This window comes from Nomascus leucogenys, chromosome 22a (genome assembly GCF_006542625.1).
Source record: "Nomascus leucogenys isolate Asia chromosome 22a, Asia_NLE_v1, whole genome shotgun sequence".
NCBI lineage: Eukaryota > Metazoa > Chordata > Mammalia > Primates > Hylobatidae > Nomascus > Nomascus leucogenys.
Genome location: NC_044402.1, coordinates 109,776,667 through 110,273,273, shown reverse-complemented (window position 1 = coordinate 110,273,273; position 496,607 = coordinate 109,776,667). Strand labels below are relative to the sequence as shown.

Genomic DNA, 496,607 nt, shown 5'->3' with positions numbered 1-496,607 from the left:
GGTCTTTCTTGTGACCAGCCCCTATCCTGAAGTTACCTAGGGACTGCCAGCCATCTGTCAACTCATGAGCACACAAAAATATACATCACTTTGGAAATTCCAAGGATTTTAGGATTTTTATATCAGGAAACAGGGACAAAGATCAAAGATATATTTTATAATACTACAGCTGCTTTTGACTCACAGAATCCATAGTAGTTTGATAAACTGTGAAGCTGTTTAAAGTTGAAAAGTCATGTTCTAAACCATGACTATTTATGGCAGCAGGGGCTATGAAGAGAGGGGCAGACTCACTTTGAATTTCTGTGAGATCCAGGCAATGAGTGGCAGCTCCAGGATAGGGGGCCAACAGAAAAGGTAACTACCTAGTTTTTTCATATGTGAGAGGATCCTTCTGGATGTAGGAAAAAGCCTGAACATGACGTTAGAAGATCTGTGTTCAACATATAGTTCTTTTATTAACTAGCTTTATTCTGCATAATCTTGGGAAATGACTTCCTATCAGTTTCCTCTCTATAAAATGTGGCAAGAATATACATCCCAGAGGATTATTTTAAGACTTAAATAAAAGGTTGAAAATGTTTAATAAAACTAAAAGCATCAGACAAAAGCAAAGGAATAATTACTTCAAAGTACCAGAATGTCAGGTTAATTGTTGCTGCAAGGGAAGCAATGCAAAATAACTGCTTATGTATAAATATCAGCTTCACTGTCCATTTTCACACATGTATCCAATATGTTATTGCATCAGCTCATGCGTGAGTTTTCCAGAACACTGAAGAATAAAGTTAACTACTTCCATATGAATTAGGGGGACCATATGGATGATTCTAGCTTCATTATTGTTAAGGAAAAGCTGAGGTTTGGAAAGGCTAATTTACACTGGTAGTAAATTATAGACCAGGATTTGAAGTCATTGGATCATGAAAACTATAACTTTTTATTTAGAGTAAAGGGTACCAGTCTCTTTAATGGTTGTCTTTCCATCTATACTACTACTTCTTCCCTAGTCTTCCTGAGGTAAAAATCAGGAAGTATGAACCATGTGAAATCTCACTACATCTAACCAACTCAGGAGTCATTACAATACAGCCTAGGCCAAATGAGGGTCATTGTTTGTGTTGGCTAATGATGGTTTTTACATATGAGTATGGTTTTATTTATTTTTTCTTTTTCTTTCTTTTTTTTTTTTTTTTGTGACGGGATCTCATGCTGTTACCCAGGCTGGAGTGCTGGGCACGATCTTGGCTCATTGCAACCTTGACCTTGCAGGCTCAAGCGATCCTCTGGCCTCAGTCTTCTGAGTAGCTGGGACCACAAGTGTGAGCCACTATGCCTGGCTAATTTTTGTATTTTTTATAGAGACAGGTTTCGACATGTTGTCCAGGCTGGTCTTGAACGCCTAGGCTCAAGTGATCCCCCTGCCTTGGCCTCCCTAAGTTCTGGGATTACAGGTATGAGCCACCATGACTGGCCAATAATGTTTTTTTATATTTTTAAATGAACAAAAATTAAAGTAGAATACATTTTGAGACATGTGAAAATTATATGAAATTCAGATTTCAGTGTCCATGAATGAATTTTTATTGGAACACAGCAACACTCATTTCTCTATGTTTTGCCTATTGCTGCTTCCATGTTACAACAGCAGAGTTGAGCAGACAGAGAAGGTATGGTGAGTGAAATCTGAAATATTTGCTACCTGGCTTTTTACAGACCAAGTTTGCAAATCCCTAATCTAAATCATAGGTTGTTTTTAATTTTTTTTAAACTTAATAAGAGAATGGTGTTTCATCAACTGTTATCAAAAGGATCTAAATTGAAAACGAATTGAAGTGGGGAAGTATCCCTCTATTGTGAACATAAAACTTAGCACACAGTTTCTGGAGATAATTTGGCTACATATATAAAAATCCCTTATAAATCTGGATACCATTTGACTCAACAATTTCATTTCTAGAAAATTTTGCAAAGGAAGTAACTAAAAAGCTGTGTGGGGATATGGGAAAGCAGAACCACTTATAATAGTGAAAATTTGAAAACAGACCCACCAGGTGTGGTGGCTCAAGCCTGTAATCCCAGCACTTTGGGAGGCTGAGGCAGGTGGATCATGAGGTCAGGAGATCGAGACCATCCTGGCTAACACGGTGAAACACCGTCTCTGCTAAAAATACTAAAAATTAGCCAGGCATGGTGGCTGGTGCCTATAGTCCCAGCTACTTGGGAGGCTGAGGCAGGAGAATGGCGTGAACCTGGGAGGCGGAGCTTGCAGTGAGCCGAGATCGCGCCACTGCCCTCCAGCCTGGGCGACAGAGCAAGAGTAAGACTCTGTCTCAAAAAAAAAAAAAAAAAAAAAAACCAGACCAAAGGCTCAAACATAAATAATTAATTCAGCTATAATATATTCACAAAATGAAATGCAATAAAGTCATAAAAAATAATGCAAACCTATTGAATTGAAAAGATGTTCATAATTCAAGTTTAATGAACACCATGGTACAAAAAATATGATAGTATATTCTTCTGATAAAATTATATGCTGTGATATTTTATTAAACATTATAAAAATATAAAAAGTAGAATAGCAGAAAAATGTAGCCCTTACAATTAAGTACTTTATTAGACAACTCTATACATTATTTTATTTTAAATTCACAACAAGCCAGTTGCAGTGGCTCATGCCTGTAATTCCAGGGCTTTGGGAGGCCAAGGTGGGAGAATTGCTTCAGGCCAGGAGTTTGAGACCAGACTGGGCAACAAAATGAGACCTTATCTCTACAAAAAATAAAATTTAAAAAAATTAGCTAGGTGTGGTGGTGCATGCCTGTAATCTGAGCTACTTGAGAGACTGAAGCAGGAGGATGACTTGAGTCTAGGAATTCGAGGCTGCAGTAAGTCATTATCATGTCACTGCGCTCCAGTCTGGGTGACAGAGCAAGACCCTGTCTCTAGAAATAAAATAAAATAATAAAATAAAATTTCACAACAATCCTGTGAGCTATTCACTCACTTTTTAAAAAACAAAAACTAATTTCATTTCATTTTATTTTCTGGGATACATGTGCAGGACATGCAGGTTTGTTGCATAGGTAAACATGTGCCATGGTGGTTTGCCGCACCTATCAACCCATCACGTACCTATTAAGTCCAGCATGCATTAGCTATTTATTCTGATACTCTCCTTCCCCCTGCCCACTCTGACAGGCCCCAGTGTGTGTTGTTCCCCTCCCTGTGTCCATGTGTTCTCATTGTTCAGCTCCCACTTATAAGTGAGAACATGTGGTGTTTGATTTTCTGTTCCTGCATTAGTTTGCTGAGGATAATGGCTTCCAACTCCACCCATGCCCCTGAAAAGGACATGATCACGTTCCTTTTTATGGCTGCATAGTATTCCATGTTGTATATGTACCACATTTTCTTTATCCAGACTATCACTGATGGGCATTTGGGTTGATTCCATGTCTTTGCTCTTGTGAATTTCACCCACTTTTTAATTGTATTTTGTGTGTGTTTGTGTGTGTGTGTGTGTACCTAGCAGTGTCTCCATTTTTCAAGTATAGAAACTGAGGCACAGTAAAAAGTAAGTAAGTTGCCTAAAGTTACATAACCAAGAAACAGTAAGGTCAGGATTAGAAAGTTCATGTTCTTTGTATGCTGCTACACAGTTTCTCCTTTCAGGATTAGGTTGAGAGTTTTATTTTAATAAAAATATAACTGCAAATTTCAATAAATTCTCAAGTATAAGAAGCTGATGCCCTTTTTATAATTAGCATTTTTTGATTTATTTAAAGTTCTACATATTCTGTTTTTAAATTTTTTAAAATTCTTTTTTCTTTATATATATATTTTATTATACTTTAAGTTCTAGGGTACATGTGCACAAAGTACAGGTTTGTTACATATGTATACATGTGCCATGTTGGTGTGCTGCACCCATCAACTCGTCATTTACATTAGGTAATGCTATCCCTCCCCCCTCCTCCCACCCCACACAGACATGGATGAAGATGGGTTTTCAATCACAAGGATTCATGTAATTCACTTCTCAGTCATTTATTATCTGTGTGATAGTGGACAAGTTATTTAGCCTTATGGGTTCTCATTTCTTTAACATGAAATGCATATAATAATATTTATCTCATAGAGTTATTGTAAAGATTAAAAGAGGCAATGTATCAAAACATTTAAGGCATATTTGAAAAGCAATACATTTTGATTCCATTAAATACATTATAAGCGGTAAGAACCATAATTTACCATTATATGTCTGTATATTAATTGCTGAAAATACCAAACAAGTGACTGTTATTTAATTCTCCTTCTAAAACTGATTATTCTGTTTATAACCTGTAATTTACATAAAAGATCATTCCTGGGTTTAATCTTTTTCGAAGGAATGAGCCTAAAGATCATTTTTCCCAAAGGAAAAGACTGATTTATCACACTCATACCAATCAATCCATAAGATCTTGCTGTAAAATTCATATAGTTATTGAATTACAGACAAGCACACTTACCCAACCTGTGTAAGAATCACATTTGTCTGCTGAAGAAAATACGTTAGCTGGCAAGAACAACATACATTTCTTCAAAAGGAGAATTTGGGAAGTTTCCTTTCTAGTAGTGTTAGGACCGTAGCTTAGTGAGTTAGGAAAATTGCCCCATGCAAGGAATAGGTGTTATGGGTTCCTCTTAGGTGTCATGTCAGGGGAATTGGAAATAGCTGAGCATGAGCTTTGCTATTGGTTCAAACACAAGAAAGAAGATTCGGCCAAGTGTTTTGTATGGAGAATAATGGCCTTTGTGATTGAAACACCTTTGCAACAATAAAGATATCTCATCTTGTTTCCAACTGCTGTATTATAGTTGGTAATTTGAATTTATTTTTCCAGTGTTTAGATTTTTTTTGCTAATTTTTCTTCAATGTTTACTTTTTTCACTTATATTACAGATAGGCTCTTCCTCTCAAATTAATGTAATTAATTGTATTAAACTTTGATGGTTCTCTAGAGAAAACTGGTGAGAAATTTTGCTATAAAAGGGAAGGAATGACATTGAATGTGGATTTGATGATGGAAAGAAATGTTCTACTTGTGTTCCTATATTTAAACTATATTCTAAAAAGACTGGAAGTCACCAATTTATACATTACTATTTAATGTGATTTTTGTTGTTGTATTACTGCAAAATTTCCGTCCAAGACAAAGGTAAATGCCCCATCTCCTCTTGAATTTTTCCTGCTTTGCACAGATTGTGTTGCTGTGAATGTGCTTCTCTAATCAAGCACGATTGATCCTCTGGCACCAGGAATGAAAGCACAGGTGATGTAACTGGGAGGAATTACAAGTTCTCTCTAAGAGCTAGCCTGCAAACTCATTCTCCTCCTCTCCTTTTCATGCTGGAGTTGTCAGAAACACTTCCCACTAAGAAATTAAAAACTAACTTAATTTTAGAATGGGCACATCATAAAATGTAGATTATTTAGAGTATGCTCACATGCATGTATATGAGAGCATAGGAATTGGATCAAAATAGAAAATAATTCAAAGGCAGTTTTATGATTGCAGGATTGTATAATACATTCAAGTGTATCTGGAGAAGAAATCACATAAATTATGTAACCAGATTTAATCTACTTCGGTTTTCCAGACTGGCCCTAAAGGCAGATTTTAAATTCCTCAACTCATTATCCACTATTCTTATAATGTATAAATGAGAAAACTCAATAATTGTCATTTGAAAATCACAGATCATGCTGGAAATCTAACTGGCTGAAATACAAGGACAAAAGCAAGGTTACCATCATCATTTTTTGGGGGTTGGAAGGGTTGGTTAAAGGATTTAATCTAAGATAAATGGATGAATAAGTAATGAAACAGACTTTAATCACTTTATTTTAACCCAACATTCCATTGAGTTGAAGCTGCTTTATATACTTACCAAAGCCTGTTTACCCTTTTGAAAAATTGTATTTGTACTTTTCTCATTATACAAGCAAATAAATCAATTTATATTCATTTGGAAGCCAGTGTCAGTTAGCATCCATGAGCCAGCAAGAGAGCAAATCCAGGTGGTTGTGAACCAATAAAAGTAGAAGCTAGCTTTCAAAAACAGCTGTTGGAGTGACAGGGTGAGATGCCAAAGCACAGAGAGATGCTTTTTTATCATGGATGATGTTGACAAACATCGTGTGCCCTGGATGAAAGGCATTTCTAGAGGAAAATATTAATATTCAAAGTTCCCCAAGCTATGAGTGGGGAAATTCTTTTCAGATGGTCCTTCAGGAGCTGGAGAAGATATTGCAATTTGCCACTGTTATATAAAAGTGAAATGAAGAAGTACAGCCCAAGAAACCTTGTTCTATCTTCAGCATCCACCATCGTTCTGCAAAGTCACTGAGCGATCCATTCTAAAATGCTTCTCCTTCTCATATTTGGCAGATGCAGATTTTAACCCTGTGCAACATCTACTCCTGTGGCTTCTGTAACATTTTCTTCTAGGAACATCCCTCCAATGACTAGTCCTTAGTTTTTCTGATCACCCTATTTCTCTACTTGTCACTTCAATATGAAAACTACACTAAGTCTCATTTTGGACTTTTTAATTCTCTCCATTGTGAGCTCAGCCTGAATGAGTTCATCTGTTCCCCAGAACTGGCATCATTTATATGTTATAGGAATTTTGGAAATTCCTGTAAGATGTTATGAACTTTGGCAAATGAGAACATTAGAATAAATGTCAAATATTTTGGGACCACAGAAAATTAATAAATAACTTTGTTCTGGCCATTGCTGACTTAAGAATGTTATTCCTCGATAATTCCAGACGTTTTGTCCCCAAACAAAATAAATAGAGCTAAGGTAAATATATATCTAATGAGTGAATATCAAGAACAAATAAAGCAATTAGAAGAAAGAGACGCTGTCTCAATTTCAGATGTAACTGTCTTGGGACAATAGACCAATTAATAGAGCCAACACTGATGATGACAGAGGAGGAATTGAAGATAAAATAACCCCACCGATGTGATGTAGCCTGCATCCTACTGGTTCAGATAGTTTTGAAACTCAATTCCTCTAACTTTCTCTAAAGGAAGCAACATCTACAGGGACTCAGAACAGATAAGTCATAGACCTGGGGTGGTCATCAACATTGCATTCATGGTCAACTAGACCCATCCTAAGTGATAACACCTGAATTTGGAGAGAATAATGCCCTGGGATGAAGCATAAGAGATGCAAGTTGTAACCATTATTTCCTATTTTATGCATGGCATCTGATAAATAGGACTCTTTCTATTTCAAAAGCCAAGCTTTTGCAATGCTCATTACTGATCAATATGGTTGGGTTAGAGATGATTAGGGCAAGCCACTCCTCTTCCTCTTATTTAATCCCTCCTGGCTTGGGACCATCCAGAATCTGGAGTGATAAGAATATAACTATCATTGGTCATGATCCCACTTCTAAGATCCAGATGGGAATTAATAATTTCCTGAGATTTCTTCTTTCTTTCTTTCTTCTTTCTCTTTCTTTCTTTTCTTTCTTTCTTTCTTCTTTCTTCTTTCTTTCTTTCTCTTTCTCTTTCTTTCTTTCTCTTTCTTTCTTTCTTTCTCTTTCTTTCTTTCTTTCTCTTTTTCTTTCTCTCTCTTTCTTTTTCTTTCTTTCTTTCTCTTTTTCTTTCTCTTTCTCTTTCTTTCTTTCTCTTTCTCTTTCTTTCTTTCTCTTTCTCTTTCTTTCTTTCTTTCTTTCTTTCTTTCTTTCTTTCTTTCTTTCTTTCTTTCTTCTTTCTTTCTTTCCTTTCTTTCTGGATAACTCACTGACACCTCATCTTCTTCACCTGCATACTGCATCTTAGTTAATTGCATTGTCATCTACTTGATTATGCAAGTGAAAAGCCTCAGGTTTATTTCTCTTTCTTGACTAACCAGCTCATATTCCATGGCCACTAAGTTCTGTCACTTTTACTTCAAAAGTGTGTTAAACTTGTTCCTTCCTCCATGCCACCACTGCCACTCTCTGGCCCAGACTCTAGTGATCTCTCCCTGGTTTCCCCAACTAACAACTCTTCTTTTAAGTACAATCTCAACATTCTTGCCAAAATTACTCTTTTAAAATTCAGATCTGATCATGTCATTTCTCCTCAAAACCTTTAATGACTCTGCGAGCTTACACAATAGAAATCAAGTGTTTGAATATGATAGAAGATCCAAAATCTGTCTCCAACCTTCTTTATTTTTTTTCCTGGCCTCCTTTCTTTGGACCTACCGCTACTCCAGATATACCAGGTGATTTTTATGTTCAGAATGTGTCCTTCACTCATGCCTTTATGCCTTTGCTTTCGAAGTCCCTTCTCATCCCCTTGTCCTTTCTGACTCCCCTTTTGTCCCCTGGATCTTTGCGTGACTTAAGCTTCCACCACTTATCGCTGTTTATCTTGGGCTATGGTTGGTTGTGTATGATCTGCTTCCCTCACTTGGCTCTGAATGCCTTGAGGGCACTAGAGCAGATGAAGATGTAGCATTCAATGAGTGTTTATGGTTTTTATTTGTTTTCTGTTTAAAAGGGTCCAGACATTATGAGACCACTCTAGCCAAAAGTGTGGAAAAGACAACTGCAACAAGATGTTAAAACAAGATTCTTTTCATGTGAGAATCTACTGAGGGGCTGGCCTGATTAACATCAGGTCACAAAAATAAGAGTGAAAAATTGCCCCTTTCCATGTGCAGATGGACACAGGAAATGATATCAAAGATTTGTTTCTATCAGATAAAAGACACAAAAATGGGACAGAGTGGGATTTGGTGAGAGGAGACTGATAAGGGATTCCCCACATTGTCTGTGGGTCACACTTCTCTTTTGGGGGAGGCATAGGGGAGTGCTACCTTCCTATCCTAAGTTTAATAAAGTGATTTAAAAGGACTACTTGGAAAGCACTGAAATGTGTTCCATGGTGTTGGGGAACATGGATGTTGGTAGACATGAGATTTTTCAGGCTGGAGAAATCTAGTGGCTAGAGGAAACTGATAGCTCTGATTGGCAGGTCTGAGGAGTGCTGCTGAGTTGGGATCTGCCTCCAATAGAGTTATTAGGGTAGGTAACACATGCAGGTCAGTTGAGAGATAGGTGGGAGAGAGAACTGGAGAGAGACATCTTGGGTCTTGTCCAGTAGGACTGCCTAGATGGGCTAGATGCCTCAGTAGAAAGAGGCTGAAGGTGTATCACTGGATGCCCACTGAAAAAGAGAAAAGATCTGCTTAAGCCACCACAGTCATGGAGTGCACCACCCCCAATCAAGTAAGACCTCTCCTAACTCTTTCTTACTCCCCAAGTTTTATCTCTGAAGGGAGCAAACCCAGCACCTGTCAGGAGGGGAAAAAAGTGAATCCACAGAGAAGGAAAAAGATAGTTATATTGGGGCATAGTTATGCCCCAATCTCAATGCAGGCTTGCAGCCTGAAGGCAAATCCATGGTATAGATCTTACGCCATCCGTTCAGCGTTTTCATTATTTCATGCATTGGACATTTTAATGTCTGAAATGAGACTCTTTATAATTGAGACTTCTTTTTATAACCAAAATAATTTTATGATCCAAGAGTGACTAAAAAGCCATAGGTTTGACCAAGTCTTCAGCTTGAGGCAGGGGAAGATTTCTTTCACCATTCAGTAGGATGTTTAAAGGAACTGTGAGAGACAAAAATAAATTTGTGTTTTGATCGAAATTCATATGAGTCATGCTTGTTCAACATTCTCGTTACACAGGAAAAGATGAAATATTGGTACTCTGGTATTCACATAATGAGAGCTTTCTGCTTTTTGTGCTTTTGAAGCAGAAAAATGGCTGAGAAGTCCCCTTGGCTTGTGTCTTAGTTTTCTGATGCTAATGAATATCAGCATATTTTTCTTTGCTAATATTACCAAAATTCAACAAGACTGTCTGACGTGTGTGTTCCACATCTAAGGCTTAATCGGGTATTCTCATATTTTATGCCGTGAACTGCAGATCCTTGTTTTCATAAGGAAAATCTAAGTGACATGTCATGCTTATAATGAAGCTGGAAGCAAGGGTGATGTTAAAATATTCAGTGGCTGGTACACTATTATAAGTTAACACATATACTAGAAAGCTTGCTTTTTATTCTCTAAACAATATGAATTATAAGACTGAGTGATGTAGTAATAGCTTATACAATTTTCCTAGAAATTTCCAAATAAATTGTTGAATTTTAGAAATTTTTGGTTGATCTTTGCTTGATTTAGAAGTCACTTGCTAGATATTTTTTTGTACAAGCCATGATGATGCAGAGAACCACATAAAATACTTCCAATGACTTCAAATTAATTGTCATTGGATGACTTTATTTATTTGAAAAAAAGCATTTGTCTTTACGTAAATGATATTTATTATTCATAAACCTGTTTACCCTTTGCTGAATAGCAAATACATAAACATTTTTCTAGCCCTTGTAATACTGAGATATAATAAGGTATTATACACCTTGTATTTGATATCATTATTAACTGTCATAAAATGGTTTATTAGAATATTTAATTAGGTTAAACCTAATCCACTACATGAAACATCCATTGTTGGGCTGCTTGGGTTAAAATTCTAGCTCTGCCATTAAGTTTTAAATGACCTAAGCCCCAGTTTCCTCATCTGTAAAATGGTGATGCTGACAAATACAGTACTATTAGGAGTTAATATATGTTTTTAAGGATGCCTGGCACAATCACTAAATAAGAATAAAATTAAAAGTGTTAATACCCACATCAGTTGGGCTTTGGGTGGGTTTAAAATGGAGGTGACTATTAACATGGACCATAAAAACTCCTTACCTTAGGCATCTGTTAGCCCAAATCATCCCATAGGCTAGCCTATCTATGACAACATCCTTCTGTTTGTGGCCTCAGGAACCTGTATTACCCCCTTAGTTCCTGTTGTCCATCTTTTATACTATGCTGAGAATTCAAGCCCTGTGGTGACTAGTTTTCATAAGCAACTACATGAGAGATGTTCCTAGGGGATTAGAGACTGACAACAGGTGACCATAGTCAAGGTATAATTATATGTGCACCAGGTATTTACCTACCATCATGTCACTAAAGGCACTATCTCCTCTGGGGGGTTCCAATCTCCTTCTGACTTGGTTGGGGGTGTGTAATGCAGGGATGGGGTAGGCAAATAAGAGCTGTGGCAGGCTGTCTGGCAGGAAAGCAGGCTTCTAGGTGCCAGTGTAGACCTCCTGTGCTGCACATCTGGGCTTCTTGCAACAGTTTGTAAGGCACAAGCTAGTTCTCAGGAGCCTTTGGGGGACAGTAGCCACTGGTGATGCCTGGAAGCCAGGACTTTTGAGAGGACTGGAGCAGGATTTTGAAGGCCTTCTGCTGTCCCTTTGTATATGCTGGAATCAGAGGACATCAGTGGAGCACAGAAGAATAGGTTTGGGTGGCCAATGTGGGCATTGGTAAGGGGGAGGAGGCTTGGGCAGCAAGTCTTTCAATATTGTAACAACTTATTCAATTAAATAACATGTATATTGCCTGAAGATCAGCCTTGGGTTCAAGAACATTGGCTTGTCTAGGCTAGAGCATTTCCTAGCTATGCCTTTCTTTGTTCCTAAAAGGAATAGGCAAATATCCTATATGTTCAGTCCTACAGAGTAAGACAATAGTTTTTGTCATTTCTCACATGACAATGAGATCTTTATCATAGGTGGCAAGACAAGGAAACAAACTCCACTGCAGTTTTTTTTTCCCTTGATTTAGCAATAAATATAAGGGGTGTGCAGAAACTTAAATATGTTTATCATGGACTCATGGACCTTAACAGTTGCTACTATGAAATAAATGTGCTTCTTAAAGGTCTTTTTCCCCCTGCTTTTTTTTTTTGAGACAGGACAAAAGCTATAAATATTGGTGTTCCCAGTTCTCCGTCACCCTGAGGATTCTAGTCTAACCTCCCTAACTCCCTGGCTCTAGGATTAGGGGCTCTAGGATTTTGGGCTTTTGTTTCATAGGATGAGGAAAATACTGGCGAGAAAGACAAGTGTGCCTAGGTCAAGGGTTACAAACTCTAAATCTGTAGTTTAATGCTTATCGTAATGAGTGAAAGAAGAGGGGTGGGAGAAAATAATAAGCCTAGCTGGGCATGGTGGCCAAGTCAAGGGAAGAAACCCCATCTCAGAGGTACCCATGGACAGCTCTGATCAATGGTCACCGAGAGCGAAGATCCAAATCTGGGATGTGTGTGTGTGTGCATGTGAAGTTTCTGAAATTTGAAAACACTTTGCAGGCCAAATAAAGCCTATCTGGAGGCCACAGGTTTATTACCTCAACTGAGACCTGGAACACAGATTGTCTTGGAATTTAAGGGAGTAGAAGTGGGAACAGCTGAGGCATATTTGTGAGGGAAAGGCATGGGAGGTGGAAAAAGGGGCTTTAAAGAGTGTGTCTATGATGCTGCTTCATCATGCTCAAGAAAGTCTACCGAAGGGCTTAATATTTTGAAACAGTTTTAGGTTGCTAGACTGTATACTTTTGACAATTTTCTAGCCCTAAATTCTTGAAGTCTCAGGTCTACAAGCAAGTGCCACATCATAAACAAGAAAAGGAACATTTATCTTTCTGTAAGTTACACTGAATGTTATCCTGTCATCCTCCACTATTTATGGTTATTTGTCTTTTGTCAAGGCAAATAAACCTTTCCTTGCCTTGTTAATAAATAAAAAAGAAAACCAACAATTTTATGGTGATTCATGCTACTGGACAAATTTAATGCTTGTGGTTTGAAGACTCTGAAGGACAACACGTGTGCTGATTTTAAGGAATTATTAGAGATACACTAATAATTCTTGCTAGGTTCTACAAAATCTGCATTATTAGCAAAGGGAGACTGAATAAGAAGTGACGCCATTAATAAGAGAAGTAGGTTTTAGCCAAGTTAAAATAGTCTGAGGGCTGGAAAATCTCTAATACAGACACAAGTATTTCTTTTACCAGTCACAGCTTTCTATGTCTTGGTTCCTAGTTTGACACCAGAGGTAGGGATGCTGTCTCAAATAGTCTTTGGGATAATTTTTATCCATTAGAGACCTGCAATGGAGCTCTTTCTCCTTAAACACATTAGCAGGGACTGAATGAGCTGAGTGTTTCTCAAATTTTTGAGTGCAGATGAATCACCTGGAGGAATGTTAGTTAGTTAGTCTGGGGTGGAGTCCAGAAATTTGTATTTCTATCAAGCTCCCTGGTGAAGCCTGAGCATCATCTGAGCTGTAAGGAGCTAAAAGATGAGCAGGGGTGCAGCTATACCACATATTTGTTTTTGTGGCCTGTAGAGTATCAATTCCTCTCTTCTGGCAGGAGTAGCCTGAATTAACTTTGGAGGAAACGTTTCCTCTCCATGATTAGCTCAGGTAGTAGGGAGGAGAATAAAGCCACTTCTCCCCTTATTCTCCTTCTACTCCAACCACCTGTGATAGAGTTGGGTATGTGAGCCAATCCTGGTCAATTAGCATAAGTAGGCAGGAGATCCAAGTATTAATCGTTCAGTGATTTTCAGACCCTGGATTTGAGCTACTGGAAAGGGGCTTTCTTTGATAGGTTGTGAAATCTGGAGCTTCTGGTGCCCATCATGGAAGCGGTGCCTGCCTGAGAAGGAAGCCAACACAGAGGATGCAAAACTAAAAGTTGGAAAAGGGAAGATTCCTGATGACATCGTTTGAGGCCCTGGATCCAGCCATGCTTGAGGCAGATACACCTGAGTAGTCAGTTACTTGAGCCTACAAATTCACCTTTACGTTTAAGCCCGTTTAATTAGAATTTTTGTCTCTTGCAAAAGATAGCATCCTGCTAATACAGTAGTGATAAAAATAAATTTCCTTATTAATTGAGCTAATATAAAATCATTTAATATAGAGCCTGACACATAATAGAAACTCAGCCATAATAATAGCCTTGTTTTCACAATTTCTCTTTGGTTGTATTACACACACGCACACACACACGCACTATATCACTATATATATATAATTTTTTTTCCAGAGGAGAAGCAATTAAACAGTCTGAAACCAAAACTAGCAGTTAGGTGACAAGCAATTTTATTTTGCAAAACAATCACTATACAGCAACGAATACATTTGCAAATTTGATTGAAAAACATGAACTAACTACAACCAGCCATTGAAGAAATGCCTTTCTATGGTAACAGGCTCTAGAATTATCAGAAGAAAGAACCCCCCCCCCCACAGATTTGTAACAGTGTGTTGGAACCTCGGAATCCCAGCATACAGAGTATACTTTTTGTTGATTTTTTTTTTTCTTTTTGCTAAAGTTGAAGCAGATTTTTATGATTGGCATTTTATTTTCTGAGTTTGAAAATAAGCTTTTTCCTGCAGAGGGTCTTGGCCTTCACCTACACACCCAAGCTGAAAATCCTAGGTGTAAAAAAACTCAAAACATCAATGCTTATTTTAGCACGTCAATCTTTGAAGGAATGCTTAAAATTTCCTTACCAAGCCATGAATCTACTTTATCTCTGGTATTTAGACCATTAGTTTATTCTCCTTATTGTGGCTTGAAAAATAGAAGAAAACTGTAATTTCAGCTTTGTCAAAATCAACCACATTCAGATTATTTCTTTAATAAAATACTGATATAATGTTATATATTGGCTGATTATTCCACACTTGCTGTATTACTGTAGGGGTGTGTGTCTGTGTGTGTGTGGAGAAGGTCACTACAATCAGTACATTCTTCCATTTAATGGCATTCTCTCTTCAGCCTTCTTCAGCCGTACCTAGCTGGTGTTACACAGGTGTCATGCTTGTAGGTGGGATGTCAGCCCATCACGCTGCTGGAACTCAGCAGGTGAATCCAGAGAGAGTTGGTTCCTAAATGAACGTGGCCTTTGAAACTCATCATGAACTCGGGTCTTTCCTGCATCATTATGAGGTACCCAATTTCTGGTTGCAAGTGACCCAGAGGGTGAGTTCACTGGAGAAGGTGGCCTTTTAACTCTTCACAGCTCTGGATTACTTACGTATTCTTATACAGGTTCTCAAAGGCTAAAGCCAAAGAGAAACTGGCATAGTAGATCTAGAATTGAGACCACGAAGATTTCATTCTTAGATCAGCGTATGTGTGTCCCCACAAGAGTGGTGCTCAAAAAGCTTAATTTGAGTCGTTATCTTGAGAGTGAAGGCAAGATAGGTTCTACCCCTTAACCCCACAAGAAGACATTTAACCTGTGTGTTTCTCTCTTTTACTGGTACAAACGATCAGTTCCTTTCTGTTAACTTTAATAAAGAATTGTATTTCCATACAAAGCAATAACATTTGTTCATTATAATTTTGTTGTGATTAGAAATAAACATTTGTTTTAATGCCAAATCTAGTAGTTTGGTGCCTTGTATAATCTTTATTTTTGACATGTATTTGTAATAAACTGACTTTTAGTATGTAGAATGTTTACCTAGTGTTAACTTATATAAAAACTTTAAAGAATGTTGAGAAAAATACTTATTTCACAGGTTAAAACTTTTCTAATGAGCTGTTAACTTCTTTCTAGAGAAATTTAATCACTATTTAAGACTATCAAAACATGTAATAAAATACCCTAAGTCTCCACACACCTTTCTTCTATTTTCTGGTGCACTTCAAGGGAAGCTGATGAATAAACTGCCCAGATTGGTCAAATCAAACCTCACAGCAATTAATAGGCAGAAAATAGATATAATGATCCTAAGGTTTCTAAGGTTTTGACTGTCATATAAAATAACTGATTTATAAATGGTTTAAGACACGTTTGCCTGTGTAAATCTCTTAGCTGAGAATGAGTGGTGTGGGTTTGCTCCTAGGGTTTCTTGTATGGCAGTTACACTGGTTGCCATATCCACTGGGTCACCAAAAAGCACCTGTGTCTCTGCCTTTGCATCCCTTGGCTTTTGTCTTGGATGTTTCTATACTTCCCCGTTGCCTCAGTCCATCCTCATCATTTCCTCCTTTATATTCAGGAACTGATTTGGCTCAAAGAGATCATACGCCTAGTGGACCATTTGATTTTAATGGTTCAGATCCAACCTACCAGCCCTGAGCAAGAAAAAGAACAGACAAAATTCTAAAAAGTGTCCATCTAGCCTGGTAGCTCTTTGCCTCAATCAGGCCATTGACTATTTCATTCCTTATTTGTGAGTCTAAGATGAATGATTTGTGAGAGCAATTAATTGATTTGTGAGTTCTAGACTGTATATACAGTCAGAACAGTATTATCTACTGATAAATAATACTAGATCACACTGTGTTACTTTACAGAGTGCAATGTTGGAGTCTTGGAAAAAAACTGATTTAGATATCTGTGTCTCAAGTGTTGTATAGCTATAGCTTCCCAAAGTATTGTATTTTTTCTTTCCGATCAGGGGACCTTTACTTTGGGTAAGAAAGACAAACATCTTCTATTAGAGAATTTAATAAACAGATACTATTTGGAAAAATGAGAAAACATGTTTCAAACTATTACAGTTAGTTTCAACTTTCAACTTTAGCAAATGGAAAAAAAAAGAAAAATAAAGAAAAAATCTTAAGTCGGTTTCGTGAATAAACCCCAAACTATCTTGTGATTAAAAATGAGATAAATCCATAGTCTTAAACCAACAATCTGTAAACCCTTTCATGTATAACTGGACCCACCCCCACAAACTCCATGTTGGTGAAAGCAAAGAAAAATAATTTTTTTTCTAGCATCACGGGAGAGACTTGTATCTGGCACTAAAACAGGGTTACGGCTTTGAGTTGTTACGGAAAGCAACTTCATGCTAAGATTTTTTGTCTTTTTTAATGTATTTTTTTTAAATAGGGAGAGAACCCTGCTAACATCTACTTTCACATACCTAAAATTGCAACACCGAAGGGTGCAGGAGACACAGATACTGTGAATAAAGAAGTGTAATATTCAAGTATATGAGGAAGTATCACAAATGGCCACAGAGAAATATATATATATATATTTATATCTATAATACTGTATCAAACAGATGGAAAGGGGGTGTGAAACTGGTAGTGTGGACACAAATCTAGCTGACCAACTGATATTCTAATCAGACACGAGTCCATCCTAATGAAAGTGCATCATTCCTAAGGGATGCACTTTTACACCACTTCCTCAATCACAGCTCAAATGCTTTGCAACTATTTTTTAATTAGTTAAATAATTTATTGGATTGACATACTCTGATATAATTATCCAGGTCCCAAATGTTAATAACTTAATTGAATCTTTCTTCCCATTTATACAAAATAACACTTTAAAAAAACTTATTTCTTACATGCTCTTCCCTTCCTGCAATCAGACTCCTTGGTTTAATTTAACCTGAAATAAGTTACAATGGGCAGTTTTTTTCTTCTCACTCAGAAACAGAATAGTGAAATGAGCAGCTTGGATTTTAACAAGGCCTTCAGAATGTAGTGGATAGCCTTCAGGCACATGAAAGGTAAAAATGCAATTTTTGAAATAATAATACTCCATGCAAAACAGAGCAGAGCAAAAATAATTGTCCAATTGAACCCATGTAAAGCCAGTGTCTTCCTGTTGCAAATGGAAATCAGGTCAATTTCTGCATGTACTATTCATTTTTTAATATAAAATTGTAACAATTACTACAGTTTGGGGATGAGATTATTTATTTTATGGTTTATAAAGAATGAATATAACACCTGCTCAGAGCCCACTCCTGCCAAGAGCTCATGCCTAAATACTATTATTTCAATGCTGAATGAGAAATATTCACAAGCCCTGCTTAGCGAGTGCAGCAGTGACATCCTCAGCCAAAGTGGCAAGCTGAGGAGATTCGAGCAGGTTGATGCTTCCAGACGAGGAGACATTGCTGAGTCGTCGGGGTGATGCCACGCTGGATCTGCCTGGGGACTGTGTAATGATCTCAGCCCCATGGTCCACACGGGCTTTAGCATGCTCTCTGAAGTTCAACTTTTGGCTGTCAATCTGTTTAAGACAAGCATCAGTCCTCGTTAACTCACGCATCTCAACTGGCCCCTACCTCTTTCTCCATCTCCCAGGGCTGATATTAATGACTTCTATTCACCTCTGTTATCCCCACTTCTTATTTGTCCAGGTCTACAATCTGAGACCTATTTTGATGAAGAGTATTTCAGAAGAATTTTTTTTAAGAAAGACAAGATTGGCTCATAACCTTGTTTCTTACCTTGACATTACCACCTCCAGGTACATGATGAGCATTATCAAGAGAACCGACTTTAGCTTGGGCCTTTTCTTTGAAATCTAGTTTTACACTCTCAATTTTCACACGTCCGCCACCTATGAGGGAAGAAATACCTTGATATAACTATATCTTGCATTTATGGTAACTATTTCCCAAAAATGATTGCAGTAGATAGACTATTGCAAACCACAAATGTATTAACTTTACCATCCCTCCAACCATATATGTAAAAGGAGTCTTTTAGAATTTCTAGCCCATATCACTTCCTCATATGATCCAAGACCATAACACCCTTCTTATACCACTATATGGATTGCTTCACGTATTAATACCTTTCTCCTTTATCCATGTCTAACCTAAGAAATCAGAGGGGCTTTTCTTTTTGGTACAACAAGAACTCTAAAAATTAGCAAAATGAAAATATCTTATTTGAATCCTTTCTAAAAGTTGGAACATTTAGTCTCTTATTTCTAAGGGACCAAATTAAATTTAAATAAAGCTCTTCTTTATTCTTCATGGTAACAGGTTACTAATCCAAAGAAGATTCAGGCTGGAAGTGGTGCACATGTGGGCAATATATTCATTTATAATGTTCAACATTGAAAGCTTCACTGATGAAATGAGTCAGGAGCTAAGTTGTTTATGACTAGTAAGCTTTAAAAGCCTCCCATTTCATATATGCAGTGATAGATCATCATCTCTTTCTCGTACGGATGCCATAGGACCAATTTGACGCAGACTTTGATCTGATAATATTGAGACACAGTTTTGGCCATACCATTTTCCCTAATGCTAACCAGTCTAGAGCTCTGATCTGCTGATTATAACAGTGCCAGGCTGCACTCTTCAGTGTAGTCTTCCCCAACTCTACGTCTTTCTCAAGCTCTCAAATATGGGAAGTTCTTCTACACTAGGTAAGTTATTTGTTGTCCTTGAGCCTGTCCTTGACCATTTCTGAGTGTCTGCTGATGTGTTTGATCTAGATAAAAAGTGAAACTGGACTCCTTATTTACTCATCTCCACCTAAGAGATTTGCTTTCACTTTAACAGCAACTTGGTTTTGAGCACATGTGTTCTTCTGGAAAGCCAGTGGTAACGTATGTCTCACTTGTGATGTATTTTACAGATTACATATTTCAAAGCTGCTCCAATAAACATGTGGAGTATATAAAGTGCATCTTACTTGGGAGTTTGATTTTGAAAAAAATGCCTGATGGACCATACGGAAATATGAAAGAGATTTTGCAATTTTGGATTCTTGTTGCTCATGTATCTCTGTAGACGAAAGAGGAAGGTTTGTTAAGGCTTCACAGGTCTCTTAAGCCATGAGGTATTTTTCTCATGCAATATCTAGACATCTATGTCAATACCCAACTGCCTGGCCAGGGGCCTCTTGAAATTATATTACATAATTAGATTAAATTTTGGAGAAACATCCATTCATTCTTTTAAGGCTTAGAAACTGTATGATGTTATTTAACTCATGCTTAGAGATGTTGTTATCCTTCCCTGAAAATATGCCTCATTTTATAGAGTATTATTCTTCCCACATTTTACCTGGCCATATGGGTCTCACTTGTTGATTGTGATGAGATGAACATGATTCATAATGATTCATAAAGACAGACTTATCTTGGTTAGAGGTTAGAGGATATTGGACTTTCAGCTAGATAAGAACAATTTCTTTGTGATCTTATTTTTGTATTTTTGGTAGCCTCTGATGGAAATCATTTACTTCTCTGATTATACGTTGTATCAATATAATCTTGTTAAATTTTTGCTAAAATGTCCTTTTTTATTTTTGGAGACAAGGTCTGCTCTGTTGCCCAGGATGGAGTGAAGTGACATGATCATAGCTCACTGCAACCTGGACTTCCTGGGCCCAGGTGATCCTCCCACCTCAGCCCTCTGAGTAGCTAGGACTACAGGTGTGCACTACCCCACTCAGCTTATTTTTATTTTTAATTTTTTTGTAGAGATGGAATCTCACTATGAACTGTCTTCTGAGAGGGAAAAATAATAATGTATTATTGACCCAAAACATATTCAGAAAAGGAAGCTTAAGAAGTCTATTTCTGATGAAGTCCCTCTAGAAATTCTTATGCAACTGTTAGAGAATCCAGATATCTTAAACTCAGAGATCTATGCCTTTGATTTTCAAGGAATTCTGGCACTCATCAGGAGCAGTAATTGTGAAAGACTATTATCTTTGTCCAGCTCTGTAAATGAAGTTGAGAAGAACAGATATTTCAATGTGTGCCTCCAGATGTTTATTTTCTTTATTTTCTCTTTGGATATTCCACATTCCAAAGTAACTTTGTGAAAAAGTTGCTGCTGTCAAGGATTATTATGCTTACACTTCTTTATGAATTTAGTCATTTGATTCAGTTATAATAGAAGCAAGAGCTAGATTTAGAAATAGGTGGGAGTCCATGACAACAGCCTTTTATGACCAACAAATCATACACAGAATAGTTCCGTATCTATATAAAATTTTTCCGTACATCTAGATCACAGGTGAGTTTGACTAACTATATCCTTACTGTCTAGAATTAAAGAGTCTAGCATTTTCTTTTGTATTCTGAAAGAAAATAGGCAGTGTTGCCAAGTATTCCAGCCATGCTGTTGACACAGCAGTACAAAGTCAATTCAGTGTTTGTAGACTTCAGCTGTGGACAGAGGAATTTCGAAGATATGAAGTATGGGACAACCTTCCTGCTGCCTCATGAATAACAGAGAAGCTAATTCCATGGCAGCAGTTCTGAAACTGGTAGTGAAGACTTCATAAATGTAGTTTCTAACTCTTTGACTTGCTTTATAATGAACACCCATTGACAAAATGAATCCTGATTTCCAGATGTTTTCAATGCGTTTATCCATTTTGAAATGTATTCTACCTATCTTTGCTTTTCAACCAATAATTTATTAATAATTTTCTCCTGACTAGCAGAATAATTGTCAGCTAATAGCTCGATTGTTATTATACCTTGTTTCATGGAAAAAAAACCTATTACTTTGTTTTCATGTTAAGATGCCAAACACAGACAGTTAAAACCACTTGCTTTCCTTTTGTTCTCAAAGGGATAAATGAATTGTGTCAAAATATTCTCAAGAAAATTACAAATTTGACAGTCATCTTTTATTACACATCTAAGGAGGCAGAGTTTTTTTCTTTGCGACAGAGTCTTGCTCTGTTGCCCAGGCTGGAGTGCAGTGGTGTGATCATAGCTTGCTGCAGCCTCTTACTCCTGAAACTAAGTGATCCTCTTGCCTCAGCCTCCAAAGTAGCTAGGACTACAAGCATGTACCACCATATCTGTCTTATTTTTATTTTTTAGTTTTTTATTGAGACAGGGGTTTCCCTATGTTGCCGAGTCTGTCTCAAACTCCTGGCCTTAAGCAATCCTCCTGCCTTGGATTCCCAAAGTGCTGAGATTACAGGCATGAGCCAACATGCCCACTCTATGAAGGCAGAATTTAACAAAATCATGTAATACATGATATTCAGAAAAAGTGACTCATAATGTTAGATTCACACTTTAAAGGGAGAAAATCTCCCAGTAACTATGAATATAAATTCTACTTTAGAGCACTAGTCGTATGAGATATTCTGAAAAACCAAAAGGGGTTCATGGTCAAGTAAGTTGAGGAAACATTGCATTCTGCTGGGTATTCACGGTGTTTACTGACCTAATAAAGAATCTGAGAAATTCACCAGATAAATACACTTCTTCAGCTTTGCAAAGCACAATCCTTATTTTACATAATGTAGAAAGTCAATTTTAGGAAAAAAAACTTTGGAAATGCTACCCCCATTCAATGTTATTATATATGAATACATGATCTGATGTATTTTATAGACTACATATTTCAAAGGAGCTCCAATAAGTGTGTTGAGTACATAAAGATAAATGCATCTTATGTACCTTTTAATTTTTAAATAAAATGTGTCCTCCTCATTGTAATTGGGTTCACTTTTCCCCAATGAAGATGCCTTGAAATTTTCAATTTTAGTTTCTATTAATAAAAATGTGAAGTATCCATATTTTAAAACATCCTTCCAATTAGGTATTTTGCAACAACAACAAAAAATTTTCTCATCCATTTCTTGATTCCAGTTAAATATTTCTCAAACTACTAAAAATTATTTATTTACCTGGCCTGTGGCGGATGTTCTTCAGAGAGCCACATTTGGATGTCACATGGCTTAGGTCTATTTTCTTGGTAACAATTTGTACCTATGTGAACCACATAAAACATGCTTAAAATAGTTGAAACATGGACAAAAACCCAAGCTCATACATAAGATCTAGAAACATACCCAAAGTCACAACATGCAACAACATAGCTAGAAACCCAAATTGAAGTACACACACAAACAGAGGAAGACATAATTTTCCATATATTCTCCCACATGTTTGGATTGGAAAGAAGGACCCAAGTGAAAGAAAACCCTAGAATAGAAGATTTTATTAGTTGAAAGCAGATTATGACACAGGAGGATAGAAACATATTAATAAGGCAAGCTTCCACTCAGAGAACTAAGCAACACTGTGTTAAACCTTTCCATAAGCAAAGAGCCAAGAGAAGAGCTGCATTATTCTTTATAAAGTGATTTTTACATAAAAGTGACCAATGTTGCTCATAGTTACAAGAAGACCAACATTGTTTTAAGATACAACAAGAAGTTCTGAATGTGCTTTCCTAAATTGTTATTACATTGTCATATCTTAGCTAGATGAAATTTTTCTTTCATACCAAATTATAAAATGATAGCAACATGTTTTTTCTTCTGTGTGTTTTACTGAAAATATTTCCTCTCCCAATATTTGAAGCAGTGCTTCTCCAAGTTTGGTCCATTGTCATCTGCATGAGAGTACTTGGGAATTACTGAATCAGACATCATGAGGACAGGGCCAGGATGTCTGCATATTTAAACAAGGGATTCTTTCCTAGACGAAAATTTTAGACTATTGTTTTGGGAGATAAAGCTTCTCTACTTACTTTAAGATCTTTAATTATCCTAGTTTATCCTTTTCCACTTAGGTGTTTTGTCCAGCAGCACCTGTGTAAAGGATAGCTGGGTCCATCCTCTGATACCCTCAAGGTGATTACCAGGACTGGGGCTACTTTTATCAGAGTACCACATGGTGTATACTTACAGTCTGGGGAATAAGGAAGAGTGGCAACCACATAAATGTAAAGATTAACCCCGAGGCTTAGCCTAGCATACCTGAAGGGGGCCAGCAAACATTGCTATGAACTTTCAGTGACAATGACAGTTTTATGCTCAGAGAAGCGACTTTGATTATCAGGCAACAGCTGCTTGTAGAAGGCACTTGCTTCTCTCTCTCTCTCTCTCTTCACTGCTTGATTCTACTTCTGCCCAGTTGGGAAGCAAGTAGCCAAGAGTTACTAGACAGGTGAGATTCTAGGCTCAACACCCTGTAAATTACTTGAGTCATGGATGATCAGAAACTGAAGTTTAAAAAGATAGGATCTGTAGAATACAGTTAGCCTGATAACCTTTGAAAAACTATTCTTGTTTTATAAACAACCATGCTTCCTTTAGCTTGAGATTGTCTGACCATTTCAACTCTGCCTCAATCACACTTAAAAAACATGGAATCATCTTTCCCTTCCTCTCACAGGACATTATTTACACTAAATGAAAGAGACAGGAAAAAAAATCCCATCAAGCCCAAGTGTACACTGGACTTGAATCCTTTCACTCTGAATTATAGATGAACCATGCTCCACCAGTTTTGTATTATTCTAAATGATATCCTTACTTTCATGAATAATGAACCACTGAAGATTGACATTACATACTTTGGGCATTTACAAGTATATCAGTCTTTGCCTCATGGGTAATTTAAATGGAGCTAAAAAAATATGTGCCCAGCTGACTTTTGCAGCAGAGTAGAAACAACATGAGAAAATACATTGAAGACAAGAAGGCCAGCAACAAAGTTGGCAAGTGAAGTGGTTTTGCCATTATCCAGAAAACCATGGTGCATTCCATCAAGGTTTTCTTTCCCAAATCAAAGCAAGAAATTCCCTGATGATCTTACAGGGAAGGATGGGAAGTCCATCGCTGAAAATGCAAGGCTACAAGCTATCATACCAGGGAGACATGTGGAACAGCAGTGGGAAAGGAGCAATGTGTTGGAAAGAGGTGGGAAAGAAGGCAGGGTGCTGGCTGTGCAGGTGGCTCCAGGCAATCAGGACAGCTTTCTAAAAGGCGCTTCTACTTACATTTCCGCCCCCAGCCGAATGTTTGATGTTATCCTTGGAACCACATCTGGACTGAACTTTGCTAAAATCGATCTTCTTGTTTAAAATCCTAACCTAAAAGGAATTGGAGGTAACTTCACTGTGCATTTTTCTATCAAGATGCTGGATAAAGGGAACCAGAATGGGTAGCATCAAAGAGGCTTTAGATTCCCTTCCACCTACACATTCATTTAAGAGAAAATCTAACATTGGAACTGAAGAACAGTTCTATCATGTAAATCTGAGCCCCTATTCTTCTGCACCCCCAAGGGTCAAATGTGAGAGAGGCTTAGAAATCCCACTGTACTTAGGTATTATCTGGAAACAGTTGTATGGACTGAAAAATAAAACTTGAGTCATTTGTGATGGGGAGGCTACCAATGTTGTCAGCAACACTGGGACTCAGGCTCACTCTAGGTAAGGTTCAATAGTGGTTAATACTAAATCTTGTTCAGCCCAGGACCCTAAAGGATATGCCATTCCCTTGCCCCATCAGAGTCAGCCATCACAATTATTAATCACCTTGTACACTTGACTGTTCTGTTGGTCCACACAGCACAAATGGGGCTCACACATGGTGAATGCTCTACATCAGAGTTCTCATTCATCTAGGGTAAGAACCCCCGGTTTCCCAGGAGGGTCAACAAAGGAACTTTGGGTTTCACAATTCCCTTGCAGGTTTGGTTCAGTGACCTCCTGAAGGCCCCTTTCTGGCAAATTGGTCAAGAGCAGCCATTTTCCATGGATGATCATATGGAAGCATTATTTCCATTTTTAGAGGCAAGAAAACCCATGCCCGTTGGTTAGCTGACTTGTAACTAGGTCATACAGACATAGGTCAGGCCTTGAGTGAGGCCAGCAGATTTGAGGTTAGGTGTTTTATTTCCATTTTTGGAAAGTCAAACATTCATCTTGAAGACAACAGCAGATCCAGATCTGGAAGGACATTACTCTGGTTTAATGTAAAATGTTACAACTTTCATGACTTCTTTCATATGTCTTTTGAACCTTGCATCTTTTGCACATAAGCAATGTAAGCATGGAAAGAAAGCTTTATTTGTGTTATTGTTGTTACTGTTATTTGTTCATTTTGTTTTACTTTGGCTACTTCTACTCTCTTCTCTTCCCCACCTCTGCAATAGCTAAAGAAAAAAAACAATATTTTCAATGCTTTAGGGGACACTTTATCCTCTTATTAAAAAATTCTAAATAAATTTACCCTAGATACACAGCCATCTGCAAGAATATTACCACGTCTTTTGGTATTTCCAAAAAAGAATAAAAAATTTGAAAAGACATTGAATCTTGACTATTTTTAACTAGGCAAAGCTTAATTCACAGTGCCTGCCTAACATTGACAAGATATCTTGTCCCTTGCAGGGCAATATCATTGATATCTCTCATCAGCAACCCACGGGGAGAGCCTCTTGTCAAAATTTGAATTCAGAAGACAGAATGATTGGGCTACTTTTTAGGGCATAATAAAAGTTGCAATTTAAACAGAGTTGAAGATATTCACAGTCTGTATCTAACAATAAGTGTAGTTGCACTATAAATGTTTCACATAAGACGGAGATAGTTTTAAACCAACAAAGACCATTACATGTAAAATCTCATAGAGAAATTATTTTCTGAAGGCAAATCATTTTATTTATGGCCGTATCACCATAAATGTGCCCATTCCCATCTAATCTTGGAATTTAAGCAGGGTCGGGCTTGATTAGTACTCGGATGGGAGAAAGCAAATAATTTTGACTTATTGTTTCTAATAATAATACTTTAAAGGATTCTCAGTAAGTATCTAATTATTTTGGCAATGACATAGACATGATGTGAGCTATTTTACTAATCCTTGAGAATATACAGGATTTCATACTATGTTTAAAAAATTTAACTTAGAGATCATTAGAGTCCCAATCTAGTGACTCATTGCCAAGTGATCACAAGCCAAACATGCAATCTGATTCACTTGTTACAAAAATGGAAATTCTAAAATCAGTTGCATAAATCTGTTTGACGTTAACATTTAATCAACTGTTTGACCATTTTTATGATTTCCAAAACAAATGATTCAATCCTAAATGATCACATTGCCAGCATTATTAAGAGATTATTTAGAATCTTAAAGTCCTACAACTTAATAGCTGACTTCTGTTGATTTTACCCAGATTTTCTAGAAAATCACAGATATTCTATCAAAAAAACCTGCTTGCCTCTCTTGCAGGTAGACTTTCTCCACCTATGTCTGCTCAACTTGTAATATGAAGCAATCCTATCCTTTCACATGCACCACTGGCACTTTCTTTACATATTTCCACATTGCAATAGCTTATATTATAATTTTTTCATCTAAAATGAGGTGAATTATGACAGAATAAATGTAACTGGCCTCTCTAGACCTTTGTTTTCCATAGCGCTTAATGGTAGGGTAGAAAGAAGCATAAACCTCTTTGGATAGTGGACACTTAGTGCTTATGAAGAGTTACACTCTAGCTTGACAACTTGCACCTGAATGTTCACCTATTCTGCATGACTCACATTTATGCCGTAGCAAAATTACAAATTACTTCACACCAAAGATCTCTAGGGTCAATTACAAATAATTAGCATCTCACAGTTCATTCCACAAATAACAGCAGTCCTCAGAAACCATTTCATAAAATTGAAAAATTCATGGCTGCTGTGAAGGAGAAGGCCATATTCCAGATCAGTTAAAAAAAAAAATCAAAGAGTTAAGTTTTAACTCTGGGTTCTATGGATAAATCTAAATAAACACTTATTTCTTTGGGAAGGGATTTTCAGTTTTAGAAAAACATTTGTTTTCCCAAAAACCTATGTCAAGGGAAAATTATTTTAACATCTTAGAGATTGTCTAGAAAACAAATAACTACTATTTAACGAAAAAACTAATTTTCTGTGCTCATGATATGAAGGAAAAAATCTGAATAATAATTGCAAAATATTTTCTCTAAATCACATTTTAATCTCTGCCAATTTATTTCAAGATTTTTTTTTTTTTTTTTTTGAGACCGAGTCTCGCTCTGTCACCCAGGCTGGAGTGCAGTGGCGTGATCTCGGCTCACTGCAAGCTCTGCCTCCTGGGTTCACGCCATTCTCCAGCCTCAGCCTCTCAGAGTAGCTGGGACTACAGGCGCCCGCCACCATGTCCGGCTAATTTTTTGTATTTTTTAGTAGAGATGAAGTTTCACCGTGTTAGCCAGGATGGTCTCGATCTCCAGACCTCGTGATCTGCCCACCTTGGCCTCCCAAAGTGCTGGGATTACAGGCGTGAGTCACTGTGCCTGGCCTATTTCAAGTAAAATTTTTACTTGCACTATTAATACAAAGTAGTGTAATCTGAAAGAGTGTGACAATCTTTTTTTCTACAGACTTCATAGTAGAAGTGAAAAATACTATATTAATCAACCAGATCATCTTCCTATAGCTCTCCCCATTCAAAATTCCCCCAAGCGCCCTATTTCTTATTAAATACATCAAAACTTCTTAGTGAGGCAGCCAGAGGTCTCAGCAATTCTGAATCTTCAGACTTCTCCGTTACTTTACATTTTGGCCAGACTCTGCTACATTCTATACTTTCAGGTCTGTGTTTACATTTAAAGTTCATCCCTGTGTTTTATGTTATTATCTCTCCCTAGGGTGCTCTCATTCCAGGTTGAGTCTGTAACAGATTATTCTTCAAGGTTTGGTGCAATCAATACCCCCAGTGAGAGCTTGCAAAAAAGGACTGTAGTCTCATGAATTTTATGCAAACATTGGTGATTTATTTGCATAAATAGTTGGCTTTCCATTCACATAAGGGTCATATAGCATGAAGAGTTGTATAAGCATAGGTTAATGACATTAAAAATTCATTAGAATTGCTTTATTTTAATTTTGACTAACTCTATTCTTCCACTATGATAGAGAAGAATATTGTAATTTCTTTCTGGATATTCCTTGTGTGACTTTAGTTGGATTTTATCACCATGGTTTAATTGAAGTGATCTGCCACGGTGCTCTCTCTCTCTGCATATATTTAATTGTTTCTTTCAATAAATTAACACCTGTTCCCCTAAAACAGGGTTGCTCTAGGAAAGGATTGAAACAGAAAATGCAGGATATGCCTGCAGACAAGAAAAAAAAACTCTCTTACTAAGAAACATGTAAAATGAAAGAAAATACATTCCTAATGTACAATTTTTAGTAAAACAATTTGTAAGTTGGAGGTATTCATCCCAACATCAACTTGAATTTCTTGAGCAATGAGATTTTGATTTTTTTTTAAATTGACTCTCTCCGACACTGCTCTCTTTATCAAAAGACCCACACATCAGCTCAACGTGGTGAGATGTGGAGGATGACTAGGTGTCAAATAATTTGGATTTGTCTAGACCCCCTCAGGCATCCATTAGGTATGAACCTAGGTTGCAACACCATTTCTCTCTTCCTCCATCTGAGTTGTATCAGAAAGAATGCTTTTGAGAAGGGGGAGTGAACAGTGGCACTCAACTGACTTCCCTTTAACCTTGCAGGGGATTAAGTTTCTCCTTTGGGTTTCCCTCATTTCTCAAGATGGCATAAAATTAAGCCCTCCTTTGTTCTTGCATTATGAAAATACTTTCTCTCTCTTTCGAAAGTATTTTTTATTTCATAATATTCATTTTAAGGAAAACTATTTAGCCTCTATAAATCCTCAAGTATCCTATAGTTAAGCAAACTATGACTACAGATATTCTTGAAGATTGAAAGTTCTCTGGCACACACGATGTTCTTCAAAGATTCATCTGTTAAAAACTTTGCACTCTGGTTAAAATGTATGCAAACATTATAATCAGAATTTTAATCATCCCCGCCTACATTGAACAATAGTTTCTTTAAAATTCTTTATATCCAATATAAACAATATGTATATTTAAATACATTTTTAGGAAGAAATAACAGTTTATGTCAAAATGCAAAATTCCACCAAACTCTAAAAGAAAAGTTGGAGAGATGAATTTTCCTACGCAAGCTGAGTCACATGGCACAGAAAGTAGAACCACATTGAAAAGCCCTGGGGTGAATAGATAATGCTGAAGAATTTGGAAAGAACGTTTTAGTGGAATAGACATTAATGAGCTTAGTCACTAGACCCATTGTTAAGTATTTGTAAATGGTCTCTCAATGGGCGCTGGAAGAAACATGAGTACAACAGTCATTTTGATGCATGAAAATGAACAGTTAATGAACTTTTTCAAATTTGTATACTACAATTTTTTCACATTAAATTTTTTCCTGTTTAAATTTTTAAGAAATTCTAAGGAATAGTGGGCCAAGTCATCGAAGAAAATAACTTTTAAATAGTCTGCTCAGTTATCTGAAAACAACCTCATTAGTTCCTATGTCTTTGTTTGGCTTGTGAATGAATAGTAGACAAAAAGGCTCAACAGGCCTCAACTTTGCAAACCCAAAGTGGGAATTTTCTCATAATTTTTAAAAATTAATATTTACTCAACCTAGCTCAAAACCTTTTCATTACTCCACAAAAGACATTTGAATTATAGTTACAAAATTCTATTACATAAAGACAGAGTCCTGATCTTAAGGAGCTTTCACTCTGATATAATGATGACTTTGATATCAAAAAACAAAACAAAACAAACAAAAGCCTTGTAATAAATTTCTTCATGCTGTGTTGACCAACAGTATTTTTACAAGTTCATAGAGTATTTTATGACTCCTCTTATTTAGACCTTATTGTAGCTCTAAGAATATGTAAAGAAATGGCTTGGAAAAAACTTAAAATTAAATAAGGGGAAGACATTACAGGAGGACAAGAAACAAAACAAAAAAACAAAAAACCTCCCCTTTGCCTAGATTGCAGAGACCATGTCTTATTGTCTCCCATTCCCCGTTTGTCATTTAATGCCCAGCAATCTTAGTAAATGTTTGATGAAAGAATAAATATGTGAATGAGAAAAAGATTCATTGCAATCTTTCTCTCTTCATCTTATATGTTATAAACATGCTTACATGTTAATAGCACCCAGTAGACCTTCATAGGGGTAACCATTATAATTTCATATAATGAGGGAAAATTCTGTTTCACTATAATTTATTAGTTGCTTCTAGAATTAATCCATTTTCTTAAATATAAAATTGAAGGTAAACTATGTAATTAGCACTTAAAGGGCCTAAAAATAATCCGAGGGTAACAATATGATTTGGATTTGTGTCCCTGCCCAAATCTCAGGTTGAATTGGAGGAGGGACCTGGTGGGAGGTGACTGGATCATGGGGATGGATTTCCCCCTTGCTGTTCTCATGATGGTGAGTGAGTTCTCATGAGATCTGATGATTTAAAAGTGTGTGGAACTGCTTTCCCTTAAACCAGGCACCTTCTTCACATGGTGGCAGGTGAGAGAGAGAGTGAAAGTTCATATTCTGCCATGATTTTAAGTTTCCGCAGGCCTCTCAGTCATGTGCCCTGTTAAGCCTGTGGAACTGTGAGTCAAGTAAACCTCTTTTCTTCATAAATTACCCAGTCTTGGGTAGCTCTTTATAGCAATGTGAGAACAGACTAATACAGATAATGCCTAAAACTTTATAAGAATATATTTAAAAAGATTCCACCCTACATTTTACTAATTTTATTCCCTTATTCCTCCCTCTCTATGGCTCCTTCTTCCCTTATGACACCTGTCTTCTATTTCAGAAACCCTGCTCTTTTACTCAATTTCAGCTGGCCCTTGTGGCACAAACACATATGGAATCTATTAGAATACCTAAATGAATGTTTTTTGATGAACTGTAATGCATAACTACTATCATGCTCCAAGTAGTACCATGCATGTGAGAATTTAAAATGACTTAAGAGTCTATTTAAATGAAATGGTGCTATATACAAAATCAAGCATGATTTTGTTGCTTCCGGTCTACAAATAAGGACAAAAAAAAAAATCGGTAACTAAGGTAATGCAATACTTTAATAGAAGAGCTGGACCACTAACTCAGCTCTTAAATCCTAGTTCAATATTCTTTTAGATCAGGGGTGTCCAATTTTTTGGCTTCCCCGGGCCACATTGGAAGAAAAAGAATTGTCTTGGGCTACACATAAAATACACTAAAACTAATCATAGCTGATGAGCTAAAAATAAAATCACAAAAAATATCAAAATGTTTTTAAAAAGTTTATGAATTTGTGTTGGGCCACATTCAAAGTCATCCTGCGCCACATGTGGCCCCAAGGGCTACGGGTTGGACAAGCTTGTTTTAGACAATCATGGAAAGTTTCTTTGGATAATAACTGTCATGACATAAAACATTCATAATCATTCAGCAGTGTCACTAAAAGAATGCATCTCTCCATGAATATGGCATAATACATTCATTCAATTTTCAATGCATATTTATTGAGCACCTACTATGTATGGGACATTATGGACAAAATGCACATCATCTCTGACTTCATGGAGCTTATGGTCTAGTAAGTGAAACAAGATAGACATTAAATTACTAATTATACAATGGAATATTTAATGAAAAATGTGGTGAGAAAGTTTGGTTACAGTATAGAGAGTATATCAGATAGAGCAAACAACAGATGTAGGGAAACCAAAAATTAATAACAATTGTGGCAATATCAACAAGAGATCATGTATCCTGCGCTAAGGTAGTGCAGAGCAGAGTGAGTGAAATGGGCAGATTTAAGAGCTATTCAGGGCACAAAATCAGATGGTTAGGATATGAGATGAGAGAAAGTGAGAGGAAAAGTCGACTCTTAGATTTTTGGTTTCGCAATATGAAAGTCCTGTTATTTGAATAGATGTAATAATACTAAAAATAATAATGTAATAATAGCGTAAACTTTCTATACTCAAAGATGTATGTGGCATCAGTCACACTGATGTACTTGCTGTTCCTAGAACATGCTAGGCCTGCCTCTACCTCAGGGTCTTTGGATGTGTGGTTCCCTTTGCCTGAAAGGCTCATTACCTAGTTATCCAAATGGCTTACTTCTTTACTTCCTTGGAGCTTCTATTCAAATATCACCTTCTCATGCCTTTCCTAGCCATCTTATCAGAAATGCAATTTCCTCTTAACATATCCTGAGCCTCTTTCTTATCTTTATTTTTCTCCTTCATATTTAGCACTTTTTTACATATTTTTCTTATATCACTTTTTTTTTTTTTGCTCACCTTTCCTCCTAGAATGTAATGTAAATTCCATGATGGCAAGAATTTAAGAAATCTATGTCTGTTTTGTTCATTGTTATATTTCAGTATGTAGAACATAGCATGGTGTAGTAGGTGCTCAATAAATATTTGTTGAATCAATGGTCAAGTAAAGAAAGGTAAAACTTTGTATTTCTGGAATTATCAAAGAAATAAAAGACAACTCCCCATGTTATTTTTAAGATGCCAAGATTGATGCTATAATATTTCATAATTGATTCTTTATATTATCCATAGAAATTAAAAAGCTAACTAGCTTCTATTTTAAAACCTTAATTTTTAGAATTATTTAAAAAATAACTGTCAATTATAGGAGAAAACAAAAAATAGGATAAAATGCAACATACCTTTCCAAATTTAATGTAGTATATTAATATAACATGTGTTTTAATAGTGTATCAATATAACATGCTATTTGCATTAAATTATTTCATGAACATATAATAAAAGTTTAGAAGCTTCAAATTTCAATCCTGACGTATAAAAAAAAATTTTGGCATGGAAAGCACTGTTAAATAAAATTACCATTTATTTTCATGTTATGAAATGAAAGGTAAAGCAAACAAAAAAGACTAAGGTATACAAAATTACATACTTGCAGATAAGTGACTAATTGTTCATTAAAGACAAAGTATAGACTCTGACTTCATAGCTCAGCCATGGAAGGATGATATTTAATGTCCTATATGCAAGATGCGGGTAATGTGAGAACTTCTGTCTCTTACTCTGTGAAAATGTGAGGGTTGGATTAGAAGGAGATGGATATCTCTGATGTCTAATATCCTTAGTTTAATAGATCCATATAGAACTGAGATATAGAAACTAAGATTGCTTTATTTCTAGAATGTAATGATATGTTTTACAGGTTCTAGTTTAATAGATTTATCTAAATAAAAATTTTAAAAGATGACAGAGCAATGTTGATTGGGAAAGCTGACAAATGTTACAAAGTTCTTTATTTAAAAAGTGAGTACTGTTTTTTCTTTAAAAAGGAGTGACTTGCATGATGATGCCACCATCTGTAGCCTAGCTAACCTGAAAATGACTGACAGTAGTCATTAATGGAGCAAAAGCACATAATTCAGAGGCAATCAATCAGATCCACAGACATGGCCTTGCAGAGATCATGCTCTAACTCACTATCCTATCCAATGAGCAGTAAATGAAAACAACATCTGTGAAACCACTTCTTTAGTAACTTTCAATTATTACAAGGGCATATAACTTGTGCTTTTAAAATTTTATTTATTTATTTATTTATTGAGACAGAGTTTCATTCTTGTTGCCCAGGTTGGAGTGCAATGGCGTGGTCTTGGCTCACTGCAACCTCCGCCTCCTGGGTTCAAGCAATTCTCGTGCCTCAGCCTCCCAAGTAGCTGGGATTACAGGTGTCTACCACCACGCCTGGCTATTTTTTTTTTTTTTGTATTTTTAGTAGGGACAGGGTTTGCCCATGTTGCCCAGGCTGGTCTCGAACTCCTGACCTCAGGTGATCCACCCGCCTTGGCCTCACAAAGTGCTGGGATTACAGGCATGAGCCACCGCACCTGGCCAACTTGTGCTTTTTATACTCATCTTCATAAAGCCAATGGAGAAAAACAAGATATCTGTCAAAACATATAGGAGCATTCCACATAAATCCAAGTAACCATTTTAAAACCTGATTATTAGATAGAAAAGGTAAAAAGCACTATTCCTTGAGTTGTTTCCTAAATTTTTTTTATGCTACCTGTTTAGAGAAATTGCTTGTTTTCCTACCTTTGTTTAACTGAAGCAGCTGTGTTCTTCAAAAGCTAACATTATTTATTCTAAAACTTAGATTTAATGTAGATTGAGAGGCTAGCTACATAGAGCAGTTTCAAATTAATACACTTAATAAGATAGTCTTCCCTATGCCTTGAGTGAAATCGATCAAGCTAATTATCTGCACTGAATCCATGATTGCCCCATTCTTTCCAATAGAATGAATTTGTTTTAGCTGAAAAGATTAGCTTTATTGCCTTCTGTAAAGCTCCTCATATCTTCAGCTAGCTTATCTATTCCATGAGGCATTGATTTGACTCACTGAGCTGAGCCCCTCTGCCAACAGAAATTGGACCTTAACAGAAGAGATAGCTGCTGTAAGCACAAAACCTGTACATACAGAAGAGCAATTAATGTTCAAACTGGAGGCAAATAATTTGGAAAGCTGTTGAGTTCCTAAGATGCATATATCTTTATTATAGATTTCCTCTCCCAATTTTTAGAGATTGCACAAATTTTAAAACCCCAATAATGAAGTCTTCACAATTAAATCATTTGTATACAACCTAATTGCTTCAAATTTTACCACAACAGACCCTGTGCAGAGGAATTAAAGCTACATCTTTAATTTTACTCCCACCTTCTTTAATAAGAATTACATGAATATTTTTCTCAATTCCTAGAGACCATGTATCACTATTACAAAACCTGGCCCATGAAGAAAGTATAGCTCTTGTTCTGTCTTTTTAAATGTTTCTGGGTTGGCCACTATCCATTCAAATGCCTTAGGAAAATCAATTTACAATTGAGAACAATGTGCTAGTGGCTTCAATTTCTTCAACAGTATGCATGTATAGATGCTCAATCATCTAATAAAGGTCTTTAACATGTCATTTTGATAATTTCTAAGAAGCCCTAAAATACTTTTCCTTCAGTCGTTCTATAAGATCTTCAGTTTTACAAGTATGGAAAAAACCTCTCCTCACTCCCTGTATCTGAGATCATACACTGTAAGGAGGCTTTTAAGGGGATAGTGCTGAAGTGTTGAATGATAGGTTTTTCCTACAGACAGTTCAATTGCAATGCGCTATTATTTCCCAATTCATTTTACCCTTTAATTTAAGTGAATTTATACCATCTATCACAAAATAGAAGGCAAATATCTTTCATCTGTTTCTTATCTTGGTGAGGAAATACCTCCTACTTCCGCAAAAAAGTCACCTCATAACTCCACTGTTGTGGATTTCTTCCAAAGTCATCATTGCTGAACTAGGATAATTTTGTAGCAGGTTAACACTTGCCTGATGAAAAAAACAGATTTGCTTCAAATGACACTGTGATTTTGAAGCTATTTTTGTTCTTTCTGTAATTTTTGTGTCATATGTATTTACTAGTCCTTAACTACCATAATCTCTAAGGAAGTTTCAGTTCAGCTCAAAAGTATAAGATATTTTGTATCAATTTTATGAATTACCAAATATAGAAGTCAATTAAAATAAGACACAAAAATACTCAAAACCAGATATGATAAAGAATCGGAAAAAGAAAACAGACGTCTTCACATTTTTTGGGTTGATTGAATCTTAGAGGTTCCTGCAAAGCTGGGGCTAAAACTATTCTTTTTGCCTTTCTTAAGGAGTCCTTCAAAGAAAATCATATATTATAAAATTTCTATGTCAACTTAAAATAATACTTTTCTCTTTTAATTACTTTTTTTAGTTTTAATACAATATCTTGGAGATAATTTGTATTTTCTTGTGATTCTAAGAGGAAACAAATTATTTTAAGTATTAATGTTTTCCAGAATATAATTAAGTAAACTCCACATTTAGTTAAGGAGAATAACAGGACATGGGAATATTTATTTTAAAAGAACTGATTTTTAAATATACATAATAGTTACTCTATTTTAGAGGATAGCTTGTCCAAAGCTAAAATGCAGAACTTTCCAAATGGTACTAAATTGATTTTATTCACCTTACACTTTTAAATTATTTATGCATAAATATAAAGATGATGCAACATTTGAATATTTCCAAAAAGCTCAAAATATTTCCATCTCTTGCATGTGCAAAACTCTGATGAACGCAAGAATAGTTTGAGTTTTTTAGGAATTATAGGCTTATAATTCTGCGTTTTGCTTAAAAATGTTTCTTGTAGCTTCTAGTTTTCATAGCATCTATGAAAAAGTATCTTTCTATGACTCTATTATTATAGAATGTTATCATTGTTCTAAAAGGGCATATTGACCTCTCCCCTCCTGCCCCATTGGTTGATTTTTCTTAACTCTTTGGGCTTTGCCTAACAGAGCCATAATGAGACAGCAAAGAAGTTTGTTGCTAAATGAAAGAGCAACACTGAATTTTTGCTTCATTGGTGAGTAGGAGTGCCTGATAGCTTTACATTTTGGCAAGATCTTTCTTCTAAACTTGCCTGAAAATAGATTTTCTTTGGCATGAAGGAGGGATACCAGAAAGCAGTGGCACAAAATACAAGAGACAAGAAAAAGAGTGGCAGAAAAAAATATTGACGTTAAAAAGGAAAGACTTTCTTGGAATATTGAAAGGGCATTATAAGTTCATTTATGTACAAAGTTACTGTTTTTGTCCTTCTTTCTTTCAAAAAAGCATGTTGTTTTATATCTCTTCAATGACAAAAGTTAAACTATCCTGAATAGATCAATATTATGAGATAAACATTAAATAATATTTGTATTATTTCCTTCCAGGCTAATTGCTTTGTCCAAACATATAGTGTATAAGCAAGGTTCAGGTCAAGACAGAACTCAAAACCCCCTGGTTTGAAAAGGTATGAATGTTTGCTCTGGGGAGCTGAAGTTAAGAGTTAGTAAGTAAGCTTTACTAATAGCTCTATTTAATACAATTAATCTTGAATAGAAGTTCAAAGTCTACAATTTTATTCATCAGAACCATGTGTCTTTTATTATCAACACGAATACCTGCCCTTTGCAACATTTAGGCAATAGTAGCCAGAATTGAAACTCCGGTGAAACATCCTTATTTTGGAGTAAACATGAGGAAATGGTAGAAAATGTCATAGGAAATCCTTAGGGAAGAAAGAAGGAGATAAAATTGGAATCACTAAAAGATAGCCAAATGAGCTCATGGTCAGAAACTAAAATAGAAAACTCAATTTTATATCAGAAATATAACTTTAATCTCAAGTTAAAAAACACAAAGCAACAGAGATACATTCAGAAAAAAAAGTTAGTTAATCAACTAAAAGTTGGTAAAAATTTTTACCCAATAACAAACAGAAGGAATGGGCATGTCATGTGATTTTCATTATATTTCAGAGGCTATCTTCCTAATGCAAAGTCCAAACTCTTAGCAATAAATTGTAACCAGCAGCTCTTTAACACATCTGCTTCCCTTTTAAGAACTGTTAGTTTTCAATATGAAGAAGGCAATGTAATAATTATTTCTGGCAGCAAATATGTGTTCATACAATTCTTACCTGCCCCCCTTTAGGCTGGTATTTGATGTTGTCTGTTGATCCGATTTTGGATTTGACATTCTTCAGGTCTGGCAGTGGTTGATTAATAAGCCGAAGCTGCTTGGGAGTCGCAGGAGATTTTGGAGGAGTACGTATGATGGCGACCTTCTTCTCACTCGGCACCAAGATGGCAGACTTGGGGGTTCCTGGTGTGTGAGGGGTCCTGGGATAGCTAGGGGTTCCAGGAGTGCCTGGTGTGCGTGAAGAATAACTTGGTGGGGTGCCAGGAGTGATGGCAGTAGACCCAGGGGTAGTGGGTGTTGAGGTACCACTCTTTCCTGCTCTGCGAATTGGCTCTGACCCTGTATTAACAAGCAAGACCAAAATCAAACCAGAGTCAGACAGTTCTCCTCAAAACATCCCTCTTCCCATAGATTCTTAGAAGTCACAATATGTTAAATTTCTAAGGTATTTAGAAAACAGTTATTGTAATGATCACTATAGTGCTCAAGAAGCTGAGAGTCTCGTTTCTGAAATCAGGTGCATAACCAGATGGCACTCTTTTGAACACGCATTGCTATCAACACAAAGAAAAAAACCTGATATTTTTTTCTGATTTGTTCTCCTTAATTTTCATTATGGATGTGTCAAAAACTATTTTCTACTTGTGTGACTATTAAGGCAAATGGATCTGCCTTTAGTTGGAAAGCGTTTACACTGCAGACCCATATTTACTGAAGATTCCTTGAATAATATGTAGATCATTCATTCCTCTATGTAGTAAATTCATTCTGGGATCCAGGTGAACATACAATATAGAACCATGTATTTAGGACACATAGTTTTGGTCTGTATAAAAAGATCGGCATTTCAATATTATATCCTTATATTGAGGAACACTGTGAGGTGTAAATGTGTTTATGGAAGCTGTCAGACATTGCTATATCATGTATTCTTTTCATAAGGAAAATTATCTCAGTGCTTCAAACCAAAAAAAAAAAAGTCTATTTCTTGCCTTAGAAACTTGGGATGTCTCAACAATATTTTTCCAGTGAGCCTTGTACCTGACTGTGTTTTCTCCTCTGTTTTCATCACTAGTTTGGCAGTTTGGAGTTAAATCCCAAACCCTGTTAATTACACAGGATCTGAGATGCATTTCTTTGCCTCAAGTTGAGCTCAGCCTCATATTATTATTATTCCCACCCCCCATTTTCCTATCCTATGTTTCTTCCATCTTTTGAATGTGCTTTGAATGACATTTCAAATACTTTTCTGAAAGAATGATAGAAATAAGAATGCAACACCTTATACATTTTAAAGCACTTATGTGAATACCAACCAACTGATAACCAAACAAACATGCACAATACAGTTGTTAGGGGCAGCTCTTATTATTCCTAAGAAATGAGAATATTGAGGCTCATTCACCCAGATGCTACTAACGTCTAAGCCAGATACAATATTTAGCCCCTGAGGATTTATATTTTTAAGCACGCAAATTTCATTTATAACATATTTTATAGAAGGGATACTTTTCATTTTTTACTGCTGATTAAGTAAAAAATTCAATGAATCTTCTGAAATTTTGTAGAGAATAAATACATAACAATTTTAAAGCCACTGAAGTGAAAGGAATCTTAGAGGTCACCTAATGCAATTGATCATAAATATAGGAAGTTCTTTCTGAGAAGTGGACATGTAATCTTTGCTTAAATATTTACAAGATGTGAGCTCGGGAGAGCTTCTTGGACAATTGTGATCTATGGAAAATGTAAATCCGCCCATCGCCATAGGTTCTATCTCCTGGAGAAACACAGAACAATTTTACTTCTTTCAGTGAACAGTTTTCATGTATCAAATGAAAGTGCCCTGTGTCTTTTTGGTCTTCTAACACAGGGCACAAGACAGTTAGACTCTTCAATTGATAATATGAAATGGGATATGAGAAGTCTAAAGTGAGAAATTAGCATGTGTTCTGTGATTTTTATTGCTTTTCACAAGAATTTCAAGACTAGGATGACACAACCACATCCAACTTGGCATTTTGTAACTTCCATGTCCTGGTTTGTTATGCACTAAGTTTGTAATGTAGATGTCTGTCTCTATGTCTGTCTGAATACTCTCTCCAGAAACATTCTTTCTTTCTTGAATGTTTTCTCTATTACTTCACCAGTTTTGAATAGCTCAGATATTCTGGGGAGAGGGATCATCCCTGTATTTTTTGCCATTGTATCTAGCCCTGGTGACTTTAGGGTGAGCTGAATACAGTAGGTAGACAACATATTTTTTAAATAAAATGTATTGAATTCAGAATTCATCAAAGTGTGCTGAGGGGTTTTTTGACTTCATGGAGACTGAATTGAAGCAATATTCTGGATGTGAATAACAATTTTTACTATATGAAATAATTTTTTCTAAACTTCTAAGGAGTCATTTCCATACTTGTAGAAAACACTTTAAGCTTCATAAAAGAAGGTTTTGTGTTACATCTGGAGAAAGAGGATAAACTACAAATATTAAGGCCTTCACACTGCTGTTCAATATATATGATCAATTTTTATTGTAATAAATATGTTCTTCTCATCAAAACAATAAATTTGAATGTTTCCTATTTGTTCTGAAGTTGAAGAGGTTAAACCTAAGATCTAAAACAACTTTTAAGATATTTGTTTACAAGTTACTTGATTAAACTGTGCTTTTATCTTGTCAACTCCTCAATGACAACGGATTTCCTTCCTCTTGGGTGGATGAGCTTCCTGTACAAGATTGTTTCCTTCAAATCTTTTCAATAGCTGCACAAAATGTTAGAACATCCCTGTGTACCATTAAGGGGATGGTGCACAAGTAGAAGTGGGCAGAGTGCTTGCTCCTCCAATCATCTTTATGCCTTTCAGCTATTGATATGTAGAGGTAAAATAGACCCTATGTTTTAAAATTATCAACATGTTAGTTATGTTCACTATCAAATAATACAATGCAAAATGCTTGTAAACATCAGTAAATTTAAAAAGTCAAAATAGAATTGGTGCTGAACATTTAATGAATCAATTCATATACAGATACACTTTAAAAGGCAGAACACAGTGGTTTGAAGAAGTGGATATATGGAGAAAGTGCGATTTTGCTTTTATAGCAACAAATACAAGCATAATTCAAGATGTTCCTTTGGAGACTACTTGGTATCTTTGTCTTGCCTCATACATCCTTGGGGTTATTAATGATGTTCAATTTCAACTCTAGAGATTTAAAGTCTCTTCCCTGGAGAGTACTAAATCTTAAATGCCCTTCCTGCTAATTCATTCAAATAATTTATTTTTGCTATGATAAAATAGTTTTTGTGATTTCAGTGTTCTTAGCACATATTTCAAAGGATGCTAATACTCTAGGAAACTAAATAATGTTGGACACAATTACTCTTATTATAATGAACATTTTTCTTGTAGGCAAAAACTGTTTAAATGCCAATAGTCATATTTAAGTGGGCCAATTATTATTAAAATAAGTGTTGAAGTCAACTATAATGTGATAGTGGTAGCAATTTCCACCATTTTAAAATGGTTTTTAAATGACGCAGATACTCTTCTCCAAATAATTTTACAGAGCAGTTCTCTAGTACTATTTCCTCCCAATAAATGTAGAAAAGACATTAAGACTTCAGGTTGTGAAGTTATCAGTAGGCTGAAAACCAAATTCAACCACTTACGAGCTGTGAAGCACTGCACAAGTTACCCTCTCTAGAGGGTCAGTTTTCTCATCAGTAGATTGAATTGAGTTTATTAATTATTATAATAGTCATTAGTTTTGCTAATTAAATTAGTGAAAAAATGTATCTTAAGAGTTTAGTATCTATACGTGCTCAATAAATGGTAGCTATTTTGGTTGCAACAGAAAAATACTTATGGAAGTAATTTGAATCCATGCTTTACTAGATAGTTTGCCACAATGCAACATATAAGTGTGTAATGATTGGAGCATTATATAAACTGTTATAATTGCCAATCAGTTCATGAATGGGCCATCAATCAAGATAAACTGAAACTATTGCATAGACTATGCTATATTTATAGCTCATTTGGAATGCAAAGTCTTAATGAGTTGAACAGGATCCTAAGTTTTGATTGTCGACTTTCTAGTTAGATTTTACAACTTGGAAATCTAGTAAGTGTTAAGCTTTTATAGATGTATGTTTTTCAAATCCTTGACTTGGTTTCTACATTGATTACTTCTTTAGAATTTTCTTTTATGCTCTAAATTTGAAGCAAAAAGGAAAATATATTCTTAGAGAAATAACTTCATATCAGTCTTAGATAATAGGGTAATATGTTACCATTTCCTCCATCAGTTGTTTTTACTCAAACAGCTATTTTGCACCATCTACATTCTGGATTTTCTGATCCTTAGGGCAAATATAATCTAGTCTTAATGCATGTTTTATTTTTACAAATTAAAATATAAATATAAGTGCTATTCCACTTAAAGGATTTAAAAAGTGCTTAAAAAGGAAGTCAAATCAAAATAAACCTACTGGTGGTCCGCCGTGCTGAAGAAGAGACAGAACTGTTGAGAGAGAAGGAATTCTCATCTCTGTCTCCTGATACACCTCGGCGAGGAGGAAGAATGGAGGAAGGTCTTGGGAGAGAAGAGCGCTTTTCTGGGCTCTTGGTTACTCCATCCTAATTGGAGAAAACAAAAAGCACATTGGGTTCTTGTAACTCTTTAATTTATATGAAGTGATATTGATTTTGCTATTTTCCTCCTGTGCTGATAAATGAATTTCTTTTAATAGAAACTACTGGATTTCACATATTTATAAACATTTCTACTTTATAACTTAGAAAGACTGCATATTTGCCTAGATGTTTTATAAAAATATATTATTTTGGAGTTCTAATAACTGAGTGTGAAGTTCAAGTTCTAAATGATAATATTGGTAAAATAAATGTACTCAAGCAATCTTCAGCAAATTACTAATTTTATTGAAAAATCTTCATTAGCATGATAATTTATTAATCAGAAAGGACAGAGTAGCTCACTGCATGCATAATATTTCTAACAATGACCATTACCATATCTTGTGTGTGTATGTGAAAGGAACTCTTTATAGTTTACATCCTTTTATGATTTGATTCTCACCACAAAACATGATACACATTTTAAAGCTGAAGAAACAAGTTTAATGAGTTTATGTAATTGTTTCAAGACAATTGAGTTGGTAGGTGTCAGAGATGGTATTAAACCCTGATGTATATGATGTTAAGTTTAAATTGTCTATTATATTCTATACAATATAATTTGTTATTATTGTACTATACAATATTATTTCTTATATATTATATATAACAGAATATATTTTGTTTTGTTAGTTTGCATTTGATATTTTACCAGATAATCAAACCATAAATAATAGGTAGCATATCGAGAAAAAGACATATTTTCTACATTTAAAAAATAGGTATACTGTTTATCAAAATTTTAAATTTGTATTTGTTTTTAAAAGGACCTATTGTTTATGTGTCAAACACTTCAGAATGTAAAGTTTTGCTTTCATACATTTCCTGAATTAGGTTCTATAACATAACCTTCTCCCAAATTCTATTTCTTTCTGCACCTTTTATTGACCTGCCGCCTTACCTTGTTCCCTGATTTTGAGTATGGCAAACGGTCTGTGGAGCCTGCTGAGGTGGGCTGTATTAATAAACTGTCAGAAAATGTAGCCCTTTTAGTCGTGCTAGGGCAGGCTGAGCTGTATCTTGGGGACTTTGTGCTACCCTGTAAAGCAGGAATCTTTGACAAGGTAGAATTCTAGCCATGAAAGAAAACAAACAAAAGCACAAAATAAACCAAACTATAAAGTAAAAGGAAGATAAAAAAGAAATATAAACGTATAAGAAACTCAAAGTCTTTTTAATAAGAACACATGATAAATGGTTATAATCAATGATAGAGATGTGTACTTAGATGAGATTTTCATTGAACAGCTCTTTTTAGCCAAAACTAACTTAATAATAGTCATAGAAAAATGTCTAAGAAAACCAAATATCACATGTTCTCATTTATAAGTGGGAGCTAAACACTGGGTACACACGGACATAAAGATGGCAACAATAGACACTGGTGACTCCAACAGTAGGGGAAGGATTGAAAAACTTCCTATTGGGAACTATGTTCACTATTTGGGTGATGGAATCAATATAAGCCCAAACCTCAGCATCACGTAATATACCCTTGTAACAAGCCTGCACATGGACACCCTGATTAAAAATAAAATAAAAAATCTGTTATACAAATAAAACACAAAAATAATGCTAAACCACTTTATTTTCTATTAACCAGGTCTAGAACAGGTATCCATGTTTATTATTTATTATTTGCTCTTCTTTACTTCCAAATGTGATTGTTTATGTTTGGTATGCAGTAGAGACCCACTGGATAATTGCTGAATAAATGATGAGTGGGTGGATACATAGAAGGACAGAAGAAAGAGTAATATTGCTTAGATATGAAGGAATTAGCTTTGTGAAATCCTGAGACCAAAGCAAGTCTCTCTCTCTCTTTAAAAATAGAACAAGCCTTAACATAGAAAGAATGTTACAAGTGACTAGCAAAACTCTCTTTTTGCTGGTTTAAAAAATAATGCTGAGTGCTTAAATTTTGTTGTTTAAAAAATGATTCTATACATAGTTCTCTAATTTAAGGATAATGTATATAAAATATTCTTTTTGGATTCTATGTATATAGTCTCTAATTAATTCATAAGTTTTATAATGATAACACATTTGGAAATATCTTTCAATATCTTATCTGCTGGAATTATTCCTTTAATAAACACAGCCTTTAAGGTGTACATACAATCCATATCTTAATCATGTTTCAAGAACTTTAGAACTAGGTATATTTGAAGCCTAATAATGAAAAAAGTATTTTTAAAGATTGAGAATATTTATTTTCAGGTAATCTACATTGACTTCAACAGAAAATTTTCAGAGTTTATATACAATTAGTTCATTTTATAAGTAAAACACATACTGTGGATTAAGTTATACCATAGAACTAATAACATTTTTACGCAAAGACTAGAGTCTGCATGATGTGTTATGATTCTAAAAAGGAAAGTCAGGACTGAAAAGATGGCCAATGAAAATCACGACTTAATTTACAGGTGTTGATAACCCCTGGGGAGACTGTCTGCAAGTATAATTGGGAAAGATGTATGGCTTTTGGAGAAAGCTATGCCGACGTTCCATATGTCTCATGGGTGATTGTTAAAAATATAGATAAGTATGACAAAGCCAAGGAGATTATTATCTTCAAATAATTAATTTGATTTAACTGTTACAGAAATGACAGATAAAACTGAGATTTTTATCTCAAGTTTTAACCTCTGTAGCTACAACAGAGACATAAGTATTTACAGACTGTACAAATCACTTCTTGTTTTACAGACCCAGTATCTTGAGTGGGAAGTGTAATTGGGTCAGCACAAGTCATTCTTTTTTGATTGATCCTACCCACAAAAGAGTGAATTTCAAAAGTGTGATATAGAAGAGAAAAATAAATTGGATTGCTTGTAGTTAAGAAAGACAACTATTAATGCTAAACAAACAAACAACAGAAAAACTTATCTGAAATGCAGGATTATGGGTGGGTTTGGTTCCTAATAAAGAGCAATTTAAAAAATCATCACAGGCATCCCATAAATATATACACCTAATATGTACCCATAGAAAAAAAATTTTAAGTTAAAAAAAGTGAATCTAAAAGAGCATACAACTACCAAAAAAAATCAGAGAACTGTTCTGATGGATATACTGAATATTAGAGCTAAATCAAATAAAAGTTCCTCGGGGTTTTAGAAAACTTATAGGACAAGGATATGGGATTAGAAAGAAAAAAAGACTAATAAATGAGGAAAAAAGAAAGAATGAAGGGCTAATTTTGCTTCAGAAAGACAAGATGGGCATTTACAAGGAAAAAAGGTTGTTTTGTGTCAGACGATGCCTATGGTTCTGTTCCAAGTGCTGATTCTATCGAGTTACTCAAAGACCAAGGGGCTTAAAAATTTCCTAAAAATGTTCCAAATAATGTCAACCTAAAGGAGGAAAGGTCAGACTTATTTTCTATATCTGCTCCTGAAAACTTCCACCATTCAGTTAATTAAAATAATAATAACTAACAACTATTACCATTTATTAAATGAATTCTATGTTCTAAACATTATACTGCATACTGTTTTATAACATTATTACATTTAATTTTATAACTAACTCATGATATAGGAATTTTGTCTTCCCCTTTATTTTTAGAAAATTAAGAAATAGGAAGAAAAGGATCATATAACTAATAGATGTTCAAGATTTGAACATGATTTGTTTCATAGCCCTACGGCTAACCACCATACATCATTAATTCGGAAACAGAAGGTAAAGAGATACAAATCTTGAAATCACAATGTGTTTATAATAAAGCCTAATATTTACCAAAGCAATAAATGAATTCTGTTGCTTGCCATATGTTCAGGAATATATCTGAAACATTTGTATAAAAATCAAGTATCATCTTTTATCAACGTAAAACCCCTCAGGTTCAAGATCAAAGATTTGCCTGTCATAGGAAATGAATCACTACTTTTCATAATAAATGAAAGTGGAAGTCTAAAATCTTATTGGTTTTTTAGAAGGGTAAACTAAGAATTGTGATTTACATATTATATGTGTTTGCTCAGTCTCAGAATGTTGTTATAAGCTACTAATTAATATCATTCAAATTATTTGTTATAATTTTAGGATTTCATTAGTAGCCTTTTAATTTTTTTCTTTGAATCATAAAGGAGTGAAAATACTTCATGGTGGCTTTGGTCATTAAAATATAGTTAATAATATAAAAATAAAATTCACAGAAAAAATAGAAAAGATTTATAAACATATGAAGAAGTTAAACACCACTAATACAACCAAAATAAATTTTTAAAATAATAATATATGCCATCTCCATAATTTGGCAAATATACAACAATATAAAATATGTAGTAATAATAATAAATATGAACACTCTCCTTATACAGAATGTATAAGTGTGTAGAACCTTTCCAGAGGGCAATTTGACAATATGCAGCAAAAACTTTAAATATAAACATTTTTCTTGAAACAATAATTTCACTAGTAGAAAATTATCTGAAGGAAATAGCATACAAACTGAACTTAGCCAAAAAGTTCTCTACAGTAATATTGTTAAAATACCAACAAAGAATTCTAAAAATCAAATAATAGGAAATTGATTAAGTATATCATCGCAAAGAAATAAAATGCAGTATCATGTAGTCATTAAAGCTTACAAAATGTTCAACGACATGGAAGTACAGTTACTGTTTAATTTAAAAATTGATATACAGTGTTCTCATTTTTGTTGTTAAGCCTATAAATGTATAGAAAAAAATTAGGATTTTACATCAAAATGATAGCTGTGTTTATCTTTATGATAAGGGGATTATAATTGATTTCTACTTCTTTCTGCTTGTGTACAGTGCTTCATTTGGTCATATTTTTATTTTGTAACAAAAACAATGAAAGTGTATTATAAAATACAGTTACTGTTGATTATATGGTTTAATTTGATTCTATGAAAAGTAAACTGGACTTCCTTATTTTTGCCATATCATTGTGCTGCTTTCTATGTTCTTGTCTTACTAGTAAGGAAGCAATCCAGCTGTGTCCTCACCAATTACCATCATATGCCATCCCAGAAGACATTCATCCTTCCATGCCTGGATGCCACGGAGAATCTTCTGGGTGAGCGAACTATTTAAAATGACTTTTAAGAGTAAATATCTAAACATTATCAAAAGTTATTCCCATGTTACAGCTAATACCAAAGGAACTTCAAATGAAGAACAAGGAAAAACTTATTTTACTCACAGAGACTTTGTCCTTTGCCTGTTTAAATACACTGGGAGCCAGAGCTGATTCCCCACCTGCTGCTGTTGAAAATAAAAGACAAACAACCCCAAACTTAGTCGCTAAAAACTCATAAATGCAGTTCTAAATACCTGTAGGATATTCTGTTGTGTCAACAGACTAATGCAAAGCAAAAGTTTGCTTATTATGAGACTCAAATTCAATAACTCAAGTAACCGGAATAACAATAACATAGCATGTGGCTCCAACAGTGTGTGCTAATTAATATAACCCTTTGTCTACCAAAGTGCAGGTAAGCACACCACATAATTTTTCTATTGATTACCAATGTATCTTTGAGTCACTAGTACGTAAGGATAGATCCTTTAGAACAGAAGTTACAGAACAGCAATGTGAATGTTGCAAAATTTGAGGAAAAGAACATTGATTGGTTTCTGGGGTTCACATGATATACAGAAGAGGGTTCATAGAGAGTTCCAAACCCTCTTCTTGCTCTGGAAGCCACTGGCATACCCATAGATATTTCGGTATTTTACATTTCAAACTGTCATGATCAGCCAACCCCTTTCCCTTTGTATCCCTTCATTTCACAATATGAATGACATACTTGTTTGATATGAAAATGCCACATGAGAAGGGAACAAAAATAGTTTGTCAAGAACGGAAAACACGAGAGAAAATTTACGTTCAGTAAATACAGAACATGTTCTACACATGCACTTCCTGTATGAAATTATTACCACATCTGTTACTGTTGTTTCTCTTGCTGCTGTTTTATGCTTCTGGTTTCAATTTTAAACTCCATTATCTCTAGCACATTTTGGTTGATGACTTACCTGAGGTGGCTTAGCTCTCATGATTTAAAACAATCCTTTGTGGTTTGGAAAACCATCTATGTTTGAAATTTGGGCTTAGAAGATAAAATAATCAAGCTTGTGTGTTTATTCCTCCTTAATTTTCATTCATAAAATAGAAACCCTCAGAAAAAATATGTATCCTTATAAGCCCTGTGAATAAGTTCCAAAAAGGTATTTTTATGACAGGTACAGTTCTGACACAAACATAATAACTGTCTACAATATGCTTTATGCCATGTAGGACTAGCTAGTGAGATTTTTCAGATTCTAGGACTCACTGTTTTTAAGGAAGCAATAAAAGCGATGCCTTACTTCTATCTCTGTAATATAACTCAAATTCTTGTGACATGTACAGCTTGCTTCAAGCCAATGACACCTACATCTGATACATGCTTTCTCCTAAAGTATCTTAACATTAGACCAGAATAAAGGAAAATCTTAATTAGTTCAAAGATTTTAAATTTCTTTCAAAGAATGAATAAAAACACGATTTACTTTAAATGTGGTAAATTGAATACCAATGACATGCAAACACTTTACTAAACCATTTTACATTTTCCCTAAAATTCCACAATCCTGATGACATCTTTCATCCTTTTAGGTAGGTTATAGAGTTTTTATGCTAAATCAAGAGATTCTGCTTGCCCAAGCAATTTTGCTACAAAGTTTAATGAAGCTATTAATTTGCTATTAAGTTTAATGAAGTTCTAAGTTTGATGAAGCTAAAAACCTGAGAAAATGAACTGAGGTGTGTCATGTTAATTCCTAACTCCTAGCTTCAGAGATATTCTTCATCCTGAAGCTTTATCAAGGTGTGCGTATATACAAGCCTTCTATTTTCAAATCCTGCCTTAGATTCTTGTTTTTGAAGGAAAACACATGATACGATTTCTAGATGAAGAACACAAATACAAAATACTTGGAATTTTCAATGGCTAAAATAAAACCATCAATTACCTTGATTTTCTCTTTCTCGCAAAGGCTAATGTTCCTCTTAACCTTTAAAACCATCCAAAGATTTATATAGAGGCATTGATGATGTACAATGGAAAGAAAAACATTCTTTTCTGATTTAGCAATCTGTCATTTTGCAGACTACAAGCATGCCACTTAATAAATGCTAAAATAAAATATAGTGTAAGGTAAGATTATCCTAGTATAATTAAACATATAAAATAAATACTTTGCCCTGAAATTTAGAAAAAAGTTGGCATTACAGATATTTGTAGGGGCTTTTATGATGGTTTCCAACATGTTTCATTCCTTTGTTTTACCAGTTTTATAAACTTAGGAAAAAATATGTATTTGAGGAAGAGTAATAAGTAGATAGCAGGCCGGGTGCGGTGGCTCATGCCTGTAATCCCAGCACTTTGGGAGGCCGAGGCAGGTGGATCACGAGGTCAGAAGTTCAAAACCAGCCTGGCCAAGATGGTGAAACCCCGTCTGTACTAAAAAAAAAAAAAATTAGCTGGGTGCACACCTGTAATCCCAGCTACTCGGGAGGCTGAGGCAGAAGAACTGCTTGAACCCGGGAGGTGGAGGTTTCAGTGAGCCGAGGTCGTGCCACTGCACTCCAGCCTGGGCAACAGAGTGAGACTCCGTCTCAGGAAAAAAAAAAAAAAAAAAGTAGGTAGCAAAGTAAAAATAAACCGAAGTTTATTTCTAACAAGTTCCTCCTAAAAGGAAGAGTTTTAGCTTCAAATTTTTGAATACTAAATTATACAGAAAAGTCAAGCAGTTTGGATCCAACATATTTAAGAAATCCCCATGACAAAATGTCAGCTAAGAGATGTAGTTCAGTAGAGTGAAAATCTTGTTAATTTTGGATATGAGGAATAAAATCTGATACAATTACCAGAAAATTTTGTTTTCTATCTTCTTTTTTTCAGCAAAAGCAAAGTAATAGTAATTTTGCAAACCACAATTTCACTTTCTGGCTTGCTTTTCATTTTCAGTATCTAAATCACTACACATTCTTGGTGGTTTTCAATAAATTCATCAACATCAGTAACAGATTTGGCAGTATCAATGTAGAAAATAGGACAAATATTTATGGGTTTAAGCATGAGAGAGATAAATAAGCAAAATAATGAGAATGCATACCACAGTTAAATTCATCGCCATCGTCTAACCAAACACACAGAATGAAAATAGGAATCCCCAGAACGTGACACTAGAGCACAATGCCAAGATACAATCACGCACTGTTATGTCTGAGCATGACAAAGAAACAGATGGTCATGACCTTTTCTGTAAGGAGGGGGAAATAAAGAATAATGATACAAGACACTTAATAGTAAAATTGTTCATGACTGCTGAGATTCTTGGAAGAAAAACAAAATGAAGAAGCTGCTACAGTAATGAGATTTAAAAAAAAAATACATGTCTATGTTTGCCAGTCACATTGCAGAATTGAACAGTCACCTGTGGTTTTCCGCTTAACACAGGAGAGATGAGTTGGTCTAGTATATTTGATAGCAGGTTTTAAAATGAATTTCCTGGAGGGAGAGTGGGCCTGAACTTCTGTTTTTTTAGCAAGTTCAGCCTTCTTATAAACTGCTATGAATAAGAAAACACAAAAAGCATACCATCAGGAAAAAATAAACATTTGGAGCAAAACCGAACGAGATTTTATAAATAATTAGTTACCACTGTTAGGCAGTTCTTCTGCAAAAAAATAATAATGAATTACTTCAAAAACATTTTTAAAGAAGTGATTGTTAAATGAACCTTTTTTCCTTCTCACTTCATCTCTGGAGACTGTGCTAGGTTCCTTTTTAGCTACTTTTCTTTCAGGAGTGGAAATTCTGCCTCTCCCGGTTTTAAAAGGCTTTTCTTTTCTATGTTTCTCAAGAGATGATCTCCGAGCTTCCTTTTCAGCTTTCTCCTCTTTAGGAATAGTTTCTAACTGTTCTGTCATGATGCTCCTATCATCATCTGTGGATCAAAGCAAATCATGACAACAACAACAACAGTGAAAACATTAGTAACAAGTGTACAAAATCCTTTGTATATTTAACAAAATGCAAAATAAAGAGATAAAGTATTTTAAAATGTTTAAGTGAAAAAAAAATTCCCATAAGGTTATTGTGTTTGAGTTGTGAGAAGAAAATTAAAAAAAATAATAATAATAATGCACACCTTGAGTGTCCACCCAGAGGCTGTCAGCGTCCATGATGGAGTCGTCAATGGTGGTCTCATCTTTGTAATCGTCATAGGTTTCTGTCTTATATTCAGAAAGTGCAACCTCTTCTCTCTCAGGGGAAGCTGGAGCCTCTGGGGAACCATCTCTGGGTTCTGCCTGGGCTTCAGCTGCCTCTTCTACTTCAAACTCTTCTTCATCATGAGGAGATGGTCTCCTTTCCACCTCAGGCTGCTCTAGGGCTGCAAAACGCACGCTGTGGGACCCTGACTCCCCTTCATCAGTCGTGGTTTGCACTACAGTGATGAAATCATCCTCGATGGTCACAACAGACTCAATCACTCCTTTGTGTTCACCTGGGCAAGTCTCCACAAATTCCTCCCTGGCACCTGAGACACCCAGGTCAGTTATCTGAAGGGTGTCTGAGCGGAAGAGCAGTTTATCATATTCTCCCTGGGCTTCTATCTCTTCTTCCTCACTCTGAATCTCTGCTGGTTCAGATACGATTGCTTCATGCAAAGGCTCTGCAACATCAGAAGGCGTGATGGATATATCCGGGGTCTCTTTGATTTCTTCTTTTGGCCCCTGAATAAATTCCATCTGGACATCAGCTCTCTCATCTGTGGCTAAATCAGCCTCTGAAACAGCAGGTGGGCAAGGTATTTCCACTGACAATTTGACGGCAATCTCATCTTGAATTAGAGATGATTCTGGAGATGTTTCCTTCTTGCCCTCATCAGCTTTCAAGGACTCCATGGTGAGACTTTCATGCTCACCACTAGATTCATAGGACTCCTCCTTGTCTACAGCCTCCTGGTGCACCAAGTCAGGCTTGGCCACCTTCTCTTTGACTTCTGTCTCACTAACTTTGGTGCCTTCTTTCATGTGGCCAGACTCAACACCCATAAATGCATCTGCCTCCTGCGGTGCTTTGGATGAGGGGGTCATGTCCTGTGTAGCCTCAAGTTTTAGCTCCGTTGCCCTTCTATCGTCTATGTTTAGCCCTGAAGCCATCTGTCCAAAGTCACTAATTTTAACATCTAGTTGACCCTGGACAGCAAAATCCAGACCTTGTTCTACTCTTTTGGATGGTTCTACCTCAGTTATCTCTGGCACTGAACTAAGACCTTTCTCTGCTTTCTCGGAGGATGCATCTGTTGGTATTGACAAATCTTTGGTCAAAGCTTGCTCATAGGTTACTCCTAATCCGAATGTTTCTGCTTCATCACCAGCCTCTTCAGTTTTCTTGGCATGTTCTTTTGAATCAGCATGTTCTTCACTCTTTTCTAGTACAGTATCCAACCTATCATTAGCTTTCTTCTCTTGGTCAAACTCCTTACTCAGTCCTGATTTGTCACCAGAGATATGTGCGGATGCTTCTTTGTCAACACTGAACTCATCTTTGACTCTTCCGGCTGCTGCCAGTTTCACTTCAATCAATGAAAGGTCTGTGGCCAAATCTCTTCGAACTTTATCATCAGTGCCTTCGTAAAAGGAACCACTCTCCCCTGATAAATTCTCACTGTCTTGAACAGGTGATGGCAATGGGACTGTGTATTTATTGAACACACAGTAGCCCAGGTCTTCGAGCTGACTGTCTGTTTTTACAATGACATGGTTTTCATCAGTTACCGGGGGCAAGCCAGTACGACTATCCTCAACCACAGTCTCTGATGGGACTGATTTCCTCCTGGCAACCTCAGCATCTGCACTCACAGAAGCCAATCTTGACCTTGTGCCTGCCAGATCTAGCATTTCAGGCAGGTCAGGTGCCATGACATTACCATTTTTGTAAAAATCTTTGGCTAGGAAAGGAGACTCACATGATGTCTCCACTTGAGTACTTTCTTCTCCAGTAGCTTTTACTTTCTCTATCTGTTCTTCCTCTTTGCTTTCAACAGGGAAGCAAGGGGCTTTCTCCAGTGCAGGTGTGGTGGCTGGAAGGTAATCATCCCCTTCATCCATACTTCCACTAGTGTTGGTTAGAATATCAGAAGCCAGAGGAGAAAGATCATGTCCCCGACCAAAGTTAAATCCAAGGGCTATGGAATCTAGGCAAGACATCGGCAAATTGATTGACATGCTTCTTTGTTCTATTGCAGACCTACCACCAAGTCCTAAACTCCTGCTAAGGGTCAAATCGTCCTTATTCTTACTGTGGAGGTCCCTTTTCTCTCCATACACTTTTGGATCAATAGTGAACATTCTTTCTTGAGGAGAACTGGGTTCTTCAGGTAAATCTGATGGATAACTCTGTGCGAGAGTGCTGTATCCTGCTTCTTGTGCTGGAGGACTGGGCTGGGATTCTTTTCCTGTTTGAAACTCCTTGTCACCATTTTTATGCATGGGAGACATGGTATCAATAGACTCATGGACACTTTCTCTAGTGTCACTCAGTTCATAGTAATCACTGCCTGGCTCAATGCTTTTTGTTGCTTCTTCTTTCAAGGCAGATGTTTCAAAGTACTTGGACATTCCTGATTTATCTTCATAAAATGGCATATCAAAGTCAGCTGATGTTGCAGCTCCAACTCCTTCAATCTTATCTTTGTCATCAACTCTCATTTCAAAAAGTTCCTGAATTGAGCTCTTTTCAATTAATGCAGATGGTTCGGTCATGGCTTTCTCCAGTGTTTTAGAGGTCACGGCTGAATCTGTAACTGCTTGCTCCAAACTTACAGGGAATGAGTCCTGTTTCAACATATCTGTGGTAGGCTCTTGGTCTTTCTGTTCTGAGAAAGTGTGCTCTGTGGAGGTCTGAATTATGCCTGTTTCTTCATCTGTAGGTTTTCGGGGTTTACTCTCCTTTGGCACAGCTTCTTTTTCAGAAATGGTGGTTTTTTCTTCAAGCCTCAGCTCCGGTTCCTTTTCACTAAGTATAGGTTCCTGTCCACTGGGGGTGAAACTATCTTTTTGCTGCACAGTCTCTTGATTTATGGCCTCCTTTTCTTCCTCTAAAACTTTCCCCGTAACATGTTCTTCTACAACTGGAATGTGAGCATCTTTGGATAAGGTCATTGCCTCTGAGGGTGGTGCTTCTGCCATTTTGTCAGGTTTATCCTCATGGGGCTCTTCAATTTTAAAACTATCTTTGGCAGTAGCTGGGCCACTGGTTTGTTGCAGAGATTTTTTGTCATCTGGCTGTAAAAAGGCAGGGATGAAGGGCAATGTTTCTGTAACTATTTCATTCTTCATGACATCTAAAGGAAGAGTGAAGCTTCCACCTTGAAAGGGACTTGGCATGGGAGAATCAAATTGTTTCCCTTCCCATTTTGGGATATCATCAAATACGTCTTTTTCCCTCATGGGAGTCAGAGGGCCAGGAGATATTGGAGCAACTAAACCCCACTCATCCTTTTTTGCTTCCGTTGGCATTTCGATGAACCAGTCCTTTTGTTCTTTTGGAGTTGGAGGCTCTTTAGGGAGGTCAATGCCAGGTACTACAAGGCTTGGTTCTGTCTTCTGTTTCATGTCTTCCAGGCTGGCAACAAGAGTGTGCCCAAACAAAGCTGGGGGTGCTTTTTCTTCTTCTGTGCCTTGCATGTCCTTTTTATCAGGGTAAGTTTTAGTTGTCTCTGGCTGAGAAACTAAGGCAGCATGTTTAAGGTCTTCACCAGGCTTACTTTGCTTCTCTGACTCCTTTTCCTTCTTGTCTGAAGGCTCAGCTGCAGAGGGAGTCAATTCCTGTTGATCATGGAACTCCATCTTCGAGGCTGTAAGTAAATCTGAAGTAATCGGGTTGATTTTTAAACAAATAATAGGCAAGTGCATTCAGGAAATAAGCTTAAAATTATATTTTGAAGTGATAAATGAATGGTAGAATAAAAACAAAAATTATGGAACATGCAAGCATGCTACCCATGTAAAAGTCAATATGAAAAGGTCAGGACTGAGATATATGTGTACTATTACTAAAATGAACTTTGGTTGTAAATTAATGTGCAAAGGAATTGTAAGAGCAGTATATTTCTGGATATTCTTTTCTCTTTTTTCCTTTGTTTTTTTTGTTGGTCTCTCCTAAACATTATGTGATGTGTATTATAGAAGAAACAAATTTATGTGCCTTCTATACATAAAAGTTATAAGCTAATGAATATTGACTAAGCAGCTAATGTTAGGGTACACAAGAATATATAGTAAGAACTAAATATAGATAAGAATTGATTTCTACTGAACATTTTCATTGGTTTTATCATTTAAAAATGAATTGGTAGGCTATGGGCAGAGAGCCAAGTAATACACAATGATATAATGTTAATAGTTGCAGTTAACTTGATCAACAAATGTCAGGGCCAATTCTTTAGGCATCCACAGATTACTGGCATAAATTTTTAGAATTCATCTGAGGGTAAATTTCAGAAATATAAGTAAATACTTGCTATCAATTTTATATGATATGACTTAAGAATTTACAAGCCAGTTTCTATCACATATTTAAAAATTTAAATTCCTAATCATCACTTAGTCTGTACAGTAGATATAAGAAAATCTGAATTACACTGTTGATACTGGGAAGTCATGTGAGTAACAAACTTTTCAAAAGAGTCAACTATTGAAATAACTTTATTCCCATGGTCATGACCTCAATCCCTGGAGCATGACCAACTGGTGAAGCATTGGCCAGTATTGGCTTTAAAGGTGCTTCACAGAAATTAGATAACACATTTTTACTTTTATTTATTCAACAATCCAGAAGGCTTTATTGTCCCACTTGTGTTTTAAGGTCAAAAGTATTTTACTGTGGTCATTAGAGCTAAATGTAGTTATCTGGAAAAGATTTGGGGAAAAATAATAAAATTCAACCATCTCTAAAAGAGCAAGTGTATGGATCATCATTACCTTATATACTTATGTGTCCTGTTGTAACAATAGAAAAAAAATACTTTATGAACTTCTAATAAAGGTTAGATGAATGAAAACTCAAGAGATATGGGGATGATCAGAAGGGCTGGCTGCCATGGGGAGAAAATGATATGAGAAGCATCAGCAGGAGCTCAAGAAAATCAAACCAGTATTCATTGAAGCATAAAAAATATAGCACATTTTGGTTGCAAACAAAAACGATTCCACCATTTAAGCCTCTATGTGCCAAAATCCAACTGTACGATTTGAAATAAAAGCATATGAATTGCTGTCCCCAAAATAAAAACAAAAATACACATGTATTAGCAATGTGACTGGCAAACATTTGAGATGAGGGGGGCGGGTAAAAAAAATAAAAAAAGAAGCTCACATAGCATCATCAGCCTGGCTGCAAAGCGTATTGTATCATGGCAAAGGAAAACCAGGAATCAGCTGCAGCACTGGAAAACCAGCTGCCACACGGCACTTGCGCAAGCCACACTCTCTGCACATTAAGCCTACAACAGTGGACTTGTTATCGTAAGACCCAGCGATGAAATAGCGAAATAGGGTTGGAAAGGCATCAGGTCGGTAAGCCACTGGAGAGATCATTTGCAACAAAACACATGCAAATCCTGAGAAAGACACACCTTCCCCAGCGGAGGAAGGGGTTTTTACTTCTGGAGACACCTCCTTGACCTCTTTTACACTTTTCTCATGTGGGGCCCCTGCCGGGGCACTGTCTTCGGGAACTATTTGGGCCTCCGCACTAGACTCCATTTGGCCCTTACTGAGGCCCTTGGGTTGGTCTGAGGATTTAGCAGCCCCACACTCTTTCTCAGGAAGAGCGGCAGGTTTCTCTTCCTCAGCCATCCGACTCTCTAGCGTTTCTTCTTCTTAGGGATGAAAAAGATGTTGACATCATGACCACAGAACAATACATGAAACGACAGAAATATTACTAAAGGAACACTTTCAGCTCCATTAGAATGACCTCATGAAGACCTCAGCTGTTTTTTTGGGGTGAACAAATCAATATTCTAATGCAACATACATTATGTACTGGTTGGAAAACTATGATGTATAATCTGCTAATAGTGATGACTTTTAAAGTCTCATTAAAAGGCAATTTATTTTAAAGTTTGAGAGCTGAAAGGGTTGTATTGATTGATTACCCTTATTGGAAACGGCAGTAAGTTGCACGCATGTAGAAAGCTTGCTGGAAATAAGAGATGGTGCTGCCGGATAACAGATGGTTGTGAAAAGATGGATGTACTGATGTACTGAAAAAAAAAAGCCTTTAAATTTGTTAGACATGTGCTGTTTTCGCCAATGCAGGAAGCCCCTACATAAGAATTCCCAGCTGCTTTATTTAAAATGTGCAAATTTTGCTAAAGAAATCTTTGGGAATAAAAAAAGCCTTGCCTCAAAAGAATATCCAACCAACTACCTTAACAGCTTTATCAAAAAGTCCACCAAATTTACTTAAAATATAATTTATTTAGCATTTCCAAGGTAAGGGACTACCTAAGTCAAGTTATGTTAGCTTCATTGCATTGTATGATGTTGGAGAAAATGAACATTTTCAAAAATTAAGTAAAATAAAATATGTTAAAAACAAGGTCAAGGTTAAATTTAAATCTGTTTACAAAAGTCTACCTCTGGGACACGACTATTATCATATTGTTTAACTCCCTGAAATATCAGTAATGTAGTTCATGTATAATTCTCTTTGACACTAAAGAAAAAATATGCACATTAGTAATCAAGTCTTATTTCTGTAATTCAAAACAAAATCACCAAGGAAAGATAACTGAGTGGCAATCAAATGGCCAAAATAACCACCCCCCAAACCATGTATATCACATAAAAAAGTTAACATTTAAGATGTAAAGATAAACTTTTAAAGTTCATGAGTTATTGCACTAATTTGTTTCTCATTTACACTAAAATGTCAGTAAAAATAAGTAAATCCCATTTTGTTACTTAAGGAATTGGAGAGAAATATATGAACTGTTTTATAGTTTTGTAAATGGAAGATTCTTACAAAATTCTTATGAAATAGTTGTGCATTGTTTAAACGGCCCTGAGGGAAAGACTACAGATACAAGGAAAAGGAATTTCTTTTATTTTTTTTAGAAATATTAATATCCTCAGAGAGAAAGAGAGAGAGAAAAAAATCTACATTATCTATCTCTTCACATTTAGCACTCATTTTTAGTTTTGTAATTTAATTATGGCATTTTAAGTAGCATTTTAAAAATTTAAATTCTAACTTGTTATTTTAAGAAAATTTTTACAATGCCATAGATTTTGATTACAGTTAAAAGAATTTTAATATAACTGCATTATAATGTTACCTTTTTGGATAAAGTCTAATCAAGTTAATTTACATGTTTTCAAATCCATGTAGCTTTTTAGCTTTTCATTTTCTCATTTAGTATAAATCATATTTATTTCCACTACAATTGTTCCTAATTTAAAAACTCACATATTTTAGAAATTTAGTTTAGAAGAACTTCGTTTCACTTAATAGGGGTTATATTTCTTTATCAGAGAGCCTGAGTTATTGGTGTTCTGTTTTCAAAAGGGTCCTTGAAGACGCTTATTATGATGACTGTAGTTGGTGAGCTGTAAGCTTATTCCTTATTGCTTTAGAACTATCTGCTTTCATATTAAATATTGTCCCTTTTGGAAATAAACTCTTCGCCTAAGCAAAAATATATTTAGCTGTATCTTTTTTTTTTTTTACCAAAACTACCTAGTTAGAATGAGACATATTGCAGCTCATCACCTACTTATTTTATCCTCACGATAACCAATTATACACTTGAGTCTCCCAGCTTTATAAGGCTAGAATGACAAAGGCTTTGAATCATTTCTTTCATTTTAGTCCAGCTCTACTGATGTGGGCCAAGATTTAGTCACCTGGGGAAGCCTCTGTAGTTTCTGTAGATGATTACATGATATGGGGAAATAAATTGTTTCCATAACATTTATTCTGCTCTAAACAGATTCTTCATTCTTTCTCTTTTAAAGATCTATCATATTAATATAGCACTAAAAAGAAAGCTAATGCTATTTAAAGATGCTATTTAATAATAATATTATGTGTCTAAGGAGGAAAAAAATTATATTCAGAGTCACCTTGTTTGGTTTGGGTAAAGAATATGCTCTTCCCCAGCTGATTATTGGCAGGGAGCAGAAAGAAGTCATACTTTAATAGAATATTTTTTTGCTTCTCTCTCTCTCTCTCTCTTTTTTTTTCTTCCTTCTCAGAAGCAATGATACAGAAAAAGGAAGTGCTCACATGCCTCCAGTGAGGCTTCTTTTATATAAATTGTTAAGGCATTTGGATAGATTCAACTTATATAGGAACTTCACTTTCATGCAGAGAAAACAGGTTCCTGCCCCTCCCACCCTGTATTAAGGCACGCTTAACATGATGCAGGTGGTCAAAGCTGCAGGCCAGGGAGGAGGAGCAAAAGGGGACCATGCTTGGTTCACCTTTCTCCTGGCCTAAGTGGGCCTCTGCACTCTGCGCTGTGACACTGGGGAGCACACTAGAGGTGGTCCATTCTGAGCTGAACAAAGGATGCTCATAGTACTCCTCATCGGAATTGCAAGGGTCATCATCAGGCACAGACACTGAGATGGAGGGGGCTAGGAGTCTACGCCTCTCCCCGCTGATGGCAGGTTCATGGCTGGGGAACCTGTGTAGAGGACCCACTTGATCCTCAGCCCCTTCATCTACAAACAGACACATAGGAAGAAACTGCAGGGAGAACTGGACAACACAGACACAAGATCAGACAGACGAGACAAACACCTACACAAGGACAGGAAGGGCCACAGAAGCAGCACAGCAGGATGAAGGGAAATTAGCAAGATCAAGCTGATGGAGGATGGGAGACAGTGAATGTTTCATGCCTCAGTAACTGCTGAATTCTACCTATCCCTTAAGCAAGTTTGCCATTGATCTAAGTGAACCAAAAGCATTGACAGCCCTGTGGCAAAATAAAAATCATCTTATACATTCTTCTCAAACAAGTCAGAATAACCAAGGAAACATTGGAATAGAAACAAAGCATTACAAAACAAATGCATTCTTTGGAGGAAATTATTTCATGAAGGTTAACTCTACTTACTCATGCTTATATCAATATATTTATAAGTTAAAAAAGAAGAAAGTTATTAGGATTTAATGCCTGTAAGATTATGAAGAAAATAGTCCTGTTTAATACATAGCCTTAATTATCTAGGATGCACAAGTAGTTAGTGTTTTGGTTAATTTAATTCTAGTTAATAACTTTAACCAGAAAGTCATTTTTAATTTCAATCCTGTTAAGAAAAATCTACAATGCATTATTCCTCTTTCCTGCCTTAATAAGAAATAAGCAGTCAGCATAGCTCTTTCTTAGGATGCTAAGGCTAATGTAGTACCTAGGGGCATCATTTTAAACCAGGTTCTGACTTGCAGGACACTGAAAGTATACCGTTTTAAGAAAGGCTCTAATATTATAAACTTGTGTTCTTATGTTTTGTTTTCCTCCTGAAAGCTTACTAGAGATACAATTAGCTAAAAATTTCTGCAGAGTTGGCTGCAGATTCATCAAGACTTTATTCCATGTAGTTTCATTTGTACCACTGGCTCTTGGCTGTTTTTCATGTTTCAAATCTCTTATTGCATATTTCTTATTGAAATGCTAAAGTAACTACTCTCATTTCTGTTCTTTCCTGTATCTTGCCCAGGAAATTTGCATTATTTAAACATATCTCCTTAAATATACAACTGTAGATCAGTCTGCTTAGCATTTGGATTCTTGTATAACTCAATGAGCACTTGGCTTCTGATGTGGTACAGACATTACATCTCAGGCCTATGTGGTGGTTGCTAAATTTGCTAATCACTATTTATTTACTTATATTGAGAAATCAATTTAAAATTTCATGACTCTCAATAATAAGAACAAAATCTATAGTATCTATCTGTACAGTTTTTATTTATATCAGATTTTAAGAAGACAAAATTATAGCATTAATTTGCAAATATACTGTATTTTTAGGACAGTAACTTATTTTTGGCAACCAAGTGCTGACAACTAGAAATAAGACTGAAATCATGAGGATACTAAAATAACATTTTGTAGAGAAAATACATTTAATCTTTCAAGCACATTATTTACTGATTGTTCCATGGAAGATGTTTCTGGATGGATGCTCAGAACTTTCTCAGCCACAATGCTTTTTATATCATGGGATAGCAGAAGCCTAAAATAACGTTTGATATTCTTAGTTCAACTCGGCACGATTTTGCAGCTGAGCAGATAATTGTCCAAGATCTGGCCTACAACACTGACTGAATCATAGCCCTGGCTTGTCACATGTCCTAGCCATTCATATTTCTCTCAGTGGATCTCTGGGGCTGTAAACTCCCCATGTATGCAAGTTACTTCTAAAACTCCTAATATGTTCAGTAGGGTACTTTCATGACCAATAAATGAAAATGGGATATGTTCCTCTCTGCTTTTCAACATTTATTTTCTGGGAGGTACAGCAGAATATAGTATAAAACTAAAGAATTTCAAGCTGAGAGTAAAGGCAATACTCATTGGATGTTTTAACCTTTTGCAGATTCTGGCCCTCTCTTTCTTGTTGTCATTGTTCTTTGTGAAAGTGCCAAAATTTAAAAACAGTCCAGAGCCTTGCTACAGATCTATGGCATTAAAAAAAATGGCAAATGGTATTTTCTGTTCTGAAAACTTTCACTATAATCAGGAAACAACAAAAAGAACAACACAAATTTTGAAAGCTCTAGTGGAAAAAGTAGCTTCTTTGTAGTATTTGTCTGGCCTGGGACCAAGGCAACTTCAAAAAGAGTGTCTGGCAAAGTCCAATCTTCTCTTGGTACTGTAAGCTGTCTGTACTCCAAGTCTCTGTTTAAGATGTATCAGCCTAAAGTCCATCTACGTTACAAGCTCTAGAGATATGCCAGGGAAGCTACGCTTTATGGGGACCAGGGAGGGCTAAGCCAAACAGGGCACTTGATTCTAATGATAATGATAGAAGACATTAGAGTCTCATTCCTTATGGTGTTGTGTATGGCAGGTGCATCTGGATCACTCCCAATGGAGATGGAAGACATAATAATTTTAAATAAATAAATAATAAATGGAATATTTATTTGTAAGCTTTTTTTTCTTAAAGGAAATTAGTATAGTAGCTTGTAACAAATAACTCTCATTTGAAGATAATTTACTTCCAAGTCTCACAGTAAGAACCTTGATAAGAAACAGCTTTAGGGATGTAGTGCAACTGTGATTGCAGAATTTAGATTTGGATTTGCATTCTGGACAAGCCACTTCTCCAGACATAAACCACGACATTTTGGGCAAAAGAGTGGAAATGAATATTGTCTATCTCTGTGGGTTGCTGGGAGGATTAAATGAGAAGATATCTGTGAAAATGCCAAGCACAATGTCTGACTCCATACATCTTAGCATATGTGTCTTCAGTGTACTCAGACAAGTTGTCAGGTACCTCTGTTCTTTCCTCTCATTTAGCACATCAAAGTTGGAGTTGAGAGATACATGAAAAATTAAATTTATTTCACAACAGTTAGTTTGCCGTTTGAGGTCAGGATTGAATGCATGCATCCTTTTACTAGAAGTGTGCATGATTCTGGGGACTCTGCTTTTGCCACAGAATATTCTATTTCATTTAATCACGTGTTATGCTAAAAACAGGGTAAGTTTATACACCTTGGACTTTTGCATAGTTTTCTGCATAATTATAATCTTCAAAAATAAAGCTTACCTGGTTTCAATGGAGGAACAAATTTTCCCTAGTTTGCTTTCATTGAAACTTTTTTTTTTTAATAAAGCATTTGAAAATTTACACTGGGCTAATGTAAGGTTTGCCATGTAAAACCCAGCCTTGGTATGCCAGCCTCCTTTGGAGACTACATCTTGTGGAATGTTAGTGATTCGGTACTTTTTGCTTGTTGTGGCATCACAGCATATGGTTGATGGCTGCTGGCCGCACTTACATTGTTCTCCACCATTTCCAAGCCCTTTCCATTCTGCCAGCTTTTGACTGAGGACTTCTCAGTCTGCTGACTGTTACTGCTGCCCCAGAATGACATAAAGAGAAAACTACTTTCAGATAAGCGACAATTAGGTCACCACATCCATGACACAGGAAAACACCACCCTAGAATTCTGGAGCAAACCTAAAAGGGCAGAAAGAATCCTGGTTCTGTGTTCAGATTATTCCATACCTTCACAGCCTTCCAAATTCTAATAGCTCAGTCCAAATGACAACTATTATGATTAGGCCAAAAAGAAAAAGGAGGTTAATTTGAAAACATCATAATCGGTACAGTTTTGGTTTACTGTACCGTAGATCCTTTTCTAAGTGTGCAGCTTGTTTCATTTTTTTCATCAAAATCCCTTGTAAATGTTTTCTAGAATAAGCACATATCCTGGGTATTACTGATATTATATTAATTATAATAAATATTCATAAATGATAGTAATTAATGTCTTAAATTATTTTTAGTGGAAGCTTTCATGTTTCCCCTTTGGGAAAGAACAGCTTTAAAAAGTTTGATAATTAATAAAAAGAAAGTGTATCCTCAAAATCGCTGAATTAATCTAACAAAAGAGCTTTCTTCCATTTGTATAAAAGGATCAGATTGCAGCAGTCACTATACCCTCAGATTAAAGTTGCTTTGAGGGTATCACGGAGGGTAAATAATCCCCTAGATAAGGCAAAAAAATCCACCTGCTCCCTTTCCACCTGACCTGCTATAAGCAATATATTGGTGGAATTTGGGCTGAGTATTTACAAACTACTTGTTTTGAAAAACTGAACAGTTCAATCCTGTCTTGTGACTTGTCACTGATTTATTTTCTGACAAAACTAAACTTAAAAAATACGTGTATATTACTTAAGTGTGGCTTAACATAAAAGAGAAACAGTAGTTTGTCTAGATCACAAATCTTTTACATATTTAAGGTGAGAATATTATCTGGTCTTTATAGAGGTAGAGTTTATAAAATATATACATCTATTTTTCTTAAAACTCAAAAAATGGTTATACTTTTAAAAGCAAATAATCAGAACTTCAGATAGTTCAATACCTAAAAAGTTAAAAATACAAGTTTGGCTTGAAAGTAACTTTGAATTACTTTCAATAAGAGGTTAGTTGGTATTTTCCTTGAATATCTTGAAACAGCTTGAAGAAAGTAATTCTAAAATATTAGGGAACTCTGGAAAGTTGACACCTAAGTTACCAAAATGTGAAGGTGATTCTACATTTTATTTATTTATGTTTTCATTATATTCATCATATTACCCTACAGGAAGCAGGCTGGGTGAATTCCCAGATGGATGGGAGGACTCTGCTTCTTCCCCTTCTGTTCCAAATCCCATATAGAGTAGGAAGATTAAATGACTTGACCTCAAGCCGACTTTTGGAGTAAACCTACTCTGTCAACATCATATCCCTCTCTGGGTTAAGAGGATTCTCTGATGCTTGAAAAGCTTTAAGTAGGAGCTTAAAAACATTTTCCACGGCCTGAAGGAGGTACAAGGGTCATGTCAGGCTTCCCGCTGCATTCAGAGTGAAATCTAGGCCACTGACCCCAGCTGACCACTGCTTACTCTCACACTCCTCCACTGCTCTACTCTTTCTCACTACCCATCAGCCACGGACCCCCTTCAGTTCCTGGGTCACTTCATCTTCTTGGGCACCTGAGTGCCCTTGTGCTTTTTTCTATCTTTGTTTGGCCAACACTTCCTCCTCATGCTACTGGTCTCAGCTACTTAGCCATCCCCTCACCACCCAATAAAATAAGGTTTCTCTTGTAATATTTTAAAGCTCCCTATTCTTTTCCTTTTCAATGCTAATCCAATTTGAAATTATTGGTAAGCTTATTTATTGGATTTCTGTTCTCCACTAGATAGTGTACTATTTATTTATTTATTTTGAGACGGAGTCTTGCTATGTCACCAGGCTAGAGTGTAATGGCACCATCTTGGCTCACTGCAACCTCCACCTTCTGGGTTCAAGTGATTCTCCTGCCTCAGCCTCCCGAGTAGCTGGGATTATAGGCGTGCGCCACCATGCCTGGCTAATTTTTGTATTTTTAGTAGAGACGGGGTTTCACCATATTGGCCAGGCTGATCTTGAACTCCTGACCTCAAGTGATCCGCCCACCTCGGCCTCCCAAAGTGCTGGGATTACCGGCTATAGTGTACTCTTTAAAAGCAGGGATCATGTCTGTTTTGTTCACTAGTATATACTCAGAATTTGAAGAGTACCTGGAACATTGTAGGGCTCAATAAATATGTGCCCAGTGAATGGATAAACATAAGGTCAAAAGGAACTTTTCAAACCTATAAATTACAAGATTAAATCACATTAACTAATAATCAGTGGCTGCAATGCACTGATTATTATCCCCAAAGTTTCTTTTATTCCTCAGAAAAGTTTAGTTTGTTTATTATTTCGGGCAGTAAATTGGAAAAAAAAGGGCTCAATTTAAGAAAGAAAAACCTTGCTAAAATAAATTTAGGTTTATAAATCTGTGACAAAATAAAATTATATTAGAGGTGATAATATGGTTCACTAATTCAAATTTTTGTATTTAGGAAATCAAAGAATATTTTAAATGAACCTAATTACAAATGATAAAAAGACAAGTCTTTTAAAATAAATATTCTTCAGTCTTTAACACAGTAAAAAGGAAAAATAAATGAATAAACACTTTTAAAATTCTGGTTTTAATATATGAAAACTAAGTAATGTTGAAATAACAATGGAGCCTTAGTTCTTCTCTGCCTTTTCCTGTAACTCTCAAACAATAAACAAAGGTTAACTGGCCTAAGTCGGAGAACCAGTAATGGTTTCCTTTTAAGTAGTGCCTTCATCTCAGATTCTGAATGAAAATTCTTCAAAGGCATCTTTCTGTTTTATCAATGAGAACTGAAAAGCTAACATGACATTCCATGTTGAGTAAGTTCATAAAAAGATCTATGGACAATAACAGGTCTCAACAGGAAAGAGTCATGAGCTTCGCTTCCAGTTCAATGCTCTCAGTATCAGATTCATTCATTAACTTCTTCATTTATTCATTAATATTTATTAAATTTGCTATGAGTCAGGCCCTGGGGAAGGTCTTGGCAATATAACAGTGAGCAAAACAGAGGTAATTCCTGACACTTTCATAAGGAACTGTTGATTTCATTGATAAATCTGACCCCTACTATTATGGAGATTACATTTATATTTATTTTAATTTTTGTTCAGTCACTTACAAGGTAGAATTGTATCTTCCCTGTTAAAGCATTCTAAAGTGAATGGGTTCTCTACAGTTATTTTAGCAACCGAACACAAAATTCTTTTCCTTAATCAAGCAGATTTCTTTTTTATTTACCAAATTCCTCTACTTTTGCTTTTATAAAAATAAGTGATTATTTATTTAAAGTCTTTGTTTCTTCTTCATTATTTGAAACAGATAGATCCAAAGCTTGGTCACATACTAACCAATACCAAAGTCCAGAGCTTTTTGATTGAAGTTTATTGTTCACCCTTTATCAGAAGACAAACCCTGAAAAGTCCAATAGGCCTTACCTTCCTCCACTGTGACAGTCTGTTCTGAGGCAGGTGATGGGGGTGGAGAAGGAGGCAGATTAGCTGTTTCTTCAGCTGCTAAAGATCAAACAATGGAAAAATGAGATGCAATAATTAATCCTTTTAGGCTGGTAGATGTGTAGGAAGTTCTGCCATTTGTAAAAAGACCTCTCTATAAAATTCAGAAAAAGATTCAATAGTAAGCCGCATTTGGTTTATTTTTAGGCCCATTACCTGATTCATGCATTTTTGAAAAACTAAAAAATAAGACAAGCATTTGATATTTAAAAAAAATGATTTTATCATCTCTAGAAAAACAGATTAGAGATGCCTGCTAAAATTCCATCATTAATCTCATTAATGTGTCTACCTGTTCAATTAATAAAATATTTCATTTTGGCCCTAATTTACCATATGAAAACACACACAGGCAGGCAGGCGTTTTTAGTCTGGATTCAGCTACTGACTGAAAAAACTATTAGAACGCTCTATTGTTCAACTGCTCAATCTGGAAACGTGTTATCTTGATCACTCATAGTTATTTTAGGGAACATATTTTTTAAACAACCTTTTGTTCACTGAGTCTAATTTCAAAACCCATCTTCTGTATGTATTCTCAGAAACGGAAAAATAAGCTTTCATAGCCTGAGTGAACTTTCAGACAAAAACCATGCGCTGAGTAAACTTCTGGTCTTAGCAATCAATACACATGAAGAGGCACCAGAGAAAAAGGTTCTAAAAGATGTAATTCATTTACAGTTAATGTAAGTTTTATTTTTCAAGACACTTACATGATTTGTGATCCCCTCATATGACAGAAATTGCAAAAGGAAATATTTCTCATTTAAGGCCAGTGGTTAAATCTATTTTAAATATTAGGGGAATTTCAGCTTCATAAAGTAGTTATTAGAGGCAGCTTTGGGATGACAGGTGACTTTTTAGTTCCTTACCCTACGGGCTTCTGCATGGCGTATTTTAAGATTTCAAGTTTTAAAAAATTGAGTTTTCTTTTCTTTCAAGGAATAAAAGTGAACAATAAACTGAAGGTTAATGTTTTAGATTTAGATAATTCTTTCTTTATGTGTTTTAAGAGAAAAATAGTCCTTAATAATTAAAAAAATCCACAGTACTGAAAATACTGAGTGTATTATAAATTATTATTCTGGGAGGGCAGATTATTTTTATTACTTACTTTTTAATAGACAATTAAAGGAATACTGATAAAAAAATCAAATATCATGGATATATTAGACTGTAAGAGAGGGAAATGGATATGTACTATTTTTAGGCCTTTAAAACCATACCTTTCTATGACTCGCGTGTATATACCTGTGAAATAAATATATATATTGAATTTAAGAGAGTCTCCTTTCTTGTATCTCTTTGTGTATATACATCCATCTCTCTATCTATCTGTCTGTCTATCTATCTATCTATCTATCTATCTATCTATCTATCTATCTATCTATAAGTACGGGCAGCAAGACTTGGGCTGAGAGTGTTTCCTTTGGCAAGCGTGCGTTAAATGACTTGCCTGGCCTGGAGGGCATTTGTCTTGTTACTAAGGGAGAGAGCAGCACTCTCTCAGCGCCCTTAGGTGAACCAAGTGAAGTTCAGTACTTCATATAAGATACAAAGTCACTCACGATTATAACAAAGCTCTGGCTATAGGTTTTGTGTAGTCAGTTCAAGAAGACCCAAACAAGGCTACAGTATAATCATTCACCAAAACCTGTAAAGGAAATAATCATCTCTTATGAAAGTTTTAGTATATTATCCTTATGGCTGGAGGTCATGAAATAATGCATTGGCTTTATTTTAATAATAACTATTTCTAGTTGTCTGGAAAATGAAAAAATTAAGGGCCACTTAGGGAAAAGTCTAACTGTAAGCTCACCACCCTAACTAAAGACTATGCAAACACTACAACAAACCAGTGGAAAAAGATGAAAATAGGTGCTAGTGCATACCCAGTCAAGGTGTCTGATGAATGTTACACGTAAGGATGAAGTACAAGATATGGCCTATCTTTTGAACCTGAAGACTTTATCCTGTGATCAGGGTGCAACAGACACAGTCCCTGACCTGAGAATCTTCTCATTTACCTAAAGGCAGAGCTGCAGTCTGGTCTTTATGTTGAGCTTCTTTCTCTTGTTCACCTTTCAGGACTGCTACAGCCTCAGCAGTGACTACTTGAACTATCCTTGCAGACACCTCCTCTGTAATAAACAGTAACAAAATAAAATATAATGATGAGAAGTCTGAGAAAGCAAAGAGGAAAAGTAACCAAACAGTATAGTGGATTAGAATTTCATTTTCTTCCCCCTAAAAAGTACAACATAATTTTTTAATTGCAGAGAAAACATAAACACATATATACAAAAAAGAAGAAGAAAAGAAGTTGGTATTCTAGGAGCTAAGCTAAGCAAGCAAAATGAGCACAGAACTGAGAAAAAACACTTACATGGTATTTGAACATGTTTTTGGCTTCAACAACAGAAATTTATTTTCAACTCTGAAGTCTATGACATCTCTGTTATATAATGAATGTTTGTATCCCCTGCCCCCAAAGTCATATGTTGAAGTCCTAACCTCCAATGTGAAGGCAATTGGTACTTTATTTTGTAAAAGCTGTTTACAAAAATAGAAACAATTTAATTTCTTTATACTTAGTAAAACAAATTCAAGGAGAGAAGAGAGGATTCATTTTGAATTTAACTTAAATTTGTTTTATAGTTTTCTTATACTATTCTAAAAATGTAATTTATATAAGCTTGTGTGCTTGATTTGCAGAAATACCATTATTTAAAATCTGAAAATCTATTTGTGGTTAAATAGCATTACCCAGGATCAGTGAAAATAAGATAAATTATAAAGAATCTGGAAAGATGAAGTTTTAATGAAATACATGGCAATGATATGCCAGATGGTCTCTTTCTAAAGAACTAGTATTTTTCTAGATAGTTGATGTTTTAAAGATCTTTAAAGCCATATGACATAAAATCATCTTAGTTTCATTTTTTTAAAAGGAGGGCTCAAAATTAAAATGATCGGTCTGTGAGATGCCAAATAACTAGTTTTTAGCGTCCCTGACTATTATAATATTCTTTCTCCTAAGCAGAACAATGGAAGAAATAACAAACACATAATCACAAAACTTTCTAACAGTCGTGAGTGAATGACTAACGGAAATATATCAACTCTTTTAGTGGTATGAATGAAGGAAACATACTCACTCTCAGACCTGCTCAGCTATCTGTCTATCTAAAATACATCATTGTAATTCCATTCCTGATTATAGCTGGAAGCTATGCAACAAGTGATTAGCCACAATTGAGCAACATCCATCTATCTGTCTGTCTGTCTGTCTGTCTGTCTGTCTATCTATCTATCTAATCTATCATCTATCTACCTACCTATCTGCCTGCCTACCTACCTATATATCTCATAGACCATGTTAGATATTGTGATAGTTTACCTTTAGAAGGTGACTATTTTATTTCTAAGAGATAATACTATCTTATTAGCATATTTGTTTTAGTGTTGGAATAGAATTTTTCACAGTTACACCAGTTAAATAAATAACATTAACAGTCATCAAAGCATTATGAGGAAGATCATCTGCTATGCTACTCAGTGAAGAGGGCAATAGAGAAGGAAGGGCTGTTTGTTTTCATAAAGCCAGGCTGCTGGGTGGGGTTTCTCTGAACATTCGCTGAAAGGCTGGGCTCCTAAAGTGATGTTTTTTTAAATGGGAAAGAGTACACAAAAAGGGCTACAGAAAATTAAATTAGCTGTAAAGATAGTGCTTAGACTTCTAAATTGTTTAATAATGTTACAAAAAGAATTATTTTAGGTTTTGAGAATTGCCACTTACATATATTAATTTTAATGCAATTAAAATATTTAAAAATCAGTAGAGTGAGGTAGCTTCTTCTAGCACCCCAGTGATTTATGGAAAAATTGAGTGTAATAAAGAGGTGAAACAATCATGGCAGAAATTGGGAGATATATATATATGACCTTTGTGTCTTCTGGATCATTCTTGCATCTTTCTATTAGCACGTATGCAAACTGTAGTATCTTCCTATGGCATTTAGTACATCTCACATGGAATTGTGCTGGTTCACACGGCTTATCTCCCACACTATGTAAAGTTTCCCAAGTCGAGGACTGTCTTCTGTCATTGTCACAATTCTAACTTTTAAGTTCAGGGGTACATGTGCAGCTTTGTTACAGAGGTAAACTTGTGTCATGGGGGCTTGTTGTACGGATTATTTTATCACCCAGGTATTAAGCCTAGTGCCCATTAGTTATTTTTCCTGATCCTCTCCCTCTTCCAATCCTCTACCTTCCAATAGGCCCCAGTGTGTGTTGTTCCCCTTGATGTTGATGTGTCCATGTGTTCTCATCATTTAGCTCCCACTTATAAGTGAGAACATGCAGTATTTGGTTTTCTGTTCCTGTGTTAGTTTGCTGAGAATAATGGCTCCATCCATGCCCTGGCAAAATACATGATCTTGTTCTTTATTATGGCTGCATAGTATTCCACAGTGTATATGTACCACATTTTCTTTATCCAGTCTATCATTGATGGGCATTTAGGTTGATTCTATGTCTTTGCTATTGTGAATAGTGTTGCAATGCGCAATTCTTGAAGCTTCTCTTATTGAGCTTTATTCAGATTGGATGCTTAACAGAATTTTTTTTGACAGAATAGAAAATTAATATGAAAGGTTTTGTTCATAATATTTACAAAAATTCAGAAATAATTCATGCTTGTTACTACATTTAGTAACCTTAAAACCTCAAATTATCTTATTTATTATTAAGTATTTGATATATATATCAAAACAGTATTTCTTAAATGGGGGTCCTGCATTCTTGTTTAACTATTGATAAGTATTTTTAGGGTCTGAGAGTGTTTTATATGTATTCATTTTTTTTTAGATTGGGAAGATAATCCAAAATAAATAAGTATCCATTGGTTATATGAGCAAATTATAACTGAGCAACTCTACATTATTTCAGTATTTTTCTTTGGGATTGTGTTTTAGCATACAGTTTTGATACCATGGAGAATTATTTTAAGTGTTGAGAGCTAATAAGAAAGGATAGGTGGATTTAATACATAAAGGATGTATTCATACAAGTGTAGCCCAAATAACATTGTGGTACACTGTATAAATAGACTTTGAAAATAGTTGAAACAGAGACAAAAGGAGAATAGAAGTATTACTTGTCTCCAGTTCAGTATAGAAATGTCCAACTTAAACAAAGGCACTGTATCAGCCAGTACTAATCGTGAGTGATAATTTAGTTTCAGCAAAGCAGTATCATTTATTGTAGATGGGAAGCAGTAGAGAGTTTGAATTTTACTGGTTTTGTTGTTTCAGAGAAAATGAATTTATAAGTGTGTTTATGTCCCATAATGGAATTAGAACTCATGAATAAGTTAATTTTATTTTTGTATATGTTTAACCAAAAGTTGTAAAAAAAATTAATCCAAGGAAGAATTGGTAAATTTTTTCTTCTTTGAAGGAATTTAAGAGAATTTGAGAAATATTATTTTAGCATAGTCAAACAAGTTATTGACTTAATTGACATATTATCTTTAAGAGTTTTTAGAGAATAATATTGTTAAACTTTTTCAAATAGGGCATGACACATTTTATAATATAAAGTTCACAGTGAATTTAGGAAAACAGGAGCCTAAGATTGTTCTGGGAATTTCAATTGGTCCAATTAATTTAAAATCTTCCTCTAAGTAAGGGCTGTCATCAGCAGAGACAGAAGCATTCTTAAGGAAGGAAGAGATGGGCTTCTCTCACTGGAAGCCTCATCAGCAAATCTACTGCGTGAGCTTCATCCTTATAGCATGACTCCTGGGACAGGAGCAAATTCACTCAGAGTTTGTGTAAAGTTCAGGGAAGATTAATGGTAAACGTTCCAAACAAACTTAGAAGACAAGGAAAGACAGTCACAAAATCAGACCTATAAAAATATAAATGTAATGATTATGATGTGTGTGATTATACATGTAATTTCATCACTGATTCTACATTTGTCTATTAAATGCCTCATCCATCCATCCATCTATCCATCCATCCATCCATCCATCCATCCATCCATCCATCCATCCATCTAGTCTTTCTATATATTTAGGGGATTACTGATTGCTGTTTTTTTTACAGCACACATCAGAGGGAATCTCACAGACTTTAATTCAAGAAAATGTGGGTACAAATTCCAGCATTGCTACTTTCTAGTTATTTCATACTATGAAATGTACTCAGTCTCATTTGCTTCGATGCCTTATCCATAAAATGGAAATAATTTTAGTACCTGTCTCAGAGGGTGCTGTGGGGACTCAATTACATAATTATATAACAGGCCTGGCACATATTTATATAACAGGACTGGAATACAAATAAAATAAAAACTTCTAGATAGTCCTTCACCAGCGCATCTTTATTTTCCCCTAGTCATGTATTTTTCTGAGTCTTCTACTTTAATATTTCTACTTTAAAGAAATAGCAATAGTGATATGCACTAAAGGTCAGCCCAACTAGGCTATTGTTATTATAACCATCTGAAAATATAGTTAATCCAATATCACTCACTGATGTTGATGGCTATGTTAATGGACAAGGGAAGTGTTTTTTTTCCAAGGCAAAGATATGAGAGAAGTAAATATTGTCTTTGTTATTTATTTTCTGGCTTCACATCCAGTTTCCTGGATGCATAGGTCCTGGGCTACCATCTGCTCAAGATTCCGTCCAGCAAGTCCCAATTCAGGACTGTCTATTCTGGACAGTGCTCTAAAAGGTATGATAATCCTGTCTAATTCTGAAGACAATTGGTGACATGAAAAATTCTCTTTGAAGTAAGAGATTAGACTACATTTTAATTTTTCATTGCTTACTTTTCCTACCTTCTATTCCTTTTTATATTTCCTATTCTTTTTTTCTTGCTTTTTATTCCAAACATATGTGTGAAGTTATAACCAGGACTTAGTTGTTAGAAGATTAAAGATGAATCTAGATTACACATAAATTGGGGAATTATTATTCATTATATGTAATTGAAAGGTAACTCCGATCTTCATAGCTGAAAATATTAAACAAACATAAAACTGCTTATTGTAATCTGATATTTTGAAAGGCTCAATTATCTTTCTTTTGAACTTATAAAATGTTCTGGCACTGGACATTTTTTAGTTTATGTTAGAAATTATCTTAGTTAATAAGTGTATACAATATGTTTTTCTATTCTTTCTCTTGTGAATGTTCCATTCTGTCTTTTGTGAATGAATGTCAGGGTTTTGATGTAATTAACAGTAGTTTTTGCATTGCAGTAAGACCCTAACATTGGCATTTGAACGTTAATTTGTTATTATTTTATCGGTAGTGTCAATATGATAATGAGACAATTTCTATAAGTAATAAGAAATATTATAACATGCCTGTAAAGTCATGTCATGGCTATGCATGAGTGACAACTTGGATCTGCTCACAAATCAATTAGAGGGAAAACATTAAAAAGGAACCTTTCTAAGTAAAATTCATCTCATAATTTCTAAAAATGCTATTTGTCAAAGGCTGATAAGAATAAAGGATTTAAATATTTAATCCAAGCAACAGAGCAATAGATGATAGCAGATCATCACTATCCAGGTAAACATCTGAAGATAAAAAGTGAAATCTGTCTTGAAAACTTTTCCTGGGAAACAAAGATGGGGTCAGTATTTAGAAAAGAGAATCAAAGCAGTCCTCTGGAAACAAATAATATCTTTTCTTGGTATTAAGGAAACATATTAGTGGAAACACATACAGGAGATTAATAGGTATGAGAAACTAATTGAGAAATGCTGTCATCCACCAAAAACTACTTGAAGAAACCCAAACGGTATCATGCTAAGCTACTTACATCTCACCTAACTAATGAATAAACATCACACTGTCATACAACATTATTAAGCAACCTTGTATAACAAGTTGTTACAGTAGGCACTTTCATTTCTTGCTGATGTTATTTAATACACATATTTACACATTGTCCAGATGGGAAAACTGGCAAAATAATGGATAAAGATATGCTTGTCCCATTTAGACACTGTTATGATTTACATCAGTATTTTATATAAAAGTAGGTTCTAGTGTCAGAAAACCTGGGATCAAATTCCGTCTCCATCTCTTACTAGCCAAAAGACCTTGGTTAAGTAACAATCTCTCTAACCTTCAGATTGTACATCTGTAAAGTGGGAATAAGCGTAGTATTCATCTTTTGGTGTGTTGTGGCAATTAAATAAAATAATATAAATCAAGTGCTTATTTAAATTAGGTACCACTGTTTTAATCATTCTTGATGTTCTGTTATGAACATCATTTGATTGACAAAATGTAGGTAAGATCTGAAAGCTTTGTCAGACACTGAGATGATTCTGTCACTTTTCCCAATGAGTACCTCCTTGCTTAAATGTTGGGCCACTACTGGGACCCTAACAGACAATACATCAGGCTCCTGCCACTTATTATTTAAACTAAAAGGTACATAAGGTAAATTTTGCTTTACTGTCATATCATACTACTCAGCATTTATAGCCATCATGACCCTCTGGTTTTTTCCCTAATACTGATTCATGCTGCACCACTGCCATGCTCTTCTGATCACACTATTTGCCACAACAAAAATTTTAAGACAACCTCAGGCTTTGCTTTTAGCACATTTTAAAGTTATTGTGTTATATTTATCTATCAATATTGCTTGGTTGATTAATAATAAGAGCAATGGAGATGAAACTTTTTCAATGATCCCGGAAGTTTCAACTTGTTTCTGAGTGATATATAACATTGTTGGTAGACCCATAAGTTTGATTTTGAATTCGCACCCTGTAGTTTTTCAGCAGGACCAGCTATGATTACTTGAACGTGCAAAGGTTCACCAATTAGACTCTGAACAAAAAAATCCGAGCACCTTGGCATATGCTTGAGAACATATTTTTGTTGATTTCTTTCAGGTTGTTAAGAGAAAAGTAAGAGACAGTGCCTGTAAATTCAACCATATGGAATAAAAAAGCCTATAAATGTTTTAAGAATCTTTGGTATAATAATGTTGTGTTCAAAGAAAATGACAAATAAGCTTACCGTACGCTTGTGGAAGAAGGAAAACAAAACAATTTTAGACAGAATGCTCCTGTCAAGAAAAGGTTTTTCTCAGTAGGGTACAGAATGGTTTCCTAGGAAACCGATGCTAATTGCTGCTGCTGATGGAAACTAATCAACAAGGAAAGCACTGTGTAGTTTGAAGCACTCTGCTAAACAAAGACCCTAGACGAATTCACAAAAATAGGGGAAGAAGAAAAGTTCTTTGCTTCTACTCCTTGCTCAATTTGGAGAGTAAATGGCTCCTCTGAAACTATTTCCTGTAATCAACTGATGATGAAGGAAATTAAAGAAGCAAATTGTTGGGTTTTTATTTGTTTGTTTCCCTGGCACCTTTGCATTAATTAGAGGCCAGCATTGGCATGTCTCACCCTAGACAGACTTCTATTAATCTCAGGGGTCACACTGGCCAACATTGCAGCTACAGATCTTTGCCCATCAGCTTTTTTTTCCCCAGATATTTCTTCTAAAGATTTAGTGATTAAAACAAGGATCAATTTCGTTTATGGGGAAAAATGTATTTGAGGTGAAGTTAGTTAACGGAGACAAATGCATTTAAGATAAAAGAATTATGATGGCACAAAATTTGGCTCTGATGGGTACTTAAATTTAAGAGAATTTATTTTGCACCTGCTATAGACAATGGAGCTATTCTTAGTCACTAGGGGTTATACAAAGATGAGTAAGATATGGTATTCCTACATTTAAATTGTGTTTAAAGGAGGGCAATCTTGTTGAAGGACATGTTTTATTTTTCTTCTTCAAGATTTACTAGTAGTGGCCACAAATTTTGACTGATCCTGCCACAGTCACTCATATGGTCCTCTTCTGAAATGGATTTACAAATTGGTAGACTAAGATTGTGAGTACAGTGTATAATCATAGGAGAATTTTCCCTCTCTTGCTCTTTTTTTTCCTCTACCTCCACGTACATGCTCAAACCCCACAATCTTGTTTAGATTATACCTTAATGTACTCAAATGAAGTCTTTAGAGTTTAATAGAACTGGCCTAGCATTTAAATTTGGTCAAGGAGGAAAATGTAGTAAATTAATACTATTATCAGTGAAAGGACACCACAGGTTAAAAACACTACATTATGGAGTCAAAGGTAATTAGAAAAGCACAGATCAGAGATAGTACCTACTGGAAAATGTTGCTTCTAATTTTAAGTTCCCAGCTGAAAGTAGGGAAACAGAAAACACATTTAAGCAGAAGAAATATGGTAAGCCAATATCGTTACAATTTAGCTTTATATTTATCATGTTCTAGTTAAAGTTTTCTGCTGCTGGTGGTTTTGGGGCTGTCCAATGGAGTAATGTATTGCATGTTTATGTTGTTCGTAGCCCATATATTACACATTTACTAATTAACTAAGCTTGTAATATTTTATCAATCTTAACTTGAGAAAGAGAAATTTCCAGAGAGGTTTGCTCCCCTGAAATTTTCAAATAGTTTTAATACCAGTAAATTGAATCCAATCATTAAGGCACTGAGGGAATTGACAGTACTTTTGGAACTTTGAAATGTTCTGTTTGGCATCTCGTCAAAACTGTTACAATTGTACTACTCTTTGTAGATGTGGGGAAATTGGATTATTTTCTCTTCTTCATTAAGTCTTAAAATACATCACATTGCTAAAGGAATGTAGTATGATACATTTTAAATATTAGTGGGAAAATAAAATATCAATAAAACAGAGACCTTGAATAAATCCACCCCAAGAAAGAGTAACTGTGAGAGAAACAAAATATAAAATATAGTGTGTTTGTGGAAAAGCAATTGTGTGTGTGTGTGTGTGTGTGTTTATGCACATGTTAGTACTCATGCACATAGAGGTCTGTCCATGCTTTTAAAGTCTCATCTGTACATGGATACCTCACAGGTCTTGGGCACAAGGAGCAAGGCTAGGGTTTCTTATGGAGAAATCAATGCTTCTATAGCTGCAAAACATAGGAATGCCAATGCTGGCCTGAGACAGAGGATATGATGGGAAAAAAATTCTACATTCCAAAAAGATGTCATTGGAATAAACTTTTGAAATTAAGTTCTCTATATACCAAGAATAGTCTTTACTAGTTACCTCTGTAAACACAGATCTTTCTTCTAGGAGAAACTATATTTGTTACAATAAAATGGTAAAGATCAGCAGCTTAACTAACTTTTGTTTGATCCTTCTCTCTCATCCCCAACATAACTTAGAAATCTTTGGAGGCCTTGTGACCTAGATGCATATGGAATTTAGGAACCATGTGATGGGAAAAATCACTTTGTTCAAAATATATCATAAGGTACACTCAATGGTCACATGGAAAAACCAACATGACTTCTGCATAATTAGATTTCACTTAAACCTCCTTCCCGTCCTATCACATTTCTAACAATTTGCAAATAGCAGCAATCATCAACCTTATCTGCTTTCTTCTTAGCAAGTTTCTCATTAACTATTAATGTTGTAAATAAGTGATTGTTCATTTTCTATACCTGCATATTTTATATCATTATAGCTACAAAAGTATTGTCCGCAAAGATTCTCTTTACACAAGCACTTGAAACGACTCGGCAGACTTTAAAAGTCAATATTAAATAGACATGGTAGTTCTTTGTAATTTTCAAATCATAACTGAATATATAATCAGATAATCATGTTTCAGTAATCTTATGGGGGGAGGTACAGTGAAATCAATTACACTATGAACTTCTGAAAACTGAAATACCTACTTAAAAAAAAAGCAAAAGAAAGTAAAGTAAATTTGAACCATCCTACTATTCTTTCTTTAATAATGCTGTAAAATAAAAGCTCAGTCACAACCCAAGAGAAGGGGAGCAACTTCACTGGAAAAATTCTAACTATGTAAAATTGATGATAGTTAAAATACTTTTTGCTAGACCTGTAAGTAGCAAAATCAACAGACTTTGCAAATCTTCTTTTTACAGCAAGAAGTGTAAGGTCAATGTCATATTTGTATTTCAATGCCATTATGATAGTAAAAAGCAAAGACTTTAATAGAATTTTAAAATTTCTTCATGCCAAAAATATTCTAGAATAAAGATGATTTCTTTTAGATTCTGTATTGATAAACGCATCCCATAGAAAATATTATTAAATACATTTTTCAATTTTATTTCTTCATTATGTAAGACAAATAAAAAACAAATAATAATTTCAAATGCACCTTGAGAAATTTGCAAATAGCATACAAATCTTTAGAAAATATCTCTGGGATGTTTGTTGAAATAAAATTTTACATTGATGATTTTGCTTCAGTGTTGTTTATTCATGCCAATTTCTATAGCTGCATCTCTCCACTGTATTGCTTCTCATTGATACCAAGCACACCTCTAGGAATACCTTCAAAGCATGAATTCCATCTCTATTATACCTATATTTGCCAAAGAACTCACTCTTTACTTGAAGACAATGAAGTTCTATATCAGAATAGAAATGATATCTAGAAGCATAAAACTGTAACTTGTTATTGTAATAGCTCTGGTTGTCCTATTGTAGGAGCCCAGCAGAAAGAGAAAGGTAGATAAAATTTGATGGGGTGGTAGAGTTGAGAAAAACGTAAGAACAGGATGCTATCTAGGTAGGTAGCCTGATATAGGGCAAGGAAATTAAGCTTTGTAATGGGATTTATGGTGGGATTTTAGGCATATGAGCATATGACTGCTGACTTGAAGAAAATGAAGAGATGGGATTGGGGAAGCAGATAGAAAAGTGCTGAAGTCATGTTTCATTTACTTTCTAATTCTGCATAGGGCCAGTCCTAGGTAGGCAGATATTACTATACCCATATAACATACTTGGTCTACAAAGACAGAGCTTCATTTGGAATGAGAATCACAATCTTATGGAATAGATATGTGGGGCTTGCTGAGGATATGGAAAATCAGATTTCATTAAAAGGCCCTGAAATTTTCAGGAAAATATTACAATGAAAATTCAATTTACTATGATAATATATGAAAAATATATTATTTTCTTCCCAACATATAAGGAAAATTTCTAAATCAGGACTTGTACCTTTGTTTTTCAAAATGAAATTACAATTTCAGTATTTCATGTACAGCAGCCCTGATCATGAAGCAGTTGACCAATTCTTGGTTCTAAGAATATGCCTAAAAATAGCTTGGTTTCTCAGATTCCTTTCCTTTCCCTTTGCTAGTTTATCAGTCATTTTTCTCCCAACTTTTACAGAGACCACCCCCTCCAAAAATATTTTATGTGAGTTTGTAGTTTGGGTTTGTTTTCTTTAAAAAAAACTGTAAAAGTAAAAACTCTCATGAAACCAGAGAACTTTGTTGTTTTTGCTCTTTTTCTTAGACAGTTGTGAAATGCACACATGAAACAAAGGCAGGAATGACATGATCTGAAAACAACTAGAAGGTGATCAAAAGCTATAGGAAGAGAAGTATGGTTTTAATACAATCATTATGTTAATTAAAGTGTCTTACCTGAAATTTTATAGCATAAAATACAAGAAATACCTCAACATTTTAAATAGAGTTTAGAGTGTCCAAAATACTCTTTAAAGAGCAAATTTCATATTTTCATTTTCCCACATAACTGGTAAAGAAAACCACTTTCTATTTACATACTGTAGTTTTTCCACAATCAGTTGCATCAAAGAACACAGGCAAAAGTTGAAACTTGCCATTATTCAAGCCTCAGGAGACTCAAGCATTTCTAGTTAGAATTGAAGAAATGCAGGATATTATAAAATTTACTTTAAAAATGAGTATAATTTGGGGGAGTTTTTTTTCTTCACATCAAAAAAAATTAAATTCAAACTTATCTAGTAATTCCATCATAAGATGATAAATTGTCAGCTAGAGTAATTTAAGTTCACCCTTAAAGAGTGAAATACAACTAGAAAGGAAACCTGTGTCACCAAAATAGCCAACTCCTTGAGCAGTATTTTTGATGTTGTATTAGGATCATATAAGAAAGTTAAATGTGGTCTGTAGAGCATTTCATAACACATTTTTCTTCAGGATGCAGATGAGAGCAGGCAACTACTGTTATCTCAACCGAATGAACTTCTTCTCTCGTTATCCTCTTGTTATTCCTCTACTGTTATCCCAACTGAATGAACTTCCTCTCCTAAAATGTGATTTTTGTTAAGTGGCTACTATATTTGCTTCAAACTCAATCATTTGCTTCTTTTCTTATAGCAATCAGGATTTACAAAGAATTAGATGAGAACTGGCCTGGAGAAAATAAATATCTTACATGCGTTGTGATCTACACCAAATTAGTGCAATATTTGGAGAAAAAGCCACTTTTCCCAGGTCAGCATTTGTGTTCCAGTAAAGCTCGAAGGAAAGCAAGTTTATTCCAATTTTTTTAATGCTTTAGTCACAAATCTCTATTTTTCAAGCTGATGAGAAAAACAACCAAAGCCAATTTTTAAAGAAAGACATAAAAAAACATAAGCTGAAGATGCAAAATGCAACAAGGAGAAAAAGTATCCAGTGAATTGATTTATTTTTTTAAAGTGGTTATAAAAGTAAGTTAATAATTATTATTACTACTATTAGTCTCCTCCTTGGAGAAGAATTTCACTAAACACTGAAATACTTAATGATTAGATTTAGAAAATGTAAATGGGAGCATTTTCATTCAAATATGTCAAAGGAAAAGAAAATTATGGATCACAGGAAGCTTTTTATTAAGTGAAAAATGAAAACTAAAATGAAACTAAGGAATTATATTTAACTGAAATCACAATATTTCCTAAAGTTAATGTATAAATTTCCTAATTTGATATGAAAATGTTGTTTACTATCTAAGAACTCATTTGCAAATAATTTTATACACTCAAAGATGAAGCAGAGAAAATAAAGGGCATTGGTGACATTTGGTCTTCAAAAATAGGATACATAATATCTTTCCAAGACGATACTGGTATACTCCTTTAAAGGAGGCACATATTAAATCCATGACTTAGAATATCCAAATGCTTTAAGATTGCCCATTTGTCAGAAATGAGATTTACTTGAGCTCCTGACCTAGAACAGTGCAGCAATCCTTATTTATAGTCAGAGGATCAAAAACGACATGCATTATAGAGTTCCATTTACAGAATATTTCGGTGGCATTTTCAACCCAAACCAATTATTACACTGGCCTCAATTCTACTTTAGAAATGAACATGAAAAATTTTTCTGTATCTATGTATTTCTTAACCATTAGATTATCTTTTAGAAAGTTCATTTATCTGGACTTTTCATATTATTTTCAGCTCAGTAATTTTCATCATCAAGAAAATATGTCCAATTCGATATCTTACCGCTATCTTCAGCCAAAGATATATTTTCTTTACTCCCAACTCTCACTCCCAATTTCAGAACAAGTCAAGTCTACCACCATATACTTTCACTACAGCATTTTGGAGTTCCTACCTAATTTCTTTCTGTTCTAACTGACAGTTCTAAAATTCTTACTTTGAATCTAGACTGTTTTCAGTTTCTTGATTACCTCTTCATTCTCAGTTTTCCTTTCTTTTTTTCTTTCTTTTTTTTTTGAGATGGAGTCTTGCTCTGTCACCAGGCTGGAGGGCGGGGGCGCGATCTCAGCTCACTGCAACCTCCACCTCCTGGGTTCAAGCGATTCTCCTGCTTCAGCCTCCTGAGTAACTGGGACTACAGGCACGCACCACCAAGCCTAGCTAATTTTTGTATTTTTAGTAGAGATGGGGGTTTCACAGTGTTGGCCAGGATGGTCTCAATCTCCTGACCTCATGATCTGCCTGCCTGCCTCGGCCTCCCAAAGTGCTGGGATAGAGGCGTGAGCCACGGTTTTCCTTTCTAATATAGTCTTTCCTGCAAATTTATTGTTCACAATATAGTATAAATTTTGTAGACCATTTTGTTTATGTGATTTCCATTCTCACAACTATATATGGATACTCTCTCTTCTTTTTTTTTTTTGTTTGAGACAGGGTCTCACTCTGTTGCCCAGGCTGGAGTGCAGTGGCATGATCTGGCTCACTGTAACCTCCACCTCCTGGATTTAAGCAATTCTTGGGCTTCAGCCTCCCAGGTGGCTGGTATTACAGGCATGTGCCACCATGCCCAGCTAATTTTTGTATTTTTAGTAGAGACAGGGTTTCACTATGTTGGTCAGGCAGGTCTTGAACTCCTGACCTCAAGTGATCCGCCTGTCTTGGCCTCCCAAAGTGCTGGGATTACAGGCGTAAGCCACTACATCCAGCCCTCTCTTCTTTATATTAATTCAAAAAATATGTATTAGCACATACATATTATAGAAAATAAGCACAGTGCTATATACAAAAAGGAAAAGAAAGATGAATGAAGTACAGGTTCTACCCCAAAGTGTTTCCAACCTACTGACTGGAATAAAAACAAATAACACGTAACCTCAGTAAAATGATTGCTATGATCAATTGTATTAGCAAGATATAAACATGGTGCTTGGTGGTGTTCAGAAGAGGAAGATTCATCTGAGAGAATAAAATCAACAACAGCTCTTTATCTTTAATGGTAGACTTCCGAGAACCTTTGCTCTAGGGTGGTACCCTTCCAAAATGTTTTTCCTATGACTTGTTGCACAATAGTGCATGGGAATGAAAACACCACAATGTAAACTTGCCCATTTACATTCGGCAAATGTAATGTGTCACAAAAGAGAAAATTTTAGACCAATCAGAGGACTGATCATTCATGCTGGAGATGCTTTGCAAGAATCAGAGGTGCTATATGCCAGCATCACTTTGACCTGTGTTTACAAATTAAAAATATGGATTTTCAGGATGCTTAAACTGAATCATATGTATTTAGGATGATTTTTCTCTGAATCTTGATTCCTCCTTTCTTGTCTATTTTTGCCTAATGCCTTCTTGCGTATTCCTGAAATCGACTGTATTTTACTCTAATTTCTGTGTTCTAATAACCACCCAGCATTTGCAAAAATTGTTAAAAGCATTGTTAAAAGTTGCATGACAACCTATGACATATGTTTTCCCCTTCCTTTGCTCATCAGCTTGGCTGGTTTTTGAACTGTATTTTCTATGAGTGTTGCTGAATGGTGACTCATTCAGTGAGACGAGCTACACAGTGAGCCGGCAGGACACGGTTTAGTGTCCTTTTCCCCCAGGACTCACAATGCCAGGTCAGATAATGCTGAAGCTACCAGGTCTGCAATGCAGCACCAGTTGTTCTGTTCATCCTCTCCTGATATGATTTCCAGACTCCCCTGACAGTCAAAGCACGTGCTTTATGTAATGTACTGGGGAGCAGTGAAGTGTGAGGGAATGAGAGGAAGAGAAAAAGCCTTGACACACTGAAGCAGAAAGAGTCAGTTTATCTCAATAGCTTGGAGGGGAAAAAAGAGGAATGATAACTGCTGGGTACTCTCCACATAACCTCCCAACCGCAATAAAATGAAACCCAACTCTAAACTGCAAGGCAGCATTTGGCATACAGTGGCAAATATTTTTCTCAGACATACACAAGTAATATAATCAAAGAATATATATATGTGTGTATATATATATATATCTCACACATGAAAACACATTATTGCTTGATAAGAAATATAGTCTCAAGACATTTGAGAAATTTATTTGTTCAAAAGTATTAGATTTTTTATCTTATCTTTTTTTTCTTTTTCTCTTTTTTGAGGAGAAAATACTTCAAAACATAACAAAGGACAGATAAAGGCCGTGCATAATCCTAACCAAAACAAAGGCTTAGACAGTCCAAAAATGAATCTAGAAGACTCACTTCCATTACTTATTACTTTCATCTGTTCGCTAAAAATAAAAAAGAATTTAAGAATTGTTTTTAATTTTTATCTAAATGGAGGTTCTTTAAATCTCAAAAAAATTGAAAAACATTAAAAGAAAAATATGATGACAAAACGTGACAGCATATTAGAGGAGAGAAAACTTAACAAGATCTTGGAAAATACAGCATGAGAGAAAGGTCAAGTGAAAATTACAATGATAATTAAATTATATTTGCACTTAAAAACAAACTAGAAAGAATAATTTTCACAAACAGGTCTGAATTGTCATTGGCAAAAATCTGTTTCATTAAGATTCAAATTCAACAAAATAATTTTTAAAATGTCAGTGGACCAAAATGTCTGAGAAAATACTTTTTGCACTTGTGATGTAGTTCTGACATTTAGCACAAAGCGAGACAAGAAATAAGACTGATTTCCACAGTGCATGGGAGGAATTTTCTTGAGGAACACACATAGAAGTATATGTGAATGCAATTAACCTCAGTTTTTAAATATCCTATTATATTGTGTTAGATAGAGCCTTGCTCTTCACAACTTGAAGTGTTTGTAGGCAATTAAAATTCCAAAGAATAAAATCATACCTCAATTTGTTGAGTCATAGGGTTTAATGGAAACAAGTCTTGAGAAACCAAGTTTTCCTCATATATCGATTCAGAATTACCGTCTTAAGAAAATCTCATCCTACCTTAAGACTGGACTAAAGAGCAAATACAGATTCTTATGGGACAAACTACCTTATAACTGTACAATGAAACAAAACTTTATCTGATGTTGGTTTTTTCCTCTAATTTGTAAAATATCAAAAGCTCTGGCTGGCAATACCTGCTATATACAACCTCATATTGTACCAAGAATAAAAGACACAATTCTTTATTATAATATCCATATAAGTTAGCCCTAAATTAGGTTCAAATCCTATTCATCAACAAGCCAAGCCAAATATTATGATTGAAGCTAATCCCCACAACCAGCTTCACCTAGTAGAGCGACCACATAGGACAAAGCAAACGTGACAATACAAACCTCGTGGAACTGTCTTTTCTATCAATCCTTGTCTTTCTCACTCTTTCTAGCCCCAGATGCCTAACCTTTAGAAGGAAAACACTGAAAAGATCCCCATTTTCTGTCCTCATCCATCGGTGCCACCAGGCCCAGATGCTTCGCAGTGAGGCTGTGTGGTTTTCTGCAGATCCACCCTTGAATGCTAAATAACTCTGCTCTGCACACTCCTCTCTCTGCGGAGCTCAGGGAAATGGCAGCCAGAGCAATGAGTGGTTGGCATGGCAACTAGGAAAGGAAAATCTGCAACCTCTCGCTTGTTAGGCGAGCTTGTTTATTTGCTTGGGGGGTTGGTGTGGATGGCTTTAGTCATTTTGCAGGAGAAATGGCTCAGTGCTATTTTGCTCTGCATAAATTAATATCATATTACATAGAATAGGCCATATTTTAAATGTGATGCTGACTCCTATTAGTAAATCGCGAATCTAGAAATGGAGGCAGGGGAGAAAGGGCGAGGTGAAAAAAGGTAGATTTGAATCTTCTGAGATTGAAAAGCAGAACAGAGAGAAAAGCTTTATTAAAGGCATATTCAGCTTTTTGCACGTGAGAGATGCCAAACTTTTCCTTCATGTGTTTTCAAACTTAATAATTGCAGCAACAGGCCGGATGCGGTGGCTCACGCCTGTAATCCCAACACTTTGGGAGGCCGAGGTGGGCAGATCACGAGGTCAGGAAATCAAGACCATCTTGGATAATACGGTGAAACCCTGTCTCTACTAAAAAAATACAAAAAATTAGCCGGGCGTGGTGGCGGGCACCTGTAGTCCCAGTTACTCGGGAGGCTGAGGCAGGAGAATGGTGTGAATCTGGGAGGCGGAGCTTGCAGTGAGCCGAGATCGCGCCACTGCACTCCAGCCTGGGCGACAGAGCGAGACTCTGTCTCAAAAAAAAAATAATAATAAATACTACTAATAATAATTGCAGCAGGCCGGGCACGGTGGCTCACGCCTGTAATCCCAGCACTTTGGAAGGCTGAGGCAGGCAGATCACGAGGTCAGGAGATCGAGACCATCCTGGCTAACACGGTGAAACCCCGTCTCTACTAAAAAATACAAAAAAAATTAGCCGGGCGTGGTGGCGGGCGCCTGTAGTCCCAGCTACTTGGGAGGCTGAGGCAGGAGAATGGCGTGAACCCAGAAAGTGGAGATTGCAGTGAGCCGAGATCGTGCCACTGCACTCCAGCCAGGGCGACAGAGCAAGACTCCATCTCAAAAAAAAAAAAAAAAATTGCAGCAACAATAAATGTATATAACCGAGTGTTAGTCACTTGGCTGCTGGAGTTATGTGGATGTGATAGTGTAGGGCCAGATTTTAGAAGACATAGCTCCCATGGTGAGTTCCCTGAAAAAGTGACAACGCAAAGCCTGGAAAAGCTTTTCCATTCCTGCCCCTTTGGCAGTGGGTAGGTCTGGATAGCATGCCTGGAAATGATGGGGAGACAAAGGAATCCTGGTAAATTGTGGGGATTATAGTGAGGAATTGCCTTTTAATCTTTACATTTACCCAAGGAGATTGCTGATACTGGCCTTTGATCGTCACGTAGGCACTTTCTACTGTGACCAGCATTTTTTTTTTTTTTTTTGAGACTGAGTCTGGCTCTGTCGGCCAGGCTGGAGTGCAGTGGCGCCATCTCAGCTCACTGCAAGCTCCACCTCCTGGGTTCACACCATTCTTCTACCTCAGCCTCCTAAATAGCTGGGACTACACGCGCCCGCCACCATGCCTGGCTAATTTTTTGTATTTTCAGTAGAGACAGGGTTTCACAGTGTTAGCCAGGATGGTCCCAATCTCCTGACCTCGTGATCCGCCCACCTTGGCTCCCAAAGTGCTAGTATTACAGGTGTGAACCACCGTGCCCGGCCTGTGATCAGCACTTTTTTTTTACTAGTGTTCACAGCACCGTACTTCAAGATAGTCAAAAATCACCAAAGCCTGATTTTAAATACTTTAAAAATGTTTTAGTATGAATAAACATCTCAAAATTGCCTCCCCTTTTTGTCTACTCAGATTGAAAACTAGGAATAAAGTTATGATATCATATCACTTAAAATTACATGAATGTGGCAGTTCTGGAATAGAAGAATTGTCTGCTTTGCCTGTAATTGATAACTGCTGCAACTAACTGCTGTTCTGAATGTGGCAGATGGGGATGGTGGAAAGAGCACTGGTCTGTAGGGCAAGAGACTTGCATTCTGGTAGTAGTCACATGATCTACTGTGAAAAGTCATCTCACTGGTCCCTTCCAGCTTTCAATCACATCATCCCCAACTGTGATAGAAAAGTAGCTGATTTCACCACTATTTTCTAATAAAGAACAAATCCTGACATTTGCAAAATTAATCCTGAGAGCAAGAAAAAAATACATTCATCTAAAAAAGTCTTGAAAGCTTTCACAATGAGTAGCATATTTATAAAGCCAAGTAAATTATAAACTATAGAAAAAAAAATCCACACCACTTCTTGAGGGTAGGACAGTTGAGAAGAGAGTTGCATGAAATTCCTGAACACTGTGTTCACAATTCACCTCTCTCTCACTTTCTTACTGTGTAATAATGGGCAAGTTGCTCAGCCATTCTGTGCCTTAGTCTTCTTATTTGTAAAAAGAAGACACTAATAACAGATATCCTCCTGGAAATTGCAAAAAGATGAAATGAGATAAAAGATATGATGGAGCTTTATAAACTGAAGAGCACTATGGCAGCTTGCAATTCTATACACATTTCTAAGCTGTAGTTTTATATATATTTCCATAATAGTTCTGTAAGCAATCCTTGAGGGATGAGTAGAAATTAGAAAATTTTTTTCTCTTGGCCGGGCACAATGGCTCACACCTGTAATCCCAGCACTTTGGGAGGTCGAGGTGGGCGGATCACCTGAGGTCAGGAGCTCGAGACCAGCCTGGCCAACATGGTGAAACCCCGTCTCTACTAAAAATACAAAAATTAGCCAGGCCTGGTGGCAGGCGCCTGTAATCTCAGCTACTCGGGAGGCTGAGGCAAGAGAATCACTTGAACCCAGGAGGCAGACGTTGCAATGAGACAAGATCGTGCCATTGCACTCCAGCCTGGGAGACAAGAGTGAGACTTCGTCTCAAAAAAAAAAAGAAATTTTTTTCCTCTCTTTAGATGAAAAGTGAGCAACAGCAAAATTATTACTTTTTTAGAGCAAGGTCAGAAACATAGAACCACCACTTTGTTTGCACAACCCTGTTTTTGCTGCTAGAAAGTACCATATTCAAAATGATTCTATAAACAGGCACAGTAAAGATAGGATTTGATATAATACTGTTAAGGGAATACTAGATGAAGTCAAAACCAATTACACTGTTAAGTCACATGCACAATGATTACAGAAATCAATTGCTTTTCTGTGCCCTTAAAATTTGAAAGTTCACTTTCCATTTTCTAAAATAATTTTCCACTCAATATTTTACAAATTTTACAAATAATCCCTTTTGCCCTCTTATAAGATCTTGATACAAGTTCTAATACGAATTTGGGCCCCAACCCTGGAACTGAAACTTAAGGACGAGGCTCCTAATTATCTTCAGAGCTGAAACTCTGTGGGGACCAAAATGCATTCCTCTTGCTTTCTTCAATAAAGATAACACAGAAAAGAGAGGAAAGAATTATTACAAGCCATTACTCTTATTATTTACGCTTTGGAAAACAATTTTAAAATGATGCTTTAACTTAAATGTGAGACCTCAAGCTATAAAAATCCTAGAAAAAAAGCCCAGGAAAAACTTTTCTGAACATTGCCCTAGGCAAAGAATTATAATGACTAACACCCCAAAAGTAAATGCAACAAAAACAAAAATAGACTAATGGGACTTAATTAGATTAAAAAGCTTCTGCACAGAAAAAGAAATAACCAAAAGAGTAAACAGACGACCCACAGAATGGGAGAAAATATTTGCAAACTGTGTATCCAACAAAGGACTAACGAATTCAAACAACTCAACAAGAAAAGAAAAATCCTCATTAAAAAGTGAGCAACGGACATGAATAGACATTTCTCAAAAGATGCACAAATGGCCAAATAGGTACGTGAAAAAAAATGCTCAACATCACTAATCATCACGGAAATGCAAATTAAAACCACAATGAGATATCATCTTACACCAGTTAGAATGGCCATTATTAAAAAGTCAAAAGACAACAGATGTTAACAATGCTATAGAGAAAAGGGAACCCTTAAATAATGTTGATGGGAATGTTAAATTACTACAGCCTTTATGGAAAACGGTATGGAGATTTCTCAAAGAACTGAAAATAAAACTACCATTCGATCCAGCAATCTCACTACTGGGTATCTACCCAATGGAAAATAAATCATTATATCAAAAAGACACCAGCACTCATATATTTATTGCAGCACCATTCACAAAGGTATGCAATCAACCTAAGCATCCATCAGTGGATGACTGGATAAAGAAAATGTAGTGTAGATACATGGTGGTTTTATGCAGCCATAAAAAGGAATAAAATCATATCCTTTGCAGCAACATGGATAGAACTGGAGACAATTATCTTAAGTCAAATAACTCAGAAAGAGAAAATCAAATACCACACGTTCTCACTTACAAGTGTGAGTTAAACAATGAATACACATGGACATAAATATGGAAATAATAGACATTGGAGACTCAAAAAGGTGGGAGGGTGGGAAAGAGGTGAGGGTTGAAAAATTACCTATCAAGTACAATGTTCACTATTCAGGTGATGGGTACACTCAAAGCCCAGACTTCACCCCTATGAAATATATTCATGTAACAAAACTGCACTTGTGCCCCCTGAATCCATGAAAATAAAAATTAAAAAAAAAACAAAGACAAAGGTAAAAATCATGCTTTAGACTTATTATAACAACAGCTTTCCTAAGTGGCTAGATGCTTAAGTTTCTCATTTCTTTTTTTCATGCTTCTGTGGCATGGCTTCTAAAAAGGACACTTTAGTGGTAAGAAAAAATCTTAAAGAATGAAAAATCATGCTATAGTTGAGGAAATAATTCTTTTTATGGGTAGTTTTAAATCATAAAAAAGGGGACAAAATCTAGATTATTATTATCATTATTTTTTTGAGACAGTGTCTTGCTCTGTCATCCAGGCCGAAGTGCAGTGGCCTGATCACAGCTCACTGCAGTCTTGACCTCCCTTGGCTCAGGTGATCCTCCCAACTTTGCCTCCCGAGTAGCTGGGACCACAGGTGCGTGACATCACACCCGGTGAATTTTTTTTTTTTTTTTGAGATGAGGTTTTGCCATGTTGCGCAGACTGGTCTCGAATTCCTGGGCTCAAGCAATCTACTCACCTCACCCTCCCAAAGTGCTAGTATTATAGGTGTGAGCCACTGCACCCAGCCAATTTAAATTATTATTGCCTTCTAACATTCTCCACTCTCCCACCCTCTGGTGTCAGTGCATAAGATCAAGGATATACTGACTATGGGTTTGCATCTTTAAAAATTATTATTGCCTATAATGAAGATGAACATTGAAGGAGTGGATGAGGGGGAAAAAAGTAAGGATCTTGGTTGAAGTGAGCCCATTCTAATGAAGGAGAAAAGGGGGAAGAAGATGACGATTGCAATTTATTTATCATGTGATCTTATTTATATAGATGGTTAAAAAGAAACAACCTTGGAGAAAATATTATTTTAAAATGCAAAGAGAGGACTATAGCAAAAAAAGAAGGTAGAGAGAAGATTTTTGGATTTAATCAGTAATGTCCTGGATACTACAACATATAGCTATGGACCTGATGTGACTGAGAAATGCCTCATGCTAACAGTGTCCCTGAGAAATATCCTTTATAGGGAAAAATGTAATACACTGGTAGATTGTATAAAAGAGTGAGCTGATGTATAGATCCCTGGTCCTTTTTAAAATAATCACATCAAAATATTATGCCAGCTCATATCTATACTCTCTATTACCAAAGAATAGCATTTCTAAATACCATATTTGGGATTTAAGAGCATCTGTTTATGCTGGAGATGATTTTTATTACACAATTTGTGAAACAGCTGTCAATAACCCATGAATGATGAAAGTTGTTATTTGTTAAATTAGAGTTTGGAAATAAATTTAATTGCACATTAACTCATCACTGGAACATCCTCTGTAGATATGAAAAGATATTTTACATTTTCCTTTTTCTATAGATTTCTACACACGCATATCTCATAGATTCAATACTTGGCTGGTTATTTCTAGACGAAAGTTAATTTAAAAATCACACCACAGTTTAGTTTGGATTGACAATCACTCTGGTAGCCCACGGCTGACTGTTTACAATTTTTGTCACTCGGAACATACATACAAAACCTTTGTAATCAATCTCCAAAAGCTAATACCAAATGTGTTTGATACATGTTGAGCTGAATTTAAAATTAACTCCAGATGGTCCTAAACCCATCATTTAAAAGAAATGCCTTTTAGCCTCTTTTAAATGTATATTATTTTCTCAGAGAAGCTGGTGATAACACACTGACTTGACAAATAGATTTTTCTGATGCTCTCAAATACTTAAGATCACTGAACAGATGAAATACTGAATGGTGTTGGTTTTTACTGCATGACCAAGCACACTGCAGTGATTTCTTTTAGTGTATTACAAGCCTTCATAACAGGCACTGAGAGTCAACTGGTGAGAGCACAAAGTAAGACTTTTCAATTGTTTTCACCATTAATGTGAAGAGGACTTTCTTCTTTTTGAATTTATTCATTTATTCCTTCATTCACTCACTCACTCAAAACACATTTATGGAATATCAAAGGTCTAATGCCAGGTGCTGCAAGATACGATGACAAAAAAAAACCTTGACATATCATACTAACTCTTTTCTACCTCACAACCAATATGCTATAACATGCTCTCATCCCCTCATGCTGCAATCCCTTCAAAATCCTCTTAGTGCTCCTGACACCCAAGTTCCACCCTCTTAAAGTTGTGTATACTCAGCTATAGAAAAATATTACTTGATCAAGAGTGCTATGTCATCCATATTGATACCACCACTACCACCAATAATAAAAAAATTAATTGTTATTATTTCTTGAGCCATTCACTTTGTACACTTTACTATCTTATTTAATCCTCATTGTAACCATGAAACATGCAAATAATATTTTTATTTCATTCTCAACCACAATTTTATACTAATTGAATGTATGTGCCTGTGGGGCACTGCACAGCTTCTCAAATCCTGGAATCAGGTTGGACACTATCACTCTCTTCTTCCATTTCACATGGATTTCTGCAGGGTACTTGCTTTTATCAGAACAACTGCTGAAAACCTATCTTTGCAAAGATATGATATATTAAAGGAATATAGTGTAATGTAATGTTGAAACTGTGAACTATCTTGAGCTAATAGTTCAGGCAGTGTTTGACAGATATTATCACTGTTCCCCTTAAATATTTAAAATATCTTGTTGTATTCTTGTGAATTTGCTGCAGCACCCCAAGATGATAAGAAGATTTTGCGCATAATTTGGGGACTTTGGCCCAAAGTAGAAATAATCTGCTTTAAACTTTGCCTTTCTATACTGCTCATGTGGCACTTACATGTTATGCTCTGTATCCAAATAAACATATGCACAAGTCTCATGGCTGCTCCAAGATCATCTGATCCACGAAGTTCTGGGACCATTTCTTGCACATGCACTGGCCACAGAAGCTAACACAACGCCTTGCATGTAGAAAAGCTAAACTGTAGTTTGTTGAATGATGGGTTAAAAAAATTACAGTATGTATTTATGTATTTTGCATTTTTCTGCTCTAAAAAATATGCTTCTAATCAATCCATTGAATTTAGGTCCAAGGTCATTTAAGAGAATTAAAAAAAAACTATTTGTAAAATTTTCTTTCAATGAGTTAAAATGCTGACAGTTTCTAGCAAAACATACATATACTCAGCCTGCAAAAATTCACGTGATAAAAATTAAATAGGGGAATGGGATTGAGAATACAGCTAATGTGGGGAAATGTCAAGTTAGTTGCCATGATTTTTCTCTTCTTTTATTTCCTCTGACTGACTGGAAGTTCAGTCCTAGCACTAGTGAAAGAGGATCAGTGCTGTATATTAATTCACTTTCAGACTAAACTGACTTCAAAGCACAAAGCAAGCACTTGGTGACAGCAGAGCCCTTAGTTACCTGCTGTTTCTCTGTCAGCTGAGGTCAGCTCTCCGTTGATCCCATTCTCTTTGGTATTTGAATAGGTGCCCTGTGACCCATGCTCTCCAAAGGCACCCTCTTCATCCTCCCTGTATGGGAATCCATTGGCGCTTCGGACAAGTCCTTCCCCTGCTCCGCCTTGATCCTTAATCTCAGGTGGATGTGAGTGTGCAGATGCCTCTGTTAGCGGTGCTGAGGTCCAGTGAGGTGCCTTTGCTTCGTCTTTCCGTTCATCTGCCATTCTTCAACGCCTTGTTATTTCTCCTGCAATTGAAAGAGGAAAAATAGTAGCTATTACTTTGGGGACATCTTCTGATCTGATATTGGTTGTACCAAGATAGGAGAAATTTATAGCAAACCACGTGGCTTTCTATAGTCAAAGAAAACATGTACGATAACCTATGTTTAATATCAAGAATGGGTCAATTAGTCCATCTTGAGTTTTACAGACCGTTTCTGGAATATTAGTTCTTTTAAAATAAGATCAATGTCATTCTACACATATTCCTTTTTGTAAACAAAAACAAAACAAAAAACAAAACAACAATAAAAAAACTAGTGTTTGGCATTTAGGTACACATCTTAATGAACTTTCATTTAATTATGGTCTTGAATGTTGACCGTATGGTAGAGTCAAGGAATCCTTCAGCATAGGGAAAATCTGCAGTATGAGAAAACTGGCTAGAAAAAGTGGGAGGAAGAATGACAGGAGGAATTCTATACCATGAAAAATTATCCCATGTACTCTCTTAAATCACGACTTTCAGTGAGATCTAGAAAAGACAATAACTAACATATTAGCCGTTTTGGTTTCAAGGGTGTTCAATTAAAGCCAAAGGTAGATACGCTTTTCTGGATATTGTGAATTAAAAGAAAGATAGCTTTAACTTAATTTTTTGATAAACTTTCCTGGACCCTATCTATAGACTAACAGGAAATGATATTTTCTATTAATATAAATCTTACAGAAAGAAAGGAAATAAATATAACATTAGGCCTACATCCTATCTTATGGCATTCTTAGCTAAATCAAATAAGATGTGAAAAAGTTAAAACCATTGACATATAACAGGAAGTTGTAAATTATAGTAAAGGATGAATGAGTTGTGGGGGAGGTGTTCTACATGTTAATTGGATGGAAGATACTGCATGACCTTCTCTTACAAGCTGATATTGTGGCCGGAATTGGTGGGTTCTTGGTCTCACTGACTTCAAGAATGAAGCCATGGACCCTCATGGTGAGTGTTACAGTTCTTAAAGGAGGCGTGTCCGGAATTTGTTCCTTCTGATGTTCAGATGTGTTCGGAGTTTCTTCCTTCTGGTGGGTTTGTGGTCTCGCTGGCTCAGGAGTGAGGCTGCAGACCTTTGCGGTGAGTGTTACAGCTCTTAAGGCGGCGCATCTGGAGTTGTTCGTTCCTCCAGGTGGGCTCCTGGTCTCGCTGGCTTCAGGAGTGAAGCTGCAGACCTCCGCGGTGAGTGTTATAGCTCATAAAGGCAGTGCGGACCCAAAGAGTGAGCAGTGGCAAGATTTATTGCAAAGAGCAAAAGAACAAAGCTTCCACAGCGTGGAAGGGGACCCGAGCGAGTTGCCACTGCTGGATGGGGCAGCCTGCTTTTATTCTCTTATCTGGCCCCACCCACATCCTGCTGATTGGTAGAGCACGGTGGTCTGTTTTGACAGGGCACTGATTGGTGTATTTACAATCCCTGAGCTACAAATAAAGGTTCTCCATGGCCCCACCAGATTAGCTAGATACAGAGTGTGGATACAAAGGTCCTCCAAGTCCCCACCAGAATAGCTAGATACAGAGTGTCGATTGGTGCATTCACAAACCCTAAGCTAGACACAGGGTGCTGATTGGTGTGTTTACAAACCTTGAGCTAGATAGAGTGCCGATTGGTGTATTTACAATCCCTGAGGTAGACATAAAAGTTCTCCAAGTCCCCACCAGAGTAGCTAGATACAGAGTGTCGATTGGTGCATTCACAAACCCTGAGCTAGACACAGGCTGCTGATTGGTGCATTTACAATCCCTTAGCTAGACATAAAGGTTCTGTAAGTCCCCACCAGACTCAGGAGCCCTGCTGGCTTCACCCAGTGGATCCCGCACCAGGGCCGCAGGTGGAGCTGCCTGCCAGTCCCGCGCCGTGTGCCTGCACTCCTCAGCCCTTGGGTGATCGATGGGGCTGGGTGCCTTGGAGCAGGGGGTGGCGCTCGTTGGGGAGGCTCTGGCCACACAGGAGCCCACGGAGGGCGGGGAACGCTCAGGCATGGCAGGCTGCATGTCCCGAGCCCTGCGCCACGAGAAGGCAGCTAAGGCCCAGCGAGAAATTGAGCACAGCAGCTGCTGGCCCAGGTGCTAAGCCCCTCACTGCCCGGGGCGGGCAGGGCCGGCCAGCCGCTTGGAGTGTGGGGCCCACTGAGCCCATGCCCACCCGGAACACGAGCTGGACTGCAAACACCGGGCGCAGCCCTGGTTCCCGCCCACACCTCTCCCTCCACACCTCCCCGCAAACTGAGGGAGCCAGCTCTGGCCTTGGCCAGCCCAGAAAGGGGCTCCCACAGTGCAGCAGCAGCTGAAAGGCTCCCCAAGTGCCACCTAAGTGGGAGCCCAGGCAGAGGAGGCGCCAAGAACAAGCGAGGGCTGTGAGGACTGCCAGCACGCTGTCACCTCTCAATATTACCAAGTTTAGATATATAATTGAAAAGAAGTGATTCACCACTCAGTTTTGGAAAGCTGTTGCCCACCACGTAGCCTTATTGATGGCTTATCGTCTCCACAGTAAGGATGACAATACAGGCAATACTGTCTTTGATGGAAACTAAGAACATCTTCCTTTTTTCAAAAAAGTATCTCAAGCAAAGGCCTCCAAACAAGTAAGCAAAAATTATATTAAGACAAATCCACTTCTTACTACCAAGCTCTGTTTGGAGAAAGTATAAATAAAGTAAGTTTTCCCATCAGATTACTAACAAGCATTTGTCTGGGGGTTTTTAAACTGAATTTTGTTGCTATCCTCCACTCTCTCTATTTTCTCTTCATAGCAGGAAGAGCTGGATGAGTTAATTCATTTAAGCCAATTTGACTACAGCACCAAATCTCTCCCAAAACTGATTCCCAAAACATCTCTATTTATGTTCCCTAAGAACACATTTAATCAGGATGTAAAAATTTAGCTCTTAAAACATTGATTGAAGGGCTTATGAGTAAATCAGGGAGTATCGCCACCTCACTAACTATATGTAAAGAATTGTGTGCACAGGAGAGTTTTCTCATCTACTAAATGAGAACAATGCTTAGTTTATTGGATTGTTACCAAGTTTAAACAGAATAAAATAAAGGGCTCAACACAGTTCCTGGCATGCTCAATAAACGGTAGTTATTACATTTGTTATTGTTTGTTAATTATATCATTAATCATTACATATACAACATTGGCATAGGAATAGGAGCCTGAAAACTTGGTGAGTACAATAATGAGAGTTACTTGCAAATCTGTCCCCAGATATTGTGTAGGGATGAATGGATATCCCAAGACAGGCATGGCAAATGTACCAGACATGGTAGCCTAATGAGAATAGAGCATCCTCGGAATTAACCTCTCCCTGTGTACATTGAAAAATTAGCTACATCTTTTTATAAAAACCATTCTGCAGTGTTCTACACTCCATCCTGCCATTTTCTTCCAGTCACATATCAAAAGATCTAATTGGGTAGCCTAAGCATTGTGTTTCTGCTGAGTTGTGGCATCTTCATATATGTAAAAGATTGAGGAAATTATCTAAATTCCAATTGTGACCTTTTGGATCACAACATTTTACTGATAGATTGTTGCCTACTTCAGTATCCTAATCTTTACATGCTTTTATTTATTTTTTGTTTGTTTGTTTTACCAAAGAGCTTAATTAAGATTTCCATATTCTTATATGGCCCAATTTATTTTGTGTACACAGAGAACATTGTAAACAGAAAAAGTTTCACATAAATAACATGCCTTGTTGATGTAGCTTTTTCTGAGTTAATAGGCTTTATATTTTTGAAACAGTTTTAAATTTATAAAAATATTAAGCAGATACTACAGAGATTACCCATCTACCCCCTGCATACAGTTTTCCCTATCTTAAACATTTTGCATCAGTATGGTACATTTATATAATTAGTGAACCAATATTGATATATTACTTTTAACCACAGTCCATAGTTTATTTAGATTACTTTAGTTTTTACCTAATGTCTTTCGTTTTCGTTTCAGGATCTGATCCAGGGTACTATATTATATTTAGTCCTCATGTCTCCTTAGGTTCCTTTAAGACTTTGACCTTGAAAGTTTTGATGAGTACTAATCAGATAAACCATAGGATACCCCTCTATTGAGATCTGTCTGTTTTTTGTAATGATTAAAGTTATGTGTTTTGGGGAGGAAGACCACAGAGGTAAAGTGTTCAAATGAGATGCTAAGCTACGTGGGTAGGAACACTATGAGCCTTCTGAAAGCTTTTGATATGCTACTGGATATTTGAATCTCAGGCAAAGGCAGTGATGTGCAAAACATCCCAAACCAATTGGCCACAAAACTTTTTCTAACACCGTATTTATTAACATCCCCAAGAGGATCTGGGAAATAGTTAGGTTTGTACTTTAGTCCATGTTTAACTCTAGGAGTTCTAGCCACCAAATATTAAAAGCAAATACAACAATATAAGCACCCACAACTCTCAGTTACATTTGACTTCTCTCATCTCCCTGCCATAGAGCTTTCTGGAACAGATTTCTCAGTGACCAAGAATCCTTATTTTAAACCTAGCAAACCAACACTTAAATAGAGAGACTGCTACTTGGTAATCATCCATTTAAAATATTAAGATAATTTGTTTTCAAGAGGACAGACATTTAAAAAAATGAATTCCTTAGTATTTAATGCTTTAGAGTTTTGAATTTTTAAAATTAGTTAATAAAAACTAATTTTGGAAGAAGAAAAGGCTGGATAGCCATACTGATTTCGCTTAATACCAGAATCACAAAAAAATCAAAATTATTACCTAAAAAGTATCACCCAACTTCCTGGTAAGACTATTCAGATAATATTCCTTAAAATGTATGCAGATTAATCAGGTATTACTTTTTAATTTATTAAGCTTTTTGAAAGAAAATAGTCTAACCATTTGGTAAGTAATGATCATTTTAGGAGATTTCAAACTAAAATTAGCATGGCTCTGACAAAACTACTTTTACAGAAAATATAACTTGAAAAGATTGCCTCTGTTTTAGGGAAAAGTTTATTGAACAAAAGGAGACACTATTTGGCCACACTCATTTATAATCACAACATAATATTATTAAAATACCACCCATAAATGATAAATTTCACTTATACTTCTAATCAAAGTTTTGGGGTCATAGATTATCTCTGTTCTTCAAAATGGTATTTTCAACATAGTTAAAAGTACCATAGCCTTCTTTAATTTCTTCTTCCTGACGTAATATTATTTTTACCCAAATCTCTTTGGAAACCATGTGAATGTGCAATTAAAGAAGATAAAGACTGGGCATAGTTGCTCTTACCTGTAATCCCAGCACTTTGGGAGGTCAAGGTGGGAGGACTGCCTGAGTCCAGGAGTTCAAGACTAGCCTGATCAACATAGTGAGACCCCCATCTCTACAAAAAAAATTGTTTTAATTAGCTAGGTGCAGCTATTTAGGAGGCTGAGGTGGGAGGATCACTTCAACCGAGGAGATTGAGGCTACAGTGAGCCATGATTATGCCATGGCACTCAACCTGGGTGACAGAGAAAGACTCTGTCTCTAAGCAAATAAAGATACAAATAAAAAAGTGAAGACAACGACAAATTCTCTCCAAATCTACTAAAAAATTTGTTGTGAAATACTAGGAATTTTTAACATTCCATTCCTACTGTGCAATGGGAAACTCTCCAAATTGCAAAAGATCACAGATCTTAACTGCTCCTAACTGCCAAACCGCTGAGCATCTGCCACACAATCCCTGCTTTGATACAGCAAGCTGAGATGCTACCTAAACTTTCTTTTTTTTTTTTGAGACGGAGTCTTGCTCTGTCACCCATGCTAGAGTGCAGTGGTGCGATCTCGGCTCACTGCAACCTCTACCTCCCAGGGTCAAGTGATTCTCCTGCCTCAGCCTCCTGAGTAGCTGGGATTACAGGTGCCTGCCACCATGCCCGGCTTTTTTTTTTTTTTTTTTTTTTTGTATTTTTAGTAGAGAAGGGGTTTCACTGTCTTGGCCACCTTATTTCTCTTACCTGCAAAGCATAGCTTGATAATGTGAGCAAGGAAATCTAAGACTAAAACAATGATTTACAATTTATAATATATTGCAATGGGAATCTTACTTTTTAGGACAAAACACACATGTCAATATATAATGGGAATACTGTTATGTGTGATAAGCATTTTTTAAAAATCCAAGACATGGCAATTTGCTGGTGGCTCATGCCTGTAATTCCAGCACTTTGGTAGGCCAAGGCAGGTGGATCATGAGGTCAGGAGTTCGAGACCAGCCTGACCAACATGGTGAAACCCTGTGTCTACTAAAAATACAAAAATTAGCTGTGTGCACCTGTAGTCCCAGCTACTTGGGAGGCTGAGGCAGAAGAATCACTTGAACCTGGGAGGCGGAGGTTGCAGTGAGCCGAGATCACACCACTGCACTCCAGCCTGGGTAACAGAGCGAGACTCCATTTAAAAAAAAAAAAAATCCAAGACGTTTAAATATCTATTGATATCAGGGTGAGATATTACACTTGACTTTATTGTATTATGACTATTATGCTATATATTAAAGGGCCCAAGTATTCTTTCTAGGTAAGGTATATTATTAAAAAAAAGAAAAAATATTGTGCCACCAAAAATGTTGGTTATGAATCTGAGTGGTGAGCTTTGATGTTTGCTACCTTGGTTGTTAAACAATTTTGTCTTGATATTTGAGAGTTTCTATGGACACATTTATTTCTACTTCATCAAAAGCTAAAACTTCTGTTTTTTAAAATTCCAGCTTTTTCCCTTGATAAACCTTAGATCTGTTTTTCTCATTCTAATGTTCTTGACAACAACATGAATGTTTTCATACCAACCTCTGACCACTGATCACTGCTGCACTCTGAATAATTTCACTGATGGAAAATTATGAAAAATCTAAAATTCTTTAGTGTTTGTTGATCTGACATTAACCTTTGATTCCAATGATGTGAGCCAAACTAAGAGACTTGGTATTGATCAGATTTCCAGTATATTGATGATTTAAGCTGTATCATAGTATATCAGCATAATAAAACTGTTATATAACCAGAATAGAATGTTCTAGAGCTTAAATTTCAAGTTGAAATGGTATATGAATTAATTTCTGGTCTTTTTGACATATGTAATATTCTTCAATTTTGTTTTTAGGTAGACTTAATGCTTACATGTTTAATACTGTTGAGTAAAACAAGTACTTTACCTCATTTTGATTAAAAGGTTTTGGTATCATGAATTATGAATTTTATAAGTGATATGGTTTGGATCTGTGTTCCTACCCAAATTTCATGCTGACATGTAATTGCCAGTGTTGGAGGTGGGGCCTGGTAGGAGTTGACTGGATCATGGTGTGGTTTTCTCATGAATGGTTTAGCAGTACCCCCTTGGTACTGTCCTCATGATAGTGAGCTCTCATGATATCTGGTTGTTTAAAAGTGTGAGGCTCCTCACTCTGTCTTACTCCTGCTCTGGTCATGTGAGGTGCTTGCTTCCCCTTTGCCTTCTACCATGACTGTAAATTTTCTGAGGCCTCCCCGAAGCTGAGCAGATGCCAGCATCATGCTTCCTGTACAACCTGTGAACCATGAGGCAATTAAACCTCTTTTCTTTATAAATTACCTAGTCTCAGGTATTTCTTTACAGCAATGTGAGAATGGACTAATACAATAAGTAACCAAATGTTTTTATTAATTCTAGTAAAGAAATAAAAGCGATAGTAGAGAGAGAGAAGCAAGAAAAAAATAGGAAGAAACAACAACAACAAAAGAATGAAGAAAGAACAAAAGGAAACATCCAGCTCAATATAAAACATGGGTACTATAGCAAAACAATTTTGGGACAGACATATTCCAATTTTCAATCACTTAATAGAAACTTCTTTATCTAATATCATAATTAATGTAGACTCTTGGAAACTCATTTTGTAGCTGATGGGTAGCTCTTTTATTCATTACTGCTGTTATTTATCAGATTTCTAGAGTATTGACTGGAACATCAATAATTCAATTTCTACTGCATTAGGATTTTCTTATATTTAAATGTATCTGCTTTTAGCATTTTCCAGGCCTAAGATTGTAATGTTCTATGTTTAAAAATTCTAAAATCTTACTTGAGTGTGTGTCTAGATGCTTAAATGAATTCCTCTTTTTCTGTGTGTAAGAAAAAATTTGGACTTGCCCATAGGTGGCCAAAAAGTCTGCCTGCAAATCTGTAACACTACTATTGAAACATTGTCTTTTGTGATGTGATTGCCTCCTGCAAAAAAATATGCATAATAAATTAATTTACATCGTAATTTAGAAATAAGATAACCTATATGTTGCTGATTTCTTTTATTTTCTTTATTTTATTTTATTTTTTTGACACAGGGTCTTACTCTGTTGCCCAGGCTTCAGTGCAATGGTGCAATCACACTCACTGCAGCCTCAACCTCCCGGGCTCAAGTGATTCTCCCACCTCAGCCTCTCAAGCAGCCTCTTAAGTAGCTGGGACTACAGGTATGTGCCACATGCCCAGCTAATTTTTGTATTTTTTAGAGAATCAGGGTTTTGCCATATTGTCCAGGCTCATCTTGAACTCCTAAGCTCAAGCAATCCATCCACCTTGACCTCTCAAAGTGCTGGGATTACAGGCATAAGCCACCATGCCCAGCTTATTTTGCATATTTCTGATGATTAGACTATCAGGAAATACATCTGTTCCCTTATTTTCTTTTATTCCCAAGACTTTTAATGCTTAATGCAGTATTTACATTATTCTAAGTCCTGAGCACTATGTTCTGTTCCTTATTTTATTTATAATTGTGAAAGTTATCAAATCTTTTCTGAAATCCTGCAGAATATATATCATAAATACATAACTGTACATATTGCCTTTTAAAATTTTAGTTTGGAGCATAGTTCTTACAATAAAATTATATAATATTATGTAGCATACAATAGCTTATTTTCATGTAAAGCAAATGAAGTACAAAAGAGGCAACAATATTTTCCACACAAAATGTCTCGTAAAAATTTAATATTTTAGACCTTTCAGATAGGTTACAGGTTAACAAACTGTAGCAGAAAAATCTGATTTGTTGGAATAAATTACTTAGTTTTTTTTTTAAGTATTTCTCCTTTGTTCTTCTTCCTTGGAATATTCTTTTAATTATCATTGAAGTAAATGTTGCTAATAAGTGAATAATAACTTTAAAATGATAAATGACTTATTATATTGGAGATAGCCAAATAACATATTTTGGTTGGTTATCTAAGTGTTATAAAACTGTATGTACAAATTAAAACTTAATGCATTTAACAGCTGGCTTAAAAAGATAAGCATTTTCACCTGGACCTCCATCTATTATTGCATTGCCTGAATATTGCACATGGAAAAAAATAATTTGATACACTCTGATGTTTCCCGCATTTTGTTTTCTAGAGCAAGTGGCAAATAGATATACTTATTTAAGTGTAACAAAAAGTAGTTCCTGAGCACATATGCCCTGAGGGCTTGCAGACACAAGAAAATAAAGTACAGCTGTCACATTTCCCAGACTATTTAAAGGAAAGAAATAAGAAGTAAGCAGAAACGCCCAGAAAAAAATGCCCCTGACAACTCTGCCATCAGTCTGAGCTATTGATGAATTTTGAATTTATTTTCTCTGGGTAACTCCAGGACTAAGGATGCAAATCAGAAATACATTTTACTAAAAAAGAAACAATTTTCTCGTTTTCTACCCACTTAAAAATTTGAAGTTTTCCATACCTTTTCTTCAAAGTCTAAAAGGGGTTATTTGAAAGTATGGTGTGCATAACCAAACCATGATAGCAATATAAAAAACTATCAAAACAGCCTTTGGTCATACTTTGGCTTTCATTTTCATTTTCTTTTTCTTTTTTTTTTGAGACAGGGTCTCACATCGTTGCCCAGGCTGGAGTGCAGTGGCTCCATCTTGGCTCACTGCAACCTCCACTTCCCAGTTTTCAAATATGTATTCAATGTTGAATGAATATTAATTAATCAATTACCTACCTCAGGGTAAACACAGAAAGGTTCTGCCGGCTGTGGATGTTTGGCCAACACTATATAGCAAATTGGGTAAGAGGGGAATAGTTTTGAATCTAATTTTCAGGGCTGTCATGGTAGAAGTATGGAATTCAAGTTCTAACTCCATTTCATATTCTCCGGTGCATATGAAAAATAACACCAAGTAAAACAAACTACTGGACATGAATAGGGTCTAGTAAAAATATTTCTAAATCTGTATAAATGGGGTGATAGATAGAGGTCTAGTAATCATAATATAAACCACATGATATACAGGTTTAGAAATATTTTTAAGATAAACTACTTCAATCCATTGGAGAAAAGGTTTTAAAATCATAAAACTGAAGTGATCTTTGGTGATGATCCATTCCAGTGTGTCTTACAGTGTTTTCAGTCAATTAGCTCCAACACAGGTTTAACAAATTAGAATTTCTCAATGTGGGACTTGCAAATTGATATTTTAACAAGCTCAATAGGGTGACTCTGATACATTGACATTTGAAGACTAGTGTTTTCAGCCAAGCTTGCTGCATAGGACCTCAGAAAAGAATGAGGAGTGATAAAAATACACACATGGAACATCCCTATAGACTAACTGAAGTGGAGGGTTAAGGCAACGATGTTGATAGGTCACATGACTATTCTCACAAATAGAAGTTGGATCTTTCACTTCCTTTGTCCAGAACATTATGATGAGTTGATGGAGTTAAATCACAAGATAGACTGCTTGTATTCTAGCTTATGGGGAATAAGGCAGTGCTCTGTTGTGCCTAATCCTACTTGTAATATCTTCCAAGAATGTTTAAAATTACCAGTTGTCCATGGTTTAAAAAAAATCTACTTCACATTATGAAAACAATGGGCAGTCCCTGGCATTTTCAAATTGTCTTTCGAACATTTACTTTAAACACTCCTTAGCATTCATTAATGGTTTGTGATAGAAGTACACAAATCTCAAATTGAGTTACAATTTTCTTTACCGTTAGATCATTTTGGAGGTGGATGTGGGGTAATAAGCAGGGTGCAAATGGGTGGTAGATAACTCGGAATTTGTAAAGCTCTCAAAGAAGTAATTGAATTATTTAGTATCTAGATCATTGAGACATGTGTGTTGAAAATATCATTAAGTAGAATAGAACTTTCCCTCCTGGGATTCCCACATAATCACAAACCTCAATGGTTTTATTTGGATTACAGTATTAGAAAGATCACAAAGCACAGGAATACCTCACTGATGATAATTATTACCAGGCAGCACTAACTACTCTCAAAAATTGGCAAAAGGAGAAATAATAAAGTCTTGGAAAATCTAAAGGAAAAATACACTATGTGCCAGATAGGCATGTCTCCATTTTAATAATGTGTTTGGCACAGACAGTTCTAGAATGTTTTCTATGTGTTCTGCCCTATCATCATGTAATGTGCCAGTTCAATCAAAAACATTGGTTTTATAATTTTGTGCTACTACATATCAACAGATGAACAAAAGGCTAAAATGACCAGTTGTGTAATATAATTAAGCACATAAATATTGTTTCTCTTTTCCATGTAGGCTCAATTATGCTTTATACTATTACTATGCATATCAGTACCACAAAACAGAAACTTTTGTTTTGGTCCTTGATGGTATTAGAAGTTTATGCAGAATCCATATTTTTGCTTATAAATGCTGAGAAGTTCTAAGCTTAAACATTTGTTAATAAGCTGCCTGCAACTCTATATTCTCCTTCTTTGTCTTCTAAGAAAAACAGAGGAAAAGGTTCTTGATAACATGAAAAAGATATGCTGAAAATCCAGATATTTGTTTCATATCTTCCCTGCTTTATTTCAGGCTGATTGTAAAATACCTATAAGGATGACTCATCATTCTGCATCACAGACCATGACTAATAAACAATTAGAAAGAAGAGAGCTGGTGGGTGCATAACACGTAATTTCAAATGATGATAGACACAGATAACATTAGGTTATTGCTAGAAATAGATAATACAAATAAAGTATAAATTCAGACAAGTTGGAAGGGCTTAAGAAATGTTACCTATTACTTGTTATTATTTTGTGTTTTCTTCTTCTGTTTCTTTCTGTTTTTTCTTTTTTTTCAAAGACAGGGTCTCACACTGTCACTCAGGCTGGAATGCAGAGACACTATCATAGCTCACTGCAGTCTCAAACACCTGGGCTCAAGCAAGCCTCAGCCTCCTGAGTAGCTAAGACTGTAAGTGCACATCACCATACCCAGCTAATCCCCCCCACCCACCACCAAGCTATGGGTCTTGTTATGTTGCCTGGAATTCTGGCCTCAAGCAATTCCTCTGCCTCAGCCTTCCAAAACACTGGGATTACAGGCATGAGCCACTGTGCCCAGCCCATTTTATGGTTTTTATTTGAACATTTTCAGCAATAGGATTCAGTACATGGTTTGACCCACACTGAAAAACCAAGAACAGATACAGTAAATTATTTAACCAAATTAGACACTTCCAGAGAGATCTGGAAGGAGAAGTCAAATCCCAACATCTGTTCCATTGCTAGCTGTTTCACAAAGCAGTGAGACTGGCGGAATAGGGTTAGAGCTAAAAAGAGAATCCAGTCCAGATAACAACACTAACTTTGTAAACCTGCTCGATTGGTAACAACTTACCATATGAAACTGGGCAATTGTCTTTATGTGACCATGGTATACAACTTATGCTTCACAGCTGTATACCATTTCTGAGCCTATTTTTTATTATATTGGAAGACTAATAAATAGCTCTGGTATGTATTAGATATAAATAATATTTAAAATGCTTTAGAGCTTTAGTCTCTACCAGTAATTTTTTTTCCTTTTTTTTTAAGTCCCCCCACCCCTACCAGTGATATTTAATTAAGGAATTAAGGACCTGCATTTAGGTACTGGAGATATTGTGCAATAAGTAACAGATTTTCAATCAGAAAATTAGGGGTGAATCCTGGGTCTACCGCTTACTAGATATGTAAACTTGGACATGGTGCTAAACCAGAGTGTTAGTTTCATAAGTATGTAACTAACTATGGAGCCATTGAACAAATAAATTTTGACCCCTACATTAGAATTTTTCTTTATAAGCAGAAAAAATTCTAATCAGAATTTTAATAAAAATTTTTCTTACATAAGCATACATTTAAATATCAGGATAAAAAGCTTAAGAGGAAAATTATAATTTGGATTTGGATAAATAATGTATTTTGTTTTAAACTTTTTCCACTGTGGAATCTGATTCAAGACCTGTCAGACTTGGTCCAGGTTCACTTAACAAAATACCATAAATCTTCTTTGGACACAACTCTGAAGAATATTCGCTAGAATTGCAGACATTACAAAGCAGAATTTAGGCCATAAGTATTTGCACCACCACAGAGTGAAGATCCTTGGGTTTGAGATACCTGAGAGCCACATTATAAAGAAGCCACTGACTGGGATTGACAACAATCTAAAAATAACAATCAGTACTTGAGGACTAGATGCTTTAGAGATTTCCTTGTATTGTAACAGGGCCATGATCCAGGTAAATTTGGAGGCCATGTTATACATCATGGAAGAAGATGCTAGAATTAAAATTAAGAAACAAACAAAACTCTAAAAGTTGGAGAAGAAATGGCAGTCATGAAAAGACAAAAAAAAAAAAAGAATAGATAATTGAAACTGGAGAATGTATTAGAACATAAATTCAAAAATTAGATGCTTGATAGTTAATTCTATGAGTGGGATTGGCTTCTTGGCTATTTAAGACAGAGGAAGGATAAAGTCCTGGGGAATTATAAGCAGGATACCATTTGTTGTGTGCCCTTCTCTTTATGGGATCTGCTCAGTCCCTTTATCTTTTGATGAACAATTCTTTCTCCACAAATGCAAGCCATCTGACTAAAGCTCTGTCTCTAATGTGTTCAAATTAAAATCACATTCCAAATATAAGTGTAAACAGATTTACAGCATAGTCATAGTATTTTTTTTGCATTTCTTTGAACCTCATTGCATTCCTTATCAGTGAACGTGTTGAAGCAAAACCTGAATGATCATCCTGTTATGAACATTATAGAATCAATTCTGGTTTTGACTGATGGGAGGCTGGAATGTATGACTACTAAGATGTTGTCCAACTCTAAGATTACAAATTTTAATGCATTAAGCAATTAATTATTTTTTAACTGTATTTAAAAAATCAATGGACAGCCTTCTGTGTATCAAGTAGTAGGAACACACTGGGAATACTAGAAAAAAATATATAGCCCTCATGTTGAAGGAGGTCACAGACAAACCAATAGCAATAATACAGTGTGGTACATGCTGTGATGGTGATAAGGACGGGAAGTTGTGGAGGTACACCAACATCTCTTGCCACACTAGGAAGTCAATCAACACTGCCTGGAGGAGGGTTTGAAGGACAAGTAGGAGGTAGTCAAAGAAAGGACAAGAAGCTTCCTAGGAAGAAAGAGCCTAGATGACCAAATCCTACATTTTTGTTTTTGTTTTGTTTGTTTTTGAGACTTGGGCTAGGCAACACTTTCTAGAAAGATACCAAAATGAGCATCTTCTGTCATCTCCATAACTCCAGCCCTCACTCTGGGTCAGAGGTTCCTCTCTACTCTATGTCTCCCTCACAAGGCTGTGAGTTCCTGGGGGAAGGGCTGTGTTTAATTCATCTCTGACCTCCAGCACCAAGTACAGTGTGTGGCACAGAGTAGGCTCCACAACAAATGCTTGCTAAATAAATGAACAACAATAACAACAAAAAAAACTCATGTAAAGCACAAAATTGTTCACTATGGAACAGAAGTGAAGTGGGAAGTGTGGAAATGAGGTCGATGGCCAGGCAATGGCAGAATTGTAAAGGGATGTGGTGAGCCATGCCTGTACTCTGTCCTGAAGGCCATGGATGCCCATGAAAGATGGAGAGAAGAAAATGGTACACTCGAGCTTAGTTTTTAGGATGATTGATCCAGCAGTGGTATGGAAAGTAAATTGGAAGAAGACATGACTAAGGATAGAAACATTTCTCAGAGACAGTTGTTTGAAAGGAACTGGGCCTGAGCTATGGCAGTGTGAGTGGGACTGAAACAAGGGGCAAGATTCTATGTTCAAAAAAATTAATTAATTAAAACAAAACCTAATCCTCAAATTAATACAGTCTAATAAACTTAACAGACTGTTTCATCAATTAAAGTTACAGTATTTATCTATCATCTATTTACATGTATCTGTTTTGAAAAGAATGATAAAATATCATGTTTCATACAATTTTGATGGGTATTGACATTATTATGTTTTGAATTCAGTTTGTGGTCCAGTCACACATGATGTCCAGAAGAGTTCCTTTTCATTAAAATTTGTGCTGATGCCAGGCATGGTGGCTCATGCCTGTAATCTCAGCACTTTGGGAGGCTGAGGTGGGAGGATTGCTTAAGCAACAGAGAACCTAAATGACCGAAGCACTGGGCCTGATATAAAGGTGGTAGTCAATAAATGATTATTGAATTATATACTAGAAAGCAAAATAAATAAATTGATGGGTTGATAATGATCTATAATGAGCATGTATCAGGCCTTCATTTAATTTTAAGATCATTATCAATCCATCAATTAATTTATGTTGGTTTCTAGTATCTTATTCAATGATCATTTATTGAATACCAGGTTTATATCAGGAATGCTGTTAGGCATTAGGAAAATGATGATGATTAAAGATATAGACTCTGACCATAAACTTCTTACACTGTATTCAGAAAGGCAGATGTGTTTGAAAAAACATACATTATAACACAGTAAATGCAATAATAGAGGATAACATAGGTACTACATGAATAAAAACCTTCTGAGTCATACATATTTAAAAAGAAAAATGGATGGATGCAAAACATTTGTATTATATGCATTTTAAAGTATACTAACCTACTACATCTGTGGAGCATCAACAATCTAGTTAATTATGTTAAATACTAGTTTTTCTCCAGAGAAAGGTAAATATTAGTCATATATAAGTAACGTATGAGTCATATAAAGCATAGTCATTTCTTTTCTTTTCTTTCTTTTTTCTGGGGAGGGATTTGGGGCAGGCTGCTTGTGTTGTGCTGTGCCCACTGCAGCTGTAATTGTGATTCAGAGGAATTCTAAGTTGAAAGTAGCCTTATTCACCATATCGGTTGAGTTGGGCCAAAAGGAAGCATCCAGAGAATACTTGTCATCTGAAATTCCCTTGCAACCCAAGTTTGATCCAACTGGATCAGCCTTCATACACTGTTTGACTTCTCTCTTTGAGCAGATTTATCTTAGTGTGCCCCAGAGTGAATTCTATAAATCAGGTCAATTTCCATGGCATGCGACTTGTATTCTGTCAAACTTCTGGAGGGGTATGATGGGACATACATTTGCTAAATCATCCAGGCCTGAAATGCATACAATTCATTTACATTTATGAGATGTTAAAAGAATGAGCTAGAAAAAATATTCAAGTACTTAAATTGCCACAATAATTAATTTTTCTTCAAAGACAAATATTCCAATCTTATTTGGAAAAGTCTTAATAGATGTGGCAATATTATGTGGTGGGCCTGTAGGCAAAATACTTAGATATAAAAATAGACCCATCATATGCAAGTTAGGTAAATAGGACTTAGCCAAGAGTGAATTTAAAAAAATTATTTAGAACACAAAAAAGATTAAGTTAATATTAAAATAAAACAAATTTTAGAAAAATCACAAAAACTTTAAGGAGACGTATTAATTTTTTAATACAAGTGTATTAAAAAATTAACTTTCTATTAAACCTATGTTTAACATTTCATCATAACCATCACAATAATAAAGGATAGCAATTTTATATTTTAGTCACAGTAGTAAGTGTGGAGAAAAAGGGACCAGTGAGGTTGATGTTTAGGTTAGAAGTATTACTGGTAACAGCATCCCTAAAAGGGCCACTGTGGACTGATGGCTCCCATCTTTTCTTTTCCTATCTTACCTCATGTCATCTCATCTTATCTCATCTCATCTTATCTTATTTCATCTTATCTTATTTTATTTTACCCTATCTCATCTCACCTTATCTTGTCTTATCTCATCAAGATAGAGTCTCAGTCTGTTGCCCAGGCTGGAGTTCAGTGATGTGATCCTGGCTCACTGCAACCTCTGACTCCTGGGTTCAAACGCTTCTTGTTCCTCAGCCTCCCGAGTAGCTGGTATTACAGGTACCCGCCACCACACCCAGCTAATTTTTGTATTTTTATTAGAGACAGGGTTTCACCATATTGGCCAGGGTGGTCTTGAATTCCTGACATCAAGTGATCTGCCCACCTTGGCCTCCCAAAGTGCTGGGATTACAGGTAAGAGCCACCACACCCAGCCAGAACTGCTCCTTTTCTTTCTGGGATTCCAGATGAGCTGAGAAAAGCAGAATATAGCAGCAGCACACTTGCTTGTAGAGAACACTATTCAGGTAGGTTCTGAGCTTTCATTTGGCATTCTGTGATTTTTAGACTTTTAATGTATAATTCAAAAAATTCACCTGACGAAGCTCTACAGGATCCTATACAAGCTGGGAAGTCTTTGTAGGCTCTTAAGCATGGTAGATCCTGGATGCCAGAAACAATAATTGCAGGATAGGCTTGTCATTATTTAAACTATCGTGGAGAAAATAAAGTTAGAAGGTTTTTCTGTGTGATTTCCATGTACAAATATTTTGAACTATGTAATACAGTTACTCAGCTCTGCCATGAGAAGATTACATTAAAAATATACATTGTTATGTTACTTCCCTATAGTATTTCAATGAAGAATTTCCCTGTCCTCATGTTTCAGTCAAATCTTACAGTGTATATTTAAATAATCCATAGATGTATGTATATGGATATTGTATATCAGTGTGCATATGCAATGTATTATCTTATGCTGCTATATTTTCAATTCTGTTACTTATAAGTGTGTGTGTATATATATATAATATACATGTATATAACATTATATTATACTATAATTTTCAATTCCCCTTGCTTTTAAAATAAAGTTCTCTCCTGAATTCTCACACTCCAAAAACAGGACTCACTCCAATTGTAAACACATGCCAAAAAGGAACACACAAGCTCAAAACAAAAAGGCTTACACATTGCTTCCCAGTAGGAAGAACTTTCTAGTGCCACAGCAGTCTGTCTGTGTTAGAAAAAGGTCTTTTTTGATTGTGTTGGCCCTTTACTTTTTATTCAGGATTGATTACTACTGGATCTTTCCTAGAGCTCTGTTCACAACGGTTGTAAATGACTCAAGCTTTGGCACTCCCTCACTGAAGTATTTGCTTTAGTGAATTCTAAATTTCTCTGACAGAGACTACAACTGTCTCAGAATCAAACTGCCTTCTGTAGTAATTACTGAGCACATGGTACAACTAGAGTCCTTGACATTCATTAGAAAAGTGCAGAGGGTGGGTGATAAAAGAAAAGAGTAAAAATCTCAAGAAATTACTAGGTTTAAGTAAAATCATCACACTGCTTAGGAAGAACGATTTGACAGAGACACTCAGAAGGAATCAATCTCTGAGTTCAGCCACAATGGGGTGTTGTTGGCTACTTAATCTCACATAGAAGAAAACATCAAACTGTCTTTGCTTACATGCTTGTAGGAAAGGCCAGTTTTCTTCCCTTTGAAATACTCTCTGATGTCATGAGAATTCTATTAAATGGCCACCTACTCTCAAAGAGAAAATGAGTTTTAACTTTCAGGGAAAAACCAGTGATCACACACTTACTGCAATGCAGTATTTTCACAAACACCCAAGCATTCTGCAGTCACAGGAAACAGAAACTCAATTATAGAATTATTTAGCAGATAAACTGATTTTGTAGAATATTTATCCAACGGAACAGCTTTCATGCAACACTGCAACACACTATATTCCTTTCATGTAAACCAGGTGCACTGCTACCCTCCACGTAAATAGTAATATTTATAGATATCCAAATAAACAGTATGGATGGAGCAAATACAAAATATCATGTCAGGACTATATATGGTTATTTGTAAGTTTATCAAAACATCACAGTTTTTTAAACATTTTTGCAAAAGTATCAACTCAGGGTTTTTTTCTTCTATTATACTTTTACTCTTTATTTTTCCTTAAAAGGGCATATATCCTTCTTCAGTACAAAAATGAGTTTTTAATTGGCCATGCCAATTTGTCTTTTTATAATAAATTTTGGAAACTCATTAAAGTACAAATATTTATTTTTTCCATAATGAGGCTTTCTACATTAATTAATCAATTGATTCCTTTAATAAGAAGTTACTGAAGAAACCAAGAATGGCAATAGACACTATGCTTTTGAAGTCATTATCATTTTGGAAACAATGAGTATTTCTATAAGGAGAGTTATGTAAAATATCTGATTTATTATTTTCTTTCTCTTTTAGAGTCAGAGGTCTTGCTGTGTCACCCAGGCTGGAGTGTAGTGGCATGATCATAGCTCTCTCAAGCTTCTTCCAACTCCTGGGCTCAAGCAATCCTCCCATCTCAGCCTCCCAAGTAGCCGGGACTACAGGCAGGTGCTACCTTCCTAGCTAATTTTTATGTTTATCTTTTGTGAGATGAGATGAGGTCTCGCTATGTTGCCCAAGCAAAATGCTTGCTTTCTCTATTATTGTAAGAATTAAGTTCGATAAACTGGTGTATTTAATACATTTACTATTTTAACATGATATTGAAGTTACAATCCACACTCATCTCTGTGGTATAACTGACATCTATTTTTGCCACAGCTTGAGCTACTTGATCTGAGTATTCAAATATATTAATTTGTAGACAGATTTTCCCTTGGTATAACAGAGACTGCTAACCATTGACCAAAATCTTTTTTCCCTTTTCTTTGAGCATATAGCTAGAGTACATTTCTTAACTTCCCTTGAGATTAGGTGTGTCCAAATGACTGAGTTCAAACCAATGGCAGGTGAACAGAAAGAAGTGCTGTATACACTTCCAAGATCACCTAATGTACAGCTGCCTTTTGCTCCTCCTTGGTCTTTTCCTTTCCACTCACTGGATGAAGAAAATGACAAAGCAAAGCCACACATGGAAGAAGCCTGGACCCTGGCTGACTACGAAGAGGACAAACAACGTTTTAACTGGAACACCGAACCTGGACTGTTGGGTGAGCAAGAAACAAAGTTACAACACACTTCTAGATCTGTTTGTTACAGCAATAAGCTAATCCTTTTGGTTTGAAGAAAAGTATAATGAGATTTTCCAAAAAATAGATGAGACTAATAGAAGTAGCAGGATTAAATGCAACATTTAAGTCACTGTCCCCAATTTATTGCCTGCACAGCAAATCTTGACAGCAACTAGAACACCCTGTGGGAGGTGGAGTGGGAGAAGTGAGAGAGCAAACTTGAGGAAAGAATTTCCTGCAGCTCTTCCTGAATTTCTCTCTTCATGCCCTTCTCTGGTGTGGCTGGAGCAAAGATGGCCCAGCTTCTGGGTTGGTCTTTTTGTGACAGCTACTTTCTGGCCAACGTGCAGACAGAATGTGCAAACACATTCAGGGAATCTTAGGACAGCTTCATGTTTGCCAAAAGCAAAGTGAAAGCCCTCCTTTTCCTGATATGGTAAAAAACAGACGCCCTGCAAAGGGTCTACGTCTTGTCTTTCTAGGTACTCTTCATTTGCCCTCATTGTTGTCACCTTTCTTTAGAGGAATGGGTGGCCCTCATTTTGTTAATTTATTTATTCTTTAACATATCTTTTCCTGCCTCCTCCAAAATGTTGTCAAATATCCCCTCATGGTCTCACAATTCCAGCTCATTCTTACTCCTTTTCTTACTTTCTGACTACAAACCTAGTCTTTTTTCCTACCCAAAACAAACCCCCTTCCCTACCACACGAAAGGATGATAAACAGTAACCATAACCATAAAATCTATTTTGTAAATCTGCTATCTCAAGGCTACAGTTTATTTCTTTTCACCTCTTTAATCCATTTATTTATCACCTACTCATTCTTTTACTCATAACTTAGTAACAACTATTAACAACAATTTATTAAATATTGTTTTGTTTAAAATCGAATAACATGGTTTTGGAAGGGGTGAAACTTTTGCCTTTGAGACTTCACCAACTGGATGGGAATAATGACACGCCAAGATGATTTTTCTATAGTGCAGATATATTTAAAAGGCTACAGATGCCCCTTATTGCCTAAAGGCACAATTAATACCACTTTTTTAGGACTGGAGAAAAAGCTTCACAGAAGGAATGGCATTTGAATTGAACAGACATAGGCTTTTGGAAGGCAGACGAGGGGAACACGGGTATTTAGATGGGGTAACAGAAATAACAAAGGTGATTGTAACATGAGAGAAACATGGCATACAAAAATAAATAATTAAATTGAGGAAGCAACAAGTCACCTGCTGAGGTTAGAATGAAGAAAAGGCAATTGAGTAGAAAGGAAAGACTGGAGATTGTCCAGAAACAGCTGCTTTGACCTGTTCTAAATGGCATTTAATATGTTTGGAGCTTTAGACTGTAGGAAAATTTGAAGTAGGAAAAAGAAATGATCTGATATACACTGAAAATTACACAGTGACAGCATGGAGGAGAGTCAGTTTATAAAGAAGTCAGGAAGAGGGAAACTAATCAAAGGCCATTGAAAGGTTCTGGTAGATGCCCTTGGCTGAGAGAGTAAGAGTGAGGAAGAGGATGGCTCAGGTTTCTGAGATACTTCAGAATCTGTTGCCTGGCCAGATTTAGGAATTAAAGCAAGAGGATTAAACAATAGATTATTGGATTTCTACTTGGATATCTTGATGGATAGCAATGGAGATACATTAAAACTTTGGGTGCCAGGAAGAGCACAGAGGGACATGTGTGTTTGTGATGCCTGACAACAGCATATCTGGATGGGCATGGCCAGAGCATGGTAGAAAGTTTGTGTTTGGTGGTCTGAGGACTGGAGTTGAAGACAGAGACTTTGTAGTTAATGTTGTTTTCCTGTCTCTTAATAGTCACTGAGAACCTATTAAGCACGAAATATGATACTTTTTTGTTGTTCGTTCTTTCTTCTTGACTTAAATATCATTTTCTGTAATAACAACCTTGGTTCATGATAGGCATGATTCCTTCTTCTAAATATCCTTCTAATTTTTCTCTGTTTCTCCACTTCTCCCCACCAATGTGAATGTTCCCTAATGTTCTTTGCTCTTTTCTGGCATTATTATCTTCTCCATGGCTCTTCACTCCAAATAGTTCAGATACTGGATATTTAGATGAGTACCTAGTCCATAATTGCAGTCCTGACTGTTATCCTCATCTACAGATTTCTTTTCCACTCAATTTCTTGTCCACTGCCACATATTGAAGGTGTAAATAAATATTAGTGATGCAAATCTCCAATCTTCTTTTGCTTCAGAATCTACTGTCTAATTCATTCTACACATCTTTGCCAGTGTAATCAAACTTCCTAACTCAAGTTTGATCACATCATTGCTCTGCCAGAAATCGTGTTGCCTACGGAATCCCCACTATGTAATGAATAAAGTGCATGCCCCCAGGTTAGGTTTTATAGCATCTCCACAATCCTATTTCAATTTACCCCTTTTGACTCAACTCAGTCTCCTACCTTACATAATCCAATTAAAATGGACTTGCTGTTTCTTTTAACACATGTTGCAGTTTCATGCTTCTACACAATTCCTTGCTTGGATTTCTCATGCTTTATAGAACAGAGACTTGAACAAGGTAGGATTAAAATATTTTTTAATGAGTAAATAGAAAGATCTTTGCTTCATCACGTACTCTTTTCTGTCTTGTAAAATGACAATTGGCTCGAAAATAAGTTTATATATTTGGTTACATATTTCAGTGAGAATTAGGCAGGTATTATGCTGAGGTTAGATTATGACCATTAAGAAAAATGTTTCCTTGTTAACTACTTTTTTTTTTTTTTTTTTTTTTTTTTTTTTGCCAACAACAGAAGCCTGAGGGACAAAAGGGGAACAGGCCAAACATACCACTTCTGGGAAAATGGCCAGTACCTCCTCAGGAACAGCCAGGTCCACATGACAGTAGCTGAAGGGTCTGCCTGCAAAGTTCCTCATATCACACTCTATCCTCAAATTAAAATTGGTTTCAATGACCATGGGACTGAGGTTTTAAAGCGTCCCAAACTCATAATCACATTCATGCCAAATTTTGTAGAAGAGTGGTCTTTGGAACTATGTGTACTGAAATGTTGGTTTAAGTTGTGCATGTAAACACACAGACATCCACATACCGCACATCTCTTGCTAAGTTCACATTTTTCATATTGCATCAAAGGGACAGGACAGACAGATGAATGCATCTTATAAGCAGTTTTATTTTTACAGGAAAATGTGGCAAGCTAAAGGCTGAATGCTAACTTTGCACCTGAAATGCTTCCTTAAGCTGCTTGTTCTGTCTCTAGATTTGTCTGTGATAGTCATTTTGCTTTCCATCTATTCTCTCTCTTTTTTTTTTTTTTTTTGTAGCTCCCTTCAATCTTGAAAAATGCTACTTTCTAGCCCAAGGGGCAAAGAGAGCTTGAATAAGACTTTTAAGGGCTTATAAACATCCTCAGTTTCTGAGCACCAACCAATATGGAAGACCCTTGATCAGTATAGTAATCGGGTTTTCATGAGTTGACAACCATAAAATATACATAAGTATGTGAAGAAGAAGGAAAAAATAGTATGTAGTGAACACTCCCTAAAGTATCAATTACACAAAAGCCACAGTCAAGAAGTCCTTTATCCATTTGTCTTTCCCTTGGAGGCTGGCTATACTCCCTGCTCTTCTAATCTCTTAATATCCTACTCTTTGGCTCTTTATACAACAACGAAATTCAATAAAGGGGAATTTTGTGGAAGGTTAGACTTAGGGTATAAATAAACTGTACCACGAGATTTTTAATAGCTTTTGAGACTCCATTTCACTGATTATTCTTCCTTCTTCCCACCCATAGGTATAGGATCCTGGCAACTATATATGTACCACCTGGTCTATTCCATTGATCACAGCTTATTAACCAAGCAGCTTGGGTCATTAAAAATTAATATACTGCTTGAAGGTGGCATTCATGAGAAACCACACTTGAGAGTTGTGCTTGTGTAATGGGCAGTAGGGAAATCCAGTCTCTATGTAAAGAGTTATCTATAGTCATCTTGAATTAAAGAGAGCTACAGAGGAATCGGGCTGAGGAGCCCCAGAGAGACTGGGAGAATGGTGGCCTTAGTTCCTGGCTGATGTTTAGTTCCTGATTCTAGACCCTCATAAGATCTGTTTCTGAGCCCTTGGATTATGAGGTCCCTCAGCAACCATAAAATAATCTTCCCTATTCTGCTTAAGCAAAGTGACTTACACTCATAGCCAGTAAAAGAACTAATTGCATAGTAACCATGCCTGGACCACCATTTTTAAAAATTCGAAGCATTAGAAAAAGTGTTCATCAGCACCGTTTTTTTTTTCTTTTCTTATCTCCATTTGGTCAAACTGTTAAAAGACAAGACTTAGTAACAGCCCCCTCCTAATAAGAACTAGAGCCTTTTGAAGCAGGTGGTGCCCACCTCTGCCTACAGAATTCCAGCCCAAACAATCTGCCCAGAATTACTGAGAAATCAGTAGAATGTGCTGATGACTCAGCCTGTTAAGTAGGAGGGCTGTTATTGTTATTTTAACTCCTGCCAGAGTATGTGAGCAATTCTCCCTCTTTCTGTCTCTAGTTAACCATGAGAGATCCCTCTTCAAAACCTCACTCCTGGAATAAGTTCTTGTTCAATAAGAGCCAGAGTAGCTTGAGATCTGGATATGACTGCCAGCTGAGAGTACACAATAGGATAGGCTTTTATAATGGAAGCATCTGATATCCTAATTTACCAATAGAATTTATTTTTAGAATGCTTAATCTGCCTTTAGAATTATTCACACAGAGTGCCACGGAGTGGAGTTGAATGCTGATAAAGTAGTAATCAGTGCAAGTCAAAGTATTTATTTTCAGAGAGGATGGTGAAAATACCAGGTTTTCTTTCTCATTTCCTTAAATGTTGGGGTATTGTGGTTCTACTGTTTGTCTTTCTCTTGCCAAATGTTCTCAATGATATAAACACTCATCAAGTGCTTCTCCTAGGAATATTATAAAAATAAAACAACAACAACAACAACAACAAAAACCCAGCCTATTTTACAGAAAATTGTCTTAAAGGATAAACTTTGCTCATCTATGAATGATGAAAAGATATAAATCTATTCTGAAGAGAAAGTAAAATCTAAACTATGTTGAATGTGGTAAATCTTAGTATTATTATTTAGTTAAAAGACTGCAAGGAATAATAAATATTTTCTGCTCTTCAACTGGCTTTCTCATCCAGCTAATTAGTTCCTGATTTGTCTATGTGCATCTTTCTTTCTTTTGGTATTATACATTATGGCTTGAAATTATAAATCAGCTAAGTAAAGTTTCTCATAATGCTATAAAATCATGAGTCAAAAACATGAAAGTGCTTTAGCATTGCAGATGTGATGGCCTCTGTTGAAACAAACCAAAGGAATCCTTAAAAGGGCAACGACTATCACTGTTGTGCATTAAGGGTACTCTGTGTGCAGAGCATCTACCTACATTGTTCCATGGTAACCCTTGCATACCTAGTCATCCCTTTAGCAAGTGAGGGTCCATCCACCAGGATAGGTGGTAGTTCTAGGGACTGGTAATACAGCTCTGAACATCATAGTCTCTGCCCTCCATGAGAGGAGATCATGTTGAGATGATGTAGGTAAAAGATGCCAGTATATGTAGCATCTTGTTGGCCATTGTAGGAGTGTGGGATTTATTTTTGACTATTACAGGCAGTCATTGGTGGATTATGCATAGGAGAGTCATATCAATTGATTAAGATGTTTTTAAAAGATAATTCTGACTTCCATGTGAACAATAGACTGTAGAAGAACAAGACTGAGTACAGGGGATTATGATAGTAGTAAACATGAGAGACAGTGGATGTGAATGATATAGGTAGAGATGATAAGGCATGATAAGATCCTGGACAGGCATGAGCTTGGTACTGTAATTATCTACTCTGAGTCTTAAAGAGATTAAATCATGCCTTTAACAGGTGGTGGTTGTTAGAAACAAACAAACTTTCAGAGTTGCTAACCACTGCACTGTAATATTTAAGGTTTTTGTGTGAAAAATAGCTCACTGCAACCTCCGCCTCCCCGGTTCAAGTGATTCTCCTTCTTCAGCCTCCCGAGTAGCTGGGATTACAGGCGTGTGCCGCCATGGCTGGCTAATTTTTGTATTTTTAGTAGAGATGGGGGTTTCACCATGTTGGTCAGGATAGTTTCAAACTCCTGACCTTGTGATCTGTCTGCCTCGGCCTCCCAAAGTGCTGGGATTACAGGCATGAGTCACCGTGCCCAGCCGAAAAATATGTGAATTCTACATAAGTTAGCAAGACTCAAACTTCAAATTTAGAAGTACATGTGTTAGGATAGACGTATTCAACTCTAAATTTTCATGGAATATGAGAATTAGTAATATTAGCAAATGATTGCAAAGATTTTGTCATTTGCAAAACATTTTCACTCCTATTATCCTATCCAGTTTAATTGAATTTGCATGGCTAGGTAATTTCAAAGGTAATCACCTGGTAAGCAGTATAAGGATATCACAGCAAAATAAAAATGTCTAATTAAATAGTCACATTTAGTGGTATCACTAAATTAATTAATAGACTGTTTCTCATTTTAGTTACTGTGTCTTCCTTGCTTTCCTAACATTGGCCCTCAACTCACATAAAAGGATCCCAATAAATATTAGTGGCATGAATAAAATTTCTACATATGTGACAAACAGATTAGGTTTTTCCAATTTATTTTCTGGTAGGCAGAATAGCTTCAGAGCCTGAAAGGGATGAGTTTGCATGTAGGCTCTGCAATCATTATATGATCTTGAGTAAGTTACCTGAGGTATTTGGGCCTTATTTTCCTCCTGTGCAAAATGGTAATGCATTTTTGACCTAAGAGACATATAAAATCTCATATTTACTTACTCATATTTGCCCAGAAAGGTCAGTCTTCTCTTCCTCTTCCTCCCCCAACTTTGACAAAATAATTTATTTCCCTCAGAAAATAAAAGTTGGGAGAGAGTCTATGTCTAACTATTTCACTACCACATACTAACCTTAAACAAATTCTAAAATTAGCTATAGTGTTAGAAAAAATTTTGAAAAAAAAAATCTTTTCTTTTTTAGTTTCTTCCATTATTTTCTAGGAGAATATGATCAACTAACACGGGCCAGACAAAGATATTTCACTTTTAAGTATCTTAAATTCCAAAGGTAGTAATTTATACTGTATTTGGGAATAGTAAGTATTTCATGTATAGGGAGATAAAACAGATTCTAATTATTGTGTTATAGCAAAAGAATGAAAATCATGAGTCCCATTAAATTAGTAAGATCCTAACAAACCAAATAAAAAATGTTTTTCTAGTTGAAAAAAATAAAACATAAGCAGGATTGGCATGATACTATCTATTAAAAAGTTTGAATTCATTATACATAAATCCCAAATAAGCTTTGCAAGCCATGCTTAAAACATTTTAACATTAAACCTTTAAAATGCTGAAAGTTATTTAGAAATAATAATTAATAATACTAAGCACCAGAAGATTAAAACATTAAAATGAGTCAACTTTATAACAGAAGGTGTCAACCAGATCTTCATCCGTCGATATCAAAGAATCTCTACATACAGTATTGGGTAAAGATGGGCTGCAAAAGTATATCTACAGTGTGATGCCCTTTATGTAAACTTTTAAAATGTTAATAATTGTTCAACATTTGTTTCTTACACATGTCATAGCAGTGTTAGAACACACACAGGAAGGTTATATGATCTTTAGGGTTTTGACATCTCTGGAAGAATGGAAGAAACTAAAAAGGAAGCAAGAAGAGCTTTGATGACTTCTGTGATAGTTTATTTTTTTAGACAAGATTTTAATATAGCTGCATGTTAGCATTTGTTTAATCTGTGTGGTGGATACTTAGGTATTTGCTGTAATATATATACTTTTTTGAGACAGAGTCTTGCACTGTCACCTGGGCTGGAGTACAATGGTGTGATCTCAGCCACTGCAACCTCCACCTCCCAGGTTCAAGAGATACTCCTGCCTCAGCCTCCCCAGTAGCTGGGATTATAGGTGCCCATCACCACACCTGGCTGATTTTTTGTATTTTTAGTAGAGATGGGGTTTCACTATATTGGCCAGGCTGATCTCGAACTCCTGACCTCATGATCTGCCCACCTTGGCCTCCCAAAGTGCTGGGATTACAGGTGTGAGCCACTGCACCCGGCCTATAATATTTTTTTATATTTTGCTTTGAACATCTTATAAATTTTCTTGCTTAAAAACAAATAATAAAAACAAGAAAGTGAATACTGCTGTGGCCAATTTAAGATTATATATTCAGTACTTCTAATTTAAAAAAACTAAATTGAAATATATTTCCTAGAATAAGAAATCATTCATTTATAATCTTTCCATAATTTTATTATGCTTTTATCATAGGAATTTTGGGTTTAAAGAAAGATATAAAATAAAGGAAAATATTGTTTCTGCTTGTAACTGAGCTAAAGCATATATATTCCTTTATTTACTCATGCGAAAATTTTGTGAGGAACAAATGCAAACATAAAAGTTTACCTGTTATGCATTTACAGCTCGTTCAGTAAACGCACTGTTATTTTTATTCCATAAATTTTGATAAAAACTACTCAAAATGTAGGAAAGTCTGATTGCTAGACATTTCTACCACAACATGAAACTACTCTCCTAATAACAGCTGGGGCTGGTGTTCTGTCCAGTGCCTGCTTCCAGAGCCATGTATGCAATCTCAGGTGAATCCCTGCATCCACCTGCCTCTCTCTCTGCCTCATGCCCCTAATCTATAAAATGGGGATGATCCCCATATCTACCTCATAGAGCTGTTGTAAGAAGTAAATGAATTGATTTATGCAAATTAAGTCATGTAGGATCATGCTTGGCATGTAACAGGTACTGAAGAAATACTGTTGGCATTGTCAACCAAGGAAGGAGAGACAGGCTGAATTCAATCCTGATTTAAGAGAAGGGGCTTGTCATTTTCTTACTATCAAGTCAACTCAACACTATGAAGTGCTGTTTTAATAACACTGAATTTATTAGCTATAACTATTCAAATATTAGAAATAACTATTTATAAGTTATTTCTCCATTACTAAAATGAATTGTTACTTATTTAAAGATTTTAAAAAACAAAAGGTTAGCAAAGAGTTATTTTTCACAATTGTGGGTAACTCTTTCAGAGTAGAGAGAGTCTTACCTATTCAAGGAAGTGGTAAAATATAAAGTTCGTTGTGTCGTGTTCTCAAAGGGTTGATAATATTTTCTGGCTTCTTTCTGTTAAAAGATAGAAAATTAATAGTTTCATCCCTGATCCATATACATGAATCACATCAAGTAGCTCAGCAACAGAATTCATCTTGTGGCTTTCTCTTTTTGTGTTTGGCAACTATGAGACTATGAGATGGATATCATCATGGTTCTTTACAGTGGTCATACACTGAGCATTTATCACTGGCTGGGAACTATCGCAGATAGAATAGAGCAGTGAAAATGCTAACTGCTGCATGCTTTTTCTCACTTTGAGAACCACTCCAATGGCACTTTATAGGTATTACATCCAAGGGAGAATAAATTTTTAAATTGTCTTCAGCTAATAAATAGCAGACAATCATATTTTCTCCCAAGTGAATACATTCATTCTAGTAAATCATTAATTATATCCAGTAATCTTTAAAGGACTGGGCCTCCAGCCCAGTCTGCATTGATTCTCTCCAGCACAGGATGGAGAGGAATTTTTTAACAACTCATTAAATTTTCTCTGTCGAGTACTAAGCTTATTTTGACATTCAGAATCCTAAATGTCATTCTGGATTAGTAGTTCTGCTTCGGAACTCCACCTAGAACAATACAGAATACTTCTTACTGAAGTGGTACGTAGAAATAAACAGAATTACTAGAAAGCGCGAGGCTTGTTTTCTACTTCATAAGCCATTCAGGTGTAACCATCTACATCTATAAAGAGGACTACAAAGGATGCATAATACATAACGGATTGCAGAGCTGAGGGCCATTTTAAAGTCCAGCTCTCTTATACTAGGTGTCTAAATCTATGTATCTCCATGCGTTTATCAGGACCTGTGTGATTTTACTCCTGGTAGAGTGGACCCCATCATATCTTCTAGAAAGATGTTGCTCTGACTCAAACTTTGATACCTATTAACTCTTCTTTAAGACCCAGTAGGAAATGCAAGTTGGAAAGATAAGATGCATATGGCTCAATTCTTCTGTATGAACCTCTAAGGCCCAATGTGTATATGGATATGAGCAGACACAAGTTTGATTCAAAAGCAAAAAATAAGGTCTGGGCCAGAGCTGTGTATGAAGTGCTTTTACACGTGTTAGCTCATTTAATCTGTGAACATTTACACACAATGTGCAGCAGCAAACAAGTCCTATTAGTACATATTAAAGTTAGAAAGTCTTAACATTTAAATAAACATTAAAAAATGTCGGCAGGCAAGAAGAAACATGGTAGAATTCTCCATTCCTGTAATAATTTGATAACTATTTTAAAAAGAAAGGTTTGACCGTCCAAATCTTTACATATAGCTTTTTTTTTTCTTTAGTCCAGCTCAGTGGTTCTCACATTTGGAATATATATAACAGTATAATACAGAGTTCTGTGCACAATAACTTCAGACTATTTAGAGAATTTTTAAGGATAATTTTGATTATAAGCAAATTAAACCTTCTAAGTTGGTTTTAGAACTAAAGTAGAATGGTGGGCCAGCTCTGGAGCTTATTTGGATAGAAAGAGTCTTTGTGTACTTAACAAATGAATGCTGGAGAGAATACCTGTTTTATTTTCTCATGAAATTATGTATTTTTCTTAAATTTCTTAAAGTGCCTGTTTTTTGTGCTTCATCTTCATGATTTTTAAGTAAGCACACATGCATATGGGTAAGTGTGTGAGTACACATTCTATGCGTATGTCTTTTACCCTAGTAAAAATAAGAAAAAAAATGAATTTTATAAAATATGAGTCACTAAACTATGGTCCATGGGCCAGAACCATCCTGCTGCTGCCTGTTTTAAAAAATACAGTGCTTTTGGCACATAGCCACTCCCACGCACTTCCACGTTGTATATGGCTGCTTTCATGCCATAATGCCAGACTTGAATGGTTCTGACAGACTATATGGCCTGCAAAGCTCAAAACATTTACTATCTGGCCATTTACAGAAAACATTTAACTTACCTGTTATTGAAGAGCATGTTCATTATTTGAGTAATATTAAAAACAACACTAAAAAAAAATCCTGTCTTTTAGTCTTTCCAAAAATTAACTCGGTAGTTACATATGAATGAACGTGAAATTCCAACCCTAAATACTTAAAAGCTTATTTCATTCCAAAAGAATTGGGAAATTATTGGCCAAAGGATGAGACGATTATTAAAAAATTCAGGGTACTCAATACCTATCAGTCATAAAAAGAATGGCCCATTTTCACATAAGCTTGACTTTTATGAGGTTTTGTTTATTATAAAAAATAGAAATAACTATAATTTTCTAGACGTTATGAGAACGAGATACATGCTCTCTGGGATTTATTTTTAAAGAGCAACTTATGGCCTATTCCACAAGGTATACAAAATTTTAAATTAACATAGGATAGTTAGAAGTGATCATTTTTACCCCATATAAATAGCATTAAATAACATTAATTTTTTTACAACATTAACAACATAGTTTTAGCATTAGATTCATTATATAGAGTGGCTGCAACATGCCTACAATAGTATTAGCAAACATTTATACATAATTTATTGTTTGCCAGACAATGATCCAAGCACTTCATATATATTAAGTAATTTATTCCTCACTATCATCCTCTATTATTGTCCCCACTTTACAAATGAGAAAACAGGCCAAGAGAGTTTAAGTGTCCTTCCCAGCATCACAAGGCTAGAAAGTGCCCAAATCTTTTAGCTACATAGCAACTCCACAGACACTGAGAATTGGTTTTGGGTCTTCAACTCTGGCTAGAGACAATTTTGAGCCTAAGGGCTTGTGGCTTCTCTGAGGAATGATATTACACTGATGGCAACTTTTAATTTACTAGAATTACCTACAAAGTACTTTTTTTTACTCAGCATATTCAGCTTCTTGAACAAATTGTAGTATACTCAGCCACAGTTCTGCCTCCCATTATATCATTCCATTATTTCTACCAGGTTTGCTTATGCTACCTTCCAGAACCTTTTAGAGCCAGATATGAACGCTGTTGAGAATCATGACTTACAACACATGACGAAGTCAACTGGTTAACAATTATATTTAAGAGTTAGCCTACTCAAGGCAGAGAATAGGATGTACACTGCACACTGGCATCACAAAGTAAGCTGAGTAAATCATTTAATGAGGAACCCAAAATAATTGCTCAGCTATAAACAAAGTCAGCTTTTATCAGCTGGTTACTCCGTAAAATAAGATATGCATGCAATGTGCTTAGGCTGCATATATGTTTGGCTGTTCTCATATTTATGTCCAAGTTATTTGCTACCTACAGCATTGAGGCTATAATGATAAATTCATGCAGATTTTCAGAGTCTTCTGGAGAAAATGTTGCCATGTTGTGGTTTTCTCAACTGCTGTAAGAACTCAGGTTTTATTAAACAACAAAGTCATCAAGATAAAATCTTCCCTGGATTGTTGAGCCAGGATATACTCTTTAGTTTCCTTTGAAACACATTCTAAGTATCATTTAGTTTTTAAATCTCATGTTTGATAGACTTTGCCAGATAAGCAAAACATCAGCTGGGCGTGGTGGCTCATGCCTGTAATCCTAGCACTTTGGGAGGCTGAGGAGGGTGGATCACCTGAGGTCAGAAGTTCAAGACCAGTCTGGCCAACATAGCAAAACCCCCTCTCTATTAAAAATACAAAAATTAGCTGGGCATGGTGGTGCATGCCTGTAATCCCAGCTACTCAGGAAGCTGAGGAAAGAGAATCACTTGAACCCGAGAGGCAGAGGTTGCAGTGAGCCGAGATAGTGCCATTGTACTCCAGCCTGGGTGACAGAGCAAGACTCTCTCTCTCTCAAAAAAAAAAAAAAAAAAAAAAAAATCGAGATGCCTGAAGTTGTTGGAATCCTGTATTCTTTCTTTCTGTCTTTCTTTCTTTCTTTGGTTTCACCCTTGTTGCCCAGGCTGCCAGGCTAGAGTGCAATGGCATGATCTCGGCTCACTGCAACCTCCGCCTCGAGGGTTCAAGTGATTCTTATGCCTCAGCCCCCTGAGTAGCTAGGATTACAGGCACGCGCCACCATGCCCAGCTAAGTTTTGTACTTCTAGTAGAGACAAGGTTTCACCATGTTGGTCAGGCTGGTCTTGAACTCCTGACCTCAGGTGATCCATCCACTTCGGCCTCCTAAGGTGCTAGGATTACAGGTGTGAGCCACCAAGCCTGGCCTCCGAATAGTGTTTCTAAAGGCTAAGCTTAACCTCAATGACTAGCATTAGGCTGTTCAGTCAATTCTCAAATAAACAACAATAACATTGTACTCCACCTCCACTATCAATATGACCTACCAAGATTTTGAGCAATTCATGTAATTTAGTGCACTTGTCCAGGATAACAATATTTTAGCTATTGAAGACTGAATGTCCAGAACAGTTGGGAAAATATCCATTATTCAAGCAGTCTTTTAAATAGGAGAGCAGATGCCAACATAAAATCATTTAGTCTAACATGCTACTAAACCATTTCTACTCCCTAATGTGCTTATTATAGAATTAGTTATCTACTTATTTGTGAGTAGAAGGAAGTCATAGTGTCCCAAAGGCACTGATAATTGAAAATATCAGAGAATGATCTTTCTTTCTTGGAGCTTTTGTCAAAGTTCCTTTTAAGAGAAACTTATGTTTCTTGCAAAGGAAACTTATTTCAAAATATAACTTGAAAGGATTAAGAGCTGTTACCAAATTCCTATGCAAATAACATATGGTCTTCAGTGGAGCAGAGAACTTGGGTAAGGTAGACAGTAAGAATTATCTCCTTTCATCTCTAAACCCAGAAGCTCTAGGCTGTTGTAGAGGACTAATGGGCTGGGTTAAGCTGATTTAGTAGAAATGATCCAGTCTTGTCTGAAGCATCTCAACATAATTCAAGGCAGTAAAAATAGTATACAAGTAGGTGAAGGATAAACAATTAGATTAGTCAGAAAAGTAAGGCTTAAGTCTCAGAGGCTTTACACAATAAAGGTTATAACCTGTTTACACAAATCCTGAGGTGAGTAGGAAGACTCTCCAGGCCACTTCTCTCTCATGCAGTGATGGAGCTCTCTAGGTACATCCTTCTTGTGGCTCAACTACAGCCTTCAGGATTACAGCAGCAGCGAAAGAAGACATCTGGAGGGCTGAGCACATGCTCTTAAATGCCTTAATGAGGAAGTGACACACATCACTTCCTCTTACAGCCCACTGTACTGAACATGTTGCTTAAATGCAAGGGGTGGAGAAACATGGGGGATAAATGGATATCTGATATCTGGTGAGCAATAAATATCTCCATCTCAAGGATGAATGGGTATGATAGGATGGGTCCTGTAGCTATGCTAGGATTCTTCCTTGTTGACAAAGGTTGAAAATAAATAACAATGCTTGGTGATATCGGCTTAAAACTTACTTTGCTAAATTGTTAGCTTATGCTGACTGTGATTAAATATATATACATATAAATAAATATTTTATTTTATAAATAAAATATGAATTGGCACTGCAATATAGGGAACATTGAGCAGCAGTGGGGCACATTTGTCAGTAGTTTTGCTTATTTATATACTACACTGCTGTTTTCTGCTCAGCATCAGAATATAGCTGAAGAAATGTAACACTCTTTGACAGAAAGCCATCTGTTCATTTGTCTCTAAGTTGCATACAAAACACCAACCTTTTATTTATTATTTATTCAATTAGCAGATAAAATTATGTATATTTATCATGTATAATATGATGTTTTGAAATATGAATACATTGTAGAATGGCTAAATCAAGCTTGATATCATATGTATTACCTCACATAGTTGTCATTTTTTTGTGGTAAGAACATTTACAATCTATTCTGTTAGCATTTTTCAAGAATACAATATATTGTTATTAACTACAGTCACCATATTGTATAATAGATCTCTTGAATTCACTTCCCCTATCAAACAGAAACTTCGTTACCTTTGAGCAACATCTCCGCAGCATACCCCCAACATCACTGCCACAGCTCCTGATAACCACCATTCTACTGTTTACTTCAATGAGATCAACATTTAAAGAGTTCACATACAAGTCAGACCATGAGGAATTTGTCTTTCTGTGTCTGTCTTATTTCATGTTACATAATGTCCTCCAGGTTTATCCAAGTAGTTGCAAATTTTTTTCTTTGTTATGGCTGAATGATATTTCATTATGTATATATCCCATATTTTCTTGATCCATTCATCAGTTGATGGACACAGGTTGATTCCATATCTTGGCTATTGTGAATAATGTTGCAATCAACATAGGAGTGTAGATATCTCTTTGACATTTGATTTCAGTTTCTTTGGATATATATCCAGTAGTGGGATTGCTGGATCATATGGTAGTTCTATTTTTAATTTTTCGAAGAACCACCAAACTGTTCTCCATAATGGCTGTACTAATTTATATTTCCATCAATAGTGGGCAAGTGTCTCCTTTTCTCCACATTCTCTCCAACACATATATTGTCTTTTTGATAATAGCCATTCAAACAGAACACCAATCTTTAAAAAATGGTAGAATAAATTAATGCAGGTACCCAGGTTCATGTGGTAGGAGAAAAAAATTGGACAGAGGCTCAAAGGAAATTGAGCAGGTTCACATGTTGTCATAAGACTTATCTTGCCGGGATACCATTTAGTGATTTATTAGTAGCTGTCATGGTCAAAATTATTTTTTCAAAATGACAAAATCTAAATTTCTCAGCTTAGCCTCAAGGACTTTTGTATTGTGACTACAATGTATTCATCCTGAACTGTCTACTGTTACAAACCCTCACATTTTCTTAGACTAGTTCTTTTGCAGAACTATTAATTCCATCTTTATATTTTTCTCCTCTCCTGCAAGGTCCTCTTCTTTCTCTTTCTCTCTGCCTGTCTCCCCTGCTCCTTTTGCCTCTTCTTTCCTCTAGATTTTTCAACTCCTTATTTAACTGAAATGTTCTCCATGAACTCTTCGATTCCCCAACCATGACAGTAATGTTTCTTTCACTGATGTATGGTTCTTGTTTCTTATATTTATTTGATATTCATGTAAACTACGATATATAGTTAATTAAGGCTTCTTGAAATTGTAAGAAATTCATATCCCTGACCTTTTTTTCTGCTTTATTTCAATTCTAAAAGCCATTAGTATTTATTAAATATATAAACTACTTTTTGATAGTATTTTGAATTTAAAATAAAAACATATGCGGGATAAAAAATGTTAAACCATATATGTACACAATAGACTTCAAACAATGCTGTCAAAGTGTCTCTGAAGAGTTATTAATTTATACCCTTTGTGGACTGTATTATATCCTCCCCCACCCCCAACATTCATATATTTAAGTCCTTACTGCTAATGTGATTATATTTGGAGATAAGGCCTTTAGGAAGGTGATTAAGGTTAGATGAGGTCATAAAGGTAGGGCTCTAATCCAACAGGACTGAGTCCTTATAAGAAGAGGAGGAGACACCAGATCTCCTTTTCTCTCCATGAGCACAAAGAAGCAAAGACTCTCTCTTTGACCAAACTTTAGCCAGGCTTCTCTGAGCCCTCTTCTTAACTAGAAGACTTGACTTTGGCTCCTTTGGATTCTTGGAGCAAGAAACTAAAATCAGTTTAGAGAGAATCCCCCACCCTTGACATTTGATCACGCTGGGTATCTGATTGAGTTTCTTATCCCCCAGCTTTGATGTGTGTGTCTTTGGTCTGCCTTCAGCAAGAATCTGATTAGGTAGGTTTGGCAAGAATCAACCTACACTTGATGTCTCTTGGTAATTTTTCATCCATAACCCCTTCACTCTGCTCATTGGCTAACGTTGGGGCTCAGAAAACAATAACCCAAAATGAATGCCTAGGAAGCAGTTTCTTTCTGATCTTCTGCTGTCCTTTTGTCTGTCTCTAGGTCTCATTCTTCTCCAACACAAGTCATAGAAACTAGAATCCCTGTTCCTTAAGGTGGGTCATAGAAACCAGAGCCCTCTTTTCCCAAAGTCAGCCATAAAACCTAAAAATATCATTATGACTCCCCACACTGTATCCCCTATCCCGCCTTTCTGTGTAAGAATTTGCCATAAAGAAATGCTTTGATCTACCTTATTTAATGGAAGGAAGGAATGTTGCACAGAGGCCATGAAGAATCTGAACAGACAGGTCTTGCTAGGTCCCCCTGCCTAGTCTATAATTATGAGATAATATCCTTTTTGTCCAATCATATTTCTACATGGCTGCCCATGCTTCATTGAACCTAAGCCCCCCAGCCTGTGGTGTTCTTTATGGCAGGCTGGGCAGACTAATACATACCCATCCCACTGTCTATTTTCAGACACTATCACTAACAATGCATATTGTGTATTTGTTTAATGTCTGCCCCACTCCACCCCAACTAATGTGTATACTCTAGAAAGACAGTGACTGTTTTCTTATTACACTACACCCCCTGTTTGGTAGCAAATACCTGTTCAGTAACTATTCAACCAATGAATGAACAGCTGAGAGACATATTGCAAAAAATGGAAAGGTGTGCTCAGTACTGGTTAACTTTGTGTAGATGAGCTCCTCTGTTATAAGCAATGAAATCTTGTTATACTCTGCTTAATGCTTCCCTGATTTTAAGTGGGTTAGTAAAGGTCTAATGAATGAGTTAATGAATGACATAGTTTATTTTCCTAACCATTCTGACTAGGAATTAATCAAATTTGGTCTCTGAAGTAAAAAGAACTCAAACTTTAGATAATAGAAGCTGAACTTGAACACTTACTGGCTGTGTAATATTGGGTAAGCCTTCTAACTTTTTGGATCATCACTGTTAGCAATAAAATTGATGTAGGATTTTTCTTCTTGATCACTTTGCAAGCTGGGGACCCCCGGCCAGTGATGCCCCACCCGGGCCTCACTTGGCCATGCTTGTGTGTGCCAGGTCACCTGTGTTATAGCTGGTACCTCTGTTTGGTGGTTCCCAAGCTCTTGTACCACGCCCAAGAAGAAGGATGATACACAGCAGGACATTGAAGGGTGGAGAGGGAGAAGAATTTTATTGAGCAATGAAAATAGCTTTCAGTGGACAGGGGATGTGGGATAGGGGGGGAATGGTGCCCTCACCCGCGTGTGGGAAAGTTCTGCCTGTGTGGCTGAGTCTGGGCCTTTTATGAACTCAGAATGGGGAGTGTGTGCTGATTGATTTGCGAGTATACAGAAAAGCTTAAAGTGAAGATACCACTCAAGGGAGGGCATGATAGCATAGAAAAATCAATTAGGAAAGAGTAGGTATATGTAAAATAGGTGAAGGGTAGGCACAAACCAGAGGAAAGCGCACTAAACAGGAACACAAGTTCTCAATCCAGTCAGAGGATTTAACTCTAAAGCTTGGCTTTCAGGCTTTTTGCTGTCTTTGGCTTGGAGGTGGCGTTTCACCGGGGACCTGCCCGTATCTGCCTAGGCATTTGGCTGCCTCCTGCCACTCTCAAAATGAAGACTATTAATGAAACTTCCCCTATTGTCATTGTAAGGATTACATAAAGTTATATGTTTGGAAAAATGCTTTGACAATTGTGGAAAACTGCAAAGTGTCAATATCAGTCTTTAAATGATATTTTCTTTTACCACTTAGCACTACTTTATTATCTCATGAAGAAACTAGTTATTAACTTGAGCAGAAACCCTATGGTTATTTTAATCTGTGGTTTCTTGGCTTCAACTCTTCTCTTGAGTTTTGCTTAACATCTAAAAGCCTTTTGTAAGGTTCTTAAGACATGAGGTTGTCTTTGAGAAGGATTGTGGCACAGAATGCATTTCACTCACTAATAGCCTTGAGTTCACCTGCTGGGAGCCATCTGTCAACCTGCAGCCACATACAGAGATTTCACTGAAGAGGCATTTGGCTGAACACAGGGGACAGAGCACCAGGCTATTTTTGAGGTCAACGTGAGCATTCAGATTCCAGCTGTGGTCTATAGAAACTGAAATTCAGCTGACTGATGATGTTTTTTGCCTGAGCTCCACACCCTCTGACATTCCTGATTGTGGATAATTTGGAAAGGCATGCATTTAGGAAAGGGGACCACACCAGAGAGAGGGAAATACAGGCCATGCTACAGTCATCTGACCAGAAAAATGAAATTCTGACAAATCTACTTTTAGCATGAAAAGCTAAAAGCTCTAGAAGCAGAGGAAGTTCATCAACTCACTGGAGTATTGCGGAAGAGTTTACAATTAAGGGTGATTTCCAGCTGATCTGAGTTCTTCATCTTCTGCTGCATGTTGTTCAAGAGGCAATGCGTGATCACTTAATTAGCACAGTGGGGACTAAGCTGGCACCCTCCCCTCCCCCTTCTGTGATGCTAATGTGAAATATCTTTTCTTCCTCCCCAAATTATTTTCTTAACAGTGGAAGCCAACATTTTATTACTAAAGCGATTGCTTGTAATAACCCATTTTAAAAAGTGAATTTCTCTTAATTGAGTGAGAATATTACTTACTGGCTCAGAAAATATATCGACATAAAAGCAAGCCTTGAAATATATCTCAATCTATAATGTTATCACTCTCAAGTGTTCTGGAAATTCTATAACCATATTCCTGAGTGCATAATACAATTATTCTCACATAAATAATCTTGGAAGTATACATGATGATATACCATTAAGATTTTACCAAATAAAGGTGGGGGACTTGGCATAGAGATTGCTGGAAACAAAAACAAAGAAGAGGTTGCCCCCTTATAAATAGGAGGCAAAGGAAGAATAGATGAATCGTCTATTGGGGGTTTCTTTTAAGATGTTTTCCCCGTTCTTCCGTTATTCAGTCAGTGGCCATGCAATTCCCCATTCTTTGTGCTCTTTTCAGAAGGATGTTCTATTATTATGTTGTATTTAATTGGCTTAGATTTAAGTAAATAGGCACCACTGAGATGAGGGGTAGTCGGAATGGAGGAAGGAGGAGTGCAGAAATCAACACAGGAGGAGGAGCACAAAGAGACAGAAACTGCAGAGTGGGGAGGACACCAGAGAACCCGGGCATTGCACAGTATTGAAAAGCTTTCATCTAAAGCTCCTAGTAGCCACTTAATGTCTATAATTAAGCCACATGTGTCTGATTTATACAAAAACATAAAAATAAGATTAAAGCCTGGGCTTAAAAACACAGCAAGTGAGCCAATGAGGTTGCAAATATTCCAGCTGCTCTAATTATTGTTGTTCCAGAGGAAAGTGAGGGCTGTTGACTCCTTGCTTGGGTTACCCTGGGCTCGTCTGGGACTACATCAGCTACCTTTGGTATCTGCAGGCACAAAAGTTTGCTTCAGAGGTAGGTTTCAACCTCACACTGTTAGAATGTTTTTTAGAGCTATGTTAAGCCAATGAATAGTTGACAGACTTCAAAATGTTTTATCTTTTAAAATTGTGGCTCTGAATAACTATACTACAATAAAAAAGTCCCACTCTGAGTCTTTGAGTGGTCTAATTCCAAGACTCCAAGTGTAGAGCTGTTCTCCACCAGCCCCACTGAGCTCCTTGATCCATCTGGGGCCTTCCCAAAACTGCAAAGCCAGCAACCTGCACTGTGGGCTCCCCCCAGCAACTAGTGACTTGCACGATTTCAGCTTTAGCAGGGGCTTTGGCTCTAAGGAAGATTTTAGAGGCACTTTCTTAATGAAGGACTACAGATCCTGTAGTTTAGTGAGTTTTGTTTTCTTTTGTTTATGATTTTATTTTTGCCATTTCACATTCATTCAATTTCCTAATGTTAATTCCAAACAGAGAGCCATTCAGCTAAAAGAAAACTCATGCAGCTATAGAAAACAGATTAAAAAGTAAATAAATCAATAAATAAAAATAGAAATAAAAAACATGTTAAGAGACTGGAAGCCATTTGTGGCTTTCTCTTTGCCTCATGTTTTGGGTGGTTCTATCTAGTTAGCATAAACAGAATATGCTTTCCCTATGCACAGCAAGTCTACTTCAAGCTCTTAAAGTACTCTCACTGATTGTCTGGAGATCAACTGATGCGCACGGCGGGGGTAAGAGAACCTGATCTAATAGAAGGTAATCTTAGCAATACTCTCCAAGAATTTATTACAGTAGCAAGCAGCCATGAATGGGCCATGTTTCATTAGATCCTGATATAACTTTGAAATAACACTAAAACCAGAACACAGATTTCTACTGTGTTAATAAGTAAACATAACGCCACTGCTAAACCAAAAGATAAGGATCCTTAACTATCCAAAGGAAGTTATAGCATTTTCTGTCCTTAAATAAGATTTCCTGTAAAACTTGTTCTAATACTATGTTTCCATGTCATAGAGAAGTTGACGCATGACCAAAAAAGACATTTGCATTCATTTCCCAAAATATTCTCAAATATTGATCAGCTATAGCATCACCTAAAAGTCTTGAAATAATGTATTTAATAGTTCTCTCATTCATTTATTACTTGCTATAGCCGCCGGCTGAATAGCACTTTTCAACAGCATCATAAGAAATATTATTTCTGCTGTTATATGGCAGCTGACAAACTCAGTTACTACAGGCCCAGAAAAAAATTCTGGCTCCCAATTTCCTGAAGAGTTGGTTTTTAGCATTATATAAAGGAACGATCTTTTCTCTTACATAATTTGAATTAAAATCATTTTTTTCATAAAGAAATAAACTGTGAAGATATTTTAGAAGAAATCGGTGTTATTGTGATAAAGCCACCTTAAAGTCAAATTAAATTTTTTTAACCCCTGACTTCATTACTGAAATGCAAACATTTCAAAATTATAACTAGAAACTAGATATAAACAAATAACTAGAAAACTTGTATCTTTTCACTCTCAAAATATTTTATGAATAGACTACATTATAATGGCAAAGAGCTCTTTTCTAGTAAAGGCCTATAAAATAGAGTTGATTTCAGAATTTGTTTTTAAATTCAACAGTTTTATTATTAATGCCCAATAAAGGGGCTGCATGAAATGAAATGCAATTCATGTGATACAGCACACACATATCACAGAGCCATCTCTCTTGGGTAAAATGCTTATTAAAGCTCATGTCTTAAAGCAACCTAACAGACCTGTCTTTTTCCAGCTGCTTTAAGGAGTTACATGGAGTTTTATTTATTTACTTATTTATTTTTGGTAGCGATACATGCTAATAGGTTTTAGGGTTACTTTACTGTAGTATTTTGTCTTTCCTTTATATTCCCTGCTTGTTAAATTGTAACAACTTGGAGCAAATTTTTCTCATTTTCACACTTTTTCTGCCTGTAAAGTGTTACCTCTGAGATCTTCTTTTAGAAAGTGTCAGACAGTTGTGCTTGGCGAGAGAGGCTCATGTGTTATACTTTATTCTTTATAAATCTTTAACTTTGTTGATGATCATGGGTTTCAGTGGATGTTGACTGACACTGTTATGGACTCATATAACTCCACTCTCTAAAAGAAGCTTTCTTTTTCTGGGTACTTCTTACAGTAGGGAACTAGCAGTAGGTAACTTATAGCAGTTACAGCAAGAGGCTTTATGACAGAGTATAAACAAAGTCAGATCTCTATGTGGCCAGTTATTTAATTTCATTGGTCCATAATTTCTTCATCTTTAAATTGTAAATTATATTATATATATATTTTTTTCAGTGTGTATTACATGGTACTATTATGATATAACTAATGTATAAATTTGTTTTTTCAAAACACTGAACAGAGAAAGAATGTTGTTATTTACTATGTTACCTTTCCAAACATGTGTTGACACCAAAATCACCTGGGATCCTGGTTAAAAATCCAGAGTTCTGAGTTCTATTCCGGGGATTCTGATTCCAAATGTCTGTAGTGGGTCCAGGAATCTACATTCCTCACAAGTGCTCAATATAATCCCTGAGTATGATCTAAGGTCCATAATTTTAAAAAAAGAGAATATTGTTTTCAAGATATTAGCTTATATAATAGCTGTTAGTTTAAATATTTGGTGTCGTTTGTAACTGTATAGGTTTAAACTTCTCTAAGTAGTATAAAAAGTGACCAAATATTTTTTCCTAGTAACTTATAGATTATTTTCCACTCTCAAAAACCCTAGTTTTTAACTTTTTTTGTGTATAATAGACTCTTTGTAGAATTTAATGAAAGCTTTGGATTCATGCCCATGCAGGCATGACCTTTATTTTTTACAAAAGCTTTATATTATTTTTACAAAAGTTTCCTGGGTCCCATTCATATAGTGCCTGAGAGGAATGGCTCTCAAGTCAAAAGCACTTAGGCTAAAGAATTAGGCATTAGCTAATTGGAATTTAGAGAATGGTTTCTGTACCCTTAGAATTTATAGGTCTAAAACATGTTTATTGTATAATGGAAACATATGGCCTTTATATATTTATTATAATACTTCTCAAGTAGCCATGATTGCTTATTCTGTAGGAGAACTGGAAAGAATAGTTATTTACAAAATTGAATTGGAGAATTCTAATAAGGAGGTTGTTTACCCTGTGAAAATAATACAAGTTTTTACTTTTGATAACAAGTTATTTGGGAAACACATAAAAGAAAACTTGAAATGCCACAATTCTACCACAAGTTTTGGCAGAAAAGATATGTATCATCCAGCAAATTTCGCCTTTCTTAACACAGCTAAGCCCTGGGAGAAAAAAAAAAAGTAAAAAGAATGCACGTTTTTTTTTGCTTGCATTATCTCTAGGATTAAAATACTTCAGTGGTCCAATACTCCTCAGAAAATGAGTAAAACCCTTCCCTTGTGCTGGAAGATTTGGCATCATTTAACCTTACTTTCCAGCCTCATTCCACACATGCTTCCCCTACCCTCTCCTCTCCTGTTACATTGCCTCTGTCATTTCCCCTATAAGCCATGCTCCTAGAGCCAGGGCCTTTGCATGTGCTCTTGCTCTGCTTGGAATGCTCTTCTCTCCCCTTTTTACTTAGGTAATTATTGCTTATCCATAGATCACAGCTAAAATATCCTCCTTGACAAGGTCAGTTCCCCAATCTCTTCTTTATAGCTCTTGCCATGGTTCTAATCTTGTGTTTATTTATATGATTATTTAATAAAAGCTTATTCCCAATTAAACTGTGAACCTCATGAGGACATGAACCATAATTATTTTTGTTTATTCAGATCATAAACACTTAGTGCTCCATAAGTATTTATTATGCATATGAAAGAATGAGTAGAAAAGTACATGAATGTATGTGTTGTACCAACCCGGCATCTAAAATAATAAGAAATACAATAACTATGTAAGTCTAGGAATACCACTTTGGGACACAATCTCACATGTATTAAAGGAGGACACTGGACTAAATAACCACTGGGTTTCCTTTCAGTTTAAAAAAGAATCAATGACTCAGCAACTTAAATGTCCATCAACTGATTAATGAACTAATAAAATCTGGCATATCCATTCAATGGAATATTATTCTTCCATAAAAAGCAGTGAATGATGGATGAACACTGAAAATATGATGCTAAGTGAAAGAAGCCTTCTACAAAAGACCACCTATTGTATTACTTATATGAAATGTCCAGGAAAAGGGACAAATCCATAGAGAGTAGATTAGAGGTTGTCTAGGATAGAGGTGAGGCAGAAATTGAGTGACTGCTGATGGGTTTCCATAGGGGGTGATAAAAACCTTCTAAAATTAGATAATGGATATGCTTGCATAACTCTGTTAACACACTAAAAATCACTGAACTATTTAATTTACAAGGGTGAATTTTTATATGTGAATTATATCTCACTCAATATAGCTGTTATTTTCAAACAAAATTAATGACCTAGTGACGTATGTTAATTCATGATTTTGATAGAAAAATCAAAAATTAATTTAGTAAATATCAATTTTTGGAAATTTAAGATTTTTTTCAGAGTTTTAAGCCTGAGCAATGGGAAAAACGTTCCTTTATATAACAAAATATTCAAAATGAATATACATTTGTTACTATATATTAGGCTTTAAATTATACCTCATCTACTTAGATCTTGTTAAAAAATGCATGAAACACCCTTCCTGATTTCAAGAAGCTTATATATAATCAAATCTGGGATGGTAATTAACACAAGTATAGGGTGAGAGCACAGAAGAAAAAGTATGTGTCAGGGACTATGTGAATCAGAGAATATATTACATTCAATTTTAATTATTCTGGAGAGCATAGTATTTAAGATGAGCTTTGTAAAGTTACACATAATTTGGGCAAGCAGGGGATGAGGGGCAAAGATGAAACTGAGGAAAGAGCAGAAGCAAAGGGGCAATGAGAACTGCAGGTTGTTGGGACACAACAGAGAACAGTGGGAGATAGAAATGGAAATGTAGGTAGGGGTCATATAACAGAGGGGATGGAATCCTAATTGGAGGAATGAATATTTATTTCTGCATTCAGAAGAATTTCTTGGAGGTTTTAGGCTAAGATATAATTAGTTGTGTTTCACAAAGATTAATCTAGAATTGAAATGGATGGCCTCGTCAAATATGTGGAACAAGAATCTTGGGATAGGCCAATAGTTTTGGGATAGATCAATGATAGAGTGGCAGGATGAAGAAAAGCCAGTAAAAACGATACAATTCAATATTGCAGAATCAAATAAAAATAGATTTCCCAGCCTGGACAACATGGTGAGATCCCATCTCTACAAAAAAATTAGAAATTAGCCAGGTGTGGTGGCACACTCCAGCAGCCCAGCTACTCAGGAGGCTGAGGTGGGAGGATACTTGAGCTTAGGAATTCAAGGTTGCAGTGAGCTATGATTGTGCCACTGCACGCTAGCCTGGGTGACAGAGCAAGATACTGTCTCCATTAAAAAATAAAAGATTCCAAGGAGAAATGGGTAGCCACTAATAATATCCTCTTATATATGTGTACAGTATTTAATCTTTGTATCAGGTTTTGTACAGTATTTAATCTTTGTATGATGTTTCATAACTTGCCTAAGGTCTCACAGTCAGTGGTGCACAGTACAGTCAAGAGTGAAATCAAGTTTTCACATTCTTTCTACTGCATCATTACTGTGGCAAAGAGAGGTCATTCAACATAAAAAGTAAAAGGCAACTGTTCCATTTTAAAATAAGATGATCACAGGAGATCTCTCAGAAAACATTTCCAGCATATAATAGGGTGAAAAAGAAATCTAGCAAAATGCTAAGAAAAGAGTGTGACGGAAAAGATATAAGACAATAAATTGAATGGATACGTTAGAGGAGTTTGACTAGCAAAAGGAATAAGAAGGTGGTAGTTAGAAATATTAGCAGAATTAAGCAACAAACTTTTAGACTGGGGATTTCAGAATGAGGACTCTGGAGTAAAAGGAGTACCCCTCACTGGTGAGGATCCAGCAATAGTGCACACCAGTGGGGTAGGCAGCCACATGGTATTAATATTCAGGCTGGGCACAGTGGCTCATGCCTGTAATCCCAGCACTTTGGGCGGCCAAGGTGGGTGGATCACCTGAGGTCAGGAGTTCGAGATCAGCCTGGCCAACATGGTAAAACCCGTCTCTATTAAAAACACAAAAATTAGCCGGGTGTGGTGGCGGGTGCCTGTAATCCCAGCTACCTGGGAGTCTGAGGCAGTAGGTTCACTTGAACCCAGGAGGCAGAGGTTGCAATGAGCTGAGATTGTGCCACTGTACTCCAGCCGGCAACAAAGTGAGCCTCTGTTTCAAACAAACAAACAAACAAACAAAACATTAATTTGAAGACATCTGAGAGGGAGGGAATAGTTTACCATCTTTCAAAATCTGTTTGGGATGAACTGACCCTTGGCTCAAGTTTTACATTATCTCTTGACTAATTCATCTTGATCTGCAGTCAGTGGACCAGTTGTTTCTCCCAGTATTTCAGTCTATGTTTCTTTAAGTACTGAAATAAAGAAACTTTAAATATTCAAAACACCTTCAACTTTGGAAAATGTTTTAAATGTTAAATAGTATCCAATGGTTTTATGGTTCCCAATTGTATGTGAAGGTAGAGTGCCATCTACTTGGAAATGTACCTGGGACATTTACATCATAACATAGAAACAAGTTGGTGAGTAGATGAGTTTTGTGGTTATTACCTTATTATACTAACTGGTAGATGCTATTAGTTTTTCTCATCATTAACAATAAAATACTTACAAAATACGTTTAAGGTTAATAAATATTTCTGGTGAAGATTAACAGGAACACAACAGAAAATGATATATTTAATATCATTAATGCTATTCATTTACTGTGAAGTCACCTAAAATACAGATACCAAACATTTACCACCTGTTACTTGAGTTAGCTTTTGACTTTCTGCTGTTATTGTTCCTTTAAATGAAAATTTAATTATGCAGTTACTTAGCTCCAAGCAGGGCTCATATATGCAAAATCAAATGACTCATAAACATGATCTCAACTATCAAATGTGATAATTATTTATTACATTCAAAATAATGTCATCAAAAGACTGGATTGGTACAGATTTTTCTAAAGCTCTTTCATATGTCCAATTTAATAGAGAGACATTAATTACCTAGTTTTTTACTAGACTTTGCCCACAAAATGAATCTACTCTATTTTTTAACCCCAATTCCATGCCCCCTCCTTTTTTTGAGACAAAGTTTACTCTATTGCCCAGGCTGGAGTACAGTGGTGTGATCACAGCTCACTGCAGCTTTTATCTCCAGGCTCAAGCTATCCTCCCACCTCAGCCTCCCAAAGTGTTGGGATTAGAGGTGCAAGCCACAAGACCTACTTTCTCTATTCTTTCTTCACATGTTAATACCAAGAGGAAAAATCTTTCCTTTATAGTGCCTAAAAATTAAATAGTCTCACCTGGAAGTTTTTCTTTTATATTTTTAACCATTGACACATATTTAGAAACAGTCTTCAAGTAACTTTCTGAAAGAGCCAGAAATAAAAAAAGACTGAACAATTTATTAAAGTCTTCTCTGGTGGTATCAATCAAATGGATGCTCTCTTAAAGAAAAGGCTTGATATATGATTTTGAGTGAGGAAGATTATTTTACCCATTTGAGAAATCTTTTTCTATGCTCCCCCCTTATCATAACGTGAACATAGTCACTAAAAAAACTGACCATTTATAAAATGAGTATTTACATGAACATGCATCTATCTATCCAGTGGTTAACACTAACTTTTATCCCTTCTCAAAAGGTCAAGGTCTTTCCCCTTGAGTTGATTTCCAGATACTTGTCTGAAGATGCTAATATCTGACAACACAACACAAATGGGATACCATTCAACTGTTAATTTAAATTGCAAGTCTAAGGCAATGGAGGAGAGGTACTTAATTAATAGGCAAATCATGAGAACATGAAGATCTGGCATGGTTAGGCCGGTTACCAGTGAAAAAGGGAAAACCACAAGGATAAGGGCACAATATTCACTTTAACAAATAATTATTTCTGTATCACAATAGTTTTTTAAAATCTAGGAAAAATTGAGTAAGTGCTTAAATAATTTTACCCAAACAGCCTTTTTAAGGAGCATGCTGAAAAAGCCAAAGGTGGCATAAAGGATGTTGAACTACATTCTAATAAAACTTGTGGGGAAGTTACTCTCAATAAAACCAAACAAACTCAATTCATTCCTTTGTCTTAGAATGAGCATATAGTTGCAATTATAATACAAACATTTCTATTCATAGTTATAATAACTTTATTTGTATAAGATCTAACTTTATTTTTTTCAAACTAAACATTGCCTCAAACTTTCCTTCACTATGTTTTTAATAAAATTTGATCTGTGTTTGAGGAAGATTTACTTTAAATGTTTCCTTCTGTGACAACAATTATTAGTAGATAATGAGGTTCTCTTGTACATATTTTCTGCCAAAAATCTAATTTTGAATAAATCTATTTCCATAAGTGCTATTTAAAAGTCACACAAAACTAAGATAGTGAAATGAGTCTCACTGAAATATGTTTGTTGAGAGGACTACTAATGAACAGTAGCTAGGAGAAGCTGTATTTTTAAAATTGTTTTCTAAAACAGCCTAGTTACCTTTATATAAATATTTTTTTCAGAGCTTATTTATTCACATTTGCATACACACGCATATACTCTTTTAGTATATTTCTGCTGCACTAACTAAAACACAGTGAGAAATGACTATGTTTAAAATCTTCATCTCTTTGGTTACATATAATATACCATAACCATCAAGCTTTGTTCAACAGCCTCTAAAGTTTTTAGCATTTTTATGGGGAGGCCATTAGAAGTGGGAGTTTATTCCGGTCTGCAGAAGTATTCTGTTTTGGGATTTGCCAACACTAACACTTTGTCTTTCCTGTCCACTTATTCAACATGCTTGGCAAACTATAATTATCAGTATTTTCCTTTATGGCAGGATAATTATTTGTTATTCTTGCTTAAGCAATAAAAGAACTTAACAGCATTCTCTGCACAAACAAAAAGCATGTGCACAGGGGTTTGGGCCTGCCTATGTGTACAATTTGAAAAGACGTCCATAAAACAGACAGTTATTGTAGGGTTACTCCATTGAAATACCAAAAACTGTTTTATGGAAATCCTTTTTAAAGGCTTCGAAGATAAAGCAAGGTGGTTACATTTAAGAGGATCTCTCTTTTCTTAGTTCTAATTACATTTGAACTACTGATGGTCATACTAGAGAACAAATGTATCACCAAAATGAATATTGGTGAGTTTCTTTAGACCAGGAGCAAAAATCTTTTTGCTACAATTCATGATTATGCAGACAGGGCAGTGAACATCCTGTGTTAAGGTCACTTTAGGGAACTGAAGAGCCAAACTACCAAATTAGCTCATCTGGATTAGTGCAGATTAAGACAAGGATTTATGCAGCATTCTTGTTTCAAGGGTACTGGGTACAGACTTAATGAACACCTCAGTAACTACTTGGAAAACTGAATTGAAGCTGTGATTAAATAAATGCAAACATTCTAAAAATCTATTCATCTTTCTTGGGCCCTACCCTAATCTATAGCCTTCTTTTTGGCACCAATCCTTCTTACTGCTATAGAGATCCAGTGAATCTCATGGATAAATTAATGGAAACTGGTACAAACTAGTGAATACACACAGGATGCAAAACAAAATCCTCCAGGAGATGATGAGACCTGCTGCACGTCAGCAAGGCAGAACCCTCAGCTAACTAGAATTTGTAATGTCCCTCCACAAAATTGCACATTCCTCTGATCAGCAAAAGTAGGACACTGTGGCTTTACCTTGGCATTACACAAACTTTTCTCATTTTTTTCCCCTACCAGAGCACATACAGCCCTTAGACAGTTAGATCAACTTTGAAACCACTAAGAGCAATTGTGGTTTCTTTCTTCTGATGAAAAGATTGAAACTGTTACTAAAAAAGATGTCTTTTATAGCATTGTATTCCAAAAATTGAGAGATATTCTGTCCAAAATGTGAAAAGCCATGGCTCTTCTGTTATGTGGCCAAGAAAGGAGGATATAAAAAGATGAGAAATCTCACACCTCACAGGGATTAAAGATTGGGAGTAACCCCTTCTTAGCTATTAACATCTATTGAGTAAAAGGAGCTGCCCACCAGCATGCAGAAAGCTTTGAAAATGCTTGCTTAAATGGTTACTCTGTGCCTGCTTTCCTCTTCTACATATAAAAGGTAAATGGAACATCACCGGGGGCAGATTGTTCATGCACAATCTGCTAATCCTTTGTAATAACCGCCTCCCCGCCCCCCGAAGTTTCTACATCAAATGAAACAATGACTCTGAAGGCACACTGAAAATGGTAAAGCTTTATCTGTGATTATCAATGAGTGTCATGGTTTTCTAAAGTATCTTTCATGGGAAACATGGTAGGTAGAAAAAATAATAGCTGGGCCTACATATTTTTTTAGATTCCGCAATGTAATTTAGTTCTAAATAAACCAAGGGTTTCTTTTCCCCCTAAATTTGTTGGCATCAGGTCGGTTTGGACAGGCAATCCTATTTACCCAACTATTCTTCTCTCCAAGCTTAAGGGCAGTTTTGACTCTGGACTGCAGCTAAATGAAAACATGGCTGTGCACAGCCGGCAATCCTCTTTCTTATGAATGCTTTATCTGTTTTTGATATTTGTGGTTAACTGGTTTCTATTCTAAATGGCTTCACTTCAAGCCACTGATTTATGAGCTTGAGATGCCTGCCTGAGAGTCATTAGCCTTCCTCCTAGGACTACCGGAGAACTGCAGTCACCAAAGTATCTCTTTGAAGCCTAGCTCTTATTTCCAGATAACAGTACGAGCTCTGAAACCATTTTAAGATTTGGTAGAGAATTATAATGTGTAATATTGACTTAGAGAAGTGCCGCAAGGCCCACAGGCAGCTCTTCACATTTTGATAAACTCTGTTGGAGAGTTGGTCCAGTTTTGGCATGCTCAGAATCCGCTAGGGTTCTCAGAAGAACTTGAGTCTTCTTGGTCTCTTTCAGTTGTCAGGAGAGCTGGCTCCTCTTCTTCCGAGTTCATCAAAATAGATTCACAGTGTGAATGTGTACTTTTTATTGGTAGTGGATATTAATGATCAAGATTAGTAACAGAAACTTAGAATATATTTCTGTATTCATGTTCCTATTTACACCAGCTGTTCAAAGTGCTGGGATTCTGATCTATTGAGTTTACAAAGGGCTCAATCCTTCTGACAGCTAAAAGAGGCCAAGGTGACTGCCAGCCTGCCTGAGGAGAAGCATGTGAAATCAAATGCAATTCATGATCAGCAGCACTTATTTTATGACTAGATGGGTAGCCAAGTATACCTTTGCATCCTTTGTTAATTCTATCCAAATATATTTGAAGAGAAAAATCCTAATAGTTTTTACATTTGTCTTTTAAGCCAATTATATTTTTAACCCACACAGTAAATGAACTCTCTCAACTGTTTTCTTTTTGACTGAGAATTGATTTGTTCCATTTGAGAGGAACATAAAAAGAATATGCATAGTTGAGTCTTGTTCGAGCTAAAAAACTAAGGCATATTGGTCAATTTCCTTTCCAAACTAGATAAAATTCAAAAGGTGACAAGCAGTTTAGAAAAACAACAATAACAGTATTTGCTTGAGTCAGGTGTGCATAAATTAGTTTGGGAGACTTTTCACACATAATGTCTGTGCAAAGAGGGCTTTATTAAAACAGACCTTGAAGCTTGGAAGAGTTCATGCATATCACACAAGTAAACAGTCTCCTTTCTTAAATGTCATTAAGTAGAGTCTTTTTGGCAATTTAGTTTTATTTTGTAGATACAAAGGGTGAGACTTTAAAAATCAAGATTAATTTAAAAAAATATAAGTAGTACTCCTTCAAGGGAGATTAGAATGCTGAATATCCTTTATCCTATCTGTATGTCACATATCACAGAAAAATACACTGCCAACCAATGTGATTCAACCTCCCAAGAACTGATTTGTAGTAGACTCAAGAATCATTACTGATGAAGTCCAGAATAAATTAGCATTTCTTTCATTTATGCATTTGGTAAGTTACTGGCAGCACAAGAGGAAAACACTAAAGAAATAAAAAAGCCCAGGACCACCCCTTTATAGCCTATTGACTTGCAAGCTCACTGCATTTCAGACATAATTTATAGAAGTTCTCTTTATAAACAATGAACCAATAAAGCTATGTTTTCCATGTCAAAGACTATTCAATATCTTTAAAATACAGTATTTTTCTCTCTAGTTAAAAAATTCACATGCCTAAAGTGTGAAATATGGTTGGAGTTAAGCCTAACAAGAGAATTTATTTTTATGTAAGATGTAGAAAGGAATGAGATACTTCTTCATGAAAATGTTCTAAAAATACAATCCTACATTATTATAACTTGAAAAAAAGAAAAAAAGAATAAAAATTGGAAGGATTGACTACCCATAACTATAATGTTTAAGTTACTAAATAAAAATAAAAATTTTAAATGTAAGTATAACTGTAAATAATTAGAATACCAGCCACCATTTATTGTCCATGTTGAAGTGCCTAGCACTTGACTAAGTATTTTACAGTCAATATGGCAACCATTCTTCACAAGTATACGAGGTAAGTATTGAAATTTACTGGTGAGAAACCTGTGCCTACAGAGTAACTTGCCAAGAGCCATACAGCTGTCATTGTGAGAAGTCTAATCCTGAACTGACCCGAGCTATTAGCCTCTCAACAGTGTGTCTTGCTTAGCCATAAAAAACTGAGCTAGAATCTATGCATGTAAAGAAAGTGTAAGCTTAACCTACAGGAAAGGCTACATAGTCACAATCCTGGCTCAAATGATGGAATAGACATTACTCCTACAGAGTAGGAGAAGGGAAGCATTTGAAATCAGGTAGCCTAGCAGCGCTAACACCTGGGGAAGCCTGCAAATTCAAGGCAGCTGCCTCCCAGCTCACCCACCGTGTCCTGGCTCTGTTAGCCCTACAAAGAGGTTTGCCCTTAATAGGGACTGACTGAGGACTCTTACAAAAGATAACATCTATGTATGTGGCTAGAGGCAGAAAGCACAAAAAATAATCCTTTCTTTGAGACAGGTGATAATGGATGTTTGCCATTTGGGGGATTGGTAGGGATTTTGACATTAGTTAGGGGGAAAAACTGTCTACCCGAATATGTGCTGATGGTAGACAGCCCCGGAAACAGGCTATAGAGAAGACAAATCCTATTAAGCCAGCTGGGAGGAATGACAGCAGCTGGTGGGTCTGGAGGCTGCAACAGCTAGGAAAGGCTTGGAAAAATCTGCATTTCAGATAAACCTCAAGAGAAACAGCTGAACTCTTAACATTGCCCCTGCCAGCTTTTCTCCTGAGAGCAGAATGGCCTCAGGTGGTGTAATTTAGGTTGTATATAATTTCCAGGCCTTTCTGGTGACTTTGGATGATATATAATTCCATCTATCATCTTGCTGCTTTTCACCTGTCGATGTGTGTGGGCTTTTTTTGTTTTGTTTATTTTTATTTTGGGTAGGAGTGAAATGGGTAGAAAGGAGCAAAGGGGCAGAGTAAAGGAAACTGCAGTCCCTTCAATGCTCCTTTTATAGGTCGTAGCTTTTGTTTAATGTTAGGCTTTGTCTTTATCAAACTTTACCATTCAGTTTCAAAACAACATCAAGAAAGAACTGAGCACCTACCTTGTTTGTTAAGAAGGGAGTAGAGTAATGTAATTTGGAAGGTCATAGTAATTATTGCTAATTATATAACTTTTGCTCTGTAAATTATCTTCATTAACTCCCTCAATATCCTAATAAGTTTTTTATTATCATTCCTGTTTTATACACCTGAGGCTTGGTAAATTTCCAGTATTTCACAGTTGATGAGGATTTGAACCCAAGGATATCTAATTTCAAAGTATAGACTTATTCCACTACATTATAACTCAATATTTGTTAAATGCCTGTTGTGTGCCAGACATTCTGCTTGCAAAAAAGGAATAATTTACCAGCCATAGCCTCCAGAAATTTCTGTTCTGTTGACAAGAAGGCAATTGTAATAAATGGTTTTTTAAATACAGGCAGCTATTATAATAAAACTTTTCTAAAACACTTGATTTTTTCTAGAATGTGTTCCCAGTAGTAATTTAGAATTTTGTAAACAAAATAACTATAATTAAAGTCTGATATATGATCACAAGAAAAATGAATGTCTAATTAAAAGGAGAAGGTACAAAAATGGTTTTGATGGTCCAGAGGATGGATGGGATTTTGATGAGTGGAACCTTGGTTGGGATGTCAGTTAGGTATGCTTTTGGGGTGAAGAGAAGAGAATAAAGTATCAGTTAATTAGTCGACAACATTGTCTAAGCACCTATTCTGTACCAGTCTCTGCACTGGGTGCCGGGGTTCAAGTTAAGAATAGGACAGACACAAGGCCGGGTGCAGTGGCTCACGCCTGTAATACCAGTACTTTGGGAGGCCGAGGTGAGCAGATCACAAGATCAGGAGTTCGAGACCAGCCTGGCCAATATGGTGAAACTCCATCTCTACTAAAAATACAAAAATTAGCTGGGCATGGTGGTGGGTGCCTATAGTCCCAGCTACTCGGGAGGCTGAGGCAGGAGAATCACTTGAACCTGGGAGGTGGAGGTTGCAGTGAGCCGAGGTTGCACCACTGCACTCCAGCCTGGGTGACAGAGCAAGACTCAGTCTCAAAATAAATAAATAAAAAAAAAAAGAATAGGACAGACACTCATGGAGATTCTAGTCTTGTAGGAAGATGGGCATTAATTTGATAAATATAAGTGAGAGAAGTACAGGGGCTCTGAAATTATATAATGGTCAAGCCTAAATCAGACCAGATGATGACAGGCTTAATCTGAGAACCAGCCAATGAGCAGGACTTCAGTAAGCAAAGGGGAGGAGGGTGGGAGTGGGGAGAGATGGGAGGGAGCGTAGAGAGAGAGTACCAGGTCAAAAAAAAAAAAAAATGCAATAGCTGCAGGAAAATCAACTCAGGATGGACCTAGAGAGTCAGGCAGAGGCCAGATCATGGATGGCCTTACGGCACAGTTTATTCTGCACTTTAGGGTGAATGCTATGGGAAGCATTGAAAGGTTTAACCACAGAAATATCATGATTAGATTGTATTCTGAGAAACTAAGTCCAGTTACCATGTGTACAATGGTTCCTGTGAAGGAAGGGTTGATATAGGAAGCTGTTGCAGTCATTGGAGTTCAAGACGATGAGAGACTGAACTAACATAGTTCACGTGAGCATAAAGAAATGAATGGATTTGAAGACTGTTTAGAAAGCAGAACTGAATAGAACTTGGTAACTGATTGGTATATTTTTGGTAACAATTTTAATATAAAAGTGATTTATATACAGAGCAATGATGAAATGATGGTTTGGAATCTTTGAAAATAAATATAAAGTTACAAAATTGTCAAACAGATGATTAAGTTTGGCTGTAAGCAATGGAAAAACCCCAATTAACAGTGGCTTAAACAAAATAGAAATATATTATAAGATTATCTCCTATTCAAAATGGCTGCTGAAGCTCCAGTCACTAAGTCTGAATTCCCACCAGAAGAAAGGAGGAAGAAGTGGCAAAGAGCACACTTACTCCATTTAAGTAGCTGATATACATTTCACACAAAACTTCTTTTCCAGCTTACTGGCCAGAACTTAGTCATATGGTCACACCTAGTTACAAAGGAGGCTGAAATTCTGGATCTTTTTCTGAATGGCCAAGTACTCATGAATCTCCCAAAAGCAGGAATCCTATTTTTACTGAGGAATAAAGAGAGAATAGGTACTGGGGGTAAAAGTAATCTATACCACATTAATTATTGGCTTTACGTATGAGTTAGAAAAAAGACTTGTAAATTGTGCCAGCTTTTTGCAACAACAGAATATTAAAACACATCAAAATGAACTCGCTTTGAGTTAGCCCTTCATGTTTTGCCTAAGTCTCCAAGTACATTTTAAAATTTCAATTACCATCCAGATGGGCTGGGTAGGTTAAACAGAGCTTCACCATCAATAAATATGATTTTCTACTGCAAAAAAGCAGCCTCACCTATGCCAATATTTGAGCATAGTTGTTTATGGTTTCATTTCCTTTACTTTTAATAGTGGCCATAAAAAGCCAAACAAATGCATTTTATTCACATTCCTTTGCATAAGGCCTTGAATTTAAAGTATGTCATGTCACTAGATCCATTAACATTTAACTAGGGCTGGTGACTTATCCTCTGCAAATAGAATGTAATAACTGCATAAGTTAGAATGTAATAACTGCATGCAGAAGATAAGAATGAATAGCAGTCATATATCTAATTGTATATGCATCACACTGTATACATTCACATGGTGTGCTTTGTCTGTTTGATGTGTTTTCAGTTTATTCCTAAGAATAAAGGCTATCAATAAAGATGCTGTGTTTTAATAATTTAGGGAAAATACACGTTTTATCATATCCACAAATGGTTTCCAGTACGTTGAAGTAAAAGGCCACTGTGATCCTTAACTTTCTCTCTACATTTAATCTCTTCAATTTTTACAATTAAGCCACTTTACTGTTATTTTTATTTTCTTTTTTCTTTCTTTTTTTAAATTATACTTTAAGTTCTAGGGTACATGTATACAACGTGTAGGTTTGTTACATAGGTATACGTGTGCCGTGTTGGTTTGCTGCACCCATTAACTCGTCATTTACATTAGATATTTCTCCTAACGCTATCCCTCCCCCTGCTCCCTACACCACGACAGGACCTGGGGTGTGATCTTCCCCGCCCTGTGTCCAAGTGTTCTCATTGTTCAGTTCCCACCTATGAGTGAGAACATGCAGTGTTTGGTTTCCTCTGCTTGTGATAGTTTGCTCAGAATGATGGTTTCCAGATGCATCCATGTCCTTGCAAAGGACATGAACTCATCCTTTTCTATGGCTGCATAGTATTCCATGGTATATATAGGTCACATTTTCCTAATCCAGTCTATCACTGATGGACATTTGGGTGTCCAAGCTTTTGCTATCATGAATAGTGCCGCAATAAACATACATGTGCATGTGTCTTTATAGTAGCATGATTTATAATCCTTTGGGTATATACCCAGTAATGGGATCGCTGGATCCAACAGTATTTCTAGTTCTAGATCCTTGAGGAATCACCACACTGTCTTCCACAATGGTTGAACTAGTTTACACTCCCACCAACAATGTAAAAGCATTCCTATTTCTCCACATCCTCTCCAGCATCTGTTGTTTCCTGACTTTTTAATGATCGTCATTCTAACTGGTGTGAGATGGTATCTCCTTTTACTGGGTGCTTCATGTCTTAATCTCACTGAGAAAGCAGAAGCTTTCAATTAACTGAAGCCAGATAAAATCAATAATAGTTTTGTGGCAGCTAATTAGCACCACTAAATTATACTCATTTTAACATAAATATTCATATTCTTAATATTGCCAAGAAAATGATCACACACATTAAGTCATATATTCTATGCCAAACCTAAATTTCACATTTATTTTTACTTAGCTGAGAGTCTATCAACTACATTCTTGGTCTGCTTTCAACTTTGTCTTTCTGTGAGGTGAAAAATATATCAATGTGCAATTGCTTATTTTAATACTGCTACCACCATATAATTTCTAGTTCTTTTGAATTGTAGAAGGAGTTTTACTTCTTGCCTCTCCTTGGGATCACCTTGTAATTCCTATTCAGTAGGGAAGGGGTTTTCCTGTAACTAGTTAATCTCAAGGTTTTCATTTATTTGTTACTCTGGATCCATGAGAAAGTCTTATATATAAAGACAGTTGACATTTATATTCTACATCTTACAATATGTACTTGTATATTCCATCTCAACACTGAGAATTAGATCTTATCATTATTTTACAGAAAATAAAGGCCAAGGAAAGGAATTTTTCCAACCAGGTAGTAAATACTAGAGGTAGAACAATGAAATAATAAGTGCAAAAGATTGTAGTGCAAACATATACTGTTATTATGAATATTCAGAGTAAAAAATATGAAATATGATCAGTGATAGGAGAATTCTTACACACACTTCTTCTCTCTATTAAGTATCAGTAAATGATAAAATTATCAAAAATACAGTGTAACCCTAGGAGAAATTTTGAAGATATTCTAGACATCAAATGCAGATGGGCTGAGACAGAAAGAGAAAAAACACCAGGAAAACGTGTTTTTTTAATAGTAGGACCCCTGAGGAAACCCCAAGCTTAGCGTAATCAAATACAGAGTCCTAGAGGACTATGGGAGCAACATCATGGCAATTTATTAAGAAACTTATTCAGAACATTTGAGACCCTTCTTCTTCTCCCTTGCTACTACTACATTTGACCCTTGAAGCCTTCGTCTTCAAAATAAGAACTGGTCTTTAATGAAAGCATGTGATCAGTTTTGGAACCTGGTCTAGTACAGATAAATCCAGGCAGAACTAAAACACATGGTGGATGGGCAAAGATCTTACCCTGCTCATTGCCAGCTTGCCAGCTGTTTCTCCATACTCCCTCTGGGATGCCTGCTTTTTTTTTTTTTTTTTTTTTTTTCATCTGTTACTGAGGCTGGAGTGCAGCGACACAATTATAGCTCACTGCAGCCTTGAACTCCTGGGCTCCAGTGATCCTCTCGTATCAGCCTGTCAAGTAGCTGGGACTACAGGCGAGAGCCACCATATCCAGCTAATTTGTGTGTGTGTGTGTGTGTGTGTGTGTATATATAATTTTAAAATGTGTGTAGGTATATATATATATATATATATATATATATATTTTTTTTTTTTTTTTTTGTAGAGACAGGGTCTTGGTGTGTTGCCCAGGCTGGTCTTGAACTGCTGGCTTCAAATGATCCTACTGCCTCAACCTCCCAAAGTGCTGAGTTTACAGATGAGAGTTACCACACCCTGCTGATACCTGCATCTTGACAGATTCTGCACTCTTACCTAGAACCATTAGTCAGCCTTCACAATTAATGGGGATACACAGCTACACAACTGCAAAGGAGACTTACAACAGCGACCTATGATTCTCAACTAGTTCTTCATTCATTTTTTTAATTAAAAAATACAAATTAATAAAATAAAAATTTCAAAATCAAGATTTTTGAGAAAAATAAGCAGCACAAACAATAACAATACATTTTAAAAATCACTCTTGAGGAAGTAGAGGTGATTCAGGACAGAAGAGAGAACTTACAAGTATTTTTCTCAGAGAGATTTGAAAGGATGTCATTTACATACTTTAAAAATGAACATCCTTTTAAAAATGAATTATGGAAAAGTATCAATCAGAAAATAAGAAAGAATTCTTGGAAATTAATATATGACTACCTAAATAATTTGAATTTAAACTGATTACATAATTTGAATTGATTTTTAAAAATAGAATTAGCAGGACTAAAGGTAAAGTTGATGATTCAGTTGACAAAAAGGAAAAAAAACCTCGAATGGAGAAAAAGTGAAAAAATGACTTAAAATATTTGAAAAAGGAGACATTATAGGTTCTGGAGGTTCCATATTTATCATTAGGAATCCCCTAATCACAGAACAGAGGCAGGAATAGCAAGAAAAATCAAAGAAGAGCAAACCACAATTCCTTTGAATTAAAAAGATATTATTAAAAATAGTCTGATTGCCAAATAGGTTAAATGAAAAAAGACCTTCAACTGGACACATCATTTTCAAACAGCACAAAATTCCTAAAGCCTACTAAAAAGAAAACCATCAAAGTATTTCACAAAAGAATGAGAACCTGACTTATTTCAGACTTCATATCAGTAACACTGGATACTAAAATGTAATGGAGCAAAACTGCATACCTGATCAAATTATCAATCAAGTATAAGTACCATATGAATATATAGTTCAAAACATGTAAGGACTCAGATTTATTAGTGACCGGCCACATACGAATAAATGCCTTCACACGGAGCTCCAGTCAAACCAAAAGGAAACACAGAAAAGATAACATGAGATAGAAGTCACTGGGAGACACGAATATAGCCTAAAATGAGAGTAAGTCAGTCATGACTTGTGGGCCAAATACAGCCACCATCTGTTTTTGTAAATAATGTTTTATTGAAACACAGCCATGCCTATTCATTTACTTATTATCTATAGTTTCTTTTGTGGTACAATGACAGAGTACATTATAGCTGCGACAGAAACTGTGTAAGTTGCTGTGATGGTGATTAGATGACCCTCAAAGCCAAGAATATTTACTAACTGCCCCTTTAAAGAAAAAGTGCGTTGAACCCAGCTTAGAAGAAAGAAATTAGGTTGAAAAGGCATTAAAGCCTCTGGATCTCAACACTTAGAATATTTTCACTTGAAAAGCAGGAGTTGGGAAGACACAAGATTACCTTTACTTTTCAGTGGTTCTGATTACAGTGTTTGATTCAACAGGAAAATATATTTTTGAATATATTCAAAATATTTTTGAATCAACATAAACAAAATACAGATTGCTTAATTATAAATACAGAATAGAATACATTCATAATAAACCTTGACAATATAAAAATTATAATTACCTAACAAATAGAGGGGAGAGGGAGAAAGTGTTAGTGTGCTAAATTTCTCACTTTTTATTGTAGTAAATCAATAGATACTGTCCAAAGTTAAGAAATGGAAGTATAATATTTACAACCAAAATGGTAATCAGAAGAACTCTTGGGGAATAGCAGTTATCAAAATGGTTTTCACTGGGATGTGAGATTGGGAATGGGAACAGTTTTGGTCCTCTTGTTTGGCTTGTTTTTAAACTTTTATTTATTCGCCATAAGTAGGTATTACTTTAACTTAAAAACCATAAATTCACCTCCCATTCAAATATATACCATTCTATGATAAGTACTGTTTAAGGCAGTAGGAAAATTGTGGTGGGGAAACAAAAGTCCTCGTTTTTATTTTTTTTAGACTTTAAATTCTTGTAGAAGGAGATAGAAAACGAACAACTTGGGCATTATTGACATTTTGAGCCAGATAACTCTTTATGGCAGAAAGCTGTTCATTGTAGGAGATTTAGCAGCATCCCTGGCCACCTCTACTCATTAGATGTCAGTAGCTCTTGCTCCAGTTGTGACAATCAAAAATGTCTCCAGACATTTCCAAATGACTCCTGGCAGAGGGGCCCCCAGGTTAGGGGAAAAGCCTTGGCTTTGGGGCCAGACAGACCTGTTTTATTTCAGCCCCCACAAACAATTAGCTCTTTGTCTTTGGAAAATAGACTTACCCTTGCTAAACCTCATTTTCCTCTTCTGTGAAATTAAGCTTAAAAAAAAACAAAACAAAACAAAAACAAAAACAAACAAAAAACAAACCAAATGGTCTTATGAGGCTTTTTTGTTTTGTTTTTTCATAATCTCGTAAAAAAGGTATGTACTTGGCATATAATATGCGTTAAATAAACAGGAGTCATTACTATTTTAACTGTAATTGTAATAATGACCATGAAGAGGAGGGCAGTAGCAGCAGGTGGAGTGAAGACTGTGTGCTAAGGGTAGTGGGCGAGGAGGAGAGTAAGCCTAGGCCTAGGATGCCTGGGTGAAGGTTCTGGTTATGCTCCAGAGTAGAACTCTTCAATCAAACCCTCTGTGATAATAGAAATGTAAGATAATATATAATGTTCTATAAAAAGAATGTGGCTATCAAGCGCTTGAAATATGGTATGATTAAGGAAGTCAACTTTCAATTTTTAAAATTTTTATTAATTTGAGGCCAGGGATGGTGGCTCACACCTGTAATCTCAGCACTTTAGCAGGCCAAGATGGATGGATCACCTGAGATTGGGAGTTCGAGACCAGCCTCACCAATGTGGAGAAACACCGTCTCTACTAAATATACAAAATTAGCCGGGCGTGGTGGAGATTGCCTGTAATCCCAGCTACTCTGGCAGCTGAAGCAGGAGAAGCACTTGAATCCGGGAGGCAGAGTTTGCGGTGAGCCGAGATTGCACCATTGCACTCCAGCCTGGGCAACAAGAGTGAAATCCGTCTCAAAAAAAAAAAAATTCTTAATTTGAATTTAAATAGCTGCATGCGGCTAGTGGCTACTGTATTTATTAGCCAGCACTGTTTGAGATAGCAAATGAGAGCCACTAAAGGGGGAAAAATAACAGGAAGTGTGTTCTAGTTTGTCTGGAAGATTAAGGTAGTGATGGTGTTTGGGGAAGGGAGACCAGATAAACACACTTTAGTAGCCCTGGTGTGCTAATGAAAGCATGGATGGGGTGGTGGAAAGGAGAACTGGGGAAGAGGTGGGTCACTGCACTGCGCATGGCCTTGGTGGACCCATTCCCATGGGTGTCTGCCTCGGGACACCTAACCTCCACCTTGACCCTAACTCAGCAGCTCCTGAGGTAATCATTTTCTTTATTTATGTTCCCCTTCCATATCTACATCTGAGACCAGAACTGAGATCCAGTTTAAACTTTTTCTTTATAAGCTCTTTTAATTATCCTAACAACAGGCAAATCACAATGCCTATGTTTTAAAATGTTTCTCCATAGATGTACTCTTTTGAAACCTTAATAAATTTCTTTGTTATCCTGAATTCTTACTGCGTTATTTACCATTCACTTAAAATTCTGTGGAACTCAGAACTGAACAATGAATTATTAATTTATCCTTCTTTGAAATGTGTTTTAAATCAATAATATTTCATTATTTCATTTTCTGTGATATATTCAGCTTTATCTACTTTTAATGTTGAAAAATTGTAAACCATTTCAGTAAAGACTGTGCTATTTTTACTAGTATTTACATAAATCCATGCCACACTAATCCAAGACTTGGAAGGGCAGGAGTCTTTTAAGGCAGGGCAATCCACTTAGTAGAGGTCGCCACTGCCTTGGATTCCTTATTTTAGCAATCAAGTCAGTGCATTATTAAAATATTGTAGATTTAGGGCAATACATTCATTTATCTGCTTTAGCTTCATAGTAGTAGAAAGTAAAGTCTTTGGAGTCAGAACAAGGATATGTGTCCCAGGTTTACCATTTTCTAGTGCAGTGACTTGAGTAGGTCACTTGCATTCTTCAAACTACAGTATTTTCATCTTTACCAAATATAATAACAAGGTCTGCCTTTCCCATTCCAAAGACCGTTGTGAGCTTTGGAACACCATGTATTAGAAAATGTTTCATATTACTTAAAAGTGGTACAGAAGTGGTTATTTTTTTTTTTTGTCCTAAAAATCTAAATGCAGCTTCTTAACTGGTTGCATTATTCTAACAATTTTATAATTCACAGTCTATACCCTGGTTGTGTTTGCAAACATAACATAGGGAGCTAATTCCATTAAGCATACACACATTGCATGCTTAATGTAATACATTACATTTATTATTTCTCTTTTATCTCTTGGATTATCCACTTTCCTACAGAGGAAAAGTACAGCCAGAATTATATGAATTTCTCAGGCTCATGAGTTCTTGTATGATTTTTAAAATGTTTTGATTGTTAGATCTCTTATTTCCTCAAATGTCATCTTGGAAAGTCAATCATTTTAGGAATTTCTGCTCCCACTATTTAAAGTATAGGCAGTCTACTTAGGTTTTTTTTTAAGATTCTGAAATATCACAAATTTTCCTGAAGTTATGTTCAAAATTATGTTAATTAGTGCCTCTTGGGCACTATGTCAGAAGAATCCTTAACGCCTGCATGCTTCACCTTATTCTGTATATGTTAACATGAAATCTTACCATGAGAAAATCGTATAAAATGCAAGAAAATAGTTTTAAAGAAAACTAAGCACAACCATTGTTCACCTTGGAAATAAAATGTAAGATCTTCCCAAAAAGAGACATCATTTCTTAAGTTCCTACACATGGTGAAGAAATATATTTTGGTTATAATACATTAAATGGAGTATCTTTTCCTTAATAATTGCCATAGTTGGATCAATGTACATCTGGCTTTTTAAAATGGTCATAATGTAGTCATTAACACCAGGAGAGAATCTGAAAAAAGGTTAATGCAAACCATCTGAGGCAGACTGAAATGGAACCTGCAAAACAAAACAAAAACAAAAACAAAAAACAAAACTTACTCAGACTTCTATTTTGAGAAAGAGAGACAATCTTGGAAGACCAGAGATGATTCTGTGCTACTCTGAGACTCTTAACAATTGAATGCATGGGCACAGTATTCAAATTCTGCAAATAGTCAATTCCAGCTTGATTATGCAAAGAAGACCAGTGCTGTCCATTACAGAAAGAGTAGACTGACACATACACACACCCATGTACAACACTCATTTTTCTTAACTTCGACTTGGCATGTGCATCTAGAGTATTTTCTATGTAGACAACATACAGAGTGCAAAGGTGCCTGTTAACATGGCTTCTCTCCTCAAGGACCTTGCCTAAGTGTTCTTGAGGAAATGTGATTACCAATTTAACTTGACTTCACATAAAAACTAATTTGATACTTCACTGCAATTTTAAATTTCTAGTTTCTAAGGACATTGCTCATGCCTATTGTGGCTGTTTAAGTATACAACAAATTACAAAATGATAACAAGGTCTAGAGACCTGGTCATGGCATAGTCTAGAAAGAGAACTAGCCCCTTAAGCAAAGGATAAATGCTAGTAAGGATGAGGACATCACAGACATTTAACATGCACTTGAGCTATTCTGCCTTGAAGGATGGGTATGTTATATTTATTTGATTTTTTTCTTAGGTATTTTATAGCTACAATGAGTGATGTGAGGGTAATCAAACAGGTCAGTGCTCCCACGTTCCCATAGCTAAAAAACATGACTAGAGTTACATTCTAGCACTGGAGGCAGAAAGGTAACATTCCTCTTGACAGAGTCTGTCAAGGCTTCTTATGAATACTTGGCCCCTCTGAACGCTCTGATTGTCTACACACAGATGCATTCTCCTGTAGAGTTCTGACAAATCCCTCAGAGGGATGCAGGTTGCTGTCACCAACCAAAACAGTCCACCACAAAGAAATGATTTCAACGGAAAAAAAAATGCTTTCTTGAAGTCAGAGACCATCTTCTGTTCCCCTGTGGCTTTAAGCAGAGTCACCCAGGGCTTTTAGTAGGAGTGGGTGACAAGAGGATGGAATGTGGAGACTCAGAAGCTTCCTACAGAGGAGTGTGATGGATGTCAAGAGCTAAGGGGCCAGAGAATTTAGCAGCTCAGTACTGTGCTGGAAATCCAGGCAGAGAGGACATTAAAGTCCAAAGAAGTCATGAGGCAGGAAATAGAACTGGAATTAAGAAACAGACACAGGGTTATATAGAACCACATCCCCAAACCCAAGTCACCGAAATTCATTATATGGCATAATAAGCATTGAGAATGGGCAAAAAGAATGGAATGCCAGTAGCTCATTTGGGTTGATTTAATGGATTTTTCATAAAACAACTGGCTGGAATTTAAAAACTCAGGAGTAGAGAGGCAATTCGCTCTTTGCATCAAAGAGGTTTAAAAGTATGCTATGTTGCTGAATAAGAAGAGCTCACTTCAGACTTGCTCACCAACCACTCCCCCAATCATTTCTCATTTTTCTTGTCCGGACATTTGCCTTCTAGCCTTTTACTAATCAAAGCATGGTCTCCATGGAACAGCAGCATCATTACCTGGGAGCTTGTCAAAATACAGAATCTCAGGCCCCTCTTTAGACCTACTGACTCTGAGTCTGCATTTTAGTAAGATCCCCAGTTGACTCTTCTCTGCTTTAAAGTTTAAGAAGCAAATCTCTTAGCATCTACTCTTAACCCTTTTATAATTCATTCTCTGTACAGCTGCCTGAGTAATTTTAATTTTATTTGTTAGCCCACTGATTCATTCCACTTTCTAGAAGGAAAGTTCCAAAAGGGCAGGAAAAGGGAATGGAATTGGGTATTCAATTAATATTCATTGAATGAATATCCTTTAGTCCAGGATAAAGTCCAGATGAGATATGCAAGGTTTCCCATATTTTTTCTTTACCACTTCAAAAGTCTCGCCCTCTTTTCCCTTGCTCTTATTTATAAGGAAGCTACATTTTGCATGCCAAGCCCAAATTCTTGTCCACATTCTTTATACCCTTTCCTTTAGAACATTTTCTATAAATTTGTCCTTTTTCTGATTACACATGTAGCACCCCTCTCTACCTGCCCCTGCCTTTGGCTTGTGATTTTGCATGTTAATAAGCAGCAAAAGCCCACTGGAGTCACCACCTTCTTGCTTTCATATTTTATCTCTCTTTTCTTTGAGTTCTGGATTTCTTAAGTGTATTTTTTTATTGTTTTCATATCCTTATTTACTCATTCATTTCTCAAGATCTTGTTTCTGTCTCCACGATTCGACTAGTTAGAGTCAGACCCAGATTTAAAACTAGGCCTAAAAAACATGTGCAACTCTCTGAGTCTCTGTACCTTCATTAGTAAAGTGGGTATAATAGAATCGACATCAGAGATACTGTGATAATTAAAGTGCCTTTCACAAATGCTGGCACATGGCAGGTGCTAATGTAAGCTCAGATTCTCCTTGGAGGAAAGCCGAGGCTCATTTTGAAACGACCAAATTTTATCTGTCCAGGAATTTGACAAAATAGAATACAGTGATTTTGTTTTAAGTAACTATCCATTGGAAATTATTTAAAATATTGTGTAAGCATAATGTACAAACTATTCCACTGCAGCATTATGGTGATAGTGAAAAACTGGAAACAGCAGGGAATAAAAATGTCCAATCTTTAGGTGAGAGAATAATATGCAGGTGGCAAAATGTTGTAAGAAATGCTTAAGACACTGCTGAATGAAAAAAGGCAGAATTCAGAATTATATCCTTATGATTTTGATTATGAAATTTTAAAAGCAATAGGATAAAAAATACATCAAAATGTTTTAAAAGTGTTAACAATAATCTCTGGATTGTGTAATTATAAGTGACTATTATTTCCTTCCTTACACTCTTCCAAATTTTACAAATTTTACAAAATGTGGATTTATTGTTTTTATAACAAAATTGTTATTGAAATAAATAATAATCCCAGCAGCATTTTCTTTATTCTCATTCTTCATTTTTTCTGGAAAATTTGAGTTTTAACTTTGTTTTCTATAACCTTCCCTGTCCTCTTCTTTCTTTGCTTTTTTCTTTTTAATTCTTCATTCAACTCTAATTCTTGTCCCTTATTTTGCATCTTAAATGCAGGTACTGCCAAGAGATTCCCTCTGGTCCTCTTCTTATCCTTCTTGTTAATATCACCCACGCCCTCCCTCCCTAACTTCCCTTCTCAGCTTTGGATCTGCATGTTCTGCAATCTACGAGCCCAGTCCACCCACATATCCAGCCTCATGTCCTAAACATACCTCTTCATTTTTTATTCGCGTTCTCACTCATTCATTTAGCATTTATTGGCTGTCTGCTATGTACTAGGCATTTTGCTAGCGACTAGAGATACAATAAAAATAAAAGAAGGACTCTTTCCTCGTGTAGCTCTCAGCTACTTTCTCCCTTTGCTTTTTTCAGTTATCCAGTTCAAACTTCAGAGTCACCTTTGAGTCCTTCTGCTGTTCATTCCTCCTACCAATCAAGCAATTGTTCTACTCTGTATATGAACTTGAGCTCAGAAGCATCTTTCATTATCATGACCTCTTTTTCATGCCCACAGTCAATACCCTCTTTGGACTTTTGTTTTTCCCCTGGGATTATTCTATGACAGCTTCTGAAGTGATGCTTTCTTCAACATGCTCTCACACACAGTTCTGATTTATCTCACACAGAGCTATAAAACAAATAATCTGAAAACACAGTTTGGTCATAGTAGTCTCCTGCTCAAACTAGTCAATAGCTTCCCACTGAATAAGAAACAAACCTCCTCAACTGGCATTCAAAGCCATCTTCCAATGTATTAAGTTGAACTGAATAAAATTTTCTAATTTTATAATTCAAAAAAGATGAAAATTAGCCATTTCATATGATACAACTTTATCCTCTAAGAGTCCTGTTTTTCTGCTCTATACTCTAGAATATGAATGAGATCAGTCTGTGCTTTCCCAGCATGTTCACTTCCTTTGATTCCTTTGCTAATGTTTGTTCTTTCTGGAGCCCCTCCATAAGTTGTGTCCCCCTTGAATACTTCTATTCATCCCCAAGTTCTGCCTCAAAAAACTCATGCTCTATAAAGTATTTCCTGTTGAGTCCCATTCCAATGATTAGAATTCATGCCCTGTAATGAAGTCCCTTAATAAATTATCCATAATATGTTACATATACACCATGGAATACTACACACCCATAAAAAGAATGAAATCATGTCCTTTGCAGCAACATGGATACAGCTGGAACCATTATCTTAAGCAAATTAATGCAGGAACAGAAAACCAAATACCACATATTCTCACTTATAAGTGGGAGCTAAACACTGGGTACTTGTGGACATAAAGATGGCAACAATAGACACTGGGGACCACTAAAGCGCAGAGGGAAGGAAGGAGGAGTTGAAAATGAACTATTGAGTACTATGCTCAGTACCTGGGTGACAGGATCATTCATACCCCAAACCTCAGCATCATACAACATACCCAGGTAACAAACCTTCATGTACTCCCTGAATCTAAAATAAAATCTGAAAAAAAAAAATTATTTGTCTTTCTTATGGTACCAGTGAGCCTTGGTACTACTTCCTCATCTTATTTTGCTGTCTCCAACTGAGCTCCGGAAGTGTTCTCCTGTAAATACTCCTTTGCAAGTAGAGAATCTTAATACATATTTGTGTAATTGTTAGTATCTTCAGTGATTTTTCCAAGTTAGTTGTCCTTGAGGTTGAACTGGTATTTTTACTCTGCCCATGGCCCTGTTGCCTGCTTGTTTATTTATTTTGGCCACTTGAACATTCTTCTGCCATTATTTCACTTTAAAAAGAAAAAAAATCCCAAACCTTGCAAGTTATAACATCAGTTATGCTATTTAGCACTTGGATTCTCTAATTTTCTTATATAGATTATGCAATTCAAAATAACATTTCACTATAATGACATGGAAAATGCTTTATGAATACATTTATTTTAAAACTTCCTAATTTATCTTTGGCATTCATCCTTGAAGAATAAAGTCCTTCAAGTTAAATATAAAAATTAAAATACAATAGAGCTTGAATATTAGTTAAGTATTTGAGCACATATTCACTTCTACCATAGATAAATAGATAGGATAGATAGATAGATAGATAGATAGATAGATAGATAGATACATAGATCGATCGATCTTGATTTATACTTGCAGATAAATCAAGATAATTGCAAGTATACTGTTTTAACCTTATTGCATGGAACATCAAGACAATGACTACGAACCAAAAATCTGCTAGAAAAAAATGTGGTAAAATTTAGTGTTTAATATGAAGGACTTTTGAGGCCAGACTTGGGTTTGCCCAACTGTAGTCTCAATTCATTTATCTGTAAAATGGAGACCATACTTATCTCCCAGGATTATAGGGAGAGCTAAAGGAGATAATATATGTTAAGGACTTACGATATTGTCAGTCACATCGTTAATAACAAAAAATTATACTTTTAATAATGAAAATAAATGACAGCAAGAAAGAATAGCATTCTCTAAAGCCATGTGATTCTAGAAGTTTCTTGATAGATTCCTTAAATATATAGAAAATATTCTTTCTATCTATCTATCTATCATCTATCTATCTGTCTATCTATCATCTATCTCTCTATCCTTAAATGCTTTGTTGCTCATTATGGACTGGTAAGTATGACATCATTTCTCATATTACATTTATAGAGAGGGGGTGGGGGGAAAGGCCTCCTCCCCTTTGCTGCAGCAAAATCTTGGCCAAAGACATGAAAAGCAATAAACAATGTCAAGCCTGGGAGTAGTATTTAGGAAGCGTCCATAAGCAAAGCTCAGGCTGCAGTTTGGCATATTTCCCCCAGCTGATGAAAGTGAAAGGGGACATTTCAAGAATTCTTTCCGTTTTAATCTAAAACCAGAAAAATCCTTTTCCGTACAGCCTAAAGAAATTTCTATACATGGTTTGTCACTTTTATATCCAGTGTAATGATCTAATTATTATTTATTAGAAACATGTAATGAATATTTTGGGTAACTAAAAAAAAATGACCAGATGTCTGTTTCACAGTGTATAATTTTAAGAAAGTCAAGAACAAAGAACTAATGGGGGAAAATGCTGACAAATTCATTTATTCATGAAATAATTAAATAAATATTTATTGAATTTCTACTGTGACCCAGGCACTATATATTATATGTTAAAAATATAAGTGAAAAAAAAATGAGTGAAATCAGTAAAGGAATTAACTCATCACAATATTGACTAGAAAAACCATGATATAGGTCCCAGAATTTGACTCTAGTAGTCAAATTCTGTTCTGCTTTAACTACCCAACCTACTATTTTAATAACTCATTTTTTATTATATGCATTTTGTCAGCATACCGCTAGATGAATTTTTAACTGGTCCTCCAAATTTTAGATGCCAGAGGCCTGTTGGTGAGATCATATGCCCCTTCTCCAATATCCAGACAAATCATAACAGAACTTATTAGTTCCTATTGACAATGCATTGGAGTCATTTTTTAGCAGTTAAATAATTTCACCCTTTTCCAATTCATACACATATCCTAAAGTTCAAAATTAATATAATGAGTTGCTGAACGAGTCTGAAGATTAGGAAATAGATCTTCATGTGAAATATATGCTCTCTGGATTTAATTAGATGGGAAAATAGCAAACAGATTTTTTTTTCCACCAAACATAAATATTTTCACTTACTTTGAGTGAAATCTAAAAAGAGAGAATGGTCTCAAGAGTTTTACAATATCTAGGTGAAATAGTCCTGTTTGGGGGATTTCATACACGATTCCACTGAGTAATTTCTGAAGAAGAAGTGCAATATAATTTCATGTGTCTCAAGACTAGCATTAGCTTTTGTTCAATATCTGAAATAATGCAATTTCCTTTCTTAGAACACACTGATTTATTTTAACGAATTTATTCTCCTGTTCAAAAATCTTTATGTGATGCTGCCTACACTCTAGAAGGCTGAGGACAGTGTCATCTACCCCTTCCCTCTCTCTCTCACAATAATTACCCACAGCAGCAAGGCTCTTAAGAAGTGCTTGTGGAATGAATAAATTAAAGTTCTCATGATTATATATTGCAGATATTAACAAAGGACAATGTATTACTCTCCTTCACCTGCTACAAATATTCACACTCATAGGTGTACACTCACATACTTATAATATTTCAGGGTCAGTAGTTGGACACTATTTTCAGGCATATTTTTTAAAAACTAAACTTATTGTGTAAAATGCTTTGGACTGGCCGTCTTGAAAGGAAATATTTTACATAGATCCCAAGGAAAGGCTTAAAAGGTATTACTGATCTTCTTCTCAGCAGGGCAGAAAATGTCTTCCATTTTTTAAAGGCAAATTACAAATACAGGTTTTATTGATATTAATAGGTATTAAAGACGGTCTTAAAGAAAAGGTAATATCCATAATTGCCATCTCAAATCAATATATATCCTGAGGCTGAATTTCAAAATTGATGTTTTTCACGTAAGGCATGAGGCCCAGGATCAAATGGATTCAAGTGCATTCATGGCAAGATGAAGGATTACTTTCTTATGCTGTCAATTCCAAATAAAGCAAATGTAAAATAACTTCTTTTAAGAACTAACAACCTCGGCCTTTAAATATATCCATTGCTAAAGACTGAAATGTCAATAAAGAAGTTACAATATTTTATTTGTAAAGCCAACAATACTGAGTCATTCCTGGGCTTTCGTCTCTAGCACCCATTCTACCTGGGAAGGGCAAGGCATTTCATTTAACCATTTTAATAAATCACTTAGCAGGATTTGTTCAGATAAAATCATTACTTAGCATATTTCTCTTAAATTCAAATTAATGAATTTTCATTTAGATGGAGAATTTTGGACTTAAAAAAAACCATTACAATGATAAAATCTCCAAATAAGCCAAACATGTTGATATTTGTTAATAACTTGCAACATAGGCAAAAGACACAATTCTTCAGTCATCTTCTAATCAAAACAACCTTAGATAATAGAATTATCTGCATAGAAAATGGTATATGCAATAGACAATGATCAGCTTAAGGATAAAAGACCAATCATAGATAAAGTAATTTAAATAAAAACATTCCAATTCTCCCCTGAATTTCCCTCATTAAAACATCCAAACAAAACATGTGGTACCTTTTAATTTTCTGAATGAGTAGCTCCCAATCAATGCTTCCCCGGTTAGAGACAACAAGCTGAAGAATCTACCGAAACAAAACAAAAGAAAAAAAATATATATATATGGATTTGTTAACTAAATATCAAAAATTATAACTCACCAGTAAGCAAATGCATTCTTTATACTCAGATAATAAATCTATGCCTGGAGGTCTGTAGCACAAAAAAATGCAGTACTTGAATATTTAGGAAGCTCAATAATGAATTTTAAAAGATCTTTACTCTGAGATTACATAAAGCACATCCTATGAAAAATGAATTGAAAATGAAACGAAATAAAATTAAAAGCCCCGAACCATTACCAGCGCATATGCAGCAATACCACTCAAGTCTAGCCTTTGAGAACTGCTGCAGAATCCTTCTCCGGAAGCATTATCCCCACAGGCTGGCTCTCTGGCTCTCTAGCTCCAGACAGACGCAGTCTGCAAGCCACCAGCTCGTGTCTGTGTGTGCCGGGGAAAGGGAAGCTGCAAATTAGAAGTCCCCGCAGTGGCGAACAGGAAAATAAGGCGAGTGGGAGAGAGGGAGAGAGCTCACTAGCCTCAGAATTTTCGAGAATGATGACAAGCCACTCAGCTCCGCCATCATTCACTGACAATAGGATGCAGCCCTCACTTACGATTTAGCGGTTTGCCATAGGGGCTTCTGGTACCAAATGCCTGACAGGCATTTTAATTGCCTCCATCCAAGTGTGTCCCCAGGAGTCGAGTCTATCAGCCTATGAATGTCATCATCTGGTCTCCTTTGTGTTAATGCCAGACACACACACACACACACACAGGCACGCACACACACACACCGCTTAAATAGAGAAACCGTTTTCAGGCATATAGGATTACAAACAAGTTAAGCTACACAAACTGGACATGACTAAATACTAGTTTATGGGAATTTTTATTATCTGCATTAAGGACATCAGAGATTTGTTGATGTTTTGTCATTGGCAGATAATTACAATATTTTTAACTATTGCATATTGCTTATTTATATTCCAAAATAAATATGTTCATTAAAGAAATGCATATATTTATGTATATGTTCCTACAGAAAATTCAATACCCTTTTAACAGTTATAATTATGCACTTGGCCATGTTTTCCTTACAAGAGAAAAAGAAAAAAAAAAAAAACAAAGAGAATTAGAAAACCAGGGCCGTTACATGATTTCTGGGGGCAATCTATTTATTCCATTTACATACAAAAGCAAAAGGAGGTGGCAACCAACTTGGTCCTGGGGCTTTTCAGACCCTGAGGGCCCAGGCAGAGAATTCAATCTTTGACATAATCTGTATCCCCTCCATGTTAGCAACTGAAATTAGCAGTTGAATATCCCTGTTTTACAGTGCCCTTGCGTAGGGAGGTTAAGTGTGGAATAATTCCCTGCATTTATTTCCTGGGGAAAAGGGAAGGAGAAAAATGTCAATAAATAAATTAATTTTTACAGCATTGTTAGCAACCTGAACCAGTGAATGGAGCAAAATTCGATGAGAACCAAAAAGGCCAGCTGTGAAGAAGGTTGCTGGGAAGAAGCATCACCATGGTTACTGGAAACAGAAAGTCAAGAGAAAAAAAATATGATGGCAGAGAAGAGAGAACGAGACTACAGGGAAGGAAATTGAGAGACAGATGATAGGCTTCTTTTTCTTTTTCCTTCTTGAAAGAATCGCCTCCATCAGTTTAATACTGTATTTTGAATTAAGATAAATTTGCATTCTCCTTGAGCCACCTTTCTGCCCCATTTTTTAATCACTAACTAATTTCGCTTTCATAAATATTCAAACTACAGTTCTTTTGTATGAGATCAATTCTGCTACCCCTTGCCTCTGTCCAAATACTGGCTTCATGGAAACCATTTAGCCTAGTCCACATCCTTTGTTTCATAGGTGAGAAAGCTAAGGCCCAAAGAATATGACCAAGGTCACAAAACCCAGGCACCCGCAGCGTTTCCTGATTCAATCCTTTGCTTTTCTTCTCTCACCAAGTGACTTTCTTTCCCTGCTCTCTTTTGTTCTGTTTGCAAGCAATACAGATTCCAGAAACATCCTTTGTCTTTGATTTTTTAAACCTTCTTATATTTGCAACAGTAGTGATGTCCCTCTTTAAAATGCATTGCAATCATTCTAAAGACTTTTGCAAATATCTGTGCTGGATTGTATTTGAGGTCTGAGGAATCTGGGGTAATTATGTCACTGCTTTTCTTTCATTTCCAGTCTGGCAATAAGATAAATCAAGCATGATTGCCCTTTTGTGAACCTATCTTGTTGAGCCTGAACTTCATGATCATATACTAGGCACTCTTAGCATTACTGGCCTCATTCTTTCTGCAAGCATAAAACTGGGTAATCAAATTGAGTCGGTCTCCCAAGGCACCTTCTAGGTATAGACAAGGTAAACTTTCCTGGGTTACCAAAAACAAAGAAGCTGGAAAATGGAGAGCCCAGGTAAAATTAAAAATTATAGTAATAATGATAATAATTCATTCCGAAACAACCACTGGAGGGCGCAAAATTTCTTAAAATCTTTCTAAACTACTCAGTAAATGTGGCTAGAATTTTGACCTTCATATTTTACTGTTTTTATTTTCTTTCCAAACTGTTCTTTCAATATTCAATTCATATGATTCAATGCTTTTGGATTAACTCATCTATAGATAGGGTCATACTGCTTTTTTTGATGTCTAAAAGACAGTTGCTGCCACCATCATCATCCTCTTTCCCCAGTATGTAGCTATAAAATGAATAAATCACATTTTTAAAATGTATGACTACCACAGGTAATAATCACAAGAAATTTCAGGTTTCAGTGAATCCTACATACTGGTTAGAATTCTTCCCCTGACCCGCAAAAAAAAATGCCCCTTTAAATATAATCTCCCTGTTAAATGTCTATTTTTCTTCAGTGATTTTGGATAATAAGGTGATTTTTCCAAGTGAATGTTTTATTTTAATATATTGTCTTCTGTTCACTTAAGAACATAAAAAATGATGCCTAAGACTAATGTCTTGGAACATGAATCATATTCTATCATGAAAGCACATATCAGCATCCTGGTCAGTCTAAAAATATAGCACAGCTTCCAAAAACATTTAATACTCTCCGGAGGTCATTTAATATTTAGGGGTACCTAGTTCAGTACATGAGAATGAGTCGGTATACTCTTTTTCTTTTCTTTTTTTCCCATTTGTTTCGAACATGGAGTAAGTACCATATGTGAAACATAATTACTGCCCTTAGGTATGTCATATTCTAAGAATACAAGACAACCGACAATTGAGATACTTCTGTTAATTTTTAGAGTTTTCATATTTATGCTCAAAAGCCTAAACTGGTGCTTGCCTTACCCTTCTTCTGTCTGACAGTATTTTAGACCTTGGATTACCACCATTCATCCATTCATTTAATCAACTGTGATGGCACACATACGTATTTTTCAGACTCTTTACAGGTTCTGGGAATGGAAAAAAAGAGGGAAACAGGATTTCCTTTTCAAGACACTTCATTTAATAAATTAGTTAACAGAAGGCCAGGCATGGTGGTTCATGCCTGTAATCTCAGCACTTTGGGAGGCTGAGGTGGGTAGATCACCTGAGGTCAGGAGTTTGAGACCAGCCTGGCCAACACATAGTGAAACTCCATCTCTACTAAAAAAAAAAAATACAAAAATTAGCTGGGTTTGGTGGTGCATGCCTGTAGTCCCAGCTACTTGGGAAGCTGAGGCAGGAGAATCTCTTGAACCCAAGAGGCAGAGGTTGCAGTGAGCCAGGATCGCACCACTGCACTCCAGCCTGGGCGACAGAGCAAGACTCCATCTCTCAAAATAATAAATAAATAAACAGAAACCTAACTTCACCCTTCCTTTTCTCACTTTGATGAGATACTATGACTCCACCCCTCTGTCATATCTGCTTCATTGTAGATGCCTGATCTTTAAGAATCTGATTTAGCTATACTCCCAAATTTAGTTAATTCACCCCTGTGCCTCTTTTGAAATAACTTTGATTTCATTCCCTAAATATATTGGTCTGTGTATTTGTGTATCACTGCCTAAACTCTCCAGGAATGAATAATGGAGGCATCTTCCTTACATCCTTAAAGCCTTTGTTCATAGATCATCTTCCAACCAGGGCTTTCCTAACTACCATAATGAAAGTTGCAACCATGCCCTTTCCATGGCTTTGCATCCCCTGCTGCATTTTACTTTTTTCCATAACACTTATCATAACATAAACTTTTCTTATTTATTTCTAACTTCACCCTGCTAGTTCCACGAGGGCAGTCATTTTTACATGTTTGGGACACTGGTATCCAAAGCACCTAAAACAGTGCCTGGAATGTACTGGCACTCAAAAATATTTTTTAAATGACTGAATATGAAAAATCACACTAGTGGATGAATTGGAATGTCTAAACACGAGAAGTTTTTGTATTCCATATTGTCTTCCCTATTCTGTATATTCAGTCTTTCTTAAAAATATTGCCTTTTATTTGTAAGCGACTCCTTCCCACATATATATGCTTTTTGTTTTGTTTTGTTTTTTGTTTTTGAGTCGGAGTCTCACTGTTGCCCAGGTTGGAGTGCAGGGGCTCGATCTTGGCTCACTGCAAGCTCCACCTCCCGGGTTCACACCATTCTCCTGCCTCAGCCTCCTGAGTAGCTGGGACTACAGGCACCCGCCACCACGCCCGGCTAATTTTTTGTATTTTTAGTAGAGACGGGGTTTCACCGTGTTAGCCAGGATGGTCTCGATCTTATGACTTTGTGATCCGCCCGCCTCGGCCTCCCAAAGTGCTGGGATTACATGCATGAGCCACCCCGCCCAGCTTTCCTTGCCATATATTTTGTAATCAATATGTTTTGTAATTTCTATTATAGGATGTAAATTTATTTTAAATAGAGACTTGTCTCCTACTCTCTTTGAATTCTGCAAAGTACCTAGCCTGGGGCTATCAGCTTTTAAATGCTCAGAAAGAGTTTGTTTGATAAATCATGCCTTCTCTTGGTATTAAAATGTGCTAAATTATAATTTTTAGATTTTTAAAATAAAATTCGATGAATTAATGCTGCCTCATGGCTAAAATATTTTGGAATGACCTTTGTAGAGATAAGACTACACTTACTAAAATTTGTACTTTCAAAAATTTATAATAGAAATAACACTTATGCTTTCCCCTAGTATTCTTGAGTTTGTTGTTCTAAATCATATAGGCAGATGTGTAAGTATTTTACAAATTATCTTGATATCCAAAATCACTGAACACTGTTTTGCCTTATTTACTGTAGATGGCATTTTCTCTTCCAACAAAGTTGGTCCACACAAAAATATATTGTGGTCAAAACAGGCAAAAAAAAAAAAAAAAGACTAATCAGCACGTTAGTCATAAATCTACAAAATGATAAAATTATATTACTTTTTACCTACAAAATGCCAATTTCCTATGGTTCAACCTAATACCTAGAGAAGCTATACATGGATGCGGGATTGGGTAGTGTGAGTTGTACAAAATGACTCCCATGTTTATTGCAGCATTATTCACAATAGCCAAGATATGGAAACAACCTAAGTGTCTGTAGATGGATGAATGGATAAAGAAACCATAATCTCTGTGTCTCTGTGTGTGTGTGTGTGTGTGTGTGTATGTGTGTGTGTGTATCTATATTATGCAGCTCTAAAAAAGAACAGGATCTTGCCATTTGCCACAATGTAGATTAGCCCGGAGGACATTATGCTAAGTGTAGTATACGCCAGACACAGAAAGAAAAACATTGCACGATCTCACTTATTTGTGAGATATAAATAACAATAATAATAATAATTCAAGTATACAGAGAGTGAACAAAACTGTGGTTACCAGTGACAGGGCTGGGGGACAGTTTGGCGGTGGCGGAGAATGAGATGTAGGTTAGAGGATACCAAATAGCATGCTGTAGAATGAGCAAGTCTAGAGATCTAATGTACCATGAGAATCATAGGCAATAACATTGTACTGTACAAAAAAACAAATAAACATCACATGGTACCCCATAAATGTATACAATTATGATTTGTCAGTCAAAAATATTAATAATAAAACTTTTTAAAAATGTGATATATTCATAGAATATTGTTTGGCAATAAAAAAGTGACGTGCTGATATGTCACAACACAAATGAACATAAAAACCATTATACTCAGTGAAAGAAGGTGGTTACAAAAGGCCATATATTTTATAATTCCATTTATATGAAATACCTAGGATAGTCAAATCCATAAAAATGGAAAGTATATTAATGGCTGCCAGAGGCTGGGGGCAGGGGGTAATGGAGAGTGACTACTAATGGGTAGGGGCTTCTTTTTGGGGTAATGAAAATGTTCTGAAATTAATGGTTATGGGTGCATAACTCTGAATATATTAAAAACCACTGAATTGCTGAACTGTATACAAGAGTGAATTTCATGCCACGTGAATTATATCTCAATAACTCAGTAAAAAATAAAGTAATAAGGGGCTGGGCACAGTGGCTCATGCCTATAATCCTAGCACTTTGGGAGGCCGAGGTGGGTGGATCACCTGAGGTCAGGAGTTTGAGACCAGCCTGGCCAAGGTGAAACCCCGTCTCTACTAAAAATACAAAAATTAGCTGGGTGTGGTAGCTCACACTTGTAATCCCAGCTACTCAGGAGGCTGGGGCAGGAGAATTGCTTGAATCCAGGAAGTGGAGGTTACGGTGAGCTGAGATCGCACCACTGCACTCCAGCCTGGGCAATAAAGTGAGACTCTTTCTCAAAAAAAAAAAAAGAAAAGAAAAAAGAAAGAAAGAAAGAAAAAAGTAATAAAAAGGTCCCAGTCTCTAGGCAGCAAGTCTTTGAATTCCATGGCCACTAAGTAAAATATGACAAGTTTATAATTTAATCCATGGCACCTTCCAGATTATTACAAATTGTTAGAAGCATGGCTCCAAGAGCTATTGATTTTTTTGAGGCCATGAGACACTGATTCATGTGGGAATCTGAAAATCTTCTAGAAATGTTTCTTGAATTCTTTAACAAATTCAACTGCAGATCTGTAGATCTCCATTTTTAAAAATTTCTTTTACATGGACAAATTTCTTTTACATTCTTTAACGTGGTATCATAAATGAAAGACATGTGCTCTAGTGGATTCCTGATTTATGTGATAAAGAACAACTGGTCAGGAGTTAAAAGACAATCACTAAGCATCTAAAGGATAAATATATGTAAATCACTCTCATGGCTGTCTTTTGTTTTTCATAGAAAACTATGAAAATTATTAACTATACACCATCATAGTTAATAATTTTCATTATTATTGAAGCTGAATTACTAGTTATAAAAACATCCATATGTTGAGAAACTCATGCGGATAATTCTGACGGCAAACAATGGACAAATTTATTACTGAGGGACAAAATTTCTCCTGAAAAAGTAGAATCCTTGAATCACTTGACTCCTGCCACAAGTTTTGTTATGATTAAAAAGTGGACTACATTTGTTAGCTTGTTGTCTATTTGATATTTCATTTAAGTTTACTAGGTATTCTATGCCACTGAGCTCTGGGCTATTAACTTACTTAAAATTTGAAAATAATATTGATATTATCCAAGCCCAAAGTCCTATACTATCTGCCTTACTCCATATGTATTTTAACCATGTCTCATACATAAAACCCAGTAAGAAATAGTTAAACAAAATATTCAGTATCTCCACTGAATCTGGATGAAAAGCAAATTACAAAATAAAGTATATTTATAAAAAGCAAAGAGCGTATTGAGATATGCATTGCATGTGGTCATCTTTGACATATTCACTGTGATTTTAATTAGAGTTGTATTGCAATGGGAAGGATGAATTTATTCCAACCAAGTAGGGTGAAGAGTAAGACAAGATAACTGGAAATCACTTTCCAATTGCTCTTGAATCAGGCTTTAATACTTCTGAGTCATGATGATCAGGGTTTAACTTGACTATTTCATTTAGAATCTTAGTATGATGATTTTTTTAAAATCACTTATATTCTTATCCAAATGTATGTACATAATACATTTCAAATTATTTTTGGATTATGCACCATCTTGAACCTCAGAGATATTCATATTTCACTGACAAATTTTGCACAATTCTAAAAGTAATAAATTCTCATTTTTCTTTATTCCATCAGTGCTTTTATTTCACTTATCAAGGTAAAGCCAATGGGATGGTATAAATGGAGAGGGAGAAAGAAAGACAGGTTATTCTTATTGTCAGCATTCAAAGTCTGACTGCAATTTAATAAAATGGCTAGCTTAAATGCCATATTTAGATTTCATATGACATTACCACCTAAGCTTATGAAATAACTATTCTCAAAGTTCTAGTCTTCTCACATACTTTTACCAAAGTAAAATAAACCAAGCTTCTTTTTAAAAACAATGTCACATGAACTATAATTATGAAAAATAATTGCTACTTCAATTCATAAAGTCATAATCTCATTACACTTTAAGAACTATGTTGGGAATTAAAAGCTCTCAAGAGGTTGAAAAGAAAACTATAATAGTTGAACAACTAAGACTCTCATACATTGCTGGTGAGAGCTTAAATTAATACAACCACTTTGGAAAACTGTTTGGCAATATCTAGTGAAAGTAAATACTAAACTAAATATATGGAATAATATATGAACTTCCAGAGCAGATAAAACTAATATTCAGAGAAAGAAATCAGAGTAGTGTTTACCTCTGTAGAAAGTAGTATGAGAGACTGTATTAACTTGGAAGATGCACAATGTCTTCTTGACCTAAGTGGCAGTGACATGGGGTAGAGGGCACTCTATTAATGTAATGTACCTTCATAATAAAAATTGTAATAAATATTATGGTGCCATTGTTTTAGAAGTTCTTCATTCATAAGTTTTAGGATCTACAGTGAATATTATGCAAAAGGGTTCTTGTATAAGCATATATTTTGCGCACATACCACGTAACCATGGCTATGTAAATAGAGACTATATGATTACGTGTATATTAAATAAACAAATTGTAAGGGCACATTCTCCTTAGTAGGGAGAGTATGTTTTACATTGGCTTTTAGTAAATAAATGGCAACTGTAAAGTAAAAGCACATGAAATGAAAAATGGAAGTAAAATGTGTGTTTTAGGAATATGGCAACAAGTGAAAGTATTTGTGTGAAGCAGCCCTTACAGAACTACACTATTATGACAAAAGAATGGACAGCTAAGATGCTTCCTGTATCATCCTTTTCACAAAAATCCCTTACGCATTGAGGCCTACCATAATCGTAAGTTTATTTCAGGAATCATTGATTTCTTCTTTTCCAACCCAAATCTTATATTTCCTTTTTGGTTCATTTAAAATTCTGCCTTTTTCATAATGGCTTCCAAAATTCCCACAAGCACATAATGTCATAAAGCTCTTTCCTTTCTCAGAATCGCCAACATACAAAACAAAAAACAAAAACCATCATTATACCATAATGCCTGTTATTAGATACAGACTTGGTCCATTTTTCAGTAGTTTACGTTCAGTTATTTATTCTAATATTTGCGAATTTGAAAAGTACATGACATGATTCTGATAAAATGATTAAGAACCTAGAAAGTGCCAGTCTTTTTGAGTACATTATTTTATTCAACAATTCTGAGAGTCATGTGCCTCTATTTTACAGTTGAGGAAATAGGCCTAATTAGGTTTAGTCAAGTGCCCAGGGGAACACAGTTGTTAAGTGGTGGAGCAGAAATTCAATCCCTGGACTTCTCAGCTAATTAGTTTGTAATTCAGCCTAACACTTAGAAGGTATCAGAAGAGGAAGAGATAAACATAGAACTAAGAATTTTCCATTTACACTTACAAGATAGCAGAAAGAGAGGAGATAAATTAAACACAGAATTAAGAATTTTCTATTTTTCCAGGAGAGGGAGTTTAGACAGACTACTTGTTATGTAAGTAGGCTGTGCATAAAAGAGATAAGATTAAAAATATAGATTTTTACTGTCACAATTATTTCAGATTCCATCAGTTCATATTTAAATAATGCATATGTACAAACACAAACATTCCTGGAGGTGAGGAAAACATCATAATTTTAATTACTATCTATCTGGTTTAATCTTGGCAGAGGATATAGAATATATGAGTGCAATATATGCTCATGTGTTTTTAAAGAACTTTGCTCTTTGACAATTTGGGCTTGTTATGTTTGTTTTGAAACATCTTGTTGAAATTAACTCCTATCTTAGAAGTACAGATGATAATAGTGAAGTACATATCTTAACAAAATCACTACCCTTATTTTATTCTATCAAATTAGAAATCATCAAACATCATGGTGAATCTTAAACGTTACATGAGAAAACACCATATTATGTTATGTAATCCATGTCCATTAAAAAAGTTAACACACTTTTAATAGTTAAATTTTGGTGTGTGGACACTTTTTTATTTCAGACAATTCTATTCTTTCCATGAAGTTTTCCCTCAGATATTGCCTTCTCAAGCAGGCTTCACCTGACCGTCCTATTCAATATTGCAATCTGTAATTCCTACTCCCAATCACCCTTACTCCATTTTGCTATCATCTTCTAATGTGCCATATAATTAATTTACTTGTTATGTTTATCCTTTATTGTCTTTCCCCATTCACTTGTAAGCTTCATGAAGGCAAGACTCTGCCTGTTTTGTTCGTGAATATATCCCAAATACCTAGAACTAGGTCTAGTATATAACTGGTGCACAATAAATATTCAATAAATATTCATTCATGCTGCATGAACACTGAAATTAAAACATTAAAGCTCATATAAGAAGCATAAATTACCTTCCTTAAAGTCTTAGGGCTAAAAGTTTCAGAAATCATGAGATAAAACATGTAGTGTAAGTGTTTCATTTATTTTGGGTCTTGGTTAGCTATTTGAATATACAAATTTTAGAATTTTTCATCTTTGGCACATTTATAGGGAGTTTGAGTAACCCCTCTTCCTTTACTTCAAGTTTTAAAAAGTATTTACTTATTTTTTTATTTCTACAAAAATTATTCTAGCAGTTTTTCTTATCTACTTGTGAATCCTTAGTTATAACTAGTAAATTTATTTTTATCTTACTTATAACCTAAATGTTAAGACAAACCGTATTCACTGGAGATACAACTATCCTATAGGCAAACAATATTTGCAAGACAAACGGGCAAACCATGAAGGAAAATTAAGAGAATTAGTGCGGAAGATTTTTTACTAAATAAAATTTTTATTTAGTAGTCAACTAGTCAAGCAGAACCATCTTCTGGAGTCATTAATTTCTTAGCTGATCTTCTTGAAAGCAGGAAATTAACATTCATTTAATCAAATTCTCCACAAGTGGGGCCATTACAATTTCATGAAAGACTGAAATCAAATCAAATGCTACAAAATCAAATGCTACATTTCATGACAGTAGATCTAAATACCTGATTGGTTTTTGAAAACTACTAAAAGGAGCTATTTTGTTGACTGCTTTCTAAGCACTGAAGATTAATATATCTCAATATTTTAAACCTCTCTTGTTCCTTCAGTCTTTAACAACTTCACTGAATTGGAGAGCCAGCAGAATTTAAGAGGTCAGCTAGTGCCAATCCATTTACATTTGGTAATCTTTAACCTTAATATGACCAAATTATTCTGAAGAAGCTTAAATTCTGCATGATCTTATAGCTTTTATTTTCAGTGTCTAATATTTCCAGTTCAAATAATAAGATGTCTACTTTGATGGTTTAATAAATACAATATCGTAAGTGGAATGATTTCTGAAAATGCATATATTTATTTTGTGAATAACTGAAATCCACATCCCCAAAATTTATGAAATCCAAACTTATTCTCTTGACTGTTTAGGGGACAGTGTACCCTAGGGTGATGGCCACCAGGAATTACATATGTAATTTCTTAGTCTCTCCTCTTCCTCTAGTCCTTGTACCAAGGTTACAATAGAGATGAGAAGAGAGAATTAATTATCTATGCAGGTATTTATTTATAGATATTTTAATAAAACAGAACTACAACACACTTTGAATATTTAGAATGTATTCAATAGTACATCTACATGTGCATGAAAGTTCCAAATTCTCCTATTGATTGGAACCAAAGAATAAAGATGATGAATATCAAATCCCTAGTGTGAAAAGAAACAGGAACTTAGATGAAGAGTGGGTGTACTGTTTCTATTTCTACTAAAACTTCATGGCTCATTCTATCATCAGATTTCTCAGCTGCAAAGGATTTTAGGTAAAAGATATACTGGCTTTTAAATCAAAAGGAAATATTATACATAAGCAATGCCTATATATGTATATTCCTTCTCAACAGTATCATTAAGTTGGCGAGAAAGAGTTCATGTTATGTTATATTTATACTCGTTTCATTTTCCATAGTTTTGTGGCTTTTTTTCCTTTGCTACTAATAGCAAACATATAATTGAAGAAGTCAGTGTTTTATTTAATATTCTGTAAAACGGAACTCAATTTTTTTTTCTAGGCATGGTCTATCTACTTTTTTATTTCAAATGGAATGCAAAAATAGCTATTGTAAGAATCTGGGCCAACAGATCTGTCTGGAAGAGAAATTTCCACACCCCCAGGACCACTGACTTTTTTCTTGAGCTACCACACTCTTGTGTTTTGCATTTTTTTTTACTTTTCCATTATCTTTGTTTTGCCTTCCCCTTTCAACTCTTTCTCCTCCATTTTACTCCAAAGTAATGGGGAACATAGTCAAGGAAAATAGTTACGGAATCATTTGAATAAACTTTCATCTATATAGGTCCTTGGTTTTATGTTAGTTAGGGGCAAACTCGATGTGTTTTACACAACTTTCTCTAATATCTGGTAGGCTCCTTTTACATTGGTGTACAATAAATAATGTTAATTTGTGTTGCGGACATTGATCTAAAAAAATGGAAGAAGTCGCTGGTGGGGAGGAAGGTATGTTGTCACTGAGATCATTGTATGTAGTGCTGCAGCATGGTACTTATTTATTTTTAACCCAGTGAAGCTAAAAAAATAAAGAGAATCAAATGTCCAGTTTATACATACTTTCTACTGTAATGCTTATAAGCATATAGATGACATATTAGAAAAAAGCAGGTGATGCCTCAACAACAGATTTTTCTAGTGGCAAGGGGATGCTTCTAATTTTCTTATAATTTCTTATTTTATTTTGAAGCTGTTTAACAAAATGTATGATTGATTGATGGCTGATGAGAGAAGGGAATGTGAGGCCTGTGTTAAGAAATGCACAAAAGGAATCCTTGAGAAACTGACAGTCATGAATTAAAAGCCAAGTGTGATGAAAAAGAAACTTATTTTACAACAGAAAAAAGCTGAAGAAGAAGAACAACAACAACAAAAAAACGAAAAAACAAACGGGGGTTGTGAAGATGATAAAACAGCACAGAAATGCCAAGACTGACTCAGCACTATTTGTACATCACTTGAAAAAAGAATTAAATGAAAACTGATGATGTGTGTTAGGAGAGTTAAGACACTCAAATCAGAAGGAGAAGCAAGAGTACGCAACATGGATAGAGAAGAGTTAGAGGATCAAGAGCTTTGGAAACAAATAGAGTTTCATTTATAAACCATAGAGCCAGTCTGACAGGTGAAGCAGGCTGAGGCACTTGAAAGATCTTACTCAATGGCTGGCATTGCTAAATGCCCAGCTGGGTCTGAATGAGAGTAGTTTTAAACAGGGACATTGTTCCAAGGAAGATTTTAGTTTCACGTGCCTTCCAATACAGCCTTATAAATCCTGAACAGCGTCAATATTCACCAGCCACCTGCAATCAGCATTATTCCAGAATTTGCTAGATACAGCAAGTCCGTGACAGGGGATATATTAATTAGGATGGTTGGTCCTCCACTCAGGACTTACGTGTATTGATGATATGCAAATCAGTTCAGTTCAGTTTCATCAACAGGATAAATTAAGTGCATCCTATCATGAGGATTATCTTGGAAAGAGTGAATGTCACTCTCAATAGGCCTTTGGCCTGAAGGTGCATAGTCAGCAGTCGCTGAGTGAGGGAGAATGAAAAACAGACAAAAAAGTATTTCATCATTATTGACTGGCTGGTTGCATTCTTCCCTAGATTGAATGCTTGGCTACTTATATTAAAAAATCTTTGCTTAGAAAAATTTCTTCTTAAACATCTGTGCAGTCGGACAAGAAATTCAAAGGTAGCATTTTTGATTAAGAGACCCGATGAGCAAAAACAAGAGAAAACAATCCTACATTGTGACCTTTGTATTAAGAGTTAATATTTCATTGGGAAATGGTGCCCACACAGGACAGATGTTTTGTACTAGAGAGGATGAATTTGTGACTTCTTGTTGGACTTTCTTAGGAACTTAGGTTAGTTAACAAAGAGCTAACGGCCTTAGAGAGAAAGATCACAAAATTGTATGACAAATGTGAGAAAAAGAAAAAAACTTTGGATAAGGATATACCTATGACTGACATTTTAAAGAAGCTATAAATCGTGGATGGAAATAGTTAAGGAAATACAGATATAATTCAATCTATAATGTATAGATATTTTCGGTCTGGGCATAGTGGCTAATGCCTATTATCCCAGCACTTTGGGAGACCAAAGTGGGAGGATTGCTTGAGCCCAGGAGTTCAAAACCAGCCTGGACAACATAGAGAGACCCTGTTTCTACAAAAATTTTAAAAAATATTAGCTGGCATGGTAGTGTGTGCCTGTAGTCCCAGCTACTAGAGAGGCTGAGGTGAAAGGATTGCTTAAACCCAAAAGGTTGAGGCTACAGTAAGCCATAATCATGTCACTGCACTCCAGCCTGGGAGACAGAGCAAGTTCCTGTCTCAAAAAAATAAAAACAAAAAGAAATTTTCCATTGAGTTTGCAATTCCTCCTAATACATGTTATCCAGGCAGGTTAAAACACAATCAATGAAAAAGAGTTGTTAAAGTCTAGATTTAATAGCAAATTAAATGGTAAGAGTAATCTTGAAGCCTAATCAAAGTGAAGCAGCCAAGCGGTGAATCTGAGTTTAGTGCTTGAGCTCGGTGTTTATGGTGGTGGGAGTCAAGACAACTGAGGTGTTCACAGCAAGAGGCGGAGACACATCACAGGTGGCAGAAGGAATCTTGCCGTCCTGTGCAGCTGTTAGAAACTGTAAACTGTGTTGAGTGAAAAAAGGCAGAAACAGAACAGTATGGGCATCTCTACAACATATTGCAATGAGGGCATGTGGGGGCAGGAGAATGGAAGTGGAGCTCAGAAATGAAAGGAAAAAAAGTTAAAATAACGTAAAGCATGAAAAAAGATTTGCATGATCTGATGATCATGAGCCAAAGAAGTGAGGATTATGAGAAGGTCAATTCTTTGCATCTGTGGTTCAAAACAACCACCACCATAACAGGTTATGAAATAAGAACTTGCACTGCTCCCCAGCACCACCTATGGGGAAGGGGCTATGAAAGTAGACATGAAGGCTGTGGCTACCCCCGGCTTTTGTTTGTTTTTTTTTTTTTACTCCACAGAGCTGTGCTAAAACACAGATTCTGGGCCTCACCTTCGTGTAATTCTACTCAGAAGTCTAGAGGTAAGCCATCAGTCCAATATGCATTCATTAGCATCCCAGGTGATGCTGGTGCCACTGGTTCATTAAATCCAGTTTGAAAAAACACTAGCATAAATGGTTCAAAATAACTTGAGATAAATTATTTCCTCACCAGATGTAAAGGTATTTGCCTCTTGTACATATGAAACCAACAGGGGGTTCCAAAAATGAGGTACAGGGGTCAAACTATATGTGAATATGAATTTGCACTGAGAACAAAGCATACTGAATTATATCAATGACTTCTACACTCACAGATATTACAAATTAAAATGTATTGTTTGAAGCAACGGAATTTCCCTTCATTTTTCTATTCATTTTCCCTTTCATATTATCCCTTTTTCATTAGCTGCGATCAGTAATAACAGGTAAAAATCCAGAAAAAAAATGCTCTAATCAAGGATATTTTAAGACTAACTGACCTTCATTTCACATTGACTGTTGAGAGACAAATGAAAGTACAAAGAGGATTCCAAGATGGCATTTATAACATATGCTTTAAATAAGATCTACAAATATTGCTTAAAGTTAGAAAGTTACCTTCAGCATTCTTGCCATATTTTTATCACCTAGTACTTGCAAGTTTTGCACTTGATGTTTGTGAACTGGTAACCATAGAAAAAAAAGCTTATTTTTTCAACTGCAAAGCAAACTATAAAGTGAATAAGGCACCTGTCTGTTTCAGATGAAAGTACATTACTTCAGCTTCCACAGTGTTTTATCTTGGTTGAGACCAAAACCTCTATGAGGAATTTGGGAACAGCACAGCCAGCGCCCACAAGGGGCTATGTTAATATCATCTTGGTCTCCAGAGCTTGGGACTGGATTCCAGAGCTTGGAAATTCCAGCCACACTGTTGTTTTAGTCTGAGAGAGGCCAAGGGATTTCACTATGAGCTAGAGAAGTATAGCGGGGTGGGTTGGGGAGCTGGTGGCGATGCAGGTGTCCTTAATCTTGAACTAGATTCATATGGCCTCTGAAGGAGGGTTGTTCTGTGGATCTCTGTAGATAACAATGAAAATCTTTTATAAGGTGCTTACTAAGGACAGGGCATATTTTGAGCATTGACTTGTATAGGTTGGTGCAAAAGTAATTGCATTTTTTTGCCGTTACTTTTAATGACAAAAACCACAATTACTTTTGCACCAGCCATTAACTTGTTTAATCCTCATAGCAACTCTGTGAGGTGGTTACTTTCATTATACCCATGTTATAGATGATCAGACTAGGACACAGGAAGACTAAACCACTGGGTATGAATTCAGGTCATATGCTTTTATACTACAGGTATACTTTTAACTACTCTGTACTCTCCTATATTCTGTATATAATCAAAACTGATTCTATAGCAGAGAGAAGGCTAAAGACCTGGCAGGAGTTAAGGTCTGGCATCTCAGTCCTCTAGCTGAAAATTTCAACAGCAGATTCACATAAGTAATGTGCATAATGTGAATAATCAGGTATCCAGGAAGCAATGGAATAGCCAAAAACAGTTTTGGTAATGTATTTCTTAGTCTTTTAATTTCCTGAGATGTGTGAATAACTAACATTAATGATTCAATTTTTCAAAAATGAAATATGACCCCCAATTTTTAAAAACTGCTTTATATTCTAAGGCTAGTTGAGGAGTCAAGAAACAGAAAACTTTCTGTTCTGGTATTTGAGCTGGTGTGCAATCACCGCTGGGCTTTTGAGGCATTGGTTTTGGTTTTTCTGGTGCTTCACTGGGATGCTATTTGCATCTGCTTTTTTTTTGGACAGAGTCTCACTCTGTCACCCAGGCTGGAGTGTGATGGCACAATCTTGGCTCACTGCAACCTCTGCCTCCTGGGTTCCAGTGACTCTCCTGCCTCAGCCTCCCGAGTAGCTGGGACTACAGGTGCGCATCACCACACCTGGCTAATTTTTGTATTTTTAGTAGAGAGGGGGTTTCACCATGTTGGACAGGCTGGCTTCGAACTCCTGACTTCAAGTGATCCACCCTCCTGGGCCTCCCAAAGTACTGGGATTACAGATGTGAGCCAGCATGCCTGACCTGCATTAGCTTTTTTTTTCAAGCTGGAGACACCCTCAGTGTGTAGCTACCTTTGTGACGCATATGCTCCAGTGAAAGGGGAAAATGATATCTTACCCTCTTAAATTACAAGATGCCCAGAGGAAATAAATAAATTAGTAATATTGTAGTGCCTTGGGCATTATGATAAATCCCAAAGTATAATATCCAGAATCACATATGTGTTCATGTTTGCTTTAGAGTTAAATCACACTTTCTTAAAAATATTCTAGTCATTGAGCAAAATTATTTTATATTTATTTTTATTTCAAAGAATGAGTTTCAGCACTGTTAATTTGGGGAACATCGATATATCTTTCATGACTCTTAAGTATAAGGAATTCCTTAATTTTCCCAAATTTATACCTTCACTATATCTTGTAATAGTAATTATCAAACAAAATGACATTTCCTTGTTTATATAATTGTCTGTACTACCAGTCTTAGCTACTTGCGGAGAACTATATCATTATATTTTTGGATCCTTCACAACTACAAGAGTCCCTGGCCATGCTGAGTGCTTCATCAATGTGCCTTACATTGAGTTGGTGGTCCTGGGTAATACAGAGAGCTGTAAAAGCTTTAAAAATATTGCATCTCAACAGAAGAAAGTTAAAGAAACCAATAACAAAATAAAATTAGACAATATAGTTTGAAGACTGAGTAATTCATTTGTTGATTGGACTGTTTTAAAATTTTCAGACATTGATAAGAAGTAATCATATTTTCTTAACATGTCCATTTATGTGTCTGTAAGTAATAAAAATAAGAGCTAATATTTGATGTGTGCTTATAATTTGCCTACACTATATTAAGCACTTTACACATAATAATCAGACCTTATGAGGAAGGTCCTCTTATTACATTTTACAGGTGAGCAGGTCGAGACTCAGAGAGGTTAAATAACTTCTCCAAGGACAAACTGCTAGAAACTAAAGAACCTTCATGAATCAGACAATCTGGCCCCAGCTTCTCCATGAGCCTAAATTTTTCTACATATGTATTGGATTCTTTATCAGAATGGCCTGTTCTGTTCAGTATTGAAATGTGAGGAATTCTTGAAAAAGCTGGAAAAAAGCCCTACCAAACCCCATCACCTTCTTTGCCAAGTTCAGATGCCAACACACACACAGGCATTTGACATTCTTTCACCTGAATTTGACACAAAACCAAAAATATAAGAATAAAAGACATTCCAACATAGATCATACAATCACGTCTTTGTTCTTCCCTATTTTTAGCCTAGCTTCTAATGAAAAGAAGAGGTGTAAAATCATTGAGTCTCTGTGTGTGTTCTCCTTCCTCCATCCTCATGCCTGCTTTTGCCACCATAGTCAGAAGAAATAGCCCAGGTGAAGATACAAAGAAAAGAATTATTGTTTTCTGGTCATCTGGGCTGTTTTGCTTTCCTTCCTTGCTATTAATGAGATGCTAAGCATCATCTAGTTACTCATCTCTGTCCTCTGTCCAATTTAACATAATCTGTGGTCACATAGTGCTAAGTTATTTTTAAGAGTTTTAATTTGAGAGTATGAAGTGATATGGCACAAGCAAGAAAGCCTTGAAATTAAACCAAATCATATTTATAGTATGTATTAAAAATGAAATTATAGTCAAATAGGTGTGCTTCTTACTTGTAAAAGAATCACAGAAAGCAAAACCCACAACAATCCATTTGCCCACAGGAAATCTAAAGATAGCCTGAACAACACAGCAAGACCCCGTCTCTTCAAAAAATATAAACATTGGCAAGGTGCAGTGCCTCATGTTTGTAATCCCTGCACTTTGGGAGCCTGAGGGGTGGGGGATTGCTTGAGCTCAGGAGGTCAAGCCTGCAGAGGGCCACGAGCACACCACTGCACTCCACCCTGGGTGACAGAATGACACACTATCTCAAAAAAAAAAAAAAAATCTCAGTTGTCACCACACTAGTTCCTTAAATGTGACATAGGTACTGCATCCACTGGGAAAATGAGAGAAGTTATATGTTTGCAATTTTAAAAAATCTTATATTCCCTAAATTACACTGTTCTTTTAGAACCTACTAAATAAATGTAAGAAAAGTAAAAACACAAGAAATCACAAATTTACGTTTTATCATTCTTCATATAAATGTTTCATTTTTTGAAAAGATTTCAATGCATCACAAAATAAAATATGCTTTCCTATCTGAAGTATTAAATAACAAAGCAGCACAGGGAATAGGTGAGAATGCAATCCACAGCCTTTCATCCATTCTGTTTAGTCTCAGAGTCATAAGACAAGGACTCATGTTGTATCTAACCAAGCTAGCTTATTTATTTCCTTCACCCTCACATATATCCTACCTCCTACTTATTCCCTGCACACAGACTCATACTGGTGCTCCTATTTGGTGTTGTTCCAAGTAAGCTGAATGCTTGTTTCACAGCACTAATCATAGTCATGATAATATAGCATTTTATATTTCACCAAGTACTCTCAAAGCAATTATTTCATTTTGTCCTAGAAGCAATGACACCCCAGTCTTGGTTTATAAATACCATTTACCACTAAAAGGAACAAGAAGTCCTTGAAAAAAAATGTGGCTGACTCCAGTACTGGGACAGGGAAAATACAAAGAGTCTCTGGACATCTTGTTGCACCAGAAAGCAGAGAAGTGTTGAAGGACTGACTGATGAGACTTGATGAAAGGACACCACTACTGTCTTGGTGGGGTTCCCAGTGGCCAAATTCGGTTTTTCTGTTTGTTTGTTTTTTGAGACAGAGTCTCTATCTCTATCATCCAGGCTGGAGTGCAGTGGCATGATCTCGGCTCACTACAACCTCCGCCTTCAGAGTTCAAGCGATTCTCCTGCCTCAGCCTCCTGAGTAGCTGGGATTACAGGTATGCTCCACCACACCCGGCTAATTTTTTTTTTTTTTTTTTTTGGCAGAGATGGAGTTTCACCATGTTGGCCAGGCTGGTCTTGAACTCCTGACCTAAAGTGATCCGCCTGCCTCGGCCTCTCAAAGTGCTGGGATTACAGGTATGAGCCACCACGCCCAGTGGAGTGGCCAAATTTGAAATAATTTGGGCATCAAATATAATAATGATGGTATTAGATTATAAGACATTTACTGAAGGAAAACCCATGAGGCTATAGAGATACTCTTAACAGAGGGAGGAAGGAGGGGAGGGAGGGAAGGAAGGAGGTGTCGTGGGGGAGAGAGAGGGAGAAGCTTTAGAAAAGGAGACGAGTTGGGGGAAAAGTCTTCTTTAAAGAAGAATGCGTTAGTAAGGGCAGAAATAATGATAAACTTTAAAAACAAAAAATCACCATTTCATCCTCCAATATAGTAACAGACTCAGGTAAGAATCACTGATGTATGCTGAAACTGCTGGGTGCAAGAGTGTGGGGAACAGGATATTCCCATGGCCTTGAAGTATCCCCTACAGATTCCTTCTTCATTACAGAGGCAGAGAGGTACTTTTAACAAGTAAATTGATAAAAAGTGTCCAATATCATCTATTTGGTTATTTCCCCCAAAAATATAAACTCTGAACCTAATCATCGGTAAGCAAATAAGAACTTCCACAATGTGAGACAGTCTACAAGACAATTGGCCTGGTATTTCCAGAAACATTAATGTCACAAAATTTTTAAAAAGCAGGTACTGTTTACTAGATTAAAGGAGACTAAAGAAACATGGTCACCTTGCTCATTCTTGGGTTATTATTATTAGAAAAGAACATTTTGGGGACAAATGAAGGAATTTGAATACAGGCTACATACTAGATAACATTATTGAATAAGTGTTAAATTTCTTGGCTCTGATAACAGTATTGTGGTAATGAGAATGTCTGGGTCTTTAAAGATACAAGATGAAGTGTTTAGAGGTGAAGTGTCTTGCAAACAGTTCAGAAGAAAAATGAATGTGTGGCCGGGCGTGGTGGCTCACACCTGTAATCCCAGCACTTTGGGAGGCCGAGGCAGGCAGATCACCTGAGGTCGAGTTCCAGACCAGCCTGGCCAACACGGCGAAACCCTGTCTCTACTAAAACTACAAAAATTAGCCGGGTGTGGTGGTGTGTGCCTATAATCCCAACTACTTGGGAGGCTGAGGCAGGAGAATTGCTTGAACCCAGGAGGCGGATGTTGCAGTGAGCCAAGATCATGCCTCTGCACTCCAGCCTGGGTGACAGAGCAAGACCTACCTCAAAAAAATGCAGAAATAAATAAAATAAGAATATGTGTGTGTGTTTATGTAGATATATGAATGTGTGTATACATATGGTATATACATATATCTTCCTGAAGAGATGAGAGAGATAACATTGTCATCATGTTAACAATTAGTGAATCTAGTGAAGTACACATAGATATTCATTGTACTATTCTTTCAATTGTTCTGTAGCTTTAAAATTATTCAAAATTAAAAGTTTGGAGAAGAAAATATTGTGTGTGTTCCAAATAGCTTATGATACAGTGGTGGAGAAAGGCATATAAAACTGTTTAGAGTTCAATGTGCTCAGCTCTGCGATGAGTTTTTCATAAGGCACTATGAGAGTACAGAGGAGGATGAGCCGAATTCTAACTCCTTCAGTGCACATCCTGTGCTTTTTCCACTCCCACACTGCTCATGGACTTGAGCCATTAAAGGCTCTCTTGTCTTTCCTCCCTACATCACTTCAACCTGTTACCTTTAGCTACCTAGTAAAACAAGACCTAATCTAAGCTGAAGACAACGTGGCTCATTCTCACTCTTCAGAGCCCCTGGGATCCAGGGCCATTTCAGGATGCCAAGGACTCATTTTACAGACTATTCTGGTACTTGTAAACCCACTTGGAAGAATGCCTTGATGAGTCTTCCAGTGATGCCCGATGCTGGAGTTGGAGAGCGGCTCTACTGGACAAGAGCCTCCACACGATTCATTCTGGTGTGAATGTGCATGCTTACACTCCATAACCAAGTTGGAATGTAGCAGCTTAAACAGAGAAAAAAAACCACATTTTTTTCCTGCTATTTACCTCCATACCATTCTTGAAGAACTGGACAGGAGTCTTCTCTTCTTACCAGACAGGTAACAGAGACAACAATTTGTCATGAGACTCACATACTGGACTAAAGTTTAGTCTTCTCAGTGCAACCAAAATGCTCACATTATGTGAGAGAACAACATGGTGCCACAAGTCTGTTGTCTGGTCTCAGAATTAGAAACCATAAGCCAAAGATTCAGATGAACCTGAATAGTATTTTATTCAGTGTATTTTGAATTAACAGTGAATGTGAGATCACAGATTTTCCAGAGCCTACTGAGTATTACTTAACTATGTTAAATTATTTTAAATAGTTCAAAAGAAAGGACAGTATCTTCTGTTAACATAGAGATTCAAAATGTATTTCCTTATCTGGTAGATGTCAACTTAATTGACCCAAATAATGTATAATTATAATAATAATAATACATATTTAATATATGGCACCTAACTCTGTATTTCCATTAGGAGAATGATAAGCGTTATACTTGAATATTCTTATTTTGTTTTGTTTTGCATTGCTTAATAATTAAAAAAGAATCTCAGCAGTAAAGACATAATTTTATATATGTAGTTTAAATTTTTTTACAAAGTAGGTTAGAACATTTTTGGGTTTAATATGCCATTGTCAGCTACAATGGTTTTATGTCAGATTATCTCTAGTTAAGATATTTCTTTCCATTTTGATTGTTTCTTTCACTGTGTAATCCTTTTTATGTTGCCAGTATGTGTGTGTGTATGCAAGGGTGGAGGTGTTTCAGGTTGAAATCTGGCACCCATGTTTGGGCCTCACGTTTCTCTCTAAGCAGTAGAGGGCAGAGTTGTAGCACTTACTATGTGCCAGACACTGCTAAGAACTTTACAAGGTTCACGTAATACTTACAGATTTAGGATGCATATCCTAGTATTGTCTCCATTTCAGAGATAATGAAACTGAGGTACAGAAAATGAAATAACTTGTCTAAGGCAACGGAGCTAATAAATGGTAGAACCACAAATCTTCAAAAGAAACAAGGCCTGGGGCCAGATGCAGTGGCTCGTGCCTACAATCCCTGCACTTTGGGAGGCCAAGGCAAGAGGATCGCTTGAGTTCAGGAGTTCAATACCAGCTTGGACAATGTGGCAAGACCCTGTCTCTACAAGAAACATTTAAAAAATTAGCTGGGCATGGTGGTATGTGCCTATAGTCCCAGCTACTTGGGAGGCTGAGGTAGGAGGATCACTTGAGCCCAGGAGTTGGAGGCTGCAGTAAACTATGATGGTGCACTGCACTCCAGCCTGGGCAACAGAGCAAGAGCCTGCCTCTAAAAAAAAAAAAAAAAAAAAAAAAGAAAGAATGCCTGAAAATGATTTTCTCTTTTCAATTTCTTTTCAAGCAGAAAATCCAGCTTTTCCAGAACTAATACCATTAAAAGGATAGTTAGAACACAACCACTAGGCTTTCTTTCTGGATGCCAGGCCAGTTACAAACTGCAGATGCTGAGAATGTGACTAGATTTTGTAATTCATCCTTGAAGGATGGGAGTAGAATATTGGCATTCTCCAGTTTATAAAGACAAATATTAAATATTGCTTGGTTTTCCTGGCTAGACTTGTGATGTGTTTGAATGATACTACAAATCTGAGCTGAAAGTGCTTTTTGGTACCTCTATGCCTGGCACAATCCAACAATTTAACAAATGCTGAATGGGTAAAATAAAAGAAATAAACTTGAGTTGTGAAGTAAAGAAATAAAGCTGAATTTCTATTTTGACTCCTTCATATTGAAAATGTATAGATAAGCCCCTTTATTACTAAAAAACTAGAACTTTGCCTGCGGTTCTGTATGTTCTCAATGCTAATTTACCTTACCTCCAGTCCAGTCATAAGCCTCAATAAACAGTCCCATCTGGGTCTTTCCTTCTTCCCAGAATTCTCCATAACACAAAATTGCACAACTCTTTTTTTTTTTTGAGACGGAGTCTTGCTCTGTCCCCCAGGCTGGAGTGCAGTGGCGCGATCTTGGCTGACTGCAAACTCCGCCTCCCGGGGTTCACGCCATTCTCCTGCCTCAGCCTCCCGAGTAGGGACTACAGGCGCCCGCCAACACGCCCGGCTAATTTTTTGTATTTTTAGTAGAGACGGGGTTTCACCCTGTTAGCCAGGATGGTCTCGATCTCCTGACCTCGTGATCCGCCCGCCTCGGCCTCCCAAAGTGCTGGGATTACAGGCTTGAGCCACCGCGCCCGGCCTAAAATTGCGCAACTCTTGGCCTCCATTAAAACAGCTTCCCTACAGCAGATTCCACTGGGAATGTGGAAAATTTTAAAAAATAACTGAACTGAGTGAATATTTGCTGGCATCTTAGCTTTCTCGGAATACGTGCATTTTTTAAGTGTAATAAATCCTTGTTTAGCAGATAAATTCTACCAAATAAACCCCCATAGTTGAATTCTAGGCAGTAAATAGAAGCAAACATACAAAACAAACAAATAAACCAAGAAACAGACCTAGGATTATAAAATGAAGGATAGGATTATGACGGGCACTGGGCACCCTTTTGCTATCTTCTGTATGAATCATCTGTTATTTTCTAGACATGAAGTTAGAAGCCCCAAGAACCAGGATTTATGATTATATTTGCCCATTCGATGCCTCCCCTAAAATTCTGACACTTTAAATCCCTTCTGAAACAAGGCAGAAAGTAAATTTTATATATATATAATATATATTTATATATGATAGATACATAAAATGTGTATATATTATATATAATGCATATATAAATTGTATATATATTTATCAGATAGTTATTATGTATTTAAATTCTGTAGTAACAGTTTACCTGCTACCGAAATGAATCTAAAATTTTAGTCCCAAAACAAGCTTTTATTTTTTAATTTTAACTCCTAGGCTGGAGTGCAGTGGAACAACTGAGGCACAGCTCACTGCAGCCTCAACATCCCAGCCTCTATCAATCCTCCCACCTTAGCCACCTGAGTAGCTTTGTATTTTTTGTAGAGACAACAGTTCACCACGTTGTCCAGGCTAGTCTTAAACTCCTATGCTCAAACAATTCGTCGGCCTCTGCCTCCCAAAATACTAGGATTACAGGCATAAGCCACTGCACCTGACCCCAAACCAAGCTATTAGACTTTCATTCTCCAGTCTGCATTCTTCGCAGCAGCCTACTGTGGCAGCATCCATCTTAACTCACAATGGTACCATGCTTACATCTGTCTGAATCCTACACCCTCAGGTAGAAGAGAGTGGAGAAGACCAGTCCTAGAATATAGGACACTGTGGCCAGAGTAGTGGGCTATATTTGAAGCAGACAGAATAAACAGGGGATTTCTTCTGGAGACCACCTAGCTGCCAAGGGTTACAGGCTGAGCCAAGCCAGGAACTGGTGGGGAGAGTTTAGGTTCAAATACCCAAAAGATTGAATTTCAATGCTTTATTAAAAAACAGAAACAAGTATTAAGATGAGAGTCAAAGAGCTAAAAGGTCATCTCCTGAGATAGAACTGTATATTTCTGTCATGCCTTCATTCTCAGTAGTTTACACTGTGAAACAGGTATCTTGAACACACCCATTGGATCCCTGGTCCATGGTGTATATGCTGGACCCAGCTCCCACCCACTCTCGAGTCAGTTGTGAGCTTCTTTTCTCAACTCTGTGGTCAGTGACATCATGAGGACAGCCTGAAACTGGCCACAGGAGTAGTATTTACACACAGAAATCTGCTAACTATACAAATTAGGGCATTTTACATTTTTCCCCACTCCCCTTGATGGCCACTTTACCAGTATACTACTAACAATCAAGAAATTAGAGATGCTTCTTCTTTTCAATGTAATACATTTATTTAGGCAATGATAACATTCTCAAATACATCACTTAGGGATGAGGACAAATTAAATAAGTGTAGAAGGGATAGCCCAAAAATAAGATAAATAGAGGCATAAAAATAGTTTAAATTACTTGAAATCACTTTTTGGACTTCAACTGAGAAGTTATGCCAATAACTACTATCATTTATTAAGTCTAGCACTACTATTAATTGGTGCTATTAATAACAGCAACAATAATCAGAGCAGTCATTTACATCAGGAAATCAATGTATTGTTTACCAAGCACCTTCCTGTACATTATCTTATATGTTCTTGTAATGGTGTTGAGCCCAGGAATTTTTATATTTCCATACATACATTCATAAACACAAGCATCTGGTTTATGAACCAGGCAACACCAGGATTTCTGTTTTAATGTACTCTTTTCACGGTACCATACTGCCTCTTACATTATTTTTAATGTTTTAACTCTGTTTTGTGACAGTGCAGTGCTGTCAAATAGTGTTTGTTATAGTCTTAATATTTTTCCCAGCTACATTAATTTCAATTTTAATTGATTTTCAAAATAAATATTTTTCCTTTCCTTCCTTCCTTTCTTTTTTCTTTTCTTCTTTCTCTTTCTTTCTCTTTCTTTCTTTCTTTCTTTCTTTCTTTCTTTCTTTCTTTCTTTCTTTCTTTCTTTCTTTCTTTCCCTCCCTCCCTCCCTCCTTCCTTCCTTCCTTCCTTCTTTTTTTTTTTTTTTTTCTGACAGAGTCACGCTCTGTTGCCCAGGCTGGAGTGCAGTGGCGTGATCTTGGCTCAGCACAACCTCTGCCTCCCGGGATCAAGCAATTCTCCTGCCTCAGCCTCTCAAGTAGCTGGGACTACAGGTGCGTGCCACAACGCCTGGCTAATTTTTGTATTTTTAGTAGAGATGGGGTTTCACTATGTTGGCCAGGCTGGTCTCGAACTCCTGACCTCGTGATCCGCCCACCTCGGCCTCCCAAAGTGCTGGGATTACAGGTATGAGCCACTCCACCCGGCCAGTAAGTATTTTTCAAAATAAGTCTTAGGCACACACATAATAGGACTTTGAAAAGAAGAGACTATATGGGAGATGATGGTGGTAACACACAAATGCAAAAAGGGTGACAGATTGAATTGCTTATTTCATTCTAAGCCCTGATGTTATTAAAAGCATAAATTCAATATTATATTCCTGGCACTGTGCTAAATGTCTCTAAACCCCAATGTTTAAAAATAGAAGCAGATGGATGAATGCAGGAAGTCGTTACATGTAAAAGTTTCAAATGCCCTGTGAGACATTTTTGTTCATAACAGGTTAGGGATTGACAACTTTACAGTAAATAACAACAACAAAAAAAGTTTAAAAGGCTAAGTATTTCTATAATTAATTCTTATTTTATTATAGATATTTTTGTTTATAGATGTTCTTATCCACATTTTACAGTAGAGAAAGAAATTAGAATATTTGCTGTCAATAAACACTTCTGCAACCTTTTTGCTTTGGTAGAAACTTCATGCCCCATGATTCCAAAACAGAAATAATTTATTACATCAAAAAGTGTATTTATGCACTTTGGGCCATTTAATCTTACTAGCAGTATGGTATATTGAGTGGGGCATGGCTTTGGGATGAGTCTTCAGTTTAAAATGGAGTTCTGTTATTTGCTAGCTGTAGAGTTGAAGGGAAGGTAAATAACCTAGACTTTAGTAAGTCCCTACTTCACAATATCATTATATGGAATAAACAATTTGATGTGTACAAAGTAACAGCATATCACACGCAGTCTTAATAGTTAGTCCCTTTTCTTTCTTAATTGGCCATACTATACTCTGGTTTCCCCAGAAAGGAAACCGTTTATGACTTCCACAGAGAGAACATTTCAGTGCATGCAAACTTGCTCAAATCATAGAAAGTTTTTCTACCAGATTGCTAATCTTTAAAATGAAAATTCTTACTTAAACTGAAAAACCAAATCCTGAAAATAAATAGCATTATGCAGCTTGCCTACGTTAATTCTGCATATAAAGGAAGTTATCAAAATGTCCTCTAAAACAGAACAGAGCTCTTTGGGCTCTATGCAAGGACAAGTACGTACAAAATGAAATCACTTTTTAAAAATTATGAAATGTATCTTATCAAGTGAATGCAATGAGCTTTCTAGGTGAATAATGCACTACAAAATAATGTTTTATGTATGCTACCTTTAAAAGGAATTAAATGGAAATTGATAGATGAAGGTAGTAAAAAGTAACTGATGAAAATAAAAAGTGAGGAAGAAGTGCGCCATTAAGACCACACTTTTTCTTACTGGGATGATGCTTTCTAACAGATACCATATGCAATCTATTTCTGTCTAACAATAGCTAAACCCTTCAGTTTTGTAGGCTTAAATATAGCTTTAATAAAAAAGGATAAGTTGTATGTTTTCTACCTAGCCCTATAACTTTGTACCCAATCCATTATTTTCTTCCTATGCCAACACAATTAATGGCATGGTAATATAGAATCCTTTACAGATGGTGTTTGAGATCTGATAGCATTGGAATCATTTTTCTTCCTCTTATTAGATTGTGTTTTGAACAAAAATGAAATTGGGATGATATGAGAAGGCGTCAGGGTGACCTCCTCAGTGTGACTAGGAGAACCTACCTATATTAAAATCCCCAGTGCAAGTTATACACAAGATTTAATATTTCTATTTTGGAGAAACTGAGATCTGACCAAACTTTGAGAAGTTTTAATTACTTAATTATATTAAATCAAGTGAAAGTACATTATGAGAACTGTGACAAGTAGGAAGTGTTTCTAGAAATATTTAATCCATGACAAAACCATTATATTATTGAGACTTCTGAATATTGCAACTGTTTCAGCCTTTTGTTAACTACAAGAACTAATCTTGATTATTTATTAATCATCTAAAGATGATCTCTTGCAACATTTTTTAAACATTCAGCTATATCTGGCTTACCCTGGCTTAGAAATTAAGAAATACTATCCAGGAGGTTGTTTCATATTCATTATCAATATTTCAGAAAAATTATTTCAGGTTTAGAGTAAATATCAAGTGTAGGAATTAGAGTTCAATTTTGTGAAAGAATATGCAATAAAGTCCTATTTCTTTGAGTCTTTTAATTAGCTTTCAAACTAGACCTAATAATATATTTTAAATACAGAGCTCATGACTCTTTACCACTAAAATTTAGAGTAAACATTATACTACTTTATAAAGCTACATATACTTTATTTCTATAATCATAAGTATATAGATTCACTGCATATTCATTTTTCTATAAGATATATGTTATGAACAGCTTCAATGTTTTGAGTATGGTTTGATGGTCCCAGAGAAGAGACCAGGATGTTGTTTTTAAATACGGCATTTTATTAAGTGTCTTATACCAAGAGCAATCACATTATAAATGTTTCTAATGTAAAATGCAAAGTTGACTAATTCACCACTATAGCTTCCCCAGGGATTGACAATAAGGAACTAACAAAATGTTTGCTTCCTTTCTCTAAACTATTAAAAATGCCTTTAAAAATTCTGAAATAATCTACAAACTATATTGTCACTTTGCCTTAAAATAAATCAGTACCTTTTCCATCATTTGAAGCAGCATAAAATCAAAAATTGTTCACCACCAACTGTAAAGATGAGTAAACTTATAGTTCTCAGAGGGTCAGAAAGAGAAGCTAAGTATACTAGAGCTGGTTTTAAAGTGTTTAACAAGGCAGAAACCAGAACGGATGTGCCACAAACCAATATCCATTACTGCAAAGTGATTGCTAAATTTTCTTGTAAAATAGCTCTCAGCTGGCCTATTCAGTATAGTCCTGTTATAGCTAAAAAGAGTGTCCAACTTGTGATTGTTGCCATGAAAATAGCAGGCAACAGACTATACAGTAGCTGCAGAGAAGAAAACAATATGCTTCAAGAAATTTTCTGACATTTAAATCTATATCAGGTTCTGTAAAGGTTGAAGAAATAAACAAATACCTTTTACAAAGTATTTTTCCAGATATCTGGTATGCTGATTTATTAATTAATATACTTTAGATTTCTAATTATTCCTTATAGGTAATTAAGATTGACTTTTGGGAATAATAACACAGTTCTAGAGAGGATTTCAATAAACACTTAATCGATTAATGGAGGGAGTACAGCTTGGTAGAGTGGGAGCCACCAGAGCCAGAAATGACCATCTTTTTCTCTTCAGTTTACTCTGAAGCCTTGCACAAGTCTGTTCTGGTGAAGAAACCTTGGTTTTCTCATTTGTGAAAGAGAGGCATGGTAGACACTGTCCACTGTCTACTTCACAGCCATTTCCCTTGCCCAGTGATAGGTTTAGTGATAGCCAGCTCTGGCTAAGGAAATATTAGGGAAAAATCTCCTGGAGAGAGCCTTTCTTCCTAAATCAAAACAAAAATCCTCAGGAGAAAGCCTTTCCCAATTATTTTTTCTTGCCTGGAATACAGATGTGATGGCTGAACGTGTAGCAGCTATCTTGTGACTATAGGGCAAAGAGCCTTATGATTGAAAATAGTCAACATTCTAGAAACACAGAAAGACAAAAATATGTTAGGGCACTGTACTAGTTCATTCTTACACTGCTATAAAGAACTACCTGAGACTGGGTAATTTAGAAAGGAAAGAGGTTTAATTGACTCACAGTTCTGCATGGCTGGGGAAGCCTCAGGAAACTTGCAATCATGGTGGAAGGCAAAGGGAAAGCAAAGCACCTCTTCAACAAGGCAGCAGGAGGGAGAATGAACACAGGAGGAACTACCAAACACTTATAAAACCATCAGATCTCATGAAAACTCATTCAGTATCACAAGAAGAGCATGGGAGAAACCACCCCATGATTCAATTACCTCCACCTGGTCTCTCTCATAACACATGGGGGTTGTGGGGATTATGGCTATTACAATTCAAGATGAGATTTTGGGTAGGGACACAGCCAAACCGTACCAGGCACTTAGTCTCTTATGGTACCACTGAACAATTGATTGCATTTCTGGCTAATATTTTTCTGACTTTCTGTGTTTATGTCATTTCTATGACATCTGAAAATGATTCACAAGGTTATGTGTAGATCCAGCTAAGAGCATAAGCTCTGCTATTTGTTTAGCAAAGAAAATAATATTTAGAAAGAAGATAGAATATCTGGTGGGTATCAGGAACAGGACAAATAAACAAATGCAAAGCCCTTCTAGGCAGGCTGTCATCTTAATTGTCCCTCTGAATGTAAGCTAATTGTGCCTAGATAAAAATATGAGGTTTGTGGAACTCCCCATTTTCCTTACTAAATCAGAGTGATTTGTTTCCCTGTAGGACTGCCTTAGAAGTTTTTATTACAATCATGTACATTTGGTTAAGCTACTCAGGAAATATCTTCCTACTGATGCTTGGATCCTGAAGTCCAATTTAGTGTGGAATGCTGAATAATTTACATGCCTAGATGAACTGAAGCAATCAGGACACTTTGTGTCCAGCTAATAAACAGCATTCAATTTATTTCTGGTGCTTTATCAAGAAAAGCACCATATAAAGCTTCACTGTTTGAGTTACAAAATAGGAAAAGGAGATGCCTTGTGTTTATTTTCTTTCTCCCATTTAAAGACTGTTGCACAATCAATATCATTTTTGTAAAAAGACTGACTGTATTCTAGCATCAAAAATGTGAAAGAATTCCAGCCTTCAAGCATATTCATGAGTTCTATGCAATGGAACCACATTTAATAAACATCATAATAATAGTGGAATTAAGGAAAAAATTAACCCCTATTTTAACTTAGCTGTGCTAAGTGTTTTACATGGATTTCTCATTTAATCCTTACTACATTACAACCACTATGAGGTCAGTGGTTTTATTTTCCCCATTTGAGACAGGGAACTAAGGCACAGAGAGGTTAAGTAACATGTTCAAAGATACACCACAAATAAGTAGTAGAGCAGGAATCTGAACCTGTGATGTGACTCCAGAAACCTTCAATATTAATATTCATCAATACAGCATTTTTATTAGCAATGTCACTTTTTTCTTTGTTAGATCTTTCATGCTTTAAAATCTGCTGGTATTTTACGTTTTGCTGTAACTTAAATGTCTGATTATCTGGCGCTCATTTACCCTGAAGATTATGATGACTACAAAATTGCAACTTGTGAGGAACTTAAAAACTAAGTGGAAGGAGGTGGCCTGGGGACTTTTATTTGGCAAAGCAAACACATTAAAAAAAAATAGAATTCAGGTGTATGTTTTGTAGGTCTTCTTTTCATGGGGGGTAGTGGCTCTATGGAAGGATGTCTGAGAAGTAGCATGTCAAAGCCTCAGGCTATAGCACAGAGGCCACCCTCTCCTCAAGGGGCATGCTTCCAGGAGCATATCTCTTCACACGTCCCCTGCAAGAGCCAACAAGAGTATTTTAGGGGATGCATCAATGCCAGTTTATGGTATCTATAATAAAAATAAAATTTAGGATATATATATAATTGGAGCAATTTTTCCCAGTTGGACAGGTAAAGTGAGAATTCTATTTTCTTTCCAAATATGTATCAAATTAATTTTTTTTTAATCAACCTCTTCTTTTTACAGACAAGGAAGCTACAACCACATAGAAAAGTTATCCGAGTTATGCCTAAGATCTCACAGTACATAGTGGCTAAGCCAGGACTAGAGTGATGGCCTATTTATGCAAGTTACTGCTGTTTCTACCATGTTTAGCTGTGTGACATAATTTTTAATTACGTCATTTATAAATTTTTTCACTCAATCTTGTAGACTAGAAGCTCCTTTTTCTTTTTTTTTTCTTTTTTTTAATTATTATACTTTAGGTTTTAGGGTACATGTGCACAATGTGCAGGTTTGTTACATGTGTATCCATGTGCCATGTTGGTTTGCTGCACCCATTAACTCGTCATTTAGCATTAGGTATATCTCCTAATGCTGTCCCTCCCCCCTCCCCCCACCCCACAACAGTCCCCGGAGTGTGATGTTCCCCTTCCTGTGTCCATGAGTTCTCATAGTTCAATTCCCACCTGAGTGAGAAGATGCGGTGTTTGGTTTTTTGTCCTTGCGATAGTTTACTGAGAATGATGTTTTCCAGTTTCATCCATGTCCCTACAAAGGACATGAACTCATCCTTTTTTATGGCTGCATAGTATTCCATGGTGTATATGTGCCACATTTTCTTAATCTAGTCTATCACTGTTGGACATTTGGGTTGGTTCCAAGTCTTTGCTATTGTGAATAGTGCCACAACAAACATACATGTGCATGTGTCTTTATAGCAGCATGATTTATAGTCCTTTGGGTATATACCCAGTAATGGGATGGCTGGGTCAAATGGTATTTCTAGTTCTAGATCCCTGAGGAATCGCCACACTGACTTCCACAATGGTTGAACTAGTTTACAGTCCCACCAACGGTGTAAAAGTGTTCCTATTTCTCCACATCCTCTCCAGCACCTGTTGTTTCCTGACTTTTTAATGATGGAGAAAATAGAGAATTCTATTTTCTTTCCAAATATGTATCAAATTAATTTTTAAAAATTTCTTCTATTTATTGGCTCATTGGAAAGTATGTTAAAGTGTGCTCCATGCTTAAACCATTTTCCTAGCCACTGGCTATTAAAATCTGTAATTTCATATTTTTGTTGATCTTCTTGTTTTACTCAAAGGCAATACCAGTGGAAAATAAAAGAGAAATAGTTACAGTTATTTAATTCTTCTAAAATCTGGATTATTTGGAGAATAACCACATGGTTTTGGAAGCTATGCATATAGATTCTTTTTCTGACTTGTAACATAGTGTGGCCTTTTGAGAATCAAACAAATTTTGTACTGCTTTACTCCTAAGGGAAAGTGACCAACTTTGAGCCTTTATAACTCCCAGGATCTGTGCCTGAAACATCTCCTGTTGTCTCATCTACTTTCCATAGATATCGTTTTTGATATGCACTAGCTTATAGGTGAGGCAACTGGGACTCAAAGAGATGAAAAATCCTATAAGCAGTAAAGGGCAGTCCCAATTAACATTTAGTTTAACTGATTCCACAGACACTGTCCAGACACTGACTCCACAGACATTATCTCTATGACAATATTGATAATACATAACTACATAATCATTACATATTACATAACTACATAATCATTTGATTTGTTATATGTAGCATTAAGATGCACAAACATATAATTTGTGTCATTGCATATAAATATATATATATGTGCATATATGTCTGTACACAGTGGGGATCTACATGTATACAGAGATATACATACTTATGTATGTGTATATATAAAAACATCCATACACATTTAAAATATATGTGACCATAAATTACAAAAAGTTGCATGCATTTCTTTTTTTCTTTTTTCTTTTTTTTTTCTTTTTGAGACGGAGTCTCGCGCTGTTGCCCAGGCTGGAGTGCAGTGGCGCAATCTCGGCTTACCACAACCTTCGCCTCCCGGGTTCACGCCATTCTCCTGCCTCAGCCTCCCAAGTAGCTGGGACTACAGGTGCCTGCCACCACGCCCGGCTAATTGTTTTGTATTTTTTTAGTAGAGACGGGGTTTCATTGTGTTAACCAGGAAGGTCTCAATCTCCTGACCTCGTGATCCGCCCGCCTCGGCCTCCCAAAGTGCTGGGATTACAGGTGTCAGCCACCACGCCCGGCGAAAAAGTTGCATTTCTTAAATTTGTTAAATACCATCTGGCGTTGTATGTGAATTTAATTCAGTACTATTAACTTTCTCACATTCAATCCATAATTTATAAAGCATAACTGTGCAGATTTGATGTCACAAAAAGATCCTGAACTTCTTTTTTTAAAATAAGTAGTTAAAACTGTTAACAAAAAAATACTGCAGCAATTTTGTGCTAAAAACAAACAATAAGGTAGGTTTTATTTTGATTTGTTATCATCTTTTACTCTTGCAAGAGAAAAGCCAAATTAATTTATGTAGAAATCAAACTTTCAGGTTAATAAGACACTAGCCTTTTGACTTGACTAATAATGTTACAATATTGTCAGCTGCATTGTTACCACAATATTGTTGCTACCAGGTCAACTACTTAATGTTTATTCAAAGCTCTACACTATGAAAATAAAACAAAACAAGGTAGCATTAAAAAATAAAAATTATTGAATTTTACTAACACTTGTGTCTCTGGTTTAGAGACCCAATAGTGCAGGCTAGGTAGATTTACAAAAGTGGATGCTTTCCCACAGATGGATTTCATCTACAAGAGGATACTATAGGGCAAAATCTATTAAAATCTTAAGCATAGACAGATGGTAAAGTGTAAATTAAGATTCAGCACATTACAGGAAACTCACAACTACCTTCAGTAAGTGGTAGAGCATAAATAACCTAATTTAAATGTGTAAAACAATCTGATCACTGCCAGATTTCCTCCCCCACCCACCAAAAAAAGAAAACTCTTACTATTATCCCATAGCTAAAATTCTCTAAAAAATTAACAGTATTTTTTTTCCTAACAGGCAAAAATAGTTTGAATTCCATTTTATCTGAATCTCTTCACACTGCTCATGTTCTGGTATATAGTTTAATGAACAGTGAAATGGCCAGAAGAAGAATATTCAGGTTTTACAAAGGCTGATGCAATCTAGACACTGGCTATTCAAGCCCAGAGTAATCAAGTACTTGCCGTAATTGTATTTCAATGTGCACATAATATCTATTCCAACCTCCGTAAAAATATTGATGGTTTACAATGCTGACTACTTACAGATTTATATCACATTATTGGGTTAGCATATTTTGAAGAAATGGATGGGAAATCTAAGGTTGAACAGTCCATGATTATTATTTTGCTCTTTTACTTTTACCAACTAATTCAATGACTTCTAAGGAAATAATAGCTAATATACATTAGTGTTTACTGAGTGCCCTGTTTTACAGAAGAGGAGATGCAGCTTCATCGGTAAAATGACTTGCTCAAGGTTACATCCTTCTACGCTGGCCTAAGCAGCAATTTGGAAAGTTACGAGAGCTATGATGAAATGAAACCAGCTCCAAGAGATCATACATAAAATAATAATAATCATTTTAAAGCCCTTAAGCTCATATAATAAAATTATATCATAGATAGATAGACCTCCATTTCATAGTCAAAGTGAAGATTCCTTCCCCACTGCAAAAAGATTTCTCCCAATACCATTTTGTTATTCTTGTCATGTTTAAGATTCCCTCGATGTTGCTGGGATAGAGGACAAAAAACAAAAAACAAAACAAAACAAAAACTAAAAAGGTTGTTTTTTCCCTGTTGTTTTTTTCATTTGTTTGTTTGTTTTGAGACGGAGTCTCACTCTGTCGCCCAGGCTGGAGTGCAGTGGCGTGATCTCAGCTCACTGCAAGCTCCACCTCCCGGGTTCACGCCATTCTCCTGCCTCAGCCTCCCGAGTAGATGGGACTACAGGCACCCGCCACCATGCCTGGCTAATTTTGTTTTTGTATTTTTAGTAGAGACAGGGTTTCATCGTGTTAGCCAAAATGGTCTCCATCTCCTGACCTCATGATCTGCCCACCACGGCCTCCCAAAGTGCTGGGATTACAGGCGTGAGCCACCGTGCCAGGCCTGTTTTTCTCCTTTTTTAAAAAAGATACAAACATTTAGAATGAAAGCTTTTAGAGAGACAGACTTCATGGATTTATGACAGAATTGTTTAAACAAGTACAAATTAAAACTTGATCTCACATTTTCATACAGTACTAAAGCAAAATTTCAATGTTGTTTTTTACAGAGAAGTACATTGAAAAACATATCATTCTAAACTGCCCTTAAATCTTTAAAATACATGCGTGGTATCTAAAGAAACCTGACACAATTCTAAAATACAGAAACAGATACAAAATAGTTTTGAATGTTTTCCAAATGTTCTATTACCCAACATGTTGGTTTAAGACAGTAGTGATGAAGTAAAAGGAAGCGTTGTATTCTAAGGAGATTTATGAATACTATACAGCATTGCAAAATCAATATCTGAGTATGCCTCATTTTATTGCACTTTGCTTTACTGCACTTCATACATACTGCACTTTTCACAAATTGAAGATTTGTGGTAACTCATTGACCAAGTCCATCGGTGCCATTTTTCCAACAGCATGTGCTCACTTACTGTTTCTGTGTCACATTTCGCCAATTCTCAAAGTATTTCAAACTTTTTCATTAATTTTACATCTGTTATGGTAATTTATGATCAGTGATCTTTGATGTTACTGTTGTAATTGTTTTGGGATGCCACAAACTGCACCCACATCAGACAACGAACTTAATGGCTAAATGTCATGTGTGTTCTGACTGCTCCACAGACCGGCCTTTCCCCTATTTCTCTCTCTCTCTTCTTAGGTTTCCCTATTACCTGACACATAATAATATTTTAATTAAGCCAATTTATAACTCTACCATGACTTTTAAATGTTAAAGTGAAATAAAGAGTTACATATCTCTCACTTTAAATCAAAAACTAGGAATGACTAAGTTTAGTGAGGCAGGCATGTTAAAAACTGAAATAGGCAAACAGCTAGGCCTCTTTCACCAAACAGCCAAATTGTGAAAGCAAGTGAAAAGTTCTCAGAGGAAATTAAAAGTACTACTCCAGAAAACATACAAATGGTAAGAAAGTTGAAAAGCCTTATTGTCGATATGGAAAAAGTTTCAGTGGTCTGGATAGAAGACCAAACTATCCACAACATTCCCTTAAGCCAAAGCCTAATCTAGAGAAAGGCCCTAGCTCTTTTCAATTCTGTGAAGCCTGAGAGAGGTAAAGAAGCTGCAGAAGAAAAGCTGCAAGCTAGCAGAGGTTGGTTCATGAGGTTTAAGGAAAGAAGCCATCTTCATAACATAAAAGTGAAAGGCGAAGCAGCAGGTGCTAGTGGAGAAGATGCCGCAAGTTCCCTAGAAGATCTAGCTAAAACCTTTGATGAAGACAGCTACACTACACAACAGATTGTTAATGTAGATAAAACAACCTTTTTATTGGAAGAAGATCCTATCTAGGACTTTCATAGCTAGAGAGGAAAGTCAATGCCTAGCTTCACAGCTTCAAAGGACAGGCTGACTCTCCTGTTAGAGGCTAGTGCAGCGGTGACTTGATATTCAAGTCAGTGCTCATTTACCATTCCAAAAATCCTAGGGCCCTTAAGAATGATGCTAAATCTACTCTGTCTTTGCTCTGTAAATGGAACAGCCTGGGTGATGTAAATGGAAAGCCTGGATGATAGCATATCTGTTTACAGTATTGTTTACTCAATATTTTATGCCTATTATTGAAACCCACTGCTCAGAAAAAAAGACTTCTTTTAAAAGGTTACTGCTCATTGACAAAGCACCTGGTCACCCAAAAGCTCTAGTGGAGATGTACAAGGAGATTGATGTTGGCTTTATGCCTGCTAATACAACATGCGTTTTGCAGCCCATGGACCAAGAAGTAATTTTGACTTTCAAGTCTTATTTAAGAAATGCATTTCATAAGGCTGTAGCTACCACAGATTGTGCATCCTCTAATGGATCTGGGCAAAGTAAATTGAAAACTTTCTGGAAAAATTTCACTATCCTAGATGCCATTAAGAACATTTATGATTCATGGTAGGAGGTAAAATATTAACACTAACAGGAGTTTAAAATTAGTATTAACTTAATTCCAACTCTCACAGATGACTTTGAGGGGTTCAAGACTTCAGTGAAGAATTAATATTCTGTAGATGTGGTGGAAATAGAAAAAGAACTAGCATTAAAAGTGAAGCCTGAAGATGTGACTGGATTGCTGTGATCTCATAAGGAAACCTTAACAAAAGAGCTGCACCTTATGAATGAGCAAAAGAGTGGTTTCTTGAGATAAAATCTACTCCTGGTAAAGATGCTATGAACATTGTCAAGATGACAACAAAGGATTTAGAATATTACATAAACTAAGTTGATGAGCCAGAGGCAAGGTTTGAGTGGATTGACTCCAAATTTGACGTTCTGTGGTTAAAATGCTATCAAACAACATTGCATGTTACAGAGATATCTTTCATGAGAGGAAGACAAAACCAATGTGGTAACTTCATTGTTATCTTGTTTTAAGAAACTGCCACAGTCACCCCTGCCTTCAGAAACCACCACCCTGATCAGTCAGCAGTCATCAACATCGAAGCAAGACCCTTCATCAACCAGACTATGACTTGCAGAAAGCTTAAATGATCATTAGGGCCGGGCGCCGGTGGCTCATGCCTGTAATCCCAGCACTTTGGGAGGCCGAGGTGGATGGATCACTTGAGGTTAGAAGTTTGAGACCAGCCTGGCCAACGGTGGCTCACGCCTGTAATCCCAGCACTTTGGGAGACCGAGGCGGGCGGATCACGAGGTCAGGAGATCGAAACCATCCTGGCTAACACGGTGAAACCTTGTCTCAACTGAAAATACAAAAAATTAGCCGGGCGCGGTAGCAGGCGCCTGTAGTCCCAGCTACTCAGGAGGCTGAGGCAGGAGAATGGCGCTAACCCGGGAGGCGGAGCTTGCAGTGAGCCGAGATCACGCCACTGCACTCCAGCCTGGCGGACAGAGCCAGACTCCGTCTCAAAAACAAAACAAACAAACAAACAAAACAAACAAAAACAAAAATAAAAAAAACCCCATCTCTACAAAAATACAAAAATTAGCCAGGCATGATGGCAGGTGCCTGTAATCCCAGCTACTTGGAAGGCTGAGGCAGGAGAACTGCTTGAGCCCGGGAGGCGGAAGTTGCGGTGAGCCGAGATCGTGCCATTGCACTCCAGCCTGGGTGACAGAATAAGACTCCGTCTCAAAAAAAAAAAAAAAATCAAAATCATTAGTATTTTTAGCAATAAAGTATTTTTTGATTAAGGTATGTACTTTTTAGACATACTATTGCACACTTAATAGACCATAGTATAGTGTAAACATAACTATTGCATGCACTGGAAAACACAAAATTCATGTGACCTGCTTTATTGTGGCAGCTAGAACTAAACCCGCAGTATCTCCAAGGTACGTCTGTATAATGCATACAGTAGACTGAGGATCTCAAGAGCAAATATATTTTGAAAATCCTCAATGCATTTCTTAAGTGCATTAGATACTTTGGTGTATTTAGGACTATCACTTAACAACCCTATATATATTTAATCAATGACATGAATATCAAGATAAAGTGCTGTGATTTTCTTTTCTTTTCTTTTTTTTTTTTGTGATGGAGTCTCAGTCACACAGGCTGGAGTGCAATGGTGCGATCTCAGCTCACTGCAACCTCCGCCTCCCGGGTTCAAGTGATTCTTCTGCCTCAGCCTCCTGAGTAGCTGGGATTACAGACGTGTGCTACCACGCTCAGCTAATTTTTGTATTTTTAGTAGAGACGGGGTTTCACCATGTTGGTCAGGCTAGTCTCGAACTCCTGACCTCATGGTCCGCCTGCCTGGGCCTCCCAAAGTGCTGGGATTACAGGCGTGAGCAACCACGCCCAGCCAGTGCTGTGATTTTCATTAATTTTTTAATGGAGACAATATCCAGAAATGCATTATAGAAATGCTAAAACATTAAATTTACCTTTTTTACTTTCCTTAAAATGTCATCTAACTTTTCCTCAGACCTATAATTATGGAAAGAAAGTGGTCACTACATATTTCTATTTTATCTAAATTCAAGCTCACAATAACAGATTCTGGGCCAAATCCACTATTGTAAACTTTGTGACTTTTTTTTTTTTTACAACGTCTCCCTCTGTCACCCAGGCTCGAGTGTACTGGCATGATCACAGCTCACTGCAGTCTCGACCTCCCAGGCTCAAGCAACCCTCCTGCCTTGGCCTCCTGAGTAGCTGGAACTATAGGCACATGCCACCACGCCTGGCTAGTTTTTTTTTATTTTATTTTTCGTACAGATGGGGTCTCACTATGTTACCCAGGCTGTTCTTGAACTCCTAGGCTCAAGCAATCCTCCTGCCTTGGTCTCCCAAAGTGCTGGGATTATAGGCACGAGCCACTGCAGCCAGCATGAATGTGACTTTTATGTGGTTTGAGCAAAAAAACAAATGAGTCTTACATGAGTTTGTCAATAACAAATTTGCACTATTCCATCATCACAGACATAAAAAAAGCAGATTGTTAATTTTAAAAATTGATATTTACTAGTAAGTGTAAATAAAATTAGATTCTAACATTCATTCAAGTGATAATTATAATAAAAGACAACCCATGAAGTCTTTGCTCCTAAAAATTAAGCACTAGTTTTCAGTTATTCTTTAGAGAACAGTCGTTTAGGAACATACTCAAATGAGCATCTCAGTGAAATTGGCCAAATTGACTTTATTTTCCTAGACTTTAGATAGATACTCAGCATAGAGATTATTCATTGTTTTCTTCAGAAAATACTAGTTGCATTAAATGACTAATTCAGCTGTTCTGACTCATGTCATAAATTAGGTCAAAAGAGTGGCCAAATTGTGAAGGAGCAGAGGTAAATATATAATTAATTAGACCCAACAATTCACTACATACAGAATGCATTCACAACAATTACAGAAATGCAATTCCATTAATATTTAATAAGTTATTTACTTTGGTCTTTATACTTGGCATTTTATAAGAGCAGAAACAATCTGCATATTTTAAGGTAACTTAAAAAATAATCTCCAAAGTGATGATGATTCTGGACAATTGCAAGATCAGCAGGTCAAATAAACACAAGGTTTAAAGAAAAAATTAAAATGTTAGTCCAGAACATCATAAATTATGGAAACAATATTGTGTTCTGCCGTAAATATCAAGATCACACAGAAAAGATGTGTATCATTCTAATATTTTTTGAAAAACCAGTTATTGTATTAGTGTTTAATTAAAAGTTAATAAAACTAGTAATCTGTACTAGATTCTAAAAGACAAGATGGAAACCACTGATTACTTTTCCCTAACTTAAAAGCAACAATGATATTATTTGTTAGCTACTCTAATCTATATATATTTAAATTAACTAATTCACATCCTTCTCATTGAACAAACTTTAGGGTATTCAACGACAGATTTGATTAAATCAGTGTTATCAGTGTTAGGAAAGAAATGCTTGTTTTTTCAGCATCTCGATTTCACCATGTGTTTTTATTAACTGCAGAGGCAGAAGGGGATAATTCGGAAGTTTGATACACATTTTAATCCAAAGTGTACCAGGCGCTAGCCTTCATCTTTTCCAATGCGTACCACATTTTTCCAAAACCAATTTATTACTGTTCTATTTATACCGAGAGTCATACACAGAGGAAAAAAAAAAAAAAGGACTCTTCTGTCCATTTGCTCTGACCGGCTGATTTCTTGAATTTTGTCTTGTTTCAACTTGATGAAAAAAAAATAGCAGACATTAAGCTCACTTCATCATTATTATTTTGCTAAAAACATTTGAGGAACTTGAACCAATGATATAAATACGGAATATGAACCAATGATATAAAATAGCAAAAATTCACTAACTCTTTTAACCTTTAAAGTCAGTCACCACAAAGTTCATGAATCTAAAATATTAACTGACTCTCCCATTTCTCTCTCTTCTCTAAATATTATTTTCAAGTTCCAGTTCATTTATTTCATTATATCATAAATTGTATTAACCATTTGTAAAGTATTTAACAGAGATAATATTCATAGGCACAAATCCAAAAATTCAAAGTCTCCTCAGCAAAAAATAACCAACAGATTTCTGAGTGAAGACACAGCCAAAGATGGTGTGTATGTATGATCAAAATATTCTACAGTGATGTTCAAGCAAGATAGACTGGGTTCAATCTGCCTGACTATGACTCTGCGTAAGTTACTTAATCTTGGTGAGCTAGATACTATTATCTACCTGAAGATCAGCAATAGACACATGCACTGTATTTGGCACAGGTGCCAAACATCAAATATTGTTCATATTATTATTTCTGTGCTTATTAATGCTTCTATGAGCAACAGACTATAAAGGAAATTAACATAGCAATGCTGCTTCTTGATAAAATGCACTAAAGGCTGAATCTGAGGATTAAGGAAATAATAAGTGACATATACAAGAATATCAGTGAGAGAGTCTTCACTCCAAGTCCAGAATTTATTAGTATCACCCCATGACTATGTCAGACCTTTAAAATGACTTGACTTGATTACAAACCAAATATTAAAAGAATGGCTACTAGTTTCTCAATACTGTGCTAAATAATGATGGAGGCTGTAATACAATCATGTAAACAAAACTTGTGTATGTACAGAAAGCGTGTACAACATACACATACACCTGTAATTAGTTTATAATTAATTGCATTATCCAGAAAATCATACAATTTATCTTTCATTAGGATTGGATGAAAGTTTCTGGTGCATTTAACCATTTTACCTAAATGTAGTCTCAGTACAGAAACACCGAATTTTTAATTTTTTTCTTAATTATGCTAGTTGCCTTATTGATTTGCACATAAACCTATCCAGGTATAAATTAATCCAACTTATATGGAAAATTTATTGTGTGTTTCTTTCAGTGATTCTTGTAGTTTTGGGGGTCTCAAAATAATTACTATAGTAACATCAAAGATCACTGATCACAGATCATCATAACAGATACAAAAAATAATTTAAAAGTTTGAAATATTGTGAGAATTACCAAAATGTGACACAGAGACACAAAGTGAGCTCATGCTGTTGAAAAAATGGTGCTGACAGACTTGCTTAATATAAGTGTGCCACAGACCTTCAATGTCTAAAACATGCATTATCTGTGAAGTACAATAAAGCAAAAACAATAAAGCAAAGCACAACAAAATTAGGTACGCCTGTATACCCTTGGGCCACTTAGAAAAAAATCCTATAAAACGCATGCCCCGCCACTGTGAGCTATCCTTACTGTACACACATAATGAACATATTCAGTGAGGAAACACTGGTTCAATGCAACCCAATAGGATGGAAATTGAAACAAAGGGTGAAGATGAAAACTTCTGTCCTGGATAAACCTAAATTTATGTTCTGTCTGGCCACTTAGCGCTTAGACATTTCACAGGTTTACGAAAAAAAAATACTATCATATTTTAAAATTTCTTTTTTTAAATTTTATTATTATTATACTTAAAGTTTTAGGGTAGATTAACAAGTAACTCAATTTAAGACACAAAGTGAGGCTCTGAAATAGCTTCATATTCTATTAGTTAAAATTGTACTTGGGGATCCACCATGTCTTGTCTCACCATCACCCAAGAAACAGACATGGCTTCTGTTCACCGGACTCTGGAACCATGCGAGAAGCTGCTGGATTCCACATTGCCCAATAAACGGCTCTCACCTGACTGACAAAGAGTTGCGTGGTGTGTGGAGGGCAGTTCGAAGGTCAATGAACAACATTTTGTTTGGAATACTGCTCTGAGTGAAGAAGAGTCAAGAAAAGTTTTTTTTCTTTCAAGCTATTTATAGTTTAAAGAAGTTGCGTAAAAGTATACGTTTCTGAGCAAAATTTACCTTTCTCTCTACCTGGGCTTAAGCCCAAAATGAAGCATAGAGATAAATCTGTACAGTCTTTGGTAGGGACTATACTGATAGCTGGAACAATAATAATAATATGACAGTGTTACATCATTTTGCTTATTATTTTATATTTGCATATGTCATAAATAACTGAAATATACTTAAAAACACCTAGTCCAGCTTATGGCACAGATCAGGTTATTAAATGTTTAGGAGAATAAACATTTAACAAACATTTAAACAAATGCTGTCTCACTCTGAGATAGCACTGAAATAAAAAGTATAATAGTTAAAATGCCAATTTTATATTTTATTTTATTTGTATCCATAATCTGTCTCATTCTAAGAAAGTTTTGAAGAACCTAACTTTCTGTTTGTTAGTATAAAATTCATTCTAGGTTTACAACTGTATTACGAAATATTTGTGTAATTATTCAGTAAGCTACAATGAATGGAGCAAAGACCTATTTAATACCAATTCAGTTACTGTATTATATAAGAGGCCAGCTTATAGGAGAAGACAATGAGGAACAGAAAATGATAAAATTTTATATTATATTGGCTTTTGTATTATTTTAACCAAATGATTATATTTAATTTGGTGTAACTGAAAAATAAACCTTGAAAAATACCTACAACATAGTATTATTTATTACCAGTTTAACTCTAGCTTTGTAATTTATTAATGGAGTCTAAAACTACAAACCTCCTCAAAATGGATTGACCCTACTGTTTTCTAATTGTTTGTTTTAAAGCTTTCTTTTTATTTCACAGGCATTGATCAGCTTTCTTCTGCAGAAAAAAAAAAAAAAGACACTTTGCAAGACTGCAAGGGAAGCCTTCACTGAACCAAGCGTTCATGGCTGAAAATATATTTATGAGAAACGAAAAGATGCTAAGGAGGACATGGACATCTCTGAAGTAGTGAAAAGTGTTCTTAAAGCTTTTCAGGGATCAAAGGCCTGTCTACCACAATGTGCAAAATTTATAATTCTAAGTGATCCTTGGAAATGTTATGGTTATACAGTAAAGTTGTCCAGGATAAGTAGGCAAGCACCTGTTATTGGCATCAAGGGTGTGAACCCTTAGAAAAAATAAAATACAAAGAACAAATTGAGCACATGACACAAGTTGGATGAATCTTGAAAACATGTTAGCTGAAAGAATCCAGTCACCAATGTTCACATATCATTCAATTTATATAAATATCCAGAATAGACAAATCTATAGAGACAGAAAGTAGATTACTAGTTGCTTCAGACTGGGGTGGGAGAGAGGAGAAGGGAGGACATGAAAGGGTGGGGAGGTAGTAGCCAGAGGACACTATGGGATTTCTTTCTGCAGTAATGAAAATATTCTAAAATTCACTGTGGCAATGGTTGCACATTTCTGTTAATATACCAAAAACCACGGATTTTATAATTTAAATGAGTGAATTATATGGTATATGAATTATATCCCAATAAAGCTGTTAAAAAATGCATGTATTCCATTTTTGGGATGATGGCAGGCAGGGTACATGACCTTGAAATTTCATGTTTCATGAGTATTTCTTCATGTCCTTGCAGACTAACTTTAAAACTCCTGCTATTTCAGAGCAGTGATTCAGTTAAATTTTGAATTGTAACTCTTGTAGAAGTTGTGACAATTGAGATATTCTGATTATATAATTCTGTGTTCTATGTGAATAAAACTGAAGTCCAGCTTAATTAAAAGAAAAAATGTTGACAGACTCAAGAGCTTGGAATACTTCTAAGTCAGAAGTTAGTTTGAATATTTGACATATTTATAGAACAGGTTTACACAGAGCAATTTAGAAGGGCTAAGCAATGTTACCTTGGTACAATAATTTGAAGACCTCCAGAAATTACTGCCTCCCACCCACCCCCAAACACAACAGTTTCCTCCAGTAGGTTAGACTACTACCATAACCCCCTGGCAAATGACTAAATCACAGACCACGTGGCAGCAAAGAGTAAGAACTAGAATGAGACAATCACTGAGCTGGAATTCCTATTTCTCTATTTATCCAAGTGGCCTTGGGCAAAACCATCAACTTCTCTTAAATCTGACTCTTTATCTGTAAAATGGATATCCTAACAGTAACCAACTTGTTGTAAGGGCTAAACAAGATAACACCAGGAGATAGATTAGCCAGTGCTGGACACATACTCAAGAAATGCTGGCTGTTAGTAATGGCAAAATAACAAAAGGTCTCACATCAATTACTTGCAGGGCTCAGGAATAATCAAGTTGGTCTATGTTTGAAAGTGGAGGTTCTGAGCACTTTGGCAGGTCTTGGTATTTTGCATAGCCCTTTGGGGTAGCCAGGCTGCTGGACGGCCCTTTGGAGCCAGGTCTCTTGGGATGCCCTAGTTCCTTCAGCCAGCACTCAGCTCCCATTCCCTCCAACTGGATGTGGTCCCTGCTCTCACTCTCCTTGTATTAATAAAATTCAAGGAAAGACCTATCTTTTGCTTTGTCAACTTTCTTACCTAGACCAGCTCCCCTTACCCCTGTCTCATCCTAGTTCTCCCAGGAATGGTTTTGATCTTCGAGCACCTCTCCTGTCCTCTTTGAGGGTGGCATCACTTCGATGTCCCTAACACAAACAGATTTAGATCCTCACTGAATCCTTAGAACGAGACAATTTTGTACATCTGAACCAGAAGCATAAGTATGCCTTGAGCATAAACATGGCTTTTGTTTCAAAGAGCTGTATCCTATTAAAAAATAATTCCTCATGTCTTAGAAATTTTTCATACAACAAAAGGCTGAAAGGAAATTTGCCAAAATGCATACTGTAGCTGCATCTGGATGGTAGAATCATGGGATCTGTATTTCTTTCTGTTTCTTTATACTGTTCTGTACTTTCTAAAATGTTTGTACTGAAAACAGAGCAATTAGGAAACCAGAAAAAACAATATTTAAAAACATAGCTTGCCTGTAATCCCAGCACTTTGGGAGGCCCAGGCAGGTGGATCACCTGAGGTCAGGAGTTTGAGACCAGCCTGGCCAACAGGGTGAAACCCCATCTTTACTAAAAATACAAAAATTAGCCAGATGTGGTGGCAGGCACCTGTAATCCCAGCTACTTGGGAGGCTGAGGCAGGAGAATCGCTTGAACCTGGGAGGCGGAGGTTGCAGTGAGCTGAGACCATGCCGTTGCACTCCAGCCTGGGTGACGAGTGAAATCCCATCTCAAAAATAAAAAATAAAAATAAATTATAAAATAAAAATAATAAAAACATACCTTGGCTTGGGAAATGGGGGCAGTAGAGAAGAATAATGAGAAAGTAAAATTGCACTTATTTTTCAAGGCTTGGTTTTGAAGTGGTACAAAGGGGAATGCAGTGCAGACCACTTGAAGAAAAAAGAAAAGGTCTGAAAGGGAGAGTGCTTCTGTCAGGGGAGCAGGGAGGAGTGGGCAAATCCCAGCTATTTCATGAGTTCACCAGACGGCAGGCTAAGCTTAGTTTTTAAGATACATGAAAATCACCACTGAGTTCATTGGTGAAAAATTCATCAAATTTGTTGGCTAATTAAAATAATCAACCAATTAAATCAAAATGGGAAATGCAAATAGCCTGTACAACTAGTCCACATTGATTTCTGTGCAGAGGAACAGGAGGTTATTTTGTGGACTTGAGTTCTAGGAGGCCAGCTTTCAAAGGAGAGAAGAGACTTAATGAGACAACACTAAAGGCAGGGTCATCGAAACACGGCCAGTTCCACATTTAGGAATCTGTGAGATTAGGCACATAGGCATCATAGTATACTTTAGAGGGCAGGCTCTGGATTTCAGACTGTCTCAACTTGAATCCAGGCCCAGCCAGCTGTAAGCTATGAGACCCTGGGGAAATTGTTTAACTTGACTCAACCTCAGTTACATCATCTTTAAAAAAGGGATAACAATATTACCTAGTTTTTGGAACTGCTAAAGGATTCAATGAAATAACACATGGTAAGGGCTTAACACTTAGCATTAGGCATGTGATAAAGAAAATGAGGATGATGAAGAAGAGTGTATGTGAAATAAATAGATCCTAGAATATATAAGAGCTGAAGTCCTCTTTTCATTTTCATTTTTTTCTTCCTCCTCCTTTTTTTTTTTTTTTCCTGAGACCGGCTCTCCCTCTGTCACCTAGGCTGGTGTGTAGTGATGCTATCACAGCTCACTGTGGCCTCCACCTCCCAGACTCAAGTGATCCTCCTGCTTCAGCCTCCTGAGTAGTTGGGACTACAAACACAGCTACCATTCCTGGCTAATTTTTTTATTTTTTGTAGAGACGGGGTCTCACTCTGTTGCCCAGGCTGGTCTCAAAATCTTGGACTCACGCAATCCTGCCACCTCAGCCTCCCAGAGTGGTGGGCTTTCAGGCGTGAGCCACCATGCCTGGCTGAAGTCCTGTTTTCTAATTAGTCAAAGTGAGGAAACACATCAACATTTATATTACAGTATTTTAGAAAACATTATTTAAAGACACTTTTTCTCAATAAGATCCTTCCCTTAGAAGTCTAAGATTGGTTGCACAAGAGCATCCTAATTTGGTCAATGCCCAATACCATTTGTACCTGAATAATTAAGCTCACTTAAATTTAACATTAAAAATAGAAAGAGGAATTGCCTGTAAAAGTAGCCTATATCAGCAATCCATATATTCCAAACATCATTATTTGAATTTCAAAATTCAGTTAACATAACAGATTTCTAAAACTATTGTAAAGCACACTGATAAATAAGTCATATTAGCCAAAGATTAAATAACTCAAGGGTATTGAAGGTAAATTTTCCTCAACTTCTGACTCATTATTCTCAAGGTTGACATGCATAAATTTGGCAAACACACATTTAATTATTTTATAACTTGTTTTATGAAAGTCTGATTCAGGCTTATAAAAAGAGTGTTTGTATTTTCTCTACTCTAGCAATCAAATGTAATAACCACTAAATGGCATTACACATGCTTTCTCAAATTAAATGGCTTTAGAAGGCTATGCTATTAAATAATGAGGAAAAGTTTCTGCATGATAAAGAGTAGATGTTTGGGGACATAGAATACAGACAAAACAAGCCCATGACATGAGGACAGTCAGGTGCAATAAGAACTTAGAAATAAAGAGAAGGACATTATCTTTTCTTTACTCTTTCATTTCTTTTTCTCTTTCATTTTTCTTATGAAGAAAAAATACTATTTGGAATATCCCATTTATCATGTCACTGAATTTGCTCAATAAAAATGTTGGCCACTAATCAGAAATTAAACATAGCAAAGGCATGAGATGGCTTTAAATACTCTACAAATGATAAAAACATTTCACAGCATTGGCGAAAATAGTGGACTTTGTATTTGTATTTCATTCATTCAATCAGCAGTTAAATACACTGTTTGTAACATGGAGGATCTAAAGATGAATGAAACAAATTGAACACAGTGCTAATAAATACTGAGAAGCAACTAGGAAACAGAACAATATGGGAGAAAAGACATATTTTGCAACCCAACAGACATGGGTCAAAATTCAACCCTATTTGTTACTATCTATGTGACCTGGAGCAAGTTAATCAATTCTAATTCTCAGACTCTTCAACTATAAAAAAGGTGAATACCTCTATTACTGGATGCTTATAAAGAAAAAAATGATAATATATATCAAGAACCTTGCATGCTGCCAGGAACTTCATAAATATTTGTTCTCTTATAAATACAAATTACTAGAATTTATGATTTAATTCAAGCTGAGAAAAATACACATCCTCATGAATAGCAGACAACTTTAAAATCTCAAATTAAATAATCTGCAAGAGATTTTAATTTCCTTTCTATATTTGTCCTATAATCATGTAACTGAACAGTGAACATTCACTTCAACCCTAATAATCTGTACTTCCTCCTCTGATTAACAAAATAAATAGGGCTAATTCTCATGCAGCAGAAGCCAAAAACTGTCCTTCATTATCAATTCTCTCCTTCTTCTTAAGTAAAAGAATCCTCAAATGTTAGTTGGGCACATGTTTATTTTTAATAATGACTACATATCATCTATATAGCAAAGTACGATGAAATAACTAAGGTCTGGTCAATGGGATGTGAGAACAAGAAGTATATGTTACTAGTCAGAAATGTGTGTAAAGGGAGAGGTCATGCCCATCTCTGCGTTTCTCCCTTCTGCTATCTGGGATGCATATGTAATAAGACAATGGGGGCAGAAGCAGCCATCTTGGAAACAAAATGGAAGTTGCATGTTGAGGACAGCAGGGCAAAAATACAGAGAGCATCTGGGTCCCTGATGATAATGGAGCACTATGTTAAACTTGAGTTGGCTTAAGTTACTGTTATTTTAAATTTTTTGTAATTCTTCCCCATGTGGTCGAAATTAAATATACCTAAGGAAAACTCTGCTCTCAATACTCATAGAATGATTGAGTTTGTTTCTCCTGTGCAATCATTAATGGGCAGGCGGGTGGGGAAGAAGAAAGAAAAGAAAGAACAAAATGTTGGGCTATAACAAATGACTTCAGCAGTCAAGACATGAGTAATTGGTCTAGGACAGATGGGAGTACAACTAAAGGTTATGGCTAAAATGAGAAATAAATAGCTTATAGGTACTTAGTGACATATGTATTTGCTTAAAGTATTTATTGCTTCTCTGTGGACCATTTTTCATCTTGCTGATGCCCTTTAGTGAATGATGAATCTGCTTGCCTCCCACTTATTTTGGATTGAATTCTATTTTTAGAATAATTATAAAGGGATATTAGGAGACCTGGTGTCATTATAAGACTGGATATGTTAATAAGTAACATTTGTGATGATCAGACCCATATATTTTTTTCTTGAAGAGTTGCTTTAATGGACTTAACAGTAACATCAATGATTTCCATAGGAGATATATGCTTTTCTCACTTACACCCAGCAATGTTCCTCACCTGACAGGTTCAGTTACTATCTCTTCATCAAATCACACATACAGTTGTTTGTTAAGAAGTTTACTTACTCATGTTAGTTGATGTACAATGCATTAACTGTAAGTTGGTTTTGACTGAATGCCTTGCTAATTTATAATCTTGACAACAATAGAGTTTGTCTTCCTAAACTTGCTTACTTCCTTTCAAAATGGAATGCCCTTGTTGCTCTAACATTGCAAGCAAGGAAGCTTTAGTGTCCTCTCCACCACATTTGATAACTGTTGCTGCTTCATCCACACCACCATTTTTTTTTTCTAACTAAAATCCTTGTCAGTTCTAATCTGTACTACAGCAAACTCCATTTGAGAGACAAATAGCACCTCCTTATTCTTAGTTCAGACTCAAAGTTCTTAAGGAATTATAATGAATCGGTCTTCCCCAGAGAAAAAGGCTAGATATGTGATTATGCTTTTTAAAATGTGAAAAAATGATTGAGAATATATATATACACACACACACATATACACACATACATATATATAATACATATGTACATATACATATATATACATGTATATTTATGTACATATACATGTATATATATAGTCCTAAGATGACCTGGGCTCAGCTATCCTTCCAGGTCCTCTTTTGAGAAAGAATCCAAGTTCTGGTGGTCTTTCAGCTACAGTGAAAGGTCTGGGGACTAGAAGCCAAGCATTCAAAAGGCTGAACTGCCAATATGTTAACCAAATTATAATCAAGTTAAGAATGAAATGTGGCACCTGAAATATTTTCCCATAAATGACAGAAGTGGTTTTAATAAAAAAGCAAATACAACATTCTATTGCTATTTTATAAATTAAAGCAGATTTAGTAGATAAAAATTTTAAAGTGAGCAACCATTCCTTTCTCTGAAACAGAATTACATAGAATTTCCAAGAAAGAAGACTATATAATATCTATGTAATATTTCCCATTCTAAAGTAGTTTAATTTTTAGCTTTACATACAATTACTGATTTTGAGTATTTGTCCTGAAGAGCTGTGGCTCATCTACAACAGGTTCTAGGGTTGAATTTATACATATACCATGTGGGAAGTTTGGGGGGATGAAGGAGGTAGGTATACACTTAAAAATAAATGGGAATTACAGCCCAGTCTTCTAGAAACTTGAATTTGCATATTTTCTGGGGCGGGCACGGGGGACGATGGCTTCTACCTTGCAAGATTCTACAGGGACACATAATCTATGCCTACCATGCCCATAATTTAATAAATAAATGTTAAGCCCTTGCATTAATTTAGAGAGAGAACTTTGTATACTATGAATCTTTTTGGATCTCCTGAAGAAATACACCCAGAGAAATTACAGGGATTTTGAAAAGTTAAAGCCAGGAGGCAATCTATGTCTTCTCACTGGTTTTCAAACTTCAGCATCAGAATTACTTGTAAGCCTTGACAAAACACAGATTGCCGAGCTGCAGCCACACATTTCTGATTCACTAGGTCTGGGGTGGAGCCCAAAGATTTACACTTCTAACAAGTACCCAGGTGATGCTGATGGTGCTGGTTCAGGGGACACTCTGAGAACCACTGTCCTTCATGAAGGAAAGGCATAAAGAAGCCAAATCAGGAGCTCAGCCCTCACCTCTAAGAGGGCACAGCCACACATGGTGTCACACTAAGCACCTGAGAAAGATCCATAAAAGATGGTTCCTTAATCAAGTATGTAACCTCATTGTTGTGAAGAAAGCTGCTAGTGGGATGGGAATTGTGGGATGTGGTGAGAAAGAAGAGAGGCGGAGTACACGGCTGCGAGGGGAAGACCAGAGAACAGTAGGCATCCGTGTATGCATGAAAATAGTGACTACATTTATATTCATTGAACAGATATTATTGAGCAACTATGATGTGCCAAAAACTTGGCTAGATGTTAGGGACTCATCAGTGATCAAAACAGGAAATGTTCCTGCTCTATGAACATTCTAGTTAGGTGAAACAATAATTAATTGTACAAAAAAAATCAGTTATATCAGTAATATAGAAATGCTATGGAGAAAAATACAGGGTAGAGTAGGTGAGGATTAAGTGTTCTTACACAGGGTGATACAGGAACAATGTCCACCAGATATCACACTAAGAACTGCCACAAGAAAATGAGACAATTCTAATGTGTAACTGTGCAATCACTTTTCCCCCAGATGCCAGGATTAGTATAAAGAGCTCCAGATAGTGAGGGTGCAGAATTCATAAAAGTCCATCTGCCTGGAGCTCTGTCCTATTCATATATTCACAAGTCTCCTGGTTTAATTAAGTAAATCTGGGGGAGAAGAAAAAGTATTTGTTGGTTTTGTAGTCAGTCAGTTTCACAGATTCCCCACTATATTCCATCATAGATCTGCCATGGATGATCAAGCTTTAGGAAAGACATTTGTACATCTTACATCTCCAGTATGAAATGAAACTTTTCTAACACATTACCATCATCAGAAAACAGGGATGCTGTTAGATTTAGTTACAGTTCTTATTATAGCAGCACTTCCTTCGTTCACTTCCAGGGTGGCAGAAAATAGGACTTAGGCCAGCTAATACTTCTGAAAGGATCTAGTGTGAAGATAATCCAGTTAGAAGACACTGTTTGGTTAGTTTTCAATGATCCAAGGAAAGATTTGACCCAGGGAGAATCCTTGCTCTTTTAAATTTATAAATGCATATATCCTAAGCAAATGCTCATGTATTCTACCCAAATAAATCTAGAGTGCTCTTTAAATAAAAAAAAAAAGAAAGAAAAAAAAGAAACAAATCAAAAAACAAAAGCTTGAGAAAGGTCTCTCAGCCTCCTGCTACTGTACTTCTCTCTATGTGCTCATATGTGGATATTAATTTTATATTCTTTAAATTGGATTTCCCTCCACTTTCAGAATTCTCAGGCACTCAGACATTTAGTGAAGTATGCTATTTACTTTTGTATATTGTTACTATTTAATCTCTTAATTTTCTGCATTTTCATGAGGTCACTTCCTAGACTCCTAGTTTCCTCTTTTAAACCACAGCTGCATCAAGCTGACTATGCTCAAAAGAATAGGACTTATGAAAAAAGTAGGCATTGCTAATCCTCTGCTAGTTGAAAATACTTTCTGAATTATCAGACCTTCTGTAAAAAGCCCATGATATGCTTCATTATGTAAACAAACCTCCTCTGTGTTGCTTTTTAAGCTTGAAAATATCAAAATCATGACATGACATGAGAAGAATTCCATTTTGACAAAATGAAAAACACAAAAATTCTTCTACCCAGAAAAAAAAAGAAACAGAATGTAATGGGGGAAAATAAATGCAAAAATAGAATTGGCTAGAAACCAGCAACCACAAGAAAAGAAATATGACAGGAAATGGAACTAATCAGTTACTATAGTGAAGAGTTTTTTTCCCCAGACTTTCTTAGGAGAAAAAAAGAAATTGTAAAGAAATGTGGAAACTAAGAGTTTGGACAAAGTTATTTATATAATCTTGAACTACACAAAATTCCCTGAGAATGTATATGTTTTTTGAAAGGAAAATGGAGTTTTTATTTAGTGGAATTTTGAAAGTTTATCTTCTTTGGGATTCTTCTGGTAAAGCTTTAGTTAGAAGGGTTGGAACTTTTGAGGAGTAAGGTCTATATAACTACACTATGATATCTTTTTCCAGAGGCAGAATTATCTTCATATCTAATTCAAGGCCACTCGAAGGCTCAGTCCATTCAGGAATGGGCTTGCTTTGGCAGAACCCTCTTCAGCTCAGCAGCAGACATTGCCAACAGATTAGTCTTCCGTGAATAACAATTCTTCATACGCTGGAAAATTTTTCACACGAAAATTGCTCCTTTGGGTTATTCTCCCATTACAACTTACTTTTATTATTGGGTTATTTTGGTATAGACTATATCAATTTTTTAGCTGTTTTATGCCTAGATAAAATTAGAAGACATCATTTCTAAATATAGGTATGAAAAGTTAATCTCTACATTAAAAACAAATTTAGAAATAATTGTCATTTATTAGCTAGTTGTTTCATGACCCTAAGTTTTAAAAAAATTAGTAGCTAATTCGCTTAACGAAAGTCATTTACAAAATGTTTGACAACCTCTGAGCATGTCTGCAGAGATGGTAGATACAGAATAGCCTTTATTTAATTTCTAATATCCTACTGGAAAAATATGGATAAAAGCTAGAACATATATTAAAAATAATATGGCTCATCTCCATTTAATTTACATACAAGAAAACCCAGGTCTCAAGATTTGAATTTCCTTATTTAAGGTAACACAGCTGCTTAGCAGACGAGACAAAAATTGAAACCAGGTCTCTGGATCCCAAGGGACACTGATGGTCCCTAATTATCATGGGGTAAGAGAGATCCACCAACAACCAAATAACAAACACAACAGGTAATGAATTGAAAAAACAATTGATATCAACTTTTTTCACACTCTTTGTAATCCATAGAAGCTTATTCATAAATAAATCAGTGAATGTCTTGAGATTCAATTGAACCAACATTTCCCAGTGTTCAGGCAAGACAGAAAGACTGAAAAGAGGATGAATGATGAAAAGGTTCCCGAGTCAAAGTAATTTATTGAATTTTTCTTTTTCCAGCTCTATTATTTTACACATATAATAATGAAAGTTGATGAATGTATACTTCATGCAAGTGTGTTACATATATTACCTGGTAACATATTATATTGTATAGTGTATTGCATGTATTACCTTATTTATTTCCTTTTATTGCTATTATCTTAATGTTTAATCTCATGTTTCAAGGCTACTAAAATAGCAATTATCATAAAGCTAAGAACCAGCATTTGAAACCAAATCTAAATGATTCCAATGTATATCTCTATCCAGTGAATTATGTTGCTTAATTCTTGAAAACTCTCCCTGACTCTGGATTATGTGTGTTAAAAAAAAAAAAAAAAGAAAAGAAAAGACTAAAGAAACTACTTCTGCCTGTTGAAAAAAATCATATTTCTAAAATTAGATACAAATAACCATTAAAATTGATTCTAAATTGGGATAAATAAGATAAACAGGACTTTCAAAATGAACGCCTTTATGTATCACTGAGCATCTAAGATGCCTTCTGAAGGTTTCCATGCCAACCTTTCTAGAATGCTAAAATAAGCTGTGAAACAACATTTACTCACACCATAATATGTAGTTTTTGATGCACTGAACTGTTTCACTGCATTAAAAAAAAAAAAAAAAGCTCAAATAAATTTTGAATATTTAGCGAATGGGGGAAGTAAAAATGGTACCAGTCATCAGTGAGGAGGCAAACAATGTAACTTTTCTTTGTCTAAATGAGACAAGCCTTAAGAAGGACTTAAACGGAACTTTTCATTTCTGCTAAGATCCTTTTTATGTATATCCATAGTTAGTCATCGCTTTTCAAAATAGTTTTATAAAAGTTATGTTTAAATTATAAACAACACTAAGCACTTAACACTGAATATATAGAAGACAAATTTGGAAATCTAGGGCACTTCAATCTTTGATTTGGACCACCTGGCAAGAGAAAAATAAATGAATAAAAAGCCAAATGGAGCTGAATAGGTCTCATGCAGTTTGAAGAGATTTCTTTTTACCTGTCAAGCTCCTTAAAAGTAAACATTGCAGTTTGACTGCTGAATTATGACAGGAGCCTCCAGTGGAGAAGAAGCAGCTCCTGCAGGTTGGAAGAGATGGGCAAGAGAAGGGCCTAGCATTTGGGTCCAGCCTCCAGCATGCAGAAGACATAGGCCAAGGAGCTCAGACAGGGTGGTTAGAAAGGGAATACTCAGGACAACAATAGAGAAGGGCACACAGGGCACTGGAATAGTAACAGCAATCCAACAACAGCAATAAGAGTAAGAGTGAATGTAGGCAACATCATAAACACTAAAATTGTATCAGGCAATGCACTAAGTTCCAGAAAGACAGTAATGACAAGGCATGTGTGGTCTCTGACTTCAACAACTAGGAATCTAATTAATCTTTAAAACATGTTGATTACGGAGAGAGAATAAAGCGAAATGCCATGAGAGGTTGCATTCAGGGTGTTATGAGAGTGCACAGTGAGGGCATCTCACCCAGTGTAGGAAAGACGGCTCTGAGTAACTGAGGTCTAAGCATTCACTCCTAACAGAAAAAAACATGGAGAATAAAGGAAGGAGAGATGGCAGGAAATAAGGCTGAAGAACCATTTACTGACTTAACTAATTTAAGCTGAATACAAATGTCAGATTTTAATTTGTTCCTTACCAGGTTTTTAAGTACGTAATACATCATATTTAAAGACCAATATTGGCAACCATAAACAGGAAAAGACAACTGTAAATTTATCAGAGTCACAACTACACTTACTCCATCACCAATAATTGTGGGCTTCAATGAGTTAGTTGACATCTCTGATTCAGTGGTCTGGGTTTTCTACGTAAGCTGTAACAGTTTGAATGCAACCGTTTTGTTACTGAGGGGGCAGCATCAACTGATACTTTCCCTAAATGAGGAAAATTTAAGATTTTACCAAAGGTAAATAAACAAAAACAAAAACTTCCATATGGAGCTTTAAATAAATTTCCTGGATTGAGGTCTTAGGCCACGTCCTTACAACTGCAGAGACCTACAAGTGCCAGCCTCTTACATATATTGATTATTTGGAAACTTTTTTCATATATGGATTTGAACTCTCATTCAGAAATACAATGCTTGATTATCCAGCACTTTCAAAAGTTATTTTTAAAAATTATTTGTCACAAACATTTCTTGAAACATCATATAAGAAGGGGCAATATTTTCCTCAACCTGAGGTTTATGACTTGTCAACTACTTCAATATGATTTAGGTCTATCTTATCCCAACCTGCAAGACTTCTTCCAAATCATTTTATTTTCCTGCGTCTATGATACTCTAGTTTTTAGAGTTCAAAATGCTGTTTTGTGACAGGTGCCACTGGTTTTGCATTGGCCATATTTACGGTGCTCTGCCTTGATTCAGAAGTGTATGGCCATGGCTTTCTAATCTGATTAGCTCCTTGGACTTTATATTACTGTCTTTACTGAATATATTTTTCTCATTTCACAGCTGAGATCCAGCTGGTGGAAAAAAAAAAATGGAGGCCCATCAATCCTAATGGGGCACTGGTTAAAATGGTGCTGACTCTTGTTCTATATCCAGTATGAGAAGTAGCTCGACACAGGTCTTTGTTGCTTCTTTAAAAGTGAATGAACAAATTCCCCCCCATTAGAATTTTATTTATGAAAACAACATTTTCTGAACCAAAGCTCTAAAAATATGGCTTGTCAAAAGATTTTTCTGTGTAATTTATGATTTAATTAATATGAAGTCTTACAAAGCTGAACTGAACTACACTGCTATGTATTGATAATTTTATTGAAAAAATAATACCATGGGAGCTTTAGTACCTATGAAAACAACAATTAAGGAATTTAGCAGTTTCTCCTTTAAAACATGCTATAGAATGGACCATGTAATGTGTTACTGATCACAAAATCCCAATCTCCTGGTATATCAGTTCAGATTGATCATGAATGTGCTTTTGGTGTTATCTTTGAGAGGCATGGGGCCCAGCTGACAGAGTTCCAATACTGCAAAGCCTCTTAACTGTTCTTTCTCTGAAAAGTTAGAAGATATCAATCCTAACAACTAAAGCAGCTTAAAAAAATTTTTTTTCGAAATAAGATTAAAGAGTTTACAAGAAGCAAGGAAGGAAGCATAAAGACAGATAAAAAGGAGAGAAAAGGGTTACAATCCAATCGAACTCCCTTTATGCCTGAAGAATAAATTGAATCATATCCTAGTAATGACAAAAGAGGGGGTGGGGGAGGAAGGATTGGAGAGGTGCTGCCACAAAACGACTTTTAAAAACCATCAATTGATGTATTTTGAAATTATTAATAAATGAGGTCAAATCATTTAGGAAATGATACATTATATTTTGGTCCATCATATTAGTGTGTTGTAAAGTACATGTATGTACGTAGAAGGCTGCTGCCACCTGAATAAAAGTGAGCAAGACTGTGTCTTTCTTGTTCTCTTCTAGCACACTTCTTAGCATGATGTGGTGCTCAAGAAAGCATTTGTTTAGTGAATAAATAATTCATTTAGAGTCATTTTACAACTACTGGAAATAAGCTTAGCCTGCCTCAATACTATAAAGGAAATTATAAGAAGCTCTAAACCATATTTGAAGGCAAATTGGCAAAAGGAGAGATTTTCAAAAGAAGAAAAATACTATGCATAACCTTTAATGTCATTGTCATTAGCCAACATGGGGGGACCAACCAATGGTATTGCAAAAATACTGCCACATCTCCTAACATGATATTTAGCACAGACAGTGTGTCATTCAAAAATTACTGCATGAGATGGGAGAGGCTAAAAATAAGTACAATTAATACACAATAAAATTTAAAACTATAAGTGCTTTACAGTAAGCAAAATATAATAGGGAGCAAAGTAAATAATACTGTGAGAAAATATCCTATGAAACAACCACCTTTTAATAACAAGCAAATGACCTCATGAAAGGGAAAATAATTCATCTTGCTAAGGAATGGGCCTCAGAAGGTCTTAAGTGGCCTGAAGAATCTTCCCTTAAACACATACCCTTTTCATTAGAAATTAGGTCTTCATCTCAAAATTAATAAAAACAAAACAAAATAAAATAATATGAAATAATACTTCTGCTGGAAAGATTAAGCCCTTGTGACATTCTTTTCTCCTTGCACAGAGAACTAAAATTTGTGTAGGTAAAGGCTGCTGCTTCATTATTAGTCATTATTAGAATATCTTCCCTATGTCCCTCTTCAGAATTCTAATTACATTCGCACACAAAAAAGTATGCATTTTGTGCTGTTCCTACTAAATTTTAAAGAGAGATTTTAGGAAAACGTGTGAGGAAAAGAATGCTTTTATTAGAGCATATGGATTTAGCTGTGCATATGTATATATATTAAGAAATTAATCACTGGATATCTTATAGGGAAGCCCGTCTTTAGTAATCTCCTGATCTATTTATCATCAGCAGATGCTCACTCTGGGTGCAACCTAAGTGATTACTCCCAGAAATCTCATAATTGCAGTAATTAGGGTCACATGACCTTCAGCTTGTTCCTGCTATAAAAAAGGATGGGGGTGGGGAGGCAGATGGCCCACATTAACATTTGAATGAGCACTGAATGAGTAGTGGAGCAGTTTAAGTTAAATGCACCAGAAAGCTAGGATGTCCAGTCTCAAACACATTTCAAGTAGAAATTTAAGACCTTTTTTATATGATCCATTCTGCTCTCCACAAGGTCTGCCTTCCCTTGCAAAAGCCAAATATGAGCAGAACTACCCTCCAATAATTTACCCAGCAATCAAGTTACTATGAGTGTGAAGGAGTAGTGATCATTTTACTTCAATCTTTCCATTTTAAAGCCTATTTGTTCTTTGTTTTAGAGTATACTGACAATACACTCAGGTAACCCAAAATATCCACCGACTACTTTTCTTAAAAAACAATTATTTCCTTCATTTTACACTGTAAGGACAAATATACCTCTTATTCAAATCTCTCTGCTGAAAACAAGGGTAGATAGAGACTGCTTTCTACTCTCCCTTTTCTTTTAGAATTTCTTTCTTTGTTCTTTGCGAATTTATGTAAATCTTAATGATGGCTAACTAAGCCTCCCATTAGCCTCACAACTCAGAAATGTTTTCTCAAGAACCTTGGAGCTATCTTTTTGAAATGCAAACATCAAGGGAGAAAGCTCCCCTATCTCCCAGTTCCTATGGGAGGGTAGGAGCCTAACTTCAGGGTTACCCTTGCTGCAAGTTGCAAAACTTCTTCCTGTCATAAAGTGATGAGAAATTTGTTTCTCCTTGGAGAAAGCCAATTAGCTAACACAGATGATCACCCCAATTACCTGAAGAATTTAGGATGGTGCTGTCAAGTCCTTTTACTTGAGGACTGGTTGTTGTTTATCTTGAAAGCATGTGTGTAATCCCACTCTTGGCTACATCTACTTGGCAATATAGAAAAGTGAGATTTATTTTGGTTTTTACAATCTCTTAGTGGATTGCCTGTAATGTTCATCACATTCTGGTTTAATGCTTAATAGTAAAAGTGTTTTCTTTTTCTATTACTTTGGTGGAGGGGATTTCTGGGTTGGTATAAGATTTTGTTTTTAATTATATTCCCTCAACAATTTTGATTTTAATTAATCCGTCTCCCTGTAGTAGAGCCCTTTTACATATTTAACAAAGGACTTGAACGGTAAAATTCCAGATTTCCCATCTGAAATTTAAATAAGGAGATAAAGTAGTTAATTTTACTATTTCATTTATCTTTAATTATAAACAAGCTTGGTAATATTAGTGCCAAAATAAAATAATTACAGACATCAAGAGGGTGAGTTGGAACATCTAGTTCCCATGTGTTGAGATATCAATGTTTACTTTTTTCTTTTCATAAAACCTACGACAAAAATAGACTTTCATTAAAGTGAGCTTTTGAAACAGACATTCACAGCAGTATATATCTATGTAACTATTCTGTGTGCATGAAGAGAGAATGAAAAATCCCATGATGAACTGGGTTTCTGCTTACAGTTAAAGAACAGATACACATACAAGCAATTCAACAAATATTTGTAGGGAAAAAAAGTGGAAGACTAAGAAAGAAGGAAGAAAAGAAGAGGCAGAATACAGATCCAAAGTAAACCTGTCCTGCACCCTCTGTTCAGGTTTCTCAACTTCCGAGTACTCATTCCCTTATGCGTGCTTTGGTTTCCATACACCCCTTTCAAGAAATGTCCTTCTTTCTGTACCTCTAACTCTCTATTGTGGCCATATAAATTCTATTTACCTATAAACCCAGCTGAAGATCCCTTTAAAAAAATTTGGCCCTTCAAAATCAATTATATCTTCTCTAGGTCACTCTACAAAGTTATATCTGTGCTTAGTATTTGATTGTATCATCATGTATTAGCATTTATATGCATTAGTTTTCCCCTCTCTTGACTGCAAGCCATTGCAGAGCAAAGTAACCACTGTTCATACGTTTAAAGCATTCACAGAATCTTGCTCTCAAATGAACTACAACTGGATCCTCACTACTTGATTTATTAATAACCACTGAGTTGTATTGGAACTGCACCTTCTCATGTAGGCTTACTATATGTGTGCAAAGATTTAATTCTGAAAGTACAGAGAATGATTTAGAGTATGATTTAGAAATATTATCATGTACAAATTCTCTTTCCCTGGTAAAAATGCATGCCCATGAAACTATGAGACAAAAGAATGTAAATTGGTTTCCCAAAGGCTGGACCAGGCAAAAATGTGTTATCATCTAGGCTGTTTTACTTTTCGTTTTTTCTTTTATTTAAAAAAAAAAAATCTGTTTGGTTATCATTCACCTCATGGCTTGGATTTCTTTGTATATACTTTTCTATTTTTTGAGCATACTTCTTCCCCCATCTGCTTCCCTTGCCCTTCCACTCCGTAAAGTGGTGTATTTCCACGTGGGGTCATGTTAGCTAATGACTAGGATCCCTATGTCCCAGTAAATGGTACATTGTTTGAATATCTATGTGGGATACCATTTATGGCTATGTCAAAATGATGAAATAAAGAGATACATATCAAAAACTACAATTATGTGGGCTTTACAAGATAGATAACGAACTTGTGAAAACTCTCTAAGCAATCCATGACATGTAAATGAAGAAGATACTATGCTCAATCCAAAGAGAAACTGTTTACTTTTCCGAAAGCAAAACCAAATCACATCACATTTCAAACACTTTTTATGCCATCTGCTGACATTGTGCCACACATTGTGGTGACAAAACACATGATATTTCTAAAAGTTTTCTTGTTAATTAATGAAGTATTAATGAATATAAAGAGGATGTTTGCATCCTCTTTATACTTATGTAAAGGTGAAGAGTGTCCTTGTTTTCTAAGCACAAAGTTAAAATAACTTTTGCCACCAGGTCTCTAACAGAGAACTTCAGTGATCACCAAAAAGAAAATTTACAAAAACTATCTAAATATAAGAAAATAAAAAAAATACATATCTACTTAGTCCCTACAATCAAAGAGGAACACAGCAGTTTCAGGTATGGCGGAAGAGGGAGGATGATGCCTGATAGAGAAACTTGGTAAATACCCTGTGGGGTATACATTTCCAGTACATGCATAATCATTCAATAGCATACAATACTTTAAGGTGACATTAGTAATTATTAACATGGAAGATTATGTAATTGTTGTGTTGTACAACACTTGTATGAAATAGAAGAAAAGGTAATTTCACTCCATTGAAGTGCCTATATAATAGCCTAGCCTGAATATGTAAGTACGATTTCTCTCTGAGCATTAATTTCACCTAGGGAAATTAACTGCCTGCCAGTACACCCCTCTAACATACTACAATAGTAATTTACATCTTAATTTCCAAACAGGTAGAAAACCCCAAGGGACACCATAAGTGCACAAATCATCCCCCTGTGATAGTGTAGCCAGATGGTCCAAATTAGGTCTTCGAGTCTCTAAGGGATAATGGAAAGTTGAAGTGAAATATGAAATGGTTTGCAACTATGAAGTTGCCTCTCAAGTTAAACGTCCTGCTCACTGACTCATTTTTACCCCATATTTCCAAAATTTAAATAAATTTTAAAGGAGGAAATTCCTATACCTTTATTTTCAGTAAGTTCCTTAATCCTTCCCTTTTTTTATTTCTGTTGTTTAACTTACTCTCCTCTATTGGTCTAATACTCCTTATGGCTGACTTAAAACCCCTTAAAGATGCCACCACCTCAGCTGTTTTTTTAAAAGTAGATCAGCTTATACTTGCACCTTAGTATTGTACCAGAGAGCTACTTCTGGCAGAACACTAATAGAAAGCAATAGCTTTGAGGAAAAGGTGGAAAAAGCATATTCATTCTAGGTGAAGCATCTTTAAGCAAATGACATCAAACCCACTCTCTTTATCATTCTGAAGATCAATATCTTATAGTTTAAGCCATCACTAAATGATGTATATCATAGGCAAGTAGTTACATTTAGATAAATGTGTATTTTTCTACTTATTGTTATTCCATAAAAGACTTTTCTGTATTTCTAAGAACTAACATACTTCACAGAAGAATATCTGTTTATAAACATTCTATCTGGGCCAGGTGCCGTGGCTCACGCCTGTAATCTCAGCACTTTGAGAGGCTGAGGTGGGAGGATTGCATGAGCCCAGGAGCTTGAGACCAGCCTAGGCAACATAATGAGACCCCATCTTTGCAAAAAATAAAAGAAAAAAAATTTAGCTTGGCATGGTGGTGTGCACCTGTGGCCCCAGCTACTCAGGAGTCTAAGGCAAGAAGGATCACTTGAGCTGGGTAGGTCAAGGCTGCAGTGAGCCATGATCACACTACTGTACTTTAGCCTAGGTGACAGAATAAGACTCTGTCTCTACATAAATAAATGAAATAAAAATAAAAATTGTTTCTGGTTTAATGACTAAGTTTCTCAATTCATAAAATGAAGACAATAGTACTTAAAGTTCCAAATACCTACTGATATGGTTTGCCTCTGTGTCCCCAAATATTACCTCAAATTTTAATCTCCACATGTCAGGGGAGGGACTAGGTGGGAGGTCATTGAATCATGGGCGCGGTTTCTCCCATGCTGTTTTCATGATAGTGAGTGAGTTCTCATAAGAGTTGATGGTTTTAAAGTGTGGCACTTCATCGTGCTCGCACATACTCCCTCCTGCCACCTTGTGAAGAAGGTGAAGAAAGTGCCTGCTTCTGCTTGCGCCATGATTGTGTTTCCTGGGGCCTCCCCAGCCATGCAGAACTGTGAGTCAATTAAACCTCTTTTCCTTATAAATTACCCAACTTCAGGAAAGTTCTTCATAGCAGTGTGAAAATGGACTAATACACTTATTAATATTCAAAAAGTAATGTACTAAGTGATCATTTGCTCTAGTTTTGAACTACAAACTTTGGCAGGTATAAAACTTTACATAAATGAGAGAGAGAAAGAAGATAGACATAGATGTACACATATAATGCATTCGGTGTTTTCTTTATTCAACTCTTCACTAATTAGATTTGAAATGGTCAAAAGAAAGAAAATGAAGACTCTAAAGCAACACAAAGTTGATAACCATAAGACACTGAATAATATGGAATGAAACCTAATCCATGTCGGTTTGTTATGGCAAATGATTTTCAACTAACATTTTTATAATATTAATAACTGGGAGAGATTAGCTCAGAAAAGGCACATAATTTTACCCTCTTCAACATGAATGACTCAGAAGGCATTCCTAAAAGTAAAGCCCTTGTATTGTGCATTGGCAAAATTATTTGAAACCATCATGCCTATATATTTATCTATCTATCACATGTGTGTATTTTATGTTATATTCCTTTTTCTAATACACAATGGATACTTTTCTATTCTCAGGTGAATAACTGATGAAGCTTAACAAGTCTCACGCTGATTTATAGAGGAACAAGAGAGTTTATCCCTTTTACTACTATGCAGTTCTTATTCTGCAATAAGTAGAATATAAAGAATTTCTTACATAATAAAGAAATTCATTTATTTTATTTTTAAATCTTCCAAACTACCCTAATAAGATATAAGGCCCATATTTAGGTTATAATACTTTTTAATGACATAAATGGGCTGCAAAGAGATCAGCTGTTTTATTCTTTGGAATAGGATTCTTTTTTACAGATGAATTTAGGAAGACAATAAAGATTGGCTGGTCAGTGAATGAAATCCACAGAATTGATTTCATAAGCATGGGGTTTGTATGAAAACATAGCCAGTGGTTGTCTTTTGCGGCCATTTGATACCACATTTAATTAAGGAATAAAGAATGAGCTAGAGCATTCTTTTCCCACATGAAAAAAAAAAAGGGAGGACTTTAAACAATAATCACCCCAAAGACATTTGAAGCTGCAATAATTATTAGGTTTAATTTGGGAAATTTAGAAAACTTATGAAAAAGGTGACTATTTTGTCATTTTATTTTATTCCTACATTTAGCATAGTATATTAATATCTTTGTATTTAAAAAACATATCCAGGATTCTAATGATTAGATTTACATATGATACAAAGTGACTTTGAGATTCTGGAAAGATTTATAGAATGGCCAATTATTTGTTTACCACTTTAAGGAGAAATACAAAGCTTCCAGAATCACATTTCAAACTGAAAAGACCATTTAATCCTTAGGATAATTTACTTTCTCTTGTGAAACTTTCTGAAATTTGATGCATCATAAATACGTATTTTCTCCTTTTAATAGAAAGTAACCCTTTCCTGGATTTTGGACAAAAACATGACTATCAAAGAATTAGCTCATGACATGACTTAGAAGAGGAGAGGCGGGGAGGAGGTTGAAGTGAGGATGGCAGACAAACTTGCTATCCCTCCTCATTTGTTCACATGACCTAATGAAGAATCTTGGGGATACATGCTTCCAGAATTGCTCTTTCATTTTGACAGCCTGATATACTGAGGAAATAGGCTTGTTGATGCCATGAAAGATGAATACAAAAATACTACCCACTGGAAGAGTCTTAACGAACAAGTATTGGATCTGTGGTGTTTTTTTGTTTTTTGTTTTTTCAAGAGAGAAAGATAGGGTGCCGAGAGAGTATACAGTGATTAATGATTATTATAACATACACGCATATACACACATATATAGTCTTCATATGTAATACAATTGTTTATATTCTGTTTTGCAATTTTATAATTGTTTGTTATATAATGAGTGTCTTTAAAATTCATTATATAAGCATTTCCTAAGTGTCCATTTCCTCCAAGGCCCTATTGAGATAGCACGCATAAGGGTAAATGCCCCAGTTTCTCCTTAAAAAGCCTATGGGCTGCTAGGGGAGAATGGACCTATCCAGATATAATCATAACATGAAGCATAACAAGTCTATAAGAAATGTGTGAAGCAACATGAAGCAAGTTGGAAGAGAAATATAGCGTCTCCCTGAGAAGGTACTGGAAGTTGACCAAGAAGCTAATCAAAATTTTGTCTTAATTCTGGAAAGCTCAAAGCACTGAAGCTTACTGGTTAGACATTAAGAACATCCTCCTCTCCCCACTTCCTATTTCATTAGAGTATTAGCATTTTCTACACTTTTTTAAGTGCAAGTCTGCTTAATTGTGCAATGTGCTGTTTAGTTTAACAGCATCTTTAATGAAAGATATAATACTACTCAGCAGAGCATAGAGAAATTACTTTCTGGCCAGTTTGAAATATGTATAAAATTCTATATATTGGACTGCGTGCAGTGTCTCATGCCTGTAATCTCATCACTTTGGAAAGCCAAGGCAGGAGGATCACTTCATGCCAGATCAAGACCAGCCTGGGCAACATAGAGAGACCCTGTCTCTATAAAAGGCATAAAATAAAAAATTAGCTGGGTGTGCTGGTGCACGCTACCACAGTCCTAGCTACTTAGGAGGCTGAGGCAAGAGAATCACTTGAGCTTAGAAGTTTGAGCTTATGGTAAGCTATGATTGCATCACTCCATTCCAGTCCAGGCAACAGAGTGAGGCCCTATCTCTATAAAAGAAATATTTTTTTAATTTGTATATATCATACATTTTATATATGTGTGTGTGTGTGTGTATGTGTATATATATACACTTAAAACTTCTGGCTTCTTTCATTTATATATTTTGAAGCTTCTATAACAATAATTTAAAGATCCTCATTCATTTTATTTTCTGTTTTAAGAGAAGTGTCAGAATTTACTACACATGTAAAATCTAGAAAAAAAGACTTCAATAGAGCATTTGTTGGTTTTGTTTGTTTTCAAGGCTCAATGGAGTAAACACTCCTATTTATTTAGCAATCCCCATATGCCAGACATTGTTCTAAGAGTCTTTTCTTGCATTAAAATGTAATTTATTACAATTTATATATTTATCAGACACAATGTGGTGTTTTGACACAAGTATACATTATGTAATAATCAAAGTAATTAGCATATTTTGATAGAGGGCTTAAAAGTGGATTAAAAGTTATAATTTTTAAGACTCATAATAATATCTCATTTAATCTTGGAATGAAGTATAAGTTATTTTTGTTTCCATTTTACAGATAATAAAATCAGAGGGCTTGACCAAGGAATACCACAAGCAGCTTAGCAGTCTAGAAGCATAGAGGGCATCAGAGGTTAAGCCAGAGGAAAAGGTTAGAATCAGGAGGAAGGACTAGATCCAGGAGCATTGGATCAAAATCAGGGCTTGGATAAATAATTTCAGATAAATATTAATGATTCAGTCATAGGTAATTGACCAGGCACAGTGACTCATGCCTGTAATCCCAGCACTTTCAGAGGCTGAAGCAGGAGGATCGCTTTAAGCCAGGAGTTTGAGACCAGCCTGGGCAACAAAGCGAGACTCAGTCTCTACAAAAAATAAAAAATATAGCCAGGAATGGTGGCACACAGCTGTAGTCCTAAGCTACTCAGGAGGCTGAGATGAGAGGACAACTTGAGCCCAAGAGTTTGAGGCTGCAGTGAGCCATGATTGTGTCACTATACTTCAGCCTGGGTGACAGACGGAGACTCCATCTCTTCAAAAAAAATCATAGGAAATCATCTCTTTAAGAAGTCTAAGCACCAAGAAAGCATGAATTCATCTAATTTCAAACTCAGGTGCTTCAACCAACACCACCAGAGCACTTTAATATAGTCAAGTGCAATTGCAAAGGCAGGGGAAGTCTTATGGCACTGAGAGCCTTGTGTTAAGCAATGTATCCCTTAGAACTAGGTGTCAGTATGATGAATATGATCCCTCTTTGGGAGCAAGATAGGATAGGGTTGGAGGTAGCGTCTTCATGGAATATATATGCTAAGTACTGACTGCATTAGAGGAAGGAGAAAAGGTTAGTGTATAGGATGAAGAAGAAACAGATACAAAATAGCAACAAGTTATATCCAATATTTTCTTTTTAACTTTTGATTTTGCAAAATGAGACTAAAAGTATCAATGTAGAAAAGTATTTTTAAAATTTTGAGGAGAGAAATTTATAAAATATCTACACTAGCTAGCACAAAATATGACATTTCACTTTTAGATTTGTAGAGTAATCTTAGTTCTTTTCTGCTCACAGCATTCCAAACACTTCCAGAAAAGCTACTGCACCTCATGTCACTTGTTGAGCAGTATCTCCACTGTAAGTAAACTTGAGAACTCTATTAAAGAATGTCTCCCTTGCCCCATTCCTTAGGGTCCTCAACCTCTTTCTCAAGAAAACTATAATTAATATAATTAACATGATCATCTGTCTTTATAAGAATGAAAATCATTTAGCTTTTGATTCTGTCTTCAACAGCATAAGATCAAACAGCCTTCCCAAGCTGAGAGTGGCAGAGCCAATGAAATTAACATTACCTGGTCATTCTATCTAAAAAACAAGTTATGCTGTTTAGATTGATATTTTTAATGATCCATGAGTATTCCTTTACAAGCATCTGTTTCCTATTTTATATTCTAAAATTGAGAAGCCATCATTTGCTTATCAAACTGAAATTTTTAAAATCCTAATTCCAACATTGACATGGGTATTGCAAAACTCAGACTGCTTCTGCTACCAGTGAAGTGCATATTGGTATATAATTTTGGGGAACACTCACAATGTACACGTTAGTCATCTCAAATATATTTATTTCTTTATACTACATAATCCCACTTCTACAAATTAATCCTAAGTACAATGTCAGCAGTGAACATAAACATTTTAGAAGCATATTTACTGCAGTGCTATTTATAATAGTGAGATATTAAAAATGGTCTGAATGTCCAACAATCAGTAAATGGTGAAATAAATTATGAAATATCCATAGGATAGTATATCATAGAGCCATTAAAAATCACTTTTTCAAGTAACTGGAATGTATAGAACAGAAAATTTAATTTAACTTTTGTGAAAACAAACCACAACAAAAACTGGAGGAAAATATACCAAAATGCTGGTAGCAGTATTAATAATAAAGAAAAAGAAGTAGATCAGAAAAACCAATACACATTTTTTTAAAAAGGCAAAAATTGTGGCCTAAAATGTTGCTAAGAATCAATGCCAAATTTACCTTCCTTGTTTCTGGACTTCATTCTGACTTTTTTTTTTTGTAATAACTTTAGGAGATTAAAACATGTTTCCAGTCTAAATTCAGTAATATTGTGTTTCATAAAATCTAAGATACCATTCATTACAAGACATACCTCATTTACTACTAGGAAAAAAAATGCTGTCAATTTAACTATAGCATCACTTAATTTTACATAACTTAATGTAAAATTACATGCATCACAGAATTGATAAAATATTGCAATGGCATTTCTGATGTCTTATTTTATATACCCCTATCAGTAGCTTGCTTTTATCTGGCAACACTAGTTATTTTGCTCAGCTAACAGTTTTACAGAAAAACATGCTTTTTCTGTGAGGGAAACCCTTTTATCTTAAACCAAAAGTAATTAGTTATAGTTGAAAAAAATGGTAATTTCCATTACATATATTCTGTTTTGATAACCTGGCTGTTTCTGGTGAGTTAACATATTTTTAAGAGACTTACTACATCTAACTGCTTTTACAAAATGTGATTTAGATAACTGATTAACCAAATGTAATTTAATATTATTTTCATTTCCAGATAGAAGGGAAAACAATACTAATAAATACTAAACCACACATATCCAAGTGGGAAGACCTGGTAATAAGAGAGGTTTAAACATTTCCATTTCTATGTACACGTTATTTTCACTGATATATTTATTTATTTGAAAATAGGCAAGTCATCTTGACCAAACACACTTGATTTTCATATTCCCACAACAGAAATCTCCATGTGGAAGATGGTTAGGGGATCAGATTGTGAAAAATCTTTGTGCATTACTGTTAGTTTTTTATAGTCTAACAAAAATCTTTTTTCTTTTCAGTTTTCTTTCATTCTGGAAAGTGGTCAGAACAAGATGAGATTGCAAATTGTCATGTTTACCATATCAACTATAAAATAAAAAATCAGGAAGGGAAGAGTTTATTTCTTATTAAAGAAGAGAAAAGAAAAGTTTACCTCTCATACAGATTTATTTATAATTAAAACTTAACTCTGTGAATTGAAAATATTACTGATTCAATGATGTATACTTTACAAAAATCTCATTCTACTTGTAATTTTGGTTTTGTAGGTGGATGGGATAGGGGCTAGTAGGGGATAAAAGTAGAAAAAATTTCAAAAAGTCTTAAAAAATTGCACATTTAAATGTTCACAAATCTCCATAGTATATGCTAAAAAGTGAATAAAAAAGAGAGACTTTAATAAATTTGACCCCGAACTATATAAAAACACTTAATAAAATAATACAGTTTATAGACTTTAAACCAATACTTGTAGACATTTCACCTTTTTTCTTTATTAAGTTTCCAATTATCTATAGGCATAATTTTAATATATTCTATTTGCTTCATTCTATACAGATTTCGAAGATAGGAAAGCACAGTTTGAACCTGAAAAGAGAAATAATAGTTTTTCATCTGTGTGTGTGTGTGTGTGTGAGGGAGAGAGTGTGTCTGTGTGTCTGTGTGTTTATGTGTATTTGGTTGTAGGAAAGTGAGGTCAGAATTGAGGCCAGAAAAGGTACATATTTACAGTGTGCCTGTTATATGACAGACACTGCAATCTGAAGAGTTAAATACGGGCTTTAAAGGGAAAATTCCTGATTAGTGTAAGGGTAAATGAAAAGCCAATGTTTTCCTTTGTGTTGATTATTAATCAAAAGCCTACACAAAAAGTTTAGCAACACCTGGCATGTTGTTCTTTCATAAGCAATAAAAGTCTTCATTTCATTCAGTGTTTAGTTTTTTTTTAAAATCTGAATACATGTTCAAAAAAAATAGAAGGCATAAATAAAATCCCAAGTTTATTGCTGTGAGGGACTTCTGAGGTTCTGTTATTACTCTAAACTCAGTTAAGCTAGTTTCGAGTCTCAAAGCCAATTAATGAAAGCACAGAACAAAAGGAATGATATCTTAACACTCTGCTAACTGAAATTTTTTATTGAAAAGTACGTTTTCAACTCTACCCTCTTTAGGAAATATATTCTCTGTGAGTATATAATTGTGGAATTCAAAGTGTTTTCCTGCAAATTCAGGAAGCTGACCATTCTTTGAAAGGTCAGCCTTCCAAGAAGTCATTCTTTTAATATTTCTGTTAATTAAACAAATGAATTCAAGTTGGATTTTTTTCATTATTCGAAACTCAGGTAGTAGTAAGATGAAATAAATTCAACATTCAAAAACCAAATAAATTATACTAATTAGAAAAACAGTACTTAGGGAACCATATTTGCTAGTAGGCCAACTCTGAAATATATCCAATTTTTACTAAATTTGAGCTTTTACCACACATTGCAAGCATATTTCGGACACAGCTATCTAAAGACCCATGATGCCTTTATTTTATTTCATAGTTTATTCATGATTGACACAAATATAGTACTGACCTTAATTCCAGCCAGAAGTTATAAGATACTTTGGATTAGATCAATAAAATCTAAAAGAAGAAAAGAAAAATACCCAGTAAGTTAAATCAGTTGAACAATCTGGCTTTTTCTTTCACTATGGAGAAAGATAAAATCAGAAGTGACTTGTTCCTCACTCCATAAAATGCACTGTCTGAAACACATCCATTTACAATACACGACGGTTATGTATAATACAACTTTAAACTTAAAAATATGTTCTACATTTTATTGAAAAAAATATATATTAAATGACAAAATTAGGTCCTATTTTTATTTTATACTTATTTAAAGTAGAAGTCCTATGTTTATAGTCTAAAACAACCAACCAAAAAGAATTTTTAACACATTCTGTTCCTAATATACTACCATTGCTCTTAAGAGATGTTTAATCAAAAATAATAAAACTCATGCATTTTGATCCTGCCATAGACCGAATGCTTGTGTCCCCACCACCCCAAATTCATATGCTGAGTTCCTAATCCCCCAATGTAATATTTGGAGGTGGGGCCTTTGGAAGGTGATTAATGCCCCTATAAAAGAGATCCCAGAAATACAAAAAGTGGACTGTGCCTTTATACACGAGATCACAGAGAGCGCTTTCACACCTTCTGCCTGCCATATGAAGGCGGAGGAAAAAACAGGAAGCAGGACCTCAGCAAAACCAATCTGCTGCTGCCTTGATCTTGAACTTCACTGCTTCCAGAACTGGGAAAAATAAATTTCTGTTCTTTTATGTTTGTTACAACAGTCTGTACAGGTCTTTACACAGGTCTTTAATCTGATTTAATATGCACAGAGAATCTGTAGATTTTTAGTCCTGGGTCGACAATCAGTCTAAACGTTTGCTAAAGGTAGCAAAGTTCAAGTAAGACAATTTCAGTGGTAAAGGATCAATCTTTCCATTGGTCTCTTGCACCTAAGCCTTGCTACTAAAATATGCTGAGAAGTAAATATGCAGAAAAGCATGTTGTCAAATGGAAGTATAAAGAAGGTAAACCAGGGACAAAAACAAATTTTGTGCCAAAGTCAGCCTGCCTCTTGAACAGATAGTAAACAAAACAACTTCAAAATGACAGAAGAGACTCAACTCGCCACAGGGAGCATCTACGGGGCAGTCTCTAATTAAAAAGCAAGTTAGGCCGGGCGCGGTGGCTCACGCTTGTAATCCCAGCACTTTGGGAGGCCGAGGCGGGCGGATCACGAGGTCAGGAGATTGAGACCACGGTGAAACCCCGTCTCTACTAAAAATACAAAAAAAAAATTAGCCGGGCGTGGTGGCGGGCGCCTGTAGTCCCAGCTACTCGGAGAGGCTGAGGCAGGAGAATGGCGTGAACCCGGGAGGCGGAGCTTGCAGTGAGCCGAGATGGCGCCACTGCACTCCAGCCTGGGCGACAGAGCGAGACGCTGTCTCAAAAAAATATATATAAATAAATAAAAAAATAAAAAGCAAGTTAGGTTCTAGAAGTATGTTTGTGAGTTAATTGGATAGAAAACAGCATATGTTCTTCTACATGTTAGAAATGTTTCATTATTAGACTCCTATGCTAAGTCCAAAAACTAAATTAGCCTAAAACTAGTTATTTACTGAAAAGAACAGTATAAAATAAGACAAAGAAAATACTAGTAAACCACAGAAAATACAACTGAATATGACATAGTTGATTTTTAATCCTAAGGGCAGGTGTTTAAGAAAAGTAAACTTTGTCCTACAGTAACGAAATGATGGGTTGATACATCTGTGGAGATTTTTTTTTAAGTATCTGAGGAAATTATGAAGGACATTTAAGATTAATGCCTTTAGTATATCTATCTTGACTTCAAACAAATGACATTATTTTACTTGGATACAAATATTGTTTTTTGGCTATAAAGTCAATAGCTTCCTAACTGTCATGGTGGCCCAGGGCACCACTGTAAACTCTCAGGGGAATGGTGAAATGTTTTCTTTTTCTCTTCTTTTTTTTTGAGACAGGATCTCACTCTGTCACCTAGTCTGAAGTGCAGGGGTGTGATCATGGCTCACTACAGCCTCAACCTCCCAGGCTCAATCAGTCCTCTCACCTCAGCCTCCGTAGTAGCTGGAACTACAAGCGTGCACCACTATGCCTGACTAAGTTTTGTATTTTTTGTAGAGATGGAGTTTCACCATGTTCCCCAGGCTGGTCTCAAACTCCTGAACTCAAGCAATCCACCCACCTTGGCCTCTCAAAGTGCTGGGATTACAGGCATAAGCCACCGTGCCTGGCCAAAATGTTTTCAATATATGAAAACAAAAACAAAAACAAAAAACCCACAGCAATATCCATTAGGCAGCACAAAAACTATTAACTTAAAGTGGTTTGCGGTTTCAATATTAGATCATGCTACGTTCCTTTCAATGATGTTACAGCTTTGCAAAGTTGGATTTTGATGATGTTTGTGATATAAAAGCAAATACTGCATGAAAATCAACATGAAGTAAGAATGACAAAAACCTTCTTTCCATAAAAAAAAAAAGGAAATAAGAATAATAGTGTCCAGTGTGACTTCAAGGTTTGAGGGCTGGGCAGTATTCAACAGGCACAAATCCCATTAGTAAGTGATTGTGGGTTTCTAAGCATAAAACAAAAATAGATTTGCTTTCAATTTATGTGTATTATTTTTTCAAAAGGTTACTAAGTTGTTAGGACTTAAACATATTATGTTAATTAAATGAAACTGTGAGGTACATCTTTTGTCTTTTGGCCTAGAGGAATCTTGAAAATAAAATTACTGAGATACTAAGGGTGCCATAAACTGAGAACATTTGGAACATTCCTATTAAGCATAGTTTCTTATTGTTTATTTTTTGTTTTGCTCCACAAATTTAAAAAGAAAGCATGAGAAATTTAAAATAAAAATACTAGGAGAGCAAAGGAAAAAAGAGAAAGAAAAAATATGTCTCTAAAATATGAAGAAAAAATGCTAAGAGAGTGGGAAGGACAGTGATTCAACACACTCAGTGACTGTGTATGTGTGGCTGGGTTGCATGTGCACTATTGTGTGTGCAAGAGATGGCTAAAATAGAATGTACATAAGAACACTAGGCTATGACAGACAGAGTGGATACACTGCATAGGTGTTCATTTTAATCATATTATCAATCATTATCCCCTAAGAAAAAAGGAGACATTGGAAAGGGATTGTGATTTAGATCTAAATATTCACTAGGAAAAAAAAATGATAGCTTGCACAGCAACACGAATGTGCTTAATGCCACAAAGCTGAACCCTTTAAAATGGTTAAAATGTTAAATTTTATGTTACATATGTTTTACTACAATATAAAATAAGTGATGCTGTTATCCTAGGATCTTGCATGGTGTCTCATACAAAAACCTGCTCTATAATCAATAAATGCATACTGAGCAATGAATACCAGGATGATATTGCCATTTAACAACTCTTTAAAGAGAAAGTGGTTCACTAGTTGCCTGGACTCAGGGAAAGTCTAACCTGAAACTGCCCATTTGTTTGCTTGCAAGTTTTAGGCCTCAATTTATCATTTGACTATAGCTACTTCTTGCTAATTGCTCTTTAACACAGATCAACATCCTGATATCTTTAATATTCTTTTAAATAGACTGGATTTCATTTCTTCCACGTGCACTCCCAAATATACACTTTCATAGCAAAAACAAAATGATACTGTGGGATTTTTTTTTTTAAGTTGAGTTTTATGACACAGGAGCCTGACTTCTTTATGTATTCCATAATGTGTTTGGAAAGACATTCCAACTTACTTGTCCCTCTTCCAGTGTTCCTCCTCCCCACCACTGGAAGCCCCATCTCCAAGAAAAATCTTGCTTAGTCTCTCTTTTTTTTTTTTTTTCGGAGACAGGGTCTTGCTCTGTCAACCAGGCTGGAGCGCAGTGGCACCATCTCAGCTCACTGCAACCTCCACCTCCTGGATTCAAGTGATTCTCCTGCCTCGGCCTCCCGAGTAGCTGGGATTACATGTGTGCATGACCACACCCAGCTAATTTTTGCATTTTTTAGTAGAGATGGGGTTTCAATACAGCATGATTCAAAAACAAACTGTATTCAAAATATTAATACTCTTTTAGGTATGTGAACTTTGTATTTGAACCCAACATTTGCAGCACACAAAATATCAATAAATATTGTTACATGAATAAAGGTGCTTACTGTTGTATTTTTTCCAATTCTATGTCAAATTTAAAGAAACAGTTGAAAATACCCTTTGTGGTGAGAATAAGAAAATAAAATCCCATCCTTGCCTTACATGACTTCCATTGAAAGGATAGTCTCTTCAATAAATGGTGTTAGGTAAACTGGGTACTACATGCAAAAGAATGAAAATGGACTTTTATCTTACATCATGCATAAAAATCAACCCAAAATGGAATGAAAACTTAAATGTAAGACCTGAAACCATAAAACTTTTAGAAGAAAACATAGGGAATAAGCTTCTTGACATTGACTTTGGCAATGATTTTTTGAATATGACACCAAGAGCTCAGGCATCACAAGCAGAAACAAACAGGTGGGGCTACATCAAACTGTCCAAAAGAGGAAACAATCAACAAAATAAAAAGGTAATCTAGAGAACGGGAGAAAATATTTGCAAACCATATATCTGATAAGGGGTTAATATCCAAAATATAGGGCTGGACATGGGGGCTCATGCCTGTAATCCCAGCACTTTGGGAGACCAAAGAGGGTGGAGTGCTTGAGTCCAGGAGTTTGAGACCAGTCTGGGAAACATGGAGAAATGCCAACTTTACAAAGAATACAAAAAATTAGCTGGGCATTGTGATGTGCACCTGTTGTCCCAGCTACCCAGGAGGCTGAGGTGGCAGGTTTGATTGAGCCCAGGAAGTCGAGGCTGCAGTGAGCTGTGACTGTGCACTGAACTCCTGCCTGGGCAACAGAGTGAGACCCTGTCTCAAAAAAAAAAAAAAAAAAAAAAAAAAAGAAAAGAAAAAAAATCCCAAATATATAAAGAACACACATGAAACAATATCTCAAAGCAAATAAATAAAAACAATCTGATTTAAAAATGAGCAAAGGACCCCGAGTAGACATTTTTCCAAAGAAGACATGACAATGGCTAAAAAGTTTATGAAAAGGTGTTTAATATCAGAAATCATCAGAGACATCAAAACCACAATGAGATAGCTATCTCACACCTGTTAGTATGGCCATCATTAAAAAGATAAAAAAATAAGTGTTGGATGTGGCGAAAAGGAAAGGGAACACTGTATACTGTTGATGGGAATGTAAATTGGTACAAGTGCTATGGAAAACAGTATGGAGGTACCTCAAGAAATTAAAAAGAGAACTATAATTTGATCCAGCAACCCCACTACAGGGAAAATACACAAAGAAAATGAAGTCGGTACCTTGAAGAGATATCTGCACTCCTGTGTTCATTGCAGCATTATTTACAATAGTCAAAATATGAAAACAACCAATGTCTATCGACAGATGAATGGATTAAAAAATTGTGAGATATTATACACAATGGAACATTATTAAGACTTTAAAAGGGAGATCCTGCCATTTGCAACAACATGAAAAAACCTGAACGGCATTATGGTAAGTGAAATAAGCCAGACACAGAAAGAAAAATACTGCATAATCTCACTTATGTGGAATCTTAAAAAGCGGAACTCATAGAAGCGGAGTAGAATAGTGGTTATCTGGAGGTGGGGAGATTGGCGAAATGAGGACATGTTAGCCAAAAGATATAAGGTCACAATTATACAAGATGACTAAACCTAGGGGTCTAATGTACAGCATGACGACTACAGTTAATAATATTGTAAGGTCTACTGGAAATTTGCTAAAAGAATAGGTTTCAGGTGTTCTTATTTTTTAAAACAATAAGTGTGTGAGGAGACAGACACATTAATTTGCTTCACTCTAGTAATCAATTCACTGTGTGTGTATATATATATATCAAAACATGTTGCACACTTGAATATATACAATTTTTATATAAAAATATTGGAAACACAGTTCTGAGGGAAAAGAGGTATTCATTTTTAACCTGGTGGGCTCAAGCTGTCCTGTGGCTTCTGTTTGTTTGCTCGCTTTTCTTATCTTAAGGAGAGCACTTTCATTTGCAGTGCTAGGAGCAGCTGCTTTGTAAATAACTCCCTGGAACTTTTTTTTTTCTTTTTTTCCAACCAAGCCAGTTATTGAGCAAATAGGCGCAGAATTGTGAAGACTGATGTTGCCCCAAGGCTCAGTCCTCACTGTGAACATCTGCCATTTCAAACACACAGATCAAGACTTCTTGTGTAGTATTTTGCTAAACAATGCCCTAAGCAAAACACAAATAAAATTCTTTTCAATAGGATTTAGCATCTGCTTCCAGGCAGCTTAATGTATCAGCATACTAAAAGCACCAATTCTCCATCCTCTGTCTCTTTCCCCTCACCTAAAAGGTAGGAGAAATGTCAGCAAATAATCTTGACTTAATTGGTAAAGCTCTTCTTCCCCCCCCCGCCACACTCCTGCCCCAATGAAAAATGACTTCATGCCTCCATATTATAAATAATATTGTGATTGTCAGATAACATTATAAAGCCTATGTCAAACTAAAATAGGCCTGATTATATCTCACAAGGAATACAAGATGAAAATAGCAGACATCTTTTAGCTATTGGATTATCAAAGTTAATTGTGAGCTGAAAATTCACAATTTTTATATTTCTTATGCTTCTCCCTTGTTAAAGTTACACTTGAGTTTTCAAATTACAGAAATTGTTACTGCTTAAGTAACAGAAAAGTTACTACTGGAGTTACACCTTACAGAAACAAATGTTGGGAATACTGCAGTTATAAGATATTTTAAAAAATGGAAATGTTTTTGTTTGTAATTCTTATAATTCTCATATTTTTAAGGTATAGAGTAGGATGATTTTTTTTTTTTTTTGAGACAGAGTCTCACTCTATTGTCCTGGCTGGAGTGCATTGGCATGATCATGGCTCACTCCAGTCTCGACCTCCCCAGCCTCAGATGATCCTCCCACCTCAGCCTCCTGAGTTGCTGGGACTACAGGCATGCACCACCATGCCCAACTAATTTTTCTATTTTTTTGTAGAGACAGAGTTTCCCTATGTTGTACAGGCTGGTCTCAAACTCCTAGGCTCAAGTGATACACCCTCTGAAATTGCTGAGATTATAGGCATAAGCCACCATACCCAACTGGGTAGGGTTTTTTTTGTTGTTTGTTTGTTATGTTTTTTAGCATCATTAATATTTTAGGGATCCAGTGTTCTTTAACCTTAAAGAGTTCACTTAGTTAGAATCTAGTGGGATAACGGAGGTTGTGAAAAAGCCAAAAGACAAAAAGCCATGATGGAAAAAAAGAAAAAATCCTATTGTCATAAGGAAATACTAACAGGGCTTTTGGGAGATCAATCAAGGGGAGAAAAATCCTGTTATGAAGATAAAGATTCACAGAGGAAGTTGTATTTGAGTTAGCCCTTGAAGGAGGTAAGGGATTTTGATAGGTGGAGATGGAGTGAGAAGGAGACAGACAATGGACAGGACACCACAGAAACAAAGTAACAGAAGAATCAAAGCCCAGAGGGTGTTTGGAAAAATACCTAGCCTGGAGTATGACACATAAGAAGAGCAATAATTGGGTGAAAAGCTAAGTTGGCTCTATATAGGAAGTAATGACCTTGAATGACAATCTGAGGAGGCTATTCAATTCAACATATTTAATTTTGTAGGTGAAAGTGGACCGCCGAAGGTTTTAAATTCAAGAATGGCATAATTAGGAAATTTAATCTCGCAATATTATGTAGATTGGATCAGAGAGGGGAGTGCTTAAAGAAGTGTTCATAAAAGTGGCTCCTTCAGAAGCCCAAGTGAATGGTAACTAAGAGACAATTCAGGTGGAGACAGTGTCCATATAAAGGAGAGTGTTACAACTATTGCATGGATATGTGTATTAGTCTGCTGAGACTGTGATATAGTTCTGATGTTTGTCTCCACCCAAATCTCATGTTGAATTGTATTCCCTATTGTTGGAGGTGGGGCCTAGAGGGAGGTGACTGGATAATGGGGGCAGAGCTCTCATGGCCTGGTGCTGTCCTCATGATAGTGAGTTCTCACAAAATCCAGTCACTTAAAAGTGTGTGCCACCTCCTCCTGGCATTCTCCTTCTCCTTTTCCTCCCCACCCCGTCTCTCTTTCTGGCTTGCTCCTGCTTTCACCATGTGAAGTGCCTGCTGCTGCGTTGCTCTCCACCATGAGTGAAAGCCCCCTGAGGCCTCCCCAGAAGCTGATGCCAGCACTGTGTTTCCTGTATGGATTGCAGAACCATGAGCCTATTAAACTTATTTTTTTAATAAATTACCCAGTTTTGGGTATTTCTTTATAGCAATGTAAGAACAGCCTAATACGTTGAACTGAAGAGTGGGGTGTTGCTATAAAGATACATGGAAATGTGGAAGCAGCTTTGGAACTGGGTAATGAGCTGAGGTTGGAAGAGTCTGGATGGCTCAGAAGAAGACAGAAAGATGAGGGAAACTTTGGAATTTTTTAGAGACTAGTTAAACTGTTGTGACCAAAATGCTGATAGTGATATGGACAGCAAAATCCAGGCTGATGAGGTCTCTGATGGAAATGAGGAACTTACTGGGAACTGGGGCAAAGGTCACACGTTTTATGTGTTAGCAAAGAGCTTGGCTGGATTGTGTCCAGACCCTAGGGATCTTTGGAAGTTTGAGCTTCACAGTGACTATACAGCGTATCTGGCAGATGAAATTTCTGAGCAGCAATACATTTAAGAGGTGTCCTGGCTGTTTCTAATAACCTACACTCAGAAGCAGGAGCAAAGAAAAGATTAAGAATTGGAATTTATACTTAAAAGGGAAGCACAGCATAAAAGTTTGGAAAATTTTCCATCTAACCATGTGGCAAAGAAAGAAAAAGCTTTTTTTGAGAGAGGAATTCAAGCAGGCTGTGGAACAACCACTTGCTAGAGAAATTTGCATAACGAAACCCACCAAGTGCTCATAGCCAAGACAATGGGAAAAAGGCCTTGAAGGCATTTCAGAGACCTTTATGGCAGCCCCTCCCATCATAGGCCCAGAGGCCTAGGAGGGAAGAATGTTTTTGCAGGCCAGGTCCAGGGCCCCACTGCCCGGCACAGCCTCAGGATACTGTACTGCATTGGAAGCTCTGGCTGCAGCCTCTGCTCAAAGGACCCCAGACACTGTCGTGCCACTGCTCTGGAGAGCACAAACTGCTGTAAGTCTTGGCAGCCTCCATGTGTTGTTAAGCCTGCGGATGCACGGAGTGCAAGAGTGAATGAGGCTTGGCACCTTCCATGTAGATTTCAAAGGATGTATGGAGAAGCCTAGATGCCCAGGCAGAAGCCTGCTGCAGGGGCAGAGCCCCAACAGAGAACCTCTACTACGGTAGTGCCAAGGGGAAATGTGAAGTTGGAACCCTCACATCTGGTCTCCACTGGGGCACTCCGTAGTGGAGCTGTGAGAAGGGGGTCACCACCCTCCAGACCTCAGACCAGCAGCTTGTATCCTGCACCTGGAAAAGCTGCAGGCACTCAACAACCTGTGAGAGCAGCTGAGGAGTATGGGGAGGATGCACCCTGCAAAGCTAAAAGGACAGAGCTAACCAAGGCCTTAGGAGCCCCCTCATTGTACCAGTGTGCTGTGGATGTAAGACATGGAGTCAAAAGATATTATTTTGGAGCTTTAAAGTTTAATAACTGCCCTGCTAGGTTTTGAACTTGCGTAGGGCCTTTAGTCCCTTTCTTTTGGCCAATTTCTTCCTTTTGGAATATCAATGTTTACCCAGTGCCTATACCCTCATTGTATATTGGGAGTAAATAACTCTTTCTGATTTTTACATGCTTGTAGATCGAAGGGATTTGCCTTGTTTCAAATGAGGCTTTGGACTTTTGAATTAATGCTGGAATGAGTTAAGACATTGGGGGACCATTGGGAAGTCATGACTGTATTTTGCAATGTGAGAAGGACATGAGATTTGGAAAGGGCCAGGTGCAAGATGATATAGTTTTCATATTTGTCCCCACCCAATTCTCATGTTGAATTGTAATCCCCATTGCTGGAGGTGGGGCCTAGAAGGAGGGGTTTGGATTATGGAGATGATCCCTCATGGCTTGGTGCTGTTTTGTGATAGTGAGTTCTCATGACATCTGGTCATTTAAGAGAGTGTGGAGCCTCCCATTCTACTCTCTCTTTCTCTCTTGTTATCTCCATTGCTTGCTCCTGCTTTGACTATGTGAAGTGCCCACTCCTGCTTTGCTTTCTGCCAGGAGAAAAAGCTCCCTGAGTCCTCCCCATAAGCTGATGCCAGCACTATGTTTTCTGTATAGCCTGCAGAACTGTGAGCCAATTAAACATCTTTTCTTTGTAAATTATCCAGTCCCATGTATTTCTTTATAGCAATGCAAGAGAATGGCCTAATATAGTCTAACATAACAAAATGCCCTAGACTATGTGGCTTATACCACAGATATTTACTTTTTCACAGTTCTGGAGGTTGGAGGGGTGAGATCAAGCGCCAACATGGTCAGGTTCTGGTGAGGGCTATAATCCTGGCTTGTAGACAGCCACATTCTCACTATGTCCTCACATGGTGGAGAAAGAAAGACACGAAGATGGGTGGGGAAATTTAGAGAACTCTATTTTCCTCTTCTTATGAGGCCACCAACCCTACTGGATTAGGGCCCCACTCTGATGACTTTGTTTAACCTTAATTACCTGCTACAAGCCCTATTTTTAAACAGTCACACTGGCACTTAGAACTTCAATATATGGATGGGGTGGGGCACAACTCAGTCCATAACAGTATTTACAGTCCATACAGAATTTAGGGATTAAAGCCAGGCATAGTGGCTCACACCTCTAATCCCAGCACTTTGGGAGACCAAGGCAGAAGACTGCTTGAGGCCAGGAGTTTGAAACCAGCATAAGAAACATAGAGAGACCACTACAAAAACAATTTTTTTTTTTTTTAATTAGCCAGGCATGGTAGTGCACACCTGTAGCCCTAGCTACTGGGGAGGCTGAAGCCAGAGGCATATAAGGTTACAGTGAGCTATGATTGCACCACTGAAATCCACCCTTGGCAACAGAGTCCCTGTCTCACACACACAAAAAAAGAACTTAAGGATTCATTGGCCAGGAAAGGCACAGGATGAAGAAAGGAGCCAAGAGAATTTTGAGAGTGTAAGAAAAACAGACTCCCAGGACATTCTTAGAAACAGGAAAGCCTGAAGGGAGATCAGGTTGCGGGGTAAAAGTAGAGGATAATGGGCTTTATTAGACACATTAAGTGTGAGTTTCTGGCAGGATAATAAAGGAAAGGTATTCATCAGGCAACTGACCTATTCATGGAGGGTATGATTTTATGTGATATGCAAAGGAATAAAAACTCAATATCTAAACAAAACAATAAAGGAGTTAAATTTGTGGTGATACAATTAGGCAAAATATACCAATATAGGGTTATAGGGTCAAAGGTACATGTTCCAAAACATAGAATTAAGTTGTCTAGACAGCTCATATTATTGTATATTTAATCACGCTTTGCCTTGACAGGTAGATATAACATTAATAGAGTGCTGGCTATGTGTAAGCCCATATCATTCTTAATGAATGCCATATCCTGCCTGCCCAGACTGTGGGCTGCTCTGGGTCAATGACCCAGCAAATCTATGTTTGTATTCCAAGCCCTTAGTGTGGTATACAGCACAAAGTCAGGAATCTATAAATGTGGAATGACTCACTCCCTGGAAAAAGAGGCTGAGTCATGAGCACTCCAACTAATTTCACCTCTAGACATTGTATTATTCATATAAAACATCATAGGAAGCGAGGCACGAGGTAAGGCTCTTAATGGAATGTTCTGTACTCTGACATGTTTGCTGTATCTGCCATAACAATGCTGGAAAAGAAAGTTAAGGCTAAAGAAGGCCAGTTACATGCTGGGAAATTGAAACTATTTCACCCATTTGCTGTCACAACACTGAACATAAAATGACTAGGTGATGCAGTAACTAGAAATAAATGAGTGTCAATTGAAAATGAAGAAATTTCAAATGTCTAAATCAAGTAATTTGTTTTATGAAGGCTACAGTACCATTCTAATACAAAACAACAATTATAGGAAATGAGCATTAAGTGTTTAATATAACTCAATCATTCTACAAAGTTTGTCAGATGCATTATTGATTTAATCCTCACAAAGACCAAACACAGCAGATACTATTTTTATTCCCAGGAGAAAACTAAGCTTATAAAGATTGAATATCCAGTACCTTTCTGTTTGTTAGTTTTCCTTCTGACAGTCAGGTCCCTCTTCTGCAGGTCTGCTGGAGTTTGCTGGAGGTCCACTCCAGACCCTCTTTGCCTGGGTATCACCAGCAGAGGCTGCAGGACAGTAAAGATTGCTGACTGCTCCTTCCTCTGAAAGCTTTGTCCCAGAGGGACACCCGCCAGATGCCAGCCGAAACTGTCCTGTATGAGATGTCTGTTGTCCCCTGCTGGGAGCTATCTCCCCGTTAGGAGGCACGGGGGTCAGGGACCCACTTGAGGAGGCAGTCTGTCCCTTGGCAGAGCTCGAGCACTGTGCTGGGAGATCTGCTGCTCTCTTCAGAGCTGGCAGGCAGGAACATTTAAGTCGGCTGAAGCTGTACCCACATCCCTCCCTTCCCCCAGGTGCTCTGTCACAGGGAGATGGGAGTTTTATCCACAAGCCCCTGACTAGGGCTGCTGCCTTTCTTTCAGAGATGGCCTGTCCAGAGAGGAGGAATCTACAGAGGCAGTCTGGCTACAGTGGCTTTGCGGCGCTGTGCTGGGCTCCACCCAGTCCAGACTTCAGGCAGCTTTGTTTATCAGTCTTTTATTAAGGCAAAGAAATAACAAAAATCACAGATAAGGTGGAATATATACATATATATGGCCAGCACATATTATTTTTTCATCTTTTGTTTTTAAGTTTAGAGCACTGACGGATTTTCCTACCTATATAATTCTCTAAGGAGTTCTGGCATATTCAAATTCAGGCAGAAACAATAGGGGAAAACATGCTTTGAAGAAACTTGAAAACCAATGATAAATTTCTGAAATGAAAATATCTCAATCTCTTTTAGTTCTTTCTGTGTTTTCAGTGGGACAAAAACTTTGGAAGATGGCAATATTTATTTATTTGTTTTTTAAAGTGAAAGCAAGTCTATTAAGAAAGTAAAGGAATAAAGAATGGCTACTCCATAGACATAGCAGCCCTGAGGGCTGTTGGTTGTCCATTTTTATGGTTATTTCTCGATTATATCCTAACAAGGTGTAAATTATTCATGCCTCACCTTTTTAGACCATATAGGGTAACTTCATGACATTGCCATGGGATTTGTAAACAGTCATGGTGCTGGTAGGACTATAGCAGTGAGGATGACCAAAGGTCACTCTCATAACCATCTTGATTTTGGTGGGATTTAGCTGGTTTTTTTTTTTTTAATTATACTTTAAGTTTTGGGATACCTGGGCAGAACATGCAGGTTTGTTACATAGGTATACATGGACCACAGTGGTTTGCTGCACCCATCAAACAGTCATCTACATTAGGTATTTCTCCTAATGGTATCCCTCTCCTTGCCCCCACCTCCCCGACAGGCCCCGGTGTGTGATGTTCCCTGCCCTGTGCCCATGTTCTCATTGTTCAACTCTCACTTATCAGTGAGAATGTGTGGTGTTTGGTTTTCTGCTCCTGTGTTAGTTTGCTGAGAATGATGGTTTCCAGCTTCATCCATGACCCTGCAAAGGACATGAACTTGTCTTTTTTTATGGCTGCATAATATTCCATGGTGTATATATGCCAAATCTTCTTTATCCAGTCTATCATTGATGGGCATTTAGGTTGGTTTCAAGTCTTTGCTATTGTGAAGAGTGCTGCCATAAACATACATGCACATGTGTCTTTATAGTAGAATGATTTGTAATCCTTTGGGTATATACCCAGTAATGGGATTGCTGGGTCAAACGGTATTTCTGGTTCTAGATCATTGAGGAATCGTCATACTGTCTTTCATAATGGTTGAACTAATTTACACTCCCACCAACAGTGTAAAAGCATTCCTATTTCTTTATATCCTCTCCAGCATCTATTGTTTCCTGACTTTTTAATGATCACCATTCTAACTGGCATGAGATGGTATCTCATTGTGGTTTGGATTGGCTTTTCCCTAATGACCAGTGATGATGAGCTTTTCTTCATATGTTTGTTGGTCACATAAATGTCTTACTTTGAGAAGTGTCTGTCCATATCCTTTGCCCACTTTTTGGTGGGGTTATCTTTTTCTTGTGAATTTGTACAAGTTCCTTGTAGATTCTTGATATTAGCCCTTTGTCAGATAGATAGATGGCAAACATTTTCTCCCATTCTATAGGTTGCCTGTTCACTCTGATGATAGTTTCTTTTGCTGCACAGAAACTCTTTAGTTTCATTAGATTGCATTTGTCAATTTTGGCTTTTGTTGCCATTGCTTTTGGCGTTTTAGTCATGAAGTCTTTGCCCATGCCTATGTCCTGAATGGTATTCCCTAGGTTTTCTTCTAGGGTTTTTATGGTTCTAGGTATTATGTTTAAATCTTTAATCCATCTTGCATTAATTTTTGTATACATTTGTAAGGAAGGGGTCCAGTTTCAGTTTTCTGCATATGGCTAGCCAGTTTTCCCAACACCATTTATTAAATAGGGAATCCTTTCCCCATTGCTTGTTTTTGTCAGGTTTGTCAAAGATCAGGTGGTTGTAGATGTGTGGCATTATTTCTGAGGCCTCTGTTCTGTTCTGTTGGTCTATATATCTGTTTTGGTACCAGTACCATAACATTTTGGTTAACATAGCCTTGTAGTATAGTTTGAAATCAGGTAGCGTGATGCCTCCAGCTTTGCTCTTTTTGCTTAGGATTGTCTTGGCTATACAGGATCTTTTTTGGTTCCATATGAAATTTAAAGTAGCTTTTTCCTAATTCTGCGAAGAAAGTCAATGGTAGCTTGATGGGAATAGCATTGAATCTATATATTACTTTGGGCAGTATGGCCATTTTCACGATATTGTTTCTTCCCACCCATCAGCATGGAATGTTTTTCCATTTGTGTGTGACCTCTTCTATTTCCTTAAGCAGTGGTTTGTAGTTCTCCTTGAAGAAGTCCTTCACATCCTTGTAAACTTCATTCCTAGGTATTTTATTCTCTTTATAGCAATTGTGAATGGGAGTTTGCTCAAGATTTGCCTCTGTGTCTGTCTATTATTGGTGTATAGGAATGCTTGTGATTTTTGCACATTAATTTTGTATCCTGAGACTTTGTTGAAGTTGCTTATCAGCTTACAGAGATTTTGGGCCTGACAATGGTGTTTTCTAAATATAGAATTATGTCATCTGCAAACAGAGATAATTTGACTTCCTCTATTCTTATGTGAATACCCTTTATTTCTTTCTCTTGCCTGACTGCTCTGGCCAGAACTTCTAATACTATGTTAAATAGGAGTGGTGAGAGAGGGCATCCTTTTCTTGTGCCAGTTTTCAAACGGAATACTTCCAGCTTTTGCCCATTCAGTGTGACACTGGCTGTGGCTTTGACATAAATAGCTCTTATTATTTTGAGATATGTTCCATCAATACCTAGTTTATTGAGTGCTTTTAGCATGAAGGGGTTTTGAATTTTATCAAAGGCCTTTTCTGCATCCATTGAGATAATCATGTGTTTTTTGTCATTGGTTGTGTTTATGTGATGGATTGCGTTTATTGATTTGCATATGTTGAACCAGCCTTGCATCCAAGGGATGAAGCCGACTTGATCATAGTTGATAAGTTTTTGATGTGCTGCTGGATTTGGTTTGCCAGTATTTATTGAGGATTTTTGCATCAATGTTCATCAGGGATATTGGGCTGAAATTTTCTTTTTTAGTTGTGTCTCTGCCAGATTTTGGTATCAGGATGATGCTGGCCTCACAAAATGAGTTAGTAAGGAGTCCCTCTTTTTTTATTGTTTGGAATAGTTTCAGAAGGAATAGTACCAGTTCCTCTTTGTACCTCCGGTAGAAGTCAGCTGTGAATCCATCTGATCCTAGGTTTTTTTTGGTTGATAGGCTATTAATTACTGCCTCAATTTCAGAACTTGTTATTGGTCTATTCAGGGATTCAACTTCTTCCTGGTTTAGTCTTGGGAGGGTGCATATTTCCAGAAATGTATTCACTTCTTCTAGATTGTCTAGTTTATTTGTGTAGAGGTGTTTTATAGTATTCTCTGATGGTAGTCTGTATTTCTGTGGGATCAGCGGTGATCTCCCCTTTCTCAATTTTTATTGTGTCTATTTGATTCTTCTCTCTTCTTTATTAGTCTGGCTAGTGGTCTACCTATTTTGTTAATCTTTTCAAAAAAACTAGCTCCTGGATTCATTGATTTTTTTGAAGGGTGTTTCATGTCTCTATCTCCTTCAGTTCTGCTCTGATCTTAGTTATTTCTTGTGTTCTGCTAGCTTTTGACTTTGTTTTCTCTTGCTTCTCTAGTTCTTTTAATTGTGATGTTAGGGTGTCAATTTTAGATCTTTCCCACTTTGTCCTGTGGGCATTTAGTGCTATAAATTTCCCTCTAAACACTGCTTTAGCTGTGTCTCAGAGATTCTGGTACATTGTGTCTTTGTTCTCATTAGTTTCAAAGAACTTATTGATTTCTGCCTTAATTTTGTTTTTTACCCAGTAGTCATTTAGGAGCAGGTTGTTTGGTTTCCCTGTAGTTGTGCAGTTTTGAGTGAGTTTCTTAATCCTGAGTTCTAATCTGATCGCACTGTGGTCTGAGAGACCATTATGATTTGTGTTCTTTTGCATTTGCTGAGGAGTGTTTTACTTCCAATTATGTGGTCGATTTTAGAATAAGTGCTATGTGGTGCTGAGAAGAATGTATATTTGGTTGATTTGGGGTGGAGAGTTCTATAGATGTCTATTGGGTCTGCTTGGTCCAGAGCTGAGTTCAAGTCCTGAATATCCTTGTTAATTTTCTGTCTCCTTGATCTGTCTTATTTGACAATGCGGTGTTAAAGTCTCCAACTATTATTGTGTGGGAGTCTAAGTCTCTTTGTAGGTCTCTAAGAACCTGCTTTATAAATCTAAGTGCTCCTGTATTGGGTGCATATATATTTAGGATAGTTAGCTCTTCTTGTTGCAGTGATCTCTTTACCATTATGTAATGCCCTTCTTTGTCTTTTTTGATCTTTGTTGGTTTAAAGTCTGTTTTATCAGAGACTAGGATTGCCAGCCCTGCTTTTTTTCTGCTTTCCATTTACTTGGTAAATCTTCCTCCATCCCTTTATTTTGAGCCCATGTGTGTCTTTGCACATGAGATGGGTCTCCTGAATGCAGCACACCAGTGGGTCTTGACTCTTTTAACCAATTTGCCAGTCTGTGCCTTTTAATCGGGGCGTTTAGCCCATTTACACTTAAGGTTCGTATTGTTATGTGTGAATTTGATTTCCATCATTATGATGCTAGCTGGTTATTTTGGCCATTAGTTGATGCAGTTTCTTCATAGTGTCGATGGTCTTTACATTTGGCTTGTTTTTGCAGCGTCTGGTACCGGTTTTTCCTTGCCACATTTAGTGCTTCCATCAGGAGCTCTTTAAGGCAGGCCTGGTGATGACAAAATCCCTCAGCATTTGCTTGCCTGTAAAGGATTTTATTTCTTCTTTGTTTATGAAGCTTAGTTTGGCTAGATATGAAATTCTGGGTTGAAAATTATTTCCTTTAAGAATGTTGAATATTTTCCCCCACTCTCTTCTGGCTTGTAGGGTTTCTACAGAGACATCTGCTGTGTCTGATGGGCCTCCCTTTGTGGGTAACCCAACCTTTATCTCTGGCTGCCCTTAACATTTTTTCCTTCATTTCAATCTTGGTGAATATAATGATTATGTGTCTTGGGGTTGCTCTTCTTAAGGAGTATCTCTGTGGTGTTCTCTGTATTTCCTGAATTTGATGTTGGCCTGTCTTGCTAGGTTGGGGAAGTTCTCCTGGATAATATCCTGAAGTGTGTTTTCCATCTTGGTTCCATTCTCCCCATCACTTTCAGATACACCAATCAATTGTAGGTTTGGCCTTTTCACATAGTCCCATATTTCTTGGACGCTTTGTTCATTCCTTTTTATTATTTTTTCTCTAATCTTGTCTTCACACTTTATTTCATTAAATTGATCTTCAACCTCTGATATCCTCTCTTCCACTTGATCGATTTGGCTATTGATACTTGTGTGTGCTTCATGAAGTTCTCGTGCTGTGTTTTTCAGCTCCATCAGGTCATTTCTTTTCTTCTCTTAACTGGTTATTCTAGTTAGCAATTCCTCTAACCTTTTATCAAGGTTCTTGGCTTCCTTTCATTGGGTTAGAACATGCTCCTTTAGCTCAGAGGAGTTTGCTATTACCCACCTTCTGAAGCCTACTTCTGTCATTTCATCATACTCATTCTCCATCCAGTTTTGTTCCCTTGCTGGCGAGGAGTTATGATTCTTTGGTGGAGAAGAAGCGTTCTGGTATTTGGAATGTTCGGCCTTTTTGCACTGTTGTTTTCCTCATCTTTGTGGATTATCTAGCTTTGGTCTTTGCTGTTGGTGACCTTCAGATGGAGTTTTTGCTTGGTGGTCCTTTTTGTTGATGTTGAGGCTATTCCTTTCTGTTTGTTAGTTTTCCTTCTGACAGTCAGGTCCCTCTTCTGCAGGTCTGCTGGAGTTTGCTGGAGGTCCACTCCAGATCCTCTTTGCCTGGGTATCACCGCAAAGGTTGCAGGACAGTAAAGATTGCTGACTGCTCCTTTCTCTGGAAGCTTTGTCCCAGAGGGACACCCACCAGATGCCAGCCAGAGCTCTCCTGTATGAGGTGTCTGTCATCACCTGCTGGGAGATATCTCCCCGTTAGGAGGCACGGGGGTCAGGGACCCACTTGAGGAGGCAGTCTGTCCCTTAGCAGAGCTCAAGCATTGTGCTGGGAGATCCGCTGCTCTCTTCAGAGCTGGCAGGCAGGAATGTTTAAGTCGGCTGAAGCTGTACCCACATCCCCTCCTTCCCCCAGGTGCTCTATTGCAGGGAGATGGGAGTTTGATTTATAAGCCCCTGATTAGGGCTGCTGCCTTTCTTTCAGAGATGCCCTGGCTAGAGAAGAGGAATCTAGAGAGGCAGTCTGGCTACAGCAGCTTTTTGGCGCTGTGGTGGGCTGCGCCCAGTCCAAACTGCCTGGCAGCTTTGTTTACACTGTGAGGGGAAAGCCACCTACTCAAACCTCAGTAATGGCAGACGCCTCTCCCCACACCAAGCTCGAGCATCCCAGGTTGATTTCAGACTGCTGTGCTGGCAGCAAGAATTTCAAGCCAGTGGATCTTAGCTTGCTGGATTCTGTGGGGGTGGGATCCACTGAGCTAGACCACTTGGCTCCCTGGCTTCAGCCCCCTTTCCAGGGGAGTGAATGGTTCTGTCTCACTGGCCTTCCAGGTGCCACTGGGGTATGAAAAAAAAAAACTCCTGCAGCTAGTTCAGTGTCTGCCCAAACGACTGTCCAGTTTTGTGCATGAAACCCAGGGCCTTTGTGGTGTAGGCACCCAAGGCAACATCCTGGTCTACAGGTTGCGAAGACCATGGGAAAAGCATAGTATGTGAGCCAGATAGCTCCGTCTCTCACGGCACAGTCCCTTAGGGCTTCCCTTGGCTAGGGGAAGGAGTTCCCTGACCCCTTGTGCTTCCTGGGTGAGGCGACGCCCCACCCTGCTTCTGCTCGCCCTCCATGGGCTGTGCCCACTGTCTAACCAGTCCCATTGAGATGAACCAGGTACCTCAGTTGGAAATGCAGAAATCACACACCTTCTGTGTTGGTATCTCTGAGAGCCACACACTGGAGCTGTTCCTATTTGGCCATCTTGCCCAGGAATCCAGCAATATTTATTTTTTAAAGAAACTTGTTGCCATTACCTCAAAGATGTATGGCAAAAAGTTCTTACATATTCCCAACCAAGTTCCTTTTGTTTTTCCTTCTTTTTAATTTTTATTTTATCAATGTTAGGTATATAAATAGTTTAAGAGGCTACCCTACTCAAGGTTTATGATAAAAACAGCAATAAGAAGTATGAGTTATTTGAAAGTTAAAATGCATCTGAATAACACTGTATTTATGTGGATAATGAAGTAAGAGAGTTGAGTGATGAATTTGCAAAAGCCCCTAAGCTTATTTTTATCCATTTATTCAATCATTTGTCTTCAAAGTCTGAGTTTTTCCTTGAAATGCTTTTATGGTTAACTGAATGCATTATTAATTATTTGTTGAAAATCTTTCATGGAACATCTTCTCATTAATACTCAGATTTACAACTGAATTTGTAAACATGTAGGATATACCTGAGGCACATGTCAGGCAGGCAGCTGTGTCTAACATTGGGGTGCTTTTAAGATTAATACCACAACCTGGATTTTCTCCAATTTGCAAAGTACACATCCTCCTTGGCCTACCAAACCATCATCTTGTCATCTGAGTGAAACCTGAATTTCAAAGGAATGTACAGCTATAGGCAATCCTTGACAATAAAGTAAATCTGTTCCCCAAAGCTCTAATTTCCTGAAAAATTTGGCAATGCACTACTAATAAGTCAAAACAGAGCATTCCACAGATTTCTGGACCCACTTCTCAGAGTCAGAGACTTTCTCTCGGGTGAGTCCAGGTGTATGTAATTCCTTCTGTGTTGCTGTTATAAGTAAAGTTCTGCATAATTTAATAAATAAAATTGCAAATCCCCAAAAGAGGTATACGAGAATTGACTTCAGACCTATTTATTATAAAGTATATTTTCATCCATTTTAATATTATTATTGCATTTCATGTTACATACAAGGGACCAAAAAACGGTCAGAATTCTAATGGAATCTATACACTACAAAAGGAAATTCCATGTCTGAAACAAATGTAGCTGCAGCAAAAGTTAGGGTTTCCCATAAGTCTGAAAATATTAATCTGTGACACAGATCTGCTGTTAATCCATGTTACATATTAAGTACTTCCTCAGATTCCATTATCTTTCAACTATACTAATCAAGAGTTAATGCTTTAATTTTCCCCCAAAGTAGCACTGGAGCAGAAAGTATTATATTGGAATGAAAATAGCTTAAATCAACTTACATTTTCCCCTATAATTCACATATAAACAATCTTATATTTGTAATTTTTCAATAACGTATTTAAAACCACAAGCAAAACATTATAAATGATGGTTTAATTTCTAATCTGACCAATTTCATCTTTAGTATAATTGAAGTGGTGCTGAACACCTAAATAGAATGTTTATAGCCTGACTATGAACCAAGACATATCTGCATCTTTATTCTACTGTAAGACAGTTTTCCCTAAGCTGAGTGTGGTGGCTCATGCCTGTAATCCCAGCACTTTGGGAGGCTGAGGCGGGTGGATCAGGAGGTCAGGAGATCAAGACCATCCTGGCCAATATGGAGAAACCCCATCTCTACTAAAATACAAAAAACTAGCTGGGCATGGTGGCGCACTCCTGTAGTCCCAGCTACTCAGGAGGCTGAGGCAGGGGAAACGCTTGAACCTGGGAGGCAGAGGTTGCAGTGAGCTGAGATCGCACAACTGCACTCCAGCCTGGTGACAGAGCAAGACTCCATAAAAAAAATTAATAATAATAAAATAAAATAAAAAGATTTCCCAAGCAAATAGAATATACAAGGAAGTTAGGTTAGTTATTCATTCTTTTAACTAATGTTTTTTGAAGACGTGCTTCAGGGCAAGGCAGACACTTTTCTAGGAACTGGTATATAATGGTGGTGAAGAAGTTGTCAACAAGTTTCCTGCACTTTTGAAGCTTACAGTCCTATAGTGGAACACAAATACTTAAGAGAATGATGACTACTATGAAGAAGATAAAGCAGGGTATGAGGTTAGAGAAAATGGTAGTTGGGAGCTTTCTCCACCCCCAATTTAAGCAACAAGAAAGAAGCAGAAGCTGAAAAGACATATATCATAGCAAGAAAGCTAGGCCCTAACCTTCTGCCTTTTCAGAAGGGAACATTTCCAACTAACAGATCCCTGATCTACAACTGTCCAGCCACAGATTAATCATAGGAGTGTTAAGTTAGAAAGTGCAAATGACAAATTCATGTGAATTTTGAATGTGCACAAAAATATTTGGAGACTAGTGTGGGGTTATAGTAGCAGTGTTGGTGCCAACACTAAAACTAACAGCTTATATCTGTTGGTCTTCTAGTTCTTGCACATATAAAGTCTTGCTTAGTTCTGTAAGCAAACATACCTCTGTTGGCCTAGATTTATCTAGCTCTGATTCATCAGCATGACACCTGCTTCCCAACAACAGGTAATCTTTGGTTATGGGCTATCCTCAATTGTTTGCTTGACAAAGTTTCAAATGTCATGCAGAAGAAAACAATCCAGAAATAAAGGAAAAGAAACGACCTAATTTTTGAAATCCCCATTCAATAAAATGTTTTGAATAACAACATGTGTTTTATTTCCAAACTTCTGACACAATAAAAAAAAGTTATAGGAGGTGGGGCTTATAATCCACCCCTAATGAATTGATTAACTCTTCTTGTTTGAGCCAAGCACAAAATTATTTAAAATACAGCACTGATTAAATTCCTGTTGGTACGTAAATCTTCAAACAGTTAACAGAGAGGGAAATAAGCTTTGACAGCAGTCAGGTACCACCAAAACGCTGCCCAATGTGACTCACATGAAGACAGTTAGAATCAGTCTGTACAGCAGGTCAGCCTGTCACTTCTAGGAGGACTCAGCACTTGATGAATCTAGTGCCCCAGCAAAGAAACTATAGACACGCTCCAGCAGTTACGGAAAGTTAACAGGCCTCTCCCTGTCTGTAATGAGCAGCCCAATTACTAACTTCGGTTGTGTGTCTGCCACAGTTGCAGACATGGTGCACAACTGCTGTCGCATTTCCGTCGGCCTGATTTCAGTGTGCTTTTGGGATCAGAGATAGCACATTTAAGTTCTTTAAGAAGATTTCTTTTTTCACTATTGCTACTAGTTGACAATGGACATTTAAATAATTGAGGAGGCCTTATTTTCTAGCCAATCTCAAATCAAGAAGGCCAGGTTATTTAAAAGGCAGAATAAAAGCACAAAATAAGTATTCGCTGACTTGCAGTAATTTGCCCCCAAGCAAATTCATCAAGAAAGATAAGTTTGTTTCTTTGTTTGTTTTTGAGATGGAATCTTGCTCTGTTGCCCAGGCTAGAGTGCAATGGTGCAATCTCGGCTCACTGCAACCTCCACCTCCTGGGTTCTAGCAATTCTCCTGCCTCAGCCTCCCGAGTAGCTGGGAATACAGGCGCCTGCAACCGCGCCAGGCTAATGTTTGTATTCTTAGTAGAGACAGGGTTTCATCATCTTGGCCAGGCTGGTCTCGAATTGCTGACCTGGTGATTGACCCACCTTGGCCTCCCAAAGTGCTGGGATTACAGGCGTGAGCCACTGTGCCTGGCCATCAAATACATTTTCTTCGACTTCCTGGTGGTGAAATATAAACCACCAACCACCTACCAGTAAACTTTCAGTGCTGTAAAAAGTCAGTCTGTGCCTTTTTACTGCACTCAGGGGCAAGTCAATTTACTAAGTGAACACAAATGGCCCTCACAAGCTAAAAGTCCTTTTTTTCAAATGCAAATGCATTTTCTTTATACTGTTGTTAGAAGAAATAGAGGAGGTAAAGATTTTTACCTCTATTTTTTTAAAAAAGAAATCAAGCTTAAGGAAATTCAGGAATGTTCTAGGGTTGTCTAACATATCAGAAGTTCAATGAGATACAGCTCCCAGCTCCCTGCAGAGATGATAACCTGGGTAAAGCTAAAGGAACTGGCAGAAAATGGATTCAAATCAATCCTCTGGAAGTGCTCTGAGGCCTCTAAGAAAATTTCTCCCAGCTGTCACCCACCTTTCCTGGCTCCATGTGTTCCATTTAATCTTCCCCATGATGAAAGGATGGATAAAAGTAAATGGTGTGTGCTCTTTTAAGGCAAAAGATGCTCATGTGACTTGAAAATTTTTCCAAAAACTAACACAAACTCTGGCATTGTCACAACCAAAACTGAACAGTAAATTATTACACTTTTGCCTCCAATTTCAAAAATCATCTTTCTTGTAGATAAACAAGACCCATAATAGGTAGACTGTACTGACAAAATACAGTAAGGAATTTTAAAAACATCTTTTATAAAAATTAAATTAAAAAATTTTTAAGAGATGGAGTCTCACTCCATCAGCCAGGCTGGAGTGTGGTGGCACAATCATAGCTTAGTGCAGCCTCAAACTCATAGGCTCAAGGGATCCTCCAGCCTCAGCTTCTTGACTAGCTGGGTCTACAGGCACAGGCCACCATCACTGGCTAATTTGTTTTATTTTTTCTAGAGACAAGGTCTTATTGTGTTGTCCAGGTTAAATACCTTTTTTTAAACAAAGGGTAATTGTACCATTGAATCTAGGTATCAGGACCAGTAATAAAATAAACATTAAAACAAGGTACAATTTATAACACTCACATTCTTCTCTTCTTTCAGACATTTCATTTTTCTGTATTCACAAATTATCTTTGATCAACATGTATTACAGCCAATAATGAAGGTATAAGCAAATATAATTTGTTTCTCTGTGGTGGCTGCACAAAATTCACGTTAAGAAAATATTTCCTAAAAGCAGAATTTCAGATCATGTTTACAGTCATTAGTGTTGTATGAATAATCTAGACTTAGCAAAGCCCTGAGGACAATTTCAGGACTTCAGTTCTAAACTCAGTGCTTTGTTAACATAAAATGTCATGTTCTAAAAAAGATACTAAAATCTACATCGCCCTAATCAATAGGACAGCTGTAGGAATGACAAGATAAAATGCGGTATGTTTAAGGCTGTAATATTTCATAAAAACAGGCAATGATTCTGTAAAATGCAGAGTTCATTTAAACGGACCACTATCATGTAGCATATTAGTATTCAATTTACTATAAATATTGTTTAATCTTACAGAAACAGGCAAAAATTCAAGGTAGCTGGTAGAATGGAAAGAGCCCAGGCCATGTGTTTGAATCCTAAGACTTTTTTCTATCAGTTAGTGTTTAAATATGTCTGAGTCTCAGTTTTTTTCATCATTAGAATGGGGGTAATAATTTCCCAGAGTTCTTTGAGATAATGAGATAATGTGTGTTAAGAGCCTATCAGAAAGTTCGGTATAAAATGGGGGTTTAATTCTTCATTCAATAATATGTTTGCAAAAATCTGTTCACTTCCTGTGACCAACAATATATCAACCTGAATACATATTGCCACGTGTCAAAGGGGAAAGGACTGACATAGTTTTTAGAGAGGCTGACTCTGACAGGTTAAAATGTATTAACACTGAAGTCAATGCTGCTGGCATTGGATTTCTGATGGTGACATTATTTCACTGAATTTTAACCTTAATTCTCACGATGACTATGAGTTTTTTTTTTTCAGCACAGTTAACTTACTGACAGTCACTTATGCAAACATTTTTTCATGTCTATATTGTGTAATGTTGGATATCTATACTGTATGAGATGGAAAGCAAGCATAGCACTCTGCCCTCAGAGAGTTACCATTTAGTAACAGAGCTAAGACACATGATCAGTCTCTACAACAGAACTACAAATAATACTTTTAAAGTATGAATAGTGAAGTGTCAACACTGATTCTACTGCTGTCTTTGAGATTTCGGTCTAATCACCCCAGCCTTTCCTAGTGTGCATTCTCTTCTAAGATGTTCTACTTAAAAAAGAAAGAAGTTCCACAGTAAAATAAATGTATACATACATATAGGAATACATTATGCCGAAATAAATGAAGAGAATGCTCATGTATTTTAACTCACAAATAACTGTAACATCATCAACTCCATATGAAAAAAAGTTCGTGGAAGCTGGCTGTCCTTTCTCATGTATGCTATATGGTGAGCTAATACATGCTCAATAACACAGAAGAAGAGGGGTTTAGGGATAAAACATATTCAAATTCTATGTTCTGAATAAAAATGTATTCTACTATCATAATTCCCTTTATTTAGAAACCTAAAGACAAGCTGGCTTCATAGTTAAGTGACCTAAGGCAGAGGTTGTCATGTGTATCTCAGTTCAGCATTTCCCTTCCTTCATCTGGAGTCAAATTCATCTTTTTTGTGGGGAGCCAATTTCATGTGATTTAGATGTGGTTGACCATACACAGTCCAATCCTACCCCAGCCTCAGCCATAGGATAGTATAGGTCAATCCATGGACTCCATTACTTGGGGACACTGATTGGTTGACAGCTGGGAATTCAGGCCATATTAGGCTGGAGTGGCACTTTGGTGTACCGCCCCGTCCCTCATTAATGAAACAATGTCCTAGCCACAGGAAGTTACTGTCAGTAGAGAAAGCTCAGTAGTTGGGCCCCTTCAGAGATTGCCTCCCTTTCCCTGGGTAGCCCACATCCAGTGATGGATCAATGCAGGAGTATGAAGACTGAACCATCTTCACCCAATAGGAGGCAAGCTGAAAAGCATTCTTCTGTTGGGAGATGTTGTCACTGGGTTGCAAAGCAGCTCAAGTTCTCCCTCTGCCCATTCCTGTTTCCTTCTCCTTCCCTTCCATGGGCATTTATCCCAAGAAACATTCAGTAAGCTACATTCTGTGTCAGAGTCAGTCTCACGGAAATTCAGTTTGTAACACAGGCCAAAAAGAGTCTTCCCTGATATGTGAAGGCTGTACAGGAGATGATCTCTTTTCCTCTCAGTTAACTACATGTAACAATCTTGTAAGCTTGAAGGTACTGGTATCTGTTTTCACCATGGAGTAAGAGCCTTATGATGAACCCAGCATTTCCAGATGAAGCAGAGCAGGGAAATGGAGAGAAAATGAGACGAAGAGTGGGAGGGAGGGAAACAGTGGGATGGAGAGTGAGAAAGAGAAAGAGAAAGAAAGAAGAACAAGACTAAGCTAATGATTATAACGGTAAACTTGGTTTCTGCCATCCCTATACCAATAGGACTTCTGGACTTTTTATATCGTATATGCATTAATATTTTCGTCTAAACTTTTAAATGTTTTCTATTTACAGGTGAAAGAGCCTGATTATTATAGATAAATACTGATATCAAATCTTATTATTAACTTCAAACAACACAAAGTGGCTGATACATAAAGCAGCATCATGTTTGGCAAATCCTGCTCATGGACTAGAACATACAGTATGTAGTAAAGAAAACAAACAAACAAACAAACAAACTTTAGATCATCTTAATTGCAAGGTACTAAGGAAAACAATGTGATTCCAACAACAAATAAAGCAATGCTAGCTTGTAATCATCTTTAAATATTTTTTCCAGGTATCCACAGGCTCAGCCAGAAATTCAACACTATTCAAAATTAAATGTGTAAGAACAAAAAGTATACAATGGCCTTATTGTTCCTTGCGTAAACTAGAACCTAATAGTTTCCCTCTGAACGGAATAAAAAGTCCCAGTTAAAAAAGCTAATGGGTATAGTACTAAGTGGAGTCTACTAGTCTAGTAGACTACATTATTATATTCTAAAGTTCTATTTGTCACTCTCCTAAGGAAGACCCTCATCCTTGGCAGAACATTATCAAGCTCTCCCTCTTTGACACAGTGACAGTCTACTGATTTCATACTAACTACTCTTAGTCAATGTGCATATTTAGCTAGAAGCCTATCAGCTATTTGAGTATATACATTATTAGGTAAGGAATGATGAGGAAAGTTGTGAAAAATGTCAAATGCAGCTCAAACTGTCACACTTTAATTAAACAAATTTATGTGACTTATTTAAGTAAAACATGGGAAACAGCAGCAATAAAACACATTTATAGGCTCAGTTGGGCAAAACTATTTGAGCTTTCTACTAGCAACTCAATTTTATTTTGATGCATAATTTGAAAATGGTTGAAATGTTCGGCTATTATATCTGCTAAGGCTGAAGAAAGTTATAATTTACTAAGTCTTTTAAAATGTAATTTAAAAACTTTACATTTTTATTTGACACTTTTATTTTTGGTAATAAACACAGGACTAAAAATATTGTTTTATGTAGTTCAAAATTGTGTTATTTTCTATCTCAAGCCAGGGGTCAGGTATACTGCATTTAATTACAGAATCTCTGAATTTTTCTATAATTTGTTGGCTTATTCATATATCCTGCCTTTGGTTCTGAGAATGCTGAAATCAACATTGTTACTTTAAGATTTAGAAATGAATGAAGCAAATCTAACTGCCATGTTATTCTGAATTTCAGATTTCCAGCTCATTCTTTACTTACTGCCTAGCCCTAGAAAATTGATCAAAAAATTCTTTATTATCATAGTTCCTGTCTATTAAGCAAATAGTAATATGACAAAATATAATTGCATTAATAGAGTAATGTAAATGTCAATGAAGTTCGGGTAATGAAATTTTATATAAGTGATGCAGAGTATTAATATTTCAGCAGGTTCCTATGCCAATTTCAACAAAACCCTACAAAATCCCTTCTTTTGTTAATTTTAATTAAATACAGAACCTTATGAAAAGGAGAGATATATGTTTTTTGCACAACCATATAAGGAAAAAATTGATCAATCTTAAAAGAGAAACCAATGTATTTTCCATGGTAGAAAATACTCCATGTTTATTGAAGTCCAACCGTGGAAGAAAAAAAATCACTTGCTTTTGCAATTTGAAAATGAATACACATATGCTAACACATTAGAAATGAATATTTATTTTATTCATTGTTTAAAACAGTTTCTTAATTGATTCTCAACAAATAAAACTACTTAAATGAAGGCAGGCCAATAAAACTGTGTGACTGGGTAAATGTTAGACACCTTTAAAAAAAGTTGTTTCAAACCCTGGAAGAATCTATACAGCCTATTTAATTCCATCCTATTTCATCAGAGGGAGAATGTCTGATGAAAATATGGGCAATTTCCTTCAAATTTAAAACAAATATCACAAGACATCAATTAAAACATTTCTATTTAGATAATTAAATCTAGAGTGGAAATGGGAGACATATCAACAAAATGAAAATGTGGAACCTTATAGTGAGTTGAAGATAGCAGTCACTAGAAGTTGGTATTTTAATAATGTATGATAAACATCAAAAACCTAAATTATTTATGTATGCCTGCCCTACATATATTCAGAAAGTGGACTCTGCAACAGGAGAGTCGCAGCAGCTGTGATGTGCTGGGTGTCCATGACACAACTATGTTATCTCTTACTGCTCCTGTTTCACGTTCTTCTAGAGTGAGGTTTTGTAAATTGTATTTCAAATATCCAGATACATGTTAAACTTGGCAGTAGTAAACATTTGTCTTCAATTAGATAATTAAGCTAATAATCACTGAGTGCTGCTCTATGCTGGGAATTCTTTGGATGCGTTAACTCACATAGTTTTTAAAATAAATGTATGAGGTAGATAATATTATGGTCATCTCCATTTTAAAGATAAGGACATTAGGCACAGAGAGTCACTTGCTAAGGGTCACAGGAGAAAGCATGATCGGGATTTTAAGCTGGACTGCTTGATTTCAGAGGCTGGGTTCCTAACCACTAAAATTGATGTCATTTTCTTGCAGGTAACTAGCAATAATGACGTGTTTACCAGAATTTTTTGTTTGTTTGTTTTTCATTCTATTTTCCTCACACCTGACTGATCCTAATCAGGTGCTACAAAACTTTAGCCCAAGTAGCACTTTCTTAATACAATAGAATAAGAGTAATCTACCAGTATTTTTAGTATTTTTATTTTTTGAGACAGAGTCTCGCTCTGTCCCCCAGGCTGGAGTGCAGTAGCCCTATCACAGCTCACTGCAGTCTCAATCTCCCAGGCTCAAGCCATCCTCACACCTCAGCCTCCTCAGTAGCTGAGACTACAGGCATGCACCACCACACCTGGCTTTTTTTTTTTTTTTTTTTTTAATGTTTTGTATAGAGGAGGCCTCACTTGTGTTACCCAGGCTGGTCTTGAACTTCTGGGCTCAAGTGATCCTCCCACTTTAACCTCCAGAGTAACCAGGATTATAGGCGTGAGCCACCATACCCAACCTTTAGTATTTTCAACACCAGAACTGTCAGAGTGGAGAGACAAAGAAGGAAAAATGTTAGAAGGGATTCAGAGAAGGGGAGAGAGAGGTAGGGGGGAGAGAAGAAAGCATATGTAGAGATTAAGACAGACTTAAATATCCATTTAAAATTATTTCCCTTTGGTTAAAGAATAGCCTAATGTTCTTTACTGTGCCCTCCACTAAAGACAATTGTAAAGGGTTTTAGGAATAGCATGAGCCTTTCACACATGTGGCTAAAGCAATGGAAAGAAAAAAAAACATGATGTATTCTTTATTCTGTCATTATTTTTAATCTTTTTAATAGAGCCATATTTATGTACTACAGTTTGGCTTCTTCATATTTCATTTTTGTGCTTTTTTTTCAATATAACGTTTTCTTTTGAAATAGTTTAAGATTCACAAGAAGTTACAAAAGTGGCCCTTCACTCAGCTTCCCCAATTCCATCGTTTATTTTTTTGTATATGAAAAAGTGAATGGATCACCTTCATTGTTTCCAAATCTTCTGAAAAGCACAGAAACTAACACTTGTGCAGTACCCACACCAATGGCCTGCAAGGTGGCTCTGTTGCAAGACTCTTGATGAAGCTTGGGGAAGACGTCATCAAACTCTGGACTTGAATGTTAAACCTGCTGGCAGCCTGCCCTCTCACAGTATGGTCTTCGTCATGGGTGCCAACAAGACTTGGCCTTGTTTAAAAAGAAAAATAGCTCAGCCAATCTTTGTGATGAAGGTTTTGAATGCTTAACTGAATTCAATTAAGACAGGAAAAAGGAATTGCCTTTACATGTGCAGAATAAAAAAATCTTTGTTTTTATTTTTTTCCAAAGAGCTCACTTTTCTCAAATGAGAAAATAAAGTTTAATTTAGTATAAGAAAGATAAATTGCAATAAAGAAAACTTAAAAGGCTTTGTGTCAAGACAGACTATATTCAAAAGCAATATTTAGGTGATGGGTTAAGAGAACAGCTGGCACAATTAAGGACTGAATGTGCACCCTGTGGTTGAGAAGAAAATGAAGAGCACTTAATCATACGGACGTTGTATATTTTTCAAGACATAAAACCTCTAATATTGCTTTTCCCAGACCAAGGTTGGTGAAAAAGCTTGGAGACTGTTTTATTACATTGGGCTTTCTGCCCAGTTTTAATCACCATTAGGGAAATAGGGCTCTGACCAGGATACTATATTTCAGGATGGCTAGTGGCAAGTAGCAGTGTATTTCCTAAATTACAGCCTGAATTATACGTATAGTAGAATGATGAAAAAAAAAAAACTAAGAAAAGCAAATCGTGGGGAGGACTACTACAGGTTTGACTAATTTACCACTTTCTGTAAATGGATCTCTTTCTTCAGCATCGGTTTACTGAGATGATTAATTCCAAAGTAAAGGAAACAATCTTATGTCAGAGGTCAATAGATCTTTCTAAGTGACTGCTATCACTTTGAGATGGACAGAACTCTCATTTCCAAAAGTAGGATCCACAATCATGTTCTCGAGAAGGCTTTGGCTTAAAATTCATACCCATTTTTAAAGTATTTTCTAAATGTTTACTCTAGATGAACCTTCCTCTATTCTGGATGATAAGAAACTTGTTTTTTTTTTTTTTTAGATGAGAAATTCCCAGTATAGTAAAATACATTCAATCTAAAAAAAAGCATTCTGAGTTATATTAAAATTGTCTTCTCTGAAAGAGAGAAATGGAAAGCTTTGTCTAATAAACATTCAGCATGTACCAACTGACCTCTCATCAGTTTTTCCTAGAGAAAAGAAATTTACAGTTTTTCTAGAGACTCTTCATAGAAGGTTCTGGAATACTGCTAAACTGTGCTCCACCACGTTCATATTTCTTGTACTTAAGTACTATAAATATATTCCATACAAGTTGACATAATTACATAGTGTTAAAGTCAAATATGCATTAAAAACTAGAATACATAGATACAAAGATTGATGCTTATTTAGAATTATACATTAATAGAACAGAACAGTAGTTCAAATAGGCTGAATTTTTTTTATTGCCTGCTCTTCAAACAAAAAATGATTCTTTCCTACTTGAACATAACAATATTGATTTGACCCCTAAGCTGTACTTCACTATTTTATATAATTTCTGATTTTACCTTTTATGAGGCTTTTCCTCTCATATGTACCCTTAGATGAAATAGTAATATCTCTGCTAAACATTTATTTCTAAATGTTTTCATTTTTTCAAATACTATGTTTTTCCCTAATGTTATAAAGTAATGCAGTTTCAGAACAATTGCATTGAGCAGAGATGAAGGGGAGTATTTGTCCTTTCAGTTCAGAGTTGTATACAGTGGCTTAAATAAACAAAAACAAGAGGAGAATTCTATACACAGTTTATATATTTTTACCGTGAGTAAAGACAAAATCTTACAAATATGCATTTTTAAGAACTGATTAGAAGATGGTTTTACATTCACTGACTTGTGATTTGTGTACGTGTATAAACACACAGGAGGATGTTACCATTTTTATGTAAACTTCATGACGGGAGCAAATTACTTTACTGTAACAGATTGTGTTTAAAGATATCTAACTATAAATCAATTTTCCAGACTGCAGGATTAAGACAAGAAATGGAACTAAAACTCATTCCTCTTCATACACATAGAAAATTATTAGGTAGGAAAAAAATGCTTTCACCCAATCAAGAATAATATTAGAGTGAAAACCCATTACTTGCAAAAAGTGAAAAAGATATGTGAAATTATCTCTGGCAGGAGGGAGAAGATAAATCCTGACCAAATTGGATTCAGAAATAATATCGTTGAATTGAGAAAAATATATATGCTTTCCTCATGCCTATTTATAGATTTCAATTGTTTGTATATATGTATGCGTATAGTAAAAATCTCCATGTATTTTACTCACTGTGTAGTAAAATACGGTTTTATTTTATTTGCCTGAAAATCACCCATTTCAAGCTTTAAGTACCACCCGTTTGTCCTAGTATTTGTGATGTAATAAAGTTATACTTTGTTATTTATACGAACAGTTAATTTTTGTAATACATACACATACACACTCATATATAATATACTTCTCCCTTCTCTTTCTTATAACAATACTGATCTTCAAAGCAGGAGAATATGGAATATAATGGTCCATACTATTATATTAGAATGTAATGGAATACTATTTTTCAGAAACCAGCATTGAGAATTTGTTTTTATAGACTATGCATTGTTCCTGGGCTGATGGAATAAGCAATAAATAATTATTTTAAAAGCGATATAACTGCCTTCCTATCATGCTGTAATATAAATTATACAAAGGACTCATAACTTTCACTATCTAAGAAAAAAAATCCAGCTGACAAAACATATGCAGTAAAGTCATTGTCTTTAGGCACTTACCACATTTGACTCCACTGAATTGCAGTGACTTCCTAAAACTTAGACCAAAGTTAAGTACATTTGCAAAGATCAAACCACAGATCAGTTGTAGCCAAAATTGCTTTGGTTCAACACCTGGCAGTGTGCTCATATCTCAAGCTCCCCTTGGGTAAACCACTATAGAGAGCATCTAAGGTAATGAGTACTGTTTCTAAAGTTTGCCTCCTCGGATCGATTCAATGTTAGAAAACAACATGAATCAGGTTTGTGGAATGTGAGTAGAGCACTGTGCGGTAGATCCTTAAGTGGTGAAACTACACAGAAATAGACAAGGATTGCATAAGGCAAATAAATACAGTAAGCTAGAAATAATCACATTTTCTCCTAGTGAAATCTTAAGAAGTAATATGTGATAATTTTTAAAAAATATATGCTGTAAAATACAAGGATACAAATATGTATGATGTATGTAGTCATTGTTTAATAAGGTGCTATTAAGACAGTGATAAATAACTTTAGTTCTATTTCCTATGTTCTAATTTTTCATTAGTTACTTCGTATCTAAGGTATTTATAAAATACATCACAAACTAGTCTCACAAACACTTCAGAGAGCTCTATTAATAATTCCTGTAACTTTTTGCCTGGTAGGCCAAAACTGTAAGAGTAGATAACTATACATCTCTGTTTTATCTTTATCTGTTTCTATATCCCTAAGTATAAAATTTTAAATTAAAATTTAGACACTTGGGGGTGACAAATCATAGTATAAAATTGTACAGGTCTCTTAATGAAAACATATGTGATAAAAGCAAAACTTTTAAATATATATGGTACTATACCTCCTTCTACCTCCTAGGTCCTGCTGTAGACTCTTCACCCTCAAGACCTTAACTCTTTAACAAATGGATTTTCATTATTTAATAATCTACATTAAAATACTAAGAAGAACGAAGGAAAGCAACATGTCTACTCATAAGTAAAATCCTTTAAAAGTCACTGAGTAGAAAGGCACAGACCACTTTTTTACCACTTATTTTCTCACCAAAGTATAATTATTTGCCACCAATAACCTGATAATCACTGTAAAATGTGGGGTTTATGGGTGAATAAACTTTGTTCCAGAAATGCTAGTAGGTACTTGAGACAGACCAGACCAAAATACAGCACAACACTAAGCAGGAAGTGCAATCATAGTTGATGTGGGGAGGACAATTTGTGACATACTTTAAGAAGGGTATGAAATCACCAAGGAGTAGCATCCTGCTCCTGGAGCTCAGACTGCAATCCTAGCCATCAAAGATGTTGGTCTGATGTTGAAAGAATCAGAAGAATGTAAAAACAATAAATATATACATAACAGTAATCAGAAATCCCTGTACATTGTTTGAAAATTACTAATCCATTTATGTTCTTTCCTATAAAACAGACTTGACTAGAAGATCTCTAAACTTTCTTCTAATTCATTGCTAGCATTATATTCAATAGGATAATGCTTTTATACCAACTCACAGTTGACTGCTCTTGGATATAAAACAATGACTAAGCAATTTCAGTAACGGCAATAATTTTTTTTTGAGTAGTTCTAACCACTCATCTCTGTGCTACACAATCCTGTTGTTTTTCCTCCTCCCTCAAGGTTTAAGGGGGCAAATGGTCTTTGGTAATTAGTGCTTAACTTCTCTTTCTTTCATTCACAAAGAGGTATTTCAACACTCAAGCCTTGTCAGTACTTTGCTGAATTGTGCTCTTCAATCTTCTGGAAACAAAAAGCAGACTGCAAGCTGTCACTTTTCCTGAGATTCACCTGGCCTTGAGCTTTTAAGTGTCACTTTACAACTCCAACATAACCCAGGGCTGGCTATACCCTTCAGAACTCTGGTGGAAATGAAGCAGCAGGCCAAGTACCTTGGCCTTCAACAGCTTCCTGACTGCAATTTTCAGCTTGGTGTTTATATACCTTCAACAATCCTAAGGGATCCATTTTCTCCTTAATAAACCTAGTCACCAACTTAAATCCTTGGCTAACAGCCCAGACACACACTTGCTCTGAAGGCCATCAGTAATAACATTCCAGAGGGGCTCCAAATGAAAATTAAAAATCTATAGCTTCTATGTGAGATAATAGATATGTTAATCTGTTTCACTATTGTAACCATCTTTTATTTTTATGTATCCCATAGCATCATGTTGTAAACCTCATATATACAAAATAAAATTTATTTTTAAAAAAATCAATAGTTACATGATATGTAATTGTCAGCTGTTCATAACATATCTAGCATATTAACCCTTATGGAAAATCATTGGGATGAAGTGGTGGTGGGGAGAATAGCAAAATTTTAACCATAAAATTTGATTTATTTATCTTTTCAACACAGCAGCAAAAATACAATATCTCATTTTCATGTCCTTATATTAGGACTTATTAAAGTTAGAAATTCCTACTAATAGAGACCAGGTTTACATATATTTGATCTTATCATTAAAATTTCTCCTTATTTGGCATTTTAAAACATAATTTAACCCTTCATTCTCAAGGAAATATATTTTTAAGGTAATAACATATATCAAATAAAAGAAAATTAATATAAATAAAGTATTTGTAGAACATATTGCCTCCTCTTTATTCTTTTATTAAGTGCCGGGGGTGGGGGGTTGGGAACATGAGAAAAATCATTTAAGTACTAGGTTTAAAAGCTCCCAGCGTTCTTAAAACACTTTTAGTAAATTAATTTTGAAATAATAGCTTTCTTTACCAAATTTACCTACAGTTTTAGAACAGTTAATGGTCAAAACCCATTTAATATTCCTCCCTTACCCTAGCAGCACCTACTTTTATTTAACAATTCAATACCTGAGGACATGTAAGGCACCATGCTAGGTACTGGGGATATCATGGTGACCAAAACCAGACCCAGTTCCCATTCTCAAAAGGCTTACAATCTAGTAGAGAAGACAGGTATTAATAGGTTTAAAATAATTAAAACCTGAAGTGAGTATTCTGAGGCAAAAGAACCTGAAGGAGTTTGAGTAAGGATTCCCTTCCTGTGTAGGATGAGTCAGAATTAACCAGAAAGAGGGAGAGTGGGTGAGAATGTGAACTAGAAGAAAATGCATGTTGCCTTAGAAAAGAGAAACATGGTGTATTTGAGGTAAAATGTGGCAATCTGGAGAATGGTATAAGTGAGACTAGGAAAACAGGCAAGAGTCAGACCATGCAGAACCTTGTCAGTCATAGAGATTTGTCTTTGTACCAGAAGACAAACGGGAAGCTACTAAAGACCTTTAAACAGGGACATGAATACTGATAAGTTTGTATTTTTCCAAAATTAGTCTACTCCAATATGGAGGACAAGTTGAAGGGCATGTTCAGGAGATATGGGAAAATCAGTTAAGTCATTGTCAAAAGCAAGACCATGTTTATGTTCATTAGAGAAGATGAATGGGGAAAGATGATGTGCAAGTGGTTTTTGCCCTCAAAAAGGTGTTCCCTTTCAGTATTCACTTTTGGAATCCAGGTATATTAGTGCAGAGAAGTTGGACTTGGGAGTTAGTACAGCCACACCAAGCAACCCTAGCTGACCTCAGAACTGAAAGTACATGGTGCATGGGAGCTATGATGGAGACAGAACAGCCAGGGGCAGTGGCTGTTGATGTGGGTGAGGTTGAGAAACTTTTGGTGACAAAGACAAGACATCTTTCTGATGAGATTTCACCCTTACCCACTGCAGTTCAGTGACATCACTTATTTTACAGTGGAAAAATACAGGAAAAGGTAGAAAAAATATTTAATTATATAGAATTATATATATATATATATTTTACTTAATTTCCTCTCTAAGTAAGGCAGAAGAGAAGTCTGTGAGGGGGGAGATGTATGCGTAATTACAGTATAGCACAAATTCAAACTGCTAAAGAAGACACGTTAATAATATGCTTGGCTAGATAAATATACAAGATCCCTTGCCATATGTAAAACCATTTCTTCCCCACTTTTAAAACAGTGCCAAGGGGCACTGTGAATGTACATGACAAGCTGTTTCTAATGATCATCTCCTGCACAGCATTTGCCTTGCCCAAAGCATTGTTTGGATTTTCACTTCTTTCAATTACAAGTGTTTAAATTCAAACATACTATACTAATTTTGAACACTGAAGATTTGCTATATTAAAAAAATATGGATGACTAAGTTCTGAAAGCAAACATATGTGTTTGATGCAGCAAACCATAATAAAACTGGTAGGTGGGCTGTTGAGAATGTAGACCTACAGAACAGAAACCAGTAGTTCTTGAGTATTTATTGTGAGCCACACACTCTCACATTTCCTATTACACTTAACAATCAATACTGGCCAGTGAAACAAGAATCATAACTTCAATTTTGTAGGTTGAAAAAATGGAGGTGCATCAAGTTGAAATAATTCTGTTAGAGAAACATAACTAGTAAGTGGCAATGCTAGAACTCAAATCCTAGTGCGTGTGGCTGAAAGACAAATTATTTTTATAACACCTAGTCTGCAAGAATGAACTACACTTGCTTAGGTAATTCTTAGCCTGAGTAGGAACCAAGGCACTGACATTCCTGTGGGTGTATGGAGGGACGTGTGTATGAGAGAGACAGGGACAGATGTGAAGGGAGGCTGCAGCAGGTGCAGAGGGAGAGTAAGAAAGGATAAAGGATGGAATGAGCATATCATTGCTTCTCTTCCTAACAAGATGGAGATGGAAAGAAGATAGGGCCCATTAATCATTAACCAAAAAAAGTGTATTGTGCATATACTTACTTGAGTATGCCCCCCCAAAATGAAATTTTTGTGTTTTTTAAAAATAAAATATATAAAAAAAATGTTACATCAGAAATGTTTTAGAGAACTAAGCATATTTTGGCCCAGAGAAGATGACTCAGTGGAAGGCATGGAATCTGCCTTTTCAACCAGGAACAAACATCTTATGGAAGACAATGGAACATATTGTATCTAATTTAAGGGAACAACTTACACAAATGAGTGAAAACTGCAAGAAGACAAGCTATGGCCTGAGACTAAGAAGCTCTATCTAGCAATGAGAAAATGTGGTAAGCTGACTCAAGAGATAATGAGTTTCCTAACGGAGGAATTCAAATAAGGCCCAAATAAGCTCAGGTCATAAATCTGTTTAAAGAGGATTCATGCATTTAAAATTGATCAAGATGATTCCCCAAATCTCTTCTAATTCTCTGGTTCTTATTAATAAGATTTCATGACCTGGTTCAGTTTCTGGCTCGGCCATAAACTTACAGTGTGGTCCTGATAGTATCATCTTGGATGTTATCCTGGAAGCTGGAAGTTAAGAGCCACAGAGAAATGTTCCCACATGTTGGTGGCCCCAGGCACTGGAGCAGTCCCACCAACATTACTTGGTTGCCCTGTGCCTCTGCCTCCTGTTTCCTCACCTACTAAGTAAGGGTAATATATACCCAGATCAAAGATATCCATATGGTTTAATTAGATGCGATCTGTAACACTCTTTCCAAAGGTACCACATCATTATCTATTGGTGCAGTTTGCAAAAATATAAGAATCATGAAACTCATGTTGCTGAGTGTTGAAGGGACAAACTCTCGATAAATTGAATGTAAGGCTTTGTGTGCTTAAAGAAACACTAAACTGAAAAAGTCCTCCATGAGACTTTTTAGTTTCTCAAACTGAAATTAGCCTACTCGGAGAGATGTGAAAAAATTAATGATCAGATAAAACTGGCCCAAATTTTAGAATAATTCTATTGAGAATGGACTAGTCAACTACCGAGATGAAAGTTGAATTTTTCAAGAATCAAGTGCCAAATCCCACTATAGGAAAATACAATGAAAAAAGCAAAAATCTCATTCTCAAATTAGGGCTGAGGGAGTGAGCAAGCTTAGGTAAGACATGCATGCAAATAACATGACATAAAATGTTATCCCTGTCATAAGGTAAGTATTAACCAGTTGCTGCAGCCAATTCTTAATTATTTTATGTAATAACCTCTTGTAGCACTTCATATGAGCTAGGCATTGTTCCAAGTGCTTTATATTTAATATAATCCTCATACCAACCTATGAGACAGGTACCATTATTGTCCCTATTTTGCAAATGCAGAAACTGATGAAAAGGGATGCTAAGAAACTGCACATGGTCTTATGGCTAATAAGTGGTGGAGAAGAGAGATTGAGCCCTGGCAATCTGTCTGCAGAGTCCATGCTCTCTTATTCTCTTTATTATCTTGCCTCTTCAGTCTAGACAAGAAAGAGTAAATAATTCCTACTCCAAGGAGAAAGGCAGAGAAATAAAATACTTTAGAAATAATACATATATGAGATTTTACCTGGTAGAACAGAATCAAAATGGTAACACACAGAAAGAGTGGCATAACAAAGGGATGATGAGAAGAATGTAAAGAGAAAGAGTATGTGAGAAATGGTGAGATCATTCCAGGCTGGTCAGAGATTCAGGGCCATGAATGGAAGTAGCAGGAAAAGACAAATCTAAAAAAGTATATTTTAAGTAGCCCTCATTGGTACGTTGTTGGAAGCTGAAATTTATTTTTTTAAGAATTGGGTAGACATTAGAAATGATTAATCAGGAGGGTGATAGGACAGAAGATGGAATTTGGAAAGCATCTTCTGGTGGTATATTATGTAGGACAAAATGACAGGGGTAGAAACTGAACAGAAATACCCCAGTAAAGAGGTCATTGCAATTAATTTAATAAGGTGCAGAAGGCCTGAATAAGTGAGGTGGAAATAAAGTCCAAAAGAAGACATAGCAAAGGTAAGAAGTGACACAATTTGTACAAATTAAATGTGTAGGTGAGAGAAAGCTTTTGTTCTGTCAATTAGAGTCTGGGTGGCCGCATGGGTATGAAGTGTTCTCCTTAAAAATAAGGAAAATTTGGCAAGAAGGAGAATGTGTGGAAGAGGTGATGAGTTCTGACTGGGACATACTGAGCTTAATGTAGCAGTGGAACACTGAAGAGAAAATGCCACTGGGCAACTGGAAATGTTATTAAGGAACACAGGAGAGAGGTTAGTGGGAAAAGAGAGAAATTCAAGCCTTCAGTCCCTCTGATCCAGTGAGAACCAGGTAGCTCTTTTATTTTGAAAGTGGCAAGAATTTGATCTTCTACTGTTTTCTTAGCTTTTTACCATGTCATTAGAGAAACTCCACAAGTTCTTTTCAATTCTTCTATTTATGAAACAAACGCATTCCCTATCTTTAAGGGTTTTCATGGAGAAAGAAATATGTAGCATTTAGATCATGGAATCACTCACACCAAGCTAGCTTAAATCTTTGCTCCATTATCTCTTAATTAAGTTGCCATCCAAAGTTCTACTTTCTTTGTGTGAAAAATGGGTAGGTATTATTGCCATGATATGATTATGTAAAGTACTTGGTACCTAGTAGGTCCTTGATAAATGTGGCTATTTATTGGACATTTAATGTGATCCGACCACTTCATTTGCTTAACCAACAACCCGATAAAGAAGATACTACTATTAGTCCTTTTTACAGATAAGGAAACTAAGTCTTAGAGAGGTAAGGAAACTTCCCAAAATCTACTTCCAAATGTCATTTTAGGGAAAAATCAGTCTAGAAAAAGTATTCAGGATGGATTAGAGCTACTTTGAGAGAAGGAATGTGGCAAGTGTAGACATTTATTTGTAGGGGGCTTTTAATCAAAAACTAATACTAGAAATTCCATTTTCTTAGGTGACAAATGTGGGCATTAATAGCTGATAAAATCAAATTTTACTCTCAAATTTTACTCTGTAAGAAACTGAGACAAACCTATAGTTTATGATTATTTGGACTAAATAACCATTTCTTTAGTAGTCTCATGGGACTTTAACACAAACCAGCCCGCTCAGTGTTTGATCATACTTGAAGTCATACATTCAATGATAGCTTTGGGTCATTTGGTAAGGAAATATTCTTCATGGCCCAGAACAAATTCCAGCATTTCTGATTCTTTGGACTCCTTGTGCAACAGTCTTAACTAAAGTGAAACCTGAGGAAGATCTGGGCCTTGATCTTTCAGAGGCTTGGCTTCACCATCACAGTGCTTTTGGAAAATGAAGTACAGCCCACTGATATATTCATTTTAAAAAATTATGCCTCTGCACAACTAGAACAGGAGAAGGGAAATCTCTCAAGAACCAACATGTGTTTTAGACCTAAGGGTGTTTGCTAAGCGAATTATCATTTAGACTCCTATGGAGTCTATAAATTGTAGTGTAGTGAACAAATATAAGGAAATGAAAAATAAGTTAAATGCCAAGTGGTTACATCCTAGAATGGAGAAAGTATTACTGTTCTTTGTAATAACTTAGACTATTGAAATGGAAAGAATTTTAAAACCGAGTTTTGCTTTTCAACATGTTCTCACTCTATACAGTCATGAAATTAACTCAGAACTTTTAAAGAAAGGAGACTAGAAATTTATTTTCCAGTTTTCATGCAATACCATATTTTGTGAGTCCTCCTCTTACAATGATAGAAACTAGAAAAGTTATGTTATATGCAATTATTTTGCCTTTTAAAATGTGAAAAATATTTATAGCAAATGTTATATTACTCACTCCAATGATAGATTACTCATGCACATTTTTTATTCTATTTTGAATGTGCCTTGACTGATTTAGTTTCTTTTTCTTTCACTTTTTTTTTAAACAAAAGTATTTCTGGAACCATGTCATTTATATTATTTTCCTAAAGAAAATAAAACAGTCTCTCAATCAATTAACTTTTTTAGACCTTAGTCCTAACCACAAAAATCTAATTATAAGAGAAAAAGGGCTGGATTAAATCTTCCCTAAGGCTCCTTCCAGCTCTATAATTTTATTAATCCACGACCTTTGGAAAAATCTAAAATGCCCAACACTGGGGGAATGGTCATAGTCTATTCCTGTGATATGATGCATGCAGCATTGAAAAGAAAGCTTATGATATTACATGAGAAGGGTGGGATACAGAATGGTATTTATTTACACACACAATTATAATTATCTGGATGTGTGAGTATACATATACACACATACACATACACAGCAGTATAGTTACACTAAATAAAAAGAACACTTTTTTAAGAAAGATGTTACAAGATGATTTCAGTTTTGGGGAACACAGGCAATTTTAGTTAATGTCATTGTATTTTCAAAACTATATTAGTTGTCTTTAATGACCTTATAACTAGATAAACAGTTATTTTTAAAATCCATTCTTTGTAACCTTTAGTAGAAGTTGATTGTTTTCTAACCTAAGCAATTTTATTATTAATATGTTACTGATAAATACAGTATAATTAATGAATGCTGGACTGGAATCAATCAATCATGTACAGTTTAATATCTGTAGAGTAATATCACTGTTTTCCAGCTTCATTCTTTCAGGCAAACAGAAACAATGTCACCTTCAAGCGTCCTCAAACTCTCCCACACCAAACAGCAAACGTTGCCTAATAATGTTACAAAAATGGGCCTGACTGCAATAATTTATTCTTCATTAAGTAGTATAATTTGAATAAATCTAAATTATTTCATTGACATTACTTTAAATAATCACATGTAGAGATTTTTACCAAACTAATTCAAGAGTTGGAAATAGATGGTTGTGAGTTCCTAATGTAATCTATATTATTTTCAATCAAAGTACGTGTACTAATTAATTCCTCAGAAAAAATGACTAACACTGAAGCTATATCAACAAGGGACAAGCTAATTTTTTCTTTATACTGAGATATAATCATCTATTTTAGTGAACCATTTCAATCATTCAAAGAATTTGGGATGGCATAGAGCACAGTCTCAAATTTTGGACTTGTTACTGTAGACAGACCTGTTCATGAAGAAAAATAATACAGTAATACAGCTAATTTTCCCCAGTCATCCATTAGTCATTCCTAAACTCTGTGATTTGAACACCTGTAACATTTGTCATGTTTATAATTAGATGTCTCAGAGTGAGGGAGATGTCTGTATGTCAAAAACTATATAAACCACTCTAAATCTAGCAACTGAGAGCTAGTTTAAAAGGCAATCCCTACACCAACAATTTTCTTTACTTCACTGAATCTACAGTCTCTACTTTGACTTAGGCAAATAATAGTATTTTACCAACATTCAAACTTTCAATAAAGAGGCATCTACAAAGATAAAAAAGAAAGTGGGACTAGACAACTACCATAGATTATTTCAATGATTTCTTTTAGCAATAGCTAAAATGTTATAACTCAGGTTTTACCCTTTTATCCTGGGCAGTTTAGGTTAGATTCCAGTTTCCTCATATGTGAAATATGGGCACTGATTTTCAGTACATACATTTTTATGATTTCTCTTTGTAAATATTTTATGATTATATCTCATTAGTATATACAAGAATTATAATTACTAACAAGCATGCCTTGATTTCAATTTTTACAAATTCACAAGGAAAGAACATGTTGAAAGCTGCTTCCTCCCCAGAGAGAGACCAAAAAAAGAAGAAAAACATTCTCAGGCCTCTAGTGGCAGAAGTCAGACCTTACCTAAAAGCAGACCAGAAAGCATGACAGGGACACTTCTCCAAAGGAACACTTTCGTGAGACAAGTTAAGAAATGGTAAGAAGTTGACTTTTATTACTTTGTATGAAATAAAACAAATTAGAAATAGCACGACTTATCAGAACAAATTTTAAAAGACCATATTATTAAGAATAAATATGAGGTCATTAGAGCCAGCTTATAATTGTGGAATGACACTATAAGGACTCAGTATAGAAACAATTTTTGCCATTTTTTCCTCCATCTCTTCCTGCCTTTTCTCATCTCAACATTTATCAAATAACCACATGAGATAGATTCCGGGGATCCATAAATAAAAGACACACTCACGTCTTCAAGTTGCTCATGCATGTGTGTGTGCACGTATTTGTGTGCACGTGTGTGTGTGTGTACATTATGCTGGGAGTTGACAGAAGAGCAGGCATACAAGCAGATAATTACAGAAAAATCCCTTTTCATTTAAAGAGATTGGGCTCCCAAAAGCCACTATTATAAGATTATTTACAACTGAAAATCTTAAAACTAAGTGGAGAACGTTAGAATTTAAGTGATGTCTTTGCAATATATTTATTTACTAAACCCAAGCATCAAAGACATAACTCTAACCAAATACTAAACCAATTATATCCTTTGCATCTCAAACTAGTCATAATTAGACTAGTTTAATAGCTAATTATAGTAGTTTAATAGTTAATTATTGCTACCATAATAGCAATAATTGGTAAAAGATTTGTGGAAGAGAACATCCAAAGTAAGAGCATGGTGCGGTCTTCTAATTGATCAATGGTTTTCAGTTTCATGAATAGAGACTGACTTTCTTTTTGTCTCTTGGATCCCAGCTCCTAGGTTCTATTGAGCTCTCAGAGATACAAAGTAGTGTACATGCCTGAAAAGGTTTGTGGTTGCCTATAAATAACCCAATTGGAATAACTAAGTATTTTTCAAACCTCTGGTCCGATATTTTTAGTTCCATGGCATTAACTCTTCTTGTGATAAATCCATGAAAAAGTCACTGTCCTTTTTACACATGGCTCACTTTTCAAGGATACCACTGGAGTGCAGTTCTGAAGCCTGTTTTTACCTCCTTTATTTTTTCTGATCTTGCCCGATAAGGTCTAATTGAAAAGACTAACCATCTGCCAACTATTTTATTTCTCTTTTCTATATCCAAACACCAATTTCCCCTTTTCTCACAACACTTATTCTCAAAAAGAAAACTAGAACAAAACGTTTCATAGTTGTCAAAAATTGAATTGAATTAACTATTATATATTTTACCAGGATTTTTTATAAAGCAGCTCAAGGTAGGAGAGGAATTAAAATACAGTTTTGATAAGTGTGCTGACTCATAAAATAAGCACGAGGTACTACTGGGCCCCTTAGATGCTAAAGGCACCTAAACCAGAGAGTAAAGGCCAGGGAAGGTTTTCTGCCAGATTATATCTGGATTAAATTCCATGGATTAGAAAAAAATCAGAAGAAAAAGGGAAATTCAGAGGAATAACATGTGTAAGAGTACTGAGATGAATGAGAATAAAACAGACCTGAAGAGTGGCAAAAGAAGAGGCTGAAATACTAGAAGATTAGAGATCAAAGAAACAAAGAATACAAACAATTAATTAAGAATCTATTAAGGCCAGGCGCGGTGGCTCACACCTGTCATCCCAGCACTTTGGGAGGCCGAGGGGGGCGGATCACCTGAGGTTGAGAGTTCAAGACCAGCCTGACCAACACGGAGAAACCCCGTCTCTACTAAAAACACAAAAATTAGCCAGACATGGTGGCACATGCCTGCAATCCCAGCTACTCAGGAGGCTGAGGCAGGAGAATCACTTGAACCCGGGAGGCAGAGGTTGCAGTGAACCGAGATTGCGCCATTGCACTCCAGTCTGGGCAACAAGAGCAAAACTCCATCTCAAAAAAAAAAAAAAAATCTATTAAACTACGAATTTTAAACAGGGGAATTATTTAAAGCCATGCTATGCAGTCAAACTTTCTGCAATGATCCAATATAAAATGATGTGAATCCATACTGTCTGGCATGGTTGCCACTAGCCACGTGTCTCTGGAGCACTTGAAATGAGGGCAGTGCAATTGAGTAACTAAATTTCAAATTTTATTACATTTATTTAACTCAAATGTAAGTAGTCATGTAGTTAATTTTGGAGAGCACAGATTTTTAAACAAATGCTTTATTTTTAATTTGAACCATTGTGAATAGTTTTCTGGTAGTAATAACTAAGTTTACTTAATAATCAGGTTTTCTGGAGTATTTAATGGGTTTTTTGTTTATTTTTTACTTTCCAGTGAAACAAGTTTATATCTTCAAAGTTTCTATTTTTTGGCCAGGCACAGTGGCTCACTACTATAATCCCAGCACTTTGGGAGGCTGAGGTAGGTGGATCACTTGAGGCCAGGGGTTCAAGAGCAGCCTGGCCAACATGGTGAAAACCTGTCTCTACAAAAAATACAAAAATTAGCTGGGTGTGGTGGCACGTGCCTGCAAATTAGCTGGGTGTGGTGGTGCATGCCTGTAATCCCAGCGACTCGGGAGGAGGAGGCAGGAGAATCACTTTACCCCGGGAGGCAGAGTTTGCAGTGAGCCAAGATCATGCCACTTTACTCTGGCCTGGGAGACAGAGTGAGACTCTGTCTCAAAACAACAACAACAAAAAAGTTTCCATTTTTTAATTACCCACAAAGTAAGATTCTACTTACCACAAAAGAGAAAGAGAAAATTTGTTATAAATTAGTTAAAAGATGAAAAAAGAGAGTGAAAAGAAAGAGAAAAAAATAAAGAGGGCGGAAGGAAGGAAGGAAGGAAGAAGGAAGGAAGGAAGGAAGGAAGGAAGGAAGGAAGGAAGGAAGGAAGGAAAGAGGGAGGGAAAGGAGGGGAGGGAGGGAGGGAGGGAAAGAGAAGAGAAGGAAGGAAAGGAAAGGAAAGGAAAGGAAAGGAAAGGAAAGGAAAGGAAAGGAAAGGAAAGGAAAGGAAAGGAAAGGAAAGGAAAGGAAAGGAAAAGGGAAAGGGAAGATCATTTCTCCTAGTTCCCCCATATCCCAGTTACTAAGGGAATTTTTTTCTCTTTCAGCTCTAAGGCACCTGAGTCACTAAATTTATTGCACTGCAGTGATTTTCTAGGGCCCATGTCTACCTCATGAAACCAATATCCACGCCCCAAAGAACCAGTTTGTTCTTTTTAAAACCACTTATGTTGTTTTCCTCTAAACAGGTATAGCTGACATAGACTGTCATTGTAAACACGGGTAGTCAGATATTAGTAATCTTCATACATTATGACGGCCAATTTCTTCACCTATTTTATGTACTTCTTACTTCATGAAAATGATAATTCCAGAATTTATTGAGGAAACTATGCACACATGCACACACACAATGAAATATCACATTTGTACTCACAAATTAAAATAGGTTTGTAAAAACTGAATTATAATTTCTAAACAGAATAATTTATGTGCTGAGTTGAAAAATTTTACTCCACTTAGTTGAATCTCCAAGTATTTGTTTTATAAAGGAGGTTGGACTCATAGAATATCAGTTAATCTAGCAATAGGCCTTATTTGCTCATCAGAGGTTGTGGCTGATGGGCGAGAAAGACAAAGAAAGGGGCTAAGAGTTGGAGAGACTCTCCATGGGCCTGAGAGGGTTTCATGTGCTAAGAATAGAAGCTCTATGGAATGGTCAAACATGATGGGTCCAAGACCTACAGGACATCCAGCACAGTCCTGCAGGCATGAGGACTAGGGCCTGCAAGTCTCAAACTGCTATTAATCAAAAAAATGCATGGTGGCCTGGTAGGTAGTTCACATCAGAGAGATTTACCAATGAATCTCAGTGATGTGATTGTTCTCTAAGGCAGTAGAAAAGCACCTCAGATGCAAGAGAGTCCAGGGAGTCTCATAGAGTACTAGAATAGAAATCAGGACAAAAGAATTACAGTAGAAACCCACATATGAGAGCTAGACACCAAGATCTGAATCTGCCTGGAGGGCAGAATGGGATGATGCACTGCCGAGACAGACTTAGAGTTGTTTTCCTGGATCTTTAACTTTAGGCCAGGCTTCGTCTTGAATATTAGGAAAGGGGTAGATTTTAAGGGAGTATTTAGTGGTCCCAGTTATGGAGAAAAAGTAAGTTCCAGAGAAAATAATAATAATAATGATGATGACAGCTAGCATTGGACAAGCACTTAAGATGTGCCAGGCACTGTTCCAGGGCTTTCCATGTCTCACTTCATTGACTCACTATTCAACCTCAAAACCATATGAATGGTATTAGCTCCATTTTACAGACGAGAAAACAGAGGCATGAGATGTTAAATAATTTACCCAAGATTAGAGCTAATAAAGAGTGGAGCCATAATTTAAACACAAGCAGTTGGACTACATAACTCATTCTCTTAATTAATACACTATATATCCTGGGCATGAAAGAGCCAGAATACTAGGGAAAAAATTAAAATGTCTTAAGAGGTAAAATGAATTTCACAAATAGCAATAGCTTGATCTATATTTCCTTATCATTCAACTTTGCTCAATGATTATTTGTCAGATAACACCTTTCTAAGCACTTTACATGTATTAAAAATCCTGTGATCTTCCCAACAGCCCTATAAGCTACATATAAGTATCATCTCTGCTTGACATATGAAGAGACTAAGATATAGGGAGCTTAGAGCACTTACACAAAGTTACTCTAGACCATATGCTCTTAAACAGTATCCTTCACTGCTTCTCAGGCAGGTGGAGGGAGCATCGTATGCCTCAAACACCTCTATGGGACTTCTGATGGGCAGGAGGCAGCCTGTGTGATTCAGGTTTGGAAATACTGAGCTCTACCCATATGAATTATTATTGTGGTTAGAGGTAAACAACACAGATGCTGGAGAAAATCCAAAATATCTTCACTTTCCCTAAACCCCCAGTTGCTTTATCATTCAAACACAGTGACCATCCCCTTTAGCCAATCTCAACTATCTCTCAATAGGCAGCCTGACCTCTTACTGTGAATGAGTTCTAGTTAGTTAATTACATTGCAGGGACCATATTTTGGTTGGCGTTAATCTTAATCTCAGTTTTCCTGTTTCCTTTGCTCTCGATATTATTTCTACCTCCATGTCCCTATCCCTAGAACAGTTCCTTTTTAAAAAGTTTTAGTTACAAAGGGTATAGTTGGAATGCATCCACTCATATAATAGTGGTACAACTATACAGTCTTTGAGTTGTTAGGGAGGAGGTAATTTCCCTCCAGACCCTCTGTGTTGCTTGCTCTGGATAATTTACATTCTTCTGTGACTCCAAACAGTGTAATGAAGACTTTACTAACAGGTGGTTTCTCACTGGGGAATCTCCTGTTCTGGGAGTATAGCCAAGCCTTTTACAATGATTCTACTTTATTAAATGGGATTTCTGGCATTTTAGCAGCAGAGAGTTCTGCCAAAGTAAAAAAAAAAAATACCTACTTATTTATATTATTATCCCAATGCTCAGGACACACTAATAATCAATACTGCAAACATAGTGCAGCCTTTTAAAATTTAACAAAAAAAAAATTTGGAAGTCCCAACAAAATCAAGATAAAAACACAGCATGGAGATATCTTCCTTTACAGCTGCAATTCATTTGAGTGGTTGAGAAGGGCAGTAGCATATTGTGGCCCATGGTTTGTGGTTCACTTTGGATCATCCTAACTTAAGAAGGAAAGGCAAAGATGGCAATGAAACTCAGGTATCTACACTAATAGGACACAACCTGGGCTATAATCCCCCATCTCCATGTCCCTATCTCTAGAACACTTCTCATGTATCCTCCTATTTTCAGAGAACTTTCATGTGATGCATAGAGTTTAGTCATTCCAACAATCCTATGAAGTACATACAGTGGATATCCCTGTCCTCTTTTAATGGATGAGGAATTTGACGCTCAGAGAGAATAAGCTACATGTTCAGGTCACAGAACTCATAGGAGTTGCAGTTCAGAGTTTCATTATATGACCACCAATTGAATATTCTTTCTACCATACCAAAGCATCCCATTCACACAAAAAATCTAAACTGAATGAACTTCCTTAGGCCTCCATTTTTGTACTGTATCATTCCTGCTTCCAAAAATGGGCAATAACGTAGGATGCACTTGTGCATGTATGCAGTCATTTTCTAGCGGCTGGTTCACTGCTCCCAAGATAAGATACATAGGTCAACAGGTACCTCTCCAGACTAGGTGGTGGGTAATTTAGGAAGATTTTGCCAGACTCAGTGAAAGTGCAGAAAAGATGAGCCAATATCCATGCAAAAGCTCATCTGGGTAGCTGCCATAGCCAAACCATTCACACCCTTCACGATTCTTAATATCTTCATCTGTAAAACCAACAAAGAAATAACTACCACCTCAAAACCACCTCAAAACAGCTTGCAATGTTCAATGAGATAATGTTATTGAAACACATTTTATACAGTAAAACACTACCTAAATATTAACTGTGATTAAAATGATTACCTGTAAGTGGAATGGAGTTCTCCTTAAAGTGATCTACCTGATTTCTTTTGATCTGTGCATGTGTTTGTGTGTGTGTGTGTGTACATGTGTGTGTGTTGGAAGAAGTGGGCCACCAATTTACTTCCCTAAGATTCCTACAATGATGACAATTTATCTATAACAAATACTATGACACAAAGATGAAGATTGTTCTTTATCCCAACTCCCAATTCTTGAATGTGACTTACATGGAGTTTGCAATTTATAACATGCTATTGTGAGCTAAGCGTTTCGTATGAAGAAGGCACACTGTTTCATAGGCTAATGTCTGACCTAAGGAAGGAAACAGGTAACTTGTGGCCTCTACTTGTTAACATGTGATCACAGTGAACAACAACAACCACAACACTTCCTCTTTGAGGGATCAAGGACAAGTGCAATAAACAAAACAGGGAAAGTAGAGCTACTCCTAGTTTGTCATTGGCTCTTTTCTTCCTCCCTCCCACATGGCCTATATGTCTTGGTATTTTTGCAGGCTTTCCCTAATCACAGATACAGACTCAGTTTGCAGCCTTTGTGCTTCCACCATTCTTTCTCATATCTAACATAGATTCACTAGGACCCATACTGGTTTCAGAGCAAGAGGCCTGAGTAGTAAAATGATGGTTCTTCATTATACCACAAATGCAGTACATTACCTTAAACTGGCTGCTTCATTCAATGGGCCTCAGTTTCCCCATTAGTAAAACGAAGGTTTAGAACAGTGACATCTAAAGTCCCTCCCAGACCTGATATTTTTAATACTATAAAACAGAAAACCAATCTTCTTGGTTTGAGATTATAATTCCTAAGGATGCACTGGAAGATCTTATAAATCCTTTCAGATTCCTGAAAGTGACAGGATTCACCATTTAGCACCTCGGATGTACCTTACCACATGATAAGGTTCGTTTAAAAAATTACTCAAAGGCACAAGTGTGATAAGATGCCAGGGAGTATGAGTGATTGTCACTTCTTTTTATGGCTGCTTTAGATCAAAGATGCAGAGGTTTTGACCTTGGGTCCTAAGGAGTTGTCAATAAAACTGGGGTACATTGACCTAACAAGATCATTCTGAGGATTACATGAAATAGTGTAGATATCATGCTTAATAATATGCCTGGCACTTAGAAAACCCAAAAAACCACTCACAGTAATGGTGGTAGTAGTAGTAGAATGGCAGTACTCGCAAGGATAATGTGGGTCAGTAAGGTGTAGAGCCAAGTGAATAATTAATACCTTAAGAATGAGAATCCAGTTATTCTAAATCACCACAAGCAAGACATCCATTCCTCAGGACCAGGATTACAAGGTGGCTTTTTAAAATATTACTAGAAACCTTAAAAATATATTTATATATCACAGTCATCCAGCTCTACATATATTAAGAATATGAAGCCATGTTTTTTATTAATGCTCTGCATTTTATACAAGTACTTCATGCTAATAATTTTTGAACTGTGTCAGGAAATCTTCCTAAAGATGCATCCATATTTTGAACATTTGAGGATCATTACAAGGGATGATAAATATGAAACAATGGTACACTTCCACCTTTCACTCTGGTTATATTGAGTAGAGGCCAGCTTTGACAATAATAGCACAGAGCTGGAGCAATTTCAGAGATAAAACCACTTGTTAATCTATTATATTTTAATGTGCCTTTAAAATATGATTGTTCATAAAGACAAAATAAGATCAAAAAATAAAATTCTAACTTTACTACTTACTATCTGTGTGACCTTGGACAGATTATCTATCATCTCCTCATGTAAGTTTCTTCATTTGTAAAGTAAGGTTCATAATGGTACCTACTTAATAAGATTGTTATAAGGAAAACACTAGGGACTAAATTATGTCCCCACAAGGTGTATATGTTGGAGACCTAACCCTCAATGTGATGGTATTTGGAGATGGGGCCTTTCGGAGGTAATTGGGCTTAGATGAGGTTAATCAGGGTGAGGTCCTCATGATGTGATTAGTGCCCTTATAAGAAGAGAACAGAGAGCTTGCTCTCCCCCTTTCTCCACCATGTGGGGATACAGCAAGAAGACGGCTGTCTACAGTCCAGGAAGACAGTCTTTACCAGGAACTGAATCTGCTGGCACCTTGTTATTGGACTTTCTAGCCTCCAGAACTGTGAGAAATAAATGTCTGCTGTTTAAGACACACAATCTATAGTATTTTGTTATGGCAGCCAAAGTCGACTAAGACAGAGTAAATGATTACACACACACACACACAAAGAGTGCAATGCACATGTTTAACCCTTAGTCAAGTACACAAATATTTGCTATTATCATATATTTACATAATAATGCAACTACATATGATTATGTATTCTATATTTTAAAAGACTCTTTTAGTTTGCTATGCAGTGGAATTTATTAAGATACTCAGTATTCAGGACAGGTGCAGTGGCTCATGCCTGTAATCCCAGCACTTTGAGAGGCCAAGGCAGGTGGATCACTTGAGGTCAGGAGTTCATGACCAGCCTGGCCAACATGGTGAAACCCCATCTCTACTAAAAAATACAAAAACTAGCCGGGCATGGTGGTGGGTGCCTGTAATCCCAGCTACTCGGGAGGCTGAGGGAGGGAGAATTGCTTGAACTCGGGAGGCAGAGGTTGCAATGAGCAGAGATCGTGCCACTGCACTCTAGCCTGGGTGACAGAGCGAGACTCCATCTCTCTCTTTATATATTCAGCATTCAGTGAATATATTGATGATTTCCTAACATATTAGCTTTGGTTGAACAATCCTGCCTTACACCAGAAAGAAGAATGATTCCTTTTTTCTTATTTTAGAATTGAGCTTTTTCATAATCTCCTGGGCTGAGCTAATTGCATTAAAATTTGTCCTCTGTTTTTTTTTTTTTTTGAGACAGAGTCTTGCTTTGTTGCCCTGGCTGGAGTGCAGGGGTGCAATCTCGGCTCACTGCAAGCTCCGCCTCCTGGGTTCACGCCATTCTCCTGCCTCAGCCTCCCGAGTAGCTGGGACTACAGGTGCCCACCACCACACCCGGCTAATTTTTTGTATTTTTCGTAGAGACGGGGTTTCACTGTGTTAGTCAGGGTGGTTTCGATCTCCTGACCTCGTGATCCACCCATCTCGGCCTCCCAAAGTGCTGGGATTACAGGTGTGAGCCACCACGCCCAGCCTGTCCTCTATATTTTTTAGTCCAGTAGAAAGGTTATCGTATAGTGCCATCTGTGTACCCTAATCATGTCCACATTAAGATAGTGACTCATGTGAGAAATATCACTTGATATGACACCCCATCTATGTAAAGAAAGAATAGGGGATCCTTTGGTTAAAAAAAAATTTATTGATAAAAAAATTCTAAACAAGAATTTTAGTTACTAAGAGAATATTATGTAATCTTTTTATATGGAAGGATAAAATGGGCACATATAAATGTTTGGGATCATTTAGGCTTTAATATTCAGGAAAAAATATAAACAGTAACAGTCAGAGGTATATATATATATATGTAATGTTAATCCTCTTCCAGCCCTTTTAAGTTGTTATGTTGTATTGTTGTGTATTAAAACTGTACATTCCAATCTTAAAGTACTTTCACATTAAGTGGGTAGAATCTGATATTTTATTTCTTAAGTGGGGAAGAAAGCTTTCTTTTTAACACATGAAATTCAACTTATGTAGGAATGAATTTGCCAAGCAAAATGCCAAACTGTTACTATCATGGCCAGTTTGTCATTAATTTCTTAAACAAAGAAAATACAAGATAGATAATGGCTGATCATGCATCATTAAAGCAGAGAAATATCCAGGGGTTCAGATAGCTCATCAAGGGAACAACAACATTACTACAATTATTTTGTCATTCTGAGATGGAATAACAGGGTATTAATCACAAAGACTATAAGGCACACTGTATGAATTGTGTTTTCATATAAGCCACAGAAATCACTTTTTGGCTACCCTACACTTAAAATACAGACATGCAGGACAAAACAGAAAGAGAAAGAAATAAAATTGCAGGATTGAAATATAAGAACTTTGAGCAAAAACAAAAGATTAAAGCTAAATATTTCCAATTTCTTTTACAATGAAGAAGAAAAAAATTGATAGGTATAAATTATTTATATATATAAAAGATCAATAGTGTTATAGAGACAACTGTGACCAACTAAGAGTATCCTTTTGATTGTTAAATAAAAGAATGCTATAAGATTGCAGCAAAGGTGTTAAGGTAAGATATTAAAAACAGTCCCCTCTACTTCTCTGCATGTTTCAGACTGCATAAAGAGCCATTGGCTGGTACTGAGGTATGTAAGCAAGCTAAAAACTGAAGGGAAGAGAAGCATTGTAAGAGATGGGACTGTATGCTGGAAGTACCAAATATATTGCTATCCAGAATTCTAAAATGTGGATCCATCCTTTAATATGGTTTTATTCTAATCCAATTGATGAAATTTCATTCAAAAGATGTACCTTGTTCGCCCTGTCATTATCAGAGGCAAAAAGAAAATGGGATGCCTAGGGATATGATATGCCTCAGGATACCATAAAGGGGTGCTAAAATACCATGATTTTTTTCTAGGTATGTGAAAAAATGCAAAATGTATTCAGAGGTGTTTAGATGAAAGGAAACTGATCTATGCTCAACAGGAAAGAGGAGAGTTCCTGATAGAATGCCTTTCTAGAGAGAAGGACCTGCCAGGGGACTGGATGAAAGTGGGTTTTACATCCTTGAAGAAGCTGCTGAAACCAAATAGCTCCTAGAAATAGGTCTTTAGTATTTGCATATAGGTCAACCCTCTCCCCTACTCTGTCTACTTGTAGAGATCACAGATCCATCTGTAAAGGAGAAAAATACCTAGACTGTCACTTCATACCCTTTTACACTCCTAACCTCAAAGAAATGATATGGTTTATTCTCAAGGCTAGACTTGCAAACAGCCTATTTCGATTTCAAGGTGTTCTTTTGGGTCCTCAATTAGTTCTACATGAACTTGGTGCTTTCTAAAATTGCATTACCAATCAATACAATCTTTTTATTGAAAAGAGAGAAAGTTGAAAAACAGAGTTCTAGGCTGAGGTATGCCTCTCTAAAATTCATCGATTTTAAAATATTGTGTGGTCAGTAACAAGGGTAACTGGTGACCAATATCAGGTTCTTTGTGAGAGTAGAGAGAGGATTAGGTTGCAAGAGAAAAGCTGGCACCTAAAGATAAAGTCCCTACTGAGTCCCCCAAAATGGAGCTTAGAATTTCAAAAGAAAAAACAATGCTGCAGACAGAGCTATTTTTAGTCTCCTACAGCCGTGCCTACATACACCCAGCAGCAAGTTTGCTGAATATCTGTATTAAACACTAAAGCCCTGTTTAGTATGTGTATGTGTCAGGCTCCAATTAGAAAAGTGGGCTTTTGATGAAGGGATCCCTCATAAAGAGCTATGGATAAGGTTACGGAAACCAAGGAGGGATATTGCAACAGCCAGGGCTAGAAAAGTAGAAAACTGTTACCACCTCGGAGCCATGGGAGCAAGGGGAGGGAACAGTGTAAACAGACCCCACCATAGCTACTGCCAGGAAAGGGGGCCTGAACTACTTACCTGGGAGGCACAGACACTGTGGGAATCTTAGCAGCAGGGCATGGAGGGAAGGGGGAAATAAAGAGCTGGCCTTGCTCCTTTCTCACCTGCTGATCACCTATTCTTGCTCCCAATTGTCTGAATCCAACAGGAAGCCAGAGGAGCAGCAGCCTGATGGGCAGACGCTTAGGGTCACACTCACTGCCTCACCAGGGTAGAGAAAGGTGGAGAGTGGATGGGTGTGATGAGCAAATGAAGATTATCTTTTATACATTTTTTCCCTAAACGTGGTCCAACTTCATGTTATAGAACCTTCTATATCTAGGTGTATCTTATATCAGTATCAGAGGATAAATAACTCAATTGTTCAGATTCAATGCATGTGGATTTGGATTACATTCCTCAGGTTACCAGGTTAGCAGATAGTCTTTACATACCCAGCAGAAGAAATAAGGAATAAAACTCAAACTGGCTAATGGCTTGGGAAAACAAAAACAAAAACAAATTATTTCATAACTTAGAAAACTAATGATTATAGAATTAGAAATTCTAATAATTATATAATTCTAATTACAATTCTGCAGTAGCTTACAGTTTCTAATCTCATTCTTTTTTTGATATTATATACTATACTGCCCATTTTAATAAGCTACACTGAGGTGATTTCTATTTTTCTCTGATTTATTAAATATATGTAATGAAAAAGTTATAGAGAAGTCAGACTTTCCAATGAGCTACAGTCCTTAATCACATAGTATTTTTGAGCATTAACTTTTTACAAGATACTCTTGGATGATATAGAAGATACTGAAGAAGTGTAAGACAAGACCCCCATCTTCATTACAGACATTCTGAGGAGCATATAAATATACTTGAACAAAAGCAAATAATGAAGAGTTTTAGATTCAAGTACTAAGTGATGCAGTAAAAATATGTGATTTATATTGAAGTGTAGGAAGCAGATATTAGAAATTTTATTTTTAATTCTTCCCTAAGAATAACTGGAATGAAACGTTACTAATCTGTAAATTGACACGGGAGACTTCACTTGGCCTATAAGTCAAAAGCAACTTGTTACTGAGGCCAGGTGATGACTGGATGGCTCTTAATAAAGAGAGTAAGAAAAGGTTCCTCTTGTTCATTGCTCTTGGCTTATTACATGTGTGACTGTTTATGTGTGCCTTGGCCAGTGGATGTGAAGTTTAATAATCTGTTAAAAAGAGATATAAGTTGGCTGTGCACGGTGGCTCACGCCTATAATCCCAGCACTTTGGGAGGCCGAGGCAGGTGGATCACTTGAGGTCGGGAGTTCAAGACCAGCCTGGGCAACATGGTGAAACCCCATCTCTACTAAAAATACAAAAATTAGCTGGGCGTGGTGATACATGTCTGTAGTCCCAGCTACTCGGGAGACTGAGGGAGGAGAATCACTTGAACCTGGGAGGCGGAGGTGGCAGTGACATGAGATTGCGCCACTGCACTCCAGCCTGGGCTACAAGAGTGAAACTCTGTCTCAAATAAATAAATAAAATAAAATAGAATAAAAGAAAATTAAAAAGATAAGTGACTTAAAAAATTCCCTACGCATAAAGAACAAATGGAGGATAATACTGATAATACAAGTATACTCCTGCAACACACAGCAATAAAAAGTGTCACTAACCTTCAATACAAAATATTTTCAGACATACACAATGAAAGCCTTTCAGATCTGATGAGAAGTCAGACAAAGAAACTGGAAATCATCAAGACTACTTGCAATATACCTTTATATCCAATATCATTAATGATGAAACTCAGTCAAATTACATTTTTCTTTGAGATATTAAGCCATTGTGATTTGCAAGATATTTGAAATTATTCTTTATTTTATGCTTAATTTGCTCTTTTTAATTTCAATTTTATATTATACATATATAACAAGTTCTGAACTACATAACTATTAAAAGTATAATAAATTACTATGCATTTTAGGCAGTATGTTCAATACTGTTTTAGCAATAGGTATGTTATGAAAAGGTTTTGAGATAATTGGTATAGACTATGGACATGGAAGGAGAGGGAAAGGCATTCTCTAAACATCCAGTTTTCTTAAGCAGTCCCTGTCAAGTATTTTTGTAGTTCTGGAATAAGGAGCGTGACAGTTTGTTCCTTCCCTGACTGCCTGTGTCTGTTGGGCCTGAAACAATTTTTTGATTCTATTGTTCCTTCTTTAATTTTTTTAAAAAAAGTGCTAAGCACCTACTATGGTCCAGCCAGTGTGCTAGGTGATACAGTGCTAAATAAGACTGTGGAACGTATAACCTAATGGTTGAGTCTTCCATTGCCTCTTTAGACCAAGGTGCTGAACTTGGAAGCTCCGTATTCTAATGCCTAGAGAAAAATCATGTGCCAGGTCAGGGAAGACCTAATAGAAGCATGTACAAGACTTACCCTGGTTAGTTATGGGACTCTGATAATGACATTATAAAAGCAGGCTTTAGTTACAGAGTCCCCCATATCTCTCTAGTCTAAAAACTGTGGCCATAAGTACCATAAGTATGCAGGTGGCTACCACATGGTATGGTGGTTAAATGGTGGCCCCCCAAAAGATATGTCCATGCTTTAATTCCCAGAACCCGTGAATGTTACCTTATTTGGAAAAAGGTTTTTTACAGGTATAAATTAAAGATCTTGAGATGTAGAGACCCTGGATCTGATGGGCCTGAAACCCAGTGACAAGTAACCTTTTATAAGAGACACACACAGCAGATTTGAGAGACAAAAGAGAAGTCCATGTGAAAAAGGAGGCAAAGACTGGAGTGATGTAGCCACAAACCAAGAAGCATCAACAGCTAATAGAAATTAGAAGAGGCAAGGAATGGGATCTTCCTTGGAACCTCTATAGGGACCACCAACCTGCCAATACCTTAATTTCAGAGCCCTGGCCTCCAGAACTGTAAGATAAAACATTTCTATTGCTTTAAAGCACCAAGTTTGTGATAATTTCTTATGGCAGCTACAAGAAATTAACACAACCAAGTGAAGACTCTTTAGTCCTAGTCAGTGGTCCAGGTATGTTGCTCTGTTAATCCTTGGGAAGCAGTTAATTATTAATAATTCTGGTTTGGGGAGCATGCAAGAAGATTGGCTGCCAGTTTTACGGTCAACAGGAGGGGAAAAACTACTGAAATGGTCTTTTCATGGTTATAACAGCTACCTATCTCCCAACCTCAAGTGGTTATATGAGAGCAATTTTATGTTTTACATATTTATACATGTTGCCCAAATTTCAACAATAGACATCTTTATTTGGATCATCTTTCAGGTTCAATGCCTCATTGAATTACCCTGGAGCAATGCTGTTGTAGGACAGTAGATTTTTCTTCTACTTGTTGTATATTACATGGTGAAGGATGATCTACACATTAAGGTCGTGCTTTCAAAACTTTCGTGTGCATCTGAATCACCAGACGGCTTGTTAAACATAGTAAATATGAAGTAGAATTTACATTTCTAACACGTTTTCAAGTGAGGCCGATACTCTTAGTCCGGGGACCATACTTTGGGAAGGGCTGCTTTAAAAGCAGAATTTTCAGTTATGAGTTAACCACTTACAATAGAGCTGATGAGCCCACTACTGAACTTTGCAGTCCTTGATGTGTCTTTTTTAGCTAGGGCATGGAGTTATCTTCCACTATTCTCTGAGTGACTAGGACATAACTGATAGTCTCTTATTTGGAAGTATTGATAGTACAGGTCTCAAGCTTAGAGAATTGGGAAACAAGCTGACACTGGCTTGAATAATGATCTGCTAAGGGATCCTTGGGGTTAGCAAAATCACTGAGGATAGTATCAAGAATTGATACCCTCATCATGAATACCCTCTCCATCAGCATGTGAGGCTGTCTCTTAAGATCCTCTAAACAAAATGCTATCGTTTCTTTTGACGGCTACTCAAATTTTTAGTAAGAATTTCTCCATATGAATGAGAGAGTTGCTACCAAGATGCTAGCAAAGGAGATTTCAGTAGCCTGGGGTTATATAACATATTACATTTTATCCCCAGCAAAACCTTAAAGGTGAAATTCTGAGCCCAAACAGACCAATATGATCCACAACAGGTAGTTTAGAAGACATGGCTAGCAAAAGGTCAGCAGTTCAAGGTAGGATAATATTTGGTAGTTCTATGAAAGTGGCCTCTTTCCTAAAATCAAGCCTGCAGACTTGTGAGCCACTAAAAAGCCACATATAGAAAGTTCAAGATCAATTTAATGAAATGTCACTTGGGGCTGAACAAAAAGGATGTTTTAGTCCAGGCACCAAAGAAGGCCACAATTCCATGTCCATGTAGAACTTCTGTCTGGAAGAAGAACGAGTTCCTCTAGTGCTTTACTGCTTTTAGTTATCTACTTAGCTCCAGAAAGAAAAATCAAGATGTGGGTTGTGGCAAGCTGCAGCTTTACCAGAAAAAAAGGTTGGCCTTAGAGGTCCTAGGTAATCTTGAAATACCTACATTACCTAGGTAGGTAGTATCTGGGAAAATATCTGCTATTGAAGTGACACTGTCAAACCTCTGAAGTTTTGGAAAACTAATACCACTCTTTAATTTTGAACTTGGATGGGTCAATTAAATCTCAATAGAGGGCCAAAGGTACTCTATTTAAACACAGCAGTAGGATTCTTTCTTTCAAACAGCCTTCTACTTCACACCCTCCTACTATTATTGGTTTCACAATTAAAATTTAAAGAAAACCTCCCATGATTTGAGAAAACAAGATGTACTTATTCAAAATGGGGTGGGGAGAAAAGTCAGCTGGAACCTCATTTCCCTCCACCTATTTTAATAATGTAATTTTAAATGCTTTTGGTATTACCATAATTTTTTTTCCTTGGCTCATTCATGTCTAGGCAGTTCTAGGTTAAGCCTCTAAATCAAAAATTTTCTACATTTTAAAATGTACAGTCTGTTTCATTTTTAGTCATTAAATACCCAACTTTTCCAAAGTAATTTAATGCAGTGGTTCTATTTTTTTCCAGAACTGAGATTGGTGATGTTGGGGTTTGGAGGGTGAAAAATACATGCAAGCTACTCTTGGGATCTTTCTTTTTCAATGGAAAGGATGAAATATACAATGTAATATTAAAGCTAGGTCAAAGAAGGAAAAATTCCAAGGCAGAACTCTGGACATAACTACAGTCAAATTGTTGACTAAAGGTCTATATGTCTCCAAAGAAACCAGGTATGATAAGCCAGAACCACATTTAGCAATGTATGTGTTTGAGGTTTACTAGTCAATAGAAATATGATTGATTAAAAAAAGTAAGAAACTATATGAAAACTGACACTTTTCTTAAATAATTTTACTTTTTTTTCTGAAAACACATCAAGCTTATGACCATATTATGGCATTAAATTGAACAATTTTAAACAACTACCCCCAAAATCCAAATATTTTCTTTTTAATACCTATTGTTTGGGTTCTTGCAGATAAATCTTGTGATGGAACATTGATTTTTTTATGGTATTCTATAATGGGCAGGAAGTGTAGGTACTTAGGTTTTGATTGTCAAAAAACATGTGGCTTTTTGTTCATTTAGGTTATGGTATGTTTTATGGTCTGTGGACAAAAAGAAAAGAACTGCTATATCTTCTTGTTGAGTTTGAGTCCACATATTATTAAAACATGCTTCCTAATACCTCAATGCAAATTGCTATTATGAGTAATTTTCTTGGAAGATGTGGGTGTTCGAATGGTTTGCCAATGCTTCTGATTGTTATTCTCAAGTTCAGTCCTGTTGGTAGAACATGATTTTCTTGATCATATTTAATAAGTCACCATAGTTAAGATGTTACATAAAAATGACATCTTACTCTTAATACAGATTATTTATGTGCCCAGAAGGATCTTGTGTTCTGAGTGATTTTTGCTTTTCCATAAGAAACAAGAGCACCAACTTTTCTTGTCTCCACCCACATTTCTGGCTATATGTTTTAAATGTGTTGCAACTTCTCTGCTGAAAAACCTGTGCCACATAGCTTTAGGGTTTTAAGAAAACCCAAACACTGAAACCATACTCTTGTCAATCTATTCTGCATAATAATTATAATGTAGCTTTTGCTTTCAGTGATACTCACTTTCACCATTACCTCAACAGAGAATGACATTGTGCATATCATGGAGTCAGTTTACAAAAATAAAGGTGAACGTAAACCTCTCTCTTGAGAGCATGAAGGCAAAATAACTGTAGTGTCCCTATTGCCCATTAGAAGTATTTGAATAGGATTAGGCTTTGTTAGCAATTTTTAATATTACTTAAATGTGGAAGCCGTTTTGGAGCTAATTAGATACTTATGTGTTAAGGTATCACAATATGAATATTCTCATTGATTCTAAATCAAAATCTGAGTGATCCATATATATATTTTTTAATTTCAAGAGAATTACAACTAAATAGTCCTTAGGAAATTTATTGATTATAGAATCGGGCAAAAACAATGTAGCATTCAAACAAACAAAAAAAACCATGTCTGTCAGAGTAGTGATGGTAACACATCATCACAAAAAAGCTTGACTTAAGCTTTTTTATATGTGACAATCAAATATTTCTTTTTGAAAGTGTGAGATTTTATAAAGTACTTTAAAATTTTAAAAATATACTATTTTTAAAAATTGCTCCCGATAAGAACTTTTAATCAAGAAACCAAGTGTCTTTCAAATTTCCTTAAAGAATACATGATTGAATAGCAAACTAAGCTTCAACGATGACTCAGTTTGAAAAATAAAAATAGTCATTATAATTAAATTTCAAGTTAAACAATTAACTTACATACTCCTTTAGTAATTACTATAATGAGGTTTGAATTTTACTTTAATTTTCATTTTCCCTCTGACAAAATATCTTAAAGTAATTTTACTAAACTGCAACCAAAATTCACTTCAGATTTTGATTCAAAATATCAGCCCAGCCCAGGTTCTAATTTTAGACAAATAGGCTTCCTCTCCATAAATGATACTGACTTACTGAATCTAATTGGAATGTATGGTTATTTCAGCCGACAGTCCCACGTACTTGTCATACAAGACTTTTAATTACAAGATTCTAATTAGTACAACAAAAATGTTCACTTATGTAATATTTAGGCATGAATTATTAATTTCCTTATTCATTGAGACTGAGTAATATAATTAATCCTTGAGCAAAGACAAGAAATATTGAACTAGAGAGACACATACATTTCAAATTTTAGTCCCCGAGAAAGAATTAAACATGGGGGTTCTAATTTCCTGCATTAACTTGAGACAGATGTCTTAAACTTCTGACTACTTTGCTGGTGTTAATGGTTAATGTGCTTGGTAAATCATTTATTGCCACTAAATTAAATTAACCTGAGCAAAACAATATAGATTTCAAGCATACAGACATCTCTGTTGACCTTATGAAAATCTCTAAAATTGAAACAAAATACTTAACTATTATACAAAGGAAATGTTAAAATTCTTTCTCAGTACTTGAATAATATATTCCTAAAACTGGTTTTGCTTGGAGGTTTGCTGAGTGTAAAGAATCCAAAGTGATGACAAGTGTGGAAACTGAGCCCCATAGTAGCCTCCTCTAGTAGATTAAAGTTTTAGCTCGCCTCTTTCCTATGAGCAGCTGTTCATCATCTTTATTTTCCAATGACAGTGTTGAAACATTTTAGAAAATGTTGAGTCTTCAGGTTTTATGAAAATTCACTGAATATTTACTCAACTCCAATGATGTGTGCCTGACACCATGCTTCCATGTTCACATAAGCTCTCCATCAGTTAACTCTCACAAAACTTTGGAAAATAAACTATCCCCATGGCCGAAGTGAATAAACTGAGGTTGAGTCTTTAGTTTAACCAGGATAGGGCGTAATAATGGAACAAGTGTTTTTTGGGAGTGGGTGTTGAAGAGACTGGTAGCATACATCAAGAAGTATGATAAAAATATTTGTTATACTAAAGCATTTGACTGATGTTAGCTCTGTAGAGGGAAACAGTGCAGTAGACAAGCACCAATTTAATCAAAGTACTCACTAGCAAAAGCTAAACAGAACTGTGAACCTGCACTGTCGTTTGATTATACAAATAATTATTCAGTACATAGTATATGCCAGGCACTCTGCTAGAAACTGGATTTACAAAAATGAATATGATGGTTACTTCCTGCAAGAAGTATAAATAGCCAGTGGGATAGAAATACAAAAACTGAGCTGGTTTTGAAAGATTAAAAGCAGCTAGCCAAGGAGGAAAAAAAAACCTATAATGGGAAGAACAGAGCAAGTAATGTGTGGAGACTACAGTAAATTGGTATTTCTGAGGCCAAAAATACAGGAAGGGAGTGGCTGAAAGTAAGATTGAAGAGATAGCATGCTTCCAGATTTGCATGGTTTTATATGCTATATTAATACTGGAGGAAAGATTTTAAACAGAGGAGTGATTTGGTTAAATATGCAGTTAAGAAAGATCAATTACGCTGGCTCATATAAATAGCGAATTTAATGGGAAAAGTTTGGAGGCAAGAAAATCAAATGCTATATTTCAGATGAAAGGTGAAAAACAAATTCAGTGACAATAGAGATGAAAGGAGAAAAATTTGAAAGAAATATATATTTAGGAGTCTAGGATGTCTTTTCATTTCTGACTTGGAATAGTTCCATGACCTAAAATGGGGACTCTAAGAGGAATGTAAGGGTGGATGTTGAAATAAGTTTCATTATGAACATGTTGAGTTTCAGGTGCCTGCAGAACACCAGTGAAGCCACCTGGCAGGCAGTTGGATATATGAGCCTGACTCTCAGGGAAGATTCCCAAACTGGAGATACAGATTAGGAAGTAGTCAGAATACAAATGGTTGTTAAATATTGGACAATGGAAAAGATCATCCAGTGAAAGTGTAAACAGAAAGAAGAGTCAGGGACCTTAATAAAATACTGGAGGTAGAGGATGAGGAGATAATGCCAAAATTTAAGCTGAAAATTAAACATTTATTTGCTAATAAAATCCCTTATTATTTCAGTCATTAACTGCGATCTGATCTTTAGTCATTTGGACACTATAGAAATTGTTCACCAGCCCATACAAAAAGGCAAAATCATTGATCAATGTCTTGGGGGCCCCTAGACCCCCCAAATTTTTAAGGTTAAAGTTATTTTGCTCCCTCAACTTAGTGGTTTACTTGTGTAAAAACCAACTACAAATCAATATATCTACATTTTTCCTTTCCTCATCAACATTTTATTTCCTCATCACATAACTATGACATCTGATTGACATTAAATATTAGGACTTAATAGAAATAGTTAAATGAGTATACTCTACGTATGTAGCCCTGGTTAGAACATTTGGGCCTTTCTGAAGCACTTAAATTTGTAGAAAAACATAATAAAAACTAATTTATTTGTGAAAATCCTCAAATTTAAAAGCTTTTATGGGTGTTTGTCCAATAATTAATATAGACGATCCTGCGGAAACATGTATAATCTTTCTGTTTTGTTCCCATGTGGCACTGACTGACTGCATTGTGCTAAAAGACCTCTGTTTTGATTCAAAAACCACATGAATTGAAATGCAACTCATGCCAGCACTGTAGTTCCATTTACAGTCCTGCTATAGTACTAATGTAGTGACTTCCTAAGTTCCATGCACAGTTACCTTGTGATTTGGATTCAGGCCCAGCAGAACTGAAGGTCTGTTCCTCGATTAATTCAACTTCTAAGTGTCCTAGACAATCAGTGGGTTGTGTTCACTTAGTTCCTTGCAAATCACTTCCCTCCCAGCCTTTCACTTCATCATTCGTGACTTGTGCATAGTAGGAAATCTCCCTAAATCCTTTTCTTACTCTGATTGCACTGGGCATTGTTTAAAAGGAATGGCTCTCATTATTTCCCTTTGATAATTTACATTTTAATTCTATTTCCAAAAACAGCTGGCCTCCACTTCGAAAAGCAGTACAATAAATCCTTTGGGGATACCTCCTTTTTCCCTTCTTTTCCAAAGCATCAAGTCCTCCAAAGGACTTACATTTGAAGTGGAAGACATTCTCAGAGAATTTAAATAGACATTTGTAGATCATCCGTATATAACAAAAAATTTAAAGGATTTATAAGTAATGTTTTATCCATACGCCTGATGAATTGTTTTAAGACTTAACTGCCCAAAGAAATAAAATGTGGTATTATGTACATTAGTGAAGAAAAACAACCTTGTTTCCTTTCTATTGCAAATTATTTTTTTTCAAAAAGATTTTTTATTCTTTTAAAAATCCACACCAGCTACGGGAAGGGTGAATATAGTCTACAAAGAATGTAAAGTTGTGTCTTTTCCCAAAGCTTTGTCTCAGTCTCATCTTTCCAGCAGCTCTGATTACTTGTATCATTATTTACATGGTTATGTATTAGAATCATCATTTTTATACATGACCATAAATGATGATTTTAGCACACAACTATAATTACGACTGGGCTCTTATTTAAGTGTATCACATGTATGTTTCCTCCCCCAAGGACTTTTAAAAACCTAAATTAGTGATATGATAAGCATTTATTTATAGTCTGTTTAGTTGCCAAAAGGATGTGAGGTGGCTGACTTCAACTGGGTAACAGGCTTCAGGAGGGCAGGGATGTGGGATTGTCTTTTACTTTGTACTGCTAACATGGCTCATCGCAGTAGGAAACTGTGTTCTTAATAAACACTTGCTGAATATAAAGTAAGTGTTCACTATGGATAGATTTGTTTCCTCTGAAAGGTGCCTTATAATTCCAACCTTTCTTTACGACATTCAGATTTCCCTAATTAAAACAAACAAACCAAAAACACTTACCTGTTCAGCATTCCAACCACTGCAGTCTTTGTTGAGCAAACAGGTAGCTAAGATGACTGATTTGTGTAAAAGTGTGAATTAATGTAATGTTCTTCCAATTAACCATGAAACAGAAGCAGTCTTGGAGACAAATTTATCCCCTTATTTTATTAGAAAACTAAGGCCTAGAGGGTCAAATGACTTTCTCAAGGACTCAATAAGAGGGCGATGTTATAAGAATTTCTGTGTCAAAGGCAAAAATTGGATATTTTAGACAAATGAATGAGGTTTCTTTTTCTTTTTAAGAGAAACAGACAGTGTTGATTCTTTCAAATCTTATTTTCTCCAAAAGTAGTCACCATTTCCTTTTTGGTATAGGATGAAACAAGTTTTGTTAAATCTTTTGGGATGCTAAGCTTGTGTCTCTAAAACTATTCATTCATTCACTCAAAAATACTTATTGACCATTCCCTTCATAGACGCAACTGGGATATCATGGTGAATAAGAGAATAAAATATTGCAGATACTATACAAACAAGGAAACAAAAATTATGTAGTGACTATGGTGTCTTGTACACTACTTCAAAACTGAAATTAGTGAATGTTTCAAGGATAAATATTTAAAAAGTGAACTATTCCATAAAAATTATGTGGCCTATACAATGATATAGAGTGATAAATCTAAACAGTGTAATAGAACAGTTTGTAACTTATCATGTTTTTTAAAGTTATTGTGTGGACAATAAAACCATAAAATAAATAAGGGTCAGTAAGATGTTATTTTATTTACATTCTCCTCCAGATAAATTCAGTGCTTTGTCTATATCTATTCATGTTGTATATCCCAGTACCAAGCACTGGGATAATGTAACATCGACTTAAAATTTTATAAACTTTATACAATTTTATAAAGGGTGACAGTTGCTTACTTTCTGACCGTTCTCAAATGGCTAATGTGACTGATAAGTGATCAGCATCTCTTATGTATGGTAAACGTGTTGACATTGCCTTTTCCTATGGAGCTATAATTGTGGCATATAGAGTATTTTGTTCACTCTCTCTCACTTCCTGAGAAACAGTAAGTCTTTGCCCTAAAAGATAGCCTTAATTTGACTTCCAGATTCTTAGATGTAAGCAAAAATAAAACAAAAAACTCAAGAGATCTTTAGTAACTATCCTCACCTTAAAAATACTGAAACAAGGGCCAAGAAAGTCATAGTTTAGTTTCAACTTAGATTTTTTTTCAGCACTTCCTTTATGAGTCTATGCAAAGTTGTCCTTTGTAAATTATATATATGTACACGTTTATACACACACATATATTAGGCATCTTGTTCGAAGAAGTATAGGTATTAATAAATGTGGACGTTAGCAATCACATGTAGTCATGGAATTAGGTAATCAAATGTATAATCCTATAAATGACAAAACAGAGCAGCAATGTGGGTACACAGAAATAACAGCATTCAGTCAAACTGGAGTTACACAAAGCGATCACCATATGATACCCCTCTTTGTTCTCCATTTTATTCTCTCCAACCTCAGAAATAGAGAAGAAACTTTATTTATATACCATCAATGAGGAGGCATTATACTGTTCTTGTATAACTTCAAATGTTTAACTTACAAATTTTTATGCAGTTAAATGGCAACCGAATAAAAATCAGTATGTTATTTTTAAGAGCAAAATGAAACTTTTATTAGAGTTGGTATGGATTTTTCCAACAGGAGGTCTATTTTATTCTATTATTAGATTATATTATAAATAATAATATGGTTATTCCAAAATTTGAAATATTGTCTGTGTTTTGAATATATGTATACCTAGATTTTATGAAGATGATACGTAACAGCAAAACTGACCACCAGAGAGCTGTGTCATCATAAGGTTACTTTTCATTCCATCCTGAGGATGCTGACATGAGTCCAGAAATGGCATGAATAAGTGGTGCCACTCTGTTTAAGCCAATAGTATTTTTCTAAGGAGAAGCATTTTCCAGATGTGCCTTGGCCTAAACCAGAGCTCCTCAGCTCAATGGTAAGAGTAGATTCTCCATAGACATATAGAACCTTCTCTGCAGGTTTAAGAAGGTGCATAATATTTTGAGAAAGGCAACTGCAATTGTTAACGTCTTTTCCTAATTATATTCCCAGAAAAAGTATACTGAATAAAATCGATGGAGTTATTTACACAATAAACTATGTTTTAATCACAAGATATAAAGTCATGAATATTTAATTCATCACAAAGTTTCCAGTGGCTGCTCTTACGTTTTTGAAATATTTTGTAATGCAAAAAATAACCCAGCATAACACAGGAACCCTAAGCAATTTTTACCTTGAAATAATTATTTTAAAATAATAAAAATAATATTCTCAAGGTTAAATATTCATACCCCATTTACATCTACATCCTTATCTACAGACTGTTTCCGTAAGTATCTGATCTCTATAATAAAATATGAATTTTTTTCTTTGCCATGGGAAAATAAAATTGAACTCACTTTAGCAAAGTACAACACCATCTTTTCATTTTGACTAACTTAGCTTAATCTAACCTCTTGCTAATATTTGAGATACTTTATATATTTCACTACCATAACAATAGTACAGTCTCATGCCTATTGTACTTTCCTTGCAATTGCACCTAGGCAATAATATTTGTTGAAATCTGGTTCTGACTATACCTATGGCTCATCACTCAATGTGTTGTCTATGTTCCACATCTGGTTGAAATGCAACTTGTTACATATCTAATTCTCTGTGACTCTAAACAATGCAAGATGATTACAGGGGAACAACTTATCTCAAAGACAAGTCCTGATAAGGGGGAACAAACCACTAACTATCTGACAACCAAGAACTTTCTAACATGTATTTTTGTATAGTATTCTTCTATTTTTCTTAGCTTTTAAAGAAGAATATTGCCATTTCCCTTGACACTCCCATTGATTATGTCTAAGAATCATTATCAAGTCGCAGCTAATTAGTAACTTTTTGTTTTCAGGCTAATGGTCACACGAGGAGTTCTCTTGCCCATCATGTCATTTCTGGAAGAGTCAATCTCACTATTGATTTAATAGGACAGTTAAAATTAGGCCAATTATTTAATTCTAATTCCAATGTATCCACAATATCTACCTATTATCAAAATTAGAAGGCAACACTGCAATTTCACATGAGAATATGTAAAACAAAACAAAATCAAAATTCACAGTTATACTGTAAGTCCCAGATTTCAGTTTGAATGAGAAAACCTCATGCGGCATTCTGGAGAGAGACAGAATAGTGCTTACATATCTAAATTCTAATTCTCAGAATATTTTCATGACCATGCACTTATAAGACAAAATATCTGGGTCTTAGCATCTTCCTACCAGGACCACTAAAGTTGAGAGGGTTGAAAAACTGTTTAAAAGACATTTGTGATAACAAACAGTGAAAGGTTCAGAAGCAACAAATCCACCCCATTTTTTTTTTAAGTACAAGGGTAACAGATTTAACAAATGTCCTCCGACAGCATATTCACACACACGTTATAATTTATTTTTGAGAAAATGATTTCAACTGTGAAAACTGAACAAGAACAATGCAATCTGTCCTAATTTGATAGTACAATATGATTGAAAGGCCATGCCATCTTTTCTTTCTGAAAAGTGAATATTGTTCTGGTCACAGACTTTCATTAAAAGTAGATCTCTGATGAAAATACAGAATGTAGTTTGATTTACATTTTACCTTTCAATAAAAACATTCAACAAAATTAGGATAAAGAGAAATCATAAGAAAATGATGCATGAAAATGTTAGTGTATGAAATGTCTACTAAAGATTCTACACAGTTACTTGAAGGGGGACACGATTTTATTCTGAGATAACTAGAAGCCAAGAAAAAAATGGAGACACAATCAACGTCACAAACACTGATTCCAAAACCAAGCTAGTGGCTTAGGAAAGAGTCTCCAGTATCTAACATGCTCTGACTTGAGAGAAATCTAAAGATTCCATCCATGGGACTTCATAAAGGGAAATATATTAACTATTGTCTTCATATAGTCTTCATATATTTGTTATCTTTTAACAGTATGGTTTTTATAATTTCAAAGCCATTTTCTGGATTCATGTTCAACCATGACAACATATGCCAGGGGTTGACAAAATACAGTCTGAAGGTCAAATGGGACTGTCACTTGTTTTTAGTAATAAAATTTTATTGGAACATGATAAGAACTGTTTATTGTTTGTGGCTTCTTTCTTGCTACAACAGCAGAGCTGAGTAATTGTAATAGAGACTATATATGGCCCACAAAGCCTAAAAATTTTCTCTCTGGCCCTTTGATAAAATAACTTGTCAATCCCTACCACAGTACATTAACTATAAAAATATTAATACGTCTTAATGAAAATTTTTAAAATTAGAAATAAATGTCTAACAAGAATGTGTTTGTAATCTTCTGAAAGACAATTTGTTAACATACATATACATACATATAACTGATTTTCAAAAAGTGTTTACTAACTTATTCTGTGAAGTCATGAAGTCCATTTCCATTAAGGCCTAGAAATTAGAAGGAATTAAATAGAAATTAATCTTTGTTCTTTTGCTTTATTTTCCAAGGCCAGTGTCTATATATATATATGTATGTACACATATATGTATATATACATACACACACACACACATATATATACATATACACACATATGTGTGTGTATATGTATATATGTGTGTGTGTGTGTATGTATATCTGTGTGTGTGTGTGTGTGTGTGTGTGTGTGTGTATATATATATATATATATATATATATTTGGCATGCACATGACATAACCCGAATAGAAGCCTATATTATTCACTGACTACATTTCTGCATGGCTTCTAACTCTCACCCATCTCCACCAGCATCACACAATCCCATTCGTTAGTGTTGATATATTCTTAATTGTATGTGAAAACGTCTGTAACCAAAATTTCCAAAGAAGTCCCTTAGTTTCCCAGTCTGAATAGTTTGATGTCTCTATGCTACACCATATGTAGAAATTCTAGGCAGGCCACTATCTTTCCCCAAATTTTTCTTGCTAATCTGAATATATCACATTCCTCATGCCATTTTCCAGGTCAGAAATCCTTCACTGATGCCAGTGGCCTTACGATGAAACCAAATCTCTTACTAAGGACCTCAACAAATCCAGCACCACCCACACAGGCAACTGTTCTCCAAAAGGAACCCTCTATTACAGGCAATCTGGTTTGCTTTGCTCACTGTCACCTCAGTGCCTTTGCTATTGCTCTTGTCCTATCTAGGTGCTTTTCCAGACCTACACACACTCATGCTACTTCCGACATAATGTGTTTCACTTCTGCACATGGCAATGACACTCCCTCCTCTGAATTTGCTAGCACTTATAAGACATACTTTTTTTTTTACCATTCATATTGTTGTAATTTATATTATTTTTTGTTGTAAATTATATTATTTTTAATACCAGTTTTATGTCTTCTATCTCTAGTGACTGTCAACTAGATGAGAACAATATGCTGTATATTTGATGCTCTATAGTACAAGCAGGGTTGTCTATATAGAAGAAATTAATTACTTTTCTGATTCTTTTTAAAGCTCTTTCATTAATCCTTTGAAATACATTTTAATTTATATTTGATGCTTAGTAATATCTCAATATTAAAAAGCCCACATTCTGGATATAATTCCAAGAATACTATTCAGACTTTAAAATATATTTGAAGTATTTGTTGATTTGCTTTATATATGTATATATAACATATATATACAAAACATATAGATATATAAAACCTATATATATAATATATATATATATATAACATATATATAGACAGAGAGAGAGAGAAAGAGAGGATCTGGCTCTGTCATGCAGGCTGGAGTGCAGTGGTACAATCATAGCTCGCTGCAGCCTTAAACTCTATGGTTCAAGCAATCCTTTCACTTCAGTCTCCTGAGTAGCTGGGACTACAGACATGCACTAGCACACCTGGCTAATTAAAAAAAAAATTGTTTTGTAAATTTGGGGTCTGACTATGTTGCTTAGGCTGGTCTTGAACTCTTGCCTCAGACTCCTAAAATGCTAGGATTATAGGCATGAGTAACCATGCTTGTCCCATATTTTTAATATTTCAGTAACTGCAAGTCTGGGAGATCCCTATATCGAATGGTTCCACATTAAAGTAATTTACATAATAAAAATAATCCTAAAAATAAAACAGAAGTCAAGGAAAGAGGCTTAAACAAAAATCAACAATAATTAAATACTCCATTATAAAATAAAAAATATTAACTTCTCCTAAATTAAGTAATATTTTGGAAATGTCCAGTAACTACCATGACAAAAATAAAAAAATAATAATTTTGTTTATTGAGGGCATGCTTAGGAAAAAAGTAAACAGCTTTGAACCACGCCAAAAGTACAATAAATCAAGTGTCTGCAAACTGTATTTAAAGCTAAACTCAATAGAGCATTACACTAAGTCCATAAATATCTGAAAAGTACATTAAATATTTTAGTATAAGCAATATATGCATAAAGAGGTACACTGTTTATTAATCTCATACATGGTTCAAGATTATCATGAAACTGGATCAGCTCACTTACCAAATTCTCAGGAGATTTAGACTATTGTCTCTAAGAAGCAAAATGTGTGTTACACTGTTATTTAATGTTGGTTGTTGCTTGGCACCTGACCTTGTTTACAACTAAATCTGCTGTGGGGAAATAGCCAAAGAACACATTCATATTGAGAACGGAATTTTTTTTTTACTACTTCCCTCAAACATGAATTTGTACTTTTCCGTTTAGATTATTTTGAAAAGCTTGGTTTGGGGTACAAAGAGACTACAAGTGATTAAAATTAATTATGCATGTAATTCTCCAATAGCCAAAAAAAAATGACACAGTTTGACTTACATCACAGCATTAGATAAGAACAGCTTACCAAAAGTCTACTTGTTTCCACCATTGATTTTTGATTTTCTAAATTATTTCTCTCTTGTGATTTAACACATTAGCAAATAAGATACAGATATATCTACAGGGATTTAGAAGATATAATTAATCTTTGAAAGCTTTTATGAGATTCTTAAAAAATTCTGCTTTTAACCTCAAAAATTACAGTGCAGTGCAAGTTAAATAAAAGACAAACTCCTTATCGGGGTCAAAAGGACCAATGTGGCCTGGTACCTGCCTTCTGTTCTGAGCTAAGTGTCCCAGTATCCTCTACCATGTCCGTTGGACTCCAGTGCCATTGGTCTTTCTGTTTTCCAAATATACCAAACTTCTTCCTACTTTGAGCCTATTCTCTCTCACTTGAAAGCTTTTCCTCTGGGTCCTACTATGGCTGGCTACTTCTCATCACTCATGCCTCCAAAGGCAGCCTATCCCACCACAGACAAGCTCTATTATATATATTTATTGTATATTCCCTACAGCATTTATTTGTGTCTGAAATGTTTATTTATTATTTTACTTGTTAATGTCTATCTCCTGCTGCTAGAATGTTAGCTCCATGAGGACAGGAATTTATGTGGTTTCTTCTGATATTCTCCACATTCAGAAAAGTGCCTGCTAAATATTAGGAACCCAATAACCATGTGTTAAATAAATAAATGAATGAACCATGGGCTATGATCTAAGAAAGGACACACTAGCCTGATATTCAAATAGAAGAGACAGTGAATCCCTCCCAAGTAAGAACATCATGTTCTAAAAGGCATTATCTTAATTCTTTACAGATTATTTAAATTTCAGACCACCAAACAAAATAAACTAAGAAGAGTATGAAATATCTTACTTTAAGAGATCTGCATTTATATATGTTGACTCTTGATATACAGTTAAGGTGGTTTTATTCCCTGTACCACATAAAGACACTTTAGAGGAAGACAGTATGCACAACTCATTTTTCATCAATGTATATGGAAATTATAAGAAACTCTGTTCTATCTACTCAGTGATAAAACAGTCACTGATTCTGATGGATGTTTAGACATGTTCATCTAGAGAATTAAGACATACTACATGGAATTTTCTAACAGAACGGTGGCATTAGAATTATTTCACTCTCCCGATAGTGGTATGGTTTCAGTTTTCAGTGACCAGGAATATGTTTCTCCTTAATATTTAAGCACAATTTCTACTTAATTTCTTTCCTTTAAGATGCTTTTCATGGCTTTCAAGTATTTGTCAACTAAAGATTCCATAAAGCTTAAGTAGCATGGGTGCAGGTGAAGCTCTGCTGAACACAGGAACCACAGCAACACCCAATTCTTATTTAATATGCAGTCTTGGAAAAAACAAACAACAACAACCACCACCACCAAGAGGGATAGAGCACTGTAGGCAGAGAAACAGGAAGGCACATAAGAGTAGGAAGGTAAGTGGAAAACAGGCACAAACACAGAGGCCCACAGCCTTTCTAGCTCACTTCCTCTTAGGTAAAAATGTTAAATCCGGGGAAAACGCAAAAGGAAAGCAATTTTAAGAAAATTTAATGGCATTACAGATGAGAAAAAAGTTTCAACCTACCTATTTTTGTTGGATTCCCCTTATATGTTGAGCCAAGTTTAAACACAGATTCAAATCAGTCTGGAGGCATCAGTATGGATAGTTCAAGCTCACAGAAAAGTTCATTGGCTTTCCAAGTCTGGGCACACATCCCCAGAGTTTAAACTACTATCCTGAGAGATCCAAACCACAGGAATGGCCCTGGAGCAGTAGCTTTGTAAGTGTTTCCTGGATCAGATTTAGTCTCAGTGCCTACAGTAGTGTAGCTGGCATGTAGCTGGTTGGAATGACCCTAGAATTCCAAGCCCCTCCCTCTTTTATATCCATGTGAAAGTCACAGTTGAGTCACAAAGTTGGGCAGGTATGACTGCCACCTCACTCCACCCTCAGCTCAGAGAACAGAAATATAATCAGAATTGGGAATGGCAGTCAGAATGAGATGAGTCTTCAGTGACACCTCTTACCAAGCACTGAGTTTAAGCCCGAATTACTGAGTCTCAGGCCTGCTTCCCCTACTAACTAGATAAGGAAAGTCACTTAAATGGTCACTGTCCCAGTTTACTTACATGTACTCCACAGGTTCACAACATTTGCTCTTGATAGTCTCTTTTCCCCATCAAACATCCTCTAATTCATATATAAATAGCAAGTCTTGAGAATTGATGCCTCTTCAGTGATGGGGCAGAGGCACAGAAATAAAGAATATATTTGTAACTCTCATTTGTAAATGTAAAAAATAATTAACTAATTATAAAAAGAATGCATTTAATAGCATTTTAAATATTTCCAGATATGTAAACACACAGTCCTTCTAAGTCCAGTAATTAACAGGGCTACAAAAAGCTATTCCATTACATAAATCATAAATATGTTAGGAATAAAAAGATTTTATTAAAATATCAGCTTATCATTTTAAATACCATTTTTTAATGGAGAACTTTGGATTCCTATTAATACCCTCATGATACCATTTGGGAAGGGACTAAATAAGGCAGTAAGAATGTCCAGGATTGTACAAAGCTTCATACTGCCAATTTTGATATTGACCACTCTCAATATGGTGCTACTGAAGACAAAAGAAGAAAAAGCATGAAATTCGTGACTGAGTTTTAAAGCTATAAGAACTTAAACAAATGAAAAAAACTGTTCAGTTTCACCAAAGGCCACTCAGTGCTCTATAATAATCTTCATCCTGAATGAGGCAAAACTTTAGTCTGAGATACAGTGGCCAAAGATCTTTTAAATAAATCCTAGATCATAGTCACTTGGTTGTTTTATAAAAGATTCAGGTTTCAGTAGATGCTTAATATTTTATGTTTTCCTAGCAGCAAAATTCTTAAAAGTTCCATCAGTCCTGGTTTCTGATGTTTAAGTGAAGATAAAGGGCATTTTCCATGTAAAAGCAGTGTCACCTGAACTTCTTAAAAGATACATTTAAGTAGCCAGTATTCCAACTTAGGACATTTTGATCAACATGGAGATGCTTTAATTTTGAGCACAAGATTTAGCTTTACCATTTGATTTCAGTAATGAACAATGGAATCTGGACTATCTTAATCCAAACAGAAAAATACAGTGATACTTTAATATTAATCTAATTTGATTTCATTAATAAATACTTGGTCATTGTTTTCCCTATTAAATTGTATTTAATACCAATTGTTCTCATGTGGAATCAACTGATTGCATAATAATTGATTTCACCTATGAAAAAAGCAAATATATAAAAGTCTAACTCTATCTTAGAAAGTAATTACACACAAACACGCAAATACCACCACTGCCACCATCATGTTAGCCCTTGTGAAACACCACGTGGACAAAATTAGCAGGCTGAGAAGTTGTTACAAGCATTATAATTCCATGTTCTCATCCACTAAGTAAAGAAATTGTATGCTACAGATTAAAAATTTTGTTTAAACAATAAATAAGTTTATGTAGCAAATTAAAGAATCAAATATTTTCCTGGCTATACTAGATGACCTATTAAGATAAAAAGAATGAATAACTGAATCCTAAAAACTTTTTTGCTTGTTTTTCAAAGTGGGCCAAAAGGACGTAGTGCATCATATAAACAACAATAAAAAATAGGCAGCCTATTGTTTAATACATTATTTTGCTCAAAAAGGTAAAACTCTTAAGGGAAGAGTAAATTACAAATTTGAGAGGTACAATACTCAAATAAAATAGTAAAATGTCAAAGCTGAGCATTATTTAATTCCCTTAATACCAATCAAAATGGTACCATATTATTCATTCTAAAATTGATAAACACTTTCTCATGCCAATTCATTATATAATTTCAGCACCATGCATTAACAACACAGTGTTGTCACTTTTAAATTGTTATAATGCAACGTAGTAGCCACCTAAAATCCATTACTACTTAAATAAATGTAAAGGGTTCATATTGAAATGATTGTTTTGTCTCAAATAGAGTCAGTTTGTATATTTACTTGTGAGTTTGCTTTAACTGTAAAGGACCTGGACAGTTAAGCGATGAAATATACTCATGATATTCAAGTACTGTATTTTATGGTCATTTTTGAGGTAGATTAAGATGGCTAATGATGATGCTATACAGAGAAATGTAATTAGGAATATTTTACTTAAAATTAAATTAATTTAGTTCAACATTTACTGATTGCTCATAGAGTAGTTCATACTCCACTTAATAGGTATACATTAGTGGAATTAGTTAACTAACATAAAGACAATGGACTGCCTGACACATAGTAACTTTACTAGTTAAGTTAAAAAAAATAGTTGAACCATGTTTTATAGTGTCTGATGAACAAAATAATAAAAAGTCAGTTGGCTAGCCAAATTTTTTATTTAAAAAAATTCGTTGTATACATGTATTATTTTTGTCTGAAAATGTCTTTAAAGTAATTCAAAGAAGGCTAATGAGGACACATTGAGGTGAGCAACTACCTATAACCTAAGGGAACCTGAATAAACTTGGATACAAACTAATGGAGAGAAATAGGGTAGCAACTTTTCTTTCTGATTTTTAAAGGACTTTGTGAGGTACAAAGCGTTATGAAAGATTGGTATACAAGGAAAAAACTGTTGAAGCCTAGGGGATATAAAAGCCAAGTTCAAAGAAAGGACCAAGATAGGGATGGAGCCTTGAGAAGGAGGAGAGGTTAGCATAAAACTTCATGTTAAATGAGAAATATAAATATATTGAAAAATAAATTTCAATAAGAATATCAGGCTATAATTTCATTTTCTAAAGACCAATGTTTATTTTGCCAATACAAACTGAAAGGAAGGAGTAAAGAAGAAATCTAAGTAAAGAAGAAAAGAAGAAATTGGAAAGGGGAGAATGGAAAGAAAGAAGACAAAAAAGAAGGAAAGAAAAAAGTCAAGGTATGTGACCTTAAAAGTAAATTATTTGCTCATTAACATAACAAAAAGCAAAAAAAAAAAAAAAAGAAAAAAGAAATCTGCCCCCTCTGGTGTGTGTTTTAAGGGAAAACAAATTGTCTAAAACTTTCCCCAACTTCCACAATATAACCTTAACAATAGACTGAAAGAGGATCCTGAGCTCTTTATTTTGTCTAACTTTCCATAGAATTTTACTGAAATGTTTAAGTAAAATGTATTACAGTTAAAGTACTACCATTCAAAGGAAAGTTTATGTCTTGAACAGGAAAGATCAAAGATTAGATTCAAAGTGTTTTTCATACAAATTCATCTAATTGTGTTCACATCATTTTAAAATTCTGAATTCACCTAATTCACTGTAAAACTCCTTCCAATAAACATACAGTACAATTTTTATAAGGAAGCACCATGGCCTTAATTCAAAGACATGACAGGGGAGGGATGGGGACAAAATACGTTGAAACAGAAAAACAAAACATTTATTCCTTCTTCACCCTATTAGACAAAAAGGCTCATCTCTACCCTACATGGACAGCTTTTAATAGCTGAGAATTTGCTTTCATTCCACATCTTCCTATACACCCACCCACCGACCCAAACCTCCATACAGACTGTGTGTACTACATATTAATTTGCAGCCTTTTAACTGCTTTTGGTACCTAGAATCATTTTCTGCAATTGAAAACTGAGAATATCAAAAGTTGTTTCTCATAATGAATAAATACATAAATGGTAATAAGTGCTCTCCTTAATGAAAAATAAAGGCCAAATTTGTATCAAGAGAGTAACATTACTGAAACCAAAATAGCTAGAGAACAGTAAGTCTAATATCCAAATATCAAATTAAAACGAATGATGTGAAGGGAGGGAAAATATGGTGAAATGATCAAAATATAGCCCTTACATGAAAAGGTCTAGATTGAGTAGATAAAGGTAATGGCAATAGTAAAGAGATAATTAAAGTAGCAAAAAGACTAGATATATCTGAGAGAATCAGATATGACTCAAAGAGTTTATTAGCATCTTTAACTAATCTATAACAGAGAGAAAAAAATTGAGATTGTTTCAAAACTGTTACCTTCAGTTTCTTGCATTTACCAATGACTTACCTAAAGTGACTACTTTTAGCATTAAGGAGGATAGTATTGATCTGGGGGTGGTGTTATCTTCTACTGTAACTGTTATTTCAGATTCTTTATCTTAATCTGTTAAGAGGAAATTAAGTATTGAAAAGATTCAATAATCAGAGTTACCAACTTGAATATTAAAATCCCCAAGTCAGTTTCATATGGTCAGTCTCACATGGACATCAATGAATCACCGAAGGATGCACCTATTGTCCTATAAGCAAATGTAATAATGATTTTTTAAAATGCCAACAGTGCAACTATATTTGTTAAAAGCATGTCCAGTCTGTTGTCTAACTGCTAGTAAAATTCAATACAAAATATGTGTGTGTGATATGAAAATACACAAAAATACACCAACATTTTTCTTCCTTTTCCCTTCTGATGTTTAGAAAATTTGCGAACTGGTTTAAACCAAAAGGGGTAAAGGAATGAAATTATTCCTTCAGGCTTAGAGGATTCTGTGCCAAGTTTCATTTCTGGCTACATATTTCTAACCAAGTTCAAGATCCCTGAAAAGGAATACATAAAAGAGAAAATATCCCTTTAACCTCAGTGGAACAACATTAGTAGAGGCTGCTATGGGAAGAGAAAGGCTTTTGCCCTCAGATGGGTGTGCTCCTGGTGTTTGGTTTCCACTGAGAGGATGCCTGCGCTCTCAATGAATCTGAAGTACCTACTAGGATGAGGTAATGGCTGTGCTAGTTTCACTGGGTCATGCTCTTTCAGCACATTCTTTCCCTCTCTCCTCCCTGAGAAGGTGCTGTAAACAAGTCATCCTGAGAGGTGCTGCAGAGAATGAACAATCCTAAATTCAAAATTCTTGAAAACACCGGCCCTGCTATGGCAGTATAGAAGACTAAAGCAGCCATAAAGAAACAGGTTATTTGATAAAAAAAAAAAGGGGGGGGGAAAGAGAGAAGATAAACAAATAAAATAAAAATTAATATAACTAAATATTATTTTATAAAAGGTAGCTCTATTTTTAAATTACTTAGATCTTCAGATGTGTGTTAAGCAATTTTCTACTTATGGTTTAAAAAAAGAAAACTTTGGACATTAAATAATATTGTAGCAAACTATAAAATATGAAAAATTAAAATTAAATAAACCACAGATAAACAGCATGTACCACTGATCCTAAAGCCACAATGGCTCTGATAATATACAAATCATGAATGCAGATGTACACCTATGATAATCAGATGAAATTACCAGGAAATCAACATAAACACACATACACAAATATAATAATCCTTACTGAATGAAAAAAATGTCTTTTTTCTTGAAGGAAGGGTTCTTTGTGTGCATGGGGCTGGGGCTTTTGGAACATCCATGATTTGCAAATTCATAAGGATTTCTACCAAAATACAGACACCTATTGCCCGGTTAAAGGGCTGTTTTGTGTTATATTCTGATGGAAGGCTGTAATCTTTTCCTTGGGCATAAAATTAAAAGCATTTTAAAGGGCTTCTATTTATTCAATCTATTTGACTGCCAAAAAAGATTATAATTGTCCACAGTGAAATGACATAGTGAAAGAACTATGCTTTTGAACTGGGCTGGTACCTGCAGCTCATGCATGGGACATTTTGCATAATGTGGCTCACATAAAAGGCTTTGTTCTCCATCGCCTCACTGTGGCTGCAAACCTCAATTTCAGTTTGCAATCATTTCCTTTTCTAGACTGATCATTTTAAAATAAATTATATCTTTAACATTTAAATTAGTTCCTTACCAACAGTCATCAATCCCTTTGCCTCACACCCAAAATTATATGCCACCCAACAATATTTTTTTGTTTTGCACTACAGATTTTATTCACAACATAATTTCCAAACCCTCGAATACAATTTTAAAAAGCAGTCTCTTAAGTACCTATTTCCTTTTGTAACATGTATATAGTGTATTATACATTTGTGTGCATACTTGTGTGTTTAGTCATTTAAACAAAAACCCTTTACACCGGACTCAGTTTTAAAGGGTCTACGTCCTGGAAGCATTGTGCTAAGGGCTTACGACAGATGGCACACAGCAATTGTCACAAATGGGTTTGTTGCTAAGGAAAGCTTTTTATTTTCTGACAAAATCCTGAAGCCCCGATGCCAGGCAGAATAACATTAATTTCCAGTTTTCAAGGATTTTTTTTCTGACTCCATTCCCTTTACTACACCTCCCCCTATACACACCCAAATATACAGCTCCCCACTCCTAGCCCCCCACACACTCTTTCTTGAAATTTCCATCCTTAAACAAAAGACGAGGTGGGGGAAGGAAGGCAGCCAGCATTGCAGTCCTCCTCTCCCCACCAAAAAAGCCTTTTAAAAAGAAAAAGAAGAAAAGAATAGATGTACTGTAGATCAGAGGTCCACCCCCATCGTTTAAAAAGAAAAACGACTGTGTGGAAGCTCAACCAGACTCATTTCTTCGTGCCCCGCCCTCCAGCACCACCAGACATTGATTTTTCATTTTCCTACAATTATAAATATCAGTCCTCCTCTCCCAGCCGTTTCTGAAGGAGTTACGGAGAAACATGATTTGAAATGGGCAAGGCTTCCCTCACTCACTCACTTGGCAGTGTGCAGTTTTCTGCAGCTGGATGAACAAAAAAATCCCCTACCTCGATTTCCTATTTTCCACTATCTTTGTAGAATCCACTCCCCTTCTTTCCACAGCTCAGGTAATACTGGCTTTCGAAACACGTATTCTAACCTGGCGTAAGTTTTCAGTCGTTTCAAAGCGGTACCTAACAAGGTCACTCGCTCTTCTACGAAGCCAGGGCTCAGGTACCAGTAGCGTCCGGCCCCCTGCTCCGCAGTGACACCTGGAGAGGACAGGCCCGAATCTTCCGCCAGGTGTACGGCTGGCCACTCGGCCAACTCCCAGACTGCCTGCTGCGAGTCCTAGAGGACGAGACACAACCCCTCCCCATTCTTATCTCTTTCTACTCAGAGACCGAGGCAAAAGGAGAGGCGCCCTACATACAGTCAGAGGTGGGGACGGTCTCTTACCTGGGCGCAGAAACTGGATGCACCCGCGGTCGCAACTGCCACCGCTCACGGACTTAGCGCCCTCCGGAGAAGAAGGAGAGGGGTGGAAGGGTTAGGGGAAGAAGGGGAGGGGGGGAAAAAGAAGGAGAAGGAAGAGAAAGAAGCGGAAGGGAAGTAAAGGAAGAGAGGATGCTGCTGCTGCTGCTGCTGCTGCCTAGAGCCCGCGCAGCCCGAGCGCCCGCCCCAGACTGAGAGCGGCGCCCCCACCCGGCTCCCAGCGCAGCAGCCCCGCCCCGGCCCCTCCTTCCCGCCCCGCGCAGGTCCCGTCCGACTCCGCGAGCCCGTGGGCGGCCGCGGCCTGGCTGGCGCTGCCACCGCCGCAGTGTCCGGGAGGGGGAGCACGACCGCCCCGCCTTCTGCCGCAGCCGCCGGCCGCCAGGCGGGGACCGCGAGGTGGGAGCCTCGGACAGCCCCGCCCAGCCGCTGGCCCGGGCCTTCTCCAGAGCCCTGGTCCACTCCGGCGACAAAGTAAGGCCAGTGCCCGGGCGGCGGGACAGGCGGGCCTTCCTCACTGGCGTCCTTGGCAAATCGGGGGCAGCAGCTTTAGTCTCTCGGGAATTACCTCCACAGACCCCCTGTTTCCCTCCCCCGTGTCGCTATGAGGCGGGGGTGCCAGTGGCACCTCACTAGGAAAGCTCATTGGCCTCGCCTCACAAACCCAACCACAGGTGCATCCAGAAACGACAAAGGAAATGTGGGGCGCTTGAGAACATAGAACAACTCTTGTCAGCACTAAAGGAGCAATGGCTGAGGGAGTAGAGAATTCTAGACCCAGCTCTGTCACGAATTAGATTCATTCATTTATTGAGTCAACGAATGTTTATTGACACCTACTATGTGTCAGGCACTCTTCTAAGCATTAGAAATATCAGTGAATAAAACAGACGTTTCCCCCAACCCTAATAAAAAAGATCCCCCCCCTTTATAATTATTACATTCTAGATAGCCAGACGTATGCTCTAGAGACAGTTCACTTAATCTCTCAGTGTATTCATGTGTCATATGAGAACTAAAAATGACAGCCCAATTCTCTCATGCTTAAAAAGATAATGAATATGAAGGATCTTTGAAGAATGATACAAATACAATGAATTAGAAAGCACGGAAAGTGTTGACCTTGAAATATCACCCTTAAAAAAATTGCCTCTTAAATACTTTTGAAAGTGAAATGACCAACTGAGAAAACAAATGATTCTTTACCATTTATACTAAGGAGAATCTTCATAATCAGAGAGCAGCATTTTATTGTAAGTAAGAAAAGTAAGATGCAACTTAGAATTACTTCAAGTGTCTATATCAAGTACTGACAAGGTGTTTTTAAGGTCAGCCAACATACTGAGGTGTGGCTTGTACAGTCTTCACAGTGCTGATGAAACAGCAGCCATAATGTGGTTCTGTCACTTAAATTAACCATAGAATCTTAGAACCTAGAACATTAGAGTTGATGTTTTAGGCAGCTGGTCTAATTCCCTCCATTTTCAGATGGAAAGAGACCCAATGATGGGAGCCTGCAAGGATTAGAAACCGTCACAGAGGAAGCTGTGAAAGCCTGGCCTCCCCAGTCACACCCGGTGCTCTGTGTCCTGCCTCTCCCGCTCTGCTTCATACCATGTGCCAGTGACGCTTGCAGTGAGTTTGGAAGTATCAAGGCACACCCAGGAGCTGGGAGGTTGGAGGAGTTGATGCTCCTCCTCGGAAGATGGCCTGATTGAGAAGGAGGTCTTAGGAGACTAGGAAATTATAGACAGTATGTGGATGGGAGGAAGGAGTAGGCATCCTACCAGTGTTAGCAGCTGACATTCATGACCAGGCATGCAGGTGCAGATGCTCACTGAGAGTAATTTTCCAGGGCTAGGAGCGGTGGCTCACACCTGTAATCCCAGCAGCTCAGGAGGGAGGATCCCTTGAAGCCAGAAGTTTGAGGGTGCAGTGAGTTATTATTACACCACTGCACTCCAGCCTGGGTGACAGAGTGAGACACTGTCTCTAAAAAACAGCAATAAAAAAGAGATTATTTCTCCGATAGTTTAAAGTACAGTGTTCCTCAGCATTTTTTGTTTAGTTTTTTTGTTGTTGTTTGTTTGTTTGTTTTTTCCTCCACTTTAAGATTAGCTGAGGCAGCCAAACTCTAATGGCTTTTCTCTTTGGGGAACTTGGTCCTTATATGGGAGAATTGCCTCCTCTCAACACACATCTTAGAGTTCTTTCAGAAAAATAGCATCTATATGTTGTAATTCAATAGAGAGAATTTAATATGGGGAACAAATTACAAAGGACTCAAATGACTAAAAAGCCAACTAGGGGATGATGAGGCAACATGACGATAGTTACTAGTAGGAAAGTACTACGACTCTCAGGCTAGGGGTGCTAGAGAGGAGGCTTTACCAGGAATGAGGAGCACAAGCTACATTAAGGGAACCGAGACCACAGTGGAGATGCTTACTAGGAGACAGATAATGCTGGAGGGTCTTCCAAAAGCTGAGAGTGAAAAGAAATACTGTGGCCCTCCTTTAACCTGTATTTCAAAACCCTGTCATTGGGTGAACCTAGAAGAAAGTCAGTTGACAAAGTAGCCTAAGAAATACAGTTTGCATGAGTCAGTGCCCTGGGATGTCAAACAACTTTAGGAGTGGACTCCAGGTGTTTAGGCTTCCGGTTTAATGAGGGATCTTTGTGTCGAAGTGAACTATTTTTTTTTTTCCTCAGCAAAGCATCCCTTCCTTAGAGGAATGATCCTTTTCATATGATTCCCCACATGCTAGTAAAATGTATGCCTCTCTTCTCTCTCTCAGAGGTGGACATGTGACTCTGGCTAACTCTATAATAGAACCTGTTCTCCTCATGTATAGTGATTGATCCAGGGTCCCAAATATTTCCAATCAGGGTTTCTTCCATGAGATGTGTCATATGAACAATAGTGAATCGGATGGTATAGGTATAGAGTTGTCAGTGACTGTATTTCCTTCCATGTAGAAAAGCAGTGCTGAAAGATGGAGAAAGAACCCTTGAAAGACTCCATGGATCCTGCTATGTCTCAAGGTAGAAATGCCATTTTTCAAGCCAATAGATTTTTGTTTCTTTTCTAAGCTTGCTGTAGTTGGATTCCTGTCATTTTCAACTGAAGAAGCCTTGACTAATACAGTGCTGGACTCCAAAAAGTAAACCACAGATAGAAAGAGCCTGCCAATATTGATTTCTACAATTACTTGTCTTGTCTTCAGGCTAAATTCTTGATTTGTATTTATTTGGCCCAGAAGATTATGTACATAAACAACCATACCCTTTTCTCAGGGACAGGCCTTCTGATAGTTTCTCAGTCAGAAAACCATCCGAATAAATGTATTTCTACTGATTAGAGAAAGGTCTACTGGTATATAGGAAGTAATGAAACCTTCTCCCCAGAGAGTCAAAGAGTAGGTGAGCCTTTGAGGAGGTTGTACTGCATAGTGTTAAGAGCAGCAGACTTCAAGTCAGATCTGAGGGCCCATATTTGCTGTTCCCTGCTTGTGTGACCTTGGGTACATCTCTCTACCATTTTGAACCTCAATATTTTTATTAGCAAATGAGGAGACTCAACCACATGCCACCTAAGGTCACTTTAGTTTTATAAAGCTATGAGAAATTATAGCTCAGCTGAGGATTTGCTTATTAAATTGATGAACATTAATTAAGTATCATTCTGTTCAAAAATTTTGTTGAGGTATAATTTACATTCAATTAAAAGCACAGATCAGAAATGTTCAATCTACACCTTCAGCCCCAACCCACTGAGGTAACTACACTTTTGATTATGTTTCTCTGTGGATTCACTTTGCATATTCTTGGAATTCCTATAAAAGGATTCAGACAATATATACTATTCTACGTCTGGCTTCTTTTGCACACATATTACTTTTGAGATGTATTCTTTATTTTATAAGTTATCTGCAGTTTATTCCTTTTTATTGTTCAGTAGTATTTTATTGTATGGATATACCATATTTTGCATATCGATTTTCTAATTAGTGGACGTTTAGGGTTATTTTCAGTTTCTGCTTGTTAGTAATAAGGTTGTTATGAACTTTTATAAAAGATTTTTTGTGGATATGTTGTTGTTTCTTTTAGTCATATACCCAAGAGTGAAATTTCTGGGTCGAATGGTAGATATATGCTTAACATTTTAAGAAACTATTGAAGTCTAAGTTTTCAGTACTGCTGAGTAGACTTTTACTAGATCTTACCATCCCCCAGATAACGTGTCCTGTAGGAGTGAAACAACCAAAACCAGAAAGCACTGGAATGTAAACAAAACAGGCATATTTTAAAAGGGAATTAACGCTTGGAAGAAGGAATGGCACATTCAATGCCTTTTAGCTTGAGAGAAGATTGCACACAGTACTGCCGGGGCAAACACTCATAGAAAAATTACAGTTTTCCTGAAATAGAGTATAGAGTTTGGGACAATGTCCTGAGATGGAAAGTGAAAATAGAAGACTGAAAAGAACAGAGACACTGGAATAGTCCAAATTTCTAGGTCTAATCTACACACAAATCTCCACTTTATCCCTGAATCATGTGTGTATGGAACAGATTCAATGCTTCCCAGTTAAAGATTAAAACAAAACAAACAAAAACAATAACCAAATACTGAACTGAGGTTTGAGTTGCTACCTGAGTGACAAATGTTGCAATGTGCATCTAACCAAATTAAATGAGTACTAAAACAAAAACTTCAACACTGGAGTAATATAACGAAATCCAGAGTCTTCACAACTTAACATCCAGGATACCACCCAAAGCTATTCAACATTCAAAGAACAAGGAAAATGTGGCCCAGTTTCAAGAAAAAAGACAATCAACAGGAATTAATTTTTAGATGACCCAGATGTTGGAATTAATAGAAAAGTGTTAAAATCAGCTACTATAAATATACTCAATTAAGTAAAGGAAATATAAGTGAAAAAAATAGAGAATCTCAGTAGAAAAACTAAAATTATTGAGAAGAACCAAATTTCCCTGATGACCAATGATGCCAATATGTCTCTGTGTTCTTATTGGTTATTCTTGCATCACATTTTGTGTTGTGAAGTGTCTGTTCTAATATTTTGCTAACTTTTAATTGGGTTGTGTATCTTCCAATATACAAGGAATATATAAGGAATATATTTTGATAATATTTTCCTCCAATTTTTTGTTTGCATTTCATTTTCTAAATGTTATCTTTTGGAAGTGCGAACTCCTTTAATTTTGATAAAGCCCTATTTCCTCAATCAAATTTTCTTTTTATGCTTTGTGTTTTTTTGGTCATATCTAAGTAATCTTTCATCTACTCCAGGGCTACTTTTTTCTGTTCTCTTATAGAAATTTGATAGTTTTAATTTCTATGATCTATTTCAAATTAATAGACATGATATAAGGTATTACTGATTATTTTTTCCATATAGATATCAGTTGTTCCAGAATTACTCTGTGAAAAGACCATCCTTTCCTCATTGAATGACCATAACATCTTTGTCAGAAATCAGTTGGTCATATATATATAGGTCTGTTCCTGAACTCTGCCATGTCATTGATTCTTATGGCAATTTCACATTATTTTGATTACTCTAGCCTTATGGTAAATCTTATAATCAGATACGGCAAGTACTACAATCTTATTCTTCTTTTACAAATTTCTTTTGGCTCTTGTAGTCTTCTGCATTTCCATACAAATATTGACGTCAACTTGTCAATTTAAATAAAAATTATGTTTTTTATTGGAATTTTCTCAGGTCTGTAGATCAATTTTGGCAGAATTGCCATCTTAAAAATATTGAGTCTTCCAATCAATGAACATGGTATAGATCTCTATTTAATTAGATTTTTTGAAGTTTTTGAAAAATATATACATTATTAATAAGCTTTATTTCTTAAAGCAGTTTTACATTTACAGAAAAACAGAACAGAAAGTACAGAGAGTTTCCATACATTTCCTTTCCCCTGCCCATGGTTTCTCCTACTATTAACATCTTGCATGGGTGACGTACCTTTGTTAAAATTGAGGAACCAATATTGAGGCATTATTATTAATTAAAGCTCATAATTTATATTATGGTTCACTCTTGGTATTGTACAGTTTTGTGGGTATTGCCAGATATATAGTGTCATGTGCCCATCATTGTGGTATTATACAAGATATTTTCACTGCCTTAAAAAATACACTGTACTCCATTTATTCCTCCCTACAGTCTTTCAATACGCCACAAATGTTATATAGTTGGAATTATGTGGTATATAGCTTTTCTTCTTTCATTTAACAGTAAATATTTAAGATTCCCCATACCCTTTCATGGCTTGATAGCTCATTTTATCACTAAATGATATTCCATTGTATAAATGTCCCATAGTTTGTTTATCCATTCAGCTATTGAAGTACATTTTATTTGCTTCTAATTTTGGCAAGCACAAAAAAAGTTGCTGTAAACATTCATGTTCAGGTTTTTGTGCTGACATAAGTTTTCCACTCATTTAGGTAAATACCTGAAGCACAATTTCTGGATTGTAGGGTAGACTTTGTTTAGCTTTGTAAGAAACTGCCAAACTGTCTTCCAAAGTGGCTGCACCTTTCCTCCGGTGATGAATTAAAATTCCTTTTGTTTCATGTCCTCAAGAGCATTTGCTGTTGTCAGTGTTTGAATTTTACCTGTTCTAGTAGGCATTAGTGGTATCTTGTTGTTTGAATTTGCAGTTTCCTAGTAACATATAATTTTGAGCATCACCTTATATGCTTATTTCCTGCCTGTATATCTTCCTTGGTATAGTAGTTATTCAGATATTTTACCCATTTTTTAAATTACATTTTTTCTTATTGTTGAGTTTCAAGAGTTTCTTTATATTTTGTATTCAAGTCCTTTATCGAATATGTGTTTCACAAATGTTTTCTCCAAATCTGTGGCTTACCTTTTCATTTTCTTAATAGTGATATTCACAGAGGAGAACTTTTTAATCTTAATGAAGTCCAATTTATTAATTTGTTTTTCATAGATTGTCTTTTAGTTTTGTATCTAAAAACTCATTACCAAGTACAAGGTCACAAGGATTTTCTCTTATGTTATCTATTAAAGTTTAATTGCTTTGTGTTTTACATTTAGGCCTATAATTCATTTTGAGTTATTTTTTGTGGAAGAGGTAAGATTAGCATCTAGATTCATTTTTTTGCTTTCAGATGTCGAACTGTTTAAGCACCATTTGTTGAAAAAATTATCTTCTCTCCATTGTATTGCCTTTCTTTCTTTGTCAAAGATCAATTTACTATATTTGTGCAGGTCTATTTCTAAATTTTCTATTCTATTGTATTGGTCTATTTGTCTGTTTTGGTTTGTTTTTTGCCAGTACTGCACTGTCTTTATTACTATAGCTTTATAGTAAATATTAATATTGGATAGTGTCAGTCCTCCAACTTGTTCTTCTACTTGCACATTGTGTTGGACATTTTGGTTCTCTTTTCTGTATCACTGTAGGATAAGTTTGTAGATAACCACAAAGTAACTTGCTGAGATTTTGATTGAGATTGCATTGAATTTATGTATCAAGTTGAGAAGAACTGAGATATTGACAATATTGAGTCCTCCTACATTCATTTATTTAGATCTTTGATTTCCTTCATCAGGGTTTTATAGTTATTCTCATATATATCTTGTACATAATTTGTTAATTTAAACCTAAATATTTCACCTTTTTGGTGTTAATGTAAATGGTATTATGTTTTTAATTTTTAATTGCAATTGCCTATTGCTGGTGTATAATAATGTGATTGATTTTTGTATATTCACCTTGTTACCTGCAATCTTGCTATTATCTCTTAATAGTTCAAGAAGTTTTATTGTTGTTTGTTCATTCTTTGGAATTTTCTACATAGACAGACATGTTACCTGCAAATAAGGATAGTTTTTTTCTGCATTTCTAATCTGTAAGTTTTAATTTACTTTTCTTGTTTTCTACCTTTCTAATCTGTAGTTTTAATTTCCTTTTCTTGTCTTAATGCGTTAGCTAGGGCTTTTATTAATATGTTAATAGGAGAGATGAGAAGGATATCCCTACCTTGTTTCCAGTCTTAGGGGGAAAGTATCTAGTTTCTCTCTGTTAAATATAATGCTAGATGTAGGTAACTTGTAGTTGTTCTTTATTAGGTAGTGAAAATGTCTTTTTATTCCTAGTGTTCTAATGATAAAAATGAATGGAGGCTTGATTTTCTCAAATATTTTTCTACACTTATTGATGTGATCATATGATTTTAACTTTTTGACCTCTAGACCCTGCTTTTGCTGCATTCCACAAGTTTGATAGGTTATATTTTCATTTTATTTAGTTCAAAATATTATTTAATTTCTTCTCATAGTTCTACTTTGGCCTATGTATTAGGATAAATCATTGAGTTAGGTTTTCTCCTCATAAGCATTAAAATGATAAATTTTTCTGTAGGCACTGCATTATCTACATTTCCCAAATTTTGATATGCTGTGTTTTCATTATAATTTACTTCAAAATTTATTATTATTCCTTTGTGATTATTTAATTTGAATATACATGTACATTTGAAATATACTAACTGTGATGGTTAATTTATGTGTCAACTTGACTGGGGTAACGGATGCCCAGAATGCTAAAAAAAAACATTTCTAATGTTTTTGATGTTTTAAATGCCTGTAAGAATATTTCCAAAAGAGACTACCATTTGAATTGATGAATTGAGTAAAGAAGATCACCTTCACCAAGGTGGATGGTCATTATCTAATACATTAAGGATCCGAATACACAAAAAGGTAGAGAAAGCACAAATTCACTTTCTCTTCTTCAGCAGGGACATTCACCTTGTTCTGCCTTCAAAGATACACGTTCTGGGACTTAAATCAGTGCCCCCTTTTGCGGTTCTTAGGCCTCCATGCTCAACTGGAAATTACACCATCAGCTTTCCTAGTTTTCAGATCTTCAGACTGGGACTAAATTACAACACTTGCTTTCCTTGTTCTCCAGCTTGCAGATGACACACCATGGGATTTCTTGGCCTCTGTGATAATATGAGCCAATTCCCATAATAAATAAATAAATAAATAAAATTTTATATATTTGTTTAGAATATATATTTGTTTAGATTATATATTTGTTTAGAATGTATACATTCTATAATTTTAATTTAAATAATAAATTAAACTAAATTATAAATTTATATTATAATTATATATTTATATTATAAATTAAATATAAATTATAAATATATTTATTAAATTAAATTAAAAATTTAAATTATAAATTTAATTCAGTTGTAGCAGAAAGCATATTTCATATGATCTTCATTCTCTTAAATGTATTGAGGCTTGTTTTATGGCCAAACATAGGGTCTATCTTGACTAATATTCTATGTGATCCTAAAAATGTATATCAAAAGTTGACTTAAAATGGGTGAGATACCCAAATATAAGAGATAAAGTTTTAAAACTAGGAAAAAAATAGAAGAAAATATTTGTAATTCAAATTAGGCAAAAACTTCTTTGGTATGTCACCTAAAGGATTATCAAAAATAGAAAAAAACAGATATCTTTAATATAAAAAGCTTTTGCTCTCCAAAAGATTCCATTCAGAAAAAAATTGGCAAGCCAAAAACTGGGAGTAAATACTTCCAAATCATTATGTCTTATAAAACACTTGTATCCAGAAATTATAAGGAACTCTCAAACTTAATAATAAAGAGATAAACATCACATCCTACCCTTGCAAAAGGCAAAATATTTGAATAGACACTTTACCACAGAAGATATAGTAAAGGCTATTAAGAACAAAAAAGATGTTAATATCAGTAACCATTAGGAAAATGCAAATTCAAACCACAATGACATACTACAACATACACACTACGAAGGATAAAAAAAAAAAAAAAAGAGAGAGAGACAATATCAAGTACTGATATGGGTGGGAAGAAAACTGGAATTCTCATACATCATTGGTAAGAGTGTAAGATTGTACACCCATGTCTTAGTCTGTTTTGTACTGTAACAGAATTTCTGAGACTGGGTAATTTGTTAAGAAGAAAGATTTATTGCTTACAGTTGTGGAGTCTGAGAAGTCCCAAGTGGAGAGGCTTGCATCTGGAGAGGGCCTTCCTGACACATCATTCCCTACCAGAAAGCAGAAGGGCAATATCATACACAGGAGTTGGGTGGAGGGTGAGGTGCTGAACTCTTTTTTCATCAGGAACCCACCCCCTTGATAATTAACCCACTCCTGCAGTAACAGCATTAATTCATTCATGAGGGCAAAACCTTCATGATTTAATGACCTCTTAAAGGTCCGACCTCTCTGCACTGTTGCATTGGAGATTAAGTTCCCAACACATGAATTTAAGTGGCCGTACTCAAGACATAGCAATCTAATCTAGGAAGCAGTTAGTAAGCTTCTTAAAAATTTAAACACGCACTTGCCATATGACCTAAGTATTCTACTCCCAGCCATCTACCCAAAATAAATGAAAACATATGTCTACATCAAGTTGTTCTCTTAATGTTCATAGCAGCATAATTCATAATAGCTGAAAATAGGAATTTATCAAAATGCCCATGAAGTAGTGAATGAATAAATAATTTGTGATATATTTCTACACTAGAATAATGCACACAATTTAAGGGACAGAATACTGCTATATGCAACAACCAGGATAAAATTCCAAGAGATTTTACTAAGTTAGAGAAATCAGATGCAAAAGACTACTTACTACATGAATTCATTCATATGAAATTTAAAGAGGCTAAACTGTTGAAACAAAATGTACATCACTGGTTGCCTGAGGCTAAGAGTGGGAGCAACAATTCACTATAAATCACATAAGAGAACTTATTGTGGTCATCCTAGTGTTCTAAAACCATATTATTGTTATGGGGGCACAACTACCTAAACCTAGTAAAATGCATCAAACTATACACTAACAATAGGTGAATTTTATGGTATGTAAATTATATCCCAATAAATCTGTAAAGAAACAATATGTACCTACTGCTGTTAAGTGGAGTGTTTAAAACTGCCAGTTGTATAAATTTGCTTAATATTGTTTATATCACTATTCTTACATATTTTCTTTTTATTCCAGCCCAGCCCCTGTGCTTTATTCCATTTATAAGTGGAGGCAAGAGTGTTGAAATATCCGACCAAAATTGTAGACTTGTCATTTTTCTTTTCCATTCTATTAGATTTTCCATCATGCATTTTGAACCTCCAAAATAATATATATATGCAAGTAGGATTTTCTGTCTTCTTGCTGAATTGTTCCCTGTAAAATGGTTAATATTCCTCCTTTCCAGGTAATATTGCTTTTTTGAAGTTTACTTTGTGTAATATTCATAAAATAATTTCAGATTTCTTTTGGTTAAGATTGACATAGCTTATCTTTTTCACGTTTTACTTTTTAAATTTTGTTATAATTCAGATATCACAAAATTCACTCTTATAAAGAGTATAATTCAGTGAGATTTAGCATATTTACAGTGGTACAACCATTACCACGAATTTCCACATTTTTATCACCACCAGATGAAACTCTACAACCATTAGCAGTCTACTTTCCATTCTTCCTTCTCCTCAGTCTCTATAGATTTGCTTATTTTGGACATGTCATATCAATGGAATCATACACCATGCAGCGCTTTATGACTGGCTTCTTTTACTTGGCATAGTATTTTCAAGGTGCATTCATGTTGTAGCAAGCATAAGTACTTCATTCCTTTTTTATGACTCAGTTGTGTTCTTTTGCATGGCCATAACACTTCTGCTTATCTGTTGATAAACAGAGTTGATGCACATTTGGGTGGTTTCCACCTCTGGGTTATTGTGAATTGTGCTGCTAAGCACAGTACTATACAAGTACTTTTATGGACATTCTCAATTCTTTTGTGTGTATACCTAGGCATGATATTGCTGGGTTATATTTTAATTATATTTTTAACAATTTAAGTAATTGCTAAAACTTTTCCCAAAGCAGATACGCCATTTTACATTTCCATAAGCAATGCATGAAGGTTTCAATTTTTCCACATTCTCATCAACACTTGTTATTGTCTTGTTTGATTGTAGCTATTCTACTAAGTGGGAAGTGGTATATTATTGTGATTTGGGTTTGTATATTCCTAATGACTAATAATGTTGAGCATGTCTTCATGTGCTTATTGGCCACTTATATATTTTATGTGAAAAATTGTCTATCCTTTGCCTATTTAAAAAATTAGGTTATCTATAGTTTTATCATTAGTGTTCTTTACACATTTTGGATACTAATCCTTTATCATACATATGATTTGCAAATATTTTCTCTGATTCTATGAATTCTCTTTTTCACTTTCTTGATTCTCTCCATTATAACAAAAGTTTTAGAATTTTTATAAAGTCCAATTAATTCGTTTTTTTCTTTGATTGCTTGTACTTTTGATGTTATTTCTAAAATAATATTGCTTAATTTAAGGTCATGAAGATGTATACCTTTTTTCTTCTAGGAGTTTTACAGTTTCTACATTTAGTTACTTGGTCCATTTTGAGTTATTTTTTATAAGATATGAGATACGAGTCCAACTTCATCTTTTGCATGTGGATAACCAGTTGTCCCACCACCATTTGTTGAAGACCATTCTTTCCCCTATTGATTTGTCATGGCATACTCTTTAAAATCAGTTGACCAAAACTGTGAGGGTTTATTTCTGGACTCTCATTTCTATTCCGTTGAGCTATGTGTCTATTTTTATAGGAGCAGCACACTGTCTTAATTACTGTAATTTTGGAGCAACTTTTGAAATTAGGAAGAGTGAGTCCTCCAACTTTGTTCTTTTTCTGGGCTATTCTGGCCACTTTAGGTTCCTTGCATTTCCATATGAATTTTAGGATCAGCTAGTCAATTTCTGTGACAACACCACAAAAAGGAAGTTGCAGCTTTGATAAAGATTGCATTGAATCTAGAGATCGGTTTGGGGGCATTGCTATTTTAACAATATTAAATCTTCTAATCCATAAACACATGATGTCTTTCCATTTATTTAGGTTTTTATTAATTTTTTCCATGTTTTCAGTATACAAATCTTATACTTCTTTATGCTTCTTTTGTTAAATTTATTCCTAAGTATTTTATTCTTTTTGATGCTATTGTAAAAGGATCAGTTTTCTTAATTTTATTTCTGGATTGTTTGTTGATAATTTATAGAAATAAACTTGATTGATCTTGTATTCTGCAAACTGGCTGAACTCATTTATAAGCTTCAATAGGTTTTTAAAAATCCTTAGTATTTTCTATATTCAAAATCATGTCAGCAACTGGATATAGGTTTACTTCTTCCTATTTAATATGGATGTCTTTATTATTTTATTTCTTGCCTAATTGCCCTGACTACAAATTTTCAGTACAATGTTGAATAGAAGCAGTGAGAGTGTACACACTTTTCTTGTTCCTGATCTTAAAAGTAAATACTTCAGTTATTCATCAGTAAGAATGATGTTAGCTGCAGGTTTTCAAGAATATTCCGTATCAGTTGAGGAAGCTTCCTTCTATCCTAGTTTGTTATGCATTTTTATCATAAAAGGGTGTTGAATTTTGATGCAGAAAATGACTTTTCTGCATCAGTTGAGATGATTATATGGTTTTTGTCCTTATTTTATTAAATTAGTTTATTATAATTGATTGATCCTCATATTGAACCAACTTTGCATTCGTGATGATTAATCAAACTTAGCTATCTGTTATTGGATTTGGATTGTTTGTTGAGGACTTTAATTTTATATTTATATTTCTAGTTTTATTAATTTTGAAATACAAAGTTTCTTGTAAAATTTAAAAATTTTTAAATTTTAAATTGATAAGTAAAATGTATATATTTATGGTGTATAACACAATATTCTGATATACATATACATTGTGGAATGGCTAAATCAAGCTAATCAATATATGCACTATCTCACATACTTACTATTTTTTGGTATTGAAAACAGCTATATCTACTGTTTTAGCAATTTTCTAGTACACAGTACATTGTTATCAAACAATTTTTATCATCAATTTTGCCAATATCTGCCTTTTGTTTGAAGTGTTTAATCCATTTACATGTATTATAATTACTGGTAAGGTAGGGTCTATATCTACATGATGCTATTTTTTCTATATATCACTTTTTTTGTTACTCTATTGTTCTATTACTGACTTCTTTTTTGTTAGGTAGATATTTTATAGTTTACTATTTCTTTTTTGTTTGTTTGTTTTCAGACAGAATCTTGCTCTGTTGCCCAGGCTGGAGTGTGTTGGTGCAATCATGGCTCACTGCATCCTCAAAAACTGGGCTCAAGTTATCGTCCTTCCTTAGCCTCCCAAGCAGCTGGGACTACAGGTGCCCGCCACCATGCCTGGTTATTTATTAATTTCTTTTTAGAAATGAGGGTCTCCCTATGTTGCCCAGGCTGGTCTTCAACTCCTGGGCTCAAATGTTCCTTCCACTTCAGCCTTCCAAAGTGTTGAGATTACAGGCATGCGCCACTGTTCTTGGCCTGTGTGCCATTTTTTATAGCCATTTCTTTTAGTATATTTATCCCTTAATTTTTACTGGATGCCAATACAATAGTATTATAATCAACATCTGAGTTTATAGAAGTATAGCTCATATTAATACCAATTTAAGTTCAACAGTATAGTAAAATTTTGTTTCTGTATAATGCCATTTTGTACTCCCTCGTTTGTTCTATTAGTGCCGTTCAGATTACATCTTTATAGATTGTATTCCCATCAACATGATTTATAATTACTGCTTTTGAAGTTCTTTTCAAATGAGAAAGGAGAGCAAAAAGTTACAGACAAAAAATACTTTTGTACTGTCCTTTATATTTATCTATGTAGTTACCTAATCCAATATTCTTGTATTTCAGGTCTACAGGTAACAAATTTTCTCAGAAATTTATTGTCTACATTTTTACTTTGCCTTTTATTTTAAATTACAATTTCATTGGTAATAACTTTTAAGATGACAGTTCTCTTTTTCTTTCAGCACTTTAATGATATATTTCCATTGTCTTCAGTCCTACATATTTTCTGATGAGAAGACTGCAGTCACTATTGTTTCCTCAATGCAATGTGTAATTTTTTTAATGGCTGCTTTTATAATTTTTCTTTATCAATTATTTAATGATGATATTTCTTAGTATGCAGTTTATGTGTTTGTGTGTTCTGTGATATTTATCCTCCTTTGGAGTTTAGGATCTTGATTCTTTGCATTTATAGTTTTCAGTAAATTTCAAAAATTTCTATCCAATATTTCTTTAATATTTAATGTTTATATGGTATATAAAATATTAAAATACATGGATATTAAACTGCTTATTCATGTATCATATGCCACTGAATGTTTCATATGTCACTGAGATGCTATTCAATAATTTTTTCAATCTTTTCCTTTCTGTATTTATGTTTTGAAAAAGTCTATTGTGTCATTAGATTCACAATTTTTTTCTTATCATTTAATCTGCAGTTAGTCTCAAACAGCTAAGTTTTCATTTTGCATATGTTAAGAAGTTTCATTGTTTTTGACTAATTTCTCTCTTCATTAAATACTTAAATATTCACCTACTGGCTGTTTAAAGATCTTTTTGCTAGTTGTATTTTCTATGTCATTTCTACTTATTTTTTCTTTTGAGTAATACTTTTCTTGGTTATAAATCATATTTTCTTGCTTCTTGGCCCAGCTTGTACTTTTTTACTGGATGATAGACATTCATTTCTTTTTTTTTTTTTTTTCTTGAGACAGGGTCTCATTCTGTCACTCAGGCTGGAGTGCAGTGACCCAGTCAAGACTCATTGCAGCATTTTGTGTGTGTGTGTGTGTGTGTGTGTGCGCGCACGCGTGCAACAGGGCTGTTTATTTCACCTGGGTGCAGGTGGGCTGAGTCTGAAAAGAGAGTCAGCGAAGGGAGATAAGGGTGGGAAGGAACAACGGTAATCGTGGGAGACTCAACAAAGAGTGAGTATAGCCGAAGGAGCCGGGGAGCAGAAAGTATATGCGTCAGGTGTGAGGAAGAAACTAGATTTTGGAAATTATGAGAACTGTAGAGAGCAAGTTCAGCATGGTTTGTGATTTTTAGGGCCTCCGAAAGTATTAAAGCAGCGGCAGCCGCTGCACGTGGACATGAGGGCTAGGCTAAAACAGTAAGGTCAAGTTGTTTGGGCAGAAAGGCTACAGGGTGCGGTCCTGGCTCTTGTGTAAGAATTCTGACTGCACTAACCATGCCTAGGAATGAAAGGAGTTGTTGTTTTGTAGAAGGGATTGGGGTTTGGGAGATTAGCCGGACACGATCAGCAGGGAGAGCACATGTGTTTTTATGAGAATTATGCCAAGATAGGTAACAGATGAGGAAGAAATTTGGGCTTGACTGAAGTAATGGGGGCTGTCTGTGAAGACTTGCGGCAGTACAGCTCAGGTAATTTAATGAGCCTGATGGGTGTCAGGGTCAGTCCAAGTGAAAGTGAAGAGAGGCTGGGATGAAGGGTGCAAAGGGATAGTAAAGAAAGCATGTTTGAGATCTAGAACAGAATAATGGATTGTGGAGGGAGGTATTGAGGATAGGAGAGTATATGGATTTGGCATCACAGGGTGGATAGGCAAAACAATTTGGTTGATAAGGCGCAGATCTTGAACTAACCTGTAAGCCTTGTCTGGTTTTAGGACAGGTGAAATGGGGAAATTGTAAGGGGAGTTTATAGGTTTTAGAAGCCCATGCTGTAGCAGGTGAGTGATAACAGGCTTTAATCCTTTTAAAGCAGCTGTGGGATGGGATATTGGCGTTGAGTGGGGTAAGGGTGATTAGGTTTTAATGGGATGGTAATGGGCATGTGATCGGTTGCCAGGGAAGGAGTAGAGATGTCCCATACTTGTGGGTTAAGGTGGGGGGATACGAGAGGAAGACGCAAAGGAGGCTTTGGGTTGGGGAGAAGGGTGGCAATGAGATGCAGCTGTAGTCTAGGAATAGTCAGGGAAGCAGATAATTTAGTTAAAATGTCTTGGCCTAATAAGGGAACTGGGCAGGTGGGGATAACTAAAAAAGAGTGCATAAAAGAATGTTTTCTAAGTTGGCACCAGAGTTGGGGAGTTTTAAGAGGTTTAGAAGCCTGGCCGTCAATACCCACAACAGTTATGAAGGCAAGGGAAACAGGCCCTTGAAAAGACGGTAATGTGGAGTGAGTAGCCTCCGTATTGACTAAGAAGGGGATGACTTACCCTCCACTGTGAGAGTTATCTAGAGCATCTGTGATGGTCCTGTAGGCTTCTGAGGTGATCGGGCAGTGTCCGTCTTCAGCTGCTAAGCCGAGAAGCTCTGGGAAGGAGTCAGTCGGAGAGCCTTGGCCCAGAGTTCCAGGGGCTCTGGAAGTGGCTGCCAGGTGAGTTGAACAGTCTGATTTTCAGCGGGGTCCCAAACAGATGGGACACGGCTTAGGAGGAATTCCTTGGCCCAGTGGCCAGATTTCTGGCACTTGTAGCAAGCTCCTGGGGGAGGAGGTTCTGGAGGAACCCCTGGCAGCTGCGGTTCAGGCGTTTGGATTTCTTGTGTGCTGGAGATGTGGCTGGGGTTTGTCTCACGGTGGAGGCAAGGAATTGCAACTCAGAAATATATTGCTACTTGGCTGCCTCTACTCTATTATTGTACACCTTGAAGGTGAGGTTAATTAAATCCTATTGTGGGGTTTGAGGGCCAGAATTTAATTTTTGGAGCTTTATTTCATGTCGGGAGCAGGTTAGGTAATAAAATAAAATGCATATTGAGAATAAGACGGCCTTCTGACGTTTCAGGGTCTAGGGATGTAAAGCGTCTCAGGGTTGCTGCCAAACGAGCCATGAACTAGGCTGGGTTTTTATATTTGATGAAAAAGAGCCTAAATGCTAACTGATTTTGGGAGAGGTCAGATAAAGAAAAAGGAGCATTAACCTTGACTATGCCTTTAGCTCTATCCACCTTTTTAGGAGGAAATTGCTGGGCAGGTGGGAGAAGACTAGTCTTGGAACGAAACTGTAGGCTGGACCGGGTGTGAGGAGGGGTGGTGATAAAAGGATTATAGGGTGGGGGAGCAGAGGCTGAGGAAGAATTGGGACCTGGCTTGGCCTGGTGAGGAGGGGAGAGGCCAGATGGGTCCGTAGAAAAGGAAGATTAGAAAGACTCAGTGACACTTGGGGTTGGGACTGAGGGGACAGGTGGGAGGGAAAGAAGGAGGATATGGGATGAGTCGAATTGGGAACAGAGACTAGGGAGGGAACAATGTATAAAAGAATGCCTGGACGTCAGGCACCTCAGACCATTTGCCCATTTTACGACAAGAATTATTTAGATCTTGTAGGATGGAAAAATTGAAAGTGCCATTTTCTGGCTATTTGGAACCACTGTCGAGTTTATATTGGGATCAAGCGGCATTGCAGAAGAAGATAAGGCATTTAAGTTTTAGGTTAGGCATGAGTTGAAGAGGTTTTAAGTTCTTGAGAACAGAGGCTAAGGGAGAAGAAGGAGGAATGGAGGGTGGAAGTTTGCCCCTAGTGAAAGAGGCAAGCCCAGAGAAAAGAGAGAGTAGAGACATGGAGGGAAAGGGTTCAGGGGTTCTTATCTTCCAGGAAAGCGGGAAAGGAGTCGGGCACGGAAATAAGGGGTTGGGGCACAGAGATAAGAGGTCGGGGCATGGAAATAAGGGATCAGGGCACAGAGAGAGGTCAGGGTGTGGAAATAAGGGATTGGGGCACAGAGATACGAGGTTGGGGTACTTGACCCTCCCCCAGAAAAGTGGGACTTGCCGCTGAGAGTGAAGGAGAAGGGGTTGGGGGTTTCTTGCCCCCCAGAAAGGCGGAGAAGGGGTAGAGACACGGAGAGAAGGGGTTGTGGTACTTGCCCCTCCCCCAGAAAAGTGGGACTTGCCACTAAGGGTGAAGGACCAAGGCAGGCGTCCCTGCATGGTCTGACACCTCTGAAATGTGGGTGAATAATCAGAGAGGCGTCCCTGCAATGATTAAACACCAAGGGAAAGCTGCCTTCCCAGTCCGTGACCGGCGCTGGAGTTTTGGGTTCTCTACCAGAGTTTTTCGTTCTCTACCAGAAAATGAAAGGAATTGAAATTAAGAGAAGGGAGAGATTGAAGAGTGGAAAGGAGAAAGTGGTTGAGGGATAGTGAGGGAGGTTGGACAAGAGAGTAAGAAGAGGCCGCTTACCTGATTTAAAATTGGTGAGATGTTCCTTGGGCTGGTAGGTCTGAGGACCCGAGTTCGTAGGTGGATCTTTTTCATGAAGCAAAGAGCAGGAGGACAGGGGATTGATCTCCCAAGGGAGGTCCCCCCCCCCCCCCCCGATCCGAGTCATGGCACCAAATTTCACTCACGTCCATGTGAAGAGACCACCAAACGGGCTTTGTGTGAGCAATAAAGCTGTTTATTTCACCTGGGTGCAGGCAGGCTGAGTCCAAAAAGAGAGTCAGCCTCATTGCAGCATTGACTTCCTGGGCTCAGGTGGTCCTCCCGCTTCAGCCTCCTAGGTAGCTGTGACCACGTGTGCATACCACCACATTCAGCTAATTTTAAAAATTATTTGTAGAGACAGGGTCTCGCCATGTTTCCCAGGCTGGTCTCAAATTTCTGGGCTCAAGCGATCCTCCCATCTCAGCCTTCTAAAGTGCTGAGCGGGTGTGGGCCACCATGCCCAGACTGTATTTTAAAAAATTGATATATCACAGTTGTACATATTTTGGGAGTATATATGATACTTTGATACCTGTATACAATGTGTACTGATCAAATCAGCACAATTGGGATACCCATCACCTCAAACATGTATTTTTTCTTTGTGTTGGGAGTATTACAATTCTCTTCTAGCTATTTTGAAATATGTAATATATTGCTGTTAACTATAATTTCCCCACAGTACTATCAAACACTACAAGTTATTCCTTTTATCTAACTGTATTTTTGTATCCAATAACCAACTTCTTTTCATCCTCTCTCCACTTGCCTTCCCAGCCTCTCATGACATTTGGTTCCAATACAAGCAATTAAATAAAAATTCTCTCTAAATACTGCTTTGTTGCATCCCACAAATTTTATGTTTTATTTTTCTTATCTTTAAGTTTAAAATGTAATTTCTCTTATAATGATAACTGTGAAAAATTTAAAATAGTGTGTTGCTTACTATCCTTGTGATCTTATTTTTATTGATTTCTCATTCACTGTGGTCAGAGACTATATTCTGAATGATATTATTCAACCTGGCTTCCATTTACACAAGTTTGTGAAGGCATTTTTCCAGAAGTTATATTGATTCAGTTTTACATTTACATGCATCATAGACCTGAAATTAATGTTTGATGATATAAGTTGAGCCAAGTTTTTTTAAATCATAGATTTCTAATTTACCCAGCATCATTTATTGAAAACACTGTCCCTTTTCCAATGATTGAAGTGTCATTTTTATCATAATTCAGGGGTCCAGTGTGTATGTTTCAATTTCTTTTATGCCTATCTTGTTATCCTGGCTTATTTTTGCATTGTTATAACAATAGCATACTATCCTAATTACTCTAGCTGTATTATACATTTTGGTAATCAGTACAGTACATGCTCAGTTGGTTTTTTTTTTTCCCTGAGACGGAGTTTCACTCTTCTTGCCCAAGTTGGAGTGCAATGGCACGATCTCAGCTCACCGCAACCTCCACCTCCTGGGTTTAAGCAATTCTCCTACCTCAGCCTCCCGAGTAGCTGGGATTACAGGCATGTGCCACCATGCCCGGCTAATTTTGTATTTTTTTTTTTTTAGTAGAGATGGTGTTTCACCATGTTGGCCAAGCTGGTCTTGAACTCCCGACCTCAGGTGATCCACCTGCCTCGGCCTCCCAAAGTGCTGGGATTATAGGTGTGAGCCACCATGCCCAGCTGGTTCTTTTTTAAGCTTGTATTTTTACCTTTGGACCTATACATATTTACATAAAATTTGAAATTAGTATACAAAATTGACTGTATAGGTAATTTTGGGAAAATCCAACAACTTCATTTAGGTCTTTTTCAATACACCTGAATAAATATTTATAGTTTTATGTGTAGATGTATCACATATCTTGCAAGGGATAATTCATAGGTATTGATATTTTTGTTCCTCTCAAAAATGTATCACTTTAAAAATGTTATTTTCTAACCTTTCTTGCTGATATGTGAAAATACAATTAATTTTATACTTACTTTATATCCAGTAAAATTTCTAACTTCAATTTTTAATTCTAGTAGTTTTCCTGAGATTCTTTTAAAATGTTGCATTCACAATAATTTTATCTATCTTACTCTTTCTCTCCAGTCCTTTATAAATGTTACTTCTCTTGCTTGGCTTTTGTTACTGACTAGAACCTCCAGAATGCTATTGGATATAAGTCATAATATTGCACCCCTTTGTCTCATTTCTTATCCCAGGGAGAATGCTTTCAGTATTTTACCATTAAGTGGGATGCTTATACAGTTTTTTTTTCAGTAGACATCTTATATCAGATTAAAGATTATCTTTTATATTATTATTTTGCAAGCAATTTTAAAAATTATGCATAGATATTAAAATTTATCAAATACCTTTTACATATTTATAATAGTTTCTCATTTCTGACATAAAAATTGCCACAAACTTGGTCACTTAAAACAATACAAATTTATTACTTTACAGATTTATAGGTCATAAGTCTGGCACAGGTCTTACTGGGTTAAAATCAAGGTATCCTCAGAGCTGCCTTCATAATGGAAGGTTCTAAGGCAGAACCGTTTTCCTTGCTTGTTTCAGTTGTTGGCAGGATTCAGTTCCTTGTAGTTGTATGACCGAGGTCTCCATTTTCTTGCTGGCTATAAGCTGAGGGTGACTTCTAGCTTCTAAAGACTACTGCACTTCTCAGCCTACAGTCCCCTTTATCAACCTTTAAAACCAGTAAAGGTGGGCAATTTTTCTCACATTGCATCTTTCTGATCACAGCTGAAAAAGATTCTTTACCTTTAAGAATTAATGATACAAGAGTGAACCCATCTGGGTAATCTGGGATTGTCTCCCCCTCTCAAGCTCCATAACCTTGACCACATTTGCAATATCATTTTGCTATATAAGGTAACACATTGACAGGTCCTGGAGATTGAATGAAGACATCATTGGGGGATGGGGATATTATTCGCCCTGCTACAACATCTATTGAGATGATGATATAATTTTTCGTTTTAATTCCGTTAGTGTGGTGGAGATTTACTGACATTTGAATGCTATACCAATTTTGCATTATTGGAGTGAATTCGACTGGCTTATGTTGTATCACCTTTGTTATATATAGAACTTGGTTCGCTAATACTTTATTTAGGTTCATGGTTCATGTTTTTTGTTCTACATCTTTCCTTATGAATGAGAGAAATTGATTTGTCTATATGTTTTAATTACAGTATTCTTACCAAGTATTGGCATCAAGTTTATTGACCCTATAAAATCAGTCTAGAAACTTTTCTTCTTTCCTATGTTGGATGACTTGCATACATTTGATATTCTTTCTTTCATAAATGATTGGAAGAATTTGCTAGTGATATCATCTAAGGCTGGTATTTAGTTTGCAGTTTTTTTATTATGTATTCAAATTATTTAATAAATATATTTAGATTTTATTTCTACCTGGGTGGCTTATAATATGTTGCATTTTTCCAGATTAACCTTCTTTTCTAAATTTCCAAATTTATTGATATGACATTTCCCACAATGCATTTATTATTATAAACTTTATTTTGAGTCATAATACTGGTAATTTGTACTCTTTTATATTTTGTTTTCATCAGCTTTGCCAAGCTGCCATCATTTTGAAAGTTATTTTGAGAAAACAACTTTTGTCTTTGTTAAAACAGAAAATAATTGTTTTTTAAATATTGATTTTTTCTTTCTTACTTGTAATACTTCCTTTTAGTTTCATATGCTATTTTTTTTTGCTTCTTGTTATACAAGTTGAGATTCTTTTCTAATACACGCACTTAAGACAATACTTTCTCTCCAAGCACGGCGTTAGCTACATCTCATAAATATGTCATATTTTAATTATTACTCAATTACAATTATTTATTTTCCACTGTGATTTTCTCTTTGACTCATGGGTTATTTAGTATTGTTTCATTTCTGAGCATTTGAATATTTTTAAGCTATTAGTTTGTTATTGATTTATAGCTTTAGAAGAAGATTCTCTACTATTTCCAGACACTATACTCTTAGGGTCCAGCATATGGTTAATTTTGCAAATATCTCATTTGTACTTAAAAATAACATGTCTTCCGTAGTTGTTGAGGTCTTTCTTTCATATATCTACTAGATCAATTTTTAATTTTGTGTTTTTCCATCTTCTATTTTCCTTACTAATTTTTTGTTATCTTGTTCTGTTAGTTTCTGAGGGTTGAATGCTGACATTTCGCATTGTGATTATCTAATACTTTTTTTAGTTCCATCACTTTTTTGCTTTACTTATTTGAGGCTATACTAAACACATTCAAAATGATGATCAATTCTTGATGAATTGACTATTTTATAAGATATTTCTCTTTTTTATGGTTATGTCTCAAAGCCTACTTTTTCTCATGTTAGTATACACCTCCACCAACATTCTTTTAGCTAGTGCTCACATGGCCTATCCTTTTTCCTTTCAGTCTTTTTATGTTCTTTTAAGCCATGAGTAATTTGTATACAACATTGAGTTAAGTTTAGTTCCTTACCAGGTCTGAAAATTTTGGTCTGTTTTGTCTGTTTCCATTTACTGTAATTAAAATTATTGTGGGGTATAAATGTACCATTTTATTACTTATTTTATATATGTCCAAACTGCTTTCATTTCCTTTTTCTTTTCTTTCTTGCCTTTACTTGGATTAATCAACCATTTTTGTGATTTCATGTCACCTCTTTGTTAGCTGTATATTCTTTTATTGGTCTTTTGATGGTTATGCTAGTGATTATGACCTGCATGTATCCTTTTATCATTTCATGGAAATAAAAGGATCTTAGGAGACTTTAATTCTCTTTATATTTCCTCCTGATTCATGTGAAATTTTCATATATTTTATTTACCTGGTTATTTTAAACTACAAAAGATCTTATTGTTGTTTTATATCATCAATATTCAACTGGCACTACCTTCACTTAGATATATATTGTATTTTGTGCAGCTGTTCTCATTCTTCTTCAAGGGAGAATTAGTGTATAATAAACTATTCTACAACTACCAGAAGCTGTAGTCTTTAACGTTCTCTATTTATTACTAATTTTCAGTCAAATCCAGAGAAAATAAGAATACTTTACTCTGAGTTACCTTGTAGTAAATAAAAACCACTGGAAATAATTTAAGCATACAGATTTAATACTATAAATAAAATACTAACACATTTTCTGAACAGGTGGCTTATGGGACTCAGGCCTGGTATTCAAATTAGAACAAGGAAAACACTTCTAGGTTGGTCAGTCAGGAAAGCAGCTTCCTCCATCACAACCAGAAAGCTACAAATCATGAAGCTACTATTGTAACTAAGTTTAACAACAGTGTCCTAAATGAGATCAGTGATCAGGAAACTGCTTTTGCTCAGACCACTACTGCCCTGACAATCACTAAACTAGTGACAGATGCAGAAAAATCTGACATCCCCTCAACTGCACTTGTCAGCAGCAATAGCCAAGTCACCAGCCTTATTTCTTTCTAAATGGCAGGAAATAGAGAATATAATTTCCAGAATTCCATATATAAAAGCATGAGACGTGTATGTTTTGGTTTTCTAACCTCTGCAGTATGTAATGGAACAATGATGTTGGGATGAATCCTGTGTGCCAATTTACCGTATCCAAATTAATTAAATTACAATGTGTAAGCAAGTTGTTCTCCAAATATGAGTCATTATGATATAGTTCTCCTCAACACCATGAACAACTCAGCACTCCAAAAGAAGTCATTTAAAAATGAGACACTGCTATAGAGAATTAATAAATCTTCCCTTGTGGAAAATAGCACTTTTGCCTATTCTGTCTGAATAATACCTTCTCACTGATCAAAGAGTTTTTTGGCTGCACCTCCAACTTTGTAATGTACTAGTCAATGTAAAACGAGAGTAGTTATTCTTGTGAAGTGACAATGCTATAAAGCCTGTATAAAATAAAGCAGAGAAGACCATAATGTCTAGCTGACAAGAGAAACAGTTTCCCCTCCATGTCTTGTCAGGTATTTAGAAGCCAACTGTAAGGGTGATCATCAGCATCAAGTATCTCAGCTGGAAAACGAAGGGGCTGCTCTAACTATTAGAAAGGGAGGCAGAAATCTGAACATAATTGTGCTGGAAAAGCACAGGACTGAAGTGTTCCAGACACAGAAGCCAGTTTTCCCCAAGGCCAATGGAAATAATTCAGACATTTTGTATTTTTCCATCAATAAAACAACAGAACTTTCATGCTGCATTAAATCAATCCTGAGTTATGGTGATCACAACTGAGCATGCTCAGACTGGGCAACCCAAATGCAAAAGATACTTTCTAGCGACTGAGCTGGGCCACTTGCAGCAGCTGCCTACTCATTTTCTTTGTACAAAAGCAATATTGCTGATACTTGAAAGCAAAATAAATGATAAATACAAATACAATTTTTCTAACACATTGTATATCATTGGGACTCTCTTCCTAACTTCTCAAACTCTGTTCCTTGCAAACTTACCTAACCACACACCTTCCCCACTTCAAAACACAAACATCTAAATGATGACCACATACTCCAAGTAGTCAATATAATTAAGAAAAATCTTTCCACTTTGTCATTTTTCAAAAATTATAATGCTTGACAAAGTCATAAAATAAGGTCTTCTGATATCTACAGGCCAAATCATTTGCAGCGATTTTTGTGCTACTCTGAATGAGTCTTTGTTTTTTAATTAATAGGATTGAGAAATGGAGAGATAAATGTAGTTTGACATACAGAAGAGTACCAGAAGTTTTCTAGTCACATATACTGCTCCCACGAACCTATTGCCATTTTAACTGTGCTATATTCCAAAACATATTGTACATTTAAAGATCTATTATTCTTTACATTAAAGCAGTAAAGTATACCACAACGCTAATACCTTTGGCAGTGATCAACATATTTGTATATCATGTTTTTATTTGACTCTTCATATGAAAAATTCAGAACATTTGCAAGCTTAAAAACTCAAGGAATTTGTTTTTATTTTAAGAGTAATAGGATATATGAGGCCGGGCGCGGTGGCTCACGCCTGTAATCCCAGCACTTTGGGAGGCCGAGGCGGGTGGATCACAAGGTCAGGAGATCGAGACCATCCTGGCTAACACAGTGAAACCCCGTCTCTACTAAAAATACAAAAAATTAGCCGGGCGAGGTGGCAGGCGCCTGTAGTCCCAGCTACGCGGGAGGCTGAGGCAGGAGAATGGCGTGAACCCCGGGGGGCGGAGCCTGCAGTGAGCCGAGATCGCGCCACTGCACTCCAGCCTGGGTGAAAGAGCGAGACTCCATCTCAAAAAAAAAAAAAAAAAAAAAAAAAGGATATATGCATAAATTTTGTTTTATAAACTCATAAAAAATGAGATTTTAAAATTATTTAGATCAAACTAAAATTTCATTCATTTGAGATCTTGACCAACCTGCATTAAAAAAAATCTATATTGTAAGCCTTTTGTCATTATTTGTTACACACTCTTTAGAAAAGGTTTTCACAAAAAGTCAAAATAATATTCCTCATACTGCTATAAATTGAGGTAATGAAGTAGGTGGACAATGGCTTCTAATCATCAATTTAATTCAAAATATACTTTTTTAGGTAAACCCAATCAATGCTATAAGTAAGAATTTACAAAAGAACCTCCACAACAAGGCCATAAAAAAGGAGAAATGCATTATATGTAATAGCAGTTTTTGTTAATAAGTTGATCTGACAAAAAGCAGTGACTAATGTTTATGTTGATTGACATGTAATTTAATTCAAGTTTGTCCTCTTAAGGGACAAAGTAAACATTGTACTATGTAAGAAAAAATGTTGGTGGAAAAAGGGGACACCATTATTATAATCAATTAAGTGTGGCTCTTTTGCAAGGAATGCTTTTTGCTTGTGAAGATCTTAAAGACCTAGGGCTTGAACTTTTATTTTATTTTATTTTATTTTATTTATTTATTTATTTATTTGACAGAGTCTTGCTCCGTCACCCAGGCTGGAGTGCAATGGTGCGATCTTGGCTCACTGCAACCTCCACCTCCCGGGTTCAAGCAATTCTTCTGCCTCAGCCTCCCCAGTAGCTGGGATTACAGGCACCCGCCACCAGGCCTGGCTGACTTTTTTGTATTTTTAGTAGAGACGGGGTTTCACCATGTTGGCCACGCTGGTCTCGAAAGCCCAACCTCAGGTAATCCGCCCACCTCAGCCTCCCAAAGTGCTGGGATTATAGGCGTGAGCCACCGCGCCCGGCCTGACCTTTTCATGAGGCATTTTGAGTACCAAGTTTAACAATGAATTCCATGGCAGCTCCTAAAGATGGAAATAAACCAGCTGTAATACTATCTTCAGTGTGAGAATATAAATAACAATGGTATTTGGGGACCAAGTGTAAAGTTTGCAATTGTCAAAGTGTGAATTGGATATTATTATCAAGAAATTCATTTTCCTTTATGCATACTGATACTTTAATGTAAGTCTCTTTTTTGATCAACTGAATTTCTGCTTATTCTTTCAAAATTTAGATTCTTATGATTCTTTCTGAGGAATACAGCGTGTTCTATTGGAGTGCCTAGTCACTTGTACATAATATTTTGCAAGTTCTAACATTTACCAATATAGTCAAATCAAACAGAAAGCAATTTTTATGTTCACACAGGTTGATGAGACGTTAGCTTTGTGTCAAAGGTGATACCATCAAAAATATTTTCATTTAAACTGTACCACATAAATTTTATCATTTTTTCAAGGAATTACTGAGCTGTGTAGATACTGAAATATTCTCATTATCTGAAGAATAACTGAGAGGAATGATTAATCTTTGCTCCAGTAAAAATTGAGAAATTGTCACCAACATCAAATAAGTCATACATAAAAATCCTAACTGTTCTTCACAATTTTTATTTCTTTAAATCTTGTTCTGAAGGTGCCTGCGCTTGATTGACATTCATAATGATTAGTAATTTGTATTAATGCTTTGTTCAATGAAATTCGAAAAGCCATTAGTATATACAAGGTTCTAGGTGCTATGTAATATGCAAAGATAAACCAAATTCACAGTTAAGTTTCTATATAAAAATATGGGTTTTTTAGTATGGTGTGGTTTGTTCATATCTTCACTTAACTGTTATGACAGTAATGTTAGTGATTGGGTCTTGCTTTATAAATACAACATCACCAATTGCCTGGTGGCTGACACCCAAACTGCATGTAGAATGTGTTCAATGATAGGTAGAAACAAATTGATTCTGCAAATCTAGTCTTGCAAACCAAAAAGTAAATCACTCAGGACTTAAAGTAATTTTATTATGATCAAGTTGTATTTCTGAAAGCTGATCTTCAATGACACAAGCAAAGTCACTCTCCATTGTTTAGTAGATAATTATTCCCCAGTGCCTTGTGGTGAAAATACATTGATTGTTCTCTGGTAGTCCTTTCTTTACACAGACAGTTCTTCAACCTTGGCATTCTTAAATATTTTTCTATTTTCCCTAACATTTCTTTGTTACCAAGTATTCAAAAATCAAATATTCTGGTATGTCTTCTTGTCGCATATGCTGCCTTAGAATGTAATTATCCTTATAACTGTCTCAAAATCATTTTCTCTCTTATAAATATTTCTCCTAGCTAGGTCATGCACAAGATGGTTTGCTGTCTCCTTGGCAACCGCATGGTCTTTTCTCAGTATCCCTTTTACTCCCACTCATCACACTTCACATTTTTGTTCTTATCATTAATTTTTAAAGTGTCTTCACCGAGTCCTTATCTTTGTTTTTATATATCTCATGTTAATTATTTGCATTTTCATATATGTCCTAGATCCTAGCTTTTTAATGGCATTAATTAATTTTGTTTGCATAGCAGAGTACAGATCAATTTGAGCTACTAATATCTAAGTCTCTCCTGTAGTTTCTTTAGCGGGGTTAGGAAGCCTTATAATCAAGCTGGAAATTCAGTGATGCAGTTCTCCTATATCAAGGCTATATTACCTATTTTGATATCAGATATAAATATAAAATTTACACAGCAGGTTTAGGGAGCCAGGTTCTGTGATCCTTCCCTATTCTGGCATTGAGTTGCTATTGCTAACCAAAAGTTCGCTAGCAGAGTGTTCAAAATAACAGACTTTGGAATCATGCAGAATTCCTAAATTTGAATCTCAGCTCTTCCTCCTACCAGCTGTGTGATGTTGAACAAGATACCCAAGATTCCTTCTAAAGGAGGAATATAGTATCCTCAGAGAGTGGTTGAGAGGATTGATTGAAATAATGTAATATGCAGGAGATAGTTAAGAGGCTTTTAATAAACAATTCCTTCTAGCTACATGGGATAATTTGTGGCCTCTATTTTAGATCTATCCCACATTCACTTACCCATATCCACTTAGTTGATTTCCTAACTCCATCTCAGGGCATCTTATAGAAAAATCAAGGGAATACTTTGATTTATTTTTTTCCTCCATTTATTGGCTCAGTAAACCCTGAATTATATGTTTTTCATTACCCTTCTTGTATCTTATAAACTAGCTTAACAGGGCACTTCCTAAAATGTTGCAATATCTTTTACCTAAAGAAAAAAAACTGCATACAATATCTCAGATTAAGGATGTAGAAATACATCTTTAATTGTAGAGGTTTTTCATTAGTTTATCTTTGTTTTTAGTTTTTCTTGTGTTGAAAATTTTGCAATTTTTACCCAGATGTGGAGCAAAGGGAATCGTGCATTATGCTTCAGACCTTTGCATAGATAATTTCATGCACTGCTATGCTTCTGAGATAGTGAGTTTTCTATAGTTATAATTTCTTCCTTCTGTGGGCTTTGGAATTTTCCATGGCAAGATTACTTTACAGTTTTGGGGTAGATACATTATAACATGGAGGAGTGTATGTGATTCAAGAGGATGTAGCCCCAATCCCTGGACTGTTTTCTGGCTACTGACTGTCCACAGCTCTTCACTAAGCCTCTGTACCTTCTCTTGCTGAGTCAAACACAGCTGACATACTGCTAGATTTAATTTTTATATCGGATTTATGCACAATTTTCTTTAGAAATAAACTGATCCATTATTTTTGAAGTCTCAGTCCTTTAAAAGATATGTTATAGTCTGTGTTATTTTTTCTTCTAGTGACACATAAGTGTGTAACGTTATGTTCTATATGTAGATTTAACAAAATTCCTGGACACCCATCACTTTTGGTACTGACATTTTTTATGTTTATATTCTTTGTCTCTTCATCGGATAATGCCTGTCAGTATTCTCTTAAGAGAACTGGTGGCAGGATTAATTATTTCAGGATGCTATTGCAAGCCTGGAATGTTCTGAAATGCTTAGCCTTTGACCTATTATACGTGGCTTTTCTTAATCCAGTCACCTACATGCAATTTACATTGTTCATTTTAATTGAAGTTGCATCAGTTAAGGGCATGATTTTGTAATTTTATTTTTTTCTCCTAACTCCCACCCTCATTGTGAAGTTACAGTTTTCTCAGACACGTATCTTTGTACCACTGAGGCACCTTTATTTTATCTTGTTTTTTCTTTCCTGAACCAAATGTAAGTGACTGAAAGCTCTAAAATGGGCATGCATATTAACTAGAAATTTCTTTTACTCTTAAGAGTATATAAGGAAGAAAAGAAATAATAAAGATTTTGAGATAGGAAAGCTTGTTGTAGCATTGATAAGAGTGGAAAAATTTGGAAGCAATTTCAGGGGTGATAAATGTGGATTGGTTAAATAAATGTGAGTATAAACTTACAATGAAACATTGTATAATTTAATGACCAATTAGTATATGCCAAGCACTGTGCTAAGTATTTTATGTATAATCCCATTTACTTTGTACATTAGTGCTATGAGGTAGGTATTTTTATTATCCTCACTAGATTTAAAGGCAATACAGTCTTAGAAAAAAATGAGTAATTTAAGCAAAATTACACAAGTCTCTGTAGTAAATAACAGAATTTAAATTCCAGAATTTCTGTCTTCAGAACTAAATGCCTTAAACTTCAGGGTGTCTTGAATTTGTAATAGAGGAAAAAACACGCATGATTTAAGTGAGAAGAGATAATATTAGTTTGGTGCAAAAGTAATTGTGTTTTTTTGCTGTTGTGTTTAGTGGCAAAACCACCATTAGTTTTGCACCAATTTATTTAATGTTTTCTATGCTTCGTATATTTGTTACTTTATAATAGAGTAGTACATGTTGAAATAAAAGTATGAAAAGAAATGCACAAAAGATTGTTTAATCCAAATTTATACTTAAAGTACTTTCTCTAAATATTTTCTTTAGTTATAATGTTTTAAAATCCTTCTCAAAGCAGATATTCTTGGTAATATGGTCAAAGGGCTCAGTGCCATGAATGTAGTTTTCCACTCCACTCCTGTTCAATATCATAAATATTTGTCATTCTTATTGACTGTGTCCCCCATTTCATAATAACCAATTAGATACCTCTTTGGATGTACATCAAGTACACTTTCTACTTTAGAGCAAACAAAGTGAAATGCCTTCTCCAGTGTTATCTTCTGTTCACTCTAACTGGACTCAATGACCACTCTTCAAAATCCACTGCAATTATCCTTCAGGTTCCTTTTATAGGTTAAATGCAATCAGTTTTTAAGGGCTGGTGATATTCTTGTTAAATAGTCCTACATGGATTTATTTCATTGAGATCTTTTTGACAAAAGTGATTAAGAATAATCTAAAACTATATTATTTTTCTTCCTTCGGTATGTTTAATGCTTTAACCGCTCAAATAACTTCGGTGGTTATTTCTCTCACTCTTTGCCACTTAGCATTTCTCTTTCTCTCTCTCTCTCACCCAAGAAGTTAATGAAATGGATTTCTAACATGAAAGGAAAATGAGAAAATTGATGAATCAGCATCTGATTGGAGTATCTCCTGCTAAAGATGGCCATAAATTAACCAAAGCTTTCCACTTTCAGTGTGAAATACAAGAAAGTTTTAAAAAACAGGAAAGCACATATTTCTTTGTCATTGTCACCATTCCATCAAAAACACATTTTTCTTTCTGCAATACATTATTGTATTCCTAATATTTGAAGTTTACAAAAATAGAGAAGAAAACACTGGACAAAAAATAGAATATTTGAATTCTATCTCTCTTATTGCTTCTGTGCCTTATTCCTGAATAACTCATTTGACTATGGAAATAATATCACTTACCTTAAAAAGTTGTTTTAATTTGCAAATAGATAACGGATGTGAGAATGAGCAGTAAAGTACTTTCTATCCTATATATAGTAGTATAAATATCTATTCAGATTTTTCTCCTGAGTTCCAGATGCCTCTACCTGGCTGATCACTAGACATTACAGCTTGGGTTATAGGTATCTAACATAACACATCCAAATAGAATGTACATTTTCTTATGGCAGGTTGTGTTCATGTTATCTCTGTACTGGGAAATGATACTTTTGTCAATGGGTCCCCAAAATCAGCAACGTAAGAATCATTCTGGATTCCTTCTTTTACTTTATCTTACAAATTAAATCTTTTCATTTCTCCCTTCAATATGATTCCCTATTCACAGAAATAAAAGACTCTCTTTTTTCCTGGCATCCTGTGTGTACTTCTATCATGGAATCAAGTGTTATTTTCTGTTACTTTCCTTTTTCTCCTATTTGACTGGAAAACTCTTTGTAGATAAGAAATGTGAATTACCATTGTTGCTGGTATTGTGGTTTGTAGCCTCTCCTTCCATTCATTCAGCACCTGTTTGTTCAATGTCTACTATGTTATGGCTGCTGATCATACACTGGTGAGTAAGATAGACAAAGATGCAATCTCACATATAGACAAGATGGTCTCTGGAAATTCCATTCTTGAGTAGGGAGAGAAATACCAGATACCAATGGGTGCTACGTACAGAATTAAAAGCAGAGTAGAGTGATGAAGAGTAACAGGGTGATTACTTTAGATGGATGATCAGAAAGGGGAATGTTCAAGCTAATATCTGAATGCCAGGGGAAGAAGAAAGAAGGAAGGACGAAAGGTCTGAAGATTTGAAGGTAGTGGGCAAGAGGTAGTATGTTATATGAGATCCAGGAAGAAGATAGGGCCATCTAATGCATGGATTTGTAATGCAGGATGTTTAGATTTTATTTTAAATGACATCAGAACCATTTGAGTATTTATGTAATTAAAGAAATCACTTTGGCCTCTGTGGAGAATGTATTATAGAGGGGAACAAGTTAAAATAAGAACAGTTAGGAGGCTGTGGTAGGAGTCCAGGCAAGCAGTATTGATGGCTAGGATCCTCGTGGCAGTGGTAAGATGGAAATAAATGCATGGGTTCTGGTATGGTTGGGGCTAGCACTGTACTGAGTACATGAAAAATTTGTAATAAATAATTATTAAATGAAAGAATAATTAGATGATGTAAAAATTACTAAAATCAAATCTTTGCCTTCAAATAGCACATAATCTAATTATGGAGGTAAATGTACATGAAGAATTATAATCAGAATTATTTTTTGATATAATTTTTATTGTTTGAATCCTGTGCTAAATAGGCAAAGGATTTCATTCACCCCATTCATCCTCATGTTCTTGTGGAAAGATTAACAAATCTTTTTTAATGTTGAAGAAAATCAAGATTAATATGCAGATTCTACAAAAGAGTTGCAATAGATATCCATAAGATCTGAGAGTAAAATGGATAGTAACCTTATTTTAACATTATTGCAATACAAATTGATATAAATATTTTAACTTACAGTTGTTTTACTGTTAAAAAATTTCTTTTTAAAAATTCACTAATTTTTAAATTAGACACAGTGGCTTCATGGCTGTAATCCCAGCTACTTGGGAGGCTGAAGCACGAGAATCTCTTGAACCCAGGAGGCGGAGGTTGCAGTGAACCAAGATCGTGCCACTGCACTCCAGCCTGGGTGAGAGAGTGAGACTCCATCTCAAAAAATAAGTAAATAAAAATTAGTAATGGAACAAATTATCATGAGGAGAGCTGCATAAAATGTAAAATAAAAAGGAACATAAAATCAAGTCATGCTCTTTAGATTTACAAGAATGTCTTTTATTAGATTCTTACTTATGTGTCAGATTCCTGGCAAAACACTCAATATGCATTGCATCACTTAATAATGATAGCTAATAAATAAATGACACATCCTTTAATATACATTCATTTGTAATTTGAAGTATTTTAAATATTCATTATGAATTCTAAGCTAAAATATGTACTTTAACAAATGCTAATTTGTTATATCTGTAAATTTGCCCAAGTGTATATTGATAGATAGTGATGAAGTTTCATTCCAGAATAATCAAGCTTTTGAATCATCAGGTAAACATACAAGCATGACTAAACAGTTGATGAAAGTTTTCTCTAGGCACTCATTTTTATAACATTAATTTAAAGTGTTTATGTTTCTTTACAAGTGCTGACAATGATACCAAAGAAAAATTTGAAAGTAACCATTAGGTCTAAGTAGGATAGTCTCACTCTTGATTTCCTGATGTTTCTTAACATTTTTGGATTAAATGAGTAATAAAACTTAAGAGATGATCTATTTTGGTCATGCATAAATTGACTGTGGGAGAAACATACTGAGTTAAGAATAGTGCTGTTTTTCTACAAGATTCAGATTGCCATGCAACTGAATCACCTAAGGACAAATGCCATTATTAAAAACAAAAAACAAAAAAAAACCCTGAAATTTGGGACTCAGGCATGGTCAGACTATGAACCTGACTACTTATCACAATTTGAAGAGAGCTGGGAAAAGTGTCTCCTCTTTCCCAACTCTAAAACAATTTCCCCACCTGTTTTGCCACAGTCCCTGAAAAATTCCAATTAGACATATTTGTGATTAATTTTTAGGGGTTATCAGACAATAGAGAAAAATGTAGCTTGTTGGAAAGAGCACTGAATTCGGAATCAGCTATTCTGCTTTGAAAAAGCTTGTCACCTCTGACCCTCCTTTGCGAAGTTGGGAGAAGAATATCTTTCTCGAAGAGTTGTGCTGTGAGAACTAAATGTCATTCCATAAGTATTTGTATACTAGAGAATGCTACAAACAGTGATGCTAGTTCACTTAATTTTTCCCACAGTGGACAGACAGCTCATAAGTTTTTGGAAGATGAGAGCACCAGCTGTCCTGTAAGAATTCAGGTAATATTATGAGTAACAATACATTGTAGAAAAAGGCAAGCAAAGCACATTTTGATTACTTCACTCTTTTGTAAGAGGCAGGCCATCAATGAAGGCAAAGTTTGATAAGCATGTGATAACATGGAACTGTATTAAATAATCTGGAAATTCCAGTCCTTCAGATTTCAGGATGGCAGTGTTCCCAGAGAAGTTACTCATCCTGTTCCTAAAAACTTCAGAGAAAGAATTTTCTGCCTTAGTAAAGCATCCTACAGCTTGCCAGTCACAACAACGTAGAAAGGCTTCCAAATATCTTGCTGCATTCCTGCTGCAGTTGGCCTGATGTTGCCCCTATTGGAGATGGAAAAGTCCGAATGGGATTTGCTTAAAAGAAATTCATTATGTATTGTAGAAAAAAAATTGATGACACTAACAATTCACTTTGCAAAAAGTTTTTTAAACTTTACGTAGCAAATTTATTGTTAGATAAAATAGCACGTTTCATCTATTTATAAAATAGGTTCAAAATCAAACAGATAAATTTAAATATATAAATACACAAATATTCTTGTGGTAAGTGGCTTAATGGAAGAAAATTCTCCTTTGGGTCCCTAACACTTTTAGTTACCAAAGGTCTAGATAGCTGAAGTCACCTTTGAACAATTTTAGTTAGCTTTGTTTATTGAAGAATTTAAAAGGGGTAAAACCACAAAGAATGAGGGAGAGAATGAAGAAAAAATGATGAGAATGTCTTGTAAAATTGAATTTACTTGAAAACTAACATAGAAAGATCTAGATGTCTGAATTTTACTGATATATCAAAAAGCTGTTTGACTCCAGATAGACTAAAAAAAGTTTGTTTGAAAAAGCATAGGAAAGTTTTTTTACTGCTTTTTAAAATAATAACTAACATAAATGTTAATAAGTTGAGCATATTTTCAAAGAAGTGAATTTAATAAGCTTTCCACATTCAATATATGCATTAATTTTTTCTAATAACTTTTTAAATGATAAGAATAATGCCTTCTTATAGGGTTTTATTATTAACCAAACAAATTAAAATATGTTAGAGTCCATTAGGCAATTAGGTAAACACTGAACTGCTTACTTTGGAGGCAAAACACATTTGGGCAACTAGACTATTATCAAGTAAATAAGCACTTTAGAGCACTAAATGGTACCCTAAGGAATGCTTCTGAAACGATTAAGTGATAATAGTTAATATCTATTGAGTGCTTATTGTAGTCAGGCACTACTGAATGCTTTATAACTATTAGTTTACTTATGTTTTACAACTCTATGATGGAGGTACTATTTTTATTTCTATGTCATATATGTGGAAACTGAGGTCAGAGAGAATACGGAAGTTGCCCAAGTTCAAAGAGCCCAGAAGGGACAGATTCAGGAATGGAAACCAGGTTGTCAGATCCCAGGAACACACCCTTTTATCTACTGGATAACATTACTTTACTATAGGGAGGCCCAAGGCAGAAGTCAGGGATGTTATGGAGAACAAATGAGCAGAGTTCAGATTTAATGTCATTTCCTGCTATGCAAAGTTAGACGTGCTGGTGCTTTCTTTCTTACGTTTGCCAAAGGAAATGATGAATATGCAGTGATTAGCACTAAAAAGAGTTACTTGTTTTTTTGTTTTGTTTTGTTTTTGAGATGGAGTCTTGCTCTGTTGCCCAGGCTGGAGTGCAGGGGCACGATCTCGGCTCACTGCAAGCTCTGCCTCCCGGGTTCACGCCATTCTCCTGCCTCAGCCTCCTGAGTAGCTGGGACTACACGCGCCCACCACCGCGCCTGGCTAATTGTTTGTATTTTTAGTAGAGACGGGGTTTCACCATGTTAGTCAGGATGGTCTCGATCTCCTGACCTCGTGATCCAGTCGCCTCGTGGAGTTTCGCTCTTGTAGCTCAGGCTGGAGTGCAATGGCACGATCTCAGCTCACTGCAACCTCCGCCTCCCGGGGTCAAGTGATTCTCCTGCCTCAACCTCCCAAGTAGCTGGGATTACAGGCACCTGCCACCACACCCAGCTAATTTTTTGTATTTTTAGTAGAGATGGGGTTTCACTATGTTGGCCAGGATGGTCTCGAACTCCTGACCTCAGGTGATCCACCTACTTCAGCCTCCCAAAGTGCTGGGATTATGGGCATGAGCCACCATGCCCAGCCCAAGAGTTACAGTTTTTTTTGTTTGTTTTTAATGTAAAATTAGAAAGCTAATCCTTCTAAATCCCAACAAAGTGGTCTATGCAGGATAAAAATATATCCTTAGGTTGTTTCAAAATGAAAATGTTATACAATGCACAGCAACCTAGTGCAGTGCTAACTAGATTCTTAGAACTTCAGCTTTGCTCTTGTTGATTACCCTCTAAGGGATATCAGTTTATATAAAAAGTCTTATTGTCAGATAGAACATAGCATCATATTTTTCAGTTGGTAACTTGAAGATCCTTTGAGATAATCCAGTTCAATCCTGTTATTCTAAAAAGGAAGAACCCAACACTCAAGTATTACTATAAGCAGTAAGCAGGAGTGATTAAAAACTAAGCCTTCTGAATCTTTGTGTTTAATATTTCCAGACAGCTCACATAAGTAAACAGAGGCACTATAGGCAGAATGCCTGCATCCTCCAGCCCTGATTTCCTCCTGCTTTGTACTCTGAATACTCTATTAGCTTCAAGAAAGAAAAATGAACAGAAAGCTTCGGGATGGAATTTTATTGCTCTCAAGAGGTGTCAGAAAGTCATGAAACCAAAGGAAGGATTATCCCCTTCTGACGGGCAGCGGATAATCTTCGCTATTGTGGTTATAGTGGTCTGACATGACTAGTGACTCCCTGGGGCTATTTGATATTTCTTAAATAAAGAACCTTTGGAATACCTTGCCTGAGATAGGTTTCCATGGAAACAGTGGAGTCAGCTGCAGTCGGTTAGTAAAAGATTTCACCAATTTGCTTACCTTCCAAAACATGGTTGGTGCAGACTCTCAAAACAGAAGCTATGACCTCTAAAGCATTCGACATTGACCGCTGACTGTTTCAGGAGGTCACCTTTTAAATGCTATTCTGCAATCAATGATGCTAAAGCAGTCTGAAAAAAATTCTGTAAGAGTTGTCAAGCTGACAATAGTCTCACTATGGAGCTTGAAGTAAGAATGCCTGTGTTAAAAAGCCGGAAAAGCATCTCCAGCTCCTTCAAATCCCCTGCCTCCACTCTTCACCCTAGAAAATTTATCTATAGACATCTTTCAGTTTCTACGTCAGTAATGGAGTGTAGATAAGGAAGGAAGGAAGAAGGAAAGAAGAGACAGAAAGGAAGGATGGGTGCAGGATGACTTGCAAAATTAAAATGCACAATACCAAGTGCAAGCAAAGAAGGAACCAGTATAAACTCTTATGTACTGTTGATGGTAAACCTTTTCAGGAAAAAAAATAGTATTCCTAGTGGGTTTGAAAATGCACATAATTTGTGACCTAGGTGTAGCACTCCGTGGAGCAGTCTCAAGACACCCTGCATATGTATACCAGAACAGATGGACAAGAACATTCCTGGCATCCCTGAGTGTAATAGCAAACATACTGGAGCCTTTACTGAATATTCTACATGTAGCAGTGTGGCTGATGCTCCCAAACCAATCTTGAGTGAAAATGCAAGTCATAATATGTCCGCAATTGGTGGGTTCTTGGTCTCACTGACTTCAAGAATAAAGCCGCAGACCCTCGTGGTGAGTGTTACAGTTCTTAAAGGCAGCGTGTCTGGAGTTTGTTCCTTCTCATGTTCGGATGTGTTCAGAGTTTCTTCCTTCTGGTGGGTTCGTGGTCTCGCTGGCTCAGGAGTGAAGCTGCAGACCTTCGCGGTGAGTGTTACAGCTCTTAAGGCGGCACGCCTGGAGTTGTTTGTTCCTCCCGGTGGGTTCGTGGTCTCGCTGGCTGCAGGAGCGAAGCTGTAGACCTTCGCGGTGAGTGTTACAACTCATAAAAGCAGTGTGGACCCAAAGACCGAGCAGGAGCAAGATTCATTGCAAAGAGCAAAAAAACAAAGCTACCACACTGCAGAAAGGGACCCCAACAGACTGCCACTGCTGGCTAGGGCAGCCTGCTTTTATCCTCTTATCTGGCCCCACCCACATCCTGCTGATTGGCCCATTTTACAGAGCACCGATTGGTCTGTTTTACAGAGAGCTGATTGGTCCGTTTTGACAGGGTGCTGATTGGCACGTTTGCAATCCCTGAGCTAGACACAAAAGTTCTCCACGTCCCCACTAGATTAGCTAGACACAGGGTGCTGATTGGTGTGTTCACAAACCTTGAGCCAGATACAGAGTGCTGATTGGTGTATTCACAATCCCTTAGTTAGACATAAAAATTCTCCAAGTCCTCACCAGATTAGTTAGATACAGAGTGCCGATTGGTGCATCCACAAACCCTGAGCTAGACACAGTGTGCTGATTGGTGCACTCACAATCCCTTAGCTAGACACAAAGTTTCTCCAAGTCCCCACTAGACTCAGGAGCCCAGGTGGCCTCACCCAGTGGATCTCGCACAGGGGCCGCAGGTGGAGCTGCCTGCCAGTCCCACGCCATTGGCCCGCACTCCTCAACCCTTCGGCAGTCGATGGGACCAGGCACTGTGGAGAAGGGGGCGGCGCTAGTCAGGGAGGCTTAGGCCGCACAGGAGCCCACGGCGGAGGGGGGAGACTCAGGCATGTCGGGCTGCAGGTCCCGAGCCCTGCCCCGTGGGGAGGCAGCTAAGGCCTGGTGAGAAATGGAGTGCACTGCTGATGGCCCAGGTGCTAAACCCCTCACTGCCCGGGGCTTGCGGGCCGGCTGGCTGCTCCGAGTGTGGCGCCCACCGAGCCCACGCCCACTCGGAACTCGCGCTGGCCCGCAAGCGCCGTGTGCAGCCCCGGTTTCCACCTCCACCTCTGCCTCCACACCTCCCTGCAAGCTGAGGGAGCCGGCTCCGGCTTTGGCAAGCCCAGAAAGGGGCTCCCACAGTGCACCGGTGGGCTGAAGGGCTCCTCAAGCGTGGCCAGAGTGGGCGCCAAGGCCAAGGAGGCGCCCAGAGCGAGCAAGGGCTGTGAGGGCTGCCAACACGCTGTCACCTCTCAATAACAGGATAAACACAGTAAGAGTATAAAATGTTCAAAAGTAAATAGTATAGTATTCAAGGAAGCATACAAAAAAGATACCATTATAAAGAAAAATAAGAGAATTATTAACACAAAATTTAGCATTGTGTTTATGTTTGGAGAAGAAAGAGAAACATTTTTATTGGAGAGAATAATATGGATATTGGTAATGCTCTACTTTTTTGCGTTTTTAAAATTTAACCGTGCATATCCTGATAAACACTCTTGAAATTACTTTTAAAATAAAAATATTACAAACTTAATAAATAATAAAAATTGAAAATAGAAATTCACTTACAATGTTATATGGCTTTAGTCATTACCAAAGAATATTATAGCTAAATGGATATTCTTATTATCAGATATAACATTTGCATAGAAATGTATGATTTATTAAGATTATTATGGATATTTGCAACACTTTAAAGTGGATTCGATTATTTCTGAATGGCAATAAAATAATAGAAGCTCAAATGTGATGTATCCAAGAAAACAGAGCTAAAAAATTAATACACTGGTGGCCCACTCATGCCTGTAATCCCAGCACTTTGGGAGGTCGAGACAGGCAGATTGCCAGAGGTCAGGAGTTCGAGATCAGCCTGACCAACATGGTGAAACCCCATGTCTACTAAAAATACAAAAATTAGCTGGGCATGATGGCAGACGCCTGTAATCCCAGCTACTTGGGAGGCTGAGACAGGAGAATTGCTTGAACCCAGGAGGCAGAGGCTGCAGTCAGCAAAGACTGGGCCATTGCACTCCAGCCTGGGCAACAAAAGCAAAACTGTCTCAAAAAAAAAAAAAAATGAATACACCGAAACTGTGGTCTTGTGACTCAGCGACCCAATAATCTTCTTACTTGACCAAACTAAAATCTCACACCCATTCTTGCTGTGCTTCTTATATGTTACACTCGTTAATTATAATTACTTGGCAGTTCATCATTTTCATTTCATCTCTCAACAGTCCCCTCTTCAAACTCTTCACTCCATTTGCTCACAAGTACCTTAAAATCTTCTGCTTTCTCACATGCCTGGGTCTTGGCATATCTTACTTCCTTTGCCTTTGGTGTGCTATCAAATTGTACCTTCTCTCTAGTCCTTTTAGTTCGCTGATTCTGCTTCATTCTTCAGGTCTGAGCTTAGATGTCTCTTGATCCAGGACACCGGAGTCTGCAGGTTAGGTATTTCATAGTATCCTTCACTGCATTTACTTTCAGGGTACTTATTGATATTATTTACTAAATTGTAAGTCCCTTGAGAGCAAGCATTTTGCATTGTTTACTCTCTTATTTCTAGTATCCAGATCAGCGTATCTGTTAGCTGTTGCCTTAACGAGGCTGCAAAACAAAATATCACAAAACAGTGGCTTAAGGCAGCAATCATTTATTCTTGCTTATGCATTTGCAGATTTCCTGGGGTTTGGCTAGTCTGGATTTGGCTGCAAGATGCAGATTGAATTTACCTCTGCTCCACATGTCTCTCCTCTTCCCAGGACCTGTGAACTAGCTGGGTCATGCTTTAATCATAGAGCATGCCTAGAGCATGCAGAAGGACAATAGAATATGCAAGCACATTTAAAGCTGCTAATTCACTTACATCATGTCTGCTAGTATATGGCCAATCCCAAAGTCAATGAGTAGGAAAGGGCACCCTGCCTTTAGTGAAAGGAACTTCAAAGACACATAGCAAAGAGAGTGGACACAAGAAGGGGTAATAAGTTAAGACCAATATATATCACACCCAGTGCATGCCATACACAGGAGAGCTTCTAGATGCCAAATGTTGCTTTGTTGCCTTGTCTTTCCTTTCTTGGGCTCCTTCATCAGTCACAGAGCTCTTTTCTTATGCTGCCTCTTCTCCAAACTTCACCTACCCGAGGCTTTTACTCATAACCAGAATCTATTTCCCAACCAAGTGTATCCTTTTGTTCAGCTTTATGCATCATAATGGATGACTTTAGGCCACCAAAATGTCTCAATATCCAGGATAATGGATTGTTAATAGACTTATATAGGTGAGAGTGATGATTTGAAGAATCCAATAGCCTTGCCTAAAACTCCTTAAATTCCTCATTAGTCTTCAGTGATATACTTTATGGATAGTAAGACTGAGCCTCCAACATCTCCTGACCAGTGTGTCTTATGGTTACTGTTATCTTATCACTAATTATAAATGTGTCTTGCTTACTCCTTAATAGTAAAACGAATTATTTTTCATCCTTCTATAAATCCCTTTTAATTTAAATTGATGAAACTAGAGGGAAAAGGAATAAGTAATAAATATATTTTTTAAAATGCAATCTATATTTAGTCTCTGTCCCAAATATATTTTATTCGGGTAAAAATAATCTTTTAAAGGTTCTTTCGGAGCCAGTATATATAGTTTTATGACATTAATAAAAACATTTAGTGTATTCTATATGAATAGTGGGTGTTTTTAGAATTGGAAATAAGTTTATGGAATTTTGGTGAGCATTTTAGAGATAAAGATAGCGGAAATAATTCTGCCCCATATTCATCTTTATTCAGTGATGTTTTTGTTAGCAAAGCTTTTTATATTATTGGAAAAAGTCGTAAGTATGTATACTGTTTCCATAGAAAAACTGTATTTTAAATTGTGTAGCTATAAAGTTTTGTGTCTGTTTAATAATTAATAGAAAAGAAAATAATGATTTGATTTAAAACGTTATCTTGTGAGAAATGTGTGAATGTATTATAAACATAGGCCTGGTTATTTTTAGTTTTTGTTATTAATTATTATGGATGCATAATAGTTGTACCTATTTGTGATGTACATGTGATATTTTGATACAAGCATATAATGTATAATAATCAAATCAGGGTAATGGGATATTTATCACCTCAAGCATTTATTATTTCTTTGTATTATGAACACTCTAATTCTACACTTTCATTTTGATTATTTCATTTGTAGGGTCTGTGGTGATTTTAAAATATGGTCGTAGTTCTTAGTTTTCTTTCCGTCAAGATCAGTTGAGATATTTACTGCTTAAGAAAGGATAACTATTTTTTTTCTGTTTCATATGTACTTTTATTTTGATTGTGAACCCTTAAGTCTTTTGTGCTATGAGGAAGTATACTCAATCTTGATAAATGGCTTCTTTTAAAGATGAAAGCCAATTCACCTTGTTTTGTGGGTTCCAGTTAACTTGTAACCTTAAGGTTCTAATTGTGTTTCAATTTATCATATCTAGACCACCATTTCTAGCATATCAGTAGACACTAGTTCACTAGTGAATATCTACATAGAAGGCTATGGCTTCCTTGCTGATATTTTGCTTTTTTGGTATTGAGAACTTAAAGTTTAGGCTTCTGGCACTTACCTATATGTTTGTTTTGAGTCTACAGAAGCTTAATTAAATTATTCATGTTACATCTTTGACTTTCTTCCATCATAATGTTTATTAAAAATGTGATTTGAGTTATAAGCTTCTAGTTCCCAGGTGGTTGATCTCAGACAATAATGGCAGAACCTTGAAGAAAAGCAAACAATACAACCTTTCCTAAAGGGGAGCTTTTCTACCTCTTCAGAATCATTTGCTAAAGAACTCTCCTGACTTCTTCATCTTAAAGCAAAGATGTTAGCTAATCTTAGACAAATGCTCTTACAGCATAGCACTCTCTGACTCAATGGATATGACTCAGCATGCTTGACAGCCAGGTCTAACCTTGAAACATCAAATGCAGTTTCCTGGAAACTGTTGTCAAATCTGTTTACAAAGCCAAGCAGAAAAGGTTTCATCGGGAACTCATTGTGCACCTGTCTTGAGTATCTATGGAAGCTCTTTTATCTGTGGGGAGGCTGTAGAAATTACAGAGAAGAAGGTGAGATGTAAAATGTTTATCTGTGGCAATGAACTGAAGACAGAGAGAGAGAGAGAGAATGAGTTTTATTTCCTTTCTCACTCCTTCACTCTCAACACACATGCACATATACAAAATCACAACACACGCACGCACACACACACACACACACACACACATACACGGGAAAAAGTGTAGGAAGGGGAGGAAATACAGAAAATTGCCATTTCAATGGAGACCTGACTAGGTGTCATATTAAAGTCTGTGGAGAAGAGATCATAAGAACTAGAAGAACGAGTTTTTCTCTCCACTGCTGAGGTGGAGCAAAGGGTGTGAGAATGAGAGGAGAGTCGGAGAGATTTGGAGAAAGGTGTATGAAAGGTATGCTATACCCCTCCAGTCCATCCTCCTCACTATGGTAGTCAAGTAGTGGTACTTGACTCATCTTACCATGCAATTGGATGCTCCTATGGGACCTACCCTTGGAGTTTTTGGGTGAGTCTTTAATTAGGGAACACTTCATGTCCCATTTAGGAGTGGCAGTCATTTCTAAATTTCTCATATAGGTCAAGCTTATGCCAGAAAATTAATTCAAATCAAATCATGAGTCAGATCAACAATTTTTCTAGAAATTGCTCAGTAATGGAAGGGTACCCTTTCAACAGTTTGTCAGATGGGTGGTGTTAACTAGTTATACAGAGATGATCAAGTGGTCCACAAATTGGTACTTTACCCTTCCATGGGTCTTCAACTACAACTGTCAACAGCTGGTCACCCTGAACACCTGGACAGAAAGGAGGCCCAACTGAGAGAATATGCATAGTTCTCCCTTTTCAACTCCCCTCTACCTTTTGCAATCCCTGCCTCTGCCAGCTCACTGTATCAGAGTCCTTCATCCCCCCACCAGGAGTTAGGCGTTTGTGACTCCTGTGAAATTAAAAATAAGACCAAGAGGAAGGGGAAGAGTAAAGAAATCAGAAAGAAGAAAGATTGAAGAGATGTATTAAATAATAACCTTAGTGTTAGACTGAAAGATATCATCCCCCAAATTTAGGTTTTCAACAATCAGGCAGAAAAGGAGGCTCCTAACTGAGTTGTGATAGTTCAAAGTTTTATACGCACGTTTGATTGTGATTGATTGGACAATCAATTACACCTGTTATGTGTGTTTCTTCTGGCGGTGAGGCATCAGCTTTTATTCTTTAGTAAGTTTGCTTCCACCTATGAAAAACACTAATGCATCAACATCTCGCCTAATTTCCTGGCCAAAAATTTTATTTTTGTTTAACTACATTTAATTTCTTTAAACTTAAGAGGAAAAAGGAAAGCCTTTTGGTTGGTCCTGATTTTATTACATTTATTATACTAGTCAGGGTAAATATATTTTATGCTGTAATAACAAATAAACTAAAATTTCAGTGACTTGCTGAATGCAACAGAAGATTCTCTGACTCAGACAGTGGAATGTAGAGCAGCCCTCTTTCATCTTGTAGCAAGACTTGCTAGAACTTTGTTACTTAACAGAGTAGCCACTAGCCCCGTGTGACTACTGAACACTTGAAATGTGTGGAGTCTGAATCCAAATGTGCCATATGTGTAAAATACACCTGGGATTTATTAGACATAGTAAGATAAAAAGAATTTCAAGTATCTCAATAATTATTTTTATATTGATTGCATGTTGAAAGAATAATATCTTGGATATATTAGATTAAATAAAAAATATTTAGTCTATTAATTGTAATGAGGCTGTTAGAAAATTTAAAATTACATATGTGGCTTGCATCGTATTTCTATTGCACAGCAGCTTTAATCTAGGAACACATGGCTACTAAGAGATGGAGGGATACAACACTTCTTATCTTAGCTGCATAGGACTGTAAATAACATGTCATTGCCATTCATATTTTATTCTCCAAAACTAGTCATGTTTGGATGGAGTCACAAATCATCCAAACCTAACTTGGATGATTTGTGAGTCCCCAGTGTCTGTGCCACACCATCCTTTTTCTCTGTTTGCAGTTACTCATTACTCTCTTACATCTATCCTTTCCTGTTCTCATTTTTTTTTCGCTCATATTTCATTCTTTGTGGAGACACAGAGGTTTCCTTCTTCCAGATAATCTTATTGTCAATGTTTGTGACTTTACTTTCTGTGCCCAGCCTCCTGGAAAAGTAACTCAATCGATCCTTCTCTTCTGCTAGAATCCCATATGGAATCATCATAGAAACCAATGTTCAGTACATCATTTGATATACTATTATTCATCCGATTACAATACCATTTATGGCTTAAGAGGTACATGCTGAACTGTGATATTTAACTTTTCACATTTAATCAATTTAAGATCATGACACAACTGCCCAGAACATCCAACTTTAACATTTCACATATGATTATTAGGTTAAAAAGAGATGAATACCAGTAGAAACTGCTGCAGAATTAAAAGAACTGAAAGGATTGGTAGAACCAAGGGGTGAAGGCAATAATTCTACTAGTATCATGCTACCAGATATATATTCTAGAAATTGAAGAGTTTAGAGTAAGACATTAGTAACAGAAGAAACTAATTCATATCTTGAGCTTTATTTTTATTCACTCTACTTCCACTTTTTAATACCTCAAAGTTGTAAATCTTGTATGTATCATTTAACAAGAAGGCATCTGTTTTTTGTGGGTTTTTTTTTTTTTAAATAAGGAACTTAAAACTAAGAAGTGATTCAGAAAAGGAAGCAAGAAAGCCACTGGGTACCACAGGAGGTCAGATTATAGATTGAATTGGCCTATTAAAAATGCTAGGAGCTATGGTACCTGCTCTAATACAGCTTCTAGGTTTTCTTTTTCAACTTCCTGCCTCACTGTTCTACTGCATAAGCTCCTATTACAGAGCCACAGGCATTATTGACTCATTACTGGGGTCAGTCAGGTGTGGAATGGGTTAGGAATTGCTATAATAGCTCATTACGTTGCTGTTCTGCTTCATTATCTGACCAGCCTCGGGCAGGGTGCTGGGTATAATACCATTCTGCAGTGCAGGAAGAAGACAGCTTAATTCTAACAATCTTAACAACCCATAAAGAGAATATTCTAGAAATTAAGGCACATAAACAAACAAGGATATCTCATCTGCTACACACTTACTTCCGAAACTAAAATGCGGTTACAGTTTTCAAGTTAAAGTGCCAAGAGTGTGAGAAGGGGATTCACTGTCATAGTGAGCATTTTTTGAAGTACAGTTGTTGGTTGAGATCAACCTGCAGATTGCTTTCACCTGTAGGCTCAGGAGAAGTTTTTTCTTGGTCGAAGTTGGCGGGGACCTAGCACCAGGGGACTGAACCATGCCACATTGCCAGGTCCATTGTCCTCTTATTCCCAATTCAATTTCTGGCATCTAGCTTAGTATTCCTTCATGGTAATTATACTCCCAACTCTATCTGCTGTCAATGCAGTCTCAAAATGCATTGGAAGCCCAGGGCACTAAAATCTAAGGGAAAGTTGCTTGCAATCCCATTTGGGATAGGGGGATGTCAATTGATGTTATATCATGAGCTTTATTTTTATCCACTTTTACTTTCTTCTATGTCAATTGAAATTAGATTTTTTATATTAAAAGTAATATGACTACTACGACAGAAACTAACAGCTGATTTTATACATATTGGAGTTTATGGTAATTAAACTTTTAGATTTATTTTAGCACTATTTCACTTGTAATTTATTAACTGTTTAGGAGCTTATTTGTTTCATGACTGTCTCCTCCCAGACATGGTACAGTCTTTGAGGGTGAAGACCTAGTCTCTCTTGACATCATAGATTCTTCGTAGATGATGGTTGTAAGAATGGACAATCCTCCATGGTGATTTGATAACAGTGAATATTTTAGCTTCTTTTCTCATCTTTCTGCTACTGCTGTTAGGTGCAATTTGAATCTGCTATTACTATTTTTACTTTTCTATAAGTGGGGCATTAATGTGCCTGGGTGCATTCTTGTGACCAGGGGTGGATTCCACCAGGGAGTGGCACACTCATGTCCCAGAGGTCTCTTTGGATGCTTAAATAATTATGACATCAGAGGGAGCCATTGGGTAGATCACTAGACTGGAAGCCAAAGGCATCTTACGTTGCTACACTATCTTACAATGTCATATAAGTTCTCTGAACCTCTGTTTCTCATTGAAAGGAAAAGAGATGAAATACCTTTTGTACTTGTGTTCTTTTTGAAGCTAGAATGTGAAAATAACCATGGTTATACTTTGCATATAATACAAATTCAGTTCATGCTGAATCTGATCTCCATAAAAATAAACGGTTGTCAGATACAGTTCAGATATATCAGATAACAAGTGTTGTTCTTCAGGCCTTATCCCCACTGCAAGTTTTTGAGTCTTCCAACTGGTCCACCTATTCCTTTGCTCACTCATACACATCTCAAGCGCACTTTCATATTTCTGAACTTAGACTATTGTAGCAACTTGTAACATTGAAAACGCATCATCTTGCAGAAGTCTTATGAGAAAGTATAAAATGTGAAGTAATCTGCAATATGTGGGTGCCTAGGAATTCTGCAATCTTTGGATGGAAAAGGCTTTGGAATTCCCAGACTTTCCACTCAAACCATCTTTCCTCATCAAGAAATTTTATGGAAATCACCTCACATGGCCAGATGGGTTAGTGAGGATTGAGGACCTGTCCTTCATGCTTTTCTAGGTGTAGCCAAAAAGTGAATTATGGGCAGAGGCCAGAAGGATATGGATGCAATGGTAGGAATCATAAGAAAATAACTACACTATTTTTTAAATGAGCCTTTTAAATGTTACTGAGGAACAATATCCTAACTCAATTATAAAGTAACAATTGACAAAGATTCTGAAATTCTCCAATTTGGCCATATTCTGCAATCTCTGTATCTAAAAATAATAAAAGGATGGTGTTGGGTAGGCTCACATGATGTCTTTTAAGTGATTGAGTCTTATTTTGATTATGCAGAGTGTAGCAATATTCCTGACAATTTGTTCACTCCACTAGGATTCAGAGTCATATTCAAAAATATTTTTTATTCGTGAAATATTGCCACAGATAATTGAACTTTCTGGTGATTTTCAGTCATGGGATATGCACTCCACCATCATTTCAGTGGACACCTGGTGACTGCAGCTCTGCTAGTGTGATGTTCTTCATGTTAAGTCCTTGGTTAATGCTTTATTTTTATCCACAATTCTTCCTACTCACTGCCATTTGGCCTTCATTAAAAAGACTGAAAACCTGCCTACCACTTCTGCTGCTGCATCTGGCCTCATGGCTAATCTATGAATAATAGTAATTAGCATCTGTGCAGGATGATTTTTATTCACAGAGTTTTGAGACATTAATTAGTGTTATAACATCCTTAAGAGGTAAGTAATTATAATTCTCACACTTTTTACAGAGGAAAAAACTGAGACACAGCTGGGTTAACTCACATGTCTAAACTCATGCCCAAGAAGGCAAAGAGTAGACAGGACCTGGGGTGCACACTGCTGCTCTCTGCCTGATACCACTAAGCTGTCTGTCTGCCGATGTGCTTGCTGCCTCACACACTCAGGCCTCCCGCATGGCCCCAAACCCTTATTTTAGTTTTCAGAGTAGGGGCCTTGAGTAGAATGTGATAAAAAGGGCATATTTTGTGAGAAATCAGGCTGGGAAGTCAGCATGGGTTTTCCTCATGGAGGGTTCTAGGGGAAGTGAGAAGTCCCCTTGTGAAATCATTTGAAATGAATTGAAGACATAGGATGTTTGTCAGCCATTTATCTTCCTCTTACCGTTATTGGTAAACATGACGCCATGATTTCTACCTTACACTCTAATATAGAAGTAAGCTAGTAAAAATAAGGGGCAACTAAACATGTCTGCATTAGACCTCATACCTTAATGAACTATAATACAGCTAGTACTAAAATAGAATTTTTCAAAATTATTTGGCTTTTAATTTATGATGTCATAGCTTTCCACATGATGCACAGAGCCTGGGTACTATCCCATGAATAACCTTGGGTATCTCTCTAGCTAGGTCTTATTTTTAAGTTAATGTTTATTGACAAATCTTAGATGTTTCCATTGTGTGTGTGTGCATTGCTCGTGTACTTATGCACGGATTAGAGACATAATTTCTTAAAACTATTCCATTTTTCATAATTTTGAAACTACCTTTTTAACATTTTACATTAGATGATAAAATGTAAATTATGTCTTCAAATTATTGCTTGAAAAGTAAGAATTGTTTATTTTGAACTAAATTGGAAAGGTTTTTAGAAGGCACGAGGTACTTAATTGACCTCTCTAGTTACTTTTATGGAGCCACAAGCTCAGGAGCAACTGAACACCCTCTGCTGATACTTCATGTCCTTCTTTTCTCTCTGAAGTGAGACAGAAGTGAGAACTCATGGTGCAGCTGACTGGTTCCCCCTGCAGACCTGTTGGTCAATTTGGTTTCATTTGGGAGAGAAGTAGAAATTGATCCTGTACATTTTATTTAAGTCTAGACTCCAGATTAAGAAGCAATGTTGTCACTTTAGACAAGAATATCTTCAGATGAAATATGGAATTATGTGATTTCTGAATCTATATGTACTCCATTTGGTCATGAAGCAACCCAGGGAGCTAGGTTATGTACTACTATATTGCAAAACCAAATCTAGAAATGTCCTGAGGAGAAAAAATTGGCACATTTTAAGAAGCCAGTAGAGAAGGAAAGTTATCAATTACATTTAAAAGCATTGAATTTTGTTAATTATACCTGTAAAATGAGAGTTGAAACTGCTACCTTCTCTTCGTTCTCAGTGCTGCAGCTTAATTTACATCTTTCGTCCCTTCAACTTATTCCCTTTGTTGTTCAAGTTAATGAATTGAGCCAGTCCTTCTTTACAGAAAAAAAATCTTCTGTAATACAAATAGGATCATGTCATTCGCTCTCCTATGTCAACTCCTTCAGTGACTCCTGGGAGTCTAAAATAGATTTAAGATTTCATAGCATGGATTTATAGGTTCTTCGCCATGTGGTTTCTATATATTCTAAAATTTCCTACTGAATATTTGGATTCATCCAGGCCTGCTGCATTGGTATAATTTTATTTGGCTGAGAAAGGCATTTCACACTTCTGTACCTTGGTATGTCACAGTGCTCTCATGGGAACATCGTTCTCTTCTCTGTCTGCTAAATAAAATCCTGCTCTTCAAGATGCTCCATCATGGTTATTTTAGAAGCACATTTTCTACCATTCCCCCACAAATGGCAGTTAGTTGTTGCTGCCCCATGCTTCAACAGTGCCTCAAACAAATCTCTTCATACATATCAGATTCTATTGTAATTGCTTTAAGGGCAGAAACAATTCTTCTTCTTTGTTTACAGAGCACATAATTATGCTCAATAATTATTTAGTGAGCTATTATTTCATCATTCCTATGTAGTTCTTCCTCTGCAAATAATAGTGTTGAAATACGGTTCCTTATTGTCATGTGTTATTAGACACTTTAATGGAGTCTCAGTTGTCTCGCCTGAAAAAACTTGTGAAAATTGTAATTATTCACTTCATGAAGACAGTATGTAGATTAATCAGTAGATTCAAAGTGTTCTGAAAATGTAGGGCATATTGTTCAGGTGTCAAGTTCTATTACCTAAGATCAGCAGTGAGGCTTTCTAAATGTCAAGAGGAAAGTTTGAGAACCTGCTGCCACAGAAAATCTATAAGAAGGTGTGAGCTAGGTGTGAAGTTTCCTCTTAAGTAATTTCACCTCTGAATCTTCACATTGATGACTGAAAATTAAGTTTATAGGAATAAGATGTAAGAGTAAATGGAGTGTTCAGTGTTCCATAGACGTATGCAACAGTGCATTTATAGGCACATGCATGGTGTATATGTATATTTTCATGTGTACATAAGTACATATGGTATATATGTAAAAAATTATGGTGCACATATGTAAAAATATTTTACACATCTACAGGTAGATGAGAGAGAAAGAGAAGAGAGATAGTTACTTGTTTTTGGTAAACCTGCTGAAGTTTAGGAAGAGTTTGGGTCACACTTCCAATTGATGAGCACTGAAGTTTTTCTTTTATCATTTAGAAAAATTTGGGTATATGTTATAATGTCTGGTAGCTTTTTTTTATACTTTAAGTTCTGGGCTATATGTGCAGAACGTGCAGGTTTGTTACATAGGTATACATGTGCCACGGTGGTTTGCTGCAACCATCAGCCCATCATCTACATTAGGTATTTCTCCTAATGCTACCCCTCCCCTAGTACCCCACCCCCGATAGGCCCCAGTGTGTGATGTTCCCCTCCCTGTGTCCATGTGTTCTCATTGTTCAACTACCACTTATGAGTGGGAACATGTGGTGTTTGGTTTTCTGTACCTGTGTTACTTTGCTGAGAATGATGGTTTCCAGCTTCATCCATGTCCCTTTGAAGGACATGAACTCATCTTTTTTATGGCTGCATAGTATTCCATGTGTATATGTGCCACATTTTCTTTAGGTAGTCTAACATTGCTAGGGATTTGAGTTGGTTCCAAGTCTTTGTTATTGTGAAGAGTGCTGCAATAAACATACGTGTGCACGTACGTGTCTTTATAGCAGGATAATTTATAACCCTTTGGGTAGATACCCAGTAATGGGATTGCTAGATCAAATGGTATTTCTGGTTCTAGACCCTTGAGGAATCGCCACACTGTCTTCACAATGGTTGAACTAATTTATACTCTCAGCAACAGTGTAAAAGCATTCCTATTTCTGTATACCTTCTCCAGCATCTGTTGTTTCCTGACTTTTTAATGATCGCCATTCTAATTGTCATGAGATGGTATCTCATTGTGGTTTTGATTTGCATTTCTCTAATGACCAGTGATGATGAACTTTTCTTCATATGTTTGTTGGCCACATAAATGTCTTCTTTTGAGAAGTGTCTGTTCATATCCTTCACCCACTTTTTGGTGGGGTTGTTTGTTTTTCTCTTGTGAATTTGTTTAAGTTCCTTGTAGATTCTGGATGTTAGCCCTTTGTCAGATGGGTAGATTGCAAAAATTTTCTCCCATTCTGTAGGTTGCCTGTTCACTCTGATGATAGTTTCTTTTGCTTTGAAGAAGCTCTTTAATTTAATTAGATCCCATTTGTCAATTTTGGCTTTTGTTGCCATTGTTCTTGGTGTTCTAGTCATGAAATCTTTGCCCATGCTTATGTCCTGAATGGTATTGCCTAGGTTTTCTTCTAGGATTTTTATGGTTTTAAGTCTTATGTTTAAGTCTTTAATCCATCTTGAATTAATTTTTGTAGAAGATATAAGGAAGGGATTCAGTTTCTGCTTTCTACATATGGCTAGCCAGTTTTCTCAACACCATTTATTAAATAGGTAATCCTTTCCCTATTGCTTGTTTTTGTCAGGTTTGTCAAAGACCAGATGGTGGTAGATGTGTGGCATTATTTCTGAGGCCTCTGTTCTGTTCTGTTGGTCTATATATCTGTTTTGGTACCAATACCATGCTGTTTTTGTTACTGTAGCTTTGTAGTACACTTTGAAGTCAGGTAGCATGATGCCTTCAGTTTTGTTCTTTTTGCTTAGGATTGTCTTGGCTATATGGGCTCTTTTTTGGTCCCATATGAAATTTAAATTAGTTTTTTCCAATTCTGTGAAGAAAGTCAATGGTAGCTTGATGGGGATAGCATTGATTCTATAAATTACTTTGGGCAGTATAGCCATTATGATGATATTGACTCTTCCTATCCATGAGCATGGAATGTCTTTCCATTTGTTTGTGTCCTCTTATTTCCTTGAACAGTGGTTTGTAGTTCCTCGAAGAGGTTCTTCACATCCCTTGTAAGTTGTATTCCCAGGTATTTTATTCTCTTTGTAGCAATTGTGAATGGGAGTTCACTCATGATTTGGCTCTCTGTTTGTCTATTATTGGTGTATAGGAATGCTTGAGATTTTTGCACATTGATTTTGCATCCTGAGACTTTGCCGAAGTTACTTATCAGCTTTAGGAGATTTGGGGTTGAGACGATGGGGTTTTCTAAATATACAATCATGTTATCTACAAACAGAGAAAATTTGACTTCCTCTCTTCCTGTATGAATACCCTTTATTTCTTTCTCTTGCCTGATTGCCCTGGCCAGAACTTCCAATGCTATGTTGAATAGGAGTGGTGAGAGAGGACATCCTTGTCTTGTGTCGGTTTTCAAAGGGAATGCTTCCAGCTTTTGCCTATGCAGTATGATATTGGCTGTGGGTTTGTCATAAATAGCTTTTATTATTTTGAGATATGTTCCATCAATAGCTAGTTTATTGAGAGTTTTTAGCATGAAGGGGTGTTGGATTTTATGGAAGGCCTTTTCTGCATCTATTGAGATAATCATGTGGTTTTTGTCATTGGTTCTGTTTATGTAATGGATTATGTTTATTGATTTGCATATGTTGAACCAGCCTTGCATCCCAGGGATGAAGCCAACTTGATCGTGGTGGATAAGCTTTTTGATGTGCCACTGGATTCGGTTTGCCAGTATTTTATTGAGGATTTTCACATCAGTGATCACCAGGGATATTGGCCTGAAATTTTTTGTTGTTGTTGTGTCTCTGCTGGTTTTGGTATCAGGATGATGCTGGCCTCATAAAATGAGTTGGGGAGGAGTCCCTCTTTTTCTATTGTTTGAAATAGTTCTGGAAGGAATAGTACCAGCTCCTCTTTGTACCTCTGGTAGAATTCGGCTGTGAATCCATCTGGTCCTGGGCTTTTTTTGATTGGTAGGCTTTTAAATAGTGCCTCAATTTCAGAACTTGTTATTGGTCTATTCAGGGATTCGACTTCTTCCTGGTTTAGTCTTGGGAAGGTGTATGTGTCCAGGAATTTATCCATTTCTTCTAGACTTTATAGTTTATTTGCATAGAGGTGTTTATAGTATTCTCTGATGGTAGTTTGTATTTCTGTGGGATCAGTGGTGATATCCCCTTTATCATTTTTTATTGCTTCTATTTGATTCTTCTCTTTTTTCTTCTTTATTAGTCTGGCTAGTGATTGTTAATCTTCAAAAGACCAGCTCCTGGATTCATTGATTTTTTTGAAGGATTTTTCATGTGTCTCTCTCCTTCAGTTCTGCTCTGATCTTAGTGATTTCTTGTCTTCTGCTAGCTTTTGAATTTGTTTACTCTTGCTTATCTGGTTCTTTTAATTATGACGTTAGGGTGTAGATTTTAGATCTTTCTCACTTTCTCCTGTGGGCATTTAGTGCTATACATTTCCCTCTAAACACTGCTTTAGCTGTGTCCCAGATATTCTGATACATTGTGTCTTTGTTCTCATTGGTTTCAAAGAACGTGTTTATTTCTGCCTTAATTTCATTATTTACCCAGTAGTCATTCAGTAGTGGATTGTTCAGTTTCCATGTAGTTGCATGGTTTTGAGTGAGTTTCTTAATCCTGAGTTCTAATTTGATTGCACTGTGGTCTGAAAGACTGTCTGTTATGATTTCTGTTCTTTTGCATTTGCTGAGGAGTGTTTTACTTCCAATTACATGGTCAATTTTAGAATAAGTGTGATGTGGGAGCACTGAAGTTTTATGTCAACTCTTTTCAAGCCACAGTATATATCTTCTTGACTTCAGAATTAACTGTACATGAATCAGTTCTTCCTTGGTTCATGATGACCTCTTCATTTGCTGACTGTGAATTTTTGGTAATACAAATATAGATGTATATACTTTAAATTTCTGTAAGACTTTATAACCTTTAAAGTTATTTAAAATATGTTTGAGATAAATCCCTGTTTTCTGACATTATCTGGACCAATGATGGGCTAGTTAGTTGAAAAAAGGATCATAAAAAGTCCTTTACATAGAAAACTTAAAAATGATGCATGCTTAATATACTGCATTTTTATTTAAATTGATTATAAAAATTAGCGTTAATTTATAAATATTTTAATATTGTGCTAAGGCCTTTTTTAAAATTCTGAATGCCCTGCTTTTTTTTCCATCTTCTTGCCTAATCTTCATCTGAAATTCCTTATATATAACTTCCTCATTTAGTTTCTTTAAAGTAGAACAAGACTATAAAGATACTTGTGGAGCCAATAAAGCACAAATTTCTTTTATATATTTTATGATCTCTCTCAATTTTTTAGTTTCCTCAAGACGACTGATTTGAAAATGAATTTAAATAGGTTCACATTTATGAAGTCTTTTCAAAGGATCCAGCTGAGTGTTCATAGAAACAACTGTTTTTTCTACATATTTATTTCCATAAATCTATATAATAATTAATTCAAATATATATTTACAATGCCAAGAGCCAGCACCGTAATGTACTCATTAGTGGGTACCTGGTGAGCATGCAACTCAAGTGATGGGAGCAGATTACACAGGCCTCCTAGGGACCTACCATCATAGCATCAGTTGGTATATTCTGCAGAAAGACAGGAAGATACTGGTTATCTGATAATGCAGAGTTTCTTCTTTCTTTCATTACACATGAAAATAGCCTGTTAGGTCAACTTTGGGGAAGTACGTACTTTTGCCATCATAGTAAGTGGTCATTTATGCAGCTAACAATTGGACCTTTTGCAATTCAAGCCTGTATTCCTTGAGTTATCGTCCAGAGTTTCTCATTCACGAGTCTGTTTTGTTTTGTTTTTTTGAGACGGAGTCTTGCTCTGTCACCCAGGCTGGAGTGCAATGGCATGATCTCAGCTCACTGCAACCTCCACCTCCCGAGTTCAAGCGATTCTCCTGCCTCAGCCTCCCAAATAGCTGGGACTACAGGCGCGTGCCACCATGCCCGGCTAATTTTTTTTTTTGTGTGTATTTTTAATAGAGATAGGGTTTCACCATGTTAGCCAGGATGGTCATGATCCCCTGACCTCATGATCCACCCGCGTCGTCCTCCCAAAGTGCTAGGATTACAGGTGTGAGCCACCATGACTAGCCAAATGTGTTTTTAAATACTCACCAGTGCCAGACATTGTGCATTATTTGTGTTTCCATAACAATATGCCACTTTTCACTTTGTAGGTAATATTTTCTGTACAAATTAATTCAATAGTGGCATCATTCTCACAGGTGTTGGAGCGTAGGCCATGGATAACTCCAAGACTCCCTCCCACTCAGTGTGTTATAGACTTATGAGTCTGAAAAGGTAGGCAATGGGGCAGATAAAGAATATCACAAGGGTAAAATAGAATATGTAGACACTAAATGTGAGGATGCTAATTGTGTGTATAAGCAACGGTGAGATAGATGTAAATCAAAGGTCACTGCTGAAAGTACTTTGAGCTAATTATCATATGCCTAAACTCATTTTGCTCTCTCTTTTGAGTGAAAGTCACCTCTACCCATGTCATCCTTTGGCACCCTCCAGCTTGACAAACATACTCTTACAACACCAAGAAAGACCATAAATCCTTTCATAGTAATGCATTCTGCCAGATAACTGCTTTTTGGCCATAAATCATATCGTACTTGTCATTATTGTATAGTTTTTATTACTAGTTAGATCACTTAAATTAGGTTCAAATTGTGATACTGAATTTTTATCATCTTCATAATGTAGAAATGGATAAAGGAATACAATATGGAGATGCATCTTGCCCCAATTTTTAAACAAACAATAGGGCTGGTGTGAGATGGTGTTAGATTATTCAGGGCCGCACTTGTTAAATGACTATGCCTTGAGGAGGAAGCAAAGAATCAGCAGTCTTCTCTGTTTGTGATGCTTCTCAGCATGACTTCTTCCCTTCTTAAAACAGTTGGACAGGTCCATAGATTTTTGTTTTACTGTGTAGTTGCTTTGTCTTCACAATAGTCTAAGATAATTGATGTTTGTTTTTAAAAAAATAAAAGTTTACCATAATGGTTGCAATAACATGTCTGGAATACACAGCTATACTGTTTTCAATACCATGTTATACTCATAGTTGAGGCTAGAGTAACTACAGAAATACATGCTTTAAATATGGGTCATTTCCCTGATTCAAGAAAGAAATGCATCAGCAATTTAAATGCAAGGAAAATGTTCCAGCTCCGACTTGTGATCAACGTGAAGCCATCGCTCTAGATGATGTGTCTGTGATGCCATTGTCTACAGGACCTGTAGTTTCAGTCCCAGTTGTTAGTTTCATTTCAATGCCGTGAGTCAGTGAGCTGAGGTGGTGTCGCCTCAGTTGGCAGTTCTACGAGGTGAGAATTCCTGACAAGGCTCCAATCAGATAAGGAGCAATATAACCAGCTAGTGATGTCAGGTCATCCTGAGAAGGAACAGAGAATGCTGCAGTGGTCTAGAATTAAAACCACTTTATTATGACTAACAAGTAAAAATCATTTGTAGCTTTGAAACTTCTTTTAGGCACCAAAAAGAGAAAAAAAAACTTTACTATTAAATGCTTGCAAGGCAGTTTCAAATACATAGGAAGTCTTGTATGAAAAATAATGTTTTACATAATAGATTGAAATATTTCTTTTTGGTAGGTATTCAAGATTCAGGTGCTGAATAGAGCTTTATTATTTTAAGCCATAGACCACTGAGGCATGGAAATACTGGTCCTGAGCAAAACTGCACAAGAGTAAAGCTTATATTTGCGCATTACTCTCTCTCTTTTTCTGCAGTCTTTTATTTGCATTTCTGTATTAGTGTGCAATAAATCACTGGTAGGGCAGGCTGGACCTGATGTCCAAACTCTTTACAGGCAGTGATGCTAGTCCTCCTGTGGAATGCTCCTTGAAAGAATGCATCATCAAACAATTGATAGAGAGGGAAGGAGTGATGATAATACTCATGTTCTGTTTCCAGATTCTTTAAGAATGAGAACAATGCTGAAATTTGAAGAAAAGCAAGGCATTATAAATGCTCAACAAAAGCTCCTCATAGGTGTTAGAGGAGCCAAATTTGGATATTGCTACTCAAAACAGCAATTAGACGTATCTTCACAGAACATACATGACAATAATAACAAATACTAACATGGGCAGTCAGATACTGAGTCAGGTGATTTCATTTATTAGCTCATTTAATCTTTAAAAGCACTCATGATGTAGGTATTATTATTATCCTGCTTTGCATATGGGGGAATTGAGATATGGAGTGGAAAAATATCTTGCCCAAGTTCAAATGACTGGTAACAGCTGGAGCTGGGATATAAATTCAGGCTAGAGCCTGAATTTAGCTCTGTTAAATTCAAATATGGCACAATGCACAATGCTCTTTAGGTTAAAGGACATGTATTAAACATGTATTAAAATACTGAACATGCTGTGGCAGAGACTGTGAAATGCCTACTGGATACTCACTCAAACTTTCTTCCTTAGTATGACTTCTGATTTAATTTTGGGTTTTATAGTGCCTAGTTAAAAGACTGTATTTCCCAACCACTCTTGGAGTTAGTGGAGAATAAAGAAATACTACCAGAATTTGTTAGGGAGGAAGTCTGAGAAACCTTTCAGAGGGGTGGGGCAGAGAGTTGCCATATATAGTTTCTGTCCATCACTGCTCCCTTTCTGCTTCCTTCCTGCATATAATAGCTGGATAGCTCTAGCTGCTACCTTGGACCACAAAGAAGCCTTGAGGATATAAGTCATCTGCTAAGGGTAGGGAATCAGAAGGATAGGGCACTGGTTCCTTAATGACAAATGGAGTCACCACTGCTACCATGGTTTTTTTATTTTAGCTTTTAAAATTAAATGCAGAGAAATGAACTTCTACCTTATTAAAGCTAGTTATTTATGGTTTCTTACTAGCGGCTGACATTAGTCATAAAGAATTAAGTTAAAAAATTTTATATTGAAGCACACAAAGGTTTTCAGTGTGCTCTTAATGCTAACCACTGTGAGGAAGGTGGGAAGAGAGGTCGTAAGAAATTATTATATATGATTCTGCTACTCAACATGCACATGTTCTTGTGGTAGAGATAAAATAAACATACAAAACAAGATTGAATTCTTAATAGTGTTTTGTAAATTTGGTAGAATCTGAAAACTGAGAGAAGAGAGTGACTCATAATGGCTGAAATAGTTAGGTAATGCTTCCTGCAAATGGAGAGATGTGGACTGCATTTTGGGGAATGGGAAAAGTTTGACCAAGAAAGGCAAGAAGGTGGGTAGACCATTCTAGAAAAGGTGTAAGATACTAATACAGTTACAGGAATGTTTTCATGGGGCTGTGGAAATTGTGGTGGGATTAGAACAGTGCTAAACAAAATAATGTAAAAGCTCTTCTTATTTATCTATTTTTTTGAGATGGAGTCTCACTCTATCTCCCAGGCTGGAGTGCAAGTGCATGATCTCAGCTCACTGCAACCTCTGCTGCCTGGGTTCAAGCAATTTTCCTGCTTCAGCCTCCCAAGTAGCTGAGAATACATGTGCCTGCCACCACACCCGGCTAATTTTTGTATTTTTAGTAGAGACAGGGTTTCACCATCTTGGCCAGGTTGGTCTTGAACGCCTAACCTCGTGATCCATCCACCACAGCCTCTCAAAGTGCTAGGATTCCAGGCATGAGCCACCGCGCCTGGAACAACTTTTCTTGTTATATTTGGCTTAAAATATTTCAATAGCCATTTAATTTACATCCTAGTTTCTAACCTCTCCCATCTTCAAAGTAATTTTATATATTACTCCTAAAGTATTTTTTTCTAAATTACAAATTAATTCACATTTCTCTCATGCTTAAAATTATTTATTAAATTTCTGTTGCATACAGAAAATAGTCCAAGCTCATTGTTTTGGTTTTCATAAGATGACCTCTGTTTATCTCTGCAAATCACTCCTCACCCCGCCCATTTCTTCTAATAAAGAATGAACTACTTCAAAATATGCTCTGCCATATTCACAAAGTTATGCCTTTAAACATGCTATGACTTCTCCCTGGAATGTCCTCGTCCTCATGTCTACCAAGTAAACACCTTTGTCTTTCAATTCCCAGTTCAGGTATCACCTATCATCTCTTTCCTTAAACTCAGTAAAGTTAACCTATTTGTGTGTGTGTGTGTGTGTATGTGTGTAATATGTACCTTTAATACAAAATGTATTAATTTTTTTTAATTTTTAATATTTTAAAATAAGCATTTATTGGTTTAATAAATGCATACAATGGGATATAAAAATCAATGAGAAATTTTCTTCCAAAGATAAAAAAGAGGACGGGTGCGGTGGCTCACGCCTGTAATCCCAGCACTTTGGGAGGCAGAGGCAGGAGGTTGGGAGTTCAAGACCAGCCTGACCAACATGGAGAAACCCTGTCTCTACTAAAAATACAAAATTAGCCAGGCGTGGTGGCGCATGCCTGTAATCCCAGGTACTTGGGAGACTGAGGCAGGAGAATCACTTGAACCCAGGAGGCAGAGGTTGCAGTGAGCCAAGATCGTGCCACTGCACTCCAGCTTGGGCAACAAGAGCGTAACTCCATCTCAATAAATAAATAAATAAATAAATAAATAAATAAATTAGAATAAAAATAAAATACAACCAAATCAGGAATACAAGGTATCTTATTTTAAACTGTGTAATACAATAGCTGAAGTTGGATGAAAATATTGTTTTAAGCTTCTCATAGAAGACATTTTTGAGATTCAGTATATCCAAGGGATATGCCTGTATCAAAATATTCCATGTACCCCATAAATATATACACCCACTATGTACCCACAAAAATAAAAAATAAAATAAAATAGCGAGTGCAATTAGAAAAAAAGCCAGATGCTTAAGAACTATATAAATTTCCATTGTTCTGAAAGAAATTTTTCCCAACAATCTTCATAATAAGCTATTTCCTGATATAATGATCAATTGCATTCAGGATTGATATTCAGCTAGTATGCATTAGTACAGGCATCCTGGTTGTTAAAATGTTGAAATATCATACCTTCTTACTGATTGGTAAATAGCCACTGCTTTGAATGCTTTCTCTTTACCCATTTCTGCTGTGGACCCTCTCTCAGAAGTCTCTGCTAATCTTTATCCTCTCCCTCCAGGAGCCAGTGATGAAACCTGGTGCAGCAGGGGTGGGGGAATCTTCAAAACCTGCTCCAATACTCTGGGGCTGTTTCTCCTGATTGGTCAGTACCAGTGCCTCCTTACTTGTTAAATACAGCATATGGCCTATTATCCCTGATTATTATCATTATTTTTAATAAGACATGGTCTCATTCTGTTGTGCAGGCTGGAGTGCAGTGGTGATCATAGCACGCTGCAGCCTTGAACTCCTGTGCTCAAGTGATCCTCCTGCTTCAGCCTCCCTAGTAGCGGGACTACTGTTGCATACAGCAAATAGTCCAAGCTCATTGTTTTGGTTTTCGTAAGACGACCTCTGTTTATCACTGCAAATCTTGTGCCACCACATCCAGCTAATTATTAAATTTTTTTTGTAGAGACAGGGTCTCTCTATGTTGCCCAGACTGCTCTCGAACTCCTAGCTTCAAGTGATCCTTTCACCCTGTCCTCCCAAAGTGCTGGGATTATAGGTGCAAACCACTGTGCCCAGCTTCTTCCCCATTTAAAACAATATACTTCTTGGAACTTAACACACTTCATTCTTGGCTTTACATATCCACTTGGGTTTCTGACAGGAACCTCAAACTTCACATCATAAATGAAGTGTTTTAAAAAGTTGAATGAGTAGTTAAATATTGAGTAGTTAAGTATTGAGTTTTATGTATTCTCCCTAGTAGCTTTCTCAACCCAAGCTGATGGTCTTATGTCAAAGTATTATATAATTTATTAAAAGCAAATTTAGGCAGACCAAATAATTTATACTTCTGGATGAACAGAATAACCACTATTTTGGCAATGTCCCAAATAAGATTATTTGTCACAGTAAAAATTTTAATGAGAATGAGCAACAAAGTGTTTCAGATTTTAATTTGGCGAGAAGAAGAGCAGCTGTTTTGTGTTGCTAACTAAGGACAGGACAGGCGTTGATAATATGGAGGTTGAGGAGACAGATCAAACCTTTCAGTGAAATTGGAGAAGCCAATCAGGACAGTTGTCTGGACAGATGGCCACTTCCTCTCAGTACTGAGGTAGCAGAGGATTTTTCTTCAGAAAATAGTTCTGGTTCCATGCCAAATTTGAAAAAAAAAAAAGAGCACCCAAGTGCATTTGTACACCAGAAATCATGACCGTGCTATGCCATTATGAGGGATTAACAAAGCATGTTTAACTAAATCTCTTGATGATCATATTTTTTGAATTTTAAATCAACTTTATTAAGACATCATCTAAATACAATAAAAACCTCATTTTAAGAGTACAGTTCAAAAAGTTCTGATCAATGTAGTTGCCCATGGAGCTCATCTACCGTCAAGGTGTGTAATATATTCATCACATCCAAATAGTTATTCCATAGTCAATTTCTTTCTAGTCAATAACGGCACCCCCCTCCCGGTACCGTCAGCCCCAGGCAACCACTTATATGGTGTCTATCGTTATAGATTAGTTCTGCTTATTCTATAATTTCTTATAGAATTGGTCAATAATTACCTTTTGGTGTTTGTCTCATTTTCTCAGCATAATATTTATGATATTCATCCATATTATAGTCTATTTTTTCATTAGTGAATAGTATTCCATTGTATAACTGTAACAATGTATTTATTATTTTTACTGTTAATAGGCAGTAGAGTGATTCATGGACATTAGAGTTTGATTCATGTTAGTAATGTTGCTATAGAAATTTGTTTATAAAAATTTGTGTGAGCATACCTAAATTAAATGTTTTAGATTTTATTTTAACTTTTTTTAGACTTATAGAAAAACTGCAATAATTCCAATTTACTCCTTACCCAAATTCCCCTAGTGTTAACATCTTACATAACTGTGGTATATTTATCAAAACTAAGAATTTTATATGGATGTACTACTACTGACTATAGACTTTATTTGAAGTTCCCCAGTTTTGCCACTAATGTCTTTTTTGATTCAGAACTCAGTCCCGGGTACCACATTTCATTTAGTTGTCATGTCTCTTTAGTCTTCTCTGATCTATGACAGTTTCTTAGCCTTTTCTCACCTTTTATTACCTTGACACATTAAAGAGTAGTGATCAAGTATTTAGTAGAATGTCCCTCAATTGGGTTTACCTGATTTTTTAAATGGTTTGCATGAGGATATTAATTTTGTGAAAAAATATAATGGAAGTGATGTGTCATTTTTAGTGATAAAAAGCCAAGATGATAAATATCTGCAGTAAAGCTATGCACTAATTGTCAATCATAAAACATTTTGTGATATATATATATATCAGAGATACATGATATAGATCAGTATATCTTAGGACAGGTGATGTTAATCTTGATCACTTGGTTAAGGTGGTGCCTGCCAGGTTTCTTAATAAAAATGAAGTAATTATTTTTAGCTTTTTAAACTCTAGTTATTAGCAATGAGCCACTAAGTCCCAAATAAGATTATTTGTCACAGTCAAAATTTTAATGAGAATTAGCAACAAAGTGTTTAATATTTTAATTTAGTGAGAGGAGCAGCTGTTTTGTGTTGCTAAGGACAGATCCGCAGGCATTGATAACATGCAGTTTGAGGAGAGGGATCAAAACTTTGGAGGAGCCAGTCGCTTGGTTAAGGTGGTGCCTGCCAGGTTTCTTAATAAAAATGAAGTCATTATTTTTACCTTTTTAAATGCAAGTCATTCACAATGAGCTTTTTTGTTTTTAGCCTCATAGTATCAAGTCAAAACCCTGTACCCCTGTTACTTTGGGCAGCTTCTTTCTTTCCTAATACCACCATTGCTAATCACAAGTCTACTGGTTACTAACTCTGTGGTATTGGACAAATTTCAATTACCATTGCACTTACTCCAAAACAAGGATGAATGTCTAGCAAGGATTAAAAGGTAAACATTAAATCATAATTCCTCTTTAATGGGAAGATATAACATCCTCTTTCATAATGACAAATTTTGTTATTCTGGTAGTAATCTGTTCTGGTTATTGTGTTCACTTTAATTCTCACAAGTATTTTGCATGAGAAACCATTAAAGAAATATGAGATACTTATATCCATCTGTATCTGGAATCTATAATTAGGAATTACTTTATGCTAGAGAAATACAGATATAATAAAAATGAAATATACATGACAAAAATTCCATATTCTTTTACTAAGTACCCAAGGAACTTGGAGAAATTACGTTTTAGGAAATCAGGAAGTAATCTGTATTAACCTAGATATAATAATTTGGAATTATAGAGCAAAATTAATATAACTATAAGATTTTTGGAACTAATAACATTTGTGCTTTAGCAATGGCACTTGACAATGTTTAAATAGCTAACAATTAAAAATGAAATTTAATTTGCCCAAGAAAATATTATTTGCCCAAAATGATTAACGTAATTTCTGGTATCTGAGAAATTTTCATAATGTAAAATTTAAAAAGAAGATAAGATTATTAAATAATAAGAAACTGATTTTTTCTCAATTTCCGTAAAAATGTCATATGGCAAAATTTATGTGCATCAGTACAATTTTGTAGACTCTTAAATGGCACAAATTTATACCAGGTATAGAATAGCGTATCTCTGAATTGAGGCAGAATTACTGCCTTCCAAGAGAAAGAGATAACACATTTGTATTTTCACTAACATGTCGCAGTAACCAAAGCTTAGGTTTCTATGGAAGCAGGAACATTAATCTGCTAGGTACTGAATAATAAACCAATTGCCTTATTTTGTTATAGCCGAGATGATAAATATCTGCAGTAAAGCTATGCACTAATTGTCAATCATAAAACATTTTGTGAATAAGCATTTTGGTCAATGTACTAATCTATATCCTAGGGAATACAAAAATCAATAAGACACTCCATTTGTCTACACATAGAATTGCAATACAAGCTTAAAATTGGTGGGGGCCTAATTAACATTTTTGAAAGGCTGCAAGTAAAAGGCAATTTTAAAACTGTATTACGCTTCAGTGAAATTAGCAACAAACACAAGCTTAGTGGCCTATTAGGAAAAGGACTTACCCTTGATCTAAGATGCCATTTTTGAATCAAATCATAGACATTTCAATATCAGCACATTGGTGGGCAGAGATGCAGCTTAGAAAACATTACAGTAAATACACACAAACACTTTATTCTCTATCTAATAACAACATGATTTTTTCATATTATCCTAAACTGTCTCCTTGTTTAACATCACAAAGTTTATATTTTCTTCATATGTAAAGTATGTATAAAAATTTTTTTAAATTTACTTCGGCCAGTGGCAAGTATGCATATTTAGCATCACTGGCACATATTGCTTTTCATAACATGATTTTAACCACTGGCACCTTTAGGATTGTTCACAGAATATCCAAGCACCACAAATAATATGGAGTATTATTTTGCATTTCTTATTTAGCAGAATCTATCATTTTGTTTTTCCTCTAATTTACTTTAGCATTTCTTGAAGTTAAACAGCTTTTCTGAGAGTTAGCCAGAAGCTTTTGACAGGTACTTTTTAATAACTTAAAATGGTGAGACAGTTTTTGATTTGTTCTGAGATAATTGTCAATTTTAACTGCCTCAGATTTCTCAGTGTCAAAACAAAGTTGAGTTTTGTCTATTTGTAGGCTTATTTCTGAGCTGTACTTCTGAATTGGTTCTGCAATACAATTGACTATTGCTTTACAAGATGTCTAAATATGGTAGTTCTTCCAGTAATGAATATTTACTTCATTTATAGTCAATATATTTGATAAATCTAGGTTCATTCTTCTGCGTATGGAAAACTTTTTATTTCAAAGATAGCATATGTGAGTTAATAAACGTCAGAAAAATAAAACAAGAAAGAGGAAAACTTTCTATTGTTCCCTTATACAAAGTGCATTACACACACATATTTTTAAGGAATGATGTGGCTAAGCCTATGCAAAGACAGGGAAATTTGTTGTTCCAGCCAAATGAGTGCATGCATCCAGATGGGGACCCTAAATTATATGAGCAGACTTGGCAACAGTGTTCTGAATAGCTACCTGCACTGGACTGGGGTGCTCATTCTCACAAAAAGAAACTCCATAGAATCTAAATCACTTCCACTAAATCTATAGCCAAAATCCTCAGAAGAAAGACTTGTGGCCTTGAAAGAGGCCGTTTCTATTTTTAAGCCTTATTGCTTTTTAAATTATAAAAGCTATAATCTTCATTATAATAAATTCCTACAACACAGAATAAAACGTTAAAAACTCTCATTCCTTTCTTATCAGTCTCTTACCTCAAGGAGGATCACAGTTGGGCATCTTTTAAGGTATTAGTGTATGCAGACATTCTCAATGTGTACATATTCTCACATACATTATGGAATATATCATGTATGTCCATCAGGCTTGTTACATAAAGATCTACCTCATTTTTTGATATTGTTGCAGAATATTTAATTACACAGACATACCATTATTTATTTTACAATTCCCCTATTGTAGATTGTATAGACTGATTCATTTTCTATTTCCTATAACAGATCATGCTGTCATGAAGACTTCTATATAGAAATCTTTGCAAATATATTATATTTGCAAATTATATTGCTATAGGATTCTTAGAGGTAAAATTTGCTACAAAGAATTGCACATTTACTATTTTGATAAATAATGCCCAAATTGTTTACAAAAACAAGATCATGTGTACTGATAATCCTTACCAATGTATGCATGATTCTGTACACCTTCACAGATTCCAGTTATTATTAATGTATTCCTTCTGATTATGCATTTAGATATTTAATTACCTGAAATTTATTTCTTATATGGTGTAAGGTGGGATTCAAAATAGTTTTTATTTTCCCAGGTGAATGTCAAGGCCCAGAATTATTTATGCATTGTTAGTCCTTTTTCCAGCAATTGTATTCTCAAATATAGTTTATGTATTATTAGTGTTCTTAAATGCAAACAGCGAAATCTGCTTCAGCTAGCCTCTACATTAAAGGAATTTGTTTGTGGATGTTAGATAGCTCATAGAATCATTGAGTTGCTGAAGGACAGATTAGAACCAAGCTTCCAGTACACTTTCCGAACCACCATGCACCACAAGCCCAAATAGGAGCCACAACCAACTCAGAACAGTGCTGTATCAGCCACACTCAAGTCACCAAAAATAGAAACCTGTTTATTCACATAGGTCAGGTCTGACACAAAGTCTCATGTAGGTTTATTTTATTGTAGGACACTGGCTCATATTCTTGTCCTATAGCTACAATGAAGACTAAAAATACCATATTTCATTAAATCTAAGATGTTATCAATTGTAAGATGTACAGTATCTTGTGCACCACTAATAAAAATAAAACATGGATCATTTAACTCTGAGACAGTGCTTTCAATTAGAATTTTTATTTTCTAATTATTGAAAAGGAGAATATTTGGGTTTATTCAGACAGATTTTTATTACATATTCTTCTGCATACCCAAAAAGGAAATTATAGGCAAAATGATTTGGCTAAGCTATTCTAAAAGTGGATAGTCCTAGTTTCAAACACAGAAACAGAGGCAATGAAATATTCCCTAAGGAACTTTCTAGGAACATAGATAGAAACTTTAAGAGTGACTAGGAGCACTTCATCCAAAGTCACCCTTGAAAATAGGATTCTATCCAAGTAGGGGAAAGAACAGAAAAGTTCCCTGCTGTCTATACCCACTTTTCCAGTCATTCTGTTAGAAATGGCTTATATTGTGTCAGTATTCCATTAAGGGGCAATAACAAAAATTGCTGTCTTCAGACTATGGAAAGAGCTTTATTCAGAATATGGAAAGAAATAATAATTTGGGGATACATCCAGGAGTCTAAATTAGGGTCACCACTCATAAGAGGGCTGCCCCTTTTGACTCAGACAACCTTCTAATACAGAAAGTACAGAATTTCACATTTGTAAGCTCTTGGTGAAAAGATTGTGTGAGAAAAAAAGAGCCTTTTATAGATATTAAAAGGTCTACTGAATACAGCATGTGTATAAAAATGGAAAGAAAATGCTCAAGAAGGAAATTGATCAAGTAAATATCCATGAATACCTCTGGGCTGATACTGAGATGGGGGAAAGATGGAGAAGGTTTGATGAGAAACTTTCCTTTTTATTTATTTAATTTGTGTTTGGATTTTTTTTTTGCAATGAAAAAGAATCATAATCTGTTCTGTAGCTAAAATATTAATTAACCTTTCCTTAAGGATGTAGATTAGTATTATCAGTGCGTCAGCTGGGGCCTTCCTGCCCCATGAAATCTAGGTATGCTTACCATAAAATGCCAATTCCATGGCTTAAGGAATTGTAATGACTAGATTTCAGGAATATACGCTTCCATAATCTCATGTGCTTCTTCCTCTATCCTTATGTGTGATCTGTATTACACTAGGGGGGCTGAGATGAATAGCTCAGTAACTCCTAGGTTCCCTCTGAAGATGCATTCATATAAAAACTGTGAGGACAACACAAAGCTTTATGAAGAGTCCATACGGGAAGTAAGGGAGGAGTGGACATCACCCAATCTAAAAATGCTTATGTATAGTTATGTTTTCCAGGATGCTTTTAGTTGCTCTTCTACGCCAATTTTCACTCTCTCCATATAGCTTCAAGGCTCCTTAAATTCTCTCTCTCCCTTTCAAATTCCCAATTACCAGACTTCTATTGTCCTTTGTTATTTAGCTCCTACTGCCAATTTCCATACGTAAACATTTCAAGGTGTTTTGCAAAATGAAGCAGTGAATTTACAGTGAAGTTATTGTTAAAGATGGCAATTATTATTATCTGTAAAGTTATTCTTCCTTTGAAAGAAAAAAATATATATATGTATATTTGTATTTCTTAAACCTTTTCTGATTCAAGGCTCATTACCTCTTGTGCACTTGCAATTTTCTTGTCTGGTGCTTTCCACCTAATCCATGGAGTATCATTCATCCCCTTCCCCAGGGTTTTAACTACACTGGCCTCTACTCCAGCTGGTTCATGAAGGGGCTTTTCTCCTTCCCCTATATTTCAGCATCTAGGCTCATGCTTCTGTGAACTCTTGTTCTCCAGTTGCCTCCACTCCTAAAGTGACTCTTCAGTTTTGTTTTGTGGGGAATGCTGAAGCCATTTTCCTCTCTTTTTTATCTCAAATTATCTTCATTTGCTATGATAATTTATGGAATCACTCAGGGCTCTTAGATATGGTGTGCATCCATAAAATATTCTGCACCAAATTGCCTCTGCAGAGACCTACCACAACCAAACCAGATTTTTCAAATTTAATTCAGTAACAACTGGTTGTATGGTTCATTGCAATTGTCTGTGATTTTAAAGTATATGCAGGGGACTATTCGGATAAGCATAATCTACAATTATTTTAAAAATCCTGATATAAAACTTAATAAAACCAAATGCCAATCAATATAAGCATCATCTGCAATTTAAAAAAACTGAAATTGAATAAAACCAAATGTCAATCAATACTGGAATGAATATATATATATATTATACAGGAAAATAATGTACAGCGGAATTTTTACAGTGGAGGAATAAATGTGAACTATATGCAGAGAGCTGAATGAATCTTGACTGTAATATTGAGTGGAAAAATAAGATGTACATGGATACTCATCGTATAATTTCATTTATATAAAGTTCAAAAGCATCGAAGTTCAGAAAAACCAAAAACTTAGTACAAATACATGTGGTAGTGTTACAGGAAAGGGGTCCCAGTCTAAACCCCAACAGAGGATTCTTGGATCTAATGCAAGAATGAATTCAGGGCAACTCCATCGGGTCAAGTGAAAGCAAGTTTATTAGAAAAGTAAAGGAATAAAAGAATGGCTACTCCCTAGGCAGAGCAGCCCCAAGGGCTGCTGGTTGCCTCTATGGTTATTTCTTGATTATATGCTAAACAAGGGGTGGATTATTCATGCCTTCCCTTTTTAGACCATATAGGGTAACTTCCTGACATTGCCTTGGCATTTGTAAACTGTCATGGTGCTGGTGGGAGTGTAGCAATGAGGACGACCAGATGTCACTGTCGTGGCCATCTTGGTTTTGGTGTTTTGGCCAGCTTCTTCACTGCAGCCTGTTTCATCAGCAAGGTCTATATGACCTGTATTTTGTGTCAACCTCCTATGTCATCTTGTGACTTAGAATGCCTTAACCATCTGGTAATGCAGCCCGGTAGGTCTTAGCCTCATTTTACCTAGCTCCTATTCAAGATGGAGTTGCTCTGATTGACACACCTCTGACAGTAGGACTGTGAATAAAAATAGGGGGATGACAAATCCTCACTTGTTTATCTCTAAAAGGGTGTAAGTGGATAGGATGGGGGAGGAATACTCAGGGATAATCTCAGCTGTCAGGGGACATCAAAGGCATTCGTAATAATTTTCTTCTTAAACTTGTTGGTAGTCATGTTTTTGTATCTTCATTCTTTATGCCTTACATAAAGTTATACTTACTTCATATACATTCATATGTCTCAATATATACTACAATATGCTATGTTAATCTAATTGTGAAATTGGTTTTAATGTTTGTATTAGTTCATACACTGCTAATAAAGACATATTAAAGACTGGGTAATTTATAAAGAAAAGGAGGTTTAATGAATTCACAGTTCCACGTGACTGGGGAGGCTTCTCAATCATGGCAGAAGGCAAAGGAGGAGAAAGACATGTCTTACATGGCAGCAGGCAAGAGGGTGTGTGCAGGGGAGCTCCCCTTTATAAAACCATCAGATCATCAGACTTATTCACTATCAGGAGAACTCATGGGAAATACTTGCCCCCTGATTGAATTACCTCCCACCGGGTCCCTCCCACAACACTTGGGAATTATGGGAGCTACAATTCAAGATGAGATTTGGGTGGGGACACAGCCAAACCATATCAATGTCTGAAACATTTTGTTTGGAATGTGTTTGGGGAGTAGGTTCACTACGTCCCACAGATAACTAAAGTGACAGGCGAGAGGTAAAAAATACTGGAGCAAGAAACCAATTTTACTGATATTTTCCGTGAAATAATCTGTTTTTTGTTTTGTAATTTTTATTTATTTATTTACTTTTTTTTTGAGACGGAGTCTCACTCTCGCCCAGGCTGGAGTGCAGTGGTGCAATCTCGTCTCACTGCAAGCTCTGCCTCCCAGGTTCATGCCATTCTCCTGCCTCAGCCTCCCAAGTAGCTGGGACTACAGGCGCCCGCCACCACATCCGGCTAATTTTTTTTTGTATTTTTTAGTAGAGACGGGGTTTCACTGTGTTAGCCAGGATGGTCTCAGTCTCCTGACCTCGTGATCCGCCCACTTCGGCCTCCCAAACTGTTGGGATTACAGGCGTGAGCCACTGTGCCCGGCCTGTTTTGTAATTTTAGAAAAAGAAACTCTTGTTAGTTAACTATGCTAGTTGCAGACTAATTCAAGAGACTAATGAGGTAAGGTACATTGATGCTGAGAAATTTCTAAGAGATTAGGCACACATAGATGAGAACACTGCATGAAAGGAGCCACTTGAAATACACTGGGGACTGGATTCCAGAAATAGGATGAATGGCACAAGATAAAGGCAGTGGAGTTTCATCCTGGACATTTCTGTGAAGCAGCAAGATTTTTACAATATCTTCCTCAGTTTTCCAGGAGAATCAAATCTGACAATTAAGAACAAGAGTTTGAGGAGAAACTGGCAATCAATTAAAGAGGCCAAAAACAGCTGTGCAACCTTCAAACAAGTTCTCAGATTGTATCTCTCCGGAGAGGCCCCTTCACACCAACACATGTGCCCATGATTTCCCAATGGGATCAATCATTACCAACTAAATGCCAATGCCCAGAAAGGACACCTCACTTTTACACACTTTCTGTTGGCCAATGCAAGTCAAATGGCAATACCTAACATTAAGAGAGCAGGGCTGGGTGCAGCAGCTCATGCCTGTAATCCTAGTACTTTGGGAGGCCGAGTCGGGTGGATTGCCTGAGTTCAGGAGTTCGAAATCAGCCTGGGGAACATGGTGAAACCCCATCTGTACTAAAAATACAAAAAATTAGCTGGGTGTAGCAGCATGCACCTGTAATCCCAGTTACTCGGGAGGCTGAGATAGGAGAATTGCTTGAACCTGGGAGGCAGAGGTTGCAGTGAGCTAAGATTGCACCATTGCACTCCAGCCTGGGTGACAAAGCGAGACTCCATCTCAAAAAAAAGAAAGCAGGGCAGCACAATTCTTCAAACATAAAAAGTATTTGCGCAGGCACACAGCAGTAATGTCTACAACCCAGACCAGGTACCAAAAAGCACTTCATTGGCCAGGTGTGGTGACTCACACCTGTAATCCCAGCAGTTTGGGAAGCCAAGATGGGCAGATCATGAGGTCAGGAGATCGAGACCATCCTGGCCAACACAGTGAAACCCTGTCTCTACTAAAAATACAAAAAAAAAAAAAAATTAGCTAGGCGTGGTGGCAGGTGCCTGTAGTCCCAGCTACATGGGAGGCTGAGGCAGGAGAATGGCGTGAACCCGGGAGGCAGAGCTTGCAGTGAGGCAAGATCGCGCCACTGCACTCCAGCCTGGGCAACAGAGTAAGACTCCGTCTCAAAAAAAAAAAAAAAAATGCACTTCATTTTACATTCCAGTTTACCAACTTATAAATGTTTCTGCAAGAAAACAATAACGATCAAAATATTATCCAAAAAACTAATCAGTTCCAAATTTTAAAATCGCTATTGTAAACTCAGATAATGTTAAAAAAATCCTTTGTGTCTGCCTTCATCTACTTATTAGAAGAAACGAAATTAACCTAAGCCCAATTGGAAAAGAAAAAAAATCACTCATCGTATGAGCATTCATCACCCAGCTCCCAGGGAGTTTATGGTCCCATGCAGCATATAGCAAAACACAGTTTTTGCCCTTTAGAGAGCTTCCCCAGTGGAGGAAAAGATAAACTTCCCATGTATCATATCAACAGACTCTTTGTAGGTCACAGCCTGCTTGGTTAAAAAAAATAAAGAAAATATGTTAGGAAAGAGAAAAATGTGTGGGAAATCGCAGAATATTATTTAAAACAGAAGAGCAACAGATTAATTTTGAACAGTTTTGACTGAATTATTTCTCCATTTATCTGTAGTTAGAAATGTTAATCAGCTTTTAAAAATTAAACAGCTGTCAATCTTGTAAAAGGAAAATTGTGGCTTTTCTACAGCTGTGAGAAAAAAAAATTACGGGAACATTTAGCTGAAAGAGATGTTAGCTTCCATTTTACACTTTTTCTTTAAAAATTCCACCTTAGACCGGGCTAGGTCAGATATATTTGTATAATTTTTCTCTATTTTTTACTAGCTATTTGTTTTCTCTAACCCATAAATGCCCATGGCTATGTTGGTGAAAAAATCCCATTACCAGTGATTTTCAAAAGATTTATATATTTGAGGGTAGTTGTAAAAAAAATTATATTCCTGGATGTCATCTCTAAACATAGTGACTTATAAACACTCATATAGGGTCTAGCAACTCCCATTTTAAACCAGAGCCTCTGGCGGTTCTGAGGTCAGAGGTCTGACTATCACCCTTTGAGAAACACTATTACAAAGTGATCAACTGTCTAGATCTATCAATTAAAGTATTTTTTTTTTTTTTTTTTTGCAACCTGCTTTGGATTTTCTTTAAGCTATGTGCAAAGAAGGAAAGGCAATGATGGTTAAACAATGTAAAGTTAGGAACAGCTGCCCAGTTAACACTGCTACTGATCATTTACATGCACTTTTTGAATTGAACCCTGCTTAAGGTTAATAGTCAAAGCACTTACAGAAAGACACACAAGGTTTGGAAGTAAAAACTGATTAAGTAGCTTTACAGACCCTTAAAACTGGAAGGGATCTGAAAAAGGGTGACATAACTCTTTATTTTTTAGGTAAGAAAACCAACATCCTAAGATGTTAAATGACTTAGTTAGACCAGTTGATCTTGAGCTGGGATTGGTATCTGTGTTTTTTTCCCTCCAGTACTGCATTCTTTATTCCGCAGGAAGTGCTGGTCATCTCTAAAGCTCAAGTTTCAGTCTGACATACCATTAGTACTGAACAATATCTATTGATGGCCTTCCCTCTGTGAAGTTGTTCAGAGTTTTTAGTATGCATGCAGTCACACTTCTCTGCCATATTGAGAAAAGCCATGCAAAACAGGCACTCTATTGATCATCTTTTTGATATTTGTCACCTTTTCCCAGAAGTTGTCCCCATCCAGGTAGCAAACAGCAAGTCAAATAAACCTTGGTCTCTAGGTACCCATTTATTAATTTATTCAGCTCAATAATATATTTTTTAATTTACTCAGTTATTATTTATTGAGCAGTTACTATGTGCTAGTATCATATAGGCACCAGGAATACTATGGTTATCAAAGGAAAAAAGAAAAAAAAAATTCACCCTCATGTAGTGGAATGGAGTTTTATGGAGAACATTTAAAAGCCTGCAAGAGTAGGTGCAAGAGTCACCTGTATTTTTATTTTCGTTAACTTTATTTAACATTTTCATGCTCAAATCCACCACATACCACATACCGGAGGAAATATAAGACTGAAGAAAAAGAAAGACTGCACCACGGGGTTGAGGTTTAACCTATGTTGTCATGATTGCTCCATTTCACTTCTATCCCGTCTGGACTTTGTATTCTATAGTCCTAATTCAAATCCACAATATCTGCTAGTAGAGCCTCAAATTTTGAGTTCCCAACCAAGGGGTTTCTGACTTCTGGAGGCTCCAGAATTATCATATATAGTTTTTGAATCCATATGTGCACCAAGATTGGTCTGTAGCCCGAATACATAATGTTTCTTGATCATGTACCTATTGTTAATTATTATATGTACATAAGTGCCATTATCTTTGTTAAGGTATAGATTCATTAGGAAGTTATACCTAATTTCAGGAGTTTTCATTGGTGAGGGTGTGTATATTCCTAATCAACTGTCACACATACACATAAGCGCACAATAATTATAATATGGCAGGCTGCACAATTTCATGACTTTCAAATAGAATCCTTACAAAATGGTGTAACCATTGCATTCAGTTAAAACACTGAACGTGATTCCTTGTATGCCTAAACCTATGCTATGAATGATGCTCTTCCTTCTTGCTTAGACTCCTAGACTTAACTGTATTTTACCACCTGATGTCACTTATGCCTTGGAATACCTTCTGTTAAGCTTTGTCCTCATCTGTGTAAGACATTTGCAGCAGAATCACACAACACTTATAGCATCTGTAAGCAAATGGAACTCTGGTGCAAGAAAGTAGATGATCAGGAAACTGGCTGGTTACTATTTCTGGTGACACTCAAAGAAAGTTGTGACAGCCAACTGTGTTTCTATAGCACTGATTTTTTCCTGAAATTATTAACATTTGCTGTCCTGTGACCTTTATCAAACTAGCAGTGAGTTCCACCATGAATAAAACACAAATATAACTCCTGTGGTGAGACAAGATAAACAAGATATTGGCACTGATTTCAAAAAGCTTAGTCTTTGGGGGCACTAAAGTGAGAAAGACCAGTTACAAAGCAGAAATAGATGCAAAAAGATGGTAATTGGGCCTTGAAGGAGGGATAGCATTTTGACAGGACCTACATAGGTAAAACACATCCCCACTAGTGGGGACAGTATAGACCTAGAGAAGTGCAATAGTATGTCAGGAAATGGCTATAGATCCAGGTAGATTAGAACATAATGATATGATAATTTTCTAAATGATTTGTTTGCATTCTAAAATCTGTAAAGTGATTAGTTTTTGTGTGTGTTGGACGAGGGCAGAGTGAAAGAGAGGAGAAACAGCTGACATAATTCTTTTCCTCTAATAAGTAACCATAACAAACTGTAAAATTTAATCTTATTTATTCTCAGGTGAATCCTTCAGTGAAAAGAAAACAAAATCATGTCAAAGCAGACAGCAGGAGGGAGGAAGGAGAAAGGAGAGAAACGGAATGGAGTGAGAGGGCTGGATGACTACGATGTGCTTAAAAAGAACATTACCCAACCGCTGGGGTTGGTGCGATCCTATTTGATTAAACTTGGCATAAAACAGCTACTTAGGAATTGGCAAGCACACAAAGGAAGGCAAAAGAGGAGGGACCTGGTTTTAAAATACAGTCAGCTCAGAAACTCCCAGGAAATTACTTAATGTATTCAAGCAAGTAAGATGTAATTTGCCTAAGAATACCACGTATAAACACCATTTCCGTTGGTGATAATATGTAACATATGTTCAGGAGAAATACATTGCTCCTAATTAGAATGACAATTAGAGAAATGAAAATCAGCTTGCCTGAGGAATTTATTCCATCCCGTAGATGTTATTGCTTGGGACGCCTATCTCTGAAAAACACTTTAGTTATGACAGAGTATGGCCCTCTTATTTTTCAATGTATTTTTGACATTATTTTTAAAAGAATTTCTGAAATCAGAAAATAAATTGCCTTTTCTTTTTTTGCCAAGAACAAGCTGCATTGCAGTAGGTTCTAGAGAAATCTACTTAAAATGCACAAGTCAGAAGGAATGTTTCTCCAAATCAAGATAATGAGCTCTGAGAAATATGAAATAATAAATTTGAATTTATTATTCCCTTATGTAGGAAGATGTCTTTGAGTGGAGACAACATAATCTGTACAGATATATTAATAATGTGGTTATGGATCTGTGCCTGGTCATCGAGTTAGAGTTTGGGTTACTTTTGTTGATACACTTCATTAATTATCTAGTTTTCCCTTGATTTAAGAGATTATGGTAAACAAAGCTGGGTGCAGTGGTGCACGCCTGTAGTCTCAGGTACTCAGGAGGCTGAGGTGGGAGGATCACCTGAGCCCAAGAGGCCAGCCTTGGCAACATAGTGAAACCTCGTCTCTAAAAAATAAAATAAAAATGTTACGGTAAACGGGCCGGGCGCAGTGGCTCACGCCTGTAATCCCAGCACTTTGGGAGGCCGAGGGAGACAGATCACGAGGTCAGGAGATCAAGACCATCCTGGCTAACACAGTGAAACCCCGTCTCTACTAAAAATACAAAAAAATCAGCCGGGCGTGGTGGCGGGCGCCTGTAGTCCAGCTACCCGGGGGGCTGAGGCAGGAGAATGGCGTGAACCTGGGGGGCGGAGTTTGCAGTGAGCCGAGATTGCGCCACTGCACTCCAGCCTGGGCAACAAAGTGAGACACCATCTCAAAAAAAAAAAAAAAATGCTATGGCAAACAAAATCCCAACTTGAGACATTTTTCAAAAAATTCTGTATATTTGAATGACAGAACTTATTACTCTCTACCCAAAAAAACAAGCCTTCTTTTGAAGCATTTAAATCATAATTTACTTGAAAAAATCCATTTTCACCTAATTTTCAGGAGTCTATCTGGTAATCTTAAATATGGCAACAGAAACCAAGGAAGAAGATTGGACTGAATAGTACATAAGTTATAGTAGCATGAAGTTGCAGTTGTGCAGGAGCAGAATTTATCTTGAATAGATATATGGATAGACTGAAATTCTCTAGCAATGGCTATATGCTCATTTTGAGCAATTTGTACAATAAACTGGAAAATGAACTAGAACAATTTGGAGATACTTTCTCTGTCCACATTGAACAAACTGCTTGGCATGGAGCCAGTCACCTAACTTCTGTATCTCACTTTACTCACCTGCAAATAATGAGGTTTGAACAAATGCTTGCCATCAAAAGCTTTAAAAATGCAAATTAAGTCCCACCCAGACCTACTGAAATCGAATTCGTTTTTAACAAGACCTCTGGGTGAATTCCATGTGCATTCAAGTTTGCAAATCACCTACCTAGATTGTCTTTACATTACCCAGAGTTATACTTTTGAGGTCCATCCCCTGTTCTGTAAAGTCTCCCTTCTGTAAAAAGTTTGAAGTCTGACAACTTGGGTTGAAATCTTGCCTCTAGCAGTTAGTTGCTTAGGGTCTCTGGATAACTGACTCATTTTCCTTGATCACAGTTTTTTAATTGATCAACATTGTCTATCAGTGTGCTCTTTGCACATTTGCTGTGTTGATTAATGTATGTCAAGACTCTGGAACATAGTTGATGCTTAATAATTGGTAGCTATAATTATTGTTACTATTCTTATCTTTACAACCCTGAATTTTCCTCCTTAGCTCATGTGAGCTAAGGGGTAAATCTAGCTAATAGTGGCTTAAGGATTGATTTCACCATCTCCTTGTGTGTTTTCCTTTCAAAAGAAGACTCTTAGGCTATTGTTCATGGGAGGGTATATTCAAAATAACCTTCTACTCAGTTGTCTCTGATTGTGACTGGACACTGGATAAGCATCCATATCCTGCCATTAATACATTAGAATTATAGGTAAGAGCAGTGATGTGATGCCTTCCCATTACCAAACTGGCAGCCTCTAGATCCTTTCCCTCTATAACTCAAGAAGTAGAAAGTTTCCTGTTTCGGAAAGATTGTGGATTTCTGATTTAAGGTTTGAAAAATACCAACCATTAGATATTATATTCTAGGTGGGCTGAAAGAGGTGTCTACATATTAGCGCCTGTCACATACACAGCCATTTTTTATTTTTATTTATTTATTTGTTGAGACGACGTCTTGCTCTGTTGCCCAGGTTGGAGTGCAGTGATGCAATCTTGGCTCACTGCAACCTCCGCCTCCTGGGTTCAAGCGATTCTCCTATCTCAGTCTCCCAAATAGCTGGGATTACAGGTGCGTGCCACCATGCCCAGCTACTTGTGTGTGTGTGTGTGTGTGTGTGTGTATTTTTAGTAGAGATGGGGTTTCACCATGTTGGCCAGGCTGGTCTCAAACTCCTGACCTCAGCTGATCTGCCTGCCTCAGCCTCCCAAAGTTCTGGGGTTACAGGCATGAGCCATCATGCCCACCCCACAGCCATTTTTTAAAGTACTTGGTCCAGTCTAATTTCCCTCTCCATCTTAGCAGGCATTGCTAGTGCCACGTGTTTTGTTAGGGGAAGGTACCAGGCCACTCATGTGGCCATAGCAAATTTTTCCTAGACTGTTGCCTGCCCCAGAACAGGTTGGTTTTTTACACTTGGCATCTCACAGCAAGAAAACACATGGAGGCCTACATACTACATCTCTTAATTACTAGAAGTTATAAATAAACAATATCAGAATTATTTAGATATCCAGAATTCTGAAGTTAATTTTAAAAATTAAATTACGTTTATAAATTACTTTAATAAAACTATAACTATTTACAATTCTACTATTCAATATCTACCTATGTATCCATGAAATAAATAGTATTACACTTCATGTCTTTCTTTCTGTATATGTATATATTTTTGTTTGTTATTTAATACATATTTTTGAAGCTATTTAATACCAAAAAAATTCCTCAGTAGCCATTTGCAACTGTTGCAAATATCCTCCTAGTTAATCAGTTTCTACAAATTATGATATAAAGGGAGACAATAAAATGAACCATCATTATTCCTGAGAAACAATAATTAATTATGCAACAATTAGTATCTGGAAAGAATGTTGCAGCAACTTACTTGATTAATCTTTTCAGTTACTTAAGAGCTTTAACTCTTCAAATTTCCCCTGTACTCTGAAGCAGTGTCTTTTTTCAAAATTGGCAGCATAGTAAAACCCATAACCTTTCATGATATTTTTTATTTGCTTTTCTTTTGAGAACTTAGAACAAAAGATGTTGACAAGATTTTTTATAAAACTTGAACAGTGTTCACCAAAAGAAAGGATATGTCAGTTACAGTTTACCTATGCTAAGTAACAGAAAAGTCCGAATGCTCTTTAGTACATTTCTTATTTCGTATATGTGTGATATGTGTAGCCCTTTAAATACATGGGTTTGGTGTAGAGGCCCTTCTTACTTGGCTTATGGGCAGGACCGAATACGGTTCTTTAGCTGTTCATGCAACCATAGCTAGCTAGAACTGCCCAGTAGATATCAAATGATATCCAGACCATCTCAAGCAAACTCTTCCCTTTGGAAAATGGGTGGCTTATGTGGCCAGAATTTCTGACTTAAGGATTGGCAAGCATGTTTCTGTGTAGTTATGCAAACTCCTTTACATTATGGAATTTGAAGGATTGGACCCAGGTTGATGTGCAGCTGATAAACTGACTTCTGCTGCTACCTCATGCACTGTCAATCTTGCAATAGATATATGTTATTATGGGTAACCTGGGTTTGTTTTTGCTTTTGTTTTTGTTTTGAGACACTAGGTGGCCCAAACAGCAGGTCTAAGGTCTAATACATAGTCTTTCACAAACGCCTTCAAGTCAAGCTGGGTTATTTTATGTAAACCACTGATATCCTAGAGCTTCAGTTATCTTTTAATATAAAATGAGGGAAAGTTATCTGTCACCCAGTGTTGTTTCAAACATTATCAATACTCATCAAATACTATCAATGCCATTTAGTTACCATGAATTCTTTTAGAAAACAGACCAACTTAAAAAGTTAGATATCTAACTTTTTTTAGATATGTTTAGAAGGTACTTAGTTAATTAATATAAATGGGAATGAAAACAACAGAAACAGTTATTGTCTTGAGCTGCTGTTTACTCCAGTGCTGTTTTAACTTTACTGAGTCCAATCATTGGTAGATTCTATTACTTCTACCAAAACTTTTACACTAAGGTTTTCTTAAAGCTACTCTTGTATTGTAACTTGTTAGATTTCCTTGAAATATTTTGTAATAAGTGTATGGTTCAGAGTTATTTTGCAGAGATGAAATTGAATATCAAATACGGATGACAATAAAAAAATGCAGAAAAAACATTCAAATGTATTTTAATATGATTTTCTAACTTTTTAAGTTGGTCTGTTTTCTAAAAGAATTCATGGTAACTAAATGGCATTGATACACACTTGAAATAAATATTTAAAAATCTGACTAAAATGCTTAGGAAATGAGAAAACTATTTCACAAAGGTAGGCTTAGTTAACCACTGCTACTGGATTAAATATTTAACCCTGGGTCTCAGAATCCAAAAGGGAGAAGTATTTACATTGAATGAAATAGATAGCATACTCATTGTGTGAGAAAATAAGTGGTCCAAATTCACCTGAAGACACAAAACTGTATTAAATATGAATCTTGTCCTCATTAGAATCGAAAGCTCCTCATGTCATTTATCTTTCTAAGCCTAACACTCAACATAAAGCCTGCTCCATAGTACGCATTCACCTGAGTTTGGAAAATAAATTAATTTACTGCATAGATCTTTGTATCAGTTAATATAAAATATAATAAAATGTACTCAAAGTTTTTCAAAAGATTCTAGGTATAAAATTGGAAGATGATCCTTGTTTTAGAAATTTTTCTGTGGAAGGTCATTTGTTTAATTTTATTTTCAACTTTGTTCCTTTCTCTACTTCTACTACACTGCTGCCATAGTATTTGGTTATTTTGGGTACATACATGTCCTTGCACAATATGCAGTGTTGTTTTGTATATGTATGTTTTCAGTACATAAAGTATATGTTGCTATAAATTTCATTATCCTTCTCAGCCTTTTTTACCTAACATTAACTATATTGCTGTACAAGCATTAATTGGCTCTAATTGTTGCAGAGTATTTCCTGGTGCTTAATCACCACAGTTTATGTATGCATTTTCTTATGGACACCAAGATTGCCTGTGACTCCACATAGCCTCAAAAATACAACTGTGTCAACCTGTGCAATTTTTACTCTGGGGTATAATATTTAAAGAGAGGTCACTGAGTTGTAGTCTATCAGTGGATTTGGCATCATTGATACTGCCAGACTACTTTTTAATATCAGATACACTTCTACCTGCGGGGCATGATGGGTTACATTTCTCTATATACTTACCAACATTTGATAAGTTCTGATTTTAACTTTATGCTGATTTGATGTTTTTAGAGCATTTTCTTGTTTAAATAAATATGAATTTCTCTGATTACTGATGAAGATGGATATCACTTCACATGCTTCTTAGCAATCAAATTTCTCCTCTGGTATATTGTTTTTTCATATTTTTTTCTATCAATCTATTTCTTTTTAGATTCCTTGTGTATTCTACTTGATGATCCTCAATCAGCTTTAGGTATCACAAATATCTTTTCTCAGACTATCGTTAGTTACTTAACCTTCTCTGTGGTTCAGGTCAATGATCAGACATTCTTATTATTGATGTGTTAAAATCCAATTATTTTTGCTCTTTAGTTTGATGCAAACTCGTTTGTATATTTTTGCTTTTGTTACCTGTGCTTTTGGAGTCGTATGCAAGAAGTCATTGCCCATACCTATGCTGTGTAGATTTCCCTTTATGTTTTATTCTAGTAGTTTTACAGTTTCATGTTTTGCATCAAAGTCTTCAATCCATTTTGAATTAATTCTTGTAAAAAGTGTGAGACAAGGGTCCAGTTTCATTCTTCTGCACGTGGACAGCCAGTTTTTCCAGAATCATTTATTGAAGAGACTACCCTTTTCCCCTGTATAGTCTTGGCCTCTTGGTAGAAAATCAATTCACCATAATGCATGAGTTTAATTCTGAACTGTTTATCATGTTTCATTGGTGGATGCATCTGTTTTTATGCCCATACAATGCTCTTTTGATTATTATAACTTTGTAGTACATTTTGAAGTCAGATATTGTCATGCCTCCAGATCTTTTTCTGTAGATTACTTTGACAATTTGTCATCTTTTGTGCTTCAATACTTATTTTAGAATTTTTTTCTATTTCTGTGAAGAATGACATTGGAATTTTGATAGAGATTGTATTGAATCTGTGTGTTGCTTTGGGCAGTAGTAGGATCTTCCAATCCATGAACGTGAAATATCTTTCCACTTATTTGTTTCATCTCCAGTTTATTCCACTGATGCTTTATAGATTTTAGTATATAGATTTTCCACCTCTTTGATAAACAAATGTTGGTGAGGATTTGGAGAATTAAAAATAACATTTCCATATTCAATTTCCTTTGGTACACAACCAAAGGAATTGAAATCAATATGTTGAAGAGATGTCTGCATTCCTATGTTCATTGTAATATTATTCATGATTGTCAAGATTTGGGAACAATCTTAAGTGCCCATCAACAAATAAATGGATTAAAATTGTGGTACATCCTAATAGTGGAATAGTATTCATCCTTAAAAAAGAAATAAATTCTGTCACTTGTGACAATGTGTATGAATCCAGAGGACATTATGCTAAGTGAAATTAATCAGGAATGGAAGGAAAGATATAGCACGATCTCACTTGTATGTGGAATCTAAACATTTGAGTTTATAGAAGTAGAAATTACGATGGTGATTACCAGGGTCTGAGGCAGGGGCTGTCAGGGGGATGTTGGTAAAAGAGTACAAAATTTCAATTAGGTGAGAAGAAAAAGTTCTAGTGGTTTATTGCACAGCACGGTGAATATAGTTAATTATTATATGTTGTATATTTCAAAATTGCTTAAAAATGGATTTTAAATGTTTTCACCATAAAAAAATGATAAATATGTGAACTGATGCATATGTTATTAGCCTGATTTGCTCATTCCATAATATATACATATATTGAAGCATCACATTTTATCTCAAAGATATATACAATTATTGTTTGTTAATAGAAATAAAATTATATAAAAATAGAGATGCAAAGACAGTTTCTTTCATATTAGGTTTGTGATTTGATCTGTCAAATTAAAGGAATTCTAGTTATATTAGGTATAAAAGCAATTAGAAGAAAACCTAATAGTCTTGGGTCTGTATGCAGATTGTACATAAGTGAATCCTGAATCTGCAATTAAGATCTGATGAAAAATCGCATCAGGAAACGTTGGAGCTCCACTCTGATTCCTAATCCCTTTGTACATTTCTGTACCTTCCTTCCCTTCCCTGGCCCCTTCCCCAAGCACTTTCTACTCCTTGTTTCTTGTTTCTCGGTGTATTTGCAATGGCCAGACCTAGGATTCTTCTTCAGCAGACTGACCTAGACCTAGTTTATGTGACCCACCACTCTCATGTGGGAACCTTAAATTTCAGTTCTGTACTCTCAGGTGTGGACAACTCTGAGGGGTACCTCATGCTTCAGAGTCTCCCCTGCAGAATCGAATTGGAGCTCCCCGAGCTGGAAATTTTCCAGAGACCACACCCTCACCTCTCTTATGACTCACACTTCTGGGAAACACTTCCTTAAAAACCATATGTGTACACAGGTTCTCTTCATAAGATCTGCTTCTGGGGAACCCAACCTAGCATAATAATCAAGAAACTCTAACAAAACTCTTAAGCCTTCTCTCATGTAGTGAAACAGTACAGAAAAAAGTTCAGTTCCTTCTCAACTCTACTTGTTTTTCAGAGTTGGGGAACCCAGTCCTCCAATGCTAAAAAAAAAAAAAAAAAAAAAAAGAAATTTACTAATATTAAGGAATTTTATGGAATACAGCAAACTTATTTGTAATTATTATTTTTTTAAATTTTGAAGGTGAGATGAGTTCCCTTTTAAATTTATTGCAGGAGAAACATAACTGAGGAGCAAAGACATACTTAGGAGCAATGAATATATCAGCAATTCTGCAATGGGAGAGACTTTCTTTTAGAACATTAATTTTGCTTTACAACTAGTGGAATGTTTTAAGTAGGTACTGAATCTGGAATTCACCCAGGAAATCAGTTAAATCTATAAATTTCAGGCAAATTGTCATAAGGATGTGAACTCTTCTGAACTGACAGAGCAGGCATATGCATCTATGCTTTCTCTTACCAAAACTTTACCAGAGGCAAAAATATTTCCAAAATCTGCGTTTTTATTGACCACAGTAGCTGTCATCAAGTTTCATTATATTCAGTTTAGTTTTCTTCATTATACTGCTTGTTATTTATAATAACAGCATTTATTAAATATTTTTGAACAGGCATATTTGTAGGATTCCAAAAAGTCTCATACATTTCTGTTACACATTGTCTTGGTTCTCATCTCCAAAGAAATATGTAATTATTAGTATGTCGTGTAATCTTCTAGAGTTTCTTTATGTATATATTAGCAGATATAAGTATAATTTCTTATGCCTTCCAGTGCCCTGATGCCCAGATATAGAGCAGTCAAACGAGGTTGCAGCCTCTGAGTAGTTGTTGCTGAGAGATTATGGATATGGCTCTTTTAAGAATACTGAGCAGGATAGCCAGGCATGGTGGCTCACGCCTGTAATCCTAGCACTTTGGGAGGCCTAGGTGGGCTGATTACTTGAGGTCAGGAGTTTGAGAACAGGCTGGGCAACATGGTGAAACCTCGTCTCTACTAAAAAAAAAAAAAAAAAGAAAAAAGAAAAGAAAAAGCAAAATTAGCCGGACGTCATGGCAGGAGCCTGTAGTCACAGCTGCTTGGGAGCCTGAGGCAGGAGAATCGTTTGAACCCAGGAGGCAGAGGCTGCAGGGAGCAGAGATCACACCCCTGCAGTCCAGCCTGGGCGACAGAGTGAGACTCCATCTCAAAAAAAAAAAAAAAAAAAAAAAAAAAAATCTAAGCATGATGCTGAGAATTATTCAGACCTCAACTTGATCTTCTTTTTTTTTATTTTTTATTTTTTTTGAGACGGAGTCTCGCTCTGTTGCCCAGGCTGGAGTGCAGTGGCGCAATCTCGGCTCACTGCAAGCTCCGCCTCCCGAGTTCACGGCATTCTCCTGCCTCAGCCTCCTGAGTAGCTGGGACCACAGGCGCCCGCCATCATGCCCGGCTAATTTTTGTATTTTTAATAGAGATGGGGTTTCACCGTGTTAGCCAGGATGGTCTCGATCTCCTGACCTCGTGATCCACCCGCCTCAGCCTCCCAAAGTCCTGGGATTACAGGTGTGAGCCACCGCGCCCGGCCAACTTGATCTTGATCAAGTTCCTCTTGGAGCAGAGTGAGAGGGGAAGCAGTTGAATGGGCATGTTTTGAATTTCCTAAGGAACATATATAGATACTGATATTTCCTAAGGAACATATTAGTGAGAAGTTAAAGGGCTTCCGGTTTAACTTTGATGGCAATGAATTAAGATAGATCCTGTGAATAAGCCTGTCCAGATTTCAGGTATGAGTGTGACCAATATGTGAAATGGAAAACTGACATGTTTAATTCCACATGTCACAGTTTTTACTTTGTATTTTGTAACATTAATTATTAAAGACTGGAGTATATTCTGTACATTAGCCAAAGTTTGTGTTCTAAATGAAAGGTAGGAATACAAATGAATATGATGGGGAAAACACTGAAAGTCTCTTGTCCATAGTCCCTTTGTCTTTGGAGTTTACATAGAATGGAAAATTAAACTTTATTAAAGAAGGCAAATAGCCTTTATAATATTCCTCAAAAGTAATTTTTCCTTTTAAACTAGAAATTGTTATAATAGTAATACATGACTACATTCTTTTGGTTAAAAAATTCAATGCTATATAAAAAGCTAAGTTACATCTTGATGACTTTTCTGGCCCTGGGAAATTCCATCGCTAGAGGGAACCATTGCAATCAGTTTTGTCTTTACCCTTCCAGACTTTTTCCCTGTATACATCTATACCTATATACCTATCTGCACATCTAAAGACAATAGCTTTGTTTTGTCTGTGTGTATATGTTCATTTTCATAAATGGTATCATACTCTATAAAGTGATTTCTCTGCTTTTCTCACAGAAAAAGGTCAAAAGAGAGTGAGCAAGAGGAAAGTAGAAGAAAATGAGATTGACTAGGTAGCCACTGATCAGAATATGCATAATCTGAAAAGCTGTAGAGAAATTTATGTTTTTTTCTCTATATTAAAGAAGATTATTGGAATATTTTTAGCAGGGAAGTGACATGGTCAGACTTTGAGAGTGGTAGTGGCAGATAGGAAGCTATTGCAGTCATGTGGGTGTGAGATAATAGTGACCTAGACTAGGCAGGTAGGTAGGAAATTGGTAAGAGACAAGTTATATTTGCCTTAAAAGAAGAAATTTGTTAAAATTTACTAAGAAAATGATGGAGAAGAGAGAAAGAGAAGCCTCACAGATGATGTCAAAGGTTTGGTGTGAGCAACTGGGTGAATGGCAGTATTGTTTACTAAGATGTGGAAGAAAAAGTGAAGAATAGGTTTACAGGAGTGGATCAGGTTGTATTTGACATATTATATCTAAAATGACCATGAGAGCCAAGTGGAGATGTCAAGTAGACAACTGAAGATGCAAACCAGGGGGAAAAGACAGAGCAGGACATACATTTGAGACTCTTCAGTGTACAGATGGTATTTAAGTCATGTTGCTGGTTGAGATCATTTAGACATTAAGGTTAATTAGAGATCCGGAAGACAAGGTAAATTGAACCAAAAAAAGAAATGAGCAAAATCAGCCTATAAGATAGGAGGAAAACCAGGATCATATCATGCTCTGGAAACCAAGTACAAAAAATATTTCTATCATGTACAATGCTCCTGAGAGGTCCACTAACAAGAGGATTAAAAATGGCAAAGTGGGGCCAGGTGTGGTGGCTCATGCCTGTAATCTCAGCACTTCGGGAGGCTGAGGAAGGAGGATCACGAGGTCAGGAGTTCAAGACCAGCCTGGCCGACATAGTGAAACCCCCTCTCTACTAAAAATACAAAAATTAGCAGGGAGTGATGGCGGGTGCCTGTAGTTCCAACTACTTGGGAGGCTGAGGCGGGAGAATTGCTTGATCACAGGAGGCAGAGGTTTCAGTGAGCCGAGATTGTACCACTATACTCCAACCTAGGCAACACAGCGACAGTTTGCCAAAAAAAAAAAAAAAGAAAGAAAGAACAAAGAAAGAAACAAAGAAAGAAAGAAAGAAAGGAAAAGAAAGAAAGAAAATGGCAAAGTGGATTTAGTAGTATGGAGGTTCTTGGGACCTTGAAAAGATGAATATTAGAGGCAATACTAGATTAAAGTAGGAAGAATAAATAATGCAACATTACATAACATCCATGTAAAGCATCTGCATTTCAAACCAAATTGCAAAAGGACTGCCTCATGCAAAGACTCTATAAATTCAGGATAAAAAAAAACATCGCAGTGAAATTTCTTTAGACTCAATTTTCGCCAAGGCACCAAAATTGTAGATGCACAGTCCATAGTGAGATGTGAGAATTACAAGAGAAGGTAGCAGAATATTCGTTTCCATCATTGGCTAACCATCCATCTCTAACATCTAAACAGATCTTGGGTAAGCTAAGAAAAGATGATTGGAAATCCAAAGAGGATTTTTGGGTTGAGTGTTGGTATTCTATGATTCTTCCTGACAGCAAGTCAAGATGCTTTCTTTTTCTTTCTGACAAGAGAAAGGGGTTGGAGGAAGCCGACCCGGTGAGCTTAACCTATTATCCTTACTACCCTCATGTTTCAGTAACTCATGCCTGAGAAACTCAGAAGGCAAGGCCTGGGCTGGCTTTCTGCAGATGATAAGAAAGAGGCTGCTGTTGCCTCAGAACCATCCTACACTCTCAATGGAACAAGGCAAAATTGTGTAATTTTCTCTTCTGCTGTACCTGTTGTGGGCCATGTCAAGAGAAAGCCAGCCTGAGCTTGTCTTGGCTCTTGCCTAAGAGGAAGTATCATAATTTGTGATATAATAACCCGGCCAAAACCTCAGTGGCTTACAACAGCAAATATGTATTATTTTCTTGGGTCAGCTGCATGGTAATTCTGTGGTCAGCTGGCAGCTCATCTAGGCCCGGATTGTCAAGAATAGCTTCATAATCTATAGCTTCATCATTGACTAGATGTTAGCTGGGTGAAGGTGATGCTGTGTCTTCATTCTCCAGAAAAGCTCTAGCCTGAGCTTTTCACAGCATAGTGCTGACAGAGACAACTGAAAATTTCAAAGTATATGTTTTCTTCAAGCCACTCAATTGTTTTTAAAATTTTCTTTTATGTAGGTCTTATATGTTAATTGCAAATTTTATTTCTAGGTTATAGTATTGTTACTGTTATTATCAACAACAATAATAATGAATATAAAATTACTTTTTGACATTCATTAGCAATTTATTTTGCAGTGAATGGTCAATAAATAGGCCAGTTAATTTTTGAGGTATTGATTTTGATGTATCTCTCTAAGACCTACTTAGTTATTTTTTATTTATAGTCTGTATTTTTTGTATACTTCCATGTCTGAGCTTATAGATGTGAGGATTCTACTATTAATTGTGTCCCTATCTATTTCCACTCATATTTCTTGCAGTTTTATTATTTTAATGTTCTGTGACTTGATGTATAAATATTATTGACAGGTATGATTTATCTTTATTTGTGATTATAGGGTATCTTTCTTTTTCTCATTTCATGATTATTGCTTTGAACTCAAGCCTAAATGCCTCTTCTTCCATATTCTTATTTTAATTATAGATTTCTTCAAACTTCATAAAAGTTTTGCAATTCATACTTTTGCCTAATTCAGACAAAAATTAAGCTGTTTATATTCAATTAATGAATTATTTTTATAGCCACCTGATTACTTATAAAATTGCAAGAATTAAGTTTCCAAAATTTCAAGAGAACAAATTTCTATTTAATATCTAAAAATATGTATTTGAAAATGCATGTTTTAGTAGCTACACTCTTCACTAGCCCTAAGAATATTTTCTTCTTTGACTAAAAGTGAATCTCCAAGACAAAAGTAAATGTGGCTGAGGATTTCCTAGAAACTGTATAAATTAATTTAAATATTAGTGTATTGACATGTCAGAGAAATTATTTTCCTTGCAGCAAGCACTATACAAAAACTATTAATAAACTAATAACAACTTAATAGTATCTATTCAGTAATGGAATCATTGTTTCCCAAGACTTTATTGTATGCACTTACATTGTGCTAAGCATTTTTACGCATTGTCTAATTTAATTTTCACAATAATATAAAGCAAGTATTTTTATTTTTTATTTACAGATAAAGGAACTGAGGCTAAGAGAAGTGACCTCTGGCACCCAGCTAACTAGTGACCGAGGTGAGATTTGGGCTAGGGGGGTTTGATGGCAAAGACCATGCACTTGGTCTGTTTTGCTTTTAAACTTAATATGCCTTTTTAAGGAAATAACTTGAATGAATCAAGGGACATTAACTTAATTAGGAAGAAATGTATTTACAGAAAAATTTGAACTTTTTTGCTAATTCAGGTGAACAGGTTTTTTTAGCTAGACTGAATAATGAAGCTTCTATTGTGAGTATTTTTCTATTATGACACTACCAATGATTTAATAATTTTTAGAATTTGGATGGTATCCTAGTTTTCTAAAAACTGTTTATCTTTTTTTTAGGATAAAAAATAATGATCTTAATAATTTGCAAAGCTTTTAATAGAACTGAATTATATGAATTTGAGGCCCCATCTGAAACTCAGCCATGAGATGGCATGCTGAAATCTCCAAGGGAGTGTTAATGCTGGCTTTCACTGGCCTCGACAATCCACAGTGAGTGTGCAAGGCAAAGAGAGTTTTTATTTCCAAGTCTAAACTGAATGAAATGCAGTAATTCTGCTGTCTGGGCCGCTGGTGCCCTCTACAGGTCAAATGGATGCTGTACAGCTTTAGGTTTCCCCTGTTAAAATGTCGTTTTAGCGCTAAAAGAACTCTGGGTCCCACTGCATAGTAGCTTCTTTAGAGGGTACTGTCACTCTTATTGGCACAAATAATAGAAATATTGAGTCAAATCACCTAAATAGCCTCATTCATATGTCTGGCAGTTGGATAGGCGTTAGCTGGGATGATGGTGATGACATGTCTCATTCTTCAGCAGCCTAGAATGGTTATTCACATGGTAGTAGTCACAGGAACAATTGAAAATACCAAAGAGTATGTTTTATTTATGCCCTTCGGTTGCTTATTTAAAATTTTTTGTATAGTTGTTATATAATTGTAATGCAACACTCATATATCAATGTCTTAAGTTATTCAATTACATCAAGATGATTATTTCTTTAAAAAAGTATGTGGAGACAGAAGTGGAGATGGCAGAAGTACAAGTTTTATTGTAAAGATCAAATGAAATAAACTATGTAAAGCTTATGGAACATAATAGGTCATCTGAAAGCAATTATTTTTACTTAATCAAATTTTAAAGTTTTATGTGAGAACAAAACAAGCTAGGGTGAGGGTGGAATGGTTGGGGGTGTGCAAAATGTAGGCAACACAGAGGAAGAGCTTACTCAGTCCTCATTTAAAATACCTCATTAAATATATCATGTGTACAAAATAGAAAAAACCACAAAATATAAGCATATTTCAAGTGTAGTTAGGGAAAACGCATTTGTGGTCATTATTATGTATTGTTTTTCTACATCAGAAATCTAAGTTTTCAGTCTTTGTTTAGAGTAATCCTTTACTGGTTTTTTACATTTTGTAACGCAGATTAGTTTGGAGCTCCTAACTTTACCATGGTAAAGAGACAATCTCTAGTTCTGTTTTTTCATCTTTTATATGATAAGTAATAGTGAAGAGTCATAGTGTCCTAACTTCACTGGTTTTTTAAAAAATTTTTTTTAAAGGCTAAATTAGAGATTCATATAAAAACACCCGAGACTTTTCCTGGGCGTGGTTCTAAGCTCTTTACATATGTTAACTTATGGACTTTTACAATAATAATTCAAGGTAGGGAATAGTATTTTTTTCCGTTTTCCAAAGAAGGAAACTGAGGTACAGAGAATTTTAATAAATTGCCAAAGACTACACATTTTGCAAGTTTTGAAGCCATCCATGTGGGGCAATCTGGTTCTAGGATTTATATGTTTAACTGTTCAACTTTGAAAATTTGTAAAAACAAAAAAAAGTATTATGTAAGTCAAGATATTACCATTAGGATTAATATTAATCAGATCATTAATCATTTTCACATTTCATAATCATTTCTCACATTCAGCTTTCTATATTAACAAAGTTAATGTGAACAAAATAGGATCACTTAGCATGATCAAGTCCTATGGTTTTAGGCTCTTGGGTCAGTGTTATTCTTAGAGTTCTAGATATTGTAATTTGGGCACCATTCAAACTGAAGGCAAGTTACAGTATTTCTCTTCATTCAAATAGATTTGATTGTTTTGGTTACTTAAGGTTTTCTACAACTTAATGCCACTAAGGCACCGCTTGATGGCAGTGGTAACGTGGGTTGTGATGTCTATTTAGGTCTGGAGATAAGATGGAAATACAGTGATTTTTTAAAGCTGAATCCAACTAAACATCTGTCTAAGATATGGTACTTAAAAGACAAAAAGACATGGTTCACATACATATTTGAATTACAGTTTTATGAAATATAAAACTCTGTGTCCTGCCTCTTTCCCACACCAGATTCATTATTTTAAAAAATCAAACCAAAGCAAACCAAAAACCAATGTTAGGTTTCTTTGTGGTTGTTCTGATAGCTCTCAGGACTATACCTACGACACTTTTAAAACTATATCAACCTTAAATTTATTTAAATTTCAGCTTCTCCATCTATTACTCAGTTATCACCACTCTCTATGTCTTAGCTGATCAATTCTGCAACTCCAAACATGCAAAACCTCTAATTCTTTACTTCTCACTTATATAATGAGAATACTAATGTTCCCCTTCCCTTCATCATCTCTTCTTACCCTCACTATGCTCTCATTTCTGTCAGTTTTTTCAAAGTTGAGAAAAATTTGTATTCTGTTTTATCATGATAATTAAGTACTGCAGATTTTGCTTATAATTTTAACCTAATAATTAAAAACCAAAGCCTGAATTTATATTACTGTGAGTATAAAAATACTGCTTATTTCAAAGAAGAGTCATGTGCCATGGTTACATTACCTTTTCTACCAAGGCAATGACACAGATCTGTGCCATTAGATGGAAAATATTCCTAGCGTTAGGTACAAGTGGATTGTCCTATTTTATCCTGAGACCATTTTTAAATCTCATTGTCAAGGTCTTCTAATGTGCTTGATTGATATTCTCCCGGTGTTTCCCATTCATTCTCATTTTTATGGTAATTTATTCCTGTAAAAATGTATTTACCATCATTTTAATGGGTTCTCATGGGAGTAGGACTAAACAAATAAAATGATGATTAAATAGTATAAGCTACATAATGTTTAATCAAGAGTTGATGTAAAGATAAACTTTTAAAGGAAACATAATGCCCATCATCACAGGACCAGTAAACTTTAGGGCTAGAAGTATCTCTGTTATTTTACAAATCAAACCAAAGTAGAATAAATTAATTTTCTAAAATTGCAGGAGTTAGTCTACAATGAATATCTTATCTGATGTGATTCTTTATTTATTACCTAATGATAATTGATTTTAAGGATACCTGATAGCTAATATTTGCTTAAAGCATTCGAATTTGGTGTAATCTATACTCTTTAACCTAATAATTAAAACCTTTAGATCACTTAAGTCAATATAGGCTTAATGAAGTATTTTATTTTTCATTGTTCTGATTCTTGGACTGTACTTGGTATACTTTAAACCCCTTACACTCTTCTAGACAGAACAGGGAGAAGCTGAAGGCTTTTTACTATGCAAACCTTAAAATACCAGAGTAAGCTTACAATGTAGTTTTTATTTTCCAGTCAGAGATTCCTATGAGAAAAAATATGCTTTTAAAATAAACTCCCTTTCAATGAATAATTTATTAAGCAACATTTCATTTTATTATATTGCAGTTAAATTTTAACCAGAGCTAATGATAAATCTGTGCTGTGGTTTTTCTTTTTTTAGAACATAAGGTATGATTTTGAACTAATTTATCAAAGAGGACAAAATAAACTAATTTATTATGAAACTATAATTTTCTATTCATGACAATGAAGTGGCAAAAAACACAATAAAATATATTTGGACACATTTTCTTCAATGTAGAAATGCAAAAGACATTACACAGTTAATGACTTCACTAATGCCCCTGAGTTATGTGACACTAATTATTTTGTTAGTCTGCCAACACTATGGGGTTTAAATTTTGAGAAGTAAAAACTGCAAATGCAGACTAACACTGCTTTTCAATTAATACTTTATAAGAAAATTAAAATTATATATCTATCATAAATTTTCTCCAATATTATTACTAATGAAATCTTCTTGAGATTGTATTTTCAGAGTTAATGCTCTGTTATTATAAATTCATTGAAAACCAAAAGCTGGAAGAGACCCAAACTCTACCAACTAATTTTATAATCAAGTAAATGAAGGCATTGGTAATTTAAATGGCTTCCTCAAATAGGCCAACAACTAATTACTGGTAAAAGTTGAAAGTATCTAACAACATTTTCTAATGTTGTAGTTTTATTTTCATTCTGTTCAAAATATTTAAAAATGCGTCTTTCAACTTCTTTGACATCAGTTTATTCAGAAATTTTAGAAAAATGTCTGAATTTTTTTTTTTTTTGAGACCAAGCCTCACTCTGTCACCCAGGCTGGAGTGCAGTGGCGCGATCTCGGCTTACTGCAAGCTCCGCCTCCTGGGTTCACGCCATTCTCCTGCCTCAGCCTCCCAAGTAGCTGGGACTACAGGTGGCCGCCACCATGCTCGGCTAATTTTTGTAGTTTTAGTAGAGACGGGGTTTCACAGTGTTAGCCAGGATGGTCTCGATCTCCTAACCTCGTGATCCGCCCGCCTTGGCCTCCTAAAGTGTTGGGATTACAGGCGTGAGCCACCGCGCCTGGCCAACGAAAAATGTCTGAACATTTGGGAATTTTGCAAATATCTTTCTTTTGTTGATTTGTGATTTAATTCCATTATGGTCAAATAATAGACGTTGTATAATTTCTATTTCCTTTCAATATACAGAGACTTTATGGCACAAAATATAGTTTGTTTTGGTAATATCTCTGTATGCACTTGAAAAGGCCAAATATTTTGCTGTTAGAAGTCAGTCACTGAAGGTGTTGTTGACCTTGACGGGAAGTTGCCACACTGCCTGCAGAACTTTCTGGGAAACTATCCATACGTGTCTGGGTATCCCGCTTGCCAGGTCAATATTGCAGGAGTAAGAATTTTTAAAAAGCAGAAAGGGAAGCCCCCCGCCTTTTTTTTTCCTGCAGTGCAGGCTCCCTCTAGTGGCGATCTTAATATCTTGCCAGCTGGAAGAGGAAAGGTTTACAAGATTTAGCTCCACTAGTGACAAAGCAGAGGGAATTTGGAGCTGATAGGTAATACATTGATAACGGGAACACCTAAAACAGTATCATTTACATAACTCTTGCTAACATTTGTGAAAATATATCTTATTGTCTCTATTGCATTGTAAATGAGTAGCGGGATCATATCATTAATAATAAGTTATATAATATAACTTAGATTTTAGCACTTTATAAAAATATTCAAAATTTAAATCAGATTTGGTAATGTAAGCAACTAGCAAAACACCAAAAAAAATGCGATTGGATTAGAAGGTTCAGTACTGTCTGTGCCTACTGTTGGAACAAAACATAAAAGTAGAAGTTTGGAGAATATGGATAAATATATTCTAGAGCAGACAGTGACGTTTTGAGAGCAGTATACATTTTACCATCTGTCTGGTAAATTAGTTCTTAATTGTAAGTACCTCATTTAAGATAAAAAATAAAGTAAAATTGATGGATAATAGTAAAAAGCACTTAGTATACACTTTGTTGAATTGATTTTCACATGAGTGACTTCAGGTATATGGTTCATTCTTCCAAATAGGAAATTAATGGCATAGTCAAGTGGAGCACCAAGACACCCTTTCCCACTTAATTCGCCTAATACAAAGTTAGCTTTAGTAGAATAGATACACTGAGGTTGTAGAAACAGATGACAGTGTTGCCCAGAATTCTGAAAAGTGGTAAGTGGTCAGTTGGTTGTGCTAAAGATGAGAGTTGGGCATATTTTACTATTGGGAGGAATTAAGAGTGGGATAGAGGAGTAAGGCCTATTTAGACCTTTAACAGCCTAAAAAATCAGTAATGACAGCTTTATTAAGTACTACTTTGCTATTTCACCCAAAATATATCATGCCTCATATTTAAAAAGGAGTATGATTTTACTTAGAAGAATATATATGCTTTATATGCTAAAAGTAGAGTCCAATATTTGACTTATAAAATTTTGTAGAAAGTTGGTAACTTCAGAATACTGCCATATATTACTCTTTCTGTTAACTGTCTTGTTATTCGGAAAGGATTGCCAATAGAGTATAGTCTGTTGTTTGTTTGTCACATAGTTTACAAATGCACACCTTGTGTATAAATAATCTTTACATGTAAACATGTGCCTCTGCAATATTGCACTATCATTTGAGTCTTTGTCATCATTGCTGTGAGCATTGTGAAAACCAAAGTCAACTTTTTTTTTTTTTTTTTTTTTTTGAGACGGATTTTCGAACTGCCGCCCAGACTGGAGTGCAATGGCATGATCTCGGCTTACTGTAACCTCCGCCTCCCGAGTTCAAGCGATTCTTCTTTCTTCTGCCTCAGCCTCCTGAATAGCTGAGACTACAGGCGCGTGCCACCATGCCTGGCTAATTTTTTTGTACTTGTTTTGGTAGAGACGGGGTTTCACCATGTTAGCCAGGATGGTCTCAATCTCCTGACCTAGTGATCCGCTTGCCTCGGCCTCCCAAAGTGCTGGGATTATAGGCGTGAGACACCGCGCCCTGCCCAAACTTTTTTTATATCAACTTTTCTCAGTGTGACCCATATTATTAGAATTGCATGGTATACTTCCTAAAATAAAAACTATTTAGGGTGGAACATGGACATTTGACCTGTAGTGAGTTCTCCTGAGCTGTCACTGTATTCTAAAACACCTTTGCTTTTCACATTTCTGAATCCGTAAGAACCATATATTTTTCTCTATGGTTCATAGTGTACTGAAAAGGAAAGGAGAGACAAACTATTAAAACATAATATGGGCTGGGTGTGGTGGCTCACGCCTGTAATCCCAGTACTGAGGCAGAGGCGGGTGGATCACGAGGTCAGGAGATCGAGACCATCCAGGCTAACACGGTGAAACCCCGTCTCTTCTAAAAATACAAAAAAAAAAAAAAATTAGCTGGGGGTGGTGGCGGGTCCTGTAGTCCCAGCTACTCCGGAGGCTGAGGCAGGAGAATGGCGTGAACCCAAGAGGCGGAGCTTGCAGTGAGCTGAGATCGCGCCACTGCACTCCACCCTGGGCGACACAGTGAGACTCCATCTCAAAAAAAAAAAAAAAAAAAAAAAAAAAAAAAAACATAGTATGATAACATAATCACGTTCATGCATCAATGCAAAATTATATTCGTGTACACATGTATTCTTTAAAAAAATCAGTAGTAGTTGGAAACCAATAACCAGTTACAACAGGGTTAATACAGGGACATCTTCTGGATTCTAAACAGTTGACTCACAAATGAATTATTTTTGGCTACTACTATCTAACTATTGAGGGCTTTATAAATATATTATACATATATGTGGGTTATATATATATTACACACATATATTGAGGTTTTTGGGATATCTCTGTCACACACACACACACACATACACACATGCACACACACTCTATTGCCCAAACAGTAATCTGTTATAATTTGAAAGACAATGATTTAAGTGGTTTGCTTATAACAAAATGGCAATTTTTAAAACCTAATTTTTGTAAATTCTTTTTTAAGATTTTAAAATTATTTTTTAAATAAAATTCATTTGTAATTCGCAAAGAAGATCACTTACTTCTTCCCATATTTCTGCACTGGTTTGTGTCTTCTTTATTTTCCATGAGCTCTCATTTCATTTTTGCTTTGTTATAGCAACATGGAGGAATGCCAAACCTATTTCAGGATTCCACCATTTATCTAACGTCAATTGATATACAATTAAGAAAATGATAGAAAAGCAGAGGAAGAAATGCACTTTCTAGAAAGGCTGAAATGTACTAGTGAAATACACCTAGAAATTATTGTGGTATGGTGTACAATAATTCAAGGGTGTGGTGACCATGGCGTGTGCTCCTTCTTTTACAGATTGTCACTGCCAACTTCAAACCAGAGCTTTCAGATTTTTAAATAAGGTAAATGGAATCAAATTAGAAGCCAGGCATATAAGGTTATGAAATATATTTAAAAATACATTCTAAGAATAACCATTTATTTTATAACATTTTTCAATCCGGAGACTTTGTTTTTGGAAACAATTATCAAGCCTTAGTTTGTGCTTCCTCCTCCTTTTCCTTTCTTTTCCATTTCCTTCTTTTTCCTTTTATTTCTGAACCATTCCAGAGCAATTTAATCCTGAAGCCCTAGTAAGGGCAGAGCAGTGTGGAAATGGGGAGAGGAGGGAGCTATGTGAAGATAGGAGGGAATGAGCAGGGCATCTACGGAGAGGGGCTGCTTGGCCCCCGTGAGGACCAAAGGGGGGCTCTCAGGGAGTGCTGTCAGGAGGGAGGGGAGGGTATCCTTGCAAGGAGTCCATCGCAGGCGCAGAGGGAATCCATGGGGTGGGACAGGTGGCGCGCAGTGTGGAAATCTGAGCTTGCTGAGGAGGGTGTCTACGCATGGGGAGGCCCAGTGTAGAGTTTAGGGCCGGAGTACTGTGGGGTAGCACGACCCGGAACACCAGAGCCTGAGGAGAGTAAGGAGGGCATGCATGTGCGAGTGGGAGGTGACCTGAGAAGCACATTTCCCAGAGGCTGAGGCAGCCCCCTGAGGAGTGGCAGGCATCCAAAATGAGACAGCATATTTGGATTTAAAACTGTAGACTGAATGAACTAAAAAAAATAAAAAAATTAAATTTGTATCCTAACATGACATCCTTGCTCTTTATGGTTATGATTCAAAGTTGTCCAATTTGTGACATTTATGACTGTTTCAGTTCGTTGGATTTTATGAAGCTCCACTTTTCTTTTTTAACTTTTATTTTAAGTTCAGGGGTACCAGTGCAGGTTTGTTCCATGGGTAAACTTGTGTCTTGGGGCTTTGTTGTACAGATTATTTCATACCCAGGTATTAAGCCTAGTAACTATTACTAATTTTTCCTGATCCTCTCCCTCCTCCTACCCTCTACCCTCCTAAAGTCTCCAGTGTGTGTTGTTCCCCTCTGTGTGTCTATGTGTTCTCATAATTTAGCTCCCACTTATCAGTGAGAACATGTGGTATTTGGTTTTCTGTTCCTGTGTAAGTTTGCTAAAGATAAAAGCTGCACATTTTACAGTTCTCTTAACCCAGAGGCCTCAGTGAAAGCAAGGAAGGGAAGCTCTTGAAATTGGCTATCCTGATCTCCTTGGTTTCTTAGAGAAACACTGGCCAGCACTTCCCACCAGTGGGGTCTGGGACATCCTCATCAGGTGTGAGCATGTCTAAAAATGTTGGAATGTCCTACAAACTTCTTGTTTGCCCTTCCTGGTAAGTGAGGCACAATTGCCATTTGTCTAATTGACAGGACATATGGGAATGCATTTAACCCAACCCTTGAATGTGCATCCTGAAGCTGTTCATGGTTTGGGAATCCCCTACATCCCACCCAGATTTCTATACCTCAAATATAAAAATTCAAATATAGAGATTTCAGGACTGACTTCCATCTCTCATCCAACTATTGAACGGCATCCTCTTTGAGGCAGGAGAGTAGGGAATTAGGGTAACCAAGGGTTAAGCAAAAGCAAAAGAACAGCAGGTGCAGCCAGTTCTAGGCAAGATGAGGCAGCATACAGGCCAGATCTTCACTCCTGTGATAACAAAACAGAAGTTTCCACTTTAGCCTCTAACCACGGGCCAGATCTCCACTTTAGCCTCTGGTCACAGGCCAATCCTTCATAGGGTGTAACCAATTGGAGGCCTCTAAAGGGCATCTAGGAGTGTTATCAAATTCTTTTAGCTTAATAGAAACTATAACTTGGGGTGGGGGGGCTCTTGAGCCACTTGACTGATCCAGTTATCACTCTGTGGAATGTACTTTCACTTCAATAAATCTGTGCTTTCGTTAGTCTGTTCTTTTGTTGACTTGTTTGTTTTTCGTTAATTTGTTCTTTTATTGCTTTGTTTGTGCATTTTGTTCAATTCTTTGTTCAACACGCCAAGAACCTGGATAACTCACAGTCAAGATCTTCCATCCGGTAACACTCTTCTCACCAAACTTTCCAGGAGAGTTAAGCTTCTGATTGGAGATCTCTTGTGACAGAAAATTCACCAGCTTGCTCATTCTGTTTTTGCTCAGTTAGAATGATGTCCTTTGCCTTGCAACAAAATCATCTCCCTATATTTTTGGCCCTTGGAAGTCATTCTATGCCTGAGGAAAACAAGAAACAGAGCATGACCCATCTTTCCCATGACAGCCATTCAGATACTTAAAGCAGCACTCTCTGTTCTGCTCAGTCATGCCTTCTATGCAAAAAACCCCAGTTGCTTCCGAAGCTCGTTAAATGAAATGGTTTTCTGAAGCATTGTATCTCATTTCCCTGATGTTAATTCGCCTTAACATGTTCCCATTTTTCAGTGTGTCCTGATATGGTTTGGCTCGGTGTTCCCACTCAAATCTCATGTTGAATTGCAATTCTCAGTGTTGGAGGTGGAGCCTGGTGGGGGATGATTAAATCATGGAGGTGGTTTCTAATGGTTTAGCACCATCCTTCTACTGCTGTCTCATGATAGATTTCTCACAGGATCCCATTGTTTGAAAGTGTGTAGCCCCTGCACTTGCTGTCTCTCTCTCCTGCCAGCCATGTGAATATGTGCTTGCTTTCCCTTTGCCTTCTGCCATGATTGTAAGTTTTGTGAGGCCTCCCCAGAAGCAGAAGCTTGTACAGCCTGCAGCGCTATGAACCGATTAAACCTCTTTTCTTTATGAATTACCCAGTCTAAGGAATGTCTTTGTAGCAGTGTGAGAACAGACTAATATAGGCCCTCTTGTACTTTCATGTTCAGAGCTAAACATGACACTCTGAATCATTTCGTCTCCACTAATTTGGTATAAATCCAAGTTATTTAGTGCATACTTACATGTATGAAAAATGACTCTTTTAACTATCTTTGCAATTTTTCTATAAATCTGAAATTGTTCTAAATAAAAAGTTTAAAAATGCAGAAATTGAGATTCTAAGTAAAAATCTTACTGTTGAAATATTTAACATATTTAAATATGCACACACTCATTACATAAATACACATTTATAACTGTTTAATAAAAGCCTGAAATCTCACTTACTATGTAAGTTTAAGTAACTCAATTTCAGAAGACCAGTTTCCTTATCTACATCATGATAGATTTGGATTAGATGGTATCTGATTGTATACATGTATTTAAATTCATAAGGTAGAACTGTTTGCACATTATTTTTGGTAGAATATAAAAGTTATAGCAGAGTATTCCTGACACTCAGTAAGTTAGTAGTACAGCAATAAACTTTGCTGACAGTTTCCATGATATTCCATGAGATGGTGCTATATTATTATCAGAAAATTTTCATATTTCCAGTTTCACAAAGCTTGGCATTAGTAGTCATCCCTATCAGTTAGGTTGTTATGTATTGTGTCAAAAACTATTGGAAAAAATATAATCAATCAATCTGCTTGATAAAGGAATTAATTTATGTTAAAATCCATTCTTTAGAGGTTGGCAAATTCTCTTAAATGACTAGATAATAAATGTATTATTAATAGCATTTGTGGATCATATGATAGTCTCTGTTGCAACTACTCAAATCTGCCCTTGCTACCCAAAAGCAGCCATAGACAATACACACATGGGTGTGGTTGTGTGCAAATAAAACTTTATTTACAAAAACAGGTAGCTGGCCTATGGGCCATAATTTGACTACCTTTGATATAAATTACATATAAAATTGAGCCACCATATTATCAGTGACTATGTTTACTGAGCCAATATTGGTACTTATGGACAGACTTGAGGGTAGATTTCCATGATCTTTGCCTGGTGGTGTTCATGCCTTTCTGTGATCCCCTCTTCTTGAGTGTGGGCAGGTATGATGGTTAATATTGAGTGTGAACTTGATTGGATTGAAGGATGCAAAGTATTGATCCTGGGTGTGTCTGTGAGGGTGTTGCCAAAGGAGATTAACATTTGAGTAAGTGGGCTGGGAAAGGCAGACCCACCCTTAATGTGGGCACCATCTAATTAGCTGCCAGCTTGGCTAGAATATAAAGTAGGCAGAAAAATGTGAAAAGACTAGACTGGCCTAGCCTCCCAGCTTACATCTTTCTCCCATGCTGGATGCTTCCTGCCCTTGAACATTGGACTCCAAGTTCTTTAGTTTTGGGACTCGGACTGGCTCTCCTTGCTCCTCAGCTTGCAGAGAGCCTATTGTGGAATCTTGTGATCGTGTGAGTTAATACTTAATAGATTCCACTATGTGTGTGTGTGTGTATATATATATCCTATTAGTTCTTTCCTTCTAGAGAACTCTGACTAATACAGCAGGGCCTGAAACCTGAGACTTCCTTTTAACCCATGCAATATATAAAATTGATGGAAAATTGCTCTTGGGATTTTGTTTTGTTCTATAAAACTCCCATTTGCTAACTGACTTGCTCTGGAGACTCTCCTTACTGGCATGATAAATAAGAGGCTATGTTGGGGAAGTCCACGTGGAAAGGAACTGAGGCTCATTTCCAGCAGACATCCAGTAAGAACTTGGAGCCCTCAGTCTACAGCCACTTGCCAACAACCTGAGTGAGCTGAACACTGGACTTTTTCCTAGTTCAATCTATAGAAGAGAATCTGCCCAGGCTGCCATCTTAATTGCAGGTTGGCAGAGGACCCCGTTAAGCCATGCCTAGATGCCTGGCCCACAAAACTGCAAGATAAACAATATATGTTGTTTTAAGCTGTATTTATTATGGAACAATAGAAAGCTAATGTATCATAGTTTCATCTATAGCTATAGCTATATGTGGACATATATACACATATAAATACACATATATACACATATATATGTGTACACATGTATATTTTCTATGCACACACATTAATGTACATTATATTGACTAAAATACATGTTTTCATGACATTCATGGAAAACACAGAACACCATAGCTGTACACAATTTCTTATTTACTTATTTGTGTGTGATTCAAGATCTGTAAATTTTTAACATTATGGTACTATAAGGTTGTTCTTTCTTCACTGTAATAAAAAAAGTAATGGAAAATACTTACTCATCTGTGAGATCCACTAGAACTAGAACTCATTTACAGCACAATTTAGTAACTGGCTTTCCATCAATTGGAAGGTTATTAATTTTGACAACTCTATTAGGACCTCTGATGTCTGTAATGATTTCATTGAAGTATTGAAAGAAAGTTAAATAAATTTTAAAACACCAAAATCAGTGAATAACTTATGTCTCATAAATACTAAGACTACTTTAATTTTTGTAAATTACATAAAATTATTCATCTGTGCAGGATATAGAGAGAAACTTAACTACAATTTTTCATTAGCTACAACAACCTTTTCTCACTAATGCTAGATAAAAGTGTATCTGTTTGAAGGCCACTGTGTATATATTTTTTAGTTATCACACAAATTGGCTAATCAGTAATCATCAGACACTATACATGGGTATTCCTAAATCACTTTATAATACTTTACTAGTGTTATTATTTCTTACTTTCCAAGTATTTCAGAATTTCAATCAAGGTGAGAAATCAACAATTTCCATTTTGTTTCCTCTTTTCTCATTCTGATTAGAATGATGTCAAGTAAAAAGGATGCAATAAAAGTAGATACCTGCTGTACAAAAAGGAGAAATACTCTCCCTCCCATATCTATACCCTAATAATTCCATTAGGTTACGAGGGTATTTCATGGTGTTCTGAGGTCACAGTTGCTGCTAATTCAATGATGACTAAAACTCCCACAGAGTATATGAACAGAATGGAAATGCTGTCACCCTTACTACATTTGAGTTACTTACAAGTTATTTTCTTGTCTTTATCTCTGTCTGTCTCTCCTGTCTCTTGGCCTTCTCTTTCTCTCATTCTCTCTCTCTCTGTCTTACACACACACACACACACACACACACACAGAGCTTTGTTGAAAGTAAATTTTCCTAAGTGTCTCTCATAGAGGTGCTATAGGAATGGAAAAGTGGGAATACGAATCTTGTCCATTTAACTTCGATTTTATCATTGAATAAATAGGAGTGAGATAACCAAGAGAGGCTGTACAAAGGACATAAATGCTTACTGGCTGGTATTTTTTATTTTCTGAAGCCATCATTGAGAATAGGGCAATATCACATTGAGATAAAATATTGAACTATTGCAAAAGTTTTTCTCATATATTTGGCAAGACAATTTGGGAAGGTGTTTTCTAATGTGTACTGTAATGTTCTATCCTTAATAGATAAATTAACTTCGTCTTTAAAAATAATCTGCACTTGTGTTCTTTGTGGTTTCTGAAATCCCATTGTATATGTTTAATAGTACTTGAGCCACTGTAATTATTCTGAGGATAAAGTAAAAACAGTGCATAATCCCTGATTTATAGGAAATGCTACTACAATAAGTCTCATCTGAACTTCTGTGTATCATTCATATGCTTATTTTCATCTTTAAACTGCTATTACTCACAGAGTCAGTGATAAATATGTTTTCTTTGGATTTTTGCAAAGATTAGAAAAGACTTACAATAGATATTCAGATTTTTGGACCAATGCCATTCATTTAAAGACAACACTTGTTCATTTGTGCTGTGAAATGAAGATATTATCAATATTCTACATATACTCAGTGAATATATTTTAAAATTCATTTTTCTCTTTAAGTGTTTTGCTTTTTGCTTTTAGTTTTCATTTTTCTTCTTTGGTAAATGTGAAGCAAATGCTGTAGGATAAAAGCTAGGTATTTTAGAAAAAGTCTAATTCTAGACAAGGACATTTAAGAAAGGTGAGATTTATGCTCTTGCCTATAGAATTGTAAATTCTTTATAGTTCCATGTGACAGAATGGATGATAGTCAATGGATCGTTACACAGGAGTGGCATGGTACCTTGTAATATTTTGGTCCAGGCTTTCTATGTTGAAAAATTTCCTTTTCTTCAGAAAACAGCATTGTAATAATCTCCTATCTAAAGGAAGTTACAGCATACAATGAAACTACTTCTCCATTAAAGTATAGGTCATAATATCATCTGACACTATGTCTTTCATCAACTAAATAGTTAGCAAGATGAGGTATACTTGTATGTGTATATATTTTTTCTATTCTTATTCTTTTATTTTTATCCATAGAAAAAGATTTTGAAAGTTGCTGGAATTATCAGCATTAGGCATTGTGATTTGAAATGTCACATGGTCACCATCTTTGAAAGATAGTTACATATTAGTGGATAATTGGAAAGTAGATACTTTGTCAAAAGAAGTAGCAACTGTTGGAATAGAGTCACTAGGCTGGTTTGCTTAAGGAACATAGAAAAACAAAGAACAATCAGTTTCAGAATTTGTTTGCATTAAATATGTCAAGTTTACCTATGGTTCAGTTTACCTCACAAGTGATAGTATTTATGCAAAATAATGAGTGGTTAAGTCAATCAGGATTCACCCTCAAATTAACTCTTCATCCGTTCTAAAGTTGATAAAACTATCCAGAACATATTCCCTGTGTGACTGTGCCCTTAAAGTCCTACGGTAACAGCAAGGAATACTTAGAAACTGCTGTGGAATCTCAAGAGACAAGTTGCCCAGTGTCATCTTCCATGTTGCAAGTGTGACTTTTCAGGGCAATACTGACTTGGAGATAAAGACATTCACTGATACTTAAGTTACTTTAAAATTGCAACAACTTTAGTATCTCCTCCTAGCTTCTCCTTATTCCTCCTAAGATCATAGATCAACCAACTCTTTCCCTGTGACCACAGGGAGGGAGAGAAAGGAATCATTACCCAAAGAACTCACAATTTGTGGGATAGAGGGGATTAAAGTGTGATGTTCTAGAGACTCAGAAAGAATGTTTTCCAAGATTATGGAAATAATAGCAAAGTGTTCTAAGTATTTTACAGACATAATCACTTAAAGGATAGGCAGAATATACCCTGTTTTAGAAGTCATCCCCTTTTGCAAAATTTCTTGCTAAGGCCAGTAAGCAGGACACTGCAATTTGAACCTAGTGAGGCTTCAAAGTGTGTATTCTTAACCACCAGTGTGTAGTGTGTCTTGTAGCACAAAAGAAAACAATGTGAAACTCATCCACTATCAGTCCGTGCAGCCTTGCCAGATCCATTGTGAACTAGACAATCCAGAGTCTCTTTTCAAACTCATAGATCTGTGATACAAAGGGTCCAGATTTTTGCTCTATTTCCCTCTCTATATCTAGAACTAGATAATAGCAAACAGATGATCCAGAGAATAACATACCCATTACTAAACAGAATGCTAAACAGCAATCAGTGCTATTCTCTGAATGCAACTTGGTTTGAATAATTGGAAGGTGGGAACAGAAACGGCAATGAAGAAATTCTTTTCTCCTTAAAGTCAGAGGGAGGTTGAAAGATTTAAATTATTTCAATTTTAACTCTGTTTCTTTTATCCTCTTAATAGATAACACTGAAACACAAGGATAGATCTGAGGAACAGTATTCTGTATACATTTACATTTGAGATAAAATGCTTCACTTATGCATATTGTGTATTGTATACATGAAGATAAAAATGTAAGTGTCTCTTGTAGGTGTTAAAATTGCAGGACTTGTATATCAAAACCAGTAATAGTGCATGGATATGGAGCTGTACCTGGAAACTGGCAGGACCAGAGACATCTCTCAGCACAGGTTTTCCCAATTTCTTCTCTGTGCTTTCTTTCCTGTACTTCCTCAATGAGTTTGCTTATTTTTTCTCTTCTTCCTTCTGACTGGCCTGTATACATGTATGCATGCATATGTAAGCATTTATTTATCTCTAAGCATTTCTGTTTTTAGTTTTGGGTGCTTACTGCTATCCACATGTATTAATTCTTAGAAACACTTTTTAAAATCCAAATTTTCAGAAAAATACATGCAAACTTTTCTTTTTATAAACAAATATTAAAGTTGTGGCAGATTTACTTATCAGTCTTCATTTGTTATTTCTTAGTAGCCAGATTTTGCATCCCCACCCTTGCGATAGGTTCATGGTGAACAGAATATCCTTTTCCATTCAATTATTGTAGAGTGTGGCCGCAAGACTTGTTTTGGCCCATGGGCTGTTAGTGGGTCTGAAACAAGCAAAGTGTTGAAGAGTAGTTAAGTCATATGGCTTGGTTTTCTCTCTTCTATTAATGTCACTGCCAAGAAAAGAACATATTCTGGGTAGCCTACGGATCTCAGAAGAATGAGAGGCCTATGGAGCAAATGAAACGTATTCCACAGTTTAAATACAAGCCTTCTTGAGCTTATCTGAAGTTAGCTGAGTCTCAGCAGATCTTGAGTCAGATGAATAAGAAATAATTGCTTCCTATTGGACACTACTGAGTTTTAGAGTTGTTTGATATGCATATTATTATGAGAACAGTTGACTAATATATGCAAGTATATAAATAATTTGTTAGTATTTACTGGTTTTAAACTAATGGATCACAAAATAATTATTTCTTTATTTTTTATTAGTAGTCATAACTCCCAGACTGAAGCTTAGGGCTAATGTGAATTATAAGTAAATTTCAAATCAATTCCTATTGGTTCATGTGTCTGTATTTCCTAATTTCTTTTTCTTTTTCTTTTTTCTCCTGCTGAACAGGACTTTCCCATATCATATTTTTCTTAGAAAAATTCTACAAAGTAATTTTCAATGCACTATCCTTGAATCTGAGAAGTAATATATTTAGCAGAATTCAAAGGAAAAAATTTTACCTTTTTAGACTAGTGACTCATCTGGCAGTTTCTTATTCTACCACTGATTATTTTTCAAAATAGGCTCTTATGAGTTTTAAAATCATTATTTCCAGTTCCATAGTAATCACGCTAATTAGAATTTTCCAAGCAGGTATATTCTTAGAATTTATTTTAATGGTAATATAACAATCTGAAACTCATAATGTGCACTATTGCACCTTAACTATATTTATTTTGAAAACGAACACTTCAGAGCATTATCTGCTGAGAAATAGTATCCTCATGATCTCAAGAACTATTAGCACATATCTAATTTAGTACCATGAAGTGGTTTCAGCACATAGACACGAAATCAAATTCTAAGATATAATAAGAGCAAGACCACAATGTTGAAGTAGTGTTTGCAAGGTAGCTTTTTAGATGCCACAATTTGAGACCTAATTATTTTTGAAGACACATACAGATTCTCAATTATAAGCCTCTCATCACATTGAAATTTTTTTTTTATCATCCAGCAGCAGCACTTTTAATATTTTGGTGAATTACTTTTCAGTATTTTAAAACGTGAATATATAATCTCTTTCATCATGGTGATTTTATTATGACATTAAATATTTTTATAAAATATAACTTTTTTTCCTGTTCTTTTTTTTTTTTGAAACTGGAAATCATCATTCTCAGTAAACTATGGCAAGGACAAAAAACCAAACACCGCATGTTCTCACTCATAGGTGGGAATTGAACAATGAGAACTCATGGACACAGGAAGGGGAACATCACACTCCGGGGACTGTTGTGGGGTGGGGGGAGGGGGGAGGGATAGCATTAGGAGATATACCTAATGCTAAATGACGAGTTAATGGGTGCAGCAAAACAACATGGCACATGGATACATATGTAACAAACCTGCACATTGTGTACATGTACCCTAAAACCTAAAGTATAATTTAAAAAAAAAAAAGCACATTGAAATTTTATTATTTCTGGTCTTTAGGATTCCTCACTGTCCTCAGTCTCTACAAACCAATCTGACTGCCATTCATTCATTTATTGTCCTATAATAATCCAATGTTAATTTATTGGAGTAATAAAGCAACTAAGTCGGACTAGATGAAAACGGGATAAAAACCATGGTAAATTGGGTTATTCTAAACAGAAAGCATTGAAACAACATGTGAATGCTTCATTCTCTTATACTTAATTCATTTTACAGTTTGTTCCCCTTGCAGGAACACATACTCTGAGCTATACCTCAATACCTTGATAATGTAAGTCTTCTTTTCTCACAAGAAGTAGCATAACTATTTTTTGTGAATCCTTCTCTGGCAGCCCTACACAAACATAAAACTTTGCTGCTCTGCTTCCCTTATTGTTAGCTATTTTATTGTTTGGTAACTGTCTTTCCGTTAGATGGTGAACTCTTTGAGAACACAGAGTATGACTCATTCTAATGTAATGTTGTGAACTTTTCTGATGCTCCAAATATATCTGTAGAGTTAAAAAACAATCACAAACAGAGATTGAAAAACAGGAATCTAGTTTATCCCTTCTTTTACACTTAATATTGAGAAAATAAATATCTTAGTTAAAAATCTTTTGTCAAGCATATGTATTGCTAAATATATTTACTCCTAGTTTGATATTAAGTTGACATAAAAATAAAAATTCGCCTTTGTTATTTGAGCACACAAATTTCTCTTATATACTTAACAGTTTTTAAAATTACCTGGAAGACTTTACAGGTATGAGATTTTTCCCAAGTACTGAGCTATGCAATGCAATCAAAATACTATCTCTGAATGCAAGAAAATTATGTTGTCTTTAAAATAATTTCCAAATCCACAATAAGCAGTACTATTTCCCCACTTACCTATCTCTTTATAAACGTTTTAAACTGCGTATCTTGGGAACTTCTTTTTGCTTGATTCTTCATGGTTTTTATGCTTTGCCCAAATCATGTTACCTTCTACTCCTCTCAGCAGTTTGAATTATTTTGACTGACAGAAATTATTTATTACTTCTTTCTAAGGAAAATTTGAGTGTTATATGCTTTTAAAAAGCAGTGAACTAAAGGTGGTAAAAGACAACAAAGTTTCTACAACAATCCCTTTCTATGACAGACACCGTTCAACTAATCCCACATTAAATAATTTCAGCATGCAACTACAAGAATTAAAAAGGGTAAAAATATATTGCACCGATCTTGTATCTCCACACATGTAACTGGAGATAGACTACTGAGGACATTAGCTGATAGGAGATGGAGTGATAGGATATGCTGAGTGCAAATACTTTCCAAAGCTGCAGAACTAAGTTAATAAATGTAATTTAAATTGTATTAGGCAGTTGTAAATTGTATTAGGCAGTTGTAAAGAAGCTTATTGGTTCTCTGTTCGGACTTTTTTAAAGGAAAACTAACATTTGCAAACCAACTTATGAGAAAGAACTGTCCATCCTCTTATAATCAAAAAGCTGCTAACAGATTTATATAAGGAATCACCGATCTTGCTGAAAAGTGAGCCACTTTACATACAGTGAGAACAGATGTTTCAGGGACTTATTAAATGCTTCTGAATCACTTTATATCATAGCATACAGAGTATGCTATCATCTCACACTAATCTGTGATATTTGACTTTTCAAATAATTTAATGCATTATATACAAATGATTTGAATTTCAAATGTGAGTACATGATAAAATCCAGGTGTTTAATCTTTTCAGAGAAAAAGAACAAATCAATAGTTCTCTCAGAAACTTATTTAAATGAGAGAAATGAGTGTAACAAAAAGGATTTAAGTCACATGATTTTTGAAAATTGCTAATTTCTTTATCATTGTGTTTGAGAATGACATGAATCCTTTAGCAGCCAAAATTTCAAAGAAACAGTGGTGTTGATTTTCTAATTTTGGGATTTATTTTCTTGTTCCATCAAATAATTTTATCATATGAAAAGGAATGAGAGTTACAGATTCTAAAGGCACAAATCAAAAATTTAACATCAGAGAAAAATACAAAGTTAATTTAAACCTGAGCACTCATTAAAAAAACCTTAAATTTAATCTTAGGAGATTTAGTAGCATTACATCATAACAATTTATTAAATAAGCTTAGCTACCCAGGTATCTGGGAACTTCTTAAAAAATGGCTCTAACTTTTGGTAACCATTTTATTATATTCAACATTGTTGAACTGCAATTTATGAGAAACTATAAGATGCCATTTTGGGTGCTCAGCTTACTGAAAGGACCGAGGTTATATGTGGGTTTTTTTTCCCAATATTATATTGAGCTGGTGTCTGCTTAAAGCTTACAAAATACTAGCCTATTAGAAATAGCCTACTAAAAATAAAATCACTTCTTTTTTCTTTCTTTCTTTTTTTTTTTTTTTTGATGGAGTCTTGCTCTGTTGCCCAGGCTGGAGTGAACTGGCACGATCTCGGCTCACTGCAAACTCTGCCCCCCAGGTTCAAGTGATTCTCTTGCCTCAGCCTCCCAAGTAGCTAGGATTACAGGCACCCACCACCACACCCTGCTAATTTTTGTGTTTTTAGTAGAGACGGCGTTTCACCATGTTGGCCAGGCTGGTCTCAAACTCCTGACCTCAGGTGATCCACCTGCCTCAGCCTCCCAGAGGGCTGGGATTATAGGCGTGAGCCACCATACCTGGCCAGAAATAAAATCACTTCTTAAAATAAATTAATTTACTCTATTTTTGTTTAAAACTTGGTTAAATCTTTATGAACTCACTGATGGAGCTGGCCACCTGTCATGATCACTCTTATGAAACTGACATGAAAGTCCTGCTAACAATAAGTCATAGCTCTAGAAGAATTATGTACTCCAATTAATTACCTTTTACAATTACTCTTCCATTTTCCTATTTGCCATAACATTTTGAGGATAAGTTTTAAATTTACAGGGAATTTAGACTCCTAATTATGATTCTTCCGAATTCTTCTGTCATTCTCCTGCATTTATGAAGTGTATGGGAGTTGGCTTCTGGGGAATGCTAACTTTGGACTCACACATTACTCTTTGCTGACCTAGTCTGAACATCCCAGCCCTCTCCTGTCACTGCTGAGACCTTTAGGAAGCTGTGTTAGTCTTGTGGCCCTCACCATCAACCAGCTCTTTCACGCTTCCAGGAAACTGGCTAAAGCCCAGGAAGGGACTAGCTATCTTCTCCGGAATTGAAACACATGGACTGCTTGCGCATATGCCAGATCTTGAGATGCATGTCCCAAGTCTTAAAAAATGTTTGTGTGATTCAAACTACATTCATTTCTACAAGGCTTGAAACAGAAATTTTAACTTAAACTATATACTTGGCTGTCAGCTTACTGAAGCCCCTTCTGGTTGGCTGGGAAGTCATATGCATAAGCCTAGTACACATATCATTCCTGTTGCTTCCCTGGTGTGGGCTGAACTTGCCTGTGTCCTTACATTTGTCTGACATCTTGGTCTTGACTTTGTGTGATAGTGTCATATTCTATTTATAAAAGAATTATCCCTTGATTATAATAGCCCTTACATTGGATAAGATGTTTTACTTCCTTCTTGCCTTCTCCTATTCATAAATCTTCATAACTCCCTAAGTAACAGCAGTAACCACATGGCACAGATGTTTGGGAATCATTCTAATTTCCATTGTATGTCCTGTTATCAGGCAAGGTGATAAAAAATGTATGCCTACGTTTGATTTAGAAAACATAATGTCTAAATTTGGTTATAATCTACTACAATATTCCTTGTAGGAAATGAAAAGAACTTCATCCTAGCCCCATTCTGAATGTTACTTATCTCAAATTAGAGTATCTTAAGGAAATATTAAATATTTGCTAGTAAAGATGCACACATTCAAATATCCATGCATATAAAACATTTTCCAAAATCAAAATTAAATACTTTTTATCTTTCATAGAAATCTGTACATAGCATATTTTTCAATTTTTAGATAGGATTTTTGAATGTGTAAGAGATAATTCAATGCTACATATAAGCTTCTTAAAGTTAAAACCAAGAAATAGACTATTATTTGGGTTAGTCATAGGACAAATATGACTAGAAAGATCCGGGTACTTGCTTTCCTTATTTTCTGATTCCTATCAGTTCTTCTTCTCACCCAAATCTGTTTTCTGCTTCCACCACTTTACCGACGTTCCTTTTGTTAAAATCACCAGTGAATTAGTTTGCCAGTGCTGCCATAACAAAGTACCACAGACTGGGTGGCTTAAACAACATAAATTTATTTTCTCACAGGAGGTTATAAGTCTGAGATCAAGACGCCAGCAGAGTTGACATTTTCTGAAGCCTCTTTTCCTGGCTGTAGGTGGCCATCTTCCTGTCTTCACATGGTCTTTCTTCTATGTATGTTTGTGCCCTAATTTTCTCTTTCTATAAGGACACCAGTCAAATTGGATTAGCCTAATGAGAGTGTTTTAACTTAATTGTCCATTTAAAGATCATTATCTCCAAATACAGTCACATTCTGAGATATTGTAAGTTAGGAGTTCAACATCTGAATTTTTTAGAGTGACACAGTTCAGCCTATTACAACCAGCAACTTTCATTTTATAAGTCAAATATTTATACTGATATGTTTTAATAACCTTTGTTTTTATCTTCTGTGTTACCATATCATCAGACATTTTGAACATCTTCCATTTTATGTTTGATCTCTCATCTTGACTGCTTTCTGAGCAAAACTTCTGCACAGTTGAGAATCTCTTTCTTCTTAAAACACTGTCTTCACTTGGTTCAATGAAATACAGCAAGCCTTTCTTGGTTCTCCTTCCATCCCCTTGACAGCTACTTCTGAGTCTTTGTTGATAACTTCTCTTGTAATTGACAAATTTTGATGATTGTAAGGACTAAGTAGTAGGCCCTTCTTTTTTTTTTTTTTTCTTTCTATACTGGGAAACCCAAACTCAACAACTTTCAGGTCCTGGGCGTGTAATATAAAAGTATGAAGCAACCAGGAGATTATAGATAGAGTTGTCTGGACCATGGCATTGAGGAAGTCAAGCTCTGCTTAGAGGTATTGAAAGATGTAAAGTCTCCCGGGCAATCAATAAATATCTGTACTTTTGTTTCAAACTATTAGTCTGTTTTACATTCTCTCCCTAGACAAAGGTCCACCACACACAAGTAATTACTAAGCCCTAATCATCTGCCTCCTAATTTTCTTAGTTTTCTCTACTTCTTCCAACCCTCTCTTGCCACTTTAATCTAAGCTTTTTTCTCATGGCTAGCTGAAATTCCCTATTAGCTGATCCTCTAAAACTTGCCCATTTCCAAGATTCACAGTAATTAATCTTCTAAAAGTCTGAATGAGAACAAATCATATCCTTGTTTAATATCTCCTACCAGCTAGACATTAACCTTAAATGAACGAACAAGGTTTTATCATGTCTTATGTGGTTCAAACGACCCATATATATGTATGTGGGCTCATATATATATATATATATATATATATATATATGCCATATGTATTTTTTTTTTAACTAATCCACCTTCATCTTTTGCCACTACTCTCCTAGTTATCTTCCTCTTGTGATGGGCTTCTCTCAGTTCTATGAAGAACCCAAGCTCTTTTTTACCTTAGGGTTTTCCCATATACTATTTCCTTTTCCTGGAACTTTCTCCTACAGAGGTAACATGACCAGTTTCTCATCCTTCAGGTCTAGAAAGAGCTCCCAAAACTCCATTATGGGAATTTTTGAGCTTTATGGAAAGGATTCTTTCTTTCATTCCTGGAATTATGCAAAATAAGATCAATGATCTTCAGTGGCAAAATCATGGACACAATGGATCCTATCTGGAAGTGAGATACTTAACATTGATATCAAATTTCTCTAGAAACCGATACTAGAACTTTCAGACAGATTAGTCAATGCTCTTGCTTAAGCTAATTTGTATTTACTGTTACTTGTAAACGAAAGAGTCCTGAGTGATATACCTGTTTAAAGAACAAACAGCTAATAGGAGCAAACAACTAATCTTTTGCAGAAACCATTTTAATTTTCTTATTTGCAAAAAACATTTAAGCATGGTGTTCCAGAAAGATTATGGACACAGATACTTCTGTAATGTTGAATGCTTGTACAAAATATGTGGCCTTAAGAAAATTGCTAGAACCTACTGGCTTTTAGATTTCTCACTTGAAGAATGGGAATAATGGGAATTACAAAATGTATTTCACATGATTGCCTGGGTATTTACATGAAAGACATGTTGGAAAATCATAACTATAGCTCTTCAAAGATAAATTACAAGGAAGAATTATTAGCCCTTGGATTAGTGAGCTTGAGAAAAGCCACACATAGTAAGGAATCTATGTTAGTAAAATCTTAGGCATTATCCTATAACTCATATGTGATCTTATTCACCAATGATCTTATTCACCAGCGCACACTTAGAGCAAGGTAGTTCCTTTGCACTATATTGTTAGTGAAATCTTAGACATTGTCACATAACTGTGAGAAGCATATTATCAAATAAGGGGGTTAACCAAACCTTGTTCATCACCAAATGGTTTGTAGAGTAAAAAACAGTTCTTCGCAGCTTCTAGAAACACTACAGCAACCTACATCCTGACTGGTTGAAGGACTGAGGCTTGATAAGGGGGAGTCTCGTGGTTTCAGGTTAAAGGCAAAAATGCCCAGTCATCTTATCTAATAGCTTGAGTTTAAAGCAAGGTAGCTCACTTTGTTTGTAGTAGGGAGCAAGGGAGAGACTCAAGATGCAAGAGAGATGGTGGTTATTTGAGAGAGCAAAATGCTAGAGCAGTGTTTTATATAATTCTTTATCTTTGAGACCTGTTGCTCAAATAGATAGAATGTAAGAAGCAGGGGAAGACCAAGTAGCTCCGGGTAAAGAGAGACTTAGAAGCAAGGGCCCAGTCATGAGCATTCAGGAGCACTATTGGAGCCCTTGGAGGGAGCAGAACGGGATGGCAATACTCCTAAACAAGAAGAAAGAATATTTATTTTCCTGAGACAAGATGAAAGAAAAAGAGGTGTGTGAGAAGAGAGAGCAAAATAACAGGTAAGGTTCAATATATTCCCGCTGATACAATTTGGCTCTGTGTCCCCATCCAAATATCATTTCCAATGGTAATCCCCACATGTCAGGGGAGGGGCCTGGTGGGACGTGACTGGATCATGGGTGTGGATTTCCCCCTTGCTGTTCTCATGATAGTGAGTTCTCATGTAATCTGATAATTTGAAAGTGTGTGGCACATTCCCCACCCTCTTGCTCCACCCTTGTTTCCTCTTCACCTTCTGCCATTGACAGCAGTGGGTGAGGGACATCAGCTGCAGTGGGCGAGGCAAGGCCGGGGCTGCACACTCTGCAGAGCCAGCAGGAGCTGGGAACTGGCGGGAGCCCTGCCCCCTTCTGCACTCCCAGGGCGCAGCTGCAGAACCAGGGCGCCCTGTGCTCTCAGGGGCCTGGGAAGTCCTTCTTCCCCCGCAGGCTCGGAAATGCCTGCTCCTGCTGCCTGGCCTCTCCCCATTCCTGGTGCCCACTCTGATTTGGGAGCAAAGTTGAAGCTGAGCCCAGGCACTGTTGCAACCTGGCCAGGTGTGTGCATGCTCGGGGCAATGCCAACACAGCAGCCCCCTGTCACCTTGGTCCCCTCTGGACTTTGGGCACCAGTGAGCATGGGAGGGAGGCCAAGGGGGTTGAGGGTGGCTTGGCATAGCCTTACAGACACCCCTTAGCATGAGCAGCCTGGGCACCGTGGATGGCGTGTTGATGGTGGCAGGCAGGCTTCTGGGTGGGAAGGGGTGAGTCCCTGGTGAAACCCCACTTTCAAGCCTGGGGGCCAGCCTCCAGTTATGGGTGGAGTCCCCGGCCTGGAGTGAGAACTTACGGTGCTTTCTCCAGGCCCCCCCAAGGCTATCTACGGACCAATCAGCATGGACTTCCTCCCTTTGGAACCCACGAAAACCCCAGACTCAGCCAGACTTGGACAGACTTAGGACTATCAGCTGCGGGAAGGAGCTACCCACTGCGGTCTCCTCTCTGCGGAGAAACTGGACACTTGTCAGGATGACCTGCATGTGGAACTGCAGGTCTCCTGAGAACTGTTCTGCAGCTCAGTGAAGCTCCGCTTCACCTTGCTCACCCTCCAGTTGTCCACATACCTAATTTTAGGATGCGGGACAAGAACTCAGGACCCACTGAATGGTGGGACTAAAAGAGCTGTAACACAAACAGTACTAAAACATGCCACCCCACTCGCCATGTTGCAGGTAATGATGTTACCGGGGGTCCTTGCTCCCAGAGCTCCCAAGATGGTGGTAGTCCACTTCCAAAATGGCGGTGGGCCACTTCCAAGATGGTGGCAAGCCTTGTGTTTTCTGACCTGGGGTTCATTGGCCTCAGGGAATCCAAGGAATGGAATCTTAGGCCATGCCATGAGTGTTAAACCTCTATTAGAAGTCGTGGGTCATGGAAGAGAACCATGGAACCCAGTGACTAGTGTTCAGCTCGATTAGGACGAACCCAGGCACTTAGCCATGCAGGATCATAGCAAGCCTTTAGCCCGATCGGGAGTGGCAATGGGCGCCTCGCTGGATCAGGAGCACAGTGGACACCCTGCTGGATCCGGAGGGATGGAAGTCAGCGGCGGATCTGCGAGGGCGGCAAAACAGCAGTGGTGGATGGCGAGTGAAAGCTCAGCTCCAGCCGTAACAAACACGGACCAGAAGAGTGCAGTTGCAAGATTTAATAGAGTGAAATAGAGTGAAAACAGAGCTCCCATACAAGGGGAGGGGACCCAAAGGGGGTTGCCATTGCCAGCTTGCATGCCTGGGTTTATATGCCGATCCTTGTCCCTCCCACTGTGCTCTCAGGCAATAGATGATTGGGTATTTCTTTACCTCCTGTTTTTGCCTAATCAGCATTTTAGTGAGCTCTCTGATTGGTTGGGTGTGAGCTAAGTTGCAAGCCCTGTGTTTAAAGGTGGATGCGGTCACCCTCCCAGCTAGGCTTAGGGATTCTTAGTAGGCCTAGGAAATCCAGCTAGTCCTGTGTCTCAATGAGAAAGAGAGAAGAGCTGCAGTTCTTTCAGGAGCCCAGACCTAGGGGCCCTCTGAGCCAGGGCAGTGACACCCTCTTTGGGGATCTGCGGTTCCTGGTGTCTCCAAGGGTCCAGGTGCCCTGAGTTCCATGGTGCTCACAGTGAAAGCTGCTTGTGGTATGCCTGGTCCAGCCACAGCCTCACACAGAGCCGGCACCTGTGCTGGTGCCTGGAGCTCCCCACCTCGCCGCAGCTGGCATGCCTGGCTGTGCGCAGTGGCCAGACCCCACGCTTGCTCACACACTCCTCACTGTTCCATGCCTGAGTCTCCCTTGGCAGGTGTGGGATCCAGGCCAGTGGCACAGCTGAGCATAGCCTGCCAGGCCAAGTGGGTGGAATGAGCCCAGCAGGCCTGAGCAATACTTAGGCAAAGGTGCCACTGGCCACAGAATTTCCAGCTGGAAAAGCAACACCCTAAAGATTCCTTGACACCATGATTTAAGTTTCCTGAAGACTTCCCGTCATGCTTCCTGTTAAGCCTGCAGAACTGTGAGTCAACTAAACCTCTTTTCTTCATAAATTTCACAGTCTCAGGTGGTTCTTTACAGCAGCATAAGAATGAACTATTACACCCACTAAGGGTTATATGAAATAAGGAGCAATGCTGAAACCAGATACTACCATTTGAAAGATGAAATTTAGGTATTTCCGTAGATACTTCATGGAAATATCTTTGGATGTGGGCCTTAGAATATTCTACAAAGGTGTCTGATCTGTAAGAACAGCCTTGAAGCTCTGAGAAATATCCTTTAGAAGGCGCTACATTACGTATGTTTTACATTCATTTTGGAGTCAGAAAGATTTTATTTGAATTCTGATTCAGTTCTTAGAGAATTATATAGCTTTGAGGAGGTTAATTAACATCAAATTGTTCTCACCTATGGAATGTGAATGTCTAGTGATGCCTACCTCATGGAGATTTTGTAAGAATTCAGTCAGCCCATGCATGTAAAGAAGACAGTATGTTTCCTGCTGTGATCATTGGATGCTGATGTTAGCATAATTGGCTTGGTCACAGCTAGAGCAGTACACAGGATTCTTTTTCCCCTTCAAGCTAAAGATTTAAACTTAAATATATTTAATTTAGATGAATAATTAAAAGGAAAGTATTGGCTCTGAAGATGAGAACCAATTCTTGAAAGTTACCCAAGAATTATATATACCTCATGATACATACTAGCTATTCATCATTTTATGAAATAGTCATTTTTTAAAAACACATGATTGACATTTCCTCCTCCCTTAAAAAAGAAACTAGCAAACATTTTCAGAGAATATTTTGCATAATGTAGGAAATCTGGTTAGCACTGAGTTCAGTATACTTCTAAACGCTTTAGTTCTGAAGATGTATTTCACAGAACATATCATAAAATTCTTCCTGTGCTTATCTCCTCTTAGTAGAATGAAGAAGAGGGAAACAGTGGCAGCCTAAAGTTGTGGATAATTCTTAGCAGAATATTTCTATGATCACATGCCCTTGGAAAAGAAGTTAAAACCCAGTATTGAATATATCCAAGGTTAGGCATTGAGTGTGGATTGTTTTAAATAGGGAGGCCACACTAGAAGGATAATATGATTTCCCATGTTACAGAAAGTGGTGGAGTCATTAGTTCTTCTCTGACTGGTTGTTAAGAATAAAGGAGGTTTAAAAGGCAAGCACCTACTTTTGCTGTAGCAACCTCAGGGTGTAAGAGCATTCAGAAAGCCTGCTTCTGGTAGGCATGACTGCAGTGGGAACCATGTCAGGTAATGGAGTGAGGACCGAACACTCTCTAGGAGTAGGAGCTCCTGTGGTGTAAAATCTTCTTATGCACAGTGTCGTAAGGCTAAGTAAGACCCATATGTGGTCCCCTAAAACAGCCTATCAGAATCCAAGAAGGATCAAAAAATCACAAATGTCTGCAGCCATATTCATTCTTACAGCTAGAGCAGGATTTGACGTTAATTAACCTGCCCCAAATTTGATGTTAATTAACCTGCCCAAAGCTATATAATGCCCTTTTCTGGGGGTGAAAATAGGAGAAAAGATCATTGGTGCCACATCTATAAATTCCCTGTCCACAGAACCTCAGGCATTTCCTCCTCCTATTTTCCTTTCTCTTTTAAAAACTGCTAGGTGTTTTTTAAACCAAGCTGAGGGTAGGAATTACTTGAATGAGGTAGTCTAGAGACTATTCTATATAATGTTTTGTTCAGCAAAGTCAATAGATCTGAACCAGGAATTTTGAGTCATGGTCAAAGCTTGGAGTTCAGAAAATAAATTCTTATCTTTTGTCAGGAATATTTTCTAGAACCCCTGAGCTTCCAGTGAGATAATAGTTCCAAAGGACATACTAAATAAGAAAAATAGAAACAAAATACAAAGCAGTGAAAACACCAAAGCCCATATTTATTTATTGAGCAGAAAATGTATTGTTCTAGGGTTGTCATTGTGTTACCTTTTACAAACTTAATGTAATAATTTGACATATATGAAGTATTTTTACCGAGATTCATTATCCTTCCATTCTAGTTGAGAAGGAAAGAAAACTAAAACAAGAACTAAATTTCAAACTCACTGAAGTCTCTTTTAATTACAAAAGAAAGATTACATGCAAGCCCGGAGTATTTTTTTTTCATTTGTGTCAAAGATGTGATTACTGGATTGTTTGAACAAGGTATTACAAGATATTAAACCAAGTGAAATTCTGCCCATAGTGCACAAGCAGTACAGGTGTTTGTTTGTTTGTTTGTTTTTGAGACAGAGTCTCACCCTGTTGCCCAGGCTGGGGTGCAGTGACACCATCTCGGCTCACTGCAACCTCCGCCTCCCGGGTCCAAGTGATTCTCCTGCCTCAGTCTTCCGAATAGCTGAGACTACAGGCATGTGCCACCACACCTGGATTTTTTTTTTTTTTTTTTGTATTTTTCTGGTGGAGACGGGGTTTCACCATGTGGGCCAGGCTGATCTCGAGCTCCTGACCTCAGGTGATCCACCCGCTTCAGCCTCCCAAAGTGCTGGGATTACAGGTGTGAGCCATTGTCCCCGATCACTACAGTTTTGTTGTTGTTGTTGTTGTTGTTTTTTGCTTGTTTGTTTTGCAATAAAGACACATTGAAAGTTGACATCAGATAAAAAGTATTTTTCAAAGTCATATTAGTTTGATGGGGATTCCTCTGCCATTCCTTCATCAGCATGTGCTATCCTGTTATTAAGAACCTCAACTTTAGTTTTGTAGAATTCATATTCATTGTATTCTTGTCCTAGATGATATGACTTCTGTCCAGATAAGAACTCTAATCTTTACTCAATTATCTAGACTATCTCAAAAGAATCAAGAGGTTTTTCCTTTTTAATGAGACCATTGAAGAAGTCAAGATTTTGACATGCCTCCCACATGAATATATCTATGTGTGTGTGTGTGTGTGTGTATATATACATATATATATGTTTTTCTCTCTAGTAATTTGATACTTTCATAAAAATTTTGAAAGACATTGAAAGATATTTCAAAATTATATATATTTTACTGGGTTAACTTTGTTCATTTTCTAATTAGTATAAAATCTTTAGTTTTGGCATACAGATTTAATTAAGAACCCATTAGGTCATTCATATTTAAATAGACTTGTTCCAATAACTCACATCTACTTTTTTTCCACTTACAGATTATGTTAATCAGTTCTTTCATCTAATTGCCCCCTAAAAGGGAAAACAAATTTTTTACATGTTCAACCATATGGAGAGATTTTGAAAAGGCTCTATATCTATTGATGGTTTTAAACTCATATTTTTGGCTGAAGTGAATAAAAAAAACTAAAATGTTAATATAAACGTTTATCTTATAGTCATAACAAGTCCTTGAAAGATTCATTTGTTCTTTTCTTTCTGTCTTCTGTAGAACCGAAAAAGAAAAAAAAAAACTAATACTTTTTCTTTACTCATCACACGGTTCATGGCAGAAGCAGCTATAACAAAAATAGATGAACATGAGAAAAACCTACAAATGTGTTTAATGTAAATTTTACATGATACTGCAACTTTCAGAAAAGAAGACCCTCCAAGATAGGGAAACCTATGTATATTATGCTGAATTTGATGAATGGATAGTTGTGGAGAAAAATGATTAGAGGACAAAGGGTGTGATCTAATGGTAATAAACTAGGCAGAGGGGGAACTTAGGAAGGCATGTTTGCTCAGGTTCTTCTCAGGTTCTCTGTGTCTTCGATGATAAGGATATTTTATTTCCTTTGGAGAGAGGAAGAGGAACTCCGAAGTAAAGGCTTTATGGCCTGCTTTAGCGGAAGTTCGGAGAATTCTTTTATGGCTTGCTTCAGGAGAGAAGGGAAGGGTAAGGTGAGAGTGACGTTTCTGCTTCTGCTGCTTCCTCAAATGCCAAGGTGCCATACTTTGAGGTAGTGAGTCCTGAACCCTGTCACTTCATTATAGCCATGTTAATGTATTTTTATTTTATTCATTCATTAAAATGAATCTGACTTTACCTTCCTGATTTCTTTCAGTAACACATAAAACATATATAGTGAAGATGTTTCCAGGGATGTGGGCAGGGTTTGAGAGAAAAGCTCAAGAAGCTTAGTGGATACAAAAGGGAAAGAAAGGAACAACTTTATTTTATTTTTTATTTTCATAAATTTTTGGGAACAGGTGGTACTTTGTTACATAAGTTCTTTAGTGGTGATTTGTGAGGCTTTGGTTCACCCATCACCTGAGCAGTATACACTGAACCTAATTTGTAGTCTTTTATCCCTCAACCCCATCCCACCTTTTCCCTGAGTCCCCAAAGTCCATTGTATCATTCTTATGCCGTTGAATCCTCATAGCTTAGCTCCCACTTATGAGTGAGAACCTATGATGTTTGGTTTTCCATTCCTGAGTTACTTCACTTAGCATAATAGTCTCCAAACCCATCCAGGTTTCTGCAAATGCCATTAATTCATTCATGTTTATGATTGAGTAGTATTCTGTGGTATATATATGTGATACATATATATATATATATATATATACACATCACAGTTTCTTTATCCACTTGTTGATTGATGGACATTTGGGCTGGTTCCACGTTTTTGCAATTGTGAATTGTGCTACTGCAAACATGCATGTGCAAGTATCTTTTTCGTATAATGACCTCTTTTCCTCTGGATAGATACCCGCTAGTGGGATTGCTGGATCAAATAGTAGATCCACTTTTAGTTCTTTAAGTAATCTCCATAATTTTTCCATGATGGTTGTACTAGTTTACATTCCCACCAGCAGTGTAGAAGTGTTCCCTTTTCACCACATCCACACCAACGTCTATTATTTTTGATTATGGCCATTCTTAGAGGGGTAAGTTGGTATCTCATTGTGGTTTTGATTTCCATTTCCCTGATCATTAGTGACATTGAGGATTTTTTCATATGTTTGTTGGCTGTTTGTATATCTTCTTTTGAGACTTTTCTATTAATGCCCTTAGCCCACTATTTGATGGGATTGTATTTTTCTTGCTCATTTGTTTGAGTTTCTTGTAGATTCTGGGTATTAGTCCAGAAAGAAACAACTTTAAACAGTGCTATGGTTTGACTGTCCCCTCCAAAACTCATGTTGAAATTTTATCTTGAATGTGGCCATATTGAGAGGTGGGGGCTTTAAGAGGTATTTACAACACGAGGTCTCTGTCCTTAAGAGTGGATTAATCCACTCATGGACCAATGTATTAATGGATCAATGGGTTATTACGACAAGGGAATTTGTTGCTTTCTAGGAAGAGGAAGAGAGACCTGAGCTAGCGTGCTAACATGCTCAGCCCCCTTGTCATGTGATGCCCTGTGCTGCCTCAGGACTTTGCAGAGAGTACCTACCAGCAAAAAGACTCTCATCAAATGTGGTCACTAGATTTTGGACTTCTCAGCCTCCATAAATTCTTTTTCTATATAAATTATCCAGTTTCAGGTATTCTGTTATAAGCAACAGAAAACAGACTAAGACAAGTAGTATTGTTGGAGACTGTGATTATGCTTCATGGAATTCAGGAGATAAAGGTAATGAACTTGAATTATTATGAGTTCATATTCAGTGCAATTGATCACATGTTTTTAACCAGAACCACACCATTCTTGGCTTTCTGCATAGGAAATGTGGTTACAGTTTTTCCACTACTGATAATGAAGTTGGATAGATACAGCCACACTCCTTTTTGATTTTCTGTTCACTAAGTAGTGGAAATAGTTTCCTAAAGCTAGAAATTAAAAACCAAGTCCATATGCTTCAATTAACATTTCAGATGATAAAAAATATGTATAAATATAACTACGCTTATGGATCTTAACTGATTTTAGGGGCTATTTGTTTTTTAAAAATCTCTGAAACTCAAAGCTAACCTAATGCAGCTTATGAGAAGCATCTTCAAATCAATGGAGCAGCTTCTTATCAATGGAAGATATTTCTCTTGTAATGACACAAACTTGAATAGTTTTGGCTGTAGTAGGAAGTGAAACAAAATAACAGGATTTTTTTTAGCTTGGTTTTATGTCCATCCAAGTTACCTTGATTTATATTCATATCTGTGAATTCCGTAAATGCACAAACAAAACACATAGTCTTTCATAAATCACCACTCAATGTCTCTGAGTTGATACAATTATAAAGGAAATATTGAGTTAAGTATGATAATTAAGTTTAGAGAGCAATTTGATGATAGGTTTTTTTTCCTACTTTTATTTTAGGTTTAGGTACCTGTACATTTTTATTACGTGGGTAAATTTCATGTTGCTGAGGCTTGGTGTGCAAATAATCCTTTCACCAAAGTAGGGAACATTGTATCCAATAAGAGGCCTTCCAAGCTATGCCTTCTCTCCCCTCCCCACTCAAGCAGTCCCCAGTGTCTATTGTTCCCATCTTTGTGTCCATGTGTATTCAGCGTTTAGTTCTCACTTATAAATGAGAACATGTGGTATTTGGTTTTCTGTTCCTGCATTAGTTCGCTTAGGATAATGGCCTCCAGCTGCGTTCATGTTGCTGCAAAGAACATTATTTCATTCTTTCTATGGCTGTGTAATATTCTATTGTGTATATGTGCCACATTTTCTTTATTCAATTTACCATTGATGGGCATCTTGATTGATTCCAGGTCTTTGCTATTGTGAATAGCACTGCGATTAACGTACACGTGTGTGTGTCTTTTTGGTGGAATGATTTATTTTCCATTGGGTATATACCCACTAGTGGGATTGCTGGGTAGAATGATAGCTCTGGTTTTTTGAATTATCTTGACACTGCTTTCCAGTTTCTGAACTAATTTACATTCCCACTAGCAGTGTTTAAGTGTTCCCTTTTCTCTTCAACCTCTCCAGCATCTGTTGTTTTTTGATTTTTTAATAATAGTCATTCTGACTGGTGTGAGATGGTATCTTATTGTGGCTTTGATTTGCATTTCTCTAATGATTAGTAATGATGAACATTTTTTCATATGTTTGTTGACCACATGTATGTCTTCTTTTGAGAAGTGTCTGTTCGTGTCTTTTGTCCATTCAATATTGGGTTTTATGTAGTGCATTTTTAAATTTTTGTTTTCAGTACAAGGTCTCACTCTGTCACCCAGGCTGGAGTGCTGTGGCATGATTGCAGCTCACTGCAGCCTCGACCTCCCAGGATCAAGCAATCCTCCTGCCTCAGCCTCCCAAATAGCTGGGACTATAAGTGTGCATCACCATGCCTAATTTTTTTATTTTTATTTTCTGTGAGATGAGGTCTCGCGATGTTGCCCAGTTTAGGGGTTTTATGTAGTTTTGAGCAATCCCAAATAACACCAGAAGCAAACACATTGTATAGAGACAAAAAATAAATAAAAGCACATAAAAACCTAGTCGTATTATTGCCATGGATTTATGTTTGTTGAAATATAAATAATACCAAGAGGAAGCTCTTAGATATAAAATGTTTTCAAAATTTTTTTCTTTTACAAAATCAACTGGGTTCCTTTTTCTTAATTAAACTGCTAGCAAGAGCAAATTTAAATGAAAGTCTTCTTCATATCAGTGTCATACTGATAGCAAGGAATAACAGATATATATATATTTATTTTTAAATTGACGTATTATAATTGTACATACTTATGGGATACAATTTGATGTTTTGATACATATTTTTGTTGTATAACAATCCAGTTAGGGTACTTAGTGTATCCGTCACCTCGTGCATTTATCATTTCTTTGGGGTGAGAACTTCCAAAAGCCTCTCTTCTAGCTATTTTGTAATATACAATATTTTAGTGTTAACCATAGTCACCCTAGTGTGCAATTGAACACCATAATATATTCCTTCTATCTAATTGTAACTTTGTACCAGTTGACCAACTTTTCACCATCCTTTCTTTTTCTAATATGGAATAGAATATTTGCTGAACTCTGTCTTTTATGTTACGCACTTTAATACTCAAAACACCTGGGATTGCTATTAGACCAATTTTAACTGAGAAAAAAGTCTCAGTGAAGTATGGTGACATATCTAAGCAGGCTGGGATTTCAAACTAAAGCTTATCTCGTTGCAATCCTTGATATTTCCACATCACAAGGACAGAAGGTTTATGTGTGACATGTCGTATGATAGAGCTTTCTGCCTTTGATAGATATGGATACATTTTTTTAAAGAAACTAAACTTACATAGCAGTCCTGCATTTCTTATATTATGATCCAGTGGATTTTTTAAAACACAAAATTATTGAGATGACACACTGGGTAGAAGTGCCTGTCTTTCTACCTGCTACAACAAGTACTTCAAAATAAAAGAAATTTTTATAAAGAATAAGTCTATAACCACATGGAAAGCAATACACAATACCATCAACGGATCTGACATTGAAGAAGTCATACGGAACACATGTGTAGCACTCTTAGAGGTGGAAGCTGTGTGGGAAATCTCCAGGGTAAGATGTTTTATGTATATATGGAGGGGAAGGGAAGTGAAAGCACAGCTATCACTTAGTGTCAGGGGACCACCTTGGGATAGCTAAATGTATTGCCCCCACCTGTTTGCCTATATGTGAAACAGTGGCAGGAGAACTGAGGATAATAATTGGGCTGAGAGATCGAGTAAAGCACCAGGTAGGTGATGAAATCCAGGAAGAATTGGGAGATTTTATACACAGAAAGCAATAGTAGACAAACCTTGTCTATCAGCTTATTCCCCTCACTTCAATCTCAAATCACCAGATGGTGGTCAAAGAAAACTGAATCAGTATTCACTATTGAATAAATAGAGAATTTCAAACAACACGATGAGTGAAGAATTAGGAAGCAACAAATGTGAATAAAACTGATATCAAAGATGAAGCAATACACTCAACATATAGAAGAATATATATTGAAGGAACAAACAATGAATCTTACATATACATATCTATGTTGTATAATGATCCAGTCAGAGTAAAATGTTAACATCTTTAAAAAGATAATATACAAGTGTAACCTTTAAACAAAAACAGATTTGGTATTTTGGTATAGGGATCCTTAACCCCCAGGCCACGGACCAGTACCAGTCCCTGGAACCGAGCCACACAGCAGGAGGTGAGGATGGCGAGTGAGCATTACTGCCTGTGCTCCACCTCCTGTCAGATCAGCAGCAGCATTAGATTCTCATAGGAGTGCAAACCCTGTTGTGAACTGTGCATGTGAGGGATCTAGGTTGCCTGCTCCTTATGATAATCTAATGCCTGATGATCTGAGGTGGAACAGTTTCAGCCCAAAATCAACTCCCTAGACCTCGTATGTGAAAAAAATTGTCTTCCATGAAACTGGTCCGTCCCTGGTGCCAAAAAGCTTGGGGATCGCTGTTAGTACAGACATGACCAATGTAAAGAAAAAAAAAATCAGTAAATAGTATGAATACCTAAATAGACAGAACTTAAGAGTAATGCATGGAGATGAAATAATGAACCAAGTGAAAAAATTTTCAAGAATGTTATTCAAAACTGTGAAAAGAATATATAAAAACAACAAAAGTGAGGCATTGAGGGAAAACCAGGTCCCTAAGAAGTGAAAATACAGAATGGAGAGAATGAAACAAAATACATATTAAAAGAAACTTTCTCAGAGTAGAAGAAATATACTTTTCTTTAAATTGACATCAAAGACTTAATGGGCAAAATGGAAAAGATCAGTAGCAAAGCAGGTTAAAATGTTTGAAAATTAAGGAGAAAATTGTAAAAGCATCTAGAAGTAAAACTTTACAAAATTGTAACAGATTGACCACAGAGTCATTTAGAATAAAGCTGTTACCACGTATATCACCATCAGGGTTGGAATGTGGTGAGTGTGGCAGCACATCTTCAAAGTTCTAAGGAAAATGTACTTTGAGCATATTCAAATATATCACATTCAGAATAAATAAAATGTCAGAGGCTGAATCTGAAGTAGCTAGGGTAATATTAATTTCAAATAAAATAGAGTGCATGGTGACATGCTTTAAAGGCAGCAAGGAGAAATAGTACCTGGAAAATGTGATCATAGAGAAAATTTCAGCAGATATTCAAGAGCAGCAAACAGAAATAAACAAACTACTTCTTGCAAAAGCAAACAGCAGATAATCCTTTGGTGGGTCTGATTAAGGAAAGCAAAAGAGGAATTAGGAATGAAAACAAGGCATATATCTTTCAGAGACTGATTTTAAAAAAAATATTATACAGGGATGAAAACGAAACAACTTCAGATCAATATCCTTAAAGAATGTAGAGGTAACAATAAGAAGAAAATACCAGAAAATGAAATCTAGCATTATATAAAAGAGGATAATGTAACATAACCAAATGAGGTGTATCACAAAAATGTAACAGAGGTTTAACAATCATGAATTACTCTAATTCTGCACCTAAAGAGAATAAAGGAGAAAATGATCATACAATCATTTCAATGGCTTTAGAAAAATTATTTGATAAAATTCAATACTCATTTATTTTTAAAAATGCAGAAAACTGAGATTAGAAGAAAAATTTATCAATCTAGCAAAGATTATGCATAAAATATCTGCCATCTATATCATGTGTATTGGTAAAATAATTGTCTTTCTCCTTAAGAAGGACAAGGCAAAAATCTCCATGTTTGCCACCACTATTGAAAATACTGCTAGTAAAACAGTATAGTAAATGAAATGAAATGTATGTAGTTGGAAAGGAAAAAATCAATCTCTCATTATTTACAGATGATATAATTGTATATGTAGAAAATACAAAGCAATCTACAATTAAGACATGTTAATTTAGAAATATGACAGGATACCCAGTCGAAATACAGATAATTGGAAATGTAATTTAAAAATACCTATTATAAGATTTTAACAAACATAAAATACATAAGAATTTAATGAAAGACATGTATAAACTCTGTACCTAACATATATGACCTCAGTGAAGGAAATAAATAAGGCTTAAGTAAATGGAAATTGTGCTGAATGTATTTTCTTACTTTCTTTATTGTTGATGTTCTAGCATTTGGAGTTTTGATCCTGCAAAGTCTGCCCCTCCCAGGGCTAGCTAATTTCTACAGGTAGCAAAGACTCCCTTGCAAGCATGCCTTTGATATACATGCAAAGCGCTCCAGAGCCTATATCTTCAACTATCTCCTTTATGAAACTTTCATATACCAAGTCAATATTCCCCTGCCCTAAATCATCCTAGGGCCAGGTATTGAACAACTAAGGATCACCCCTATAACCCAGAGCATACCAAAATTATTCAATCCTAAACTTACTGAGTGTACCAATTCTAGCGCACCAAGTTCTGGCTCAGCAAAATTGACTGGAAAAGTACAGAGAGTTCCCATATAACTCTTGTCCCCACACATGTCACAACCTTCCCTGCTATCAATATCCCACATCACAATAGTACTACATTTGTCACAATTGATGAACTTACATTGACACATCATTATCACCATAATTTACCTTAGCATTTACTCTTGCTATTATACAATCTATGGGTTTTGACAAATATATGACACACATCCACTATTGTAATATTATATAGAATAGTTTCACAGCCTTATAAATTCTCTGTGCTCAATCTGTTCATTCCTTCTTTCCTTCTAATTGCTGGTAGCCACTAATATTTTCAGTCTCCATAGTTTTACCTTTTTCAAAATGTCATATAATTGGACAGTAAACAGCCATTTCATTTTGGCTTCTTTTACTTAGTAACAGGCATTTAAGTCTTCTCCATGTCTTCTCATGAATTGGTAGCTCATTTCTTTTTAGTTATGAATAATATTCCATTGGATATACCACAGTGTATTCATTCACCTGCTGAAGGACATCTTGGTAACTTCCAAGATTTGGCAATTATGAATAAAGCCACTATAAACATTGTGTTTTTGTATAGACATAGGTTTTCAATTCATTTGAGTAAATACCAAGAAGCACAATGGCTGGATTATAAAGTAAGAATATATTTAGCTTTTTAAGAAACTGCCAAACTGTTTTCCCAAGTGGCTGTATCATTTTTGCATTACGACCACCAATGAATGAGAGTTCCCACTGCTCTACATTCCCTTTGGCTTTCGCTGTTGTTTGTGTTTCGGATTTTGGCCTTGTCGTTCTAACAGGTGCATAGTGTATTTCATCATTGTTTTAATTTGCAAATTCCTAATGACCTATGATGTTAAGCATCTTTTCATATGCTCACTCAATATCTGTATATCTTCTTTGGTTAGGTATTTGTTCAGAACTTTTGCCCATTTTTTTCTTTTTTTTATTATACTTTAAGTTCTAGGGTACATGTGCACAACGTGCAGGTTTGTTACATATGTATACATGTGCCATGTTGGTGTGCTGTACCCATTAACTCGTCATTTACATTAGGTATATCTCCCAGTGCTATCCCTCCCCCCTCCCCCCACCCCACAACAGGCTCTGGTGTGTGATGTTTCCCTTCCTGTGTCCAAGTGTTCTCATTGTTCAATTCCCACCTATGAGTGAGAATATGCAGTGTTTGGTTTTTTGTCCTTGTGATAGTTTGCTGAGAATGATGGTTTCCAGCTCCATCCATGTCCCTACAAAGGATATGAACTCATCCATTTTATGGCTGCATAGTATTCCATGGTGTATATGTGCCACATTTTCTTAATCCAGTGTATCATTGATGGACATTTGTGTTGGTTCCAAGTCTTTGCTATTGTGAATAGTGCCGCGATGAACATATGTGTGCATGTGTCTTTATAGCAGGATGATTTATAATCCTTTGGGTATATACCCAGTAATGGGATGGCTGGGTCAAATGGTATTTCTAGTTCTAGATCCTTGAGGAATTGACACACTGTCTTCCACAATGGTTGAACTAGTTTACAGTCCCACCAACAGTGTAAAAGTGTTCCTATTTCTCCACATCCTCTCCAGCACCTGTTGTTTCCTGACTTTTTAATGATTGCCATTCTAACAGGTGTGAGATGGTATCTCATTGTGGTTTTGATTTGCATTTCTCTGATGGCCAGTGATGATGAGCATTTTTTCATGTGTCTATTGGCTGCATAAATGTCTTCTTTTGAGAAGTGTCTGTTCATATACTTCGCCCAATTGTTGATAGGGTTGTTTTTTTCTTGTAAATTTGTCTGAGTTCTTTGTAGATTCTGGATATAAGCCCTTTGTCAGATGAGTAGATTGCAAAAATTTTCTCCCATTCTGTAGGTTGCCTGTTCACTCTGGTAGTTTCTTTTGCTGTGCAGAAGCTCTTTGGTTTAATTAGATCCCGTTTGTCAATTTTGGATTTTGTTGCCATTGCTTTTGGTGTTTTAGACATGAAGTCCTTGCCCATGCCTATGTCCTGAATGGTATTGGCTAGGTTTTCTTCTAGGGTTTTTATGGTTTTAAGTCTAACATTTAAGTCTTTAATCCATCTCGAATTAATTTTTGTATAAGGTGTAAGGAAGGGATCCAGTTTCAGCTTTCTACATGTGGCTAGCGAGTTTTCCCAGCACCATTTATTAAATAGGGAATCCTTTCCCCATTTCTTGTTTTTCTCAGGTTTGTCAAAGATCAGATGGTTGTAGATGTGTGGTATTATTTCTGAGGGCTCTGTTCTGTTCCATCGGTCTGTATCTCTGTTTTGGTACCAGTACCATGCTGTTTTGGTTACTGTGGCCTTGTTGTGTAGTTTGAAGTCAGGTAGCGTGATGCATCCAGCTTTGTTCTTTTGGCTTAGGATTGTCTTGGCGATGTGGGCTCTTTTTTGGTTCCATATGAACTTTAAAGTAGTTTTTTCCAATTCTGTGAAGAAAGTCATTGGTAGCTTGATGGGGATGGCATCGAATCTATAAATTACCTTGGACACTATGGCCATTTTCACGATATGGATTCTTCCTATCTATGAGCATGGAATGTTCTTCCATTTGTTTGTGTCCTTTTTTATTTTGTTGAGCAGTGGTTTGTAGTTCTTCTTGAAGAGGTCCTTCACATCCCTTGTAAGTTGGATTCCTAGGTATTTTATTCTCTTTGAAGCAATTGTGAATGGGAGTTCACTCATGATTTGGCTCTCTGTTTGTCTGTTATTGGTGTATACAAATGCTTGTGATTTTTGCACATTGATTTTGTATCCTGAGACTGCTGAAGTTGCTTATTAGCTTAAGGAGATTTGGGGCTGAGACAATGGGGTTTTCTAAATATGCAATCATGTCAATTGCAAACAGGGACAATTTGACTTCCTCTTTTCCTAATCGAATACCCTTTATTTCTTTCTCCTGCCTGATCGCCCTGGCCAGAACTTCCAACACTATCTTGAATAGGAGTGGTGAGAGAGGGCATCCCTGTCTTGTGCCAGTTTTCAAAGAGAATGCTTTCAGTGTTTGCCCATTCAGTATGATATTGGCTGTGGGTTTGTCATAAATAGCTCTTATTATTTTGAGATATGTCCCATCAATACCTAATTTATTGAGAGTTTTTAGCATGAAGTGCTGTTGAATTTTGTCAAAGGCCTTTTCTGCATCTATTGAGATAATCATGTGGTTTTTGTCATTGGTTCTGTTCATATGCTGGATTATGTTTATTGACTTGTGTATGTTGAACCAGCCTTGCATCCCAGGGATGAAGCCCACTTGATCATGGTGGATAAGCTTTTTGATTTGCTGCTGGATTTGGTTTGCCCATATTTTATTATTTTATTGAGGATTTTTGCATCGATGTTCTTCAGGGATATTGGTCTAAAATTCTTTTTTTTTTGGTTGTGTCTCTGCCAGGCTTTGGTATCAGGATGATGCTGGCCTCATAAAATGTGTTAGGGAGGATTCCCTCTTTTTCTATTGATTGGAATAGTTTCAGAAGGAATGGTACCAGCTCCTCCTTGTACCTCTGGTAGAATTTGGCTGTGAATCCGTCTGGTCCCGGACTTTTTTTTGGTTGGTAGGTTATTAATTATTGCCTCAATTTCAGAGCCTGTTATTGGTCTATTCAGGGATTCAACTTCTTCCTGGTTTAGTCTTGGGAGGGTGTATGTGTCGAGGAATTTATACATTTCTTCTAGATTTTCTGGTTTATTTGCATAGCGGTGTTTATAGCATTCTCTGATGGTAGTTTGTATTTCTGTGGGATCAGTGGTGATATCCCCTTTATCATTTTTTATTGTGTCTATTTGATTCTTCTCTCTTTTCTTCTTTATTAGTATTGCTTGCGGTCTATCAATTTTGTTGATCTTGTAAAAAAAACCAGCTCTGTATTCACTGATTTTTTTTGAAGGGTGTTTTGTGTCTCTGTCTCTGTCAGTTCTGCTCTGATCTTAGTTGTTTCTTGCCTTCTGCTAGCTTTTGAATGTGTTTGCTCTTGCTTCTCTAGTTCTTCTAATTGTGATATTAGGGTGTCAATTTTAGACCTTTCCTGCTTTCTCTTGTACGTCTGATTGGTGTACCTGAAAGTGACGGGGAGAATGGAACCAAGTTGGAATACACTCTGCAGGATATTATCCAGGAGAACTTCCCCAACCTAGCAAGACAGGCCAACATTCAAATTCGGGAAATACAGAGAATGCCACAAAGATACTCCTCAAGAAGGGCAACTCCAAGAGACATAATTGTCAGATTCACCAAGGTTGAATAAAGGAAAAAATGTTAAGGGCAGCTAGAGAGAAAGGTTGTGTTACCCGCAAAGGGAAACCCATCAGACTAACAGCAGATCTCTTGGCAGAAACTCTACAAGCCAGAAGAGAGTGGGAGCCAATATTCAACATTCTTAGAGAAAGAATTTTCAACCCAGAATTTCATGTCCAGCCAAAGTAAGCTTCACAAGGAAAGGAGAAATAAAATCCTCTATAGACAAGCAAATACTGAGAGATTTAGTGTTCCTGAAGGAAGCACTAAACATGGAAAGGAACAACCGGTACCAGCCACTGCAAAAACATGTCAAATTATAAAGACCGTTGTTGCTAGGAAGAAACTGCATCAACTAGCGAGCAAAAATAACCAGCTAACATCATAATGACAGGATGAAATTCACACATAACAATTTTAACCTTAAATGTAAATGGGCTAAATGCTCCAATTAAAAGACACAGACTGGCAAATTGGATAAAGAGTCAAGACCCATCAGTGTGCTGTATTCAGGAGACCCATCTCACATGCAGAGACACACATAGGCTCAAAATAAAGGGATGGAGGAAGATCTACCAAGCAAATGCAAAACAAAAAAAGGCAGGGGTTGCAATCCTAGTCTCTGATAGAACACTTTCAACCAACAAAGATCAAAAGAGACAAGGCCATTACATAATGGTAAAGGGATCAATTCAACAAGAAGAGCTGACTATCCTAAATACATATGCACCCAATACAGGAGCACCCAGATTCATAAAGCAAGTCCTTAGAGACCTACAAAGAGACTTAGACTCCCACACAATAATAATGGGAGACTTTAACACCCCACTGTCAACATTAGACAGATCAGCGAGACAGAAGGTTAACCAGGATATCCAAGAATTCAACTCAGCTCTGCACCTAATAGACATCTACAGAACTCTCCACCCCAAATCAACAGAATATACATTATTCTCAGCACCACATCAGACTTATTCCAAAATTGACCACATAGTTGGAAGTAAAGCACTCCTCAGCAAATGTAAAAGAATAGAAATTATAACAAACTGCCTCTCAGACTACAATGCAGTCAAACTAGAACTCAGGATTAAAAAACTCACTCAAAACCGCTCTACTACATGGAAACTGAACAACCTGCTCCTGAATGACTACTGGGTACGTAACTAAATGAAGGCAGAAATAAAGATGTTCTTTGAAACCAATTGAGAACAAAGACACAACATACCAGAATCTCTGGGTCACATTTAAAGCAGTGTGTAGAGGGAAATTTATAGCTCTTTTGCCCATTTTTAATCGGGTTGTTCATTTTCTTATTGTTAAATTTTAAGAATTCTTTGTTTTTTGTGTAACAGCCCTTTATCAGATGTATCTTTTGCAAATATTTTCTCCCACTATATGGCTTATCTTCCCATTCTCATGACATTGTGTTTTGCAAAGCAGAAGTTTTAAATTTTAATTCATTCCAATTTATCAATTGTTTCTTTCACAAATCATGCCTTTGGTGGTATATCTAAAATGTCATCACTATACCCAAGGTCATTAGCTTTTCTTCTATGTTATCTTCTAGGAGTTTTAGAGTTTTACATTTTACATTTAGGTCTATGATCCATTTCAAGCTAACTTTTGTGAAGAATGTAAGGTCTGTGTCTAGGTTCATATTTTTGTGTGTAGATGGATGTCCAGTTGTTCCAGTACCACTTATTGAAGAGACTATCTTTTCTACACTGTATTGGCTTCATTTCTTTGTCAAAAATTAACTGACTATATTTTTGTGGTCTATTTCTCAGCTCTCTATTCTGTTCCACTGATATACTTGTCTCTTCTTTTGATAATACCACACTGTTTTGATAACTGTAGCTTTATAGTACATTTTAAATCAAGTAGCCAGTCTTCAAACTCTGTTCTTCTTCTTCTTCAATATTGAGCTGTTGCCTATATGATTCTCCTTATGCAAACCTTAGAATCAATTTGTAAAAATCCACAAAATTCTTGCTGGGATTTTGATTAGAGCTGCATTGAATCTATAGATCAACTAAAGAACTGATGTCCTGGCAATATTGACTCTTCCTATCTATGAACATGGGATATTCCTCCATTTATTTAGTTTTTCTTTCATGTATTTTGTCAGAGTTTTGTAGTTTTTTTCATATAAATGTTTATATATTTTGTCATTTATACGTAAGTATTTATTTTGGGGGTGCTTATGTAAATAGTAATATGTTTTTATGTCAAATTTTCACTTTTTGATTAATATTTAATATTGATTGAATTAATATTTAATATTGATTGAATTTTGAATTTTAATCTTGTATTCTGCAGCCTTTCTTTAATTACTTATTAATTCCAGGAGTTTTTTTGACCAATTCTTTCATATTTTTCTGTAGAAGATCATGACATCTATGAAGAAAGACAGTTTTATTTTTTCTTCCCAAATTGTATATCTTTTGTTTACTTTTTTTGTCTTTTTGCATTAGCTAGGACTTCCAGTATGATGTTGAAATACCGTAGTAATAAGGAACATTCTTGTCTGGTTCTTGAGCTTAGCAAAAAGCTTTGAGTTTGTTATCAGGTATGATGTTAGCTGTAGGTTGTTTGTAGATGTTCTTTATCAAGTTAGGGAAGTTTCCCTCTATTCCTCATTTGCTGAGGTTTTTTTTTTAATTATTAATATCATGAGTGGGTACTTGATTTTATCAAATGCCTTTCTGCATTCATTGATATAATCATGTGATTTTTCTTTATCCTATTGATGTGATAGATTACATAAATTTATTTTCAAATGTTTATTGCTTTTAAGCTAGGACATAGTTTTGATTATCTTGATACTCAAGGAATGGTTCTAAATTTGAAATAGTTTTTCCTCACATGCTAACATATTTATTTAGACATGGTATAAGATCTTAATTAGAAATTATTATGGAGTAAGAGTACTATAGTCAGGCTCAAAGACATAAAAGACATTAAGATATTAAAAATGTAATTATCTGCAGATAAATAAAGATCTTTAACTTCATCACACCAGCAAAAGTCCCCATTTCTACCTAAGGTATCATGTTTACATGTATAGGGAATTAGGACATGGACATATATTTTAGGATCGGGGGGCATTATTCTATTTACCACACTCCTGTAAAGAGGTAGAATTGTTTTGATCATTTCAAGCTTTTTGCTTCTTTCAGTTGTAAAAGATTGGGAAGAATTTCATTAAATTAAGATATAAATACAATACATGAAGTGACTACTTTAAAATCATAACTAAACACATCAATGAAAAATAACTCAGGAGAATAAAAACATAAAATGTCAGATTTTAAAATCCACATTAAAAGTAGAATTTATTTGACTCAATCAGATTATTTATATGGAGAAGAAATTCTAAGTACTCCAATTGAAAACAAAGTAAAAAAGGAAATTGTTAAAAAATTTGATAGAGAAGATAGCTTTAGAAATTGAGGAAGAGGCATCTAATTGTATGCTTTTCCTGTAGAAGTAAAATAGTCAACAGTGACAAAATTGATACAAGGTATCATTCCTTCCTCTTTAAAATATGTATCTTTTTTGAAATAGTATTTTGACTTCCAGGACAAGATTTTTCATGATTCTCATCCCACTTCACTGGCCACACCTTCTGAATCTCCTTTGCTGGTAGGTATACCTGCGTTATCTGACCTGTAAATATTGGAGTTTCTTGGACATTAGTCCTTTTTCTTTTTTCTTTTTTTTTCACCCTGGACACTCATTTTTCAGATGATTTTTAGCACTTCTATCACTTTCATAGCTAATATAACACTGATATTCTAATGATCCTAAATTCACATCTCCAACCCAGAAATCTCTCCTGGATTCCAAAGACTTCACTTGATGTCTCAAAATTTCCTGGGATAAATTTTTTATTTCCCCCATGTCCCTTAAAATGGCAATTAACCCAGTTTCTCAGGCCAGAAACTTTGAAGTCTTCCTTCACTCCTCTTTTTTTGTTTTCTACGCCCCACATTCAGTCTATCAAAAAATCTTTCCAACTTTATATCTAAAACATACCACATTTTACACTACCTCTACCACTACCACTTTAGTTTAAATCACTGTCAGCTCTCCCCTGTATAATTGCAGCAGCCTACTGGATGGTCTTCCTCTGTCCACACTTTATCCTGTACACTCTATTCCACACATGCAAAAGAGTGGTCCATTTAAAATATGTCTGATAATATCTGTCCTCTGCTCAAAATCCTGCAGTGTCTCCTATTTTCTCTCAAATAAAAGGCAGGATCTCCAGGCCTTCCTTGGTCTCATTCCTAGGTCTCTCTCTGAGCTCCTTTCCTGCTAATCTTCTCACTATCTTGTAACCACCCAATGGGTTCACCTTGCCCTCTCCCTAGATAGAGTTGATTTATCAAGACGGGAATTGCAATGGAGAAAGAGTAATTCACACAGAGGCAGCTGTGTGGGGGACAAGTTTTATTATTGCTCAAATCAGTCTCCTCGAGCAATTGAGGACTGGAGTTTTTAAAGACAATTTGGTGGGTAGGGGCTCAGGAAGTGGGGAGTGCTGATTGGTCAGGTTGGATATGGAATCATACTGGGGTTGAAGTGAAGTTTTCTTGCTGTCTTCTGTTCCTGGGTGTGATCGCAGAACTAGTTGAACCAGATTACCCATCTGGGTGGTGTCAGGTGATCCATCAAGTGCAGGGTCTGCAAAATGTCTCAAGCACTGATCTTAAGTTTTACAATAATGGTATCCCCAGGAACAATTTGGGGAGGTTCAGACACTTGTAGGGCTGCCTGATTCCTAACCGGAATTTCTAATCTTGTAGCTAATTTGTTAGTTCTACAAAGGCAGACTGGTCTCCAGGCAAGAAGGGGGTCTTTTTGGGAAACAGCTATTATCAATTTTGTTTCAGAGTCAAACCATAAACTGAATTCCTTCCTAAGGTTAGTTTGGCTTACGTCCAGTAATGAACAAGGACAGCTTAAAGTTTAGAAGCAAGATGGAGTCAGTTAGGGATGATCTCTTTCAGTGTCATAATTTCCTCAGCTATAATTTTTGCAAAGGCAGTTTCATTCTCAACTAAAACCATTCTGGCTTCCCTTTCCTTAAATGCTCTAAGTATTTGCTTCAGCTTCGAACTTGCTCATTCTACTTCACCCCCACCTTAGTTTTCTTAATAGTTATCTAGTGGTGTTTTATCTTAATGAAACATGGGTTTGGTTTTAATTTCAACTTATAAAGTGATTGTTGAAAATGCCTTTGAAGATAACGTAAGTCACTTTTGAAAGTACATTTTACTTATATGCTGTGTTACAATAAATCCAATTCAATTTTGTCTCCAGATTGCAGGATTTCTTTTTGAGTACCAAATGAAGATGTTAGCTAAAGTTTAGAGGCTGTGTAATTAGTGGACCCACACTCCGCAGTTTTATGCTTACACTATGAGAGGCAGGACTGAGATAGATGAGAGGAACATCAAACACAAACCACCCATCTTTTGCTCTCCCTAGGTGTATGCTCAAAGAGTAGAATGTTGTGGGCTATGCTAATTTAAATTTTTCTCCCTTTCCCTAAATGAATGCTTGAATTTGAATAAATGGAATGTATAAATGATACTTCTCCACTGTAACAGATCCACCTCTTTTCTGAGACCTGACAGTACACAAGCTTTCAACTTCTCTTATATCCATCTTTGCCTGAATAAGTGTGAACCATATTATCCCGGGAGACTTGTCAAGAAGAAATTTGCCTTTAGATGTTATCAAGATCTCCTTTCTCTCTGTGTCCCATTCTATAGGTTTTATCTGCTTTGTCATTTTGCTGATTGACATACACTTTTATTTGCTTCTTCAGAGTTCTACAAACTGCACAATTTCTCCTCCTTATATCCTGAGTTGGTTACTAAGTATTGTCTTTCAGCTTCAAATCTCACACTTGTGTACTCAGCTTATATGGCTGGGCTGAAATTCTTGTTTCTTCTCTTTCCATTGGGTTGTCCATTAGGCTTTACTTGTAAGAGCAGCAAAGGTTGACCAAGAGGAGGGAAGAGGGACTTTTCTATTAGTGAAAGAGGGACTTTTCTATTAGCTATTCTGGAGTAAACACTTCTAGTAGCAACAGTTGCTTCCAATTTGTCATTTTTCCAACACTCCCTGAATGAGGCTCTTTCTTTCTTTTTCAAATTTAAAAAAAAATTTCCATAGGTTTTTGGGGAATAGGCAGTGTTTGGTCACATGAATAAGTTCTTTAGTGGTGATTTCTGAGATTTTCATGCATCCATCCCCTGGGCAGTATACACTCTACCCAGTTTGTAGTCTTTTATCTCTCATCCCCCTTCCATCCTTTCCCCCCGAGTTCCCCCAAAGTCCATTGTATCACTCTTATGCATTTGCATCCTCATAGCTTAGCCCCCACTTACGGGTGAGAATATATGATATTTGGTTTTCTATTCCTGGGTTATTTCAATTAGAATAATGGTCTCCAATTCCATCCAGTGAACGAGGCTTTTTCTAATACTCAAAGACACCAGCACAAGTCTTGGCAGCTCCTCCTCAGATGTTTGGTCCTTGCTCCAGGGGCCTCACCTGCAAGCTTCTGAGTCGCCAGTAGGAAGGAGCTGATTAGCATCCCTCCTTAGAGGTCTGAGTCCCAGCTATATGGTACCTCTCATCCAAGTGTGTGTGTTTTCAAATCACAAACTCTTTTGTTCCCCCCGACACAGGTGTGGACCCCGCACTGACTACTTAGTGACAACACTGGGTTTCCCTTTTGTCTTTTCTGTTCTCTAGCAATACTCAATTAACAATTTTTCGTATTAAATTCAATCTCTTAAAATAATGGCCATGTTTCTGGCATGCTGACTGGACCCTGATTGGTATGTAGTCTATTTCTATTAAGATAGGCAGTAGTAGTTTAGCCTTGAAAAAATTTAGCATAATTTCTGGGCTTGCTTTAAAATTATTTTTTGCTTCTTTTATTTTTGCTGGTACATTGTAAGCTCCAGATCATTAAGTGCATTTTATAGACACAAAGGGAACTTTATCTGAAATACAAAAGAAAATGTGTTCATAAAGCTTCAGTGTAATTTCTAGCAATAGTTTATTGCCCTTCTTCACAGTCCATTACATCCAACAAATTTGGAAACAAAAGATCTCTCATAATTTTGGATCATGTAAAATTTGCAGCTTAACTGCTTGTTCTCCAATTGAGCAGAATAAACAAACTTAACCAGGATAATTTCCAAAAAGAAGACTTCATAATTCATAAATAGAAGTTTTATTCCTCTAAAATTTTCAATTATTTACTTGGCTTGGGCTCTCCAAAGCCATCAATTGTATAGATAAATTATGAAAACTTATTTTTAACCCAATTAGAAGTCTGAGTTTATAATTCTTTGTTTGGAAAACACAAGTCTTATCTAAAAATGAGATAAAGATTGAAAACTTATTTAAAAACGAACTTTTCAAATAATCTTTTTTAAGAAAAGGTCTGGCTCTATTGCTCAGGCTGGAGTGAGTTGGCTTGATCTTGGCTCACTCCATCCTCCACCTTCCAGACTCAAGCCATCCTTCCACCTCAGTCTTCTGAATAGCTGGGACTACAGACACACATCGCCATGCCTGACTAATTTTTGTATTTTTTGTAGCAATGTGGTTTCTCCATATTGCCCAGGCTGGTCTCAAACTTGTGAGCGCAAGTGATCTGCCTGCCTCAGCCTCCCAAAGTACTGGGATTATAGGCATTAGCCACTGTGCTCAGCCTAAAAATTTTAAAACATTAATGTATAGTCTTCTTCGATGTGCGATAGAAGCCTAGTCTTTAACTTGTTAATTTCATGGCCCAGTGGCTTGTTACCTGTGGTGAATCCACACAGGTTGGCAGCAAACTCAACCCTTGCCTCCTCAGAGGACAGAATTTGGCCAAGGAGGAGAAGTAGGTTTAAGGCTGAGGGAAAGATGGAGATAACTTTTAGAGCAGGAGTAAGAGTTTATTGAAAAGTTTTACAGCGGGAGCAAGGAAGCAAAGTAAACTTGGAAGAAGGCCCAACAGGTGACTTGAGAGATCCAAGTGCCCTGTTAAATCCTTGACTTGGGGTTTTATACATTGGCATGGTTCCAGGATTTTCTTTTCTCCTCCCTCGATTCTTCCCCTGGGGTAGGGTGCTGCTGAACTGCTACATATGCGGTGTCGGTCAGCACTTTGGAGGGTGAGTGCATGCATCTTGCATTTACTGAGGCTGTGTGCATGCTCTCTAGGGGCGATTTTCCTTTACCAGTCGAATACCCACAGAGGAAGGTCATACATCTGCCATTTTGCCTCTTGGTGCACATGCTTGAGCCTGCTCATCCAACTCCTGAGATCTTATCAGGAAGCTGCTGATCATTAGCTCCAGGTGTTTTCTATGTATTGGGAGACTGTCTTTCCCCAGGCACTGGCTGCAACCAGTTATCACTTCAGAGAGACAGTTTAACAACTGCCTGACCATCACCTGATGACATTCCTTGGGGGGCCCTCTCCCTCCCCTCTCATGTCAGTCTAACTACCTACTCTAACATGCTGATATTAGCAACTCAGGAACATCCCACTTTATACCTCCTTTAACACTAAAGTCAATAGGCTACAATGTTACCCTTTAAGTCCTCCATGTCCTCTCATTGTCTAAACTCCCAACATTCATTCATCCTGATGGTTAAGCTTCAACCTTCTCTAGACTTTTCCCAATGTCAAGCTTTCCAAAAACCAAAAACCAGCCTTGATTTGGTATACTCAAATTACCTCTAACTTACGTTTTGATTTTATAAAATAACTACTGAAATTATAATTTTAATCAGTAAATACAGCGGTTCTTTAAACACTGTCATCTTATTTTAGTCCTAAAAAAACCCAAACCCTCTTTCTTGAAGCCTCCTTTGTTGACTCTCCTATCTCAAATGACACCATTCTCCAACTTCTGATGGCTCATATTCTGCCTCATTTCCCTCCTTTAGATGCTTAAGTGAAAGTTGTTGGATTTCTGTCAAAAATTCCTGAGGTAGTGCTGTTATCCCAGCATTTTGGGAGGCCGAGGCGGGCGGATCACGTGGTCAGGAGATAGAGACCATCCTGGCCAACATGGTGAAACCCCGTCTCTACTAAAAATACAAAAATGAGCTGAGTGGTGGCACGTGCCTATAACCCCAGCTACTTGGGAGGCTGAGGCAGGAGAATCGCTTGAACCAGGGAGTCAGAGGTTGCAGTGAGCCGAGATTGCGCCACTGCACTCCAGCCTGGCCGACAGAGTGAGACTCCATCAAAAAAAAAAAAAAAAAAAAAAAATCCTGACGTAGAGCAGTCAGGATACAAACTTAGTCATTTTCCAAATATCTTAACACATTAATCCCCAAATAAAATATATTTATTATAGAGACTAACCTGCCATCAATCTGAATGCGAAAGTCTTATTAATTAGATAATTATGGAAATTAAAGTGCCATTATATAGTAATCCTAAACTTTTAAGCATCTTGGAATATGACATACAATATGTGAAGTAAGTAGACTGAATTACTGGAAGAAATTGACAAATCCAAAAAATAGTGGATATTTTAGCACACATTTAACTGAAACTAACATATACATGTTATGTTCTCTCACTATACTAATTCTAATATAATATTAGAAATTTCCTGTATTTGGAAATGAATAGTTACACACCTAAGGAATCATAATAAAAATTACAGAATTACTAAAACAATAGTAACTGAAATACCATCTCTTGAATTTTGCCATGTTTAAACCCACTGAAATCCTCACAGGAGCACAGTGGGGTAGATCATATGTTCATCCCAGCTTTACAGGGAAGGAATGTGAGGAAATAGAGTAATTGACTTGTCCAGGCTGTTGCCAGAACTAGGATTCAATCCAAGTTTGAGCTCCTAACCACTAAGATGTAACACCTCTCACTAGAAAACCATTATATTTTGACAAAGCGGTGATATATTAACGAAGTAATAATGATTATGAATCATTATGAGATAAATTATGTTGCAAATATTGTTATACATTTAACAAAAGGAAAATTATAAATAATAATGCAGAATTTGTTATTGGGAAGTGTGAAGGTCCTTAGTTCTTGTCTTACTCTGGTCTGTGATGGCTAGTTTATTATAGTTTACAGCCTTGAGCTTTTAAATTTTTTTCTTAGACATAGGAGCATATGGTTCCTGGCCCGTATTTTTGTCTGTAGTACCAACTGGGTTCTGCTGGGGAACAGCTGTAGCTCTCTTGGGGTAGTTGACGTCTGCCAGGTGTAAGTCATCCCCACAGGACAGTGCTGCCTCATAGATGGTTCATCTTTTTTCTCATGAGAGGGCTTGTCCTGTGAAGATACTTACATCCTTTCGAGGTAGTCTAAGAGTCAATTTTTGGAAGCCCTCGATGAGTCTTTTGGGGTCCTCTGAGAACTTTTTAAGATGTTTTCACAAGGTTGCGAAGGTTTGTAAATAGGGGACCTCTGACTATTTGCCCTGACAGCAGCAGAAAAGGTCCAGCTGGAGGATGGTATTAAAATTCATACTTTAGTACTTTGGCCAGGCCTCCTCTGGTTTTGTAAAGTAAAATTTGGTTTTTTGTTTGTTTGTTGTTGTTTTTAGGGTTTGAGGGTCAAATTTATTCCAATTTTTAAGGATGCATCAGAAGGGGGGATATCCTGGGGTATGGAGATCTGGATTCCCAGTGATTCTGCTCTGTTAAAAGGCCCAGTAGCCATGCCCCTGCTAGAGTGTGCAGAGAAGGGACCTCAGTCAAGTGTTCTTTGGTCAGTCTACAAGTCCTGGTGTTAGGAGTCTTGCTTATAATGTAGATTTGTCCTTGCCATGATCTGAAAGACAGAGAAGAAATCAGAAAGATGCCAGGGGACCTGGATCCTGTAGGATGCCAGTCCTGCAGTCAAGCCAGGGATATCAAGGCATACCTGTCCTCCTAGGCTCTACAACCTGCACCCAGGCGTCCTTGGGTACCCACCTGGACTAGTTTCCCCTGGATGGAGTGCCCATGGTGCAGCTCTATTCTCAAGCAAGCGCTTATTGCCCAAGCATCTGCAGCCCTTGGGGCTTTGGAAAAGATAAGGCTTTCAGTATCAAATAGGACAAATAATAGGCCTGATTTTATGGTGATGGGAATGTTGGTCTATAACTGAATTGATTCGGTCTTTATTTTTTGTGGGGAGGTATGGGTGGCCACACCCATTAGGATTCTTAGGTTTCACAAAGGGAGTATTGCCAAAAGTATGTTGTACCCAGCGATTAAATCTTTTCTGTGTAAAGACAAAACTCCATCTGTCTTTGCCAGATGCAGGGGAGTCTTGACATACACAGTTGAAAGGATCTCTAAATTATCCTGGTAAGTCAGAGATAAAAAGGAGGAATGAACAAGAATTTCTGAATACAAATGGACCAGAAAAGTAAGAATATAATTGTCATGTCCAAAGATTTCTGAAGGACAAAAGGCCCTAAAGGGTAAGGGATCTAGAAAGAGAGGTCCTCTGAGTTTATGATGGTATTTAGACAAAAGGTATAGATGATTAGAGGAGTGGAGAAGGATTTGAAACTTTTCCCTGTTTTAAGGAGGCTCTTTAGGGATCATGTAGAAAAGGTTTTTGAGGGGTCAGGCATGGTGGCTCTCACCTGTAATCATAGCACTTTGGGAGGCCAAGGCGGGCAGATCATGAGGTCAGGAGATCGAGACCATCCTGGCCAACATGGTGAAACCCTGTTTCTAGTAAAATACAAAAAAATTAGCCAGATGCGGTGGTGTGGTGGCACATGCCTATAGTTGCAGCTCCTCGGGAGGTGGAGGCAGGGGAATCGCTTGAACCTCAGAGGCGGAGGTTGCAGTGAGCCGAGATCATGCCACTGCACTCCAGCCTGGGCAGCAGAGGGAGACTCTGTCTCAAAAAAAAAAAAAAAAAATTCCTGTCTTGACATATGCATGACTTAATTATTTTAGATTTCTGGTCTCTTTCTTTATTAAGTAATGTGCTACAAATTTTTAAATATAATTTAGAAATTTGTGTTTCACATGTTGCCATGTTATTTCTACTTTATATCTAATCTAATCTAAGGGATAAATGAGCAAGTAATGTAAATAAAATTCAAAATTATTTATAATTTCTCCTAATGGATATATTACAACCTGAGCACCACTATGAAGTCTGAATGTGTAAACAGTCTGAAACTGTAAATAGTCCGAATGTTATGTGAAGCTCACCACACTTGTGTTTTATATTTGTGTGTAATTTTAGGCTCGTGGTCAATTAATATTCCCATAGTGACATCACATATACCAATGCTTTAAATTTATTTTCTTTAAGTATAATTTTCTCCCTATCATGTTATCTTGTCAGTTGATATTACTTGATCATTCAGTGTTTTTATAATCCATGCAGGATTAAGGCTATGAATGAAAGTTGAAAATACGTTCTGTTTTTTGTAGGTGCAAAAGTCCTCAGCGAAAGACATTCAGAAAATAATTCACAATATTTTCAACTAGCAGTCTTTGAAACAAGTTGATTTCACAAAAGGTGAGCATTTCCCCATGTTTTCAGTATTGTGCTTTTTCCTGTCCTATAATCAAATGCAACATTTTGTTGAGAAAGAACAACTTATGACTTAAATAAAATACCATACTTTATAATGATAAGGTTCTGGTTAAAAAAGGAAGAAAAAAACATTTAACAGGTAATAACTCTCCATATAAACCCATTTAACCAAGACATGACTTAACCCAGCGTGAAGTGGCATGCTATGCTTATCCTTGCTACTTCTCTTCATCACCTCCCTAGGAGGGTGAATAATTATCGTTGGAAAAAAATGAGCTGAAAATTATTGTAGGGAAAAATTAGATGTAAAGTTTTGTAAAAAAGCTCTTGAAGCCTCAAAGTGGTATGCTTCATTAAAGTGAACAAAGGAAACCAAAGAGCTTGTTGTTTTAAATAGTTCTATTATTTTTATAAAGCCATTTTTCCACCAGCTACTTTTGCCCTTTTACTGTTTAAAGAAATCCTACAAACAAGCAGACCATTTTTATGCACTCAATTCAACAAATATTTTCCAAACAATCTTCACTTAAATAAAAGTTCCAAGGGCTGTTAATTTTTACTTTATAAAAATTAAAACAATGGCATGTACTATGATCAAGTAAGTTTAGGAAATGGTGGATTAAAGAAAGCAACCCAAATACTTACAGCCAGCTGATCTTTGACAAAGCAAACAAAAACATAAAGTGGGGAAAGGACACCCTTTTCAACAAATGGTGCTGAAATAATTGGCTAGCCACATGTAGGAGAATGAAACTGGATCCTCGTCTCTCACCTTATACAAAGATCAATTCAAGATGGATTAAAGACTTAAATCTAAGACCTGAAACTATAAAAATTCTAGAAGATAACATTGGAAAAACCCTTCTAGACATTGGCTTAGGCAAGGATTTCACGACCAAGAACCCAAAAGCAAATGCAGTAAAAACAAAGATAAATAGTTGGGACTTAATTAAACTATAGAGCTTTTGCACAGCAAAAGGAACAGTCAGCAGAGTAGTCAGACAAGCCATAGAGTGGGAGAAAATCTTCACAATGTATACATCTGACAAAGGACTAATATCCAGAATCTACAATGAACTCAAACAAATCAGTAAGAAAAGAAGAAACATTCCCTTCAAAAAGTGGGCTAAGGAAATGAATAGACAATTCTCGAAAGAAGATATACAAATGACCAACAAACATATGAAAAAGTGCTCAACATCACTAATGATCAGGGAAATGGAAATCAAAACCACAATGTGATACCACCTTACTCCTGCAAGAATGGCCATAATCAAAAAACAGTTGATGTTGGTGTGGCTGAGGTGAACAGGGAAAACTTCTACACTGCTGTTGGGAATGTAAACTAGCACAGCCACTATGGAAAACAGTATGGAGATTCCTTAAAGAATTAAAAGTAGAACTACCATTTGATCCAGCAATTCCACTACTGGATATCTACCCAGAGGAAAAGACATCATCTTACAAAAAAGATACTTGCACACGTATGTTTATAGCATCACAATTCGCAATAGCAAAATCGTGGAACCGACCCAAATGCCCATCAATCAACAAGTGGATAAAGAAACTGTGGTATATTTATATGATGGAATACTACTCAGCCATAAAACAGAATGAATTAACGGAATTCAAAACGACGTGGATGAGACTGGAGACTATTATTCTAAGTGAAGTAACTCAGGAATTGAAAACTGAACATCGTATGTTCTCAGTGGTATGCGGGAGCTAAGCTATGAGGACAAAAAGTTATAAGAATGACACAATGGACTTTGGGGACTTGTGGGAAGGAGTGGGAAGGGGCCAAAGGATAAAAGACCATAAGCATGATGCAGTGTATACTGCTCGGGTGATGGGTTTACCAAAATCTCACAAATCACCACTAAAGAACTTACTCATATAACCAAATACCACCTGTACCCCAATAATTATGGAAAAAATAGAAAATGCATAAGAACATAATTTTTAAAAAAGAAAGTAAATTGTCAGATGAGTAGGTTGCAAAAATTTTCTCCCATTCTGTAGGTTGCCTGTTCACTCTGATGGTAGTTTCTTTTGCTGTGCAGAAGCTCTTTAGTTTAATTAGATCCCATTTGTCAATTTTGGCTTTTGTTGCCATTGCTTTTGGTGTTTTAGACATGAAGTCCTTGCCCACGCCTATGTCCTGAATGGTATTGCCTAGGTTTTCTTGTAGGATTTTAATGGTTTTAGGTCTAACATTTTAAGTCTTTCATCCATTTTGAATTAATTTTTGTATAAGGTATAAGGAAGGGATCCAGTTTCAGCTTTCTACATATGGCTAGCCAGTTTTCCCAGCACCATTTATTAAACAGGGAATCCTTTCCCCATTTCTTGTTTTTGTCAGGTTTGTCAAAGATCAGATAGTTGTAGATACGCGGCATCATTTCTGAGGGCTCTGTTCTGTTCCATTGATCTATATCTCTGTTGTGGTACCAGTACCATGCTGTTTTGGTTACTGTAGCCTTGTAGTATAGTTTGAAGTCAGGTAGCGTGATACCTCCAGCTTTGTTCTTTTGGCTTAGGATTGACTTGGCGATGTGGGCTCTTTTTTGGTTCCATATGAACTTTAAAGTAGTTTTTGTGAAGAAAGTCATTGGTAGCTTGATGGGGATGGCATTGAATCTATAAATTACTTTGGGCAGTATGGCCATCTTCACAATATTGTTTCTTCCAACCCATGAGCATGGAATGTTCTTCCATTTGTTTGTATCCTCTTTTATTTCATTGAGCAGTGGTTTGTAGTTCTCCTTGAAGAGGTCCTTCACATCCCTTGTAAGTTGGATTCCTAGGTATTTTATTTTCTTTGAAGCAATTGTGAATGGGAGTTCATTCATGATTTGGCTCTCTGTTTGTCTGTGATTGGTCCACAAAGGGCTAATATCCAGAATCTACAATGAACTCAAACAAATTTACAAAAAAAAAAACAAACAACCCCATCAAAAGGTGGGCAAAGGACATGAACAGACACTTCTCAAAAGAAGACATTTATGCAGCCAAAAAACTCATGAAGAAATGCTCATCATCACTGGCCATCAGAGAAATGCAAATCAAAACCACAGTGAGATACCATCTCACACCAGTTAGAATGGCCATCATTAAAAAAACAGGAAACAACAGGTGCTGGAGAGGATGTGGAGAAATAGGAACACTTTTACACTGTTGGTGGGACTGTAAACTAGTTCAACCATTGTGGAAGTCAGTGTGGCGATTCCTCAGGGATCTAGAACTAGAAATACCATTTGACCCAGCCATCCCATTACTGGGTATATACCCAAAGGACTGTAAATCATGCTGCTATAAAGACACATGCACACGTATGTTTATTGCGGCACTATTCACAATAGCAAAGAGTTGGGACCAACCCAAATGTCCAACAACGATAGACTGGATTAAGAAAATGTGGCACATATACACCATGGAATACTATGCAGCCATAAAAAATGATGAGTTCATGTCCTTTGTAGGGACATGGATGAAACTGGAAACCATCATTCTCAGTAAACTATCGCAAGGACAAAAAACCAAACACCGCATGTTCTCACTCATAGGTGGGAATTGAACAATGAGAACTCATGGACACAGGAAGGGGAACATCACATTCCAGGGACTGTTGTGGGTTGGGGGGAGGGGGGAGGGACAGCATTAGGAGATATACCTAATACTAAATGAGGAGTTAATGGGTGCAGGAAATCAACATGGCACATGGATACATATGTAACAAACCTGCACATTGTGCACATGTACCCTAAAACCTAAAGTATAATAATAAAAAAAAAGAAAGTAAATTATCTATATTCTGAATCCCATGGGTGAGGAATCTATATCTGTATTTCTGTACCACCTGACCATTCATCCCAAGTGGCTAAGAACATCTCAAATTCTTATGATGATATTGCTAATGCAAAACTTCATCTTTGTGCATTATAAATCTGCTGCTCAATCTTCACCAGGACAGACTGTTCCAAGAAGCACATTCCTTTGAAAATATCAGTTAACATTACATGTTGTAAAAGTAGTCAGTGAACTATGTCTTGACAGTTTGTTCTAATCTAAAAGTTGATGGCATTACACAAGAAATTGGAAAAGATTTTACAGTAAATATTTTGAGTAGAATAGTGGCATTCTTTAGAGAAGTATTTGTATGAGACAAGACTCCTTAAAAACAAATAGTTATGCTGGAGTTTGTGGATACGACAATGACATTATTTCCTTCTTGTATTTGGGATCAACTGTCCAGACAAATAAAATCTGGCCTGGCTCTGTGGCCACCCTCAATGACCTAATACTTCCCCTACCTCTGTTTTTCGGAAAATCCCATCCAAAACTGAATTACAGAGCAGATGTAGCAGAAAACCATGAAGGAAATAACTGCATTGCCTCCTATCTATTATGTCTTTACCCAGGACAGAGAATGACAGTCCTTTATACCTGTCCGAGGAAGAAACACTTGGGTCCTCTCTCAGCTGTAATTGCTGGAGAGAAGGTGGAGTAGGGCAGCGACCACATGCTCTTGGAACAGATGGCTATAAAACAGTCTGAACCAGGCAAATCCACTTCCTTTTCTCAGCATCACTAAATTGGACAAGTCAAATGTTAATCTTCTAAAGGGAAATAGGTTGGGTGATGGGGGAAGAAGGCATAGGTTTGTTTCTTATTACTTATCACTTAAAGGGTGTAACTATTTTTTCAAAGAAAATGAGGAAAAGAAACAAACATTTCTCTTAATAGTTTGACAATTTGTATATTCTTTCAAATGTTTAAAAATATCTAGATTGTTAATATCAAGTAGACAAAATGTTTAGATCTCTTTAATTTTGGATATTAATGAAGATAATACGATCCTTTTGTGGAAAAATTGAACGATCAGGTATTTTTGCTTAGGTCATGTCATAAATTGGGTGGGAGACTCTGAAATACTAGAAATCTCTGACAAGTGAAATCAAAGATATGTTTCACTTTGTTCAAATGAATAATACATGAAACTTTTACCTAGAAAGTCATTTATGGAAAGTAACTATCATCCCCTCAAATTAGTAGATGTTAACAAAACCAACAACTATGGAAATATGACTATACTTAATAGAGAATTTGTCTGCTGATGGATAATCAATATATGTGTTAATACATAAAACATAAGCAATTTTTATGTATTTGTAAGAAATCTTATTTTACTTTAAAGCATTGCTTGGTTTTCTTTACAAAGTCCAAAGTTTGATTGGATAGCTGTAACTAATTCCTTTTTAAATTTTTAAAGAAAAGGAATATTTGCTATACAGTGAGAATGTGTTTTCAGCGTGATGGCCTTGGTATGGCTTTTATACCAAAAAAATGCTTTGCTTCATACCTCGCAAAAATCTATAACTGAGTATTAGCTAATATTTTATTCATTTTCCTGCAGAGACAAATATGTATTTATTATAATTGTTGTAGAATGAGCTTGGGACTAAGGATTTGGTTTTTTAATTTTTTAAAATTTTTAATGTAGGTTTTATTAAGATATGGCAAAACCAACAGATCAGGAGACAGCTACCACTGAAAACATAGTTTGTTACATTCAACAGACCCCAAAACAAAAGGGCATGCCACCATAATGTGGGGCCGCATGGGGAAGCACCAGGGTCAGTCAGGGGCAGAGGAAGCAGGGAGTTTTTTTTTTTTTTTAATACTTTAAGTTCTAAGGTACACGTGCACAACATGCAGGTTAGTTACATATGTATACATGTGCCATGTTGGTGTGCTGCACCCATTAAATTGTCATTTACATTAGGTATATCTCCTAATGCTATTCCTCCTCCCTCCCCCAACCCCATGACAGGCCCCAGTGTATGATGTTCCCCATTCTGTGTCCAAGTGTTCTCATTGTTCAATTCCCACCTATGAGTAAGAGCATGCGGTGTTTGGTTTTCTGTCCTTGTGCTAGTTTGCTGAGAATGATGGTTTCCAGCTTCATCCATGTCCCTAAAAGGACATGAACTCATCCTTTTTTATGGCTGCATAGTATTCTGTGGTGTACATGTGCCACATTTTCTTAATCCAGTCTATCATTGATGGACATTTGGGTTGGTTCCAAGTCTTTGCTATTGTGAATAGTGCCACAATAAACATACCTGTGCATGTGTCTTTATAGCAGCATGATTTATAATCCTTTGGGTATATACACAGTAATGGGATGGCTGGGTCAAATGGTATTTCTAGTTGTAGATCCTTGAGGAATCGCCACGCTGTCTTCCACAATGATTGAACTAGTTTACGGTCCCACCAACAGTGTAAAAGTGTTCCTATTTCTCCCCATCCTCTCCAGCACCTCTTGTTTCATGACTTTTTAATGATCGCCATTCTAACAGGTATGTGTTGTTATCTCACTGTGGTTTTGATTTGCATTTCTCTGATGGCCAGTGATGATGAGCATTTTCTCATGTGTCTATAGGCTGCATAAATGTCTTCTTTTGAGAAGTGTCTGTTCATATTCTTTGCCCAATTTTTGATGGGGTTGTTTGATTTTTCCTTGTAAATTTGTTTAAGTTCTTTGTAGATTCTGGACGTTAGCCCTTTGTCAGATGAGTAGATTGCAAAAATTTTCTCCCATTCTGTAGGTTGCCTGTTCACTATGATGGTAGTTTCTTTTGCTGTGCAGAAGCTCTTTGGTTTAATTAGATCCCATTTGTCAATTTTGGCTTCTGTTGCCATTGCTTTTGGTGTTTTAGTCATGAAGTCCTTGCCCATGCCTATGTCCTGAATGGTATTGCCTAGGTTTTCTTCTAGGGTTTTTATGGTTTCAGGTTTAACATTTAAGTCTTTAATCCATTGTGAATTAATTTTTGTATAAAGTGTAAGGAAGGGATCCAGTTTCAGCTTTCTACATATGGCTAGCCAGTTTTCCCAGCACCATTTATTAAATAGGGAATCCTTTCCCCATTTCTTGTTTTTGTCAGGTTTGTCAAAGATCAGGTGGTTTTAGATGCATGGTATTATTTCCGGGGGCTCTATCAGTTCCATTGTTCTATATCTCTGTTTTGGTACCAGTACCATGCTGTTTTGGTTACTGTAGCCTTGTAGTATAGTTGGAAGTCGGGTAGTGTGATGCCTCCAGCTTTGTTCTTTTGGCTTAGGATTGTCTTGGCAATGCAGGCTCTTTTTTGGTTCCATATGAACTTTAAAGTAGTTTTTTCCAATTCTGTGAAGAAAGTCATTGGTAGCTTGATGGGGATGGCATTGAATCTATAAATTACCTTGGGCAGTATGGCCATTTTCATGATATGGATTCTTCTTATCCATGAGCATGGAATGTTCTTCCATTTGTTTGTGTCCTCTTTTATTTCATTCAGCAGTGGTTTGTGGTTCTCCTTGAAGAGGTCCTTCACATCCCTTGTAAGTTGGATTCCTAGGTATTTTATTTTCTTTGAAGCAATTGTGAATGGGAGTTCACTCATGATTTGGCTCTCTGTTTGTCTGTTATTGGTGTATAAGAATGCTTGTGATTTTTGCACATTGATTTTGTATCCTGAGGCTGCTGAAGTTGCTTATCAGCTTAAGGAGATTTTGGGCTGAGACAATAGGGTTTTCTAAATATACAATCATGTCATCTGCAAACAGGGACAATTTGACTTCCTCTTTTCCTAATCGAATACCCTTTATTTCTTTCTCCTGCCTGATTGCCCTGTCCAGAACTTCCAACACTATGTTGAATAGGAGTGGTGAGAGAGGGCATCCCTGTCTTGTGCCAGTTTTCAAAGGGAATGCTTCCAGTTTTTGCCCATTCAGTATGATATTGGCTGTGGGTTTGTCATAAATAGCTCTTATTATTTTGAGATACATACCATCAATACCTAGTTTGAGAGTTTTTACCATGAAGGGCTGTTGAATTTTGTCAAAGGCCTTTTCTGCATCTATTGAGATAATCATGTGGTTTTTGTCATTGGTTCTGTTTATATGATGGATGACATCTATTGATTTGCATGTGTTGAACCAGCCTTGCATCCCAGGGATGAAGCCAACTTGATCGTGGTGGATAAGCTTTTTGATGTGCTGCTGGATTCGGTTTGCCAGTATTTTATTGAGGATTTTCGCATCGATGTTCATCAGGGATATTGGTCTAAAATTCTCTTTCTTTGTTGTGTCTCTGCCAGGCTTTGGTATCAGGATGATGTTGGCCTCATAAAATGAATTAGGGAGGATTCCCTCTTTTACTATGGATTGGAATAGTTTCAGAAGGAATGGTACCAGCTCCTCTTTCTGGTAGAATTTGCCTGTGAATCTATCTGGTCCTGGACTTTTTTTGGTTGGTAGACTATTAATTATTGCCTCGATTTCAGAACCTGTTATTGGTCTATTCAGGGATTAAACTTCTTCCTTGTTTAGTCTTGGGAGGGTGTATGTGTCCAGGAATTTATCCATTTTTTCTAGATTCTCTAGTTTATTTGAGTAGAGGTGTTTATATTATTCTCTGATGGTAGTTTGTATTTCTGTGGGATTGGTGCTGATATCCCCTTTATCATTTTTTATTGCATCTATTTGATTCTTCTCTCTTTTCTTCTTTATTGGTCTTGCTAGAGGTCTATCAATTTTGTTGATCTTCTCAAAAACCTAGCTCCTGGATTCATTGATTTTTTGAAGGGTTTTTTGTGTCTCTATTTCCTTCAGTTCTGCTCTGATTTTAGTTATTTCTTGCCTTCTGCTAGCTTTTGAATGTGTTTGCTCTTGCTTCTCTAGTTCTTTTAATTGTGATGTTAAGGTGTCAATTTTAGATCTTTCCTGCTTTCTCTTGTGGGCATTTAGTGCCATAAATTTCCCTGTACGCACTGCTTTAAATGTGTCACAGAGATTATGGTATGTTGTGTCTTTGCTCTCATTGGTTTCAAAGAATATCTTTATTTCTGCCTTCATTTGTTATGTACCCAGTAGTCATTCAGGAGCAGGTTGTTCAGTTTGCATGTAGTTGAGCGATTTTGCGTGTGTTTCTTAATCCTGAATTCTAGTTTGACTGCACTGTGGTCTGAGAGACAGTTTGTTATAATTTCTGTTCTTTTACATTTGCTGAGGAGAGCTTTACTTCCATCTATGTGGTCAATTTTGGAATAAGTGTGATGTGGTGCTGAGAAGACTGTATATTCCGTTGATTAGGGGTGGAGAATTCTGTAGATGCCTATTAAGTCCAGTTGGTGCATAGCTGAGTTCAATTCCTGGATATCCTTGTTAACTTTCTGTCTCACTGATCTGTCTAATGTTGACAGTGGGGTGTTAAAGTCTCCTATTATTATTGTGTGGGAGTCTAAGTCTCTTTGTAGGTCTCTAAGGACTTGCTTTATGAATCTGGGTGCTCCTGTATTGAGTGTATATATATTTAGGATAGTTAGCTTTTCTTGTTGAATTGATCCCTTTACCATTATGTAATGGCCTTCTTTGTCTCTTTTGATCTTTGTTGGTTTAAAGTCTGTTTTATCAGAGACTAGGATTGTAACCCCTGCTTTTTTTTTTGTTTTCCATTTGCTTGGTAGATCTTCCTCCATCCCTTTATTTTGAGTCTATGTGTGTCTCTGCACGTGAGATGGGTCTACTGAATGTAGCACACTGATGGGTCTTGACTCTTTATCCAATTTGCCAGTCTGTGTCTTTTAATTGGAGCATTTAGCCCATTTACATTTAAGGTTAATATTGTTATGTGTGAATTTGATCCTGTCATTATGATGTTAGCTAGTTATTTTGCTCGTTAGTTGATGCAGTTTCTTCCTAGCATTGATGGTCTTTACAATTTGGCATGTTTTTGAAGTGGTTGGTACTGGTTGTTCCTTTCCATGTCTAGTGCTTCCCTCAGGAGCTCTTGTAAGACAGGCCTGGTGGTGACAAAAATCTCTCAGCATTTGTTTGTCTGTAAAGGATTTTATTTCTCCTTCACTTATGAAATTTGGCTGGATGTGACATTCTGGATTGAAAATTCTTTTCTTTAAGAATGTTGAATATTGGCCCCCACTCTCTTCTGGCTTGTAGAGTTTCTGCGGAGAGATCAGCTGTTAGTCTGATGGGCTTCCCTTTATGGGTAACCCAATCTTTCTATCTGCCCTTAACGTTTTTTCCTTCATTTCAACTTTGGTGAATCTGACAATTATGTGTCTTGGAGTTGCTCTTCTGGAGGAGTATCTTTGTGGCGTTCTCTGTATTTCCTGAATTTGAATGTTGGCCTGCCTTGCTAGATTGGGGAAGTTCTCCTGGATAATATTCTGAAGAGTGTTTCCCAACTTGGTTCCATTCTCCCTGTCACTTTCAGGTACACCAATCAGATGTAGATTTGGTCTTTTCACATAGTCCCATATTGCTTGGAGACTTTGTTTCTTTTTACTCTTTTTTTCTCTAAACTTCTCTTCTTGCTTCATTTCATTTATTTGATCTTCAGTCACTGATACCCTTTCTTTCAGTTGTCAAATCGGCTACTGAAGCTTCTACATGCATCCCGTAGTTCTCGTGCCATGCTTTTCAGCTCCAACAGGTCATTAAGGACTTCTCTACACTGTTTATTCTAGTTAGCCATTCTTCTAATCTTTTTTCAAGGTTTTTAGCTTCTTCGTGATGGGTTCGAACATCCTCCTTTAGCTCGGAGAAGTTTGTTATTACTGATCTTCTGAAGCCTTCTCTCAACTTGTCAAAGTCATTCTCCCTCCGGCTTTGTTCCTTTGCTGGTGAGGAGCTGCGATCGTTTGGAGAAGAGGCACTCTGATTTTTAGAATTTTCAGCTTTTCTGCTCTGGTTTCTCCCCATCTTTGTGGTTTTTTCTACCTTTGTTCTTTGATGATGGTGACGTACAGATGGGGTTTTGATGTGGATGTCCTTTCTGTTTGTTAGTTTTCCTTCTAACAGGCAGGACCCTCAGCTGCAGGTTTGTTGGAGTTTGCTGGAGGTCCACTCCAGACCCTGCCTGGGTATCACCAGCGGATGCTGCAGAACAGCAAATATTGCAGATCGGCAAATGTTGCTGTCTGATCCTTCTTCTGGAAGCTTCATCTCAGAGGGACACCCGGCTGTATGAGGTGTCAGTTGGCCCCTACTGGGAGGTGTTTCCCAGTTAGGCTACTTGGGGGTCAGGGACCCACTTGAGGAGGCAGTCTGTTCGTTCTCAGATCTCAAACTCTGTGCTGGGAGAAGCACTACTGTCTTCAAAGTTGTCAGACAGGGACGTTTAAGTCTGCAGAAGTTTCTGCTGCCTTTTGTTCAGCTATGCCCTGTCCCTGGAAGTAGAGTCTACAGAGGCAGGCAGGCCTTCTTGAGCTGAGGTGGCCTCCACCTAGTTTGAGCTTCTTGGCTGCTTTGTTTACCTACTCAAGCCTCAGCAATGGTGGACACCCCTCCCCCAGCCTCGCTGCCACCTTGCAGTTTGATCTCAGACTGCCGTGCTAGCAGTGAGCGAGGCTCCGTGGGTGTGGGACCCTCTGAGCCAGGCATGGGATATAATCTCCTGGTGTGCCATTTGCTAAGGCCATAGGAAAAGCGCAGTATTAGGGTGGGAGTGTCCAGATTTTCCAGGTACCATCTGTCACAGCTTCCCTTTGCTAGGAAAGGGAATTCCCCAACCCCTTGTGCTTCCCGGGTGAGGAGATGCCCTGCCCTGCTCCGTGGGCTGCACCCGCTCTCTGACAAGCCCCAGTGAGATGAACCCAATAGCTCAGTTGGAAATGCAGAAATAACCCATCTTCTGTGTCACTCACACTGGGAGCTGCAGACTGGAGCTGTTCCTATTCGGCCATCTTCAGGACTAAGGATTTAGGCACTTGGGATTTGATGCAAACTGTCAGCTCCTTAAGCAGTATCGTGTAGAAGTAAAATGTGTGAATTTGAAACCAGGCAGCCCTAGCAAGCTCCCAGTGAATACGCTTTGAATTAATTTAAATTGTTTTATTACAACAGTCAAATTTTGAAATTTATAGGGTATTTTAAAAGACCTATTTGTTGTTCTTCAACAAACTTGTTGACCATGTGAATAAAGCTACAATTTTTATTTTCCTTTTTTTTTCCTATTTAAGACAGAAAATACTTTATTCAAAGACCCATCACAGAAATGGACAGATTGCATCTGTAGCATTCATGTTTTAAATCATAGGTCAGTAATTGTCCACAAGAGCATGCAATGTGACATACAAAGTAACTGGTCAGGCAACAACTTTTCAATAAAGTTTTTGAAAAAAAGAAAGTTTCAGTAAACAAGGAGATTTTAAAAATTATATATTTTACTGAAGTCTTTATAAAAAATAAGATGGAGGCCAGGTACAGTGGCTCATGCCTGTAATCCCAGCACTTTGGGAGGCTGAGGTGGGCAGATCACGAGGTCAGGAGATGGAGACCATCCTGGCTAATACAGTGAAACCCCGTCTCTACTAAAAAAATACAAAAAAATTAGCTGGGCATGGTGGTAGGTGCCTGTATTCCCAGCTACTCAGGAGGCTGAGGCAGGAGAATGGCGTGAACATGGGAGGTGGAGCTTGTGGTGAGCCGAGATGGCGCCACTGCACTCCAGCCTGGGTGACAGAGCAAGACTCCATCTCAAAAATAAATAAATACATAAATAAAATAAGATGGACATAGTTCATATTCTAAATGGGGTTATAGTCTTTGAAGAAATGTTTGTGGGGCAGGTATGTGGTATGAACAATTGGTTTGTATATGCATTTAAAAATTATTTTAATAATAAACATGATTAAATCACAAAAATATTTTAAAATTTAAAATGCAGTTACTTAAATGTCCTCTGAAAATTCAATAAACTTTTGTACTTTGGTTAAAAAGTAGAAAAAATAATAATGATAAAAAAAAAAAAGGTGGCCAGGCACTGTGGCTCATGCCTGTAATCCCAGCACTTTGGGAGGTCGAGGCAGGTGGATCATGGGGTCAGGAGATCGAGACCATCCTGGCTAATATGGTGAAACCCCGTCTCTACTAAAAAAATACAAAAACATTAGCTGGGCGTGTAGTCCCAGCTACTCAGGAGGCTGAGGCAGGAGAATGGCGTGAACCCGGGAGGTGGAGCTTGTGGTGAGCTGAGATGGCGCCACTGCACTCCAGCCTGGGTGACAGAGCAAGACTCCATCTCAAAAATAAATAAATACATAAATACATAAATAAATAAATAAAATAAAATAAGATGGATATAGTTCATGTTCTGAATGGGGTTATATTCTTTGAAGAAATGCTTGTGGGGCAGGTATGTGGTATGAACAATTGGTTTGTATATGCATTTAAAAATTATTTTAATAATAAGCATGATTAAATCACAAAAATATTTTAAAATTTAAAATACAATTACTTAAATATCCTCTGAAAATTCAATAAACTTTTGCACTTTGGTTAAAAAGTAGAAAAAATAATAATGATTAAAAAAAAAGGTGGCCGGGCACTGTGGCTCATGCCTGTAATCCCAGAACTTTGGGGAGGCCGAGGAGGGCAGATCACCTGAGGTCAGGAGTTCAAGACCAGCCTGGCCAATATGGTGAAACCCCGGCTCTACTAAAAATACAAAAATTAACTGGGTGTGGTGGCAGGCGCTTGTAATCCCAGCTACTAGGGAGGCTGAGGTAGGAGAATTGCTTGAACCCAGGAGGTGGAGGTTGCAGTGAGCCGAGATTGTGCCACTGCACTCCAGCCTGGGCAACAAGAGCGAGACTCCATCTCAAAAAAAAAAAAAAAGTTAGCGTTCTAAGGACCCATGGAACATGTGATTGTGTTTTTTGTTCAGTGGGTTGAAAGGCTGTACTGAAATGTGCTGCCCTTGCTTACACTTTATGACTAACACATATCTTAGTGAAATTCCTGGTTGAAGACAGAAGTGCTGCTTTCACAATGACCCCAACAACTGATGCAATATGTGAGGAGTGCATTCCTAATGTGCATCTTATACACTCAAAATTTGAAACCACCAATTCACTAGTACAGTAAAATATTCATGTAGTTTGTAACTCTGAGTTGTTTTGGTTTAGTCTACCCTAATATCAATGTCTTAGGGTAAGACATTAGTGTACCTTTAAGTGTTAGTCAACTCGGGCTACTATAACAAAATAGTATATACTGGGTAGCTTGAACAATCGAAATTTATTTCTCACTGTTCTGGGAGCTGGAAATTCCAAAATCAGAGTGCCAGCATGGTTGGGTTCTGGTGAGAACCCTCTACTGGTTTGCATAAGGCTATCTTCTTGCTGTATTGTCACATCACAGAGAGAGCACTCTTGGTGTCTCTTCCTTTCTTATAAGGGCACCAGTTCTATCACAAGGGCTCTACTCTCATGACCTCATCTAAAATTAATTACCTCCCCAAAAGCCCATATCTTAATACTATCACATTGGAGGGTAGGGCTGCAGCATATGAATTCTGAGGAGACAAAAACATTCGGTCTATAACACCTATTTTTTTTTCTGGCTAGTTATGAAGGCATTTAAAAGAGAGTTTCAAAATACTATGAAAAATTAAAGTCATATTAAAATTGAAACTTTCTTCAATTACTTTAAAATGGAAGTTAAGTAATCAACATGTATGATTATGTCCATAAAATATCATAGGATGACAAAGAAAAGTAATATAAGCGATATATAATATCTGAATTTAAAAAATTTCCCTTAACCCATTAAATGACAGCTAACAAAATTGGTTTTCACTATCAAACTAAATTTTTCCAACAATTTTCTAAACTAGAGAAAATAATTATAGTAACAACAACAATCATAGGTAATATTTGTTAAGTGCTAATTGTACAGATTGGATGCTAATTAATCTGGTTACATGTATTCATTCATTTAGTTCTCACACCAAGCATAGGGTAGGTTCTCTCAACTTCCTGTTGTACAGAGGAGGAAACTGAGGCACAGAGCTTAAACAACTTACCCAAAGTCACACAACTATGAATTGGTGGAATAAGAACTAAATTCAGACAGCTGGGTTTCATATTCTCTATTGTTCACCTTTATGCCATAATAAAATATAATGAGAAATGAAATATCAACATTGTTAGCCTTGCTTTCCTTTGTCAAGTTATTCTAACCAACTAAATAGCTTGTGTTTGAATGTGGGATATTCTAAGATAAAGAATTAAAATCACTTTTTCAACATGCACTGAAAATGTATGCTTTACTTTTGTATTATAGTCCTGTCTTTAGTGACATTTTATTAAATTAAAAATATGAAATGTCAAGTGACATTTTCTGACAGGTTAAAATTTCTAGAAAAAAAATTCCCTTTAAATATTTATTGGAGAGGTTTTTATCTATTTTCAGTAGTTTAATTTGTAAGTGTCATGTGAGAGTATATGCTTGTACTTTTTTTTTACCATGCTGTATTATTTATTTATTTATTTAATTTTTTATTATACTTAAGTTCTGGGGTACGTGTGTAGAATGTGCAGTTTTGTTACATAGGTATACACGTGCCATGGTGGTTTGCTGCACCCATCAACCCGTCATCTATATTAGGTATTTCTCCTAATGCTATCCCTTCCCTAGCCCCTCACCCCTCAACAGGCCCCAGTATGTGATGTTCCTCTCCCTGTGTCCCTGTGTTCTCCTTGTTCAGCTCCCACTTATGAGTGAGAACATGCGGTATATATTTTAAATTAACCATCAAGGCAATCTTTATATTTTAGAGAGAGCTTTATACCTATAAGTGAATTAAGAAGTGTATAGAATTAAGTAAAACTATAAAAGCATTTGGCCTCCAACTATAACAATACTATAAATCCCAGAAATGACTAATTTCAGTCTCGTTCCTATGCAATTGTATTTATGATCTCCCTACGGTACTTTTAACTAGTAACATCCTAAAATTTAATAACAAATTCCAAATAACTAATAAATAAGCCAAAAGTTACCTTTTATAATAAAGATTAAAATGAAATCATCTGCATTAAAGTTCTTTTAAAATGTAGTGTTTAATTCTCTACAGCCTAACATAATAAGTAAAACTTGCTACTTTTTAGGAATTCCAGTCTTAGAATAAACCCAGGCTGATTGGATTGGTTTAGCTCAGATAACAACCAACAAGTATGATGTAAATAAATTTTATGCCCTGTCAGCCTAAATAACAGAGAGGTTGATTCTTTAAAAGAAAATGGTGTTTATCCAGGAATAGGCATGACGATTGAGAATATGCATGCCATAGTAAATTATATGCGTATTCAGGGAGATAAGGGAAAACAAAGGATTTTAAAAGAAAAACAAGAAGGATTACATAATTGTTTTGAGATAATTATCCTTGGCTACAGAATCAATAACAAAGGTGGCACCAGTTTGTGGTTAGACAGGAAATTGCTGGGCAGATGTCCTCACAGAAGTATTTTTGTGTGTATGTAACATCATGGTGGCCTTTGTGCAAGATTGTGTTTTTTGCAGTCTTCTGTGATAATTCTTATTATCAAGTATTTATGTATGAGAACCCTCCCTTCATTGCCTTCTGCAGCTCTATTTGTCAGGGTTTTCAACACAAGTGACTCCATTTTGATTCTGACAACTTTGGCAGCCTCAAAGGAGATTTGTTGTGAACAGTAGATAGAGGAAATACTCTCTGAGTCTATTTACTAGGGTAGGACCCACTGCACCTCTTCTTGGTAGCACTGCTCACGGTGAGAGTTTATAGATTTTTGAACTTACTTATGTAAAATTTGCCTCCCTTCACTGGACTGTCTTGTGCCTGTGCCCAGCACATGAGTGTTTGAAAGATAGTAGCTACTGAACAGGCATTTTTGAATAGTCAAAAGAAAAACTCACTTGATGAATTGATAAAAGAAAAGATTAATGAATTAATTACTCTTCCCACCTTTTCTGCTAGGAAGAAAAGTTTCCAGGTTGGAAATGGTCACTAAATGATTAACAGAAAGGTCTGAAGAGATGAAAAATTAAGGAGATAACACACTACATGTGTTATCCTAGACACTACATCAAATGATTGCAAGTGTCTAGGAAGAGGTCTGTTTTATTCCATGGTGCTAAAATGAACTATTCCTTAAAGCAGGGGACCCCATCTCCTGGGCTGTGAACAAGTAGCGGTCTGTGGCCTCTTAGGAACTGGGCAACACAGCAGGAGGTGAGGGGTGGGCAGGCCAGCATTACCTCCTGAGCTCTGCCTCTTGTCAGATCAGCTGCAGCACTGGATTCTCATAGAAGCATGGACCCTATTGTGAACTGTGTATGTGAGGGATGTAGGCTGTGTGCTCCTTATGAGAATCTAATGCCTGATGATCTGAGGTGAAACAGTTTCATCCCAAAACCATTCCCACCCCCACTACCTGGTCCATGAAAACACCGTCTTCCATGAAACCGTTCCCTGATGCCGAAAAGGTTGAAAGACAACTGCTCTAAAGTTTACTCATTCTTCCTACCAATGTGGCAATTTCATTGAAGAATGACATGGAAATTCTAAAAATATATAGACATTTCTGCACCTTACTCTTCACATTTTGAATTTTATCTGGCATGGAGGTTCAGGAATCCTTATTTTGTAAAAAAAACTTCCTAGCCTGGTTTGAGAATCACTGCATATGGTATGAAGCAGAGAGATGAAGATTCATTTTGCTCATATGGAAATTCTACTAACCCCACATGATTTAAAGAACACTGAAGCATTCTCACTTCTTCGCATTTGTCACCAACTGACTTCATGTTTCTCATTTGTTGCATTATCCTACTGTTTAAAACAAAAAGTCTGAAGCTTCCACATCCTGATTGCAGTTTCTATTGTTAGTAAAAACTGAGGATTCTCAAGTTAAACCATCTTCATGGTACTTGATGTCTGTGCCGCATTGTCTCTTTTTCCCAAGTCCTTGACATTGTGAAGATACCACTGCACGGGGCTGTCTGATGAATGGCATGGTGAGGAATTTCATACAGTATTATAGCCTTGATAGACAAATAGAAAGAAAGTTGAGATTTTAGAGTTTTATACCGTCAAATCTTTTATAGCAGCTGAGAAAGAGATATGTGGATATTGTTCTTAGGACTTTTAGTAAGAATAAAAATTGAGAGAGTTAAAGCTTCATAGAACTAACTTGTTGTGAATAACAGCACTTACCATCCATTCACCTCATACTCAATATTCTATTTTAAAGTGTATTTTGCTCTTCACAATACAACTTTACTTCTTTCTAAGACACTTCACATGTATTGCTTAATTTCTCCATCCAGGATTTTAATAAATGCTATGTCTTATTCCTCTATAAAAATAAATCAATACAATAGGGAAAGAAGGAAATATAAGTAGATCATAGCATAAGCCCAAAGCAATCTAGGTCATTAGTAGGGAAATGTTCTGATCACTTCCATTATGGCATGGATGTATTCATTTTTCTTTTCGGAATTATGAAGCAATTACAAATAAATGATGCTTTGATAAAAGAAAGTAAATATATTGTGGTTTTTAATTGCATAAATACACATTTTGGTTTATCAGTTTGCACAAATATCACTAGTAATATTCTTATTTCTAGTAATCAGATGATCAAAGCCACTTTGAATTATAATGTTTGGTTGCACAGTTAATGATAATAGGCTTTCTGCATTTTTGACTGAATTGAGTAGATCATGTTTTCTGTGTCTATAGAAGACATTGAGATGTATCCTGGATACATTTTGTGTCCTGCTTGGATATGATTTATGAACTTCATTATTTATATTTAAAGTATATTATTTACATTAAAAATTTTAATAAATATCATAAGAAATTTTATTTCTCAATGTCTTAGTTCATTTCATGCTATTATAACAGACTACCTGAAACTGGATCATTTCTAAAAAATAGAAATTTATTGGTTCATGGTTCTGGAAGCTGGGAAATCCAAGACTGAATGACCACATCTGGTGAGGGCCTTTTGCTGCATCGTAACATGGTGGAAGGCATCACATGGTGAGAGTAGGAGAGAGCGAGAAATCAAACTCACAGCCTCTAGCCCTTTTATAATCCACATAATCCATTCATGAGGGTGGAGGCCTCATGACCTAAACATCGCCCATTAGGCCTCATCCTCCAACACCATTGCATTGAAGATTAAGTTTCCAACACATGAATTTTGGGGGACACGTTCAAGTCATTGCACTTAGTGTTTCTTATGTAACAGGGCAAAGTATACTGCTGCTAAATTGCCATTATCATCATCTCCACCAACATCATCAAATAAAAAAGAATGGAATCCTAGTAAGTAAAGTTTCCAATTTAATTTTGAATTCATTCTTTTCTACTAGCAAATGATTCATATTTGTGAATATTAAATGATAAGTAATAGCACTTTGGCAAATTAAAGGAGTATATTTTTCCCAGTAGCAGAAAACAGTGAATTAAATTTATGAATAATGAATAAATTTTTTGCTCTATTTATTAAAAATGATTAAAGTCAAACCAAAGATGTAATCTAGTTAGATGGATTGGAGTTGTGTCCAAGTCAGTTACTTATGTTAGATTTTAAAATTATTTTCTCTATCAAAATAAAAAGTAGTTCTTTATCCATTCTTATTTCAAATGATTTTGAAAAATTCAGCAACTTCCTTCTTAAAACTGAAGTTATATGAATTGCAACAAGTTAGAATAGAAAACATGACTAGAGATAGACTTTCTAGACGTATTACTTAGTTCAGCATGCAAGATCCACGTTTTTGGGGGGGCCACTGGTCATAGTGACATACATACTCATATGCAGTCCTATCTTCAGAACAGAACATGTTCCTGGGAGTGAACCACCTTCAACCACACTTCTGCAATTGCCATCATTTTTGCTTAGTAGCCTTTCAACTTGATAAATATGTTTTCAATATCTGCCTGTAATCTCAGGGTTGTTCAAGAATGACTGTTTGGTTATTGGATGCATGGCTGGGGGTGTACCAGAGCCCAGCAACCTATGAGGCGCCATGAGTTGAGACCTTTGCTAAGTAAGATATGCTCTATGTTAGACGGTGATTAGAGAATGAATTCTGATCTCTTTCTTGGAACATCTTGGTTTCTTGAGAGGGCAATAGAAACAGGAACTGAAAGTATAAGCACAAATAATGGAGGGAGAAACTGACATGGAACAGGTTTATAAGCAGAGTGGAGTCACTAGGCTGACCAACAAGAGAGAGCTGGCTTCTTAGGGGATGGTGCAATGCCGATGTGCAGCACTTTTTTGGGTTTATTCAAGTTGCTATTGCATCTTATATCGTTACAACTGATCTTCTATTTTTCCATAGGCTCAGAAAGCTTGCTGAGTTTTGTTACTTTCTGGCATACAAGTAATAAATTCTTTGGTGACCATGGCATGTCCTGTTCCTTGTAACATAAGGGATCCTGTCGTAATGTTTATGGAGTAAGAAAAGTGAAAGAAATAAATGAATGCTCTGCTGTTATCACACACATTCTAACAGTAGGTTAACCTCACACCATACTATTAATGTTTAGCCTATACTGTTCTAACATTATGCAGTCAGCAATGATTGCATGTTTTTGCCAAAATTAAATGAGCAGTATTGAATGCTACTGGTTGAAATATCAGGCTTCTTTATGATAGTTGATATTTAATTTTTTTAATATTAAAAAGTAACTGGGTAATCTGAAGAAAAGATTTTATTATATATTATATTAGAATAGTTACTATTGGAAATAAAATATATACTTTCAAATTATTTCTTGAAAATTTAAATAAACTTGAGGTAGACAAATATGTCATTTTCTTCATGGGCTCTTGCTAACTGGAGATAAAATACTTTTGTAAAATCCTAATTAAAATACTGGCTTGGTTTGGCTCTGTGTCCCTACCCCAAATATCATCTCAAACCGTAATTCCCACGTGTCGAAAAAGGGAGGGGATTGGATCATGGAGGTTATTTTCCACATGCTGTTCTTGCAATAGTGAGTTCTCATGAGATCTGATGGTTTTATAAGCGTTTGGCAGTTCCTCCTACACACATGCCCTCTCTCTCCTGCCTCCATGTAAGACATGTCTGCTTCCCCTTACACTGTGATGGCAAGTTTCTTGAGGCTTCCCCAGGTATGCACAACTGTGAGTCAATTAAACCTCTTTCCTTAATAAATTACCTGGTCTTGGGTATTTCTTTATAGCAGTGTGAGAATGGACTAATACACCTGTTGAAGAGCAATTCTCCATTTCCCCTTCCCCTCATCCACTGACACTTTAATTTTGCAACTACTGTTGCCATTATGCTCTCAGTTCCATGAGTTTGACTATTTTAGATACCTCATGTAAGTGGTATCATGAGTATTTGCCCTTCTGTGACTGGCTAATACTAGCATAATTTTAACATAATGCTTTCTTGATTCAGGCATGATGCAGATGATGATTTTCTTCTTTTTTAAGGCTGATAAATATTCAACTGTCTGTATGTACTACATTTTCTTTATTCATTCATCCATCAATATGCATTAGGTTGTTTTCAAATCTTAGCTGTTATGAATAATGCTACAATGAACTTGGGAGTGCAAATCTCTCTTCAGGGTCCTAGTTTCAATTCTTTTGGATAAATACTCAGAAGTAAAACTGCTGGATCATATGGATCAAATTTCTATTTTAAATAGGATCACAATTCAATTTTGTACTTTTAAAGAAACATTCATACTTTTTTTCCATAGCTGCTGTACTATTTTACATTCCCACTAATAGTGAACAGGGTTCCGATTTTTCATCAACCTTGTCAACATTTGTTATCTTTTTTTTTATAATAGCCATCTTAACAGGTGTGAGGTGATACCTGATTGTAGTTTTGCATTTCCTTGATGATTCTTCTTTCGAGAAACGTTTTATTCCAGTTTTGTGCCCATGTTTTAATCAAGTTATTTGTGTTTTTGTTACTGAGTTGTAGAAGTTCCCTATACATTTTAAACATTAACATTTTATCAGATATGTGGTTTGCAAATATTTTCTCCCAGTATTTAGGTTGCCTTTTCATACTGTTCATTATTTCTTTTGCTGTGCAGAAGCTTTCTGGTTTTATCTAGTACCATTTGTCTAATTTTGCTTTTGTTGCTTGTGCTTTTTGTGTCATATTCAAAAAAATCATTGCCAAGACCAATGTCATGAAACTTTTTCCTTTCTTATCCTAGGAGTTTTATAGTTTCGGTTATTATTAAATGTTTCATATATTTGGAGTTGATTTTTGTGTATTTTGTAAAATATGAATCCAATTTTATTCTTGTGCACATGGATGTCATGTAATCCTAACACCATCTGTTAAAGAGATTATCTTTTCCCCATTGCATTTTTGAAATTTTTGGTGAAGATCAGTTGGCTGTATGTTTGTTGATTTATTTCTCGACTCTCTTTTTTATTCCATTTGTGTGTTTATCCATTTTTATGCCATACCATACTGCTTAATTTGTAGCTCTACAAATATTTTAAAATCAGGAAATGTGAAACCTCCAGCTTTGTTCTCCCTTCTCAAGATTGCTTTGGTTATTTGGAGTTTTTCCTGGTTCCATATGAATTTTTGGATAGAATTATCTATTTCTTTAAAAAACATCCATCGGAATTTTATTAGGGATTGTACTGAATATGTCGATTGCTTTTGGTAGTATGAACATTATAGCAATATGAAATTTTACAATCCATGAACATAGATGTTCTTTCATTTATTTGTGTCTTTCATTTCTTTCATCAATAATTTGCAGTTTTCATAATACAAGGCTTTCACCTCCTTGGTTATGTCTATTCCTAAAAATTTTATTTTTCTGGATATTACTGTAAATGGGATTTTTTATAGTTTCCTTTGAAATGATTCATTGTTAATGAACAGAAAGGCAACTTATTTTTTGTAGGCTGATTTTGTATTCTGCACCTTTACTGTATTTGTTTATTAGTTCTAACAGGGTTTTTTGTGTGTGCGGAATATTTACAATTTTCTACATATAAGGTCATGTCATTTGTAAACAGACAATTTTACTACTTCTTTACCCATTTGGATGCCTTCATCTCTTTTTCTTTACTAAGTGCTTTGACTAGGACTTTCAGTAGTATATTAAATAGAAGTGGCAAGAATGGGCATCTGTGCTTTCTTTGTGACCTTAGAGAAGAAGCTTTCAGTTTTTCAGTTGAATGTGATGTTAGCTTCGAACTTCTCATATATGACCTTTGTTATGTTGTGGTACATTTTTTCTATACCTCGTTTGCTGAGAGTTTTTATTTTGAAGGAATGCTGAATTTTGTTGAATGCTTTTCCTGCATTAATTCAGATGATTATTTCTTCTTCATTCTATATTAATGTGGCGTATCACATTGATTTACAATGTTAAGTCATCCTTAAATCCCTAGTATAAATTCCACTTGCTGATGGTGTATGAGTCTTTAAATGTGCTATTGAATTTAGCTTGCTAGTATTTTGTTGAGGGTTTTTGCATCCATGTTTCTGAGGGGATACTGACCTGTAATTTTTTTTTCCTGTAACATCTTTTTGTAGCTTTGGAATCAGGGTAATGCCGACCTCATAAAATAAGTTTAGAAGTGTCCCTTTTCTCCAATATTTTGAAGTAGTTCAAGAAATATTGGTATTAATTCTTTAAATATTTGGTGAAATTCACATGTGAAGTCATCTGGTCCAGGGCTTTTCTTTGATAGTAGGATTACTGTTTGAATCCTGACAGACTTTTTTTTAATGTATGTATTAATCTTTATTATTCCTGTATTTCTGCCAACTTTAGGCTTCGTTTATTCTTCTTTTTACTTCCTTGAAGAGTGAAGTTAGGTCATCGATTTGGCATACTTTTTTCTTAAATATAGGCATTTATCATTATAAGCTTCATCTAATTTCATTTTTAATTTATTCTTTAACCTAATGATGGTTCAAGAGTGTATTGTTTACTTTCATGTGTTTGTGAATTTTTCTATTTTCTTGTTGCTATTGATTTCTAGTTTCATTCCATTTGATTCAGAAAAGGTACTTGGAATGATTCTGATCTTTTAAAATTTGTTATGACTTGTTTTATCCTAACCTATAATCTTTCTGGGTTAATGTTATATGTATACTTGAAAAGAATATGCATTCTGCTACTTTTGGGTGGAGTGTTCTGTGTATATCTGTTAGGTCAATTTGGTCTATAGTGTCGTTCAAGCCCACTGTTTTCTTATTGATTTTCTGTCTGAATGGGCTATCCATTATGGAAGTTGGATATTAAAATCTCCTGCTAGTATTGTATTGCTGTGTATTTCTTTCTCAGTTTTGTCAATGTTTGATTTATATATCTAAGTGCTCTGATGTTGAGTGTATGCATATTTATAATAATTGTATCTTCCTGATAAATTGACCCTTTTATCATTATATAATTACCTTCTTCATCCCTAGTGACAGTTTTTGACATAAAGTCTATTTTTTCTGATATTAGTATAGCCACCCCTTTTCTCTTTTGGTTACCATTTGCCTAGAGTATCTTTTTCCATTACTTCCCTTTCAGTTTATGTGTGTTCTTAAATCTAAAGTATCTTATATGTAGAATATATTTGGATTTTTTTTAATTCATTCAACCACTCTATGACTTTTGAA

At 36.3% G+C, this 496,607-nt stretch overlaps 1 protein-coding gene across 16 annotated transcripts; it reads right to left on the bottom strand.

Moving 5' to 3' along the window:
- Positions 1 to 14,075: 14,075 nt before the first annotated feature.
- MAP2 (microtubule associated protein 2) lies at positions 14,076 to 324,678 on the bottom strand. 16 transcript variants are annotated; one of them, XM_030803700.1, is made up of 18 exons: positions 324,413 to 324,647; positions 321,384 to 321,479; positions 241,332 to 241,381; positions 167,804 to 167,871; positions 124,162 to 124,238; positions 94,469 to 94,753; positions 69,416 to 69,529; positions 67,311 to 67,388; positions 57,322 to 57,567; positions 51,829 to 55,554; positions 51,418 to 51,624; positions 51,112 to 51,246; positions 47,831 to 47,892; positions 42,445 to 42,592; positions 37,941 to 38,281; positions 22,389 to 22,470; positions 18,215 to 18,327; positions 14,076 to 17,994 (listed from the first exon to the last, which is right to left on the bottom strand). In XM_030803700.1, exons 6-18 carry the CDS (start codon positions 94,728 to 94,730, stop codon positions 17,779 to 17,781), a joined length of 5,730 nt encoding a protein of 1,909 aa, XP_030659560.1. In that variant the 5' UTR covers positions 94,731 to 94,753; positions 124,162 to 124,238; positions 167,804 to 167,871; positions 241,332 to 241,381; positions 321,384 to 321,479; positions 324,413 to 324,647; the 3' UTR covers positions 14,076 to 17,778. The 16 variants fall into 16 exon arrangements, with proteins under 16 accessions (XP_030659560.1, XP_030659559.1, XP_030659561.1 ...); XM_030803699.1 differs by lacking the exon at positions 321,384 to 321,479 and having other exon boundaries at positions 324,413 to 324,678; XM_030803701.1 differs by lacking the exon at positions 324,413 to 324,647 and having other exon boundaries at positions 321,384 to 321,553.
- Positions 324,679 to 496,607: the final 171,929 nt, after the last annotated feature.

Excerpts from the sequence above, each read along its gene's own strand:
- MAP2 (XM_030803699.1), bottom strand. The coding sequence starts at position 94,730 with ATGGCAGATGAACGGAAAGACGAAGCAAAGGCACCTCACTGGACCTCA. Across the intron at positions 69,530-94,468 it reads AGCTGACAGAGAAACAGCAG|AGGAGGTGTCTGCAAGGATA; the intron begins GTAACTAAGGGC and ends TGTTTATTACAG. Across the intron at positions 17,995-18,214 it reads CTGGAGGTGGTAATGTCAAG|ATTGACAGCCAAAAGTTGAA; the intron begins GTAAGAAACAAG and ends TGTCTTAAACAG.